This window comes from Siniperca chuatsi, linkage group LG3 (genome assembly GCF_020085105.1).
Source record: "Siniperca chuatsi isolate FFG_IHB_CAS linkage group LG3, ASM2008510v1, whole genome shotgun sequence".
NCBI classification, from domain to species: Eukaryota; Metazoa; Chordata; class Actinopteri; order Centrarchiformes; family Sinipercidae; genus Siniperca; species Siniperca chuatsi.
Genome location: NC_058044.1, coordinates 3,385,093 through 3,830,898, shown reverse-complemented (window position 1 = coordinate 3,830,898; position 445,806 = coordinate 3,385,093). Strand labels below are relative to the sequence as shown.

General features: G+C 40.6%; 24 protein-coding genes and 4 long non-coding RNA genes across 50 annotated transcripts; 12 read left to right on the top strand and 16 right to left on the bottom strand.

Moving 5' to 3' along the window:
- The first annotated feature begins 4,972 nt into the window (after positions 1-4,972).
- On the top strand, positions 4,973-16,590 carry LOC122874029 (sialoadhesin-like). Its single transcript, XM_044191512.1, has 13 exons — positions 4,973-5,174; positions 5,289-5,504; positions 5,649-6,017; positions 6,258-6,485; positions 8,767-9,030; positions 9,347-9,610; positions 9,946-10,206; positions 11,277-11,537; positions 12,642-12,902; positions 13,200-13,281; positions 14,173-14,233; positions 15,311-15,453; positions 15,660-16,590. Exons 1-13 carry the CDS (start codon positions 4,973-4,975, stop codon positions 15,730-15,732), a joined length of 2,685 nt encoding a protein of 894 aa, XP_044047447.1. The 3' UTR covers positions 15,733-16,590.
- A 5,314-nt stretch (positions 16,591-21,904) lies between these two features.
- Positions 21,905-59,428, top strand: LOC122873607 (B-cell receptor CD22-like). Of its 3 annotated transcripts, XM_044190535.1 has the most exons (15): positions 21,905-21,980; positions 26,321-26,677; positions 26,792-27,016; positions 27,161-27,520; positions 27,761-27,988; positions 29,614-29,877; positions 40,702-40,965; positions 52,809-53,072; positions 53,401-53,661; positions 54,752-55,009; positions 56,011-56,271; positions 56,568-56,649; positions 57,505-57,565; positions 58,383-58,645; positions 58,852-59,428. In XM_044190535.1, the coding sequence occupies exons 1-15, from the start codon at positions 21,929-21,931 to the stop codon at positions 58,922-58,924; spliced, it is 3,273 nt and encodes a 1,090-aa protein (XP_044046470.1). In that variant the 5' UTR covers positions 21,905-21,928; the 3' UTR covers positions 58,925-59,428. The 3 variants fall into 3 exon arrangements, with proteins under 3 accessions (XP_044046470.1, XP_044046471.1, XP_044046472.1); XM_044190536.1 differs by lacking the exons at positions 21,905-21,980; positions 53,401-53,661; positions 54,752-55,009 and adding an exon at positions 24,472-24,977; XM_044190537.1 differs by lacking the exons at positions 21,905-21,980; positions 52,809-53,072; positions 53,401-53,661; ... (4 more) ...; positions 58,383-58,645; positions 58,852-59,428 and adding exons at positions 24,472-24,977; positions 41,272-41,532; positions 42,604-42,861; ... (2 more) ...; positions 44,582-44,639; positions 44,980-45,592.
- LOC122873608 lies at positions 27,729-30,933 on the bottom strand. The gene is made up of 4 exons (XR_006377479.1): positions 30,576-30,933; positions 29,752-29,862; positions 29,449-29,649; positions 27,729-27,863 (listed from the first exon to the last, which is right to left on the bottom strand). It is a non-coding gene; the product is annotated as an uncharacterized LOC122873608 (long non-coding RNA).
- A 3,671-nt stretch (positions 59,429-63,099) lies between the features above and the next one.
- Positions 63,100-69,827, bottom strand: LOC122873757 (rho-related GTP-binding protein RhoU-like). 2 transcript variants are annotated; one of them, XM_044190886.1, is made up of 5 exons: positions 69,163-69,827; positions 68,804-69,078; positions 68,494-68,552; positions 68,273-68,302; positions 63,100-66,544 (listed from the first exon to the last, which is right to left on the bottom strand). In XM_044190886.1, exons 2-5 carry the CDS (start codon positions 69,072-69,074, stop codon positions 66,056-66,058), a joined length of 849 nt encoding a protein of 282 aa, XP_044046821.1. In that variant the 5' UTR covers positions 69,075-69,078; positions 69,163-69,827; the 3' UTR covers positions 63,100-66,055. The 2 variants fall into 2 exon arrangements, with proteins under 2 accessions (XP_044046821.1, XP_044046822.1); XM_044190887.1 differs by having other exon boundaries at positions 69,219-69,827.
- Positions 69,828-79,545: 9,718 nt separating this feature from the next.
- Positions 79,546-80,990, bottom strand: LOC122872858. The gene is made up of 2 exons (XR_006377319.1): positions 80,784-80,990; positions 79,546-80,654 (listed from the first exon to the last, which is right to left on the bottom strand). It is a non-coding gene; the product is annotated as an uncharacterized LOC122872858 (long non-coding RNA).
- Positions 80,991-83,274: 2,284 nt separating this feature from the next.
- dla (deltaA) lies at positions 83,275-90,620 on the top strand. The gene is made up of 11 exons (XM_044188875.1): positions 83,275-84,553; positions 84,686-84,988; positions 85,274-85,334; positions 85,434-85,691; positions 86,686-86,746; positions 86,851-86,981; positions 87,652-87,821; positions 88,135-88,351; positions 88,523-89,303; positions 89,404-89,512; positions 89,623-90,620. The coding sequence occupies exons 1-11, from the start codon at positions 84,485-84,487 to the stop codon at positions 89,626-89,628; spliced, it is 2,166 nt and encodes a 721-aa protein (XP_044044810.1). The 5' UTR covers positions 83,275-84,484; the 3' UTR covers positions 89,629-90,620.
- zbtb45 (zinc finger and BTB domain containing 45) lies at positions 89,908-108,198 on the bottom strand. Of its 3 annotated transcripts, XM_044188878.1 has the most exons (7): positions 108,062-108,198; positions 105,160-106,517; positions 104,648-104,782; positions 101,457-101,597; positions 98,512-98,785; positions 95,568-95,915; positions 89,908-91,460 (listed from the first exon to the last, which is right to left on the bottom strand). In XM_044188878.1, the coding sequence occupies exons 2-7, from the start codon at positions 106,228-106,230 to the stop codon at positions 91,426-91,428; spliced, it is 2,004 nt and encodes a 667-aa protein (XP_044044813.1). In that variant the 5' UTR covers positions 106,231-106,517; positions 108,062-108,198; the 3' UTR covers positions 89,908-91,425. The 3 variants fall into 3 exon arrangements, with proteins under 3 accessions (XP_044044813.1, XP_044044811.1, XP_044044812.1); XM_044188876.1 differs by lacking the exon at positions 89,908-91,460 and having other exon boundaries at positions 91,888-95,915; positions 108,062-108,161; XM_044188877.1 differs by lacking the exons at positions 89,908-91,460; positions 108,062-108,198 and adding an exon at positions 107,656-107,904 and having other exon boundaries at positions 91,888-95,915.
- A 1,205-nt stretch (positions 108,199-109,403) lies between these two features.
- Positions 109,404-130,669, bottom strand: LOC122872855 (hexokinase-1-like). 2 transcript variants are annotated; one of them, XM_044188873.1, is made up of 19 exons: positions 130,138-130,669; positions 127,850-128,012; positions 121,161-121,309; positions 120,016-120,135; positions 119,729-119,824; positions 119,426-119,525; positions 118,888-119,071; positions 117,713-117,868; positions 117,253-117,486; positions 116,229-116,533; positions 115,729-115,877; positions 115,358-115,477; positions 114,968-115,063; positions 114,199-114,210; positions 113,448-113,547; positions 112,978-113,161; positions 112,613-112,768; positions 111,504-111,737; positions 109,404-110,485 (listed from the first exon to the last, which is right to left on the bottom strand). In XM_044188873.1, the coding sequence occupies exons 1-19, from the start codon at positions 130,198-130,200 to the stop codon at positions 110,335-110,337; spliced, it is 2,772 nt and encodes a 923-aa protein (XP_044044808.1). In that variant the 5' UTR covers positions 130,201-130,669; the 3' UTR covers positions 109,404-110,334. The 2 variants fall into 2 exon arrangements, with proteins under 2 accessions (XP_044044808.1, XP_044044809.1); XM_044188874.1 differs by lacking the exon at positions 114,199-114,210 and having other exon boundaries at positions 130,138-130,608.
- Positions 130,670-136,801: 6,132 nt separating this feature from the next.
- Positions 136,802-170,475, top strand: myom2a (myomesin 2a). The gene is given in 40 exon segments (XM_044189558.1): positions 136,802-136,918; positions 137,907-138,044; positions 140,274-140,366; positions 141,129-141,264; positions 142,867-143,021; positions 143,597-143,689; positions 146,391-146,479; positions 146,571-146,609; positions 147,772-147,936; positions 148,172-148,333; positions 149,625-149,766; positions 150,683-150,882; positions 150,968-151,021; positions 152,888-153,015; positions 154,194-154,377; positions 155,311-155,328; positions 156,389-156,563; positions 157,403-157,524; positions 157,782-157,799; positions 158,231-158,418; positions 158,712-158,838; positions 159,915-160,093; positions 160,191-160,305; positions 161,249-161,408; positions 161,971-162,077; positions 162,219-162,263; positions 162,360-162,496; positions 163,328-163,472; positions 164,159-164,218; positions 164,535-164,602; positions 164,693-164,806; positions 165,411-165,498; positions 165,588-165,626; positions 166,286-166,391; positions 167,038-167,201; positions 167,484-167,520; positions 167,614-167,636; positions 168,042-168,097; positions 168,741-169,052; positions 169,055-170,475. Coding segments are annotated over 39 exon segments (4,566 nt in total). The 5' UTR covers positions 136,802-136,918; positions 137,907-137,928; the 3' UTR covers positions 169,262-170,475.
- Positions 170,476-170,590: 115 nt separating this feature from the next.
- LOC122873177 (protein FAM83B-like) lies at positions 170,591-184,590 on the top strand. The gene is made up of 5 exons (XM_044189559.1): positions 170,591-170,867; positions 171,074-171,539; positions 176,579-176,743; positions 180,626-180,750; positions 182,122-184,590. The coding sequence occupies exons 2-5, from the start codon at positions 171,102-171,104 to the stop codon at positions 184,235-184,237; spliced, it is 2,844 nt and encodes a 947-aa protein (XP_044045494.1). The 5' UTR covers positions 170,591-170,867; positions 171,074-171,101; the 3' UTR covers positions 184,238-184,590.
- Positions 184,591-186,669: 2,079 nt separating this feature from the next.
- Positions 186,670-199,274, bottom strand: lgsn (lengsin, lens protein with glutamine synthetase domain). 6 transcript variants are annotated; one of them, XM_044189563.1, is made up of 5 exons: positions 196,959-199,274; positions 193,698-193,808; positions 189,987-190,680; positions 188,802-188,968; positions 186,670-188,043 (listed from the first exon to the last, which is right to left on the bottom strand). In XM_044189563.1, the coding sequence occupies exons 2-5, from the start codon at positions 193,728-193,730 to the stop codon at positions 186,850-186,852; spliced, it is 2,088 nt and encodes a 695-aa protein (XP_044045498.1). In that variant the 5' UTR covers positions 193,731-193,808; positions 196,959-199,274; the 3' UTR covers positions 186,670-186,849. The 6 variants fall into 6 exon arrangements, with proteins under 6 accessions (XP_044045498.1, XP_044045499.1, XP_044045496.1 ...); XM_044189564.1 differs by having other exon boundaries at positions 193,698-193,781; XM_044189561.1 differs by lacking the exon at positions 193,698-193,808 and having other exon boundaries at positions 196,927-199,274.
- On the top strand, positions 196,340-205,556 carry ptp4a1 (protein tyrosine phosphatase 4A1). 2 transcript variants are annotated; one of them, XM_044189568.1, is made up of 6 exons: positions 196,340-196,508; positions 199,292-199,974; positions 200,270-200,362; positions 201,579-201,709; positions 202,783-202,857; positions 204,372-205,556. In XM_044189568.1, exons 2-6 carry the CDS (start codon positions 199,870-199,872, stop codon positions 204,487-204,489), a joined length of 522 nt encoding a protein of 173 aa, XP_044045503.1. In that variant the 5' UTR covers positions 196,340-196,508; positions 199,292-199,869; the 3' UTR covers positions 204,490-205,556. The 2 variants fall into 2 exon arrangements, with proteins under 2 accessions (XP_044045503.1, XP_044045504.1); XM_044189569.1 differs by having other exon boundaries at positions 196,343-196,494.
- A 1,609-nt stretch (positions 205,557-207,165) lies between these two features.
- On the bottom strand, positions 207,166-230,684 carry col9a1a (collagen, type IX, alpha 1a). The gene is made up of 32 exons (XM_044189560.1): positions 230,376-230,684; positions 229,374-229,448; positions 228,407-228,445; positions 228,230-228,292; positions 225,328-225,381; positions 225,149-225,184; positions 224,308-224,331; positions 223,407-223,460; positions 223,152-223,205; positions 222,896-222,928; positions 222,028-222,084; positions 221,836-221,889; positions 221,359-221,412; positions 221,165-221,218; positions 220,194-220,247; positions 220,054-220,107; positions 219,685-219,738; positions 219,325-219,378; positions 219,077-219,130; positions 218,931-218,975; positions 218,709-218,762; positions 218,390-218,443; positions 217,770-217,823; positions 215,567-215,638; positions 213,520-213,555; positions 213,361-213,405; positions 213,024-213,056; positions 212,271-212,417; positions 211,903-211,957; positions 210,949-211,137; positions 209,037-209,114; positions 207,166-208,024 (listed from the first exon to the last, which is right to left on the bottom strand). The coding sequence occupies exons 1-32, from the start codon at positions 230,667-230,669 to the stop codon at positions 207,819-207,821; spliced, it is 2,283 nt and encodes a 760-aa protein (XP_044045495.1). The 5' UTR covers positions 230,670-230,684; the 3' UTR covers positions 207,166-207,818.
- On the top strand, positions 222,135-226,900 carry LOC122873182. The gene is made up of 3 exons (XR_006377370.1): positions 222,135-222,557; positions 225,151-225,256; positions 225,343-226,900. It is a non-coding gene; the product is annotated as an uncharacterized LOC122873182 (long non-coding RNA).
- A 4,495-nt stretch (positions 230,685-235,179) lies between the features above and the next one.
- On the top strand, positions 235,180-245,686 carry hyls1 (HYLS1 centriolar and ciliogenesis associated). 2 transcript variants are annotated; one of them, XM_044189555.1, is made up of 12 exons: positions 235,180-235,365; positions 236,324-236,459; positions 236,764-236,886; positions 237,538-237,611; positions 238,337-238,560; positions 239,740-239,795; positions 243,450-243,616; positions 243,771-243,816; positions 243,910-243,964; positions 244,088-244,169; positions 244,507-244,533; positions 245,433-245,686. In XM_044189555.1, exons 2-12 carry the CDS (start codon positions 236,360-236,362, stop codon positions 245,565-245,567), a joined length of 1,089 nt encoding a protein of 362 aa, XP_044045490.1. In that variant the 5' UTR covers positions 235,180-235,365; positions 236,324-236,359; the 3' UTR covers positions 245,568-245,686. The 2 variants fall into 2 exon arrangements, with proteins under 2 accessions (XP_044045490.1, XP_044045489.1); XM_044189554.1 differs by lacking the exons at positions 235,180-235,365; positions 236,324-236,459; positions 236,764-236,886; ... (1 more) ...; positions 238,337-238,560; positions 239,740-239,795 and adding an exon at positions 239,870-241,423.
- On the bottom strand, positions 245,621-250,497 carry mrpl4 (mitochondrial ribosomal protein L4). Its single transcript, XM_044189556.1, has 9 exons — positions 250,293-250,497; positions 249,707-249,788; positions 249,182-249,353; positions 248,511-248,562; positions 247,642-247,759; positions 247,289-247,395; positions 246,604-246,713; positions 246,421-246,494; positions 245,621-245,876 (listed from the first exon to the last, which is right to left on the bottom strand). Exons 1-9 carry the CDS (start codon positions 250,338-250,340, stop codon positions 245,731-245,733), a joined length of 909 nt encoding a protein of 302 aa, XP_044045491.1. The 5' UTR covers positions 250,341-250,497; the 3' UTR covers positions 245,621-245,730.
- Positions 250,498-253,480: 2,983 nt separating this feature from the next.
- si:ch211-69b7.6 (neuroblast differentiation-associated protein AHNAK) lies at positions 253,481-266,960 on the bottom strand. Its single transcript, XM_044189553.1, has 5 exons — positions 266,596-266,960; positions 264,069-264,122; positions 263,792-263,912; positions 262,767-262,936; positions 253,481-262,390 (listed from the first exon to the last, which is right to left on the bottom strand). Exons 2-5 carry the CDS (start codon positions 264,069-264,071, stop codon positions 258,482-258,484), a joined length of 4,203 nt encoding a protein of 1,400 aa, XP_044045488.1. The 5' UTR covers positions 264,072-264,122; positions 266,596-266,960; the 3' UTR covers positions 253,481-258,481.
- Positions 266,961-267,397: 437 nt separating this feature from the next.
- abcc10 (ATP-binding cassette, sub-family C (CFTR/MRP), member 10) lies at positions 267,398-290,659 on the bottom strand. Of its 3 annotated transcripts, none has more exons than XM_044189549.1 (23): positions 290,593-290,658; positions 290,331-290,363; positions 288,844-289,057; positions 286,753-288,124; positions 285,868-286,095; positions 285,085-285,241; positions 284,460-284,617; positions 283,787-283,866; positions 283,108-283,279; positions 282,452-282,550; positions 281,784-281,973; positions 280,524-280,601; positions 279,276-279,464; positions 278,563-278,701; positions 277,444-277,639; positions 276,162-276,505; positions 274,932-275,101; positions 274,680-274,840; positions 273,544-273,797; positions 272,167-272,312; positions 271,187-271,284; positions 269,673-269,785; positions 267,398-269,431 (listed from the first exon to the last, which is right to left on the bottom strand). In XM_044189549.1, the coding sequence occupies exons 3-23, from the start codon at positions 289,017-289,019 to the stop codon at positions 269,296-269,298; spliced, it is 4,656 nt and encodes a 1,551-aa protein (XP_044045484.1). In that variant the 5' UTR covers positions 289,020-289,057; positions 290,331-290,363; positions 290,593-290,658; the 3' UTR covers positions 267,398-269,295. The 3 variants fall into 3 exon arrangements, with proteins under 3 accessions (XP_044045484.1, XP_044045485.1, XP_044045486.1); XM_044189550.1 differs by having other exon boundaries at positions 290,606-290,637; XM_044189551.1 differs by lacking the exon at positions 290,331-290,363 and having other exon boundaries at positions 290,593-290,659.
- A 652-nt stretch (positions 290,660-291,311) lies between these two features.
- On the bottom strand, positions 291,312-310,177 carry sp2 (sp2 transcription factor). Of its 4 annotated transcripts, none has more exons than XM_044189545.1 (8): positions 310,096-310,177; positions 302,578-302,654; positions 301,070-301,825; positions 299,749-299,967; positions 298,208-298,502; positions 297,111-297,288; positions 296,630-296,823; positions 291,312-295,618 (listed from the first exon to the last, which is right to left on the bottom strand). In XM_044189545.1, the coding sequence occupies exons 1-8, from the start codon at positions 310,160-310,162 to the stop codon at positions 295,518-295,520; spliced, it is 1,887 nt and encodes a 628-aa protein (XP_044045480.1). In that variant the 5' UTR covers positions 310,163-310,177; the 3' UTR covers positions 291,312-295,517. The 4 variants fall into 4 exon arrangements, with proteins under 4 accessions (XP_044045480.1, XP_044045481.1, XP_044045483.1 ...); XM_044189546.1 differs by lacking the exon at positions 310,096-310,177 and adding an exon at positions 306,204-306,311; XM_044189548.1 differs by lacking the exon at positions 310,096-310,177 and adding an exon at positions 306,101-306,176.
- Positions 310,178-312,905: 2,728 nt separating this feature from the next.
- Positions 312,906-333,165, bottom strand: socs7 (suppressor of cytokine signaling 7). Of its 4 annotated transcripts, XM_044189540.1 has the most exons (10): positions 331,244-333,165; positions 330,253-330,332; positions 327,321-327,425; positions 325,532-325,666; positions 325,041-325,186; positions 323,771-323,939; positions 318,009-318,137; positions 316,169-316,304; positions 315,289-315,433; positions 312,906-313,670 (listed from the first exon to the last, which is right to left on the bottom strand). In XM_044189540.1, the coding sequence occupies exons 1-9, from the start codon at positions 332,797-332,799 to the stop codon at positions 315,313-315,315; spliced, it is 2,577 nt and encodes an 858-aa protein (XP_044045475.1). In that variant the 5' UTR covers positions 332,800-333,165; the 3' UTR covers positions 312,906-313,670; positions 315,289-315,312. The 4 variants fall into 4 exon arrangements, with proteins under 4 accessions (XP_044045475.1, XP_044045478.1, XP_044045476.1 ...); XM_044189543.1 differs by lacking the exon at positions 325,532-325,666; XM_044189541.1 differs by lacking the exon at positions 327,321-327,425.
- Positions 333,166-340,269: 7,104 nt separating this feature from the next.
- Positions 340,270-341,216, bottom strand: LOC122873169. Its single transcript, XR_006377369.1, has 2 exons — positions 341,147-341,216; positions 340,270-340,801 (listed from the first exon to the last, which is right to left on the bottom strand). It is a non-coding gene; the product is annotated as an uncharacterized LOC122873169 (long non-coding RNA).
- A 1,234-nt stretch (positions 341,217-342,450) lies between these two features.
- gpr179 (G protein-coupled receptor 179) lies at positions 342,451-371,146 on the top strand. 2 transcript variants are annotated; one of them, XM_044189538.1, is made up of 12 exons: positions 342,451-344,302; positions 345,603-345,711; positions 351,840-351,921; positions 353,384-353,616; positions 356,311-356,379; positions 361,088-361,197; positions 362,186-362,424; positions 363,317-363,455; positions 363,602-363,704; positions 364,919-365,065; positions 365,469-368,184; positions 368,311-371,146. In XM_044189538.1, exons 1-12 carry the CDS (start codon positions 343,380-343,382, stop codon positions 368,919-368,921), a joined length of 5,481 nt encoding a protein of 1,826 aa, XP_044045473.1. In that variant the 5' UTR covers positions 342,451-343,379; the 3' UTR covers positions 368,922-371,146. The 2 variants fall into 2 exon arrangements, with proteins under 2 accessions (XP_044045473.1, XP_044045472.1); XM_044189537.1 differs by having other exon boundaries at positions 342,663-344,302; positions 365,469-371,146.
- Positions 371,147-371,152: 6 nt separating this feature from the next.
- On the bottom strand, positions 371,153-379,064 carry mrpl45 (mitochondrial ribosomal protein L45). The gene is made up of 8 exons (XM_044189539.1): positions 378,938-379,064; positions 378,077-378,272; positions 376,543-376,660; positions 376,189-376,287; positions 375,178-375,226; positions 374,933-375,082; positions 374,382-374,555; positions 371,153-371,659 (listed from the first exon to the last, which is right to left on the bottom strand). Exons 1-8 carry the CDS (start codon positions 378,998-379,000, stop codon positions 371,561-371,563), a joined length of 948 nt encoding a protein of 315 aa, XP_044045474.1. The 5' UTR covers positions 379,001-379,064; the 3' UTR covers positions 371,153-371,560.
- Positions 379,065-380,012: 948 nt separating this feature from the next.
- On the top strand, positions 380,013-403,856 carry npepps (aminopeptidase puromycin sensitive). The gene is made up of 23 exons (XM_044189526.1): positions 380,013-380,396; positions 382,821-382,905; positions 383,090-383,167; positions 383,306-383,427; positions 386,165-386,272; positions 388,744-388,944; positions 389,171-389,267; positions 389,358-389,391; positions 390,532-390,646; positions 391,362-391,526; positions 391,751-391,855; positions 391,946-392,006; positions 392,101-392,210; positions 392,469-392,532; positions 392,709-392,848; positions 394,401-394,535; positions 396,465-396,684; positions 397,284-397,426; positions 397,750-397,806; positions 398,052-398,159; positions 399,457-399,612; positions 399,873-399,920; positions 401,600-403,856. The coding sequence occupies exons 1-23, from the start codon at positions 380,274-380,276 to the stop codon at positions 401,744-401,746; spliced, it is 2,622 nt and encodes an 873-aa protein (XP_044045461.1). The 5' UTR covers positions 380,013-380,273; the 3' UTR covers positions 401,747-403,856.
- A 1,079-nt stretch (positions 403,857-404,935) lies between these two features.
- On the top strand, positions 404,936-410,090 carry lg3h6orf120 (linkage group 3 C6orf120 homolog). The gene is made up of 2 exons (XM_044189536.1): positions 404,936-405,091; positions 407,332-410,090. The coding sequence occupies exon 2, from the start codon at positions 407,380-407,382 to the stop codon at positions 407,935-407,937; it is 558 nt and encodes a 185-aa protein (XP_044045471.1). The 5' UTR covers positions 404,936-405,091; positions 407,332-407,379; the 3' UTR covers positions 407,938-410,090.
- Positions 410,091-410,957: 867 nt separating this feature from the next.
- Positions 410,958-411,815, bottom strand: mrpl21 (mitochondrial ribosomal protein L21). Its single transcript, XM_044189535.1, has one exon. The coding sequence runs from the start codon at positions 411,723-411,725 to the stop codon at positions 411,114-411,116; it is 612 nt and encodes a 203-aa protein (XP_044045470.1). The 5' UTR covers positions 411,726-411,815; the 3' UTR covers positions 410,958-411,113.
- Positions 411,816-414,442: 2,627 nt separating this feature from the next.
- On the bottom strand, positions 414,443-419,545 carry LOC122873158 (piggyBac transposable element-derived protein 4-like). The gene is made up of 2 exons (XM_044189528.1): positions 417,649-419,545; positions 414,443-415,701 (listed from the first exon to the last, which is right to left on the bottom strand). Exons 1-2 carry the CDS (start codon positions 418,903-418,905, stop codon positions 415,276-415,278), a joined length of 1,683 nt encoding a protein of 560 aa, XP_044045463.1. The 5' UTR covers positions 418,906-419,545; the 3' UTR covers positions 414,443-415,275.
- A 1,864-nt stretch (positions 419,546-421,409) lies between these two features.
- wipf2a (WAS/WASL interacting protein family, member 2a) lies at positions 421,410-443,516 on the top strand. Its single transcript, XM_044189529.1, has 8 exons — positions 421,410-421,933; positions 428,474-428,619; positions 430,772-430,904; positions 432,367-432,501; positions 433,688-434,371; positions 437,850-438,101; positions 440,484-440,585; positions 443,238-443,516. The coding sequence occupies exons 2-8, from the start codon at positions 428,557-428,559 to the stop codon at positions 443,279-443,281; spliced, it is 1,413 nt and encodes a 470-aa protein (XP_044045464.1). The 5' UTR covers positions 421,410-421,933; positions 428,474-428,556; the 3' UTR covers positions 443,282-443,516.
- The last annotated feature ends 2,290 nt before the right edge of the window (positions 443,517-445,806 follow it).

The window sequence follows — 445,806 nt, the reverse complement described above, 5'->3', positions numbered from 1 at the left end:
ATAGTGTGCAGAAAGGTTTGGATTTCAGCTTTAAACGAACTCTTTTTGTGATTGTTATTCAGAATAAAGTTTGTATTTATCAGTAATGAACAAAAATAAAATGTAAATCATTTTGCTCTGACTTTTTTCTCACAAATATTCCAATTCTCAAATATTAGTAGAGATCAGGATCATTCCTTTGGTTAAAACAGTTTATAAAGTTCTTGTGCACCGCAACCTAAAAACAGGTTCAGATACACGTCAGTCTGAGACTTTTCTAATCTGAGAAGATTTTTGAATACAGGCCCTGTCCCGTCATACCGATAATATCTCTTGCATAGAGACTGAAAGATTTCTTTCTATCCTGAGTCTTCACAGTATAATGAACATGTGTTGCTTTGGTAGAAACACGAGGTGGATGATCACAGAGGTCCTGCTGGCAGTAGCCAAAGCAACACGATCTGATCCGTGATCGGCAACATTATTAGAGGAAGAAGTCTGTTCAACTGTTAAAGTATTTGCGTTTTGACAGCAGTGAAGTGTCAATCATCTGTCATTTTGTGAGATTTACTGTGCAGTTTTCAAGAAGTGCATGGCTATAAGATAAGACAAAACAGTATTTATCCCGAGGGAAAGTGTTATATATATGTAGGTTACCGGTAAGGATCACACTTGGTGAGTTGCAATTAGTGGTATATATAGTTGCATCTGGTGAGTTTCTTATTTTTTTGCATGTTTGTCACACTTAAATGTTTCAGATCATCAAACAATTTTAAATATAACTCAAAGATAACACAAGTAAACACAAAATGCAGTTTTTAAATGAAGGTTCTTATTATTAAGAGAAAACAAAATCCAAACCTACATGGCCCTGTGTGAAAAAGTGATTGCCCCCTAAACCTAATAACTGGTTGGGCCACCCTTAGCAGCAACAACTGCAATCAAGCGTTTGCGATAACTTACAATGAGTCTTTATAGCGCTGTGGAGGAATTTTGGCCCACTCATCTTTGCAGAATTGTTGTAATTCAGCCACATTGGAGGGTTTTCGAGCATGAACTGCCTTTTTAAGGTCATGCCACAGCATCTCAATAGGATTCAGGTCAGGACTTTGACTAGGCCACTCCAAAGTCTTTATTTTGTTCTTCTTCAGCCATTCAGAGGTGGACCTGCTGGTGTGTTTTGGATCATTGTCCTGCTGCAGAACCCAAGTTCGCTTCAGCTTGAGGTCACGAACAGATGGCCAGACATTCTCCTTCAGGAGTTTTTAGTAGACAGCAGAATTCAAGGTTCCAAAGTCAGTACTTTGTTAGTTCCAAGTACTGTTTGTATATGTATGAGAAGTGACATATAGCCACGCATGTACAATATCAAATCTCAAGTACAGATAGGTGTATGTAGTTAATTTGAAATGTTCAATGAAAATGTTTATTATATGACACATTAGGTCCCATAATCTCATTTTCTGTATATATCTGTACTACGTGTTTTTTCACTCACTTGACAAAGGTCCAGAGCTGAATTTAAATTTAAATTGAAACTCACCTCACTTCAAACTGGCCTTCTAACTATAATCATCATTGTACTGTGCATCTCCCTTATATCCTTACAGTGTCACTGTTTTATCCCCCAACCTGCACGTGTCTGCCCACTTCATGTCTCCTGTTTCGTTTGGTCTATGTTGGTGTTTTGCCTTCTTTCGCTGTTTTTATCTGTATGAGTAAGTACCAGTCCATTCATTGTGTGTGTGCCATGTCAGTTAAAACTAGTTGGCATGAGAGGTTTACACACCTCAGTATTCTGCATCTTTGCATTTTTCTTTCACACTCACTCAGCAGTTTCCTGACCACAGAGTGAACAGAGAATAAACAAAAATACACTTTTTCTTCATTTACTCCGTCTAAGAATCTGTACTTTTATCCTGTTCAGTTCAGCTGCCTCATGGGTTACAGGTTAAACGCAGTCCTGTTCCTTCACTGCACCTTCAGACTGTATGACGTCCTGCCTCAGTGCACATAGAGATTAACTGCAGAGAGCAGGGGTACATCTTTTCAAAGCAGGAGAATGAATTGTGGTTTCTGATGTGCTCTGTGTTACAGTGGCACAGGGTCAGAATGACTGAGGAGAGACTTACACTTCTACTCAGATCTGTGCCTTAAAAGGATCAGCTGTGGACATACGCTGCACCTACAGATACCCATCCAGAATAAATGACCATGAGAATACAGCTGAGTACAAGTTCATGTTCATAACAAACCAACCAGGTGGGAGTTTTACTGGTTCACCTGGAGTCTCTTTGTCTGTCACAGGTAACATTTCCATCTGATGATATGTCAGTTCTCCACATGTTTAACATCTTGGAAGGATGACTGTCATTGTGTATCTATCAGCGTGTGTGGACTGTTTCCGTCTGTTGTGCTCTTCGCTGAGTCAGGTCTCCATGTGCAGGTGTTGAGCAGACCATCACTAAAGTATCCTTACTGGGGATCATTTCAGTGTCACAGCAGTTGTCTTCTGCCTGATCGTCCTTCCTACGTCTGGTACAAGAATGGACAGACGGAGGACACACGTCCTTCTTATTCACACGAGTATTGTCCTTCAGACAGCTTTCTGTGTGCTGCAAAAGGACAAGAGGATTTCCCCTCTCGCTCAGTGTGTGACTTTACTCCACAGTGTTCCTCTAACATAACTCCATCTGGTGGCGCCTTTTAGTTACTGTGCTGTACCATGACTGCATATGTGTACTGTGTGTATGTGAGTGACCTCACTTCCCCTTTCTGTATTAGCATTTCTCATTGAGCTCTACAGGAGCACTGCCCGCTCTGTGTTCCTGCAGTGAAAGATGTAGTTGTACCAGTGCTGTTTTAAAATCCTTGTATCTGTCAGGTGTCTACAATCAAACCTGCAGCAGAGTGACTTCCACTGACAGAAGCATCTGTGCCTCCAAAGACTCATCGGTGGACATTTCTTGCACGTACGAGAGTCGTGAAGAAGATGTAGAATCAAAATTCTGGTTCACCCGTGTGCTCGTGTGTGCATGTTCGTCCTCCCCCTGCACGAGACAAACAAAACGGGGACCCACTCATAAAACATCACTGTCATTTCCATAAACTATATCTAAAGAAGTTACTTCATCCTTTGCAAAACAACAGTAAGAATAGTACAAAAGAATAATGAATACCAATACTAATCATTTCAACTTGGACATTTACAGGCATTCGTCTGCTGATGCATATTAATAATGTAAAGACGAACGAAGCCAGGGTGGCGTTCAACACCTCGATGTCTGTTTAACACAACTGTACTAAACACATAGAGACAAACTGTCTTCAAAGATCACATCCTCCCTTTTTGAGTAGACATGTTTACTGTGACTAACTGACATACAGTGTTTCTCATGTATGTGATCTACCTGCTGATTTAACAGACGTGAGGAGCAGCTATGAGTTTAACAGCAGCAGCGAGTGGATTTGTTGTCTTCCTTCTCTCTGTACAAGGTACTGTACAACTGCATTTATACTGTGAGGCAGTTAGCACACTTAAAAAATTCAGAGGATTTTTTTTAGTAAATAAAAAGATCTGATGTGTGATTTTATGCAACGTGGTGCGACCCCTGCAACACCAGACATTCGCATCTCTCTTTAAACTGAAGTCTTTACAGGACGACCAACAGAGAGCTGTCTGTTTTCTACACCAGCAGCAGGTTTCTCACCCGCAAACACTGACCAAGCTGGGTGTACTGCTGCCTGGAATCAAACTTAAAACAGAGAATTTTGCCTCAGTCGGTACATTTCTTTTTGCAGAAGAAGCTAACAATAAAATGAGAGGAGTGTTACAGTAAATCGTATTCCAGATGTCCTTGAATATGTCACAGATTCACTGCCAGATGCTGCAAATTCAGATTTCTTGTTTTGAGAAGAGCAAATTTAAATTTTGGAAATGAAGTTCACAAAATCTGGATCTGAATTGTGTTTGTTTGTGTCGACGTTTGAAAGAGATACAGTTTACCTTTACCTCATTCCTGAACACAGATATAATTTCAAATGCCACCTTTAAAACAGACATGTGCATCAGCCAAAGTTTTTTTTTTTTAAACATCAGTAGCTGTGACTATTTCTCTCTCTAGAATAAGTCTGTTTGTGTTGTCTACATATCACAACAGCTGCCCACGCCTCAGTGTTCTGCATTTCTCTAGTTTCCATTCACACTGCAGCAGCCTGACCACAGGAAGGAAAGCCACCGAGCAAAGCAGACTCTTTTTTCATGTATCACACCCTTCTCATATTTAATCTTCAGCTGTTTTATCCTGTTCATTAAATGCTGTAAAATGAAAATGTTCCTTCACTGCCCCCTCTGTATGATGTCCTGCCTCAGTGCTTTCAGAGATTAACTGCAGAGATCATGTGTACATCTTCGACTGTTCCTTTGCATTATAAATCATGTAAAAGTGAATGATGTGTAGATTTCTCCATAGCTCTGTTCACTGGCATAAAGCAGAAGTAATTAGAACTTGAGTTATAGTATATACATTTTTAATACAGACGTTAGAAAGTCCCCAACAAAGAAGTAAACATATAAGAAAAACATGTGATACAACATGCATCTTAAACTCAGTTCTAATTAAGATAATAGAGTTTTTTTCCCAGGCTCCCCAGACCAAAACAAGTTGTTACTATAAGAGTATCTTTGTCTCACTGAGTTAAAGTGGGACGGCATGACAGCCAAAGTAGTTTTGGGAAATGCAGCTTCACACACTGAAGCACCTCCACTACAGATGGAAGTCTGTCTCCTGATGTTGTTATGAGTCTGACTGTAGTTTCTGATGTGCTCTGTGTTACAGTGATACAGGGTCAGAATGACTGAGGAGTGACTTACACCTCTACTCAGATCTGTGCCTTAAAAGGATCAACTGTGGAAATAAGCTGCAGCTACAGATACCCATCCACAATAAACAGCCTTGATACTACAGTTGAGAAAACATTCTGGTTTACTAAAATGAATGGAAATGAACATGTGGATCTGAGAACAGAGTCAGAGTACGCAGGTCGTGTGCAGTACAGCTGTAATGAGAAGAGCTGCACTCTGAGAATCACAGACCTGAGAGAGGGCGACTCAGCTGAGTACAAGTTCAGGTTCATAACAAACCAACCAGGTGGGAGTTTAACTGGTTCACCTGGAGTCACTTTGTCTGTCACAGGTAACATTTTCATTCATATGTTAATTATTTCCAAATAGGAAAAAATAATATAAATGTGTTGTGTGTTGACTGTTTTGTCAAAAATAACATTCTGTTCCTTCTTCACAAATCCAGATCTGCAGGTGCAGGTGAGCAGATCTCCGTCTTCTAATTGGGCAGAGCTGAAGTGTCACAGCAGATGTCGTCTACCTGATCGTGCTTCCTACGTCTGGTACAAAAATGGACAGATGATTCAGACATCAACATCTTCTTATTCAGTCTCCATTGGTTCTGCAGACAGCTATTCCTGTGCTGTGAAAGGACTGGAGGACTTCCCCTCTCCTTCAGTGTGTGAGTTTACTCCACAATCTTCCACTGACATAGCACCATCTGGTGGAGCCTTATATCTACATGTGTTTTTAATATGGAGACCCCCATTGTGACTCCTCACCAACTCTGGTTTAAAAATGGTCAAAACATTGTTTTATCTTTCAGGTGTCCGTGGTCAAACCTGCAACAGAGTGACGTACACTGACAGAAGCATCTGTGCCTCCAAAGGCTCATCAGTGGACATTTCTTGCACATACAACAGTTATAACAGTTATTATTATTATTCTGATAAATCAACATTGTGGTTCAGTCCTGAACGTAGTCATCAGTGGCAGAATCCTTCACAGCCTGAGGACCTTAGTGAAGACTCCCAGTATGCAGGTCGTGTTCAGGTCCTTGAGACAGAGAGAGGACGCTCCACTCTGAGAATCACTGACCTGAGAGAGAGCGACTCAGCTGAGTATCGCTTCAAATTCAAAACAGGGAGCTTTGAATGGAGGAGTCGTTTACCTGGTACGACTCTGACTGTCACAGGTACTGATGAACACAGACTGATGTAAATACACCAACACAGCACATCTAAAAACCCTGAACATGTTGATAATAATCAGTCATCATGGGTTTGTGTGATTACTGTTGTATAAATAAATACAGTTACTAATGCTCGCTACTACTTCTAGGAATTGTAACTGTTGTGTTGACGTGTATGTACATCAATCATCCATTTTTATAGATCCAGTGATAATAATATTGTTTTCTTGTTCTCATAACCAGCTCTGCAGGTGCAGGTGAGCAGAATAACAGTCCATCAGTCTTATACCAAGGCAGAGCTGAAGTGTCACAGCAGCTGCAGTCCAGCTGGTCGTCTTTCCTACGTCTGGTTCAAGAACGGAGAGAAAATCACAAGGGAGGAGACATCTTCTTATAAAGGCTCGTTTTATCCCGGAGACAACATCTCCTGTGCTGTAAAAGGACATGAGGACTTCCCCTCTCCGTCAGTGTGTGAGTTTACTCCACTGTGTCAGGACAAAAAACATGCATACACACTGACATTACATACAATTACAATTTCAGACGTAACCTCACTGGAGTCTTCTAGATCTTAATGTAGACGCAGCAGTATTATTTATAGAAACAAAGAGCTAAACTGCTGTTGTACCAGTAGAAGAGTCATCGTAAGAAAAGCAATATTCAGATACATGTTGTGATATAACATTTTGAAATTCTTTCCTATCATGTGAATGTTGTTGTGATTCAGGAATATTAGATGTATAAAATATGTTGCCACATTTAATGTTTTGGTAGTTATAATGTTTCTGTTATTGAGATGCTCCATTACTTCTGTTGATGATGTCATGGCCAATAGCTCTCAGCTGGAGTTAACTGAACAGTTTTTGTCTGAGACAGGACGGATATTGTTAGCCTGTGACTTTTCATTTTCCACAGTAAAACTTTATACTGGAGTTACCAGTTTCTGAAGATTTATTCCTGACAGACTCGACAGACAGACGCTCTTTATCTTAGTAGTGGTAAATCTGAAAAACATAACTGCTGCTACAACCACAGAGGCTGGACAAAATGCTATGAAACGGGGAACATTTGCAAACTTTTACAACAAAACTAAAACATCTGGACACAAACAAGACTGAAGATTTACTTTCAGTCTTGTAAAGATAGCAAGTATGTAGTTGATGATGCAACAGCTGTGAGCATAAAGAGATATAAGGAGGGAGTGTGTTAACAAGTGCAGAGGTTTGTTTTCCAAATTAAATTGAAGGTTTGCAAGTCTTTATGTTGAATCAACAACTATAACTTAACTGAGAGAGCTGTCAGGACTGACAGACTCAACCAACAGGACCTGAACACAACCAGCATATATAGAGGAGAATGTGTAGAGCTGTTGAAAATTACAGGTGATTAAAGGCTTGTTATTGGCTGTCAGTTTCCACTAGCAGGAGTCTAACCTGGGACAGCTCCAGGATCAGCACTCTGGACAGCCGCTGCGACGAATACTAGAGATAATCAAAAAGAAAGAAAGAGAAATACATTTTAATCGTCCATGTAACCCTTTCACCACAGGCTCGTGACATGAGGAACACTCCATGTGGAACTCAATAAAGTATTAAACCCCTTTAAACTCCAATACTTGGTAAAATGGTGAAAGAGACATCTCTCTGTATAAGAACCTGTCTAGGGTAAACTGTGACTCTCACTCTCTTTAATATCTAATGAGAGGCTAAGGGAATAATCCTGCTTTTAATAACACAATAAAATGTTCCTACAGAAATACATGAATTAACCTCTTCAGTTATACAGCACGTGATGAGAAACAACAGCACAAACACAATATCTCAGTTTCGACTTTGTTTTAACTGAATGCAGAAATCCCACATATCAAAATACAGAAAAACCCAATATGAGAGCTAACCTAGCTAACTCGCTTCACAGTAAAACACACACTTTGTCGGCAGTAAGCAGACCCAAACTCACACTCGTATGAGCGAGTTAACCAGCCAACAGCTCACAGTGCAACATAAATTTAAAAAGTACACAATAAACACTAATTATATGGTCTATGTCTACTCTCACAAGTGTTCAACTGTCTTTTTTCTCCAACTCCCTCTTCCTTCTGGCGTGATTACCCAGAGGTCAACAGGAAATCAAACTCTTCCAGGTCATTCATTCTCTAAAGTAAACAAGAATTATTATTAAGCTTGTTTAGGTTCTGAACAAGCCTTGAAACACCTTGAAAATATATATATATATATTAACTGTAAATTACTAAATCAGTGAGTAAAATATGAATAGTTGAATAATAAATCCTGTTACAGATGCACAAAACATTTCAATAAATCTAATGTAGCCTGCATTAACATCAGCTGAATAGGAGTTATGCATCTTTTCAATAATTGGCAATAATCCACAGGTTTAAAGGTGAGAGAAATACAAACAACTGTTGTAAATCAGGTTATTACATCTATAATAGTGTATTCTAAAGGTTCAGTGTGTAAGATTTAGGGGGCTCTATTTGCAGAATATGGCAGAAATCGAATATAATATTCATAAGTATGTTTTCATTAATGTATAATGAAATTAAGAATCATTATGTTTTCATTACCTTAGAATAAGTCCTTTATATCTACAGAGGGAGCGGGTCCTCCTCCACGGAGTCTGCCATGAGGCGAGCGGTATTCAAATGGTTGAAAACTACAATTTCACCGCTAGATGCCACTAAATCCTGCACACTGACCCTATAAGTAACGCATGTTCATATCTCCTCCAGATGCTCCAAAGACCTCCTCTGTGTCAGCGAGTCCCTCTGGTGAGATAGTGGAGAACAGTTCAGTGACTCTGACCTGCAGCAGTGATGCTAACCCAGCAGCTAAATACACCTGGTACAAGAAGAATGGAAACCTCAAACCTTTCATTAATGAAGCAGAGCTTGTCTTCAGGTCCATCCAGTCCTCTGACTCTGGAGAGTATTACTGCACAGCTGAGAACGAGCTGGGGAGGAGGACATCTGAACACATCTTTATTAATGTGAGATGTGAGTGAAACAGCGTAAATCTGTCCAGTCTTTGCAGGAGAACATTTTAGACTGATCATGCCTACTGTCTTCAGCTCTGCGTGCTTCACATTCACAGTCTGCTGTAATTCACTGAGCAGCTCCAGGAGATTTTAGGAGTTTTATGCAGTTTTGGGACTCAGATTCAAACCGTCACACATCTGTTTGTCAGACCTCCTTTAAAGACTAAAATGTTGCTACACACACCTATTCACAGTTTATGATTTAAATATCATATGTGCTACTGTAGTAACACACCCTTAACCTAGAATAATCCCTGTTAACACTTCTCCTCCAGATGCTCCAAAGACCTCCTCTGTGTCAGCGAGTCCCTCTGGTGAGATAGTGGAGAACAGTTCAGTGACTCTGACCTGCAGCAGTGATGCTAACCCAGCAGCTAAATACACCTGGTACAAGAAGAATGGAAACCTCAGACCTCTCATTAATGAAGCAGAGCTTGTCTTCAGGTCCATCCAGTCCTCTGACTCTGGAGAGTATTACTGCACAGCTGAGAACGAGCTGGGGAGGAGGACATCTGAACACATCTCTATTAATGTGAGATGTGAGTGAAACAGCGTATTTCAAATAATAAACAGCGTAAATCTGTCCAGTCTTTGCAGGAGAAGATTTTACTGATCATGCCGACTGTCTTCAGCTCTGCGTGCTTCACATTCACAGTCTGCTGTAATTCACTGAGCAGCTCCAGGAGATTTTAAGAGTTTCATGCAGTTTTGGGACTCAGATTCAAACCGTCACACATCCGTTTGTCAGACCTCCTTTAAAGTCTAAAATGCTGGTACACACAGTTATTCACAGTTTATGATTTAAATATCATATGTGCTACTGTAGTAACACACCCTTAACCTAGAATAATCCCTGTTAACACTTTTCCTCCAGATGCTCCAAAGACCTCCTCTGTGTCAGCGAGTCCCTCTGGTGAAATCATGGAGGGCAGTTCAGTGACTCTGACCTGCAGCAGTGATGCTAACCCAGCAGCTACTTACACCTGGTACAAGGAGAACCAAACACCACCTCAGGGACTACAAGGCATTTACCGTTTCACCTCCATCAGCTCAGAGGACAGAGGGAGCTACTACTGCAAGTCTGAGAATCACTATGGACAGATCAACTCTTCATCTCTATTTATAGATGTGCAGTGTAAGTGCAACACATTAGAAAATTTATATTTACTACTAATCAGACAATGGATTTAAAAATGTCTTTGGGCCTTTTTTCCTGAAACTGGGCAAAAGCTTAAACCCAAACTCCAATCCTGGCACAGTGCTGCCAACGTGGAAGAGAGGCTGAATACATTATTAGTAGGAGGAACACCGAATCAGCAGGTGGAGTTGGAGGAAGCCTCAGTAACATCCAATCATATGAGTTCCTCTCATCCTCTTTTCAGATGAATTTAGGTTTCAGGAAAATTGTGTGTAACTTGGCCTGTCGGTCAGATGTGAAATTGGATATAAGCCGAAAAATGGAAAACTCGCTGTAATAATCCCCTCGACACAATGGAAAAAATACTGTGATTCTTTAGAGGAAATATTTTTATTTTATTATTATTTTATTTTATTCTTTGCTTACATTTTAAATGCCCTGACAGCTCTGATTTAGGATTCATTCTGACAGTGGACACTATACAGTACTTCAAATGATTTCAGTGTGAAGTTTGAAATGTGTGTGTTTAATATCTTAGCAATTGTGTGTGTGTGTGTGTGTGTGTGTGTAGAGAAGTCAGTCACCTAACAGCCCGAGCTTGACACTGTGTTGAAAGATGTAATGTCACCGGTGCCATGCCAACCACATGGATATTGCATGCAGCTCCTCTCTAAGTAAAGCCATGAAAGTTACAATGTCCCAGCGGCACTTTGCTTCACAAACTGTGGAGAAATAATGCTTTGTCCACAATGTGAGAAGAACATTTTTGTGATTCCTGTGGGAGGCCACTTCTTCACAGAAAAGGGCCACAAAGAGGACACCTGTGGAAAAGTTTCATGTGCAGGTCTATTAGTGGTTATTACAGCCTGCTAGCTAGCTCTGTAGAGGCGACAACAGCCTGTCTCATGAAGCAGGATTTCTAAAGCAGGTGGATAACAGAGTAACAACTGGGGCATCAGAATAATTAATCAAAATAATTGTATTGCTCCTCCTAGCTCGTGGCAGTCCGTGCCTAAAAACAGGCCTGTAAAGAAAGATTCATAAGTTGTCTCTCTTTTGTCCTCCAGATGCTCCAAAGACCTCCTCTGTGTCAGTGAGTCCCTCTGGTGAGATAGTGGAGAACAGTTCAGTGACTCTGACCTGCAGCAGTGATGCTAACCCAGCAGCTACTTACACCTGGTACAAGGAGAACCAAACACCACCTCAGGGACTACAAGGCATTTACCGTTTCACCTCCATCAGCTCAGAGGACAGCGGGAGCTACTACTGCAAGTCTGAGAATGAGTATGGCCAGATCAACTCCACATCTGTACACATAGATGTCCAGTGTAAGTGCAACACATCAGACAGTTTTACCTGTTATCCAGCGGCAGGTTGTATTTTTGTGATCCCTCTGATGTCCACTGTCTGCTGAGAAAGGTCAAATGTTTTCTCGGGGCGAAACCGACGTTTCAATCCAATATTCCCACAAACTGCAGGTTCCAACGAAGGAGAAGAGTAGAGCAGAGTGGCACAATCTGAGAAAATATTGGATTCAAATCTGTCCAGGCAGAAAGCAGACATCTGAGAGATTAAGAAAATACTTCTGAAGACACAAGCTGCTGCTGGGTAACGAGTAAAAGATAAACGTTTTGACTTATCTGCTAAGATTTGCATAGAACACCAACCAAATCACGGAGTAACACAGGAAGTGCTGAGGTCACAAATAGGGCCTCGGAGGGATACGTCCTGATAGTATGTAGGTTTCTGGCCGAGACACAACACTGGCAGTAAACCTACACACAGCTACCAGGACAAAGATACCCACTCAGTCTAACTGAGACTACTGAGACCTCATGTTAGCTGCGGCTGAACTTTAGACAGCATTTTGCACAGAATGAGAACAGTAGATTTAACCCTCATTTCTTACAGTGTAGTCGTGCTGAAACAGGATCGCTGCATGGCCAGTGTGGAGAGGAGGACTGACTGCAGTGACCAATGACTCTTTCAACGGGCATATGGCAACTAAAGTATTACATTAAGATAAACTCAACAATGAACCTATGGTCGGCCTGTTGAATGACAACGTTTTGTGACTTGCTGTGTTTCTGGTTTAGATATGTGTCCTTTTATATTTTCATTGTTACAAAGCTTACAGCTTTAATGAGTTAGGAGTCATTCGCCATGCAAATGCCTCTCTTGTCCATTCTGATATAGTAAAACATGTTAATATTGTATTTTCACTAATTGCCATAGATACAAATTAGTCACTACAGCTTCACCCCCCTAACATGTTGAGAACAGCTTATCAGGTGGAGCATTAGTAGATTGGGCATCAGATAAATTATGACATCTCCTGTTTATATGTTGTTAATGTTTCTCGTTGGTGCCCCTCCCAGTAGGTGGCAGTCGAACCGACAACACTGTTTGTCTAAAAACATTTTCTCCACCAGATGCTCCAAAGCTTCCCTCTGTGTCAGCGAGTCCCTCTGGTCAGATAGTGGAGGGCAGTTCAGTGAATCTGACCTGTAGCAGTGATGCTAACCCAGCAGCTAATTATACCTGGTACAAGGAGAACGAAGACTCACCAAAAGCCTCAGGACAGATCTTCACCATCACTGACGTCAGACCTGAACACAGTGGGAATTATTACTGTGAAGCCCAGAACAGCAGAGGAAGTACTAACTCCAGCTTACATCTGACTGTTGTGGCAGGTCAGTTATATCATTTGCCTACACACACCTGTTAACTGCAGAGTTTACATCCACCTGACAAGGTGCCACCACACCACAACATTTAGGGGTCCTCACACATCTTTGAGCTGACCTTGGGTTACAGTAGCTCACCTTACCTTAGTTTGGATTATTTTTACACTGTGAGACCTTTGACAAAACCAACCTTCCTCTCAAAAAACACACTTAAATGAATTATTTGTGTCCAATTATCAGTCACTGTTGGACGCAAGAATTCCAGTAACTTTCCATTGTTTGTGCTTGATCACTGTTTTCCAGGTTCATGGAAATTTCCAGTTGCTCTATCAGTCACTGGTATTTGCCTGGTCTTCATACTTCTCTCTGTCTTGCTATGGATTAGGTGAGCACTTCAGTTTCTCTGTGATTTAATTTACTAAGTCTGTCTTAAAACAATACTCATGTGTACATTGAAAGCTCCTGTGAGTTTAACTGCAGCAGCGAGTCTTCCTTCTCTCTGTGTCAGGTACTGTATATCTACAGTTACATTCACTGCATTCAAAGAGTGGGATTCTTAAAAGTAGGCTGAAGGAACATGTGGAAATAAGTCGATCAGAGGTGTGTGAAAGGCAAACTTCCCAGAAACTTTACAAACATTGTTTTTTGTACAATTGTGGAAACTCCCCAGACTTGTGTATATATATATATAGTTTTTGTGTCAACTGTAATGGATATTAGAGAGATCTTATTGGCCAATATCTTTTGCATGAAGCTGCGGTGTGCAGCTGTGTGCTGAGAATAGCACTGTTTTACATGCTGTTTAATTTGAACTGAGAATATTGTGTTTCTATCTGGTTTTATTCATGACTGTCATCACATACACAATCGCATACATACACCCTGCTAGTTCCTTTTGTATTAATAATAATAATTAATAATGTAATTTTATTTTATATTTCTATCACAGCTGCCTTTCAGTGCAAGTGATGCAGGACAAAATCTCCTTCCACATTGAAAGACTAAGTGTGGAAGACTTGATTTGTCTAACTCAGAAGTTTATTAGCTTCAGCTGTTTTGCACAGAATGAGGATTTTAGATTTTGTCCTCCATCGCTTACAATGAAACTACTTTAGGGAGGGATTTATTTGTGGCCAGTTTGGACAAGAGGAGCAATTAAAGCGACCAATAACTCTCTCAATGTACATATGGGCATTTGAGCATTGTATTAATGTATGCTTGAAAAACAATGTGTCATGTATTTAGTCTTTTGCGTCTTTATTTATTCTCCTGTCAGAAGAGAGAGGTCCTCGCAACAACAACCGGAGGCTGGCGAGAGACCAGACAACGGAGCACAGGTACAAACAAAAGCATGCTGTTCAGACTGCAGAGTCACCGCCCGTCTGAAAACTCATCTCATAGGTGCATCGTGTCCTTCTTTGACTACTTTCTTTATCCAAATGAATCACATCGTCCTCTCTCTATCATCTAGTAGCATCCTTTTCTATTTACACCTGATAAACTCATGGCCAAACTTAAGATAATGCACAGCTTTAAGTAAGATTTTATAAATGAACAAGATTTAGTTTCTGATTAGCTCTTAAGCAGGAGGATAAATCAGACTCCCACCAGGTTTACCTGAAAGCTTAAAGGATAGGTTCCCATATGAACATTGAAACAGGTTTAGCTTTCTATGATTATTCCTCATGTTCATACTGGGCATTAAAAAATCCATTTCTAATGTGCTTTCAATGTTGGGATGGGGACAAAATCCACAGTTCTCATTCTGTGTGAAAATGTATTCTTTGGAAGATGTCCACTTGATTTATCTAACTTGGACGGCTAACGCCTCATATTAGCTTCAGATAAACCTCTGAACACGTTTTGGCACAATATGAGGACTGTGGATTTTGTCCCCATCACTTACATTGAAAGTGCATCAGAATGGAATTTTAATGCTCAGTATAAACAGCTGGAATAACTGCAGAAAGCAAAACCTGTTTCAGTGTACATACAGGCACCTGACTCTTGTTTTAAGACTCAAGTTCCCGCATTGTGTCACATCTATCCAATCATACTTCTGACACAGGGTTCAGTGGTTAAATTGAAGAACATGCATTTCTATTCCATGTATGTAAGTGGTACCATCTTGTAAATAATGGGGCATGAAGTAAAATATGAATACTATCACCACCTGCTGGTGAGCAGTAGGTATTGCAACACAAAAACAGACCTCAGATTCACACAGTTCTTTGGTTTAGCTAATTAGGCTGAACACTCTCCACCTTTTAGCCTGCAGATATTTTACTGAATGGTCATTTCATGCTACAGTTCAGTAAAAGTTTTATTTATTTCCCTAAATTACAATTGAGGTCTGTTTGTCTTGTAAGCAATACATGGAAAATGTAAAGTACTCTTGTCTATGTGGCCAGCAGACAGATGAAGTTCAGTATGGGAGCGTACAATTCTCTAGGAACCAGGCAGACGCTCTCTACTCCAACTTCAGCCCGGCTCAGCCTCACAGAAACGAGGAAGAGGGTGTTGTATACGCAACTACCAACTTCAACAGTGACCCAGGGTGAGCAGCTCTTCACACAGGAGAAGCTTTGTTACTGTTTAATTTAAATTAAAATACACAACGAGTTTGAAACTGTCAGTGTCTGAGTATTAAATCCCACACTTCTTGCTGTTGCATGTGTCTGTTTTATTTTAAACTGTTTGGAATTAATGTTTCTTGTTCAGCATTTTACCATTTTTCTTTTAATTTTATTGATTCCTTCACAGAACAAGACGTCAAGCAGCTATGGAGGATTTATCTGCAGTGTATAGCAGAGTTAACAAAAGCCACAGAGTGTGACGACAACATGGATCTGTGGTCTGTATGTGTGCATGGACATGTTCCTTTTCTCAGCAGGTGGTCCCATTGAGATTTTAATACATTCATCAGGACAGACTTGACCAAGAATGCAGCATCAAGGCAACAATATTTCATTTCTCATTTATATTAATGAAGGTAGATTAAATATTAGACACTTCTCTAAAACGGTTTTAAACAAAAACTGAACATTCAAACCTTCATGAAGGTAGAATTTATTACAGGACTGTTGTATTAGACTGCATTAGTTTTAGCCAGGTGTACCTAATAATGAACTTCCATCTGACTGTATTATCAGCACATTGCTTTTTACTGTTTTATTGATCACAACTGGTTATAATGTGAGTCTGTCATATCTATTGTCAATATTCATATGCTCATTTTCTGAATTTGTATTTTTATTGCATTGTCATCACAGCTCATTAACTGTCTATATTGCTGTTTGTATTTATCTGCTTTGAAAGCTGTGTGTTTACATTTCTCATGTTTGCTTTGTATTACTTCGTCTTGCATGGAAAATAGTAAGTAAGACACAAGGGGAAACCTTTTCTTTCTCTCACTCCTTATTTGGCCTGATGAGTGAGTGTTTGGTAACACTCATTTTAAAATGTAACTGGATATATATTTTTCTGCTGCATTTTAAGCCTTTGATATTGAGTCTGTATTCCAGTCACATCTTTTTGTTGTTGAAGCATCTGAAATGAAAAGCACTCGACCATTTTGGGGCATGAGTTAACTTTGAAATCAATAGTTCTTGAGGTAAAATAAATTTGGAATGCAAAGTCAAATTAGTTTCTGGTGTGTTTTTTTTTAATCTTCACAGCTATTGCTGCCATAGTTAGCCACATCTCTCCTCCTATCCTTGTGTACTCTAGTGTTGCTCTCCCCTCCCTGTGTTCCTTGTCAGTCCTCTGTTCGTCGCTTGTGTGTGTGTGTGTGTGTGTGTGTGTGTGTGTGTGTGTGTGTGTGTGTACGGGCCTGGGCGGGGCGCTCTGGTTTTCCCTCCTGCTGCGGATGACCGGCACGCCTGACATTCATCACCCAATCAACTCCCACAGTATCTACCTGGCTCTACCATGCAACCGGCGCCAGATCGCCTCAGTACACCAAGTTACTCCCTGCCGGTGATCGCAGCCGCCTTGTCCTCTCCGATCGCTGCAAACTGCTTTAGCTGTTCTGCCTGCCACGCTGCACGAGCCATCTCCAGAACCCACTCTCACCGTCTCTGCCCCTGAGCCCAGCCAGTTCTCCACGGACCGTGTTGGCAAACCTCACTACCGGCTCCAGAGGACTACGCCTGACTCGCCCGCTCTGGAAGAGCGTTCATCGACCAGTGATTGTTTACCGTGTTACAATAAAGACTGTTAAAACTACTATCCAGCTCGTCACCTCGCTGTGTTCTGCCTTTGGGTCCTTAGATGTGCACTACAACAATTGCAACCGCTGTTTGGTCAGTTTAAAGACAGGGCGTAGATATGACGTTACCAAAATGGTAAGATATTCACTTGTTTTATTGATTTCAAGAAAGCCTTCGACTCTATTTGGCATGAAGGGCTCTATTACAGACTTCTACATTGTGGTACATGTATGATCTGGTTAAATCAATGTATTTGGAAAATAGGTGTGCTGTTAAAATTGGAGACAAACAAACTGAATTCTTCACCCCGAGAAGAGGTGTTCGTCAGGGCTGCAATTTCAGTCCGACTTTATTTAATGTGTATATAAATGAACTTGCTGTACAGTTGGATCAATGTGCTGCTCCTGGCCTCTCCCTCCTAGAGGTGAAGTCTCTGTTTTACACTGATGACCTTGTTCTACTGTCTCCTACTGAACAAGGACTACAGCAACAGCTGGACATAGTACTGTCAGAACTGGGCCCTGGCAGTAAATATGAAGAAGTCTAATGTCGTGATTTTTCTCCAGATGTCAGGAGAACAAATACCAGTTTACCATAAATAATCATATCATTGAACACAGTATGAGTTATACTGACCTTGGTATAACCATGACAGCATCAGGGAGTTTCAACATGGCAGTGAATGCACTAAAAGAAACATGAAGAGCTCTAAATGCAATTAAGAGAAAAATTTGGTATTTCCAAATTCAAATTCAAATTTGGCTTAAAATATTTGATAGTGTCATCCAGCCCATTGCGCTGTCTGGTAGTGAAATATGGGGTCCACTCAGTCATCATAGCTACACCCGTTGGGACAAACATCCAACAGAATCTTTACATGCAGAATTCTGCAGATACATTTTACACGTACACAGAAAAACACCAACAAATGCATGTAGAGCAGAATTAGGCAGATACCCACTGATAATTAACATTCAGAAGAGAGCACTCACGTGTTTTAAATCACCTTAGATCCAGCCCCCTAGACACCCTCCATTCCAAAGCCCTCCAAACCCAAGACCTGAGCCCAGAAAAAAGTCCCCTATATCAGTTGGTGCTGAGGCTAACTGCCCCCTCTCAGACACACTCTGACCAGTCTCACAACAACACTGCTTTCCAAACACCAATCAGAGTAAACCAAATTATAACGCAATGTAAAGAAACCTATCTGGAACATTGGAAAGAAGAAACTAAAAGCCAAAGTAGATCAGAATGTTATCTGGCCCTAAAAAGAGATTATGAATCAGCAAAATATCTCTCTGCTGTCAGAGACAGAAAGCAGAGACAGATCCTAACCAAGTACAGGCTCAGTGACCACAAGCTGGCAATCAAAAAAGGAAGACACAAACAATCCTGGCAACCAAAAGAAAACAGAATATGTGGTCACTGTTCGACAGGTGAGGTTGAGACAGAGATGCACTTCCTCCTACAATGTAAAACATTCAATGAAATAAGGAACATTTACTTTAACAAGTTCAACTCTGTAATCTCAGATTTCAAAGAGCTAAATGAGCTCTAAAAATTAAAAACACTCCTAGGAGAAGGAGACAGTGCAGATCCTGCTGCCCAATATGTATCAACATGCCAAAACCTGAGGTACAGTGAATGACCTACACACACACACACACACACACATCCTTGTACTTCTATCTTTGTGAGGACCATCATTAACATTATGCATTCCCTAGCCCCTTACGCCAACCTTAACCATCACAGCTAAATCCCTAACCCTTACCCTCACCCTAACCATAACCTAATTCTACCCTAACCCTTAAAACCAAGTCTTAACCTTCCAACAGCCCTATAAAGTTGTGAGGACCAGCCAAAATGTCCTCCCTTTCCAAAAATGTCTTCACTCTGTAGGTAACAAATGTGTTTCAGTCCTCACTATGTAGCAAGTACAAGTACAACACACACACACACACACACACACACACATTCATTGAAAAAAAATGTTGCAGTGTTTAAATAGTTTTCACTTATTTGTATTTTTAAAGTTTTGTAAGTCCACATTGTTTTATTATTATTATTATTATTATCATCTTATCTTACTTTGGCATATCTGTATATATTTTAATAGCACATTTCTTCTGTTTATGGATATGTTTTTATTTCACTGTTGCTTTGGCAATGTTAACATCTGTTTCCCATGCCAATAAAGCCCAATCAATTGAATATAAATTGATTTCACAACCACTACAACTAAAAGAAAAACTGTCACAAGGTTATTTTAATTCAGCTTCTATCATTTTCAAAGAGTTTGGCATTTGCCCCCTTCTCAAGCGATGTGATTAAGTTCCAGTAATTCAGTTTTAATTTTAGCTTGGTTAAATGTCTACACCGTTGTCTCATGAATTAGTTTCATGTTCCAAATCAGATCCAAAAGCAAATTGTTTAATTACATCGTGGTTATGAAAGTATTAGCCTTACTAATATTATCTAAGCATAAAGAAAATTAAACATTTAACGTTAAGTTGGCACTTTGGCTGAGGAGCTCAACTTATGTTGTAATCATCTGCAAAATGGTAATGTTAGTAACGCTAAGTGAGTAGTCCCAGAGCTGCACCTCAGCCTAAAAAGAGGTTCAGATATATGTCACTCTGAGAATTTTAGGCCAGTTGGGACTATTTTCTACTTTGAGAAGCTTCATAAACCAGGCCCTGTCATGTCATAACAATAATATATTTTCCTTTTATCTTCACTGTATAATGAAAATGTATTGCTTTGGTAGAAACACAAAGTGTATGATTATAGAGTTCTTGATGGCAGTAGCCAAAGCAACACAATCTCTCTGTCTCTCTGTCTCTAAAATGCACATTTACTTTTTTATGTGATCAGCAACTTTATTAGAGGAAGAAAACGTGTCTGTTAAAGTACAATGTGTAATTCCTGGCCTTATTCTCCAAACAAATAGGGGGCAGCATTGTGCAAGAATTGCAGCGATGACACTGCTCAAGATTGTGAACAGTTACACACACGTAATAAGCCTTGCAATGTCCTCAAAAATGTATAGCCAACTTTCCAAACTTCCAATCTTGCCTCATCTCATGACAGTAATGCCAAGTGGTTACAATATGGCGAACCGATCGACATTTTTTCAGTCAGTCTACCACTGGGTCCATACAATCTCAGTTTACAGTAATCGATTATAACTACTAACTAACAGCAGGGAAAGAATACGCAAAATTCGACTAAACTACTGAAAGTCTGAGAGCAAATAACACTGCTATCTTATCATCATCAAGTGCGGCGTTGGCTTATAGTTTACGTTATAGCTTTCTTAGCGCATCTCTCTACTCGCCAAGAGCTGTCTCCAGCGGTGGAAAGCCACACCAATAATTACTCTTGTTTTGCTTCTTTTTATATCCCTTCTTTTCTTTGTCATCTTTGTGTTTCTGTGACACTAACCAGGGGCTGTACTTTCAACTTCTTCATCTTCTCATGTTGGACTGAGGGCAGACTGGACGCTACAGTGACTCACTATTGCCTCTTGAGGTACAAGTAGTATTACAACATAGGACGGGCTGGGGCTAGCACGTTAGCATTCTAATTTCAGTAGATATCGCTGTAACACAATACAGAGACATATTTGACATGACATCAGAACTGTTATTCTTCACATTCTGTTGATAAGGTTAGTTTATTTTTGAATGTTTTAAACTAAAGTTCTGGCCAAATCTTTCACAGTGCACCTTTAAACTGTTGAGTATTTGCGTTTGGCCACAGTGAACAAATTCTTCTCAAAACAGTACAAAGTGCTTCATAGAGAGAGAAATAAAATACCACAGTGAATAATACATAAAAAAACAATAAAATAAACAGACAGCTCAGGTAAGATCAGGGTATGCTTTCCGATAAAAATGCATTTTGAGAAGAGACTTAAAAGAAGACACTGACTCAGACAACCTAATTTCATCGGGCAAGTTGTTCCAGAGCCTCAAGGCCCTGATGGTAAAACCTCTGTCCCCCTTAGTTTTCATCCTGGACTCAGGAACAGACAGAAGACCCCTGCCCAAAGATCTCAAACTACGTGAAGGTTCATAAGGGATTAGAAGGTCTTAAATATAGTCTGGGGCCAGGCCATGAAGAGCCCTTAAAAGTAATCAAAAAGATCTTAAAATCAATCCTAAAACAAACTGGGAGCCAATGTAAAGAGGCTAAAATAGGTGTGATGTGATCGTACCTCTCGGCCTAGCAGCTGAGTTCTGTATAGTCTGCAGTTGTGTCAAAGTTTTTTGATTAAGACAAGTGAACAGACTGTTACTATAATCAAGGTGTGAGGAGATAAAAGCATGCACAACAGTTTCTGCATCACTAAGATTTAAAATAGATCATATTTTTACAATATTTCTGAGGTGATAAAAACATGATTGGACAAGCTTAGTGATATGTTGCTTAAAACATAAATTGCTATCACACAGGACACCAAGATTTCTTGCAACAGGCTTGATATGTTGTGACAGGTAGCCAGTAGATGGCAGTATTTGTTTAGTGATATGTTGGGGCCCAATAACAAGGATTTCTGTTTTATTTGAGTTGAGCTGAAGAAAATGTATTGACATCCAGTTTTTTTGTCAGACAGGCAGTCCTGCAGAGAACTCAGCATACTAAGGTCAGTGGACTTGACAGGGAGGTACAACTGTTTGTCATCTGCATAACAATGAAAAGAAATACCATGTCTGCGGAAGACATCACCCAAGGGGACCATATATAAGGAGAACAGTATTTGGTCCCAGAATTGAACCTTGAGGCACACCGTACTTGATATGTGAAAAGGATGACATGAAGTTGTTAATGGCGACACAGAACTTCCTATTGGACAGCAAAATATCAGGTCAGTTGTATTTTTATGTCATATGTATGTCATTTACCTGCTGATGTGACTTAAAGTTTCTGAAGCCACAGCAGAGAGGAGAGGACCAACCATGGGTATTAAAGTAGCAGCAGCTGGATTTGCTGTCTTCTTTGTCTGTGTATCGGGTACTGTATATTTACATTTGTGATATTTCACTGATGCTGTAGCTGATTATTATAGTAATCAGCAACTATAATTTAGAATGAACACAAAATCAGACCAAGCTTCTACATGAGCTTGCTGTTCAAAGATTGTAACAAATATATATTAAACTCTACGTTAATGCAAAGCTTATTTCTGTTTTAAAAACAAAATTCTTTGATGTTCATCCCTCAGTAGTTGTAAAATATAGAAGATTCAGTCAGTGATAGTGTTTTATTGATCAAGGTGTGAAGATATCAGTTGATCTCATCTTGTGAGATTAACGTATAGTTTTCAAGAAGTGCGTAGTAATCTCACCTTCAGTATATATTTTCACTGCACATTTTTTTGCTCATGTGACAAAGGTTCAGGGCTTAATTTAAATGACGTCTCTGTACACAGTTTACAATTTACACAACTGAACCACCCGAGCAAACCAAAGTCATTAAAGTTTTCGTCATCAGCATAATTAAATCACAGTTTGTTCATATGTCCAAAACATGAAACAACCCCACCAGTCCATTCATTATGTCTTAATATAATAGTTGAAAGTACTCTGCATGCGAGGTTTACACACCTCAGTATTCTGCATTTCTCTGCATTTTTCTTTCACACTGAACAGAGAATAAAGACAAATACACTTTCTTCATTAACTCCTCCTTGTAAGAATCTGTTCTTTTATCCTGTTCAGTTCAGCTGCCTCATGGGTTACAGGTTAAACGCAGTCCTGTTCCTTCACTGCACCTTCAGACTGTATGACGTCCTGCCTCAGTGCACATAGAGATTAACTGCAGAGAGCAAGGGTACATCTTTTCAAAGCAGGAGAAGGAATTGTGGTTTCTGATGTGCTCTGTGTTACAGTGGCACAGGGTCAGAATGACTGAGGAGAGACTTACACTTCTACTCAGATCTGTGCCTTAAAAGGATCAGCTGTGGACATACGCTGCACCTACAGATACCCATCCAGAATAAATGACCATGAGAATACAGCTGAGTACAAGTTCATGTTCATAACAAACCAACCAGGTGGGAGTTTTACTGGTTCACCTGGAGTCTCTTTGTCTGTCACAGGCAACAATTCCATCTGATGATATGTCAGTTCTCCACATGTTTAACATCTTGGAAGGATGACTGTCAATGTGTATCTATCAGCGTGTGTGGACTGTTTCCTTCTGTTGTGCTCTTCACTGAGTCAGGTCTCCATGTGCAGGTGTTGAGCAGACCATCACTAAAGTACCGTTACTGGGGATCATTTCAGTGTCACAGCAGTTGTGTTCTGCCTGATCGTCCTTCCTACGTCTGGTACAAGAATGGACAGACGGAGGACACAAATCCTTCTTATTCAGACGAGTATTGTCCTTCAGACAGCTTTTTGTGTGCTGCAAAAGGACAAGAGGAATCCCCCTCTCGCTCAGTGTGTGACTTTACTCCACAGTGTTCCTCTAACATAACTCCATCTGGTGGCGCCTTTTAGTTACTGTGCTGTACCATGACTGCATATGTGTACTGTGTGTATGTGAGTGACCTCACTTCCCCTTTCTGTATTAGCATTTCTCATTGAGCTCTACAGGAGCACTGCCCGCTCTGTGTTCCTGCAGTGAAAGATGTAGTTGTACCAGTGCTGTTTTAAAATCCTTGTATCTGTCAGGTGTCTACAATCAAACCTGCAGCAGAGTGACTTCCACTGACAGAAGCATCTGTGCCTCCAAAGACTCATCACTGGACATTTCTTGCACGTACGAGAGTCGCGAAGAAGATGTAGAATCAAAATTCTGTGTGTGCATGTTCGTCCCCCCCCTGCATGAGACAAACAAAACGGGGACCCACTCATAAAACATCACTGTCATTTCCACAAACTATATTTGAAGAAGGGCACGCTAACTCAGGATTACAGAGCGCCGTGCATTTGCATTTAAAAGCTACAAACCACACATTTGAAGACAGCGAGGTGAAGATTCTTAGTAGAGAGAAGAGTTGGTTTGAACGGGGCGTCAAGGAAGCCATTTTTGTGAAGAAAGAGAACCCCTCTTTGAACAGAAATGGTGGTCTGAGATTTAATCTGCCCAAAGTCTATCAGAGTGTATTATCACCTTGGTCACGCCTATCACATGCTAATCAGGCACTTAGCAGTGATGAAGTAGATGCAGCCAGAGAACAATAGGCCTGATTACTGATTACTGGGCCATCTTGAAACTATTAGGTCAGTTTCAGGTGAAACTAGCTATTTACAGATACTCAGGCAGATTCCTTCCTGAGGGCAGGGCTTATGTAACTCAGAGTAGTTTAAATTTCCAGTTCCCGTCCAAATTTTTCACAATTGAGAATGACTTCCGGATGGGAGCCGAAACGTCTTGATTCTGAAAACAGTGTCCAGATGACTACGACTGAAACCTTTTCTACGATAGAACACTCCTGGACGAATGAGGGACTACACCGTCTTATATTTGAAGAAGTTACTTCATCCTTTGCAAAACAACAGTGCGAATAATACAAAAGAATAATGAAGATTAGAATACCAATACTAATCATTTCTTCATTTTAACTTTCAACAGGCATTCGTCTGCTGATGCATATTAATGATGTAAAGAGGAACGAAGCCAGGGCGGCGTTCAACACCTCGATGTCTGTTTAACACAACTGTACTAAACACATAGAGACAAACTGCCTTCAAAGATCACATCCTCCCTTTTTGAGTAGACATGTTTACTGTGACTCACTGACATACAGTGTTTCTCATGTATGTGATCTACCTGCTGATTTAACAGACGCGAGGAGCAGCTATGAGTTTAACAGCAGCAGCGAGTGGATTTGTTGTCTTCCTTCTCTCTGTACAAGGTACTGTACATCTGCATTTATACTGTGAGGCAGTTAGCACACTCCAGAAATTCAGAGGAAGGAGGGTTTTTAGTAAATAAAAAGATTTGATGTGTGATTTTATGCAACGTGGTGCGACCCCTGCAACACCAGACATTCACATCTCTCTTTAAACTGAAGTCTTTACAGGACGACCAACAGAGAGCTGTCTGTTTTCTACACCAGCAGCAGGTTTCTCACCCACAAACACTGACCAAGCTGGGTGTACTGCTGCCTGGAATCAAACTCAAAACAGAGAATTTTGCCTCAGTCGGTACATTTCTTTTTGCAGAAGATGCTAACAATAAAATCAGGGGAGTGTTACAGTGAATTGTATTCCAGATGTGCTTGATGTCACAGATTCACTGCCAGATGCAGCAAATTCAGATTTCTTGGTTTGAGAAGAGCAAATTTAAATTTTGGAAATGAAGTTCACAAAATCTGGATCTGAATTGTGTGTGTTTGTGTCGACGTTTGAAAGAGATACAGTTTACCTTTACCTCATTCCTGAACACAGCTATAATTTCAAATGCCACCTTTAAAACATGGTGGCATTTGACATGTGCATCAGCCAAAGTTAATTTTTTTTAAACATTAGCAGCTGTGACTATTTCTCTCTCTAGAATAAGTCTGTTTGTGTTATCTACATATCACAACAGCTGCCCACGCCTCAGTGTTCTGCATTTCTCTAGTTTCCATTCACACTGCAGCAGCCTGACCACAGGAAGGAAAGCCACCGAGCGAAGCAGACTCTTTTTTCATGTATCACACCCTTCTCATATTTAATCTTCAGCTGTTTTATCCTGTTCATTAAATGCTGTAAAATGAAAATGTTCCTTCACTGCCCCCTCTGTATGATGTCCTGCCTCAGTGCTTTCAGAGATTAACTGCAGAGATCATGTGTACATCTTCGACTGTTCCTTTGCATTATAAATCATGTAAAACTGAATGATTTGTAGATTTCTCCATAGCTCTGTTCACTGGATTAAATCAGAAGTAATTAGAACATGAGTTATAGTATGTACACATTTTTAATACAGACATTAGAAAGTCCCCAACAAAGAAGTAAACATATAAGAAAAACGTGTGATACAACCTGCGTCTTAAGCTCAGTTCTAATTAAGATAACAGTCTGAGTTTTTTTCCCACACTCCCCAAACCAAAACAAGTTGTCTCACACTGAGTTAAAGTGGGACGGCATGAGAGCCAAAGTAGTTCTGGGAAATGCAGCTTCACACACTGAAGCACCTCCACTACAGATGGAAGTCTGTCTCCTGATGTTGTTATGAGTCTGACTGTAGTTTCTGATGTGCTCTGTGTTACAGTGATACAGGGTCAGAATGGCTGGGGAGTGACTTACACCTCTACTCAGATCTGTGCCTTAAAAGGATCAGCTGTGGAAATAAGCTGCAGCTACAGATACCCATCCAGAATAAACAGCCTTGATACTACAGTTGAGAAAACATTCTGGTTTACTAAAATGAATGGAAAAGAACGTGTGGATCTGAGAACAGAGTCAGAGTACGCAGGTCGTGTGCAGTACAGCTGTAATGAGAAGAGCTGCACTCTGAGAATCACAGACCTGAGAGAGAGCGACTCAGCTGAGTACAAGTTCAGGTTCATAACAAACCAACCAGGTGGGAGTTTTACTGGTTCACCTGGAGTCACTTTGTCTGTCACAGGTAACATTTTCATTCATATATTAAATTATTTCCAAATAGGAAACAATAATATAAATGTGTTGTGTGTATGTTGACAGTTTTGTCTAAAATAATATTCCTGTTCCTTCTTCACAAATCCAGATCTGCAGGTGCAGGTGAGCAGATCTCAGTATTCTAATTGGGCAGAGCTGCAGTGTCACAGCAGATGTCATCTACCTGATCGTCCTTCCTACGTCTGGTACAAAAATGGACAGATGATTCAGGCAGAAACATCTTCTTCTTATTCAGTCTCCTTTGGTTCTGCAGACAGCTATTCCTGTGCTGTGAAAGGACTGGAGGACTTCCCCTCTCCTTCAGTGTGTGAGTTTACTCCACAATCTTCCACTGACATAGCACCATCTGGTGGAGCCTTATAACAAAATGTGTTTTTAATATGGAGACCCCCATTGTGACTCCTCACCAACTCTGGTTTAAAAATGGTCAAAACATTGTTTTATCTTTCAGGTGTCGATGGTCAAACCTGCAACAGAGTGACGTACACTGACAGAAGCATCTGTGCCTTCAAAGGCTCATCAGTGGACATTTCTTGCACATACAACAGTTATAACAATAATTCTGATAAATCAACATTGTGGTTCAGTCCTGAACGTAGTCATCAGTGGCAGAATCCTTCACAGCCTGAGGACCTTAGTGAAGACTCCCAGTATGCAGGTCGTGTTCAGGTCCTTGAGACAGAGAGAGGACGCTCCACTCTGAGAATCACTGACCTGAGAGAGAGCGACTCAGCTGAGTATCGCTTCAAATTCAAAACAGGGAGCTTTGAATGGAGGAGTCGTTTACCTGGTACAACTCTGACTGTCACAGGTACTGATGAACACAGACTGATGTAAATACACCAACACAGCACATTTAAAAACACTGAACATGTTGATAATAATCAGTCATCATGGGTTTGTGTGATTACTGTTGTATAAATAAATACAGTTACTAATGCTCGCTTCTACTTCTAGGAATTGTAACTGTTGTGTTGACGTGTATGTACATCGATCATCCATTTTTATAGATCCAGTGATAATAATATTGTTTTCTTGTTCTCATAACCAGCTCTGCAGGTGCAGGTGAGCAGAATAGCAGTCCATCAGAGTTATACCGAGGCAGAGCTGAAGTGTCACAGCAGCTGCAGTCCAGCTGGTCGTCTTTCCTACGTCTGGTTCAAGAACGAAGTGAAAATCACAAGGGAGGAGACATCTTCTTATAAAGGCTTGTTTTATCCCGGAGAAAACATCTCCTGTGCTGTAAAAGGACGTGAGGACTTCCCCTCTCCGTCAGTGTGTGAGTTTACTCCACTGTGTCAGGACAAAAAACATGCATACACACTGACATTACATACAATTACAATTTCAGACGTAACCTCACTGGAGTCTTCTAGATCTTAATGTAGACGCAGCAGTATTATTTATAGAAACAAAGAGCTGAACTGCTGTTGTACCAGTAGAAGAGTCATCGTAAGAAAAGCAATATTCAGATACATTTTGAAATTCTTTCCTATTATGTGATTTTATTTGTGATTTGGGAATATTAGAAGTATAAAATATGTTGTTGCCACATTTAATGTTTTGGTAGTTATAATGTTTCTGTTATTGAGATGCTCCATTACTTCTGTTGAAGATGTCACGGCCAAAATACTAGAGATAATCAAAAAGAATCCAAGAAAAATACATTTTAATCGCCCATGTAACCCTTTCACCACAGGCTCGTGACATGAGGAACACTCCATGTGGAACTCAATAAAGTATTAAACCGCTTTAAACTCCAATACTTGGTAAAATGGTGAAAGAGACATCTCACTGTATAAGAACCTGTCTAGGGTAAACTGTGACTCTCACTCTCTTTAATATCTAATGAGAGGCTAAGGGAATAATCCTGCTTTTAATAACACAATAAAATGTTCCTACAGAAATACATGAATTAACCTCTTCAGTTATACAGCACGTGATGAGAAACAACAGCACAAACACAATATCTCAGTTTCGACTTTGTTTTAACTGAATGCAGAAATCCCAAATATCCAAATACAGAAAAACCCAATATGAGAGCTAACCTAGCTAACTCGCTTCACAGTAAAACACACACTTTATCGGCATTAAGCAGACCCAAACTCACACTCGTATGAGCGAGTTAACCAGCCAACAGCTCACAGTGCAACATAAATTTAAGAAGTAATCAATAAACACTAATTATATGGTCTATGTCTACTCTCACAAGTGTTCAACTGTCTTTTTTCTCCAATTCCCTCTTCCTTCTGGCGTGATTACCCAGAGGTCAACAGGAAATCAAACTCTTCCAGGTCATTCATTCTCTAAAGTAAACAAGAATTATTATTAAGCTTGTTTAGGTTCTGAACAAGCCTTGAAACGCCTTGAAAATATATATATATTAACTGTAAATTACTAAATCAGTGAGTAAAATATGAATAGTTGAATAATAAATCCTGTTACAGATGCACAAAATATTGCAATAAATCTAATGTAGCCTGCATTAACATCAGCTGAATAGGAGTTATGCATCTTTTCAATAATTGGCAATAATCCACAGGTTTAAAGGTGAGAGAAATACAAACAACTGATGTAAATCAGGTTATTACATCTATAATAGTGTATTCTAAAGGTTCAGTGTGTAAGATTTAGGGGGCTCTATTTGCAGAATATGGCAGAAATCGAATATAATATTCATAAGTATGTTTTCATTAGTGTATAATCACATGAAATTAAGAATCATTGTGTTTTCATTACCTTAGAATAAGTCCTTTATATCTACAGAGGGAGCGGGTCCTCTTCCACGGAGTCTGCCACGAGGCGAGCGGTATTCAAATGGTTGAAAACTACAATTTCACCGCTAGATGCCACTAAATCCTGCACACTGACCCTATAAGTAACGCATGTTCATATCTCCTCCAGATGCTCCAAAGACCTCCTCTGTGTCAGCGAGTCCCTCTGGTGAGATAGTGGAGAACAGTTCAGTGACTCTGACCTGCAGCAGTGATGCTAACCCAGCAGCTAAATACACCTGGTACAAGGAGAATGGAAACCTCAAACCTCTCATTAATGAAGCAGAGCTTGTCTTCAGGTCCATCCAGTCCTCTGACTCTGGAGAGTATTACTGCACAGCTGAGAACGAGCTGGGGAGGAGGACATCTGAACACATCTCTATTAATGTGAGATGTGAGTGAAACAGCGTATTTAAAATAATAAACAGCGTAAATCTGTCCAGTCTTTGCAGGAGAAGATTTTACTGATCATGCCGACTGTCTTCAGCTCTGCGTGCTTCACATTCACAGTCTGCTGTAATTCACTGAGCAGCTCCAGGAGATTTTAGGAGTTTCATGCAGTTTTAGGACAAACCATCACACATCCATTTGTCAGACCTCCTTTAAAGACTAAAATGCTGCTACACACAGTTATTCACAGTTTATGATTTAAATATCATATATGCTACTGTAGTAACACACCCTTAACCTAGAATAATCCCTGTTAACACTTCTCAGGCTGTTGTCGCCTCTACAGAGCTAGCTAGCAGGCTGTAATAACCACTAATAGACCTGCGCATGAAACTTTTCCACGTGTTCTTTTTGTGGCCCTTTTCTGTGAAGAAGTGGCCTCCCACAGGAATCACAAAAATGTTCTTCTCACATTGTGGAGAAGAATATGTAAATATTAATTTACATCTGTAAATTTCAATCCAATATTCCCACAAACTGCAGGTTCCAACGAAGGAGAAGAGTAGAGCAGAGTGGCACAATCTGAGAAAATATTGGATTCAAACATTAGCTTAGCTCACAGCTAACATTTGATCTGTCCAGGCAGAAAGCAGACACAAGCTGCTGCTGGGTAATGAGTAAAAGATAAACATTTTGACTTACCTCCTAAGATTTGCGTAGAACACGAACCAAATCACGGAGTAACACAGGAAGTGCTGAGGTCACAAATAGGGCCTCGGAGGGATACGTCCTGATAGTATGTAGGTTTCTGGCCGAGACACAACACTGGCAGTAAACCTACACACAGCTACCAGGACAAAGATACCCACTCAGTCTAACTGAGACTACTGAGACCTCATGTTAGCTGCGGCTGAACTTTAGACAGCATTTTGCACAGAATGAGAACAGTAGATTTAACCCTCATTTCTTACAGTGTAGTCGTGCTAAAACAGGATCGCTGCATGGCCAGTGAACCCCAGTAAGGTCCAGTGCAGTTTCTCTAATAACTGTCTATCTCTATTTCTAGATAAACCAACAATGATAATGAATATCATCAGGTTGACTCTGGTGGTCGTGATGCTGATTCCTCTGCTTCTTTCTTGTCTGTGGTTGAGGTGAAACTATAAAAATTAAGCAGTTAGAATATTTACTTTCATAGTTTGGGCGTTTGATTAAACTTTTTATGTATTTGCTTGTTTTTGGATTCATTTCAGGAAGAAGAAAACTCTGAGCTCCACCTCTGAACCAAATGAACCCATAGAGACTATGGAGGTGAGAGAGATATTGGGCGACAGAACTTACTCCACCAAAGGGTTATACTTTGTTGTCTTATAAAGTCAGAGGAACTCATTTTGTTGTTAATATATGAGGTCATAAAGACAATTTACATATAACTTGATCAGCATCATCTTTGTTAATTGACCCCACCAGTGTTTATTTACCTTCACACATTTTCCAGCCACGTTTACTGCAGATGTCCTTTGAACCAAAGAGCAATTGAAGGTTTTGCTTTAAACATGTCTGAGTGCATTTTAATATAAAATCTTATTGCTTCCAAATTCCGTTAATGAGGCCTTTGACTCTCATCTTGTTTTCTCTCCCCATCAGTTGGAGTCTGGTCCTGATTATACCAACGCCTCAGCCTTTAACAGCCCTGCAGCACAGACAGAAGACACAGAGGAGCAGGAGCACCTGGTGTGAAGGTCAGTCAGGTTTGAGTCTGCTGCATGGAAAAAAACAAACTCAAAAAATAGTCCTAGTTCCCTTTCTGAGATATCTCTCACTAAAACTGTATGTGACTTTCTTCAGATGCAGTCAAACCAGGGGGGACTCACCTGGATGGATACATTTACCTTCAACTCCAAACGTTTTCATTTTCAGCAGCAGGTAGACGTCAGCAGCACAGGCAGTCAGCAGCAGCATATAGCAGAAGATTTGAGTAGAATGTAAGCTTTATTTTACCTGTGCAGGTAAACTACATATGTTCAGGATTTAACTTGGTTTGCAAAATGTTATTTTCAATTTAAATGTAATGAATTGCTTTTACGAAATACTGATTGCCCTATCACATCACACCTGTCGTGGCAGAGAAAGCCAATAAAGTCTGTTCAAAACAGACATGTCGAACTGAAAGCAAAGTATTTCACAGCATGTACAGTCTATACTGAAACACACTGGAATCAAACATGAGCCCAGCTCTGTCACACTGTGTTAGCTGTAACATTTTCAAAGTGTTGCAGTGGCAGATTGAAATATACAGCCAGCTTCCACAACAACTCTGTAGTTTGAACATCATTTCAGTTCCCTGTCACTGCTGCAGAGGGCGATAGTGTGCAGAAAGGTTTGGATTTCAGCTTTAAACAAACTCTTTTTGTGATTGTTATTCACAATAAAGTTTGTATTTCTCAGTAATGAACACAAATCAAATGTAAATCAGTTTGCTCTGACTTTTTTCTCACAAATATTCCAGTTCTCAGATATTAGTAGAGATCAGGATAATTTCTTTGGTTAAAACAATTTATATAGTTCTTGTGCACTGCAGCCTAAAAGCAGGTTCAGATATACGTCAGTCTGAGAATTTTCTACTCTGAGGAGCTTTATAAATACAGGCCCTGTCCCGTCATACCGATATGTCTTTCATAGAGACTGAAAGATTTCTTTCTATCCTGAGTCTCCACAGTATAATGAAAAATGTGTTGCTTTGGTAGAAACACAAGGTGGATGATCACAGAGGTCCTGCTGGCAGTAGCCAAAGCAACACGATCTGATCCGTGATCAGCAACATTAGAGGAAGAAGTCTGTTCAACTGTTAAAGTATTTGCGTTTTGACAGCAGTTTAGTGACAATCATCTGTCATTTTGTGAGATTTACTGTGCAGTTTTCAAGAAGTGCATGGCAATAAGATAAGACAGAACTGTATTTATCCCGAGGGAAATTGAGATCTCTCTATATATGTAGCCAGTAAGGATCACTCTTTGTGAGTTGCATGTACAGTGGTGTCAAAAAGTGTTTGCCCCCTTCCTGATTTCTTTTGTTTTTGCATGTTTGTCACACTTAAATGTTTCATCAAACAAATTTAAATATTAGTCAAAGCTAAACACAAAATGCAGTTTTTAAATGAAGTTTAAGGGAAAACAAAATCCAAACCTACATGGCCCTGTGTGAAATAGTGATTGCCCCCTAAACTGTCGTATGTAGTGCAGTGTAGTGGTACGTGGACCCAAAAGCAAATGAAAACGAAGTGGTATCAGGGTGAACGGCCCAGGGGCTGGACAGTTGCCGAGCTGATCTCCTGAGGTCTGTGATGAAGATTGACACCATCTGGAGGCCTGGCGGAATGCCGGTGGCACAGGAGGAAGGTCACAGGAGGCCTGCGGCGAAGGCGGAGCCCTTCTGCAGGCCGGCGAACCAGATCAGGGCCTGGCAACAGGACAGCAGGATAGGGAGCCGGCGATGGAGAGACTGGTAGAGGAGCTGGCAGAACTAGTGAGGTCTGGGAACCCGGAGCCTGCCACTCCGGCAGACGAGGAGGATACTGCTGCGACCCAGCAGATTGTTCTGCGCTGTGCTGTTGTCCAACCGGGGCAAGAGGCGACTGCGATCCAGCAGAGGCATGGAGTGCTGGCAGCTAGGCTGCTGGTCCACGGTGCAGGCGAGCAACTGTGTGAGCCATGCTTCCTCCTGGAGCGTTTCACGGAAGGCGCTGAGAAAGCAACAGACTGAGGTGCCTCCTGGCTTGCAGGGTGAGATGCTGACTGGAGACTAGCACGTAGGAGTTAAGTATGTAGGGATGTGAATTGGGGGCCAGGAGGCCAGGGTGCAGTCCGATGGCTGCGAGGACCACCGAGACCCAAGTGGGTGCCTAGGTATGGGTTCGGGCTGGGACTGGTTGAGGAGTAGCAGGCTGGGGTGTCTGGGTCTGAAGGAAGTCCGTGAGCCACCCAGGGATGGCCTCCCTCAGCCCAGGTGATGTCGAGAATCTGGCTTCGACCCGACCTTTGATTGCCTCTCTGCGGGACTTGTCACGTATTCCCTCCCAAATGTCCCTTAGGCATACCAGATCACGGACCATCTGGTCCGCTTCCTCTCTCTCCGCTTCCAACTCTGCTGGGTCCATGATTGGTTGAATCATTCTGTCGTATGTAGTGCTGTGTAGTGGTATGTGGACCCAAAAGCAGATGAACAGGAAGCGGTATCAGGGTGAAGGAGCCGGGTGACTACAGTGTTTATTGGGTGGTGGTATGCAGGCAAGTACAGGCAGACCGGTAACGAACAGACAAAAGGCAGATAGGTTACCGGCTGGCAGTGGTGGAAGCAGGGGAGCGAGTCCAAGGTGGCAAACAGTTCACAAGGGAGCAGGCAAAATACAAAAACTCCAGGATCCAACCAAGGTCCACGGGAGACAAATAATCCAACACTAACTCACGGTAAGAATGCTGGGGAACTGGGCACAGGAACAAGGTACAACAAAAGGAGCACCAAATGTGACACTCACAAAGGTCCAGAACACTCAGCAGGAACAACACCATGTGTACAACGATGATCCAACACTGAACAAAGAAAGAGACCCGGACTAAAAACCCTAGGGGATATGAGACAACGAGACACAGATGCAAACAATCAAGGAATGACCAACAATCAAAACTAGAGGGAAAACAAATACAGGAAGTAAAAACCACGAGAAACACCAGGTAAGGAACACACTACAAAATAAAACAGGAAGTGACAACACCTAAACTACCACATAAACCTAATAACTGGTTGTGCCACCCTTAGCAGCAACAACTGCAATCAAGCGTTTAACTTGCAATGAGTCTTTTACAGCGCTGTGGAGGAATTTTGGCCCACTCATCTTTGCAGAATTGTTGTAATTCAGCCACATTGGAGGGTTTTCGAGCATGAACTGCCTTTTTAAGGTCATGCCACAGCATCTCAATAGGATTCAGGTCAGGACTTTGACTAGGCCACTCCAAACTCTTCATTTTGTTCTTCTTCAGCCATTCAGAGGTGGACTTGCTGGTGTGTTTTGGATCATTGTCCTGCTGCAGAACCCAAGTTCGCTTCAGCTTGAGGTCACGAACAGATGGCCGGACATTCTCCTTCAGGAGTTTTTAGTAGACAGCAGAATTCAAGGTTCCAAAGTCAGTACTTTGTTAGTTCCAAGTACTGTTTGTATATGTATGAGAAGTGACATATAGCCACGCATGTACAATATCAAATCTCAAGTACAGATAGGTGTATGTAGTTAATTTGAAATGTTCAATGAATATGTCCATTATATGACACATTAGGTCCCATAATCTCATTTTCTGTATATATTTGTACTACGTGTTTTTTTGCTCACGTGACAAAAGTCCAGAGCTGAATTTACATTTAAATTGAAACTCACCTGTTCAAAGTGGCCTTCTAACTATAATCATCATTGTACTGTGCACCTCCCTTATATCCTTACAGTGTCACTCTTTTATCCCCCATCCTGCACGTCTCTGCCCACTTCATGTCTCCTGTTTCGTTTGGTCTATGTTGGTGTTTTGCCATCTTTCGCTGTTTTTATCTGTATGAGTAAGTACCAGTCCATTCATTGTGTGTGTGCCATTTCTTAATATAACAGTTAAAACTAGTTGGCATGAGAGGTTTACACACCTCAGTATTCTGCATCTTTGCATTTTTCTTTCACACTCACTCAGCACTTTCCTGACCACAGTGAACAGAGAATCAACAAAAATACACTTTCAACACCTCGATGTCTGTTTAACACAACTGTACCAAACACATAGCGACAAACTGCCTTCAAAGATCACATCCTCCCTTTTTGAGTAGACATGTTTACTGTGACTCACTGACATACAGTGTTTCTCATGTATGTGATCTACCTGCTGATTTAACAGACGTGAGGAGCAGCTATGAGTTTAACAGCAGCAGCGAGTGGATTTGTTGTCTTCCTTCTCTCTGTACAAGGTACTGTACATCTGCATTTATACTGTGAGGCAGTTAGCACACTTCAGAAATTCAGAGGAAGGAGGGTTTTTAGTAAATAAAAAGATCTGATGTGTGAATGCAAACCCCTGCAACACCAGACATTCACATCTCTCATTAAACTGAAGTCTTTACAGGACGACCAACAGAGAGCTGTCTGTTTTCTACACCAGCAGCATCTCATTATAGACAGTAAAGCTGTGTTTGTGTGGATGGAAGTAATGACTGTGCAAACAAAGAGAAAATCCTCTAAATAACTTGATATAAATAAGATTCATCTCTCTGTGGAACTTCCCATCGTTCTGCAGTCCTCCAAACTCAACGTTAGCCAGCGTTTGTAAGCATTAGAGTAACTTTAGAGGCCGTTTCCACAAGATCTTCCTCCGTGCAGGTTCCCCGACCAACTTTTAGGATTAGGACAACCGCAAGGACTTGAACCCTCAACGGTTTCCCACCCGCAAACACTGACCAAGCTGGGTGTGCTGCTGCCTGGAATCGAACTCCGAACAGAGAATTTTAAGTTGTTAATCACCTCACGTGATGCTACTCAGCCAATCAAAGCTGTGCGTTATGCGAGTCGGGTCAGTGAGTGAGAGCAGTGTTGCCAACTTGGAGACTTTGTCACTAGATTTAGCGATTTATTCAGTCCATTAGGGAAAAGGCGAGAAATATATTAAAAATATTATATTGTAACTCCTTCCCATGCATGCTGCGGCTCTTCCTGTCCTCTCGCGCTGCGTGCGGGGCAGCTTCTCTCTTTCTCTCCGGATCTCTGGATCAGGATGTTAGAGCTTGTAAATATGGAAATAGTTCGTTTGTGCTTCTCTCTCACTCTTTCTCTCTGGATTAAGATGTTACTACAGGTTGTAGATATTGAAATAGTTCGTTTGATCTAATCCCTCCTCCCTCCCTTTGTAGAATTTTTAATTTATTTCTTTTACTTTTTACTTTAAAATATACGATGTCCCCGTAGTGAGTTTGTGATTATTTGGTCAAATATTTCTCTGTCTACATGTTATGTCTTAAATTAAGGTGCTCTCTCCCTCACTGCGCTAAACTGTATGCAAATGAATGCGTCATCAACATGCAAATGAGCGCATGACGTCAGCTGCTTGAAAAGAGTTGGCGACTGTGTGAGAGACACACAGAGACACAGACGAGTCGGAGGAAGAGCTTCACATGGCGTGCTCTACAAGAGAAAAGCAGACAGCGGAAACAGAGCTGTCAGTCCAGAATGGACAGACTCTTTCATGTCCTGTCTTCCCACAGGCAGTTCAAAACCAGTCTGGCTCAAATGTTCCCAGATCGTGGCGATTATTAAAAGCGGCAATGTGAAGCTTCACTACGAGACAAAGCGCAGAGCATCTTTTGAGCAGGTTTAAACGGGGGGGTAACTTTTGAGTATAACTGACTATAAGAGTATCTTTGTCTCACACTGAGTTAAAGTGGGACGGCATGAGAGCCAAAGTCGTTTTCTATTTTAACCGGCACAGCTTTTCTAACCTATACGGTACTGGATTAGCGGTTTAGGAAACTCACAGATCAATTGCATGTATTGATAATCACGTCACGTGGCATGACAGCCAAAGTAGGAAATGCAGCTTCACACACTGAAGCACCTCCACTACAGATGGAAGTCTGTCTCCTGATGTTGTTATGAGTCTGACTGTAGTTTCTGATGTGCTCTGTGTTACAGTGATACAGGGTCAGAATGGCTGGGGAGTGACTTACACCTCTACTCAGATCTGTGCCTTAAAAGGATCAACTGTGGAAATAAGCTGCAGCTACAGATACCCATCCAGAATAAACAGCCTTGATACTACAGTTGAGAAAACATTCTGGGTTACTGAAATGAATGGAAATGAACATGTGGATCTGAGAACAGAGTCAGAGTACGCAGGTCGTGTGCAGTACAGCTGTAATGAGAAGAGCTGCACTCTGAGAATCACAGACCTGAGAGAGAGCGACTCAGCTGAGTACAAGTTCAGGTTCATAACAAACCAACCAGGTGGGAGTTTAACTGGTTCACCTGGAGTCTCTTTGTCTGTCACAGGTAACATTTTCATTCATATATTAAATTATTTCCAAATAGGAAACAATAATATAAATGTGTTGTGTGTTGACAGTGTTGTCTAAAATAATATTCTGTTCCTTCTTCACAGATCCAGATCTGCAGGTGAGGAGACAAAATTCTAACTGGCTGCAGTGTCACAGCAGATGTCGTCTACCTGATCGTCCTTCCTACGTCTGGTACAAAAATGGACAGATGATTCAGGCAGAAACATCTTCTTCTTATTCAGTCTCCTTTAGTTATGCAGACAGCTATTCCTGTGCTGTGAATGGACTGGAGGACTTCCCCTCTCCTTCAGTGTGTGAGTTTACTCCACAATCTTCCACTATTTCCCTATTTATTGATATTTATTCATACTTCTATTACTGCTGTGCAATATCTACCATCTCATAATCATCTTAATAAGCTACACTTAACTTAACTTGACAGCACTCATTATTGCACTATTACCTATTACTTATATTATTACATTGTATTGTACCGTAAATACTTATCAACCTCTAAATCCACTTTGGTACTTATACTTATTTTAGCTTTTATACTTCTATCCACTTTGTACTTAATTTATCTCACCTGTATTATAGTGTATTATATTTTGATTTGCTTAGTACTTCTATTCCTGTGTGCACTGTGGTGACAGTGAGCAGCTGTAACAAAAGAGTTTCCCCTCGGGGATCAATAAAGTATTTCTGATTCTGATTCTGATCTAACAAAACACCAAATGGTGGAGCCTTATAACTACATGTATTTTTAATATGGAGACCCTTATCTTTCAGGTGTCGATGGTCAAACCTGCAACAGAGTGACGTACACTGACAGAAGCATCTGTGCCTTCAAAGGCTCATCAGTGGACATTTCTTGCACATACAACAGTTATTTTTATTCTGATAAATCAACATTGTGGTTCAGTCCTGAACGTAGTCATCAGTGGCAGAATCCTTCACAGCCTGAGGCCCTTAGTGAAGACTCCCAGTATGCAGGTCGTGTTCAGGTCCTTGAGACAGAGAGAGGACGCTCCACTCTGAGAATCACTGACCTGAGAGAGAGCGACTCAGCTGAGTATCGCTTCAAATTCAAAACATGGAGCTTTGAATGGAGGAGTAGTTTACCTGGTACAACTCTGACTGTCACAGGTACTGATGAACACAGACTGATGTAAATACACCAACACAGCACATTTAAAAACCCTGAACATGTTGATAATAATCAGTCATCATGGGTTTGTGTGATTACTGTTGTATAAATAAATACAGTTACTAATGCTCGCTACTACTTCTAGGAATTGTAACTGTTGTGTTGACGTGTATGTACATCGATCATCCATTTTTATAGATCCAGTGATAACAATATTGTTTTCTTGTTCTCATAACCAGCTCTGCAGGTGCAGGTGAGCAGAATAACAGTCCAACAGTCTTATACCAAGGCAGAGCTGAAGTGTCACAGCAGCTGCAGTCCAGCTGGTCGTCTTTCCTACGTCTGGTTCAAGAACGGAGTGAAAATCACAAGGGTGGAGACATCTTCTTATAAAGGCTCGTTTTATCCCGGAGACAACGTCTCCTGTGCTTTTAACGAACATGAGGACTTCCCCTCTCCGTCAGTGTGTGAGTTTACTCCACTGTGTCAGGACAAAAAACATGCATACACACTGACATTACATACAATTACAATTTCAGACGTAACCTCACTGGAGTCTTCTAGATCTTAATGTAGACGCAGCAGTATTATTTATAGAAACAAAGAGCTAAACTGCTGTTGTACCAGTAGAAGAGTCATCGTAAGAAAAGCAATATTCAGATACATGTTGTGATATAACATTTTGAAATTCTTTCCTATCATGTGAATGTTGTTGTTGATTCAGGAATATTAGAAGTATAAAATATGTTGTTGCCACATTTAATGTTTTGGTAGTCATAATGTTTCTGTTATTGAGATGCTCCATTACTTCTGTTGATGATGTCATGGCCAATAGCTCTCAGCTGGAGTTAACTGAACAGTTTTTGTCTGAGACAGGACGGATATTGTTAGCCTTTGACTTTTCATTTTCCACAGTAAAACTTTATACTGGAGTTACCAGTTTCTGAAGATTTATTCCTGACAGACTCGACAGACAGACGGTCTTCATCTTAGTAGTGGTAAATCTGAAAAACAAAACTGCTGCTACAACCACAGAGGCCGGACAAAATATTATGAAATGGGGAACATTTGCAAACTTTTACAACAAAACTAAAACATCTGGACACAAACAAGACTGAATATTTATTTTCAGTCTTGTAAAGATAGCAAGTATGTAGTTGATGATGCAACAGCTGTGAGCATAAAGAGATATTAGGAGGGAGTGTGTTAATAAGTGCCGAGGTTTGTTTTCCAAATTAAACTGAAGGTTTGCTCGTCACCTCCAATAATTCTATAAAGTCTTTATGTTGAATCAACAACTATAACTTAACTGAGAGAGCTGTCAGGACTGACAGACTCAACCAACAGGACCTGAAAACAACCTGCATATATAGAGGAGAATGTGTAGAGCTGTTGAAAGTTACAGATGATTAAAGGCTTGTTATTGGCTGTCAGTTTCCACCAGCAGGAGTCTAACCTGGGACAGCTCCAGGATCAGCACTCTGGACAGCTGCTGTGACGAATACTAGAGATAATCAAAAAGAAACAAAGTAAAATTTTCATGAAAATAGTCAATCGTCTATGATAACATATTCTAATCTTTAAGTAACGCATGTTCATATCCTCCAGATGCTCCAAAGACCTCCTCTGTGTCAGCGAGTCCCTCTGGTGAGATAGTGGAGAACAGTTCAGTGACTCTGACCTGCAGCAGTGATGCTAACCCAGCAGCTAAATACACCTGGTACAAGGAGAATGGAAACCTCAAACCTCTCATTAATGAAGCAGAGCTTGTCTTCAGGTCCATCCAGTCCTCTGACTCTGGAGAGTATTACTGCACAGCTGAGAACGAGCTGGGGAGGAGGACATCTGAACACATCTCTATTAATGTGAGATGTGAGTGAAACAGCGTAAATCTGTCCAGTCTTTGCAGGAGAAGATTTTCCTGATCATGCCGACTGTCTTCAGCTCTGCGTGCTTCACATTCACAGTCTGCTGTAATTCACTGAGCAGCTCCAGGAGATTTTAGGAGTTTTATGCAGTTTTGGGACAAACCGTCACACATCCATTTGTCAGACCTCCTTTAAATACTAAAATGCTGCTCCACACACCTATTCAGAGTTTATGATTTAAATACCATATGTGCTACTGTAGTAACACACCCTTAACCTAGAATAATCCCTGTTAACACTTCTCCTCCAGATGCTCCAAAGACCTCCTCTGTGTCAGTGAGTCCCTCTGGTAAAATCATGGAGGGCAGTTCAGTGAATCTGACCTGCAGCAGTGATGCTAACCCAGCAGCCACTTACACCTGGTACAAGGAGAACCAAACACCACCTCAGGGACTACAAGGCATTTACCGTTTCACCTCCATCAGCTCAGAGGACAGAGGGAGCTACTACTGCAAGTCTGAGAATCACTATGGACAGATCAACTCTTCATCTCTATTTATAGATGTGCAGTGTAAGTGCAACACATTAGAAAATTTATATTTACTACTAATCAGACAATGGATTTACAAAATGTCTTTGGGCCTTTTTTCCTGAAACTGGGCAAAAGCTTAAACCCAAACTCCAATCCTGGCACAGTGCTGCCAACGTGGAAGAGAGGCTGAATACATTATTAGTAGGAGGAACACCGAATCAGCAGGTGGAGTTGGAGGAAGCCTCAGTAACATCCAATCATATGAGTTCCTCTCATCCTCTTTTCAGATGAATTTAGGTTTCAGGAAAATTCCTGTCTGTGTGTAACTTGGCCTGTCGGTCAGATGTGAAATTGGATAAAAACCGAAAAATGGCAAACTCGCTGTAATAATCCCCTCGACACAATGGAAAAAATATTGGGATTCTTTAGAGGAAATATTATTATTTTATTATTATCATATTTTATTCTTTGGACTGGTGCTTACATTTTAAATGCCCCGACAGCTCTGATTTAGGATTCATCCTGACAGTGGACACTATACAGTACTTCAAATGATTTCAGTGTGAAGTTTGAAATGTGTGTGTTTAATATCTTAGCAATTGTGTGTGTAGAGAACCACAGGGGGTCAGTCACCTAACAGCCCGAGCTTGACACTGTGTTGAAAGATGTAATGTCACCGGTGCCATGCCAACCACATGGATATTGCAGGCAGCTCCTCTCTAAGTAAAGCCATGAAAGTTACAATGTCCCAGCGGCACTTTGCTTCACAAACTGTGGAGAAATAATGCTTTGTCCACAATGTGAGAAGAACATTTTTGTGTTTCCTGTGGGAGGCCACTTCTTCACAGAAAAGGGCCACAAAGAGAACACCTGTGGAAAAGGTTCATGTGCAGGTCTATTAGTGGTTATTACAGCCTGCTAGCTAGCTCTGTAGAGGCGACAACAGCCTGTCTCATGAAGCAGGATTTCTAAAGCAGGTGGATAACAGAGTAACAACTGGGGCATCAGAATAACGAATCAAAATATTGCTCCTCCTAGCTCGTGGCAGTCCGTAACTAAAAACAGGCCTGTAAACAAAGATTCATAAGTTGTCTCTCTTTTGTCCTCCAGATGCTCCAAAGACCTCCTCTGTGTCAGTGAGTCCCTCTGATGAGATAGTGGAGGGCAGTTCAATGACTCTGACCTGCAGCAGTGATGCTAACCCAGCAGCTAAATACACCTGGTACAAGAAGAACCAAACACTCCAGGGACCAGAAGCCATTTACCGTTTCACCTCCATCAGCTCAGAGGACAGCGGGAGCTACCACTGCAAGTCTGAGAATGAGTATGGACAGATCAACTCCACATCTGTACACATAGATGTCCAGTGTAAGTGCAACACATCAGACAGTTTTACCTGTTACCCAGCGGCGGGTTGTATTTTTGTGATCCCTCTGATGTCCACTGTCTGCTGAGAAAGGTCAAATGTTTTCTCGGGGCGAAACCGATGTTTCAATCCAATATTCCCACAAACTGCAGGTTCCAACGAAGGAGAAGAGTAGAGCAGAATGGCACAACCTGAGAAAATATTGGATTCAAACATTAGCTTTGCTCCGAGCTAACATTTGATCTGTCCAGGCAGAAAGCAGACACAAGCTGCTGCTGGGTAACGAGTAAAAGATAAACATGACTTATCTGCTAAGATTTGCATAGAACACGAACCAAATCACGGAGTAACACAGGAAGTGCTGAGGTCACAAATAGGGCCTCGGAGGGATACGTCCTGATAGTATGTAGGTTTCTGGCCGAGACACAACACTGGCAGTAAACCTACACACAGCTACCAGGACAAAGATACCCACTCAGTCTAACTGAGACTACTGAGACCTCATGTTAGCTGCAGCTGAACTTTAGACAGCATTTTGCACAGAATGAGAACAGTAGATTTAACCCTCATTTCTTACAGTGTAGTCGTGCTGAAACAGGATCGCTGCATGGCCAGTGTGGAGAGGAGGACTGACTGCAGTGACCAACGACTCTTTCAACGGGCATATGGCAATTAAAGTATTACATTAAGATAAACTCAACAATGAACCTATGGTCGGCCTGTTGAATGACAACGTTTTGCGACTTGCTGTATTTTTGGTTTAGATATGTGTCCTGTGAAATATAGACATGCTTTCATTCTGTGTTGATTTGTTTTAGATATTTTCATTATTACAAAGCTTACAGCTTTAATGAGTTAGGAGTAATTCACCTTGTAAATGCCTCTCTTGTCCATTCTGATATAATAAAACATGTTAATATTGTATTTTCACTAATTGCCATAGATACATGTTAGTCACTACAGCTTCTCTCCTAACATGTTGGGAATTTTGAAAAGTGGAGCATTAGTAGATAGGGCATTAGATAAATTATGACATCTCTTGTTTATATGTTATTAATGTTTCTCTTTGGTGCCCCTCCCAGTAGGTGGTAGTCGAACCGACAACACTGTTTGCTTAAAAACTGTATTTCTATACATGTTCTCCTCCAGATGCTCCAAAGCTTCCCTCTGTGTCAGCGAGTCCCTCTGGTCAGATAGTGGAGGGCAGTTCAGTGAATCTGACCTGTAGCAGTGATGCTAACCCAGCAGCTAATTATACCTGGTACAAGGAGAACGAAGACTCACCAAAAGCATCAGGACAGATCTTCACCATCACTGACTTCAGACCTGAACACAGTGGGAATTATTACTGTGAAGCCCAGAACAGCAGAGGAAGTACTGACTCCACCTTACATCTGATTGTTGTGGCAGGTACGTTTCTCCATGACACTAATTGGCTGATTAACAGACAGCGTCACCTGGCAAACTGATTTATGAATCAAACCCCAGTAAGGTCCAGTGCAGTTTATCTAATAACTGTCTATCTCCATTTCTAGATAAATCAGCAATGATAATGAATATCATCAGGTTGACTCTGGTGGTCGTGATGCTGATTCCTCTGCTTCTTTCTTGTCCTTGGATGAGGTGAAACTATAAAAATTAAGCAGTTAGAATATTTACTTTCATAGTTTGGGCGTTTGATTAAACTTTTTATGTATTTGCTTGTTTTTGGATTCATTTCAGGAAGAAGAAAACTCTGAGCTCCACCCCTGAACCAAATGAACCCATAGAGACTATGGAGGTGAGAGAGATATTGGGCGACAGAACTTACTCTACCAAAGGGTTATACTTTGTTGTCTTATAAAGTCAGAGGAACTCATTTTGTTGTTAATATATGAGGTCATAAAGGCAATTTACATATAACTTGATCAGCATCATCTTTCTTAATTGACACCACCAGTGTTTATTTACCTTCACACATTTTCCAGCCACGTTTACAGTTTGCAGATGTCCTTTGAACCAAAGAGCAATTGAAGGTTTTGCTTTAAACATGTCTGAGTACATTTTAATATAAAATCTTATTGCTTCCAAATTCCATTAATGAGGCCTTTGACTCTCATCTTGTTTTCTCTCCCCATCAGTTGGAGTCTGGTCCTGATTATACCAACGCCTCAGCCTTGAACCAAAACTGTATGTGACTTTCTTCAGATGCAGTCAAACCAGGGGGGACTCACCTGGATGGAAACAGAGAGAAGTACAACATTGAAGTAGTCCAGCGGAGAACGGGGGGCTGTGGAGGATGAGGGGGAAGTGGATACATTTACCTTCAACTCCAAACGTTTTCATTTTCAGTTTTCAGCAGCAGGTAGACGTCAGCAGCACAGGCAGTCAGCAGCAGCATGTAGCAGAAGATTTGAGTAGAATGTAAGCTTTATTTTACCTGTGCAGGAAAACTACATATGTTCAGGATTTAACTTGGTTTGCAAAATGATATTTTAAAGTTTTATGTAATGAATTGCTTTTACAAAATACTGATTGCCCTATCACATCACACCTGTCGTGGCAGAGAAAGCCAATAAAGTCTGTTCAAAACAGACATGTCGAACTGAAAGCAAAGTATTTCACAGCATGTACAGTCTATACTGAAACACACTGGAATCAAACATGAGCCCAGCTCTGTCACACTGTGTTAGCTGTAACATTTTCAAAGTGTTGCAGTGGCGGATTGAAATAAACAGCCAGCTTCCACAACAACTCTGTAGTTTGAACATCATTTCAGTTCCCTGTCACTGCTGCAGAGGGCGATAGTGTGCAGAAAGGTTTGGATTTCAGCTTTAAACAAACTCTTTTTGTGATTGTTATTCAGAATAAAGTTTGTATTTATCAGTAATGAACACAAATCAAATGTAAATCAGTTTGCTCTGACTTTTTTCTCACAAATATTCCAATTCTCAGATATTAGTAGAGATCAGGATCATTTCTTTGGTTAAAACAGTTTATAAAGTTCTTGTGCACGCAGCCTAAAAACAGGTTCAGATACACGTCAGTCTGAGAATTTTCTAATCTGAGAAGCTTTATGAATACAGGCCCTGTCCCGTCATACCGATAATATCTCTTGCATAGAGACTGAAAGATTTCTTTCTATCCTGAGTCTTCACAGTATAATGAACATGTGTTGCTTTGGTAGAAACACGAGGTGGATGATCACAGAGGTCCTGCTGGCAGTAGCCAAAGCAACACGATCTGATCCGTGATCAGCAACATTATTAGAGGAAGAAGTCTGTTCAACTGTTAAAGTATTTGCGTTTTGACAGCAGTGAAGTGACAATCATCTGTCATTTTGTGAGATTTACTGTGCAGTTTTCAAGAAGTGCATGGCTATAAGATAAGGCAGAACTGTATTTATCGCGAGGGAAATTGTTATATATATGTAGGTTACCGGTAAGGATCACTCTTGGTGAGTTGCATATAGTGGGTTTCTTATTTTTTTGCATGTTTGTCACACTTAAATGTTTCAGATCATCCAACAAATTTAAATATTAGTCAAAGATAACACAAGTAAACACAAAATGCAGTTTTTAAATGAAGGTTCTTATTATTAAGAGAAAACAAAATCCAAACCTACATGGCCCTGTGTGAAAAAGTGATTGCCCCCTAAACCTAATAACTGGTTGGGCCACCCTTAGCAGCAACAACTGCAATCAAGCGTTTGCGATAACTTGCAATGAGTCTTTTACAGCGCTGTGGAGGAATTTTGGCCCACTCATCTTTGCAGAATTGTTGTAATTCAGCCACATTGGAGGTTGAACTGCCTTTTTGTCATGCCACAGCATCTCAATAGGATTCAGGTGACTTTTTATGACTCCAAAGTCTTCGTTTTGTTCTTCCTTCAGCCATTCAGAGGTTGACCTGTTGGTGTGTTTTTGATCATTGTCCTGCTGCAGAACCCAAGTTCGCTTCAGCTTGAGGTCACGAACAGATGGCCGGACATTCTCCTTTAGGAGTTTTTAGTAGACAGCAGAATTCAAGGTTCCAAAGTCAGTACTTTGTTAGTTCCAAGTACTGTTTGTATATGTATGAGAAGTGACATATAGCCACGCATGTACAATATCAAATCTCAAGTACAGATAGGTATATGTAGTTAATTTGAAATGTTCAATGAAAATGTCCATTATATGACACATTAGGTCCCATAATCTCATTTTCTGTATATATTTGTACTACGTGTTTTTTTGCTCACGTGACAAAGGTCCAGAGCTGAATTTACATTTAAATTGAAACTCACCTGTTCAAAGTGGCCTTCTAACTATAATCATCATTGTACTGTGCATCTCCCTTATATCCTTACAGTGTCACTGTTTTATCCCCCAACCTGCACGTGTCTGCCCACTTCATGTCTCCTGTTTCCTTTGGTCTATGTTGGTGTTTTGCCATCTTTTGCTGTTTTTATCTGTATGAGTAAGTACCAGTCCATTCATTGTGTGTGTGCCATGTCAGTTAAAACTAGTTGGCATGAGAGGTTTACACACCTCAGTATTCTGCATCTTTGCATTTTTCTTTCACACTCACTCAGCACTTTCCTGACCACAGAGTGAACAGAGAATAATCAAAAATACACTTTTTATTCATTTACTCCGTCTAAGAATCTGTACTTTTATCCTGTTCAGTTCAGCTGCCTCATGGGTCACAGGTTAAACGCAGTCCTGTTCCTTCACTGCACCTTCAGACTGTATGACGTCCTGCCTCAGTGCACGTAGAGATTAACTGCAGAGAGCAGGGGTACATCTTTTCAAAGCAGGAGAAGGAATTGTGGTTTCTGATGTGCTCTGTGTTACAGTGGCACAGGGTCAGAATGACTGAGGAGAGACTTACACTTCTACTCAGATCTGTGCCTTAAAAGGATCAGCTGTGGACATACGCTGCACCTACAGATACCCATCCAGAATACATGACCATGAGAATACAGCTGAGTACAAGTTCATGTTCATAACAAACCAACCAGGTGGGAGTTTTACTGGTTCACCTGGAGTCTCTTTGTCTGTCACAGGTAACATTTCCATCTGATGATATGTCAGTTCTCCACATGTTTAACATCTTGGAAGGATGACTGTCATTGTGTATCTATCAGCGTGTGTGGACTGTTTCCTTCTGTTGTGCTCTTCGCTGAGTCAGGTCTCCATGTGCAGGTGTTGAGCAGACCATCACTAAAGTATCCTTACTGGGGATCATTTCAGTGTCACGGCAGTTGTGTTCTGCCTGATCGTCCTTCCTACGTCTGGTACAAGAATGGACAGACGGAGGACACACGTCCTTCTTATTCAGACGAGTATTGTCCTTCAGACAGCTTTTTGTGTGCTGCAAAAGGACAAGAGGATTTCCCCTCTCGCTCAGTGTGTGACTTTACTCCACAGTGTTCCTCTAACATAACTCCATCTGGTGGCGCCTTTTAGTTACTGTGCTGTACCATGACTGCATATGTGTACTGTGTGTATGTGAGTGACCTCACTTCCCCTTTCTGTATTAGCATTTCTCATTGAGCTCTACAGGAGCACTGCCTGCTCTGTGTTCCTGCAGTGAAAGATGTAGTTGTACCAGTGCTGTTTTAAAATCCTTGTATCTGTCAGGTGTCTACAATCAAACCTGCAGCAGAGTGACTTCCACTGACAGAAGCATCTGTGCCTCCAAAGACTCATCGGTGGACATTTCTTGCACGTACGAGAGTCGTGAAGAAGATGTAGAATCAAAATTCTGGTTCACCCGTGTGCTCGTGTGTGCATGTTCGTCCTCCCCCTGCACGAGACAAACAAAACGGGGACCCACTCATAAAACATCACTGTCATTTCCATAAACTATATCTGAAGAAGTTACTTCATCCTTTGCAAAACAACAGTAAGAATAATACAAAAGAATAATGAAGATTAGAATACCAATACTAATCATTAACAATCATCAACTTGGAGATTTACAGGCAATATGCATCTGCTGATGCATATTAATGATGTAAAGAGGAACGAAGCCAGGGCGCCGTTCAACACCTCGATTTCTGTTTAACACAACTGTGCTAAACACATAGAGACAAACTGCCTTCGAAGATCACACCCTCCCTTTTTGAGTAGACATGTTTACTGTGACTAACTGACATACAGTGTTTCTCATGTATGTGATCTACCTGCTGATTTAACAGACGTGAGGAGCAGCTATGAGTTTAACAGCAGCAGCGAGTGGATTTGTTGTCTTCCTTCTCTCTGTACAAGGTACTGTACATCTGCATTTATACTGTGAGGCAGTTAGCACACTTCAGGAATTCAGAGGAAGGAGGGTTTTTAGTAAATAAAAAGAATCTCTCATTAAACTGAAGTCTTTACAGGACGACCAACAGAGAGCTGTCTGTTTTCTACACCAGCAGCATCTCATTATAGACAGTAAAGCTGTGTTTGTGTGGATGGAAGTAATGACTGTGCAAACAAAGAGAAAATCCTCTAAATAACTTGTTATTAATAAGATTCATCTCTCTGTGGAACTTCCCATCGTTCTGCAGTCCTCCAAACTCAACGTTAGCCAGCGTTTGTAAGCATTAGAGTAACTTTAGAGGCCGTTTCCACAAGATCTTCCTCCGTGCAGGTTCCCCGACCAACTTTTAGGATTAGGACAACCGCAAGGACTTGAACCCTCAACGGTTTCCCACCCGCAAACACTGACCAAGCTGGGTGTGCTGCTGCCTGGAATCGAACTCCGAACAGAGAATTTTAAGTTGTTAATCACCTCACGTGATGCTACTCAGCCAATCAAAGCTGTGCGTTATGCGAGTCGGGTCAGTGAGTGAGAGCAGTGTTGCCAACTTGGAGACTTTGTCACTAGATTTAGAGACTTATTCAGACCATTAGGGAAAAGGCGAGAAATATATTAAAAATATTATATTGTAACTCCTTCCCATGCATGCTGCGGCTCTTCCTGTCCTCTCGCGCTGCGTGCGGGGCAGCTTCTCTCTTTCTCTCCGGATCTCTGGATCAGGATGTTAGAGCTTGTAAATATGGAAATAGTTCGTTTGTGCTTCTCTCTCACTCTTTCTCTCTGGATTAAGATGTTACTACAGGTTGTAGATATTTAAATAGTTCGTTTGATCTAATCCCTCCTCCCCCTTTGTAGAATTTTTAATATTTTTTTAAACTTAAAATATACGATGTCCCCGTAGTGAGTTTGTGATTATTTGGTCAAATATTTCTCTGTCTACATGTTATGTCTTAAATTAAGGTGCTCTCTCCCTCACTGCGCTAAGCTGTATGCAAATGAATGCGTCATCAACATGCAAATGAGCGCATGACGTCAGCTGCTTTCATTGGAAAAGAGTTGGCGACTGTGTGAGAGACACACAGAGACACAGACGAGTCGGAGGAAGAGCTTCACATGGCGTGCTCTACAAGAGAAAAGCAGACAGCGGAAACAGAGCTGTCAGTCCAGAATGGACAGACTCTTTCATGTCCTGTCTTCCCACAGGCAGTTCAAAACCAGTCTGGCTCAAATGTTCCCAGATCGTGGCGATTATTAAAAGCGGCAATGTGAAGCGCCACTACGAGACAAAGCGCAGAGCATCTTTTGAGCAGGTTTAAACGGGGGGGTAACTTTTGAGTATAACTGACTATAAGAGTATCTTTGTCTCACACGGAGTTAAAGTGGGACGGCATGAGAGCCAAAGTCGTTTTCTGCACAGCTTTTCTAACCTTTCCGGTAATGGAAGTTTAGGAAACTCACAGATCAATTGCATGCATTGATAATCACCTCACGTGGCATGACAGCCAAAGTAGGAAATGCAGCTTCACACACTGAAGCACCTCCACTACAGATGGAAGTCTGTCTCCTGATGTTGTTATGAGTCTGACTGTAGTTTCTGATGTGCTCTGTGTTACAGTGATACAGGGTCAGAATGGCTGGGGAGTGACTTACACCTCTACTCAGATCTGTGCCTTAAAGGGATCAACTGTGGAAATAAGCTGCAGCTACACATACCCATCCAGAATAAACAGCCTTGATACTACAGTTGAGAAAACATTCTGGGTTACTAAAATGAATGGAAATGAACGTGTGGATCTGAGAACAGAGTCAGAGTACGCAGGTCGTGTGCAGTACAGCTGTAATGAGAAGAGCTGCACTCTGAGAATCACAGACGTGAGAGAGAGCGACTCAGCTGAGTACAAGTTCAGGTTCATAACAAACCAACCAGGTGGGAGTTTTACTGGTTCACCTGGAGTCACTTTGTCTGTCACAGGTAACATTTTCATTCATATATTAAATTATTTCCAAATAGGAAACAATAATATAAATGTGTTGTGTGTATGTTGACAGTGTTGTCTACAATAACATTCCTGTTCCTTCTTCACAAATCCAGATCTGCAGGTGCAGGTGAACAGATCTTCTTTGTATACTAATTGGACAGAGCTGCAGTGTCACAGCGGATGTCTGCCTGATCGTTCTTCCTACGTCTGGTACAAAAATGGACAGATGATTCAGGCAGAAACATCTTCTTATTCAGACTCCTTTGGTTCTGCAGACAGCTATTCCTGTGCTGTGAAAGGACTGGAGGACTTCCCCTCTCCGTCAGTGTGTGAGTTTACTCCACATTTTATTTGTGATTCAGGAATATTAGAAGTATAAAATATGTTGTTGCCACATTTAATGTTTTGGTAGTTATAATGTTTCTGTTATTGAGATGCTCCATTACTTCTGTTGATGATGTCATGCCCAAAAGACTAGAGATAATCAAAAAGAAACAAAGAGAAATACATTTTAATCGTCCATGTAACCCTTTCACCACAGGCTCGTGACATGAGGAACACTCCATGTGGAACTCACTAAAGTATTAAACCCCTTTAAACTCCAATACTTGGTAAAATGGTGAAAGAGACATCTCTCTGTATAAGAACCTGTCTAGGGTAAACTGTGACTCTCACTCTCTTTAATATCTAATGAGAGGCTAAGGGAATAATCCTGCTTTTAATAACACAATAAAATGTTCCTACAGAAATACCTGAATTAACCTCTTCAGTTATACAGCACGTGATGAGAAACAACAGCACAAACACAATATCTCAGTTTCGACTTTGTTTTAACTGAATGCAGAAATCCCACATATCAAAATACAGAAAAACCCACTATGAGAGCTAACCTAGCTAACTCGCTTCACAGTAAAACACACACTTTGTCGGCAGTAAGCAGTCCCAAACTCACACTCGTATGAGTTAACCAGCCAACAGCTCACAGTGCAACATAAATTAAAAAAGTACACAATAAACACTAATTATATGGTCTATGTCTACTCTCACAAGTGTTCAACTGTCTTTTTTCTCCAACTCCCTCTTCCTTCTGGCGTGATTACCCAGAGGTCAACAGGAAATCAAACTCTTCCAGGTCATTCATTCTCTAAAGTAAACAAGAATTATTATTAAGCTTGTTTAGATTCTGAACAAGCCTTGAAACACCTTGAAAAAATATATATATTAACTGTAAATTACTCAATCAGTGAGTAAAATATGAATAGTTGAATAATAAATCCTGTTACAGATGCACAAAACATTTCAATAAATCTAATGTAGCCTGCATTAACATCAGCTGAATAGGAGTTATGCATCTTTTCAATAATTGGCAATAATCCACAGGTTTAAAGGTGAAAGAAATACAAACAACTGTTGTAAATCAGGTTATTACATCTATAATAGTGTATTCTAAAGGTTCAGTGTGTAAGATTTAGGGGGCTCTATTTGCAGAATATGGCATAAATCTAATATAATATTCATCAGTATGTTTTCATTACCTTAGAATAAGTCCTTTATATCTACAGAGGGAGCGGGTCCTCCTCCACGGAGTCTGCCATGAGGCGAGCGGTATTCAAATGGTTGAAAACTACAATTTCACCGCTAGATGCCACTAAATCCTGCACACTCACCCTATAAGTAACGCATGTTCATATCTCCTCCAGATGCTCCAAAGACCTCCTCTGTGTCAGCGAGTCCCTCTGGTGAGATAGTGGAGAACAGTTCAGTGACTCTGACCTGCAGCAGTGATGCTAACCCAGCAGCTAAATACACCTGGTACAAGGAGAATGGAAACCTCAAACCTCTCATTAATGAAGCAGAGCTTATCTTCAGGTCCATCCAGTCCTCTGACTCTGGAGAGTATTACTGCACAGCTGAGAACGAGCTGGGGAGGAGGACATCTGAACACATCTTTATTAATGTGAGATGTGAGTGAAACAGCTAACTTAAAAGTAACAAACAGCGTAAATCTGTCCAGTCTTTGCAGGAGAACATTTGACTGATCATGCCGACTGTCTTCAGCTCTGCGTGCTTCACATTCACAGTCTGCTGTAATTCACTGAGCAGCTCCAGGAGATTTTAGGAGTTTTATGCAGTTTTGGGACAAACCGTCACACATCCGTTTGTCAGACCTCCTTTAAATACTAAAATGCTGGTACACACAGCTATTCACAGTTTATGATTTAAATATCATATGTGCTACTGTAGTAACACACCCTTAACCTAGAATAATCCCTGTTAACACTTCTCCTCCAGATGCTCCAAAGACCTCCTCTGTGTCAGTGAGTCCCTCTGGTAAAATCATGGAGGGCAGTTCAGTGACTCTGACCTGCAGCAGTGATGCTAACCCAGCAGCTACTTACACCTGGTACAAGGAGAACCAAACACCACCTCAGGGACTACAAGGCATTTACCGTTTCACCTCCATCAGCTCAGAGGACAGAGGGAACTACTACTGCAAGTCTGAGAATCACTATGGACAGATCAACTCTTCATCTCTATTTATAGATGTGCAGTGTAAGTGCAACACATTAGAAAATTTATATTTACTACTAATCAGACAATGGATTTAAAAATGTCTTTGGGCCTTTTTTCCTGAAACTGGGCAAAAGCTTAAACCCAAACTCCAATCCTGGCACAGTGCTGCCAACGTGGAAGAGAGGCTGAATACATTATTAGTAGGAGGAACACCGAATCAGCAGGTGGAGTTGGAGGAAGCCTCAGTAACATCCAATCATATGAGTTCCTCTCATCCTCTTTTCAGATGAATTTAGGTTTCAGGAAAATTCCTGTCTGTGTGTAACTTGGCCTGTCTGTCAGATGTGAAATTGGATGTAAACCGAAAAATGGAAAACTCGCTGTAATAATCCCCTCGACACAATGGAAAAAATATTGTGATTCTTTAGAGGAAATATTATTATTTTATTATTATTATATTTTATTCTTTGGACTGGTGCTTACATTTTAAATGCCCCGACAGCTCTGATTTAGGATTCATCCTGACAGTGGACACTATACAGTACTTCAAATGATTTCAGTGTGAAGTTTGAAATGTGTGTGTTTAATATCTTAGCAGTTGTGTGTGTGTGTGTGTGTGTGTAGAGAACCACAGGGGGTCAGTCACCTAACAGCCCGAGCTTGACACTGTGTTGAAAGATGTAATGTCAGCGTTGTCATGCCAACCACATGGATATTGCATGCAGCTCCTCTCTAAGTAAAGCCATGAAAGTTACAATGTCCCAGCGGCACTTTGCTTCACAAACTGTGGAGAAATAATGCTTTGTCCACAATGTGAGAAGAACAGTTTTGTGATTCCTGTGGGAGGCCACTTCTTCACAGAAAAGGGCCACAAAGAGAACACCTGTGGAAAAGTTTCATGTGCAGGTCTATTAGTGGTTATTACAGCCTGCTAGCTAGCTCTGTAGAGGCGACAACAGCCTGTCTCAAGAAGCAGGTTTTCTAAAGCAGGTGGATAACAGAGTAACAACTGGGGCATCAGAATAATGAATCAAAATAATTGTATTGCTCCTCCTAGCTCGTGGCAGTCTGTGCCTAAAAACAGGCCTGTAAACAAAGATTCATAAGTTGTCTCTCTTTTGTCCTCCAGATGCTCCAAAGACCTCCTCTGTGTCAGTGAGTCCCTCTGGTGAGATAGTGGAGGGCAGTTCAGTGACTCTGACCTGCAGCAGTGATGCTAACCCAGCAGCTAAATACACCTGGTACAAGGAGAACCAAACACTCCAGGGACCAGAAGGCATTTACCGTTTCACCTCCATCAGCTCAGGGGACAGCGGGAGCTACTACTGCAAGTTTGAGAATGAGTATGGCCAGATCAACTCCACATCTGTACACATAGATGTCCAGTGTAAGTGCAACACATCAGACAGTTTTACCTGTTATCCAGCGGCAGGTTGTATTTTTGTGATCCCTCTGATGTCCACTGTCTGCTGAGAAACGTGTTTTCTCGGGGCGAAACCGATGTTTCAATCCATTATTCTCACAAACTGCAGGTTGCAACGAAGGAGAAGAGTAGAGCAGAGTGGCACAATCTGAGAAAATATTGGATTCAAATCTGTCCAGGCAGAAAGCAGACATCTGAGATTAAGAAAATACTTCTGAAGACACAAGCTGCTGCTGGGTAACGAGTAAAAGATAAACGTTTTGACTTATCTGCTAAGATTTGCATAGAACACGAACCAAATCACGGAGTAACACAGGAAGTGCTGAGGTCACAAATAGGGCCTCGGAGGGATACGTCCTGATAGTATGTAGGTTTCTGGCCGAGACACAACACTGGCAGTAAACCTACACACAGCTACCAGGACAAAGATACCCACTCAGTCTAACTGAGACTACTGAGACCTCATGTTAGCTGCGGCTGAACTTTAGACAGCATTTTGCACAGAATGAGAACAGTAGATTTAACCCTCATTTCTTACAGTGTAGTCGTGCTGAAACAGGATCGCTGCATGGCCAGTGTGGAGAGGAGGACTGACTGCAGTGACCAATGACTCTCTCAACGGGCATATGGCAACTAAAGTATTACATTTAGATAAACTCAACAATGAACCTATGGTCGGCCTGTTGAATGACGTTTTGCGACTTGCTGTATTTTTGGTTTAGATATGTGTCCTGTGAAATATAGACATGCTTTCATTCTGTGTTGATTTGTTTTAGATATTTTCATTGTTACAAAGCTTACAGCTTTAATGAGTTAGGAGTAATTCACCATGCAAACGCCTGTCTTGTCCATTCTGATATATTGTCCATTATTTGTTTCTCTCTGATGCCCCTCCCAGTAGGTGGTGTTCGAACCGACAACACTGTTTGCCTAAAAACGGTATTTCTGTACATGTTCTCCTCCAGATGCTCCAAAGCTTCCCTCTGTGTCAGCGAGTCCCTCTGGTCAGATAGTGGAGGGCAGTTCAGTGACTCTGACCTGTAGCAGTGATGCTAACCCAGCAGCTAATTATACCTGGTACAAGGAGAACGAAGACTCACCAAAAGCATCAGGACAGATCTTCACCATCACTGACGTCAGACCTGAACACAGTGGGAATTATTACTGTGAAGCCCAGAACAGCAGAGGAAGTACTAACTCCAGCTTACATCTGACTGTTGTGGCAGGTCAGTTATATCATTTGCCTACACACACCTGTTAACTGCAGAGTTTACATCCACCTGACAAGGTGCCACCACAGCACAACATTTAGGGGTCCTCACACATCTTTGAGCTGACCTTGGGTTATAGTAGCTCACCTTACCTTAGTTTGGATTATTTTTACACTGTGAGACCTTTGACAAAACAACCCCCCTCTCAAAAAACACACTTAAATGAATTATTTGTGTCCAATTATCAGTCACTGTTGGACGCAAGAATTCCAGTAACTTTCCATTGTTTGTGCTTGATCACTGTTTTCCAGGTTCATGGAAATTTCCAGTTGCTCTATCAGTCACTGTTATTTGTCTGGTCTTCATACTTCTCTCTGTCTTGCTATGGATTAGGTGAGCACTTCAGTTTCTCTGTGATTAAATTTCTGTGTGCTAAGCACTTTTACATGCTGTGAACTGAGAATATTGTGGGTTTTATTCATGACTGTTCCCTCCTCACCCTGTGAAAACCTGTTGCCCTTGTTTCATTTGTTCTGGTTGCAGAAGCACCAGATCATGTGGCGCACGATTACTTTCTATCTGCAGCTACTTTTATCACAAGTTTTTTGGAGGGATATTGGTCTCACAGTGAAGTCATCACATACACAATCACATACATACACCCTGCTAGTTCCTTTTGTACTGTCTGACCTCAGTGTGATGTTTCCATGCTGTGTGTTGAAAGCAGTTTTAGGCTTTTAATTTTATTTTATATTTCTATCACAGCTGCTGTGAACAGTTTCCCACGCCTGCATTTTGTTTTTAGTTTTCACACTTAACTCAGCAGACACATGGCCACAGAGTGAACAGAGAGAACTGACCAAGAAAAGCACATGTAATCATTCCTCCTGTTAACACTGGCCCTAAAGAGATCCGTTCTTAAAGCAGTTTCAGTGTAAGTGATGCAGGACAAAATCTCCTTCCACACTGAAAGACTAAGTGTGGAAGACTTGATTTGTCTAACTCAGAAGTTTATTAGCTTCAGCTGTTTTGCACAGAATGAGGATTTTAGATTTTGTCCTCCATCGCTTACAATGAAACTACTTTAGGGAGGGATTTATTTGTGGCCAGTTTGGACAAGAGGAGCACTTAAAGCGACCAATAACTCTCTCAATGTACATATGGGCATTTGAGCATTGTATTAATGTATGCTTGAAAAAAATGTGTCATGTGTTTAGTCATTTGCTTCTTTATTTATTTTCCTGTCAGAAGAGAGAGGTCCTCGCAACAACAACCGGAGGCTGGCGAGAGACCAGACAACGGAGCACAGGTACAAACAAAAGCATGCTGTTCAGACTGCAGAGTCACCGCCCGTCTGAAAACTCATCTCATAGGTGCATCGTGTCCTTCTTTGACTACTTTCTTTATCCAAATGAATCACATTGTCCTCTCTCTATCATCTAGTAGCATCCTTTTCTATTTACACCTGATAAACTCATGGCCAAACTTAAGATAATGCACAGCTTTAAGTAAGATTTTATAAATGAACAGGATTAAGTTTCAATCCTGATATTAGCTTCAGATAAACTTCCGAACATGTTTTGGCACAATACGAGGACTGTGGATTTTGTCCCCATCACTTACATTGAAAGTGCATCAGAATGGAATTTTAATGCTCAGTATAAACAGCTGGAATAACTGCAGAAAGCAAAACCTGTTTCAGTGTACATACGGGCACCTGACTATTTTTCTAAGACTCAAGTTCTCACAATGTGTCACATCTATCCAATCATACTTCTGACACAGGGTTCAGTGGTTAAATTGAAGAACATGCATTTCTATTCCATGTATGTAAGTGGTACCAGCTTGTAAATAATGGGGCGTGAAGTAAAATATGAATACTATCACCACCTGCTGGTGAGCAGTAGATATTGCAACACAAAAACAGACCTCAGATTCACACAGTTCTTTGGTTTAGCTAATTAGGCTGAACACTCTCCACCTTTTAGCCTGCAGATATTTTACTGAATTGCATGCTACAGTTACAATAAAAGTTTTATTTACTTCCCTAAATTACAATTGAATTCTGTTTGTCTTGTAAGCAATACATGGAAAATGTAAAGTACGCTTGTCTATGTGGCCAACAGACAGATGAAGTTCAGTATGCGAGTATACAATTCGCTAGGAACCAGGCAGACGCTATCTACTCCAACTTCAGCCCGGCTCAGCCTCACAGAAACGAGGAGGAGGGTGTTGTATACGCAACTACCAACTTCAGCCCGGCTCAGCCTCACAGAAACGAGGAGGAGGGTGTTATATACGTGAATACCAACTTCAGCCAAGCTCAGCCTCACAGAAACGAGGAGGAGGGTGTTTTATACGCAACTACCAACTTCAACAGTGACCCAGGGTGAGCAGCTCTTCACACAGGAGAAGCTTTGTTACTGTTTAATTTAAATTAAAATACACAACGAGTTTGAAACTGTCAGTGTCTGAGTATTAAATCCCACACTTCTTGCTGTTGCATGTGTCTGTTTTATTTTAAACTGTTTGGAATTAATGTTTCTTGTTCAGCATTTTACCATTTTTCTTTTAATTTTATTGATTCCTTCACAGAACAAGACGTCAAGCAGCTATGGAGGATTTATCTGCAGTGTATAGCAGAGTTAACAAAAGCCACAGAGTGTGACGACAACATGGATCTGTGGTCTGTTTGTGTGCATGGACATGTTCCTTTTCTCAGCAGGTGGTCCCATTGAGATTTTAATACATTCATCAGGACAGACTTGACCAAGAATGCAGCATCAAGGAAACAATATTTCATTTCTCATTTATATTAATGAAGGTAGACTAAATAATAGACACCTCTCTAAAACAGTTTTAAACAAAAACTGAACATTTAAAGCTTCATAATAATAATAATAATAAAACTTTATTTATAGAGCACTTATCAAAACAAAGTACAAAGTGCTTCACAACAAGAGAAATAAAATACCACAGTGAATAATGAAATATAAAGAAATAAAATACATAAAAGCAATAAAATAAATTACCCGTTCAGGTAAAATTAGGATATGCTTTCAGTTAAAAATGTGTTTTGAGAAGAGATTTAAATGAAGACACTGACTCAGACAACCTAATTTCATCGGGCAGGTTGTTCCAGAGCCTCAGGGCCCTGATAGCAAAAGCTCTGTCCCCCTTAGTTTTCAACCTGGACTCAGGAACAGACAGAAGACCCCTGCCCGAAGATCTCAAACTACGTGAAGGTTCATAAGGGATTACAAGGTCTAAAATATAGTCTGGGGCCAGGCCATGAAGAGCCTTAAAAGTAATCAACAAGATCTTAAAATCAATCCTAAAACAAACAGGGAGCCAATGTAAAGAGACTAAAACAGGCGTGATGTGATCGTACCTCTTGGTCCTGGTTAACAGCCTAGCAGCTGAATTTTGTATAGTCTGCAGTCGTGTCAAAGTTTTTTGATTAAGATAAGTGAACAGGCTGTTACAATATTCGAGGCGTGAGGAGATAAAAGAATGTATAACAGTTTCTGCATCACTAAGATTTAAAATAGATCGGATTTTTGCAATGTTTCTGAGGTGATAAAAACATGACTGGACAAGCTTAGTGATATGTTGCTCAAAACATAAATTGCTATCAAACAGGACACCAAGATTTCTTGCAACAGGCTTGATATGTTGTGACAGGTTACCAGTAGATGGCAGTATTTGTTTATTGATGTGTTGGGGCCCAATAACAAGGATTTCTATTCTATTTTTATTTGAGTTGAGCTGAAGAAAATTTATCGACATCCAATTTTTTATGTCAGAAAGGCAGTCCTGCAGAGAACTCAGCATGCTAAGGTCAGTGGGCTTGACAGGGAGGTACAACTGTGTGTCATCCGCATAAAAATGAAAAGAAATACCATGTCTGCGGATGACATCACCCAAGGGAAGCATGCATAAGGAGAACAGTATTGGTCCCAGAATTTATCTTTGAGGCACACCGTACTTGATATAGGAAAAGGATGACATGAAGTTATTAATGCTGACACAGAATTTCCTATTGGACAGATACAGTAAGATGAGAACCAGTCTAGTGCAGTGCCAGATACGCCCACCCAGTGCCTCAGTCTATCTAAAAGAAAGACATGATCAATTGTGTCAAAGGCAGCACTTAAGTCCAACAGCACAAGAATTAGAAGAACACATACCTGCATCTGCATTCATTAAAAGGTCATTAGTGACTTTGAGAAGGGCTGTCTCAGTGCTGTGGTGTTGACGAAAGCCAGATTGGAACTTTTCAAAGGTATTATTGTTTTCCACAGCAGCAAGAAGCTGCTTAGATACAAGTTTTTTGAGAATCTTCAAAATAAAAGGCAATTTAGAGATTGGGTGATAGTTATCCAGGAGGATGGGATCATTCATGAAGGTAGAATTTATTACAGGACTGTTGTATTAGACTGCATTAGTTTTAGCCAGGTGTACCTAATAATGAACTTCCATCTGACTGTATTATCAGCACATTGCTTTTTTACTGTTTTATTGATCACAACTGGTTATAATGTGAGTCTGTCATATCTATTGTCAATATTCATATGCTCATTTTCTGAATTTGTATTTTTATTGCATTGTCATCACAGCTCATTAACTGTCTATATTGCTGTTTGTATTTATCTGCTTTGAAAGCTGTGTGTTTACATTTCTCATGTTTGCTTTGTATTACTTCGTCTTACATGGAAAATAGTAAGTAAGACACAAGGGGAAACCTTTTCTTTCTCTCACTCCTTATTTGGCCTGATGAGTGAGTGTTTGGTAACACTCATTTTAAAATGTAAATGGATATATATTTTTCAGTTTTAAGCCTTTGACTTTGTATTCCGATCTGATTAAACAGAACATTTATCACATCTTTTTGTTGTTGAAGCATGTGAAATGAAAAGCACTCGACCATTTTGGGGCATGAGTTAACTTTGAAAACAATAGTTTTGGGGGTAATATAAATTCTCTAAACTGGGGTTTACCAATCTGTACATGGGATGGTGCTAGAAGAGCTCAAAGGAGGGCAGTATGTCACTTATACAGTTTGTCTCTTAGTAGTTCCAAACACTGAAGTGTGGTGATGAGTATGAGTCAGTGTGTGACCATATCCATAATTTTACCAGACATCCTCCTATGAAAGTATTATATATAAGTATTAAAGTTTAAAACTAATAATAACTAGTCTAAAACTAGTTAAAGGTTCATAAGACAAAAGTCTGTCTTAAAACAGTAGTGTTGTAGAAAAGGTTTCAGTCGTAGTCATCTGGACAATGTTTTCAAATTCAAGACGTTTCGGCTCCCATCCGGAAGTCATTCTCAATTGTGAAAATGGTTCGAGAACTCAGAAATTTAAGCTACTCAGTGTTGCTTAAGCCCCGCCCTCAGGGAGGAATCTTCCTGAGTGCTGCTACCCTGCCTAGTTTCACCTGAAACTGACCTTCTTTGTTTCCATGATGGCCCAGTAATCAGGCCTATTGTTATCTGGCTGCACCTCCCTCATCGCTGTTAAGTACCTGATTAGCATGTGATTGGCGTGACCAAGGTGCTAATACACTGTGGTAAACGAGCAGATTGAATCTCAGACCACCATTTCTGTTCAGAGAGGTTTTTTCTTTTTTCACAAAAATGGCTTCTTTGACTCCTCTTTCAAACCAACTCTTCTCTCTGCTTAGAATCTTTACCTCACTGTCAAATGCACGGCGCTCTGCAATCCCGAGTTAGCGTGTCGTCTGTGCTGATGTGAAGTGGCTGTTTAGTCTCACCTATGTGCTGTTCTTTGCAGTTTTCCTCACTGCATTGAATTGAATAAACTACATTGCTCTGTTTTTTGTGTGGGCATCTTGTCCTTGGGGTGAACGAGTTTCTGTCTTAAAGTGTTGCCTGGTTTAAAGAAAACAGGAACATCGTGCTGTCTAAAGATCCTTTATAGTTTTTCAGACAGTCCAAGATACATAAGGGATGGAGACACTGTTCCTTCTTGGTTCCGTTTCCCTTTTGTCCTGTTTTTTGGCTCTTTTAACTTTGTTGAGAGCCCAAGTAGGATAACCACAGGCTGAGAGAGCATTCTGGACATGCCTTTCCTCCTTCTTCTTACCCTCTGAGCCGGTGGGCACTTCTTGGGCACTATGTTGTAATGTCCGGATCACACCCAGCTTGTGCTGTAATGGATGGTGTGAGTAGCTTAAATTTCTGAGTTCTCAGACCATTTTCACAATTGAGAATGACTTCCGGATGGGAGCCGAAACGTCTTGAATTTGAAAACATTGTCCAGATGACTACGACTGAAACTTTTCTACAATGGAACACTCCTGGACGAATGAGGGACTACACCGTCTTGTTTTAAAACAGTAGTGTTTGCTGAATCATTCTGCTTGTTCATACTGGACCTTCAGAGATCCCTTCCTAAAACGCTTCCAGTGATAAAGATGGAGAACAAAATTTTGTCCTCATTCTGTGAAAAAATGTATTCACACTTTTATATGAAATTAATATGAGGATTAAGCCAACTTGAGTTAGACAAACCAAGTGCTTATCTCCCAGAGTTACTGTCCTTTTAGTCCTAAATCCCACTTTGTGTTTACAGGACAGTGTTTCCTTGCTGAGCTGCAGTGGAGGGACAGAGGGGGAAAAGAGGGAATTTCCTAATAAAGAAGACTATAACTTTAGCAGATACTAACTTTATTTGTCCAACCCAGACTGCCTCATATTAGCTTCAGATCAAATTTGGAATGCATTTTTGCACAGAATGAGGACTGCTTGTTCTGAATTAGCATTGTTCTTTAGTAGTAAATCTTGATGTGGCAGATAAAAGGCTTCAGAGCACCATCTGATTCTTCCAGTCTTCCTTAATTGGATTTATTATAGCAAAGAGCAGAAATAAAATGTAATTCAAACAGTCAATGGTCTACATCTTACAAAAGACTCCTAAATTTCTAATTGTTTCATTAGCACATACATAAATAAATAAATAAACCAAACTAGAAGTAGATGAATGGAAACATGAATTGGTGTAAACATACCGTACAATATGTATGCAGGTAATGGTTAGGCCTCTTACAGTTTTTTCAGTCAGAAGGATCCGCTGTTTAAAATATGAACACTCCTTCAGTGACTGAAAGACCTGAGGTGATCAGTAGGAGTAGCCAGATGCTCAGAGAGGTAACCGCACCTGCCTGTAAAATCTCTCAAGCTGTTTGTAACTCTGAGGGAATTTAGGCCAGGTTAAGGGAGGTCACCTGTTAAACTTACCCTGTCTTCTCCTGTAATGTCTCTGGACAGAGTGGTGCTGAAAATTACATAAAACCAAGGAAGTTGACATGATGCGGATGACTGTTTCTTAAGAGTTAAACCAATATACTCTACACGCTTTTGCTTTGCAACATACATCACAAAAAAAACTTTCTTCACAATGACTTTGATGGCCATTTTTTGTCATTATCACACAGTCTGTAGAAGGCCAAACCAAATTTTTACAGTACAGTACTTTGTATGAGATGTCCTATAATGTACTTCAAGTACACATTCATAATCATTAGACTAATAAATCCGATTGTATGGTATAGTTTAGTGAAGTTCATGGATGTGTCTTACTTATGTGGGTACTAAAATCTGTTTATACAGTCACATTATTGGGTCTTGTCCCCTTTTGGGGAAAGAAATGCATGTCTCAACAACTTAAATCATCCAATATTATCTTAGTTTAAGGTTAAAGTTAGGGAAGGGGTTGGCGGTAGGTATGTAGTGGTTATGATTTTAGGTTAGGGTGAGTCTCCAGGGAATCAATGTAAGTCAATGCAGTGTCCTCTGAATTTGCGTGTGTGTAAAGTCATTTGAAACCTGAAGTGCTATAAATAAATGTTCCATACTTACAGGTTGCACATAAGATCTAGATAAACCTTTGAAGGTGGAGGAATCTGCCTCTCCTGCCTTTTCAAGGTGTGAGATGCCGTGTTGAGAGAATCAGGCTCCATATGCTGGTCTAATCCAGTCCAGGTGGTCCTGTCTGCTCCTGTTAGAGGAGCCTGCGACCAGAGGAGTCTCCACCAGGCCGACTCTGAATCAGAGAGGAAATCCGAGCAAAGTGGTGATATTCTGTTTACCCCGAGATTACAGGAAAATCACCCAGGATACGCTCTGCCTCTGACTGCCTGACTCCAAAATTGTATCTGAGGTAAGGATGCATTTTTATGCATGCAAGTCCATCTAAATCTGGTTGAGCTGTGTCAGTAGGTGGTCAGGAGGATCAGAGAGCTGATGAGACAATCAGCGGCACTTGATCCCTATTAACCTGCCAACATGTCCTGTGTTTTTCCGGTGATGGATCAAGAGAAGAAGTTGTAGAACAAGTGCACTGAAGAAGCAGGCGAAGGCTGCTCAAGTGTTTGCATATTTTTTACAGATAGATGTAGTTCCCTGAATCACTGCAAATATCTCACCGATATTCGTTCTTCACCCTTGAAATGTTCCTTTTGTTAAATGAAATGATCTTGAATAAAGTTGTCATAAACTTTAATCAAGGCTTCTGAGCATATTCCATGATCAATGATGGCAATGAAAATAACCATGAATGAATAAATAAATAAATTACCTACAAACTAACAGTCAAACAAAGTACCAGTAATGTTGGGGTGTAAAGTGACAAACAGCACACACTGAGTCAAAAACCAAGTTTAGATCTCCTTCAGCCTGTTGGACTCCTTGCATCAAACCAAACCTGGGTCTGATAGCATTTGTGGGGTTTGTTTCTAACCTCCTACGAGCCTCAGGTGGGTGGGGTTACCCACATCAGGACAAATTCGGAAAGAATCAGGTCGGGTAGCAAACACGGAAACCCCTCTTAGGTTTCCTGTGGTTTTCTAACCTAAAATCCTTATAATGATAGAGTCTAAGCCTAAGATCGGCTTATCGCCCTGCTTCAAATGCCAGCAGTTCTCTGTTTCAGGCGATCAGCAGCGTAAAGTTCATTTTATGTGTAAGGTGTTTCATTAATAGAGAGCATGCAGGATTGGCTGATGATATAGAAAGTGCATTCATATTCTGTACTTTTAAAGCAGTAGTTTGCACAATGGGTTAGGGTTATTGAATATGTCACCGTCTTGATTTAATCTTAGAAGCTTTTTGTACTCAAATGAATCAGTTAACCTTTTCTTTGTACTAGACTCATCTGAATCTGCAGACCAGAACAGCCACAGTATCAAACAGTGTTATTCAGCAGTTGACGGTTTAGAGCATTGCAATAATGCGTGTTAAAGGTTTACTCCAGCAATTACATATTGTACTTCTGTTAAGTTGGAGGACTTAAAAAAGAGAACGGTAAATATCAAAGCGGTAGAAGCCAAGATATCCTGACTTTAAGCCCCTTCGGCTAAAATTAATCTAAAATCTCTGGATACGACACTTCCCAAAATGCAACTCAAAATCATCTCTTATTAGAACCTCCCTGCCTGGTAAATAGCCACTGCTTTCAAACTCTACACTCCCAGTTTGTAACCAAGACTTTTCACTATAAATTTAACGTCTTATGCAAGTGAGCAACTGTCAGTCTTTCAAAAGATTCTACCAGAACTGTTTTCACAGGCTGTGTAGTAGTCCTTGTTACAAGTAAACTGACCTTCATGTGTGTCCACACTTTCCCTGTCAGTCTGAGGATTTGAACTGGCAACTTGTGAGGCACAAACCTGCATTTCTGTCCTGTGTGGCTTCTGTCAGCAGGCTGAAACAAACCAAATCTACCAAGTATTTGCAAACATGATCTGACCCAGGTTTGTAACTATGCAACTGTTCACTTGAAGTCACAGCTCTGCTCTCCCATCAGACAGTTGATCTTCTTCCACCAGGTCTCCGAGAGGCTCTTGATCTTATCGGGCGTCTTCTTCCTCAGAGTCAGCCTCTGCTGCTGGACGCTACAACTATCTGTCTGCTGGATGCTGGCCAAGATGGCTGAATCAAAAGCGTCCTTCAGGTTCTTCTGGGTCAGCGCCGAGCACTCGGCAAAGCTCACTGCCCCGAGCTCTTGGGCAAGCCGCTGGCCCTCCTCGGTGCCCACCGGCTGCTCCTGGTTCTGTGCCAGGTGAATCAGCACATGGACATCCTCCCTCAGGTCCAGCTGGGTGCCAGCGAGGACCAGGGGCGCGCCGGGACAGTGCTGACGGATCTCAGGAACCCACCTTTCGATCAAGTTGCGGAAAGAGCAGGGGCGGACTACGCTGTAGCAGAGGAGGAAGACATCAGCGTTCTTGTAGCATAGGGGCCGGAGGCGCTCCAGCTCGTCCTTCATGAGGCAAACCCAGAAACGAGAGAGGCCAGGTTAGAATAAACTTGGCTACTTACAGGATAAGGCTGGCATTATTCTATATCTTTCTTATTGTCGACATATTCCATGAAAAGACCAAAACCAACAATGTGTTAGTGTGTCTCTCCCTACTCTGTCAGTGGCTCTCAGGGCCAGGTTATATTAAAAAAGGAGTGGATCGTACGACATGTTGTCCATCCACATCGGAAAGTGTATAGTTGTTCATTTTGCAAAAAGCTCAGTAATTTCCTAAAACAGCTGGTCACTGTAGTTTTTAGCAAACGTTACTGGAACAGGTGGAAATAGTGCATTTGTTGAGGACTATTTTCAGCGGCGGATTAATCCACATTTGGTGCTCTAGTGAGTATTTGGGGCAGGAGGACGGTGTATGTGGGACTGAGTCAAACTACTTGTGTGTGTTCAAGATGCTGAAGGGAACAATGGAGCTCTATGGCACAGAGGAAAAGGATATATCAGGCTTTGATAAACACACAATACTTGTTAGTAGATCAATTCATTGTTGGTTTGGGTCTTTTCATTTGTTGACGATAGGAAAAATATAGAATACCATCAGCTTTATCCTTCATTTTACTGACATCCTCACTACTTCAAGGTGGATCTAACTGAAACCACTAAAGATGTTTTTATTAGGCTGAATTTGGCTTCAGATTCAGGCTTTCCCCCTTTTTTGATGCTAAATGGTCCAAAGATCTGAAACAGGACTCAAAACACTGGCTAGTTGAATCACAGCAGGTTTTGATCTAGACTTGGATTTATCTGGTCTTAAGTGGTCTTGTCAGAGAAGAAAAACACAGTTAATTAGTTATTTTGTATGTTTAAACAAATAGAATAAAGGGTTTAACAGATCAGGGACAGGGTGTTTCAGAATCAACCTAGTCCAAGTTTGAATAATCTAGGTAGTTTTATTGTACAGTTTTAACGTACCTGCAAAGCTGAACTGGTTTTCTCTATTTTCACATAAAAATAAAACATAAAATAAAGGTTTCATACATCTGAAAACAGTATATAAGCTCTCCGTGTTAATGTAGTCCAGGTTTGACTAAACTAACCACAGAAGTGTTTGATGTAGACCAGGTCTCATTATGATCTGGACTGAGTTTGTTTAAAACTATTTAAAACTGAGTTTAGACCGTATATGCAGATGGTTTTGGTTTAATTTGCCCAGGTTTGTCTCTGTTTCTGAGATTTCTGGATACAGTTTCTTTGGTAAATCTACTTTCTTACAAAGAAATAGTCCCTATAAACACTTTTGACAGTGAGGTATGTGGATTATCCAGAGTAACATGGACACTGTGTCTGGACAGAGATGTTGTAATTTAGATAAATCGACCCTTTAACGTGACTTCACCACAGTTGTGGTTTTTGTTCAATTTATGTTTGAAAAGGCACTAAACCTAGTTTCAGATAGTAAATAGGAAGCTCTGATAGGAAAGACTGGATGACGGATGAGACATTTTGAACAGTGGGCGATGGGTCACAGGGTGACAGAGGGGGCAAAACGTCAGAATTACAAACTCGGTTTATTCCTGCAGGGGGCGATGTAAACTGTGGAGTTACAGGATTACGTGGCATTCCAGGACTAAAAGCGGGCTGCAGGGGGGAACCAACACAAACACAGCAAGAACTGCAAACGTTTAAGAGTAACACCAATTACTGACAAATACTTATTGATCACTGATGACTTACATTGATTGATCCATCGAGCAGCCCCCATTTCTATCATGAGAAAGCAGAACGAGAAAGAAATGTGAAAAGATGCAAAGTGTAGCTGAGTGGTTAGATTTCCACCACGTGAACCTTTACTGCATGCACCTGTTATACAGCTGCCACATCTTCAGGTATGTTTAATGTTAGTTTATATATTTATGATAATATTCAAACTATGAAAGAGAGAAGATGCAGCTCACCTGTCCAGCCATGTCACAGAGCTGCAGTCTCACTGGCTTTCCGTCAACCACAACCATCACTGAGAAGATAAAGAAAGCGCTTACTGTGGCCTATGTGATAAAGGATTTGTTCTAACATATACTTCATCAGTCTCTCTATGAGGTAAATAAATAAAGCGAACATGGACACAATCTGCAGGTTTTAAAACGGAAAACCTAACATGCAACCGACTAAAAAAAAACAAATTCGACAAAAACCTTAACTTTCAGGTGTGCGTAAAGCTTGTGCGTAAAACTTGTCAAAAGCAGCTACATTGACGTTAATATTTACCGGTAAAGTTGTCAAACGCCGTAGGAACATATTCTGTCGGGTATCCGTTGGTGGTGTAGCTGACGATGAGGCTGGTCTTGCCCACCGCTCCGTCTCCAACCAGGACGCAGTTCACCTTGCGCTCAGGTGCGGAGCCGGACCGCCGGCGTTTCACGCTCAGAGGGAAGTCCCGGTTCTTTAAGCGCCGAGGCGGGGCCGGGGGACAGTCTTCTCCGCACACCGGTTCCGACACCCGGCGTGGCTTCTGCTTCCCGACATCCTGAGGAAGCATGGCTCTGTATTGGGAGAGGGAAAGATTTGTTTTAGTTGTCTGACGGCTCAGAGTCGTTGAAGACTCCCTGCGCGCTCCATCAGCTCACGTGTTTCTGCTGCTGTTTAGGTTTGTAAACTGCAAACACAAAGCGCCAAACGATACTTAGGTGTGTTTCATGTGAACGGTGGCGGAGAGTCGAAGCGCGCAGTGGCACCGCCGTCGGGTTTCTCCGCTCAGCAGGAGCTCCTGATTGGCATTCTCCCTACATCTGCTGTGGTCGTGATTCCTAAGAGGCTTAGCGAGCAGAGCACCATATGAAGCTCCAGAGCTTTCCAAGTGAAATGAAATAAGCTTACTGGAAACCTTTATCCAGTAGAGTAAATGATACAGTATGTCTCCCTCTTTAGCCAATTAAAAGATGGAAATTAAACTTTAAACTTTGGGAGTTGTACATTTTGTGAGTATCTTTCTGCAACAGGGGGCAAACAATACATAAATGGGTTAATTTGAGTCTTTTTAAAATATAAACCCATGAATAAGGATTACATACACTGCAGCTGTCTACCAACAGTTAAAAAAGAATACATTATATTTAACTGTGAAAAGTTTCCCAAATGGAGCTCCTTGGGACAAAATCTGCCCCCCTCTGCTGAATAAAATCGAATAATGATAAAATAAACGAGTGAATACATAACAATAAATATTGTAGTTCCTTTTTCTTTATCAGTCTGACTCACTACCTCTGTCCTATAACATCCATTCAATCAAACAACCCCATATTTCACTTCCAGGCTGTTTATATGAAGTTATGTAGAGGCGATGTGGCGGGCTGACGCCCCCTAGTGGTGGAATCACGTCAGTCGCGGGGACTGAAGAGGCAGGACTGGATGCAGCATGAATCATCATTTCTCATCACTGTCAGCAGCAACAAATAAACAGCAGAGAGAGCGACGGGGACAGAGCCTGGAGCTGAAAACAGATCCAGACATCAAAAGAGGAGAGAGGAGGCTGCAGTGAAGACACTGAAAAAAAAAAAATCTCAAGCAAACAGGAAAATAAAATCATTTCTGGTTTAAATGTGTTGTTTCTATGATCCTCATCAAGCACGAAATTAATGAGGAACATAAACAAAATACACAGTTTCCTAATCCAGCTATTACGTTATTTCTGAATTTGTCCCTGACATGTGACAGCTACAGTAGTATTCAGAACTGTTAAAACTTTGACCCTTTTCACGCCGTAAAGAACTTTCTTCTTGTTAATGCGTCAAACCTCTGAAACAGCTTTCTTGAGCATCTCGGGGCACTAAAAATCTCTGAAACAGGACTCCTTGATTGTTTGACTGTCAGCAGCTCTTTCAGGCTTGCACCACATCTACCCTGTAGTAGAAAATCTTGAAGAATTCATTTAAATCATTATATGACATAAAATGTTAGAATTTAAAAATACATTAATGAAAATTGAAGATATACATTTATTGTAGGTTTTACAGAACTTGCAGTTTTTCTTTAGCTATGGTCAGGTAGGAACCTTAATTACTGAAGATTATAATTGATTCTACATTAAAAGGCTCATAGTGGCCTGATGCATTAAACTAACCCTGTTTTATTCTCTCATTACAGACAAGACGAGCAAAAAGCATCACAAAACCCAGCCGGTGTCTTCATGTGTCTTCACTTCTCCAGGAGGCTGCAGAGCGACAACATGGTGAGAGAGCAGCAGTGTGTGTGTGTGTGTGTGTGTGACTGTGTGTGTGTGGGAGGCAGAATGCGTTGCCATGCATTGAACAGCACCAAAAACACCAGCGAGTGGGAGTGAAACCATACGTACCAGCAAAGAACAAGGCACCTTTTCATACTCACACACACACACACACACCATGCAGTTCCACTGTGTGTAGTTACCGATGTGTCATTAAATCTTCAGTCCATCCAAAATGCCAAAAGGCCTTCTGAACTATATTTTGTAGTAGTGACAGTCGCAGCAGTCGCCACAGTAGCAACATTAGATGTAGTATATAGAATAGTCATATTACTGACAGTGGCAGCAGCAGCAGCAGTGGGGTCAGTACCAATTTTTTTTCCTTTCAACCCTGGCCTAGTTTTGGTCCAGTTTCATTGTTTCATATGAATTACTGCCGAAGCCAGAGCAAAATCAATCTCATTATTTCTTCCGCTGTTGTTTTCAGTGCTATGAGCACCACTAAGTAAATTCTATTCGCTTCCAGGTACCAGCAGTCCCAGAAATCTCTTCATATAAACCAAACTTATCTCCATGGCTGCATAGCACTACAGGTAAGTGGGAAAATGTTAGTTTATGATTTGGGTAAACTGAGCAATTAAACAGAGGTTTACAGCTTCCTCTGTGCCACTTTTTACAAACGTACACACTTTTTGTGTACGTTTGTACTTCTGCTGTATACTTGTGACATAATGCACTCCTAACCTGAGCCTTAACCTAAAATTATTCTAACCCTAAACCTAAAACCAAGTCTCAACACTCAGCACGCCTTTTAAGAAGTGAGGACTGCAAAAAAAAATGCCCTCACTTCCCAAAAAGGTCCTCAGTCTCACTGTCTAAAACTAAAGTTGGTCCTCATAAAGATAGACGTACAAGAGCAAACCGGCTCTCAGCTCCTCGACGGTGTAAATCTGCTAAAAATAATCTTTAACCAGGCGCTGACATCGCTGCTTAACGGGATTAATGAAGAGTCAGTGAAAAACAACAGAGATCTGTGAATGGAGACATCGGGCAGCCCTGCTCCAGAAGCTGGCATGAAACCCAGAAACCCATAAACCCTGTCAACACATGCACACACACACACCCGCACACACACACACGTAATATATAAAGCTGCTATTCTACTCATGTACAAACAGCCTCCCTCCTCCTCCTCCAACATCTGATAAACCAGACACCTAATCGGAATCTTTGGGGACCCCGGGCCTCCTATTGGAGTTTGCAGACCAGGCAAATACATAAACTCAATTTAGAGTTTGGGATTAAGGACCCACCCCTCCCCTTTATAACACACACACATAGAGACAAACACACACCATCAACCCTCCTCCTCCTCTGCCTTTCCTCCTTCTCTCATCTCTCTTTTTGATGGGATCAGCTGAGCGCTACATTCTCCTCTTCTTCCCCTGCACCCTCTCTCTCTCTCTCTCTCTCTCTCTCTCTCTCTCTCTCTCTCTCTCTCTCCCCCTCGGGGGAACGGGGTGCTCGGACTCTATAGTTATGGGCCAGGGCCATCTGTCACCGTGCGCATTCACGCAGCCACCAGAAGGCCGCAACATGTGCAGATTTAAATGGAGAACCCAACTTTCCCAGGACACACAGGCCTGACCCCGGCAGCCGTGCACCCCCCCCCCCAGTCCTCCTCCCTCCCCATCACCCGGTGCCTCCCCCATCCTCCGTCCCACGACCATCGCCACCACCATCCAGCATCCCTAAAACCCAGACCCCACCCACCTGCCACACCCTCCTCTAACACCACCAAGAAATACTGTCTGCATGTGAATCAGTGAATTAGAGCCCCCACAAACCTCCTGGACCAACCCCCCCCCCCCCCAAACACACCCCACTAAGTGTGTGTGTGTATGATGATGGCTGCGCAGCATGCACAAGCACCTTCTTTACACACTATGATGGATTTCCACCTTACGTAGCAGCTGATGGTGAAGGGGGAGGTGATGGAGGAGGTGGGGTGAGGGTGGGAGGAGAAGGGGATGAGGGCAACCCCTGGTGGATGTGTGAGAAAGAGAGAGATCAGCTGATTGGTAAAATTGATTGTGAAGGAGAGAGGGAAAGGAAGAAGGGGAGTGTGTGTGTGTGTGTTGAGCAGCAATACGAGTGTGTGTTGTGGTTTTTGTGGTTGCGAGGAGGGGTGGGCGAGGGGGATGAGAGGTGGGAGGGTAACAGGATTGGTCTTGTCTGTGGGACCCACGGGGAGGACAATGGGACCGGCGGGGGTGGGGCGAGTGTCACACGCTTTTGCTTTGTGGCTCGGTCAACAGGCGTGTGCCACGGGTGTCGTCTCGCCTCCCCTCGCCTGCTGTCCTACTCCGGGGAAGGACCGGCAACCATGAGAACCGGGGCCCCGGGCCCTTTAATGAGGGGCGTGCTGTTTCTTATCAAAGATGGACAAGCCATCATTACAATCATCATTAGAAGCTGCACAATGGAGCACGCCTCCCTTAACTATGGATGGGAAAATCCTCCTACAGAGCTGCGGCGGTGAAGGCGGTGGCAGTGGGGGATGAAATCAAAAAAAAGTGCACAAAAAAAGTCTGAGTGAATGTGTCTATTTAGTGAATCTGCAACAGTTATGTCTGGTGAGGCAGTGCGGCGCATCAGGTGCAACTGAAAGATTTTAGCTTCAAATAAACACAATAACAGCGTCAAAAATCTTGTCATAAAACCTACAAATGAAACGATCCATCTTTTTGAGATGCCTCCCTCTTATTGGGGCGAGTTTTTCACGAACCGAATGGTTGTAGAGATGTGAAAGATTCCCATGTTGATGACTTGGGAGCGTTCACATAAACAACTCAAGATATATGAGTGCAGAGTTGGTTGTGTGAGGGTTAAAAATACTTAAGGTCAATATAGAGTTACATCCATTTGGGCTTAGTGACCTTGAAAGGACTGAGGCGTCCATATTTGTCTGCATTTTCAAGTATTTCTGCACTATTAAGTTGGATACATCTGACCTTCAGACAAAGTTTCCCAGTCAAAATTACAACTTGGATGTTCAAGTCTGAAACCAGTAATTATGGTAACTCCGACATAGCATGAACATGGCAAAAGGATAAAGGATAAAATCTTATCTTGTTTGGATTGTAGGCTACAATTAATCAATTATAGTATTTGAATTGATTAATTGCAGCATATGATCCAAACCAGTTATGTGCATGCTCTGTGACAAGTATAAAAATGCTGAACTGACCCAGATCTCGACCCAACTATTGGAGATTTTGTACTGCTGTGTTAGACTGCGTTCTCTAACCTTAGCCATCATTGAAAACACCAAAAAAGGGAATATATTTAGGAAGAATGGTGTTCATCTCTCCAGTTGAGCTCCACAGACTTGGAGAATCTATGTCAAGAAGCACTGAAGCTGTTCTGGAGGTTCATCTAGAGGCCCAACGCCTTATTAAAGCACTTTACTTTGGTTTTTCCTTTAATTTGTCAGTCATTTGATAAACAGGACTCCACAATGCACAGCAGAGTACACCTGAACTGCTAAAGGTTTTTAAAAAAATTATGATTGTGAATTAATCATTTCAAAATTTTTGACGGGTCCAAAATTTATGTTTTGTTTATCTCTGTGTGAGATGTCTGACGTTTGCTTCCTACTTCTAACAAGACTTGTGAGCCAATAGTATAACGACGTTGGTATCACATGGTATAGTTGCCAGTTAGTGTGGGGGAAAAAACGGATACTGACGTTAGCACATATTAGTTAGTCGTCCGAACAAGGGGATTTAGAAGTGGGCCAGGGTCCGACATCAGTGATGGCCCGGGGCCAGTACAAGTTTATGCAGGGCAAGTTGATTGACCAGTCACCGGCCTGGACGGACCGGTGACTGGTCAATCAACTTGCCGCTTATGAAAAGACGGTCGCTTTTCTTTAAGAACGGAGTGGACGTGGGATCCCAGTATATTACCAATGTGTCATGTCGAAGGTAAATGAAAGTTCAGAACTACTGTAAATCTGCTCATTATGGTGTTTAGAAACGTGACTGTTATTGAGGGTGTCATGTCATATAGCAGTCTAATGTTAGCCATATTATGAGACACACGTTGAGGTGCATGTGGCTAGCTAGCCATGTAGCTAGCTGCGTTGAGCTCAACAGCTACGGTACTCACGTCAATATAAAAATCTGAAAATACTGACATGATCATACAGTCGTCTTTTCTCCCTGTAGCCATTGTTGCTGTGTGGCGCTCAGTGGCTACAATGTACTGTACTCTTTGATTGGATTCAAATGTAAATATTTACTTAATGTCTTATTGTGTAAGGATGATTGAAGTGTCATTTTACGGTAAGTGTTGCAATCAGAATCAGAATCAGAAATACTTTATTGATCCCCGAGGGGAAACTCTTTCGTTACAGCAGCTCACTGTCACGTCAGTGCACACAGGAATAGAAGTACTGAGCAAAAAAATATAATACACTATAATACAGGTGAGATAAATTAAGTACCAAGTGGGTATGAGTATAAAACTAAAATAAGTGTAAAGTACAAAGTGGATTTACCAGTTGATGATAAGTATGTACGGTATAATAATACCATGTAATAATACAAGTAGTAAGTAATAGCGCATGAACTGTCAAGTTAAGTGTAGCCTATTAAGATTATAATGAGACAGTGGATATTGCACAGTATTTATAGAAGTATGAATAAATATCAATAAACAGGGAATTTAAAACTGAAAAGAGTATGTAACACAGCGGTATTAACACAGAATATTGCACAATTATGTCAAGTATTGCAGTGATGTTAATGATCAATGTCCAGTTTAATGACTTAGGGTCATATAGACTGACACTTTTAGGACAATATAGGGCCTCTACAATTATTAAATGATGGGGAAAGCTCTCCCTAGCTGGCCTTATCCTAAGATTACCATAGATATCTTCACTGCTGAAATATGCAGGTTGTGCAACAAACTGGCAACCACTGGAATGGAATGGAGGGGGCGCGTCATCTAGTGGCTGGATGTTATCAATGTTATCAATAGCACCTTTAAAGAGATGAAAAAAATGTATGACCAGTATCAGCGTCTGCATAATAAAAGATGAACTTTGCTACTTTTATGGTTCGAGTCTAAAGGATGAAGTCTGGATCTGATTTTATGAGATGGAGGAATTGAGAAGACATTTGCATCTGAGGTTTTACATCGTTGAAGTAAACGAAAAGAAGCGTAGTGAACCTTCATGTCCGGCATCTACAATCAAGCTTCTTTTTTCTTTTGAATCTCAACTACAAACTGCAGTAAGTTTCACACCATCACACAGAAATTATGATCTCTCTTTCTATCATTAACATCAGGGGGCTGGGAGTCACATTCGTCCAGGTTACCGTGTCGTGCACCGTAACCTTGCTCAGTGTTTGTCTTCATTAATGTTTAGCCAAAAAACGTGTTGCTCCGATGTGGCCTTTCTCAAGAGTCTCCTCCAAGTCCTTTTTAATGCTCTCCGCTGCCCCTCGGCCCTGGCCGCAGAGAGCATTGTCATAGTGCTGAAGGTGGAGGGGATACTGGGAGGAGGTGTGTGTGTGTGTGTGTGTGAGTGTGTGGGGAAGAGGGGGGCATGACGCTGCAGCAGTGGCAGCTGGCGGGCCAGCTTGCAGGGGCCATCTCTTCACAATGGAGAGTCTTCCCCCTGGGGCCAGTGATTTAGGACAGGGCTCTCTGGACAGGCCCCTGGAGAGGAGGAGAGAGGACACTGGCTTTGGAGGAACGCACCCACCCTCCCTCTCTTCCTCCCACCTCCACCTCCCCTCCTCGTATCTTCTTGTCTTGTCCTCTAAAGCTTCCCTGCTGGTTCCCGTGCCCCCTCCAGCTCCTCCACACACACTCCTGACACCCTCCCCTCATCCCACCGTGGCTAAGCTCTCTCTTGGGAGGAGCAGCCAGGCCTCTGGACAGGGAGCATTCCTGAGGTGTAGCACACTAACACTAGCCGGACACAATAGGGGGACAACAACAGGTGCGTGTGGATCCTCTGTCGTCCAGCGGCAGCTGAGAGATAGGGACGGGGGGCTATTATGGCGCCATTATCCACCGCTGCGCTACCGTTGGGCTGTTGGACCTCTTTTCTCAAACAAAAACAAGGCTTTTTATGTGTAACCTGGTCTTGTACCCACCCTGCTCCGACAAGCCTCTCTTTCATCCTCCTACCCCAGCTAGCACCTGCCACCCCCAAGGCCCTCCAAACAAGCCCAACGGCCACTTATCCCAAGACTGGTTTCAATTCAATTGAACCCCAACTGCAAGAAAACCTGAGCCCACTTGTTTAAAACACCTACCACTTCATACTGGAGCCATAGAAATGATCCAGGCAGCCACCTCTGTACACCACCCAGCCCCCCTCCTCCATATCCCTCCCTCCCTCCCTCCTCTGTCCCTCTGAATTATGTTATGTCTCAAATGAGCAGTCATACAGCAGATTGTTTGGTGCAGCCACTTGATATAACTGGTGACAATGCCTCTAACAGAGCGAGTGTCCTGGGGGGATAGGCAGTATTTGGTTACTGCATCCCTGATCTCTCCCCATTGTGGTCGGCTCTGGGTCCCATAGAAGGTTGAAAGGGGGTTTGGGGAGGGGGACATGTGCGCATATGTGGGCCCACAACGCAGGTGCCTACATCTGTTCATTTCTGGGCAGATGCTCATGGTTGTAGAGATAGAGAGGGAGAGTAAAGAGAGAGAGAGAGAGAGAGAGAGGAGGGGAGGTGGACTTCCTCCGTTTACTCTCTCATCATTCATACTGGTGATTAAACCTAGATGGAAACAAGTTGAGAATTGTATTTCTTCTGGGTCCAAAGAAAGACACAAATCACCCATGTGTTTTGTTTTTTTAACATCAAATACACTACATGGATAAAAGTGTTTTGGTCTGGGGTTGTTTTTCATGGTTTGGACTTCGGGAGGGTAGCCCCTTAGTTCCAATGAAAACATTTTTAATGCTACAGCATACACTGGTATTTTAGACAATAGTGTGCTTCCAGCTTTGTGGCAGTACTTTGTGTTTGTCCCTTTCCTGTTTTAACATGACACTACTGCGGTGCACAACGCCAGGTCCATAAAGAAATGGTTTCCCCAGTTTGGTGTGGAAGAACTTGACTGGCCTGCACAGGTCACATATAGGTTTAATATTTTGGTGTCCACATACTTTTGTCCATGTAGTGTTTACAATACATGTGGCTGCACACCAAAGGTCAGGTGCTGGTCGTGGCAGTGCCCTCAGTAGATGAGAAGATAAGTGACTATATTTTTTTATGATTTTATTGGGTTTGCTTTTATTGTATTGTGGTACAATAAAATCACTCAACAAACAGAGCTCAGTGTGCCCATCCTCTCCTCTACTTTTATTTTCACATTCAATAATGTACTGATAGTTATCTTGGTCAGTCAGCCTGCAGCCACTACTATAAATCACGTCAGACAGAGTCTACAGCCACACTATAGACTGTGAGGCTTTGAGCTAAATGCTAATATCAGCATGCTAACATGCAGATTTTAGCAGGCAATGTTTACCAGGTTCACCGTCTTCGTTTAGTAATGTTAGCATGCTAAGGTTCGCTAATTAGCACCAAACGTAAAAGTACAGCTGAGGCTGAGGGGATGTGGTTAGTAATGTGGTCAAACTTTTGGCCAAATTAAGATTTGGGCCTGATAAAGGCACAAGATGACAAGTCAAACTAGCATATTAATGGCAACTAGCATATTAATGGCAACTCTCTTGCCATTAATATGCTAGTTGCCATTAATATGAGTTGCCATTAATATGAGTTCACTGAAAACCGCAAATGTCAACCTTATGGTGGTGCTAGAGGAAAAGTTAGAGGTTTACCAAAGTCAGTCGGATTCATCTTCTGCGAACCAAGACTGTTTCAATCGGGCCAGTCAAACCTCCAGAACAGCTTCAGTGTTCCTTGTCATAGATTCTCCAAGTCTCTGGAACTCTACTGGAAGGATGTAACACCATCATTTGGTGCTTGGATGATGGTGGTGGAGATAACTGACATGTTGCTCCAAAATCTCCCATAGGTGTTCATGTGGGTTGAGATCTGGTGACTGCGAAGGCCATAGCGAAGGATTCACATACTTTTCACACTCATCAAACCATTCGGCGAGCCCCCCGTGCTCTGTGGACGGGAGCGTCTTTTCTTTTAGACCTTCATCTCTTGCCGTCCTGATCCAAACTCGAGGTCAGCTGGGTCTCCTCAGCATTTTTCTACATTCACAGAGCATGATAGGATGTTCGTCGCTTAATTGTATCATGCAGTGTATACACCTGTATGGAAGCATCTGCATTTTGTATGTCTCTACTCATTTATTCAGGTTTTTCTTTTAATATGTCACCTATGATATTTGTACACTATTCTTACAGGCACTTAAGTGTGTCTGCGTTACAAAATATAGATAGTAGAGGGACATTTTGATAAATGTTCTAAATTCTAGATAGATTTAGAAGACATTTTTACACAAAAATGGTATGTGACACTCATGGAACTCACAATGACCTTATTTGCTTTTTTACTCTCCTATATAGTATCCCTATAATAACCCTACAATATTCTGAGAGAAACCTAAATACCCAAACCGTTTTTAACCCATTAATAGATTGTTCCTATAATAACCTTATAAAATACAAGAACAAGTTGGTTTTTTTTATGTTTGTTTAACCCTTTAGCACGTCATCATTATGGCGGGTTGATCTCTCATCAGCACTAACTTGAGTATTTGTTGTGGGTAAACGTGTCGCGCACAGTATCAGTTGTTGAATTATCGATTTTATTCATAGGGACCCGCATATGTTGTGGTGCGTCAAGCCCGGGTTGCGCGGCAGATGTGTTTTCATAAACACTGGCACGCGACTGGCCACGTACAGCTCCCTCTTACCTCCCCCTTAGGTCCCCAGTGTCTCTGCGCATACACACACACACACACACACACACACACACACACACACCACCCCCTCCCTACTCACACACACTTATAACGCACACGCGCGCGCACGCACACACACACACACACTTGCAGGCGCGTCTCTGGCCCCCCCACGTAATTACTGCTGCACTCTTCCCATAAACTTAAGCTCAGCACGTCTCCAGTAACAGCAACGTATGCAAATGAGACAGCAGCCCGGACTGGGAGCCTCCAGTAGCCGTGGGAAGCTGTGGGGAGCCTCGCGGAGCCCTGAAGAGCCCTGGGGAGCCGCGGATCTGGCCTGTGGCCCCCTCTTCCAGCAGCTGGCCACAGTAATCTGATCTGAACACAAAGGAGCCTGTTGATCTCTGCGTTTCAGCAGGTAAAACAGACGAACCAGACAGATAAAGACTAGGTCTAGTTTTAAATCAAGGGCCTCGAAAAGATAAAGAACTTAAGCATAATACGACACATCACGGCAAACCTAACCTATAAAAAATTTAATTGATTTTTACAATAAAGCACATATAGATTCACTGAGTAGCATGGAATACATTTAATTTTTCATGTGATTACTACAGTAATCTTTCATCACGTTAACGACAGGTTTTTTTTATGCGTAAGCGTCATTAAGGACTCGGGGGAGGCGTGCGTAAAACCCTCTCCTGAGAAAGTGCTGATTCAAAACCTGCCATTTCCTTGAAGCTTACTGCATTTTAGCACGGGTGGCCTCTATAAGACACCCCTCCCTGCCCCCTCCTCCTCCTCCTCCTCTCAACTCCATCCAACCCTGGCAGTGTTGGTCCGGTGCCTTGCTCCTCCCGCATCATTCAGGGAATGGAACCACCAACCCTGGCACCATCACGGGCTCAACTCACTGCGCTCCACCCGGGGTGGAGGCTTTCAGTCCGGGTGAAGATGCGTCAGTATTTCCTGCAATGATGAGGTATCAGTGTAAAAAAAAAAAAATCAATTGATCATTACACAGTAGCCCCCTCCCTCCTCCCCTTCCCCAATCACCGCTTCATATGATCGATATCGTGTGATGCGCGCCATGTTTACGTTCCCACGAGTGACCATGTGGTGTCTCCTCTTCGGGGACCAAAAAAGGAAAAAAAAAAACCCTCCTGGCTTCCCCCTCGCCATATGGCCCCGGAGGGCCCATACCGTTACAGGTCCTTTAACATGCTTCCAGTTGAGTGTAGACGGAGCTCGGTGGACAGAGGCGCATAGAGACGTGCGCTTCGGGCCGGAGGAGGGAGGGAGGGAGGGAAGCAGGGAAATAAACGTCGTTTTCTGGATTGGGGGGTAGTTAGTGGCAGATGGCTTGTAAGGGTCTGTCCGCGTCTGAAGGCGTGTCGTGGTCCTCCACTGAAGACCCCCCTTCCTCCCTCCCTCCTGCATTCACAATCAATGGAAATTAAAGCGCAGAGAATGGATGAATAGTCAGACCCCGAGTCACCCTTTTTTGTTTGGCGCAGCTACTGGTGGGCAGGAGTTAAACTACAGCAGCCCCCTACAGTATCACTTTAGTTAAACAGTCAGAGCTCAGCCAGCAGCATCTTGGCCAGGAGAAAAAAAAGGACAGAAAATATACTGTAGGGACAACTGTGTCCAAACTGGGCAGGGTCTTATCTTAGTTTTACAGGTCCAGCTCCTGGCTGAGTTTGATTCGCAGTTCATCTCAGATTACTTTCAGTTGATTCCCCCGTGATGCTTTTTCCGGCTCTAGTTTAGTTTCTTTGCAGTATTATTCAGGTTTAGATACATTTTTAGTCAAACATTTGGTTTTTCTGGGGTCAAGTGCACAAAAACTGACTGCAAAGGGTATTAATAATGCATTGATTGCTGGCCTGTTTATGAGACTTATCAAAGGACTGAGGTTCAGTTCATGGGGGGGGGGGTTTAATATCAATTTTGTTTTAGTTCCCTCATTATGCGTATAGTCTGTATTCCAGTTTACAGACTTTTCATACCTAATTTTAGCCTCATAGTTCAAGTAATGAACGAATACAAACTCTGCAGGGTTATATTGGAGGGGATTTTACTTCCTGGTTCAGTTATTTTAAAGGTTCAGAGTGGCACCGAGCTGAGATTTGTTCTACACTTTATGGAAGCTGTAAAACATTTCAAACTGCCTCCCTTAAAGAATAAAGAAGTCCCTTCTTTCGCGGAGTGAAAATATAATTGATTTCGTTTGTCTGTATCAGAGGTTAATTGTGATGGTCACGGTTCAGCCGGCGTTTGGCTTGAAAAATAGCCCGGTGTGAAAGGAGAGATGGACAGGTTTATTAATGGAGGAGGACTTTGTTTGGCTGTTGCTGCCATTGATTAGAGGTAATAAGTAACTACGGACACAGCACCCGTGTTATGTGACATTAGAAGCGAAGGTAATTTGGATGAGAAAGGGAAAGCATGTCACTTTTTGGGGGAAGGAGGGGTTGACCGCCTCTCCTCTGACAGCCGCGGTGTGGAAGACGGATCACAGCAGCAGGTAACGGACACCGGAGAGAAGCCACAACACAGCGGCCGCGATGTGCATATCTGAACACAGTGACGCAATGTAGCCTGCGTGCACGGTACGGTAGCCCGCGCGTGCAGCTTGCTATTTGGCCCCCATTATGCAGCAGAAAATTCACACTTCTAATAAACGACCTAATTAAGAAACAACCCCCACCTCCTGCTCCTAACTCATACGCGCGCGCGCACGTGCACACAGCACCTCCACACCGAGATACAAATAAGACTTAAATAATGGCCCAAGTTTGCCCCCCCTCCTCCTGCTACACAGGATTTGGTCAATATTTAAAGAAGAGAAGAAGAAAAGGCAAATGCAAGCGATTTTTGTCCGGTTATGTTTGTTTGATGTGAAGTGAAAAGTGTGTGTGTGCGTGTGTGTGTGTGTGTGTGTGTGGAAGAAGGGGAGAAAGTATTGTGTATGGGACGTGTGGGCGCGCGCTCAGCCAAGGGAGGCGCGCGCACGCTGTTATTGAGGGGAGAGCAGGTGCTGGCCGAATTACCATACAGCTGAGGGGGGAGAGAGAGAGAGAGAGAGCAAACTTATTCCTTCACCACACACACAATAACAAAAGTTCCCCCTCATGTTGGCCACGCGAGCGACTCCGGTGGGCGCGCGCCCGCTTGCACGCACATACACACACACACACATCTATATACGTGCACACACGCGTTTTTTGTTGGGGGTTTTTTTTTTTTTTTTTGGCCCGGAGGATGAGAAGAAGGGGAAAGCAAAATGAAAAAGCAGGAGTCCAGCCCCTCAAGTCGTTTACCTCACCACACAGCTCTGCCAAGGAATGTTTTCTTTAGTCTTTTGAGTCGATTCAAAGCATCAAATTCTTCCCACAACCAGAAATACCTAAATTTAGAGGGTGTATGCAGAGAATGAAAGAGGGAGGAAGAGAAGGAGGAGGAGGAGGAGGAGGAGTGTAAACAATTAACTGAGTCAGGGTTTGACTAAGAAACATTTTTTCTCTCTTTTTTTTAAAGAAGTTTTGAATCAGTTTCACACTGGGGTTGTTTTTTTTTTGGCACTCCACCCAAAAACATGGAAAGACGCAAAAACAACAAAGAAGTTTGTCCAGTGAGGCAACAGCTGGAGGGATCGATTCGACCACGTGTCATTAACACCCTGTCAGAAGGAGATCTGACATGTTTTGGCTCAGTGCAACTTCTTGATTCTACAGAGATTAGATGTTCCTGATTAGATTGAAACACTCGGATCATTTCATTAACAGGAAACTACTGTATGATTTCCAGTCAACCACAAAATTAAACAAAAAGTCTATTTTATTTCCTCCCGATCCTGTAGGCTTCAGGGTTACCCCCCTCTACAGATGCTCTCTTCAACCTGGCATTAATTAGGCATTTCTGAAAGACTCTGTTAACTTTAGAAAAGGTAGAAACCACCTTTTATCTCTCCCTGTGTATCAGCGGGTTATCTGAAATCATTTTCCTCCGCCTGAGGGAGTCACATGGCTTTCTTTCAAAGTTTCACTTCTTATTTGGTCGAAATACTTTCACACGTTTCCATTGTGGGCTCAGATATTAACGCTGTATGTGCTGCACTGCTGCAGGGGTAAAAGGAGGCTGTTGGGGTACTTGCATGGGATCCCATTGTGGAGAGCCGGGCCAGATTGGGAGGTGAAGTCGGGGAGGAGGAGGAGGAGGGGGGTCCATTTGCATGTTATTACCATAGCATGTGTCAGGCCGTATATAACAGGCTGCAGGCGGCCTTGGCTGGAGACAGACGCACAGTTCACAGTGAGGAAAGACATTGGAAGGAAGAAGGAAGCATGTTGGACCAGTGACAAATCTGTCCTTGGGTTAGACCAAGACCTTCACACAAAAAGCTACTTCCTAAAATTTCTAACTTTCTTCACAAAAAACAAAACAAAACGAGGAACCCATCTTTTTTCTCTTTACGCATTGGATTAACACTTTATAACGGAACTGGAGGACTCTGATTGTTATTCCCCACCGCGCACTCGCCCAAGTTCACACATCTTGTTTTGTGATTTCATTTTTTATTTTGAAGGTTTGGGATTTATCCTTTTTTTTTTTTGTTGTTCCTCGGGACATGAATGAGAGCGGCGTGGCTGACAGCGGCAGCAGTTGATGAGAAAACCCCGTGAGGCGACAGAAACGTGCTCAATGCATCTTCCTCAGAGGGATTGAACAGGAGGAGGCACCCTGAGGACAAGCCGAGCCCCGAGACTTTTTACGCTATTTATTTATTATTTATTATGTATTTATTAAATATGGGGCGCGTCATCCTGCTGACTCTTACCGTCATGTCCATGTTGCTGTGCCAGGTAAGCTACTGAACCTCTATTACTTCCAAACAATGAGCCATCACTCCCCCTCCCTCCACTCCCACCATAACACACACTCATACACATGCGGTACTGTGTGTATAGTTAATGATAAGTTGCTTTCCTCCGCAGGGGTTTTGTTCGGGAGTTTTTGAGCTGAAGTTGCAGGAGTTCCTAAACAAGAAGGGAGTACAGGGCAACAAAAACTGCTGTAAGGGAGGTCTGACCTCGTCTTTCCAGCAGCAGTGCGAATGTCAAACCTTCTTCAGGATCTGTCTCAAGCACTACCAGCCCAACGCCTCCCCGGAGCCTCCGTGCACCTACGGCGGCGCTGTGACGCCCGTGCTCGGCTCCAACTCGTTCCAGGTCCCCGATGTCATCCCGGAGAGTTCATTCACCAACCCCATCAGGATTAACTTCGGCTTCACGTGGCCGGTAAGTACAGCCATCCGTGTCCATTTCACTACAGGAGAAGTTAGGCAGCGAAATCGCGCCATTTCTGGTAAATCCGTGCGTAAAAACGCGCTGCGGCACGATTTCTGACCACAATTTAAGGGCTGAGTGCGCACAAAGTTTACAGGTATTTAGTTTCACCGGATCAGGTTAGGCAGTTTGCATTCAGCACAGTGAGTGTATGGCACAATCGCCTCAGGCCTTTGCTTGATGTTATCACCACATCTCCGCTGGCCACCTGTCTCATGAAGCCATTTGTGTTCCCAGGGGACCTTCTCGCTGATCATTGAGGCATTACACACCGACTCCAAAGACGACCTCTCCACAGGTAGGAAATAAACACCCTTCCCTTTTCAATTTTTTATTACATTCACGCACTTTTCCATCGCATAACTCCTCACTTTCTGCCTCCACATGTGCACTTTAGAGAATCCAGACCGCGTTATCAGCACCATGACCACCCAGAGGCATCTAACGGTGGGAGAGGACTGGTCTCAGGACCTGCACACCGGCGGCAGGACGGAGCTCAAGTACTCGTACCGCTTCGTGTGCGATGAGCACTACTACGGGGACGGCTGCTCGGTGTTCTGCCGGCCGAGAGACGACGCCTTCGGCCACTTCACCTGTGGAGAGCGCGGGGAGATTGTGTGCGACGCCGGGTGGAAGGGACAGTACTGCACTGAACGTGAGTTACAAAACTTTGTTATTGTAGAAACACGTGCAGACGTGTGTGTGAGGTGCTGGAAACTTTAAGGAATAATCTTAATATAGCCTATATTTTAAAACACAATAAACATTCACATTGGATGTAGAGGACATCATTTGAGATAAAACACCCTAAAGTTGCGCTAGAATGAATATAAACAGATGATAAAATAGCTTATGAGTATTATTTGTTGTAAATGTAGAAAATGTTAAATATAAAAAGTTCATTTCTATGTTGGGTCTGTAATCAGATCCTCTGAGTGCCGTTAGAAGGCAACTTGTGCGTAAACACCACACGCAGCCCCTCCTTTTCCCTCACACGCGCACACACACACACACACGACCACTTGATTTATTCTAAGGAAAGTTTTTGGGAATAATCTCACGCGTGCCATAAATTTACATGCTACCTTCCGATTCGTTACTCTCGGAGTGGGCCGGGCGCTGATTGGCCGAGGCGGGGGAGGTATTGTTTGAAGTGGGCAGCTGCCGGCAGAGAGGAGACAATGGAGCAGCTGTCGCGCACTGGCAACACACTCGCCAGCTGTCCACTCTTATCTGCCCCAATCCGAGACATTAAGGGGAGTGTGTGTGTGTGTGAGCGCACAGAATGAATAAAAGAGTTTTGACCCGCAGCGAAGAAGAAAAAAAAAGAGGGTGGTGGGGTGGGTTGAGGGGATCTGTGTGTGAGTGTGTGTACACTCTCTGTGGCACACACATTCACACACTCCCTCCTTTGTCTCAGCACTATGTTAAGCAGAAAATTCTTCCACGGTGATAAGGAGATTGAGTTTAAGGTAACAGCTAATGGGTTTAGGAGCCCATCGTTTCTCTTATTTTAATGACTTTGTTGGGATTTAGGTGAAAAGCTTTATATCTTTAAGAGCAAAACCTAACGAAGATCCTGTATTTGAGTTGTTTTTCCAGATTCATTGTGTCTAAAAAGTGTGTTTTTTCTATCTCTTCCTGTACAGCGATCTGCCTGCCAGGCTGCGACGAAGAGCACGGCTTCTGCGAGAAACCTGGAGAGTGCAAGTAAGTTTTCTCCACTAGTTCACTGGGGCATTAATTAATTAGTGGGACACATGAGGTAATGTGAGTGGACTGACCGGTGTTCCCTCCTAATTGGACAACAACAGGTGCAGAGTGGGATTCAAAGGCCGCTACTGCGACGAGTGCATTCGTTACCCGGGCTGCCTCCACGGGACCTGCCAGCAGCCCTGGCAGTGCAACTGTCAGGAGGGCTGGGGGGGACTCTTCTGCAACCAAGGTGAGGAGAGAGTGTGGTGAGAGTTGGGGAGTAACGAGTGACGAGGAGAGACAGAAAGGAAAGGAACCAGAAAGCACTGATAGGGTGATTTGCTGGCCGAAAGACTTCTGGGTGTTAAAGTTAAGAAGTGAGTTTGATTCAACAGCATTTTGACGAATATAGTAACTACATTTATTCATTGAAATGCTGTTCAAACAAAAATCATATGTAATATAAATGTCTAAAAACTCACTTTTCAGGTAAAGCATTGTTTATGGGTTTACCTCAATTGTAAATTATCGAAGCCATTTTTACTTGGAAGAGAGAAATTTGGGATATAAAGTTGACAAACTGTTGAGGCCAAGTTTTACAAAGTTTGGTGCAGCATCTTTGCGGTATGTCTTCTCTCTGGTCTTTCGTCATTGAAAACTGCTTAGTAAAGTTTAAAAGTCTGTAAAGAGACAAAGCTATGAGAGGATCAAAATAAGGCATCAACACTGAGCAGAGCAGAGCAGCAGTTGTCTCAAAATGAACAGCATGACACCAGGCCGGGCACAGGAAACAAAAAAACACTGGAAGAAGAGAAAGAGTCAAGTGTGCCAGAGGACAAAAAGACATTCTGTCGCTGCTGCTGTTGTCCTGACATGTGTTGTGCTGTGGCTAATCCACATGTGCTGCTGTGTCTTTCCAGATCTCAACTACTGCACTCACCACAAGCCCTGCATGAATGGAGCCACTTGTAGCAACACTGGTCAGGGCAGCTACACCTGTTCCTGCAAGCCCGGCTTCACAGGGGCCAGCTGTGAGATCCAGGTCAACGAATGTGCTGGAAACCCGTGTCGCAATGGAGGAAGCTGCACTGTAAGTGTTGTTTGGTCTATCTTGGAATGAGAATAGCGGGGCATCCTGTGAACTGTGGCTCAGTGCCGGCGATGTCTGAATGCGACCTGGCACATTTGTCACATGCCTTTATCCCTTCTCTTCCACCTTTTCTGTTTGTACCTACTCTTGACTTTACATTAAGCCAGAAAAGCTTCCAAAATTGTAAACATTATAAAACAATAAACAATCGAACAGATACAGCATGCAGTATATTGAGATTGAAAAGGGTTTGTAGCAGCTGCAGTTGCAAGACAGACCTTGATGTCAAGCCTGTTCTATTTTTTCCCCACAGGATATGGAAAACACATATACCTGCACTTGCCCTCACGGTTTCTATGGCAACAACTGCGAGCTGAGTGCCATGACGTGTGCTGATGGGCCCTGCTCCAACGGTGGCCGATGTGCTGACAACCCTGACGGAGGGTACTTCTGCCAGTGCCCCACAGGATACGCAGGGTTCAATTGCGAGAAGAAGATTGACCACTGCACCTCAAGCCCCTGCTCCAATGGTAAGAGTGACTGGCCAAGTAGGCCAGGCTGTATCATCCCACAGAATTTGTCTTTATTCCTGGAGATGTGTAGATTGTTTTCAGTGTGCCTTGAATGCAAAACAGAAGATAAGGTATGTCATTCCAATGTTTGGATCAAACATTTATGCCACTCCTTATCTCTGTTCTCAGGTGCACGTTGTGTGGATCTTGTCAACTCGTACCTGTGTCAGTGTCCAGATGGTTTCACTGGCATGAACTGTGACCACACTGGGGACGAGTGCTCTACGTACCCTTGCCAAAACGGCGGGACGTGCCAGGAAGGTCTTAACGGCTACACCTGCACCTGCCCACCGGGATACACTGGCCGCAACTGCAGCTCACCCATCAGCCGCTGTGAACACAACCCTTGCCACAACGGTGCCACCTGCCACGAGAGAAACAACCGCTACGTCTGCGCATGTGTTCCTGGCTACGGTGGCAGAAACTGCCAGTTCTTGCTTCCAGAGCATGCTGCGATCCGCGGGTCAGAGGTGCCCTGGATGGCCGTCGGGTCTGGTGTGGCCCTGGTGCTGCTGCTCCTGGCAGGATGCGCTGTACTTGTTGGATTTTTCCGATCAAAAGCCCAGCGCAGCAGTCAAGTAGAAACCGTTGGCGAGGGAGAGACAATAAATAACCTGACTAACAACTGTCACCGCAGTGACAGGGACCTGGCGGTCAGCATGATGCCGACACCAGGCGTCAAAAATATCAACAAGAAGATGGACTTCTGCAGCAGTGACCCTGATGAAGGATCTTCACCAGGAAGGAGTGGCTACAAGAGCCGCCATCCGCCTGCAGACTACAACCTCGTACACGAGGTCAACTACGAGCAGGCGGCTAAAGAGGCCATTCTAGAGGCGGCCTGTGAGGATAAATGCCAATCCCTGGACTCATTTGAGTTTGAGGAGAAACGCAGCAAACGTTTAAAATGGTAAATATTTGTTATTGAAAAGTTGAGTCTCTCAAACAAAATCTAACTTTGAGGCTGTCAGAATGATAAAGCTAACAACATTTTTCTTTCTTTCCTAAAGCGATGCATCAGAAAAGAAAGCCCCAGAAATGTCTGCATGTGCGGACACCAAGTACAAATCTGTGTTTGTGATGTCAGAGGAAAAGGACGAATGTATAATTGCAACTGAGGTGAGTTTTGCATGTTTAACTTTGTTTAACCTTTTAGTGTAAAAAGACTTCTGTCTGTGGTAATTTGGCCAACAAACACTAATGCTTTTTGTCTTTTTGTGTCTCTCCAGGTGTAACGAGCCACCAATGGGCTGCCCGTTGCTTATTTGCTCTATGGGAGAGTTTTTATACTCCTTCAGATGCTGCTCTAACCCTAGGGGGAGGTGTCCCACCTTGAGACTGCTGCTGATACTGAGACGTTTAACTGATATTCAGAGTGAGCTGGTTCTCTACTGGAAACTAAGCGCAGGCAGCGGCGGCCTGTGGGATAAGAACTGGCGGGGTAAAAAAAAAAAAAAAAAGAAAAAAGTTTACGGTTGAAAGTAAACTGCCACTTAGCTTTCTGTTCTGCCTTTTATCGTGGAGTGGGGGGGTAAAAAATGAAATATAAATGGACACTGTCTCGTGGCGATAACGTGCGATGCTACGATTTTCGTTTTTGCAACATTTGCACCCAGGCCTTTTCTCTAACCCACACGCCGTTGCTGAGCGCAGGAACTGCATCAAACGGTGGATGTTTGGCCATACTGGCCTGTTCTTCACGAGGCTGTTCACATGGGCTGTGCACCCATCACTACACCTGTGAAGACTGTATGTATACTTGATCACTGTGTTAAATGAAGTGCGTTTTCTTCTCTAAGCCCTCCAAACCATTTATGACATAGTATTGTTCATTTTCTTCTGGGTTTTTTTGGGACATGAAAACTTTGTCTTAATTAAAAAAAAAAAATGTTGCTTTTTGATACAGATTGTCCTTTTGTAAAATAAAGAAAAAAAACAAGAAAAAAGTTATGATTTAAAATTATGATTTAATTTAAGTTAATTTAATGATTTTGTGTTATTTTTATTTTGTATTGTATATTTGTGATGTTTGTTATGATTATTTAAGTTGTTTTCTTTAATGATGATATTTGCAAAGGCACTTCAGGTTAATGGGACTTTTTTTAAGAAAATGTTATTTAAGAGGGATTGTACTGTACAAATTGTTATGTTACTGTCTCCTTTACCGTTTTTGAATGAAGGAATTAGCCAAGACTATTTTTCCAAATAAATATTGCTAAACGTGAAACTTTCATTGCATCCAACTTTTGTTTTGTCCATCAGCAAGCACTCTGAAAAACACTTCTTTAGGGGTCTGTGAGCAAAGTTAATCAGTAACATCTGTTGTCTTCCCCTGGCGACCCCATAGTGGGCTTTTCTATGCTGACACTGTTGACTACTGCCAGAAGTAGAAAGTGTCTCCCTGGAGACGGGAGAGGGGGCCTATTCATAAAAAACAATGTCCCTTCGCTAGATTTACCACTCCTATTTCTCCTCCTAAAGAACAAGTCAGGTAATTCATGGCTCTAAAATTCAGATCAATGTAAAGTAATGCCTACTGGACATCCAACATTTTGGGTTTTGGTTTTCCACCCTTCTGGTTTCCACCAAAAATAACTTTAGTGGCTTTTTCTAACTAATATCTGAAGCTTTTCCTTTTCACTGCTTTTGTCATAACTGAATGCAGTCATCGTGTAAAAGAGAAAAACACTTTAAATTTGCTAGTCTACATTTATATTTTACATGGCTTCTTTTTTCCCCCCACAATTACCTCTTTAAATTCCCCTCAGTTTTCTTTCTTAATTGCCCCACAAAGACGCTGATTGTATTTAGACACAAATAACTGTAAATCACCATCCCGGTAGAGTTGGCCTCTGGAGGGGTTTATAACCCCGTGGCATTATGGGAACAGACTTCAGCAGACAATGATGGAATTGACAATGGGGCACACAAAAGGCCACCCTTGGGAGAGCCTGCGTGTCCCTCGGCATGCTGGGAGAAAGAGAGTAACAGGAACAGATGTTGTTGAGTAACAGATGCCTTCTGGCCAGAGTTCAGCCACAACCAGCCAGACCCTCAAAGGCCCGAGCTGCAGAAACAGAAAAAAAAAAAAAAAGATATCTATGGGCCTTCGAGAAAAGACAGCTTTCACATTGTCTTCCTGATACATTTGTTGGGATTTTGGGAGATGGGAGATAAGAGAACACCTACGAGGACTTTTGTGTTGAGTGATGAATATAGACAAAGAAACTACAGTACGGCTGCAGGAACACAAAAAACATTCAATCAACAATTTGAGGAAAGAATACATAAGAAAAACAAGACTAAGAATTTGATCAAGCTTTAGTCGCAAAAACTTGAGGTTGGTTGAGGAGGAAGTATTTACCCTATATGATATAGGTGATATCCAGACCTACTGACAAAAGCACTCAGCTATGATTTGAGACAAACACACACACACACACACACACACAAACACACTAGACTGAAATGTTGACTGAAAAAAAACCTAATGCTTGACGAGCAGCTGGCCTGGAGCCATAGCAGACTTTTTATTTGGAGAAAGAAATCTTTGAAATCACTCATTTTTTTAAAATTCAATTAATTCATTGAGTACAACATCTAAGTTCTCAGAAAAAGTTAAAATCATGCCTTTAGTCTTTTTATACATAAAAGATTTTACGATGACAAGTGATTTTTTATAAAATGACTGTTTCTTCTTCTGACATATTTAACCTCTGTTAAAGAAATATTAATGTAGAAAAACAATTATCAACTTTTCTCCCAATAAAACAAAAAACAAAAAAAAAAAGGCATAACACAGTATGTTACAATGCGCTGACATGGCTTCAAAGCACACATATTACAGTACTGTACAAGGGTCCGCCTCAGACAAAATGCACCAAAACCACTTCCACTGCTGAGGATAGATCAAACCTGTGAAACAGCTCAACACTGCTTATTTACTAACCCAGACCACAGCATCGTGTTGGCAACTGGCAAATGAGGTAAATATTTCCTAAAAAGCACCAAAGGTTTGGCGTTAAAATTTATATATAGCTTATAACCAACAGTGAGTTGGAGGAGTTTCAGTCCAGCTTCTCTTAAAACTCTTTTTTCATCCACAACGCTGGCGAAACAAACTACTGAGTCTGCAAATGAATTTGCAATGTTCAGAGGCCAATGAACACACGCTGCCAGGCCCGCTCCCTGTAAATAAGCAGTTTTCCCACATTTAAATGGGACATTTAATGTCAATATTTATAGTGAAGTCCAGACAGAAAGAATCTGAATCTACGTCTTTACTGGATTCACTCTTTTAAATTAAAATAAGTCTTGATTAAAGTGATATTTTAGTCAAATTATCTCATCACTCGCAAAGTTCTCAAGCTCAAAAATGTCTCACTTGTCAGGGACGTCCACTTGTGAAATCATGTCAATTAGAAGGCTCTTACAAAGCTTAAGTCAACTACTGAATATCATATAATGCTTTAACTGATAAACAAGGAAAATGAGCTAAAAGCAGGAACACATAAGGTCTTTTTAAGATCACCTTTTAGGTGTAAAAAATAAGGACAACAAAAACCATCTTAGGCCAAATACTTTAGGGGACAGCAACATCTAGGTCTAAGTAATAGGATGTGCAAACTTAACTGTGCATAGAGATCAAATTGTAATAAATATTAATGTGATAATTAACATTATCACACGTTTGACTTTGTCAAAACTTGTAGGGGTGATTGTACATTTTCATGATTAATTTAGTTTTACTAAAAACATTAAAAAGTAATTTTTTATAGTGCTGCGAGAAAAAAGCTTTTATTGTTGTTTTTTTTTAAGCAACAAACACTTCCCATTTATTATTAACCAGAGCCCCAAAAGACAAACACAAACACTCAATAAAAATCCCAATAAAAAGCATTGATTTGTCATAGTTATTCAACCAAGTTTAACTTCCTCTGAATGGCTCTTTCACTTTAGAAGTATTTTTTAAATGTTCTGCCTTATTTCTGCATCAAAGAATCACATGAGCAACAAATAACAAACTGAGCATTATAGCGATGTACAGGAATTTTACATAGAAGTACTTTAGTAAGCTTTCAAAAAGTAAACGGATCTATCTTAGCTTTCGTTTTCACTGTTTCTTCGTTTGATGTAGCTTAAAAGATGTGAAGCATAATGCCTGTCTTTGGACCGCCGAGGTAATTGTAGGTGTCTGTGTGTGTGTGTGTGTGTGTGTGTGTGTGTGTGTGTGTAAAACATGCTGAAATGTTTCCCAAACATTTCAAATGAGAAAATAGTGTCCCTCCGAGCCGTTAGGGGCTCGTCCTGGTTCGAGGTATATGATCCTGGGGCCGACCAGTGGCGCCTGTGGAAAATGTTACAAAGCTGTCTGATGGATGATGGTGAATTTCATTCACACTGCTGTGCATCACGCCTCCCCCTCCTCCCTCCCTCCCTCCCCTCCCTGCTGTAGTCTCACTCTGCTCGGACTACTTTCCTTCTACATCGAATCATTCATCAACAACCTTCTTTGTCACCCTGGTTTGCTCCTGAATAGCGCCGGGCTCCTTTCACATTCAATTCAGTTAATTCAAGAGGTGCATTTTTTTCTTTAATATTCAAAATTCTGAAAACTTTTACTTTTACTTGTTTAAAGCAATGAGGCTCTTAAGGTGTGTTTAAACTGAATGGGAAGCAGATTTTCCTTTTCTTTCATTTAAGAGAATTTGACAGTTGGAGTGTTTCTGCAGTCTGCGTTTTTAGCCACAAACTCAACAAATGTGACGGGAAAGTCATTAGCTGTGGCTAGCTAACAACACACATTTGACTACAGTGTGTGAGACAGCTCCAATTCATCAAAATACTAAATGTTCTAGGACTGACCTCCAGTTCTTTCTGTTATTTTCCTCCAGTTTGTCTCCTGTTTTCCTACTTTGATGAAGTGGAGTTAAACAGCTTTGGGATATGCACAAAATATTTGTTCAAGTTGAAACATTTTCACTTTCCACCGCCTACAGCCAACACACAGCCAGACACACCTTAATATAAAAACTGCTAAAAACAGACAAAGAAAGAAACAAAACAGGAATTTAACTGTCCTTATTTAAGTGCTCTATAGTGCTATTTAACTTAACAAGGCGTTGTTTGACCACACCAACCATGTTAACTAAATTTATTACCTTCAAAAGGTGTGAAAATCGTATTCTTTAATATTTTGAAGGCTTCACTTGTTACATAATGAGGCCATAATGTTTAAATCCAGATTTCTGCACAGAGACAATTGCTCCAGCAGAGTACAAGCAGTCAGATGACTGGGTTGTAAACAAACCCAGTTACGTTCACACGTTTTTGAAATTTAAGATGTGACGCTGAACAGAACGGAATGAACTCCAATTTTCAACTTGAATTAAATGAATTGAAATTAATAAAACACCCTGCAACTCCCCTCCCCACCAACCCTTCCCTCACCTTACTTTCTCTAACTTGCATCTCCATATAACCCCAGTCCCCATCCCCATCCCACCCCACCAGCACCCCCACCTAGAAATCCTACGACTCCTCTCGCCTTCACCCACTCCCAAACCCGCTCCGTATTCCTAACCTCTTTGGTGACTCTCTGGTGTGTTTGAAACAGGGTTCCTACACATTCTCCATTTCAAAATTCAAGACTTCTTTCCACTAAAAAATAACTGGCTGGATTTTGGATGGCTATTCAACAAGGTGTGCGATTGTTAGCGATGTCGGTCTATAGCTTATGATTAGTTAACAAATGTCACAACACAGGAAATGAGATTAGGACTACAGCTACTTAAAATGGATTTCTGGGGAGGGAACAACAATTTTTTACAAACTTTTCCAAGATTTTGGTGCAATTCCAAAACACCTTCAAAATTTACATAATTTTCAAACTTCAAAAGCCTTTCCAGCCCTGTGTAGGAACCCTGATTGAAGGTGCCGTTAAGCTAAAACAATGGGAACCTATAAGCGCTGTTCCCACCAGAACAAAAGATCAACAAGGCTGTTAGGACCAAATAACTGTTGGTTCAAGGAATGAGCTCACTAACCTTCCCCTCTCCCCCATATCTCCTTCTCTCTCTCTCTCTCTCTCTCTCTCTCTCTCTCTAGGTGGAGGAAGCTCCGTGGCTGGGCATGTTGGCCATGCTGCCGACCATGCCAGCCGCGCCAGCCATACCTGAGGGCCCTCCCAGAGCTGGAGGACTGTGCTTGGTAGGTGAGGTCATGTCTGGCCCACGCCCCTGGCCTTGGCCCTGGGCCTGGGGGGCGTGGTGGGCGTGCTGCAGGGCGTGGCGCTCCAGCAAGGTGCGGTGGGTGAAGGCCCGGTGGCACACGTTGCACTGGAAGGTGCGCTCGGCACGGTGGGTGCGCATGTGCACATTGAGCGAGCTTTTCTGGGTGAAGCGCTTGCCGCACATGGAGCACTGGAAAGCCCTGACGCCAGTGTGCACCACCATGTGTTTGAGGAGGTAGTCGCGCAGGGAGAAGGAGCGCCAGCAGATGGAGCACTGATGAGGTTTCTGACCTGGAGGGACAGGTATGTACAGACAGACATACAGTATATACAAACACACATCTGAATCATTTTCTATTTCTATTAATAGCAATTTGACTATTTTATATCTAATCTTATCTACGTTTGTCATATATTATAGCCAGAGCAGAGTAGAACCCAATTGATATATGCTTTTGAAATCCAATATTTTTCTATTTCTACTGGCAAGATTTGGTATTCAATATTTACAAATGTTTTATTTTCACACAAAATATATAGGAGGTAGTCAGTGTTTTCGCCCCAATTTTATTTAGCAGCGTAGAAGCACCTCAGACCATTACAGGACACTAAACATTTTTAATTCAGATAAATACAGTAAAAGAGTTAGCAGCTTTGTAAGAATTTTTAATCAAAATTTAAATTAGAAAGTAATGTTTCAAACAATCAAATGGATAAATAAAACATTGCAAGAAGTAGCAGTAGTAGTTTTATTACAGGTTTTGCTGATTATTTAGGTAGATAGGTAGAGGATCCTCCACATTATGAATAATGAATGACACTGGAAGGTTGATATACGAAGCTAAACAGCATCCTGAAATGAGTGTTTCTACATATACAGAAGCTCATGGTTCAGAGCTGCTGACAAATGATGTGAGAATTAAAGCTGCACTGACAGTTTGTTTTTGGGGGCAGAAAAACGCCACAACAAGCTGACAGACATACAGACTTGATATATTATTGCATTAGTTGTTGTGGCTAACATGTTACCAAACAGTTGCTTTTATATATTATATATAATATATGAAAAAGAAGATAATAAAACAAAGAAGATTAGCTCCATGGTATAACCCCCAAACCTGCAAATTAAAGGAAACATCGCGAAAACTTGAAAGGAAATGGCGTTCCAAACAATCTGGAAGAATCTTGTTTAATCTGGCAAGACAGTCTTAAAACATATAGGAAGGCACTCCGTAATGCCAGAGCAGCTTACTACTCATCATTAATAGAGGAAAATAAGAACAACCCCAGGTTTCTTTTCAGCACTGTAGCCAGGCTGACAGAGAGTCACAGCTCTATTGAGCCATGTATTCCTATAGCCCTCAGTAGTAACGACTTCATGAGCTTCTTTAATGATAATAATAAAATTTTAACTATTAGAGAAAAAATTCATCACGTCCTGCCCTCAACCGGTACCGATTTATCTTCAAACACAGGAACCTTAGAAACAGCTGTAAAACCTAATATGTACAGTATTTTGACTGCTTTTGTCCTATCGACCTTCTTCAACTAACTTCAACGATTTTTTCATCTAAGCCATCAACCTGTTTCTTAGACCCCATCCCAACTAGGCTGCTTAAAGACGTTTTACCTTAAGTTAGCACTTTTTTACTAGATATGATCAATCTGTCTTTATTAACAGGCTATGTACCACAGTCCTTTAAAGTAGCTGTAATTAAACCTCTTCTTAAAAAGCCCACTCTTGATCCAGGGGTTTTAGTCAACTATAGACCTATATCTAACCTTCCCTTTCTTTCTAAGATTATTGAGAAAGCAGTTGCCAATCAGTTGTGTGACTTTCTAAATAACAATAATATATTTGAGGATTTTCAGTCAGGATTGATAGTATAGTAGGATAGTTATACTGCTATAGGCCTAGACTGCTGGGAGACTTCCCATTATGCACCTCTTTCCTCCCTTCTCCTCTCCCTCTCCATCTGTATGCATTTTTATTACTGCATGTTGCTAACTCGACATCTTCTCTCTCCCGTAGTTCTGTGCTTTCTCGTTTCTCTCCTCTCTCCTTCTGTCGCTTTCAGCAGGTATTTCTGCCTCCGGAGCTGCAGAGACTGGATCTGTGGTTGTGGGCCGCCTGCTGCCCCTGTGTTCCTGCTCAACAACTGCTACTACAGTTGTTATTATTAGACTTATTACTATTATTATCATTATTATTCCTATCACTATCATTCTTATTATTATTACTTTATTAACATTAATATTACCACTACATTATTATTATTTTAAAATTCTAGGTGGAATTTGCGCTATATAAATACAATTGAATTGAATATGTATGTACAGACACAGAGCAATGCTATCATTCATTTGGAGTCCACCGTGTGTCCACCTGATGAATGTTATAATATAATAATAATATAATATAATATTCACCAACTCCTGAGAAAAATATCTGGTTTTTTAGCTGCTAGATGTTCCACTTTCTTCACCAGCTAACTGTGTCTGTCTGCTGTTAGGTGCTGGGCAAGTAGGTAGTGTACAATGAGTTTATCAGAGCTTGTTTGCTGAAAACAGCTCCATGCCAGGGTTTGATAAGAATTACTTTGATTCAAATCAGAGAGTAAATGTGCTGTAAAACCAAAACAATGAGATAGGAGAGACAGAGCTGCAGAGTTGGTGATAATTCTGTCTAGGTTTGTCATTGAAAACGGCCCCGTTCACATTACATTACATGACATTCACGTCATTTGATTCATTGTTTATATAAAAAGTATTATTAGGAGATGTTCAATGTTCAAGTGAATTAAAGGAGTTCTGAGTAAATAATTAAGAGACAAAAAGAAAGAAAGAAAACAAATAACAAGATGGAGGAGAAGAAGGCGTGTCTTACCGGAGTGGATGAACATGTGCTTGCTGTAGTTCTTCCTGGAACGTAGAGATTTGCCACAGTGCGTGCAGTCAAACGAGGTCTCAGATCCCTGGGAGGAAGGAGAGGGGCCTGCAGAGCAGGAGGAGGTGGAGGGAGGCGGGGCCGGGGTCATCGGCGCTGGGGGTGGAGCCTGTTGACTGGGCTCCGTCCCCGCCATGCTGTCAATCCCACCCATGGGTCCGCCCACATAGAACGGAGCTGGCTGCGACTGGCTCACTGGGTACTGGAAAAGAAGCTGAGGACGAAAACATTGTCCACTGTTAGCATTGGATGAAGTATCTTCCTATTATCATAACAAAAATTATAATCTTCTGAACTACTGGACTGTATACATATTTGTTTTGTTTATTTCCTTCTTTGTTTTTATTTTTGTTTGTATATCTATGCTTATGGGGAGGGGTGGTAATGGCTGGGATATCCTTTTTTTGTGCCGTGCTGTTTTGTTTTGTTTATTGTTACTTTGTGTAAATTCAAAATGAATAAATATATTCAATTAAAAAAAATCATCATCGGCAATTGCATTGTATTTTTATTCCATATCCACAGTAATTATGACATAACTTAAACTCTGATGCAAAAGACCAGTTGAATGTATTTTTGTATGTATTGTATGTCAATCTAATGTATTATTTATTCACTGTACATGTATTCACTTATTTTTATTGGCTTTTAAATGCCTCTTATTTTTGTATGTCTCACCATATTGCATCTATGTCTATGAAGAGTACATTAATAATAATTATTTGAATTATATGTACAATTCACATTGTCCTCTTCTAGAATGACCTTGTCATTTAAATTAAAGCCATAATTTCAAAAAGCTGTTTATAATTCTAATCAAATTATCTATGAAAAATGCTAATTATAATTCAATTTGCCATTTCATTATTATTTAATTATTATTGTACAAGGGTGACCAATCTAATTCAATGGTAGCGATTCTGTTTACTTTTATCTTTCTACATGGTCATGTGTCTACAAAACTTCAAATGCAAATGCCTTTGCATTTTCATTTTCAAAGTCAACACACATCTGTTAATCAAACTGTGTAGGCGGGGGGTTGAAAAAAAAAGTCCATCACACTTAAACTGAAGGCTTCATTTGGTTTTCTGTGTTATCTTTGTTTCATTGTTCTGAGGAGAGGATTTTTTTTTTTTAGTTTGGTGCTGCATTGCGTTAAATTCTGCTTTCTGTCAATCACCTCATCATAGCAAAAACCTGAAGAAATACAGAAGATGTCTCGGCTGAATGAACGGTCTTTTAGAAAGCATTCAGCTTTGGAATTTAATTGCCATATTCTTGTCTTCTTTGATGCTGTGAATGCCATGGTTCCACAGGGTAAACCAGTCACATAACCTTTCATTCATTCAAACTTTCCTTCATTCATTCATGGTTAACCTAGTTGCCCCCTAACACTGTATAGAAATGTCTACAGACGACACACACTTACCTCCTCTCTGCAAAACTCCCTCACTGTGCTGAGTGCTTCGCATTTGTGTGAAGGATTACACAAGTATTTAATACTAGTTGTCCACTTAAATGATTGTTTTAAGTCCTGTGTTATGTGTTTATGTTTCCCTACTGCCATAATTTCTGCTTTCTCTAATTTTATAACCTGAGACCATTGAATATTCAGAAATATTTTTAAACAAAAGGTGGAATAGATTTTTCCAAGTTAGTTAAATACATCAAAAGATCATCAGCAAACAAATTACGTTCATATTGATGTTCACCTATACTGACACCTGTAACTTTCGAATCTTGTCTGATTCTCACTGCAAGCGGTTCTACTGCTAGAGAAAAAAAGGAGTGGGGAAAGTGGGAAACCCTGTCTAGTACCCCTCTCCAACGTCAATTCAAGTTATTAACATAAATCTTAGATGTGCAATATTTATATAATAATTTTACAAAATCTATAACCTCAACCAGAAGATAAAATTTTCTAAGACTTTAAACAAAAAAGCCAATCAAGATGATCAAATCCTTTTTCAGCATCAACAGCCATCACTGATCAATTTATATTTTTTTGCGTGTTGTATGATGCCAAAACACGTTCTTGTATTTGTTTGTAAGAGCCTCTTTTTAATGAACCCTGTTTGATTCATATCTATCAAATCTGGTGACCTTTGCTAATCTATTACTTATAGGTTTAGTTAATATTTTATTATCACAGTTAATTAAATGTATAGGTCTAAAGTCTGATGGTGTTTCTCCAGACTTAAGTGATTTTAATATAACACAGATTAAAGTTTGGTACATAGATCTAGGAAGGACAAAGTTATATGACATGCATCTTTTCATTTGAATTAATAGGTGAGACAATTTGGTCAATTCCTTGATTTGTAAATCTAATTCATTCTTTTTCTTTGCTTAGAAGGAAATCATCATTCCTCTAATGTATGCCTTTAGAGCATCCCAGATTACATCAGAAGTTGGTTTGTTCTTTTCTCCTGCACCACATTTATAATAATAAAGTAATCTATTTTCTTATTAATGTATCTTATGAATTGTGAATATGTGATCCATTCATTCTCCATATTCGATCTGTTTATTTTCTGTTGGCACAATAAGACACCGGAGAATTATCTGATATCACAATTTCATTCATTTTTAAGTCCAATAGATTGTTGAGTGCACTTTAATTTTGATAATTGTTGGTTAAAAGACAGTTCTTAATCAACTAACCTTAAAGTTTCAATAATAACAGGGATTCAAAGTTTTGGTGTCTGTTACTATCAAGAATATGTTGGTTTTCAGACTGTAACATACTCTGGAACTTCTAACTCTGCCTTTGGTGCATACTTTGTCATTGTTTTGACAATCTTTTGACCGTATACCCAGTTTGTACATTTTGTAATTGTAGTACAGGTTAAATGTAATCACAGCATAGGATATGAGACACTGACCTGGTTGTTGATGGACTGTGTGGTTGGAGGGGGAGTCAGAGGCTTGTTGACCCTTCCTCTGGGGTTGAAAGCCATGGCCTGAGGAGGCTCACTCTGGGGCCAGAAACTCTCAGAAAACACCCCCTGCTCATCATAGAAATCCTGAAAGACACACGCAAACACACACAGACATAATTGACGATCCCAACACACATATCTCAGATGACAAATCTGACAACACCAGTTTCGGGGGTTTTCATGTTTTGGCTTCAGTTCAAGGATTGTTGAAACAACAAATCTACAACCCTACCATTTATTAAATCTTCCTAATCCCTTCCTTTGTTAGGTCTCAGGTTCAATTCTCCCAATGCCATACATATATTGAGACCCTACTGAAATGTCTTTGAGCAGGATGCTGAACGCTTACCTTCTCCATAGGTGTGCCTGCCTGTCTCTGTGCTCTAACTCCTTTGGTGAAACATAACATATGTGTTCACCGCAACAAATGCAAAGAAACAAATCCCTAACTACACCTTTTTCTCCTCTAATATACAGCTATGTACAGACCACATCCGTCATTATTAGCATTTACAACCTATTTTTTTTACCCTGATCCTACACATGCAGACGAGTGCAGACGTTAGAAAGGTCAACTCGCACAGTGTGGTCTAACTAGTTAAGCTACATTACTGTCAAAACAGCAGTGTGATAGAAAGTAGTTTGATGTATGGCTGGGGAGATAATCTGAGAAGAAATACCGACATGGGTGGAATTCATCTAACGTAAGGAGCAGGAAATCCCAACATGAGTCTACCTTCTTGTTTATTAGCCAGAGAGGCTGATGGCTGATGCAATATGGATTCAAATCTCATATATGGTATATGTAATTTGACAGTGCAACAGCGATATGCATTATATTGTATATTTTATGGAAATTCCTTTGAAAAGCCATTTACGAAAATAACCAGAGGCAAATGTCAGTTTTTGGTTAATTGACTGAATTAAATACCTGAAAGATCAAGGCACTTCATCATACTGATACAATGCTGTAAATCCAATATTGAAATTAAGCAGTTCTACATATTAAATTGTAACATTGAGCAAACTATATAAAACCCATTTCCACCTGGTATTAACATGTGACCTGAATCTGGATAGATTATCAGGACAATAACATCTGATTACGGACCTTTAAATTTAGACCTGGTAATAAGCATTCTTGTAATCTCAATTCTGCCTGCTTTGTGATCAGGGGCCTGTTTCACCTAATTTGCAACATGAGATAATTTCCCCTTTCTCTAGTTTCGCTTTTCACTACTCAAAACAAACATCATACTTGCAACCCATGCAAGTATGATGTAGTTGCAGTGGTCCCTCGAGAATCTTCCGAAGCAATGCTGCTGTGTCGGCTCTATTCATTTTTCCTTGCTGAGGACGAGGCTCATTTGTAGATTTTTGATGGACAGCTTGAGATAGTAGAGGAGGAGGAGTTAGGCGACCTTTTCAACATGTTGGGTTTTTCTTAAAAATGTGGTCAAACTGGAGGATGTCATTTATATCAAGCTGAGATCCAATCAGAGTGAGAGCCAGACCACCTCCAGATGTGGTCTGGCCGATCTCATACCATCACAACTGCAGTGCATCCTGCATGCAGACACACCTTACATTAACATGCGTTTCTCCATATCCAGATGAGGTCAAACAGATGTATTAAAGAGATAACTAGCTCACTAAAAACATATGGCAATATTTCAATTGAATAATGGTATGGTTCATCATATCGGCTGACTCTACACACGCTTTTATTATGTCTTAAATCCAAAATGATTTTTAGATTTTTTAAAACAATCTCCAAATAGTGGCTGCTTACTTATCACAATTATAATTCATTTTGGAATCAGTTTTATTGGCTAACTAAGTTTGCAGAGTCACATTAAAGATAAACTAAAACATTGTGCATAAAAAAAAATCTGTCAAAAATGTTGAGGGTCAAATTATGGAGTATAAAGATAAAAATATTTGTAAAGGTACGAAAACAACTGTAAAATAATCATTGTACCATTTTTGCTACAAATGTGTTACACACAGTGAAGAGCAAATTCTCTATGAGAAGTTGGTTTTCAAATGGTCTTTGATGAGATATACAAGTAAGAAACTGCTTTACACCATGTGAGATATGAATAGGAACAAATAGAGCAGAAGAACTGCTCATAGATGGCAGATCAGATTATTTCAAGCAGTGATGGGTAAATTGATGATCACATGCTTTGCTTTACATGAAACACATTATGCCTTAGGGGCCGTTCAGATGTCGCGTCGAAAATCATGTGGAAAACGGCAGCCACGCCGCTTTCATCCTTTTATCCAAGGTGCTTGGGAGGTTGTGCTACGGTCGCTCCTGCCGTTACTAAGCAACCAGTCCAAATCACAGTCAGTCTGATTGAGTGTATCAGTCACTATTCCATCTTCAGTTACTTCAGTTTGGCTGACCTTTCAACCGGATGGTGTGACGTCCTTCGATGGAAGCTGATTGGTTAATTCTTGTCACAAGACCTGCTGTGCGCTAGCTGCGTTCGAAAAAGTTGAGATTTTTCCATCTCGGTGCGCCGCAGATGCGCCCTAAAAAACAGGTGCGTTGCAACAAATGCGAGCCGCGAAGGTGTCGCTTTCGGTTTTGAGCACCGCCGTCGCGCGTCTCCATTGACAATAATGAAGACGACGTCTAAAAGACCCCTTAACCTCCTAAAATGAGTGGATTAATCCATTTCAAATCTGATTTACTCTGCAGCACTTTTGAGAAAACTGACTGACAAAACTGAATCCTTCTGACTGTGTGGCAGATGTTCCTTGTGTAATCTGCAGGGTACAGCAGGCTGCGGCATAAATCCGCTCCACCATGTTTTTCCCTCTACTTACTTCAGGACTTGTGACAGAAATGCTGAGAATAAATCTAACACAGTAAGTTTCCTTCTAAAGCAAAATGTAAAAATGTCGATCAAAATATTACCTTGAAATCAAGGCTTAAAAGCTGCAAGATGTTTTATGCTCTGAATGTTGTCCTTCCTCAAGCAGTGGTTGATAAATTATTAAAACGTTCAATAAAAGTCAGCTTTACATCTCTAATATGGTTTTACATTTTACCAACTTTCTTTTATCAGTTGGTCTTTTTCATTGGCTCCCATAGCTGCAGCTCACCTCTGAGTTAAACTCACCTGTCCAAAGCCTGCCATGGATTCCTGCGAGCCTTCCTGCTCTCCATCTCGTCTCCCGTCCTCCAAGGCATAGACGGTCCCATCTGTGTCCTGAACCCCTTCATCTTTCACCACTACTCCCTCTCCTCCCAGCACCTAGAAAGAAAAAGGTCCATTTCAATTTTGAGTAATAAAGAAATTACGTTTACAACAGTGGCAGGAGCTAAAAGGCAGCAGATGGTCTATAAGAACAAAAGCGCATTGACCCGGCTACAGCCCCTTCAAGCAGGTACCAATAAGTTTAATGACCTACAGTAAATATGCAGAAGTCCATAGAATATCAACAAGGCAATTACTGCTGAAGTTAAGACGAGAGCCTCTCTTCAATTGTGCAAAGTGCAGAAACATCTCAGCAATATACGCCAATGCAGTGTGAGAAGAGGGAACAGCAGAAAAAGAAAGAAAAGCAAACCGTTGCAGCTCTGCATGCCTGAAAGCTGTAACCATGGCAACCCTTCCCCTTATCCCTCTACCTGGAGTCTTAGCGGCTGCCTCTGCTTGCGGCTGTGGCTCGCCCCCCTGTCTCTGTCTCCTTCTCTTCCCCGCTCTCTCCCGTCCAATTCCTCCTCCTCGCTGTATCTGTCCATCCCCACCAGGTCATCAGAGAGGTCAGTTGTGTTGCCGCGGAGGCTGTCCCTGCCGATGCTGTCCACACTGCCCACACCGGAGCTGCAGCCCGCTGAGAGGTTCCCTGTGCTACTAGTGCTGGCTCCATTGGCCGTCTGCGCCAACAGGTCTCTGAGCTTGTACCTGACGTCCTGAGTACAGCTGGAGCTCTGCTTCATGAGGATTGTGCCAGCCCCAGAGCCCAGTCCGTCACCACCACACATGGAGCCGGGGCCCATGTCACCCAGCGCCATCAGACTCACGGTGTTAGCTTGCTCCATCGGGCCTGGGCCGCTCTCACTTACACTAACGCTGGCACCCCCCAACCCCCCACCCATGTTACTAGCCCCGCATTCAGCCATGAAGTTAGAGAAGTTTGCATAACCTCCGCCCCCACTACTGCCACTAACAGAACAGCTTCCACTGCCTCCTCTCTCTGTCCCTTTCCCCCCGCCACGCTCTTCTTGTTTAGGGAGAACTCCTCCGAGCATCCCTCCTCCTGCTGCTGCTGCTGCTGCTGCTGCTGCTGCGGCTGCACTCGCCGCCCCCGCCGCTGCCTTCCTCTGAGAGATGATCTGGGTGCATTCGTCAATGACCGTCTTGATCTGCAGGATGCTGGCAGCCGTGAGGATGCAGAGGGCCTGTGACTGCAGAACCACCAGCGAGCCGCTGTACATGAAATCCACAAGCTGCTTCACGGTTTCGGCGGGCACCAGCGGTGGCACAGAGATTTCAGAGTGACCCAGCAGCAGCTTGTCCTGGAAGAAGGGGCTGCCGGCTGCCAGGACGCAGGCGTGGGCACGTAGCGAAGCATCATGTATCCGCACGGTCACATCGCAGAAGAGGCCCTCGCGGCGCTGTGTGCGCAGGGCTTCCAGCACCGACTGGCTGGAGTTGTGAAGGTGGATGTAGTGCACGGTCTCTGTGCCGGGTGCCATGGCGGGAGGGGGCGAGTCGCTGGGGATGGGGTGGGAGTGGGGGGGGGAGGGGGAGGTGTCTGGGGTTTTGAGTCAGCTTGAGGGATAAGGAGGGCAGGGAGGGAAACGGGTACAGTGCATGGGCCACGGTGGGTCCTTCGTCCCCCTCAAACAGTCATGGGTCTGATGGAAGCTTTCAAACTGCTGCTCTGCGGTGGTTCAAGTGTGTGAGGAGCTGCCTTTGTTGTCCTGAGCGGGAGGGACGTCAGGGGGTTGTTTCCATCAGCTTCACTGTCTCTGTTAAAAACCTGTTGAAATAAATCGTAAATCGTAAGAGTGATTAAACACTAAGCAGTTGTAAATGTTTACATTAGTGCTGAAACGATTAGTCCAGGGGTTTTCAAAGTCTAAGACTGTGGGCCTCCCCAGAGACAAAGCTTAGAAAAAGCCCCCCCCCCCAGTTTACTTGCTCAGTTTCGCTCAATTCCGCAAGTCATTATGTTATTTGATTCCAAAGACACTCAACAATTGAGCCAAGATAGCCTAATATTGCTGTTTGACATAACTTCAGACCAGACCAAATACATAAAAAAGGTCTGTCCTAAGGCATGTATTAGTTTTGGACTCTGAAAAACAGTAAAAATCTCCAAAACTACTGTATCTCTGAACTATTTCTTTAACCAAATCACACACATTTAGGCTGTGATCTCCTTTTGATAACTAATGTAATATGTTTTCACTTCCATTCACTGAGCCTCCCCTGAAAGGGTTTGGAGCCCCCCTGGGGAGGCCCTCCTCCCACTTTGAAAACCTCTGGCTTAGTCAGTGAAGTGATTAGTCAATAAGCATAAATAATGAAACGATTTTGACAGTTGATTAATCATTTTAAGTTATTTTTGAATCAAAAATGCCAACTAAATGTAAGGATTTGCTATTTTTTTTTGCTCTGAATGACTGAAAAACTGAACAGCTGGTCAGACCAACTGGGAAATTGTGATGGACATTTTTCACCATTTTGTATACTGTAGAATAAATAAAATAATAATCAGCATATTATATAATGCTAACGTTAATAATCGTTAACGTCAGTTGTTGCCCAGATTTACATTTTGCACGCTGATTTGTTTCATTTCCAAAGCTAAGTCACGCAGCTGTAGCTGAAGGTGACAGAGGTGACAACTAAGAGCCTGCTAATTAAGTCGCGTGCATCATCTGGAACACCTGTTTTGGACAAATGACAGCACGTGCCGTGCGCGAGTCCAATAGCTCATCGGGTCAGTTTATTTGGCTATTCTGCTCAGTGGGTGGCCGGTAATGCAACACCAAAGATAAATTGGCTGTTAATTGTGCGAACAGACGCACGAAGAGTGAGGTAGTAAAGGCTGAAAAATGAAAACACCTCGTTGACTAAATGCAACTGCTAGTTCCAGTAAATAGGTTACTGACCAGCAACAAGCGAACAGGTTAACGGCGACAAGCTAACGTTAGCTAGCGTTAGCTGTTGACATTAGCCGCTCGACTCCCGCACGGAAATCTGCACGAAATGCACACATGTATACATGCAAACTGAGCATCGCCATCGACTAAAGACAAACGTGAACGGTTAAATGTCGAATGGAAGCTGGCAACGTGCCTAGCATAACATAAAAGCAGCTATCGGAGCTCGCCCCCACGCTCCAATACAATGCTAACCTAGCTCGATTACTAGCTAGCTAGCGCAAATTACCAAAGACACAACTAGTAAAGTTAGCATGCCAGCTAACGGGCTACCACCCTTTTCTGTACAGCGCATGTAACACCCAAATAGTTGACAGTTATTGTCATTGCATGTTGTTTTATCGTGACTACATACCTGTAATGTGCAGTGACAGTTCGGCGCTTTTAATTTTCAGGCAGATGGATGCAGCAGGAAGCCCTCAGTATAACGCACCCAACCCGGTGAGAGCTCAGAGCTGGAAACAAACACACATTCAAACAAACGCACACTCACAGACTCACACATAGGCACAAAAAGGGGATGTGGAGTTTCTCCTGCTCAACGCCAGCTAAACCGACAACAACTGTTACAGTACATGCAGCACTTATCTCTCATTAACGTGCACCCTTCGAAAAGTAGGACAAAATACCTGCACATCAAACACGCAGCAGAGCCATCAGACATGACATGACAGACACCTGTGCACACCCACACACTCCAGGAAACATAATATAACAAAAGGATGATTCACACAGACAGACATAGGCTATTAAACTCTAATCTATACATTTGATTAAAATGTGTATGTTACTCATGGGGGAGTTGGCCCATGGCAACCGCATAAAAGAGGGAATGGATGCAATATATTAACTGTATTGGATAAGTACATCAATAGCAACACGTGATAAAGATTCATGCTATAGGATTGCAGGTGTTCATATGTACGGCTTGCACACTGGGTGTATTAATGTGTATTTAAGGGCTAAAAGAGCATTTGTACAGTGAGTTGTCCTCTTTCTGTAGCCTTGCTCTGGGTGGATAAACTTCAGTGATGGTGGCAGCAGGTCTGGTGAACTCAGCACAGCCAGATTCCAGGATCAGCTTCTATTTTCAGTGATCGAGACTTGAAGTGAGTATAATGCAGTACGGCCATAGACTGGGAATACAGTAAAAGCTTAAGTGAACTATTAAGAATCAGTCAGTTACAGGCCCTTTGCCAGATGATGCGTTGAAGTGAGCCACACGTAGAAAATGTCTAAATAGATGTGTAATATGCATCTTGATTGACATAAAAACACTGTGATGGACATTTTATCATTTTCTGACACTGATTAATCATAAAAATGGTCTAAAGAGTTGTGCAGTGAAGAAACAACAACATTTCTTGGTTCTTTATCTTAACTCATAACCCACAGCTGATAAAAGGCAACAAAACCCAGGCTGAAAAGTTTGCTTTCACAGACATCTAGGGGAAAGTTTTGAAAAGCATTTAGGAGATTTATTTTGTCATTAAGCTTTATTTCTAGCCTGTATTGGTATTAATGTTGAGCTACAGCATACTCCAACACCTCAGCTAATTTCTCTTCCTTTGTATCAGATAAGTGCCCCACATTTTCTGTACTTAACATGTGTCTGCCCATTAGCGTCCCCCATCCAGTATTACAAGTTTAGGCACGCCTCTGCCGCTGCGTTATAGTTTAAGAAAGAGACACCAGGATTTACTCCACAACAAAATATAATTTAATGAATTCACTTTTCACTGTGTCAATCACAAATCTATATTGATGTAAAAAAACAAAAAAAAAAACGATCCAGTGCTCTCCTTTGTCTTAATGTAAGGCATGCAGTCTCCACAGAGCTTTGGACATTGAAAGCTACAGGTCATTACAGTAGGACACACTGACACTCAGCCACAAATACACACAAAAGCGCTCATAGTATCCACTCTTTTCTTGGGTCCCAATAAACATTTATTCTTTACACATACAATGAGGAGAAGTGGGATTCATCACAACACCAAAAGTATAGTAGTTCACAAATAGCAACAGGATACGCTAACACTTCCTTTTCTACCTCTCAGCTCTTGAGGAATAAATGGTATGGTGCTGCTGGAATACTTTAATATGTGAGTTACATTGATAGTTACACAAAAAGGGGGTTAGTAGCCTAGCACATTGTGTGAGCATGTTGCACATAAAATGAGGATGATTTTAACAGCCGTGACTCTTGCATTCAACCCTTTGCAACGAGCCCTTTTGGAACTGGTGTTTCTGAACCAGTGGAGGAGGATTCAGAGTGGCATCAGCTATATAAATACAATTATATATTTGCCTCCATATAAAAATAAAATTAGCAATACACAAATATTGCACACCTAAGGAGTCTAGATTTATCAGATCATTGACAAGTTATTGAGGAAAATGTACAAACATGGAAATAATAAACCCTCTGGTAAAGTATAAATAAATATTTAGATATTCAGTTTTAATTTCCTATGCATGCAGCATGTCTCTCTGGCTGTGGGAGGGGGCAGATGGGGGCAGAGGTGGAGTCACGGCTGCCAAGCGGAGATGGAGTTGGGCTGTGCGGTGGGTGAAGGTCTCGGTGGAGCAGCAGGTACTTCTCGAGGACTAACGGGGCGGAGCTCCTCAGTGCTGCTGCGCCTGCTGCTCCCTTTGACGGCAGCCCACAGCCGTGATGAGGGCGGCCCCCTTGCCGCTGCCGTCCTCGGATAGCAGGAAGTTGACGTCACATTTTGGGGCAAGTTCCTTCACCGTCTGTTGGAAGATCCTAGAGAAGCTGAAGGTAGAGAGCAACAGGAAACTGTGGTTAGGAGGCAGTTTGCTACTGAACTCAAAGAAATGAGAGATGCTTTCTAGTACAAGCAACAAATACAGCTACACCTTAAGCATTACAGCTAGGATGAGCAGCAGGGTAGAGCAAGGAAAGTTCATTTAGGGCCTGTCTCATGAAGAAGGATTATAATATCTGGTTAACTAAGGATGGACTGAAGTTAAAAGAACTTGATTTACAGTGGAACTAAGATGTTAGCCTTTGTTTGCTTTTGCGAAAAAGGGGCTTCACCAAATGCAGTGCCTAGCTTTCTTTTCTATGAAAAGTGGCAACTAACTTGCAAGGAGACTAATGGGATCACAGGGGTGATCACGAGGTACAGGACTGTTAAAGAAATTTAAGTAGTAGTAAGTAATGGAGAGGCTTTAGTGCCTAAAAAAACAGGTGTTTGAGTTTGTTAAACGAAATGAAAATAGCACGTCAACATTAACCCCTCTCCTTCTGCTGCCGAGATATTCTTACACAAAATGACACTGCTACCTTTAGTCTGTGTTAGAAATGTTGGAAATAGTGAAAAATAATGTCTGCAAATTGCTTGTTTCATCAAACTGACAGTTCCAAACCCAAATTTATAATGGTATGAAAAGAGAAAAGCAGCAAATCTTCATATTTAATAAGCTGGAACCAGCGAATGTCTGGCTTTTTGTTTTCTCATCTAAGGCCATTGAGATCTTATGATGGGCCTTCATTGTCAGTGTCCTGAGATTTTAGAGGCCCCCTTTGCGTAGGCTGACACATTTTTTTGTGTGATAAAAGTTATCTAACATAATATGATTCACAAATGAGTTCCCTGTCACTTGAAGCAAGTGCCCTCCACTCTTCTGAAATGATTAATACAAGAAAATAAAAAAAGATACAACCTTTGTAGCCTGATGAAATTCAATATGTACTGTAGTGTTTTAGAATGAATGATCCCCTTCTACCCCAAACACGCCCCCTATTATGTTCTTATCCTGTGTCTTACTGTGGGTGCAGCTTGTAGAGCGTGCCGTCCACGCCCACGGTAATATCCAGGTGGTCCAGTCCTCTGTTCTCACGGATCTTGTCCACCACAGCAGCCATTCCGGCTCCGCAGATCTGAGCCGCACGGCGGGACACTGTGCCACACACCTCCTTTACAATAATACTGTCATCACAGGTGCTGTCGAGCCCCAGCTGCTGCAGGATCGCCCTGACCTGCAGCAGCGCCAGACGATCACTGTGGAGCAGGAAGTGTCGGGGGGAGAGTGTGTCAGAGGTCAGCCAACAGCAGGAGAGTCACCGGATACCTCACAGCTGTTCCCAGAGGCTAAGGTAGGCTTAAACAGTGTATAAACTCAAGTCGTCACATTGCATCCCCCTCCTCTCATACCTAGGTGTGTTATCCCCCTAAATGCTACTTTTCTGTAAACAGTGCTGCTCATGCACGTGCTGTTATGAGCTTATACTCATGATTGTACTACTGTTTTTGTATGTTTCAGCTATAGACTCTATATAAACATGTATATATTTGATGTTTTACAGTACTGCCAACTATTTCTGGTGTTCGAGGTTTTTTAATTTGGTTTTTCCTACCTCCAGTCAGCCACCAGTTTCCATTCATTTCACTACCATATGAAAAAAAACATGTGCCTGTTTGATATACATAGATAATCCCACACTGAACATCATGTCTGCTTTGACAAATACCATTTCAATATTTAAGTTATAGTTGTGTGGTTAAACAATGGTTAGTTCAGATTGATTTAAAAAGGACTGCTTTGTGTTATCACACAAAAATCATGTAAATATGACAATAATGAAAGCAGACATGTTTTCTCTGTAATGTGTTGCCTACTTTATCTTGTCTTTCTCCTACTTAATTTTCATACTGTACGGGAGGTAGGAGGAACACGCTGTAGGCTTCTGATGAAAAGTTCTGATAAAATCATTTGCTTATGTGCTGAAATAAGAAAACTTTATCACCAAATGGATTTTACCTTTGAATATAACAACAGTTTATAACAGACACAATACTGCTTTTTCTGCCTTTGGACAAACAGTTAGGGATTTGATGAATCACCAGCAGTAATAAGTGTTACGTGATTCACTCACCTCTCTATCTGTGACAGGAACTTTGTCTCGAAGATGCCCCTGGTCTTCAACGTCTCAGAGATTTGTCCCCGGAAGAGGAAGCCACGCCTGGTCAGATCAATCAAAATCTGCCTGACGATCTCTCCGAGGTACATACCGCTGCACATCTTCTCATATCTGACATGTATTAGAAAGAGACGCATATTAGTTATTAAGATGACAAAACACAACACTAACACAACAATATCCTCCTTGGTTTGTTTATATCTGTTATATGAACTGACAAAGTGTTGAACTGTTCAGCTTGGACAGTAGATCGCTATCAGAGGTGTTCAGACTCGCAATGAAGATACTAAGACATAGTTTGATACTGGAGGTGTGTTAACCTCTGTTTGCCTTCGTTGAGTGAGTTCTCGTCCACCGCCTGGTCGTACTTCGTCCTGATGTCATCCAGGCAGCCGTTGTCTCCAAACGCCCCCCACTCCATATTGACACACATACGGCCCTCGTTTCCCTCCACTATCTCGATGTTCTTTGTCTCTTCCATGTAACAGGCGTTACTGCCTGTCCCTGAGGGGACACACAGCCACAGCCCATCAATCTCAAAAACCCTGAATGGCACCTCATTTTCCAAGGCTTTCTGTTTTTAAATATACAAATCCAAGACACTTCCAACTGTAGATTAGTGTTTCCTTTTGGTGCTGTAGATCACTAGCACTGCACGATATGAAAAACGTATGGTATGTTATGGTAAATATAACATAAATGTGAGTATACAAGTTCACCTTAAACTTTTCATAACAAATGTATAGATTAAATGACAGTTTCCTTTTAAAAGAGGTGGTGTTTAACTCACCTGCGATCAGCCCCACCTCACAGGTGGGTTCCTCGTATGCACAGGTCATCATCGTCCCCACTGTGTCGTTCACTATGGCAACCACATCCAGCTCAAACTCCTGTGAAAACAAACAACAAGAAAATGAATCACAGGCAGAAGTACGATGAAACTACATCTACATACTGCATCTGTTGCAATAAGAATTTGTACACTGTCACTACATTACACAAATCTCACAATTTAAGATTCATGCTTTATGGTATAATCTAATAAGTCAATGTAAAGAGTAGAGTTCACTTTTTTTAATTATTAGAATGATAAAGCTAGATAGTTTTTTCTCTTTTTCTACAGGGTAATATCACATTAAAGTAATGTTAAGTCCACACTGTATATCCAGCAACTGTTGCTGAATGGGTGTGTTGAAAGAAGGACTAAAATCAGGCCTGGCAACTTTTCAAACGCCACACTGAGCACAATGCAGTTCACTCACATTCTTAGACAGGCTACACAATAAAATACACAAGCTGTTTCAGAGAGCTGCAAAATCCAGGAGCTCTGCCAAGCACACAAAATACAGAGTGTCATTACTGTGCTAATTCTGAGCTTAAATAAGACCGCACACTGCAGACACAGACACACACTCCTCCACAATATCCGAACGTAGGCTTTCCAGGTGTTATGACATGCTATTACAACAATAATCACACACTGCTGCAGTCCCGCACTGCTTTACCTGCCAGTTAAAGATTTACAGTCACTTAATACTTACTGGATTCTCCATCTAAAAGGGTGACATCAATATGAGATCTCAAAAGTGAATAAACAAAACCTCCTGAATACAAAACATATGCATAATCGGCACTAAAATGTATTTATTTCTAATGAATGATTGGCCAGCTGTAATGTATATGCCAGACCATAATAGGTTCTGTTAAACTGTAGTTTTACACAGTAGGGGCTGGGGTTAAGTGTCTTTATGCTGGAACTGCAAAATGCAGTTCAATCCAAAGGTGTCAGTATGCCAGGATTAGCATGGTGATGTACAGTAGTTGAGTAATACAATATATGTTGTATTATTATTGTCTTATGAAGAGTGTTTGCCCATTACTATTTATGAAGTGGTCTATTAGAGGGTTCCTTTTTGTCCTGCAGTGTTTCAGTGCAGGAAACATTTTTATCTGTATACTTTAGCTAAATGAAACAGTAGTTCTTCACAGTACAAGCATACAGTGGGTAGACAAAACAAACATATCATGCCAAAGGACTTTAGATCTGAAACAACTAAATCACATTTAATAACACTGCTACAGAGGTTGGTGGAAAGCCAGTTAGCAGCATCTATCAGCTAAGAGGTCTGTCAGTCAGACCTTTTATATGTAGGCTTTTAAAGCAACATGAGACAACAATCTGAGCTACAAATAGGACAAACTATACAAGGTGCATTGGTCCAAAAAACTTGTATGAAGTCTTTAAGTTCTTTGCAATGCTGAATTAAATACTTTAATGTTGAAGTAGATGTACTTCCTGTTTGCAATTACCTCTTTCCTCTTGATCGCGTCCCGAAGAAGCTCCACCACATCTTCACCCTCACAGTCTGTGGCCTTGAAGCCTTTGGTCCAGGTTACGAGGATACCCTGCAGAGCACATAACACTTACTGGGAAATATCTAACAAATACTGTTTGGATAGTACAACACTCTAATAATGACAGTATAATCCTCTAAAGGTTGAAGAGGTTAGAGCAGCCTTCTGACTAAAAGGTCAACTCTTGAAACCCTGAACAGGAAGGGAAAAAATTGATGGAGACCATGGATTAGTAATGCTAATGTGTCCATTGCCCCACCTCCATTGCATGGAGGTCTGGTTCTTTTTGATTCCTATTTTACAAAAAATGTGTGCTATTTTTGAGATAATTGGTAGATAACATACTGCGTCCAAGCTGGTCTGATGGCAGGGGAAAGAGAAGGTGAAACCCAGCGGCAGTCGAGCACTTTTCATTCCCATGTAGTCCAGGAAGTCGGAGATGCAGTGCACAATGTGGTCAAAGAGCTGGAAAGAGACATGCTTTTTTTCACTGAGAGATATGGTGAGGTTGGCTATCACTTAATTTTCTATGGCAAGACAAAATGTTTATATATTAGATTTAGGCAGAAATAGGAATAAATCTATGCCAAAAATAGGAAAGTACAGGAGTAAATCTATTTCCACACAGAAAAGACTTCTGTTCGAAAGGAATGAGAATTATTTCTAAATAAGCATGAAATCCTCAGGGGCAAAGACACAAAACTGAAAATCATTACCTCTTCTCCTGTGCCCTGCATGACTTCTATGGGAATGGCATAGATTTTGTTATGCATTTCCACTGATCGCCTCTTCCCACTGCGAATCTTAACCAGAAGCACACGGAAGTTTGTCCCTCCGAGGTCCAGAGCGAGGAAATCTCCGTTCTCTGTATTATAAGAAAGACCTTGTTAGCCTAAGAACCAACAAAACTTAATCTATGACCACTGAATAAGTTTTCTTCCATTGTGTGGATTTAATTTTAGAAGAAATGTTGCTCCCTGATGCTTAAATAATACCATTTAAAAGCATAGAAGTCTACTTTGGCTCAAATATTGGAAGTAATGGTAAATGGACTGCATTTTTCTTCACCACCAACCACTCACATGCCAACATTCAGCCATTCACACACACATTCACACACTTAGGCAGAGGTTGCCATGCAAGGTGCCAACCTTGAAAACAGACTACTACTGGGCCCTTCCCTCCCATCTGTCTGCATATCTCTCTTTTTAGTCACCTGTTCCATCTGGTGTACTTCGGACAAAGGTAGGCAACATTTTGACTGTAGCCTCCTTGTGGCTGTCCTTCTTGAGGCCTCTTTCAATCTCCACCCTCATGCGTTTCTTCACTTCTAACAGCTGGGCTTTGCTCAGCCGGAATTCTGCCATAGTCTGCTGAATCTGGCGCGCCTGTTCCGTCAAACGGTACGCCACTGCTGTCACCATGGCTGCGCCTTTTGCACTCCCACTCTCAGACAGCAGGAAGCGGACATCTGAGTCTGGGACCAAGCGACGCACTGTCTTGTGCAGACGGCGGGCATATCTGTTCAGAAAGCAGAAGATATTCTAATGAGAGAGGCTTGATCGGTATAACAAAATTCAACACCAAATCTTCTTGGGGTGTGGACACAGGGAAGATACTGTACAGTATTTGAGATGGTCTTAGGTGGTATTTCACACATACGTACCTCTTTTCACTGTGAACTGAAACTATTTCAGAATACAGCACTGCTACTTTACTTTTATTATAACATATTATAATTATGTAGCGTAAGCACCATCACATGAGTAAATAGGGTGAGGTGAGATTGTTGAAATCATTATCATGATATTAATCTGGATATTTTCTAATAAAGATATTTATCAATTAAGCCTTAATAACACATTTTGATTAAATTTACTACAAAAAGATCATATCATCAGATACAGTATAGCTTATGTTGAATTATCATCTGACCCTATGACCAAATCACCTCTGCAAAGGTATTGTATGAAGAAACATCAATCTGACTTAAAAACAGCAGAAGTGATTTGGACTTGCATGGGAGGTTTTTTTTTTAAAGACTGGTTTATGGGAATCTGAAAATCTTCCCACCACTAAAAGGAATGCCTGGTGTGCATCCTCTATATTCCTCAGAGGATCTTGTTTGCCTCGCCTTGATCCCTGCGTACCCTAGTTGACATGAAATCCCAACTTTCAGTACTCTGTACTGTACTCTCTACACAACTCTCCCTTCAGTCCCTCTCTTAAAGAATACTCACTGAGGGTGCATCTTGTAGAGAGACCCATCGATGCCCACAGTGGTGCGGAGGCGTGCGGCTCCTTTGTTTTCCTTTAGGCGAGCGAGGATGCCTCCCAGCGTTGAAGCAATTAGATTTGCTGAGCGGAAGGATACGATGGTGCACACATGCTGCACAGCCAGACAGTCTTCATCTGAAGGCTCCACCCCGAGCCTTGTCAGGATTTCCATACATTTCTTCAGTCCTTCTTTAGTCCTAAAAAGACAAATATTTCTTGTTATTAAAGATGATGTCCAGGTGGTCATTTATATGCCAATTTCAATGTCACTTGTTACTTCAAAAGTTTCAAATATTCCTGCCCTTAGAAGTGAAAACAAGCATTTTAATTCCTATACAAACTTTCTGCAAACACATTTCCCTGAAAAAACTAGATCATATTTTTCTCTTGTGCGTTACACTGCAAGTCATTCTCCCCACTCACTTTTCAATGGCAGAAACATGTTTCGTCTCAATCTTTCCTTTCGTCAGGAGCTCGGGGGTTATCCGTCCCTCAAATAGCAGCCCCTCTTTGGCCATCTTGACCAGGATGAGTCGAACCAGCTCTCCCATGTACATCCCACTGGCCATCTTTTCAAACCTGAGCAGAGAGAAACACAGCAGCATTTTTAGATGACGTGTCATGGATACACCTGGCATTAGTCGTTCCATCTTCTCTTCAAAGACCCAAAGTAGAATTAACACGCTGCCGTTGCTTGGCAAGATACAGTTTTGGAAGGCATGTAACCTCTTTCTTTGTTTCTAGGATGAATGTGCACTTTAGGAACACAAATATATATTTTATAGAATACTGTGTTCACTAAAAACAAAGAACATGCTCATGATGCATAGGTCAATTATGACCACAACAAAGGGGATCGGATCCCCAGGAAATCAACGATACTGCTTTGTTGTAGTCGATTAAACTTGTTTCCTGACACGCTACATAATTAAGAGCATGACTGATGCATATCAGCTGTACTGTACACTGGTATACATTTACATACACATATAAAATGTCTGTCACAAAAGCCACATAATGTCCTTTAAAGTCTGTCTACTGCACTTTCGGTGCTTTGTTATTCTGCAACAATGGACAACACTTAGCAAATGGTGGCTATTTGTTGCATGTTAAAATGACACCATTTCCATTGTCTTTGTAGCCCTATTTTACATAGTAAGTACTGTATATTTAACAGTTTGAACAGTATTCTATGTTGGGCAGGGGTATCCTACAGTTAAAGAACTGGAATACCTGAATCCACTGGGAAAATATGGGTTTTGAGAGAGCAGTCTGTAGTCTCTAGGTACAGTATCCCCCAGGTTTTTTAAAGCTGGACATTTCTCAGAAAGTAGAAAAGGTTTCAGTCGTAGTCATCTGGACACTGTTTTCAGAATCAAGACGTTTCGGCTCCCATCCGGAAGTCATTCTCAATTGTGATCCATCCGTGAATCCGTCTTGATTCTGAAAACAGTGTCCAGATGACTATGACTGAAACCTTTTCTACGATAGAACACTCCTGGACGAATGAGGGACTACAACGTCTTATTTCTCAGAAAGACTATGCTTGCTTGGTAAAACTCTTGCTTGAATAAATAAATATTTGAAGGAAATCTTACAGCTGCTTTCCTGGGTTGATAGAGCCCCTGTCGATCTCACGGTCAAACTCTGTGCGAATGTCTTCTAGGGACCCATCATCCCCGAAGGCACCCCACTCGGTGTTGATGCACATCCGCCCTTCGTCTCCTTCCACCAGGTCAATGTGACGCAGTTCCTCCATGTAGCAGGCATTTGTTCCCGTTCCTGAAAGGATGCAGAGCTGCATAACGGCTTGTCCTACATGACTTTTGCTTTGTGGAGCTCAGTATGCAGAGTGCATTGTCCTAATTCTGCCAGGGTTAGGGTTATAATACCTTTGGCGCCCCCACATGTAGAATTTATGCTACTGTAGGGTGTTTGAAAATATGTGTTGACTTAATCTGCTTTTTCCCAAATGAAAGTGCTCTGATCAAAGCAGACTGCCTTTTAATTTTATGAGCAAGTAAATTCCTTCCACCGTGGATGCAGGACCGGACCACAATGAAATAGATTTTTTTTCATCAGTTTGTATAATCTACTTTATTATTTGCCTTAAAAAAATGTAGTCTGTATCTTTACCTATGATGATGCCCACTTGGCAGCGCTGATCGTCAAATCCGCAGGTCATCATGGTGCCAACTGTGTCATTCACCACCGCCATGATGTCTGCCTCATAATCCTGAAAAAACACAAATTACAATCATCAGTCACAGGCTAGTAAGTTTGGTATAGTATACCATCATTGATGGAACATAATTAAATAGTCACTATTGGTAATGTATTCTGAAATGCATCAAACAAAGAAACCATGACAAAAATGAATCTTTAGTTTTGTATACCATATGCAAATGGTTAAGTTAAAAGAAAAGGAAAAAAACTCACCCCTCGTTTCTTGATGGCCTTGTTCAGAAGCTTCACAACATCCATGCCTTCTACACCACTGGCTTTAAACTTCTTTGTCCATGTCAGTAAGACCGCCTATAAAACAAGTAGTTTTATAAGGCCAAACTTTAAGTAGACTTGGCAAATCTGAAATGTCTGTCCATTGCTATTCCAACCACGGCATCGGTTTCCAACAACACATTTACTAACACTTCTTCCTAATGGTACTGAGAGTACATTTACACATTTAACTTCAAACTATACAACACATTTGTTTAAGTGTTTACCTCATCTAGTTTGGTTTGGGCACAGGGGAAGGAGAACGTAAATCCTACAGGAAGCTTTTTATCCTTGATTTTCTGCTTCTCCATGAAGTCACCCAGGCAATCTGCAACATGGTCAAAGAGCTGCAGACAGAAAAGGGACTTTTACATTGTAGAATGACAAGATAACGTACCAAAACCTTTGACCAACATTATATTAACACACATTTGACACTTTTCTTTATAATTAAAAGTTCGTGAGCTATGCCCTCATAACCATTCACTTTTAACGCACACTCACTGTCTGAGGTGTGAGCAGTTTAACAAAAGAGGGACGTTCCCTTCTCAGATTGCTTCACTTTAAAAGTTAATTAAAAATCTTAAGTCTGAAAATATAAAAAATATTTGTGTCACATAGGTATCTTGTGGGCCTATCTAGGTACATGTAACCAAAGCATAACTTTACACTTATATTTAGAAAATCACTCAATTTCTTTCACGATTTTCACTGTGATGAAGGCTGTTTTGCTTAATATTTATAATGTTTATAGTTTACCAAATTACTCTCCCTTAAAACAAACCTCCTTGTTATCGAACCTGTTCATACAGCATATAGCATATTACATTTTTGGCCAGCTGTCCTCTTGACATGTCATTAAACAGCATCTGTCTTTGCTCTGTCTGTTTAAGTCATGCTCTGATCCAATCACACATCCTCAGACAGTCGCTCATGTTTTGGTTATCACGTTACAATACGACTGCCAGCTGTTCTCTGCAAGTTCAGTGAAGGTCAGACTTCTCTCTCATATCTCTCAGCATTATTGAGGAGGTCATTTTACACATATTGATCCTTGACCTGTCCTTAAATACTACTGGGCTCTGTATGGAGGGCAGACACAAACATTGAATATTTTGAGTGGAAACAGTGTGTCTGACTTTAGTGTCTGACTCGGGTCGTGCAGTACTTGCTAAGTATTTGTTGATGATAGGGATTAGAGCATGTGGACAGTTTAGATAATGTCTTGTGCATGTTTTAGCAATATCCATCCAGTTTTTATAAAATATGAACCAGGAAATAACCAGACCATGATTTTTCAAAACTAAGACTCTAGGGAAGTTTAACACAACATGTACAAATTTAAACATAGTCAATATATATTTGTGTTTACCCGTGACCCGCTGCCGTGAATGATGTCATCAGGGGTGTCATAGACCTGGCTCTCCATTTGAACCGGCTGCTTCTTGTCCTGTGTCACTTTGACACGCAGGATCCGAAAATTCGATCCCCCAAGGTCCAAAGCTATGAAGTCCCCCTTTTCTGCCAAAATGAGAATACAGATAAACGTAAGAGATTTTAAAATGCCAATCTCTGAGATTCTTTTTTTAATTTTATTTAAGTGCTTATTACACTTGCACTTCCCAACAATTGTTAGTCCAACATGTAAGTAGTAGTGTAATGTCTCCTTCCTTTAAATTTTCTGTTGATGAAGTTTAAATTTCTGTAGGCGGAGCTATTATATATTTACCTGTACAGCCACGGTGGCTATCACTGCTCATCTGAACTATGTTGTCTTATACATATTAAAAACAAACCTGTGTGCCAAAGGATTTTTTTAGCTTGAATCACCATTGATAAATTAGTAAAACTGACTTTTGGATCAAAATGCCACAGATTACTTTAAATATGAGGCAGATGGCCCAACGTACAAGCTAACTAACTGAACTTAAAGGTGGGGTATGCGATTCTAATCCAATACACGTCTTTTTGTCAAATTCAGCCGATCTCCTCGCGGTCCGCTAGCTGTGTTCAGTGTGTGCGCTGAAAAGAAACCCGGTGTTTGTACTCAGCCCCGGCTCTGTAAATGGGAAACAAACAAACTGGTTCGGACAGAACCACACAACACTAATCTAGCCGTGATTTGTGTGTCAGGTAACGTTAAATGACTTGCCCACGGACATTCAGCTCACTTTCTAGTTTGCCAAGATGTGCTACTGTTGTGATGTTAGCTATAGTAGCAGGAGAGTTGTGAGCATCGTTGTCTGGAGCTGCTGTGCTGGCTCTGGGAAACGTCTCGTCCTCTCTGGCTGTTAGCTTCGCAGCAGCAACTGTAGCGACAGTTTGCTGACCCACAACCCAGCTAAGCTAACCCACAACTAGCTTACATTAATTACATTACTTGCTGTGTCGTGAACATCTCCAAAATGTAAACTTTTAGGGAGTCAAGAAAAACATCCTTGTTTAAGATGCATGACACTGTATTTTTGGCAATATTATCCAAAGGGTTTTGAGATGGTTTTCTGATATTTGGAAAAGTTGAAGAACAAAAATTGAAGACAGTACTTTTTCACTTAACAACTAAGAAGTTCTTAGTTTTTTTATTTTATTTACCAGAATGTCTCTTTAGGATCCCAAAAATGCTCAGGCCAGTTCTGATGTGAGGATTTTTATTAGTTTTTGATTCTATATTAAAGCTCACTGGTGGCATTGCTCCCTGAGTCCATCATCATTTCCAAACTTGACATGCTATTTGAAGAGGAAGAAGAGTTTTGCACACAGCATGTACAACAGAGCACTTGCTGAAGGTAACTGTAACAATAATGTCAATAGTAAGAAAAAATAAACCACAAATGTTTGCGCTTGTGACTGCACTCCCAGCCCATCAAAGTATATAATCAAGGATCTTTTATAAACACGATGGCATGAGCAACGAGCTTCACTTAAGGCTTCATCAGTCTTCGTCAGTGGTTCATCTGTCTTACTCTTGACATGCCCTTATTGGCAGTGTATCTGTAGAATCCAGATCTGTGACACGTGTAATTAAACACACAAACACCAAACTTATGATTAAGGCTGGTAATAGAAACAACCACAACCTGAACCCTTCAGAAGCTAAAAGCCTGAAAAGGGAAGTGCCTGTTAAGAAACAGAAGACACACAAACAAACAAAATGACCTTATTTTAAGATGCACTTTAGCTAGTTTTCCATGACCCTTTTATGTTAACAGAGCCACCAGCCAGGTGCTGAGGTAAAGTGTCACTCCAGGCAAGAAGCCAAACGTAAATGTATCCTTAGCGAGAAGCTTTGTCACAACATCATATATAGAGTTGGTTTCATTTAGTTTATTCTAAAACCAACACACAACGCTTTACTTGCAATATAGTTCTTATTATTTTAAAACTACAGGTTCTCCCATGCTCTAAAATGTTACTCATTTGTAAGTGAATGTAAGGATAGCTAATAATTTCCAATATTTAATAATTAGTATTTTCTTGTTGGCAGTCTATAGAGTGTCGTAGTTCTCTTTGCAGACAATTACTCTAGCTATTAGGCATTTATCTGACACTGATCTAGAGTGAGTTAAAATGAAAGAGTAGAGAAGGATTAAGTGTCTTGCAAAAGGACACTGCAACAGAACCCATGATAGGGTGTGGGTGTGGATTTACTGTTGTAGGGATCAGACCTGTGACCTTTCAGTTACAAGAAAACAGCCAGGACATCCTGCCTCCCAACAAAACAATGTTCTTCATTCAGTGGCACCATGACTGTAGTGTTTGCTGCATTGCGATATTTATCTCCTTGACCTGACTGGAATGAGATGTGACCGGGCTTGACATATAGAAGTGTTACTGATTTGCTGCAGAGCATGTGTCCAATTTATAGTCCCTGTCCCACTATAATATCTCAGTGCTAGTATGTGTGAGCTGCTACTTCTTGGTTTATATACATGTTGGATTTTCAGTATTTATTGCAGTAGTTTCATAATTAAGCCCATCAAGCCTAGTGTTAAACTAACACAGACATCATCAAGTAATCAAGAATTCAATGAAGTCCTGTCAGTCACAAACTACCGTAAGAAAAACTCGAGAAAAAGATGCACAAGCACAGAGACAAAGTTATACGAGGATTTAATATAATTAGACAGCAGAAATGTGGTTGTCATTCTTAAGTTTAATCCTGGCTTTAATACTGGCAACAAACCCAGGAATTTACTCAGTTTTCAAGAGCTTTAATCCCCAAATGTCAGAGCCAGTCAAAGCAGGAGGAGCTGAAGGTATGAAATTATCCATGTCCAACTTTGCCTCTCTGAGTTTAGGCTTGTGAACTTTGTTGGGTGAATCTAAACAATCGGAAACACACTCGACCACAGAGCATTGTTTGCTGTGCCACAGTAAGCCGGAGATTGATTATTGATTATTGTCTGGCTTAGTGTTGATCTTATGAAAGCCCTCACTTTTGTAGTGTGAAATCATTGCCTCCAATATTCGTTTTGGGGAACACACTAAATTTGGTTGCTCAACTGGTACAGTGACCAGGCTTCACCCAGCGTTGAAGTTGGACTAAACCACTGACTGTAGCCTTGCGCAGACAAGCCAAATATTTTGCATTCGTCAATGAACTTACTTTGCAGGCGATTGAATCAGCCTGTCACCAATGAACAGACTGTTCAGATTTATTCCTTTTGCTGAAATATTAAAATAAACTCTTCCTGCATGTGATGAATGTACCGCTTAGTGGGATTTTCTTAAGTTTTGGCCTTATGTTTCAAACTGGTAGGTGGCTGATCCTGAACGTAAAATGTCACCTATATGAAAAAAGGTTAAGTGTGAGCTTGGAAACAATAGTTTGACCAAACAAAATCTTAGCTCAAGGTCCACTTAGCTTTCAACAGCATCTGTCATTGTTATTATGTGACCGATCAGTTATCAATGATAACTGAGCCATCTCCATGACAACTCCATCCTCTGAAACAGACTGAGGTGGGGTTGAAAGCTCTGGAAAAAGCTAGTAAATGGACCTTGAGTTAAGTTGAGATTTTTGATACTATTCATGGCCGGCATTTTTTCAGTTATAGCCATTCAGTGTACTTGCAACATTTAATTTCCTCTGTCTTCATTGTTGTCCACCTATTACCAACTATTCATGCAGGAGAAAACATTCAGTCATGATCTTTCAGCGGATGCTCAGTTGATGTTTTCCAGATTGAAATTTCACAGCAAAAACTGAACTCATGAGATTTAGGCTGGATTTGTCTGGCAAAAAGGGAAATTTCAAGATGAGCTGGTCTTTTTTAACATTTTAATCTTTATTAGCTTTTCCCCTTAGTCTAAGCTTATTACACAGTAAAGATTACTCTGTGACCTGGCATCATTAGAGCTTAGCCATGATTTAATTTACTCATTTTCCTTTGAGACACATAGAAAGTCTACCCTGAGGGATTAGATTAATTGTTCTTGAAACTACATGTTACACTGGAGGAAAAGTTGTCTTTTATTCTTGTTGCTACGGTCATCCTTCCCATCGTGTCCACGATTCAAATGTTTATCAGTTTCAACTGTCAGCATGGCTTCAACTCTGCCCTTTGCTATTTATAATGTGAGAGAAGGCAGGACGGGCAGCGTGGCCTGTCCCTCTCCCACTGGCTTTGTTCAGGCCACAGTATGTCTGACAGGCACTTGATGTTATTTCTGTGTACTGGTGCTATTTACTAACAAGGACAAGCCATGCTAGGCAGCAAACAGGCCCAGTTTGAGGGAGCGTACCTCTTGACTTTGGCCGATGTGAATCTAAGAGCTGTTCAGACAAGCTGTTCTGAGGGGTGATTTGGTTTCTCTGAGGACATTTAGCACATTAAAAGAATCCTGCTTTGTCAAAGAATTTCTACACACAGATTCAGAACCAGTTTCACTTTCAGGAATCAAAATTATTACTCCATTAATTTTGTATTTCTTGCTTGTTTCCCCGGTAATTATATTTTTATTCCCTATAAAGATATGATCATTAAAATATCCTGAAATTAAAGTTAGCGTTGTTTCCCTGTAACTCCATTATGGTAACACATAATAAAAAAATAATAATGACATGGTAATTTTCAGGTTTCTGCTTTTTTTTGTCCCTTCATATCTGTCATTTTATTATCTTACTATTTTAACTTAGACATACTGATACAGCTTTTCTTACCATCTCTCTGGCGGTTTTTTATTTTGAAGTGCATCATCTCAAATTCTGATATGTTTTATTTCTTTAAAAAAAAATATTTTATCATATTTTTAATTTTATCTATAGCCTTCACTGGGCACTAGGCATTCCTGACATTATGACAGACATAACTGTAATAGTTAAATTGTAACTTCTCCATCTTATTATTAAGTTAAATTACACTGCAACTTTAATATACTGTGAGCCTTAATCAGAATATCACCCACAGGAATAGTTAAACTTCTTCTATCCTCCTTTGACGTTGCCAATCATAATGTAATAAAGTTAGTATGTTACTACTGTCTAGCAAAAGCCTTAGCTGATAACAGGCCAACCCTCAGACTGGAAATCATGAATATTTAATGTGCAACAGGTTTTGAATGGATTATATAAGCCCATTGGTCATTTAATGGAACAGACTGCCCCACCACATCAGATCTGCGTCGTTCAACGCACAGCTCAAGGCCCACCTCTTTTCTTTGGCTTTTGAACATGCCTAAATTGCTACTACTAATTGGCCTTTTATAATGGTTGTTTTATTAGTTTTTTTGCATTATTAATTGATTTTATCTTGCTCTCTGCCTGGGTATATGCGTGATTTTGTTGTCAGCTCTGTTGACCTGCTTTCTTCTGCCAATAAAACTGACATTATGAGGTTTTCATCTGACAATGTTGGCTGCATGTTATGAGATGAATACAGAGTGTGATGAGGCTGAACTGTTTGGCCCTGGGACTAAAACAATAGTGATCTACTGAGTCCAAATCCAGAGCACAAACACAAACACAAAGAGGCTTATGTCACAGAACAGCCCTGGCAATTTTAACACATCAGCACATTGTTTATAGACAGATAGAAACAAGATACATCAGGTGGTGCTTTAACACGCTTACAGTATAGACAGAGTGTATATAATATAACAGACACACTGTACTCTTTGTTAAAAAGCAATACTCTTGTTATGAATGTCTGCCTTTAATGTGATTTAATTTTCCATCTTCATGATGTTGCTTCTTTTGCAAAACAGTAACATTGCTCATTTGTCATTGTTGCTTTTATAAAGTAATACAATTACTGCATCATGAACTCATGAATAAAAGCGCCATATTGACTTTTAGAAGGCAAAACTATTTGTTACAGTAAATTAATATGGTCACGACACGGTGGAAGTTTTCTTTTGTAAACTCATTTAATGCTTGTGTTGTGTCTGCAATTTTGATATTCTCATATATTAATTTCATTTTATTATGACCTGGTCATTTCAGTGTATTAAACTTAAGCACTGTTTGCTCATTTGAATATACATGAATATATGAATAATAAGAATTTATGAAACAGAAATAAATGATTAATTTGTTTTTCTAGCTATTATTTGCTGAATCAGTGGGCTGATTCTGCCAAGGGACACATCAGAGTTTTCTTAAGGACACCAGGAACTGATGTTGAGGAGTGGCAGGTAATTCAATATTTAACTAGTATCAGCTGAATATTTCAAACAGACATCCATGACCTCCAGTCAATACCTGATAGAATAAAGCAAGTTAGCAGCCACAGATCAAGTTCTTTGCTCTACAAAATAAAGCTACTCTCCCTGATATCCCCCTCAGCTGACTATTGGCAATGTTTTGAAACCCAAAGAAATATGAAAAGTGAACTGGGCCTTGTTTCTCAAAAGCATCTTTAGGATAAAACAATCTTAGTCCTATTGTAAGTCCATCTTAGTCTTTAGATTCTTATGGGCAGCAGGAACCTAGAAAAAAGTTTTGGGATTTATGAGCAGTGTTGAGCATTTTACCATAATCAGGTAGAGTATCTTTAAACATGCACATTTAGTTATCACAATGATGTGTTTTGGCCCTGACAGTCTTCATGTACACTGTACCTGATCCGTCAGGGATGGACCTGACGAAGGTGGGCAGCATCTTAACGGTGGCGGTGGGGCTGGTGTCACGGCCGAGCCCGTTCTCCATTTCCCTGCGGAACCGGTTCATGATGTCCTTCAGCGTCTCATCCGAGAAACGCATGGAGTACAGGTACTTATCAATCTGAGGAACAGGCACAGGACACAAACACAGGGTGTCAGGGAGTATTCAACATAACTGATGTTTGATGCTATGTTATTGGTTAACTCACTGGTGAAACAGATCTAACCATGTGTTAAGCCGACTACAGAGTGACTTAACTTTAACCTAATTTAAAAACATAACTACAGATGACCATTTAATAATAATAATGCGCTGTGAGGGGTTCTGATAAAGAAAATAGTGGATTCTATGTTGTTCGCCTCCACCTCATTCATTATGTTGTAAGGACACCTCAGATTGTGTTACTGCTTACTGAACTAATTGCATGAGAGGCTGACTGGTAGTTAAAAAGTCAATATATAGATTCACTTAACACAAAGTACCACATATTGTGAGAGGCAGCCTGAACCAGGGCATATGTCTTTGTAAAATGCTATATCAATCAATGCAGCAACACAATAATCAGTTTATGTTTAAAATAGCGACATTTTGCAGTTTAATTGTTGTATTACAGTTAATGCATCTAATTAATGGAATGTTTGTTAGGGGGGATTTGCCCAGGACAGTCACTGTTATTGTTACATAATCACACAGTGCATGCCATGGGGCGCACCACAGTTCAGGCATCCATTCTGTGCCGCGAAACACAGTCCACACATTTGTCTCTCATCAGGCTACTCTGTGTGCCATTACTATTATTAGCCTCTCAAATGATATTACTAATGCAGTGTGAAGTACAGCAGCATGAGTATTGAATACAGTACGGTATGATTACCAAGAAATCATGGCAGACATATCACTCCTTGTTCTATTCCTGTCTTTCGCTGTCTACCTTGTGAGGCTGTATACCAAGGCACTTTTTGTTATTCATTCTATCATTCAACTTCTTTAACTCTTGATTTCCTTCTTTCGTGGTTCGTTTAAATAAAAAAAAAAACAGTATCACATAAATTCTGTATCTGCTTCTTCCAACATTTAATTGAAGCTATGATTCCCATAGTGGGTTAAATATTCGTGCGGTTATTTATGGATGTACCATTACATCAAATGGAAGTTTAATCATCATATTTTATCATTTTGTATACATTTTTCCTAAATTTAGCCTGGTATATTTATTTTCTCTGGATACTTTGGAGTCCCCACCACTTTTAAATAAAGTGCTGTGTTTGAACAGTGCTTGGCTGTTAAACATGAGTTTGTAAAGAGGAACTCTCTTGTGAGAACATCAAGAGGTTACTACAATCCCACTTCTATAACAGACAAAAAGTCATTTTGGCTACTGCTAAATTTAACTACATTTCTTAACACGGTATGCAGTGTGCCAGTCATATCCAGAACATACATGGTTGGCTAACTTACATCCTTTCAAGGATTCTGATTCACCCCAGTAGAGTAAATTCAACTAACCTACTTTAGCAGAGGCACATGCATCTACTGCACTGTGACATCTTGCATGACATTATAAATCTCCCTCTCCCCCTCCATCTCATCTGAATCCCCCACCCGGAACATCACACCGGTCTGTCATCCCATCCAGTGGCTAATTTTTATTAAACCCCAAGGTCAGTTTCCATAGATAACCAGAGGCTATAATACAGCTCCGATTTCACTGATGGCCACATCTGTGTTCTGCTAACGAGTCTATGTGTCTTTGCCAGAGGAAGAGAATGAGTGAGTAAACAGGGGGAAGATAGTAAGAATCAGTGAGAGAAAGCAGCCAGGGAGGGAGGAGATTGTAGAGCTCACGACTTTTCCCAACAGCCCCACACAGACACCTGTCTGCTTCAGACGCCCTGGCAACCAACGCTCCGGAAACACTCGATAACGAGGGTCTGTCTGCAGCACATCACCACCATCACTGACCACAGCCCTTTTCAAGGACATCCATGTCAAACACTGCTAACCTTTGAGCAAACCTAAATTAGAATCAAATTAAAATTAAAATTCATCATGGCCTCCTCTTCCTCTACTTCCCAAATGCTGCATCCTCCTCTCCCAGCCTGATAACGCCCCACAGGCTCAATGGAGACATGCAGCTACTGTTAACCGGCGTCCATGGCTGTCCACCAGGCTGCTGTCACATTACATAACTCTCCAGCCCAACACAAAAGGACCACTGTGGCAGTTTAAAGCTGCTTTCACTCACCTTTTTGAGTTGATCATCCTTCAACTCGGTGAAGTAGTAGGCCAGAAGCTGAGCTGCTATCATCCTGCCTGCACGTCCGCCAGGAGCTGTCAGCGACTATGAGGTGGTTAGAGAGTAAAGAAGGAGGGAAAGGAAGGCTGCCGTCCGTTCTCTCCTGTCCCCCCAAGCTGATCCCTCTTTATCCTGAAGTGGAGGAAGAAGCAGGCCTGAGCTGAGCACCGTGGCAAGGCAAGGTTAAAAGGAAAAGGTCTGGTGAAACAAGAGTGCAGCAGCGGCCGTGCCTGCTAGTCTGCGACAGGCACACACTTACAGCTCCACACACAAACACACACATACAAACACACACAGAGGCTGGGTTTGACTGTGTCTCCTCCCTCTGAGCTGCTAGCTCCCTGTTAGCTCTGGGGAGATGCAGCAGCTCCACACTGGAATGGTGGTTCTGCTATGCCCTGCCCCCATCGAGCACTCTGATTGGCTGAGCTGGGGACGTGAAGGAGAGGAAGAAGGGGAGGGGTGGATGAGACGAGGGGGCTTCTCCTACAGCAGCAGGGGAGTGAGGAAGAGAGAAAGAGGAGGGGGGACTGGGAGCTGAAGCAGGAAGCTGCATCTGACCAACCCCGGCCGGCACGTCTCACACGTTGCCACGGCACCCAGAGGTGTACGTGCAGAGGGGGAAGGCAACCACACGATGATGTCATCATCCCTCTTCCTGCTGCATCACACTCAGCATCAGCTGCAGGCTGAAGTGCATCAGATACAAGCTGCAACATCCAACCATGTCCTAACAGCTCCACACATACTACAGTCAGATAAACAGACTCGTGACTGACGGTTTCTTATCTCCTGCAACACTCCCCCCCTCCCACAGCAAGTAGTGTCATATTCCCCTCACCCAAAGATATACTGCAACTAGCATGTTGCCATGTAATTGCTTGAAAATTTGCTTAGAACTACAATATCTAAACCTCTTACCGTAGATGCTTGAGCGTGGAGAATCATTCTTGACCTTGGGAAGATGTCAAATATTCTAAACGCAAGGTTCAATCACGTAGCTATTCCGCGAGTTTTCAGTCTGCGGTGTTTCGACTAAAAAAAATTAAAGAGGACAAAGATAACAAAAAGAGGAGAAGCAAAACACCTGCTCTTCTTTCTTTCACAAACTGCTGATTCTCGCTTAGCGGTCTCAAGTCCCAGACGAGTCCCCAGTTCGAGTTATATCCCTGGCCGAGGGGAACCTAGACATAACTTGTGGTATTGAGACTCCCCATGCCTTCAGTTGCCTCGGATGACCAGCAAGGTTGAGTTATAACATGCAATGCTCAAAATAACAAACAAATATTCTCTACTTCTTGACACCTAATCCCAAAAACAAAACATCTATCCTAAAGCTCCTAAACCAGAAGCCATGGGAAAAATTAACGTAAACAAAAAAAAGTACTTAATACTAACTCTAACCATGTTTTGAGTATGTTGTATATCCACAATGCATTTTTTTAAAGTACACTTAAATTTGCCATCAAGCCCACAAAATTTGCTACCTTGTGAGTGACAGCCCTGCTGTGGTGAATGAATGGTGGATGTTCTTTGTAACCATTGTGCCTTCTGTACACCACAATAACAAAATAAGAGGGTTTTATTTTGGACTTTTATTCCTGCTTTTATTCAAGCAGCTAGTGATCCCTTTTATCTGCATTATAGAACTATTGCAGACATTTTTGAGGTAAAATGGACTCTATCACTGTTGTTTTGTTGGATCCTGTAAGAACTATAAGAGAATAGCTAGAAGTCAATGAGACAAAAAGCATCCCTCTATTCTCTCAAATGTGCTGGTGTGTGTTTTGTCTGCAGTAATAATAAAAAAACTGAATATATTATGGGACATATCTTCTGTTTTCTTAACTGTGACACGATTTAAATGTTAATTATATGCAACACATGGTTTGAAGCCCCTCTTTGAATTGCTCATGAGGCCTCATGCAACATATCTCGGTATTGCTATATTTAGTCAGAGACGACCCCTCTTCACCCCCCCTGCAGCTCGGCTACGTCACCACGCTCTGCGTAATGTGACCCATGTCTGCTGACTCAATGACGTGCAAAGCCTCTGACGTCCTTCTTTTTCCCCCCTCAGACGGCTCTGATTTAGGACTTCCCTCCTTGATTCCACTCGATCCTGCCCACAGTCCCCCTCGTACTGTGTCCCATCTTCTGCCGGCTGCAACCACGAGTCAGTGAGTCCACAAATGAAAAAAATGGCTTCCCTCTACCTCTACCCCGGTGCCTCAAAAGAGCAGCTCATAAGGGAGACAGAGAGGAGGGAGGGCTTAGCATTCGTGCAGTCCCCTGTGAGGCAGAATATCTTGCCTGGTGTCATGGCTGCTTCAGGGTGACCTTCTCTAGTGACCTTCACATGAGTAGTTTATTCAGTGTCCCTACACACAACCCCAATAAAGTCTCTTCATTGCATTATTGTTATATAACCAATTAATTGATGCTTAGTCAAATAAAAGTGCCCATTTGAGGATGATTCAATGTCAGGGTATATCCTGTAAAATGTGACTGACTGTACATTTAGTTTCAGATTCATTCATTCATTCATCTTAGTATATTAACTGGTTGCAGCTTCTCAAATTTGAGGATTTGCTGCTTTTTTCTGTTTTATAACATTATATTTAAGCATCATCTACTGTGTCTTTGGAGCACGGTATTTGATCACTTCACCTTGGACTGTCTTTATTTCTCTATGTCTTCTCTATTTTCTGACATAAACAATTAACCAGTTAATTGAAAAAATAATTGACGCCTTAAACGATAATGAAAAGAAGTGTTAGTTGCAGCCCTAGCTCTGCGGATCCATGGAAGTGTGTCAGCATTGTATTTTTTCAGTTTAAGACTCACACACACACACACACAAATGAAAACAGGAATATTAGCTGAATTAGCTTTATAGCAATACTACGTATTCTCTTTGCTGACATTTCAAATATGATACCTGTATAGAAAATGAATATGTGTAAAAAGCAATAAATCTGCACCTTAAATGAAGTCATAGACGTAAACACCTATAAATCATGAAACCTTAGAGTAAAAATGGCGTCCTTGCTACACTGTAATTTTGTTTTCATTTTTTAACCAGTTACCAAATGTTGACTTAAACATTATATAGAGCAGCTCCATCAGTTATGATGTCCTCAAAAATTCAGAAATTCTTTCTCATTCATTTAACCAATTACCTCATGCCAAGGAAAAGTTATATTTTTGGTAACATACATTTGTTTGTTATTTAGTTAGTATGATATCTTAAAATAGATTTCAGTGAAATTTTGTGGAACGTTACCTCAGTGGTGGTGACAGAGGAAAGTCAGTGGGGTCATAAAAATTATAAGGGTTAATCTCCTTCAAAACATTAATTTGTTATTGTGAAATATATACAAGTTGGCATTTTGTCCTTAGGGTGCCGCTTCAGGAAAGCTCATGTCTCCAAATTGCTTTCCCGTCCTCTGGGGAGCCTGAATGTGCTCAGTAAATTTAATTTCATAGCAATCCACTCAATAGACTTTGTTATTTTTGTGTACAAATGGAAACATTGATCTGATGGTGGCGCTAGAGAGACAGGTCAGGGGGTCACCAAAATCATCAGGAGTCTTTTGTGGAAATGAGGTCAGTTGTTTTCGGGATATTTTGTCCTAGCTAAAGTGTTAGTGTTAGAGGGCAGTTTTGGCATGAGGTCACCCCCCATTTCTAATCATCCTTTTGGGTGGGTATGGATATCCGGACCAAATACCATGAACATCAGGCCTGGAGATGTTAAGATGTTAAGATATCTTATTATTTATGATCGAAGTGTTGGATTGATGAATGGACCAAATGGCCGACCACGAACAACGAACATCCACATCCTAACGTCCGACTGCAACTGGGATAAAGAAAAATCTAATGACCTATTCATTATCAGATAACAATATATTGGAATTTCTCCTCATTACTTGAGTCACAAACAAAATAGAAAAACAAAAGTTATAATGCATGTTAAAATGGATGCAGCTGTTTGCTCTCAAACAGTCTAAAAGTTCATAGTCAGACAAGAATGTTGCTTTGCAGCAATGAGGCCCCTAAAACTTCCTGCTCATCATATTATCATGCTCCAATAATCTCTTTTATTCCCACTACACACATGCTGTGTACTGGGGCCAGAGAGAGGAAGGAGACTGGAATCCAGCAGGAGATCTACAGTCACACACACACACACACACACTCATATGCTTGTCAACTGGCATAAATAGGGGGTGGATAAAGTAAAGAGAACTATCTAACAATACAGCAGCACTGCAATAAAATATCAATTAGTAGAAGCTTATAATGTTTGGTTTATAGAGGAGAGTATATCAGTGTATTTCAGTCTGTGTTGGTGAATGTCTGCTTGTTCCTCTTTACTAATTTATTTTTCCTGTGTTTCACATTGTATGCCATGATGACGTGTGAGCATTTTCTGTGAGCATGGTCTCCAGTAAAACTACAAGCCTGAAAGTGTTTCTATCCTAGAAATCCCTGCGTAGTTCAAAGGGTAAAGCAACACTAACTGGACCACACTGCTTCCTTTCTGCTTTGAAAAATTACTTTTGAAAATGTCAAAAACAGACATTACTATCATTACACATGCATAAAACTTTAGTAAATCAGAATGTAAATTGAATTTCAGATTAAATATCTGGCTATTTGAAAACTTGGAAATGTTTATTCTCATTAAAACATTAGGGAAAGCTAAAGTTCCTGAATTGTTCGTATTTTAACTGAATTTTACTTTCCGCTCCTTGTGTCTGCCTGTTCCATTTATAACATTTGTATTTTTATTTCTTGTCTTAGACTTGAGTAAGAGAGAGGAACCAAAATGTGTTTTTCCAGATCAGCTGATCATCCGCTGCAACTTCCAATAAATAGACACCAGGTGGCAGCATTTAACAGGGAATAACAACAAGCTGACTGTGGCTTTAAAGGGGCACTCAGCCTATGAAAACAGTTGTATAAAATCTTCTGTGGCTCTGAAGGAAGCTTAGTCAAGTCTGAGAAAATGACTTAAGTGACGTCACTTGAAATATTGCAGCTGGTTCTTGGAGACTACAAATTTATAATGGAAACTCTGTATTGTAAACTAGGGACATCAAGTTTGAAAGACGTGGGCATATACCAGTCAGGGAAGGTCTAATGAAACATGCTATTGAGTTGCATTATGGGACCTTTAGGATCCAGTGTTTTTGGAACTTGACCCATACAAGTAAGGACTAAAAGTCAGCAAATCTCGGCCTCTGCTGCATCAATTTTGTCCATTCCCTCAAGTCCGTCTCTTGCAAGTCCCCCAGCTCCATTTAAAAGGTTGATTGAGAGAGGTAGCAATGCTCTCTTAAAAGTGAAGTTGAAGTGATCTTAGATTTGTTTTTTTACATTAAGCAACTATAAATCAATTTACCACTTGAATACACACAGTGAATGCTGGATGTATATCCAGTCCAGCAGTAACAGACCTAGCTTGGGTCTCTCTTCCTTATGTTTGCATCATTTTGTGTTACCTAATCGATTTCTTTTATTTTTTTCAACTTTTTTCTTTATTCTGTCCCATAACTCCAACTTCACCTTCCCAAACTCCTCATTCAGCCACATGTGGTGTGAGAAGTTAAGGGTGTTGGTGTGCACTGATGTCTGCCACGGCGTCTTTCTTGATACTACCACTGGGAGTCGCCAAAAAGTGACATTTTTAAATCCCACACTTTGGGGCTGTAAGGAGGACATGTAATACACGCTTTGAGGGTTTAATGAGTTTATGTGTTTTATTAAACAATATACTGTACATGTGAGTAAAGTTGCAGGCCAGTGTCCTCTAAACAGAGAAGGGGAGGTGACCTTTCCAGTGAAGCTAAATGGCAACAACTGCAGGTCATCTGGCCAATAAACTCAAGGCCTGCTACCTTTGAGTTCACTGTGAAGTTTTCTATCTCATCTAAGTTTCTCCAACTCAGCTTCATAAGAAGTTTTTTTCCCTGTATCTTCAGTCATTTTATATTTTTAAATAGACTTGTGAATGAAAATAGCTGCATGGGCTCTTGTAAGAATTGGGGGTATCACTGTAACTGGCTGTTAAAAATAGCCTGACTGCTGCCCACAAGTGTTGAGCCAAGGAGGACAGGCTGTCTCGAGAAACCTAAAAAGGTCTCCAAGGCTTTCAGTGTTGGGATTTGCCAGCAAATTATCTCAAAACGTCTTTTTGGCGCTTGGCTGAATGAGTATTTGTGAAATCTAAAGGTGAGGTGCCTCTTATTAATCTTGTTAGAAAAGGAAATCCTGCCAATAATGGGAAGACTGGCAATATGCCATTTTAACATTGATTTAAGGACTTACAAAATTAGTTATTGTTCTATTGAAACAGTATTTCATATCCAAAATCCAGCCTTCATAAGCGTTTTACAGACATTTATAATGTCCTTTTAACCATTCACTAAAAGTTTTTAAAAAACCCTTTAAATTTAATAAATGCAGTGGATGAAACATACCTCTAAGTAATTCAATAAAATTGCAGGTGTGGATGCACACTCTTCATGTCCAAACTGCAGAATGAGAACAAAATTTGGGGGTAATTGCTATATATAGTCTTAAGTGCATCCATACATGGGGTGGAAGGGGAACAGCATTCCTCCAGTGAGAGGGTAATATTTTTGTTACCATCAGCAAGTGCTTCCCAAGCGGCATCAGGCTGGTCTGCCACCGCTTTGCGCTGTTTTAATCTCTTGGGGTAAGTCACTTCTCTTAATATTTGCTCACTAGTAGGCTAATTTCATTGGAAAAAATATTTTTCCAAAATGAAGTTCAGAGTAGGAGGAGAAGGTATCTGCTGGCAAGTGTGGGATAAGTGAAATGTGTTGCTATAATGAATGGCTGTAGATAATCTGTCTCCTGTGTGGGAAACAGCAGCGGTCTGCTGTAATCTCCCTAAGCAGTACTTCCTTACATGCCAGGGCATTAAGGGGTTGCTGACCCTCTTTACCCAATTTGTATCAGCCAAAAAGGCTCAGGTAAAAAATGTTCTTGTGTTGAAATAATTGATTATACAGAATGGAAGCAGAATTAGCCTGATGCAGAGTGTGGCTTTGACAGCAGGTTTAGAAGTTAGTCTTGTTCAATTTAAAAGAGCCAATACAGTCTGATCAGTCTCATTTCCTGCACAATGGATTTAATTAAATAGAGTGAGGACTGTGCACTGCTGATAATGACTCTATTTCCTTCATTTTCCAATCATGGAATAGGCAGTCTGCTGCAAGCTATTCATAGCTGAGCTATGTGAGGTTGTAAGGTGAAACATATGAAGTGCTAAGCTTTGATGTACTGTATGTTTGCGCTGTCCTGATGAGTCCTAAATGTTGGACTCTGAGATAAATATGTTCATATGATATTGTTGTATTCTTTAAGTATCAGTGTTTTAGCGGTGGTAATTTATTTATTTATGTATAATATTAATATAACCACAGAAATTATTATTGAGAAGAGCAACTCTAGAAATTGTACTGAGTTATGATTGCAATGAAGAAAAACTGTTGATGCTTTCAGTAACCCTGCATACCGTACATTTAAAAGATGACAGCACATGTACTAGGAAAAATGTGTATCACAGAGACTTCATAATGGCTGCCATAACAATAACGATAAAGGACAGACTTGTATTGACATTGTTATCATGGTTAACACATGTTTGGTCTCCCCCTCCCCCTGGTGCTGTCGGCCAGGTCTCCTTGAAGTGTTCCAGTCATGGCTTCCAAAGTCATACCTTGGTATAAGAAGAAGCATGTGAGCCAAATCAAAACTGATTATGCTTGTCATCACACTACATGTGTTATCAAGCAGCAACAGCAGCAGCAGCAAAGGTAGGAAGGTGGAATTCACCTGCTACTTTGAAAAGCACAGCTCTTGCTGCTTTGCCGGGTAGATCAACAGCCATGCATAGAGCCGCTGCTGAGGGGCAGATCATCCCGTTCCCGCTGCATATCCGTCTGCTTTCTAGCTGGCTGTCCATTTGTCTTGTGACGTAAGATTTAAGGCTGTGCAGGACCAGGTTTTAATAAGCAAATCAGCCCATTACAAAGAGATGAAGGCTAATAATGACTGCAACAGTGCAATCTGCAGTTATTGAGACCGTGTAAATTCACATTCAGATTGATTCTAATGTGAATTTTGGATGACTCAAACTGTCCCCCAAACAGCAGCCAGCAAGCTCTCCATCCACAAAACAGTCGGACTCATCAATGTTAGACCTTTTTGCCTTTATCCCTTTATTTTTGTTGGGTTCACATCATCACAGACTAGATCATTTGTTAAATGTGTGCGCATTCACTATTATTTTAAGAAGCACTAAAACACTATGACAAGCCATCCATAACTTTTCTGTCAAATTAATATTTAACTACACCAGATATTGGTTATATTTCATACACAAAGCATATGTAGTTATAACGGTTAAATATATGTCTTGATAAAAATATATATTTTGTTGCATAACTTGTACAGCCAACATTGGTGGTTTTGCATGCCATGTTCACTACCTCTGGAGCACATTAGAGCCATATTTGTAAACATAGCAGATGTGTGTTTTTCCTCCGTGGCAGCTTTAATTGATAATTGACTGTAAATCGCAAATATTGTAAAAGCAAATTAGTGGTTTTACATATTTGTATTTTTGGATGCAAACATAGGTCTAGAAAATTGCGTTACCGTTACCTCTCACTGCCAGCTGGAGTCATCAGTGTGTTAAGTTGCCTAAGGCCATGATCACAAACCACATATTATTTTATGACTCAAACTCAAGGAACGAATGTTTCTAAAAGAGTGAGAATGCGTAGTGTCTTAGTTAACAAACTCATTGTTGACAATAGAAAGTTCAAGAGAGCTCAGTTCCTGCTTGTTGAATACGATGAGAGGCTGATCCGGTTTTGAGCCCCTTCTCCCTGTGGGGTCCAGAAGCTCTGGAGCTACAGCCCCAGACAGAGATACAGATAATGCTAGCGCTAATGATGCTCTACAGCATCTGCCAACAGTTTTTGGCTGATTTTCTTACTTCGTTCATGAGAGACATGTATGTGTTTCACTAGATTGCTGTAGCACGCTTTTAAAAAGCATTGCACCCTACCTGGCTCTTAGTCCAGCTCTGCTATGCAGCATAGTTATGCTGAACTTGAGGCAGAAGTTGTCGCTAGCTATGTCGTCGCTAGTGATCAGGGCAGAACATAAAACTGCCTCAAGTCCCAGATCTGAGCCACTACAAGCCAAGTTCTGATCACCGGGTCATCCTGTAGAAAGCTGCCATGTTGTCGTGCAGCCCCTGCCTTATTTCAGAGTCTGCATGCCACTCCCCTGAACCTGACCTACATCTGAGGCCAGTGGTTAGCGCTGTAGATACTGATATCAGTACTGACCACGTTTCTCATGAAGTTTTCCATTACAGTGATTGCTGGTTTTTATACAGAACATGTCAGTTTCCTGTCAATTTGATCAACCATGTAAATATATCCTTTAAAAAGAGTTTGGGGATGAAATCTTAGTCCATGTCCCTGATTCTCATTGGTCAAATTCTCTTCATGTGTATCAGAAACTAACCTTTTCACAAAAGATTTGGCTGCAGTCCAATGAAAGTGCACAGTGAATGAGGAGGTGGCAGCAAGTCTGTATATCAGCTGTCTTAAAGGGGAATAATAAGATATTATTAAGATATAATAAGATTTTTTAGGAAACTTTATAGGTGGTATAGGATTGCATTATATTGGCAATGCAAAGGAGAGATGGGTCTCCAACAACAAGTACATAAAAGGAACCACAAATATAGTCTAGAAGTTTAATTTGGATTGGCACCATATTCTGTCCATCCATATTAAACTAAAGCAAATTAAAACATGAAATTACAGACAAGGAGGCCTTCATTTGCAAGACTTTGGCACCATTTTGTACTTCTGTATAGTTACTTCAAACTCAAAAAACCCTCTGGTGGATCATGGGAGATTTTAGTACAGCGACTGCTTCTGCAAAACTAAAACCGCGAAAGTCCATTATGGTGGAATTTTCTTTTAATGCCTGTTTCATAATGATGGACCTCCTCCCGACAGGAAGTCAAGCTCTAAATCGGTAAGCCAGGTGCAGGCCCAGGCCACAGAGGCTATGGCGGAACCAACGTATACCATACCGGTGTTCCGGCAGAGGTGAGTTCCCATTGGCTGCTGTCATACTGTATGCTATTTTAGGTGTAAGGTAATACTGAACTACAGTCTCTACTAGCTGACCCCAGTCAAGACAGCACGTTTCTTCAGTGTTTCTTAGTTGTTAATTTTTCAGTGATGATTATTTTAAATTGTCAAGTGTTGATTTAGGAGTTGTAGAGCTCATAGTAGTGAGGCGGCTGTCTATGAGACATTTTAAATGAACTCTGTCGGGCTGATGGAAACACTTTAGCAGTGATAAATGAACGTTCACTGTTGCTGTACCAGTAGGTACCACTGATGAAATACGCAAAAGGGATTCTGGCAAATATTGCGGCTCGATATAGAGAATGTCAGCTGTTGTTTGATGATATTTCTGAGAGTTAATTGGAAATAATTAGAAATCCCCATAGCTTGAATCTAATCTGCAGATATACTGTATTCTTCCAATTCTGCCTCCAAGTTTAATTACTGCTTTACTTTTAATTGTGATGGAAACTGCCATGTAGATTATGTCAAGGGGCTTGAAATGAATTATTTTAGTGCTCATAAAAGGCAAAAAATACTTTTTATTTAAGAAAGGTTCCAAGTTTAAAGTTTAAAGCCACAAAGGTGTTTTAATGTTTCACTTGAAGTCTGTGTACGATAAACTAAAAGTCTAACTCGTGGTTGACGCCCAGTGACACTTAAATTATTAATCATATATGTATATTTGTAGTTGGTTCCTAGATTAGTAGTCGATCAATTTAAGTTATATATTGGTAGGACTGATGAGGGGACTGAAGAGTACCAGCGAGTCACCACGAATGTTGGGAAAGGACTGACTGTTATTCAGGAGGAGCTCCACAGGATGAGGATGGCCACCAAGGCCCAAGTGGATAGTCTTGCTATCCAGAGAGAGGTAAGGAGCCAATCACACAACATTTTACCAGGAACGCTGTTATGTGGTTCTGTATTTAATTATGTTATAACAGTGCTTTGTTGATTTGTTTTGTAATTATTTATTCACTGTATGTGCAACCAAATGATAAAGTTTGGTATCATTACCTGCAAAACTGGCTGATTGATCTGATAAGCTTAGTTATCATGGCCAATGTTTAACAACGATTTTGATTCACCACCCTGAGAACAGTGACACAGATCAAATGGTTTCATAATTATTTCATTTGCATATATGCACATGACACTCAACTGTACATTTATCTTCTACAGACCACCTGGTCTTGTTGATACACTGCATCACTGCACCTATCACATTAATGATTGGGTATGTCAAAATGTTCTCCAGTTCAACAGACACAAAGCTGAGATAACTGTATTGGCTGCTAATGCATACCAAAATAAGTGATTGTTTGTTCTCCCCAATAAAATTCTTAAAAAATTGCGGCTCCTTCAAACTGTTGCTCCTAGAATTGGAAAAAAAAAGTCTAAGAAAGTAGAAGTCATTACTCATTGCACCGCCTCTCAATGTGTCATAGAATACAGCACTATCATAGATCACTGGATGCTGCAGCTTTACAGCAGGATACAGTAGATCTTTCACATGCTTGTGCTATAGGTTATGGATCTCAGCTTGAACTGGTTGCTTGGTGAGAATTAAGACTGATATTTAGTCATTTCCTGTGTCTGTAGGACAAACTACCAGTGGATCTGAGGTGCACCCAAACTTTGACCACCTTCAAAAGCATGCCTATAACGTTTTTGTTTCCACTTGCCTTTTAATGTTGTCATTATTATTATCATTATTATTATTTATTTGTTTTTAGGGTTGATGTATTTTTTGTGTTTCCAAAATTCTGTTAAAAGCTGAAATCCATATTTTTCTGCATATTCAATATATAGCTATGATGATCAAGAATCTAGTGTCCCGTTTATAAAGTTTATTAGCCTCATTGTTGGTCTGTATTGAAAATGTATTTAACTGACCAGTTAATATGAATGCTAATATATTATTAAAGGAAGTGTTTTTGATCAACATTTCCCAGTAGTAAAGCATGGAATGTGTCCATTATTATCACAAATATATATATACAGTAATAACAAAATATTAATTTAAAACATTATGGAATACTGTGAAATTCCCACTGAGTATGAATGGTGCTACATAAATGTGTCGTCGTGCTGTAAGAGGACAGACGGATGATGCTGAAGTTAAAAGTTGTGCTCTGTTGTTGACTGCGGGGCTGACTGCTGCCTGCCGACCACCTCTTTAATCCTTCTGGTCTGGGCAGATTTCAGACAGAGTTGTTGATAGTGAAGTAAGCTGGGAAATGTTGATGATGACAACATGTTGGCATAGACGGGTTTGTAATGATGTCTTCTTTTCATAGAAACAATTGGTCTGCGTATTTACCATGCATGGTAAACACCCTTTAACGATGAAAAAAACAGCACTTCAGCCCAGTTTCATTTCAAACACAGTACATCGTGATGGAGTACAGAGCCAGTGTAGACATGTGCACTGTGCTGTATACATTCACTTAATGCACTTTACTCTCTCCAGGTTAAGGACATGATGACCAAGAGGGTGGATTTGTTGGATGACATCCCCAAGATGCCGGACTTCCTGGTTGCCCTGCGGCCCCACACCGTGTGGGAGAAGACTCCTGTCAAACTGTTCTGCACTGTGCAGGGAAACCCACGGCCCGTTGTCAAATGGTCAGAATATTCACATCTGTGTGGAGTGGGTTTTAGATTTGACCTCAGCTTTCTTTTTATGTCGGAATAAACAAAACCACATTTAAAATATGTGCTATTTAAGCTTACAGCATCCAAGTCTAATCATCAAGTGGTGACACTCAGTTTATGAGAGTATAATATTTAAACAACAAAACAACTTACATATTTGTACACATATGTTTTCCTCATAATTAAGTGTACGCTTCATTTTGGTAGGAATTTAAATCTTGATATTTTAAGGTCTAGTTTAATTGTTTTACAACATGCTGCTGCAAGAAATGCAGCACTGATCCTTTGATCTCCCCCAGAAAGGTTTGTTAGCATTGTTATCATTCCTTTAATCCCTTTAATACCGATCTACATTGTTCAGTATACCCTCCCAGTAGCCACCACCCTGTAAATATATGCTGCTATTTAAGTACACAACACATGTCACTTTATTGTTGGATGGACCATCAGAGTCGTGTATCCCCATACACACATACTGATTTTACCAGATTGAAGTGAGAGCATGTAGGTGTGAAAAACACTCACTGACGGCTGACTGTTTGCAGGTATAAAGGAGGAGTGCCAGTTGACCCGCTTAGCTCCCCAGGAAAGTACAAGATTGAAAACAAGTATGGAGTCCACGGTTTGATCATTAGCAGGTACGGCACAAACACAACTCTGCATTTTCTTAAAAACATCACACATAGCAGGAGTTGAAGGGTTTCCAAGGATATAACAGTATTGAGGACAATGTTAACTTTCTCCAAATTAGAGGGTCCAGTTTGTAAAAGTGTTACTTTTTTGACAACCTTAAGCCCGAGTTATTAACTACTATTTCAAACAAATACCATCACTGGTTGCAATTTTGTTGTATTAATAACTTATTAAGATTTGGTTTAGTTTCAAATTAGAGAATCCTGATATCACAAGTCGGAAGAATACATAAAAGTACAAAAAAGAAACACGTCGCACTCAAATAATATTGTAAGAATTATTTTGAAAAAGTTAAAGCTACACTTTCCCAAATTTAACTGTAAAAATTCATCTTATCATCTTACCACACACTGCAGCAAATAAGATGGTGTCACACACTTGCAAGAAATCATATCAACACAAAGGAAGTGACAATTTGAAACTCAAACACGCTGTCTGTACCTCTTGATGCTATTTGGAGAGACAAGCAACACACAACCTTGTCTTGCACGAAAGCAAAAGAGCAGAATGAGCTAAATAATCTCCCCTGACTCTTTACCTGTAATGTTTAATATTTTAGCGCTCTACCTTCACTTTTGGGGTCAAAAATTAAAAGACAGGTGGCTACAGAGGGAGAGGGAAGACTGCTAGAATGAGGGCTAGGACCTGGCCGGCTGGCCTGTTCGTCATCTTCAAGACTCCTCAGCTGTTGGTGTTGAAGTGCTGACCTTTGCGTCATTCGAGCCATGAATTCCTCTCTCTCTCTCTCTCTCTCTCTCTCTCTCTCTCTCTCTCTCTCTCTCTCTCTCTTTCTTTCTCTCTGAGGCATTGAATATCTCTGGCCCTCCGTCATTGTATTACAGGGTCATTTATGTCGTTTAGGAATTTTCTCACTCAGAGTCCAAGTGAAAAGCTCTATTAGAAGAAGAACACAGACTCAGTTTATGTCCCCCACAGCTGAGAAAATGGATCGGCTTTTAAAATAGTTCCGTCCAGGGTGAAGGTCACATTTCTTCCTTCTGTTCTCACCCTCAGACTCCTCTTCAATCGCGCCACTGCCTTGGTACAACTTCTTTTCAATGCCCTCCCAACATGTGAGATCATTTTTCAAAAGAGGCAGAACATGATGTCTTGTGCCGTAATCAAACATTGACTTAAGGAGTTTAGAGCTGACCTTGAAGAGCCACTGGGTGTTGTTGAGGAAAGACAGAGCTTAACTGCTTGTTTGACTGTATTACGGTGCCAAGACTTTAAGATGGGCTCAGTTTTCAGCTGGTTGTTCCCTCTCTTGCTCAAATCCTTTTTGTCTGTCAAGTTAAATGTGGACATTTTTGGACGCATTTTTATGGCAAAATGTCCATTGGGGATGGGGGGACATGTTCTCACTCTACTTTCACCCAAGTGAAAAAATCAATAGATTGAAAAAATCATCACATCATCACATATATTGTGTATTGGCTTGATCCAACTCTTCATTGTAACTATTTATATATTATATGATGTTTACACCGACTGAAATATTCAAACCCAAGACTGCATGTTTTTAGGCTTCTTACAGATTTTTCCATTAACCTTGATGACTGCACGATTTTTAGACCCATACAGCTAAGAATCTGGGAATAGTATTCCTAACACCAACTGCCTTCTTCCACCTTCGTAAAATATCCCAAATACGCCCCATTTTATCAAAATCAGATGCTGAAATCCTCATACATGCCTTCATAACATCTAGAATAGACTAGTGTAATGCACTTTTCTCTGGCCTACCTAAGACAGCAACAAAAGGTCTCCAGCTGGTTCAAGATCCTCCTTCTTACCTATAAGGCTTTAAATGGAACGGCTCCTTCGTATATCTCCAGCCTTATTTCTCCATATACTCCATCACGTCCCTTACGTTCCCTTGATGCCGGTTACCTAACTATTCCTCAATTTATTAAGAACTCTTTTGGTGGTCGAGCCTTTGCCCACCGAGCTCCGCCTCTCTGGAATAATCTAGCACTGCACATTCAGGAGGCTAGCTCTGTTGAAACTTTCAAATCCAGGCGGAAAACACATCTTTTTTCTGTTCATTATGATCTCTCCTAATTTCACTGGCTGGAACCCAAATCACTGACTGTTTTTCCTCCTTGACAAAGTAGCACCCCAACCCTGTTACAGTTATATGATCTCTGTTTTTAAAATTACTCATGCAACCTTGTTGTCATATTAATATTATTAACCTGTGTATGTGTGTGTATTTGTTGCTGTACTGACTTGTAAAGTGTACAGAGACTCTCTGGGTGATGTGCACTTTAAATAAACTGAAGGTGAAGTTGAAGGATGCATCGTTCCATCAAATGGAAATATTCTAGGTGTCAGTTTTGGAAAATCAGCCTTTGCAGAACTGTAGTTTCTATTAACATCTGACATATTCATTTGTATTGAAAAAATGTATTTGAGAAATATCTAAAGTAAGAAAAAGCTCATTTAAATTTAAAAACTATAATATAAACCACAGCAGTCAGTTTAATTAATGCACATAAATATTCAGGATTCAAATTCAGAACATGTTATTGAAATACTGAACATATAATGTTTTATATTTATGGAATATTGAAAGCTTTGGATATATTCATATATTTAATGAAATTACATTATGACATGTTTCCGTGCTGTATGGTCTCGTAGGTGTGTTGTGAGTGATACTGCTGAGTACAGTGCTGTGGCCACCAACCCGCATGGCACGGCCACCAGCAAGGCTACAGTTACTGTGAAGAGTAAGTCATTCTCTTATTCTGGCTCTGAACAATAAGGCATTATTCACCTGCCATGTTTCTCTCTGTAATCACGATTTTCTTTTCTTCACAGGAGCAGCAGGAGCCGGGGAGTCCTGCCATCTTGGTCTAGGTGAGGGGAAAGAGGGGGCAGTAGCCGAGGATCTAGCTGGAGGGGGGTTCTTTTCAATTTTTGGCTGGAATCAGGCCCAGACAAAACCAGTTCTCCCACATGGGATCAGTTGGCTACAAATAGCAGTGCATGTGAGAAGCCTGATAAGCAGTGGAAACTATTGTAAGCTTTTTCCTCGTCAAGTAAAAACAAGAGGAACTTCTGCTCACAGTAAATAGTTCAGCCCTTGATGATCTAATTAAACATTCATATACATTTGATTAGGCCTGAACAGGGTGATCAGACACATTATTGCCTCCATTTTCCTTGAACATTAAGTTTTTGCACACCATGAGGTTTTAAGTGACGGGTGAGTAGGATGAAGAAATCAAACACACTGTTGATCACTTTATTTAAAACACTCCTGTCTTTACTCCTCACACCTTCACTAGGTAAAATAAAAATGCTATTTATTAAATATATTAAAATGTATTTTCCTGATGAAGTTCTGAGGGCGACATGTTAATGATTCTTTGATTTCCTCATTTTCGTCCACTGTCGAAAATGTTGCACTGACAGTTAACTAATGTTGTAGCGGCCCATCAGACCAATCAGTATAATTCTGTAAATCACAGAATCCAACACTTATCAATAATCAGTTATCAAAGTTTCATCAAAAGCTGTGGCATGCGAGACAGACAGATGAACTGAGGGGCAACTTTTCTACATTTTCCTGGGGACCCAATGGGGCCCTCTCAATGATCTCTTGTGGTCCCTGGACCGTACTATGAGAACCACTTGTGTAAGACAGCAGTTCCTAAACAGAGATCTGACAATTCCCAGGGGTCCTTGAAGGGGCCCCTAAATGTACGTTTTTGACACCTTTTTATGCAATATTAAATCTGATTTAGATTTTTTTTCTATTGTGAAATAATTAAAAACATAACTCCACTGATTATGGAATCCCTGGTGTTCATGGCTGGTTTTAAAAGGAAAAAAATACCTTAAGATTGGAATATGGAAAATGCAGAAAACAATCAAGTTTACATCCACATTTGACATAACTATCATTTTGAATACATCCTCATTCAGGTCTTACATAATGTCCACCTTTAAAATACGCAACCCATGTAGTCATGAAATGTTAATGATTATTAACAGTGATGTTTCACCTCCTGCCCAGTGCCCCATCTGACTGAGATCCATGCCAGTAAGCTGGAGGTCACCCTGCTTGATCGGTTCTCAGTGACCTTTGGTGTGGAGGGCGGCTCCATCAGTCTGGTGTGTAGCATGGTGGTCGTCCCCGACCTCCCCAACCTACCACCCTTCGCCCAGTGGTACAGGGACGGTAAGGGACTGTTCATTTATTTTGATTTAATTCAATTCATTTTAATTCAACTCAGTTTTGCTCTATTCTAGCCTATTCTTTTATTATTCATATTTTATTTGCATTTCGTTATTATTTTATAAATCTATTTATTTATTCATTCTTGTCGGTAGCTTCCTCAGAGTCAAACAGCTGGTTGTGTGTTATCTGTGTATTTTTTAGCCCTCACTGTGTCTTCCATCTTGTCTGCTAACAGATAAACTGCTGAAACCAAGTAAGCTGGTGGAGTTGGCGGTGGGTGGAGGAGCGGCCCGCCTGACGCTGCCTCACCTGGCCAAGGACGATGAGGGTCTCTACACCCTCCGCATCTTTACAAAGGACGGCACCGCCGAGCATAGCGCCTACCTGTTCGTTTCAGGTAGGATACATCTCTCTGCATCGTGAAGCATTTTAACATCAATAAATCATCACATTGATTTTATAGGTTAGCAAACTGGATCACTGGGTCACATGTTATTGGAAATCTGCTGGATTGCTTTCTTGCAAAACGGGTACCACAATTTGTTTAGAATAAATACAAGAACTGTAAAATGAATAGTGATAGTCACCATGTCTGAGAAAATAGTGAAAACAACTAAAGAAATTCGAACCTCATCTCATGAAAATCTAATACAAATTCATTGATTTATGAAAAAACACTGAAACACCAAACTTAGAACCAAATATGGATAAAAGAAGGATGAAAATGAGCTTTTAGTGATATCCATTGCAATAAATGTATTGGGAATTGTCCCTTTTGTTAAATAAACAACATAAAATAAATATCAGGAAACTGATTCCACCTTTAAAATTGCTGTTCATTTGAGAAACGCAAATTAATAAATAATTTGCCCACTCTTCAGTTCAAGGAACACACCAAAGAGTGTGACAAACTATCAGCATGCCTGATCCCTCCTTTATTTTAAAGAACCACAAGCAGAAAATTATGCTGACAAACAGCTGGATGGTGAAATGGATGGATGGATGGATAAACTTGTTGATCTAAATATGTAGCTTTTCTTCAACATATACAAGGTTTTAGGATTCAAGTCAAATCTCAACCCATTACAAATGTCACATCAGTATTACACAGCATGTAACAGGCTCATAAATTCAGTTGAAGTTTACTCAGTTCCCACCAAACCTGATCTCAGGATGTGCCTCAACATGACAAAATGAGGGATTATTTTCTTTATACCTGGTCTGCTACCCATTAATTAGTGAGGGCTCCAGTCAGGATATCTGCGGTTCCCACGATAATCAGCATAAGATATTTGGTTTGAGTTTTGTTGTGTAGTTTGATTCAAATTAAAGTACGAGTTTTTAATCATTATTATAATCTACAATCACGCACGCAGATACATACATCAAACAGGCGTGTAGAAATAGAAGCAAAAAGATTTTAAAAAGATTCACATCTATTGCTCTTATTGCCGGGAAAGAAAACAAGATTAATTTCCTCTTCATTTTTTGCTTCCTTTTTCCTTCACCTCTTTAAAGCTGTGTTTCCTTCTACTGAAAGCTGCAACAAGTTTTTTATATTTCCAAGTTGAGTTTTGGCTTCATCTGTCTGTCAATCCATCTTTCTATCTCTATCCCACGTTCTGTTTCCTATCATCTCTCCGTCCTCTTCCCTTTCTACCTGATGTCCTTATTTCCTTGCTCCCTAGATGCCGCCCCCTCTGCGGCCGGGGCCCCTGGTGCACCAATGAGCGTAAAGGCATATGACATCAACTCGGACTACGTCCTGGTCGCCTGGAAACCCCCCAACACCGTCAATGAGGCGGCAATCACCGGATACTTTGTGGATCGGTCAGTCTGCACCCTGAAAACTCTTCAGGCTTTCCTTTTATAGCACAGAGTTGGCACACTAACATAATTACAGTCAAATTACAAGGAAATTATTAAAAGTGTGATATGATGTCATAGTACTTATTTAAAGCTGCACTCATCAATAGTATTCGTATTAACTATAGATGAAATGACTCAGTGTAATGTGAAAGGGGTTCCTTATAGTGACAGACCAACAGAGAATTATCACCCCTAGTCGAAATGATTTGTTGATTAATCGATGAATCGGTTAATTAAGCAACATTTTTTAATATTCTCTGGTTGCAGCTTCTCCAATAAGACAATTTGCTGCTTTGCTCTGTTTTGTATCATTGTAAACTGATATCTTTGAGTTCTGCACTGTTGGTTGGACAAAACATTCTGTGACATTTCATAGACTAAACGATTAATTGAATGACAGATTAATCAGTAATGAAAATAGTCGTCAGTTGCACAGTTTTAGTTTTCGGCTTGTTGTGAAGTTTGTTTCACAACAAGTGGCCAAAAAGCAAACAATGAATGCAGCTTTAACTAAAAAACATTAAAGTTTAATGTCTTGTCTATTGTTGTTTTTTAATGTGTTGCCTTGCGTGAAGCACTTTGTAACACGTTTTTTGTAAAGTGTTCTGCAAATTAAGAATATTATTATTGTATATATAGAATTGGAATCATGCAGTAGATTATAAATTAATCTTGGTGATGATGAAAAGTGAATTACCCTAAACGTACACTATAGGCTTCAAGAAAAATTGTGAATCCTGGTCACGTTGGATTTTTCCTTTACACGGTTGGAAAACAAGCTTTCAGTATATTTAGTAAATGTTAGGACATGAAAATGAGATTTTCTTGCTGATGATGTCATTAAACTGATGGTGTCATCTCCGGGTCCGGTGTGCAGGTGTGAAGCTGGCAGCGACACCTGGGTCCAGTGCAACAATGCCCCAGTGAAGGTTTGTAAATACCCGGTGCACGGCCTGAGCGTGGGCCACTCCTACCACTTCCGGGTCAGAGCTGTGAACAGCGCCGGCATCAGCAGGCCGTCCCGCAAGTCGGACAAGGTGACCGCCCTCGACCCCGCCGAGAGCGAGAGGCTGCAAGGTACCGAGGAAGGTAAATACAAAATACAAACCGGCGGGATACGACTGTTTCCTAACAGGTCTGTTGTTGTCGTTTCCTGCACCAGTGATTAAAATCGAAGGAAAATACGACATAGTGATCAAGGATGATGAACTGGAAGGTACAGTAGTAAACAAAGACTGATCTGGGTTCAGTGATTTTCTTTTAATACTTTAAACCACTTCATCGTAATCTCACACAAACTAAATACTAACACCTGTCCCTCTTTCCGGACCTCATCAGCACCATCATGATAACATTACATTCAACATTTTAAAAGGGGAGTTGTACTATAAATAAAAATGTAGTTTAGTTAGATAAAATGTAAATGTTATCCTCATTCTGATCCACCTTAACATCCCATCAACATCCTCATAGCTGATCACTGAGGCTTGTTCCATTACATTACATAAACGTCCATGTTTCATACCTTGTTATGGACAAATGAGCTTTTACTGGTGAACGGAGATTATCGCCTACATTCTGCAATAGACAAAAACGGCCAAATGAATAAAAATGTATTTAATCTCCCAATTCCGAAGAAGCATCACAATCTCGAGAGTTAAGTCAAAATTTTGAGAAAAGGTCAGGATTATTTTCTCAGAATATTTTCCTCTCATGTCAGAATTATGAGATGACATTGTGCTTATTTTGTCTCAGGGTGTACTATAAACATGAAGAAACATGGCACCTTCAAAACATTTTCAGCCATTTTAAGCAAACTACCCAAGTCAGAATTCTGAGATCAGAAACATCAACATATTTAAATTAAAATATCACAGATTTTTTTGGCATATATATATATATATATATATATATATATATATATATATATATTTGTGTGTGTGTGTAGAATCCTTATTACCTCTTTATTGTGTATTATGTCAGTAAGAAATGTGCTGCTTTAGATTCCAGACTTTTATACACACTGACACCAGACAAGCTTCTCTCAAATGTTCAAATCAAAACAGGAAACTTTTACAAAACAAAATGACCAATGAACACATCACGCTGGTCTAAATTTTAAGAATTAGAAATAGCCCTAACATCTGCACTGTCATATGAAAACTAATCTGTCATCTGCTCTAACTTGATGATTTTAATGCTACACAAAACAAACCATTTTCTCATCTCCTCCCGTCCTAACTGTTGTGGTGCCATCTTTCTCTAACTCCAACTCTTCTATTCATGCTTTAATCGACTGAAATGGTTTTTAAATCTTTTCAATTAAACCTCTTAAAGAGTTTTCTTCCTACTCTGAAGTGTGCCAAGTATCTCCTTCCCTACTTTAAAGCAAACCTTTAACACAAAAACTAATTTAGAAACTAAAAAATAATGTCAACCCGTCGGTATCTTTTTACACATGAGGCTATTGTAGAAGTCCCACATTTTACTGCAGTGTACTCAACTTTTGCCAAATTTTAAGTCCTTAGAGTTGAGGACTATTCTACCGGCTGCAAATATTCAAACACCACGTCATTTTTACGAAGATAAAAGATGATTTGTTTTGGCAACTACCAAACCTCCCATGAGGCTTTGGCAGCTCTTCTATGGCAATGGATATGTTCTTTTTGTTGAATGTTAACAAAATAATAAATTTATCTTTGTTAAAATGCAGAGGACACACTTTTCTAGCCAGTACAGTAGTAGATTAGAATAATGACCAAAATATTCACTGTTCGGCTTTTTAGAAAGGCCAGAGAAAGAAACCCAGTATAAGAAAATGCATTGTCTGGCTAAGACTAGTAGAGCATATGTCATCTTAAAAGGGGACAGGACTTCAGCTCTTTATTTGAATTAGGAAAAGATGCTGCTGTCAACCAATCAGGGATGTAGTCTAACAAAACTCCATTTATTAATATAATATTCTGAAATACATTATTTAAAACACTTCACAACATTCAGTTAAAGAAATACATAAAGTGGGACTTCTGCAACAGATGCTGCTGTATGTACTAGGCCTCAACACCGTTCACTCCCAATCTAGGCTATGTAACTATCCCGGGGGAGCCCACCGATGTGCACGCATCCGAGATTTTCAAATCGTATGTCGTGCTGAGCTGGAAGACTCCCAGCCCTCGTGGACGAGCTCCGCTGTGGTACGTCATCGAGAAGGTGTGTGTCGCTTCACCTTTGGCCATCCATTTCCATCAATGTAGCCAACTGTTAAGCTCTGTACTGTAGTGAAAAGATTAAGAAGACATTAACCTCTTAAACACAGGATTTTCCCTTTCAGTGTCCCCTTAAGTTTATTTAGATTCAAATTTATTTCAATGTATCTTTTTCCCAAACTTTAGTGAAGCTATATGATCATTTTGAGTGAAACTTTCAAACCCAAAATAGCATATTTTTGCTGCAACATTCTATCAAATGGAAATGTTACAGATGTCTTATGCATCATTTTACACACACATTTCCCCAGAATTCATCCTGATACTTTGAACTTTTTAAGATCTCCATTAGAAAAGGTTCTGTGGGGTCGAACAGTGCTTTGCTACACAACATTGAGTATGTAAAGATTGATTTACTGCTGAGTCCATCACAGTTTAAGAGGTTACATGTGTTTTTTATTCTTGTGTAATATTCTGAGCACATGAACATGAAAGCACTAAAATCTCACCATGTATCACTTGCATTGTTGGGGCTCCACTTGTTTGCAGTCAATGCAAAATCCAATATACAATATCCAAAATACAATTTCACATAAATAACTGACAATCCATATTCTAGATATGTAGATAATAAGATACAAGATACATAAGTGCTGACTTTCATGTAGTGTACAGTTTAACCCTTATTTTTTCAGTTCACATTTCATGTATTTTTGTTTTATTTGTATTGATAATTTGATATTTAAGTGAAATGTACTGTTTAAAATGTACCCTTGTCTTCAACATTTTTGTTCACTAGTTCATCTTGCCTCCTTATATATCCCAGTCCAGTTTTAGGAATTCTTGCCAAAAATGTTTATTATTGTTATGTGTTTATGTAAAAAAAAACAAATATTGTTGCAGATGTATCCATCAGATTTGTATAACTCTTAAATAACAATATCTGTATTGACCCCAAAAATAGCAGATTCCCATTAACATAATGGGATCACACCTTTTACCATTCTGACACACACACACACGATATTTCAGATTTGTATATAATGATTTACGTTAGTCTGGGTATAGCCAAACTACATTGTGCCCCAACTATGCAAAAACACATGATCTTTACCCTGAAAGCTCCTCTTTGTGTTTGTGCTACATTGATGAGCCTGTCCCCCCTCCCCGACTCTCCCACAGTGCTTAGCAGGCACTGGAGCATGGCAGCGGATCAACACCGCAGTCAAACTGCACTCCCCTCGTTACCCGGTTTTTGATTTGCAAGACGGGCAAAAGTACCAGTTCAGAGTGTATTCGGTCAACATGTACGGTTCCAGCGAGGCCTCCGTGCCCTCTGAGCCCATCCAAAAGGTCGATGAGGATGGTAAGGGCTGGGATCAGTGCACAGACTTTCAGACACACTGTCACATATACAGTACAATACACACAAACATTATTTTGTCTTTTATTATTATCTATTCTATTATTATTTATTTATTTATTGTAAGATTGCCAATAAGTCACATTTTGTACAAATATTCAATACCTTTAATGGTACACTCCCTGATTGTTTCATAAGGCCCGATGGTGCCCCCAAATCCCCAATTTTTCTTCCATCGATAAAAGTCTTAAAGGGGCTTGAGTGAAGGCATCTAGTTCTCCCTCTTGTGTCAGTACTTTAATATACATGAAGAGGAAAAAATGGGCTGAAATGAAATTTTAGACAAAAAGGACTTGTGATTTTAAAAAGAGAGTCCGTCTGTTGAATAAACTGGGCATTCCTGGGCTTTCCATCATAAGACATTAGGATTAACATTTTTGTGTGTCCATAAAAGAAACCAAAAAAAATAATTAAAACAAACTTGGATCTAAGGAGGAAATTAAAACATCTTTTTGATTTGATTTTAGTCAGTATAACAAATTAAACCTTTTCTATGTTTCTAATACATTGTGGTTGTTGTTGTGCTTAACCATTACTTCACCACAAAATCCATATTTAAGGAAAGAAAATTCTACAATGAGCTCTCGAAATGTTGGGTGGCTTTCAAGTGCAAAATCGGGGAATGTATCTTCATGTTTGCCAATTTCTATGTCCCAAACCTGTAGATATTCAGTGTCTACCCTTGCAGCCTATGGTCTCACCCACAATGTAGTTCTTGTCAAGAGGGAAAGGCCTCTAAAGCACAGTTTTTGTATTTGAATAAAGAGTTTAATCAATTTTTAACATTCTGAGTTGCAAACATGAAAATGTATCTGCAAACACACATGAAATGCTCAAATTGTCCTTTTGTTAAAAGTGAATCACTGTATGTTCCAGGTACTGAGCTGCCGGTTGGTATGTACGGTTTAATGGAAACACCTTTTAAAAGCACTGTTTCACACTGCTGTAATGTCATGAATAAGTTCACTCTTGTTCCACTGTGTGTGTTCTAACCATGAGTGATGGGCAGAGCACACAGGGAAACTAATATTTGTATACGCTTCTTTACCGGTGCTTCTTGTAGTTTAGGTCCCAAGTTTTCAGCTTGTATCCCTGAGTGAATTGTTTTGCATTGATTATGTCAAATACAGCATATTGAAAAATGCATCTATTTGTATTTTTACATCAAAATCTCCCCCCTTTTCCCATGTAAGCATCATAACCTTTCACTGAAGAGAGGCCCAGCTGAGAGCAAACCTCTCCTTAATCAAATCTCAATCGCATCCCTCAAATCAAATCCCCTCAAACTTCACGTCGTCGTTTCGTCATTCCATGGGATCTTTAAAACAAACCCACATGTTGTGTTTAACCCCCGGTGCCAAACCAGACCGAGACAGAACAGACCCAAACTCACTCTGTGTTCGTTCATGTAATGTACAATGACAGCTCACGCTTCATTGAAAACACCACGAGGACACACCTTTGAGTAATGCATGTTTTACATGTGTAACCTACATTACAGTATGGGGAGGACACAAAATGTGCAGATCAGACCTGCAGTCAGTAAACTTTACAGACAATCATTAGTATTTCTGTTCCGTGAAAGATATATGGATGGGAATAAGTACATTGCCTCCTGAAAGTGTAGATGGTCAAGTGTCAAAAAGTCAGATAATAAATTCCTGTGTTGTCTGAATCATCCTAATGTGGTAAATGATGATGTGGTCCTTTTTTTGTATATATCTGCATATAGATGTTCCTGGATCCCTTGACTTTAGATGTTGAAGGTTGAAATTAGTTTTTTTTTCACTATCTACACATAATTTTAAAATGTAACTCCTAAATGTTGGTCCATTTTTTAACACATAAATTCCGGGCAAAATACATACTCCTAAATTAAACCATTAATATAATAATTATTGATAATAATATCATTATTATAGTATTTAATACTAACTTATTTGCCCCCAAACAGGCGTCCCCTCTGCTCCCGGTCAGGTTGTTGCCACCAGAAACACCAAGTCGTCTGTGTTTGTGCAGTGGGAAGTTCCCAAACATCAGAAAAACCTCATGGGTTACTACATCGACGGCCGCGTGGTCGGATCTAAGGAGTGGTTCCCATGCAACCACAAACCCTTCAAACACACCAGGTAAGTGTTCAGAACTAACAGAGTCCCGCTGTGATTCGAAAGTCAGAGAGGTTTTAGGATCCCCTTGAAGAGGAGACGTTACATTTCAAGGCGTTTATCCTTACATATTAAATTCAGAATGAAAAAAATACAAGAAACCAAGTCATGAGTCAGAGTTGACTTCATTATCTTTCTATCATTCAAATCTTCTGCACATCTCACATGGGCACAGTGACGTTGACTCTTGTTAATTCTTGTTTATAGTGTTGGCAATCAAGTGATTTGTGGCTGTGCTCTAAACTAATACTGTAGTGATTTATTGTGAACTATAGCCAGCTTGACAAAGCTTTTACATTCTTATAACTCAGCGGTTTGAGCAAAAAGCACAGTGTTTAATTAATACAAATAAAGCATCTCCTCTGGAGGAGTGTGGCACAAGCTAATACTCCCTTCATCATCAATTTTTAGACAAACTGCTCCACCTGTAAATGTATTTTTCCCAACACTACACCCATGAATCTTAAGGAGCTTCTCTCTGATCTGTTATAGAGATTCTTGGACAAAAAACGCCTTTGGATCGTTTTTTTTTTCCGCGTGGTACTAATTTGGAGTAATAAATCTGACCTGTATGACTCACCTATAAATATATATTATGTATTAAGATAACGATATTTACAGGCAGGCAGAAGAGTAAAGTCACAAGGAGGCTTTACTTTTTGTCAGCACTATTAGGCACCAAAGACAATAAATCATCATAAATGTAAAGAAAATTCCAGATTAACCTTTTAAATATGTCTGAATATTGGCAACAATTTTTAACTGAATGTAATTCAAATGAAAATGAAATGTGTTTGTCTCAGGTTTGTGGTCCACGGCCTGATCCCAGGGGAGAGCTACGTGTTTCGTGTCCAAGCCGTCAACGTCTTTGGCCTCAGTGACGAGTCTCAGGAGTCGTCTCCCATCGCTGTGGAGCCGGCCCTCGGTAAGAGCAACATCACATTTACAATAAACTCTGTTAGCCCTCGAGCGAAAACGTGCGATAAAATGCTACTAAAGCCGGTAGGTTCAATATAAAATGTTGGGTGCAAATTGAAGACTGTTTCAAACGGAACAAATGAGTACATTGGTAAATGTGTAACTGAAAATAAAACAAAAGGTGATGAGATTACCACAGTGTCATAAACATGATCAAAGTTTATATTTGATGTTCAGTGTGGCTCATTTCATTATTCTATCCAGGCAAAGGGGTGGAATATGGTATGTATGAAATAGCCGTGTTCATTTTCTCCCACCTGACTTACCCACTGCTGTCCACTTTCACTTTGCATTATGTGTTTTAACCACAGAACTGCATATTTTTAAAGTCACCATACACAGTAGTAACAGAATGCACTGCTTGGTGCCAGAAAGATCACAAAATCTTGTTTTACAAAACACTTCTTGTACCATATAAAACTATTGTACAGTTATTCAGAACAGGTGCTAAAAACATCTAACTTTTACACTGTGGTGTTGTGGGAAGTCATATGAATCTAGTTTGAAAAACAAATGCACTAAGGGCCCGCATAGCTCACAGTTAACTGAAATAATCAAACACAGATGTATTTTCTCATTAAAATACTCTTTATAAGGGTGCCAGTTATATATCTAAAAAGCATATTAAACATCAAATATTATATGTGATTCAGCATCTCCCAGTGCTCCCTACGGCATCACCATGCTGAGCTGTGACGGCTCCTCTATGACTTTGGCCTGGAAGAGTCCCAAACACTGCGGCGGCTCCAAGGTCAACGCTTACTACATTGACAAGCGAGATGCCGACACTTTGCTGTGGCAGGAGGTCAACCTGGCGGCCGTCACAGAGAGGATCTGCACTGTGAGTGGCATCAGTCAGACACTACGTTATACAGTAAAAAATCTAATAGATGTAGGTTTGTGTTGGAAACTTTTAACAAAAACTTAAGATAAAAAACTTGAAACTTGAAACTTTGTCAGATCTGATTGTACTGTATGTGTAAGTGTTTTCATGTAGTCAGTAATAACTCATCAGAGAACAAACTCACCAGAGATAAAGAAGCATCCCTCACAGACCTTTAGATTCAGGGTATCTGGGCAGTTGTTCTTTGAATCTAATAATCACGTCACACCTCTCTCTCTCTGTTTCTTGAGGTTGACAATCTGACTGAGGGAACCTTCTACGAGTTCAAGGTCCAAGCCGGTAACCTGGCCGGTGTCGGCGTGCCCTCGGCTCCCAGCGCCCCAATGAAATGTGAAGCTTGGACCATGGAGGAGCCAGGTAGGAGAACCATCACTGCTTCTCAAATTATATAATATTGACAGCTTTCTGTCTTCCCGTATCCTACTAATGAATGATAAGTGTGTGAATTGGAGCGAAGACGTCATCTTTCAGGATGCCAGGTATGGCTGTTAGATACTGTAGGTCTGCTGGGTGGGCCTGTTGTTGTAAGGACTTTCCTGGTTCCTCTGTTTTTAAGTGTGAATAAGTTACTTTGACAAAATGAAAAATGCACCACAGTGACTCTTGGCCTCTTTTGTCCAACAAATATGACGCTGTGTGCTTTTTTGGGTCTTCAACAAAATCCAATTTTGTATTTAAGGTTATTAAATGTGTAATAAGTAAAGTTTAGAGGCATATTTAATATGCAGGGGTTTGGTGGGGTTATTGATCAATAACAATGGTTTTTCAAAGGCCAACAGTATTGTCACATTTTCAACATCACTATGCTTCAAGGGAGTCACCATTATCACATTTCATTCAAAAGCTAAACCAGAATATGACCAAGTAATGTTACTGTGACTGTAGCCTTTAGTGGAGGGATGAATTATCTCTTTAATTAATGGCATTTCTGTTTTGCTCTGATTCGCTGGTTTACTTGACTTTGTTGTGAAAATGTGACTTTATTTTTTATGTCAAAAACAAACGGGAGAATTATTGGAGACCTGTTGGTGCTAGTTGATGATGATGACGATGTTCTGATTACATTTAGGGGACAGGACTTCTATAGATTATTTTGCTGTCATCAGCACAAAACACTGGTGGAGCCAATGAATATCTCTGAAACGCCATTTTTCAATGAACTTACAAAAAGAGCTTTTTGTTCGTAGATGACCAGGCATGTTCTTGTCCTTTTTAGTTCATACAAAGGCTTTGAAAAGATTTTATAAGCACAAGGGTCATAAAAATGGATCAATCTTCAACTGAAGTCAGAACAAAAAAAATAACATAAATGTTTATGTTACATACCTAACCTGTATCACTGACCACAATATGCAGCCAAACTACAGACAGAACTCCAAGGCAGACTTCTTCCTGCTCACGTTTTTTATTTTTTATTTATTTCTTACCTCCAGGCCCAGCCTACGACCTGAGCTTCAGTGAGGTCAGAAGTCACTCCCTGGTCATCCTGTGGAAGGCTCCTGTCTACACCGGAGCGAGTGCAGTCACTGGATATTTGGTGGACATGGCCAAGAAGGGCTCAGCAGAGTTTGTTACTCTGACTCAGGAAGCTGTGAGCCACCGTTACCTGCAGGTAGGAGACCGACTGTAAAGACTTATTCTTTACTGTTTTCTGAGTTTAGGTTTCAATCTGTAATAGTCGTGCTACATGTTTCCATGGTTTCCTGCAGGTGACTGGTCTGGAGGAAGGTGAAACCTACGTATTCAGAGTTCGTGCTGTCAATGGAAACGGTGTCGGAAAACCTTCCCAGTTGTCTGAGCCGGTCTGTGCCAAAGCTCTTTCAGGTAACAACAACTGCTAACTCCTTCTGCCAGCTGCGCCACACCTTTAATACCTGATAACATATCAGGAGAAAATACAGTCTTTTAGCAGATATGAATACACCTGGCACTTTATGATAATGACATAACAATGATGTAGTTAAATTACTTATTGAAATTCCCATATTATACATCTATTAAACAAAAAACTGTAAAATACAATCACTGACTTAAAGATGCAGAAACCACAGTTTTAGACTAGTAGTTTTGAACTGACACCTACAAAAGATTTCAAGTAAATAAAAAATCCCCAATCAAAGATACAAGATAGATTTATTGATCATTTTACAACACAGGGTTATATAATGAGATTTTGTTTTGTAGTTCCCTTTATGCTACACAAAAAAATGATATGCAGTAGATCAGCGAATACAAAATAAGTAATTGAAATAGAAGTAGAAACAGAAATAGAAAGCACTTTATCTACGCAGTAAGCGTTAATTACTACTTTATTACACACCTTGTGAAGTAAACTTAAGGGTTCATTGATACATGATTATGTTACAACAGTATTTGGACTTAAAATGTAAAACTGAACAAATTCTCTATTGTTGACTCCAATGTAATTTGTCCACATAGTCCTGTGGCTTCAGAGGATTTAGAAAATATATTTTTAGAAACATTTTGAACTTCCCAAATGATTGTAGCACGAAACTATTTTATTAAAATGAATTTGGCATCACTGAAGGATGCTTTGATACCAAGGAAACATTATTGGAAGTCTTTGCAGTTGTTGATAAAACAACAATTTGCATGCACAGTACTCTTATTTATACCACAACATGATTAGCATATACTGTATTGAAGTGAATAATATGAAGATCCTGTATCTTGGCTTAACTAACTAAGGTGCAAAGAAATACCCAAATGACTCAGTGAAGTGGTTACACGTTATTCTTGTTCACAGGCACCAAGGAGATTGTGGCTGGCGTAGACGAGGAGACCGGAGACGTCTTCCTGTCTCTCGAGGCCTGTGAGATCTGTGAGACGTCCAAGTTTGTGTGGTCGAAGAACTACAAACCCATCGGCAACTGCCCCAGGGTCGCCGTCACTACGAAGGGCAGAACGTAAGCTTGCTGTAATCCTCAACACATCACAGAGGCTTCAGCAGAACACGATTATTTGGCTTCTTCTTTGGTCGCGGAAGGAACGATTATCTTTAAAGAATGAAATAGTCTACTGCACAGAGGCGCTCGTACATGCAGCAGAGCAAACAGTGTGTTTCCCCCTGAAGGCTTTGTCAGCGTGTCCTCACTGAACTCACAGTGATAACGTGCATCTGAACAGGATCGCATTTCTCTGATTCCTGTTTTCAGTGTTCACAATCAAATATAAGAAGTTGTAAGTTGAAGACAGGATATCTTGTTTGCTCTCAAATGATGTTTAACATCTGAACTACAGATTCTTTTTTAGATCGGTACAAGGTGTGCAGGGTTTTCACGATCATGAAAATTCTGTCAAAGTTATGGAATTCGACACTTTGTATTGAAACTATGACATTTTTTGGAATTTAATTGTAAAATGCAAGTGAAAACAACAGTGGTTTCACAATTTTATTCCTATAGAGTTGATGGCTATAATTGTGTTGACCTTAATGGACATTTAATAGTTACTGTGTTTGTTTCTCAGCTCCAGACTGACTTTCACCAACCCTGATAAAGACGATTTGGGCAGATACTCTGTGGTGGTCACTGACACCGATGGAGTCTCTGGCAGCCACACTCTGACTGAGGACGGTGGGTCATGTAGTTACAAACTAAATGTAGTAAACAGCTATCAGATTTTAGCATTCTGAGTCCTTCTTAGTCCTTCTTGTTAGGCCTTGTTGTCATGGTTTGTTTGTTGCTCATGTTTGTTATCTTGAATTCGCTCTGCAGCCCTGAACACCATGCTGGAACTCAGCTACGCCATCAGACATCCAAGTGAGTATTGTGCATTAGCAGCAGACCTCCTGTATCAGTTAAATTACCACTATTTCCTAAGGATCTAATCTTTGCGTGTCTTTTGTTTCTGTGCAGTTGTTCCTCTGAAACACGGTCTGAACTACGAGATTTTGGAGAAGGGTCACGTGCGTTTCTGGCTGCAGGCCGTCAAACTGTCCCCGTCTGTATCCTACAGGTTTATCGTTAACGACAAGGAGGTCACCGGTGGGGAGGTAACGCTTCTTCAACATTCATACTGACCAAGTTTCAAAATTAAAGTATAATTATATACTCAGTGGTCACTTTTATTAGGTACACATCTACAAACTAATGCAGTCCAATACAACAGCAACAACTATCTTTACGAAGCTCCTAATGTTCAGTTTTTGTTGACATTGTTGGAAATGTGAAATTCAATTAGATTTTCATTATTGAGGTTCATTATTGGTGTTTCTAAATTTTTGTCCTTCCCATTTACTTCCCGTTTACATCCATGAGGGAAGCAGCGACGTGTGCTTTTGAATATTTAGCTTTTCTGTCATTTGTTCTCTCACTTTTCTCCACCATGGATATATACAAATGTAAAGGAAAGTTTAAAATGGAAACCAAATGATCGCCTCGTCATCAGAATTTAAAATGCAGGACAGCAACCTGCTGTCACTTCCAAAAGTGACTAAATCTAAGTTATTAATGGTTTCTGTTGCATTACATAAGTAATTCTTGCAAACTGGATGCTAAAGCCATTTTATATTTTCATTCATGATCAGTCAGAGAAGCACACAGCATGCAGATTGTTCATCATTAATTCAATGTTTTCAGGTAAAAATATGAACATACCTGTAAATTATTTGAATCCAGTCAAAAATTACTGATTGGGTCTTTAATATTATATAATCCCAGTAGTTTCAGATGTGCAGTAAAGATATATGCTGGTCTCTGAAATGAGATCAGACTTGAGATTGATCTTAACGTTATGACAGAGATAGAATTCATGAACGCTCAGATTTGAACATGATTACTTGTGTGTGTTGGAAATAGAAATTTTTTCCTTGTTTTCGTCTCAGGGACACAAGATCAGCCACGATGTGGCCACAGGAATCATCCAGATGACGGTGGATCATTTCACCAGAGCCAACGAGGGCACTTACACAGTCCAGATCCACGATGGCAAGGCCAAAACCCAGAGCTCCCTGGTCCTGGTGGGAGACGGTGAGGCTTTCTTCACCCAACCATAACTGTCATTAGATGGTTAACAAACTAGCTGATTGATCATTTTAAACAAGTACAATGTTATTTATCAGATGAACATCATAGTACAGTGCTGTATATTACTGCGTGAGACGGGTTTATGTATGATTGTGTGTGATTTGTGTAAGTTCATTTTAATGTTAATAAATCAGTTACTTCTCTTATAAAAGAAGCTTTATGATATTTAAAGAAATGATGTCTCCCAGGTGAGCGGCATGTTTTTCTGCTAGCGCACTAAGGTTTTCTTAAACTGAAACATGTGTTGTTAATAGTTTTAATTTGCTGATTATTGTTAGCCTATAAGCTATTGTAGTAGAGTAAATAAACATCATGCATAAACGTAGTGGTGTAAATACTGTGTGGTGTAAATACTGTGTGGTGTAAATACTGTTTTTCAATCTGAGAAAAGTAAAAGATATTTGGGGCAGAAACAAAATACTGGGAATGAAAACAGTCAAATTAAGATATTTAATATTACTTAGTTCCATCACCAAAATACTGTATCAGCTGTCAGTTTTTCAGTCTTTGCCTGACATATTTTTGTTGTATCTTTAAATCATTTGGCAGAAGCAGAATATAACACTTAATGCTGAACGTGATCCAAATGTATTGATCGTGACTATGACCTTTGTGTTTTTCTGTTTCAGTGTTCAAAGCTGCTCTGAAGGAGGCCGAGTTTCAGCGGAAAGAGCACATCAGGAAGCAAGGTACCAACACACATAATGACCTGGAAACATTCACAAACATAACATTATGAAATAAGACATTTTTGAACATTGTCAAAAATATTAAATGAAGACAAATCTGGCCTCATTTCTTTTGTGTATTTTAATACAGACCCAAATGCATATTAAAAATTAGTAAATATTTATATGATTTAAAAGGCAACATTTCGGAGGATTGTACAGCCTTGGCAGAGGTATACTCTGAGTGCTTTCTATTTTTTATTTCATTCATTGTTGCTCTTTATGTTCGTAGGACTGATAATATCCTAATTTACGTGATTGCACTTTGTCGTTTTAGGTCCACATTTCGCTGAGTATCTGTATTTCACTGTCACTGAGGATTGCACTGTTATGCTCGCCTGCAAGGTAACATTTAAATCACTCGCTTTTTCACCTTTCTTATCACCTGGCTCTCTTTTTCTCTCAATAAAACTAATCCTTGTGTTTGTGCGTTAGGTGGCCAATGTGAAGAAGGAGACGTCTTTCCATTGGTACAAAGAGGACGATGAGATTGTTCCAGAAACTCCTCCTAATGTCATGTCTGGAGCCTGCGCTCTCCCCATCTCTCAGGTAACTACTGCAGCATCGACACCAAAATCATCCATGTGGTGCTGGGAGCTTGTTGACTTACATGCTTAATGGCGTGCACACAGATATTCATTATAACGTACTCGTAATCAAGGGTCAAAGCAAGACTCTAACACTGAGCTAACATTTAGTGTAAGATATAGGTTGTAGTTGATTTGCATTTAATCAAAAATGATTTTCTAATGTTAAAAGTTGAGTCACTCTGAAGCAATGTTGCCAAGAAGAATTTTCTCAAAATATGATAAACTTGTAAAAATGAAGCACTGTTTTGAACTGACTGGGTTTCTCTGTGTCTTAAATGGAAGTCGACAGATGATGCGTGTTTGTTCGCCCATAAAATCAATCAGCTTCTGTCTCAGTATTATGTTTGCTAAAATTGTTTAACATGGAGCACAAAAACCAAGACTATCATGGATTTTCACAGTGATTTTTAGGACAGCTTCATTACGTTTACCACACCGTAATGCATCTTATTCATGTTCTAAAAGGTTTATATTTATCTTACAATTTTTTGTATGTGCCTAAAAATATACTGAAGTGTTCATGTTACAGCTGCTTGTTGGTGCAATAATCTTTGTTTTTCCAGTTCTCCAGAAAAGATCAGGGCGTTTTCAAGGCCGTGCTCAGTGACGACAGAGGAAAGGACACATCTGTGTTTGACATTTCAGGCAAAGGTACTTTCTCATTGTTCAGAAGGGGTCACTTACTCTGGTGTTTATAATAAACATTTTTTCATGTATTTTGTGTCTCTATTTCTTTGCAGTGTTTGACGACATCATCAATGCCATCGCCCAGATTGCTGGTGAGTTGAATATTCATCATCTGTTTCCTTGTGTTGTTATTCTGTGCAAATGAACAGAATGTGATGAATGTGTTCGACTGGCTTGTTAATGGTGCATAGTGCATTGGTGCAAACCATTCCTGAAAACATTTACTGCAAAGTTTGTTCTCAGGATTTACAATGAATCCAGTTCTATCTCTCTGCTACATGCAGCTGTAATTAGATTTAGCCTGAAGGTCAGACTATCTCCCCTCCCAAAAAATGTGATTTAACTCTTAACGAATGCAAAACTTTGAGAAAAGAGAGCCTAAGGGTCTCTTTGGATAACTACTTGAAAAGCCATCAGTAAAGTGTTGTGACCAGGTACCAAATGACTTCTTCCAGGGTAGAAGTGAGTGGCAAAAAAACTTTTTAATTTCGAAAAATCACTGGAAAGGGAAAGGCAGCAACTCTCCAGAATCAACTGCAGACACTTATGTACAAAAATACTCCGAGCTAAATGCATTTTAATACTAACAAAGGACAAAATCATTGCAACATAAGTTCATAGTGTATACGTTAAAGTAGTGTAACAGTACACACTTGGGACACACATGCAGCCTTTTTAATTGCACAGAAAACATCTTTATTTTCTGTCGATTTTCTCTGACTGTGTGTTCATGTGCGTTTGTTGCCATCAGGTGCGACTGCCTCTGACCTGGTGCTGCAGTGTACTCCAGAGGGCATCAGGCTGCAGTGCTACATGAACTACTACACAGAAGAGATGAAGACCGTCTGGAAACACAAGTACACTTCAATTAAATGCTTTATTTGACTCCACCTAGTACATTACAAGTTTTCAATATATACAGGATTTAAATATTTACTTTTACAGCTCAAGTGTAACTACATTTTGCCAGCAGAGACTGGTACTTGATGAGTTTACTAGAAAAATCTTCATCCATGTACAAGTACAAAACACAGAAGATCTCTATGAATAAAACTTCTTTCATCTACAAAAACAACATATTTCAGAACAGATCATAAGAGATATCGACCACTGCTCAAGGTTTGTATGAGGCAGATTATAATAAAGTCACCAGGCATGTGTCCACCTGTAGTGTCCAAAACATATTCAGCTTCTCCTGCATTAATGATGGCAGTTACAACAGACAAACACACACACACACACACACACTGTGCAGTAACAACTGTTTACTGAGAAAAACTCTCTTCTACATTCATATCCCTCTACACACCTTTGACAGGGAACAATGGCCCTGTAGTGTTCTACTCAGATATTTTTCCAGATACGGTAGAAATCCGTCGTCAGTCAGTTTTTAGTTGCTGTGGTTACTGCAGCCATTTCACTGTAGAAATGTCAGTCTTTGACGTCACATTACCAGTGTGAACTGAGAACTGACTCCTGTGACCTGTGATGTAAACCCTGCAGGGAGAGTAAGATTGCCTCCTCTGAGAAGATGAGGATTGGCGGCACAGCGGAGATGGCCTGGATGCAGATCTGCGATCCGTCTGACAAGGAGAAGGGTCACTACTCCATCGAGATCTCCGACGGCGTGCAGACTCACACCAGAACCTTTGACCTCTCCGGACAAGGTTAAGATCTTTCAGACTTTTAGCTCATCGTCTTTAACATGGAATTAACACTTTTATCTGTACTCACTTTTATTCCAGCAAGTGTCTCATTGATGAGTATATTTATTCTATTATATCTTATTTTATTACTCTGTAGCCATTAGCTCTCATTTCTAGATTTGTTTTGATGTTTTCTGAGTTATTTATGTATTTATTAGTATTTTACTTCTATAGTTACTATAAAACTTTTGGTGACTTTGAAAAGTAAAGTCAGTTGTGATGAGATTATTTCTCTTTTTGCAGCATACACCGATGCCTATGAGGAGTACCTAAGACTTAAGTAAGTGATTTGACAGTACAATAGTTTGTGAACATGTATCTTTAAATTGTATCCAAATGATATAAATCATACCGACATTCTTTTATCTTTTAGGGCAGCCGCATTTGCTGAGAAGAGTGAGTATATCGTTAATTATTACACCGACACTGTTGTAGTGAGAGATTACTCATATGTATGTATTCCTTCAGAAAGCACGAGCTTCTCATTAAAGGGACATTGACCAATTTACGATTATTTAAATGTTATGGATCAGTCAGGGGATATTGTTGAATCCTATCATGATGTTTTTAAAGACATTTTCAGATGAGCAGGCAAGTTATTTGCTTTCAAGGCAATGTACGAATGAATGTTTCGTCTGTTCAGTTCAAAGAGTTTGAGCTTTACATTCCTTCTCCGTCTGAACATCTCACCCTTGTTTACACTGGGACGGGTGGAGTCTTACAACTTCAATAAAGTAGAGTTACATTCTTCTTTTTTGTAGTCAGCACAGAAGTAACATACGTTTTGTTGTCTCTCCCCAGACCGTGGCAGAGTGGTCGGTGGTCTGCCTGACGTGGTCACTATTATGGAAGAGAAGGTGAGGATTTCTCAAACTGTGCACTCAAATTAAACGTGTCGATATAAATCAACACTATGTTAATAATATGTAAGATGACACTGTTATACGTTCATCAAGCAGTTATAGAACTAAACAGCAGTGACTTTCCAGAAACAGTGCGCCTGTTACTGTGAACAGTGCACAGACCTCATTATGAACTGTTTTCATATGGAATATTTTTCTTTACAGACGACTTTTACATATTTTTTTTTCAATTTGACAAAATAATCCCAACTCAGAGTGCACTTACTAGCGTTTTTCAGAGGTTTAAACCACCAACCAAGTCTTCATCAACAGATGGAGTTTGCTCAGCTGTCATTGATCAAGAAATAAATAACCTTTCTGCAGATTTCTTGAATGATTTGAGTGCCACAAATGAAAAGCCATTCACAATTCACAAGAAAAAGCAATGATTGTTTTAAAAAATCTGAAAAATAACTCTTTCTGTAGCAGAAATATATTGTTTCCAGGTTGGGAACCAGTGCTCCAGGGATTAGTAGGTTTTTATAATGTTTAACTTGCCCTTTAATTGATTTTGGTACAGTGTTTAAACAAACCTACATTTTGAAAAAATCTTTCTCTGAATACATTTTGACTTGAGTTGACTCTCGACCCTCTCCAGTCTCTGAGCCTGACCTGCACCGTGTGGGGCGAGCCGACCCCTGAGGTCTCCTGGTTCAAGAACGAGCAGGAAGTCATCTCCACCGAGCACACCAAGATCATGTTCGACGGCGGCAAGTTCGCCAGCCTCGTAATCAACAAAGTCACCCCTGAAGACTCTGGCAAGTACAGCATCAACGTGCGGAACAAGTACGGCGGCGAGTTCGTCGAGATCACCGTCAGCGTCTACAAGCACGGCGAGCAGATCCCCGAGCCCAAACTGGGACACCCCAAAGCGCCTGCTGCCACGCCTGTGCCGCCAAAGTCCCCAGCTCCCCCTCCAAGACCCCAACCCCCAGTCCTTCTAAGGCCCAGACCCCAGTGTCCATGAAGAGCCCAACTCCAGCCTCTACCCCCGCTTCCACCCCAGTCCCCAAATCTCCAACCCCGACCCCGAAGTCTCCAACCCCGACTCCATCTCGCGGCGTCAAGTCGCCCACCCCACCCAGATTCATGAAGTCTCCGACCCCACCAAGGAAGTAAATGGTGGTGGTGCCGTGTGAGGAGGAAACGTTTGCTGTTAGCAAAGCTGATTTATAGCATGAGTGTGAAACCATGAGCTGTTCCTTTAAAGTTTATGTAGATGTAGTCACTGTTAAAAGTACTACCACTTACAAAGAACGGGCTTCTAACCAGTTTGAGGGTTTTTGGTGTTACAGCGTTCTCTATCATTTCTGAGAACTAGTTGCATATATAAAGGAAAAACCTACAAAAAAGAGGGACTTTTTTCAGTGGCTACTAACATACAGTAGATGTCCTTTTCATCATTCAACTGGTCAGTGTGCTTTTGACACAGGTGGGGAAAAAGCAAAAACTAAGAAAAAAAAAGACCAGGGTAGATGTTTATGTTCAGTGTTTTAAAAGCTGCACCTTCCACTACGCAACGTTAGTGGAATGCCTGTATACATTTTTTTGTTGGATGTTTAATGATAATTCCCTTTTATGACATCTTGGATCATATTTACACAGTTTCACTCCTATCGGCGATATCACTAAAAAGAGGAAAAACATGAGCAGTCAGACGATTGGACAGGTTGCAAACAAACCTCAAGGTTAGACGAACTTATTTGGAACAGAAAACAAAGGCAAACGGTAAAATATTACCCAAACTGTCAGTGAACGTCCGTCACAATTCACAGACTGACTTTCTGGTTCAACTTTGACCAAACTACTTATCGTGGTTGTGTGCGCAAAGTTTCCTGTACAATGAAGGATTATTACAGACACTTCAGGTGTGCTCACTTTGAGTTTTTCCTCCAAATAAAGTGGTTTCTTTCCTCGTCTGACTTTATTGTAGCGATGTCACCATGTTATCATAACCCGTAAACATGATGACCAAAACAATGGAAATAAGACCAAAGTTGTTGTAAACAGGAATTATCCTTTAAGATGGATGACCTGGCAGTTAGCAGGTACAGAGCTGAGGTTAAATTGTCATTACCTGGGTGCGAAATTAACACCAGATACCAGATTATTTATTTGTTTTTTTTCTGGGATGGTTACCTTTTCCTCCTTTATCAACAGCTGCTTTTGTCCCAGGCAGCTTTCATCATGTGAAGAATCCTAATGAAGCCAGTTAGCGCTCCTGTGAATAAAACGATTCACTTCCTGCCCTGGTCTCTATGCCAGAGAGGTCTGTCTGTCTGTCTGTGTCGCCCAATGCTTTGTGATGGCAATAAACTTTACTCATCAACCTCCTTCTGTTGTCTTTGTGAGTAATCTCTCCTCCCCACAGGTATGTCAGGAGGTCGCATGCTTCCTGCTGCAGCACTGAATAAAGCTGGAAGGAAAAATGTGCACATATTGTGTTGTATCCGGGCTCAAATGGAGAGCTGGATAGGTAAACAAACCGGCTCCAGCTCCTGCAACACAGGTGAGCTGAGGTGGGCGGGGCTTGTGACAGTAAAGTGAGCTGTCAGTGGAGGGAACAGGGCAGGTACAAAAAGCTATTCGTTTGCATAAACACTTCGAATCCACACCTTAGTGCTGCAGAGAGTACAGACACCACGGCTGTGCGGAGGGTTTAACTTTTTCTTTAAGGTGCAGGACTCTGCGCAGGAAAACCAAGCTTTATCTTACCAGTCATGAAGTAAGTGTGTTTAAGATCTTTCCCAGTTCTCACATGAAGCCTTGTACTGTTTACCTTCCTGTGGTGAATCCCACTGGAAGGACGGGTTTTTCCTCACTTTACGTATGTAAACTGCCTTTTCTCTCTCAGTGAGCTTCGCAGTGTCTGTTGCTTTATTCTGATTTAGTTCAGCATGGTTAACAGTCCCACAACCTGTCACACTGAAGGTAAAGACTCAGAGGGCATCTGGCATCCATGGAGTCCAAACTGTCCTGCCTGTCTTCGCTGAAAGAAGAAGACAGTCTGGTTTACATCCAGCCACATTACAAAGAAACCTACCGCCTGGCCATTTACGCCCTGCTGTGCGGAGGCAAAGAGGCCTACGAGGAGTTCCTCCGAGCCGAGCACATCAGCCACTTTCTGTCGGACGAGGAGATCCTGTTCATCTTGGGAAATGCAGAGTTACCGGTTGTGGAGGACGACTCCGAGGGGAGACGGGTCACGGACGAGGTCAGCCCCTCCACCTACTTCCCAACCGAGTCGGATGAGGAGGTGCCCGACCTGGACATGGGCTGGCCTGAGGTCTCGCCGGAGGGCACGGACACGAGCATCAGCCTGCTGTTCCACCCGCCCAGAGACAACACGCCGACCATTAAAGAAGTGGTTCGCAAACAGATACAGGAGGCGAGGCAGGTGAGCACCAAACACTGTCAAATACGTGAAAACGTGCTCCATCAGGTGGATGGATGTGTAGAGATGCATTTTCAGCACTGTCTTTGCTGCACACACACATTTAACTGAACAATAGCAGTCTATCTATGGCACAAACACACAATGAAAGGCGTTGCTTTGCACTGAGGAAAATCCACATCACTTCATATTTCTCTCTCACACAGCACAGTGTAGGCCACAGTGGTGGAATACAGCTTTGAGGTACAAAATATACATCAACTAATAAATTATGGATTAAGCTTCCCAGCAGTATATAAAGTAGTTAAAATTAGCTCCACCTTTACCAGCTACAACATTAAAGTGGTGAACATGTTAATGCATCACTAATTATAATCCAGTCATTTAATATATATCTTTCTGAAATGAGCCATTCTGCATAATGAGTACTTTTACTTTTAGAACTTATGTCATTAAGTATATTTTGATGCTAATGCTTTTGTACTTTTACTTAAGTCAAATTTTCATTCAGGACTTTTACTTGTGACAGAGTATTTTTACACTCTATTGCTGCTACTTTTACTTCAGTAAAAGATCTGAGTACTTCTTCCACCACTGCCTAGATGTTATCGGAGACAGCTCAATGCACAAGTCATTCTATTATTATTGTTATTATTATTATTATTATTATTATGTAGTCATGACAGGAAACTCATTCATTCTCTAAACAATGTATCCGTCTTCGTTATTGCAGTTTCACTGCAGGAGTTGTAATTGATTCTGATTTAACAAGTACTAATGACTAAGTTGGTTCTGAAGTGATTCTTCACCAAAATTCTGTCTTTTGAGTATCAAGAATTCGCCGCCTGAAAGGTGTCCGTGAATAGCTTTGCTCGCTGTGGTCAGTTTGAATTAATTTCTGTTACAATGGATTCAAATAGTGAGGAGTTTTCTTGTCAGAAAAAAAAAATTAGCAAAAAACACAGAAACATCTCAAACCATTCCTGCAGAATAATCCACGTCTCCAGGGCTGCAGCTGCCGTCCAGTCAAGTTAAAAAAAAAAATTTAAGGCCTTCGTGATAGGAAATAAAATGGTAGGTCTGTTTTAACAGTCTGTAATTTCCTAAATGTTCCGGGAAAGAACTCTGTGATGTGGTCATTGCTCTTCGACAGTGAGGAGGACCGCTCCATTCAAATACAACATGCTGAACCAAATGACAAAATCTGGATGGAGACACTTGATCTGACTCAGTCCTCATTTAAGAGCCTGGGTATAAGACACGAGTGTTAGTTTGCACATGTTACAACGCAGCCTCCTGCTCTTCTCTAGGTCAGACCTGCTCTGTCCTGCAGCAGCTCACTCACTGTAATAAAGTGATGAAGTGGATGCTGAATATTCGGTTGTAGGTTTTTAACTGTCGAACCTGTAAAAACACACCTAACGACTTGATTAAACCTAGTCAATTTAAAAACAGCTTGTTGTGATTCAGTAGCTACAGGTAAAATATAACAGTACAGTTCTTCTGCCCTTGCTATGTGTGTATGTGCACAGCTATGCAGGAAGCTATAAACACACTTCCTATAAAAGCTGAAGGCTTCGAAGCCCTTGTAGATTTTACTGGAAGCAACTGTGAAACTGTGAAAACAATGTTGGATAAAACACAACCAATTCAATAATCAGGATTACAAATCAGAAAAAAGATTGTGTACCATGAACAAGAGTTAGATCAAAGGCATTGGGGAAAAAAACGAACTAGTACAGCATAAGAGCACTGGATTCACAGAAGTATAGAGTAGCTGTCAGATGAGTTACGTTGTCCCTCATGTCAGGAAGAAACAAAGTGTCATCAGTGAAGCAAGTGAAAGATAATCTGACCATACACAGAGTCCGCAAGAGCAACGTAAAAAGAGTAAAATACACAGATTACAATTCAACAGTCAGAAAACAGCTCTAACAAAGAGTACTTACAGAAAATGCTGAAACAAGGGTATTTGTGGAGTAGGGAAAAAGTGGCTGTCGATATTTGTTTGGTCACCGATTTGACAAAACGCTGGATGTCAGTTAACAACTAGTAGGGGTTGCTATAGCAACACAACACTCAGTTAAACAGTAGAACTCTTGTTAGATATTAAGTTAAGGTAGTGGCGTGCTTTTAGTAATGAAACAAGTCAAATGAAATTTAAATACCTTAACCACCTGTTGGCATCTAACTAAAATAATAATAATGTCAATCTTTATTTACACAGCAGCTTTCAAAGAAATATGTTGTGCTGTGCAGCAATCAAATTGTTCGTATGTGTCACTTGAAACCAGTGTGGAATGTAACAAAGTACATTTACTCAAGTACTGCAGCTGCTTTCTACTTCTACTCCTCAATTCAGAGGGAAAGATTATACTTTACCCTTCACTACATTTATCTGACAGCTATAGTTAGTTAGTTACTAGTTACTTTACAATTATATGATGTACCCAACAGTTTATACAAGTACAGCTGAAACGGAAAATACATTTGCAACTGTAATTTTTCATGTAAAAACACTTCCTGGTTGCAGCTTCTCAGATGTGCAGATTCGCTGCTTTTCCTTTTAATAACCGTAATGTTTTGTTAATAATGTCGAGCTTTGGACTGTCGGTCGGACACAACAACATCGTGAAGGCGTCACTTTGGGCTCTGGGTCCTTGTGAGGGCATTTCTCACTATTTTCACAAGTTTTACAAACCGAACAATCAACCGATTAACGGAGAAAAGAATCAGCAGATGAATCCAGAATGAAAAGAATCGTCAGCTGCAGTTCAACATGAGCTCCAGCTCAACCAGCTGTTACAGCTTTTTACATCGCTTACAATCCTGCTTTCACATTAATGCATGAGGAATAATAATCTAATGATAACATAGTATAACAGTCACAGGGGACATTTTAATACTTTAAGCACATTTTCCTTATACTACCTACATACTTTTACTTATGTAACATTTTCAATGCAGGACTTTTACTTGTAACAGAGTACTTTTACTGAAGTAAAGGATCTGAATTCTTCCTCCACCACTTCTTAAAACCCCTGGTGACAGCAGAATCTGGCTAATGAATATAAATATTCATCAGTTGTAACCATGTAACCAGTAACAGCAACAGTCATTTTTGAAAGAAAATGTATCAGAATGACCAGATGTGCATCCAGCTGCTACTGAAGTCACAGTAGTGACTTGCAGCTGGCAGAATACTGACTCACAGGAAAAACTAAGCACCTGAGGCAGATTATTGGTAATTACTCATTTACAGGAATAAAAGACAAAAGGTTTTGCCACAGCATGATGTACAACTTTACATGTAAACAACAGAATACATATTACTCTACACACACTCTCTGCTCAGCTTCGCAGAGACAAAAAGCTAATCTGCCAACTGGAAAAGGTTAGTAGGACGGTCATGTTTCAATTTCAGGCACATGACATTAATCAGCCAACGTGCCTCAGCTTGAATGCTCTCGATGTTCAGCTCCACATGTCGTGACGACTACCGGCTCACTGTCTGCAGAGCTGAAACTCCTAATTCAGAAATTACTGCAGGGCGTGTGTGTCTTTGTCTGAGTGGGCAGGAAATGGACTCAACCCACAGATATCCACCATCTGAAAATGACTCAGTGTAGCTGCTTGATGTGCACTGCTCAATATACTTATGTACTGTAAAACAGTTGTAAACTGAAACAGGTCAAATCCAGTCTGATCAATATCAAGACAAATACCATAAATCATGTATGCTTTCAGATATGATTTCAGTCGTGCTTTTGTTGTCCTTAGAGAACCACTCCTCTTATAATTTACTGTTTGGTACAACATGCTGCGATGCGTCCTGTTAATAACTTACCTCGTAAAAATTTATATCAGGCCAAAAAAGGTGGGTTAACTCTTTGATGTAAAAAACAAGCTAAGCATCCCTGTTCCTGTGACTATTCCACAGCATCAGAATTATTTTTCAAAATGTCTTCATTCATGATATATAAAATCAGTACTTTAAATCTAGCTAAAAATGAAAATTTGAAGTATTAAGATCCATTTTAGAGGGTTTAATTTATAGTATATGGTACTTACAGTATTTGTGCATATATGCACAGATTTATTTATTCATTTATTCACAGTGGTGTAAGTACATTTACTTAAGTATTGTACTTAAGTACAAATTTGAGGTACTTGTACTTTACTTGAGTATTTTCATCTTATGCAACTTTATACTTCCACTCCGCTACATCTGAGAGGCAAATATTGTACTTTTGGCTGCATTTGTCTGACGGCTTTAGTTACTTTACAAATTACAGTGTTTCACACCCTTCCTGTCCAGTGAAAACCACGTATCTCCAGATGTTTGTGATGAGCTGAAGGATGAAGAGTTTCCTTCATGTGCTGAGAAAACTCTCCTCCTCCTGAAGCTGAATAAACTCTTTAACCCCCCCTCGGATCAGCTGGAAAACGCATCGTCACAGAGCTGAAAACGTTGACTTTTTAGAGATACGTGGTTCTCACAGGACGGCGACGCTACAAACACATGATGGTCTTATAGACCATGATGCATTGCTGCAGATTAAACTACCCAACAGTAGTAAAGTAGTTAAAATGAGCTCAACCTTAAACATCTGCAGCAGTAAAATGCAACACGCACATTAATGCAGCAGGAATATGAATCCAGAAACATCAGATATAATAAAACACTGACAGGAGCGTTTTACTGCACAGTGAGGACTTTTACTTTTGATACTTTAAGTACATTCAGCTGATAATACTAAGTAAGGTTTTGAATGCAGGACTTTTACTTGTAGTGGAGTATTTTCACAGTGCGGTGTCAGTACTTTTACTAAAGTAAAGGATCTGAATACTTCTTCCACCGCTGTTCATTCATTCTCACTCTCACAGTCAGCCTGTCTTCTCCATGTCGCCATTATCCGTCATTAAAATGTCTTTAAAAGTCCTGACTTTGACTCCTCAGACATCCAAGATGTTTTTCATATTTGGGACTGAATAAATATAGTTTTTTCTGTATTCAAAGTGTTTCCAAATGTTGTCTCCAGGTTATTGCCATAGCGATGGATGTCTTCACTGATGTCGATATTTTCAAAGAGATCATCACTGCAACGTTGAGGGGAGTGGTAGTCTACATCCTTCTGGACGACTCCCAGTTCAAGAGCTTCCTCACGATGTCGCACAGAGTGGGCATCAATATTCAAGACATCAAGGTGAGAAATATAGACCTCTGTCAAATACAACATCAGACGTTCAAAGTGTCAGGTGAATACTGGGGGAATTATACCTACTTTTTCTTTTTTGGGTTTGAGAACATAATGATAATGTAGAAAAATATGGACAAAGCAGACAGTTTTGAAGCTTAAATCCTGATTAGCTGCAATGTTGGCAGTTACTGTTGCCATAAAAAAAATCTACATTTGGGAAAGAAGTGGAGCTTCCCACCCCCCATACACCTCTCTTCAAGCCTTAGTCTATTTTAATGAAACACTATTTTATTTCTAAGAAGTCACACTAGAAGCATTAGAAGCAGTGAGACCAGGCGAAAATGTACTAGGCTGGTGATGTTGGAAGCAACTTGCAGCTCCAGTGAGTGGCCGTCTTTGGCTGAAACCACAGTATGAGCCTGAAAAGCCAGAAATATCAGTATCTTAAGTCCTCATTAAACCAAACAAACACGTATGTAGTCTCACCTTAGAGTAAAGCATTTATAGAAAAGTCAGATCATGCTGTGGCATTTATAGAAAATCAATCCGCACTTTATGTGCACACACACTGCCTAATATAAAATTAAATTGCTGATTTTAAAGGTACCCTGTGGAGTTTTTGTCCGCTATCAGGGCTATGGATCAATGTTTTTATGAGTGGGTAATCTACATGTGGTGGTAAAGCGACAAGAAACAAAGACAGTGAAGAAGAAGACTGCTAGCAAACAAAAATGGATGTTAACAATGTACGATTTAAAATATGTTTTAAAAATGGGCTTGGCTAATGTTTCATGAGGAAGGAGTTGCATTAAACACGTTTGTTAAACCTTAAGGGTGCACACAATGTGTTTTTGTGAGAACCACTGAATGTAAACAGAAGGTCCACAGGGCACCTTTAATGCCTCAATGTTATATTAGCCCTTCAGCGCAATATATCCTAAATTCACTCACCATCTATTAAATTACTTCAGTCATACAAGTGAGAACAGGCTGTGGAATATAAGCAACCTTTATCGACTCCCTCTTGTCTGCTGAGGATCAAACAAAATGATTTCCTCCGTGTACATTTCATCTTGTGCTCAATATGGAAAGTTTAAGAGGATTTTAAGATTTAGAAATTGCCGCTTAGGGCATTATTTTAGAAAATGATTGCTTCTTGTCTGGTCAGAAAGATGCACAGAAAGACTGACATTAACTATTCAAAGCCATAATGTACCACACACAACACATTGACTTGTTAAATACGATCTGATGGGGACATTTTTTGACATCTTTCCACTCCTCCTGCTGTATGTTTGTAGATTTGTATTCCGCCGATGTTTCCTGCCAGAGTAATCTTCGCCTGTGGCATGACCTTTCTTCTATTGGCAGGAGCATTTAGTAGATTAAGTCTGACATTTGGTCCACACCCTCGTGGAAATGCTGTCATTTACCAGCATTCCCCTGCTGCGTTTCTACCTGTTATTATGATACGAGACAACTGCAGCAGCTGTAGGACAGATCTGTCAGCAAGGCTGGATTTTCCAGTTAAACAGCATCAGGGCGATGTTTCAACAGTCCAAACAACAATGCTCCATAGTGAATACAGTGATGCCTTTGTGATCTCTGTGCTAATTGCTTAGACAGTAGCCACATCAAAATACTATCCTCAGAAAAACTGACGCGCAGGTTTGTTCTTGTCGAGTATCATAAATCGTGTGTGTGTGTGTGTGTGTGTGTGTGCATGTGTTAAAGCTACTAGTCCAGAATTACTTTGCATAGAATTTACTTTAAAACCCTGATGTATAAAATCAAATCTAGTAAAGTAAACTCATTTAAAATGGAAATGTTGCCTGTTACTTAAAAACAGACTGTTATATGTCATTTTCCTATGCTGCAGTAAAAGGACAAGAGGTCATAAAGTTCAAACTAGAACATTTTAGAAGAAAAAATTACAAATGAGTAAAAATAGTATAATAATATAAACAAGCTGAAGTATAAACCAATTAAAAGCCCAAAGACCACAAGAGGGGTCACCTGATATGCAGATGAAATTTACATTTCTAAGACTGATGTACTGCATTTGTTGTTAACCCACCAGTTGGTTAGTAAGAACAAACTCACGCGTGCAGCCAAAACACTGTTCAAACCCACAGAACTATATTTTAAATTCTAGTTTTAGAGATTCCAAAGTTTCCAAAGATCATACCGATTTAATGTAGGCGAAATGGTGCTGAAATTTGTGCATAAATTGTTGTACAAGCCATCTGGAATATTTCCATGTTTTGGGGTTTGAATATTTCACTGTGTAAACGTCATAAAGCTTCACTGACGAGGTGAAACAAGCTGATGCAGTGTGTGTATGACACTCTCAGACAGTGTGGTGTAAGATGACTTTTTCAACTTTAAATGTACTTAAGGGGAAATAAAAGGGGGAAGCTGGATGTTAAGAGGTTAATTGAACAAGATTACACTCTATGGTTTATACCCACACTAGCGGCCTCCTGAGACTGTAATGGTCATTACACAATTACAAATGAATTACATTTAGTTTAGCTATTCTTAGATCCTTACAGCTGAGGCTGTACTTTGAATTTGGTCATTAGTTTTAGAGTTTGTCCTCCCATGGACCGAATGGTTGAACGAGTGACATTTTGACCTGCTGGTGGCGATAGATGAAAAGTCAGGAGATCACCAAAGTCTGTAGGCTTCCTCCTTTGAGTACCATGATCCTGCACCAAATGTTATGCCAATCCATCCAGGATGTGTCAAGATGTTTCACTGTGGACTTAAGTGTTGGATCAATAGACAGAATGACGGATCAACAGACGGCCATAGTATGATTTCTACATACAATTTAGTGCCTAAATACTCAAACAAATAATATACTTAACAAATAATAAATAGTATACCATACTCTAATCGATAGAAAGCTGACAGCTCTCTAAATACTAGAGGCATGACCCAACACAAGCCAATAATACTGCAGCTGAATTCATTCTGTGTAATTAAGCTAAAACATTACCTGCACATGCGTGAGTGGTTTTTAAACAGGCAGTGTCACATTCCAGTTTCTGATGTAATGCGTTTCTTTTGAAAAGCTCATGAAGTGATTGAACATCAAGCGTGTAGAAAGTTTGGTCAGTCACATTATCAGTGCACCGTAAGGCAGTATTATACTGTAAGTGCAGATTGATTGAAGAAAATCTGCAAAGCATTAGCATGCAATGTTCTTTAAAGTGGCAATGGCGCACATGATGTGAAACGGGTCCCCAGAGAGAATTTTCTTCCAACTCTGCAGTTCCTCTCAGCTCTACGGAGCTTTTTAGCATCTTTCAGCTCATTGTTTTGGTTTTCCATCTGGAAACGTTGCTGTTTTGGTTCACTCTCACCACTTTCATAGCATTGTTTTCAGCAAAAAAGCTGTGAAAAACGACTGTATGCTACCTTCCAAGCATGAAATGGCAGACAGACAAAGTTAGCGACTAGCTAGCATAGCAGAGAATTTAGCAGCTTAAGATATTTCCCCCAGGACTTAGTGAAAACCCAAAAGCTAAAAAGGGAGAGTATCAGACTTACATTCGCTAAATCGCCAGAAACACAACTACAAATAATGCTAATGTTGCTCTGTATCTGCCGAATGTGTAAATAAGCAAATGTTTGCTAACAAGTTCAATGTATCAGCTTAAAATGTGATAATATGTCAAAGTTGTGTTCACAACTTGTTTCCGCTGCCCCCTTAAGTGGCCAAAAATCTGTTGCAGGTATAAGTAAAAAATAAATGTACTGAAATGAACGCACATGGATATACCACCACTCAGTTAAAATAATGATAAAAAATGTTACTTGGTTTTTTCCCTTTCCAGGTAGCTCTAACCTGGTGACTCTTTTTGTTTGTTTCTCCATCAGAACATTCGTGTTCGGACGGTTCAGGGGCAGCAGTATCAGTGTCGGTCCGGGGTGAAGTTCCGTGGAGATTTGGAGCAAAAATTTATTCTGGTGGACTGCCGAACAGTGTTGTATGGAACATACAGGTGAGTCAGTCCTACCTTTATCCACTCAGATGTACAACAATTAAATCAAAATAGGGGCTCATGAATTGACCTAAATTCTTTAATCCACCTGTTGCCTGAATTAAAAATTGGTAAACTGAGATGAAACCAGAAATCCAGCACGCTGTCGATTTGTTGGTCCCTATTTAGACCTGGCGTTAACATGCGATCTGTTTCTGGATGTTTTAAGGAAATAAATGACGCCCATCCAGAGCATTGTTATGTTTGTTGACAGATTCACCAGCATTGCCTAGCTAATTAGCATATTGAGATATGAACACAGTGCGGGCACGTCAATCGGGTGTGTACGAGGCAGCAAGGAAAAGCAGCCAAATGCAGACAACCATGCATACAGGAACAGTGAGATTTATTGGAAAAACTGTGATACATAAGCTTGCAGGTAAGAGTAGCAAGTCCAAAAATAAGTAGCTGAGAATTCACAGGTTAAAAGGAATGGGGCAGAAAAAAAGTGCAGGCAAGTTCTGGTTCTGGTTCTGGTTCAGGTTGGTGGAAAGCAACATTGTCAATCAGGCGACTAACTGGGAAAAGGGGCTGGTATATTTACTGACAGGGTGATTGGGGAATGAGACACAGGTGAGCAGGTGGATGTGTGAGTCAGGTGACGAGAATTGGTGGACAGGTGGAGAATGGCAATAAAGCTTAATATAGATGCAGGGACCTGGGGAAGTGGGAATGTGGCTGGAAGGAGGGATAGAGAGGCAGAATGGGCAAAAATAAAAACAACTGAGGCAGCTGTCGTGACAGAGCAGAATCAAGATAACATGAACACTTTAATGTTCACTTCAATACCAGATGTAAATCAGAATCAGAAATACTTTATTGATCCCCGAGGGGAAACTCTTTGCAAAGGCTATGGATCAGATGTCATTATCCAGATAATGTATCCAGATGCAGATCACATGTTAATACCAGGTGGAAATGTGGCCTCGTACTCACTTCAAAGGTCAACTGACCAAAAATTCATAACAAAATCAAGTGACAAACAGTGTTCATGATTTCTGGTTTCTTCTCTGTTTACAGTTTACAAAGGGTTTTGGTCCTAAGCACGTGTCACTAAAACACTAAGGTGTTAGTGGTGTGTTTGGTGGTAATTGTAAGCCTTGCTCACATTTATTTTTTAGTATAAAGTCTAAATTCTAAGCAAAGTTTGAATCTTGTAATTTTAAAGACCTGTTTTTATAACTACTATTTACATAAAGTACATCTAAACTTAAGATAATAAAGATTTGCATCAGTTTATCATTAGTAACATGTAAAATTTATTCATCATCATCATCATCATCATAATCCCTGCTGGCTCTCTGATGACTGTGTCACCATTTTCTTTTTCAGCTACACATGGACGTTTGAGAAGATCAACGTCAGCATGGTCCTGGTGATCACAGGTCAGCTGGTTTGCTCATATGACGAGGAGTTTCGAAGACTGTACGCTCGCTCCACAGTTCCTGCAGTTCAGTCCAGGGAGCGCTCATCTGTCCAGTACCTGAGAGACACTGTGGCCCCGCAGAGCCTAAACTCCAGCCGGCTTTCCCTCCATCAGATTCACATGAGATCCAGAGTGATGCACGGCATGAGAAGTGCTCCGGATGACAGGTTTAACAATGCCGCCATGCTGACCAGGGGCCTGAGCATGCAGGAGATGCTGCATCAATCTCACTGTCCTGACATGGGGAATCTGGTGCGGGGACACAGTTATGGCGGGGAACTGCAGAAGTTAAACTCCGTGACTCGGCTGAGGATGGGGACCAAGGACATCGGAGTACCTGTTGCTCCCGGGGAGAGGACTGGATTTAACATGAGGGGGGCCGACTTGCTGCTAACAAACAGGTTGTCCCAGCAGCACGTTAGGCACCAGACTCGCTATGGAGCGGACCAGAATCTCATACCGTTCAACTCAGAAACATCACTCCACAGGTGGAAGATGGACACTTACTTTAACGACAACAATGCGCCTCTAGATGCATCATGTGATGCGATATCTCCATATAGTAGTCACACAGGTTTAAACGAGCATCAGTCACAGCTGATTCACAGCAGGTCAAGGGACATTAAGTCCAGGATGGAAGAAATTAGGCAAAAGAGGCTCAGTCTGCAGGAATACGCCAATCTCAGGCAGAGCCAAGAGTCCTTGAGGTCTGTGTATCCAACTGTGGAAAGACCAAAATTGATGTCTTCATTAAGAGGTCGGGACATGAGGCAGAATGTGGCAGAATTAGAGCCAAATACACAAAATGGTTGCAGCCTGGAACCAGCCAACCACAAAGACAGTGAGCCAAATAAGGAAGACAACAAAAGAGAGAAAATTCTCACTGATGGCCACCGCTCTGCCTCTCACTACGATGTCAAAATGGTTCCAGATCGAAAGACAACGCAGACATACGACTGGCATGAGCCCCTTTCCAGGACAACCTCAGCTGCTGATATAGATATGAAACTCAACGATCCATCGCTCAAGCTCTCTCATTTGCAGCCCAGTGGTCTCAGTATCCAGCACCCAAGAGCAATGGAGTCTTTGACTGAAATCCCTGAAGAGAAAGAGGCTTCAAATACACGTGTCAACAGTTCAGACTCTGCTGCATTCAAAGACGGAAATAAGGAGATTCACAAAGACGAGACAGCTGTTCCAAAGGAGAACTCACAGCGTCAGGACCAAGCCAGAGGAAGCCATGGTTCTATAGGTAAGATGTCCAGCAGCTCAGGCTCAGCTGCTCCAAGAGAAAGAAAGAAATCAATAACCAATGAGGTACAAACTGTCCCAAAGACCGTAAACACTTCTACAGGATCTCAGCATGCAGCGGAAGCTAAGAGTAGTCACACAGAAAAAAGGCAGCACCAGGAACCAACCCTTCAAAGGAAGGATTCCTTGAGAATGAAAGTATATTCAATGCTTACATCAGAGGAAAAGAAAGCATCCAAAAAAGAGGAGAAGTCACTCCAAAGAAAGGCCTCATTGAGATCAAAGAATCCCCCAGGATCAAACCAACCACTCAGAGCAGATCATCCGCAGGCATCTGCAGCAGACCAAACAACAAACAAAGGTCAATCGCCAAGCATCTCCAGGTCGCAGAACTCTGTCAGTGGTCAAAGAGAGACAGAGAAGCAAAAATCCCCACTCCCAAGATTATCTCCTCAGCGTTCAAGCAAAAGAAAGACGAACCTTGCAGCAGAGCAGGACCGAGGCTCGGGGAGCACTCCGGGCGACAAGGGAGCGACTGTCTATCAAAGAGAGAAAGTCTACAGTCGATTCGAATATTTGCTTAGTACTGAAAGTATTCCTCAGGATAAATCAATGAGGGTGGCAAGCATGTATCCCTCAGAGAAAGAAAGAGGGTCTTCCCTGAACAGGCATGACTCTGGCTATCCAGTGTATCAGACACAAAGTGGCACTGACAACAAACTGGGAAGATTCATGCAACGAGTAGGAAGTCTAATAAGCAAGAACAAGTAGTAGGAAGAGAAGAAGACTACCATGCTCAGGAATGAAGGCAAAAGTTAGTGTGTAGTCCTTCTGTTGTTTATTGATTTATTTTGGCTCCCACACACAGGCTGTATGTGGTCACCACTGCAGTATGCTACAGTTTTTCCTTTGATAGGTTTGATAATGTGGCTCAGATCTTATCAGGGAAGATATTTACCACTGACGCCAAAACACAAGATGTGATGTATCAGGTATCTGCTACTAAATAAGTGTCTATCTATTATCCTGAGTTGGATGTTACAGGGAAGCAGGGTCAATGTGAAAATACCGGTAAGTCAAGTCGTTTACCAATGAAGTTAAAGCAGGGTCAATGTAACAATAGCGTTTGTAGACAGCAAAAAATATTTTATCATGCAAGTTGAATTGTAAAAATGACTGTTAAAAATATGTCTTTATATTGAATGTGTTTGTTCTTTTTAAAAGTTTAGTTAAAGAATAAGTCTGGTGAGATTTTATATTTTGTCTGTTATCTATTATATAACAACTCCCATGAAAAGACCAAAACCAATAATGAATTGATCCTACTAACAAGTATTGTGTGTGTATCCAAAGCTTGATATAGCTTCTTCCTCTGTGCAATAGAGCTCCATTGTTGTGCAAAAACTATTAAAGCAGTGCAACAGTGTGGCTCACTATCAGTGAGCCACACTGTTGCACTGTTCCACGTTCCTTTATTAAAATGAACATGGCTACTGTAGCTTATTTGGAGTCAATCCCACATACACCATCCTGCTGCCCCAAATACTCACTACAGCACCAAATATGTATATAATTCCTCCTGTTTGAGTAATGTTTGCTCAAAACTACAGTGTCCGACTATTTTAAGAAATTACTGAACGCTTTTAAAAATAATAACTATATATTTTTGACCTGTTTTAATTTTTTAACTTCAATTTACATTTTCAGTAGGAACCAATGGTCTTGGAGCTGAGAGCCACAGGAAGTCAGACAGTATTTATAGACGGACTAACATATTGTTGTAAAGTATAGTGTTGGTTTTGGTCTTTTCATGGAATTTGTTGACAATAACAAAACAATATAATATTCGCCAACCTTATCCTTCAATGTACTTTTGCTTTGTCTCATTTGTAAAATATATTTTTCTAAAATGGCTTGACATTTTTTCTGTGTTGTTCTTTGATGATTGTGGCATTTATGGCTCAGCTGTCCTCATGGAAGATATTCATGTTGGAAGCATGTATGGCTGTAAGACAGAGGAATCCAAATGTTTAATAAAACAAAACAACCACGTTGACTAATGGGAAATGCCAGTGTTCAGTTGGACTAATGAGGTATCTCTTACTAAGAAGTGACACAGTACATGTGACTTCTTAATGACTTGTGAACAGGTTTTATTGGATCTACTTTCTACTGAAGAAATAGTTCCTTTGAAAACTGATCACAGTGACGTCTGTTGATTATCCAGAGTAACTAGAACATTCCTTCTGGAAAGAGACGCTCCTGACCTTGGAAACAGCAGTTTAGAAAACAATCACACCTCAAGATCTAGCTGCTCTGGAGCTTTCGATCAAATCACATGATTTTCATCAGCAGATGGAGTTTGCCCAGTTGTCATGTAATTGTATGTTAGAATAAAACATTTTCTGAGGACTTTAAGGACTTCTCGTCCATGTCCTTGAAGTGCTAAAAATGTTTGAAAATCTACAATTCCATGACAACTCGGGCAAACGTCATCTACTGAGGAAGATCATGAAGCGATTTGATTGAAAGCTTCACAACAGCAACTAATTGGACTTTGAGTTGAGATTTTTTTCAAATGTTTTTTGTAAATTGGGTGAACTGACACTTTTTCTGTAATTTTCTGTTGTGAACAGTCAAAATATATGCGAAAATATGAATTGTTGCAACAACAAATGCTACAGGTTTTTACATCTGAAATATACACCGTAAATATAAGCATATAATGTGAAAACAATGCTTAAATATGAAAACCAACTGGTTTCCCAAAATCACTCATGCTTTGAAATCAAATTTAGGATTTCACTTGTGTCTTTTTTGTAAAGAGATGGAAGGTTTCGCTGAAAAACTCTTTGGTACTGAGGTCATAGAAGATCAAATTTAAGCACCTCTCTCAGACTACAGCAAAAGAAGACAGCAGCCACGCTAGCAGCCCCAAGAGGTTGTAATGTTCATGACACACCAGAAAACCAAAATACTTAAAAAGATGGAGATTTGCTTAGCATTTAGCATTAGGGTTACAGCCATACACTGTATAAACACAGCATAGTTTAGCTTCTGTCTGTGGCATGCTTACCCAGCGTGCAGGCCACTTCCTTTTTTGATTAAATTGGTAGTCAGAGCAACAGCTGCATCAGTATTGCTATTGAAAGTAATAACATATATACACACAACAATAAAATGGCACAACACTGCTTTGCTTATTGAGGGTGTACTTATGCCTTTATTTGGAAATAACTCCGAAAAATATCTACAATCTGTATAATAATAATAATCAACATAATATATAAAATAAAAAGCTTTTCTATTCAAGCTGTTGTTTTTCATGCTTTTATTTGTGTGGCAGGAAGTGTGTTTCTCATATTATAAAACGAGGAGGATTTCTAGATGAAATACTCCAGGCACTTGTTTCTCTCATCATCCAGTTCTTGGGTCTCAATCTCAAACTTTTTCATGGCGATGAAATACTGAACAAACGGCTCTCCGAGGGTGCTGCGGATGACGTGATCCTCCCCCAATGCCTCCAGAGCGTCATCGAGCTTCACGGGAATGGCGAACTCCTTCTGCTGACTGGGTGCTTTGTTCAGACTGCTCTCGACGTTCAGGTTTCGTCTGATGCCATCCAGCCCTGCGGCCACAGTAGCAGCCAGCACAACGTAAGGGTTGGCCATGGCTGAGCCCAGCTTGTTGTCAATGTGCGTCTCCCTCCCGCCATGACACTTGATGTTGAAAGAGCTGCTGTTATCATTGCAGCCGCAGGTAGCACACAGCATTCGTTTGGGGTCTTTGATCGTCTTGGCGATGTGGCTCCGGCAGCCCAGGCCGGGCGACATCAGGCAGCTCAGGGCAGCAGAGTGGGTGAGAAGCCCGGCCAGCCATTTCCTGCCAATCTCAGATAGCTCGCCTGTCTTCTCCCCACTGTGGAAGAGGCTACGTCGCCCGTTAGCATCCCACAAACTGTGAGAGAGTACCCCAGCATTGTACAGGCCATCATCAGTGAAGAAGCTGGCAATGTAGCTGTGTTTACGAGCCATCTCCTTGATGCCGGTGCGGAAGGTGAATGCGCTGTCTGCGGCCGCAATCCCAAACTCTGGCCTCAGGTTGATCTCCATCTGGCCGGGGCCGCTTGCAGAGGAGATGCTGTCTATGTCTGCGCCCATGCAGTACATGCTGTCCACCAGCTGCTGGAAGAAAGGCAGGTCATGGTTGCTGAGCAGGGTGGTGGCAGGGAACAGGAGTGTCTTTGGCCCGATCCGGTCTGGCGCTCCGAGGACGCAGCATTCATAGGTGAAGGACGAGTGCAGGGAGAATCCAAGGGTTTGGAGCTGGCCGAGGAGCTGCTTGGCGATGAGGCGAGGTGAAGTGCGAAGGGGGCTTCCTGTCACCGTGCAGGGGTCGCAGATGACCCGGGCTGTCTGCTCGGCCCAGGGTAAGACCCTAAAGGTCGAAAGATCAGGGATCAGAAGTACATCACTGCTGAAGTTGGCGGTGCTGGCGTGGTCGACTTCGTTGCTCTTAGGGCTCAGGGTCAGCTCCAAGTAGCTTCTCGGCATCGGTATCCCATATACCGCTTTCTCCTGTGGATGCAACGTTTACATTGAAGTAATAGTTCAACATTTTGGGACATATATTTGTTCACTTTCTGTTTGAGTTAGATAAGAAGATAAATGCCACTCTGATGTCTGTGCGTTAAGTATGAGATAGAACTGAGAGGTGATTATCCTAGCTTAGCATAAAGACAAAAATGACAATTTGTGGTTTTAGAAGGAGTTACGTGGTGTCCCTATTTCTTGAAAGATGTTTAAACCATCCGCCCAGTACTTCAGACGCCACAGAGTCACTGCACCCGGCACAAAACTCCACGTAAAACCACAAATTGTCACTTTTAGCCATGCTAGTGGCATGAAATTTTGTTCAGATATTCATGGTCCCCAGAGGATTGGTGATTCCCTGACTTTTCCTATAGCACCACCTGTTCACATTTGTGGTTTTAATTGAAATGGATTGCCATAAAATTTGATACATACATTCATGTCCCCATCAGGATGACTTAACTTCTCATCTAGTGCCACCATCTGGTCAGAATTTTAACTTGTCTAATACTTTGGTTTGTGACCAAATACCTACAAAATTAATAACGTTCCCATACTTAATGTTTAGTGCTAATTAGCAAATGTTAGCATTCTAACAAGCTCAACTGAGAGGGTAAACAGTACACATACACCTGCTTGGCATCAGCATGTTAGCAATGTCATTGTGAGCATGTTAGCATGCTGACATTAGTGGATTAAACAAAAGAGATACAGTGTGTTAATTAGTGAGGTGAGGTGATTACATGGAAGAAGCGGACAGGCACTGTCTTGGACCTCGACACCCCATGGAGGTCGGTGGCCTCGAAGCGGACGAAGTTGATGTTTTCTCTGGCGATCTGCTGCTTGATCTGCTCCATGTCTGAAATGAACCTCTGATTCCCAAAGATGTCGACAGTCTCGTTTCCGTTATCTGTGGAAAAAAGTTTGAAATATCTGCAAAAACATTGGACAACCATTGGAGAGTTTGATTTAAAATACTAAGTATCCCATAAAAAAAAAAACACATATATAAATCCATGTTTTTCTAAAACTCAGTGGTGTCAAGACCACTTTAGGCCAGCCAAAGTCAAATCCCAAACCAGTTCCTCTTGATTTGAAGTCAATACTGAGTAGAGCTAGACAAAAAAATCTAGATCTAAATCTGTCCAGCTGATATTAGCTCATTGCAGATATGTTGGTATCTGTGTATATGCTGACGAATAATAACAATAAATTGCAGTACAGAAATGCCAAACTAGGCTTGAGGTCAGTTCGAAACGGTATCACCAGTACAGAGTTTGTCCACCAGAGAGCGCTGACAAGTTGATTTTTCAACTGTAAAATTTCTCGCTCAGGATATATCTTGGTCACGATTAGAAAAAAATAAATCTAAGAGATGTGTATGAATATCGTAATTGGATTTTTTAAACTCCCAAATATCTATATCAGTCGCAGCCTCAAAAATCCAGTATCTGCCGGGCTATAATACTGAGGGCCGAGAAATAACAACCTCAAAATAGGCAATAAACCATTGTTCCAAATGTAAAACTAATGATTGAGGAGTTTCTTGGGGATGAAAAGAGATGTAGATCCTTCTGCTGGAGATCAACAACAAGTTAACACTACTAACTGACAAATCAGTTCGTACAAGTTAAAAGAGTACAAATAAAAACTGCTAATTTTTCAGGTTAAAGAAATCAATATCCATCAAACATTAAGTCCAAGTCAAGTACAATATAAAACAGGAATTAGAATGAGACAAAGTCAGGATTTTAAAAGAAGACTTGACTCAAGATACTGACAGGACTCGAGAGAGAGAGAGCATCTTTTAATGGTTTGTCCTCGTAGAGCTGAAGCTATCTACTCTCACTTTGCTCAACTTTGTAACAGCAGATATTTCTTTATTTATATCAGGGATCAACTTGTCTTTTAACCAAAGCTTCACCAACCTGTATGAGAAGCTCCAGTCTCTCCACAGGAGCCGCCGCTCGCATTTGTGTGTGCACTAACTCCAGGCTGCCTATTTGTGTTGGCATCAGACCTGAAAGAGCTGGATGAATCCATGCCGGAAGGCTGCTGAATAGATGTGCTATCTGTGGACCTGGGGCCCTTTCTGGAAGCATCAGAGTGGGGTTTGAAGGTGCTGAACGCCCTGTTGGGGTTTCCATCGTCCTGCCGTCCGTCGGGTCTTCCACCACCGCCTCCACTGCTGCTGCTTCCGTGGAGATACGTGTAAGGACTCCCTGGCTTCCCATCATCTCTTCCCCGGATGTTGAGCAGAGGACTGTCCCTCAGGATGGTCTTCAGCTCCTCCACGGTCTGCCGGGGGATGCCCGTCTCACCGTAGGACATCCCGGTTTGAGATGACACCTCTCTGGTCCAGTCCTCTTCGACAGCAGGTTCGTCCATCTTGGGATCTTCAACTCGCTCTGGGGGCCTGTGAGGCAGAGGGCCGATGGAGATCACCGTGGGGGTGTCTGGAGGTAAAGGGATGCTGGTGGGAGAGTGGACGATGGATGGACCTCCTCCTCTGCTGCTCCAGTCCACCGGAGGCGCATATTTCCCAGTCACCCTCACTCCCTTCCTGTTGCCCAGGCTCATCCCTGTGCCATCTATTTGGTCTTTGCTTCTACTCTGACCCTCCTGGAAAACACACAATGGGTCTATCATGAGTACGGTAAGAGTTGGTCACGTTTATATGAAAAGAGTTACCAAAGAGTGTAAGGAATCAAGATCCAATGTAGTCGACAAAGTCAAATAAAAATGATATATTTGAAGCCAAAGCTGCCGTATCCATTCACACTTTTGTGCTGAAACAAAATTCAAATGAAACAGTTAGATGTGGAGCTGTTACCTTGAAATCTTCAGAGTCATTCATTTCTTTGTTTGTACTCTTTCATGAACTGTGATTTGGAATTTGATAGCCCTCATGTGAAGGCAGAGCTTCACTCGCACATTAATTTTTATAGACAATTGGTACAATAGTGACGGATTAGAAAATTCTTTTTGCCCCCCAACACCCACGGGAGTCCAGCTGGAAACTGGCACCGTCCGGCCGCTGGTAGACACTGAACCACTGCTGCTTTGAGCTCATTGGCTGCCCGTGAGGACAATTCAGTGTCGCTTTTGTGTCATTGCAAAGTGAAACTGCAGAGCTCAGCAGCTCTGTTTGTGCTTCCAGAAAGATATGGGAGCAAAAGTATTTATTCCAGAGAGAGGAAAACACACAGCTATCAGGGACCAGACAATGGCTGCGGTTAGCGATGGTCTGTGCATTAAAGAGCTGCTGTCTGAGTGAAATCTGTGTGTTTTCTTAAGGAAGAAGCTGAACAGGAATGTTTACAGGCAAAATCAGCTTAAACAAAAGTAAAAAAAAATTCTGGCTTCAGTCAGTGTAGTTTAATATCATAGAAGTATAATGGCACCGCTTTCTAATAAGTTATACGTAATAAAAATGTTCTGATCTCACCACAAGGTCCATTTAGTAGCTGGTGTGGAACTTTTTATCATATCACACAATCTTCATCAGTAGATTTAACAATCTCAAACTTTAAGCCGACGTGGATGAGAAGTCCTTAAAGTGCTCAGAAAATTGAATTTTAAACATCTAAAATATCCAAAAAAAATAAAACTGAGCAAACCCAGTCTGCTGATGAAGAGCATGTGATATAGTCGAAAGCTCCGGAGCAGCCACTAAATGGACCCTGTGGTGAGATTGATTTGTCAACTACTGATCCCAAAGTCAAAAATGAACTTTCAATTTATATGTTGTAATGTATTGCTATTTATTAATAGTCAATAAATAATTTATTAATACTTTATAGAATCATAATAAACAATTAATAAGGAATATTTTAGGCCTGTTGTGTTATGAAACACATTTCGCTGATGTATATTCTCCTTTTTTCAGGTTCCTTTTATAATAGGCCATCAGAGCTGTAGTTATAAATATTAGTAAATCTTTAATAAAGAGTTAATCTTCTAAAATAATCAATCAGTCATAATTTTCCTGAAAAAATTAAATTAAAATTAAAGCTGGATAAAGTCCTATATGAAGTTATGCTGAAAGTTATGAAAAGGACTGATAACGCTTTGTTTTACAGGTCTGAATTTTCCCTGTAAATTTGGAAAACGAACACAAACCCAAGTAAATATGAATTGTTATTTACTTATTGTTGGTAACTTTTCATACTGTATATGCCTGTCTGTAGACAAAATGACACATTTCTGCATGCATAGCTGACCTGCTGTGCTCTAACTAAAAGATGCTCCAGGTTTTAATAGCAGCTAACTGGAACTGATCTACTGGAAGTGAACCAACTGATCACTGTCTCAATTTTCCCTAAACTTAGTACCAAATCACAAAGTTCTTTTCAGAAACATCCTTGGAAGTTAGAGCAGGAAACTACAGACCTGTAAAATAAAGTGTTACCAAAGGACTTTTCCATTAGCAAAACATTAATGAATGATTTATTAATTGTTAATAAACCCATTAGTTACAACTTAAAACCTCAAAGTACGCCTTATTAGAAAGTGGTACCAATATAATTAAGGTTTTACTTAATTAGTTAGTGCTTATATATATTTAACAAACTACAACTTCTACCACTGCTGCTAATATTACTCCTAATACTGCTCTTTGCATTGCACCTATTACATGCCTATATCTGGTACCCATTGGACTGAATCTCCAGTTGTAATGACTTGTGACTTCAGCACTGATGACTTGGGAATTAAACATCAAATGCCCTGATAAAGTGAACTTAATTAGGACTTAATCGCCTCAGAAACCAGCTTCTCAGCATCAACTTTAATGTGCTGGTTAATGATATAGACCTGCATGTAATCAGAGGCTACATAGACACACAAACATACCCACCGTTGTCAAAACTTTAAATTGATAAAGGCTCAGTTGACTCAAATTGCAAGTTTTTAATTTATCATGGTTATGAGATAACTGCAGCTGATAGACTTCTACTTCTGCCGCCACCACAATACAGTGGAGGTGGATAGAGTTTTACTTATAATATGATGATATATACTGTGAGACCATTTAAATGTATCTATCATCAAAGATTTTGCAATACCAATTTATTTATTTTGTTTGCAACTTATCTCTCTGTACCATCTGCGGGCGTGAGGACTGCTTTATGATCATATATACATATATATATACACATATGTTGTTGGATCGATGTGATGATTTGTGAGTCATTTGATTTCCTGTATTGGTCAAAACAGACATTTCTGCAAAGTTTTTTTTTTTAATCCATAAACAGTGTCTCATATGACAAATTAAAAAATATATATATAAAATATGACATTTTATACAATATAAAATGACATATACCATAAATGAAAATGTATCTATATCACCCACTCCTATAGCTTAAAACAGTGAAAGATTACATTTTAAAAACTCAACAGCAACATCCTTGTCACTCGGGATACATGCATGGCTAGATACCACTGAGGATAACAAGGAGTTATTATTTTATTTTTTATTTTTTTGTGTGTGAACTGACACTTTAAACTCCTATTTTTCAATTAAACTCCATCAATTTTTAAATATGATTGGCCAAAGTGGATGCAGTGAGTTCTGGAAAAGCCCACTTTAGTTTCATTAATAAACAATTTGTGCCATGTGTCAGTCTTTATACTTCTGGATGATTGCTGGCGTCCTCTGTCCGCATGTGGTTCCAGGAGGTGAAAGGACAGTCAGGCCTCAGCAGTCACCACCTGACCTGTGCAGCATGGAGGTAGAAAGATGTCTGGGCAGAAAGACACCTCACATTTTCAGGGTGGGGTTTTAAAGAGCTGCTTCAAGCTAGAGACAATTCAACACAGGAAGAACTGGAAGTTCTCTGGGTTTCTCTTCAAAATAGAGCTTAAGGTGTGTCATTCATGGGAACGAAAATACTTGGAATAAAAGAAAAAATCGAGTTAGTCAAATCCTTAAATTAAACATGTGGCAAAAATGTATTCGAAAGTATAGAATAGCATATATCATAGTACAATTGTTGTGAGTAGAGCAGTAATATAAGACAGCTTTAATCGTGTAAAATTTCAGATTTCACAGAATCTGAACAGAATATTCTCCATTCTCACTATTTCTTAAACGTACATGTAAATGCTTTAGAGCAGGAGTCACACCTAAAATACTGAACACCGTCAACATGTCGTTGTTCTGACTACATGTTGGTGGGAACGTTTGTGTGAACTTCACTGCACCTCTTTGGTTTCGGGAAATTCACCTGTTTGATGGAAGTGGTTGGACGGGCTCCAGTGTGAAGTTCAATCTAAGACTTTGTCTGCCTTTCGTCTGATAACTGAAGTGCTGACACCTCGGTGATACAATTATTTTACCTGCCATGCAGCAGAATGTTTAGTACCATATTGGCCCTGAATATGATGTTTTTTTACAGAAATCACATATGAGAAAATGTAGAACAAAAGTGTCTGCGGAAGGTATGCTTCTTCTTCTTCATCTAATTGTTCTTCATCATGTCCCCAGAAATTTTTCTTGGAATTTAGAGACTTTAGCAGCCTGGGGAAACTTTACATTGAACAATTAAAAACATACACATGGTGGGTATTTTATAGGCTGTTTCCAGTGTTTTTAGGCTCAATGTGTTTCTATTTGACTACTTTTAGGCCAATAATAAATAATAAAAAATAATGATCTTATTTCTCCATTAGTTTGACTGGCAGTGTAAGGCAGCATTTAGATCCCCGTGTAGGGAATTAAAATTCACAGGAATTATAATTTTAGAATTAACTGAATAATTATATATGAAAATTGTAAATAATAAAAAAAGAATTAGAAACCTTTTTGGTGTCTGGTCAAAATTTTCTGGGGGGGGTAAGGGGTGCCTTGGGGGAACTTGGCTACAGCTCTGTTTCAATTACTTAATTCATTAGTATTTCCTACATGGGATTACAAGACAACACTATATAGCAAATATCAAAAATATAACAAGACATCTTCTGGTATCATACAAAACCAAAAGAAGAACATCAAGAGATTATAACATTTTACATAGCTTCAAGAACACGTGAAGAAAGAAAAGAAATGCTAGAAGCCTCATAAAGTTTATCCTCATAAAGGGCGTTTCCCCCATCTGCCAGTGTTGTATTTTTAAACTGGTTTGTACATGAACAGGGCCGTAGCCAGGATTTTAGAAATACTGAATCCAAAATCCCCCACCAACCTTTTTTTTTTTTTTTAAATGTTTGAACCCGCGCCCACCTTCTTTAGTGGTAGCTACAACATGCAATTAATACTATTATTTTGATTGTTGATTAATCTGGCGATTATTTTATAGATGAATTACGTAAGGGCCAGGGCCATTGGAAGGGCCACAGCCGCCTCTATTTTCTGAGGAGGCTGAGGTCCTTCAGCATCTGCCGGACGATGCTGAGGATGTTTTATGAGTCTGTGGTGGCCGGTGCTATCCTGTATGCTGTTGCATGCTGGGGCAGCAGGTTGAGGGTAGCGGACGCTAACAGACTCAACAAACTGATCCGTAAGGCCGGTGGCATTGTGGGGGTGGAGCTGGACTCTCTGGCGGTGGTGTCAGAGAGGAGGATGCTAGCCAAACTACATGCCATCTTGGACAGTGTCTCCCACCCGCTCCATGACGTGCTGGTCAAACAAAGGAGCACCTTCAGCGGAAGACTCATCCCCCCACAATGCACCACAGAGCGCCACAGGAAGTCACTCCTGCCTGTGGCCATCAGACTCTATATCTTATATCTTAATAATCTCAATAAGATACACTTAACTCGACAGTACATGCACCACTACTTATTACTTATATTATTACATTGTATTATTATACTGTATTATCATCATCAACCGGTAAACCCACTTGGTACTTCACACTTATTTTATTTTATACTTAACTTATTTTCTGACCTGTTTTTATAGTGTAGTGTATTATATTTTTTGCTAGTACTTTCTCCTGTGTGCACTGACGTGACAGTGAGCTGCTGTAACTAAGAGTTTCCCTTCGGGGATCAATAAAGTATTTCTGATTCTGATTCTGTAATGGTTTAGTCAACAAAGTTTAAGAAAATAGTGTCAAATGCCTATCACCAAAGGTGGCGCCTTCAGATGGCTTTATTTGTCTGACCAACTGTACAAAACCCAAAGATATTAAATTTACAATTATATAAAAATCAGCAAATCATCACATTGTAGAAGCTGGAAACATCAAATGTAGACTTGCAACTAGCAGCTGTAAGGGGAGTAGCACTGGCGTAGTGTTTTATTTTGAAAGTTCTGACAGGAAGTGGCGTTCGTCTTTCGCTCGTGGCTGAAAGAGTCGTCGCAGCAGATCAGGAGACTTCGGCTCCGCTCGGAGAAACAGCACGAACTGTATGGTGGAGAACCGTTTAACATTTTTACCTTTTTCCTGGGGACCGGCTGTATGATTAAGCTACAATCTTCAATGAGTAAGCATATCCCAGTAAGTAAAATGTTTTTTGTGGCTGCCATTTTGTTTCCGTTTTTATTCCTTTGGCTTGTGTTGTAATTCGGTAGGTTATCGTTACCAGCTGGCCTTCACGTTTCTTCGGTGAAATGTCGGCCTGCTCGTCACGAACCCGGTTTAATATCTCCGTGACTCCGACGCTTAACACTACACCTCTTACTTAACTGTAACGTAAACCGACTGAACGGGTATTTGTCCCGGTTATTTAAGTGTAATTAAAGCTTTTGTGTGACGTTCGTCGCGGCGAGGAAGCGGCCGTTGGATGCGCAGCACGGGCTGGTCCTGTTGCTAGTCACTCGAAGTTTCTGCCGTATAAAATCGACGCATTTTTACGCGAAATAAGTCAAAAATGTAAATCACATTTTCTTTGTGATTTCCGACACATACTACCTGCCTGCTGCTTTAACGAGGCGTCGTATTTGTCACCTGAAAGCATCGTGTCGATTGTCCATCTCTCAGCTCTTGACAGTGCCTATAGGCCTCTAACGCTATATGATGGCGCCCAGTCCATCCTCACACAAAGGACACTTTACAGCCTTTTAATGTAATGCAATAACGTGTCATCAGTTTAAATGACTACTTTTTACGTTTCTCACCTCCTTTTTGTCGTTTTTATATATCACCTCCCTCTTGGTCATTTTAATCGCTCCATTTTGTTTCACTAATGCAGCATTTTCTTCCAAATGCTGTTTTTTTTTTTTTCAGCCGGAAAAATACCGGATTAACAAAAGCACACTTGGAACAGCTTAGGTTTTAGTGTTTGCAGCATAAACTGTACAGAAACAATCCCAGTAAGTGGGCCCTCAGGTAAAGGGCAGAAACATTAGGAGCTAAATGGCAGTGAAACCGTTTGAGAGTCAGATTTATGACGATGCTGATGATAATAACAGTGTGTGTGTGTGTGTGTTAAAACCCCAGCTGAAGGCCTCATGGTGAGCTCAGCTTTCACAGATATGACCTAGATGTCAGATATGACACATCCTTCCTATTGTGCACCCGCAGCCATTAGGTAGGATGTTACACAGTACTGCAGTGTGACTTTATATAACACACTCACAGGTAGAGTTTCATTTTTATCCTTTATTTTTTAATAATTTTGTTCATCTTCCCTCCTGTAAAGCATTATATCTCACATTTGTATCTACACCTGTTCAGTATGGGAATCAAACCCCACACCCTGGCAGCGGAGAGTGCCTTGCTTAAACACGTTAAGGTGGTTCAATACCACAAATGTTTAGCTTTGTATGATTTCACATCATTAGTTGCTAAAAAACTAAGTTCTGTAACACTGGAAGTTGCACAACCTGTTTTAAAAAATATAAGCGCAGAGAGTTTCCTACCTTTTCTTTTTATATATTTTATTACAGGCCGGGTTGTGTTGGTGGCTGTGTATGAAAGCAGGAGTTGCAAGACACTTGAAACCATATAAAGACATTTGACAAAAGACATTGTCTCACATCTGTATCGGAGTCTGGTCCATGTTTGGTCTCTGTGCTTTTACTGCGATCGATCTCTTCTTGTGAGATATTAACGTTGATGTGAAATAGCAGCTCTGGAAAGAATCGGTTGTTCTTCAAGTCTTGAGGAGAGTGACGCATTTGACTGGAGATTCAGTGTCAGAGTCAATATTGGGTTACAGTGATGACAGTCATAAGTGTGCAGAAAGGAGGTGTGAATGATGCAACTGTGTGACAATACAGAAATGTCAACAAATGTATTTTAACGCCCGTTCTGAAAAGAAGATTTAAATTCTTCAACGTCAGCAACGTAAGTGGGGCTGCAACTAAATGATTATTTGTGCTTGTTGTTGTTGAGTCTGTTGTTTTGTTCTTTAGGTCCTTTTTGTTCTGTAAAATGTCAAAAACAATGACAAATGTTCGTCATCAAGTTTTGGGAGTCTAAAGTGTCGGCGTAACAGTCAGAAAACCCAAACTATTCAGTTTATTATGACAGGAATTTGGAAAGAAGTGAGCAAATCCTCACATTTCCAAAGCTCAAGGACATTTTTAGTATTTTTGTTTGAAACACTAATTGAATTAGAGCTGCACCAATTGACCTTTTGACAGAAAATGTATCTGCAACCATTTTGATAATAGATTTGAAAACATTTTTAAAGGCAAAAACATGAAAAATTCACTGGTTTCAGGTTCTCATGTGTGAATATTTAATTGTTTTCTTCCTCAGCTATGATAGCAAACTGAATATCTTTGGGTATTGGACTGTTGGTCGGACAAAGACATTTGAAAATAGGCTCTGGGGACTTGCGACAGACATTTTTTTACAATTTGCTGACATATATAGAGCAAACGATTAATCGAGAAATTTATCAGGATATGAATTGATAATGAAAATAATCATTAGTTGCAGCCTTAACTTAAATATTAAGATCATTATGTTTCTGTCAGTCAATTAACAAATAATTCAGTACGAAAGCTTAGTATTTGTACCCGCTATCAGTATGTTGTCAATAAATAGCTTGAACTTGTTCTAAAATAAGGATATTGTTCATTCCCAAACCCGACATTAGTGGTGGAGTCGGAGATCACCAAAACGTTTACTGCCATCAAACTGAATTGTACACCACCAGTAGCTGTTTTGTCTCGTTTCGGTGCCAAAGCAAAGAGCACCCCCAGTGCTTTTGTTAACACACCAAAACTGAACAGAACCCGCTCTGTTTGTCTCTTTTTTTTTTTCTTAAATCTGTGTTTTTTAAAAGCATCTTCTACCTCCTTGTCCCCCCCCCCCTCTGTGTCCTGCAGCAGTTCTGTGGTGTTCTGGGTCACACATTTATGGAGTTTCTGAAGGGCAGTGGGGACTACTGCCAGGCTCAGCACGCTGCCTATGCAGACGAGTGAACAGCCAAACTCGCCATCGATCCGACGCACTTGAGCCACAGGAGGGACCCCGGAAAGTTGGCAGGACCGGGACGCCTCCCAGAACCAGCGACAACTCGGCCTGGATGGGGTAACTTCACCCGCTGCACACTGCCCTCGTCGGCTTCCGCCTGGCCTGAATCAAGGTGGAACCAGCCTTGTTTTTTTCTTCCTTTTTCTTTTGTTTTATTCCAACGGAGAGGGTTTTGAGTTATTTCTCTAATTGTCCGCCCTTTTTTGGCCGCTAACTCCCTAAATTTCCCCATTTTCCTGTCGCAGCCTTCGTTTTTGTTTCGCCTTGCCAACCTCGAAGAAGATCGGAGGATTTCTGTTTCTGGGTTTCTAGAAGCTCGTTGGACGTTTTTGTTTGACATTCCCTCCGAGTTTAACTAAGTGTTTACATTAGTGTTTTTACTCTGTGGAAGACTTCTGGGGTTTTTTTGGGTTTTTTTTACGTTGTCACAATGGCTCGTATGAACAGACCGGCCCCTGTGGAGATCACCTACAAAAACATGAGGTTCCTCATTACCCACAATCCCACCAACGCCACCCTGAACAAGTTCATTGAGGTGAGCCTCAGTGTCAATGGTTAAAAGTTCAAATTTATTCAGTCACATTTGAGGGGAGTTTATAAGTTTACAAATTTGAAAGTAGTTAGTAGTTATCTTCACATTTGGGAAACATGAAGATAATGTGCTCAGAAGTATTTTGAACGTGAAAAACGTAATGGAAGATAGTAAAAAATAAAAAATTAAATAGAAATATTTCAGCAGAACATAAAACGATAATAAAGGACACATGAGACTTTAAATCAAGTTTTACTCCTTGTGTACTTACATTGTGTTTGTGATGTGTTTTTTACAGGAGCTGAAGAAATATGGAGTGACCACCGTCGTGAGAGTTTGTGAGGCCACCTATGATGCCACCCTGGTGGTGAAAGAGGGAATCCAAGTTCTGGTGAGTTCAAGCCTACAAACCTCTTGACTCCTTCATGACAGTCGACGCATCAAACCAAACTCAATGTAGTTTTTGGGGGGTTTTTAGACCTTTTTTCTTACTTCTCTCTCTCTTACTTTCCTGAACACACCTGGTCAGTTTTATCCTTGTGTTTTTACTGTTTTCTTTTTTTTTACAGTGCTATGTAATATTTTCCATTAATAAAAGGCTTAACAGACTAAGTGCAATCATAGCGTTGCGCTTACAGCTTGTACATTTTCCCTGTTGCCAACGTGGTGACTTTATTCTTAGATTTAATGAGGTTTTTAGATTTGCCATGCAAAAACATTGCTTTAAAAACAACAAGCAGACCAGGGAGGACAGTATTAATGTTTTCATTTTTAAAACATTAGTGAAAAAACCAATACTGCTAATTTCAGTGCACTTGTGATTTTCACAATTTCCTGTTTAATCCACTGTTTAAAGATGGATTAGAAAGTAAAGCAGATATAAATGAGTGGATTTAATTTAGGGCTGTAAATAACTAAGTAATGATTGTTTTCATTATCTATTCATTTGTTGATTATTTTTGGTTTATAAGTTGTCAGAAAATAGTGAAAAATGCTCAACACAATTTCCAAAAGCCCAATTTGACATCTTCAGGTTACTTGTTTTGTTCAATTAACATTTAAAACCCCAAAATCTTAAATTTACAAAAATATATAAAACATGAAAAAACAGCTAATCCTCGCATGGGAGAAGCTGGAACCAGCAAATGTTTTGCGTTATAAATGACTTAAATGATTAATCGATTATCAAAACAGTTGTCAAATAACTTTCTGTTGATTGATTAAGCGACTAATCAACTAATTGTTGCAGCACAAATTCAGTTATATGTCAGCCAGTAGCTTTCTGCCTTTGAAGATCGTCCGCAACACTGCACTGTTTCGCTCACGGATTCATTTAATGACGTAAGAACCAAAGGTTTTGTGTCTCTTAAGTACTTTTACATGAACGCATTCCATCACTAACTACATTAAGTGGGTCATTTAAAACAGCTTCATGTGTAACCGCTAAACAAATGAAAACCCTGGTACAGAAAGACAAACCTTCCCTCCCCCTACAACAACATTTTTGTTTCCCTGCAGCTGGTTCAGCCCTCACACTTCTTTTGTTTTGGTTTCTGAGAAACTGGGCAGATGACATCATTTCCCTCTTTCACTCTCTTCTTTTCCAGGATTGGCCGTTTGACGATGGAGCTCCTCCCTCCAACCAGATCGTGGATGATTGGCTGAACCTGCTGAAGCTGAAGTTCAGGGAGGAGCCCGGCTGCTGCATCGCTGTCCACTGTGTGGCAGGGCTGGGGAGGTGAGCGCTCGCTGTCGCAGAGATTAAAGTATTATTTTATTATCACGCGGGATTATATTTTATATAAGATTTCTTTTGGTCTGGATGTGGCAAATAAAACTGTGACCCTTCCTCCTGTTTGTACGTTCTCTGATACAGAAACAGTTACCACTGAAACTATTATGTTGTAGTTTGATAGAAAATGAATCCACAACCGTTTTGATGATCGATTGTTTCAGTCATTTATCAATCACACATGTCAAACATTCAGTTTCCAGCTTCTCAAATGTGAGAATGTGTTGCTTTTCTCTGTTTTGTATCATTGTAAATTGAATATCTTTGGTTTATGGACTTTTGACCCGACAAAACAAACAAGTCGAAGACTTCTGGCTCTAGGAAACTTAGTTTAGTTGCAGCGCTAGAAACAGAGCTTTCTACACTGTGCAAGTATGAAAAAAGTCATTTACATGCAGTTATTAGAACCCATTACTTTCACACAAATGTCAATACTGTCTCATTTTAATGTGTGTGTGTATATATAAATTAGATAAGATATTGCTATTGATAGATTGTTTTATTCTGTGATATCTCAGTGAGTTTGGAAAGTATGGCAAAATAAGACATATGTCATGTGTTGTGGTTTAAAAAAGAAACCAAAAAATGCAAAGCAGCAGTCACATGGATTTCCTTATTTATGTTTCCGTACATGACTAATAAAGTCACTCACATTTTGTCCTACATGTGTTTGCTTAGTTTAGACAAACCTGCCCAACAGGTTCTGTTTTCATTGTTTCTGCCTTAAACTGATCTGAGGTTCAGAAATAGATGAACGTCCACTCCTTGGTGTCCTCTTACACACACACACACAGCTCTGTTTTTACACACAGGCTTTAATTAGTCGAGCTCAGTCACAAATGTGAAGATTGGGAAAACTTTGCTGATTTAAGTTTTTGGTCTCAAGTTGAACTACCAGAAACATTTTAGGAGGTCTTTCTGATAATAGATTAAACCAGACAAAAGCACTGAGAAGAGTTTTAAATGAATAAGGTAAATCAAAGTTAACTGACACACTTGGTACTTTGTTTCCCCTGCAGAGCTCCTGTTCTGGTCGCACTCGCCTTGATCGAATGTGGGATGAAATATGAAGATGCTGTCCAGTTCATTCGACAGTAAGTTCACATGACGATGAAAACCTTTCGACAGAGCTGCAATGTTTGCTCAGAGGAAGGTTGTGTTTTCTTTGAAAAGCTGATAAACCCTCCTTCATATCACAGTGAAACAGTATTATAAGTAAAGCCTGACTGAAACTGGATTTTTGAGACTGATACTGACTGATATTTAGTCATTTTAAAAAAAAACTTATAATATATCAGCAAATGTTGCATTTGTTTGGGCATTTTCGCCTTTATTAGATTGGACAGTATAGTGGTAGACAGGAAACAAGGGAAGAGAGAGAGGGGGGTATGACATGCAACACAGGTAATGGCTGGAATCAAACTGTGGGCGTTGCAGTTATGCGGTATGCGCCTAAACCATTAGTCTATCAGGACGCCCCCAAATATTCTTTTTATTGTAACGTAAACGCATTTTTTAATGATCCCTTTTTAAATTTGGTCATTGTGACCAGGATATGTACTGAGCTGTACATTTAACAGATGAAAAATGAAGTTGTCACTGCTCTCTGGTGGATAAACTATGTATCAGTATGCACAGCAGGTTCTTATTACTTATCACTCGCCACATGCACGTATACCAGTGTATCTGTCATAATTGCCTGATGAGATCGGCCATGCCAGTGTCTTGGTTGGCCACTAATTTTGAGACATATTTCACACAGAAACTGAATGTTTGGGTTGTACATAAAGCACAGGGAGGGATGAGTCATAACTGTAAGTAGCTGAGATATCAGATAGTGAGATATAAGAGTGATTCAGTGGGAGGAGTGGATGGAGTGCTTTTAAGTATGTGATGTGTCACTGCTTGAAATGATTTTAGGTCCCACGTATTTGCTTTGAAAAGATATTTTGGATTTTCATAGAAAGTTACAAGAATAATGTTGAAAATGCCAATATTTGGGCATTTAGTTTTAAATGGCTGCATGTGTATAATTAGGGGAGAGCAATATGGATAAAATCTTTTATCACAATATGTGTAATTTGATCTTGTATATCAAAATATATATCTTGATATAATAAATATTCTGGACAGTCTTTTTTTGGGGGGACAGATTCAGGAAATGAAGTACCTGACAAACCCAAGTGCTTTTATCACATTGATGCAAAAATCATATAAAAATCCAACATTGCGATAAAGTTGTCCTGGTCAGTGATTTGCAACATTGTCCACAATGGTCTAGTACCCCTCGAGATGTCAAAGGGAAAGCTACCACCGTAGAAACAGTCTGTTTTGTTCTGTTGTGCAAGTAACAAAATCTCTGATGTTAGACAAATTAATATTGTCTCGCTGTATATATCATTATATCACCCACAACTGATTGTGATGTACAAAAAGGCTAACAAGGTGGATAACTTCACTTTTTATATCTCACATTACATTTTCAGCATTTAGTGTATTCTCTCAGTGCTGCGTAGATATTAAATGACCTTGCGGTCTCGGCCAGATTGGAGAGAATGATAAAGATCTGTTGATCTGAGCTGAATTCATGTCCCGATGTTTCTTCCAGGAAGCGTCGAGGAGCGTTCAACAGCAAGCAGCTGTTCTACCTGGAGAAATATCGTCCAAAGATGCGCCTGCGCTTCAAAGATTCCAACGGCCATCGCAATAACTGCTGCATCCAGTAGAGCCAAACCCTGAGCCACGCCAACCCCCCACAACAGAAGAGTTCGGTTCAACCTCGCTAGCTTATTACCTGGCAGGCTTGTTTTCTTTAGTCATTGTGTTGAAGTATTTTACGTTGGAAAACCATGTTCGGTGATTTAACTGTCCCCTTTTCCCGCTCCAGGTTCAAAATCAAGTGTCAAAAAAACAAAAAAAAAAACAACGAGTTGTGTGAACCCGGAATCACGGTGTTTTCTCTTCATGTGCCCGGAAAAAAATAATTAAGAAGGGCAGCGCTGAGTCGTGTATCATTGTAAGATGTTGGATTAATAGTTTTCTGCAAACGCATCCCAAAGATTTTGATTGGCCAGTACGGTTACGTTGCCTGAGAATGTGCTAAAAAAAACAACAAAAAAAAAAAACAACAAGAAGACATTTTTAATTTCACGTGAGGAATTATGTACCCCGTTCAATTTTAGGGTTCCGTTTCAAGAGTGACTAGAAAGAGGTATGCCTTCCTTTTAAATCAGATGGTTCATCCATAAATGCCTTACAATCGAAGTGGAACAAAGGCAATCGAGGCGGGAGTCGACTCCCGCTGGCATTTGGGAAAGGTGTTTAATTTTTCTACTCGGAACAAAAAAAAAAAAGAAAAGAAATCGTTGCCTTTGTCTTGTGCAGGAAGTCTTACACTCACTTATGCCCTTTCAGTAACTATTTTTTAATATAAAATGCTTAACTGTTGCAATATTTGTCAATTGAAAGTCTAGGAACTTGTATTTGTTTCTTTTCTCTATCAAACCTTCTGTTTACTAATTAACTGCCATGTCCAAAATGTGATTTTTTTTTTTTTTTTTTGGCTTCAAACTGGATTTCCAACGTCTGCGATATTTTGTATGCCTTTTTATTTGATGTCCGTAACTTAAGACTTGGATACTTGATGATTTTATGTATTTGAAAATGTGTACTGTTATTATTAGGTTGGCTATTTATACTATCAATGGATGTGTGATTTAGTACCGTGAGCGACAAAGTTGTACCTGTTCACCAACGTGAGAGTACATTAAATGATACACTGAAAAACAACAAAGAAAATAGTCAATGGGTGGTTATTTTCAATGGTTATGAATTAATATTATAATGGTTGTAGGGAAAGTGCGATTTTTCTAAAAACTGTACTAAATACTATGTGGCTGAATGGAAGTTCATTCTTGACTGTGGAAATAGTAGTTGGATTAAAAAAAAATCTCAATTCAAGGTCTACTTACCAGCTTTTTCCAGGACTTTCTACATGTCGATATACAATGTGGAAAAAGTCATATTTATTTTTATAATACTTGAAGTTACACAGTTGTTAAACCCTAAAGAGTCATTTCTGTCAAGTCAAGTATTAAAAAAAAACAAAACATTTAGATTGAAATTGATAATATGAATCATTGCGGTGCATTATTTTCACCTTCTAGTGTCCAGTCACAATCACATGATCCTAGAAATATTGAGAAAACATCTTCAAACTTCCTGACATCCTGTTGTAAAGTGTTACAACAGGATGATGAGCTGTTTGACCAGGCAGGAGCTGCAGGCGTTGTGTGTAAACTCTTTGATCCGCATTGTGGTTTTTAAAATGTGCCCCAAGGTTGAATTAAGTTTTATTCGGCAAATAAGCCTTTTTGTAATAAATCTTCTTGTAAAATGAAATCAAAAATGAGCAGGAAGATACTAAAACACCTTCTTTAAAATCTTGTCATGCTGACATTTAAACAGAGCTTAATTTATTAAGATGGTTGTATGGCTGCCACGCTGTGGTTTGCCCCCTTGTGGTCATTTTTAAATATGCATCCCCAAAGCCATCTTGCTGTATTTCTGATGAACATCCTGATGTACATTTCGACCAGAAGTCTTTCTGGTGGCAAAGTCTGCAGCAGCTTCCCCTTAAATGTTAAATGTGACCCGACAAGATGATCTACTGATCCTGATTCATAACGGTTAAATGATCACATTTGGTTTGATTTCACTGGAGGGATTCAGACACTGGGAGAGCTGTGCCATTCACAAGTGAAACACTGTTGTTATACACAGTTATACATACTTCTGTGAGTCTTTGTCAGGAAACAGTAAGAGCCCGCTATCGAATAGCTAAATATAAAAATATTTTGTGAGCTAATCAGGAGGAAAGTGTAAATCGAATAAGTTGTTGGAAATGATCAGATGGACACATTGAGCTGCTGTTTGAGGCTAAAAAATGACCCATAAAAATGTTATTGGTATTGCAGTGTCTTGGTTTAAGGTTTAAATGTATTTAATTACTGCAGACTGAATCAGTTAGCTTTCTTTCTTTTATACGTTTTGGATTAAATTAAATTGTGGGCAGAATGATCCACTGAATATGAATGGGAGAATCTAATCTAATTGCTGTTGTTTTAAATTATTACACCAGAAACAAATATGGCTCGTGAGGATTTTTCACCCTGACAAGACTTCTTCATAGGGAACATGTAATACAAGAAAATTGTGAAATTTAAAGACAGCTTCGGTCTAAAAACGTCTGGCATGTTTTATCTTTTCACCGGATCGTCAGGTTTGGTTTGTAGAAGGAAACGTCTTAAAGCTGTTGATTATAGGAATTCGGTTTTAATTTGAATTTTTCAGCGTAGTCCCGATTGTTATTGGCCGTACTCGTCCATACAAAACAGGCAAAAGATTATCAAAATGTGTTTATTTCCTCCTTTGTACAACTCGAAGATGTCACTTTGAACCTTGATATAATAAATAAGAAGTCATATAAAACTGCCAGAGAGGTTTTCACACATGGCCACCCTCCAGTCACAAAAACAACAGTCGTCGTGACAGAAATTATCAAACATATCCTACATTTAGAGGAAAAGGCACAGGGGGGTTTAAGTGGATAAACAACAAAGATACTCACAAACAACATGTACGTCATTCAGCAGTATAATTTGCGTATTGACACATTTACATAAACATACAGAAAAACTTTCAGACTTGCCTCGTTGTTGCTTGGATAGAAATGGGGCTGGCGGGTTTGTACATATTCAGCGAGTTCTTAATTTCTCAAATTTTACAGTACAGAGATGGCAAAATTGAGGTAAAATGAAACTTTTTATGTAAAAGGAGTTTCAAAAGGTGAGGTGTGCTGTTCAGTGTCCACCTTCGTGTCAGTTAATAACCACAAAGATGGCTTCAAGAGAACAAAATTACTTTCCAAATGAGAGAACCAAATAAAAAATAAAAAGACAAACATACAAACCAAGTGACAAAACCCAAATGGACAAATCTTCCACGGAGTTCTGGTTTCTCCTCCAGTCTCTCAGTTTTCCGCTCCGGCCCCTCTTCACATCTCACTGGGGCCCTTCATGCCGGAGTCCTTTGCAGAAACGGGCGACGCCACCATGGGCAGGACGCACTGTGACGACTCACAGTAACCGTTCACACCGGGGGGACCGGGAGGCCCGGGAACGCCGGACGTACCGGGAACACCGCGGGGTCCCCTCTCCCCGTCACGACCGTCTTTGCCGTAAGCCGGTCGACCGGGTTCACCTGAGAGGAGAAGTTAAACATAGATTCTTAAAAACACACAGCGTCTGCCCTGCTGAAGTGCCCTTGAGCAAAACACTGAATAAACAAGTTTTTGTTCCTAAATAAGTTCATGAGTCTATTAGAGGCCACAAAGGGAGTTTCTTTCTGTAACAGTTAGAAATACTTTTAGAGTAAGTGTTCTCTAGCTTCTGTATCTGGTCATCAATAAAATGATCTAGACTCTTTTAATCTGAAAAAATAATTCCCAGTTCTCTTTACTACATAACCATGTGCCTAACTAACCAGTACACAACTATGTGGAAACGCAAAAATCATCAAGGCTTCCCGCCTTGGGCTTGTAGAGAATATCTGCTTTTGTAAAATGCATTGATCTGAGTATGAAACCTCGATACTTTTTAGGTTCAGACTGAAATGTGTCCGTAGCACCGAGTATCAACTACTGATTTAAATCAAGTTCTTGCTCATTTTAGACTGAATTTTATTAAGTTCTTGTTCAGCTGCTTGTGTTCATACAACATTGAACACTTGAAACTTCTTTTGTTCAATAAAAAGTTTTCAGAGTAAGGCTTTGGTATCAATGCTGGAACTCAGGTATCGTGTCAGGACTATGATAAAAAGTAGAAAACCAGTAGAAGCACTAGAAGGATTTCCAGCTTTAGAAGTCTGCTCATAGAAAATATATGTTTTCTCATATATGTTTTGATCTATGGCGATATTAAAGCAGTACTACACAGGGTTTGTCAAAGTAAAAATACACCCATTATATTTAAATTACAGCTCATCCCTCACCTCCAAATTAACTGACGTTTTCATCCATGAGTTTCTGTTTTCTTTGTCACAACATCAAATTATGATTAGAGACTTTTATTTTTAATCATTTCAAAAATGGTGCAGATAATAATATAGTCTTTACACGCCGTTCAATGAAAAATACTTGATTTAGATGCACCAGAGTCAGAAATTGAGGACGTTTGTTCTAAAATCAGATATCTTAGTCGTACTTGTCATTTACCTGTTAGACCGGGGGCTCCTGGGTCTCCTTTGGGTCCTCTCACTGTGGGTCCTCTGTCTCCTCTGTCACCCTGGTCACCTGCAGAGAGGAAACATAATTATCACCAAGAAGGACACACATAATTGAAGTTACCAGATTTAGCTGAAGTTCAAGCTCAGACTTCACACCTCATCTGTTCCTTCATTAACATTAAGATGAACTTGATTGGTCCCTGAGGGGGACTGTGGGTCACTGCAGCATCAGAGAACAGGATAGAAATAAAAACACATCAAATAAAAACCCAAAGATTTACCATGACATCTTTAGCTCTGGCCAGAGGACACTCTCACAATTTTGACTATTATTTTATTTAAAGATGTACAGACGATATGAGCCTACAGATGTACAGGTTCGACTTTCACAAGATCTGATTTGCAAATTGCTTATTTTTTCTACGGATCCACCGATAGGACTTTTTCTCTCCCAGTACCAATTCCAATACTCAAATCAGGGTATCTGAGTACAGATCCGACAGCACTGCTCTCTTTTTCCCAGCCATAAAACCCATATATCTCCCTGTTTGGAATTCAGTGAGATGATTTTTATCACTAACATCAGGGTCTGAGGATGGAGAATGTCGTATGCTGCACAGACTGTAAAGCCCCTTGAGGCAAATTTGTGATATTGGGCTTTGTAAATAAAACCGACTTGACCTGAACACCAGGCCAGGGACTGCTGTGGTGACAGCCCACTGTGACTGAATGACTGTGACTAATAAAAAACTGCAGACAGTGACACAGAAACTGTGAAATACGGATCAGTTATGTCTGGCTGATAATCTGATCCACTGAATGAGGTCACTATCGGGTCAGAGCGACGCATCAGACTGCTCCCTCTCCTATAATGATCTGGATCCACGACATCCAGGCTTTATATCGGGTCTCCTAAATACACAGTGCCACCAACTCTAACCCTTTAAATCAGCTAGTGAACTGTGGTGGAATGTAACAAAGTACACTTACTCAAGTACAAATTCGAGGTACTTGTACTTTACTCGAGTATTTCCATTTTATGCAGCTTTATACTTCCACTCCGCTACATCTCAGAGGGAAATATTGTACTTTTTACTGCACTGCATTTGTCTGACGGCTTTAGTTACTTTTCAAATTACATTTTTTCACACCCTTCCTGTCCAGTGAAAACCACATATTTCCAAATTCAATGATTTTGAATGGGAATGTTTCTGAAAAATGTACTTCTTAAACTACCCAACAGTATATAAAACATCTGCAGCAGTAAAATGCAACATGCACTTTAATGCAGCAGGAATATGAATCCAGAAACATCAGATATAATAATAAAACACTGACAGGGAGCATTTTACTGCACAGTGAGGACTTTTACTTTTGATACTTGAAGAACATTTTGCTGATAATACTTAGATACTTTTATTAGAACTTATAAGTAAGGGTTTGAATGCAGGACTTTTACTTGTAGTGGAGTATTTTCACAGTGCGGTGTTAGTACTTTAAAGTACAGGATCTGAATACTTCTTCCACTGTTGGTACTGAAGTATTTCAAGTTTCAGCTCTTCTAATGACCACTGGATGCTGCATGGAAATCTTTCTTCTTCTCTCTAGAAATACAAAACTACTCATTTTCTTGCATAAAAAGTCGGAGCCTCAATAATGCATTTCAGTTGTTCTGATGTGTGGCTTGGTGGAGAAGGCTCAAAAATCATTGACAGGCCATCAGTCATTTGGGATGTGTTGCTAATAATTGTTTTATCGTATCTTAAGGGCACCTTAACAGTAAATTCTCATTGATCGATTCATTCTTTGTGTTCATTTCCTAGACAGTGGGGGGGGATTCAGCCCAACAACCTTGTAGTCACATATTCATGTGGTCATACAACTGCTAATCTGAATCTCACCTTTGACTCCTTTGCGACCCATTACCCCAGCTGGACCCTTCAGCCCGGGCAGTCCTCGTGATCCGGTGTGTCCGGGGAAACCATTCTCTCCGGAGGGGCCTGGAGGTCCAGGTGGGCCGGGGGGGCCGGGTAGCCCAGAGATGCCTGACTCTGGCCTGCTCAGGCTAGCTGCTAGCTGGGCCAGCTGCTCTGTGACACAGGAGGACATGTTTGACATTTATATTTGTAAGATGGCACCTGTCTAGAGCAACTTTAAAGATTCAGTCCATGTTGTTTACAGCTTTTATCTCTTCGGTATAAAGTGGTTCCATTAAAACTGTTGACAGTGTATTAGCCAGAGTTTCTGAAAAGACATGTTGCTTTTGATTTAAATGTAATTTTTCCAGGCTGTGAGCGCCACAAATTAAATTCTATTTACCTCGCTTGTGTTGGGGTGGTGGCCGAAATCTCAGAGATACGTGTCTCAAAACCTGCGCCGCTAAATCAGAAACTATTTTCTTACTTGCCATTTATGTTAAGTGAGAAAATATATGTGTGTTTGTATTTTGGGTGACCCTTTAATCAGTCACAGTGTCCTTGCACAGTGTGGGAAACCTAGAGATTGTTGAATTAATCACAGACAAAACCGCTTTGTGTCAGTGAAACTATGGATAAGAAACAGCCTTTTGGCTCGCTCCTGCACTTTTACAGTAATGTCTCCTTTAACCTCTTAAACTCTTGATTCTCCCCTTATATTTCTCGTTAAACGCGGACTATTGTTCTACTCTATCTGATAGTGTCACAACATATATTATAAATCGGCTTGTTCCAACTTTTCACATATTACATAAATACGTATTCAACATTGACAAAGCACTTTATGGTCAGAAAATTAAAGATTTTTAAAAAAAAAAAAAGGTAGAAAGTATAGAACACAAACTGAGTGAGTTTGGTAAGAAGATGACAAACACTTACCTTGCATTACCCTCATGCAGACTTGTTTGATGTGTGTATCTGTGGGGGATTTTCCCTGAACAAGCAAAGATTATTGATAGTGATGAGCCATTTGTTCATACAGCATTGTTGATGATGAGCAAACATCACATGCACCATGGCCCGGAGGTGTTGCCTCAGCAAAACAAATATTTAATTCTATAAAACTAATGTTTAATGAAAAACCACTTCCAAAACATTCTGTGACGTCTGCTGATTACTGACAAAACCTCCCTGTTGAAGGATCATTTCAAACTTTATTTTCTAACTGTCCTTCAGGACAATAAGCAGCTCAGATTCAGCAGAAAGCTGCCGCAGAATAGTTCAGAGATAAAAAAAAAACATCTCACCGCTGGTCCCTGTGCCCCCGGCAGGCCTGGTACCCCAATGTCGCCCTGCATACCGCGTGGTCCCGGTTGGCCCGGCTTGCCCTCTTTCCCTGGCTGTCCTCGGCCTCCCTCAGGTCCTTTATTTCCTGTCTCTCCAGGTGGGCCTGTCTGTAATCAACAGCAGCAGGTAGACACTAACATTTAGGATGACTAGATCACAACAGAGCTAGAACAGAAACTCAACAACACAGTGAGAGGTGGAGAAACAAATCTAAACATCTAATTTATTCTTTTGTTAGACTGTCATGAGATCAGGGACATGGCAACCTGTAAGAGAGCAGCAAAGTCAGTGTTTTTTTATATGAAAATGTCCTCTCAAAGGTCAACAGGAGGGGTGGGATTATAAACAAGACGTAAAAGGTGTTCAGGAGTTGCTGTTGATTGTTGTTAAATTGATCTGATGCCAAAAAAAGACCAAATCCAGACAAGAAGCATCAGCTTTTCATGGCAAACTCAAAATGTCCTGTAGCTGCTTCACAGGTAAAGCTTAGCTGCAGTGAGGCAGCTGATTATGCTCTTTAAACAGCTGCAGGACATAAACAACAATGGGAATTATATCAGATATATTATCACATCTAGGCGCTCTTATTTGAATGCACAAGAAATCAATACAGCTTGTGAAGTCATACAGACATACAGTAGGACCTTATGAGAATCATTCAGTCAGCTGAAGTGTTGTGATATGGTTATGATGCCTTGTTTAGGTGAACATACCGATCCTTTCTCTCCTGCCTCTCCTTGATCACCCTGTAAGGGAAAAGATACGGAAATATTTGTTTGTCTGCAGAAAGTTGCATCCAAAGTTTGTAGCAGTGAAAGGAAATTAAAGGTTCAGACACATTTTTGATCCCATAGTACCAGACTTTTTTTCATATCCTAATAATCTCTCTCAACAACACATGTGAGAGCTCAGTTCTCAGACGTTCCAGAACTACATATTAATCTTTGTGGTTTCACACTGACAGGCTGATGTTTTCCCTTAACAGACAAGTTCTGCAGTCTGCGTTAAAACGCAGTCAAAAAGCAGGTGTTTCAGCAGGCGATCACTCACCAGGTCTCCAGTCTCTCCTGCTGTTCCTTCAGCACCTGCAGGTCCCTAAAAGAAAGATGCATGACAGATTTTTGGCACTTAATGTGCTCCGACTCCACACCCGGTGATCGGTAACGGAGTTTTAATAGCAGGTGTAATATTACAACTTATGAAACATACCTGCTCTCCCTTTGGGCCATCGAGACCAACTGCACCCTGAGAAAAGAAGAACATAATGATCAGTTGATTATCTGAAACTATTTAATATTTTCAAACAAATGAATCTGTGGCATCTGTTCTTACAGTAATAATATCATATTTTTCACATTATAGATATTTGGTTAAGTCACAGAACGTTTCTGGTCTAGATTTGATCCTGCTTTGTTCAATTTGATTGAACTTTTACTTTATACTTTCAGCACTGAGACTCCTGGTCTTGCTCACTTGGATTTGACTATTTTGGGCTCCTCACACTGAACTTGACAATGGCTAATGTTTTGTTTCGATATTCGGTATTACAAAAATGAATTCTTTAAATCTGCAATAACTGGTTTATTTTGGCCACTTGGAGGCAGCAGAAACGAGTTGTGAACACAACACTGACATGTCATCACCTTTTAAGTTGATTTGATGAACGTGTTAGCAAACAGTTGCTTGTTCATACATCCAGCAGTTACAGAGCAACATTATTATTCATTTGGAGTCGTGTTTGTGTCACCTGATGAATTTAAGTCCAATATTCTCTCTCTTTCAGCTCTGTTTTTGGTTTCCACCAACTCCTGAGGGAAATATCTGGCTCTTTAGCTGCTAAATGCTCCACTATGTTCACCAGCTGTCTGTCTGTCTGCTGTTTAGTGCTGAGCAGGTAGCATACAGTGGGTTTTTACAGCTTTTTGAGTGAACCTCTCTTTTTGAGTCGGACAGTTAAACAAGGGGCTGGAGCCAAGGGGAGCCGCTGATTCAGGTGATGATTCTCTGGTTCTTAACTACTAGAGACAATTTTCACATTGTCACAATGTTTTCACGTTGTCATTTAATGCATTGTTAGTATAAAAATAATTGACCTTTAAGCTAAACAATACCTAAGGCTCTTAAATGAAAAACTACCTTACAAAACTGTATTGAACTATGAATATTCATCAGAAAGGAACCTGATCTTATTTATTTAAGTGTTGTTTTTTTCTTTGTTTTTTTTTTCATCCATTTTCCATCCATTTTCTACCGCTTGGTCCCGTTAGGGGTCGCGGGTGACTGGAGCCTATCCCAGTGACTTTGGGCCTTAGGCAGGGTACACCCTGGACAGTGGCCAACTCGTCGCAGGGCTAACACAGACACAGACAAGGACAGACAACCATTCACTCTCACATTCATTCAATACGGGCAATTTAGAGTAATCAATTAACCTACACATGCATGTCTTTGGACGGTGGGAGGAAGCCGGAGAACCCGGAGAGAACCCACGGTAACACGGGGAGGACATGCAGACTCCACCCAGAGAGATTGTGTGATGTTGGTCTGGTCCGGAAATCGATCCCACGAACCCACGATCTCCTTATTGGGAGGCAGGAGCTTTTAGCCGCTCTGCCACCGTGCACCCCCCGTTTTTTTTTTTTTTTTTTTTTTTTTTTTTTTTATTGTTAAATTTCAATAGTTTTTTGGGGCTTATCCAAAACTTAGTTTCAGGTTTCAGACTAACAGCAGTAAACACATCACAGCTAATCACATCACAAACTAAAAATCACTGAAATCCATTCATTCAGTTTGTAGCAATTTCACCGGAAAGCCTCCAATCAGTTGAATTAAATGATTTGCTGCTGCTGATCAGTCAGGTTTATTTATTATGAGGATTCAATCTTCAAATGCATTCTGTAAGCATACTTTAAAACTCTCTGCACACCCATGCTGGTGACTGGCTGATTAGACTTCCTCTCTGCTCTGTATGTAGTTGAAGTAGCTCCACCCAAATTCTACCTTAGACAGTTCTAATTAGCAAAAATAACAATATAACATCAGTATGGGACTTTTTTTAACAAAACTGTATTAGTTTGCAAAAGCATTTCTATGATCTGAGCCAGGGTACATTTGAAAACAAGCTCATGATATAGAAGTGACAAAATGCACTGATCTAGCACCTAATGACTCCTGATTGTTTTGGCTGTTGCACTCACATGGCTTCACTTTTAAAGTGAATCTGTGTATTCATCTCGTGTCATTTTGTGTCTCTTACCCTGTCGCCCTTTTGGCCACGATAACCAGCAGGGCCAGGAAGACCTGGAAGGCCCGGATCCCCTTTGCCTCCCTGTTAAAACACACACACACACACAAAAATAAACAGTTAAATACACAGAATGTACGCGCACATGCACACTCAGAGACATAACACAAGACCGACTGTGTGAAGCTTATAAAAGTTACCTCCCCCACCGTAACCTGACCACATCCACAGAGAAAATAAAAACATTTCCAGCTTCACATCATCTGAGAGGAGAGTCTTGAAGGTCCCAAAGACCCCCCCACCACCACCATCCAACCATCCACATCACATGTTTCTCGGTGTGTGTGGGAACTGATTGTGGTGTACAGTGGGCTGAGGGGTTTCAGGCATTCCTGGGGAACAGAGAGCTCTTTCAGGGCTTCTCAGCTTCTTTTCCTGCCCTGAATCCCCCCTAAGCTGCAGAAAAACCCCATGGGCCTTCAGATTTCTGTAACAAGGGGCCATTCATGGCCTCTCACTGGCAGATTAGAGACTTAACTGTAGGGACAGAAGTTCATAAAGACCTGCCACTCTTTAATAACAGCATGGCACAAGGCTTCAGTTCCCAGATGCAAGGTTTATCTTGGTGAATGATCCTCGTGTTGAATTATCCGTTCAGGATTGGAGATAGTATTTATGAACACTGATTGCTCGCTTTGTATTTCAGGGCTCTGATCTCTCAGTTTGATAGAGCCGAGGTTTGCAGCAGCACGGAGCAGGCTGGGGCATATCAGAAAGGTTCAGCTGACTGTCAATCACATCTAGGAGATAATAATATTTTCATATTTTCAACCTGATTAAATTTAGCTTCATCAAAATATATTTTTCACTGTTTCTCGATCCTTCGATGGTCTTCTTTTCATCCAACAGAATTACCATAATCCTTTTGTTTTCCTCTCAGGTTTCATTAGTTTTACCTACACAGGAATGTTTTTAACCCTTTGTTCGCCTGCCAGCAGGAGATCTCAGAAACTCAAAAAACTTTGTGGACAGATTTGACCAAGCGCTAATTAATTACATATTAATAATGATAATAATAACTTCTTCTTCACAGTCGTAATCCAGGTTTTTTGCCATGTGACAATTATCATTGCAGGTGTTACAGAAAGTTTGAGAATTCTTTATCACTAGCAGTGAATTATACTTTCTGAATTTAACATTCATGTGTGTGATTAGTTTCCAGTCATACAGCCCTCGTATTTACCACCAATTTGGCATTAATGATATTACAGTAAATAGACAAGCTTGTGTTGACTTCATGTATTAGTAGTCTTTTCTTGATGCCTTTTTGTTTTAACATAAATAACATAAACCATAATTCGACATATAGATGCGTAACTAATGTTTGGAGTACCACAGGGTTCTGTACTGGGGCCACACCCTTTCTCATAAGTTCTCCAGACTTTTCTGTGTCAGATTAGGGTCAAACTTTTGGAGTTATTATTCTTTATTTGTTGTAACTTTTTTCCAGTGGGGAAGAATGATGGATTTTCTTTGTTTCAATATTTATTACTCGTGTATGTATTTAATTTTATATATATATTATATATATATATATATATATATATATATATATATATATATATATATATATATATATATATATTACATTTGTTTGTTTTTTCCTCCTCTATAATTACTTACTTGTTTATATTTAATATTATGCTTGTTAAGTTTCTCTTGTTACAGAGAATGTTGTGTTATGTTATTGGAGATGGGATTGCCTCATTCAAACTGTTTGAACTTTGACCTGTGAAATACAAAGACTCGCCAATGTCCTGCCCATTGGTGGTAGAGGGAGATATCTCCTGCAGCTTATTCTTACAAGCTGTTTTTGCAAGTAAATGTGTCCTTTCCAATTCTCGTTGGACCTTTTCCTTATTCTGTACACATCAAAACAAACGCTACAAATTATTTGGATAATCAACACTGAATGATGTTCTACTGGGAACCACACGCAGTCTCATCTCTGTTTCCAACTGATGTTGAAGGTTCATCTTTGTCCCACAGTAACTGTAAAACCTTCTCTGGCCAACTCTCCTGTCACCTCGACCCGTACAGCTGTACTTCCTGGGTGATTATATTCTCTGACACTGTGTGAGTTATTGGAGTGGTGTGGTGTCATGGTGTTGGTTGAGATTTCATCGTTGATATTAGACAGACTCTCAGGTCTTACCCTGGCTCCTGGTAATCCTGCAGGCCCATCATGCCCTCTTGGTCCTCGTTCACCCTAAAAGAGAGGGGACAAAATAGAATCTGGGTCGAAAACACAAAAAAATGCCTAAATGTATTAAAGCGCAATAGAAAGAAATATTTTAAATCCAGAACTGGACATGATTTGAGTTTTGTGAAGATATGAATTTTAATGCAGTATTTGTTTATTTTGATACAAGTTAGTAAAAACGTGTTTTACTCTGTATTAGATGGTAATCAGTAATTGTTGTAATTGTTATCCAGATTGTATTTCATTGTATTAGATGATGCAGTATAGTGTAGAACCTGCAAAAATGCATGATGAAAACGCTGAACTGTGCAGCAGACTGTACATGTTCCTGGCTGGGGTTCAGAAAAAAATCCCAAATAGTCTGGACTTAATGACAAAGGTGCAGAAATGCTGTGGACATTCAGATCTGCCTTGGAGGCTTTTAGGACACCAGGTGCCTCATCAGGATGAGTGACAAGGGCTGGGGCAGAAAGTGAAGGGGAGGAGGGCAGGACTAACAATATATTTCCTGTCTCAGTGAGAGAAACTTATATCTCGCAGCTTTAAGTGAAATGTAGATGCAGCTGACTCACTGGTCCTCCTCTGGGCCCGACAGGTCCCACCTCTCCCTGCTCGCCACGCTCGCCCTGGAAACAAATAAGACATCAAATCAAATAATTATCAGAGATGATCAGAAAAAAAATACATGTCAGTTGCATCAGTTTTTGTCTTGTAGGTGAAACTTAGTTGTACTTATTTTGTGAGTTGAGGAAATTTCCCAATTCTTAAAATACCTCAAACAAATTGGTGTTTGGCAGATGAATGTGCTTTTACATACTTACTCTGACGCTTTACAATTAAATGAACTTTATTGTAACACAATGAATGTGTTTCAACTTGCTTTAAACTTACTTGTTTCCCTGGAGACCCCATCAGTCCTACAACACCTGGGTCACCTGTGACACCCTGGTGACAAATGGATAAAAACAGTACAGTTTATTTTACTAAGAAAACTATAATCTAGATATGGCCATCGGTAATAATACTAGTGTGTAGAAATATTTGTTATTTATATAATAATAATAATAGTGTGACTCAATATTGTATAAATTGGTGCACAAGTTTTGATCATACCTTTAGACCACTGACTCCTTTATGGCCATAAGCGCCTGGTAAACCCTACATGAAGAAAATGGTATCAAACATCAACATCTGAGCTCAAAAGGGCAAATCTCACACTGTTAATGATGAATCAGGGATGAGTCAGAGGTCACACTTACAGGAAGTCCTTGTGGGCCAGCATCACCTGGAGCCCCACTTTTCCCTGGAAGACCCTAAAAACAACAGAAACAAACTGTCAGGGGGATTTGCTAAAGGGCTCAAGTTCTCTTTAAGGACTTGTCTACAGATTTAGATTGCTTTTAGACGTTCTATCTAAAAGCATGCTTCTCAAATCCCTCGGTTGGCAAAAACTGTTCTGCAGCAAAAAAATCACTTTCACACACTATAAAAAATACATAGTAGTTACCTTGGTCGCTGGCAGCCCGGGTATTCCCTCACGGCCATCTGGACCAGGGAGGCCCTGATGACCAGAAAGATGAGAGGATTACATAGCTAATTGTACAAATGTGTCTCTCTTTAAATGAAGGAACCAGTATATAATATAGGATATGGTAAATCAATGACATTCATATCATTGCATTATGGGAAGGTAGATAGGTGGGGGGAAAGGTAGTTAGTTATGAGGTAAGACTGGAAAATTTGGTTGTTATGTAGCAGGGTTTGAACAAAGGTGGATGTGTGAACAGGAAAGCAGAAGGACAGTAGTTAGGTAGGAAGGGGGATTTATTGATCGATTGATTGATTGATACGATGAAGCGGTGCTCACAGGCTCTCCTTTTGGCCCTGGCACTCCTCTGATTCCAGATGGACCTCGATCGCCCTATGAAGAAACAGAAAAGAGGTTAAATATATGACATATGTTAAATAACACATTGGAAGGAGAAACAAAAGAAGCAGACACACAAGAAAGGGTGTGACAAGGCAAACAAACAGAGTCTAACGACGTCACTGAAAGAGTACTTTCATGAAGTGTCTCTTGCATGAAGACGGTTGATATATTTCCAGTGGAAACCGGATTTTAAGACAGTAAAACACTGGTACAGAAATCAGTGTATAATGTGAACTACATGTGTTTACAGCTGCTAAACTGTGTCACTGTTGTTGTTTTTAGTCTGATTTGTGTTTAAGATCTTACCGGCACTCCCGTTGGCCCGGGCTCACCGATGGCTCCTCTTTGGCCTGGATCGCCCTAAAAAACGTCATCAGTTTTAGTCAGTATTTTGTTTAAATAACAAGGAGGGGATCAACAGAGGTGATACAAAGATGGGTACTCACTGGGTGTCCCTGGATCCCCCGAGGACCTCCATCACCAGGTATTCCACGAGGTCCCTGTTTGTGGAGATGGGAAATTGTTGTAGTCAGTAAAACTTCTGTTTTTAACCGTTTTAACTGGGTTTTTTTATTAAAAGACGAACATTATGTGTGAAATTGAAGTGTACATGGTTCTTGTTTCAGTGCAGACAATGTAGATGCAGTCATTAGATTAGACAGTTGATGAGACTGATGGGGTTGACCGATGATGGCTTATGATGTCATGGTTTTGGGTTTGTGTTCCGTTATTTCCTGTTTTATTTTGGTAAGAGTTCTCCGTCATGTGTCTTGTATAGTTTTACTTCCTGCTTGTGATTAGTTTGCTTGCCCTTGTTGGTTCCAACTGTGTCTCGTTGTCTCCCCTACCTGAGTGTATTTAGTCTGTGTTCTTCCTCTGTTCTGTGTCAGATTGTCATTGTACCATGTGCTCTGCAGTTTAACCCCCCAGTCCTGCTGTTTCTCTGTGTTCTCCCTGCGGATTTACCTTTGTTGGGCTCCTGTTATTTTTTTGTGTTGGTCTTTGTTTTGGATTACTTATCTGGACTTCTCAGTTGCTCTAAGTTATGTTGTGTTGCTGTTTAAGTAAGTAATAAACTCATCTTTTGCTCTTCAACCTGCTTGCCTAGAGTCCTGCATTTGGGTCCTCTTATGAACTGAACGTAACATTTGAACATTTGCATCAGAAGAGAATGAAAGAGTTGTTTTTTTTTTAATGTTTTAATGAGTTTTTTTTCATATTTCCACAGGTTTTAATGCTCTCACTGTATTTTGTGACTGTATGTTTACATTCTTTGATGAGCTTTTATTTTGAAATGCCTCTGTTGGAGGTTTAAGGTGTGTGTGTAAAATAAGCGGGGCCAAATTATCTTGTGGCCTGCGGGTTCAAACATAATAATCTTTTTATTTTATACATCTATGAAACTGTGACCTCTTACCCTGTCGCCTTTGGAGCCCATTATTCCTGGGAGGCCTCTTGCTCCACCTGGGCCCTAAAATTACTCAGCGGATAGAGGAAAAGAGACAGAAATGTCCCATGTTAATGTTTGACTGAGAGGAGTCATCTCATTTGACGCAGGCTCCGATGTGGCGAGAACTTTTCATAGAGAGAATGGATGGTGAAATATTTTACTGGTAGTCCTTGAGCTCCAACTTCACCCGGCGGTCCTTGTTCGCCCTCCTCTCCCTGAAAGAGAACATAACAGTTATGTTGTGCTGTGATATATAGAAATATGTTAAATCTATCTTCAACATCAGTTTGGCAAAACTTATCTTACAAGAAACTGTCTCATAACTTGAATTTAAAAACATTTTTGTTAATGAGCAATGTGTTTTTATTGTAGACACTTTGTGAACACAGCATATAAATAAATCTTTCCTTGCATGTTATCTGGTAAATGGACTGTACTTGTAGAGCGCCTTTCTAGTCTTCGACCTCTCAAAGTGCTTCACACACTACATCACATTCATACACTGATCACTCATCGGTACAAAGAAACTTCGACATGTGGGGATTGAACCGCAGACGACCCGCTCTACCACTAAGCCACTGCTGCCCACATCTGTTGCAGGAATAGATCATAGAGGCTACAGTGTGAAAGGATGTTACCTTGTGTCCTTGTCTTCCGGGCTCACCAGATTCACCTTTAACCCCTTTGTGGCCCTGCAGGCAGGAACAACAAGTTCAAATCTATACAATGCATTTAGTGTTACTGAGCAGCTAAAGCTAAGGTGGGAAAAATAAAAACATACATGTCATTATTTAACATTAGTCAGTGTCAGAGAGTGAAATTTCACTTACTTTCATGCCAGGGAGCCCGGGATGTCCAGTCAGAGCAGAAGGGCAAGCATTGGGACACTGAAAAACACAACAGCCTAATTTGAGGTCATGGACGAGCCCTGCCACTAGGGGGCTCCACTGACAGCGACCCCCTGACCCAGCTAGCAAGAGGAAATTAACAGATGTTTTTATGTCTTAACCTATTTACTAATTACTTTGTAATTGTTTGATTATGAAAAAAATCTAAAATGTTATAAAAATTGCCCACAGTCTGGTCAGCCACCAGTTTCAGAACATCACCTGATGAAGAACTGAAATTATTGAAGTTATTGAGTTCAGTCAGTAATGTCATGAAGAGGATGAAGTGAATTTGGAGGCCTCTTGATTTAAAAGGGTTTCTCAAGTCTCAGATGTTGGAGCTTCCTATGAGTACTTGAACACACCAGCCTGGCTTTTAGTTGTATTACAACACAACAAAGATTGGACTTTGACCACAAAAAGAGACTACTTTTCATTCTGTACTGACATGGACTGGAAAGAAATGGCTGCCTGTAAGCAAAACACACAACTGTGGTCCTTTTAGAGCATTAAATCTAACAGAAAACCTGCATAGATAATTATCATATTCTTGGTGTACTGTATGAGCTAGTCAGCCATGTTTCTTGTTCTATTGTGTTTTATATTATTTTATCAGTTGTGAATCATCCCAAATAGTTTTTATTCTAGCAGTTTAAAATGTAGCAAAGTGTTCAGTTGTTTTACATCATACCAAGTATTTTTTGTTCTAGTTTCTGGGGTAGTTTATATAAAGTTATATTTGTAAAGGCAGAAAGCAGTTTTGTTGAAATGGTTGTAAATGAATCTACCAGTACTTTGGGATCAAACTTACCAGGTCCTCGCCTTGATACACGCCTGGAGGACCCTGCAGAAAAACACAGTGTGGTTAAGCTTAAATAAACTTAAGTCATTCATTTAAGTGATTTTCTTTTTCAGCACAGACCTTTTTGTTAACGTACAAGAAACTCATTACACTAAAACTTATTAGTTATTTCCTTTATTGTGTTGACAATGACACCCACCCATGGTACTTAAGGGCTCTAAAAATTGTGATTAACAGCAGTGGACAACGAAGCTGTGATATTTACCCGTGGCCCAGCAGCGCCAGGAAGACCCACTTGTCCTCTCTTGCCTCTCGCGCCCTGTGAGAGATAGAGGAGTCTTTATTAATACAGTGTATATGTACAAGAATCTTAAATCTTAATGCAGCATCAACAGCTACCCAGATCAAAATACTTTTTATTTTTATCTTCTTTTCTTTTACTTAATGTTTAAGTTCTTAGAACATTTAGTTTGTCATGTCTAAACTTTACATAACTAAAATGCTAAATAAGTGTACTCACAGGTGGTCCAACTTTGCCCAGTTCACCTGGTAGCCCGTCTGTACCAGGAATACCCTGTTAAACAGCAAAAGATGCCTAAACTTCTGATGAACAATCTGTTGCAATCAAGCCTCTAACACTGTACCAAATGCATATCTTGTACATTTACAGTGTGTGTATATATATATATATATATATATATATATATATATATATATATAAACACTGGTCTACATGCTGTGACACTTGACATAAATACAGCCCTGTTAAAGAGTAACTTAACACCAGCTGAAAAACTTGTTTTTGCTGACCTCTGGTGGTTGAAGTTTGCTGCAGTGATGTAGGAGTGTACTCTGGGTGTGGTCAGTACACCATGACATCACAGACGAGGCGAAACGATTCTGTTCAGCTTGGTGTTAAGTTACTCTTTAATGTGAATATGATATTGCACACCATGTGCGTTCAGAATGGCAATGATTTGTCTAAAACAGGAACTACACAAGCAACATATTGAATCCAAAATCAAATTTTTTATTTTTTTAATCTAGACTATTTAGTGTCATTGTCTTGATACTGGTGCTGTAATCTGTCTTGTTTCAAGATACCGACACACAATCTATATTTTTGTTTTAGGAAATTAAGTTTTAAAGGCAAAAGTGACTGGTTACAATAAAAGGAAGGTTCTTTGCAGTGTACTTTTACTGTAAATCTTTTTGTTTGCACCGTCTTATACCTGCAGCATCCCTGCTGTGGTCGTGGTAATAACATCAGCAACATTTTCTGTAGAACAGCCTGCAACCCTGCTAACAGCCTTCGAAAGTGAACATGTAACCACTGCGTTTCACATAGCCATGCCAACCTGAACTGAATATGCTAACCCTAACAGCATAGTGTATAAATAAATGATATTGTTTGTACTCACATCAAGCCCATCAGGTCCTACACCCTGTGAGAGAGAAATGATAGATGGACGGTGTCAGACGGAGACTGACTGGTCAACAGAAATCAATAAAGACCAGCACTGTGTTGTTAGTGTTCAAAGAGGGAGCATAATGCAACCTATTTCTTTGACTTTATTATTTGTGCAGACAAGGGTACCATCAGTGTATAGTTTAACTATGCAATACAAATAACAAATATGATATATTTCTGGTGATACATTTGCTATATATTTATATATAATATAAAATATTATTATATTATACATATATATATAGCAAATGTATCACCAGACACATATCATATTATTATATATATATATATATATATATATATATGTAGCAAATGTATCACCAGACACATATCATATTATATATATATATATATTATTATTATTAAAAGAAAAGATCCTTTTAATATCATAAGGATTTAAACCCAGCTGTAATAATATGTACTGGCTATTTAAAACAACATGTAAGCTGTTGCTTGAGATAAAAATTAGACTAATATATCTCTATATTAGATGTATTTCAGCAGTCATGCCTGAACTTGTGAAAAAAAGTGCAGAATTATGTAACTTATATCACATCAGTACAACAAAGACTGAGACAGTTTTTCCACAGATCATATCAGTTCTTCACTGAGCAGTTTATAGTCAATAGCAATAAGTACAAATTATATTATTGTGCATTTTATCCTTAACTATGTATCCCAACACCTATCCTCTCACACAGTTCTGTACAGAATCTGCACTTCTGATCAGTCTATTCTGGGTATTGTTAAAATGTAAATGTAATGTAATTCAGGGTAATATTTATACTTACAGGCTCCCCAGGAGGCCCACGTGCTCCAGGATCCCCCTGACAAACAAACAAGAACAGAAATGTTAAATCAAAGAACAACAACGTCAGCACCAGCTCTGCGGACAGATTGTAAGTATTAGCACTGACATTTCAACAGAAAGACTAATTCAATAAATAAATAATAACGATAATAAACTTACTTTTGGCCCCTTTAGGCCCAGCGTGCCTGGATCTCCAGGAGGTCCAACAGGTCCCTGCAAAGATGACACAAAATCCTTTAAAAAATAAAAACAACCTCCAACACATAATGATGAAAACAGATTCTTAAAATACAGCACACAACAATGTGAACGCTACACAGACTTTTTACCTCTAGGGAATACTGATAAAATATGTTACAGTTGTTGCAGAATTAAGAAAGTTTCAAGTTAATAATTCTGATAGTTATTCTATACATGGGAGAAACCAATGTTAACAAACATTCAAGTCCAAATACTGATACTGTTCACCACTTTTCTCTATTTATGTGCAAATAAGTGGCAATGGGGAGACTCTTACATTAAGTTCTGTGTCTTTATAACTTAATGTTTACTCTTTTAGAGAGAAATTAGGGATCGCTGCCTCCTGAGGAGCACTTAAGTTGAATTACATAACTCATTCTGCCTGCAGTACAGCATTTACTAATAACCAAACACAGGGTTAAAACAACGGAACAACCTGCAACCAAACATCAGGGACAGAGTGTGAATTATGAGGTCACCATTAAACTAGACCCAAACTGGCATGTTGGACTGAGTCTTAACTTTGGGCACTAATAATAATAAGTTTTGGCCTTTGTTTCTGTTGGTTATGATAATTGTACTCAGCAAAGTCATTTCTGGGAACACCGCAATAAACAACAAGCTACAACAGAGCCGGATGGGGCAAGAAACACAAAGACAATCAGACAGGTTGTACACAAGCCAACAGTTTAGCCAGATTATCTAAACTACTTCTGTTAGATTTCCTCTAGCCAACATGAACGTGAAGTATCGGGTTTGGATCATGTTCAGCCCGCTTTTTAGCATGAAGCTTCGGGCTCTGGTCGGGTTTGTGTTTGGCTGTGTCATTTTATTCTCTTTCTCTCTCTGATTGAACCAATCGTACGGAGCCCGGGAAGATCCATAGATAGAAGAAATAGTTATATTGAGGCCACGAAATGCTATTGTGTGCGCACGAGATACAATTCATTCGCACGTACTAATTACTTCGTTCGCACGTTTTAATTAACTCGTGGCTACGAGATAAGTGTATATAAAAAGAGCCAGCACACTGGACCAGCTTTTCTCCCCAAAGCAGAGTGCACAGCGCCTGCTCCAGCCGCCGCCTGCTTAAGGCACTCCTTGGTGATAGCTATGGATAGAGGCTTTATTTTAACTTAGGGATGAGTCATCAAGACATATCGAACACACTTGCTTTGCAAGGGATTATTGGGATTAAAGCACTGTGCAATTGGACTATTAACCCCTGAACGTGACACATACCCACTTGTCTCTTTCCAAGATGAGTTCCATTTAGATGATTAATGACCAATTAATGTATTATGTACTTAATTAATGCAGTTACTCTAACTAATTAATGCCTAATGTTGCCTTGCTAGATAATAATCCACTTAATTTACCGATGCTTGAAGCAGGAATGAAGTAGTATCACAACATATTTGTGAACAAATTGTATCTCGTGCGCCCCAATAGCATTCCATGGCCTCAATATAACGATTTTTTCTATCTATGGATCTTCCCGGGCTCCGTATAGTCCTCTGTGTCCGTGTGTGTCACATAATGCTGAGGTGGAAAGAGCGAATAGGCTAAGGCAGAGTGTAACTAATGTGTTGCATTAGCCTGGCAAACGATCAGTCAGTAATGAATGAAATAGCCAAATATGTTTGGCTAACCTGGAGGTTTCTTTACAACATGTAAACAAACTGCTCATGTTTCTCAGCATTCCCAGATCTCAGCATTTAATTTGGTGAGACGAATGTCAGAATTATAGATTGAAATGATGGCCAAAACTAAGACAATAAGTTGTAAAAAAACAAAAATAAAAAGAGCATTATCCTCTTAAACCAAGCCATGAATGATTGGAATGATGCTTCTATCAAACTTATGAAACTCTCTCTGCCTGCGTTCATCTCTGGAGACTCATTAAAAAATCTGATAACAGGAGGAGGTGTGGCCTTCCTCCCTTTCTTTAGCTCCTCCCCTCACCTATCTCCTCCATAAATAACCCTCAAAACACTCTCCACCTGGTCAAAGGCATCCTCAAGCAAGGGGAACTGAAGACACCTAAAAGCAAAAAGTAGACACCCCCTCAGATAACGGTACATACCAATTTATGATAATGCTGAGTTGATTTCTCATGTTTCCAGAAAGACTCACACCCTAAACACAACCTGTCTTCTTCCTGCACTGCATTCTGGTCTATTTTTATGTTACTCTATAGAGCCTGATCTCTCTCCACCTCCTCTTTGATTTCTCAAAGTATGATTGGTACAAATTTAGGAGCAGTTTAAATTACTCCTTCTTCTTTCAGTCCGCACGAAACTCTGAGTCTGCCGGTCTGTTCTCAGCAGCGTCACCACAGCCGACAGCAAACACACTCAGTCCATTCTGCAGCACCTTTTCCCAGCACACGGGTCTCTCCTGTCAGGGCAGCCGATCCCCTGCACACCCCGCGATCGCACACAAAAAGACCCCTGTTTCTGTCAGGAAGCTACTTGAGACTCTCCCCTAAATAGCCAAATTGATTCATTCAAGGAACTTTTTTTTTTTTTGCCTCCACACATATAGTCAGTGGAAGCCAAGACAAACTGCTCACACAGCAGCAGATCTGAATATCTCAAGTCCTCCAGCTCAGATCTTAGAGATTCAATACATCCTCTTGTTGGAGAGTTTAACCTGCAGGGCTGAGGATGACTTTCGTCCATTTTAAAAGAGACGAGCCTGTCAGACCAGATGTGTCTGGTAGATGAACACTCGACCGGCCACAACTACAACCTACCAGTCTGTGCCTGGCGTCACACTCCACTGTGTTAACATTATGTTAACATGTTGTTTCACTTACATCTGCGCCTGGAAGGCCTGGAGTTCCAGGAGCTCCGTCTTTGCCGTTATCACCATCAGCGCCCTGGGAGCAGAAGTTCACCTCACGTTAACACCGTTGATTTGGGGAAATTAACCCCAAAGTCAGCATCCATTAAACATTTCTGCATGTGACAGGGGAGATTAAAAGTTCACTCACTGGTCCGCCGTTCACGGTGGAGTCTTCTCCTCTGTCGCCCTGAAGAAACATGATACATGTTCAGATGATAATCATTCTAGTTAAAGAATTTAATAAGTGGACCTTTTCAAAATCCATAAAGGGAAAATCAATTTTTTATAAGACTATTTGCTTGTTGCACAGGGCGGACACTGGGGTTGTGTCCATTTGTTTTTTCTGGGAATTTGTTTATTTTTTTCTAACCTGGCATGTGTTAAATTCTACTATTTAAAAAAAAAAGTCTAACACATGGTGGATATTTTATAGCCTAATTCCAGGATTTTCAGACTCAACATACTTAGATTTGATCTACTTTTAGACTAAACTACTTTTAAAATAAATTATTCAGGGTATTTCCTGAAAGTGTGAAGAGGGGAAGAAGCAGCATGTAGACCTTCATGTTGAGAAAAAATATGCAGAAAACATAACTGAACAAGTAACTTTTTTGTTTTTGGTGCATTGGGCGGGAACTTTTCTTGAACTCATGATCTTAGTATTTCTAAAATCCTGGCTGTGGTCCTGTTGCTGCATATTCAGGTTTTCAGTTTATTGAGTCGTAGGATTTTTTTCAGCCCATAGTGCAGCATTTAATCTTTTTGTTTAATTAAAACATAAAAATGACCTCCCTGTGTAGTTTTACGTAACAACAGCTGCTCTGTTTTGAGCAAGTAAGCAGCTTTTTGCTCACTCATTAACACTCGCTAGGTCAGTTAATCAGTTAATAAAATGTAACATCACTGCTTACAATGAAGGTCAACGTAGTCAGGATGAAGTCATGTAAGAACGTTTTTATCTCCAAAGGACTTCATTTTTAAAACAGCTGCCGCTTTTTCTCCTTCTTGTGTCAAACAATGAAAACCTGCTTCACTGATCACTGAGCTGATTAACCCAGAAATGACCCACAGCTGAAAACTGTATATGACTGAGGAGAGACGAAACGGCGACTCACATCAATGCCATCCACTCCGGGCACGCCGGATACTCCGGGCGGCCCCGCGGGGCCTCTGGGACCGACCGGGCCCCTCTGTAGAACAAACACAAAAATCAGTTTTTTCTCACTTAAATTCATCTCTAAATATCATCCAGTGCTGCTGCTGCTGCTGGTGTGAAGGGCAGCTTACACAGAGTCTCATTGTTTGGGTGATGTGAGAGGAAAGGTCATGAAACTAAACCTGGATTCCCATTATAGTCCCATTACACCGCCTAAGTAACTGCATGTGTTCAGATTATTGCTGCTGTCTGGACCTTATTGGTGCCAGGTGTGCACACTGGGATGAATGGACCACAGTTTGGACCCCTTAGATAAACTTCATAAAACATTGAAGTCTTTTGTAAATAATGCTGTTTTTGAGAGCATGCATTTATACATTTAGCTGAAAAGACATATTTATTATACCTTAAATTCACCCAATTTCAACATTCACATGCCCCATACTGATAAATGGTTCAATGTGTAATACCAATACATATTGTCAAAGAAACCATAAAATATTTAAAGTGCACTTGAGTCCCTAAAAATGTTATAGGGATTCAATAAGATTTAATTAAAATGCATTAAAGTACGAGATAGTTTTCATAGGGATAATATGGTGGAAAATTGGGAAAAATAAGTACTAAAAGTACAGTAAAGTACAATAAAGTCTACTCATTACTGAGCAACACAAGTAAGATGAAAGTGCCAATAGGAATGTAAAATATACCATAAGAGATTCAAAATAATATAACATATAGTTAAGATATAAACATACTTTTAAGAATCATACAGACACCTGAGATTCTCTATTTATTATATTATTAGGATACATAGGAAATAAAACACAATAAGCTCTCTATAAATACCTCACTGAGCACCACAGATGTGCTATTAGCACCTACAGGAATATTCCTGAATATACTCGCGTTTCTTCTCCAGGAGATGAAGGAGAGAAAAGAAAGAGCACCTATATCTCACCTGAGCGGAGCAAATCAGCACGATTTGCAGTAAAATCACCAGCAAAGACTCTCGACAGATCCTGGAGAGAGCCATGGTCTTCCCAGGGCTGAGGAAGACGCAAAAAGTCCCTTTTTCCCAGATTAGACGGGGCTCACGGACGGTCCACCTGTCAGTCTCCCCCTGACTGAAACCCCACCGTCTGCTGGAAGGGGAGGATGTTAGAAAGTCCTGACTATTCATGAGAAGCTGAGGCTCTGCAGGAGGAGGAGGAGGAGGAGGAGGAGGAGGAGGAGGAGGAGGGCTTCTCTGCATGAACAGGGTGGGGTGTGCTTACCTTTACTTTGAAATTAAATTTAGTTTGACCCCTGCAAGTACAGTTGAAACTGACCATGACATAAAATTGTTTGATATTGTCCTTTACCTGGCTTCAGGATCGAGACCTTAGTTTTTGTAAAATGTGTTTTTGCTCTTTAAATGTTTGAAAAAGTGACGTTAAAAGAGAAAAGGGGGTTATTTTCACATTTTCTGTCATTTTTAGTTTTATTTTAAGACTCCATTTGTCATATATTCTTATTATTACATGACATATAAGACAACTTACGTAATCAAAGGTCAGCGGTGGAAGAAGTATTCAGATCCTTCAAAACCTTACTTAGTATCTAAGTATTATCAGCTAAATGTACTTAAAGTATCAAAAGTAAAAGTCGTCACTGTGCAGTAAAACGCTCCTGTCAGTGTTTTATTATATCTGATGTTTCTGGATTCATATTCCTGCTGCATTAATGTGTGTGTTGCATTTTACTGCTGCAGATGTTTAAGGTTGAGCTCATTTTAACTGCTTTATATACTGTAGTTTCATGTACAGCAATGCATCATGGTCTATAAGATCATCATATGTTTGTGGCGTCGCTGTCCTGTGAGAACCACGTATCTCTAAAAAGTCAAAACAGCCTGTTTTCAGCTCTGTGACGATGCGTTGTCCAGCTGATCCGAGGGGGGGTTAAAGAGTTTATTCAGCTTCAGGAGGAGGAGAGTTTTCTCAGCACATAAAGGAAACTCTTCATCCTTCAGCTCATCACAAACATCTGGAGATACAGGGTTTTCACTGGACAGGAAGGGTGTGAAAAACTGTGATCTGTAAAGTAACTAAAGCCGTCAGACAAATGCAGCCAAAAGTACAATATTTGCCTCTGAGATGTAGCGGAGTGGAAGTATAAAGTTGCATAAAATGGAAAAACTCAGGTAAAGTACAAGTACCTCGAATTTGTACTTAGGTACAATGTTGAGTACTTCAGAGAGAAATATTGTACTTTTCACTTCATTACAAGTGCTATAGTTACTAGTTTATAAGATATAATCCATTGTTACTGATTACACTACCAAAAGTATATGAAGTAGGCTACTTAAAATTAGCTCCATCTTGAAGTACCGCTTACATATTAATACATCAATAATAATATTATAACAGTAGCCACTCTGAGTACTTTTAGTTTTGATACTTTAAGTTAATTTAGTTGCGGATACTTCTGTACTTTTACTTAAAGCTAGAGTGCAGGACTTTTACATATAAATAAACGTCCCTTACAGTCAAGCCGTTGCCAAACGAGTTCACACAATGCTGATTAAGCCGCCAGGTGAATCTCTCTGTATTTATCAGAGAGCTGAGTTTTTAAATCTGGTGTCTGTGGCGACATTCCCGCGCAGCAATGATACGTTTTGCCAACCACCAATGATTGGTTTGCCAGAAGCAAGGGAGCAACCCAGAGCCATGTAGAGAGCTCCACAATCCGCCATTACTGTGAAACAAACAAAAAAAGGTCCATTGGAGATGTTTATTATTGAGCATTGTTTATTTTGTTTATTATGAATGTTTAGTTTGTGTTAATATGCTTTGGCAACGTTGTATTGTGTGCAGTCACACCCAAAAAAGGCCGCTTGAATTGAGATTGAGTGGTAGTCTCCCTCTACATGGCTCTGGAGCAACCGGATGCAGTAGTGGTAGTAATCCAAGAAAAGCGTCTGGTTCTCCAGATAAAGAAGAAACTCAGAGGAAGCATTACTGTCAGAAACAGAAAGCGATCTATGGTGAGGACAAACACGGATGACCATCGGTGTAACTTTAGTTTTCGCTGTATTTGGAGTAGGCTATGTAGCTATTACATTTGTTACTCAACAACAAATGTGTCAGTCTGTATGACCCTAAGTCACTAAACTGGACATCGATCATTACATCTCTGCAATGCTTGAAATAATTGTGCAATATTCTCTGTTAATACTCCTGTGCAATATTTAGTTTTTCCTTTTTATTGATATTGATATTATTCATACCTCCATTACTGCTGTGCAATATCCTCCGTCTCATAATAATCTTAATAAGCTTAACTTAACTTGACAGTTCATGCACTATTACTTATTACTTGTTGTATTATTATACTGTATTATCATCATCATCCGGTAAACCCACTTGGTACTTCACACTTATTTTATGTTATACTTATACCCACCTGGTACTTAATTTATCTGACCTGTATTATATTTTTTGCTTAGTACTTCCATTCCTGTGTGCACTGACGTAAAGGGGAGCTGCTGTAACAAAGAGTTTCCCTACGGTGATCAATAAAGTATTTCTGATTTATTCTACCTAAATAATGGATTGTGGTTTAGCAACTGTGGAATTTTCTCTGTTTTTGAGTAATTACTCTCACTGCCAGAAGGGGGAGACAAAACTTCCTCACTCCAGATTTGTGCAAAACAGTGGATGCAGAAGTTTTACTTGTCATGAAGTATTTTTACACTGTGGTGTTGCTACTTTTACTTTCAAAAAAACACGTTCCTCTGCTTCTGACTGATAATTTAATTTACCTGGTAATGTCATCTGTTAGTCCATCCACTATATGGTGCCCTAAAAAATTCCACAGTGCAACGAAAATAGCATTAGTGCTACTTTCTGCTAACAATCCCACAATGCAATGGGCTTCATTTAATAGATACGAAAATTACAGTTGCTGTTTACTCTGCGGCCCTTAGTGCATAGATTATGATGATGTCACATAAACTGTTACATCATCAGTGACACTTGGAATGTTTGCCGTCGTGAGATCATAATGCCGCGTCGACGTCAGCAGAAATTAAGATTTTTTTTGTGTTAACTGTGCCAACGCAGAGGTTCCTCCTCTTCTTAGATCCGGTAAAAAACCAAAATACACCAAGTGCTAGACTGAACATTAACAAGAATCTGGAAGTTAATGGGAGGGGTTGATGACGTCAGTGTCATGATGTACTTCCTCTGGTGATGTCATTGATTGTCCCATGTGAATTGTGACATCATCAGTGATATTATAGAATCAGGCAAATAACCCACACTGCTCGCTGTATAAATATTCTTTATACATCGCATCCGTGTTACATTCAAAAGAAACAGAAACACAGCCAACAGGAAAAGTCACGTCCGAGTCATTTCTGTGCTGCGCATTGCCACGTTGTCACCCAGTCTCCTGAGGCACCAAAAACATCAAACAACCCAAACAATGACAAGGTCGAGAACAGAGCCCCAAACCCATCCACCACCCCAAAACCCAAAACCCAAACACCACAGGGATCCTGGAAGCTCAACAGAATGGCATACAGACAGGTCAAAACCACAGCTTTATTTATACCGGCACAAATGATCTGAAGATCAAGTTAGAATGAGATTCAAAAACATCCATATTTGCTGCCTGCGTCGTTGTGTGAAACTAAAACCTCAATATCTTTCTGACATCAGGGGGGTTTTTTTGTGCTCATTTGCGATCTGTCGAAATTCGCTGAATCCTGCACCCCCATCCGTCAAATGCTTGCAGGGAAAGATCTGGTCTTCTAAAAGGCGAGATTTATTTGTACAAAACATAAAGCAGGGTTATCCCGCGGAAACAGTGATAAAGACACAAAGCTCTCTACATAGTTCAGCAGTTTTGGAAAGATCCGGTTTGACACTCAAAGCTGTACAAACTTTTAAGTACAGTCCTGAATCTAGAATAAGCCAGTGTTAGCATGCTAACATGCTCAACTTTACATTAAACATTATTACATTTGATGTTGGTATCCAAAGATGAGCACAGGCATACTAAACAGGGCTCTTGGTGAGTCAAATTAAAATGCTCACCGTAGCAAATGAAAAAAAAGTTGCAAGTGAAATGTCCTTTGTAAAATATTGAGTTTAGGATTACCAGACAAATGTATTTAGTATGCCTATAATCATCTTTGGATACTATTTGGAGACCATCAGCAAATAAACGAATGCGCACATTTATAAAAATCAGTCAGTGATGTATTCTCTGAAGTGTGTTCTTTCATTTGGTAGAGGAATTTCTTCATCAAAGGTCACACGACGTAGATATGTTGAGTTTCAGTGTGCTTCTCCATGCATCTCCCACAGGCTTCAATAGAACTGGCACCAAGCAGAGCACGTCATGATGATGTAATGACCCTTCCTTCTTTTTTAGTTTCCTTGCGTTAATCCAGGAAGTTATCTCAGAGGTTGTGTCGTGTGGTCTGCGAGACTGCAGATAGACCTACATGCAGAAAGCTGTAATTTAATTTTTGTGAGATACAAGGTTATATGATAGGATCTAGCTAAGTCGATATTCATTTAGTGTTATTTTACCTGTAGTGTTTGTTTGCTTATTTGCTTTCTTATTTATTTTCTGTTTAATTACTTAATTAATTAAATACTTTATTTATTTATTTTCTCAGAATTTAGTGTTTAAAAAAAACATTTCTGCGTACTCCGGTACAGTAGGTGGCGGTATGCACCTTCAAAGTCATTAACGACAAAAAGAAGAAGAAGAAGACAGACCGGAAGTTCTCCGAAGACGTAAGCAGGCGTCGTTTTCAAAGCTCGTTAACGGCTGTTGTCTTGGTGCTGTGTTTGCTAACCTGTAAACAAGGAAACACGGCTACTGCTAATAAACTTACCCGGTAAAGTTACCGTGATGGATACACTATAACAGCGAACTGGCCCCTCGTGCAGGTGAGAAACAAACCCGTTAAACGTATCTTACTGGTTAACATTGTTTATATTCACTGCCTGTTTAACTGCTAGCTGTTAACCTGGCTCGCTTCCGTTCGTCTTTGCATTTGAGAAAGATAGTTATGCCATGCCGAACCCTATTCAAAAATATGTCACTTTAGAATTGGCTTGCTTATTAACAACTAGCGTTATTACACTAGAACTAGTAAACAAAACAATTGGGATACGTAAAGTCTTGATAGTCTACTGGTAAATTCGGCTTGCACAAGAACGACAACCAATTTCATAGTTTAAGAAATCCACTTGTATTTGTCATATTTCGCATTTAGATACTGTTTGACGGTGGACGTAAGTAAAGACACATTAAATTGTCATTTGAGTGAATGGGGTTTGCTTTAAACAATCTTTGGATGTTCCACATAGCTCGCTAAAACTAATGCAGTCTAACACAACAGCTCTGCAATAAATCCTGCCTTCATGAAAGCTAGAATTTGTTGAAACTGTAGGTGTTAATTCAACTTCATGGTCATTGTGGAGGCTGTATGTTGTGGTGCTGTTGAGCTGTGAGGTGTTTATATTGTATCAAATAGTGTAGACTATTTATACCTTTTATAACGTTTTTGATATTGATTTTATTCATTTATGAATCTACAAAACACACCGAATCCAAGGCTTAACATGCTAAAGTGAGAAGACTTTCTTCCAGCGTGGTATCAAGATGTTAAAAGACATAAAAGAATAAAAGCCTAAATTACATTTGTAAAACTTAAACTCAAAAATACCCATATTAAATCACTTAAATACAAAAAACAAAACAAATTGAGGGCTTAAATAAAAACCTGTCCCCATACTCTATAAATAAGCCCTGACATGACCTCTAAAAAACGTCTGTCTTGTTCTTCATCTGTTTTGTATTGTTGTATTATATATTGGGATGGGTGTTTTTTTTTTCCTTCAGGTTTTATACTACCCCCCTTGACACCTTGAAAATATTATGGACAACCTGGATTTCTCAGAAGAGGAAATTCAAGAACAACTGGCGATCCTGGGCTACAAAAACATCCCAAAACACAGGCTGCGTGAATTCAAGCAAGGTTAGACTCTGAAACATCCATCTTCCCTCCCTGATCGCCATATTGTTTTTCAGCTTTATTTGTAGCTTGTAGAATAGAAAAGAATACCTTTATTGTCATTGCACATTGTACAACGAAATTTGCTGTGCAGCTCCTAATGCACAGCATTATGTTGTGATGTTAAAAAAAAATTAATATTGGTCGATATATTGTTGTCAAAGTTTTTTTAAAACTCTTAAATGATTACATCTCTTGAAAAGATTCAATACATGGAAACAACCCAAACAGTCTTAAAGGATTACAGTCACTCTTTGTGTGTTGTCAGATCTTGATGAACTGATTCAACATGGAGAATGGAAACGCCTGGCATCACCCACTCAGATAGACGCCGCCAAATTTCAGACAGCCACATCTCAGCCGAGTCCTCCTGCCTACACCAAAGAGAAAGGTCAGGGCTCTTACAGGTGGGGTACGCGATTCTGGAGAAAGTACCAATACCATGACAAATACCATGATAAAGAGCGAACAACGACAGAACAAGTGAGGTAACTAACATTAGCTAGGCTGTGGGTCAGCAAACTGTCGCTACAGTTGCTGCTGCGAAGCTAACAGCCAGAGAGGACGAGACGGTTTCCCAGAGCCAGCACAGCAGCTCCAGACAGCGACGCTCACAACTCTCCTGCTACTATAGCTAACATCACAACAGCAGCACGTCTTGGCAAACTAGAAAGTGAGCTGAATGTCCGCGGGCAAGTCATTTAACGTTACCTGACACACAAATCACGGCTGGATTAGTGTTGTGTGGGTCGGTCCGAGCCTCTTTGTTTATTTCCCATTTACAGAGTCGGGGCTGTGGACAAACACCAGAGTTAATTTCAGCGCGCACTGAACGGACAGCTAGCGGACCGAGAGGAGATATTAGCTGAATTTGAAAAAAAAGACGTGAATTGGATTAGAATCACATACCCCACCTTTAACTCATTGTGGGATAATAACTTGTGTTTTTATAACACCTTTCTCTAAACAAAGCATTCAAGTGTAAGATTTTAAGATTAAAAATTGTTGTTTGTTAACTGATGAATTCTATGTTTTTCTGCAGTTAGTCAGTGCCACTTTGAAGACTCTGGTGAAGGGTTTTTCTTACATGCTGGAAAGGCGGACTATAACAGACAGGTAAGTGTTAAACACACATTTCTGTTGATATTGGGCCAAATGTAGTCAACAGGACACCACATCCAGAAATCAGCAGCACTAAAAATCTGGTGTTTGATATCAGAAATGGTCCTAAGTAATCTCAAACATCAATGATAACTCTAAGGTTTTAGTGTCAATCCCTCATAAACAAGAGTGAGGGCTTCTTTCTAGAATCCATTTTGCATTGACATTCAGATATCAGTCAGGGATAAATCCATCTATAGACAGACTATCCACGAGCAGAGATTCTGTTTTTTACAATCTGAATATGCCGTTGTCTTATTGAACTGTGAAAAGGCATTTTAAAACGTGATAATCAGACTTGAAACACATTGCAGCTCCAAGCATAACTACAGAGACCGGACCCCAGTCTAACAATTTAGTAATGAAGCGAAAAAGACTTAAAATGTGGCATTCGTTTAGAAGTAATTTTATAGACTTAAATCTGAAACTTTTCGTTCTGACGTTAAATGTCTTTCAAAGAATAAGTTTTAAAATGCAGATAGTAGTTAAAGAACCGTCATCAGGGAGAAAAACCTCACACAGTTTAGTCTGCATCACTTGGTGCTTTGTCATCCGTGGGAAGGTTTGTTTTGTTGTTGAACAAAATAAAAATGAAGACAAGACTAACATTCAGATTGGTCATATTTTTTTTATAGTGCAGGCACATGTGATAGATTAATTCTGTGTGTAATTTAACACAGGTGCTCACCACCTGTCAGAACAGAGACTACGGGCGTCAGCAGGGACGCTGTGACTCGTACGCTCAACACTCGGTGGCTCCGAAGCTCCAGCTGCCACCAGGCGCTCCCAGCAGGCTGCAGGTGGAGCCGGATCCTGATGACACCCTCCACCCGCCGCTCACTGACAGCTACACATCCACTCCTGACACCCAGGAGAGACGCTTCATCAAGAGAAAAGTCCTACGGTAATTTAAACAGGACCCATATCCGCAGACACACATGGATATGCACTTGACCACGCTGTGGACGGGCCTGTGTCTGTTCAATCAGCTGTTTTTCCATTCATTCATTTGTTTGTCAAGTTTCAAGTCACATTTTATTTGTCATTCCATCTATGAAAAATAGAGCTGAATGAATTATCGTTTCTCTCTGGACTGGGGTGTAAAAACCTGCAGAAACATAACACAAATCATGAAAACATCTAAAAAAAAAACCGATCTGAATTTGTTCAAATAAAGTCACATAAAGTAGCTCAGATATCTCTGATTCAGTTTAATAAAACTGAGTTCTGATCAGTGACCAAAATTTTATTTAATGACTCATCTGCCAAATGCAGGTAAGCTGAAGATTTTACAGAAAAGAGTAAAAATAAACGTAGACCGGTCATCTCGAGTTGCAGACTCACAGGATCAACGTGTAAAATAAAAAGAGACGCAAAAGTCTGAGTTACGGGTCTGTGGCTTACACACTAAAATTATTCCCACTGATCATTTCTGCAGGCCAAAATAATTAATGTATACTTTCCATAAAGATGCTATTTGGTGTACAGTTGGGCTGCAACTAATTATCATTTTTAGTATTTGTAATCTATCAAAATCTCAGTTAATCAATAGTCTATAAAATGTAAATAATAATGACAAACTCCCATCAAAAGCAGAACTAATGTCAAACTAATGTCTTTTAAAGTTTTTTGTCTGATCAGCAGTCAAAGAAATGCAAAGTTATTCAGTTTATAGAATTATAAAACAGTTTAGTATTGCAATATTGAAAATCAGTTTTGTATATTTATTTGATAAATGACAACAATTAATAATTGGCATAAGTTGTCGTTCATTTTTTGTTGACTGAGCTGAATAATTGATGAATCATTTCAGATGTGGTAAACAGAAACAGGGATCTTGTGACACAGAATGAAAACACCGATTTAAAGTAGATCGAAATTGAAAACTTAATTTCTTACTGACAACAGACTTTAATTCCTCATGAAGTGACTCGCCACATGAAAATAACAACAACTGTCTTTAAAAAAATCCATTTTGTCGTCACTGTAGCCGACTGCTCGAACTGCTGCTTTGTACTTCGTAAAGAGATCGTCTTTGCTGGAAATGTAACAATAATACTGTTGTATTTTTTCCCGCCTACAGGAAACATAAAGGACAATCTCTTGTCTGCGATGAATCAGTCTACAGTGAAGACTCAGGTAACGTACACTCAACTCTATTTGTAGAACTAGCAAGTGAGAAAAACATCTCATCTAACTTGTTTTCTCTCCTGTGTTTATGACTTAAGAACAGGTGAAGAAAACGTTTTGCCAGGTGTGTTGTTGTAATACTCTTTTCGGCCACAAGAGGCTGAAGTGCACCACTACCCCCTGTTCTAAACAGGACTAAAAGCATTCATGTTTTCTTCCAGATGAAGCGCAGATTAAAATACTTTTCTAGCCAAAAGAAAGACATGACAGCAATGTTACATAACTTGCCAACACAGGAGAATATGTACCTGTGTGGAGAAATTAAACTCACCTGGAAGAAAACATTAAACACAATTAAAAGGCAAACAAACTAAATACTGAGGAATCCTGCTGGTTCAATAACTCATGCCATGTTACTACTACATCCCTGTGTCAAGTTCCTGTCATGCTTCTCTAAAATGAAAAACAAAGTAATATGGAATCAAATAAAGGAAATCCACACAAAGAAGCAGAGATGTAACTCCTTTGGTCACCAGCAGTTGGAGCTCTTTCAGCTTTGAGAAGAGGTTGAAGCTCCTGGATATCAGCTTAATCTTCTTAGCTCGTTCCTTAAGCCCTCTTCCTCCACAGATCACACACCTCAGCAGGAGTGCAAGTCGCCACCATGTACAAAATGTACAACGCCCAGTGGCACGATGAGAGCGACGGTGACCAGAATTCTCTCAACTCCTCTTTTTGGTCTGATGGAGAGCGTCAGGAAGATGAGGAGGAAGAGGGGGAGCTGGAGATTGAGCGAGTGATCTGCGAGGAAGACTCCAGACCTGTTGGCGATGCAGAGGACTGTCTCCAGGAGGCTTCAGAGGAGGAGAAACCTGAGCTGAACAACGAGGGCAACATCAGCGGGGAGAGTGTGGAAGGTGGAAGTGATGATGATGATGAAGAAAGCTGTAGCAGCAGTTCTGATAGTCCAGCCCCGAGTCTGATGACCTCTGGCTACGGCACCTACAGACCAGAGGAGCAGGAGGGAGGAGACTACAGAGACGACCACACCATAACAGAGTTTGATCAGGACAGTCGGGGAGATCTGTCTGAGTTGAGAGAAGGCGAAGAGGACGATCGTTCGCTTTGCAGCTTTGGCGGGTTTGACATCGAACCCACAGAGCCGGACTACGACGGGACTCGTCCGCTGAGCGTGTCCACGGACGCCGAGCCTGAAGCTAATGTGGCGTGTGGTGATGATGGTCTGCATGAAGAGGTGGACATCACAGACATGAAACCAGAGGAAGATAAAGACCAGGCAGATGAGGAGACATTTGAAGATCTACATGCAGCGTCTGAAAATGCAACATCAGAGGAACAACAACGCGTCGCTGCAGTTGAAGACAGATTTGTATTGGATGGGAAGCATTTGGAAGGTGGGAGTGTTGATGTTGAAGCGGGAAAACAATGTGAAAAGCTAGAAGAAGAGTTGCAGGACCTCGAAGAGGAGAAGAACGTGGAGAAAGTGGAGTCGGAGGATCCAGACGAATCTTCAAGCAACAAAGACATCAAGTTTATCGACTCCAAAGTGGATTTCAGCCAGATGACGTACGACAAGTTGTGTGAGGAGTGGGAAGGAAATCTCAGACAGAAGAAGGGTAAATGGTTTCCTCTCTCTGTGTTTGCGATAACTATGCATAACTGTCATTATCAGGATATCAAGTTGTTAAAAGGCTAAAATTCGAAGGATTACTTCTTCGTCCTAAATAACATCTCAAATCAAAACATACTTTTCTAAAAAAAAATCCTTACCCACTTTCTGGGAGGAAGTCACTGCTGATGGTTTTGTGTAAATCCATCCAACATGAGCATGAATCGCAGGGTCAAACCGAAAAATGGCCCCCATCCTTAAATCGTCCACTCGAGCTGTGTGTAAAATGCAAGATTTAGGTCATTTACAACAACATCGACTCATCTGATGATTTGGTTCGGCTTTTGCAAGATTCAGGATGTTCACCTGTTTGAAATCTTGTCATTTGACTTTCATCCTGCTTCAACTGCATTCCTCCAAGAGAACGTTTTGTACTGAAATTTGAATAAGGGGCTTTTTTGATCTTTATTACCACTGACAACCAGTTTGGCTTTAAACGTAAAGACGGCACTGACGTGTATTTTTTGCTTTAAGGTAATTTTAGACAAATAGATGTTTTATAGATGCCTCTAAGGCTTTTTGAGCGCATAAATCATGAAAAATGAATTGAAAAGAATTCTTGTTTACTGGTATGCTCATCAGTGTATGCAGGTTAAATGGAGAAATTCTGTATTGGAACCATTTTATGTTCGTAACAGAGTTCGACAGGGCGTCTCCTTTTTTATTTTTTTTATGTGTACATGGGTGGTTTGTCACAACCGTTAAATGCATGCAATACAGGGTGTATGTTTTAATCACCTTATGTCTGCAGATGATTTGGTAATCTGTCTGTATAGAGCTGGCCTGCAACGGTTATTGAAGGATTGCTCACAATATGGCATTGATTTTGACATCAAATATAATGTTTATAAGAGTAATATTATGATTGTTAGAAGTAAAGAAGTCAGAAAATGAGTATTCCCTGAATTCTTCTTATCTAGTATTGCTCTTAAAGTGTGTAATCATATTGTCAGTCACTTATCTGATGATGATATCCACAGACAGTGTGGCAAGCAGTATGCGCAAGCTAATATGCTTGCTTGTAAATTCAGCATGTGCTCTGTGGTTACTGTGAAGACTGCTTTATTTGGAGCATTTTGTACCCTGCTGTATACTGCCCACTTGTGGCGTTCCTATAGAAAAGTAAACATGCAGAGACTTAACGATGGCATGAGACTGCTTCTTAAACTGGCAGGATGGTGTAGTGCCAGCCACGTGCTCGTAAATGTCGGTGTGCCTGCCTGCTCTGCCATAATATGAAATCTTATGTGCAGATATATGTGCAGGCCTTGGCCGACCCCGAGTTGAGCTCGGTCAGGTTTTCATTCAGACCTCTTTGTATGTGGGTGCAGTTTGCTGATTTCTGTCTTTTTGTTATGAAGTTGCATATGTATTGCTATGGATTTACTGTTTTTATTGTATGTTTTATTTAGTGCGCTATGGACGCTTTTTTGTGTCCTTCGTTATTCATTATTGTTGTTGTTGTTATTAATTAATCTACTAAGCAATTTAAAAACTCTGGGTTAACAAATAAACTCAAGGGATATTCATCAACTTACATGTTTTACACCCCTTTGAACCTAAAATAACTGTCGCTAAGTTACTGTTCTGTTTTGGATTTTTAGTTACTGGCCAACAGTATGTCAGAGGTTAATGCATGCACAAAGATTGTATTAACATATTTTATTTTGTTTGGACCTCAAACTAATCTTTCAGGTCAGTATTGATAGCAGTACTATAAACTGAAGAGGTTACCAGCACAGACTCAGAAGGCAAAGCTTTGACCAGGAATGGTCTTCAAAGACCAATAATCAAGCAAATATTTAAATTCATCTAATTATTGTCAGTATTAGCCATGAAAAATGGATTCCTCCTCTCTGTCTCTGAGAGCAGATATCACAGATACAGTAGCAGACTAAACGTTTACTGGTCTGAATCCTCCCCACCAGCCGGAAAGTGTCTCACTGTATGTTATGGTTGTTGTTTGTGTGCAGACGCAGCGAGCTGTCTGGAGGAGCGACTGGCGGAGCTTCATTTACCCTCGGCGGCTCAACGCGACTTGGAGACGGAGAACGAAGACGTCACCAGTCAGAGTGACACCCAGAGCTCAGAGTCAGAGGGGATCTCTTTGAGCGCCTTTGAATCCTACATAAGAGGGATGGTGGGTAATGTAGTCAAGTGACAAGTTTCCACTGCTTGTGTTACCTTACAAAGAATAGTGAAGTGTAGCTTCTCTGTGTGAAGAACTGACAAAATGTCTTGGACGTCTCAGATTGTCACTAAAAATCACTTTACTGTTGTTTCGTTTTGGACAGACTCGAGCTCGAAGTGAAGGTGACCTCAGGCCCAAACCCAAATCCTGTAAGTCAACAGCGACCTAATGTACCGACTCATATTATTGTCTTTGTGCCACAAAACCGTTTTTATAATTCATCAAATGTTTTTATACTTCAGTCATCCGACCAGTGATGAGTCAGCAAACCGTAAAGAAGACAGACCCAGTGGCAAAGTAAGTACCCAGGCCTGGATAAAATATGACCCACAAGATACTATGACAGTTTTATTCCCATTAGACTCATCTGGGTCTGATAGTTGACTCAGACTTGGTCATGTGGTTTTCTCATCTCTGCAGGTATTTCCAGTATAAGCAGCTCTGGGAAATGTTTAAACTTCCAGGAGAGAAGGACAGGAGAGATCTCCGCTGGGAGATAAAGGTATGAAAACACATCTTCAAATATTTACTTTCAAGCTCCTCCCACAGCGGCAGATGTTGTCATACTTCATAATCCTCCACAGCTGCTCAGTTTGGACTCTTGGTTGAATGACTAACGTATTGCACCTCTAGTTTTTCAACTGATACCATAAAATTCATCTGCTTCTCTACGTCCAGTTTGTAACACGTGGCTTTAGTTGTTGGAAATGTGTTGGCTGTCTTGGAATTGTTAGTCCACGTCTGAGTGGCCACAGAGAAACGGAAGCATGTTGAAAATGACAAGCTGGTATTCAGTTGTTGCTTCACAATGTTTTTGTTTGTTTTGCTTTTGTTTTCAGGAACGACTTGCATACCAACCTCCACCAGTAAGTATTTCCCCACATATTCTCTGTAAAGCTGCACTGAGCAACATGTTTTGTGTAAAAAAAATCTGTTTGAATCACAAGTTAGAGGTATGTTTTTCCACTCTGAATTAGTTATTCAATTGTTCCACACAGCATGGCTGTTTGGCATCGAAGCTTCAACACTAAAAATTATATTTGGTACCACTAACATTTTCTAATGTAGCTTTAAAACCAATGCAGGAAGTGCATGTATTAGCCTGCAGATCAGAAGACCATGTTCTCACTAATGCACTTACATTTGTAAAAATGTCTCCGTTTTTAATGTGGATAGAATGCCAGTTTTTGTACTTCAGTTCTGTCCACATTGAGATGACATATGGACAGTTAAAAACTGAGCTTTTCCAAAAACTTGACTTTTAAAAATGTGACTTATGTACTTCCACTAATCTGCATAAACATACTTTTTGTCACCTCCAACTTTCTCTGTGCTTAATATGTTGCAGTGGAGCTGATCACACAGTACAGGAAGTGTTATTGACAAATCTTTGGTGTAACGACTGCTCCGATATAAAACAGTGATTTGAAAAGTCACAAAGTCTCAATTCTGCAGCCCAGGAATTACCAGTTTATACTTGTGCAGTCCTTTAAGAACTGGTAATGAAAGATATGTCAACAACACCTGTATGGTGTGATCAGCAGTACTGAAACACAGACGATTATGACAAACAGTACTGATTATCTCTGTCTCTCCAACTTCAGTCCGTACAGTGTGGTGGGAAAAAATAAGCATTTTCTTTTAGCTCGGACAGAAAACAAATTCCAAACATTTATGAACTACGAACTTCTGACACGTAGACAGTTTTCAAAATGGATCCACATTAGTGTCGAAGTAGACTAAGTCTTGTTTTGTTGCGTTGCAGCCTAAACCTCGGAGAGTCTACGTGCCGAACACCTACACTGTGCCAACAGAGAAGAAGCGCTCGGCCCTTCGCTGGGAGATCAGGAACGATTTGGCCAACGGCCTCCTTCCACACAAATTCAGCTATCGATTTTAAGCCTTTTGCTCTCCACATGCCTTTTTAGATACTTTTAATACGTCTTTACAATGTTTTTTATCATTGGCATTATTTATTGATGAATTTTTTTGTGAAACATAATAAACATTAACAAAACATTTCAGTGAAGTCAGTGAATATATTACAGATACTTTCATGTATTCTATGGGAAATCGGAGTAGGGCAGTTTAAATGGGTACAGAGGTGTGTAACGCTGGTCGTGCCAAAGCAGCTTGTCTTCCAGAAACTTGATTGTTTCCAGAGTGAGAACGACCGCTTCATGTTTCAGGATGCTGTGGACATTCAGACCTGACAGAGAAAAGACAAAAACAAACAACAAGGAGAGTTATGATTTTTAACGCCTAAAAAGACTTAATTTGTTACATATGAAATGCTCTGATAGTGCATTATTCTTACGATCATCCTGAAAGGTTGATGTAGCTGCCAACTTAAACATATTGAAGTTGTAAATAACTGTAATGTTAAAACAGTTTGGAGAGGAGTTCCACTATGATGATGCAAATATGCCTGTTAGCAAAATTATCATTCTGACAAATGATTACAGCATTCACAAAGAGTTAATGTATGTAAGGAGAAATGTTCAAAATAGTATTCTCCCCCCCCCCAATCAAGAAATCAGTTCACATCCAGAACTGAGGTTGAAAACAAATGACGAGGTCTTTCAAGGGTTAAAGGGAAATTCTTGCTTTTTCTGCCATCTAGTGGTTGAAATTTCCACAAATTAAATGTGAAGTAACAAATGAAGTTGCACGACTGTGTAATGAGACACGACTGCTGGGTCACAGGTGCAACACACACCTGAGACTTTCAGAGATGCTGATTGGTAACTTACCAATGGCCGGAATAATGTTCACTGTCTTCAAACTTGCTGTTGCCTGAAGGATGTTTTCGGGAAACTCTTCACCTCTGAAAGCAACAAGAGCAACTTCAGCACTGATCGAAGCACAGAGCAAATAAAGGTTTGTTTTTTGTTTAAAAAGCTCAATTGCACAGGAGCCTTGCTGATGATACTCACACATGGACTATTAACACCGACTCTCCCCAGTGTCTGTGTCTGATGAGGTCCAGCAGGTACTGAGAGTCAGGTGTGGGGACGTTCAGAGAGTCCACGATGTGAAGGTAGTCCTGGGAAAATATACAATATTCAGCTCAACACTTTTAAGTAAAAAGAAAAGATGAGAGCTGAAACAATTAGAAAAATTAATCTGCAGTTATTTTGACGGTTCAGTCTTTTTGTTTTGTTTTTTTATCAAAAAAAGTGCAAAACATTCACTGCGTCCAGCTTCACAAATGTGAAGATTTGCTGCTGTTCCTTGTCACATCTGATAGTAAATTGAATATCTTTGGGTTTTGGACTGTTGGTCAGACAGAACAAGCGAAAATATTTTCAGTTCTTAGACTAAATAATCTGCAGATTAATCGATAAACAAAATAGTCGTTAGCTGAAGCCCTAAAAAGTTGATTTAAAGTAAGTGATAACATTTTTTTTAAAATAGTAATTTCTAAATTACTCTTATGAGTAGAAAGTATTACTTTTAGCTCGACATTTTGGTTCTGTGCATTTTCAGTAGTGTCCTGTTCCACACTGGAAATACATGTTAATGCTATTTTAAGCAATGAAAGATTAAATAGACTTTTTTTTTTGTTTTGTTCTCCAAATCAAAAAAAAAAAATTGCTTTGACGAACAGGTTTCAGTTACCTGAGCCATCTTGGAGCTCAGCGCCACTTTGAGTCCTTGCACTCGAACTTTCATGGGCAACATGTAGTAGTAACTGGTCGGCCCTCTGGGTCCATGAGACACCCCACCTGAGAGAAACGCATCACCTGTCAGACCTACTCTGATCTCCAACCTGCGAATCACTCAACGTCAAACGACGCGTTTGTCTCATGTAGAAAGCAAAGGGTTTACACAACAGATCAGGCTTTTGTTGCTTCTAGGTACGAGTTTGGAATTTCTTCAGGACATGAAAGAACTATGAAACAGATAATTATTCATTTACATCTAAATACAACATTAAAACAATACATGAAGCAGATGAATAAAGCAGTCACCTCCTCTCCATATCGGTGATCGGATGCTTCCATGGCGTGCTCTTCCACTTCCTTTCTGTTTCCATGGTTTCCTGCCTCCACCTCTGACCTCTGACCTGATCTTTGTGTTGGCGTGGCTCTGAGAGATCAAAACAGCTGTTAGTTATGTGAATATTAGCTTCTGTTGGTCAAGTTTGAGTTTCAAACTGGACATGTTAAATACAGTTTACCAGTCGGACATTTATGAAAACACAGATTATTTCTTTCAACCTGGTTGGGTTTCATTCATAGACAGAGTCTTTGTTTGGTCTACAGCGTAGTTTCATGAGCAAGTCCAAATAGTTTAGCAGCAGACATGCGTTAATATTGGTTTGAAGCGAGGCAAAATAAAACGAATAAAATGATAAAAGGACAAAACAATATATGTATTTTTAGGCCAGTGTTTTATTAATTCAGGTGCAAAACTAATCTCAGCTGCTGCACATGTTAATGCAACTAAGTTGTTTTTAGGCTTTTTGTTTTTAAAGGTTGTGATAATTATAATCTGTTGCTAATATTAGAGTTGAATTAAGAGACCGGTTACACAATTAAGAAGTTAAAAATAAGATCTGATGGATATAATTTTACTTTTTAAAGCTGATATTTAAAGTAATACCAACAGTAGATATGTGTTCAGTGAAACGACAAGTGTTGCAAGGCTGATGCTAAAAAAGCTATATGTGGCATTAGTCTAATCACTGGATATTATATGCTTGTGTATCTGTCCCTATTAAAAAATAAAGCCTGAACATGTGCAGAATTAATCTCACAGCAAAACATGAATTACAGCACGAGGCCATCTGACAACATACAGGACAAACATTTTAAAAATGAGTGAATCTGTAACTTACAATTCTTTTATAATTTTTCTGCCAGGTTTCCACATCATGGAGAATATCGAGCCTGAGAGGAGAGAAAACAACAACAACAGACTGAACAGGGATTCATTCATATTTTCACACTAGGGGTGCCGGTATTGACGATAATCGTGATATTTAAAAATGAAATACTGATATCATGTTAATAACACACGATAATATCGTGTAAATAATCCAGCACCTCTTCATCTCCAAATCATTTACGTTTCTTTCCGTTCTCGTTTTGTCATAGTAGATGGCGGTAACGTACCTTAACGCTGGTTGCCACCCGCCATAAAACGTACAACAGAAAAAGATGCAGTAACCAGCTAGTTTTTAGCTAGCTAACTTTTTAAAAATGTTCTATAGATGTCATGATAATATCGTTATCATGAATCATTTTGGCCACGATAATCGTGTAGTGAAAATCTGACATCGTGACAGCCCTACTTCACACAGACTTTCCTTTTGTCACTGGATTTAATGATTTCAGGATGTAGGTCCACTATTAGCATTTGAAGAAATAATGGGGTGTTCAGGAATATGGTGCCTAAACCTCAGAGTGGACAACAGCTAATGATGACGGATGTTTGGGAAAGGAACTGAGGGCAGAACTATCAGTACTCTACAAACAAAAAGTGAAAAGTTGGATATCGACGCTTTACCTCGGAGGCACAGCGAAGACATCCGGGTGGAGCTGAGCCAAACCCAACGGCTCGCTGTCCCACCTCTCCAGAGTCTCCACCCACATCTGGACGGGGCTCAGATGAGCGGGAACGACAGCATCGCACTTCCTCAGAACAGGCAGGGAGCAGTCTGCAGGAGGAGGAGGACGCTCTGCAGGAGCAAACACAGGACCAGTCAGTGATGGACGTCTCTGATATGATGAACACACACAGTCAATATTATTCAAATGAGATATCTGAGCAGAGAAATGTGGTGTGGAAGAGTTTTGCTTCAGTTTGTAACACCTACAGTGAGAACTGTTAACACTACAAGTATTTAAAGAGTTTGATTTCACGGGAAAGTTTCATTTCAGTTTCCCATGATGATGAAAACTCTTGGGGAAAAACATAATATTTGATGTTAAGGAGGATAAAATGAAGATACATATCAGCTTGACTACAACAACAGCAACACACAGCTTTTGATTTAATCCATATTTACAGAAGTCACACGTTTCGACTAACTTAATCTGGCAGGATCCACGAGGTTGGCAGGCAGCAGTAAATTGGGAGGCAGAGCGCTCTCACCAGAGAACGATGAGGCAAACTGAGGAGGAGAAAACTTTGAGTTAGTGGAGCAGCTTGAGAACAAAACACATGTAAAATGCTGATATCTGTTAACACACAGCAGGTACTGCAAGACCTCTGAATATTGCATTATTCAAGCACACTAGTTTGCACATTTTTACTGGTTAAATTACAGAAAATTAATCCTCAGCAGTTTGGTTGGTTGGTTGATTGATTGATTGATTGATTGATTGATTGATGATTTCAAAAATCTTTCCAGCTTCTCCTCTGTGAGGATTTTTCTCTGTTTCATATAATTATAAATTGAATATTTTTAGAATTTGTAAACTCAGATTTCAGAATAATCATTATTAAACATACATTTTGAAGTCATTAGCGAAAAATAAATACATTTTTATCAGCATCTTTATTAAATAGGTATATTATCTTGCTAGTTACCTCAAAGCTATAATGAGAGAAGTATGTTAAGGGGTTTAATGAAGCTATGTGCAGCTAATGTGGCTGCAGGTTAAACGTTACTCACCCTTTTAGCGACTCCTCTGCCACAAATTACCAAAGAACAACGAAGCATTTCGGTTCAGTTATCTTCCACAGTCTCACACACACACACACACTTAATTTCCTCTCAAATCATTTGAAATACACATTATAAACGGAATCGTTTGCTGCCTGAAAGGTCGTGGTGGCTTTTCCGTGTGGTGTGTTGGCGCGTGTTGATGACGTCACGCGGGCACAGTTGCGACACCTACAGGCAGGAAGCGGAAGTTCCCGAACAGAAAGCTGAGCCAAACAGTTTATGACAGAAAGCATCCAGATTTCAAATAACATGTTTCTGTAAGGATATGTTGATTTTTCAAGTCCATCTTAAAACAACCCTCACGTGCCCATATGTACATTTAAAGAGTTATTGTCAGTGGTGGAGTGTAACTAAGTACATTTACTCAAGTACTGTACTTAAGTACACATTTGAGGTACTTGTACTTTACTTTTCTTTACTTTTACTTTTCCTTTTCATACCACTTTCATTTTCTACTCCACATCTCAGAGGGAAATATTGTATTTTTTACTTCACTACATTTATCTGACAGCTTTAGTTACTAGTTACTTTACAAATTAAGATTTTTACATGGTGGCGAACTTTGTCTCATGGTGTGAGCAGAACCATCTGCAGCTCAATGCGACAAAGTCTAAGGAGCTGGTTGTGGATCTACAAAGGGCCAAGGCACCAGTGACCCCGGTTTCCATCCAGGGGGTCAGTGTGGACATTGTGGAGGATTATAAGTATCTGGGAGTACACTTGGACAATAAACTGGACTGGGCCAAGAACACTCAGGCTGTTTACAGGAAGGGCCAGAGCCGCCTCTATTTTCTGAGGAGGCTGAGGTCCTTCAACGTCTGCCGGACAATGCTGAGGATGTTTTATGAGTCTGTGGTGGCCAGTGCTATCCTGTATGCTGTTGCATGCTGGGGCAGCAGGCTGAGGGCAGCGGAAGCCAACAGGCTCAACAAACTGATCCGTAAGGCCGGTGACATTGTGGGGGTGGAGCTGGACTCTCTGGCGGTGGTGTCAGAGAGGAGGATGCTGGCCAAACTACACGCCATCTTGGACAGTGTCTCCCACCCGCTCCATGACGTGCTGGTCAAACAAAGGAGTACCTTCAGCGGAAGACTCATCCCCCCACAATGCACCACAGAGCGCCACAGGAAGTCATTCCTGCCTGTGGCCATCAGACTCTTTAACTCCTCCCTCTAAGTGTCAGTCTGTATGACCCTGAGTCACTAAACTGGACATTGGATCATTAACATCTCTGCAGTACTTGAAATAATTGTGCAATATACTCTGTTTAATACTCCTGTGCAATATACTCTTTTCAGTTAAATTTATTGATATTTATTCATACTTATATTACTGCTGTGCAATATCCGTCTCATAATCATCTTAATAAGCTTAACTTAACTTGACAGCACTCATTATTGCACTATTACTTAAATTATTACATTGTATTATACTGTACATACTTATCAACCTCTAAATCCACTTTGTACTTTACACTTATTTAGCTTATATACTTTATATCCACTTTGTACTTAATTTATCTCACCTGTATTATAGTGTATTATATTTTGATTTGCTTAGTACTTCTATTCCTGTGTGCACTGACGTGATAGTGAGCTGCTGTAACAAAAGAGTTTCCCCTCGGGGATCAATAAAGTATTTCTGATTCTGATTTAAAACAACACATGAAGAGTTTATAAAATATGTTTTGTTATAAATTCAACAACCAAACAGTTTATACAAGTACAGCTAAAACGATTAGTCAATTGACAGAAAATCAGTTGGCAACTTTTTTTGATAAATAATCATTTAAGTAATTTTTCATGTAAAAACATTTCATGGTTTCAGCTTCTAAAATGTGAAGATTTGCTGCTTTTCCTTTGAATGATTGTAATAATTGTAATGTTTTGTTAATAATGTTGAGCTTTGGACTGTTGGTTGGACAGAACAAGCATTGTGAAGGCGTCACTTTGGGCTCTGGGTCGTTGTGACGGTATTTCTCACTATTTTTAGATTTTTTTTACAAACCAAACAATCAATCGATTAATCGAGAAAATAATCAGCAGATTAATCCATAATGGAGATAATCATTAGTTGCAGTCTGACACAAAACAGTTCAAAATGAGCTCCACCTCACTGCATGAGTATGTCTACTTCAATTCTTAAAATATATTTACCTGATAATACTAAATAATATAAAAAAATTTAGTAACATTTTCAATGCAGAACTTTTTCTTGTAACAGAGTATTTTTACAGTATGGTATTAGTACTTTTACTTAAGTAAAGGATCTGAATACTTCCTCCACCACTGGTCGCTGTAATATTCCTCCTGTCCATACCAGCTGTGTAGAGATCCCTTTCTAACCTGATTCCAATGTAAGTGATGGAGGACAAAATCCACAGTCCTCATTCTGTGTAAAGATTCAGCAGTTAAGAGTTAGTCAAATCAAGGGGGTTTCTTCTAAAGATACAGTCTTGTTAGTGCAATATTCTCTCTTTTTGTTTCCCCGGACATCCTTACTGAGCTGCAGAGAAGGCAGAATAACAAAAAGGGAATTTCAAACTAAAAAGACTTTGATATTGCTCACCTAATTTGACTAAGTGCTACTGCTGAAGCCATTAGCTTTGGTTAAACTCTGGAATGCATTTTTGCACAGAAAAAGGACTGTGGATTTAGTCTCAAACGTCTTCCATTAAAAATAGTATTAGAAGGGAATCTCTTGGACAGGAGGATCAATTACAGCAACCAAAAACTGTTGACTGACTAGAAAAAAATGAAAACGTTTTTAAATGATTATATTTTATTTATTAATTGTCTTCTCTAATACCAATCAAACATAATACACACTAAAATAAAAATATCAATATTCCAATTAATATTTTAAACATTTAAAGACAAAGGTGCATTGCACTTTCCCACGTGAACCTGAGTCTTTGTCTGACTTTGAATGCTGAACCTAAACGTTGCCAGGTAAGTGTTTTTGTAGAATTATATTTTTTAATCTTCTATTTCAAAAACTGCCTACACATAAACACTTGTATGATTGGGCAATGTTTTGTATTTTATCTTACTAAGGAAACAATTATGGTAAATAAATGTAAACTTGATGAAACAGCTCTTACATTCTCTTGCTTTCAATAAAGCGGCACAATATGAACTAGAAAACAAACACTGTAGCTATTGTTTATTTTTTTATACAATATAATAACAAAATGATATATGGTGTGTCCATTGTAACCAATTTCAATCGCTTCATGATCACCTTTAAAATGGCCTGAGTCCGTTTATATAGTTTAATATATAGTAATCTTAAATCATTTCATTATCATTTATTATCAACAATGTTAAAGCAAAAACTATGTTGAAGCAAAAATGATCATAAAAATTATATAAACTCAATTACATACATCTCAAATGAATATAAAATAAAGTGGGTGTTTAAAAAGTATAAACATACCATATAATATAAACATATGCACAACTTTGGACATTTTAACATTCAGTTGATAACATATAACAAAACAACTTACATCCGTTGATCTTTTAATAGTACCCTAAAATCCACAAATTTCCTCTTTAAGTTTCAACATCAGTAGTAAACTGGAGAGAAAATATTGGGATTTTGGAGGTTTTGGTGCCATAACTTAACTTTAATGTACATAGAAAGAATACCTACTTTTCAAGCAAGTATTGTATCGTGCAAATATAGTACAAATTACAAAATGTAATAAAAGTTTAACTTTACATATTAAAAACAAGTGCAAGAATGCTGCATTGTATTGTAGGTTGCATCATTACAAAGCAACAAGACTGGCTTTATATACAAATAAAAACCTTAAATGAGGCAGAAAGTGACACATAAAAAAATGCATAGGCATAAATCATACAATAACATATAACAGATTAAGTCACAATAAATAAACCATACCAAAGCACACTAAAAGAAACATTTGGTAACACTTATGGAAACATTGGTGGTTTGAAACCTACATAAGGTTGGAGAAAAAGAAAGTTGACCCTTTTAGGTCATTTTCACCTGGAACTTCAAGGTCCAAGTTTCTTGGATGAAAGGCAGGCGGCCCGAGTGTGGTATATTTGCGATTTGGCATTCTTTGATTTTGTGCTTGAGTGGGAAAAACAGTGACGTAGTATCCATCTGAACTGTCAGGTACCCTTATTCTTGGATCTTGAGAGAAATGTGGCAAACGTGCATCACGTACCGGCTGCATTGTTCTCTGGTGCTTTGAGTATATATCAATGTCACCAGGAGGAGTTCTATTGGTATGTCTGGGGTCCCTCATGTCAAGATTAACACCTGACGGGGAGATCACCTGTCTATAGTTATGTGATGCCTGGAGGTCCAGTTTTGAACCTCTGGCTCTAAGCACATGATCCTTTCCTGTGAAATCATCAATGTTGAGATCTGAACGGTTGTGATCAATTTGGTGGCCTGAATGAGCATCCACCAAAGGGTAGCTGGACCTTACTTGGGTCCTAGGTGACTGTCTATTAGTGTGACGAAGTCTAGCATCTCCATCTATGTCCAGGACAGGCATTCTCATGTTTACCCCCGTGATATCTGATCTGCGATTCTTATAAGAAGATCCTTTGAAATGCAGCTGTGGATTCTGCATTGCTGCTTTCACCATGCCGGGGTCCATGTTTGGAGCACTAATCTTTGGACCTGTGAAATTCCCCTTCAACTCTGGTGGTTTCACATTCACTTTAGCATTTGGAGGAGAAATATCCAGATTTGTTGGTCTCAGAGGTGTACCAAAGTCAATATCAGACCCTGCCCTATTAAGATCTGGGCCTGTCAACTGAGGCAGCTTGAAAGAAGGGAGTTTGAATTTTCTGTCTGCCAAATCAAGCTCATTCTCAGGACCCTGGAAGTTTCCTGAGGGAACATTCATGTCAACGTCTGGACCTCTTATTCCTCCTTTGACCTGAGGGGGAGTAATGTTCATGTCAGGTCGTCCTATGTTACCATCTATTCCTATATCAGGACGTTTAGCATTGAGGTCTATCTTGGGACCTTTGAACCTGGCATCAGGCAAATCAAAGTCTGGCATACTTATACCAGGGCCTTTCAGTTTAGGTCCTGAAAGATTCATTTCTGGTGTTCTTGCCTTAGGTCCAGAGAGACTGAGGTCTGGTGCATTTAAACTTGGCATTTTAAATTTTCCTTTTGGACCATTAACATCTACATTCGGGATATTCAGGTCAGGCCCCTGTAGGTCCCCATTTATGTCAACATTGGGACCTTTTGACATCTTGATTTTGGGCTTTTTGAAATTTACATCAGGAAAACCAATGTTGACATCTGGAGTGTTCATATCTAACCTGGGAGCTTTAATGTCCATGTTTGGTAAGCCTAACTTGGGGGCATCAATTCCACCTTTCATCTTTGGGGCTCTGAGATTCAAATCTGGAGTTTTCAGTCCTTTCGGTAATTTGGCATTAAGATCTGGTGACTTGAGGTCAAAGTTTGGGCCATCTAACTTTGGACCAGAAAACCCCACATCAGGCATTTTCAAATGAGGCTTTTTAAATTTTCCAGATGGGCTGCCAAAGTCAGTTTTGGACCCTTTGAAGTTGACGTTGGGTGCATTGATGTCGATGTCTGGGACATCGAAATTGCCATCAATCTCAGGTCCTTTTAAGCTTGGTAGATTCATTTTAGGCATTTTTACTTTGGGCATTTTCAGCTTTGCTTTGGGTGAACCAATGTTGACATCTGGAGTGTTCATGTCCAACTTGGGAGCTTTAAGGTCCATGTTTGGCAAGTCCAAGTCAGGGGCATCAATTCCACCCTTTATCTTTGGAGCTTTCAGACTAAAATCCGGTGATTTCAGATCTGTGTTTATGTCCATGTTTGGCCCTTTGGGTAATTTACCTGAAAGATCGAATTTAGGAAATTTCAATTTTCCTGAGGGAGCATTAACATCCCAGTCTGGAGCATGAAGTTCTGCCTTTGGTTTTGCCAGTTTTGGCATCTTCAGTTTACCTGATGGCATGTCTAGTTTGGGGCTTTTAAGATCAACCTTGGGCATGTTTATGTCTGGTGCATTTATTCCACCATGAATGTTAGGACCAGATAGATCTAGATCAGGGGATTTGAGGTCCAAGTTAGGGCCTTCTAACTTTGGACCAGAAAGGCCAAAATCAGGCAGGTTAAAATTTGGCTTTTTGAATTTTCCAGATGGACCAGAAATATCAAGATCTGGCATTTCTACATCAGCTTTAGGACCTTTAAGATTGACATTGGGTACATTTACATCAACATCTGGACCATCTAAGTTGCCATCAATCTCAGGTCCATTTAGGCTTGGAAAACTAAATTTAGGCATCTTGAGTTTGGGCATCTTAAATTTTGCTTTGGGTGAACCAATGTTGACATCTGGAGTGTTCATGTCCAACTTGGGAGCTTTAAGGTCCATGTTTGGCAAGTCCAAGTCAGGGGCATCAATTCCACCCTTTGTCTTTGGAGCTTTCAGACTAAAATCTGGTGATTTCAGATCTGTGTTTATGTCCATGTTTGGCCCTTTTGGTAATTTACCTGAAAGATCGAATTTAGGAAATTTCAATTTTCCTGAGGGAGCATTAACATCCCAGTCTGGAGCATGAAGTTCTGCCTTTGGTTTTGCCAGTTTTGGCATTTTCAGGTTACCAGATGGCATGTCTAAGTTGAACTTTGGAGTATTGAGGTCCAATTTGGGGCTTTTAAGATCAACTTTGGGCATGTTTATGTCTGGTGCATTTATTCCACCATGAATGTTAGGACCAGATAGATCTAGATCAGGGGATTTGAGGTCCAAGTTAGGGCCTTCTAACTTTGGACCAGAAAGGCCAAAATCAGGCAGGTTAAAATTTGGCTTTTTGAATTTTCCAGATGGACCAGAAATATCAAGATCTGGCATTTCTACATCAGCTTTAGGACCTTTAAGATTGACATTGGGTACATTTACATCAACTTCTGGACCATCTAAGTTGCCATCAATCTCAGGTCCATTTAGGCTTGGAAAACTAAATTTAGGCATCTTGAGTTTGGGCATCTTAAATTTTGCTTTGGGTGAACCAATGTTGACATCTGGAGTGTTCATGTCCAACTTGGGAGCTTTAAGGTCCATGTTTGGCAAGTCCAAGTCAGGGGCATCAATTCCACCCTTTATCTTTGGAGCTTTCAGACTAAAATCTGGTGATTTCAGATCTGTGTTTATGTCCATGTTTGGCCCTTTGGGTAATTTACCTGAAAGATCGAATTTAGGAAATTTCAATTTTCCTGAGGGAGCATTAACATCCCAGTCTGGAGCATGAAGTTCTGCCTTTGGTTTTGCCAGTTTTGGCATCTTCAGTTTACCTGATGGCATGTCTAGTTTGGGGCTTTTAAGATCAACCTTGGGCATGTTTATGTCTGGTGCATTTATTCCACCATGAATGTTAGGACCAGATAGATCTAGATCAGGGGATTTGAGGTCCAAGTTAGGGCCTTCTAACTTTGGACCAGAAAGGCCAAAATCAGGCAGGTTAAAGTTTGGCTTTTTGAATTTTCCAGATGGACCAGAAATATCAAGATCTGGCATTTCTACATCAGCTTTAGGACCTTTAAGATTGACATTGGGTACATTTACATCAACATCTGGACCATCTAAGTTGCCATCAATCTCAGGTCCATTTAGGCTTGGAAAACTAAATTTGGGCATCTTGAGTTTGGGCATCTTAAATTTTGCTTTGGGTGAACCAATGTTGACATCTGGAGTGTTCATGTCCAACTTGGGAGCTTTAAGGTCCATGTTTGGCAAGTCCAAGTCAGGGGCATCAATTCCACCCTTTATCTTTGGAGCTTTCAGACTAAAATCTGGTGATTTCAGATCTGTGTTTATGTCCATGTTTGGCCCTTTGGGTAATTTACCTGAAAGATCGAATTTAGGAAATTTCAATTTTCCTGAGGGAGCATTAACATCCCAGTCTGGAGCATGAAGTTCTGCCTTTGGTTTTTCCAGTTTTGGCATCTTCAGTTTACCCGATGGCATGTCTAGTTTGGGGCTTTTAAGATCAACCTTGGGCATGTTTATGTCTGGTGCATTTATTCCACCATGAATGTTAGGGCCAGATAGATCTAGATCAGGGATTTGAGGTCCAAGTTAGGGCCATCTAACTTTGGACCAGAAAGGCCAAAATCAGGCAGGTTAAAATTTGGCTTTTGAATTTTCCAGATGGACCAGAAATATCAAGATCTGGCATTTCTACATCAGCTTTAGGACCTTTAAGATTGACATTGGGTACATTTACATCAACTTCTGGACCATCTAAGTTGCCATCAATCTCAGGTCCATTTAGGCTTGGAAAACTAAATTTAGGCATCCTGAGTTTGGGCATCTTAAATTTTGCTTTGGGTGAACCAATGTTGACATCTGGAGTGTTCATGTCCAACTTGGGAGCTTTAAGGTCCATGTTTGGCAAGTCCAAGTCAGGGGCATCAATTCCACCCTTTGTCTTTGGAGCTTTCAGACTAAAATCTGGTGATTTCAGATCTGTGTTTATGTCCATGTTTGGCCCTTTTGGTAATTTACCTGAAAGATCGAATTTAGGAAATTTCAATTTTCCTGAGGGAGCATTAACATCCCAGTCTGGAGCATGAAGTTCTGCCTTTGGTTTTGCCAGTTTTGGCATTTTCAGGTTACCGGAAGGCATGTCTAAGTTGAGCTTTGGGGTATTGAGGTCCAGTTTGGGGCTTTTAAGGTCAACCTTGGACATATTTATGTCTGGTGCATTTATTCCACCACTGAGATTGGGACCAGAGATATCTAGGTCAGGTGATTTGAGGTCCAAGTTAGGGCCATCTAACTTTGGACCAGAAAGACCAAAATCAGGCAGGTTAAAGTTTGGCTTTTTGAATTTTCCCGATGGACCAGCAACATCAACATCTAAGTCACCTTTAGGACCTTTCAGGTTTACCGTGGGTGCATTTAAAGCTACATCTGGGCCATCTAAGTTTCCATCAATTGCAGGTCCTTTTAAGCTTGGGAAGCTAAATTTAGGCATTTTCAATTTGGGCATTTTAAATTTTGCTTTGGGTGAACCAATGTTGACATCTGGAGTATTCACATTGAACTTGGGAGCTTTACGGTCCATATCAGGCAAGTCCAAGTCAGGGGCATCAATTCCACCCTTTATCTTTGGAGCTTTTAGACTCAAATCTGGTGAATTAAGATCTGTGTTTATGTCCAAATTTGGTCCTTTTGGCGTGCCAGAAAGATTCATTTTAGGCAATTTCAATTTACCTGAGGGACCATCAACATCCCAGTCTGGAGCATGAAGCTCTGGCATTTTCAGTTTACCTGATGGCATGTCCAAGTTGAGCTTTGGGGTATTGAGGTCCAGTTTGGGCTTTTGAAAATCAACCTTGGGCATGTTTATGTCTGGTGGATTTATTCCACCACTGAGGTTGGGGCCAGAGATATTGAGGTCAGGTGATTTGAGGTCCAGGTTAGGGCCATCTAACTTTGGACCAGAAAGCCCCAAATCAGGCAGGTTCAAGTTTGGCATCTTGAATTTTCCCGAAGGCCCAGCAATACCAACATCAGGCATTTCTAAATCAGCTTTAGGACCTTTGAGTTTGAGATTGGGTGCATTAATATCCATGTCTGGACCATCCAAATTGCCATCAATCTCAGTCCCTTCTAGGCTTGGACGACTAAATTTAGGCATCTTGAGTTTGGGCATCTTTAATTTTGCCTTTGGTGAACCAATGCTGACATCTGGAGTGTTCACATCTAACTTTGGAGCTTTAATGTTCATGCTTGGTAAGTCCAGGTCAGGGGCATCAATTCCACCCTTTATCGTTGGAGCTTTAAGACTTAGATCTGGTGATTTTAGATCCGTGTTTATGTCCACATTTGGTCCCTTTGGCAATGTGCCTGAAAGGTTAAATTTAGGCATATGAAATTTGCTTGAGGGAGCATCAATATGCATGTCAGGAGCATTCAAGTCAATATTTGGCTTCTTCATTGCTGGTACTTTGAATTTACCTGAGGGCAAATCTAAGTTGACATCTGGGCCAGAAAGATCTAGTTTGGGTTTCTTAAGGTCCATCTCGGGCAAATTCAAATCTGGATCTGCATCAATGTCAAACTCTGGCTTAGACAAATGAAGACCACCTGATGGCAGGCCTGGTCTGTTTAGAGATGCATCTACGTCAATGTTTGCTCCTTTTGGACCTGACAGGTCTAAGTTGGGTATTTTCAGCTTTGGCATAGTGAATTTTCCCTTGGGTGAACCAATGTTTACATCTGGAGAGTGGAGGTCTACATTTGGAGCTTTGAGATCCATGTCTGGTACACTCACATCAGGAGCATCTATGCCTTTTATCCTTGGGGATTTCAGCGTTAGTTCAGGCGTTTTCACCCCTGCATTGATATCCACATCTTTTTTCTTTGGAAATGCGCCAAAGAGCTTAAATTTTGGAAGTTTAAGCTTGTCAGAGGGAGTATCTACATCAAGCTCTGGGTCTTTGAGATCAACACCAGGCAAATTGATGCCCCTTTTTAACTTAGGAGTGGATACATCCATGCCTGGAGTTTTTAACTCATATTCAGGGCCTTTAACTTTAGGCCCAGATAGCCCAAAGCCTGGCATTTTGAGCTTTCCAGATGGTCTTGCAATATCCAAGTCAGTTGAGGGTACATTTAAGTCAACATTTGGGTCCGCAATTCCATCTTTGAGATCTGGCGCTGCCAACCGCACTTCTGGTCCTGCTAAATCACCATTAAAACCTGGAACTCGAATGTCTGGTAAATCGAATTCAGGCATCGTAAACTTAGGAGCCTTGTATTTTCCTTTAATGTCAACCGATGGGGTGTCAATGGCTAAATTCGATCCTTTTAGGTCAGCTTTGGGTAGATTTATTTCAGGTGTATGAATTCCACCTTTTATCTTTGGACTTTTGAGACTGAGGTCAGGTGTTTTAACATCAGCTTCACTTTTGCCTGAGAATCCAAATTTGGGCATAGTGAATTTACCAGATGGGGCATCCACATCTAAATCCGGAGATTTAAGATCAATCTTTGATTTCTTAAGTGGCAGTTTGAATTTTCCTTTAGGCATGTCAATGTCCGGCCCATTTAGATCAAGTTGTGATACATCAACACCTGGCATTTCTAGGTCTGGGTCAGGGGATCTCCCAGACAGCATGAGCTTGGGTGATTCTACATAACCAGAAGGATTGTCCACATTTAGATCTGGGGTTTTCAGTCTCTTGGAATACTTAAGACTGAGTTTACCTGGTGGAACATCTGGGGTTCCTACATCTGGCATCTTGACCTCACATTCTGGACCACTTAAAGAAGGTCCAGAGAGGCCTAGGTCGGGCAGTTTGAATTTGGGCATTTTGAATTCTTTGTTTGTTTCTTCGATGCCCACTTTGGGAACACCAGTGGCAAAGGATGGACCAGTGATATTTCCTCTATTAAGGTTCATCCCCATGTCAGCAGTACTAACATCTGAAGCTTTTAAGTCCATACCTATTTCTGGAGCTCTAAAAGTTCTGTTGCTTTCCAGTTCATTTTGAGGTCCTTCAAGATTTGGCATTGTGAAGTCAACTGATGGACCATCAGTGCTTGGCAGTTGAATACCAGCTCTAGTGTTGACATTTGGACCCTCTGGTAATGTTCCGGACAGATGGAAGTCTGGAGCTTTAAGCTGTGGACTTCTAGCATCAACCTTCAGTCTTGGTACCTGAGCTCCACTTAGAGTAGTCCCACTCAAGCCGAGACCCAACGGTGGAAGGTTCAGATTGCTGCCATATGTTAATTCTCCAGTGTCATGAGATTGTGAATCAGCATCAAAGTCTGTGCTCAAAGACTTAGTTTTCAGAAGTCCAAAGTCAACTCCGAGGCGAGGTAACCCCATGTCATGTTTTAGGTTGACCTTGGATGAGCCTGATACAGTTGGCTTGGCGGCAACCTCCCCGTTCACACAGCCCTCCTCAGCACCAAGCAAGTCTCCTCTCATAAACTTCTTGATTTTGGCATTGTAGAGTTTGTTGTAGGAATCCTTCAGCATCTAGTAATATAAACCACAACTTGGTGATTGGAATGTAACTATAATAGCAAGGATTTTTGTAACCATATTTTCTAGCAGTTGGGGTGGGGATCAATCTTAGCATTGTTTCAATGTAATGCAGATTGCAGCATAAACACAGCTCTTAGTTGAACATTATAAAAGTGCTACCAGAATGAATGCCCTTTAAATTACAGGAAAACCAAATAAGAACCTGTTGTTTTGGTGGAACCTACATTAAAACCTTTAGCATAACATCAGAATATTTTAACAAATGTGAGTTGTGTTGCTGACCACTGCTGCACGAAGGTACAAGAAAATGATTGATTAACTTATTCATTAATTTCGTTTGACCTAATAATATCTGTATTCCACCTACCGTGTCAGGACTCTTGGCACACTGGTCCAGATTTCCGAGGCTCTTGCTCAGGTTGTTCCTGGTGAGGACTTGGATCTTGCCATCAAACGGCTCCATCAGCTTCAGTACTTTTAACACCTCCTCTTTTGATAGATGATCAAAATTGATTTTTGCCCCCACAATTTCATCCCCTGAAAAAGAAAAACCAAGTGTGTGCATAAAACAACAGCTTATTCCAGAACATTCACATGCTCTAATGGGTGCAAATCATAATGTATCACTTAAAGGGTAGCCTTAGACTCAAAACCCCAAACCTGGCCCTAACAATGCCAGGCCATTGGGCATTGGGTTTTATGTAAAAGAATCACAGCATGATACTCTGATTAATCAGCGAAGCAAACCTCCCAAACAAGTTTTTAACATTTGAGTGTCCTCAGAGAGCTTTTGAAAAGAACTGCTATGCTGTATTTTGACCACAATCTGTTAAACATACATTTACACTGTCTGATCAGAACAACAAGCAATCCATTACAACAGCACTGTAATAAATAGCACATTTATTACTTTATTTTATATAAAATATGAGTTGCATTGACACAGTTGTTGATTGTGTTAGTATTGTATTGGACTGACTATTGAAAGGTGTTTCTAAAATTCTGTATACTTCATTTACATAAATGGAGGAGTAGAAATATTAGAGAGAGCTTTCAATTTAATGCAGTATAATACTGCCAATCAAAAAACACAAACTGCAGCCCAAAAATCTACCATAAGGTTCAGTGCAAAAACAACTGAAGTAGTGAACTCAATAAAAACTGCACATTTTAACTAAGGCAGTATGTATTGCAGGGCTATTACATCATACGATGTCTCTTCTGCTCACTCAGTCTAAAACATATAGGGTTAACACAACCTTGGATTGAGTCAAATATACAATGATTTGCTTGAAATTGTAAGGCGTGTTCTTGTGGGTAAGAATTGTTTAAACTCTAAAAGCTAAGATACTATTATGCCTTGCAGAAATACAGAAGGGTTAAGGGTCATACCTTTCCTCAGTCCCCGATTGGCTGAGCCACTGTTGTTGATGCCAGAAACGACCAGCCCCTCCTCCTCTAATTGCTCCAGGGTCAAGGCCTCAGAGAGACTCCTTCCCCTGCGGTGTGCCGGCTGAAAAGCAAAGATGTTACATAACGAGGTTAAAACAGAAGCACTCCTCAACAGAATTAGCTTTTGAAAGCAACACACAACAGAAATGTAACTATTATACAGTAGAATGTTTAACATTTTAACACAGAACTAAAACAATATGTAGAAGTTTCTTACCATGATCCTTGTGTTTCTGTCACAGCGGCATTGAAAAATCCCTTTTGACTAAACCTATAAAGGAAAATAAAATGTTCAGTAAACAGATTAAGCTATTGTGGGAACCTGATATATAGCAGTTCTTCACACGTGTGACATACAGTGCAGCTTATGAGATACAGTATATTTGTAACACGTTAAAGCTTATAAAACAAATCAGCAGGAACATTAGTTGGTCTTCAATGAAACAGATGAACCAGGATAATCCAGCAAACAGCTCTGATCAAACAATAGTTTCACCTCTCAAATCAGTTTAAACCACTGAGGTAAAGGAAGACTATTTAAGAAGTTGGTGTACTAAAGATGCCGCAACTGATAATTGGGCAGTTGACGATCCATACAGAAGATTTTGAAGACGGGATGGATTAACATATTAACTATGTTGTATAGCTCAGTAGAAAATACAAACACCTGTAGTATTGCAGTGTTTCCCACAGGTTGAGAATTTATTTGCGTTGATCAATCCATGGCAGAAGGGACTGAGAGAAACAGTGCAGCTTTCTTGCAGTAACTTCCAACTAAAAAACAAATTTTTTCCCCCCCAATCTATACAGTTGCACATGAATGCACCACTCTGACAAACTTCAGTCTGTTCACAGTTTTAACTGCATTTCCAAGCAGACCTTTGAAAGGAGGGAACAAGAAATACAAAAACATAAAAAACCTTTGGGTGGGGCAACCTATTCAGCCAACTAAATAAATTCTATGTCTGGGAAACAATGGTATTGTTTTATTTTATTACAGTTTCAAGAATCAACAAAGGCAAGGGGAATGGTATGCCTTTAGAAAGCAATGTTTTCACAGCAGAAACAGAAAAGAGACATTTTTCAAAGCTTTTTTTAAGTTTTAAAAAGCTACAGTAATTTTTACGTTTATGTTGACATTTTACATCCTTTCTCAGTTAATTTAGACCAAAATAAATACTATGTACTATGAAATTCTCATATGAACACATGTCCTGAGACAAATTTATTTTACTGAAGATTAAAAAAAAATAGGCAGCGCAAAACAGTTTTACTGTATGCAGGTGGATGAGTGACACCCAGGTAACTCCGCAGGTGCATCTCTCAGGTATTTGAGTTATGGCCTTGGGGCTCTTGGGCCATAACTGAGGGAAATCAGGAACAGGTTTATCAAGAGTGCGAACAAGTGTTCTGCTGTTGGGTGTTTCCTTTTTGTAAGCACACAAAGTCAAAAGTAACCACACACCCACCACTTTCTAGTATAAAAAAATCCTGCCGGACCACTGGCGCACCTCCAATGAATCCAGACACACTATGTTCTATCAAGATTGTGTGAAATGACGTGTAAAGACGAGCTAGATGAATGACACTGTGATTTATTCTACATCACCACCGAACTGCAGTTTTTACAACTCCACGCATTAGAATAAAAGAATTTAAATTAAGAAAAGAAATCTTCGGTGACTTAGCGATCGCATGTAAAATTCAATCTATATGAATTTAAAAACAGATAAATGCAGAATTTCACACAGCATCAGTTTTCCATTGCAGCAACAAAAATACAATGTGATCAGGCAAAAAGGACTAAATTAATACTACAATAACTATTGCAGGATTATCGTATTATCATTGTGATAGTTACTAAAGAATTCAAAATGACATGGCAGAATGTTAAAATAATGTTCATCCCCTTTAAGTCAAATTACAGTCAAATATAGAGCAGAATATTCAGAAAAATATGTTTTCAGGTTTTTAAGATGTCAAGCTGGGACAGATTTTGGTAAAATCTTACTCAACATTCATTCAGACACGAGAACTGTGAACCACAAAATCTCCACGAGCATTTTGTCACGATACAATTATATGAAAAGACACAACAATGACTAATTAATCAATCAAAACCTTTATATGCATTTAACTCATATTGCACATGGCTCCAAATGACATCTGAGCAAAGGAAGCAGCTGATTTACTACTTAAAAAGTTACATATTAAACATTTAACAGGTAAGCCAAAGTGCACGTTCCTGCAGTTATAAAAGTGAAAATGTTCAGTCAGTAAGAGCTGGGTGCACAATAGACGTAGTAATCAATCATAAAATGCTTCTCCGGTTTTTTTTTGAACAAGGTGCAGACCAGTGCGAGTGTAAACAATGTAGGTCCATCAAAATTAACTGTTCTGTTTTTTAGAAAAATTTAATTATGAGTGTTATGATAAAAGGCAGGTGGGAGAACAGAAAGCTGAAAACAGACTGTGAAAGAGAAATAAAACCTTTCAGAGAAACATACTGCCTGGTTGAACAGGATGCACTAATGGCTGTCACAAAAATAAAGACGTGTTTAACAGATTCTCAAAGGAGTCAAGATGAACAGTACAGGAGCTGAGACTTGACAGAAACTACCTGGATGACGGCACCTGAAACTTGGAACGCAGCCCACTGTCACTCAAAACCTGCCACCTTAAGGACCAGGCATCCCACAGGATGAAGCCCACAGCTGGAAAGAAAACTTAGAAATGAAACTGACCTCAGGGTCCATCAGGTTGGCGTCTGGCCTCCGTGTTGTTGAAGTTGTGCGAAGAGTTTCAGCACAGAGTTATCAGTCCATGCTGTTCTCTGCAGGATGTGACTGAGGAGAGGAGCGCCAGTCAGGTGGACGAATACTTGACTTGAAGCAGACAAACAGGTTCCACCTTAAAAGACCTGCCTCCATTAACTGTCAACAGACATAGACGCACACGCATATTCATATCACACGCCCTTATGCAAGCACACCTTGATTACCACATGCCTGCGGCTCATATGCATACAAACACAAACACACCACAGTGGACAATAACACAACTTCAATCTGTGTCTTGCTTTTCCTCACATGTCAACACATCTGTTCCTACATGCACACATATGAAGTCTAAACACACACACACACAATATATATATATATATATATATATATATATATATATATATATATATATATATATATATATTTTTTTTTTTTTAATGCCAGCATTATAGTCGAAATCTCGACTTTCAGGAACCAAAACAACATAAACCAAACACTCCCCAACAATGCTGGCCTGTGCCAAGGGAGCGGCAGGCGTTCACTGTGTGAGTCACTCTGATTACAGTCACCTGTTGGCCACAAAGACTGCTGTCTGTGTGAGTCTGGATGGAAAGAAAAGAGAGAGTTCAGTGGCATTCAAACATTCATTACATAATCCTAGCTGGAAAGGTACGGCTGCGGCTGCAGATGGGCTCTGACGTTATTTAAGAACAACTCCTTTTTCAGGCAAACCTGCTTAAATAAAACAGGTATGACACCAATGTGTATTACAAATTAAACCGATTTATTATGTATGTGTACTTTAATTATAAAGTACCTTGTTGACAAAAGCAAAAAACAAATAAATAAATCCTTCTCAAATGATTAGGCATTTAGATGTGAATAACTTAAATATATCCCATATCATCACACTGCACATACAGCAGGTCTAGTCTAGTGTATTCAGTGTATGTAGCAATACCAGTGGTACATTAAAAAAAGAAAGTTTGTTTCAGTCAGTATTTGAATTTCTATTTTATTTAAAGTTTACATTAGAGCTGCAACGATTAGTCGATTAATCCATCAGTCGACTGAAAGAAAATTAATTGCCAACTATTTGGATAATCCATTAACTGTTATTATTATTAATATATATTTGATGGTTCCAGGTTCTCAAACGTGAGAATTTGGTGCTTTTCTTGGTCTTACATTATAGTAAATTGAATATTTTGGGGGTTTGGCCATTTAATGACAACATTGTGAGTTTTCACTATTTCCTAAAGTTTTATAGATATAAATCGAGAAAATAATCAGAAGATTAATCGATGATGAAAATAATCATTAGCTGCAGCTCTAGTTCACATTCTGTATGTCCGTAAAACATCCCAACAGAGTATACAGCAGTCATGATTGGACATTTTGCTGTTGACGCAAGTTGGGAAAAATGTTACAAGTAAATGAAGTCGCAAATGTTTGTAACAGATAGACAGTGGGTGTTAACAGAGACAAGAGAGGACAAACACACCACAGACTGAAGGTTTCAATCTCCGCCTCCAGTAAGAGCGGATCCTCTTCAGCAAATTATTTACAGAGAGGACAACTAATTCATTCTAAAAACATTCCCTCTGGTTAGAAAAATAGTTTGCTTGTTAATTACAAAACCACACACTTAGAAAAGTTGTATTTTTGTATCGATATATATATATATATATATATATATATATATATATATATATATATATATATATATAAAAACTCTGAATATATTCAGAGTTTTTATACAACAGAAGCTGGGGTACTTAGACAACTGCTTACTCAACTAAAATCTTTTCAACAGTCTGGGGTTTAGTGGAGAGTGCCTTAACTGCCTTAAATTAAATTATTATTTAATTTAGACATATTATTATTTATTAGGGTTCAAATGTAGAAAGACCGGGAGCAAAGGTGTTCCCTGATGATTGGTAGCAGCTAACAGAGAGTATGCATTTTTATATTTCTTTTCTTTCAATACATTCAAACATGGGTGCAACTGCTGACCCCCATCAGCCACCATAGCTAGTTTATAGGAGCCTATGACAGGGTGATGTTTCCCAGTCCATCGGGGGGGGGAAGAAAATACTGGCTGCACAAAAACTACTAAACTAAAAAACTACTACTACTGGACTGGTTGAGTCCAGAGAGTCGTATGTAAGGCCTGCTGCCAGTTACCCACTTGTAGTGATAAAGTGACAAATCTTATCCTAATTGTTAATGTATTGTTTCATAGTTATAAATGTCCGCAAAAATGAGATCAAGCAGGCAAAAAAAAAAAAAAAAACACACTTGGAAGTGCAGTTTTTACTCAAAATTCAGGAATTCAGGAAAAATTCAATTAATGCTGTGTCAGCATTAAAATCAGTCAATTAAAAGAAAATTTAATGTGTCAGCACAACATATCAGCAAACCCATATCATCACTTCCCAGTCCGAACAGTAGCCTGGAGCAAGGCATTCGCCGCTTCTCTGCTCAGAAGCTCAAACTGTAGAAGAGTCTTTTGACTGTGTTTTAAATGTGTGCTGTAAAAGTTGGGACGGTGCTGAAACAGGCAGCGAGTTCTCAGCAAAACCTTTCCAGGATAAAACTATAAAAATAAATCTTTCGTTTTCTGATAAGTTCCCTCCTTCCAGTGTCTTTGTAGTCGTCTCACTCGCCTCCCCAACCAACCAGCCCGTGGAAGATGGAGTGGTCAGTTTGGCAGAGAGCAGCCGGGGTGTCAAACTCCACCACCTTCCCAGCATGCATCACCAGCACCCGGTTACTGTCCATGATGGTGTTGATCCTGGTGACAAAAAACACAGACAACAAAATACTTTTTTACCAAATTTCCATGTAAAGAATGAGTCAAGAGTTTAAACGAAGGATTTCATTCCCAAATTAGATGATAAACCATTTAAAGACTTGATCGTGAAATGAGAACTTAACTCTGTAAAATCAGTCCATGGTTGTTATATTACATCTTAAAAAATAGACAGTATTGGAAATTGATTTCTCGAAGACATTTGCATCAGAAAACCTTTTACCTGTGTGCAATAGTGAGGACGGTCTTGTCCTGAAACTTCTCTCTGATTGTATGTTGCAGCAGTTTGTCCGTCTTCGGATCCACGCTGGCTGTGGCTTCATCAATACACAGGACCTACATGATGGGAAAACAGCGTCTTATGTTCCAGTGATTTGGAAACAGGGGTTTCAGCAGTGTAGGGATTACTGAGAACGACAGTAAGAGGGAGGCAGACAAAACGCTTATTCAGGGGGAAACATTGAGTCTCTGACACAAAGTGAATTTAACATTGCAGTCAATAAAAATCAATAATATAAGATGCACATAGATCGAATTTATTGAGGGATTACTGTGCTGAATTGCATTAGAATGCACTGTGTGTATGTGTTGCTTCCACCACTGTTGCTTTGAAGGTTTAGTGCTGCTGTACAAAAAGTAGCAGCAGTTGTAAGTCAACAGACGCACTGAAATCTAAATACATACATGTCATTACAAGGGGAGTGTTGAAAATTACACAGCGTTTGTGTATTTTAGGTTTCTTCTTGGAGCCAGTTCAAGAAGTTCAAGAGTAACAAGCACAAGATTTTAAGGTTTTTCAGGTTCTCATAATGAGAACAAATCACACAGTCAGAGTCATTACAAGAAAAAGGTGCGGCAGAACATTCAGTTATAATCCTTCAAACCCAGTTTTTGATTCTATTTATGGTCAGCATTTTTTCAGCATTGGCCATGCAACATATTTACCGTAGTTTTTATTGTTAGTGGTGTCGGATTCAATTTGCCTACATACACATGCGGGATTCACAGGAAATTATGCAGCACGTAATCCTGCGTTACTGTTTTCATTGACAGCAGCCTCATTGCTGTATTAAGTTACTGCTAATGCAAAGCAAACATTTCCCACTGCTGCTGCTTCACTTTAAAAGCATTCAACTGGCGCTGTTAGCGCTAACTGCGACTGTACGTGAAAAATGCGTCCAGAAAACAAGGCATGGCCATTTTCGGCATTTTTTGACAGGGGGATCGGTTTTAAATATTGCAGGGAGTAATGGATCAAGAAGGAGCAGCCGTAGTGAGCTGTTAGATGAAGAGCTGCAGGCGACAGGCTGCACACCTCCAACTCCTCAGCAAGGTAACCAACTCCACTGCTGTTCTGTGGGAAACTACTCGCGTCGCATGAAATCAGATCGTCGCTGCTCATGGCATGATGGAAAACAGCCAATTACTGAGTGACTTCTTTTTTAAAACAACATGAGTTGGTTTGGCTGCAACAGTTGCTGCTCAAGGAGTGTTTGCTGTAGCACTAAAGCGTACGTGCTGTTACCACGGGTGTCGCCAACTCAGGAGTGAAATCTTAAGAAATAACAACTTTAACTTAGGTATACAAAAAAAATCATGTTAAAAAATACTTCAAAAAATGAACTAAAATAATAATAATAACAACAACAACAATGAAAATGAATCATTTTTAGAGCATCCTTTGATCTGTTTGAACTGGTGAGCTACGGTGTAATAATAATACAGCTGAGGTCTCACCTTGGCCTGGGTCAGCAGAGCTCTGGCCAGACACAGCAGCTGTCTCTGTCCCACAGAGAAGGATTTTCCTCTCTCCCCAACCTCAGCATGCAGACCACCTGACACACACACACACACACACACACACACACATATATATAAATAAAAGGCATTAGAGAGGTAGTCTGAATCTGACACCATCACCATCTCTCATTTATGCTGATACATCACTTTGAAGCCTTTTGGATAAAACAGTGTGCGAAGTGGCACATAAAATATTTAACAGGATGTTGCACAAAATCAGCTGTAGAGGTAGCACACTTAAAGCTACACCAGGTCATGTTTATGTCAAAATCTTGATAGGGCAGAGAGATTAAAGCGGCCATTTTTTCCTGCATCCAAAATTAAATTAAATCCCACCACATCTTCTCCGCCCTCCTCTTTTCTTTTCCTCTGCCAAGATGAATACAAAAAACATGAGAGAGGAGGAGGAAGATGAAAAGAAGGAGGAGGCAAAGATGACAAGGATATCCTACAAAAGTACCTATAACTTGATTTTATGTAAAATAATCACCAAAACCTCCTGTAGATAGACTGGTAACCTGTCCTGGGTGTACCCTTCCTCTCACCCAATGCATGCTGGGACAGGCTACAGTCCCCACAACGCTGAACAAAAACAGGTAATCAACAAAGTGGTTGATTTACGCCGCGGTAAAACTAAACCGTTCAGATCATCAGATGTTCTGAATCAACAATCGCTTTCTCAGTAGCAGATGAAGGCTTTTGAACCAAACGAAACATTATGTAACTGTCGCTGATCATGTGACCAGACAGGAATGATGAAGGTGAACTTTGTGATTTAAAAAGGACTGTGTCAGGTGGTTTAATTCATAACAGACACATCGCTCTGCTCTTCTGCTCATCCTTAATTCACTGTGTCATCCAATTTCATCGTCTCACTTCATTACACCTCTTTATCCCCCTCTGTCTCAGTCTCTCACCCATCCTGTTGACCACAGAGCTGAGGTGGCACTGGTCCAGGACGTCCAGCAGCTGCTGGTCCAGGTGTCGCCCACATGGGTCCAGATTCTCCCTGATGGTTCCGCTAAATAGGAAGGGGTCCTGAGGAATAATGGCCAACCTGGACCTGCAGAGGGCGCCACCACAACACACACAAAAGTGTCAACTTTGACTTGTTACTGACTGCTTTTGTTATACTGTACAGCATCATCAAAGTCTGAATTAAACTACAGATAATGTATGAAAAACAATGATTATCTGGCTGTCCCTGTATATTTCAACAACTTAGGAGAGGCTCTTAACGGCAGTCAGAATGAAATATGAGGCCAGTTTTTCAATCAGAATACATGAAAACAAACTTTGGAAACTTTGGAAAAAGGACACAAAGAAACTGCATTTTCAAGACTTTTAAAACTGAACTTCAAGTAATTTCAAGTTCACCTCGACTGATGAGGTTATGTTTTCGGTCCTGTTTTTTCTGAAAGTTTGGCCGTGGGCCAAGTCACAAGTGCTCAGATTTTGGTGAAGATCCAGGAATATCTTAAGATTTCTTAAAAGGTCCAGTGTGTAACATTTAGGAGGAGCTATTGGCAGAAATGGAATATAATATTTCTAAGTTACGTTTTAATTAGTATATAATCATCTGAAAATAAGAATCGTTGTGTTTTCGTTACCTTAGATTAAGCTGTTTATATTTACAGAGGGAGCGGGTCTCCTTCTACGGAGGCCGCCATGTTGTACCGCCATGTTTCTACAGTAGCCCAGAAAGGACAAACCAAACACTGGCTCTAGATAGGGCCGTTCTCGTTTTTCACGAGTTTCGCGGCCACCGTAGTTTCTCCTAGACGCTTGGAAGGGGAGGGTGAGGTGAGCGGTGTTCAAACGGTTGCAAACTGCAATTTCACCGCTAGATGCCACTAAATCCTGCACACTGGACTTTTCACATTACTAGATTTTTAGTGCATTTTTAAACTTTTTCACTATTTTATCATGAAATACTGCTCTTACTTGACTGAAAGAAAATCTATGTCTAGATCCAGATGCAGATTAAATATTTCATTTCAACAATTTCTATTTGGATTGCGCATATATATATATATATATATATATATATATATATATATATATATATATATATGAGGATTGCGCAGCCTTGGTGGAAGCATGTTCTCTCTCTGAGTGACTTTATAGTGGACATGGTAAATCACACAAAAAACTGAAAGGGAAAATGGAAGAAATCTTCGGATGGAACACAGCAAAGTGAACCCCCTCCTGCCAGAAAGGTGATAACAAAACAATATTCAGCTGCTCATTTGTCATTTAATCCTCATCCAAACCCACCACCACTTCAGGCATACCTGAGCTGAGCCAGGCCCACAGTGCTGACGTCCAGCCCGTCCAGGAGAATCTGACCCTGGTTGAGCTCCACCATACGGAACAGGGCCAGGAACAGGGTGGACTTGCCGGAGCCTGTACGTCCCACGATGCCCACCTTCTCCCCAGGTCGCACTACCAGGCTCACCCCGTCCAGGGCGTTAGGAAGACCGTCCCTGTAGGCCAAAACCACACCGCGGAACTCCAACCAGCCCTGCTCGGGCCACGCCGGGGGCAACTGATGTTGAAACGGAGAAGGCGCAGTGAAAAAAGTTAAGCAACAGCGACAAAGGACACGTTATTACATATACAGCAAATACCTCCTATACCTATACCTCAAGACTAGTTGGACCACGACCCACCAGTGAGTGGGTCATGAGCATGTAGGTCATCTTTGTCAAAAAAAACTTTACTTTGAAAGGTCGTGAATCTCTGGAGTAACATTTTTATTTTGAAGTGCCATTTCCCGCTTCCTAGTGAGTACCATCTCTACAACATGAAACTTTACAAGTACAAGTCGCCTATTGATGCCGGCTCTGTCCGTTGACTGAAGCGGACTCACCAGAGTCTCTGCTGCTCCACAACAGGCTGAACACGATTATGACACTGAATATATTCAACTTGATTTCACTTAAACTGAACACAAAAAGGCATTTATATTCTTTTAAATTTAAATTATCTGCCCTGTCGTTTTTTTCGCACCTATTTATGTCTTGCTGTAAAAATAGGTTTTAATAAGCTCAAATTAGGTGTCACTGCTATTGCAATGGTTTTAATGTCTTGTTTTTGTATGTTAGTTTTAAGTCGCACTCTCTTGCTGCAATATTTCATATTATATTGAGTTTATCTTGTTATTTTAGTTTTCATTTTGTGAAATAAAATGAAAGGGGCAGCACAGTGGTTTGATGGAATGGATGGATGGAAATAAATTGAATGTGTTTTAAGTTGTAGTGTGTGGACCACGAACTGATGTCTAAGGACAAATCTGGACCCTGAGGCTAGACCAGTTGGGAACCACTGCTCTAGACAATTCATGTTCTCCATAATATCCCCTCTTTAACTGCTGTTAATTATTAGTATTATCAGTATCAGTTTGTGGCAGTGCAGCAGTCGGTCTGACCTGTGTGTTCTGGTCTTGTGGCTCGGTGGGAAGGCCGGTGGAGTACTCCTCAGTTCTCTCCACGCTCACCAGCTGCATCTCAGTCTGGGTGAAGCTGAATATGAGGCCAGACAGCAGCGTTGTGATGGACAGGGCGTAGGACAGGGACAGACCCACCAGACCTGACAGGGACAACACAGCCGGCAACACACGTTATGGAAGTGACCATCTCATATACTGGTGCGCAGCCACCAAGCTCAGCTGTGGACTCACCGGGATCAACAGAATTATACTGGTGCTGCACGACAGCGATCACCCCGAGGCCGGTGACCACAGCAACACCAATGAGCTGCAGGCGGATGTCCAGCCACTGCATGGCGGCGTTGCTAAGGAACAGGCAGCGCTGGTTCTGCTCCAGACGCCTGGCGCTCTCCTCCTCAAACCTGGAACAACAAAACTGAGTCCTTTAGTCTCGTGTTTGGAGAATTTCTCTGACTGTGCTACATGTGACGATTTTAAAAGACACAGTGAAATGGTGGTTAGGCCGACTACAGCTTCTGTAATGTGATGTATTTCATTGAGTGAAACAGAATGTTTCACTTTGTTTCGTGACAGTGTGCAGAAGTCTTTGAATAGTTTTGCCAATTTGTTTCCAAACACATACCTCCAACCGAGCTAACGAGGTCAAGTACAGTTTTGATGATGGAAGGAGTTAGCTAGTCGACCCAAATCACATTTGACTGTATAAAAGTTATGTATTTGTGATATCAAAACTATTTTAAGGTTTTACAGGAAGAGCAAAGAGAGGAATTTTGATATATAAGAACTCAAAATAGTTAACAACTAACAATTCATGCAGGGACACAGAATATGAACTGGGAATAAGAACCTGCAGAAGGTATTTTTTTTATCTCACCACGTTTTTAACATGAACAAATGTTTTTTTGTAAATTTACGTCATGCTTTAAACAATTCAAACTTGACATGAAGATGTCATAAAGAGTAATGCCTAATGTCTAAAACTGTGGGTAAATCTTCCCAAATATAAATGTTGTTGACAATCTGAGCTTGTGCGCAAATGAAAACCCTGAAAACATCAAATAAGGTTATGACCTCAATCAATAATTGGCCAGGCTGATAGTAGTGGCCACTTATAACAGATTGTTTTATTTTTATGAGTGTATATTTGAGCCATTAAGTAACAACAAAATCGCAGCAAAGAAATGCAATCAGAGGTAATTTAGAAACAGGGTCACCATTAGTCTGTCCACCAGAGAGCACTGACAAGTTTATTTTTTAACTGTAAAATGTCCCGCTCAGTACATTTTTGCATCACAATTCTTTAATGACCAGAGCTTTTAGGGATCAAAAATGCTTATGTTGAATATCGGCTGATCTGTCGTTATCGTATATATTTTTAATCTAAAATACTGACATCAGTATCTGCTTTACCAATCCGCTATTTATCAGGCTCTACAAAAGGTCTATTTTCCTGCCTCTCACCTGGCAGAGCTGCCGCTGGCCCGGATGGTTCCCAGCCCAGTCAGCGTCTCAGAGAAGTGCGAGTAGACGGGCGACAGAGTGAGGCTGCACAGGCGCTTCAGCTCCCGAGAGGTGTGTCGGTAGAAGTGCTGTGTGCGGTGGTAGAGCAGAGCCAGGGGCAGCAGGGGCACTAGGACCCAGGGGAGGCCATAGCTTATCACCACCAGCATGCCCAGCAGACCGAAAACGTTGGCCAGCAGGATGTTCAGGATGAAGGGCAGGCTGTCATCCACGCTGTACAGGTCAGAAGAAAAACGGTTGAGAACGCGACCCATCGGGGTCGTGTCGAAGAAGGTCACTGTGGCCTAGGGGAGGAACAGGAAGTTAAGAATTTGGTTAGTTATTTAATTAACCCAGGTAGGTAAAGATGAGAAAAATGTCTTTCTTAAAATCTATCTTAAAGCTGATCTAATCAAAATTTGGTAACACTTTACTTGGATAGTCCCTCTACAGATATGTTATAGAGTATTTGTAACATTTCATCTGTTTCGCTGTTGTCTGTAGATGTTTAACAGATTATCAATAAAGTATATGTGGCAATTCATGAACATACCCGAACCGAGATCATTTTAAACCTAATTGAACTTGAATTGTTGAATCTCAACTAATAAGCTGAAATGTTACAAATAACATTAACACCCGACTCTGCAGTTCCCCTCAGCTCTACGGAGCTTTTTAGCGTCTTTCAGTTAATTGTTTTGGTTTTACTGCCCACAACTTTACTGTTCTGGTTCAGTATCACCACTCTCACTGTGTCATGTTCAGCCACAGCCGGCAGCTGTTTTCAGCTTAAAAGCTAACTGTACTAAATATATAAAATATAGTCAAATATTTCCCTCATTTCCCTTTACCTCTGGAAAGAACTAGCTAAGAGCTAAACTGAACTAAGCTAAGATAACTGTCTCCTGCATGCAGCTTCACATTTAACATGCAAATATGAGAGCGGTATCAATTTTCTCATCTAACACTTAGCAAGAAAGCGAATAAGTGTATTTCCCAAAATGTCAGCAGTTCGAGCATTACATGTCTTGTTCGAGGGCGTTTGAGGTTGAGGGAAAACTTTGTTTCAATAACATCCTCCTATCAGCTAGTTTCATACTGGCAACCTTTCAGTCACCAGCCTGGTTCTCTAACCTTCATCTACTGCTGCCAAACATAAACACTCAGTCTGCTCGGCTTGGCTCTGACTGTCGGCCTGGGGAGCCTGACAGTTGCTTGGGGGCTCAAAGCTCAGATGACGTACCTTAAGGACCCGGTCCAGAAGTCTGTTGTGGATGAGAGTGGCGGCGCAAATGGCTCCGTAGGCAAAGAGGAAGGCTCGGAGGGCGGTGAAGACGGTGTTGGCCACGGCAATGGAGCTGTACACCGTCAGGTAAAACTTGATATCAGAGCTCAAGTTGATTGAAGGGGACGTTTGCACCGAGGAAGACAGAGGAGACCTGGGTGGGTAGATGCGAATGGTTTATTTAGATTTCAGTGAAAAGGTTGCTTAAAGACAGGAAAAAGTCAAGTTTATAGACCTGATTACCAAAATAACAGGTTTACTTTAAAATACAAAAACATACATAATTTCATGTTTCTATTGTTGCCTTTTCTGAGTTAAATTATAATCATTTTCATAACTGTACATTTTTAAAGCTATTATAAACTGTCACAAATAATGGACGATGATCTAGACTAATATAAAGATGACAAATACTCTGTATCAGTAAATCCCATCCTTATCTGCCTAATCTGAGCTATGTTTGGAAACCACACCCTGATGACATGTTACACTGTAAATGTAATTATAAAAGTAAATTTTTAAAATAAATATTGTATAATCAGAATATAAACTAATAATCAAAAAATATCTGTAATTATCTCATAGCTGAATAACAAATTGCTAACAAAAGGGCACAGTAATTGCTTTACATTTATTTAGCTGAAGCTTTTATCCAAAGCGACCTACAGTAACTGCATTCAACCATGTGGATACAACCCAAAAATTACAAGAATCATGTAAATACATCAACTTCATCAAATATGTTGAACTGCTTCAAGTGCTACATTTAGAAACAATATGAGAAAGTGGTTTTTTGGGTTTTTTTTTTTTTTAATGGGCCCCCCTCATAGTGAGGGAGTTGTAAGCAAGCCGACAGTAGCAGAGCGTAGTGGACGGGCTGGGGTGTTTGGTTTGTCCTGGATGTAGGATGGGCCTGAGCCATTCACAGCACGGTAGGCAAGTACAGGCAAGTAATATTAGATCAGTTTCCAAATCTGTTTTTATTGTGTTCTGAAGTGATATTGTGAAAATCTGGTGCTCATTTGGGCTGTCAACAAAAATCATTCAATTAAACATTTTATTGATTGGACAACTTACATTAACCCTCCAGGTGAGAAGAGAAGCAGGTGAGGTGAGCTGTAGGCCCGTGAGGAAGAACCATTTGTTCTAGCGGAACCGTTGTTTTTCAGCTCTGAGATCCAGTGGGACAGCCACCAGTCAGAAATGTTCTTAGAGGCTGAATAACAAGAAAACACAACGGCAGCTTGTTGTTAAAAAAACTATGTGAATTTAAAACAGGAAAGCCTGCATTTTTTAGGTGAAATACAGTGAAGTCTGATGACAAAACTAAAGTCTAAAGCCCCTCGAGGCTGCAATGACCGTTAACTACCAAAGTGCTAAATAGAACAAACATTCTGCTGATTTACAGCCGAAATAAATCTCATCAAGTCCTTTATGTAGGATAGTGACTTTCATCCAAGCTGCGACAATGCCAAAAATGTTCTGAGGTGATTGATGCGAATGTTACATCATTCACCTGAGGTTATCTGTCTAAAAGGGTTTTGTCTGCGTTTGTTTCCTTGTGTTCATTGAAGCCCTACGAGACAAACCTGTTACGGACATTCACAAATTAGCGAATAAATAAATAAATAAAATAAACTTGAGCTGACATATTCCCATTTGCGTATAAATATGAGAATCACAACATTTCAGCTGCAGTGTGAACAAAGGCCCCGAGCGCTTCAAATGACCGGGAGCATCTGCAGAGTGTCGTCATTGTACACAGATCGTGCCGAGTGGTCGATCCAAACCTTGCATGAGGAGCAGAGACGTCAGGATGGAAGCGGCCAGCACTCTGCCCACAGCAACCCAGTAGGTCTGGTAAACTCTCCACGCCAGCCCTCCCGCCTGCTTCTGCTCTGCCCCCGACAGGTCGGGATCATCGTCCACACATAGATCAGGGGATGAACCCGGCTCCTCTTCCTCCTGCTCCACACCATCTGGTTAAAACCGAGAAGGGCCGTGAAAATAATGTTTGTCAGATTTTTCTAGAGCAATACCAGATTGGATAAAAGGTCGATAGCAGGCTAAAAGACAACACCGTAGTGGAGAATTTACCCAGACTTTCCGAGCCAGCTGTAATAAGATGTGTAAAGTGAAGGGATTTAAATTTTTTTTCAAACCTTGAAACATATAAAAAATGTATAACGAAGAAGAAGTCAGTATGTCTCAGTTTGTTTTATTCAAGATTCCAATTGAAAAGCGAAAGTCCACATTAAAAAAGAAAAACTATTTTAGTGTCTAACAAGACAAAGAGTCTACAGCCATGCAGCTCTGGGAGGCTGTACTAAGGCACAGCGGTGCTTTGAGCTAAATGCTAACACCAGCATGCGAACATGCTCACAATGACAATGCTAACATGCTGATCAGAATCAGAATCAGGTTTATTGCTAAGTAGGTTTTCACTTACAAGGAATTTGTCTTGGTATTTTGCTGCATAACAATAAACATAGTAAGAGAAAAGACCTGTAAAAGCCAAGAATCATAAATATAAAATAGATATAAAAAGTATGAAAATAATATTTAAAAAAATCTGTATGTTAGCATGCTAACATTTTCTAATTTGCAGTAAACTCAAAGTGCAGCTAAAACTGATGGGAGTGTCATTACTTTTGCAAGTATTAAGTCATACACCTAAGTTATGGACACATTAAAACTTTGACCTATTGATGGCACTGGATGAAAATTTAAGTGATCACTAAAGTGAATACAATTCATCTTTAGGGGAACATGAATGTCTGAACCAAATTTGATGGCAATCCATCCAAAGGTGGAGACATTTCACTCGAAGCTACAAATGTGAACCCCATGGTGCCGCTGGACAAAGAGTCAGGGGATCCTCAGTCATCGTGTACAAAATCTGGTGCCAATCCATCAAGTAGATGGTGAGATATTTCAGTCTGCACCAAACAGACTGACCTAAATCAATATAGTACAAAAGCTGCATTGGTACATCCCTACTTTTTAAGTCAAGCAGTTATAACTCAAGGTGAACATACCTTTCTCTTTCATGTTGTGTTCATTCTTCTGTTTTTTCGGCACTGCCTCGACCAAAGGAAGGATTTCTGCTGGTGTGCCTGTTTAAAGGCCAAGGAACAGTGCAGGTGGAATAAGAAACGGCTTGTTTTATAATAATAATAATAATAATAATAATAATAATAATAATAATAATAAAACTTTATTTATAGAGCACTTATCAAAACAAAGTATAAAGTGCTTCACAACAAGAGAAATAAAATACCACAGTGAATGACGAAATATAAAGAAAGAAAGAAAATACATAAAATACACAAAATCAATAAAATAAGCAGCCAGTTCAGGTAAAATCAGGATCTGCTTTCAGATAAAAATGTGTTTTGAGAAGAGACTTAAATGAAGACTCTGACTCAGACAGCCTGATGTCTTCGGGCAGGTTGTTCCAGAGCCTCGGGGCCCTGATGGCAAAAGCTCTGTCCCCCTTAGTTTCCATCCTGGACTCAGGAACGGACAGGAGACCCCTGCCCGAAGATCTCAGACTACGTGAAGGTTCATAAGGGATTACATGGTCTAAAATATAGTCTGGAGCCATGAAGAGCCTTAAAAGTAATCAACAAGATCTTAAAATCAATCCTAAAACAAACAGGGAGCCAATGTAAAGAGGCTGAAACAGGTGTGATGTGATCACACCTCTCGGTCCTGGTTTACAGTCTAGCAGCTGAGTTCTGTACAGTCTGCAGTCCTGTCAAAGTTTTTTGATTAAGACAAGTGAACAGGCTGTTACAATAATCAAGGCGTGAGGAGATAAAAGCATGTACAACAGTTTCTGCATCACTAAGATTTAAAATAGATCAGATTTTTCCTAAATTTCTGAGGTGACAAAAACATGATTGGATAAGCTTAGTGATATGTTGCTCAAAACATAAATTGCTATGGACACCAAGATTCCTTGCAACAGGCTTGATATGTTGCGACAGGTTACCAGTAGATGGCAGTATTTGTTTAGTGATGTGTTGGGGCCCAATAACAAGGATAAGAATATTTTCCAAAAATATTGTGCTTAGTGGAGTCTCCTCGACTCAACCAAGAACAAATATCTTTAAACTTTGAAACTTGTATAAACAATAAATTGCCCTGACTTTGCTGATAAACCCGAACTAGTCAGTACTTTATGGTTCAAAAATCAACATTTAAAAAAAAGAGAGATCATGAAAGCATCTAAACCTGATGACAACAACCACATGTGACATTCCCACCTGTCTGAGCCGGATTTCTGTTTCTACCTGTTTTGATGATCGTTCCGTTGTCCATCAGGACCACCATGTCAGCTTTGTCCACAAACTCTACGCGGTGTGTGCAAAGGATTCTGGTCTTTCCCCTGAGGAGCTCCATGATACATTTCTTCATGAGGTGCTCGGCCACGTCGGTATCAACCGCTGCCAACGGATCATCGAGGAGGTAGATGTCTTTGTCCTGAGGTGGTGAGGTCGGGCAGAAAAATGAAAGGAGAGAGTAGCATCACATGATATACCTGCTCGTTATACGTAAACACTATGGTTTTCTGGTTTCATTATTGTATATGTAAACTATGAGGCATGTTTTACAGTTAGACATTTGGCTAATGGTCTCATTCAGAGTGACATAGTGAACGTGAACCAGTGACCTCCCCAGCAACAGACACCACAGACTTACCATGCTAACTTAATTTCTTCATAAAAATCTAATAAAATCTATCTACAATACAATGTGTATCAAAGCTACTACTGTTTTTTAACATAAACAAAGACAATGCAATCCATGCAACTGAAATAAATACATATTCGTATCAAATTCTGAAGTGCTTTAATCCTTCTCTATCGTGTTCTGCGGACTAACACTTGCTTGTTTGGTAAAACCTCCTCCATGTCTCCCTGTGCTCAAAGCAGATGGCTGGTTTGTGCAGAGGACTGACCATGTAAACAGCTCTGGCGAGGGCCAGCCGAGCCTTCTGTCCTCCACTCAGAGTCACTCCGTTCTCTCCCACTTCTGTCTTGTCACCATTTGGCAAAACCTGAAGACACATTTTAGAACAAGTTTATTATAAATGTTATATAATCACACAAACTGTATGCAAAGCACACTACTCTCTTGCTTACAGTTGAAATGCTGACATTTGTTTTGATGATATCAGTCTCCATGCACTGATGTGAGCAATCAGTTTGCTTTGGGGTGAGATTAGCTGAAGAGAAAGGCTCACTGAGTGCCCAAACTTCATCCTCTGGGGTCAACACATATGCATGTTATGGATTTAAGTGTTGATTAAGGGGATATTTTGATCAGGTAGTTGATAGAAGAGGCCACAGGGCCACTAAAATCAATCTCGTGTCTATAAACATCCACATTTCTGTCCAGAAGTTGTTAAAGGCGTCTCACTCTGGACTAAAGTGTTGGACCAACCAATGGACCATCACTGCCTCTTTAGGGCCCACCACTCATAGACAAAACATTAATGTGTCTCCTTGTGAACAACTGAAAGTATCAATAAAAAACAGTAATATGTAGAGACCCTGCAGGTGAGAAAAATACAGGCAGGAAAAGACAGAGACATAAAGGGTGTAGTAATCGTACGTTGAGGTCGTCTGAGAGAGCACAGGCCTCGATCACAGCCTGGTAGAAGGTGGGATCGTAGTCTTTACCAAACAGGATGTTGTCCCGTACTGATGCATGCTGGATCCACGGCTCCTGAGACGCCAGACCGAAGCCGGCCTCTCTGTCTGCAACATATACCACTCCACTCAGCCTGCGCAGACAGGAAGGAGACTGGTGAACCTCAGTATGTCCTAATACCCAGTTATTTTAATCATCATCATCGAAGAATGTGAAAGATATCAAGGAATCTTGGATTCTGATCATGTGTGTTTTATGAGATCAGGGGAACAGGGACTCGTCAATTTGGATAGATGCAGCAAATCCTGATCTGATGGAAAATTCCATGACTTTTCTTATGTTCTAAGACCTAAAAGTTTTATTATTTCCTTATCTATTAAAGTTGCCTTTATGAGGGACAGAAAAGTCTAGTTCCCACTGGGATGAAACGTATCATCTATTGCAGTGAATGTGTACAAAACATTCAAGTATATGCTTGTAAATTAATTTGTAAAGTTGTATGATTCTCCCTAACTTCCCTAAACAACAAATTCCCTTACGTTCTCTGGTAGAATATTATTTAAAAACTCCAAAATGCAAGCAAACCTTGTGAATTAAGTTTATGGTAACCTCAGTCTGAATATTTTAGAGGTGGTTATACCTGCTGAGTTCTCCAGTGAGAGCAGCCAGTAAGGAACTCTTCCCACAGCCGACCTTCCCCACCACAACGACCAGAGAGCCCTGAACCAGACGGAAGTCAACACAGTTACTGCTCTTACCCACTGACTGCAAGATTCAACGTTAAAAACAATTTTCAGATTGAAAAAAACAGCTCTTTTATTCAAAGTACCTGAATTACATTTTATTCAGGTGGCCAACCATTTAATTTGACTTCAGTTATGTTAAAGACACACCACTAAATTTTTTGGGATTTTAAACTTTCATTCATCTGTCGCTTGTTCAGAAATATTGTTATACAACTGGAGATCTTTCATTGTCATGTCTGTTTTTTTGGGAAAGAAAATACAATATTTAATATCAGAATTTCACTGTGTTGTATTAATATTGTACTTATGTCACTGAAGGACGAGATTCAAAAATGAGTATACAGGACTTTCTGTGGGATTGTTTTGTGTCAGTCCTGTCTGAGCACATTTGTAGTTTTGATTCTTCTTTGAAAGGAAACTTGAAATGAAATTTAAATTAGACTTTTAAATTCACTCCTCTGCACTGGTTTAGCTGGTGTGTTGAACCACAGGAATTACAAAGAACAGAGAGCATGAAGGCAATAAAGTAATTCACATATACTATACGTGTAAACAGACAGCTTGTACCTTGGTTACGTGTAGATTGAGACTGTGCAGCAGCAGACTCCCTTTAGCAGCTCCAGTTTCAGTTTCTCCCTCTTTGTTCTGGTTGGGACCGTCGGGCCCCTGCCAGGAAAATGTCCCCTGGCTCAACAGGACCAATGTCTGACTGTCCTCAGGAGAAACTAGGACAGATATGGTATGTTTCAGCACAATGGAAATATACTGTAGATTATTATATAAAAAGGCCAGTAAGTTTAACTTTTACTGTGTTGTACAAGAAAATAAGCAGGATTCAGTGATCAACTGTGCACTTGCTGAGGTTTCTTACTTTCAAATTTTGATTTTAGGGAACATTACTTAATAACCCTTTAAAATAATATTTAATGCAACAGTTCTGGTTATGGTGATCCATAAATTCTTTCAAGTTAAAAGTTTCAAGTAAAGAGAGGAAAATGCCAAAAGGCTGTGGAACTTCATGTTTGTATCAAATTGTTTTATGCCTACAGTGATTTGTGATTCAGAAAAAACCTGCTCTTTCCTTGACAGAGATGACCAAACAGGATCAAATAAATACTATGACCTGTTTTGGGTCATTGATTAAACACAAAAACACATACACCAACACACAGACTTCAAAGCATCAGCCTACCCAGGGCGTAGTGAGCCTGCAGGTCCTGGTTCGTCAGTTTGAAGAAACGTTGGATTCGCTCCAGAGACACTTTGGCCTCCAGGATGCCGTTGAGCACCCAGGGGAAAGAGTTGAGCGGGATGATCAGCATTCCCACCAGAGCCAGCGTGGTGAACACCTGCAGGGGAAGATATTGACCACTGAGTCTGAATTTCACTGAGTCATCAAACATACTACAACCTGCATTACAAAAAAGAAAAAGAAAAGACATAACAGGCTGCAAAAATCTTTTTTGTAAGTCAAGATTTCTGTTGTTAACTATGGAATTATGTATTTTTCATATTATTATTCATGGGAAACTGTTTTTGCTGCTGCCAGAGATATAAACTGCATAATTTCCTGTGAGGACAGGTCAGAGGTCAGAGGACCTTTCATGGAAAAGACCTTCCACATAAAGTGTGTTAAAGCTTTCATAAACTTTGTATAGGTTGAATCATTACTGGGTTAAATCAATTAGAGATAGACAGCAAAAAAATGACATTTGTTTATATGAGAACGGTACCAATAATTACCAAGTTATAACTAATTCACTCCTGCAGAAGCTGCATATCAAATGCATTGTTAGCTCTTGTCAAAAGAAAGAATAAAGACTTTATGTGCAGCAAGACTTGAAGCCTGAAAACTACTGCTGCTATAAACAACACACTCCCCAAAATCTGCACATTTCCTCCCAGCTCATTGTTTGCATCGACACAGTAAGAAAAGTTCACAGTTAATTCAAACCATCTCAAAAAGCTTCCCCACCTTGGCTGCAGTCAGCTGGTGTCCCAGCAGCACATACGTGACAAAGGTGAGGATGGAGACGACCACAGGCAGAGCAGCCCAGGTGTAAACACACATGGCGTCCAGGTACTTGAGGGCCTTGAGATGGGACAGCTCTTGCTTACGACAGTCGGCGACCTTCTGAGTAAAATGAGGCTCCCAGTTGTAGAACTTGATGACACGAATACCGAAGAGGATCTCCGTCATTAACTGGGAGAGAAAAGGCACAAATTTAAAAGAATAACCTGAATCGCAACTTTTCTTGGTTGTGTGCTGGACGGGCAAATTCTGCATGAATAAGGAGTGAGAGGAATCCTGCAATGGAAAACGTGATTTAATAGTTTTTTATTAGTCTTCTGGTAACCATAAAGCTAGATCCGAATTTTCGTAGGAACATCGTGTTTTAAATTGCTATTCAATTATATCACTTTAAGAAAAGTCTGATGGCTGAAACAGATGTCAATATTTGAGTATTTAAAATTCTCATAATGATATATAAGCTGACATACCCTTTTTACACAAACACTTCTACCACTTCACTACTACTAAGATTTGTTAATTTTAAGTATTTCTTTGGCATTTTTAATTCAATAGTAGACAGGCGACAGGAAACAAGGGGAGAAAGAGCGGGTATGATGTGCAACAAAGGTCCCTGGCTGGCAATGAATGTGATTAACTATAAATAAAAACAAATAAAATGTATTTAAAAACTAGAGTCAAAAATACATAAAAATGCAACCTATAAAACATGAATATACTGCAATTTTCATCATATGTGACATATATAATATGTCACAGTAATAATAGTTGTCCACAACTACTATTACTTTTAACTAACACAGAATCTGCAATCTAAACAGTTCTCACCTTAACACGGCTGTCCTTGTACCTGAGCATGTGTTTGTTGTTGCTAAGGATACGGGAAGCGAGGAACTTGTTGAGCGGCACCAGCAGCAGTGCCACACCCAGCCCTCCGAGGAAAGCCACACCCACCTGCAGGTACAGCAAGTAGAGGGTGATAATAAACTGGAAGGGCATGCTCCACAGCTCATGGAAACTGTTGAAGAAGTTGACCACTCGGTCAGTGTCCGTGCTCATTAAGTTCACCACCTCTCCCAGAGTGAAGCCAGCCAGGCTGCTGCCGCTGAGCTGCAGGGCTTTGCCGTAGATGGCCGACACAAGAGCGGCGCGTGCTGACAGCGCCACCTTGGAGACCTCAAAGACGAATATGTTTCTGAGGATGGAAGAGAGAAGAGTGGTGGCAAAGAGCCCCAGAGCGCACCAGGCACCCCTGCTGACTGGAGCTCCCTCTTCCTCCATAAAGTTCACCAGACTGCTGAGGAGCAGGGGACCTGCAAAGTTCAGCATGTTGACCACCACCTTCAGCACACCGAGTATGTAGTACCACAACCCAAACGCCTTGTGCAGCACCCTCAGCAGTCCTACATCACCCTCCAGCTCCGGTGGTTCCTCCTGGTAGTGTGAACTCCAGCTGCCACTTAGGAGGTTTCTGCTGACCGGCCTGGGCCACTGATCCTGCCCGTTACTGACTGCTGACCCTCGTCGGCAGGCTTCCCAGCACTGGTGGAAGTATCGGCAAACCACACTAGTCCGAAGTTTCCGAGGGAGGTGATAAACATCAGCTGGTCTGTCCAGCTCGCCTCGCTGCCCTCGTCTGAGGAGAGGGGTCAACCACAGGTAGAAGAGCCGAGAGACGCAACTGCTCCCGTCCTCGGCCACCATCTCACCTGTATCCGGCTGGGTGCTCTCTGGGATGAGTGGGGATCCATCCACAGCGTTGATATACAAAGTATATCCAACATCACTGATGCAGGGAAATGCAAATGCCAGAAGATAAACCAGAAGGGGGAGCGTTCGGGCTGAGGCAAGCACAAACCGAGCCAATTTAAGAGGTTCTAGGAGGTTCAAATATTCCTTATTGTCACAGTAAATCATCAAGGTGATGACCTGGTTTGGGACAGACAGAAGAATCAGCAGAAGCAGCAGTGGAGGTCCTCTGGTTCTCCTGAAAGCTGTCCTCTGGAGCACTGTGATGGCACTGAAGTGGACCAGCCAGGCCAGGATGGCACAGCTGTCAGCTAGGACGTCCAGGTACATGTCCGCCTGCTGGAGCAGGCTCACCAGGATGACATCTGCAGTGAAGAGCAGCGCAGCCAGCAGAGCGGACACCAACCTGAGTGTCCAACCACAGGGAGGAGACGTCTGGAGGAGGCTGCATCTACAAAGCAGAAACATTATTACTGAGATGCACCGATATGAAATTTCAGGACCGCTAACAATTACCGATTATTTTCTGTTTTTGTGGCCAATACTAATACAGTAACAGATAACATTACTTTCGCAACTGCTAAAATGTGAAATGAGTAAAAAGGCTCCACATTAATTTTGTCATCTAACGCAGGACAATACATCGGCCATTGATATATTGTACCTGCCTACAAGATACACAAAAAAATGTTTTAAATCTTTATTTAACAAATGAGATAAGCAAACAAACAATGCTCTTTTTTGATATTACTCCATTTAACACAGCATCATTTCCAGGTTTTTCTAACGCATATTAGTACTCGGCCACAAATGAATTAGACTGTAACAGTTGCCTTGTTGAATGGCACGTGGAAAATTACTGATGAGCAAGTGCACATTAGTTTAACAGTGTCAATTTTCAGTCTCCATCATGTGAACTGGAGTAGGTTTCCTCCCTGTGCTTTCAGGTGTCCCTGATCACATCTGACACATATAGATAAAGATGCTGTTAATGTATGAAAATGTAACATGTTTCCAGTGCGAATTACAAACAGACCGTTAGCCGTTTCAAGGACTTGATGTGCGTGTTTCTTGTTCTAAATAACACCGCAGCAGCATTACTTTGTTCTCTAATATTTTACAACATCAACAATGAGTGAAATCTACGTTTTGCTAATAGATATGACCTACCTTGCCATGCTGAGGTAGCAGGCACTGAAAATGGCCACCCCCGCATGAGGCAAGGCTCCCAGGACGAGTTGGTTAAAACAGGGGCTGATGTGTCCATTCTGCCACACAGGGAAAGGATTCTGCTGGTCTGTATGACAGAGGCCTGCGACAAGCCCTGCTGGCCCAAAGTCCCCCATCCCTCCTCCTATTTGACTGCCGTCATTCTAGAAAATATCTGAAGAGCAACAACACGAATTACTAACTGTAAGGGATAAGAGGGCCGTTAGAGAGAGATAACAGAGATGCTGGTTATTCTTCTAGCCAGCATTATGAAAACAGCCAGATCTCCCTGAGGTGTGTGTCTGCCTTAGAGGCCATGATGTGAGTTACAGTGCAGATAAAAAGGTGCGATACTAAAGCACCATGTAAAAAGGCTTGGGGCTGAGTATTGAACCACAAGTATCGACCAAATGTGTCCAGTGCTGAAAACTGTCAAGTACTGTATGCTGGCAGAAGTCTGGTCAGATTCATGTCATGTTTACTTACTCTTTGAGTTTCTGATCTAAATCATAACTTTTCATAACTTAACATTACTTTATACCATATTATTATCATCAACCGGTAAACCCACTTTGTACTTAATTTATCTCACCTGTATTATAGTGTATTATATTTTTTTTGCTTAGTACTTCTATTCCTGTGTACACTGACGTGATAGTGAGTTGCTGTAGCAAAAGAGTTTCCCCTCACCAAAGTGAAAAAAGTATTTCTGATTCTGATTCCTAATTTTAGTTTTATTAGTTTTATTCAGGCAATGTTCTTGTATGGCTGATTGTGTTAAGACAACATTAAACACTGATGCCTTGAAAAACGTGGCATATTTTGATAAATCTAAAAAAAGGGGGGGTTTCGTAGGAAAACATTGCTAAAACTCTGGTATTAAAATAAGTATTGCTTTGGTATATTGGCATTGGTATTTAAAAAAGGATACCCAGCCCTGCTCAGTCCAACCAGAAAACTTCAGATTTATGTAAGCAGTTAAGTGTTTTATCACCTAAAGGTGCTTTAAAACATTTGTTATACCGAAGTAAACACACTATGAAAACCTTATGACAAGGATTTCTGCACTGAGAATATAAAAGTGAAGAAATTATCTTTGGCTGACTACATCTTTTTTAGTTAGACCTGTGATAAAATCCTCTAGCTTCTTATGTAGTGGACATACAGCATCTGACTGATGTTTTCGATACTCTTCCTTGGACTGGCTACGTTTCCAGTTTTTTCCCCAAATGGCCTGTTTTGCTAATACTGTTTTTTTTCTTTTCTTTTCCTGTAAAGTAGTCAGGAGAGTCCTGCTAGCCAAAATGGATGATCTGCAAATACATCAACATTTAACACTTTTCCAGAAGAAGACAGGGTTTCAAACTAAGACAACAAACTTAACATACTTCAGGTAGTCACTTGCATTTGTTGGTAATTACTAAGTTTGAATGTGTTTCAGCACTGACCTTTAACCACTCATGTAGCAGAAAAAAGAAAACCTGTTAAAACGACAGACGCAGAGATCAGAGGGTTTTTAACCAGCTGGATACTAATGTAAACAAATGAAGCTAGCTAACTAGCTTAGCTAACAAAATATCAACCTGTTTGGCTTGTTTAAACGGCACAACCATGCTAACACAAATATTATGTAAATAAAACACTAAAGAGAGACCAGAGCTAAATATAACTCAACAACAAAACTAATGCAATATAATTAAAATGAGCAACCTTCAAATATTACCGGCTTCCATCTAGCTAGCAGGAAATACTTCTGTCGATTCCTGATGACGCAAGCCAAACGCTTTTCAAAATAAATGTCCCATTCAGAAATATTTTTAATAAAAATAAAATCTAAGCAGCAGGTCACTAAAGGAATTGCACGGAATACGTAAAATAACACACTAAAGATACACGGGTCAACTAACTCTTACATTTCAGTTTTTAAGAAGTTTTTTTAAATATTCAATTTATTGTAAGGGTTTTTCAACATCTGAAAAGTTTGGATTGACATTCAAAATTTGCCCTTATTATGAAATTTGACTAGTATTACATTGTTAAAAATAATTAAAATGTTAATGTTACTGTACTGAAAAACATAAATTATGTTTTGTTTATTTATCCCAAAATGGTATGAAAACAGTTTTCCTCATCTTGAAGACTTTACATTAAAATATACAGTATGTACAGCATGCTTGCAGTATTTTGTCGGATGTTAATGGGTTCTTTATGTTTTACTCCTTAATTCATTGATATTTGCTTGTTGAACTATGTCATACAACCATTGTTTGTCTACTTTCTAGGAAAAAAACATTATTTGTCCATATGGTTAAATTTTCTAGTTCTTTAGCTTTATATTTTCTAATTTATCTTAATGTCAGACATTGAATGTTTATTAGCAAATGACTTGATTACTAAAAGTGTTTTCAAAAAAATAGAAGAAGCAGCAAGCAGTTTGAGTTCTTTATTGAGGGGGGTGACTGTAGAAAAGGAGCAAACTTTATGTTTCAGCACCTTTATACAAGTTATAAAATGAATTGCTGGTTCTCTGGGTTCTCCTGATAAACACAGGAATTGGCTGCAGAACATTATATGACATGTAGGCTTGGAGAAGGAAAAGCATTTAATTCACAGAAACCAAGCAACAGAAATGTCTTAATTTGGAAAATCTCATTATATTTAATTACAATCAAGATTAAATTTACACATTTTGGAACCTGGGATTTTAATCAGTGCACATTACATTAGCATGTAACATAAGTTAAAAACACAAAAGGAACTTTACAAATGTTACCTGGAATTAGACAGAAAAAAAAACATCTTTAAATACTGGGAGCAGCTGTCTAAGGCATCTTTAATTCAATAGAAAAAAGATCTAGAAGTCTTATACAAAGCAGGAATGAAGCTATACAATGTCACATTATATTTTATTCCTTACACACTGTACAAAGTCCATTTCCTTCGGGGCTGGCCGTGCCAACCACAACACTAGGCAGCTTAACTTTTGTTTTCTAATATCCTACATTTGTGTCTACAGTGCGTCTACCAGACACACACTGTATTTACATATTCAGACATGAAATACAAACATAAATATGAGCAGGCTCTGTCTATCCATCCCAATGGCATCGCATGTCTTCCGACATATTCTTGAAAAAATACACCAAATATTGGCCACCTAAGCTTTACGTTATCTGTTGCCGCTGTGAAGCACTTTGAGGAAAACTGGTTCAAAGTGCTTTAAAAATAAATCTGACTATAGCTTTTTGGTCAAATTTCTGTTGTGTACAGAGAAGTTGTTGTTGTTGGATAATGTTTAGCAAGGCAGCACCATCCATTAAACACATACGTCACAGCATTAAAACACGCCACAGTGAAAACTCAACACAGAGGTGAAGCCGCTACCTGCTGTCTGATGGCACCACGCTCATTTGACCAAAAAGCTTATTTGACAATAAGTCGGTGTTTTTCTTAAATGAAAGGAACTCCCATACAAGTTCAGACTTCGAACTGACTGATGACCTGTTAACAAAAAGGTCAGTACATCTTCATTACATCAAAAAACAATATGAGCAACAGTATGTTTTCTGTAAAGCAAAAGATATTAAAGTAACTTGTGTGAACACTGTACAGTAGGCCTAATGCTGGTCATCTGTATATCAACAAAAACATCTCAAGTGTTAATTCAGAATTAAAGCTATCACATAGCTGGAAAAAAATCATGTACAAAGTAATTTATCGAAGGCCTGAGAAAGGTTTTTTTCTTCATCTCGAGACGTGATTGTCATGTCAGGCCAAATAATTGGAAATCTGATCATATATACAGCAATGCATAGGCTACAAATCATCAAATCAAAATAATACCCTAAGTAAAGCAGAATAGCAGAGTTACCCTGGAATTTAGTTGTTGTTATTTATCAGTACACACAGTGTAAGTAGGGCTGGGTATCGTTTGGTACAGGTACCAAATTCTTACTTTTTTTTTGACACCTTACTTTGCAAAGTATAAACATGTTTTTCTCAAATATATGCCATAGTAAAAACCCAAACCTATCAGGTTAAAAAAAAGAGTTTTCAGTTAACAAAAGGAGAAGTTGTTAAGTTGATGTTAAAGTTAAATGTTGTCTAAACACACGCAGCCATTCAAGAACTTTACCTAAACAGAAAAATGTCTAAAACTACAAAATCTAAAAATCAGGAACTATGTGATAAAAGAACAAGTAAACAGGATGAATCTGGCCAAACATTTCCAACTCTCAATACTTGATACTCAGTGCTAAGGACACATTTCAGTACTGGTCAGTACCAAAAAGTATTGAAGTTCGATACCCAGCCCTAGACGTAAGCGTAACTGTTGTGGTATCCAAGATGGATAACCAAACATGTAGCGACCTGGTGTGAGCGGGTTTATCACCTGGGTGATCGACTCCTCTTATCACTAATATTTCACTGAATTAAATCCTTAGCACCTGGAGACTCAAGAGACCTCTTTGACCTTACTTCTCAAATTAAAAAAAAACTCTTGGACTCGCCCAGTTGCTCTTGACAACACAGGAAGTTCTCCAGAAAGTTGAAAGTTTTTGCAGTACTTCTCCAAAGGTAGAGAATTGTAGGAAGTATACATAGATTCATATGTGAAATCATCATTATCCGTGGACATTATCCCAACAAACCTGCTTGGACAGGTTATTGGTACAGTCTGCCACAAACGTTTCATCTATGAAACATGACTCATTAATAAAAGAGACTTAACTGTCAAACCTCAACAGAAAAAACTCACTCTCATTAATTACAAAACTGTCCGTAAACTCACATTTTCTGAACATTTCCGAAGAATTTCTGTCAGGCATTAGAATCCTCCACACATCTGAGATGTTATGTATGGGTCATATAATCATATGAAAGTATATATGATCACAACATACTGCCTGATCACTCAGAAAATTTGGTAGGGCGGGTCGATCTTAAAAGCTCTCACATCTGGTGTTCCACAAGGATCAATCCTGGGTCCTCTATTATTCTCCAATTACATGTTTGCACTTTGTGACACTGCGTCTAAGCATAACAGTTATTTTGACAGTATGAGCATTTGATGTACAACTCAAAATGGGAGATTCAAGTCCCTTCAAAAGCCTCATTGATGTCCTTTCAGAATGTCCAAATTTCCTTAATGTTGATTAAAAACTGTCTCGATATTGCTTCCCCTGCCCCCAAAACTCCATCAACCAGACACGAGACAATATTTGAAACCTTACTAAGCTTTACCAAGTTTGACTGTGACACTCAATTCAAACTTGTTTTATTTATCAAAGATGTTCAGGGTTGCTTCTCTCAGTTTAAGCAAACTGTATTTCCAAGAAAATGTCTTTTGTAATGTTTGCTGACCTTGAAATTTGTCCATACTTTTATCTTGTAGCATTTAGACCACTGTATGTATATTTTCCAGCAGGAGTCAGGATCTTCACTGCTCTTCACTTTTTTCCAGTTTGTTTGGAAATTGATTTTAATGACAACTTTTAAGGCACAGTGACTTCAGGCCCTGAACTGCATATTAAACCCCTTCCAGGCCTGAGCTCAGCCTGAAGTGCTGCTCTTTTGTTCTGAAGTCTTGGCAGCTAAATGACTGCATCTCAAACTTTGCCATCAGAGATGCCAGGTCTTGGATCGCTCTGCTGGAAGAGCTCCATCAGTACCATCAAAGCAAACTTGTGCATATGATAAAATGTTCTTTTTACAGCCTCTCTGTATTTCTGCTGTAAGATTTTAAGCCTCTTGTTTTTAAACTTAGTCTCATTTTGTCTGTTTCCTTGTTCATGTCAAGTTTAACTACATACTGACTTTGTAAATTAATTTGTAACAATTGTATGGAAAAATGTTATAAATAGTTTATTATCATTATTAATATTATGTATAATAGTATGCATATACACACTTTAAAAACAGCCGATGTAAACTTCTAAAAGGTTTTCAAAAGTCTTGTGAGGGAAGTTTTATGTAATGGTCCCCAACTTTTTGGGGAATACAGGTTTTAAAGCAGCAGGGACTCCTACTGAAACCCAAAATTACCATTCCACTGAAGTAAAACAAATTTCTGTTAAATTTACAAAACGTGGTATTGAATTTTTTCCATTTTTGGTGCTTGATAGCCAATTTCTGGGAGCTCCCAATGTTCCACAACAAACAAATTGAAAACCAAGCAGGATTTGGGGGAAGAAAAACAAAAGAGAGGGAAACTGTGACTGGAGTCCTGTCGTCTTGGTTTTGGCGTCTGAATAATTCTGTGTATGTTCTTGCCCCAGAGAAGTTCATAAATAAGCAAGCAGAGTTAAGCATCTGCATCTGAAGCCTCGCCAACTCGTCATCTTACGCGTTCAGTCGGAGCTGGTTCTGGTCTCCGCTCAGAGATAAAGGAAAAAAGATAAACTATTATTAATAAATTTGCTGGATCATGAAGTCCACCAGGAAGGATTTCTTTGTACACCACACTACAGTGTCCTAGAGGAGTGAGAGGGGATACAGGGACTTTTGGGAGTATTTCCCATAATGGGATAAGTCACAGACACTCCCTTGGTATCGTCTCCTCCGGCCCTCCTTCCTCTAATACAGTCTTTAGTTTAAGAGAGTTAGTCTGCGTATACACTCAGTATACAGGCAGCTCACAGGTTCTTGGTGTTTATGTGAGTCTTGTAATGCTTCGTCAGGTGGTCACTCCTCATGAAGCGTTTCTGACACTGGCTGCACTCGAAGCGCTTGTCTCCTGTGGGGGAAACAAAAAGAAAGCAACAGGGTAATGTTTTTAAAGTCAAATATAAACAGGCCTGGGGCAACACAACATAATCTGCGTGCAAAAACAAAAAATATTCATTAAAGCTTTTACTTAGTGCAGGGAAATATATCAATAATATCATCATTGTACTAGCACAGGACTTCAAAGTGAAGACATGATCATGTCATGTTATTGTTTTACAAAACTCTGTACTTTAAATTAATAATTTTAAGCCAGTTGTAAGCAAGTACAAGAGAAGTTCACACACCCATCAGAATACTCTATTCCTTCAGTTTCTATATTCAGCTCAGATGAGTAATATTTGACAGTTTAAAAAAATCCAATAACAATATATGGGCCAATATTCATGTTTGAATATACATAACATGAACAAAAAAACTGGGATGGAGATATGTGTTGAGCGGGACATTTTACAGTACAGAAATCAACTTGTCGGTGCTCTCTTGTGGACAAACTCTGTTTTAGTGATACCGTTTTTAAATTACCTCAAACACATCTTTGGCTTTTCTCTACTACATTTACTTGTTAATTAACAGCTAATATATATTCCAATACCAAGATATCTTCCATAAGATAATATAGGCCGGTATATCCGTCAAGCTCTAATTAAAAAGTACAAAAATTACTCGTTAAGTTTTTGGGGTTTTTTTGTTGTTTTTTTGCCATATCCTGATATTTAGCGATATTGAAAAAATCTTAATAGTATTGTGATTCCAGCCATGTTGTCAAGCCCTACTTCAAATGTGCCCATATAAACAAAACACACACAGAGCAAAAATACAAACATCAAAGATGCTGTATCGCTCATCACTGATCTGATTTTATTACTTATCTTACTGATCCTTCATATTATTCTCTGCCTATAGTATCATGTGATCTTTCTCATTTTGTTCCATTTTGGAATGATCCACATGATGTATGCCACTGTGTGTTTGTGTGTGTGTGTTTGTATGTGTGTTTCAGTGTCTCCAGCAGACAGACCTGTGTGCGTCCTGGCGTGCCGCTGCAGCTCGTCGCTGCGCGTGAAACGTTTCCCACAGAAAACCCAGTTGCAGACGAAGGGCCTTTCGCCAGTGTGCAGCCTGACGTGAGCTCTGAGCAGCGATGTTTTCCTGAACGTCTTCTCACAGCCGGGGACGTGGCAGATGTGCTTCCTCTTCCCCACCTCCCCGGGCCTGCAGAGTGTACACACACACACACAACACTGTGAGATATACAGTTTTCATGGTAGAGCTGAGCATTCAAAAGTAACAGCTAACAGCATTTGATTTAGCATCAAAATGGACTTAAATGTATAAAAGGGTGTTAAAAAGTTTCATTTCATATTTCATATTCCCTTACATTTCTAAATCTGTTCTTGTCTCTTTAATTAATGTTTCAATTAGCACAATAGCCAGGAAAACCTGGGCAAGTAAAAATGTATTGTTGGCACGTATATGTCCATCTCTTGACACACACACACCTCTTGTCTGCGTCTTTACAGTTGGGGCAGGTGCAGGCCATGCGCCGCTTCTTTTCTCCTGGCTGGCCGGGCAGCTCCAGGGTGAGGGTCTGGTCTACCTGGATGGCCGGCTGGCCCTGCGTTGTTGCCAGCTGGAGCCCTCCGCCCTGCATCGTCTGCACCGTTAGATGCTGCTGGCCTGACAAACACAGAGACAGACACACTGTAAGAGACACAGCAGGGCTCCTGCCAGGGCGGCCAAGCTCCTCTAAAATTTAATTAGACTTCCAGCTGACTGCTATGAGTCAAAGTGGACTGAAAACCTAGTTAATGATTAATGGTAATATTAACATAATGCAGACACAAGTAAGCAAAGAGCTGACAATATGTTCTAAACAAAGGGAGTTTTTATCTGGAGTTCATTAAGAGTCTATTGTTGCTGTTTTTTCCCCATTTTTCAAACTGCTGACTGTTGTTGCGCTTAAAAAAGAAGACTCAAAATATCTTGAATCATCTTCATGCTGTATATTTTTTGCCCTAGGGCTGGGCAATAATTGAATATTATCCCTTATCTACTTTCAGTGAAATTGTATCGCAATAATAGGACCACAAAATGTGTTGTCTAGTTTAATTATTTCTAACAAATGTTAATTAAAAACTAACGTTATTTAAGTTTTAGATTGACAGTCTTCAAGAGCAATTAACCCCAAATATAGACTTTTGTTATTCAGTATATATTTAGAGTATGCTCCAGTTTTTAGTTTTAGTTCAGTTTCTAGTTGAGATTTTAGTTATTTGTTTTTATAATTACATTTTCCTTATGTTGTTCTTGTTTTGTGATTCATATGTGATTTGGCTGCTGCAATGCTGCAATTTCCCAAATCAAGTCCTCTATCTATCTATGTATCTAAATCCACTATTTTGAGTTGGTCACTTCATTACACTATCAAATGGTTCTGGTTCTTTTCCTTAGTAAGTAATTCTGTCCTCTAGGCCATAAGCTGCTGTAACAAAGAGTTTCCCCTCGGGGATCAATAAAGTATTTCTGATTCTGATAAAGAAACTTTTAAAATCTTGCCTTTTACTTTGTGCTTTACAGTCCTGGGTCATCAACTCACCCCCTGCATTGGTGATGGTGACAGGAACTCCCTGAACTTGGACCCCGTTGATGCTGATCGTCTGCACTGCCTGAGCTGCTGAGGAGAGCTGCGACGTATTCAACGCTATCATTCCCCCCGCCGGAGCAATTTTTGCTAGAGTCCGCTCCTTCCGTCCCCCCGCCAATGACCTCTTGGTGCCGGTCGGCGGCGACGTGGTGGTGGTGGTGACCGAAGTGGTGGGGGTCGTTGTCGTGGAGACCGAGTCCTGGAGCTGAACAGACTGCCACTCACCCGATGCTGTTTTGAAGAGGATCTGAGGGAAGGAAATGCCAAACGGATGTCTGAAGTTTATTTTAAACTGGACTGTGCGGTTTGATTGGGATTTGTGCTCATTTCCTGCATTCCCTCAAAGTTTTACATCACTGCATGTTATCCTATGGAGAGAAAATTAAAAATGAAAAAAAGGTTTGAAAAACATATTGTTACATATTATTTTATTATTACTATTAGGGACGATTAGGCCATCATTATTTGCTGATAAAAAAGAAAGTAAAAAAAATTAATTATGAATGATTTCCAAATTTTAAATAAATGGATAAAGTGATTTTGCAACTAGAAAATGGAAAGTAAAACTGGAAACTTGAAATTAAAAACGGGAATAGCCTAAATAGAAATAGCTATGGCTTTTTTCAAATAAAGCTTTTCCACTTCAACCTTTTTATCTTGGTCTTTCTCCTTTATCAGTTGAACAAAACTAAGAATCTACAGCCATGGTAGTCGCTCTGTCAGGCTGTACTTCGGCACAGCAGTGCTTTGAGTTAAATGCTAACGTCAGCATACTAACATGCTCACAATGACAATGGTAACATGTTGATGCTGAGCCAGTAAGCCGGTATAATGTTTACCGTGTTCACCATCTTAGTTTTGCGTGTAAGCATGCTAACATTTGCTAATTAGCACTAAACATAAAGTACAGCTGAGAAATTTTGATCTGATGAAGGTGCTAGACGAAAAGTCAGAGGATCACCAAAGTTATTACAATTCATCCTCTGGGTGGAAATAAATGCACAAAATTTCATGGAAATCCATCCAGTAGTTGTTGAGATATTTCAGTCTGGACCAAAGTGGTGGAGCGAACGACTGACAGACCGACAGTGCCAACCCTAGAGCCAAGCCGCTAGCATTACATTGAATAGAAAACCAGCACTAAATCTAAGTGGCTAAGGCAATGCTAGACATGATTACAATACATGGATAATTATTATTACAATGAATAAAAAACACAAATGCTCAGTAAACCTTTTAAAGATTTAGTGTAAATTAGTTTTAATCAATATGAATAAAATAACTGAATGCTACTTCCCTGTAAAGCAACTTAACTTTAGCACTGCTAGGTGTGGTGATCTTGACTTTGAACAGTAATATTTTAGTCAGTACACATGTAGTCACTAGTGTACTTTTACTGGCACTTCACAACAGCTTTGAATGGCAGTCAGGGTTGATAAAAATGTTTAATTATACACAATGGTTTTGAAGTGAGAGTGTGTCTGAATGGATACCTGTGTTGGTGTTGGGTCTGTCTGAGTGACCTGCAGGCTGGAGGGGACTGACTGTCTCTGTGGGACGGGCGGCAATGTTGCGGAGGCGGCCTGCACCACCTTCAAGGCCTGCTGGGGGATCTGAACCAGCTGAGACTCCGGTTTGGACTGGACCAGTTGGACCTGCTGCACCATAGCTGGCTGCCCGGGACTCTGCACGATCAGTAGGTTGTTACCTGCCTGCAAGTACAGAGACAGGAGAGGTTAGCCTGTGGTGTTCAGGTATGAGCTCACATCTGGAGCAGTGTGACAATAAATGAGAGGGAAGGGATTCAATGTGTTGAACTCAACATACAAGACGGCTGAGCCAACCCTGTAACAGTTCAGTTATGGGATCTTTCTCACCACTAAGCCACCACAGATTAGTAAGCTCACTTTTCATTAAACCTGCTTTAATTGATCTTTTGGCCACTTGAGGGCAGCAGAACAAGCTGTAAATACAACACTGACATTAATGACATATTAACACCATATAAAGTTGATATGGTGACCAGAGGCTTATTTACACATCCAACAGACACTCTCCTCACTGTCCTTTTACTCTTTTTTTGCTCTGGACCAACTCCTGAGGAAAATATCCAGCTCTTTATCTGCTAAATGCTCCACTATGTTCACTTTGCTGTTTGGTTCTTGGCAGGTAGCATACAGTGGGTTTTTAGCCCGCCGCAGAGTGGTGAGAGTGAACCAAAATAAAAAAGTTGCAGTCGTGAAACAAAACAATGATCTGAAAGACTAAAACGCTCTGTAGAGCTGGAGAAAAACTGTATAGTCAACTAATAATTATTACAAGCAACACCTTTCATCCATTGTTAATATAAAAATATGTATGTTCAGTTTACTCCGTGTTAACACAGGATAGATCACACTCTGGGACTCAGCCGACAATTAAATCCTGATTAAGTTTGGTTCAGTCAACTGCCAGAAGATTGACTGACAAGTTTAATTTTAAAGCTTTTTTGCTTAATAAAAGGTGTTTTATTAAGCTTTCTTTTTTATTGGCTGAATTCACTTTCTCTCGCTAGTTAGTGAACCTTGAGTTTAGAATATTTTATCACAGATACTGTATGTGTTCCCAAGGTCAAGAATGAATCTCGTGTTTGCATAACCATACAAGTAAACAACTGTATCTTGCCCAGAAACAGTCAGCTGTAACTACAGCTCCAGGAACATGTTAAGACTGTTCGACACAGCTCTTGAAGCTTGTACTGCAGCATGGGTCAGTGAAAAAGTGTGCATTCTGTTGCTTTCGGTGCTTTTCTGCAGCCGCAGCAGCCAGATGTACCTGAATGATGTTGTCGCCAGCTTCTATCAGGATGGTCTCCATCTGCTCTGGGGGTGGGGAGGCAGCCTGTGCAGGAGGAAGAGGCGGAGGATAAGCAGCCAGAACCACTTTCTTCTTCCTCCCTCGTCGTCCTTTTCCTGGAATGGGAGGGGCAGCTGCCGTCTCTGTGATGATTTGAGTCCCGCCCACCTCTCCGGTCGCCACGTTGAGCGGCAGCGTGAGCCCACCGGGCAGCTGCACCATGTTTGCAGCAGAGTTGTTTGGCTTGCGTGACTTGGGGGAGGGCTTGATGGCTACAGTCTTCTGCGGCGTGACAGGAGTAGTGGCGGCCGCAGGGGCCGGTACGGTCATGGGAGTGGTGATGATGGCCTGGTTGGTGCCTGGTATGAGCTGGATCTGACCTCCCTGTGGCATCACCTGGATAGTCTGGGCGCCCTGGATCTGCGGCACCATCTGGTACTGGATGTTGGCGGGGGCAGAGGTGTTGGTACGGGCCGGGCTCTGCTGGATTGTGAGGACTATGGGACTGCCAGGGGCCGTGGAGCCCAGGCCAGCAGGGAGCTGGATCACATTGCCCTTGGCTGACAGGAAACCCAGGTTTTTGGGCGGTGCGGGGGCGATTGGAGCTGGCTTTATAGGGAGGAGCCTGCGAGGCTGCGGCTGCGCTGGAGGAGAGGTGACAGGAGCCTGAGCAGCAGGAGGGCCGATTTTACTACAGGTGGCAGCCAAGAGAGCCAGAGGAGAGGGCTGGGTGTCCTGCAGGGAGAAACACAGTCAAACACTACAACTCAGATACAACACACACAGTCTGCATTAAAACCAGCCTGAGCAGAAACAGTTAAGTACTAAGAGAGATAAGAAGCTAAAATAAACAAGTCAAGATAAACCAACAGGTAAGCCTTCATTTGTTAAGTGGATATAATGATCAAGCAGCCAGAGGTATTCATTGTTCATTTCACTTGGAACAAACAAATAATCTCAAGAAATTGAAATTTAACGTTAACACAAAATAGAAACGTATACCATATTCCAATAATCAAAATCCCTGATCTCAGTCTCAACTGCATCTTCAGTCAAAACTGAAGACAGAAACACTGTTGAAAGTTTCAAAAAGCTAGTAAGTGGACCTTTGGCATTAGATTATTTTTTTTACATATAATGTTCTCCAAGGTCAAAACTGTACTTCCAGGCTCAGATATTGAGTCTCATATCACAATATTGACTTTATACTGGTATGATAACTCTGAACTGTTAAAGGAGTGCATTTGTTAACGGGCTGCCTTACTATATCAGATCACACTTCATGTGTAAAATGCTTTGACAAGTAGAAGTTCATTCATTTCAAATGGGAGAATCAGTCGCTCAGTACGATCCTGGCCCGAAAATGTTCCAACAGTGTGCAGCGACACGAATGCATCGTGGGTTATCAGAGATAATGACGTCAGGACGGGTCACAGTGCAACTAGAGAGTAGACATTAGCGAGACACGACATCTGGCTGTTACTCACTTGTGCGGAAGCGGTGGAAGGCTGAAGGTATTCACTGGGACTGACAGCAACAGTGGTGGCCATACTGTCCTGTTGTTCTGGAAAACACACAGACAAGAGTCAGATTCAGGCTGCCTGCAGCATCTATTTTCAGTGGTTAGGCTGTTCAAGGACACGGACACAGGACTTTCCTACAAAACAAAAACAGATCTAAGAAAAACAAGCTCTGTAATGTCTCGTTGTAATCACCATATGATCATTAAACATCATCAGCTACACAAATAAGGTCATTATTTACGGTAATTAGTGAATTAATTTGCAAATATTTACATGTCAACATATTTGTCTTCAAGATATTTGTATAACTCACATCTCTTATAACATTAAGGAATGACAGAGGTCTCAAGGAAATATTTTTCTCCCAATAATTCAATGTTGGATTCAAAGTTTTGCACGTTTTAGCCCTATTTACTAGTCACAGACAGGTCACAAATACATTTGCTGCTAACCATTTTCCAAAGCTTACCATGTTCTTTTTAGATTTTTAAATGCATTTTCCCCATTCAGTGTCACATATCTATTACACTCCAAGAGAAAAATCAACTTACAGACACTTGAAAGTTGCTTGAAATAGGTATTCTGTTACAGTAAGTATCATGACTGTTTTTTTCTCGCCTTTTCAAGCAAATTTATTTCATTAACTCAATGCAAACCTTCTATTTGCAGTTTCAACAGCATTACGATGCAACAAAAACTGTCCAAAATAAAAGGAGTAACTAACTACCACTGTGATAAATAATCTATCGCAAATACCTTTCTAGCTTTTGCAAGTTAATTTTCATACCACAACCAACAGCAGTCTGGGAGGTAGGAAAAACAACTGACAATCTTAAGACTTTCCTCTCTGATAAAGCTTATAGTTAGGGCTGGCTCAGGTGAGTCCTGAACCATCCCTTAGTTATGCTGCTATAGGCCTAGACTGCCAGGAGACTTCCCATGATGCACCTCTTTCCTCTCCATCTGTATGCATCTTTATCCCATTACTGCCTGTTACTAACTCGACATCTTCTCTCTCCCGTAGTTTTGTGCTTTCTCGTCTCTCTCCTCTCTCCTTCTGTCGCTTTCAGCAGGTATTTCTGCCTCCGGAGCTGCAGAGACTGGATCTGTGGTTGTGGGCCGCCTGCTGCCCCCGTGTTCCTGCTCGACAACTGCTACTACAACTACAGTTGTTATTATTAGCCTTATTACTATTATTATCAATAATAGTAATAAGCCCCGTCTCTCTATAAACACAAACCTCTTTGACAAACAAATATCAAGCTACTGGCAACGATTCAGATGCTCTCTAAGCAAAGAAATGCACTACTGGACTGCAGTCAAAAATATTATGTGACGAAAAGACAAAATTTATTGAGCATATTATACGTCTGTAAAGACAGTCAGCATAAGTACATTTAGGGCAGGCTGCCCAGTACTTTAAGAGCAGGGTAAATCTTGAGTATCAGGCAATGCTGCCTAATGGCCAAAATAGGTTGAGGCTGTTATTGTCAAACAGAATTGCTGCCGGGTAAAGTGGTACACTTAAGATTTACACTGAGTGACCCATCCCACTGGTCGTTATTGCCTGAACTGCAAAACAGCTTGTACACAAAATACACAGGTTTTTAAAAATATATAACCTGAAATAAATTCAAGTGCAAAAGTCTGTGTCTGCTGTAGCCTCCCTAAAGTGTTTTCATTTGTGGTTTTATGCAGCAGGAGTGCTTGGGGGGGGGGGTATTTCCAGGTTTAACGCACCATCTATCATCATTCATGAACGTGTAAAACAAACTGAAATATTAATATTTGTAGTACATCACTTGAGCTCAAGGCGCATCAGCTGGTAAACACTTTAAATCAAACAGCAGGTGACACGTAACCACATGACAGCCACGGAGCGCTGCTCTGGCGACCAGCAATAGTGCTGAGAAGTGGACAGGCTGCTGGGAAATGAACGGCTCATCACAGATCTACTCTAACTGCAAGAGATGCTTCATGACTGCACCGATGAGCATTGAAGTAGAGCGGTTTGTGCCTCTATGGGAAAGTATAACCATTACATTTGAGACACAGAGCTAAGCAGAAAGATAAATACCTTGCAATTTAAATGAGAAAAAACCCACAACCTTGTTTAGCAACACTTTCGGCTGTTCTGAAGCTATTTACAGAATCCTCAAAGACTCTTCTGACAATCTGAATGAAAAAAAATACGATCTGCTGCAGGATTAAAAAACATAACATGTCTCATTACTCGTCTTGCACGCCACAATAAAAATACGGACTTAGAACGTTTAGATTTTGGATCACGCTGTGCAAACTGAGCAAGGAAAATGTCATTTCCAGCTACCATCTCTTGTTTGGATTAGAAAATTCAGACAGCTTAGGAAACTTTGTTTTTATAATCATGCACGGGACAGAATGTTTTCATCCAGATGGTTGGAAAACCACCTAGTTAGTGAAAGACTGCCATGTATTTCCTTTTTCAGAAAACACATGCTTAGCTCTGTGACTCCAATGTAATGGTACCATGTAACGGTAGCATATGAATGAAAGGCACAAACTGGGGCTTCATTACAACCACAGTCAAATACAGATAATTCAACACATAAAAGATACATTGCTTGTTATGAGAAAGTTGTCTAAAATAAAATTTTAAAAAACACTCTTATCCACAATATTACCTGCTTAATTCTGCCCCCTTGTCTGTCAACACTTAAACTCTGTGTTGTGGCTACTGATCAGCAGACCAAACAGGAACTGTTTCCTGTTATTGCTGCCTGCCTCATTAAGTGAAAGTATTACAAATGCAGCTGTGGATCATGGTGCCTAAACTTCACTGTCAAACCAAATAACTTTCACACGGGGATATCTCAGCCTGCTCAGCCACTAATCATACACCAACGTGGACGGGTGATTACAGAGTTGCTGCAGTTAACTAAGCAGAACTTTACAACAATGAATACTGCTTCAGCAATTTTACAACCACTACCAATTCTGCGAGTGTGTCTTTAAGCCCTGCCAGTAATGCATACATAAAAGAAAGAAGAAAAAAACAAACAAACAATGCGGCCTCAAAATAGCGCCGCCATCAAACACATACTCTCGGTTTGGTTTGCTGTGGACAACCAGCTAACGTTAGCTAGCTAGCTAGCTAGCTAGCAATAGTGAATAACCGGGGCAGACTGAAGTGGCTAGAAGCTAGCTTAAGCTGATTTGGTCCGTGTGCAGCTTAGTTTCTACAAATAAACGAATAAAGATAGGACCGTTACTTTGCACCACACTCTGTATTTTATTGTGGAATAGATGGGTGGGGGGAAACCACGGCCGGATTTGGGAAAACAAGTACAGGACCAGCTACATAGCGTACACTAGCATATTTGGCTAGCTGACGCGTAGCTAGCAAGCCAAACTCTCTTTGATAACGTTACAGAAAAAGGAAGCCCTTTTCCGGAAGTGCATTGCTTATTTTGGTTCTCAAAACTGCCCGAGTCCTCCTAAAACATACTTATTTGTACCGCATAACGTCCAGCGCTTTTCTGCTCAATGCAAATATAATGTTTTACCAAGTAGAATGTAATATAAACACCAATGTTTTAATTCCTACCCACCGCTCATGACGACATTCGCTGTCCGCGAGCCTCGAAGACCGAGCCCATGGAGGAATCCGCCCGCGCTGCTGCACCAATCCACGGACAATGGAGCGTTGAACGACGGCCGCGCTGACCAATCAGATTGAGCTGTCTATGTGATTGAAATTCGACTGAGCCAATCCTGGGGCGACATTTTCGCACGTCAGTCGATGGATGACGGTTCGGCCAATGGGATGTCGAGATTGTGCTCTGCAGGGGCGTTTCCGAAGGGAAAACTCGAACAAGCGAGTGCCCTATTACAGCAGGAACACGTTTTCACTGACGTCCCTAACGACCAATGTGATTATTGAGGGGCAGTTCGGTCAAAACAAGAATGACAACCGTTCTGATCAATGAGCTTTTGAGTCTCTGGTGTGTGACCTGTTTAAATTGTCCCATGCCTCATTATGAGGAGCAGTCCGTTATGTGGTATAACCCAAACCCTGTAAACGTGTTGGATTATACGTTTATTTTTTTTAAAGCTGTGGCTATGAACGTACCATACTACAATACTGTATTTCTTGGGCTGCTAATGACTTGTAGTTAATTACTGTGTAGTAAAAGAGAGACTCACCTGGCTGTTCTTCTAAAGCATCTAGTGACACCTGGCTCAAACATGTGTGGTATGCAAGCTGTTGTCTATTGAATCCTATTGTTATTCAATACAACCTGCACAATAGGCTGCAGCTTGACCCTAAAAGGCTTGTTGACATAGTATTTGGCCTTCAGCTTGTCTAATAATAGTGGATATAGCTTTCTAGTTATTAGTTCAGTGAAAACAACATTGCTTTAATGCTAAAGCCCCACTCATCATCATATTGTATAATATTTGGAAATGAAAGGTGACACTCATAGTGACTGCATATAAAATCCTACTTAAGTAAAAGTACAGAAGTATTGTCAGCAAAATGTACAAAAGTAAAAGTATTATTATTATATTACATTATGTAAGGGATAATGTACAGCGAGCCGGCCATTATTGTGATGAGAGGGGTTAATTTTTGCAATAATGAGCGGCTCGCGGTGCATTATCAGAATCAGAATCATTAACCTCATTTCAGCAACAGCAGCTCTAATAAACCCAATGTTTGCTACTGTACTATATCTACCTGACAGTAACCCAGCAGTCCCAACAAAAAAATGGGTTTAGGTCAGTTTGGGTTTGGTTATTTCTTTCTTTCTGTCTTTCTGCCTCTGAATTTGTGAATCGCAACACCCAGTGTGAAGAGGAAAATGCATAGGCAATGCATTGCATTAGCCTGACAAGCTAACTTCAGTACTGGACAAAATAAATCAAAAGACTATAGCTTCGGGTTTCAGATCGGGTTAGGGTCACAAATTTGGCAGTGCTACTCGAGTTTAGTCCGGTTGGGTCTTAGAGACGTGCAGTACTCTGTCGCTACCTGCTCAGCACCAAATGGCAGACAAAGTTGGCAACTAGCTGGTGAAGAAAGTGGAGCATCTAGCGGCTAAAGTGTCAGATATTTTTCACAGGGGTTGGAGGAGACCAAACCCGAGCTGAAAGGAGAGTGAATATTGGACTTAGATTCATCGGGTGGCCACAAACAGGACTCCGGTGGGATGATCATATTGCTCTCTGGGTGATGATTGGATGTGTACTTGGTAATTGTTTGCTAATATGTTGGCTACAACAACTTCATAAGACAATAATATGTATGAGGCTTGTTTTAGAGTTATTCTGCCCCAAAGTGGACAAAAAATTAATTGATGCAGCATTAAATACCAGATAATTCTACATTCGAACAGTGTTTTTAATGTTGTTCAGACTAGGTGTGATGTTGGACTTGATCACCACTGATTTACCAGATCACTTAATTGGTTGTACAGAGACTTTGAAAATGTATTTTTCCACACAGCCACTGACAGGATGATGAGACTAATTCCTGGTCACAACATAATCCAAAGAATTGACCTTAAAATTTAAATTCTAACTAAAAACAGTTTTGTTATTCTTTTTGTAGCATAGATTATCCAAACACAGATTGGTTACTTGGACTCAGACCAGATTTGAACACTGAAGACTTGGTACTTGGTCTTTTTGGTTTGGTGTTGGCCGCAGCTCAACGAGAAAGGCTGACATGATCCCAGCTTTGCCACTGCGGGCCTTTCGCCCTGCAGAGAAAATGTTCCAGTCGTTGCTGTCAGTCCCATCTGTCGTCAGCATCCACTGAACTGGCCCCCCCAGCACTTTCAGCCAACATGTAGGCTACGATGAGCTGTCCCTCTTTCTCATTGGATCACTCCCCGTGACTCTTTTCACATCCACAATGCATGCGGCCCTTTTCATATAGGCTTTTCCCAAAGAGTGCACTTGACCTTATTCACATGCAGTCGTGTCTGTTTCTCCTCAGTGCATCCTCTCTCTGCATTACTGCAAGGGTTTTTTTTTTTTAAAGTGCTTGGGAAACGAGAGTCCTGCTTTTAGCCGAAGCACTTTCGCCTTCTTCACCTCAAGTGTGCTGTAGTTGCCGGTTGAGGATGCAGATACTGTCTATCGCCTTCTCCCCAGGCACCTCTGTGGACAGCCTCAGAGAGAAAGAGCTGCATAATTTAACTGGGATATCTCGCTCTCTTCACTTAACAGGCTTCATGAGCGAGCCAAAGCATTAGCTGGAGAGTTTCCAACCTTAAACATTTCAAAGTGAATAGCTGACGTTAAATAATGAAACACTTTCTATGCCACCAGAAACTGTTAAGCATCTTTACAGTGTTAAAGGTGGCAGATTTAAAGGTGGGCTTTGCGATTTTAATCCAATACACGTCTTTTTGTCAAATTCAGCGAATGAATTTGAAAGAAACGCTGAAACGCTGAAAAGAAACCCGGTGTTTGTACTCAGCCCCGGCTCTGTAAATGGGAAATAAACAAAGAGGCTCGGACCGAGCCACTCGACACTATTCCAGCCATGATTTGTGTGTCAGGTAACGTTAAATGACTTGCCCACGGACATTCAGCTCACTTTCTAGTTTGCCAAGATGTGCTGCTGTCGTGATGTTAGCTATAGCAGCAGGAGAGTTGTGAGCGTCGCTGTCTGGAGCTGCTGTGCTCGCTCTGGGAAACCGTCTCGTCCTCTCTGGCTGTTAGCTTCGCAGCAGCTACTGAACTTGTGTCGGGCATTTTTAACTATATTCAGACATTTCACAGACCAAATGATCAATCAGCGTATTAAATTAGTAATGAAAATAACCATTAGTTGCAGTCCTAAAACATATGCAGACATCCTGCTGCTTAACAAGCTTATTTAACAGACTTCAGTCACAAAATGTTGTTTATGGTGGTTGGACTCATAATAATGGTAATGCAATAATAAATGTGGATGTGTGTAGAAAAGTTTTCTTCTGTGGTACTCAGACCCGGGACACTGAGGTCATTTATCTATTTCTGGAAATGTGGGGATTTTAGGAACCTGGGGGGGAATTTACACTTCACATTAGTGGAAAGCAGATTCCAGTATTTTTTAGACTAAATATATGTAAATGTATCTATTTTTAGGCCAATCAATAAAGCAAGGACTCAGTATTTCTGACTTTATTCCTGGAAGTGTGAGTCCGTGTATTCATTTTACCTGAACTGGCTGTTTATTTTATTGCTTTTGTGTATTTTATTTCTTTATATTTCATCATTCACTGTGGTATTTTATTTCTCTTGTTGTGAAGCACTTTGTACTTTGTTTTGATAAGTGCTCTATAAATAAAGTTTTACTATTATTATCTCCTAAGGATAAAGCGTTCCTACTTCCTACAAAAACATTTAAAAACCCATCTGAGTATCTGAGAAACCCATTGCCCCAAAGCTCTTGACTTTGGAAACAGCAGCTTGACAAAAAATGTCTCGACACAAGGTCCAACTTACTTGTTTCTGAAGCTTTCAGCCACACCATGCGGCCTTCCTCAATGGACGGAGTTTGTTCAGTTGTCATGGAGGTGGTTTAGTAGTTATCACCTAACCTATGTTTAGACTTTCGGTTACATAATAACACAAGGTTGTATATAAACTGGTCATCTATTCGTTAGTTACGCAATAACAACAAACCATCTCCATGACGACGGAGCAGCTCCATCTGCTGAGCAAGGCCGAGCGATGTGGTTGAAAGCTTGAAAGTTGGACCTTATTATGTTGAAAATCTTTTTGTCAAGGCCCTGGTGGGACTTTTCATTGATAAGGGTTATTATTAAAACATAAAGATGAAACTAGAAACCTTTTCAGACTCTTCAATATCAATCTTATTCAAATATTCAAATTGAAAAATGATGCCACACATGTTTATTTGTTCTTCTTCTTCTTCTTTTTTTTTTTACTGAAAACGCTGAGCCAGTAGCCAGCTTCAGGGTGGTGAGAAATAGAATGAGCAAAATACACCTGGGCATTTCAACAAATAAAACTGACGAGTAGAGACGAGTCATGGCAGATATACACACTCTGAGGCAGGGCATTGTGGGAAAAATGAGACATCTGGCTATAATCTCAAACCCGGCTCCCAGCACAATAACGCCAGATTCAGAAAATTGTTATAACTAATGCAAGTAAACTCCACATTAGTGTCATGGTTTTGGGGGTTTTGTCCTGTTATTTCCTGTTTTATTTTGTAATACTCTCCCTCCCTCTTGTGTCTGTTAGCTTTGCTTCCTGTCGTTGATAGCTTCAAGTGTTTTCACCTGTGTCTCCCTCACCTGAGTGTATTTAAGTCCTTCCTTTGTTTTTTTTTGTCAGTTCGTACTCGTTGCTATGTTGGCTCTGTCCTCCCTGCCAGTCCCCTGTCCCCTGTCCCCTGTCCCCTGCCTGACAGCCTACCTGTATCTGCCAGTAAGCTCTTAATAAACCACTCAAGTTATCGTTCTGCCTCCTCTGTCTATGTTTGGGTCCTTTCCCTGTTCGCCCAACGCCGTGACAATTAGTTTTGTCTTTGTTTGCGAAAGTCTCTTCTGTTTAAAGAAAAAATGTAACAGTTTCCTAACACTAACCATCCGCGTAAGTGCATTAATCATAACGACACATCACTGATGAAGGCACCTATGCCGAAACTTGTAGTGGAGCCACGGAAAAAGAAAACAATTGTTATCATCTTAATGTTAAAGACAACATGGTTCCCTTTTTGCATTGTTTTGCCTTCAATTCCACTTTGCTAGTTGGAATAAAACAGTGTAACACTTTAAAAATCAGCTGATTGTATTGTAAATTGCATTTCCGAAGATCTTTTTTTTCTTTGGTGTATTTTTCCCTATTCCTGCCGAAATGTCCACAGCATCTGTATGTGGTGAAATCATGTCATGTCAGAGCAACAGATACCAAATTATCTACCAACAGGAGCCTCAACTGACCAGAATGCAATGCAGCTAAAGGACATGTTGTGCTCTGAGTATTGGACGAGATGTTTATGAACTAGCTGGGGTCAAGCTAGCTGTGTCCATGTGATATAAAACAACATCCCTTATCTAAAAGGTTGTCAAGAGGCATTCTGGGAAGTGTAGGAAACCACTAATTGACGTAGAAGAGGACGAGGCAAAAAAATGTATTACAAAACTGCATTTCAGAATATCTTTCTGCAATGCATAGGACATCTGAAACTGATATCTAACAGTATCTGAAGGAGGAGTTTCCCCTTTTTTGGGGGGGGGCCGGGGTTTGTTGTTGTTTGTATAACATTAAGACTGAAATGTTGCAGCATGACATGTCAGCCAGTGATAATGGCTTGTGAACATTTAACTTAATTAGTAAGCTTGGTGCATGTGTACCGAAGAATGACCGTGACCTAGTATTTTTCCCACTGAATAGAGGTCATATATTGTGGAGAGTGTTTGGCTACTGAATGTGCAACAAAAGTACAATCCACCGTGTTAGAGGAGTGACAACAAAACAAAAGAAAGTAGCGCTACTTTTCGAAAACACAAGGCCAGATTTCTGTGATTTGACCAGCCGTTCAGTTAAAGAAGACGTGTAAAACAAGGGAAGGCTGTGACTGCCATTCAAACCAGTGACATTTGTAAACCACTGTAGGAATAACGAACACTACAGCAGTTGAGTCAACATGAAAAATACTGACCTCTGAGGGCTGAAAATTTCAAACATGTTGCACTTCTGGCTCCCAACCAATGATGTCACAGCTGGTGATTTCCCCTTTAAAAGCTAATGAGAAACACCTGCTGTGACATCACTGCATGTCAGCAGGTGTCAACCCACTGTTTCCAGAGCTCTGAATCACATCTCCGGTCCGTTCAGGGATTCAAATGGATCTTGTGTTGCGCTCAGTGACGGCAGCTGAACAATCAGAGCTTTGTAGGTGAGATTAAGAACGGGGAAGTCATCTCTCTACATGGCTAGCTAGCTACCTAGCTACATCCATGAAAAATAGCGGCAGAAAAATGGCGTCAAGAATGGATGAGATTGACAACATAGGTTGTTGCAAGTGGACTTACAGATGAAACAACTCTTAAATCTGCCTATTTCTTTATTTAATATGACAAACGTTACGTTAGCTGCTACTACCGCTACCGCAACCTCCATGTTTCGATCCCAGCTGACATTGGGGCGAGAGGCGGAGGTACACCCTGGACAGGTCGCCAGTCAGTCACAGGGCTAACACAATGTCAGACCAAATTACTTGAGTTAAACGAAATGACAATTCAGTCTGATTATCAGGCAAAAAAAAAACCACAATAAAAACATTCAAAGGTGGAGATGTTTATGATGCAGTCACAATAAACAAGTAAAAACTTTTCATCAAATCCGTCCGCGTAACAAGCACTTCTGGTAAAATAGAATTGAGTCTTAAATTTAATTTTAAACGAATTTTGTCTAAATTACATAAGCATTACATTAGCGCTGTAGCTAACATTGGAATTTTGTTATTTCCAGGCAGAAAAGACGGGAATTTCATCTGACCTGGAGATCATAGGTCCTCCAACATGGTGGCCTGTCTCTCTTTAACACTCGATCCTCGACTGTCCACATGCTCGATGATGGGCCTCTGCTGCCCTGCCTCTGTGTGTATATCCATCCTGAGGGCAACTTTTAATCCAAAAACCCTCATTTTGACAGAATGGAAGAGAAAAACAAGGAAACAGCAGCAAACAACAGTTGTACAAATTGACCAGTGCATTTGTGTTTTTAAAAAGTCCAGTTCGTTCAGCAGGTTCAGGAAACTTGCAAATCAAGTTCGTAATTCACGCTCTCCTTTTGTTTCGAACCTACATGTTGTGCAGGCGAGAACATCTCTGCAGTCCCTCTGAAGACGAGGCCGAGTCCTCTGCATTGGAACTTCTCATTGACAGTTTTCCCACCGTCCGACTTCAAACACTCATCCCTCTATTTGTTAGTCCAAGTCAAGAGAGAGGCGGGTCCATCCAAGTCCAACTGGACACAGAGATTTCCAGGGACTCTGGTTGGCTGATGCTGGCAGACCAGTTCAGATCAGTCCTCCATACAGAAACCTAGGCAGAGATGCAGGTTCCCAGCAAAGTTAGGATAAAGCTGCGTTCACGTTATCAGATACATAACAAAATTCCAAAGTTCATATGAATCAGTGGCAGTGGTGGAAGAAGTACTCATATATTTTAAAAGTAGCAATAATGCATTGTAAAAGTCTTACATTCAAGATTTCACTAAGTAAAAGTACAAAAGTATTAACAGGAAAATGTGCTTAAAGTGTTAAAGTAAAAATACTTTAAGTAAAGTAAAGTAAGTAGAGAGTTATATCGTCATATATATCATATTATAGGAATATTATTACTGATGCTTTAACACCTAAGCAGCATTTTAATGTTACAGCTGGTGGAGGTGGAGCACATTTTAACTACTTTATACACTGATGGAAAGTTTAATCTATTGCACAGTATCATATTTTATAAACTGATCATGTGTTTTGTTTGTAAAATCTTAATCTGTAAAGTAACTTCAGCTGTCAGATAAACGTAGTGTGAAAAGTACAATATTTCCATCTGAAATGTAAATGAGTAGAAGTATAAAGTAGCATAAAATTGAAATACTCAAGTAAAGCAAAAGTACCTAAAAACTGTACATAAGTGCAGTACTTGAGTAAATGTACTTAGTTACTTTCTCTTCCACTTGTCAGTGGTTAGACAGCACTTTTAAGCAACTCTGCTATAAGCCAACTAAGCCCCAAACTGACAGCAATAGCTAACATTTCTTTAAATAATAACAATAACTAGCATGTTATGCTAGAGGACAACGTGTTTGTTTATCAATAACAGTAAGGAACCTGATGTGTGCATCAAATCAGAAAATATAGTAGAGCATTGTGAGTAAAATGTAAAAAAAAAAAATTTAATAAAATAGCAAATAACCACAAAAGAAGACCAATGAATATTTAAATCAACTCAGGGCTTAACTCACTGAGAATGTGGTCTAGAGGCTTCAGAGTACAGTACACTACAGTCCCTCCTTTTCGAAACCTTTGCTTTATTTCGGAAAAGCAGTCAAAGCAGACAAAGATGAATGCTGGATGTTTTCTAGAATCAGAAAAATGTTGGCCTTCTTTGTTGTGTCTGTTTTTGAAACATGAGTTGAAACCGAGCAGAGTGAGTGCTCAGTGTACTTGACAATCATGTTAAAAACCTCATAAATCAACACGTCTCACCACAGACTCCCTGGTTAACGACAGAACTAAGAAGTCTAATGGTTAAAGTCGGCCATACTCCATCAGAACCGCTCGTCGGATGGTCAGATAACTCCCCCCCCTCACACACACACACACCTTTCCGACATTCTTGTTTCTATAACTTTCTGAAACTGACAATCCAACATTCGCACCCAACTTCACGTTGCTATTGGCCAGTTGTGCAGAGGTGAGAAAGGAGCCAGGGTCTTCACACAACTACTTCTCCCACTTTTTCGTGTGAACAACTGAGTGCAACACTATGAATGTCTGAAGATGAGCACCTTTATCCTCGTATTTATACGATTATCACGTCTCCCCCCTCTCTGTGACGCCCAGCTATTCACCCAGTGTGGCCGTTCAGAACAGCTGTAAACACTTTTGCCTTCCCACGAGGTCGGACAACACGTCGTACTAATCAGTTCCACACTCACTTTGAGCTGAGAAGATCTCTGCTGCTACGTCTGCGACTCAGCCTCTTGCTCTGCTCCCACCACTCTCCGGATGCTCTTGACTGACAGGTACATCTCCTCCTCGGGGTCGTAGTAATAAAACTTACTCAGGTAGGATATTAGTGGTCTGGAAAGAGGTGACGATAAACATGAAAAAAAATGAGCAATCAGCCAAGTGTCCCTGTGTTTGTTGTATTAGTATTTGTACTGTGCAATTACAATTGAATCTGGATCAGAATCAGACGATAACGCAGCATAGCATATGCTAGAGTGTTAGCATGGGGCTAATTTTGCATAGCCGCACCACCATGTTTTTAAAATCATGGAAGTCTGGACAAAATCTCCCCAAAAAAGAACACCCTTTGAAATCGTCAGGCGGCTGGCTTCCTGACAAGCTCAGAGGTTCAAAATATCACAAGAACCGACTCCTGTGCTTTTTGGTTGGGTACAAACAAATTCTCCTGAGGGTCATTTTATTATTACGCATGATTTTAAGAAGCCTACTGTGTCTTAATCCTTCTCCAACTGATTTATGTGCTTGAATTTGTCCAGATCTGTGTGACGCAATAAAACTCAACAAAATGTGCACTAAAGACTTTTAAAAAAAGGAGCCTACAGTCACTTAGTTTGGTTAATTGTGAGCAAAGAGCCTAATGTTTAATCTCACATAGCAAGACCAAAGTGGCTTTAATATCAAAGAGGTCTGGACAAACTTTGGATGACACCTTGGAAATCCTGAGACATGAGTCTTGAAATGATTCGGTTTTGTGTGGTTATTGTGTCATGGTTTGTGGAACTACAGGCGTGTGTTTCAGCAGGTGGAGATATATAAATGATCACATGACTGAGAGGAGCCCAGTACCTGGGCAGTGGAAGCTCCTGGATGTGGTCGATGCGGACCATTTGTCGGATGCAGAAGCGACAGAGATGTTGTAGTGACTTCACGTTGCTGAAGCGAGATACAGGATACAGCAGCTGAACCGGGGTGGGAGGAAGCCCTGCAACACACACACACACACACACACACACACACACCACACATTTGTATTACTGCACTTAGTCTTATTTAACATCATCTGCCAGTAAAGGATAAGGCTGGTGTTGTGTTAGTCCAACTCTCAATACTCTTCTCACTTTACCCAGTTGCTCTGAAGACGTAAATCTTTAAAAACATATCAGAAATAGACAGTTTAATTTTTTTTTTTAAAGGCTCAGTAATTTCCTCAAACAGCTGCTCACTGTAGTTTTTAACAAACGTTACTCAAACAGGAAGAAATAGTGCTTTTGTTGGGGACTATTTTCAGCGGCGGATGAATCCACGTTTGGTGCTGTAGTGAGTGTTTGGGGCAGCAGGACGGTGTGTGTGGGACTGAGACAGAATAAACTACAGTGTGTGTGTTCATGGTGATGAAGGAACATGTCACCCAGCGCAACAGTGCGGCTCACTGATGTGATTTTAACAGTTTTTGGACAACAATGGAGCTCTGTGGCTCAGAGGAAGAAGATCCATCAGGCCGTGATACACACACAACACTTGTTAGTAGATACGTTCATTGTTGGTTTGGGTGTTTTCATGGGATTTGTTGACAAAAAGAAAAACATAAAATATCACCAGACTTATTTTACAACACAAAATCAACCTAATGTTGCTGTTTCGTGCTGTATTTTCTATTGTGTCATTTGTATTGTCAGTGAACTGTGCTGCCATTTTGGCCAAGACGCTCTCGAAAATGAGTTACCCTGATCTCAAGAGACTGTCCTGGTAAAATGTAATCAAATTAAATTGAGGATACATTTCCTGATGTTGGTATAGCGACGATCAACATCTTCAAATCCCCCCAAATCCTCCCAGCTCACTGCTGATGTTTTAAAGCTCAACTGTGAGCTGTAAGCTGAGTTTCGAAACATCAATCAGTGGGTGGGAAGAACATTTGGGATTTGAGGGTCAATATAACACCTCCCAAATTTACTCTCAGCTCACTCATTGATGTTGTTGCTGCACCAAAAATGAGGTATTATAACAAAATCAGGGCGCTTATCTTTTACGCAATAAGGATTAAGATGATATAAAAGCACGTACGGTGTGACAGCATCACCAAAGTAGTTTGTACAGACAGCCTTTAATGGCAAATGGACTGTACTTATATAGCGCCTTTCTAACTACTCAAAGTGCTTCAACTACATATCACACTGACGGAAAGAAACTAATCATTCACGCACACTCACAATTCGGGGTTCAGTGTCTTGCCCAAGGACATGTGGGCTGGGGGAAGCTGGGATCAAACCGCCGCCCTTCCGATTGGTGGACGGCCCACTCTACCACTAAGCCACAGTCGCCCTTAGCCAAGTGTCCTTAATATAAACCTAATTTAACTTAATTCTCATTTAAATCTTAACCATAAACCAAAGCACTAATCCTTTCATGCTTTTGGGAGGATATTTAGTCATTTTAAATACAAGAAAACACACTCACATATACTTTGAAGTACAAATAAATGAGACAAATATATGTAAACACAAACACGTGCAGAATTAGCTACAGTCATACTCACGGTGAGGTTAAACCACACACATAGATGCATTCTCACAATTATAAATCATGCACAGGCTGACATGCAGACATGTGACTTCTCACTAAGTGGCGGCTCACATGCATTTTTGATTGGCTCTGGCTGCGTGCAGATATATGACCTATATTTTACCTGGGACTCTGGAGCGCAGGAAGTAGAGGAATTTGCCGTTCTTGGAGTGCATAATGGCTCGCTCGATGAACTCCACCACCGAGTGGCAACGGTCCTCAAACTTCGGGTGACACCACAAGCTGAACGTCCCTGCAGGTAAAGAGAAATGTTTTTCTTTACATATCACATGTAGCATTTTATAATCTATAAATCATACCCACATTAAGTATGAAGCATTTGTATTATTTCAGCATACACATAAGACCAGCCTGTGTAAGTTAGCTGCCTCTATCAGCCTCTACGTTCTACATTATGACTCTCTTTAATGGTTTTTGCAGAGACATATTCTATTTCTTTCACAGCAAATGTTTCAAAGTCACATCCTCAAGTTCCCTGTTGTACCTAACTTTTTTTCTACTCTTGCATACAGGACCTGATGAAGGGCTTAATTCTGATTGGCTGAGCAGTTAAAACAGATCTACCTGGACAGTGCTAACAGGATCTAATGGATCAGCTGTACAACAGCAGAGCTGCACAAAAGGGGACTGAGTATACAGGCCCCTCATGTGAAGAGGGCCCACAAAGATACCAGAATGAATAGCCGTGGATGCGGGATGGGGGCCAGGAGGAAAATTCGTTTGTACAGGGTCCAGAACTTTGTGCTACGCCCCTGGTGCTATATAACAAATAATTATCACCAAGGTCATTAGAATACATTATCTGGGAACAATGAAGGTCTGTGCCAATCCATCAAGTAGATGTCAAGCTATTTCACTGAATTAGTGATAACTTTGGCCTGATGATTAGAGGAAAAGTCAGTAGAATTTATCCTCTAGGGATCTTGAATATCTGTATTGAATTTCATGGCATCCAATAGCTGTCAAGACATTTCACTCTGTAGCAAAGTGGTGGACTGACCGACAGACCAACGCCGTGATGCTAATGTGGCTAAAAACTGCCTAAGAATGAATGTTTAATATGCAAAGGATACTAAAGGACGGCACCCACCACAGCCACAGCCTGTTCACCCTGCTGCCGTCTGCCAAGAGATACAGAAGCATCCGCTGTCGTACCACCAGACCTCAGAGCAGCTTCTTCCCTCAGGCTGTGAGGCTGCTAAATCCATCCTCAGCACTCCACCGTGTAAAATACTTTTCATTTCTATGACTTAGTATATATATATTCACTGATATACTGAATATAAATTTTTTTTTGAGTAGCATAAAGGGAGCAACAGAACAAAATCTCATTATACAACCCTGTGTTGTAAAATGATCAATAAATCTATGTTGTATCTTGTATTAGACTTCAGAATAAAAGCTTCTAATTTGGACAGAAATCCCACTATCTACAACCAGCCAATCTGTGATTAAACACATGCTGAGTGAATAGAGACATCTGAATAAGTTGGCGTGTGTGTGTGTGTGTGACTTCCTGTTGACTGCTCAGTGGTTGTTTATATCTGAAAGCTGCTTTGCCCTCGATTCATGTCAGGCCACGATGCGTTCATGCACACACAATCGTGTTGATGTGAATGTGTTGTGTCAGTCGGCGCTGCACGTCTGAATAATGAATGTGTTTCCAGGCATGACTCCATAGCGTTATAATGGTGACTCATTAATGTAGAGCCCCATTTATGTATGTATGTCTTTGTGTCTGCGTCTGTGTGTCTGTGTCTGTCTGTCTGTCTGTCTGTCTGTCTGTCTGTGTGTGTGCGTACTTCCTACATAGTGAGGACCAGAACAAGTTTTTAACCAACAGAGTGAGGACATTTTTGGAAAGTGAGGACACTTTGGCCGGTCCGCACAATTTCAAAGGGCTGTTTGAAGGTTAAGACTTGGTTTTAAGGGTTAGGGTAATGTTAGGGTTAAGGTAAGGGTTGTGATGGTTAAGGTTAGGGTAAGGGGCTAGGGAATGCATTATGTCAATGACGGTCCTCACAAGGATAGAAGTACAAGGATGTGTGTGTGTGTGTCTCTGTCTGTCTGCCTGCTTACACATGTATCGTCCATGAGTCACCTTGTTAGTTCGTCACACATGTGGTGTGTGCAAATATGCATGTGGTGTTATGTGAGTTATTCATGCTTCAGTATTGTAGTGTGATTTTATTGGATCTCTCTTAGGGAGTGTTTTGGGTTCTGCTGTTTCTTTATGAAATATTTGTTTAATGAATCTTGAACAGCTCTTTTGGTGTCCTATTGTCATGTTTTTGTTATTGTCAGTGTGTGAAAAGCTACAATAAAATGCTTTTGATGAAAAAATGTTACATATGCTTTGGAGAAAAGCCTATTTTAAACCCTGAAGCCTTTTGAACGGTAAAGGAGCGATGTTGTGTCTTTATACTGTTAGCTTAAAGCAACAAGGGATATTCAGATGTCTACTTGCAGGAGGAAGGATTACTCTGTGTTATGGAATTTCCTATGTTGCATGTGTAATTTTCCTTTTCATAAGTTATTTCCCCTAGACCAGGGCCTATTCAATTGGCGGCCCGCGGGCCACATCCGGCCCAGACGCAACCTCCGAGTGGCCCAGCATACTGTACATAAATCTGATGTATGACAAAATAAGTAAACTACATATACAGTTTATGGAAGTAGCTAACGAGTGAGCCGTCTCGCTTCCTTCTCATCTCTGTTGAGAGCTGCACATGCGCAGTACCGATCGGGCAGGATGTTTACGGATGTAGCGACACCGCCAATCATATCTTTCACAAAACATGTGAGCTCCGACCGGCTTAGTGGCTTTGCAAAACATCTGGCTACTGACAGTCACAAGTAGGGAAGTGCTCTACTGAAAATGTGTCTCTGTCAACCCTAAAACGTAAATCTGACAATAAAAACCGTCAGTTTAACCCTGCCTGGACTGGCAAGTACTTATTTTACCGCCATCTCCAAACGCCTGCTATTTTTTTTATTACATTCATTTGCATTTGTTTATAATTTGTCATTACCAAAACCTAAAAAAAAAAAAAGGTTTTAAATAGGCTGCTGAAAATGTCTGGCCCATCTACATTTCCTGGTTTTAAAATCTGGCCCAACTGAATAGCCCTGCCCTAGGCCTTATAGATAGAAATATGGTTAACAGGTGAGGGACAGAAACAAGGTTAAAGTCAAGTAGGGTCACTGGCTAGAAATACTACAGAGCTGACCTCTGAGCTCACTGTATTTACATCCGGAGCTGTCTTCTCAGGCTCGGATGGAGCAGCTGGATAGATAGGAGAGGACATTACCTTGGCAACTTCAAGGTCACTCATAGCAGCTCTTGTCCTCTCCCATGAAGAGTTACTGACTTATTTTCCCGTGAACTCAGGTGTGACCACAGGTGACATTTATTGTTTACCTTCCAATAAAAGAGCACACATATTTAGACTAAAATTTCTAACCTTGTAAGGGGAAACGGCGTAGACGCGATAGCGTTGGTTAGGGATAAATAGCGTGGGAGCAGGAGGAAGCACTACACTAGGTTTCACCTTGTACTGCTGATACCATTGTCTCCTTGGCCAAGCCTCATTAAACATTGCTGTGTAAGACATCCAAGAGTCTCCTGAAGTCTTCTTCACCAGAGCTGACCAGCTCACAACAATTGTCCATCACACTCGGGATAAGGAATATAACGTTTATCTCCCTTTACTGTGGAGGATGGCAGCATAATCTGTACAGTCCGTAGTCCACACCAGAGCCAGCGTGCGATCACAGCAACAACATCTACCAACCGGCTAGAAACAAACTGCCCCCTGCATAGTTCCAGTAGCAAGGTAGGCTAACATTACCATAGCAAATTATCATTTACACTGTACTTATCTCAACATGACTGACATACTAAATAACATGGGGCATAGGAACAATAACAGTACCAGTACTACAATACAAAAGAAACTTAAGAAAAGTTGTGTTTGGACACAAAAGAGTTTCCTGAACTTTGAAACTTTTCACTTGTGATTTTACATGACAAATTATTCCCAATGTAATCAAAAGTATTTCTTCAGGATGATACCAAAACGATCCTCTTCAGGTAAAGCTCGCTTTATTGGCACAAATGTGACTGTTCGGCTGGTGTTTATTATCCCAAACAGCCAGCTGTAGCTGTTAGCTAACACGCAACATACCGAATGTGTGTCTGCATGTGTGTTTGTCTTCATCAGACTCAGACAGATCTCAAACCAGGAACTGCATTTCTTTCTGTTATTTTTCTCCAGTTTCTCTTGTTTTTCGTCTTGTCTCTGTACGTTAAAGGACAGGTTTTAATAGTCAGGTGCAGTGAAACAGGGTTTGTCCTGTCTTGTCCTAAAAAGACTAACTTTGTGTGTGTGACTGTAATTTTGCACGTTGGCATCATAATTTTTTGGGGGGTTTTTTGTTCAAACATTTTCACTGTGTGTTGTGTAGTGGCAATTTCTTTGGAATAAAGAAACACTCAAGGCAATCACTTGTCTTTCTTTAGGTTTAATAATAATAATAATAATAATAATAATAATAGTTCTGTTGTTCTGTTGATTCACGCATGCTTACTGTTTATAACTTAGTTCTTTGGTTTAGTCTCATTAAATTTCTTTCCATTACAGTTGTCATTAGTTAGTTGACTAAAGATTTCATTTTTTGAAAGATTTACTAGAAAAAATAGTCCCATCCAAGACATCACAAATGTGTTCACACATATAGTGAACTCCATCCACTGAGGAAGACTGTGAGAAGCAGCTGAAAGCTCTGAGAGAAGGTTATAAATGTGCCTTGAGACTACTGTTTTCAAGGTCAAGACTGATCTTTCACACGTTTTGTTGTTTAATAAACTACATTTTAAGAGATTCCTCTTCATGCCTGTGTTCATCTGCCATGGAACAAAATTACTACGAGAACAATTTGACAGATTTTTTAGTTAAATACACTAAACAATTAGGTGAAGAAATTAATTTACCATTAGTTGGCTAAAAACTTGTCAAATTTAGACAAAGTTCTGACTTTTAACTGATTACAATTTGGATAAAGTAAATGTCATGTTTTGTGTGCATATCCGTATATGTATGTTGGTATGTGTGTATAAAGGTCTTCTGTGACTCATCATACATGTGGTGTGTGTCCATATTACATGCCTGAAGTGTTGAATGGTTGGATATGTTTCTGTAGGCATTGTGTGTGTGTGTGTGTGTGTGTGTGTGTGTGTGTGTGTGTGTGTGTGTGTGCGTGTGTGTGTGTGTGTGTTGCTGTGAGCATGCATTATGCTTGCATACTTGCACACACATGCGAGTGTAATGTAAGATATGCAGGGAAATGTGTGTGTGTGTGTGTGTGTGTGTGTGTGTGTGTGTGTGTGTGTGTGTGTGTGTGTGTGTGTGTGTGTGTGTGCTCTTGTACTTCTATCCTTGTGAGGGCCAAGTTTGAGTTTTAGACTGAGAGTGAGGACATTTCGTCTTGTCCTCGTTATAATTAGGTTGAGGTTAAGGTTAGGTATGCAGCTGTGATGGTTTGGGCTAAGCTAAAATTACATCTCCCTTATATCCCTTCATCTGCATTTGTCTGCAGCCCAAAATGTGTGACTGTGCAGACTCCAAGCCCAAACTGTGTTCACATGTGCGAACATATTCATCTGTGTGGACATCCGTAGGACAGTATCGCATGCTGTCCACAGTGCTGTCAGCATCCGTCTCAGTTTGAGTATATCAGGGCTTTTAATATTAAGAGCTAGGTAATATATTATTTCAGTGAGGACACTCACAAGCGTAGGGTTAGAGTTAGTGAACAAATGTGTGTGTGTGTGTGTGTGTGTGTGTGTGTGTGTGTGTGTCTCACCTCGGTAGTGCTCCATGCGTGTGTGGTGTGTGACCCCCTGCGACCTGAAGCTGAGGCTCAGGATGTATCGGGGGTCCGAACTGTCTCGGACCAGGAAGGATCCATCTGGTTTCCCCTTCAGCTTCATCTCTGCGTCCTCCCAGTTCATCGGACCCCAGTACCAGCCACACTGAAGAGAGAAACCAGCAAAACCTTCAGTAACCCTGCGAGAACCAGCTTCACTGCTGCTCTCTCAATTCTTTCTTTTCCTCTCTAAACTTTCCCCTCAAACAAGCCAGACATGCTTGTACCTGCAAGGATGGAGACCCTAAAGCTGCCCCAGAAACCAAAGCACGCTCTGGTCACACTCATCTCAGGGGATGCAGCTACACATCCTTGATGCTCTCTTCAGTTACATTAGGACCTACTTCCTGTCAGTCACAACCAATTCAAGCTATCAGACAACCCACACTGCTTCTATCAACTGTAAACTCTAAAAGTTGATGGAAAACAAAGTTTGATTTTACATCAAATAACTGCTTTTTAAACCTCAATGTCTTGTTTTCTTTTTCTACGTGTGTTAAATACACAAGATACATCATGGAAGTGGATTTGTTAGAAGGCATCTGTGATGCTAGGCTAACCATTCCCCACTGCTTCTAGTCTTTGTACTAAGCTAGGCTAAACCATTTCACTATAAACTATACTTAGACCGAGTTTGACTCAAAACAATTACACAACATTTAGAGAACAAAATATTTACTTTAAAGACTAAATTTAGTCAACAAATCATTACAGAAGAAAAGGGAGGAGTGCTTCACTTGTCCAGTAATGCTAAAACTCAGCTAAAACTATTTTGATAAATATGAAAAATTTGATAAAAATGAAAAATAGTCCCAGTTACTCAGCTGTGAGGATTTGCTGCTTTTCTTTGTCTTGATAGTAAACTGAATATATTTGGTTTTTGGACTGTTGGTCAAACAAAACGAGCAATTCTGAAGACGTCGACTTGGGCTTTAGGAAATTGAGAAAAATTTTGATTTTTCACTATTTTCTGATGTTTTATAGACCAAAAGATTAATCAATTAATTGAGAAAATAATCATTAGTTGCATCAGTCCAGCAGGTGCACTATGGGCATCATGAGCCAGCCAGCATGACTGCAACATGCTCTACACCTAAATAAAAGACACATGTGATAATAAATGAATGTAGGAAACCAAATCATCAATAAAAAAAAAAACCTTTTCTGGAAGGTTTTGATAATCTTTAGTCTCCAGTGTGAGTCTTACCTTCTCCAGCTCTCTCAGACTGGCGGTGAAGTTGCTGGCCTCAGACCGCCGCAGGGCGCACAGCATGGGAGGCGGGGCCTGTCTGGAAGGGGGTGGGGCATCAGCCAGTGATGGAGCTGAATGAGGGAGGGCCCGGAGGAAGGCGTCTAAATCGGGGAAAGAATGTCAAAGAAATTAAAGGTGCTTCTTGAAGCATTTTTAAAGTTGGACTGAAATTCTCCTCACTTTGTGTGTAAGGAAAAATAAACTATAAGGATCCTATCCTCAAAAAAGGATAAAACATTCGAGCCTCTGATGACTGACAACTAGCGATAGAAGACACATTTCCCATCAGCCCATTGCTTCTTGATAAACATGTTGGAAGTAAATTTTCCATTGACTGTTTACTCTTTCCACACCAGAGACACTGTTTGCTTCGTTTGCTCGACAGCAGCACTCACTTCCTGTTTAATGTCAGGAAGCAATCGAGTAAATTCACCGACACGTCTTACCATTGAGGCTGAGACTGTGCTGGATGGTGGCGTGGGAGGGAGGAGGAGGAGGAGGGAGAGGCAGGGGGAGGGACTGCAGGGAGGCGCCCATAACACTCACTAGGAAAGGCCCAGGCTGAGGCCCGGCTATGTCATCTGGAGGAAGGACAGGAAGGAAAGGAGAGAGCAAGGACAGGAAGGAAGAATGCAAACAAGGGCAGGAGAGGGATGGAAGGAAGGAGGTCGGACAAAGACAGGGAGGGAGAAAAAGGGAGAAAACAAAAAGAAAGAGGAAGAGAGAGTGAGAGAAAGAGGGGAAAAGGAAGGAAAGACAAAGGAAGGAAGGAAAGAGTTTTTCAACACCATCAGACAGAAAGCCTCAGTCCACCAAATTAAAAGATTCTCACCTCTTTCTTAATATTGACCAATAAGATTCCTCTATTTTGTGGGTTAACTCAGTATCCAGTATCTCATTTAAAAAAAACATTTATTGTCAATAAACCCCATGAAAAGACCAAAACCAGCAGTGAATGTATCTCCTAACAAGTGTTGTGTGCGTATCACGGCCTGATGTATCTTCTTCCTCTGAGCCACAGAGCTCCATTGTTGCCCAAAAACTATTAAAAACACATCAGTGAGCCGCTCTGTTGCACTGGGTGACATGTTCCTTCATCACCATGAACACACACACTGTAGTTTATTCTGACTCAGCCCCACACACACCGTCCTGCTGCTCCAAACACTCACTACAGCACCACATGTGGATTCATCCGCCGCTGGAAATAGTCCCCAACAAATGCACTATTTCCTCCTGTTTGTTTGATTAAAAACTACAGCGAGCAGCTGTTTTAGAAAAATTACTGAGCCTTTTTTATAAACTAAAATAAACTATATATTTGTGAGGTGTTTTTAAAGGTTTACTTCTTCAGTAGGAACCAATGGGTTTAGAGCTGAGAGCCACAGACAGGAAATCAGACAGTACTTAGAGACGGACTAACGTGTTGTTGGTAATATTGCCAACCTTTCTTAAGTGAGCTGCATATGTGGGTCAGAAAATAACACCAGGCTCGGAGCACAAATATGCATTTGAAAGGTCAGAGAATGGCCTTGACATTAAAAATGGGTGGAAATAAATGCCCTGATATTTAGGAACATAACTTACATTTGGTCTCCTATCAGTCTCTATGATTAGTGGGAATCTCTGATTGGGTCAATTGGTTCTAGAAAGAATCAAATTTGATCTGAACTACATTTGAAAAACCTAATATTGGAGTAGAAACTGTCATCTGTCAACCAGATGCATCACCAAAAACACAACCAACAAAACAAAATAAAAATGATAAATATGCTCTAAAAACAAGAAACAAGAAAATAAAAGTTTTTACCCTGATACAGATTGGTTTTCTTTGAAGAGAGGAAAACTGTCATCGATTGAGTCATTGCACTCAGATTACAAATTAAATCTGTAGTTTGCAGCTGACCTTTCAAAGCTTCTCCAATCAGATTACAGCAGATTACAAAAACTTGTCTGCGTCTGTTTCTGGAAATGTACGACAGAAAACAAAATTGATAAGTAAGTATTTGACTAAGATGGAAATATTAAGAGAAACTGCCAGAGCTTCCTCTTCATCTAAATTTAGACAGGCTAAAGTAAAGCACGCTGTAAAGCTCGGAAAGGACAGTTTGGCTTCAACTGCTTTCCTGATTCCATATTTACCATTTTGTATCATTTTGTGTGTGTGTGTCTATAGAGTGAATAAGATGAGGAGAGAAACAGAAGCAGAGACAGACAGGAAGGAGAGGAAAGTACCTAACAAACTGAGACTTCGGCGTGGAGGAGGGGGAGGCGTGGGAGGGTGTGGCGTATTCGCCCCTCGCCGCGAAATATCCACATCCACCAGGGAAACAGTCTCACCTGAAGCCAGAAAAGTAGCAGAGGAGAAAAGATGAAAGAGCGAAGGAAAGCGTAATAAAGATGTCGGCAGTAGAGTGAGAAAAAGTAAAGCTGGCTTTGGTTTGTGTCTCTGTGATTGTGTTGTTTTGTCTGTGCTGCAGAGTGCCATTAAAGCTGCACCAGGCAGGATGTTTATGGAAAATTACACCCAGCTAATCAGCCTAAATCACTGCAATAAAGAACATCCCATCCCCGCTAATTGAGATGCTGCAGATTCACTGTTTACCAAAGTGAAATTCTGCAGTCGGAGACGGTTACTGGCAGGGAAAGAAACAAATTCAAACGTACGAGCCAAATCCCCCACCATCAGAAAGCTGGACTCACCCACTTTACATCTCTTCTTCTATCATCTCTTTAGCTTCTTTTTCGGTTGTGAAACATCACAGACCGGCTGGGTTGGTAAACACGAGCGCGCTGTGTGCAGGACTTCTTTAGTTTTTTAAGTCCCTAAGATTTCAAACAGCTCACCCTCGCTCCTATGGGGCCGCCAATGCGAAATGTTGCTTGCATGGTGCAGCTTTAATGTTTCTGTCTAATTGGTGGTTAGCCCTGTGCAGAGCATGTGTTCAATAAACTATAAAAAAAAACATCAGATTCAAGAAGTGAATTTAGCAAATCTGGGACACCAGAATGTACTTCTGAGCCCTGTGGAGGTTGTGGGCCAATTCTCATAGAGTCAGCTAAATCATTTTTGCCAGCTGAGCTACAGACCTCGTCACCCTTACGGGCCTTTTTTTTTGGGCAAAATCCTGTCTTATCTTATCAGGTGCACCAGTTACACTGCCTGACTGGTAAGAACAGTTAAAGGTTGCAGCTTTAAAAATGTTTTTCAAAATTCTGCCTGTTTTTAAATTTAATTTCTCACAATTTTGGGGAATATGCTTATTTGCTTTCTCGCCCAAGAGCTAGATGGGAAGATCGATACCACTCTCATGTCGGTCTGTTAAATATAAGCTACATCCAGTAGCTGGTTAGCTTCGCTTAGCATAAAGACAGGAAACAGGGAAAAGGTATCCTTTCAGTCACTGCGCCTTGTTGGTCAGTATATAAGCTACCTTCAATTCTTAAGTTAACTACTCATGAAACCATAACGTCTCATTTTCTATTTTTTCACGAGTTAAATACTAATACAAAGTTTACTTAAATATGTTTGGAGTTGTTGGAGGCACCTTTGATGAAGCTAGGCTAGCAGTTTCCACCTTCTTCCACCGTCTTTTGCTATGCTAGGCTAAACATGAACTGAACGCAGAAAGATGAAACTGATATCAATCTTCACATCTGACTCTGCGCAAGACACCAAGCACGTGATTCCCAAACTGTCTGTGTGTGTGTGTCCTTAACATTTGTGCGACCTTTGTAGTCAGTGTGTGAAGGTTTGACTGCAAACCAGCAACAATGAAGTGAAACAACTTCACAAACACAACAGGCGTTATGTCATCATTGCTGTAAAGTCAAATCGTGTAGATTTCAGCTTTAAACCTTCAGATATAATTGCCAGTGCAACTGTGCAACGCTAAAATATAATAATTACTGTAAACAAACAAGACCAGGTCAGAATCACAGGCACGTCTGACTCACAAACTATTTCTCTTCCTGTAGCAAAGAGCGTCTTTTGCCTTGTTGCTCTTTATCTTTGGACAAACATTATAAATATAACATTTCACAAAACTGATTAATAAAGTATTGATAAAGTCTATTACAGTGGCAGTGGAGGAAACAGAATTCAAATCTTGTAAGTAAAAATAGCAATACCATAATGTAAAAATACTCCAGTCCTCCATTACAATTTTACTTTGGTATAAATACACAATTATTACCAGCAAAATGTACTTAAGTATCAAAAGTAAAATGACTCATTATGCAGAATATCTTCTTACAAAGGCGGATGCACCAGCCAAATGTATTTCTAACAGTCTGGCAACCCAAAAGTTGTCTGTATTAAAGATTAATAAGCCATTAGTTATAATTCGTAAACACTTTATAAAGAATGCCTTGTTAGAAAGAGAGACCCAGCATTTTTTGTGATGCTAGAGGTGGAATTCATTTTTAACTATACTGTTAGGGCTGTTTGTTTTATGACAATCAATCATGTCTCATGAGTTCATTATTATGTTTTGTATTTCAAATCTCAAGCTGCAACGTAACTACACCTGTCAAATAAATGTAGTGGAGTAAAATCGTACAATATTTCCCTCCACTCCTTAGAAAGTAGCTTAAAATGGAAATAGTCAAGTAAAGTACATTAAATTTGTACTTAAGGACAGAACTTGAGTAAATGCTCTTCGTTTCATCCCACCAGTATGAGATTCAATACAACAATATAATACTATATATATATATATATATATATATATATATATATATATATAAAACATTGGAGTAAAGAGCAATAGAGATTTGTTTGACCTCTCTGCAGTTTCTTACACCACTAAGACACCTGTATGAAGTTACTTTACCTTAACTGACCACACCAGTGCTAACGTTGGAACATAAACATGATCAAAATGCTATTTCACATTCAACTATTTTCATAATTGATTAATTGTTTAAAGAATGTTTCAAGCAAAAAGTGCCAAACAATTAGTTACATTGTGAGGATTTGCTCTTTTGTCTTTTATCTGTCGTGAAAATAATCGGCACATTGACCGATAATGAAAATAATCTTTGGTTGCGGCCCCACTGGACTGGAGAGTTTGGGGCGTCCTGTGTGCTGAAGTGTCAGGGGCCTTTTAACCCAGGAAAGAAAGCATTTCTGTGGGAACCAGAGTTACGACCGAGCAGCCCTTACCAGTGAAAGCAGAGAGCGAGGCAGAGAGCGAGGCAGGGGAGAAGGCACTGTGGGCCCTGGTCAGTCTGGGCTGGCTGTGGCTGCAGGACAGACATCAGGACATGCAGAAGAAGAAGAACATGAGAGCAGAGTCAGAGTGCAGAGAAGAAGTATTAGTAGCTGCAGAGGTTCAGAAAATTAGCTTTTCAGTATGAGTGTGTGTGTCTGCAGTTTTGGGTCCTGCAGCTTTTTAACTTTTTCTGTTTGATGCTCTGAGCTCTGGCAGTCAAGACTTCTGAAGCTATGTTTATTTAATCATAGCCTTCCCTCAGTGTGCCCCTGTGAATAATGACTAAGCAGTGAGTTGGATAGAGGGTGACAAGCCACAAAGGTTTGAAAAATCTCTGCATCTAATAACATGCAGCACGAAAAAGTTCTTGAACATCTGAGAAAAGGGCCAATAAGCTGCCAGTTAAAGGAGTTAATTCAAGCCATTAGAAAACAATGATTGCCCTGCTTATAACAAAAAATAAATCCACAGCAGAATGGAAAAAACTTGGAGAGGAGTCAATATGTCTGGACTCTGAATCAGGGCACAAAACAGGGAGTGCATTCAAAATGTGTTGCTTCTTTTAAAACATGTTGAATGGTTTTACTACCCATCAGATCTCTTTGAGTTTTTTTGCATGACTTCCTTCCTCATGCCATGGACTTGTCCTTAACCCTCCTGACATATGTCTATGAAAACTATCAGTTTTTCCCCCTTTATTTACAACGTCTGACCTTGGACTCCCTTTTCTGAGAGTTCTTAAAAAGCTCAACACAACAGAGGAAACACACACTTGAAAGCAGAAATATTTCACTTCCATTTCTGGTTACAAGGTGTAGCACTGCCTGGAATGGTTTTACACGTGTCATCCGTGCAAGACTGGTTTGATCTTCTTGTCACTGATGGTGGGAAATAAGAATATTACATTGTCTTGGACTGTTTTGGGGCCATGGAGCTGCTCACCTGTCTGCGTCCTGCTCAGCACCAGCGGTGCTCGCCATGTCCACCAGACTCCCTGCAGAAGAAACTGAGTAGGTCACTGAGGGCCTCTTGTCCAGCAGGTGATTGGAGCCGCTGCAGCTTTTAGTCCGGAACAGTTTACTCAAGCGGATCTTTAACGAGCCCTTTTTGGACATCCCCGGAACTTTGAGCGTCTTTTCCCGACCCGCGGCACAGCCTGTGGGAGTCCGCGGCGCACTGGCGCACCGCTCCGGCCGCCTTCTGGGTGTCGACGCCTGGCTCAGGTTTGGGCTCGTGGCCCAAGGGGAGCTCCGGACCGGTGTAGGTGACGGTGACACGGCTGAAACTTGGGAGACAACCTCTGAATCCCCGGAGCTTACCTGCGAGAGCCGGCTGGCTAAGTTCCCGTGGAGGCTGCACACCTGCGCGCCGAGGTGCGCTGCTGCCGCCGCCTCGGTCGCCGCCGGGGCCATCCCCTCCACCTGCCTCCTCAGCTCCGCTTGGAAGCTGCTGATGGAGAAAGCCCCGGACATTTTCTGAACTATTTCCCTTTTCCTGTTGAGTAAAAACTCGCGGCGTCCGTTCTCATCGTCCGTCTCACCCTCCGGGCACTCGTCCATGCCCAGTCCGGCTACATCCCCGCTCCCCAGCCCCTCCAGGACCAACAAAGCATCGCTGGTCTCTGTCGGGTCATCCCCGGGCTCCACTCCCCCTCCTGCCGGCCCGTGTGCACCCTGACACGAACACTGCGGGAGCTCCCCTGCTTTGAACAACATCTTGGGTACCGCACCGACCCCCAGCTCTCCAAACCGCCGGGCCAGCTCAAACACTGCTCCCTCTCTGTCCCTGGTGGCACATCCCCATTTAGAGTCAATCACGGAGAGAGGGTTGGATCTCTCCGACAACAAGGGCCACTCGGGCGGGGTAGTGATGAGTCGATGTCGGCGGCATAGCTCCGCAGCTCCCTGCATCTCCGCAGTTACGGAGAGCGGCGGATGCGCTCCCCATGTCCGGTCCAGCAGGTTCTGCTGCTGCTGGACGTCTCCGGGAGTCAGGGTGTTGTTATTGACAGTCGGGCCGGAGCAGCCAGACCCCGGGCTCTGGTCCAAACCCAGAGCATCCCTCGGCTGATTCCGACGGTCTAATTCTAAAATCCCTTCTCCGTTCCGCATTATATTGGAGAAGACCAGCAGCTGAGGCCGTAGGCCGGGGCTGGGAGCGAAGTCAAAGCCCTGGGCCTCCATGGGGCTCTGCGGCGGAGGAGGCGCGGACAGCGGGGCTCGGTTCTCCGTCACCCCGGTGTCAGGTGCAGCCGTGCCCTCGCCGCTCGGCTGGGCTTTGTTCAGGCGGCTGCTGGGATGCTCGAGGCCCGCCGTCGGATCTCGGCTGATATCCAGCCCCGCTTTAACGCCGCTGTGAGCCAGGACCTCCTTCCCCAGCCCTGCCACCACTCCTCCCGGCGGCAGATTCCCGTTTTCTGCGTCCAAGCGGTCATCCTCGGCCGCGGAAACCAGGCGCATCAACACGAAATCGGGCGACATATCTTGCGCGTTGTTCATAATTATTCCTCAGGATCGCGAAATGAGAATTATTAGGCGATCTGCTCTTCACATAGCTAACCGCGGAGATCTCTTTCCTATAATAAAGAAAGGGCCAAGCCGCTGCTGCCTCCCATAAATAGGCTATGAGCGAAAATGCCAAAAAAAACACATCAGGCGATTTTTTTCATCCTCCTCCTCTACGACAGGACCGCATCCATCTGTCAGATATTGGGGAAATGAGTGCAGTTTGCTCCCGGCAGCAGGCGGACCCCTGGGTCAGACATGCGGGTCTGATCTGAGCAGAATAAAAGCCAGCAGAGTCTCCGGTCAGTGACCACAGTCTGCCTCTGTGCCAGGCCCCACCCGCTCCTCCTCCGCTCAGCCCATAACACCACTTTATGAGCGCGGATGATGAGAACTATAAATTAGTCGGTGGCACTTTAATATGGCAGGGTTAGGCTGCCTGATTCAGCCCCACATCTGAACAGCTGATTTCTGTTTTCATTCCTTAAAAGACTACAAAGGTAAAAAGTAATATTCTCATAATATTCCTACAACATCCGTTCAGGAGTGAATAGCCAGTAGTGTCTCTACTGCAGGTTTACATTTTAAGTTTTATCTGCAATGTTAATATAATAATGTAATAATGATATTTCTGAATCCTAATACTCATGCCTATTATTTTTAAATGTTTTTTCTTCATATTTACAACTACAACACATGTCTTTTATATATAGCCTATGTGGTCGAAAAGGTTTCAGTCGTAGTCATCTGGACACTGTTTTCAGAATAGATGAGTTACCACAGTGTATTAACACCATGGTCAAGCCAATTATAGAAGAGTTGGTTTGAAAGAGGAGTCAAAGAAGCCATTTTTGTGAAAAAAGAAAACCCCTCTTTAAACAGAAATAGTGGTCTGAGAGTCAACCTGACAACCGTTTACCACAGTGTATTAACACCATGGTCAAGCCAATCATATGCTAATCAGGTACTTAACAGCGATGAGGGAGGTGCAGCCGGAAAACAATAGGCCTGATTACTGGGCCATCTTGGAAACAAAAGAAGTTCAGTTTCAGGTGAAACTAGGCAGGTTAAACAGCAGAAACAGGTAGACTCCTTCCTGAGGGCGGGGCTTAAGCAACACAGAGTAGCTCTGAGTTCTGAGTTCTCAGACCATTTTCACAATTGAGAATGACTTCCGGATGGGAGCCGAAACGTCTTGATTCTGAAAACAGCGTCCAGACGACTACGACTGAAACCTTTTCTACGATGGAACGCTCCTGGACGAATGAGGGACTACACCGTCTTATAGCCTACATGCAAAGATGCATCACAGAACATGCATTTGGAGAAATCAATGTTTTCCTTAAAAATTGTGTTACAGTTGTAACACTGCATATATTAAAGGGGCACTCCACTGATTTGACACAAGAAGTGCAGTTTACTTGTCAAGAGGAGACGACTGAGGCATCTGTGAGGAGAAAATAACCCTGCTGACCTCATAGTGATGTCATCAGGGTTGTTCTGGATTGGGCTTGAGACCAGGAAGCCTGTGTAATGAGCTGGGGGTGTGGCCGACCCCGCCCCCTAGAAATTACTTTAATATACAACTCATTTGCAACAGCATACGTGTAAATGCCAGCACGATTACGTTTTCTGTTGACATAATTAGGAAATGTTGTTAATTAACGTATCTGGCAAGTCGCTAAATGTTGATAGCCTACTGAGCGTTTCAGTAAAACATTTGTTTTCCGCCAAAATATCTGCTCTTGCAATGCAGTATACACTTTTACAGCATTATCAGACTTTTTAAATGGTTATTTTTAGGTACTGGCAGCGCACGTTTAAGGGTCTAACTGCTCCGAAAAAACAGCGAGCTTGAACCCAAAAGCATGACACAAATTCAGCTGGAGTAAGTTCACATTTACAGAGGTCAAAGGGCAGGCAGACAGTCAAAAACAGGGAAACTTATCCACATCGGGGTCAGGCAGAGAATCAAAAACCCGAGGATCAGGCAACGGGTCGGTAGGCAAAAACGAAGGCTGGAAAGCTAGGCGGATACAAACTAGACAGTCTGAAATGTATCTGAAATGACATGAGTTAGTTGATGACAGGCAAAAAACAGAGCAGACAACTGAAAGAAAACTTAGAGCTGGATGAAGTTGTGACATAGGGAAAGACTGTGGTGTGGTTTAATACCAAAAAAAAAGCCAACAATGACTTGAAGCACGAGACACGGCATGTTTATTAACGTTTAATCAAAACCACGATCTTCTCCTAAGCTAACCCAAACAACACGCATTTTCATCCACCACAACCACCTCCCAATATGGCTGCCGGGGCGACACATAAACGAAGTGCTTCATTCACTCGAAAAGAAATGTTGCCTGTGAACATAATCCAGGTGGCGATTAAGTTTCTCGTCACAACGTGATCCATAAAAACAAAAACAAATTAGTAGATAAATGTAATTTCTTGGAGACAGGGTGTACCACACACTAGAACTCACTGGGTGAAAAATGTTCCCAGTGAGGGTCAATATAGCGCTGACACAAGACTGCTTCACCCAATATCAATGGGTTGTTTTACATCACTGTTGGGTTATTTACCCAAACTAAGGTTCTTCGACCCATTTTTTTAGACACTAAAGATAAAATTTTACCTTAAAACTGTCAAAAATGTATCACTGGTTACAAAATTACGTGTATTTGACATTCAAAACTGCAAATGAAACACATAGGCCTATAAATAACAATCACTAACAAGTAGGAACATGTACGTTTTAAAAGAGCTAGAGTAGATTTCACAATAGTACCATATTTCAGTTTGTTATATGAAAATAAACAACACTAAATAACCAAAAACAACCCATCGTCTTGAGTGGTTTTCTACCCATGGGGACTGTGTAAAGTTAACCCGTTGCATTGGTGCTATATTGACCCAAATTGGGTTAATTCTGACCCGGAGATTTTTAGTGTGCAGGGATGGAGTGTCTGATGCATTATGGGAGGTGTTTTTACAGTTTGACCCATACTAGGGACTAAAAGTCAGGATAACTCCTTGACCAACTTGAGCTCACAAGTCGCCAAACGTTGTAAAAGAGAAATACTGAATTACACAGAGTTCATATTTAACCCTTCTTTTTTTTTACTTTCAAACACACAAACACAAACAACTCCAACAATACAAACAACGCACAAGAGAAGAATCCAACTTAGGCTGCAGGATACAACACTGACGTACCCAAAGACATAACTGCATACTCACATAAATCAGTTGTAAGACTATAAATCTAAAATAATATAATCAGCAGTTACAAAGTGCTTCATAAAAAGGCAAACAAAACAATAAAAAACAAAAAAAAGTCAAATGAAACAGTAAATTTTAGATCAAATAGTGCTCACAAAAAGACCAATAAAATTCCAATATACTGTACAATATACATACATAATATAATATATATACACAAATACACATATGCACACAAAAAGATATATGGAAATATAGATGCCTCAGAAAAATACATTTTAAATAAATAAAAAGAAATTGATTATACATAATAAAAAAAGAGGAAATTAAACAGAACCTTTGCACATGACCAGGGTAAAAACACAAACACAGGTGTAACTAATAACATTAATTACTGCCTTTTTATTGCCTCTGAGCCTTCGTTAACGTCATTACTTCCGCCTGTGCTTTTCCTGCTATAACAAGTCAAAATATCTGCTGTGAGACGGGTTCGTAAATCTGATTCATTTCATGCTCATCGAGCAAAAATACGAAGAAGCCTATTTTGCTCTCGAGTTTACTGTCAGTATGGTGTGAGAGCCTTTTGCCCTTTGTGTGTAAAATTTAAGTTGGATTTTCCATTTGCACAACAGAAACTAACTCCTAAAAAGAAACAATTATATAGTGTTTTTTCAAAAAAATTAACTTTTGTGTTTCTCCAGTATTGTTACCAGTTGACAAAAAATAATTTAATGGACTACAACTACTTGCAATCAGTGGTGGAGTGTAACTAAGTACATTTACTCAAGTACTGCACTTAAGTACACATTTGAAGTACTTGTACTTTACTTGAGTCTTCCACTCTCTCAGACGGAAATATTGTACTTTTGACTTCACTGCATTTATCTGACAGCTTTAGTTACTAGTTACTTTGAAAAAATATAGAAGAGTTTTTAAAATATGATGCTTTGTTATAAATTAAACTACCCAACAGTTTATACAAGTACAGCTGAAACGATTAGTCGATTAATCAATTAGTCGATTGACAGAAAATTAATTTGCAACTATTTTGATAAAAACATTTCCTGGTTCCAGCTTCTCAGATTCAATTCAATTTAATTTATATAGCGCCAATTCATAACAGAAGTTATCTCATTGCACTTTTCCTACAGAGCAGGTCTAGACCGAACTCTTTATAATATTATTTACAGAGACCCAACAGATCCCAGATGTGCAGATTTGCTGCTTTTCCTTTGAATGACTGTAATAATTGTAATGTTTTGTTAATAATGTCGAGCTTTGGACTGTCGGTCGGACACAACAACATCACTTTGGGCTCTGGGTCGTTGTGACGGCATTTCTCACTATTTTCAGATTTTTTTCACAAACCGAACAATCGATCGATCGATTGATGGAGAAAGGAATCAGCAGATGAATCCAGAATGAAGATAATCATTAGCTCCAGCTCAACCAGCTGCAGCAGCAACATCCTGCTTTACATTAATGCACGTGCAATATTAGTTTTCCCCTTGTTAGTTAGTTTTTTCTTATTTATTGCTACTGAAACTGTATACCTCAGTTACTCTTCGACAGTACATGCACCTCCGCTTATTAATATTATTTATTACAGAAGGAGTTACATTGTATTTTAGATTGTATTTTAGACTGTACTTTCATCACCAACCAGTAAACCCACTTGGTACTTGACACTTAGTTTATCTTATACTTATACCGACAGGATACTTAATTTATTCTGACCTGTTTTATAGTGTTTTATTTTTTTTTCTAGTACTTTCTACTGTGTGCACTGACGTTAAGACGAGCTACTGTAACAAAGAGTTTCCCTACAGGGATCAATAAAGTATTTCTGATTCTGATTCTGATTCTGAATAATAATCTGAAGATATAATATATAACAGCACAACAGCCACAGGGACGTTTCACTGCTTTAATACTTTTAAGGACATTTTCCTGATTATACTTACATACTTTTACATTGTATTCTTACAGTGTGGTATTAGTACTTTTACTTAAGTAAAGGATCTGAACACTTCCTCCACCACTGCTTGACGCCACCTACTTTAATTTGCTCAGAACTATTTTATAGCTCACATTTAATGAAGTGTTGGGAGTGGAAGTGGTTCTCTCTGGCGTTCTCCCAGATATCTGCATGAGTTAAGAACAAGTTTATTAAGTCCTCCGTCAGACGACTGTCACTCTGTCAACCTAATGTTCTCAGGCTCATTCCCGGCTGCCAACCTCTGATGCACACAGGTTCCTCATCATTTCTGCGTTATCCATCTTCTCTTATGAAATCTAATTCTGGTGACGAAGAATTCATTTTATCTCATATTGCAACCACAGCACCAAATACCACAAAATGTCTGACACGCGTTAACCACATTAGTAGCAAATAAAGATTACGTCTATACTTTATCCAAACTGCTGTCACAAAAACCCAGACCGCTATTAAAAACAGGAGGCAACACAATGTGTAGTAAAAATATGCACCTCAAAATCACACCTTTGCCTTTAATATCAACAAATATGTGTGTGTCTACTTTTTAGTGGTCAACAGGACATAAAACGAGCATAATACTGGTATGATATGTACTTGACGTGTTCCTACTGAGTTCAAATTTGGCAGTGGTGGAAGATCCTTTACTTAAGTAGTAATACCACACTGTAAAAATACACTGTTTCAAGTAAAAGTCCTGCATTCAAAATCTTACTTAAGTAAAAGTACATAAGTGTTAGCATCAAAATATACTTATAGTTCCAAAAGTAAAATTATTTATTATGAAGAATGGCCCATGTCAGAATAATATATATTATTTCACTGGATTATAATTCCTGATGCATTAATGTGTAAGCATCACTAAGGTTGCAGCTGGTAAAGGTGGAGCTAATTTATATACTGCTGTGTAGCTTAATCTATAATAATGCATCAGAATTTATTAGTTGATTTATATTTTGTATTAATAATCCGAATCTGCAAAGCAACTATGTTGTCAAATAAATGTAGTGGAGTGAAAGTATAAAGCAGCATAAAATGGGAATACTCAAGTACAAGTACCTCAGAAACCCAGCACTTTTAGGGCTTTAAGCTCGCTGCCGTCACTGTGTGTCTGGACACGCCTCTGAATAAGATTAATATTTCTTACAGGAGACTAAAAAAATAAGGGGACTTTGGGGTTTCTTTGTTCGAGGGCCCCCTGGTGGCTGCAGGGCCCACTCAGACTGCATGAAGCACAGAAAGCAAAGTACACACCCAGTAGTGAAGGGTCAATAACAACACTGACCTGGAGCGTTGTAGTAATGTTGCGTGACAGGCAGATGGCGCTGCAGGCCATCCAGCAGTGACTGACGACGCAGCTGGTGAATACAGATAATGATGGGAGAGTGGAGGAAGCCCCATTAATCCTTACAGTCTGTGTGTGTGTGTGTGTGTGTGTGTGTGTGTGTGTGTGTGTGTGTGTGTGTGTGTGTGTGTGAGAGAGCTACAGGAGGCAGTGTTTGTTCGTGTCTGAGGTTTATGTGGAGTAATCAAACTAAAAACCTGCCCTGCAGAGCTGAATATTGATGTGATGCAGCCTGGAGGTCAGAGGTCAGCAGCATGCAGCATTAACGTTACACTATTGTTTCATTGTTTTGGATTGTAATGTTTTATATTTGGCTTGTTTTGCTTTGCCATGTGCATCTAGCTCATCTCTCATCGTATCTCATAGCGTCTTGATCTGTCTCATTTTAATTTTAAGTGAATTTGCATTTGCACCGTGGCATAGAAATATACAGTTAAAAGTGTTTTATGGGGAAATTTTAAAAAGTAATGCATAGAGCAACAGCACTGAAGGAAGCAGAAGCTCTGAGAGAAGTAAAAAAAAAAAAAAAAAAAAAGACATTTTGTCTTATCTTGACTTCCCTTATTTAGTTTTCATCTCATCTCACTTTTTTTGTCTCATTTTGTTTGTCACGTCTTTCCTTAATTTGTCTCGTTGCATCTTGTCTTGTCTCATATCACGTCTTCTCATTTGATCTCATTCTAGTTTGTCTCATCTGGTTTCATTTTGCCTGGTTCTCCACCTTTTTAAGAGAAAAGAAAAGTTTGATGGAGAGAAAAAAAAAAAAGCATTGAAATATTTCACAAGACTTTAAAATTGAATTTACACCAAATTATCCCAAAATATTCATAATAAAAATCTCATAATAATTCATATCTGTGTGGATCAACAGATCAAAACATCATATTCATCTCAACAGTAAAGGACGAACAACAGTGTATTTATTCGCTCAGTACTTCTGTGCAACATCTGCGGTTATAGCGTTGGCAGATTCAGTCTTTGAGATTTTGGTTTTGGCCTCTGCGCCGGCTCGATGGCACCAAACCTGGCAACCTCACTGTGACGACATAAGACAAATGACTAAAAAAGACAAATAAAAACACAAGTTGTTGTTTTTACATTTCTGTTTGAGGACAGTGTATAGACTTAAAAATGAACAAATTCAATAAAAACACTGGTTTGCGGAGCTTCTTAAGATGCTATTAGCCTTCGTTTGGGAAACAGGGCCCTTGTCGGTTTCTGGGGTTCCAGGCAAAATATAATGATGGTGGCACGTGTCTATGAACTGTACATGATGAGAACTTGAAGGTGACTGGGTTTATACACAATGCACAGAGAGAACAGGAGATCGGGGGGGGGCACAACTCATTTTTGCCCCCGGGCTCTCTATTAGGTTGGTCCGGCCGTCCGAGGGACATATTTGGATACAGCATGTCCTGCCGTCCTCTGAACTAGGACAGAAGACAAAGAAGGAGAAACAAAATAAAGAGATCAAAGGTTAAAGTTGTAGTTTTCCAACAACAATACTGTTGTAAGAACAAGAGTATATATCATCTGTCGTAAGGCGAGGTGCTATATATATGGAGGTATGTGGACCCAAAAGCAGATGACAAGGAAGCGGTCTCAGGGTGAAGTAGCCGGATGACTACCGTTTTTATTGTGGGGTGGAATGCAGGCATGTACAGGCAGAGGTGAAAGCAGGGGAGTGAGTCCAAGATGGAAAACACAGTTCACAAAGGAGCAGCCAAAATCCAAACAAGGTCCACAGGAGAACAAAGAATCCAATACAAACTTACAGTCAAGGCTTGGCAGGAACAACACCATGTGTACAACGATGATCCGACCCAGAACAAAGAAACGACCCAGACTAAATACCCTAGGGGAGGTGAGACAACGAGAAACAGGTGCAAACAATCAAGGGAGGACCAACAATCAAAACTGGAGGGAAAACACAGACAGGAAGTAAAAACACAAGACACACAAGGGAAGGAGACTACTACAAAATAAAACAGAAAGTGATACACCTAAACTACCACATGATCATTTAAGGGCTACACCTTTTTGTAAAATGTCCTTCATTTCTGATGAGTTTTTGTGGATGATGGTTAAAAAAGTGTGTTTTAGGAAAGGAACCTTTTTTTGTGGCAGATTTTATTTGTAGAATAATATCATAATGTTATAAGTACGACGTTGTGTTCTTGTCTGACAAATGTTTTTCACCACTGCAACGGTACTTCTGGTGTCTTATAAGTCATGTGGGCCGGGCACCTGTGCGTGCACGACACAGTGAGTTACACATCTACTGAGTAGAGAAGCACGGCAAGAAAAACGAAAAAGCGAAGGAGCAGAATGTGACTCATGTTGTTTTTAACCAGCGGCATCTCTTCATTCTTACACATGAGATCAGACAGGAACACGATTACACTGCAACACTACATGTATGCTCAGTGACACACACACACACATACACACACACACACACACACACACACACTCGGCCTTATTGTCTTCTTCATGGCTTGACTGCAGCACCTTCGCTGCTCTGCAGTGAAGTCCCAGGGTGGGAGATGGGAGTGGTGTTTGTGTTTGTGTGTGTGTGTGTGTGTGTGTGTGTGTGTGTGTGTATGGGGGGTGATTCTCAGAAATCGGTTGCCATGGTCACCAAAACAAGGATTCTTGCCTGCATCACTCCTCCCAGCGAGCACGCTTCATTTCGCCCCTCTCTCTCTCTCTCTCTCTCTCTCTTTCCTCCCTTTTTTTTTCTCACGCTTTTCATGCAGCATCGCTCGCTCATCCAGACTTTGGTGCACACACACACACACACACACACACACAAACATGAAGACAGTGTATGCTAACGCACATCTCTGCACACACACACACACACAAATGGGGAATTCCCTGACATTGCAAAAACCTACAAACAGTAATAAAATTTAAATCTATTGTTGTTTTTATATCTGCAATCTACGTGTGTCAACATGCTGAATCTATGGTCTCCTCCAGTGTGTGTGTGTTTGTGTGTGCAGTAAAAGCGCCTCCTCTTCCTCATCCACTCTCTCACTCTCTGTAGGAGGGGTTAATCCATCCATCCATCCATCCATCCATCCATCAGGGGGATTCTTGATGGACGCCCAAATGCAGCAGAGCTTAACCCTCATCCCCTCCTCTGTGAACACACACACAACAGATGTACCACTCTCATCACTTTTCTGCACTCATGAGCATCCCTGTCGATACGGAGGAGGGAGCCACTGGGTAAATGAAGGGGAGGGAGGGGAAGAGGGGATGATGGGAGAGAGGAGATGCTGGGGAGGGAGGGAGGGAGGGAGGGAGGATGGACGAGCATCACAAGCCTCCGTCAGATGGGCTGGAGGCTCTTTGGAGCAACAGATAGCAGAGTGGCAGACACAAGAAGAAGAGAGAAGAGGAGAGACCAGGGGGGGATTGCTCTTCTCTTTCCATCCCTCCATCTCTACAACACACGACTCTCCCCTCGCCCTTTCTCCTCCTCCCACCTGACACGGGGATCCCCCCAACTTTGAGGCTTTTTCGTCTTCCTCCTTCTTTGCTTTGCTCTCGAGCTTGGCGCACGGCTTTGCGACTCAAACCGCGGCACCGCAGGCAGGAGATACCGGACGGACTGCGGAGATGCGGGGATTGCTCCCTGCGTCCTCCCACCACCACCACCACCACCACCACCACCGAGGACGCGCAGGTTTAGTGATATCTTCGTGTGAGTGTGTGCGGGAGCGCTGGGGCGCGCGTGCGTGTGTCCGTGCGGCGCACAGATGGAGCTGTGCGCTCCGAGTGTGAGCGTGGCCGCGCTCCTCCCGGACAACTGCTGCCGCTGCAGCGCCTCGCTGATGTGAAGACGAAGAAAGTCCAAACCTCCGCCAACATGTGACATTGTTTTTCTCCATAATTACAGAGGGGTCAAGCGCCAAAAAGAGACGGTGTTTTCGGTGTGTGACCCCCCCACCTCCCTCCCCTACTCCTCCTCCTTTTCTTCTTCAGAGTGAATTCAGGATGGGTCCTGTTTGGCTTCTTCTTCTGTTCCCATTACTCGTCAGAGCGCAGGTGACTTCAGACCTCGCATCAGGAGTCACTGTTGAGGCAGACAACAGCACAGACTCCTTAACAAACAGCACGGGAACCTCAGACATCTCCACCAGCCCCTCCGGTTCCTTCAGACCCCCAGAGCCTTCTGGGTTTGCAGTGACGCCTTCGCAAGCTCCCACAGAGGAAGAAGATGACTGGTCACCAGCAGAGACCTTCATGTACACCGGAGACCCCTCCACTCTGGAAGTGGCCCACTGCTCACGGGCGTACAGCCCACCGGGGCAGACCGGATCCCTGCCCTTCAGCTTCAGGGCCCCCCTCCGGCCGGCTCTGGACGCGCTGGCCAACACTGCCAACTTCCTCAACATGATCTTCCAGGCCAGTGACCTGCGGGAGAGCACCGTGGAGGAGGATATGGAGTGGTACCACGCCCTGGTCCGCGCCCTCCTGGAGGCCGACGTGCTCATCCAGCGGGCCCTGCTCACCTTCGACCCTGACCCGACTGCCCTGGTGCCGCAGCTGGTGCTCCGTGCCTCCCGAAACCCGACGGCCAAGGTGCAGACCATCATCCTCCAGGACTTATCCAAGGCCTGGGAGAGCGTGCACCCGCCCGCCCCAGCCCCAGACGACAGCTGGTTCAGAAGCTTTAAATTCCCAGAGTCCACCAAGCCGACGGCAGCCCTGTCCAAGCGGGTGCTCCTCAACGACCTCAGCACCTTGGACACGCCCAAGTGGAGGCAGGGCGACAGCTATGTGACCAATCGCAGCGGGGTGCGCTGGGCCGGCGCCCCCTTCCTAGACTGTAAGGATGGATGCTTTGTGCCCGGCTGGATGCTCACCCTGTCCACGTCCTTCTACGGCCTCAAGCCTGACCTGACACCAGAGTTCAGGTGCAGCCTGCACACACACACACACACACACACACACACACATACATGCAAGTTCTCACACACGTGGGATGAAGCATTACAAATATTTTAAGACACCAGTACACAGACTGTTACAACACAGAACTACTGGAAGACACAAACGCAAATAAGCTGTCTCATGCTGATGACGTCACACATTTTAGACAGGTGTATTGGTGCAGTTGGTGGCTCCGAGTTAGAAAATGATCATGTGACAAACGCCTGGAGGTCTTTGGTTATCAGTTTTGGTTACTGGTATCACATAAACATTATGTATGTGCACTGAACAAGCTGAACCGTGACGTCTACTGACCTATATATAGGCCTCCTATATGTTAAGAATTTATTGTTAAATACTTTTATTTTAGAGCAATCATATAATCTTCTAGCAGCTTTCTCCAAAACTGGAGCATTAAATTTGATGTTTTTTTTATTTCACATTTGACATTTAACTGCAAATCTTGTCAACATAAACACTTTTGTTCACTTCAGACTTAAACACACCCGAGACTTGACACCAAAATGTCTGAGAGGGTGACCTGGAGCACAGAGATGGACAATTAATAATTTCAGTGGAGTTAAATGTGGATGCTTCCTGTCTCATCTGCAAGGAGAAAGCTGACATTCTCCAGGAACAAAGTCTCTAGCAGCATCACTCTACTAAACAGACCGGTATGCTGGGGATGAGGTAGAGGAGAGGAAAAGTCCAGTTACTCAGCTTCAAAGTCTCTGCTGTTAAAGCGGTCCACTGTTGTCCATTATGTGTAGAACGAGACATCATAGACTTGTAAACAATGACTCGTCTGGTGGAAGTGATGATGCTTTCGAGCTCTTGATTGTACAATATAAAAGCTCTTAACTTTGGTAACCACGGTAGGACCTGATCCATCTCATGGTGATGATGTTATTTCAAGTAGACTGTGTTAGAGAAACATCTCTTAACTCTAGTTTTGTTGCTAGAGTCAATTCTCTTGCCTTTACTGCCAGTAAAACATATTAAAAACCAGGATAACATTTCCGAAATATTTGGTTGCGAGTCCCTGAAAAAGAATAAAAGCAAGTATTTGTATTTCACCTGCCTTTCTAGTTCCATGTTGCCCCCTGTGACCTTCTCTCCAGCACTCTGGAGAAACGTTTGATAAGCATTTGGAATAAAAAATGTGTTTGAATCAACAGAGTTGGATAAAATCTGACATTTCAAAAGGGAATCCGCTTAAAGGCCAAGCAGGTTTCTGCAGACGATATGCGGCGCTGAAGGAGAGTGTGTGTGTTTCTGTGTCAGAGGTGTGATCCGTGTGGACGTCAACATTCAAGACATCGACTTGGACCAGTGTGCAACAGGAGACGGCTGGTTTGCTGACACCCACCAGTGCAACCGCACCACCATGGAGGTAAACGAAATGATACAAGAACCAGGGACAAATTACCTGCTACTTGGTGTCTTTGAGCTGAGCCAGAGTAGAAAAGTTTACTTTTATGTACTTTAACTATTTAGCATCAAACTGCCCAATTACAGAGGAACCAATTAGTGGTAACATAAGTCACGAATAGCTGGTTTACATTCTGCCAAGGAGGCTGTTAGTTAGCAGGATATCTCAAAAACTATTGAAATGAAAATGAAATTTGATGGAAAGTTAGCTAGCAGGCCAAGAAACACTCCACTTTGGTCCACACTGAAATATCTCAACAACTATTGGATAGATTGGTATGAAATTTGGTACAAATGTTAAAGGTGCCCAGAAGATGAATCCTAATTATTTTGGTGATCCCTTGACTTTTCATCTAGCGCCACCAGCAGGTCAACGTTTTCACTTATCCAGTGAAATATCTATCTGTTGCATGATTGGCACAAAAGTTTGTACGGACATTCATGGTCCCCAGACGATAAATCCTAATGACTTTGGTGATCCTCTCACTTTTTATCTAGACCCACCAGCAGGTTAACCTTTTTAGTTAGTGTGCATGAGTAAAATGTCTCAAATATTAAATGGATTGCCATGACGTTTGGTGCAGTCATTAATGTTCCCCAGAGGATGAATTGATATAACTTTGGTGATCAACTGACTTTTCATCTAGTGCAATACCAGCAGAACTAATGACATTTCCATCAGCTTCAGCTGCTCTTTGTGTTTAGGGCTAATTTTCAATTGTTAGCATGCTAATACGCTAAATTAAGATGGTGAAAATGGTAAACGTTACCCTCTCAACGTTAGCATTTTCGTCTATGTTAGCATGTTGATGTCAGCAATTAGCTCAAAGCTCTGCTGTACAGCTTCACAGAGCTGCTAGTGTTGCTGTAGACTGGAAAACTGTTTTTACACTACTTTTTTTTTTTTTACAAATTTCATTACATCCTCATTAAATCTTGTACTTAAATTATGTGGTTAAGCCAGTGAAAAACCTGTTAATTTGTTTATCAATTCCAAACAATCCTGCAAAATTTGATGCCAATTCACCAACAGGTTAGCTTTGAGAATTTGTATCGGTCATTCTCCAGTGTCAAGCCCCCTCCTCTAACCTTTAAGCTGCCTCCCAAAAGGGCACCCGTCCAACAAACAGCAACAAACGTACCATCCAACAAACAGCATGGAAGTGTCACCTTACCTGTGAAGCAACAAAGCTAGCGAACTTTTACGGGGACAAAATGGACGGTGTGAAAAGCAAGAGGGAAAGTTACCTGAGGATGTTCAGTATTATCATCATTAATTAGACTCTCCCACAAAGCATCAATTTTAGGTGTCAGGAGACACTGTACACACTAATTATCACACATAAGGTGTCTAATTTTGTATATTTTCTCTTTTGGGTATTAAATGTACAAAATGTAGTAGATAGCTGAAAGTAGAGAGAAATTAAGGTCTGTGAGAGAGGGGGCATTGACATGTGATAAAGCTGGGCACAGGTTGTACCAGGACAGTGTCTATATAGTACATACTGTACTATACTTTAGATTAATGAGCCATCAGGATGTCCCTTTTTGTAAAACACTAAATCACTTTCAGCCTATCAGCGTCATCTGTTAATGATTCAGATGAAACAATAATAATCTTTGGGGGTGGGTTGGATTTTGAATTAAAAAGGTTGAGAACTCCAAGATCACGGGTTTGCATCCTTTTAGATACTTCTCCTCAATTTGAAAGCAGCAGTTTGGTGTTAGAAAGGGAAATTTGGATACTGGATGACTAAAAGATTTTCCCCCCTGACCTCGCCTGGTTTGATTTGTTTGATTTTTTCAGCAATTCAAATAGGTCGGTTGTTGTTCAAAACAATCAACCAATCTGAGTTTTGTAGCGTCACAGCACAAGTCGTACTGGAGAAATTATTTGTTGTTATGTCTAAGGGAATTAATTAACACTATCCCTTATATACTGCATGCCAATGGTCGATGCTGAAGAAGTGATGCAGGCCTTATCTGAACCCTGGAGAGTCTGACTTTCTGCATAGTCGCCTCACTCAAGCTGGGTGGTAGCAGCTCTGCGTTGGTTTCAGTTCCTTCAGGTTAACATATAAACGCAGAGAGAAACTAAACCAAAATACTTCAGGGATGATTGTTATCATTCATTGTCCATCACAGTATCCACAAAGGATTTCCTCGCTATTCTGCAGCATGACAATTTTCTTCTGTTTGTACTTAATTCCTCCTTCTGATAGGCTCATATTAGATAATACCCGCCTTCTTGGCGTTCAGCAACCAATTAACAGGACAATGACAACCAGGTGACCATAACAGTAGATACTAATAGAGAATGGTTATGTCATTTTCCTTCATAGCTACCTAGCTACCGAGCAAGATCCATGATAAATAGCGAAAGAAAAATGGCCAAAAATATGGTGACAAGCGTGGATTAGATCAACACAGCTGTACAAGTTGTTATAAGTCAACTTACAGAAAGAGCAGCACTTAAATCAACATATTTCTTCAATATTTGTGAAAAACGCTAAGTGCTCCCAGAAACTACAACAGCAGCTTCTGTGTCAACTAAAAATGACATTGCCGGGATGCATACGGCTTCTGGTTGGTTAGGGCAAAACAAAACAAAATGGGTACAAAATTTTTAAAAACCATAGCTGGATAGAAGCGTTTCCAAACTTGAGGCAGCATGTAGCAAACTTTGACTTCAGCTGCAGTCATCACGTTGGTGAAAACAGTGTCACCACAAGGTCCACTCAGCAACAGCAGCTTCTGTATCACACAGTCAACAGAAATAGAGTTGTAGTTGTTCAATTTAAAAAAGATTCAGAGCACTTAAAGGGCTTCTTGTCCATGTTGCTTTAAAAGTACAGAACAGCAACTAAATGGACCTTATGGTAAGATTGTTTTCCAACAGCTGCTTAAAAAGGTCAAGAATGAACTTTCAGTCTCAACTTCAAAACCAACATGGACAAGAAGTCCTTAAAGTGCTCGGAAAAAAACTTCAAGATCATGCGATTGAAAGCTCCAGAACAGCTGCTAAGCGGACCTTGTGGCGAGTTTCCAAATTCAAGAATGACCTTTAAATCATTACTGTAGGTATGCCACAACTCAGATCTAAACTGTAGACAAGCTGTTTAAACTGTCTAACTCATGTTTGTGACTTTTAGTTACATCACACAAATACACTCTAAACTGTTTGCGACCTCTGAAAATGCTTTAAGCCCTTTCATGTCTGTGCTCATTACTTCGTTTTTGCCTTTTATCCTTTGCTCATGCTTTCACCCAGTCACACTTTCACCTTTCTGTCTGCTCACCCATGCGCTCCACCTCCACCCTCCTCTAGCTTTAGCTTCAGTTTCCCGTTTCCCTGCCGGCCTGTCTGTCCAGACCCAATTCTCTACCTCTCATCTCAGCCGTCTATTTAAAGATGGTTGCGCTGGGTGGCGGGCTGCAGGATGATCTGATGGATTATGGCGATAATCCAGCCTGCTGACATACTTCCCCTTTATGCATCGCAATCACAGAGGTCTGAAACACAAGAGAAGAACAGTCCTAAAAATCCCCAAATCCACATGGCACCCTTTGTCCCCTCCTGTCCTACCTGGTTTAGAGGATTCAAACCCATTGGCAGAGCAGAGCACATGTCTTGTTGGAGTCTTGTCTTGCCTTGTCCATTCATGCCATATCTCTTCTTGTCCTGTCCTGTCTTCTTATGTCATCTCGTCTCGCCTCGTCCTGTCTCTTGTCCTTTGCCTTGTTTCATCTTGTCTCATCTCTTCTCATCTCATCTCTCGTCTTGTATCGTCATCTCTCCTTGTGTTTCATCTCATCATATCTCATGCAGACTTGTCTTGCCTCGTCCATTCATGCCATATCTCTTCTTGCCCATGTCCTGTCTTTACTTATCTTGTCTCGTCTCGCCTCACTCTCTCGTCTCATTTCATTTAGTCTTGCCCTGCCTTGTCTATTCATGCCATTTCCCTTCTTGTCCTGTCCTGTATTTTCCTATCTTGTCTCGTCATCTTGTCTCGTCCTGTCTTATCCTGTCTTTTCCTTTCATGCCTTGTTTTGTCAATCTTGTCTCATGTAGTCTTGTCTTGCCTTGTCCATTCATGCCATATCTCTTCTTGTCCTGTCTTCTTATGTCGTCTCATCATCTCATCTCGCCTCATCCAGTCTCTTGTCCTTTGCCTTGTTTCATCTTGTCTTGTCTCATCTCTTCTCATCTCATCTCTCGTCTTACATCGTCATCTCTCCTTGTGTTTCATCTCATCATATCTCATGCAGACTTGTCTTGCCTTGTCCATTCATGCCATATCTCTTCTTGCCCTGTCCTGTCTTTACTTATCTTGTCTCATCTCGCCTCGTTCTGTCTCGTCTCATTTCATGTAGACCTGTCTTGTCTTTTCATGTCTTATCTCATCTTTTCCTGTCCTGTCTCCTCTCATCTCATCTTGTCTCTTCTCATCATCTCATCATATATCATGTAGTCTTGCCTTGTCTTGTCCATTCATGCCATTTCCCTTCTTGTCCTGTCTTTTATTTTCTTATCTTGTCTCATCATCTCATCTCGTCCTGTCTCATCTCATGTAGACTTATCCTGTCTTTTCCTTTCATGCATTGTTTTGTTAATCTTGTCTTATCATCTTGACTTGCCTCATCTCATCTCACCTCATGTAGTCTTGTCTTGTCCATTTATGCCATATCTCTTCTTGTCCTGTCCTGTCTTTTCTTACCTTGTCTCGCCATCTCGTCTCATCTCGTTCTGTCTCGTCGCATTTCATGTAGACTTGTTGTGTCTTGTCCTTTCATGCCTTGCCTCATCTCATCTCATCTCACGTAGTCTTGTCCTGTCTTGTCCTGTCATCCCTTATCTCATCTTTACCTGCCCTGTCCTGTCTCATCTCTTCTCATCATCTAATCATATCTCATGTAGTCTTGTAGTCTTGCCCCGTTTCTTTTTCAGAAACCTGATGCTAAGTGAAACATGTTTCATGAGTGTTCCTTGATTATACATACTGTATTGTTTCATGGGCTGAGTAACCGCCTCATGCAAGTTTCCACTACATTGATGTAACCGATTTGAGACAACCATGAAGCTGTAAAACATTAAAAGTGGCCGGTGAGGTTTCAACTTAAACTTGACAGATGATTGAATCCACTGATTTACTACGACTTTACTATCTGTTGAATTGAGAAATTCGACCATGAAGAGAATTAAGTTGACCTCTCTGTATAATCCATATCGCATTAATGTTTAGTCCGTCGCATTAGGTCTTTGAGCTTCTGATAAGGGGGTTGTGGGTTTGTATATACATATATGAGGCCAGTGTGTGTGTGTGTGTGTGTGTGTGTGTGCATGTCTGTGTGTGTGTGTGTGTGCTTGGGAACAGGATTTCTCCAGAAAAGGATAATGCTCTCAGTCGAGGCATTATGTATCCATTTAGCTTTTAACTTAGATTAACACACCGAGCATCCAAGAGTGTGTGTGTGTGTGTGTATCTGACTCTCTGTCCTGACTGGCTAAATTGAAGCTAGCATCAGAGGGAAATAGAGTGTGAGAGAGTGTAATGTGACCCCTTTTTGAACCTTTATTCATTCAGGCACTGTTAGCTTCACAGCACCAGCAGGAAAGCGGCGCAGCTTCATGTTCTCAGTGTTGTTTTTATCGTTTATTGGGAACCCCATTAGATGTTGCCCTGGCTGTATTATATTGTTGGCTGTTTCTGTTATGTTGTTCGCCCGCTGTAATAATAGGACAAAAACTCATCCTTCTTGACAGTTATGAGCGTGAAACAGGGTGTCATTGTCGACAAACAAACCCTTCCTGTGTAAACTAAGGCTTTCATATTGGGTAATTCCACACAGCAAGAGTAAAATAAGTCAATGCAGGAAAGATAAGTAGAATGTAAGCAATGTAATAAAACCTGTTTTAAAAAAACATATAACAACCAATTAAAACCAGTAAAAACTAATAAAATACACACTTAATTAGAAAGTACTAACAGTATTTGTTCGTATTGTTATTATTACTCAAAGGATGGACGAACACTTCAGACAAGAACAAAAAAAGAATAATCAGAACAATCTTTCTGTTTCTTGTAGTGCGTACCGATTCCAGGCCGGGGTTTTCGACTGGGCCAGTACTGCTGCCGCTGTAAAGAAGGTTTCTACAACCCTGAGATAGGTAAGTCAATAACTAACTTCTGCTCACAGCAGGTTAAATATCTCCTGAGGTTACTGCCCCAACCTTTGGTCTTCAAAGTCTTTGTTTACGGTCCATTTAAACAAAACCAAGATTCACAAAAATTAAGACTAAAAACAAAAATTTATTTCCATCAAGAAGTTGTTTATCAGTTCCATCTGTATAGCCTTTACTACTGTTGTTTTCCTGTATTTCTCTATATTACAGAGATGAGGAGGTCACGATGGAAATGTCCAACTGTTAGCATCTTTTAGCTTATTTGTTGTTATTTACGGTCCACACATTTACTCTATGGTTGAGTCTAAGCCCCTCTCAAACCCCCACCATCCCATAGATAAATCCCAACTGATTGATCCCACTGTACACTACCTGCTCAGCACCAAACAGCAGACAGACACAGTTAGTGACTAGCAGGTGAAGAAAGTGGAAGAAAGAAGAAAGTGGAGCCAGATATTTTTCTCAGGAGTTGTTGGAGACCAAAACGGAGCTAAAAGGAGAGTGTATATTGGACTTGCATAACATACATGAGAAATATGACTCTGAATGAATGCTAATGTTGCTACATGTCTGGATGTAAAAGTAGGCAATTGTTAGCTAACGCTAACCTTCAATACCCTGAAGAAGACTGTCGTGTCAAAACGTTGGTAAATTATTAAAACATTTTCTTGCATCGTGGCTACGAGTGGGCAGCTATCTTCCTCTGCACCTGTACTTTTATCGTGGTCAGCAGCTCTCCACCACAAAGCTAACACTAACCTAACAACTTAAAGCTGGTGATATGGTGGGAGTTGTGTCAGCTTGTTCTGATACTACATCCAAAAATCCATTATGCAGCTTTAATTGAACTTTGGCTTGCTTTAGACTAAGAGCTAGCAGCACTCTATCAAATTCTACCTTTTGAGCTAATCAAAAACGTGTTAACTGTTTTGAATTGGTATTTTGGGACAGTTTAAAGGGTTCTTGGATTTTAGGATTAGAATATTTCCACAGACTGGAACTTTTAGAAACTTTATTTCCCCAAACCCTGATGCACCTTATCTCTTCTAACAACTGTTGGCCTGTGGACAGTTGGAGTAAAACATGTGCTTCCTCTGTAGCACAAGATGTTACTAGGTGTTTCTTTTTACCTCCAGCGATGAGCTTCAACAGGAGATTGTAACCCCCCCCCCCCCTTTGCAAGCGCCCCAATCAACCAGTAGGAGTTGCTAGTGCAGCAACAAGGACAGGATCCCTCACAGGTTTCCCATCTACAAATACAGGAAATCGTATTCCTTGGAAACCATGATCAAGCTGGGAATCAAACCCCAGTTCTTTTTGTTGATGGTGCGAAATTTACTCTTGGCTACCTGTGATTAGTAGAAAATTGAATCCTTTAGAGACATTAACTGCTGTATGAGGTTTTGGAGGTGTAAGTCACATGACGTCTTCACATGGGTTTGTGTAGGTGTAGATGCAGATGGTGGCCCTGTGAACGGGAGTGACAGCGGCGGTATGTGTTACCCGAACATGCCCATCTGTCTCCCGTGCTGGCCGGGCTGTAAGAGCTGTCAGGATGGCACCCCCTGCTGGGTGCAGGAGGCCTGGCTTCTCAGGGCTGCCGTGCTGGCTGTCCAGGGCATTTTCATGCTCCTCATCTTCGTCAGCATGCTGGTGGCCTACAGGCATCGTCGAAACCGGGTGAGTCAGGTCTTTTGGCTCAACAGGGCCACCATATGGATGGGGTTGGATAGAGGGATGACCAGGAGAGCTGTTCCAGGCATTGAGCCATGATACATTATGTCAATTTAGCTGTTTATTTAGCAGAAATGTCTTCTTCTTTTTTAAAGTCTTATGTGATTGTTAATGTAGCCTGTGATTACCCTAAACCTGACTTTCTATCTTTATGTCATTAATGCATATGACTCTAAATGTGTTGCTGATTGTGTGTCTTGTGATAAATGTTTTCTATCAGTTTTTCAATCAAAATCATTTGTATAAATCACAGATGTCACAAAAAGGGTAATTTGATCTTGGTTGTTTCTAGCGACAAAACGGATGCACGAAATGAACTGTAATCGATTGAGATCTGAAGCCCCACCCCTTTACCAAGCTATTGCATTAGCATCAGCCAGATAATATGTTTTCTGAAACATGACACTGGGCTTTTCTCTCCATATTCTAAGTCAAATGAGCATCTACTACTGTTCTAAACAGTAAACTCTGAACACTACAGTATTTTGGCACATAAAACAGTTAAAACAACACTCATATTGTTAGCATCAAACAACTACAACTCGGATTATGTTTTGCTTGCGCGCCTACAGCTAACGTAGAAAAGGTTTCAGTCGTAGTCATCTGGACACTGTTTTCAGAATCAAGACGTTTCGGCTCCCATCCGGAAGTCATTCTCAATTGTGAAAAAATGGGACGGGAACTCAGAAATTTAAGCTACTCTGTGTTACATAAGCCCCGCCCTCAGGAAGGAGTCTACCTGAGTATCTGTTGATTAGCTAGTTTCACCTGAAACTGACCTAATAGTTTCCAAGATGGCCCAGTAATCAGTAATCAGGCCTATTGTTTTCTGGCTGCTTCTACTTCATCACTGTTCAGTACCTGATTAGCATGTGATTGGCGTGACCAAGGTGCTAATACACTGTGGTAAACGTTGGGCAGATTGAATCTCAGACCACCATTTCTGTTCAAAGAGGGGTTTTCTTTTTTCACAAAAATGGCTTCCTTGACTCCTCTTTCAAACCAACTCTTCTCTCTACTTATAATCTTCACCTCGCTGTCTTCAAATGTGTGGTTTGTAGCTTTTAGATGCAAATGCACGGTGCTCTGTAATCCTGAGTTAGCGTGTCGTCTGTGCTGATAAAGTCTTTTGTGAAGTGGTTTGGTCTCACCTATGTACCGTTCTTTGCAGTTTTCCTCACTGCACTGAATGGAGTAGACTACATTGCTCTGTTTAACCTACAGCTAAGACTAATGGGTGATTTTTAAAAGCAACATAATAATTGGTTTATCTTAGTTATAATGGCATGGGTTTTCTTTATTGTTCAGTACAGTGATGGTTTTCATGGGTCCACTCAGTTCCTAGTGGACTCTCTCAGCTCTGCTCATGTGGGGCGTCATCATCATCATCACAGGTGGAAAATGATTTGCTGCTCTTTTCAACCAACTGGTGGAGCATCATGTGTTGGTGTTCTCTCTCTGTTTGGGTCAACCACATTTTGGATCGGGTCTAATTATCCTCTGGTCTCTTTCGATTCAGGTCTGACAAAAATGTAATTACGTACGTTAGGTTTGGGTAGGTTTTTTAAAGGTCAGTTGTCTGTGGTGGAATGTAACTAAATAAATTTACTCAAGTACTGTACTTAAATACAGATTTGAGGTACTTGTACTTTACCTGAGTATTTCCATTTTATGCAACTTTATACTTCTACTCCGCTACATCTCAGAGGCAAATATTGTACTTTTTACTACATTTGTCTGACGGCTTCAGTTACTTTGCAGATCACTCTCAATTTTTCACACCTTTCCTGTCCAGTGAAAACCCTGTATCTCCAGATGTTTGTGATGAGCTGAAGGATGAAGAGTTTCCTTCATGTGCTGAGAAAACTCTCCTCCTCCTGAAGCTGAATAAACTCTTTAACCCCCCCTCGGATCAGCTGGAAAACGCATCGTCACAGAGCTGAAAACAGGCTGTTTTTCTCATGAAAAGTTGACTTTTTAGAGAAACGTGGTTCTCACAGGACAGCAACGCCACAAACACGATGATCTTATAGACCATGATGCATTGCTGTAGATGAAACTACCCAACAGTATATAAAGCAGTTAAAATGAGCTCAACCTGAAACATCTGCAGCAGTAAAATGCAACACACACATTAATGCAGCAGGAATATGAATCCAGAAACATCAGATATAATAAAACACTGACAGGAGCGTTTTACTGATAATACGTACATACTTTTACTTAAGTAAGGTTTTGAATGCAGGACTTTTTTCTTGTGGTAAAGGATCTGAATAGTCCAACGTTTTTGACCTGTTAAGGCCAATAGTAGATACCTATTTAACTTAGACTATGGACAGAAAACCCCAGTATCATGTTTCAGCTTTTCAGAAAGAGCAATAAAAGACCCCTCAATGAGAAAATACATTGAAAACTAGTGGAACAGAAGATAACCAGGCAGTGGGGTGGGGACTATGATTGCCTGGGATGTGTCATAGCAATCTAAAAACGTATCATATGCTCTGGAAGATGGTCAGCAGTAATGTGCAGAATAATGTGAAAATACACTGGTACGGTCCTTTAACCTCTCAACCAGCACCACATCCTCTCATAACTTTCTAACTGTTTTTAACCTTTTTTGTCCACTTTCTCCCCCCTCAGAGGATCCGGGCGTCCGGCCTCCTGCTGCTGGAGACGATCTTGTTCGGCTCCCTGCTCCTCTACTTCCCGGTGAGTGTCTGACCGAGCCGGCCGGCTGAGAGACTCACAGATTAGAGCTCTTTACAGATCACTGCACAGCACAGCGCCATGGATTATATCATAATGGACCATTTGTGGGAGAGCGAATGGGTTGAGGGGTGTGTGTGTGTGTGTGTGCGTGTGTGGAAGTGGAAGTGGAAGTGGAAATGGGATGGGAACAGTAGGTAGTCGGCAGTTTTCATAACGTCTCTGCTCCGGTGATAGATTATCAATCAATTTTTAGATGCATTTCACCAATTAAAGAGCCGTTAACATAAGTCAGCCATGACTTTTTATCCATCTATCTGAAAGTGTCAGTCGATGTGAGCTGTTCCTGCTGACTCTGAGTGATTCAGTGTGTGTGTGTGTGTGTGTGTACTGTACTGCAGGTCATTGATCATGGATTTAGTTTAACGTGTGAACATGTTAATGAGTTCTCATGGCAGCTCTGCTCCTCTTAACTGCACAACCGGTGGGATGATTTCAAAAGATCATAAAAGTGATTATCATATAAAAAGGTTTTTTCAAATGATGTAAGTCCATATAAATGAACGTCCATTTTGATAGTTGTCATTTTTCATTTAAATTCATTCAGTTCATGAAATCCTTCACGTTTACTGGTTGCTCTGTCCCTGTGCACAGGTCAGGAAATGACTTTTCTAGTTTGTTTAGAATAAACTAAAGGAGTTGGGACTTTTTGCATGAGCAGCGGCGACTGAACACATTACAGACTGTAGATAAAACAGCCAGGGGAGTTTTGAAGGGGCAGTTTGAGGCCTGGATTTGATATTCACACCCGCTGCCATCTTGGCAGCTACAGGAGACAATCGTAAAAGCCTGAATTTGGATTTTTTAGGATTATGATCAGGATTGGGTTCAACTGAGGTGGGCAGCATGTGATCAGCTGAGACACCTGTCAATCAGGCAAACGTGCTCTGAATTTCCTCTAATTTCCGTGTTTGAAGTGAATTTACAACCAACCGCTAATGTTCTTCAAAGTTTAGTTAAAACTCGGCGCTCTGTCTATCACAACACAGTCAAACAAGCAGATAAACATTTTTTCTCTAGTCCATAAACTTGTAATATATTGTTTATTTTAAGGATTCAAAGGGTTTATTCGTCATGTGCACAAGTAATATGTGTAGTGAAATGCAGTGTGGCATAAAGACTAGTGTGAAAAATAAGAATCAGAAAAAAGAAACATGATGTCTAAAGATAAAAATTATGAATAAATTAATAAAAATGTACATGTGTCATTGTAGGCAAACTATACAATACAATGTGCACACGCTTGAGTACAATAAGGGCAATGCAAAGGATTCATTGAGTACAATGTGCGAGAGAAGGCTGAGGATACACAATATAGTGACATTGTAAGATATATATATAGCATATAGGATATATTGCAATGAGCGATGGAAGACAGGACAGTGTGGGAAATGAGCAAAATCTTTTTGGCATTTCGGGACGATGCTGTGAGAGTTTTGTTTGGAGAAATTCAAAGCGAAATTGCAGCCCACATACCTGACTGTAGTTCAGAAAGTCCCAGATGAAAGGTCGGAGTTCACTCTCTCATCTCAGCGAGGGGTCGCTGTGGTGGGGTGTCCGTCTGAACTACAAACGGGTCACCTGCTGGTGGGACTGTTTGGTGCTCACGTGGAGAAAAGCCAGTTCTGTGTAAGGTTTCTTATATATAGCTAGATTGAGATTGATCGTATTGATTAAAAGAATCAAAAAGAGCAAAGCTGGATTTCTTCTGTCGGTGTGATGTGCTCACATTCAGCCTGGGCCCTACATGCCAACATCCCTTTCCCACATTGGGGGTGCTCTGGTAAGTTTTTAGCAATTTTTCGGCTTAATACAAAGTAAAATTTTATACATCCGGTGGTGGAATATAACTAAGTATATTTACTCAAGAACTGCACTTAAGTACACATTTTAGGTACTTAGTTTTAGTCTTATTTTAGTCTCTTTGAGTCTTTTCATGTCACTTTCTACTTCCACTCCGCTACATCTGAGAGACAAATATTGTACTTTTTACTTCACTACATTTATCTGTGAGCTTTAGTTACTTGTTAGAAAATAATCAGCAGATTAATTAAAATAATCATTAGTTGCAGTCCGATACAAATAGTTAGAATTTAGCTCCACCTCAGCCAACTATAACTAGTAAAATCCTGCTTTTACATTAATGCATGTAATAATAATCTAATGATATAATATATAATAGTATAACAGTCACAGGGGACATTTTACTGTTTTGAGTACTTTTACTTTTAATACTTTAAGTACATTTTCCTGATACTACTTATATACTTTTCCTTAAGTAACATTTTCACTGCAGGACTTTTACTTGTAATGTAGTATTCTTACAGTTTGGTATTAGTACTTTTTCTTACAGTAATTAAAGGATCTGAATACTTCGTCCACCGTTGAATACATCTCTCACGTCTCTTAGGGAACAAAGGCAGCCACATTTGTAGTTAAAGCTCACGTCAGGTTATGACGTCAATGTAGGATACTTCTGCCACCAAAGTGACTCCAGCTCTGGCGTCATACTATAGATTTAGTCCTCTGTTAGTGCCCTTAAAAGGGGAAAATCGGCTAGTAAATATAAAGCGTAATAACTCCCCTTGGAAGGTTTTTCTGTGATTTGTAAAATGTTGGCAGTTCAACTAGGAGGATTAACAGCCATTCAACTGAAAAATAGATTTTCTTTTAAATCCATTATGTTGGCACCCAGTGTGAGACTTTAAAACCACTCATCTTCTTCTGTGGTGTCCTTATTTTCCAACCTGCCATTGTTTCCCTGCAGCGCTGATAAATGTGATTAGTCGGCAAAATGCCTAAAACGTTCATGTAATGTGCAAACAGTCGATTCAAAACTTTTCACATGTAAATTGTTAAAACCATCCAGATAATTAATGCTGCAGATTCTGTGTGTTAAAGGAATAGTAAACTGAGCATCTGTATTTTGACTATCAAATAGTGCCTGAAGGCTTTCAAGGTGGCTTGCTCCTTCCCCCCATTGACCCAGAGTTATAACAAAAAAAATGTAAATAAATAAAATAAAAACATCCATAGAAACTTAAACCATCCCTGCAGCATTACCCAAGTCTTCCCCTTTGATTCATTTATTCAGCAAGTTCCAAACACTCATAGTTTAACGTAACAGACAACTTGTGTGCGGCACTATCATCGCCCCCTCTCTCTGAAGCTCTGCTGGAAACAGTGTATTTAGAGAGTTAATGGGTTCAATAGTTTGGAACATACTGAACGTATGGATCAATGATGGAGATGTTCGAGCCAACCAGAGCTGCCGTCCTCCACACGGAGCAAGCTCAAACTTTTTAGAGCTACTTTCAAGGCTACAGGGAGTATTTGATGGATTTTCAGTGATGAATCTTTAAAGGAGCTTATTGTTTTAAAGAAAGAACTTATCGAACTAAAAATTATGCGGCTCTGTGAGGCTGTGCGATGCTTTGAGCTAAATGCTGATGATGCCGCTAGATTAAAAGTCAGAGGATCACCAAAGTCATTAGGCTTCATCCTCTGGGGACCATGAATGTCTGGTCAAATTTCTGTGCCAAACTCCAGGATAAGTGAAAACTTTGACCTGCTGGTAGCGCTAGAGAAAAAGTCAGGGGATCGCCAAAGTTAACCAACTGACGTCGGGCTAAACCTAAATTGCAGGAACTTAATTTTTCAATCAATCAACTAACTGGACTAACAGACCTGGGACACTTCATATGGTTGAGAAGCATCAGGCCTTTACATTTCACTGGGGTTACTGGTGTTTTTTTTGGCTCGTAGCTTTAGATTCACCAATCAGATTACTTCCTCCTCCAGTGCAGCTCCGTCTATAACCGAGACCCCAGTCTGCCTTTGAGTGCGGGCCATTTCTGCTGATTAAAACTGCCTTCCTCTGAATGTTTACTGCACATTGTCTCTGATTCTATATGTATTCACTCTGAGTAGTTTATCCTTTATGAGTGGTTTGAACACAATTATGTAAATTTGCATTCACATTTTAGGCTTTAGTTGATGCTCTTATCCAGAGTGACGGAGACTGACTGTCACAGTACAATGAGCTTTAATTCCTGGATTACAGTCATCCACTCTTCTGTTACATACTGAACAGAGACGACGGTACAACCCGTTGTTGAATGTGACTGAAAGTATTCCCATGACAAACAGGCACTTTTTGTCTATTAATGCTAAAGATATATATTGTTCATATACTGTAGGACCAAGTCATATGGTGGTAAAATTAGTGGTAATAGCAACACTACTAATGGTAGTAGTAGTCATAAAAAAAGTAGTAGTAATAGTCGTAATAGCAGCAGCAGTTGCAGTACTAGCATTCAAATCTTACTTAAGTAAAAGTACAGCATCAAAATATACTTAAAGTACCAAAAGTAAAATTACTCATTATGCAAAATGACGCATTTCAGAACAATATATATTATAACACTGGATTATAATTAGTGATGCATTAATGTGTAAATCTCACTAATGTTGCAGCTGGTAAAGGTAGAGCTAATTTTAATATACTAATTTATATACTTTATATACTGCTGGGTAGCTTAATCTATAAGAATATATCATAATCATACAGTTGAGATACACACCAACAGAAACAGTCGTCCACACTGCTGCTGTAGTTTGACTCACAGTTAGTGTCTCTCTGTCTCTGCAGGTCTTCATCATGTACTTCAAGCCGAGTACGTTCAGGTGTATTCTGCTCCGCTGGGTCCGGATGCTCGGCTTCTCCATCGTCTACGGCACAGTCACACTGAAAATGTACAGGTAGGTTGGCGTTTTATTTTACAGTAACATCCCATGACATTTCAACACAACAATAATTCCACCAACGTTTAGTTGATTGAAAACATACACTGTTATAAAACACTGTTCGGATCACAGTCTGAACTTTAAGTGATGCTTCTAGTTCATAAATCTGATCTCCTTGAAGAATATAAACCCACATTAGATCTTTAGGAAGTAGTCAGCTGGTTCATTTTATCTAATTTTATTCTGTCTTAATTGATTTTATTCTGCTTTTTGTCGCTTATTGTTTTTTAATGTCATTCTAATGATTTTCTTTGCCTATATAAAGCACTTTGCATTGCCTCTGTTTGAAATATGATATATAAATAAAGCTGCTTACCTTTTATATGTAAACAATAACAGACAAATTAGTGCTTGCAATAATAAGAAACTGTGTGTGAACATCTCATAAACCTACCGCCTGAATCTTGACCACTCACAACTGACTAAAAGATAATTAAACTACAGTTTCAAACTAAATTAAACTACTTGTTTTTGATCTTAAAGCGAGGCTATGTAACGTTTGGAAGAAGAAATCACACATTCTTCCTCGTAGAAATTAAAAGTTGAATTCTTAAGAAATAAAATGCACCCTTGCTCAATTCAATACACTCAGGGGTTTTCCTGCTGCAATCTTACTTGCTCTGATATGATCAATAGCTTATTGTTAGCTAATGTTAGCTAACTTTGCATAGATATCGCTGTGTAACTGACATTACTGACTGTCCTCTACCTGTGCTACAGGTAAACTATGTTTTAGATATGTCTCAGATAAACATTTATTTAATGATTTTATAACACTCGTAAAAAAGAAGCAAAAGAAGTAAACACACCACGGTGTGGAAAAAGTGCCGTTATCCAGTTATCATGTTCAGCAAAAGTTAAATAGTCTCACCAAAGTTAGTTCATAGTTTTCTACATTTTGTCTTCAGCAGTCACACATTGATTGATCCTTGCCTCTGCACAGGGTGCTGAAGGTGTTCCTCTCACGCACGGCCCAGAGAGTGCCCTACATGTCCAGCCTCCACCTGCTGAGGATTCTGGGGGTGATGCTGATGACGGTCAGCTGGTTCCTGTGTGCGTGGACGGTGGGTGTCCTCCAGAACCGCGACAGGAACATCCCGGTGTTCATCACAACCACCACGTCAGACGGGCAGGGGTTCAACCTGTGTTACCTGGACCGCTGGGACTACATGATGGCTGTGGGTGAGTGTCAGTGGACAAACCTTCTGAGCTGACAGATCCTTTCACTCCAACAATGCAGTTATTATCAAATTATTTTATTTAAATAAATGTGGTATGTTTATGTAATATACTAAAAAATGTTAAAGAATGGATAAAACAGTTTTTTTAAAACAACAATCAACTCAATTTGTAGATATTTTGACCTCAAATAAAGATCTATTATTACGCTAAAGCCAATGTTAACTTTGATGAAAGCAGCAATATCATTAGAGAAGAGTGTCGCAGAACTGTAAGGAAAATACAGGAGAAATCATTTCTAACCTTAAAGGATAATTCCAGTTTGTTACAATTTAGGTTCTGTTTTTGTACTTTTGGCCATCATTTCTCTCAGTAATAACAATATTGTACTCACGGAAGTAACTGCTTAGATCAGTGAAGAAGACGACTTTACTACGACAAAGTCCAATGGGCCGAGAAACATGAAGGATCAGATTATCACACTGGTTGTAAACAGGCCAACAGTTCAGTCGGATTATCTAGACACCTTTATTTTAGAGGTAAAACCAATAGGGAGCACACCTGAAATGTCAGTAATAATGCCTCATTGCACAGGAAATCTGTGTCCACATAACTACAGTAATTACGGTAAGTCAAAGTTGAACCATGAAACTATAAAAATAAGACCAAAGTTGTATAAAACAAGAATTTACCTTAAAAAATAAATTCCTCGCTGATATCAGCTGTAACTCAGACTATCTTGGATAGCAGTTTATACATTATTTAGCATTTCATCAGTATTAGATTGAGAAAAACCTAACTACTTAACTAGAACAAATTGAAAATAACTGCACTATTCATATCTGAACATGCAAGCGATCACCATTTCTTTTGTCCTTACTTTGTTCTGCCACAGCTGAGCTTCTGTTCCTGTGCTGGGGCAGCTCCCTGTGGACCACCGTCAGGCCGGTCCCCTCAGCCTTCCACGAGCCTCGCTACATGGGCATTGCCATCCACAACGAGCTGCTTCTCTCCACCATGTTTCACCTGTTCCGGTAAACAGCGAGCATTTCTCTGAACCTCTCAAATGCAAGACAGCTAACCTGAGCGATACAATACCCTCAGCAGTGTATTTGTATACGTCACAGTAAAAACCCAGTGCACCGATGTGACATGATTTTGTGTTTTCTGTCTCCCTCAGGTTCACCTTTCCCTCTCTCCATCCTGATTGGATGTTGCTGCTCTCCTTCACACACACCCATGTGACCATCACTGTGACACTCGCCCTGCTTTTCATTCCCAAGGTACTCAGCATTTTTATGTCATAGTGCCAAAGTGAATACATTTATGGGGTCAAAGTAGAAAAAAAGGTAATTAATCAAATATAAAAAAAATGGAGATTGATGAATAATCTCAATCTGTTAATGGGAAATCCGTACTCTTGAAATATTCTTGCCTTAATCCGGGTTAATTTAAATTACATTAATGTACATGTAATACCACCAGTAGTGACAACTGCCATTTCTTTATACCTTCTAAACATTCAGATGATATATGTAGACTGGAATGTATTTATAATATGTAATTTATTACATATAATGGAGTAATGGGACACAGTCAAGTGTTTTTGGCAAAGTGGAAGGAAAGTGAATGGAAGGGGAAACTTTCATCCACTCTGATTATTGCAGTTTGCCTGTCTAAGCAATGATTTTGTAATGTTGTAAATAAGAGTGTCATTGCATATTCTCAGTCATTCAAGATTAAAAGAAGTACTGTGTCAAAGGCACTTAGCTGTAATGCTCATCACACACCAAAAAACGAAATTGTTGAGTGGATGAAAAATGAAGAGATAACTTTATTTTTACATCTTAAAAAACAAATGTTTGTCCTGATGTCCTGCACCGGAGAAAAGACTGTATTGTTTGATAAATCAAAGGGGTTTATCATCATCTGTACAGACTCAGACTTACAGGCTCAGCAATACATTGTCAAACTTGTTAGCCTCAGTTGTCCCAAGGCTCTGCAGTGCAATCTAGCTAAATGCTAACATTAACATAGTGTCAGCATTCACTTCAGTTAGCATTTAACTCAGCATGCTACAGTTTAGCATGTAATTTTTAGTATTTAAGCCTGTTGACATGCATACCGTTAGCATGCTATCAAGCTAATGTTGTGGCAAGCTAATGTAATGCCATGTTAGTGTAACACTGAGGTGTGGAGCTAGGTCTGGCTATGCGAGACTAGTGTAACATGCTAACTTTTATCTTGTTGGCATAGTATGCATACATGCATGCTACGAAAAGTAAATTCTATTGGGACCATGAATATCTTTGCAAGATTTTATGCCAATCCATCCAATATTTGTGGAGAAATTTCACTGTGGACTCAAGTGTTGCAGCCCAGCCCAGCAGATCAGCAGACCTACACACATTAATTATTAATTGCATCACTACACACGATGTTGTTTTCATATGTGAAATGTTTACATATGAATTGTATGCCTGTGCGTCTTCTACAGTTTCTTCATGTGTCTAAGCCTGGGAGAGAGGAGATTGCAGCAGAGGTGTATGAAGATGAAGTGGACCTTCGGCGCTCCGGCTCGTACCTCAACAGCAGTTTTCACTCTGCTTGGAGTGAGAACAGTGTGGACCCGGATGACTTTCGGGTAAACCCTCTTGTCCACTCAGAACGATGTTATCACTTTGCATTGGGACATAATTTACAAAAGGTGGAAGAAATTCCAAAAGTCACTAAATAAGGAAAATAAATGTCTCTTAATTTCAGTTATGACCACATGTAGACTCAATTAAACAGATCTTAAATGTATTATAATTTAAATCCTAAATTTACAGTAAATACAATCAACGGTAGAATGAACATATGTTGTACTGTATAACCTTTCTACCCCCTTTATCCTTTTCGTATCCTAAACTGTGTTCTTCTTACATGAAAACGTGTCTTTTACCTTTCCTCTGACTTGTTACTCTCCATATCTTTTCCTCTCCTCAATCATTTCAACCATTTCCTTAATCCCTTCATCAATTCCTTCCCTTCTTCATATGCACCAGGATGAACTGAAGAAGTTATATGCCCAGTTAGAAGTCCACAAGACCAAGAAGATGACCGCAAACAACCCTCATCTGTCAAAGAAGCGTAGTTCTCGATGTGCATTTGGGAGATCCATTATTAGACGCATTGCTGAGATCCCAGAAACCATGAGCCGACAGTGCAGCCGCGAGGAGAAAGATGGATCCTTCCACAGTAGGAGTGGGAGTAGAAGTGCAAATCAGCAGTCTTTCAGGAGGGCCCCAGACACTGTCAGTATTAGTTACAAAAGCTCAATGAAATCACCATCCATGCGCAAGTCCCAAAGTGATCATCACTCTGTCAGGGGAAGAGACTCTTCCTTGCATGACTCCATGTTAAAGGCCAATGCTGTGAAGAGATCTTCCCGGAAATCTGAGACAGATTCCTTGGATATTCCACCAGTGGTCTGTAAATCAGCGAGTGCCCAAAATCTGACGATTGATATCAATTTCCTGCATCCTGATCACACCAGGCTTCATAAGTCCTGGAGTCTAACCTCCACTACCGCCCATTCTATGGAGAACATACCAAAGGTTAACAGAACCAGCACAGTGCTGACAAGGTCAAGGCAGAGCATTTCCATTAGTGACCAGACCAGAAGTGCTCTCCAGTCAGAGTCATTTGACAAGACTGAGGTCTGTCCTTGGGATGTAGAGAAAGAACAATCAGCGGACAAGAACCAGAAGCATGTCACCTACGCAAACTCTGAGGATGGTGAGGAAAAAAGGCCACCATCTCCACAGGCACTTATCTGTCCCTGGGACCATTTACCACGTGTAGAAAATAATCCTTCAGAGGACAAGGGAATACAAGGTGAAACTGAGTCCCCCAAACCACAGGTCCTTGTGTCTGCAAGTGCACCAGGCACTCCAAGACCAAAGTTCACAAAAGATCAACGTGTCTTCTCCTTCCGCACCACCACCAGTACGTGGCTCTCTGTGAAATCCATTATGGGATCCATGGATGCGGGAAGCAAGTCCAGTAAGGATGGAAGTTTACATAAAGAGGATTCTGTTTCACAAAAAAGTCAGGAAAGTGCTTCCACAACACCAAGATCACGGACATCTAGTAGACGTCCAAGCATGGAAAAGAGGTCACTGCAGAAAAGAAGTATGACAACGGATGGAAAACCATGCCTTGTGAAGCAGAATGCTATCAGACTGTCCTCTGGGGATTCTTCGGACAGAAGCCCAAGAAGGCTTATGATCGTAAAATCTGCCGTCTACCCTTGGGACACGGATGATATGCAAAAAGATGGCACTTGTGAAAATGTGTTTTTATCAAGGCAGAACAGCAAACGTAGTAGTATAAGTTCTTGGGAAACTGCCAGCAGCTGTAGAACTCCTTCAACTCACAGAAGAGGTAGTAATCGAATTACACCAGTCCGTAATATTTCCTATGCAGATGTGTGTCCATGGGATGGAACTGGTACTTTCCAGGAAGGAGAGGGACCAAAGAAGCAGCAGAGCATTAAAGCAGACGTCTGCCCTTGGGAATCGCAGGTATCTGAACCATGTAATGTATGTCCATGGGAATCTCAAGAGCAAGGGTCTGCAAGAAGACAAGGAAGCGGTCGTGGTGACGCGAGGCCACGGGAATCTCAAGAGCAAGGGAATGCAAGAAGACAAGGAAGTGGTCGTGATGTTGCGAGTCCACGGGAATCTCAAGAGCAAGGGAATGCAAGAAGACAAGGAAGTGGTCGTGATGTTGCGAGTCCACGGGACTCTCAAGAGCAAGGCAATGTGAGAAGACAAGGAAGTGCCCATGGTAATGTGTGTCCTTGGGAATCGCAGGATATTCCCATTATTTATTATACTAACCTGTCCAGAGATTCACAGACACAACAGTCTTTGAAACGTGCAGCAGACATATGTCCCTGGGAGACTTCAGAAACTCCCCAACCTTCAATAAAGCAAGATAATGAATATGCTAATGTTTGTCCTTGGGATGTTCAGGACAAGGCTGATGTTGTATATGAAAATCTAAATCCTTTGGAGACCAAGGGAACGCTGGCAGTGCCCCTTCAACAAGAAGTTATGAAACATGCCGTCCATCCCAGTGCATCAAAAGAAAGTTTAAGTAATGAGCAACAATACCAAGTAAAATCACCTGCCCTGCATGTGGGCAGACAAGTGACCAAGACAACAGAAAGTTGTCCATGGGATTTCCCTGATCCCCCTAAAATCATGGAAAACATTTGTCCATGGGAAGAGAGGGACACAGAGCCAACAAATACAGACTCAACTTCACAAATGACCATTAAGGTAGATATTTGTCCCTGGGAGACTGGACATCAGGACAAACCAGAAGACTCACAAAAAAGACTCTCGTCTTTGAAGGCTGCTTCCGTACAGACTGAAGGGAAAGACAGCCCAAGAGTAAACGTATGTCCCTGGGAAACTGAGCCCCCTGAAAAAACTTCAGCTACCAAGATGGTGTCACAAGGACTGGAAAGACCGGCAGATGTTTGTCCATGGGATAGTAGCAAACCAGAATCAGGAAAGCCAGAGACCCCAAAAACATCAGAGAGTCATATAAGGCAAGACACAGCTCATGCAAATGTTTGTCCATGGGATACAGAGGAAGCAAGGGCAGTCAAAACTGAAGTATCAAAAGCATCAGAGAAAACACAAGAAAATCCCAAACAAGATGTTTGTCCATGGGAAACAGAAGCCCCAAAAGTTTTGAAAAAGCAAGATAGTGCACTGGCAGATGTTTGTCCATGGGAAACAGAATCCCCAAAAGTTCAGAAAAAGCAAGATGGTGCACTGGCAGATGTTTGTCCATGGGAAACAGAAGCCCCAAAAGTTCTGAAAAAGCAAGATAGTGCACTGGCAGATGTTTGTCCATGGGAAACAGAATCCCCAAAAGTTCTGAAAAAGCAAGATGGTGCACTGGCAGATGTTTGTCCATGGGAAACAGAAGCCCCAAAAGTTCTGAAAAAGCAAGATAGTGCACTGGCAGATGTTTGTCCATGGGAAACAGAAGAGCCAAGAGTTCTCAAAAAGCAAGATAGTGCACTGGCAGATGTTTGTCCATGGGAAACAGAAGAGCCAGGAGTTGTCAAAAGGCAAGACAGCACTGGAGCAGACATTTGTCCCTGGGAATCTAAGGATCCACAAACCTCAACCGAAAACAAAGTTGATATTCCCAACAGTGACAAAGATGACATCACAGAGAACCAGGGGCCACTCATTGTTGAAGAGACAACGGCAGATATCAGCACAGAGCAGATAGATGAGTCTAAAGAAAACTTAGCCCTGGGCCGGCGTGATGCTTTGTGTCCCTGGGATATGGTAAGGAGCAGATCTGGTTCATTCACAGACAATGCCTCTGATGTTTTTACATGGGAGTCTGAGAATATTCCTGAAGAAGATGAAGAGGACGATGCAGAATGTGCTGCTGAAGCTCTTGTATTCCCACCTGATTTGTGACCTAAATCTAGCCAGCATTTGCTTTGACTTTTGACCCCTCTCACTAAAACAAGGGGAATGTGAACTCTATCAAACCATTTTGGTGGTACCGTGTTGAAGGGGAACTTTGTTTTTAACTTCCCCAGCTCCACAGGGAGGTCAGAGTGCAGGGTCAGCTCACGAACACCTCTCCTGCAGCTGGCAAAGATGAGAGCCCTTTCTGTTGGACAATTACTTGGGCTACTCAAAGACAGAACTTGTTATTTCAGGTTGGACTATCCACTTGGGCCATGCTGCTGTCTGACTAAGAAGCCTGTAGTAGATACTTGATGAGCTGGACACAATAGGTTGTGCAAACCTGACTTAAAATACATTTTCTTTTAACTGGAGCACATATTGCATACTCATTATGTCCCTAATCAATCCAACTACAGACAGACATTTCTTGGCTGATGGAAGGGCATCTATGGCATTTAGATGAAGTCCCTTTTCTTCCTGCTTCTACCCCCCATTTTAAATTAAAATGTTTTTGTGTCTTTGTATGTTTTTAGGTGATACATTCACATATTTGCCATGTATGTACAGTATGTTGGACCCATGGCTGGGGTGAATGATGTTACAAAACCTGAACTTAACAAGTCCACAGTGCTCGCAATCACACATATAGCACAGGAAACTAACAGATAGAACACTAAGCTTAATTAGCATACACCAGATAAATTCAGTCTAACTTTGTTCTTTTGTGGAAATGATATTTTCAAAGTAGAAGAAAGTGTTAAGTGTAAAACAGTGCCGCTAGAACTACAATGGATGTCAAATTACATTTCTTTTTCAATCAAGTATTAATGATTGATAAAACTATGCATACCTGTTTGCTTAAGTGACTGATTTCATGACTAAAGGCCAATGATTAATATAACTCTCTCACTTTTGATTCAGTCATAATTATGGGAAAAATAACATTCCACCACTTAAAGTAACTATGCCAAAAATTGCATAAATCACCATAAACTGGAGTGAAAAGCTGTATAATCCTTTTATATCTGAGCATTTAGAAAGTGATGTCAATGCCTTTTATGTGGATGCAGTGCACTGGACACCAGTTTCATTAAGATGGGACAACGAGATTAAACATTAAAAACATGCTGTGAAAAATCCATTCTTTTTAAATGTTTGGTAAATCAATTTGTACCGGACATTTATGTTGCAGCTAACCTGACCTGCTTCCAGATTTACTCAATCTAAGTGCTGCAAATAATGTGAATTATGGAGGTGAGGCCTCAGTTTCAATGAAAATGGGGCTGCTCCTATCTATTGAATAATTGCTAGTTAAGGTTTTGGTCAACTACAAAAGTTTTGGTCAGGGTTCTTTATCCAGATAATGATATTAGTAATTATAGTCATTGCTGAAAAAAGTCACATCTTTGGCACCACATTAATATTCATAAATATTCTATGAAGTCTTTGAAAGGAACTAGATTATAAGAGATTCTTCTGCATGAATCCATTGATATGCAGACAACCGGTAATACTAGAGAAATAATGAGACCAATTTTTATATTCAATCAACTTATGGATTAGTCAAAGATGTCTTATGACTATTAGATGTCTTTATTATTAGCTAATCATTTCTTTACATCAAGTGTGGCCCTACATTTCATGTCTGACATTAGTGAGTACTATTATAAAAAGTTCAGACTCATTACTCTTGAGTTTCAGATACAAACGATTGCAACGTTTTAAAAGCAGTATTATGTTGGAAAACGTTTTACGGTGAATAAAACTTACAATATTAATAGTTTTCTGTATTGATGTAATTAAGTCACATGTCTATGCCAGAAATCTGTCTGTGAAATCAGGTGTCAGTTTTTCAGCATTTCTGCTAGTTTTTAATTCAGTGATCTTATTGTTAAACACTGCGCCAAGTTTTTTGCCAATGGAGTGACCTAGTTTTGTGAGCAGTGTTGCATGTTAGTGTGTTTTTGAATGAGCGTTCTGTAATTTGTTGTCACGTAAAAAAAAAATCTAATATTGTTGTAACACATTCCTTGATTTGCATAGAGAAACAGCCTATGTTTTGTTTTCAATTTTATATGCAATATCTTCTATGAAAGATTATTCTGATAAAGAAAAATCCTCTGAAATCTACTGGTGTAAAGAGAAGCAGATGGGACACTTTATTTTTGTATTTCCTGAGGTCAACATGCAGCATATTCATCAGAGAAATAAACCATACCATTTCTGGAGATCTGTACATTTTATTTATTTATTTTTTTTACATGAACACATTAAGTTAGTCTCCTTTAAAAAAAAAGAAAAAAGAAAATGTGTGAAACAAATCTGAGTCATGGTGAAATCTGAAGTCATGAAAAGAGCTGTTATTATTTTCCAGACTGTTATTGATAATAATTCGTCGTAGGGAAAGAAGCAGCTTTATTGGCTACAGGACACAGTGGTTTGTTCATCCTAAAACTCACCTGCTGCTTCCACCGTTTCAACAGCCAACAGCATTTAGAGATAAGAGCCTTCAAAGGAAGCCTGGTTTCCTGCCAAAGTGGACAAACTAACCAGCCACAGCCATATTTTAAACAGCATTTGGCCCATGACTGCAAATAATGTCCTACTGTGGTTTGATGAAAAGAGCAGCGCCACCTGGTGGCCTATTTGTTCCATTGAACCGCCTCTGGTTTGGGAACTTCATAGTCGAGGGCCTCAAACTCTTGTCCTGGCTTCAGCTCTGGACCAGGAATCATGACAGTCTGAAAGAGTAAGAGGAGCAAATGAGTATCATTTGTAAGCAGAGTCAAATTTTAGTCAAATAAACTGAAATCAACACATAATACAAACAGATAACAAATCTCTCAAGTGCCATCTATTCCATACTTTTGTTCCAAGGGGAATTTACCTTCAGGACCAAGATGGGAAAACCAATTTGCGATATTCAAAACAGTGGAAAGGCACTGGAAAACAACTTACTTCAACAACACTGTAAAAGAATCATCCTAGTGTGATTGAATAGTTTGCTCCTGCATTCCCTTATTGTTTTATAATCACTATAAATGGTTTCCCAGATTATATTTACCTTAGTTGTTTTTAAATTAAATACTTGGAACACAGTTTACCAGTTACTGCCCCCAAACACGAGAGCAGCTTTAAAACCTGGTTTTCATTTCTGTTTAAATTCATGGACTGCCGGCTGCCGTCCTGCTTTCATTTGTCAGTTGGCTTGACAGATTGTGATTGACAGGTGGCGGAGCCTAAAATAACCACAAAGAATTTGTCTGGTGAAACTGATTGTAAGAGATCCGTAGTATTATACATGTAAGAACTGCATGGTATTTTAAAATGAATGAAAATTTGAAAATATAAAAAGAAAACCTCCGTGAAATGAATCACTTCGGCCATTTCAGGAACAAGACAATTCATATACAATGAAACATCCCATAAGTTTAATATTTTTGGAGACACACACCAGAATTACATAAATCTAATTCCCCTTGTTTTCTTATTGTAAATGAAAGGAGGGAGGAAACATTCTGCTTTGTGATCACATTAACAACAAGCTCCTTATTGTTACACAAACTAACTATGAGAACACTTCTGAAAACCCCTTCCAGGCAACATTACTGCTCCATCTGTCTGGTATATCTGAGACACAGCAGGGGCTGACTCACATATTTAAGATGATTAGATTCTACGTTTTGCAGTGATGCGTTTAACACAAGTCAACTTCAATTCCAGCCTTACACTGTGAAGAGTGGCGCAGACACTGAACACGACCTATCAGGTAATCAGAATTCAACAGGGCTTTGTTCATAATTTACTGATGCTGACTGACACACGCTTGTTATTGAGGAAACTTGTACCATATCAGAATAAACTTTAGGCAACACATCTCCAGATCATTTAAATTCCATGCAACAGTGATTCATGTGCAAAGGCCACAACATCACATTCCTGCATGTAACCAAAATATTTACATATGATGGAGATATGCTAGTTAATGAAATAGTTGCGGAGGAGAAATGTGGTTTAATCCTGCATCCACACTGTGAGCAACACAATCAGGTCAGCAGGAGTCCTCTCAGTCCAGAGCTTAGCGATCAGGAAACTCAGACTGATATTTGAATGCTCAAACCTGTTGACCAAGGAACATCAGCTCTTTATGGTTAAATAGCCCCCCAAATGACAAAAAAAAACAACAACATATTTTCTCACTTACCTCTAGTGGCATCTATCTATGTAGATAGATCTGGTTTTATTTGTCCAGGTTTTGAGATATCTGTGTCTGAGATTTCTGCCTCAACCCCAACACAACAGAGGTTTTGGTTTGCAACTGAACTCAAAGCAACTGAAAATTACATCTTTCCATTATCAATATCGCTTTTACTCTGGATAGCCCACAGACCATACTGTCAACACTTTTCACTGAAACGACTTTCTACCATTTAAATAGTCCATATGAAAACTGTTGTGTGTTCTGTGGATTATCCAGAGTAGCTTGGACATTGTTAATTGAAAGAGATGTTGCTGTCTGGGTTTTAAATGTAATCAATTCAATGATGAGAGAATCATACATTTTATTAGGGTAAAGGCAGGAATCTCAGAGATAAATGTCTCCAGATCTGGACAAATCAAATAAGCCCCCCCCCCCACTTCTCTACTAATGTGATCTAGTTTTGGAGATAACACTTTCTCTGTGAAATGTGTCACTAGTCTCTGAGGTCTATGGCAATATTCTTGTCAAAAAGGAACTAAACCGTCTTTAATCCCAAATCAAGGTCCCCCTTACAAGCTTTTTTTTCCTGGAGCTTTCAACCTCCAGCAGATGGAGTTTGCTCAGTTGTCATGGAGATGGATTTGTTGACTCAGTAGCTGTTGTGATTTCATCCATAAAAAGTGTTATAAATGAAAGCTAGTAAATGGAGTTGGGATTGTTTTGTCAAAATACTATTTCTGACTAAGTCAAGAATGAACTTTTGGCTTATATGATGTTTCAATAGACACTTTTCTGCTGTGCGATACATGTATGATAACGCTATTGAACTGTGATTACCTATCATGTTGTAATAAAAACAATATTCATGTAGAGACACATTTAAAACAGGTTATACATGCTTTTCCTACATACATAAAAGTTACTCCCTTATTGATGTCTTTTTCACACAGAATTAGAGTGTAAGATAATACATTTTTCACCATTGGTTGCTGTTTGGGCAAGTTTATTAGGTCCAGCTACCTAAAACTAATCCAGTAAAGAAAATATAAGATAAAATATAAGAAAATGATACTGAAACGCTTGAGACACTAAAACATACCCCACCGACCTTGTTCATGTGGTCATTAAAGTGAAGTATGAGCTGGCCAGTTATTAAAGGTTTTTAATCTCCCTTTGACAGGAAGTGTGCCTTGGACCGCTGCCTTTTTCTTACTAAAAGATATATAAAAGATGTTGTCAGCCGGTGCAGAGTAGAGGGTCACCTTAATAACTGGGTCTTTGGCAGGAGCCCAGGATGGCACTATTTTTCCGTGTAACCTCCATCGGCCGTAGGGGTTGACGAGGTGTCGTTCTATGACCAGGTACTCCAACACGTCCTTTGGCTGCTCCTCGCTGCCCAGCATCAGCCTCCCGAAGCGGTCGTAGATGGCCAGAGTCTGCAGGACAAGCAGACGTGAAAGATGATTCAATCAGTCATCTAAATCCTGACTGTAATCTTTAAACCCAGGTGCAAACCCCAAAGCTGCTCTTGAATTTCAGCCCTGCAATTAACTGTGTGCAACGTAGATACATTACATAAAAATGTTTTCAGGTTTTAGGTACTTATGCTCAAAACTGTACTTGAGCTTTGGCAGCACGTGGGTAAGAAACACTGACAACAGCAGCTTTATTAATGATATTTGAAAAAAAATCCTGGAAAATACGGGAAAAATTAACACACACTTCAAAAAAAAGCTCTGCACACAAATAATTCATACTCATTTCATGATTGAACTTTATTGGAGTTGAATACAGTCCATAACACGAGTCGTACCTGTTTGGAGTGCATGCGGACCGTCACCTGGCCGTACAGGTTGCCTTTGGTGACCATGTCGGGGCAGCGGGCGTGGACCACTTTGGGCGGCTCCAGGGACTCTACAAACCTCCAGCGGATCGTCTTGTAGCGGTTCCCCCTCGTCATCTCCTGAACACAGAACACAGGAGTAAAAACTGTAAATTGGGGATTTGATGAAACTGAATTAGCGAACAACTTCAGCAACGTTCAGAAGAAGAACTTACAGGATAACACCTTTCTGTCACCAAGGAGTGAAGTTTCTCCTTGTTGAAACTGCAAAACAAACAGCAGGTATCAATCTTCCTCTCTAAACCTTACGGCACAGATTTTTAAGGGTAACACGCTGCATTACTGTACATCAGGCTCAGCTTCCTGTCAATCACCTCATACGCAGCTAGAAAATAACCCCTCATTTTGCTTTCGCAGGGAGAGCAGTTAATTTCAAGTCAATTTTTAAACATAAAGTTTGTATTTTAAATAAAAAATTTGTTCAAATTAAAAGTTCTATTTATAAAAAGACATGTTACTGCATCTGTACATGACTGTGGAAATGTTATTTTATGATATTTGTGGAAAATGTGCTGTTTTTTTGTTTTGTTTTTTAACAAAGAACAAAAACAAAGTTAAAGAAATGTACAGAATGAATTTAATAATTGATAGACAAAAATATTTACTTTCAACTGCAGCTCACGGTCTTCATCAGCGGACAGAGTTTGCCAAATTTACTCAGCTTTAATCAGACTGAGCAAACTCCACCCACCGATTAAGACCATGAGATGCAGTTGAAAGCTTCAGAAAATCCTAGTAAGTGTATTTGAATTTAAAAAAATTAACCGTCAAATATTAAACGAACCTGGCTCTGTTTGTAAGGACTTAAAAAAAATGTCCTAAATGGAGAAAATAAAGTATCAGACAGTTTGATCTCAGTAAACGGGCAACATGACTGTACATCAGCTCTGCAGTGTATTGTGAGATCTTTTCTGAGAACCAGCTAATTCATTCTTAATGTAACTAGAACAAAAGTTGTTTAGCTTAATTTGTCAACAATGCAAAGGATCTTTCTTCATTCGAGTGCTTTCCCACTTTGGAGCAGAGCCGAAGGCAGCATGAGTCTATCTCTCACTTCTATAACAAATGTCTCACTGTAATATTCAGCATCCCTCCCTGACTATGAGGCTGAGACGAGCAGTGTCAGCTGGCCGAGTGAGGTGACAGACATGAGTTCATTTTCTTACTGTGTCAGGGAGTTGTGAGCCTCAATAAAGATTTCTTGAGCTCGCTCTGCAAAATCCTTCGTTTGGAACTCAGAGTCGTGCTCTTTGATTTTACGAATCCTGTTAGAAAAAAACATAAAAAAAAATTTAAAAAAGACATTCAGCTTTCTCATATTTAGTGTAAAGTTTATCATCTTAAGATGTTTTGGATCTGATTAAATGAAACAGCTGTGATAAGGTGGTAAGAAAGAGGTGTCCTCTTTCTCAAAGACACGGCCACACCAAACTCAATTCTTTCCTACAAGATCCGGATACGTTTGACAAAAAAAACCATCAGTACAAGAACAACACAGCGACTTAGAGAAACAATCTTACGCTAGCTGTGAGGCAGCGCTCTGTCTTATCTGTTCTGTTCGTTGCTTCAGGCCTTCTTTAGACAGACTGGAAAGACGAGCGTCACCCTCTGGAGGGATGTAGGGGTCAAAGATTCCCGCTGGAAAAGACAGCAGACAGGACTGATCAATCAGTATGTACCCTCCAACCAGGAAAGATATTGCAAAATAAATAGTTTCAATGCACAAATGCCATCTGATTGATGAGAAGTAGCTCCACACTTTTGGGTTGTGAACTGGCATTTATTATAAAACACAACAACAGCAGCCCTGTTGTTGAGGTTTGAGGACAAATGTGCTGGTGTTGAATTTATCTCACTACTAATACACCACTTTCTTTACCCAAATGATTACTGGATACCTGAGTTTCTGTACCAATTACTAAAACAATAAGTTTTTCTGTATCATCCAGTAATAAATATTAACATCTTTTTCTATGAAACCCTTTTTTTAAATTTAACACAGACGACACGCTAACTCAGGATTGCAGAGCGCCGTGCATTTGCATCTAAAAGCTACAAACCGAACATTTGAAGACAGCGAGGTGAAGATTCGAAGTAGAGAGAAGAGTTGGTTTGAAAGAGGAGTCAAAGAAGCCATTTTTGTGAAAAAAGAAAACCCCTCTTTGAACAGAAATGGTAGTCTGAGATTCAATCTGCCCAAAGTTTACCACAGTGTATCAGCACCTTGGTCATGTCAATCATATGCTAATCAGGTACTTAACAGTGATGAGGGAGGTGCAGCCAGAAAACAATAGGCCTGATTACTGATTACTGGGCCATCATGGAAACAATTAGGTCAGTTTCAGGTGAAACTAGCTAATCAACAGATACTCAGGTAGACTCCTTCCTGAGGGCGGGGCTTAAGTAACACAGAGTAGCTTAAATTTCTGAGTTCTCAGTCCATTTTCACAATTGAGAATGACTTCCGGATGGGAGCCGAAACGTCTTGATTCTGAAAACAGTGTCCAGATGACTACGACTGAAACCTTTTCTACGATGGAACACTCCTGGACGAATGAGGGACTACACCGTCCTAACACAAGAAGCCAAAGCTGTACAAGAGGCCTCCTTCCAGACCGCTGAATCCCTCAGGCCCTGATATTTTCCAGCGAGTCAGATAGAATAATTAAAACAATGAAGTGAAAACAAAATGGTAATTCAGTCTGATTATCAGGCTAAATGTGACAAAATTATTATTTAAATCAGAAAGAGTCTGATAAACACACTTTGGTCTGCACCGAAAAGGTTTTGAGGTTAAATACCCAGCTCTACTGGTTACCTGTTAAAAGTCACTGGTAGTTATGGTAAACTTACCAATCACCATCGTTCTATCCCTCCAAAGTCTGATATGTTGTTTTTTATAACTATATCAGAGTGTTAATAAACCAACCAAACCAAACATAATTTCCCACGCTATCTCTGACACTTTGCCCTTGCAGTCTCAACATTCAACCATTTGAAACTAGTCCCACAACAGCAATAATTTCATGTATGCCTGTCAATAAACATTATTACCAGTGCAGGCGATGTTGATGGGCCTCTCAAAGTACTGCTGTCTGAAGACAATGCCTGCTGCTCGGGCCTTGGCCTCCGTGTTCTCTTCCCTCTTCCCCTTCAGCCCCACTGCCGGAGGGATAAAGTACCGCTTCTTGGTCCGGACCGGCAGGAAAAGTGGGACGGGATGCCGCACATCCAGAGACGCCTCTGCATTCTGAGAGGAGGAGGACAAATAAGTGTTTTACCATCAGAGCTGTTTTCAAAGTTAGTTTATCAATCTCCAATCCATGGGCCACTTTATTAAGTACACCTGGACAATCTAATGCAATCTAATACAACAGCTCTGCCATGAATTCTACTTTTTTACAAAGTTTATACATTTTTATTTTCTTGGTGACTCTGTCAGCTACTTTGTTTATTATTGAGCTCATAGTTAACGTTAGTGGTGGTGTTGTACATTACACTGAAAGGTGTTTCTAATATTTTGACTCCCCCTCCCATGTATGTAAATGGGGTGGACAAAATATTAGAAACACACATGCAATCCAGCAGAACACCACCACCCACTCTTAAGGATGAGATAACAAAGTCAAACATTTGACTGTTAAATTTTAAAATGTGTTTGACTCAGTACATGTCATAATTTAGATTTACCATGAGTTATTCCCAACATTTCATCATTTTTTTTTCCTGGTGTATCTACGCGGAGGTTAATATACAATCAATGGTCCTGAGAGTTAGCTAACGTTAGCTAAGCTAGCCTCGTAAGGACTACGTGCAGTGTAACGTGTTCATAACAGGCGAAACAAACGAGCTGCTTCTTCGACATATTAACTGTCTGCGTGTAATAAAGTAAAATGTTATTAAATGTCTCAGTACCTTCAAACTGCTACATGTTGCTCTGTGAAGAGCCACCAGCGTCCTCTTCATGGGCATCGCCATCTTGCCACCGTTTCTATTAAAATAAAAAAAGAACTTCCGGTTTCCGCTTTCAAAATAAAACTTTATTTTAAGCTGTCAACATAACACGCGAGCTTCCGGTGCTCATGATACACTAAAGAACAAAACTGATGGATGTACGAAAGATAAACAGCATCTTTTCCATTAGTAGGGCAATATGTAATCAAAAAGGTTAACTGATTTATACACAGTGTCAAATTTAGCATTTTACAATTATTTCTTTGGTTTGTTTATTAGTTTCTTCTTTATGTCTGTTCTTTTGTCTGTTGTATTTTATAACTTACATTTGAACTGACATTTTGAACAAAACAAAACCTTCTTCAGCTCTTCTTTGACGCAATGAGAGAAGGGACTCCAGGTCACACATATCTATACAATGTCAAGTATAATAACAACAATGAAGTCCAAGACTTATTTTCATTGTGGTCCTTGATGTAAGGACAGCATTACCGTATTATTATCAACTGGTAGACCTGTATTATAGTGTATTATATATTATGTATGTATTATATTTGATTTGCTTAGTACTTCTATTCCTGTGTGCACTGACGTGATAGTGAGCTGCTGTAACAAAGGAGTTTCCCCTCGGGGATCAATAAAGTATTTCTGATTCTGATTTTGAGCATTGGTGCAGGAGTCCAGCTGCCTAGGCAACATCACCAATCAAATCCGTACAATAAATACAATATATATCATCAACAATAAAATCACTCCAAATCAAGACATCAGAACAAAAAATAATATAAAAGAAGTTTCAGATTTTCCACTTCAACTTCCTGCTCAATTTATCAAAACACTTCTCAGTGCTTGGACTTCATCTTCAACTTCTTTCAGGAATTTCACTTCAACTCCACTTAGCTTACACTTAAATTGACACTTCAACTTTCAGTATTTCAGCTATTTCAGATGGCAATACTTTTCATGTAATAGCATGAATTGTTATTGTACCGTGTACACGCACGTATGGCACGTACGCTGAAACGTGATGACGCAACGTGTCCGTACGCTGCTTAACTTCAGTTGTTTGGGCTGTCTACGAGGAGCGAACTGTAGCTGGCAGTGCTGAGAGGGCTTTCAGTTGATGTTGCTGCTCCTGGGCCGCAGGGTTCCGCTGTCATTCGTACACAGACTCACTACCATCCTCACTGTCGAGGCCCGTTGTGGTCAGCTCTGTACTAATAAAACTAAGAGCGATAACTAGAGTTACACACAGCACCGTTTTCGTTAGCGCAGCCGGGCCAAAAATACAGGAACCATGCCCGAAAGGAGGCCCTTCGTACGGTTACCAACTGACGTTTACCCCGTCAACTATGGCTTATGTCTGAAGCCCGATCTGATCGACTTCACTTTCGAAGGCAAGCTGGAGGCGCTGGTGGAGGTACGTGTACCAGAGCGTCTGGCTACATACATTGATGGATTTGTCTGTGAATGGCGGGGATCTTGTTATGTAATCTGGGCAGCTAACGTTACCTGTAGCTAGCTAATTTGCTGTGTTCGACTGATAACCGCATATTGTTAGCCACTAGCCCAGTAGTAGTTACCTAGCTGACGGTGGCTAGCTGTTAGCTAGCTGGCAGTTGCTAGGCTCGCAGTGGCCGACGGAGAGCCATGAATGGAAAAATAACGGCTGGATATTTCTGTCACTAGCCGAAAGCTAATTGAAGCTAGCTAGCACCAACAGTCCCATAGACAGCAGCAGACTTGCACTCTCATGTTAGCTTAGCTAACTGTGGACATTAGCCTGTTAACAGCGCTTGGCAATGCGCTTAATGTGTTTCAAGAGCAGTTAGTTGTATGCCAGCAACGTTAACCCCGTGTAACAGCAATACATCACTATTAATCAGTATCAAATAATCGGATGTTGGTTACTTAATTAGTTAAATAGCTAACTATCGGCTAGCTAACGCTCACTAGTGTTTGCTAAATCATGGCAACACCATGTCGCCCCCTCCCACCCTCTGCCTCGCTCACTTATTCAGATCAACTAAGTTATACGTTATGTATAAACATGTTAAAACTGTCCTGACTGTTAAAATGACATGTGGTGAGTGAATTTGCGTGGCAGCGTATTTTCAGAGCAGCTCCAGTTTAGGTTAAACTATTATTTGACCAGTCTTTGGGGTAAATTTGAGGAATGCACACTGCGTTTGCTAACGAAAGTTACCTTTCAGTTGAATTAATAGGTTAGTGAATCAGTTGGGTTCATGTTGCTAAAGTGGGTGTAGATATAAGCTACTATACAGTATAACTACCACATAAAACAAACATACCAGCACACTTAGTATTTATTTCAGAGGTAGATTTTGTGCTTACAGTGTGTACATTGCTCCATTGTGCGGACACGGACACCTGTCAGCTGAGTGTCCTAACACCTGTGCCTGCTCGTAAACACTCAACACACATTATCAGAGCAACCAAGAAAGACCATGTCGTTATGTATGGTCTAAATGTGTACATTTGCAAATACTAGTTTTTCTTTGTTTATATGACACATTTCACTATAACTGCTTCACTATCAAGAGCAGGTAAAACAATAGTAATAAACATGAGTTAAAGCATTCAGCTGTAAAACAAATAAAATAATACTTTCCTGACCAACAGTTCAAAACCCCAATATATATACAGTTTGTAAATTATATAAAACAGACAGTTAATTCTCAAATTTGTAAAGCTGGAGTTTTTCCCTTGATGACTTACAATGATTACTTATCAAAACTGTTGACGATTATTGTTCTGTCGCTCAATTAATTGCTTCAGCACCAAACCATTAAAAGGATGCTTTTGAGAAGTTTATTTTGTTAAATGACACAGCAAAAAAAGGCATCGAGAAAGTATTGTTTTTCGTATCAGTACCAGACCTTTGGTATCTAATTGGCACATGTACTGAAATGACATCTAGCACAGGGAATGTACGTGGGACATCATAAATTATTATGCTTAAACTATTAAACCTAGATGTATTCAAACATATTAGGCAAATTGTACTCATAAAACATTCAAACAAGTTTTTGAATATATTCAAACCTTCTGTGCTTTTGTTAATCATTGAAATGTTTGCTGGCAGTAATTGCAAATCCACATTTCAGCAAGTCTTTAAGTTGAGTCATCCTGAAAATGTTTTAATGCTGTGTTTGAGAAGTGGAAGTTCTCGAACCACAGTTTGGTTTAGTAATACCCTGTTTACCTGCAGTTTGTACAAAACCTGGGTAAAATACAATAGACAGGAATAAACTCAAGCAACGTGGCACTTTGCCACTTGCCTGGCATGTTTCATACTTTCTGCCACTGTGTTAGCCTCCAAGTGTATCAAACAACAGCAGCGTCCAACCAGCAGTGCCACAAACCGTGAATGTCACTATTACTGCCCTCTTTGAAAATTGCATGTCATCCAAGTGTGCCACTGTGTTTCGCCCTCAATAAGTTAGGCAGTCACATCCACTGTTTTCACATCACAAGTCAGAGGCCCCATAGTCTGTCTTCCTTTCCTTGTTTGCATCACTTTCTTAAATTCTTTCGATGTTGTTTCATACCCCAACTGGTTCTTTATCTGTGACCAGTTTTGCCCTTCATCCTCTAGGTTTAGTTCACAGTAAGTAGGTTCATTCCTGTCTCAGCTATCTGACCGAGGTTCAGTTTGGATTTACCATCAGGATTGCACGAACAAACTGCGGCTCCTTTACATACTCATTGTCAAGTCCTGGTTTTGAAACTTAATCTTTCTCAGATGGATTGGGATTTGTAATTATGGCACAGCGGAGATTATCAAAGTATAAATTATGCTGTTTTATGTCAATATTTACAGGTTACACAAGCCACAAATCAGATTGTGATGAACTGTGCCGACATCGACATCATCACAGCTTCCTTTGTGCCAGAGGGAGGAGAAGGTGAGGGTCAGACTTCATCAGCTTTTTTCCCCTTTTTGATTTTTTCTTTATTAATGACATTGTCATAAATGAAAAATGTAGTTTTCTGATTTTAAATTCCTAATAGATAGAAATAGAAAATGGAAATATTGCATGCTCTGGCAATCAGCATGTCTATTTCTTACTCTCTTTTTTCCTTTTTTAGAAATTAATGCTACAGGATTCAACTATCAAAATGAGGATGAGAAAGTCACCCTGTCATTTCCTAGTGCTCTACAGAAAGGTAAGAAGGGACTTCACTTGGCTCTGCTGTTGGTTGTCCCTGCTTTTTCTATTATCATTGCTGTTGAAAAATAACAGATTTCCCCTTTTGTTCGTGGCTGAATGAATAGTGCAACTCTCTCTGTGTACGCCTCCCCAGGCTCCGGCACATTGAAGATAGACTTTGTTGGAGAGCTGAACGACAAAATGAAAGGATTCTATAGAAGTAAATATACAACCTCTGCTGGAGAGATCCGCTACGCTGCTGTCACACAGTTTGAGGTAAATTGATGGACTCAGGGAAATAGGATGTTTTCGTTTGGGGAAAGTTGAGTGTATTGCTTAACCCACTACTTGCCTGTGTTGCAACATACGAGGGTGTGTTGGTCATGTGAGTCTTGTTGGTAATCCAGAATTGTCCTAAAGATGAGGCAATATCTCTAATTTAATTCTATTTATACATGTGTTTTGAAAATGCTACTGTGTGTTGGCTTGTGTTTCTGGGAAAGTCGAGCCAAAACCAGGTCAGTCTAGTCTGGACACTGACTGGGGGGCTCTTATGTCTCCTCTGTCACCTGCAGGATATACACCTCCTGTGTACATGCACAGATTTTCTACCACAGTGTGCACACACTGGAAGATAAAGTTATGACAGAGGGTCTCCCGTGAGTCACGTGCATGTTGACAAAGCATGGAAGTTTTGGTTAAGGCATGATGTCTATGTATCCTCCCCCACACACAACTTGATACCAAGTTAGAACATGACTGAGAGACAGACAGAAAAAAGAGTGGGTGAGCATATAAGTGAAACTAAAAACAAAACTTGACTTTATTTGGGCTGACTTTCATTGTAGTTACATACAAATTTTTATAAAAGTAGAGATCGACTTCCCAGCAACTGTCAGGTAGCGGCCTTATACCCATTTCAAGTATTGCTGAATGTTAAAACAGGATGATGACAGACTGGTTACCTCACATGCTTATATGTGAGGTAACTTTAGTTACAAATCAGGATATTGTTGTTGGAGTGTTACAGTTCAAGTTCAAAGTAATTACCTCAAAAATAGCCTGTAATATTAATTAACTACTGAACGTTTTTTTGCTGAATGGTACAGTTTTCTCGCAGTCTGGTCCAAATGTTTTCATGTCTCGGTACTAGTCTGCGACCGTTTGCAACCACTAAAACACATTTCTGGGGATGCAATGACAAGTGGACAACTTTTAATACACATGTCAATGGACCTCAAATGAGACTGTGAAGGGTTAGGGTGTCCAACAACCATATATATATGATATATATCGTTATATAGTTTGTTTGGGTTTTTTTTTTTTTTCATTCAGCTGAGAAAGTGTTTATAGATAAACAAAGACATGGAGATGTCTGTTTTTAGCAGAATTAAATACCTGTCAATTCAAGCTACAGCATCTCATTGATGCAAAAATCCAGTATAACCATTAAGTAGTCCAGCTCAGTTCAGTGCAGCACTGCTGGCAATGGCCTGTAGACAGAGGTATGCTTGAAATAAAATTGCTAGTAGGAAGTGTTATGTCTAAAGGCAAAAGTGTTTATAGCTGCTTCAAATGACCACACGCGAAGGCGGGTGAAAAGCCTGCTGTCATAGAGACACGATAAATGTTCAAATGTGGAACAATCTCTCCTCAAAGGCATTCATAGTGTCAGTTGTGCACACAAAAAGTGACAGAAGCAGTCGTGTAAAGAATGGAAAAAGAGTTCAACAGTTCAAACCCTAACTTTAATACTTTTTTAATTACACACTTTGACAATCACTGCGTGGGCGGGCTGAAGTGGGCGTGCATGTTGGTTTCGGAACAGATACAACTTTGTAAAGGTTGTTGGGATAGGGGGTTTCAGACACTATTTGACAATGAAAGGTACAGCAGAATCTATTGAGACAGGCAAGTTCTGAACAATATGAAAATGACAGGTTTGGCTTTTGTGAAGCAACTTCAAAACCAGCTAAAAGTTAAATCTAACTTGCAGTAAAGTAATATTTAATGGGATTGCCTCAGAGTAACAAGTAGAGTAATCTTATTCAGAGTAACTTCCCCACCATAAGGTCTGTTTATTTGCCAGCTCACATTACGTGTTTCAGCGCACACTTAGTTTTTCAAAAGACAGTTCCAAGCATAGGTGCAGATTGTGTAAGCTTGGACAATGTAAAACGAACACAGGTAGAAGCTGTAACAACTTCCAGTGACCAGCAACATCAGTCGGTCCTCACCTGTGGTGCGAGAGCCTATAACTGTAGCTGTTTCAGGCGCCCTGGAAAAAATGATGGGTGCGGCCTAGGCTCTTTAGTAGATAAAATCATTGGATCCGGGCAATTTATTTAAAGGAAATGCTACAAATGCCGGGCACAGATAAAAACATTCGACTGTAGTGCTTCCTGCAACAAAGGGAAGGAGTCTAGAGCTGCTCACACAGCAAAATAACTGTCTGTGTTACTTTTGACTTCTGAAAGGGAAAATGAAAGTGAAAATACTAGAAGTCTTAAGGTTGGCATGAATCCCTTTGGGTCGCTGCCTAATAACTTCTGTACATGGAAAACAATGATGTGAAAGCTGTTGCATCACTAACCACACAGAAGGACCAAGAAATGGGTCTTAAATAATGCGTATACATATTACACAGTCTATAAATGACGTGGTTATTTTCCTCTCCCCAGCTCTCTATATCTATTTTATTCTCTCAAAGATTTCTCAGGTCTTTTATCATTTTTGTTTTCACATTTTTCTTCCTAATTTTTAGTCTTCTGCAGTCCTCTGTATCTGTATATCTAAGTGCCAATTTGTGTTTAGCAATCACAGTGTCTCACAGATAAAAATCAAATGTGACTGGACAAGTGAAATACGATCAGAACAGGCAGAGACTCGTTTAAGATGCAGGATGTGAATTGCAGTCCACCTCGGATGGATCTGAGCACGGTCTTGACTCATCTGGATCGAACACACGGGATCTCAGTTTGTGTCCTTTCTCTCTCTGCCCCCCCCCCTCCAGGCCACGGACGCTCGCAGAGCTTTCCCCTGTTGGGATGAGCCAGCTATCAAAGCCACCTTTGACATCGCTCTGATAGTTCCCAAGGACCGAGTAGCCTTGTCAAATATGGTATGTGTCGTATGTTCACTGCTCCCTCTGAGAAACTGAGTCCAGACTGCCTTAGTCACTTTCCACTTCCAAGTTTCTTTTGTGTGTGTGTGTGTGTGTGCTTACATAACAGAGGGCAGACAGTCTCTGCATATTCTACCTCTGGCTAATGTTATGTTTAACTACATGTGAAATGTAAATACTGTACATGTACAATGAGGTTGAAGAAGAAAAATTCTCCCGAAAACAATGTCTTGTGTTTTGTCATGCGGACTCTTTTCTTCAGTGATTTCAACTGAAGGCGTTTGCAGCTAAATTGCATCAGAAAACATCATCTGGCTTTGATTATTTCTAACAACAACACCCCTCCAAGCTAACACAGTTCATCTGGGTGGTGACGATCAAGCTAAATTTGGGTCTTTCTGATGACTGACTCCATATGAAAGTCTGTCAGTCTTTAATAATGTGCGTTTTATGTCCTGTTGTGACAGTTGTTGAATCCAAATAGACACTTTTCCACAAGACGGGACAAAAACACTCATGGAAGACAAATTACCAAAGAATATTATAGATAAATAACCCTAGATAATAATATCAAATAACATAATTTATTGTAGGCATATAATGATTATTGCAGACCATCATGCCCACGGCTGAAGGAGAGGGAATTTGATTAGTTTGGCCAGCAGGACTAAGCCCTGCACAGATTGATGCCAGTCCAGCTCTTGACCTTTTGTGTCCACAAACCTGCTGAAATTTATTTTCTCAGCAAGTCTACTGTGACCTTTAAAGTCTAGTGCAACACAATACTGCCTTTTTAGCTGGAGTGTGTACTGAAGCTGTTCAGTGGATACTTTTTTGGTTACGTGAGGGTTTACACGTTGGCACAGTCGGCGAAAGATATCTACTACTACTGAGATAACTACTGGCCAGGCTGTCATAAAAGTCAGCATTGATACTAAAGGATAAGTCTGGTGATATTCTGAATTTTTCTTTTTGTCAACAAATCCCATAAAACACCCAAACCAACAATGAATGTATGTACTAACAAGTATTGTGTGTGTGTGTGTGTGTGTGTGTGTGTGTGTGTGTATCACGGCCTGATGTATCTTCTTCCTCTGAGCCACAGAGCTCCATTGTTGTCCAAAAACTGTTAAAAACACATCAGTGAGTCACACTGTTGCACCGGGCGACATGTTCCTTCATCACCATGAACACACACACACTGTAGTTTATTCTGACTCAGTCCCACACACACCGTCCTGCTGCCCCAAACACTCACTACAGCACCACATGTGGATTCATCCGCCGCTGGAAATAGTCCCCAACAGATGCACTATTTCCTCCTGTTTGTTTGATTAAAAACTACAGCGAGCAGCTGTTTTAGGAAATAACTGTTTTTTGTTTTAAATGAAACTATATATTTGTGAGGTGTTTCTTAAAGGTTTACATCTTCAGAAGGAACCAATGGCTTTGGAGCTGAGAGCCACACGCAGGAAGTCAGAAAGTACTGACAGAAAATATAGAATAACACCGCCCGTCTTATCCTATAAAAAAACCAAAACATTAATCAGCTCAATAATATGTTTTATGGCAGTGATTTGGTTGATTTTGCTCTTATCTAAGTGCCAATTACAGCAGAGCCTGGCCATTCTGTGTTTGCTCTGCAAACATCACAACCTGGATTCAAATATTTACCAAAAGAAGGCCATCATCAGTATCGCAATGAATCTTTTAGGTCACCTTTTTTATGATGATAAAAGGTCTAGACGTGAAAAACGGTGCAGTTCTTAAAATTAAACTACATATTTGTGAGGTGTTTTTGTTTTTTTTTTATAAAGGTTTACATCTTCAGTAGGAACCAATGGGCTTTGAGCTGAGTGCCACAGACAGGATAGGGTAGCCAAACAGTATTGAGAGACGGATTTACACATTGTTGGTTTTGGCCTTTCATGGGATCTGTTGACAGTAAGAAAAATATCCTTTTAATTGATGATTTTAGATTCCCCAATGATTGTGATTGTGACTGCTGATCTTTGTTCTAGCGCCACCGTTGGGCCAAAGCTTCCATTTGTACAAAAGCTGATTGGAACAATGCCATTCATTTTACTAAGCAGATTCATGCTCTGTGGAGGATGAACCATTTTGATTTTAATAACCCCCCCCCACATGACCTTTCCTCTAGCATCACCCTCAAGACAAACTTAACATTTTTAGCCCCACTTGCCAGTATGGTGTGTAATAAATATTTCATCCTTTAACATGCTGCTGGTGGAGCTTTAGACTTTTGGTCTGTTTACGTGACTCTTTGCCCATAAGAAAATAATTATAAGGGAATGGAATCAGAAACTTTTGCTCTTGAGCAATGATCTGCTATAAAGTATTTTAGCGAAATGTCCCAATATTAACCGTTGACTTTACTTTTGTTGTCAGTAAACGTTTCCATATGATATCTCCATGTTGAGCCGTTTAACTTTCTTTTTTTCTTCCAGAATGTCATTGATCGAAAGCCATATCCAGATGATGAAAACCTTGTGGAAGTGAAGTTTGCCACCACACCCATCATGTCCACATACCTTGTAGCTTTTGTCATTGGTGAATATGACTATGTGGAGAGCCAGTCATCAGACGGTATAACGGTACGCGTCTACACACCTGTCGGGAAGGCAGAACAAGGGAAATTTGCACTGGAGGTGAGAATGTTGTTCAAACACTTTTAACATTTCCAGACAGCAAACCACTGTTGAGCAGACTGTCCACAGCAGCGGGTTCACTACATGCTCTCACTTCCGCACAAGAATTTAATAACTACAAACATGACTGGCGATGTAGACAAATGTACAGAAAGCAGCCATTTTTAAATACTTTTTCATATTTTGTTACATATTTTTTAACATTTTTTTTTCGTCTTTTTTGCAGGTTGCGACTAAGACCTTACCTTTCTACAAAGATTACTTCAATGTTCCTTATCCATTGCCTAAAATTGATCTCATAGCTATTGCTGATTTTGCTGCTGGTGAGTAGTTGTCAGTTCTGCATTCAGTCATTTGAGACATTTCCACTGAAAATGTTGAAAGTGAAACACATACTGCTTCCTCCCATTCAGGTGCCATGGAAAACTGGGGCCTTGTTACCTACAGGTAAGCTTCAGTTGCTCAGTTGCTCTTGATCTTAAAAACCAAATATTTTTAACAAAAGTGGAAAAATTAACGCTGCTAATTTCATTCACCAACCACATCACTGCCACTGTGGCAGGTTTTGGAAAATTTGAGTTGAACTGAAAATATTCTGAAGTGATACGCCGACATTTGTGGGGCGTCAAAAGTGAATGTGTGTAATTATATATTGTAACTTTAGTTTTCATAATGAATGATCATGTTATACTGGCACATTGGCAATAAAGTAAAATGTGTCCATAGACCCAGAATCTTTGGATGAAGAAAGTCCAGATTAGGGTTGGGCGATGCTTTTAAATCACAACAGCCATCGGCGGCCCGACCCTAGTCACCCTAGTAATCTTCGATGCAGTAATCACGTATAATAAGTCTGTACCTTAAATCAATCTACCAAAATAATTTGAGGAGCTATTTGACAACACTCTGTTTAACTTTAGTTGTGCTAAAGTTTAGATGGTTAATCGTTTAGTCAGCTGACAGAATATTAATCAACAACAATTTTGTTAAATGATTAATCGTTTAAGTTATTTCTCAAACAAAAATGGCAAACATTCAAAGGCTCAAATATGAGATTTTTCTGCTTTTTTTCTGTTTTTATATCATCGTAAATTGAATGTCTTGGGGTTTGGGACTGTTGATCGGGCTCTGGGGTAAATTGGGATTGGCATTGTTCACTACTTTCTGACGTTTGATAGACTAAGTGATTAATCATGAAAATAAAGAATTGTTAGTCCCAGCCCTAAACTGTAGCTTTGCAGCTCCAGGTCTCATTGGAAAAAAAGGCAGTTTTTTCCCCTCTTCCTGAAAAGTTCTTGTTGTAGTTGTGTTATTTTGGTTGACAGCACTGATGGCTTTTTAATTGCTTTGCGGTTAGCTGGACGTGCTGTCACCTGTTAGGTATTCAGATGGCATGTGATTAGCATATGGCAGCAGGCTCCGTTCATCTATCCATCTACAGCCACCTGCTTGCAGGTTTTCTTAATAAACAGCCCAGCTGCTGATGTGGCCTCTGGATGGTTGACGGAGGGAAACCTGCTGGTGTTGAGAGGAGGTGTCACCTTCCTTCAGCTGTCTCTGTGTTAACCTCGACTTTCTGTTTTCCAGGGAGACGGCACTGCTGATCGACCCGAAGAACTCCTGCTCGTCCTCCAGGCAGTGGGTGGCGCTGGTGGTCGGGCACGAACTCGCCCACCAGTGGTTCGGAAACTTGGTCACCATGGTAACCATAACAATAACATAATAACAAAACCCATGACAGTAATGATTTTTTAAAAACTGTAGCACTAACTGAAAGACAGTCTCTAAAGTATATCCAAAAAGACATAAAACAGAGAGAGTTCTTTTTAAAAATAAACCAGTTAAATGGAGAAACCAGTCGATCTGCAGCTCTGGTTGGTTGTTGGAAAGTAAGAATACTAATACTAATTTTATTTGTTTTAATGCCTATACTAAAGGAAGGCTTAATTTCCAAAATGCTACACATTGTTATCTGAGGTGAGGTGTACTGAATATCTCCAGAATAGAGACAATGTAGTACATGACTGTCCACAAAAAAAGGGGAATGAATTCCCCCAAAACTCAAGGCACACTGCTTTGTTGAGGTAGAAAAGTTACAAAGCTTTTTTTGGGAGTTCATTCCCCTTTTTTGTGGACATTGATTGCCTACCCGTGCATCAGGAGCACCTGTTTAGTGTCGCATCGTTGTCAGATCCAAGAAGCACTTTTTTTTTCTTTTTTTTTATCGAATGTAGAACATTAATGTTTTTTAATCTTGTCAACAATTTAAGTTACCCATTATCCTTCAGAAAGTACTGTCATTTGTTTGAATTGCTCAGTCAGTGTTAGTATTTGTAATGTAGGAGATCATATTTTGGAAGGGAACAATTCTGAAGGACTTGGAGGACACAGTGTCATCTTTGTGTGTGTGTGTACAGGAATGGTGGACCCATCTGTGGCTTAATGAGGGATTTGCATCCTGGATTGAGTATCTGTGTGTGGACCACTGCTTCCCAGAGTACGACATCTGGACCCAGTTCGTCTCAGCCGACTACACCCGCGCGCTGGACCTGGATGCACTGGACAGCAGCCATCCCATAGAGGTGAGCTGTGGAGGGAGTCTGGAGGAACTGAAGAATGTTTTTACTTGTGGATTATGGATTGTTACAACATGGATTATTTTGGAAGTGATCTTTATTTAATGATTTATTTATTTAGTGGTTGAAGGGCAAATACTGGTTAAGTGTATAATAAGGTATGTTAGCACCATGAAAGTTGCCATCAGACTCTTGACACCTGATTTCTGGCTTTGTGTTATGTGCTCCAGGTGAATGTGGGTCATCCATCAGAGGTAGATGAAATCTTTGACGCCATTTCCTACAGCAAAGGAGCATCTGTGATCCGCATGTTGCACAACTACATAGGAGACGAGGTAGGTTGTGTGACACTCTTTAAGTTACTCGCAGCGCAGTATTGGATCCATTTTGTTCATTAAGGTTGACCTCTGTATCTTTCTTTGTAGGACTTTAGGAAAGGAATGAATGCTTATCTTTTGAAGTTCCAACATAAAAATGCTTCGACAGGTAAGAACACGCAGGAAACATTTTCCTCATGAATGATGATGGAAATTAATTTCACTGATTCCTAATCCTCTTGACTCCCTGCTGTCTTCCACAGAGGATCTATGGGAATGTCTGGAACAGGCCAGTGGAAAACCCATCGCTGCAGTGATGGGCTCGTGGACCAAGCAGATGGGCTTCCCGATAATAGTAGTGGACCAGGAACAGGTGAGCTTCACTGGGCACAAGCTGTTTAATCAGCCACAAGGTTGAGTGCTTTAAATCAGACATTTTGTTCACTGACTGAGCTGCTTGTGGTCAGGAGGCCAAGTGTATTACCTCCTGACTCATTTCATTGCCTGCAGAGTGATCAAACTGTGAAATTCAACGGCATGAAGTGAAAAATATTCTTCTGGTGGCTTTTTCTAATTTTGTACCTTGTTTTTGTGATTCTCATACACACACTGAACATGATGTTATTTATAGCAAGGTGACGAACGCATCCTCAAAATATCTCAGAAGAAGTTCTGTGCCAGTGGACCACATAATGGTGAGTGTTTATAACAGTCATGTAAGTTTTTGTGCGACTCAAACCATTTGCAAAAAACCCCTTACTCGGGGTTTATGCTGCTTTGTATTCATTTTAAAATATAAACATGACTGTTGTTTGACTGATATCGTTTTGTGCTAGCTTCTCATTGGCTTCCTGACTTGTCTGTTGGACAGGTGAGGATTGTCCCAACTGGATGGTCCCCATTAGCATTTGTACCAGCGAGGACCCCAAATGCACCAAGCTCAAGGTTCTGCTGGACAGACCCGAGACAACCATCACCCTGAGCGGCGTCGCTCCTGACCAGTGGATCAAGGTGAGGTCAAGTCGCAGTTCTTCCAACACCAGCAGTCATGTTTCAGTTTACCTAGGATATTAAGATGAGTACTTTATCCAGGGTGGATATATCAGTTTTAGTTTTTAGATCCCCAGCAGTAGTCGTCAGCTATCAGGGATGCACTGATCCAACTTTTCCTCTCCTGATGCCAGTTCCGATACCTAGAGTCAGGGTATCTGCCAAGTACCGATCCGATACGTGGCATATAGTGATAAATAAAGCAATTTTATGTACCAAGGATTGTTGTGGCACTAAAAATTAAGTTGGCGGCCCGCCGTGATGGAATGAAGTACCTGATAGTGGAAACACTGAGTGACATCTTTGAAGAAACTGTATTTAATGTGGATTGGTCACATCTGGCGACCCCCATTCTGAGTAAGCGTGACATCCTTTGTTTAATTAGTGAAAATTAAGGTTAGAGTGTGTGGAGGGTGGGTTTCTACAGAGCACAGTGGCCTTTCAATTGTTTTTCTACATGGAATATTCATGTGATCATTTATTGTTTTGCTTTTAATTATTCAGCATCTTTGCATTATGCAGTGTGAAAACACTGTGCCATCATAGTGTGGCCCTACAAGTCTGTCTGCGTGTGGCTGCGGCCATGTTTGCGGAAAAGCTCGTGTACATACAAACAAGTAAAGCTTCGAGTTGAGATGGTCGCCATATTTGGCAAAAATAAACATTTCTCTGTCATTCGGAATTTAAAATTTACCAAACGCGATACGGTTTCCAGTGTCTTAAGCCGAATTATGGAGTCATAAGAGAAGATGCCTCAGTCTGTCCTGTTTTCATGAAAAAAGTCAGACACCAAAGTTCACAGACTGGACTTCCTGGTTGTCAGTTTGGGAGGAAGAGCAGAAGAGGATTTGGTTAAGAGACTCACCCACACTTCTTCTGTCAACCAGACAAAGTTTCTGCAGGCGTTGACCTAGTCTCCTAATGAAGGGACAGTCAGTTATATTATTTAATCTTTTATTCTGGTAATTTAGACGTGTAAATTTGGCTTTTGTCAAATGTGGCCAGAACGGGAATGAACTTGTTCGATCTCTCGTGGGTGTAACTTGTAAATTAGCTGTTGATGATGTTGCTGTCTGAATGAAGGAGGAAGGAAACTGTGTAAACAAAGGATTGAAAATGGATTGGGCTTTATACAGCTTATACTGATCTATAAATAATGCCTTGAATCCCCACTGCTCCAATCCTGTGGATCGGCTTGTTCGACATTCCTGTTACCAACTCAATTATCAGCCAGCTACAGTTTAGAGAAGAAGAAAAAAGACAGTTGAAGGACTAATATTTTCTCTGTCCTGATGTTTGTTCCGGTCAAAGTCAGAATTACCAGTGTTTGGGGAAATTTTGCCACCACAACAAGCCTATTATTGACTTAAACCCTCAAGCTTTAGCATTAGGATGATGCTGTTTCACTCACTTTAAGCCATGATGGATAAGAGCACTCAGTCTGAGAGTTAAAAATGGTAAAACTACATTTTTTCCCCACAGTCTGACCCAGTTGTGTCCCTGCTGTTTACAGATCAACCCCGGCACTGTGGGCTTCTATCGCATCCAGTACAGCTCGTCCATGCTGGAGAGTCTGCTGCCGGGCGTCAGAGACCTCAGCCTGCAGCCTGTGGACCGACTCGGCCTGCAGAACGACCTCTTCTCCCTGGTGAAACTCTCACACACACACACACACACACACACACAAAGCCCTACTGCTGGGCAATAAAACAATAATCATTTCCTCTATTTTTCTTCATGGCAAAATGTAATCAGCTACAAGTATTTAGACAACAGGCTAGTTGCTTGTCAGAATGGAAAGGTGTAAACAAATACATGGTGCAGAATAAAGGAGGGCAGGAGGACTGACTAGGGAAAGTGCGGGATGCTGGCCAATTCGCAGTGTGGAAAAATGAAGAAAGTTCACCTTAAGTATCTGATGTTGTTATGTGGCTCCAAACATTAATGCCGTGGCGTTATGACCAAAATCCAAACTTTTCCAAACTCTTGGAAATGTTTGTTTTTTGGAGAAACCAAGGACAGTTAAGTGCACCAAAACAGAACTCGGCCACTGACATACAATTCAAGATATTTTATTTATTATACATCATAATTAGTTACAGTGAAAGTCAAGTTTTTGGGGAAACTGTGGGAAACACTGGACCTCAAAGTGAAAGTTCTTCATGTCAGAAATTTATAGCAAACTGTTTTACAACACTAAGAACTGCCTTTTGTTTTTTGGTTGTAGTTTATAGCTTGTAACTCGAGTGTCGCATACAAAGATAGGAAATTTGTGTGTCCGTCTCTCAGACTGCGTGAAACCTCACTGTTGAAAATATTCCTGCACATGTTTTAATTACACTTACACAAAATATTTCTACAGCTACAGAAACGTTTTACACGTGCAAATTATATCTGCGTGCACAAAAGTTTTCACACATGCACAAAATATTTCTACAACTGCAAAACTTTTTTTACGAATTCACACATTCAGGTACGTGCATGCGCATTTTTTTTCCACACAAAAGGTGAAATACAACTGCAGGCCGTGAGATTGCGTGGAAACATCATTTCACAAGCTCAAAATATTAATGACCCTAATTTGCTTCCATATACTATAGTTACTGTATGAGCAATATACAATAACTTTAGGGTTACTTCCGACAGTTAAACTCCTTAAAAAAGAGAAAATGTTTTAATTGTTTTTGAAAAGATGAGAAAAAGGTAAAGCTTTTCCTTCTGTTTTGTGTGTTTGGCAACTAAAAGCTGATGATAAATGTGAAATGTCAAACACGACTTGGTTATGTTGTAGCAGACGAAGCACAGTCACTCTGATTCTTCCTCTGGTTTCTTCCTCCCTTTTTAAGATTTCATGTAACGCCTTCATGTCTTCTGTTTCTTCTAATGCAATCTCCGCTTAAGATGAAACAGTTTAATCAGATGTTGAGCTATGACAAATAGCAGCAATGTTCAGGGCAGAGGATCAGATAGCATCTCATCATAAATCTTTCTTTATTGAATTCCAGACAGCAGGTTTCATTTGTTGTCGCCAAATTAAACGTTTCTGTCCTCACGTGGATGTTTACTGGTGGATGAGGAGCATGTAGAGTCTTTCAAAATAAAGGGAAACATTTCTGTGAATGTCTTAATAGTCAAGTTACACAGCATGTTGTAACCCTGACCTCTGTCTGACCATGAAACTAAGACCAACACAATTATTTCGTTACTTGATGTGTCACTGACACGCAGGCACTTCACAGGAAGTTTATTATCAAATCAAAATCCTACAAGTCAAAACTTACCAAATCTGACATTTTAATTTTTCTTATTTTAGAGCTAATTGATTCCTGTTATTCCCTACAGGAAAATGCATGTTTTGTTTGTTACTAAATGGTTCACCAGCAACTTTTGCTCTATAAATCCTTCCGTTTGAGACTTTAAATGTGACATGATAGGCAACTTAGTACAGCAGGCATTCACCCTAACATCTTCCCTAAAGCAGGATGCTTTTATTCTGCAGGGATTTATTTAGTTTAGAGAATCTGAAAGGGAAAGGCATCTCTGAACTTAGCAGATGCTAATTGTTTTGTGGCCTCAGTCTCGTGCAGGGATGATCAGCACGGTGGAGGTGCTGAAGCTGATGGAGGCGTTTGTCAACGAGCCCAACTACACGGTGTGGAGCGACCTCAGCTGCAACCTGGGAGTGTTGTCCTCGCTGCTGTCCCACACCGACTTCCACGAGGAGATCCAGGAGTTCATCCGGGAGCTCTTCACCCCCATCGGCCTGGAGCTCGGCTGGGACAGCAAACCAGGGGAAGGTGAGGAGGAGCTGGACAGAAACGAGCTGTCATGGAGTTAAAATCTCCTCATTTAGACCCAAGTAGATTCCTTTTCTCTTTCTTAGCATTCAACTGAAAATAATTTGTCATAGTGTCTTCATTGCTTTTATTAAAGTACCCCACTTTATATAGACACCTTGCAAAATAAGATATTTCAAGCTATGTTTGTCTCTTTATGTCATCATTTTAAATCCTAAAAACTAACCAGCTTCCTGTTAATTTGCATAGAAATGAAAAATACATTTTTGCAATATAATTTGCCGTAAAATGTATCATACAATTATCAAAGGATGTCTACAGTATACCATCATACATTACTATAAAGTAGCACTCAAATGTACTTTCTTCTATCATTTCAGGCTGTGTAAACAGTTCAATAGTATAACGGGAGCTGAGGGGGGAAAATGCTGCAGAGTTATTATACGTTTACTTAGTTTTTTATTTGATACCACAGTGAATTGTAGAAAATCAGATACTTTTCTACCCTTTGATTAGGTGTAATTTAGCATCTGACTGACTGAAGATCACAGTTCTGTGGCGAGAGACGATAACTTGAGTGTGATGTTTTTGTCCTGCAGGTCACCTGGACGCCCTGTTGAGAGGTCTGGTTCTGGGGAAGTTGGGGAAGGCGGGACACAAACCCACACTGGAGGAGGCCCGACGGAGATTCAGGGACCACGTGGACGGCAAGCAGGTCCTGCCTGCAGACCTCAGGAGCCCGGTAAGCAAAATAAAACACAGCCCATGTTTTTTTGTTCTTCTAATTGTGAATTCTTTGTTTGGTCCTGCCTCTGTGGAACATGTCTTGACCACTGCGCGGTTTATACTGGTTACACCGGCCACCCCAAGTCCAAGTCGCTCCTCATACAGTATCTTAACAGCTTGTGTACACACTGATTTATACAGGGATGGACAAAATAACATTTTACAGTATAAAGTAATCCAGCAGAAGGTCACAATCTCTACAATTAGATTTTGTTTAATACTGAAAAGATCATGTTCGAGTATCAAAGCGAGTATGACTGTGTGTATGTGTTTATTCAGGTGTATTTAACAGTGCTGAAGCATGGAGACAGTGCCACATTGGACACGATGTTGAAGGTAAGACTGCAGCGTGCATGTTGGACTGTGACATAAAGATGTTCAGGGACAATTACATTAATCTGAGTGATTAAACTTTACCGTTTTTATTCTTAAGGAAGTGATTATTTTCAGAAAACCAGATTTATTCTCTTCTTTCACTCGTGTCCTTATGATCTCATTTTCCTTTTTGGTTCTCTTTCTCCACCCTCCTTTCTCTCTTTCTTATATATCTGTTCTTTGTCTTGTGTCACTCGCCCACTTAGCTCCACAAACAAGCAGACATGCAAGAGGAGAAGAACCGCATCGAGCGAGTGCTGGGCGCCATCTCCGCCCCGGACCTCATCCAGAAAGTCCTCAGCTTCGCGCTCTCGGTACACGTGACCACGTTTACTGCATGTTACAAAAATGTTGGTTTTGTTTCTCCGGGTGACATTTCAGGAAATGAAACAAGTTTAATTTGTAAAGTTCTGTTTTTAACCAGCACGCTTATAATCATGTGTTTTTTGGAGGAAAATCAGACCCAGTTTCTGTTTTTATGCCTCCACGCCGGCGACATAACGTTTTCAGGTTGTCCGTCCGATATCCATATGAACGCGATGTCTCAGGAACGCCTTGAGGGAATTTCTTCAAATTTGACACAAAGTCCACTTGGACTCAAGGATGAACTGATTAGAATTTGGTGGTCAAAGGTCAAAGGTCACTGTGACCTCAAAATGACCTTGACAAGCCCGTTTTTGGCCATGACTCAAGACTTGATGTGGTAATTATGACAAAATTTCACACAGATGGTTAATGGGATACAACGATGAAGGTCAAAGGTCAACTTCACTGTGACATCATAATGTTCTGGCCATTATTCAACCCCCTAACTGAGGAACAGAAGGGGAGATTGTGACCATATTTCACGGCTGGTCGGACACAGAATAGGTGACACTTTTGACTCAAAGGTCATTGTGACTTTTAAAATAGGTTTTTAGCCATAATTTTAAGAATGAACGGGCTTTCCTCCATTCTGCCTTTCACTTCCTGCTTCATTCTGAATTTCGAGCGTCCTCGGAATCACGTGACGGCAAACAACGTAATGGAGCGCGCCTAGCTAATCGTGATCCTGTGAGTGAGTTTCACCTACAGCTCATAGAGAGGCTTCGCATCTAAAACTGCCAGGAGGAAACAAAAGCAGCACACTTTGTGCAGCTATACTCTGTAAGAATCCATCTTTACATAGTAATCCAATACGTGTTTTCCTGTTTAGCCGATACATCTATGATAATCCTTCACTAATCAGTTCAACAATGTGTATTCACTGGAATCATACATAAGTATCATCGCTATAGTGATAACTTCCATTTAACCAAAAATAATACACTTTTATTCAATTCCTTCCAAGTCTTCACTTCATATGTTATGAGTCTGGACAGACGTGGATGTAAACTGCCACAAACACAACCGCGGGGCGCTAATTCTAGTTTCATTGCTGTTGTGCCATGGCTTAATGACTGTGGTGTGTAATGCAGTGTAAGAAAACTAGTCTCTGAAATACTCATCAGTAGAGAATGAGCTTCAGACCTTTTTGCTTTTCGGTTCAGTGACCAAGTTGCTGATGCGGACTGCATCTGAACAACCCTCACCACAGCTAACCTCTCTCTGGGTCTCCCCCCCCCCCGACAGGAAGAGGTTCGTCCCCAGGACACGGTGTCAGTAATCGGGGGCGTGGCAGGAAGCAGTAAACATGGCCGGAAAGCTGCCTGGAAGTTTGTCAAGGACAACTGGGAGGAGCTTTACAACCGTTACCAGGGCGGCTTCCTCATATCACGGCTCATCAAGGTAAAAAAAAAAAAAAATACTTCACACACACAATCTTATGAGGTCATGTGTGAATGTGTCAGTGAAAGATTAATTTCTTTGCCACGGCCTCCAACACCGATAACCACACATTTATTCTGCTCGAGTGAATAAGCAGGTTGATCATTTAGGTTCTGGTCTGTTTATTATTTTTATTATTTTTACAAGGCAGCTGAACAGCTTCAGTGTCTGTGGTTTGCTTTTGTTTTCATTCAGCTCACGTGTGTTTCTCGTCTTTACAGCTCTCAGTCGATGGATTTGCTATCGACAAAATGGCTGCTGAAGTGAAGGTGAGAGTGGTTCACAAATTTGTTGATTTTGAAGGGGGGGGGGTTTATTCCTGAAGAAGTCGTTTCTTTTTAGAGGAAAAAGAAAAGTTTATTAAAGATTTTGGTAATTCACAAATATAAATCACTCCATCTTATTTTATTTGGAACAGATTCTGTACAAGATTTAAATCAGCCGAATTACGTTAGGAAGGCATTACTTTTTCACAAACTTTTTTAACCACTAGGGGGCGGAACGACCTCACAACAAACAGCAACACAGTCCTGATGTATCGTCTCCATATCAACAATTTCCTGCTTGTTAGAGGCATGTTTCTGTACACCTGATGAATGAAATCTAATATTCACTACAGTTTTAGCATTAAACATAACGACTAAAATAATCACTGAACGTCAGTTTAACCAGAAACGCACAAAGCATCAGGGAAACTTCTTTTTATTATTATTATTATTATTATTATTTTGAGCAATTCTTTTGCCTTTTTAGTTGTTAACTGACAGCGTAGACTGGAAGGAAACGCGGGGAGAGAGGTGGGGGTTACAACGTACAACAGAGGGCCCCGGGTGGAATTGAACCGTGGACGTTATGGTTAGACGTTGTGCATTTGCCTTCAGAGTACGATTAATATTACCAGTAAGGTCAAAAGTATTGATACTTTGATACTTTTTCGATACCACGTGTTTAAAATGATACGATCTCCGTTAATTATACATTCGATAGTATCAAAAGTACCAAAGCTATAAAAAAAATTAAAAAAGCAGATCTACAATCTTTAGACGGCGAAGTTTGGAGAAGCAGACAGGACCGGCACGTAAGCTGAGCAATGCACTGCTGTGGACGGGGGGCAGCAACAAAACTGGTTTTAACCACCTAAAAATATCAGTTTGTGTGTACGCTATATTTAGGATATTTTCACCGCCTTACCTTGCCGTCAGACAGCCTTTCCGACAGGAAACCGAAGCCTTATATCACTCTCTCCAAAGCTACCAGCAGACTCCTTTGACAAAAACAGGGAGTTGCTGGTCCACCATTTTTTTTTTTTTTTAATACTAGTTTAAAATTCTGGTATCATGACAGCCTTAATTACCAGCAACACCACATAAAAATGTCACTTCTCTATCTTTACTGACCTTATTGTGGTGCTATGCATTGTTTTGTGTTTCTTCTGATTACTGTACAACTATTTAACGGATAAAATCATCCTTAGTTTTATCATTCAGTATCTCTGTATGTACAGGACTCGTTCTGGAAAAACTACCTCAATTTCCAAAAGACTTGAAGCCCTTTGTCACGGAGTATAATGCAGAGACGTTATATCTTCGCTGTCTAATTTTAAAAACGCACCAAACGTACATACAGCAGCTTTAGTTACCTGCTTCCGTTTGAAAAATAATAATTTCTCTGACATTTGCTACTAACGTTTTCTTTTGTCGAGATTGAAAGTTGATTTTTTTTTTTTTTTTTTTTTACCTTTTTAGAAGTAGCAGTTGACAAGACAGTCTCACCACAAGGTTCATTTAGTAGCTCTTCTGGAGCTTTCAATCATATCACACAATCTTCATCTGCAGTTTGCCTAGTTGTGTGTTGTGTTGTTTTGTCAGATACGTTTCTTTGTATTTTGATTCCAAGAGGTCGACGCCCTTTCTTAAACCGGTCTCTCTGTGTGTTTGTGTCCCTGCAGAGCTTCTTTGAGAGTCACCCGGCGCCGGCGGCCGAGCGTACGGTGCAGCAGTGCTGCGAGAACATCCTCCTCAACGCCGCCTGGCTGAAGCGCGACGCAGACGACATCCAGCAGTATCTACTGCAGCGCAAAGCGCCCCCCGTCTGAGCCGCCGCCCCGCCGCCGCCTCCAGCCCCCTCCCCCTCCCTCCAGCGCGGACCTCCCAGCATTATAGCTGCCTTGCCCCCCTCCACCCCCCAAATACAGACCAGAGCGGGAGACCAGAGCGTACTTACAGCAGGCTTCATTTCTCTAAAGAAACTGTATGAATCAAGAAGACAAAGCCAAGAATTTAACAAAGTGTTGGTTGAACACAAAGAGACTCTTTCTACGTTAACAAAGCAAATCCATTTTAGTCAGACGAGGAATGTAGTTTTACCCCCATTCTGCCCACGAGCAGACGACACATTCGCCGGCCAACAAGTAATGTTATAAAACCGATGCTCAGCGAAGTCGCAGAAACACTACGTCCCTCTAAATGATCGCTAACCCTGCTAACGCACTCTGCATCACCTGCCCCGTATGCACACCCTCATCCATCTCTGCGTCGCAGCTGACAAAACTGTGAATCCCCCTCTCCTCCCCCTTTTCCCCTGCTGCCACTCATTTTGAATGCATGAAGTGTGATTTTCTGCATTTGCTGCTTTTGTTTACTTCTGTTTGTTTTCTGTACAGACAAGTTATTTGTTATTTTGTTAACTTTTTTTTTTTTTTCCTCCTCCTCTCGGTTAGTGTTCACACCTTCTCCCTCCTCCTTCTCCTTTGGGCGTTGTGATTGGGTGAGAGCAGAAGGCCCCTGGGCAGAATGGGGTTAATAACAGTAGTGTGTGTTGTAGTTTCCAACAGCACTGATTCTCCATTGCTAATAAATGGTTTGGACGAGGCGAGCAGCGCTAGCATGGTACTACATTGTAAGCTGTATAATGCAAGGATTTTTTTTGTGGAAGATGTTCCTCTTAAGAATTAAATGAAAAAGTTCATGATTACCTGTCTCTCCCCCCCGCCCCAAAAAAAAAACCCCTCGGACTCTGTTCAGGCAGACTTTGTATAGTTTGAATCATCAACAAGCATATTTAAACTCCCCTGTTTCTTTATCTGCCACCCTCAATGAAATTAAGATATTGGCGTGTTTTTATAAGACATCAGATGCAGTGATTTATTTAAATGTTGAGATAATCTTATATTCTGAGGAGAGAGAGAGAGAGAGAGAAAAAAGATCACAACACTACTTTTCGGGGGCCTTTTCATTCTGAAGTAACATCAGGAAACGCCTCTTAATAGGGTTGAGAGTCTGCCGAGGCCCGGTCCGATCCTTGAGGACGTGACGGATCGACCCGACTCCGCTGTCAAACTTGGAAGCCTTAAATTGGTCGACTGGTTTGCAGTAAATATTTAACGCTGAAGTGGTGATAATAGGTGACTTCCACATAACGTCAAATGTATCTAATGAGACAGATTATGCAGACTTGTTGAACGAGTATATCTATATAGAATTTACAATTTGATGTGGTTTTTGAAAATATACCGACCGAGTCATCCAACCTGTTGTCGAGACACTTTCCCCCCCCTTGAACATTTGTTGTAGTTTTATTTTTTTTTTAAATTTTTTTTTTCTGTTTGTTTTTCTTTTTAGTTTTATTTCATTTTTTTTTTTTTTTTTTTTTTGTCTAAAACTACAGTTGGTGTTCATTAAAGTGACAAAGGATTATAAAAACAAATGATGTGAAATTAGTACAAGTTGATTTTTAATGAGTGAGGTGTGAGTGTGCGCGCCTGGAAACAGATTTGTAATTTGTTTTTGTGTCATCGCACGCTAAGAGGCGAGGAGATGATCACATTGGATTACAAATGGTTAAAGCAGCGCTGAACATGTGAATTACACCTAAAGAGAATAAAACTGGCTACGGGTTGACATAAATGATTACAGAGAGCAAATTCAAAATGTCTGCACATTTTGGTTTCATCAAGTGTCTGTAGAAAACTTTCAGGCAGCGTTTGGCTTCTGTGTGTGTTGATCGTGCAGAGACGTTTAATGTTTTCTTGTTTTTTTTTTTTTTTTTAAATGAATCTGAATTTAATAGTTCAACATGTGGGGATGTCTTTGTGGTTCTGAGTTAAAGAAGAGGAACCTCTGTCAGGCAGGACAGCTTTGACTTCAGTGATGCCAAGGCAACCGTAAAATATGCAGTCCAATAAAGTAACACTTGATGATGCAGTACCTGTCGCTACAAGACATTTCTCAGGTGAATCACTACTCTCAATTGTTTAAAACGAGTCCTTTTATCTTTTTTTATCAGCTGATAACAGGGCACCAAGCAGGGCCACCGACTCTGAAGGGTCCCAAAGGCCCCGGGTTGTCTGTGTATCAATTACTTTGTGGTAATTCAATAAATTGCAGATTTGTTTGGTAATACAGTATGCGCCACTAGAGCACAATTAAAAACTAAAATGGTAACGGCCCCATGGTGGCAGCTGCATTTTTAAAATCGTAGAGAGATGACCGTAAACGAAGGAAGGGAGGGAGACGTGAGGAACAATAGCGCTCTGCTGCTGCTGCTGCTACATCTTTACCTAATATTGAGGCCCTGTCTTGCAGAGAGCCATTTGTCAGAATCTGTTTTTTTTTTTTTTTTGTTGTTGTTTTTTTTTTTTTTAGTATTTCTGGGGCGTTTTTGCCCTTTTTTTTCCCTGATAGGAGATAGTAGAGAGCTGTCAGTAAATGTGAGGAAAAATGGGGATAACGTGCAACAAATGTCCCTGTCCGGACCTGAACAGGGGACGTTGCAGTTACACGGTCTGCGATGATCCAAAAAATGTACTTTTATTACCTTTTTTTAATGCTGTTTTCAGTTGATTTTATGCTTACATGGTGCATAGTCTTAAACAAGTGCGTCTTTAATCAAATTAAATCACTGACATACAGCAAACCTGGGTTGACTAAACCTCTACAGAGTGGCTCCAGTTAGTCTTACTCTGATTAGATTAAAGCTTATGTTTTTAAGCCATACTTAATGCTTCCATGTAGTCAGAAATCCACGTAGGGTCAAGCAAACAAAACAGACCTCGAAATTTTCCGAGTCAGTAGAAATAGAAGAGTATAATGCTAAATAACATACAGCTATAGCCTTAAAATATCCTCAAAACTGTCAAATTTTAGGACTTGAAATGTTTGCATAATATTAACTTATCCTTGCTTTATAATTCTGTTGGTCATCGAGTTCAGTCTGTTTGTAGATTGTCATTAAAAACTGATCACAGGGATGAGGTTTAATGGGATCCTGGTGGGTGTAGTTACCAGGTCTCGCCAGCAGGTGGTGGCAGTGAGCGGCCAGTCTCGGTTGTTGCGGGGAGTCAAAGGAAAAAGGAAGTGAAGAAGTGAACTTCCAGCAGCTTGCTGTACTCAGATGGACGGTGCGGTGTAGACGAAAATGCTGTTTAGGAAACGACAGCTATGTAAGTAAACGGAGCAGGGTGTTAAAAGGCGCTTTTAATACATGTTTAACAACCAGTTTGTAACTTAATCGTAAAGTTTTAAGTTATTCGGCAGCCTCCATTTTTTTGGAAACTTGAGCGGATTTAGCTAAAACTGAACAAGCTAGCAGCTAGCAGCAACGTTAGCTGCGGGATAGCTAGCTAGCTAACTGTGTTAAGAAGCTAACCTAGTTAAATAAGTAATTAGCTTGCTGTTAGCTCAGGCTAACGCTAGTCTTAATCTACTAAGCGCGGTGTGAGATAGTAGGTTTTATTGCAATATATTTATTTATAGGAACAATTATTTTTCTTTGTTTTATTTGATTTTACCGTCGGGTTGTAACTTTATAAGGTTGTAACTGCTGGACGGTGCCCTGTTAGCAGGTTAGCATTAAACTCAAATACAGCGTTAAGTTATTGAGACTAATCCGTTTAGTTGTTGCTGATACAAAACCGGGACTGTTCTGATATCAAACTTCTCGCACGTATCTGGTTTGAAAGTCACGAAGCTGAACATTTAAAGCGAATATCAGACGATAAAATCTGTTTTTCTTAGAGATGCGTTTATTTTTAGCTCTGCTGATGGGCTTTCAGTCAGTTTCCTTTTTAGACTCCGATTTCACTGAACTGCGAGAAGGCGGACAGTCAGCTTTTTTGCAGATTAATGTGTTTTACTCTTTGGCAGGAAACCTAAAATACCGAAAGGACGGAAGTGGCTTGATGAAGGTGTCTGGCTGCTTTGTTTTTGCATCCATTTCTTTAAAGTTAGAATTTCCCTGTGTTCGTTTTCTCTTTGATACCTGTAGGTAAAGTCACAGGTTTAATATACGAGCACGTGTGAAGGTGCACGTGTGTTTACTTCACAGAGAGAGAAATAAAATACCACACTTTAAACAGCCAGCTCAGGTAAAATCAGGATCTGCTTTCAGATAAAAATGTGTTTTGAGACGAGACTTAAACGAAGACGCTGACTCAGACAGCCTGATGTCTTCGGGCAGGTTGTTCCAGATCCTCGGGGCCCTGATGGCAAAAGCTCTGCCCCCCTTAGTTTCCATCCTGGACTCAGGAACAGACAGGAGACCCCTGCCCAAAGATCTCAGACTACGTGAAGGTTTATAAAAGATTACAAGTTCTAAAATATAATCTGGAGCCATGAAGAGCCTTAAAAGTCAGTCCTGAAACCAACAGGGAGCCGATGTAAAGAGGCTGAACCAGGTGTGATGTGGTCGCACCTCTCGGTCCTGAGTCCTGTACAGTCTGCGTTTGGTTTTGGTCGTTTGATTAACTGCCAATTTGTTGATGGAATTAGCAAAATCGGCTAAAGCGGATCCTCCATTGTTAGATAATCTTGGAGGACAGGTAGTATTGCAGTATAGGAGGACTGACTGAATGGTGTCACAGAGGGCAGCGGGTCAATGGGGGGGGGGTCACAACAATTTGGGCCCAGTTAATCTGAGCAGGGATTACTGATAAACATGAGATAACCTCGTCCTGACTCTGTCACATCAACACGAACTAATACATTTCCTGTCAGGGTGTTAACGTGACATCACAGGACCATAATGTGTTTGGACTACACCGTGTATGTTTCAAACGTCACAAGACTGTGTGTGTGTATATATATATATCCATGTGTAACTGTAGTGTGTTCACATGTCAGTGCTTTGTAGGATGTACTGGTTTTCATCCTGTTTGGGTGTGAAAACCCAACAAACTGGACCCCCAGGAAGAGCCTAAAGGAGATCCAAATAACAATAAACTGGATCAAAACATTTTGCGGCTGATTAATTAGTTTCTTCCCAAATTATGTAGCTGCAGAAATGTTTTGACCCTGAACTGAAAAGTCTATCGAGAGAATATTGACCGACAAGTAATCTATCTATCAAGCGAAAAGCCAAAAATCCACCGGCTCCAGCTTCTCAAACTTGCTGCTGTTTCTCTGTTTTATATCATCGTAAACTGAATATATTTGGGTTTTGGCCTGTTGGCGGACAAACTAACCAGTTTGAAGACATCATCTTGGGTTCTAATAAATTGTCATCTGCATTTTTCACTGATATTTTACGTACTAGAAAACTGAATTGGTTAATTAAAAAAAGGTATAAACAGATTAATCAGTTATGAGAATAATCGTTAGCTGAATGTTTTCATATTAAAAGTACCGCAGTGTTATTTTCTCTCTCTGTTCGGGTACTTTGTAACGTTTCTCGTCCTGTTGTCAGGCTGTCTGGTGTCGTCCAGGCGGTGATTGACTGACAGATGCCTTCATCATGATGCTGAGCTGCAGCGCTCTCGTCGTTGCCCTCCTGCTGTCCCAGGTCCGAGGCTTCCTGAACTCCTCGGAGGACGAGGGCGTCCCCGAAGAGTGGGTGCTGCTTCATGTGGTTCAGGGCCACATCGGGGCCGGAAACTACAGCTACCTGCGCCTCAACCACGATGGCAGAATCATCCTGCACATGCAAAGCCTCAAGGGAGACGCGGACCTCTACGTGTCGGATAAAACGCTGCGGCCGAGCTTCGACACCTACAAGCTGCAGTCGGTCACCTGTGGCCCGGATGTGGTGGAGGTGCCGGGGAACTTCGCGAGGCCCGTGGGCATCGGCATTTACGGCCACCCGTCTCACAAGGAGAGCGAGTTTGAAATGCGAGTGTTTTACGATCAGACGGTGCCCCAGGACCCATTTGATAAGGACCCATACACCTCAGAAGACGGACACAAGCAAAGCAAATCCCCTCAGGCAGCAGAGGAGGACTTTCAGGAAGAGGAGTCGATCTTTTGGACAATTCTGATCGGACTTTTGAAAATTATACTTGAGATATTGTTTTGAAAATGGTTTCCTGTCTTGCTGCTGCGACAGAAGGAAGAGATTCTGCTTTTTTTTTTTTTGGCTCAGTCGGCCTTAAAATTATTTTTCTTTCATTCTGTAAGGATGAGAAAATGTTGCACCAAACTCCATTGAGAATTCTGGCATTTTAACAATTCCTTTCCTTGTGATCAACCATACATACTTGATTTAAAATTGCAAGTTAAAACTTTTTTATGGATCACTGCTGAATTTACCATTGAAGCCTGACTAATCAGAAAATGTTTCAGAAAGTCTGTATGTTTGGTGACAAGCAAATGAACATTTAGTCAGATTTAGCAGATTTTGCCTTGGTGTCCTCTCATACAAAGACAGGATGAAGCGTATCGAGGTGAAGAACGGGCACAGGTTTAGTCATGGCCTAAATTTGGGCCTCTGTGATTTTCTATATTGAACTGCTGTTCAACCAAAAGGTCAAGAGGGGGATATTAAAGGAAAGATTTGGGTTTTTTCAAGTTTATCTTAATACAACGTTCACGTGCCGTACGGTGCCGAGTTATTGGTCACTGTCGTCGTTCCTCCCGTCCATACAAGTTGTGAAGTGACCCGTTCCCAAAGCGACTACACTGTAAGAGATGCGGAACAAACGCCACAGTCCTCGTCCTCTGCAAAACATGCATTCTGAATTTCAGCCAGCAATCTGAGTCGAGGCCTCAGTTTGCTTAAAATTAACTACATCGAAAAGGCGTTAACGCCCGTTTCAGACGGCGCCGCGGCTTCCTCCGGTTTGATCACGCTGCCTCCCTCGTCTCTCTTCAAGAACTCTTTTGTGTGTCTTTGTAGTTTTGATGTGATGAATCCTATAAACGGGCGCATCAAAGAGAGAAGTCCAGACCGGCTCTGTTTGGAGCATGTTGAGGCCTGTAGCTGAATCACGTGGGTGTTTTCCCAAAGTTAGTCTTTGTTTTTAGTAGGAAAATTCTCAGTTTTCCGTGTTTCCTCGCTGAGACGCGTCCTGGTAGTCGCATGTAGAGTTTGTCGCGAGGACGCCGCACCAGCTGCGAACCCAATGCGAAAGCACCAGGACGGAGATGCTCGCTTGAGTTGTCAGTCACACCGCTGAAGCCTCAGTGGATGAGTTCAGACGAGCTTTAAAACACAGCTGTGGATTTTGTCCTTTCATCTCTCTGCAGTGTGTCATAATTGGGAAGCTTCGCCGTCAGGAGGAAAGATTACAGCGAACCGTGACTCTCTCGCAATGTGTGACTTCTGAGTATCGAGACGGAAACCTACCCTTAAACTTTATCTTAAATCTTTAAAAAAAAATCTAATTTAGAGAGGAACCGCTGTGGCTGACTCACCTCGGGCCTGGGAATGAATGAAACCGCTTGTCTTAACTCTGCATATCAACGCCACACAGGATGTGCGTGGGTCTAAATATAAAACAACTTTAGCAATACAGTCATTGTCAGCCTTTTTTTTTTTTTTTAGATGTACATGAGTTTCCTACGGGGCAGGTTTATTGTTAAAGGAACGACGATGGTACGTTGTCATGCTACAGGAGCCCTTCATTTCCACCAAAGCAGACCGTTTTTTGTTCGGCGAAGACGCTGCTGAATATGCTGCCATATTGCTACCGACCTGTCAACGCTAGTGGCAACATTTCATTTGGTTTGATCGCTCATTTTGTTTCTTTCCTGTTGGACGAGCTCCTGATTTAAACGTCGCCTCCCGCGCTGGAGGTCAGTTATGCGTAAACTTTGCGACCACTGAGCAGAAATGTTCAACAGTGCCTTCAGCGCCGCCGCCGCCGAGTGGGTTTCCTGTTTCAGAGACGACTCAATCAGGTTTCTAAATAAAGCAGTTGTTTCTCAGACTGTTTTAAAATGTTTTTGTCTCGTTTGTTTCAGACCTCGTTACCGGAAAGGTTGGCGGTTTGAGTCTGAGGAGAAGCCGTCTAACGAGCACCGAGGTGTAGGGCTCAGCCAGCATCACGGCAGGTGTTGAAAAACACCTGCTCAGTCGACTAGTTGCAGTTTGAACGTCATGATAACGAGGAATTATTCTTCATCAGCAATTCCAAAAAAAGAGAAGTTTAACTGGCATTAGTTCAGGCTGTAAATGTGTCATGACTCTTGTTTTTAAAAATAAATCATAATAAAGTAATTTAATCATAATCAGTGTAACGTTTCCAACACTTCAGGCTGTTCAGCTGAATCCTTTTACAGCGGCAGCTTTAACAGTTAACTGATTTTATATATTTAGTGATTTTAAGTTTTCATCCACAAAATGCTAAGACATTAAAAAAGAAAATGGGTATCGCATTTTAACAGAAATAAACTGAGGGGAAAAAAAGCTTTTATCTGCAGCTTTTTAGATGATTTTGAAGTAAATGAATCGTTTAAATGTTTAAATTCTCACCACCTGTTTGAGAGTCAGGAGCCTTGTATTGATTAACGACACGGGGCATCGTTAGGCTACAAATATGAACCCAGAGCCCAGTCGTGCCGACGTGCCCACGAGCAAGACAACAGAAACCCTCGGCCTCTCCGCACAGCAGGGTGTTTGGTTTTGTTGGCATCGAGATAAAATCCTTGAAATCGCTTTAAGACTCTTGTAAAGCCACTTAAAGGCTTCGGTCTGACAGGTGCTTGCACCTGTTGTTCCTCTCACAGACTAATCGATCGACCTGCGTTTTTTTTTTTTTTTTGCTTAAATTGATAAATAGCTAATAAAACATCAGGAGTTTTCACGTGCGGAGGAACAGGAAAAGTAAGCAAATCCTCACAGTTTTGAAAAGCTGAAACCGGCATGGGTTTAGCGTTTTTACTCGATCGATATTTCAGTAACTGATTAATAACAAACTAATCATTTTGTCTGCAGTCTTTAAGTATGATATCGGTCGGTTGTTCACAATAAGAAACCACAGATTTGAGATACTTTGTTTACCTGCATTCAAGACTAATTTAGCTCTTTAAAAAAAAAAACACCTTTTTAATACTTTCCAGGACTTTTAAAATGTAAATATTAAATAATCAGTCATCTGCAAAAGATGAAGCTTTATTTACAGGAAGTCGACAACTGGGCTCAGTTGCGCAGAAGCACAGTCCAGAGAGTCACCTCGGTTTTGAACCTGCATTTACATATTTATCATCATTTGGGAAGAAATAAACCTTCAGTCTTCCTCTTCATCATCTTCATCATGGCAGTCTGGGGGCCAGCTGGATGCTGTTGATCCTCAGCACCGTCTGCGGCTGGATGATGATCCTCTTGCGCTGGAACCGGTGCCTCTTCCAGAACCTCATGTGGACTTTGGGCCAGGACTCGGTCTTTTCGATCACGGTGGCCTCGACCCGGACCAGCTCCTTCCCCAGCACGGGCCTGCCGATCAGGGTGAAGTCCTCCGCGCCGACCAGCAGCACCTTCTCCATCCGGATCCGCTCCCCGCACTCCGCATCGATGTGGTTCTCGATCAGGATCAGGTCTTCGTCGGTGACCTTCCACTGGCGGCCGGCGAAGTGCACGACGGCGAACAGCCGGCCGAAGTCCTGCTGGCTGATCCGCTGGTTCACGGTGCTCACCACGGCTGCGTGTCGGCTCCGCTCCTCTTCCTCCGGGACCAGGAGCGTCTGCTCCGGCCACGGCGGCCTAGACAGGGAGGTCGGAGGCACCAGGTCCCGGCTCACGGAGCTCTGTGTTCGGGCAGCAGCGGGGAACAGGAGTGGGTGTCTGGGTAACAACATGCTGCATGTCCTCCACAGCCCTGCTCCTCTGCTCAGCGCCATCTTGACAGGAAATGCACTAGTTCGCATCGCGCATGCGTGACTGCTCTACACGTACTGTACGTGCGCATGCGTCACCTCTGCTTTCAGACACATTTTTATCAGTGGTGGAAATAATAATTACAGGCCAAAGTTACATAGTAAAATACCACTAATATATTCACTAGTATATTTGAGTCAAAGTAAACAACTATTACAAGTGAAATACACTTAAAAGGTAATGTTGAAATATTGTTCTCCAGTATTTTAGCAAGTAAGTATTTTTCATTAATAGCAATGTAGGTTGTCCACATACTGAGAAATTCTGGAAAGATTTAAAGAAACTTTGAGGATGTTAGTATCTTATTCTACTTCTCTCTAAACATTTCCAAACTTCAGTAAATCTTTACATTATTGTTGGCAAATTCTCCTTTCGTCAACAAAAAGCCAATGTTAAGAGGATTTTTTTTTTCTTTCTCATCATATCTTACCTGTTATCAGAATCAGAAATACTTTATTGATCTCCGAGGGGAAACTCTTTCCTTACAGCTGCTCACTGTCACGTCAGCGCACACAGGAATAGAAGTACTAGCAAAAAATATAATCCACTATAATACAGGTCAGATAAATTAAATACAAAGTGGGTATAAGTATAAAATAAAATAAGTGTGAAGCACAAAGTGGGTTTACCGGTTGATGATGATAATAATACGGTATAAGGTAATAGTGCATGAACTGTCAAGTAAAGTGTAGCTTATTAAGGTTATAATGAGACGGAGGATATTGCACAGCAGTAATAGAAGTATGAGTAATATCAATATCAATAAATAGGGAATTTTAAACTAAAATATTGCACAAGTACTGCAGAGATGTTAATGATCCAATGTCCAGTTTAGTGACTCAGGGTCATACAGACTGACACTTAGAGGGAGGAGTTAAAGAGTCTGATGGCCACAGGCAGGAGTGACTTCCTGTGGCGCTCTGTGGTGCATTGTGGGGGGATGAGTCTTCCGCTGAAGGCGCTCCTTTGTTTGACCAGCACGTCATGGAGCGGGTGGGAGACGCTGTCCAAGATGGCATGTAGTTTGGCCAGCAAACAGTCAGTGAGTTAAAAGATTTAACTCACTGAAAGTGGAAAATAATATTAATATATAATATTTTTATGGCAGATTATGTCAGGCAAAATTTTTGTCCTCTAACGTACTTTTTTAAAGTGACAGACATTTTTGGCTTTTTCATGTTTTGATGATTTTGGCTGTGTTAATGCATAAGGCATGAATATGATGTGAATATGGGAGTGAAGTTTTTGATTTATTTTGTAATTTCAACCTCAGATGCTATAATAAGTCAATAAAACACTGTGTACACAAAATACTGACACTCAGCCCCTTAAGGACAAAAATCCCCCCCCCAATTGAAACTGCAAATTTTGATCCCACGGCCTTCACAGCATAAAATCATGCATTCTTATTCTCACTGTGTCAGGCTTTCATTACTATTTTCCAACATATAGAGCCATTTTCCAATGTTTGGCCTATAGAGAAAATACATGCTATCTTCCTGGCTTCCTGTAGGGGCACTAATGCTGTATAATGGAACCAATAAAGCCCATGTTTGAAACTGAAATTATGTGTGTGAGTGTGTTGATAGGGATGTGCAGTCTATGACAGTATCCAGAGATGGAAATTAGATTGTGCAGCAGTTACAATTCCTCCCTCTCTCTCGCACACACACATATGGACGTGCAGGCCTTTAAAGTCAATAGAATACAATAAATGAAACCTCAGAGGTGCAGTAAATGTCTGTAATTGAGTTACAGTATGCTGAGCTTTGAAGATGTGTGTGTCTTTGTCCTGTAGGGGTGTACTTGTGTACATTGCATGACCTTATGAGCCAAGAGTAATTGGTTCGCATTGGGATTTTTTTTTTGTCACCCGCTCTGCTTCGTGTGTCTTTGGTATACAGAGATAAAACAGGAGCTTGGCTTTGATATAGAAGTTCAAAGCTCGCAGCGCTGCAAAGATGTTTTTGAGACCATCAGTGAGTTCATGCAGCTGCTGTCAAAGCCAAAACTAGAGTATATGCAGCTTGGAGGGCTGGGGGGGGGGATGGTCTGCCTGCACCCTTACAGTCTGTGGATTCTTTTAAAAGGCAGCTAAAGACATACCTGTTCAGACAGGCGTTTGGGTTACCTGTATGCACCAGGTCTGCATCTTATGCATTTATTGTGTCTTCTTTTTACTACGTACTGTGTTTTTAGTTGCACTTTTCTTTTCTTTTATAAATGTTTTTGTGTAGCACTTATGTCTGTGGAAAGCGCTACACAAATAAAGTTTACTTGCTCAATCATTTATACCTGGCAAGTTGGAGAAACTATCAATTATTTTAAATCTTTTAACCATCTTCAGTCCTGATCATAACTACCAAATATTCATACATTTTCAGGATTGTAACCCTTTAAATGTTTGTTTACATAATGCCACTGTTGTTTTTTATGAAAAAACCCCCACAAAAAATTATTTCCTGTATACTAAATGCAAGGGGGAAACATTTGTTTTGCATTATCACAGTCTTGGATATGTCACTGATTAGCAACAACATTGATTTTGATGCATTTTTATTTTTTGTGCAATATCTAATACCTTTTTTTACATTAAGGATAAAAATGTCCCCTTCCTAAAACTGCTATAAAAATATAATAAATGTCACGGTGGGTTATGCAGGGCAATGGGGATTGGACCCAAACGTAAACATAACAGGAAGACTGGTGCAGTTAAATGATTTATTCACAAAAAAAAAAAAAAAAACAAGCTACAAGGATTACAAGAGCACGAGGCAGACAGGAACAGGCCACGGACATGAAATAACAGAACGAACAACATTGACAAACTGGCAGAGGAACAATAGATCTGGGCCGGTGTATATATATGAGTGGCTGATGAGGGAGTGCAGGTGTGGAGATGCTCTCAGGTGAGGGGGGGATGAGGCGAGGGCTGCAGGAGTGAGATGATCAAGGGTCAAGAGAAACAGGACGATGACTGTGTTTGAGGAAGGGACTGAGGAGCCAACTGTGACAATATATTAATATTATTTTCCACTTTCACTGAGTTAAATCTTTTAACCAACACTAGTCCTGATCACAACTACCAAATAATCATTCATTGTCAGGATTTTAACCTTTTAAATGCCAGTTTTTGTGATGATACCACCAAAGAAAAAAAAAAACCCAAAATGAATTATTTTCCATATACTAAATGCTAACGGGGAACATTTTGGTCTGGATTAGCAAAGTCTTGGATATGTCAATGATTAGCAACAACATTGATTTTTAATTTTTTGTGCAGTATTAGATTAAAAGAATTAAAGAATCTCACCTGCTAACGTCTAGTCCATGTAAAATGTCCATTATTGTTTTTTTTCATTACTCCTATTACCCTTCAAAGTTTGCTCTAGAAATAAAGAAATAAAAAATACAAGATGACTTTGAACAAGAATAAGATTTATTTTTCTAAACAACATTAAAGATATAAAAGAAAATCAGAACAAAAATACTACTCTGCGTGTGTGTGTGTGTGTGTGTGTGCGTAAGAGTTCATTTAGTTCAGCAAGAGCCGCAGTATGAGAATGTGTGGCTTTTGCAAATATGCTTGCCACACTTGAAGCAAGTGGTGTAAACCTTTTTCTTTTTCCCAGTGCAGAACTCGCACTTTCTCCTTATTTTGCTGGGGGGGCCGCCTGCGTCCCGGCTTTCCTCCGGGTTGTCCCCCGACTGATGTTGATCCTTCACCATGGCAGCGGCGCTTGGCGTGCGGGGGAGCCTCTGTCTTCGTTGCATTTGCGGAGACACCAGCATTTTCCCCAGCTCCTCTATGAACAGCCTCCGTCTGAAGGTTTTTTTCTGGTTCCAGGAGGGATTCTGTGCTGTCCACAGCACAAATGCATTGTAGGCAGAGACGTCCAGGATGTTGTAAAACAGAACCAGTGGCCACCGACAGGTCCTCCTCCTACAGCTGTAGGTGCCGACAACCTGCCAAAGATAAGATTAAAGCTCCCCTCCAGACATGTATTAAAACATACAGTGGTGTGAAAAAGTGTTTACCCGCTTCCTGATTTCTTATTTTTTTGCATGTTTGTCACACTTAAATGTTTCAGATCATCAAACAAATTTAAATATTAGTCAAAGATAACACAAGTAAACACAAAATGCAGTTTTTAAATGAAGGTTGTTATTATTAAGGGAAAACAAAATCCAAACCTACATGGCCCTGTGTGGAAAAAGTGATTGCCCCACCTGTTAAAACATAACTGTGGTTTATCACACCTGAGTTCAATTTCTCTAGCCACACCCAGGCCTGATCACTGCCACACCTGTTCTCAATCAAGAAATCACTTAAATAGCACCTGCCTGACAAAGTGAAGTAGACCAAAAGATCTTCAAAAGCTAGACATCGTGCCGAGATCCAAAGAAATTCAGGAACAAATGAGAAAGAAAGTAATTGAGATCTATCAGTATGGAAAAAGTTATAAAGCCATTTCTAAAGCTTTGGGACTCCAGCGAACCACAGTGAGTCATTATCCACAAATGGCGAAAACATGGAACAGTGGTGAGCCTTCCCAGGAGTGGCCGACCGACCAAAATTAGTCAATGTTCATGACTCCACCATAAGAAAGAGATTGGGCAAAAATGGCAGACTTCCAAGACGAAAACCACTACTGAGCAAAAGAACATTAAGGCTCGTCTCATTTTTGCCAGAAAACATCTTGATGATCCCCAAGACTTTTGGGAAAATACTCTGTGGACTGACGAGACAAAAGTTTTACTTTTTGGAAGGTGTGCGTCCCATTACATCTGGCGTAAAAGTAACACCACATTTCAGAGAAAGAACATCATACCAACAGTAAAATATGGTGGTGGTAGTGTGATGGTCTGGGGCTGTTTTGCTGCTTCAGGACCTGGAAGACTTGCTGTGATAAATGGAACCATGAATTCTGCCGTCTACTAAAAACTCCTGAAGGAGAACGTCCGGCCATCTGTTCGTGACCTCAAGCTGAAGCGAACTTGGGTACTGCAGCAGGACAATGATCCAAAACACACCAGCAAGTCCACCTCTGAATGGCTGAAGAACAAAATGAAGACTTTGGAGTGGCCTAGTCAAAGTCCTGACCTGAATCCTATTGAGATGCTGTGGCATGACCTTAAAAAGGCAGTTCATGCTCGAAAACCCTCCAATGTGGCTGAATTACAACAATTCTGCAAAGATGAGTGGGCCAAAATTCCTCCACAGCGCTGTAAAAGACTCGTTGCAAGTTATTGCAAACGCTTGATTGCAGTTGTTGCTGCTAAGGGTGGAGCAACCAGTTATTAGGTTTAGGGGGCAATCACTTTTTCACACCACTGTAGATACAATTAGTCTGCTTGGAACACTAATTTGTGTCTTCCTCACTTCCACATTAAAATCCTTATAAAGGTATCTCCTCCTTCTAGCTCATTAAATATTCCAGAAAATATGAATATGCAAATTTTTGTTGATTCCTAAAGTTTTCCTACTTCACTGTGGAGTCCATTCTCAGTGTTTGTGCACTGGCGGCTTCAAGTTTCTACATTACATCTGTATAAGTTGCAAACTGGACCAGGATTGGCTTCCAAAACTATTTGTGATGTCACAAATCATGCTCGTTGTGGCTCCACCCCCTTAAAAATCAGAGAAACTTTCCACTTTAAGCAGGTGAGTGTGAAAACAAATCACATCATTCTGCACACTGAAGCTCAAACATCCAACTGAGTGGAGTGGAGGAGGGGGAGGGGGCTGTAATAAATGACACAAATATTCCTCCTCATCATGCACAAATATACCAATCGTTCTTTATATATGCAAGAAATAATAATACAAACACTAAATATAGACAAGCACGTAGATTCAGTAAGAATAAATACACGTGTGCATAATTTATGCGTAATAGCGCATGGGCCTACCTTATCCAAGTTGTCGACACCTCCTTTGCAGCGGTTGTAGTCGAGGATTATCGTTGGCTTGCGGTGATCCTTGCTACTCACAGCCGGATCGCGGTGCTTGGTGCTGAGGAGCAGCACGTTCTTCCTCCGCTTCGGTATGTAGGACACCGCCGTGTGCGTCCTGGTGAACGCGAAGAGGGAGGAGAGGGGCGCCCTCTGCCTAAACTGCAGCAGCTTCGGGGGAAGCTCTGGCTTGTTCTTCCTTATTGTGCCGACCATGGCCATCTTCCTTTTCAGGAGCTCCTCCGCCAGCGCATAAGACGTGAAGAAGTTGTCGCACGTCACGGTGTGCCCCTGCAGCCCATCAGTCATGTCCAGGACGACCCTCTTTCCCTGGTTCACCTCCGGGGCACTGCCTTCAGATTTACCTGTGTAGATTTGCATATTCCATGCGTAAGACGTGAGGGCGTCGCAGGTGACCCAAATCTTGATGCCATACTTCGCTGGTTTCTTGGGCATGTACTGGCGGAATGCGCAGCGGCCTCTGAACTGGACCAGCTGCTCGTCGACGCAGACATCCTGGCCCGGGTTGAAGAGGAGGGGGAGCCGATGTACCCACTTTTCCCAGATGGTCCTGAAGGCAGCCAGCTTGTCTTTCCTGCGGCGCTCAGGTCGTGCCAGCTTGTCGTCGAAACGCACGTTTGCGTTTAGCAAACTGTATCTTCTGTGGGACATGGTGGCCCTGAAGATGGCCCGTCCGGTGTGTTCACTCCACAGGCTGCACGTGGACTCGCACCGCGACCTGTACACACCAGCCAGAATCAGCAGGCCGATGTAGGCCTGCAGGTCGGTGGCATCGATGTCCTTCCAGTCACGGACGGAGCGCCTCCCTTGCAGATTCGTCATGTCCAGAATCAGCTGGATGATCTCTTCCGTGATGAACAGATCGAAGCAGGACTTGACAGTGGTGATGCGGGCGGTGGCGTACCGTGTCGGTCCCGGGGTCACACATTTAGCTGGAAAGTAACGCAGCGTCTCGGCGTGAGTGGGAGACCAGACGATTTGCCCATTCTTGGATTTCCATTCATCGGGACCTGCTGTCTCCTCCTTGTCCTTCCCACCATCAGTGGAGTCATCGGAGGACTCGGACTCGGGCACGAACTCGTCTTCATCATTCGTGTCTTCCTCGGTTCCGACGGCTTCATCAGAGTCCTGCTCGCTGTCCTCAGGCTGCAGGACTTTCTCCAGAGCTTCCAGCACGTTGGAGCGTCTCTTCATCTCGTCAGGTATGAAGTGACCAGCCTGCCAAGCTGCATGTAGCTTTGTAGTTGTAGTTACGGCAGCTTAAATGTTGTCCTTTGTATCTTTCTGCTGCAACATGTGTGAACCCTCGCTGCACAGTAAATTTCCCCTAGTGGGACAATAAAGAACCACGGCGCAAAAAAAAACCCACAACCGTGTAGCGCTTCACTTCAATGTTCCATATAAAAAATGAAAAGCAAGAAAATTTAATTCAATTTTCTTAAAGTGTTGTTGTTTTTTTGTTTTTTGTTCGTCAGATCGATGTATAATTAAGATTTTTGGGATCGTTTTCTAAAATGAAAAATGGAAAATAAAAAAAATAAAAACAACTTGAAAATCGGAGAGGTGTTTATTTCTTTTGGTGTCCTGTGCTGCCTGAGAGGGCGGTGTCTAACCCCAGACTCAACTGACGTCTGATTGGCTGGCGGGGGACGCTTTGTCTCGCCTGGATTCAAGGGTTATGGGACATCCGGTCTACAGCCTCATGCAGGGGCTACGGAAACACCGCACCAGGAGGGGGCCTATAGATTAGATTTAATTTATTATGAATGCCTGCACGTGCATGTGTGTGTGTCTGTGTGTGTGTGTGTGTGTGTGTGTGTGTGACACAGAGAGAGAGGGAGATATGACCTGCAGTACAATATAATTTCTATCTCTAGCCTACACACACACACACACACACACACACTAATTTCTCCACACACACACACCACACACACACACACATGCACGCACACACACACATCTGCACGCACACACACACTAATTTCTCCACACACACACACACACACACTAATTTCTCCACACACACACACCACACACACACACATGCACGCACACACACACATCTGCACGCACACACACACTAATTTCTCCACACACACACCTGCACGCACACACACACACACTAATTTCTCCACGCACACACACTAATTTCTCCACACACACACACACATGCACGCACACAAACACACACTAATTTCTCCACGCACACACACACTAATTTCTCACACACACACACACACACACCTGCACGCACACACACACTAATTTCTCCACACACACATGCACGCACACACACACACTAATTTCTCCACACACACACACACATGCACGCACACACACACCTGCACGCACACACACACCTGCACACACACACACACACTAATTTCTCCACACACACCTGCACGCACACACACACACACTAATTTCTCCACACACACACACACACACACATGCATGCACACACACACCTGCACGCACACACACACTAATTTCTCCACGCACACACACACACACTAATTTCTCCACACACACATGCACGCACACACACACACACACTAATTTCTCCACACACACATGCACGCACACACACACACACACACACTAATTTCTCCACACACATGCACGCACACACACACACACTAATTTCTCCACACACACATGCACGCACACACACGCACGCACACACTAATTTCTCCACGCACACACACTAATTTCTCCACACACACATGCACGCACACACACACACACACACTAATTTCTCCACACACACACACACACCTGCACGCACACGCACCACTCTCCGACCTCCATATCAGTTTACACACATAGTTTTAGATGCATTAATCTGCTACAGTGCTGCAGGAAACAGTTCTAGTGGAAACCAGCAAACATGAGAAAAATGGTGGAAATCAGTAAAAACTACAATTTCTTGAAGTATTTGCTTGGGATTTAATGTCTAATATAAGAGAGTGCATGGTTTTATTCTGTAGTGTCAGTGGGATCAACACTTGCTGTTTAAATGGGGACATCTTTGTCCTTAATGTGCTGGAGGGTGTTTTTTTGGCTACACGGTTTATTATTATTATATTATTATTATTATTATTATTATTATTATTATTATTATTAAGGGATCTGGGGGTTGAAATTCCAAAATTCGACAAAAAAGCAAAACCCCCCTTGCCCAAACGTATGCCGTTAAATGTCCCTGGGGAGGCAGTGAGTATAATAAGTAATAACATAATGTAAAAATACTCAATTAAAAGTCCTGCATTTAAATTTTAAGTAGGGTATGTTACCTTACAGCAAAATATACTTAAGTATTAAAAGAAAGAAGTGCTAATTATGCAGAATGACAACTTCCTGAGTGTAATATTAGTATATTGCTATTATTTAATCATATTATTATTATTATTATTGTAAGCAGCACTTTAATGTACTTGATCGCTATTTTTTTTTTATTGCTCATATACTGTTGGGTAGTTTAATCTATGACAATACATCATAATCGATAAAGTGATCATATACTTGTGCAGTAAAAGGTACAACGTTTCTCTATAAAATGTAAAGGAGTATAAAGAATTCAAATACTCATATTTGGGGGTAAAATGTAGTTAGTTACTCTACACCACTTCAAAATACCTGAGTTTCGTCATTACATTTCGACCTCGGAGTTTGGAGGCTTGAAATTCCGGCAGCAACTGAACGCAGCGCAGATCTGCCTCCATTTTGTGTCGGTCGGTCCGTTTCCGGGTTTCCGAGAAGGGACCGATAAAACGGTTTCAACGGGGGAATATGGCTCTGCTTGCAGGTCAGGAGTGCGGGTAAAGTTTTCCGTAGCTGCCTGAAACTGTTAAAAGTGACTCTTAAACGCGTCCAGCAGTTCGTTTTGTGCGCTACGTTTCCGCAAAGAGCTCTCGTTGACAGAGTTTACAGCCAGCCGGACTGCGCTGACACTGACAGCTGGAGAGTAAACAGCTCGATGCTAACCAGCTAACTGCGGCTAGCTCCACGGTAACCGCCACTAGCAAGCTAACGTTAGCCGGCTAACCTGCGAGTGTTTTTTGGTGGCGTTAAGTTACATCACCAGGACTTGCCAGCACCATCCACCCTCCCATCCTTATTTTTTATTCTGCCCCGACGAAGGATTGCCACAACAGCACTTTCCATTCATGTTGTTTTTGAGGACGAGACTATCGAACCTCCTCTTCTTCGAGCCAGGGTAAGTAAATTCCTGTGATGTTTAAGCTAACTTTACTCCACCCAAGTTTAAGCTAGCGCCAGGTATGTTTGTTCCAGAGGAGCCTTACCTGGGAGCGGCTGGGGCAGCTAACAACAACAACAACCTGCCCGGGCCTGATAAATCCAGTTTATTTATGTCACTCGGTTTGCATGGTTTTGTTTTTTCCTCACAGGAAACTTGTTTGTACAACAATATGATTTAATAATTGAATAAGTAAATGCGTGCTTGCTAGTTAGCCGAAGAAGATGGTTTTTAAGGCACAATCTGTCCTGAAAGGTGGGTGAGCACACAAAGCAGGCTATATATATATTATATTATATTATATATTATGCAATCTCGGGCTGTCAGTGCCCTCCCTAAAAAGCCTAGAAACACACACACAGAGCCACAGGCCTTTAGCTCAGTTTATTTCCCTAACCACAAAAGCATGTGACTTCCTCATACAACACCCCCTCCTCCCTCCCTAGTTGTGTTTCTCTGGGCACTGTTGATGTGGGGAAACTTTTTTTTTTTTTAGGTGAAAAGCTTAATGGACACCAAAGCTCAGCGATCGTGACCTACTTAGGGACCTCACTTTATTTAGATCTTGAATGGAGAGGATTAGTCAGATTATAGGGGTCAAAGGTCGGGACCTGTTGGCTGTTCGGTGTACAGCAGTTTTGCATGTGTTTGTGTTAATAGATATATGCTGCAGATGTTTTCTATAAGCCGTAACCTCCTAACATCAGGCAAAGACTGATATGGGTTTTTTAAATATGGCTGCAGTGTTGTAGTGATTCAGAATTTAAATATCCAGCATATGACCTCCTATGTGTGTGTGTGTGTATGTACATATATATCTATTGTTAGTTTCTTATGTAGTTTTCTTTTTTAAAAATGTACATCATGAAGAAAGTCATGGCGTGTTTCACGTGTGTGGGTATCATCATTTAAAACTTTTCAATAATCGTGGCAATACAATACTCGAGTTTTGGTGTATACCTTACTTTTCTGAGTATAAAGCACACTTTTGTACAAGAAACGTTTTCTGTTCAAATCTTTTCAAGTGCATCGACGTCGTCCTTTACACTTCGAACCACAAGAGACGTTTGCCTTTTTAAAAATCGATTATTATTGACGAAATGTTGTTTCAACCATTTTCGATTCTTAGTAGTCGCAGACACATTTCGGGCGACATCCAGCCCTAAAGCTGACCCCTCATTGGGATAGTATAGTTTTAAAATTAAGTCTGTTTATAGTAAGTGTTAGTGCCTGATCAGTCCCACACTTTTGCTTCCTAGAGAGGAAAAAAATCACTTTTTTTGCTTTTGACTGATAAAATAATTGCTGCAATTCAATAATTCTGTATTTGAGGATTATTTAATCTCAGGCCTAACATTTCCATTTTATTTTACCCCAGGCAAGTTTCTAACCTGTGGTTGGAATTGGATCTATCAACAGAAAATGAATCAGCAACAGTTCTGATAATCAATGAATCATTTTAAGCCTTTTTCAAGCAAAAATGCCAAAGATTATCTGCTTCCAGCTTCTCAAATATGAATTTTTGCCACTGTTTTGTATTTTGGTAAACTTTTGGTCTTGGACTGGGAACTTCGGACAGGCATTTTTAAAAAAAAAAATATTTTCTTGATCAGTTAATTGAGAAAAGCATCGGCACGTTAATCGATAATGAGAATAATCATTAGTTGCGGCCCTAATTGTAATGACATGAGCTGTTACAACCAGTAATTCTTCTGAAAAATCAAGCGTTTTGATGTGCCCCATGAAAGAGTTCACGTGCTAAATAAAAACACCTAATAAGGTGTTTACATGCTTCACTAAAAGTCTTTCGAAAGAAGCTTTCTGGACGCGCCGTCCGCTGTGTCCAGCGCTCCACCACGGACAAAAACCTTCGAAAACACGGACCTGCATCAAGCTCTCTTTGGCTCCATTATTGGCTCACTGAAGTTAACAGTTTTACCAAAAATCTTTGCTCAAATTAGTAATTTTTGATCCATTTGAGACGCTCAGTAATTCTTAACATCTGTTAATGTTTTTGCAGAATGCTTGTCTCAGCAAGTCCAAAGAGAGACGTTTTTGTTTGGCATCAGCTGTAATTCAGAAGTGTAGATATTTAAAAAAAAAAATAAATAATAGAACGTACTGTAATGTCGGCTAATGAAACAAGCCACTATTTTTAATATACATTAATCTCTCTGTGTGTAAGATGTCGTCGAAATGGAAAATTCCCATCAGACGTTACCAAACTAATGTCCTAATTGTTGTTTATGTTGTAAATCAATCAAATCTTTGGTATTTTTACTTAATAAATGACTTAAAAGATTAATTTATTAACACAGTTGTGCTGCTGATTGATTAAGCAGTTAATCAGCTAATTGTTGCGGCTCTAAATTAGAAGCAGAGTGATTTTTAAAAAACCCTGATGAATACAGGAAAGGCCAGCAGTGTTTGCTTTTACTGTTTTTAGCACTAAAAGTAATCCAAAACATTTACTTGACACGGTTTTATCTGTGAAATTGGTTTACACATCTCAGTTTCAAACAGAATGACGTCGTTGAGCGAGATGTGTTAATAGCGGTTGGCTAATTATTCCGATTATTAGCGGAATAATAACAGGCTTAATGCAAACGGTCATTCAGACTAGTCGGTTTGTGTCTGTGGCTTCAGTCTTCGTGCACTCAGCAGATCTTGAAACATTTATTTTTCCACCAGAGGAGCGATAACCCCCCCCCCCACTCTCAGTTTCTGTCTCTGCCGCTTTTAAACGACATGACTGACTGACTGGCAAGCTTGCTCGGCGAGATTCCTTTGGTTTCCCTCGGTGAAAACCCCCCCCCCCGACACTCGACCAGGCAGCCTGAGGAATGGAGCAGCAGCGGAGGGTGAGGGTGGGGTGAGGAGCCAGCGCTGCCTGCATGAGCCAACAATGTGCCCAGACAGCTAACTGGTTTGGGGAGATCCAGTGACCTCAGCCATTGTGTGCAGAGCTGACACGTTTAGAGCAGTTACAGGTATATCATAGGTATGTTTTAATGTGGACGGGCATGAGTTGTTGCTTTGAGTAAATATAAACTCAGCAACAGGTTGCCTCTACCTTCGAGTCTAAACGGACTCCTCTTTGATCCATAAGAGAAGCGACTCGGGTAAGAATGAGGAAAAACGACCTCACATGTGGAAAGTTCATCACATAATCGCATTTTGGGTTCAGATGAAACCGTTCAGTCCTCGTTCGTCGTAAAAATGCATTACAAATTTCAGCCAAAGCTAACATCTTTTATCTTTTCTTATTTAATTTTTTTTTGCCTCTCACTTTGTGTTACTGTCGCTCCGCAGCAGCTCAGGAAGGAAACACTGTCCTGGGAAGTACAAAGGTGCAATTTCACACTGAAAAGACTGTAAATTTGGAAAATAACCTCTTGATTGGACTAACTCAGACTGTTGAAGCCTTTTTTTTTTTTTTTTTTTTTTTTTTTAATGCGTCACTTAACATTAGAATCACTTTTGTATCAACAGGAGGAAAAATTACAGCGACCAGTACTTTCAGTGAACGTATGGGCACGTCAATATTGTTTTAAGACAGACACGAAAAATTGTGAATCTGTCCTTTTTATAATGACAGCACCTTTTTTTTTTATTGCATATCTATTGACGTTCAAAATGAGTGATCAGATAGAGGTGTAGAGGCAACACAAAGTTGTTTTCTTAACTTTACTGCTACGCAGACCCCCAACCTGTCTTAGCAGGCTTTTACCCCATTGTTTTCCAAATGCTCTGCCCACAGTAAAAGTCATCCACCTGGGAGATAATTTATGCAAATCACGAACCCCACCTACATACACTGCTCCTCCCGGGCAATGAAGACACCTGAGTCAGTAGGATTCGTCCTCTGGCGTTGACGAATTTCTGCACCAAAGTTTGTGGCAATAGCTGTGAAGATATTTAGCTCGGGATCAACAGACCGACACTGCCGTCCTCGCTGCTGACGTGGCTACAAATGGGTTTAAAGCTTGTTGTCACGCCGAAGGACCTTGTCGAAAATGCTCATCTTCTCTCCACACTTCACTGACGTATCCCGAGAGCTGCTTCAGCAACTGCTTCCCCCTACCAAGAATTTCTTCTTTCACATCACGTTGAGCCTCAGCCATTTGTTTCCACTGTGAAACAGGATGAAACACGTTGGCATCCAGCTCAAGTCTTCTTGTTTTTCTCTCTGACGCAGCGTTCGTGTAAGCAGGAGAATCTTGCAACTGCAACAAAGCCTGGTGATCTCATGTTTTTACCTGTTCAGGGTTTGTTCTACATATAGGTGGAGTGAGTTTCTTTTGTGTTAATGAACTATTCTGACATCTTACAGCTTTCTGTCAGATCTGAGTCATGTTTCATATTAGTCCTGTCACGAATCGTGTGAATCATCCCGGGCACTGTCACAGTCACTTTAACAGACTGACAGAGGCAGAGACTCGTATTGTGTGTTTCTTGCCACAGGAGCCAAAATAAAAGCACTTTAATACTGTGCTCTACACAATCAAAGCACTTTCGTTCTGCCTCTGTAATGCAGCGGTTTATGTCCCTTAGTCCTTGTTACTGGAGGCAGTAATGAAGTCGTTCTCTAAAACAGACTGAGCTCTCCTCTGACAAAAAAAACAAAACAACAACCCCAAAAAAACATTTGACTGGTTAAATTAAAAAGGCATTAATTTGCTCGTGAATAAAGTCACCAGAACAGGAAAGTGAAATTACTTTACTTTAGCAAAGCTAAATACATATGATTAAGTGCATCGTTGTACTTATTTGACTTGGTGATGTTTTATAAAGTGGAAGATTTGTGTCTCCTTCTCTTTCCTGCATGCCAGGTTTCCATCTAAATGTAGCGCAAATTTTAACCGAATTTTCAGAAAATCGGCAGAAGAAAATGCTAATTTATGCGAGTTTCCCCTCCGCTAGTGCTGTGCGAATATTGGGTGTTGATTCGTCATTGAGGTAAGCAGTAGGTGGCGCTAATGCTCCTGCCAGGGGCCATTAAACCATTGCAGAAGAAGAGGGCACAACAAGATGACGTAATTTAAAGAGCGTAGAAAACATGATTTGAAATATGGCATTTATGCTTTTTCCATGTATTGATATGAGGAACGTTGTAATCTCCTCATCGCTGCACACAGATCTGATGTTTTGATTTGCTGCCATTGTTTGTGTCTCCAGCAGAAGCTTCTGTGGATGTTTAAAGGCCCAGTGTGTAGGAGTTAGTGGCATCTAGTGGTGAAATTGCAGTTTGCAACCATTTGAACACCGCTCGCCTCACCCTCCCCTTCCAAGCGTGTAGGAGAAACTACGGTGGCCGCGAAACTAACGAAAAACACAAAAGGCCCAATCTAGAGCCAGTGTTTGGTTTGTCCGTTCTGAGCTACTGTAGAAACATGGCGGTGCAACATGGCGGCCTCCATGGAAGGGGACCCGCTCCCTCTGTAGATGAAAACGGCTTAATCTAAGATAACGAAAACACGACGATTCTTATTTTCAGGTGATTAAACACTAATGAAAACAATATTATATTCCATTTCTGCCTACAGTTGCATGCTTCATGTACGTCATGATTAATTCACTAAGTCTCTTTCTATTGCACTTTGTCTCATTTTGCTTTTATCGATATACAAACTTTTCAATCTCAGCCAAGCGTGAAAACTTTTTTTGCCATATTTTGAGTTTTTAAAAGCAGGTGGATGGAAACACGCCTAGTGTCAGGGTTCGATACCCCCCCGTGCTCAGACAGCTCGAGCGGTGCAAGAATATAACTGGGCCTTGGGGATTTTACATTGCAGCTACATACTCTACATACACTGTAAGCCAGTGAGCCATAACCACATTTACTGGAAAATATAAATTCTGTATTGTTGCTTACCCGTCCTCATCAGCAAACTGCAGCTGTGGAGAACCACTTTATTGTGTTTTCTCAAAACCAAAGGCCGTTTGTACAGATGGTAGAACGATATTTCATTATTAGCACAGCACTACGTGTAGTATTTTGGGTTTTCTTACGATGATAAATGTTTTGAAGAAGCCTACCAGTGTTTGGTAAACCCCACACAAGAGTACATCAAGAAATGAAGAAGATAATTGGTTAAATATTGGCTCAATGTTCATTTACATGTAGTTTTCTTTATGGAGGATGACAGATCTTGGTAGTAGAGAGTGTTTATTTGCCAGTGTACTATGCAGACGTTTTCCCCGTAAAAGGACCAAGAAAAATTAGATCAAGCAAACAAGACGCATCCTTTTGACAAAAGTTTTTCTTCTCAACTTCTTGTGGAGTTTTAAGTTCATTAAAGTTTTCACTGGATCCAAGAAAGGAGCTATTTATGTTTGCTGTCCACAGCAGCGTGTACATTTCATCTTTCACCTGTGACTGCTTCATCGGTGACGGGGCTACCCACCAGCGAGGCTGCACAGTTAAAGATGTTCCCGTATTTGAATCAATCAAACGGTCATTTGTCAGCTTGATCAAATGTGTCTGTTGTTTTGCAGGAGTCAGTGTGTGTCGCCCCAGCTGAGACGGTGAAGACACCTGGTCCTTACCCCACACAGAGCAGTGCCAACAGAGGGACAGGATGCCTATTCCTCCCCCTCCCCCTCCTCCCCCAGGACCCCCGCCTCCCCCCACCTTCAATGAGGTCAGTGACCGGACTAATTAATCTACAAGACAGTTAAAATCTTACATGAGTGAGACATCTGCAGTATGTCTGTCCAGTAGGGGTGGGAATCACCAGAGGCCCCACGATACGATATTATCACGATGCGATTCCAATCCAATTCACGTCTTTCTGTCAAATTCAGCGAATATCTCCTCGCGGTCCGCTAGCTGTCCGTTCAGTGTGTGTTTGCTGAAAACAAACCCGGTGTTTGTACACAGCCCCGGCTCTGTAAATGAGAAATAAACAAAGAGGCTCGGACCGACCCACACGACACTATTCCAGCCGTGATTTGTGTGTCAGGTAACGTTAAATGACTTGCTCACGGACATTCAGCTCACTTTCTAGTTTGCCAAGATGTGCCGCTGTCGTGATGTTAGCTATAGCAGCAGGAGAGTTGTGAGTATCGCTGTCTGGAGCTGCTGTGCTGGCTCTGGGAAACCGTCTCGTCCTCTCTGGCTGTTAGCTTCGCAGCAACAACTGTAGGGACAGTTTGCTAACCCACAGCCTAGCTAACGTTAGTTACATTACTCGCCGTGTCGTTGTTCGCTCTGTATCATTGTATTTGTCATGGTATTGGATTTCTCCAGAATCGCATACCCCAACCTTTAAGTCACGATACAATATCATTGCTGTTTTATCTAATAAGATAAAGTTTTTAAGTCTTTTCATCTCACTGTTTTGACCAACTTCCTTCTGATCCTGCTGACTGTGATCGCTGCTGACCTCGCTAGAAAAAACTCAGCACCATCTAGTGGACTGAAAAAGCAACAGATTTTGTTTTTTTTTTAGTACCAAAAAGTTATATTTTTGTGTTTTGTAATATTAATAATTTATATAATAAAAGATTAATACTTTGCGTCTGTGTATTGGTATAATATTGTCCACAGGGATCCATTCACATTATCTGATGAGGAATCACACACTGCCTGGTTCTATCATTAACGCATTTATCCAGAACAGTTTAAATATAAAGCGTAAATATACACTGGTTTCTACTTTGTAAGGTACACTTTTATAATATAATACAAAAGCTCTGCACTAAATCTTGCATTCATGACGCTTAAAACTTTTAAAGTCCCTTTATTCAATTTACCAATCAGCATCTGTAGGAAATTACAGGTGAGCAGCCTGATCTTTTGCCTCATTTCCACTGCATGGTAAAAGCTGTGGATAGTACGCGAGCTGAGCCGATACTAAACGGTGGAGTGCAGACCACTGATTGGTCAAAGAGAATCTTCACTAGAATCGTCACTTGTGCGACTCGGGACGTCCTGCACAAACTCGCCATTTTTAAATAGCCAAGCTGCCATCAACACCCACCGCGACGTTTTTTTTTCTGAAACAAAGTTTGTCTCCTTGCTGTGACAAACAGCCACATACCGAGAATCGAGAACACCATCCCTTCGATGTTTGTGTCGCGTTGAAGATGATGTCATGGCCGTTTCACGCAGCGTCGCTATGACGATCAGCTAAGAATCCCACTATCTGCAGTGGAAAACGAAATCGAGAAAAGTACCTGGTACCAAAAGCGAGTCGAGTTAATCCGAGCCATACCATGCAGTGGAAATTAGGCTTTTGACTTTGATTATAATAATGATTATATATATATATATTTATTATTATTATTATTATTATTATCATTATAATGTAAATTTGGTTTGGCTAGATTGGTCTGAGGAAAGAGAAGGAGTATTAACACAGTTTATAAGCACAGCAGGACTGTAAGGGGACAGCAGTGCACAGCCATTTACAGAAACATGTTTGATTTGTTTAACCAGGAGAAAAGTCAAATACTTCCTCTAAGAGATCTGTAGTGCAGTTACTTATTCTTGAACTGAGTCCAGCCTGAAGTCAGGGCCGACGATCACGCTCCCCTGTTTGTGTTCTTGTCTGGCATGAACATCAGAGAAAGTTAATTACAGCAAAATATACAGTTTCGGGGACTGCTGTCAAAATCTGCCAAAATCCCTAAGCTGCTTTCCAGTAAACCAGATAGTGAGTCATGTGACTTTTGTGTACAAGTCCTGTGGGCAGTGTGAACCCAAACAAACCCAAGTCCATAAACTTTCCACTACGGTTCAGACCAGAGGAACTGGAGGTGTGATTGCATATTTGTTAACTTCCTCCACAGGCAAACACGGCTCCTCCCAAACTGAGGTCGTCCGAGACTAAAGGCAGAGGAGCGCTGCTGTCGGACATCTGCAAAGGCGCCAAGCTAAAGAAGGTCACTGTGATCAATGACCGGAGCAGTCCGGTTATAGAGAGTGAGTCACAGCAAGTTCATTTCATGCACACAAACCTGAACTGATGTGGAACAGTGGGTGTATTCAAAGTCTACACGCAGAGAAATGTGTCCACGGAGATGTCATGGAGTGGTTAGTTAATGTGTTTTTATGAAATCAGAATCAGAAATACTTTATTGATCCCCGAAGGGAAACTCTTTGTTACAGCAGCTCGCCTTTTACGTCAGTGCACACAGGAAAAGCAAAAAATATGATACACTATAATACAGGTCAGAAAATAAATTAAGTACCAGGTGGGTATAAGTATAAGATAAAATAAGTGTGAAGTACCAAGTGGGTTTACCGGTTGATGATGATAATAAAAAAATAAAAAAAATTATTAATATAAAAAAAATAAGGGAACATGCAAAGAACAATTCTACAAATTGAGTGTAAAAGTCTTGACTTTGGAAATGAACACAATAAACTTAACTCAAGGTCCACTGACTAGCTTTTTCTAGAGCATTCAAGTGTGTTTCACGGTCTTCAAAAAAAACTCCATCTGCTGATGAAGACTGTGAGATGCAGCTGAAAGCCCAGAAAAAAAAAATATTTTTTTAGATGATTTTTGTCCAAAAGATTCCACAAATTTAGTTTTTGCTTTGAGCTTCATTAAACAGGGCAGAAGTGGAGATCAATCTCCCTAATTCCACAAATGTATGAAAGGAACCTTTTCATGTATGTGCTCCATGTTGTGATCGACAACTTCGCTTTGATGACTTGAAGAGTCGGTGATCCGTAACAGTACTTTATCCACTTTACCAGAACTTGTACAATTCTGCCTTGTGCTCAGCTACCTACACTGAAAAAAGACCTTCGAGTTATTTTGAATAAAATTAGCATTTTCTTTCTATTTATTTATATATTTAAAAAAATGCTTACTAATCTTCAGTGAAGGGATGTTTGTAATGGCTTTCATTTAAAGGCTGGTCAGTCTAACTATTATTACTACAAATTAAACTATTTCGCTAAACAACTAAAAACTAAAATATATATATATATATATATATATATAGATAGATAGATAGATGTTCAATATCATCAAAAGGCTTGAAAATATTAAGATAAAAATGTTTTAGCTAAATTGCCTAGGCCTTCCACACAAATGTTTCTGTATTGAGCTGGGAAAGAGCTGTGGTCTCTGTCATTTTTATACTGGTAATAAAGAGGAAGTAGGAATATTTGCATGGAAAGGAGGAACTAATTCCACACACCTCTTCTCCATACATTATTCGACACATTTCTGACTTGATGAAGATTTAAATTCAGATTGAAATGTTGCAATTAAAAGGTTTTTTCCTCACTTTCTCTGCACACGCATCCTCTCCCATCTACCGTGATGTTGAATAACTCCCATTCTCTCCAAAAATGTTAATATTAAAATGTTTTTCTAGTTCTGCTTTCCTGTTTGTCTATATTGACGTGGGTCTCCTCTTTTTACCAGAATCAGGAGGAGGCGGAGGCGGAGGTGGAGGAGGCGGCGGCGGCGGCGGAGGCGGTGGAGGTTTTGGAGGCGGGGGGCCAATGGGAATGGGAGGCCTTTTCCAAGGAGGTGTGCCAAAATTACGCCCAGTTGGAGGTAAAAACTTGTTTTTGTGTGTTGGATTTATCATAACTTCGTTTTATTTCGAATGTGATTATATTTGAAAGTGTTCGTCTTCGAATTTGCATGTTTTCTGTAAAGGCTGCACCGTGTCCTTATCATTTGTGTAAATAAATAAACCAGAGAGGGGACCTAAAGTCAAAGTAATATGTCAGTCTAATATTACATCAGTTATTGATAAGCTCTGTTTATTCAGCAACGAGCGAACACAAACAGTCACATACAGTAGATAAACTGAGGAAGAAGAAGAAATTATTTATTTATTTCTGTTCCCAACAATCTGTTTCCGCATGATCATTTTGTGGTTATACAAATAAACAATTCTCACAGAATCTTTTAAGAGCTAAAACAGCGAGGAACGAGGGATTTGATTTGTGAATAAAGGGCTAGAAGTTGCTTATTTATAGAGATATAACATATTTAGAGTTAGAATCTGTGCGGTGCGAATGCAGAACTGAGTGACCTCTGACCCCCTCGCTAAATGCTGAGGATGTAAAACGTAGAATATTGATTCTGTGATTTTAAAAAGATTTGTATGGAGCAAATTAGGAATAATTATTGTGGGTCAAATGACTAAACAATAAGCAAGCAGTAGTGTGGGTTATATGATGGTACACACCCACTCTGTGTGTGTTAGACCATTATGGGCAATGTTCAAAATCAATAATCAGGACTGTTTTTTTTTTATTGAAATATAGAGTTTTTATATGATTTTTGCAGTAAGTATTTTGATTTATTTTGTTGGATTTGCCAAAAACAAAAACATTCCTGTCTGCTTAATGTTTACTATATCACAATATGTATTGATATTGCATATACTTTTGATAGAGGGTTTATGAGAGCTGAAATCGATTAGTCGATCGACGGTAAATTTATCAGCAACTATTTTGATAGTTGATTTAATCGTTGGATTTTTCCAGCTGCTGAAATGTGAGGATTTGCAGCTTTTCTTTGACTCGTGTGATTGTTAAAGGAAACTCTTTTGGGTTTGGGCTGCTGATTGGACAAAACAAGCATCTTCTTTAGGAAATCGGTACATTTCACCTTTGACATTTTATAGGCCGAATGATTAATTGATTAATCAAGAAAAGATTTAATTGATAATAAAAATAATCATTAGTTGCAGCCCTAATCCGATACCATCTCTCTCTCCTTCCCCCAGATGGTTCAGCCGGCGGTTCGGTGGGCAGGTCCGCCTTGAGGCCCCCGGGGTTCCGGCCTGCAGCCCCTCGCCCCCCCACAGGCCGCTCCACCTCGCCCTCCTCGCCCAACAAACCCTCTCCGCCAGAGCACCAGCGCTCCCACCGCCCCTCGCTCCCTGACATCTCCCGCCCCTCCAGCAGCAGCAGCAGCTCCTCCACAGGCAGCGGGATGAAGCACAGCACCTCCGCCCCACCTCCTCCTCCACCCTTCAACAGAGGCGGCCGTGGCAACGCTCCGCCTACCCCCAATCAGAAAGCACCTGCTCCACCCTCCTCATCCTCCTCTCACAGCAGAGAGAAACCCCTCCCACCGACGCCCAACAGAGGCCACACCCCTCCCAGCTCCGTGAAGCCGCCTCCGTCTTCCAGCAGACCACCCACTGGCGGCTCCTCCGCTCCTCCACCTCCCCCGCCATACAGACCGCAGACGTCGGGCGGCGTCTCCAACGGGCCGTCCCAAGTAGACGGGGGTGGGGCTCCGGAGCTACCACAGAGGCACAACTCTCTGCACAAAAAACACACATCAGGAGGCGGCAGCCAAGGACGCAGCCACGCTCCTCCGCCTCCTCCTTCACCGTCTCCATCCTCCCAGCAGGGCAGCAGACCACCACCACCTGCCAGAGAGCCACCTGGGCGCAGAGCAGGTACGACCGTCTGCACTGTAAACACACAGAACTGTCGGTATTCATGTCTTTTTAAAGGTCAGAGGTCATTACACGTACTGCAGATTAAGAACGTAATATTAGATATTGATATATTTCCAGTAACCGAGTAGACCCAGTGGTAACCGAGACCTGACCCAGATCCAAATTATAATCGGTCTAATTTGGTGAGATAGGGTCCCATTGTGTTGCTGCAGGTCTCGGGCCTGTGTGTCTTAATACCCAACTGGAAACCGCTCAAAATCACGTAGTGTGTCGTCATCATCACAGGAGAAAAATGTGTTTTTGACACCAAACTGATTGTAGATCAGTTCCAGTCACCCAGAGCTGCAGACGACTATTTTGATTATTATTTTAACTCGAAGATCATCAATTATTTCATTCATTCTCTCTCCCTTCTCCTCCTGTCATCTACAGTCCAAAAAAGGCATAAAATGCCCAAAAAAACCACTTTAAAAATGTGATTTTTTTTTTTTGTTGACTAATCCATCATTTGACCAATTAAAGCACTGAATGTGTTTTACTGTGTATATATACACGTTAAGGATACGAGTGTGACGACTCCTTCTGATTCAGCATTTGTCCCAGTGGCCACGTTTACACGGAGCCTAATATTCAGATTATAATCGGTTTAAAAGCCCAAACAGAATAGAAATGCTCCATGTGAACACCTCAATCAGAATAAACAGGCCCAAACCGATTGACATTTCAGTCGGTTGCAGAGGGGTAGTTTAAGCCTTTTCATAAACCGTTCTTTCTGCGCACGCCGTCCGTCGTGTGGACGTACGCTTCTCCACATCCAAAAGCATGCGTCGTTATCATGCTGTTGCTTGATTAAAAGCAACATGATAACAGCAAATACTGCGCTGAACAGACGATAGATGTCCATCTTCAGGGAGCAGATCAGGTAGCCTTTGTGAAAGACGGATGCATGAGTATTCATCACTTTGTCACACAGCTGTGGCCTGTGAACGCCACACCATATTAGATCGCACTCCCGTCCCGAAATCATCATGCATGTAACCAACAGCTAGTGATGAAGACATCGGTCTACTTTCTCAGCTGGAGGATTGTACATTCAGAGGCCAAAGCAAGTTTTGACTCGTTATCTCTGAACCTCCAAAGTGCAATGCAGCCTTTTAAAGCCAAAAAACTGTGCTGAAACATTTCCTCCACGTGATCACACCTACTGTAGGTCGATTCTGAAAGCCGAGCAGAGGGCAGCAGCAGGGTTTGTTTGCCTCTATGTCACGTATAAATCCTCCTCTTCTTCTGGCATCCAAGCTCGGTGTTGTGCAATATTTCCTGCTTCTGTGATTTGGGACTTTTTTTTTCCAAATTCATTGTACAGTCGGGGAAATTACAGTAGTTCAACACGTGGAGCAGATATGCGTGTTTAGGCTGCTATGTGGATGACAACGCACATTAGATGCCTCTGAATTTTTCAAGCGTGTAAATCCAGAAGTTACTATGTGTGTGTATGTAGAAGGAAATACTGGAGGATTTAAAACACCTTCACCTACAAAACACTGTAGTTTTATGAAATATCTTTCTATCTATCTATCTATCTATCTATCTATCTATCTATCTATCTATCTATCTATCTATCTATCTATCTATCTATCTATCTATCTATCTATCTATCTATCTATCTATCTATCTATCTATCTATCTATCTATCTATCTATCTATCTATCTAAATCTTTTACAAAAATTTAACTCTCAGATAATGGATTTTGTTTCCTTATGGCTCAGTGGAAACACATTCATAATTTGAATTCAGCGTGAACACACACAAAACAGGAAGGCACTTGTTAGCAGGAGCTCTGTGTTGTAATTGGACGACGGAGCGATTCGCCACGAGGCCTCCTGGTTTCTCTGCATTCCTGAAGCCCTGTGGAATATTCCAGCATTCCTCTTCACCTTCACCCTCTCTGCTCCTCCTCTGCTTCTGCATTAAGTTGCAAGACGTCTTGTGTTTCTTTCGTTGTTCCTGTTCTCTGCTCGTCATTGTGCCCTTCTTTTTATTTTCTTATATTTTTTTAAAAGTGAATTTAAGAGAGCTAAGTTATGTGTTACTAGTGCCGTACAGCGGCTGCAGTGTCTGGACCTGGAAATCATTTTACAAGCCACAGTTTATAACTGTTTCCAGATAGCAGTTGCTGTTTCATAGAAAAAATTTAACTATAACCAACTGGCTTTTTTACTGCTTGAATGTGACGTTTTGCCACTGAGATCTGTGGTGTAATGATATAAAACAACAAAACAGTTTAATGAAAAAATTATAAAAATAAAATGTTAGATTTCTCTATTCGGCAGCACTTAAAGGACAGTGGTTCTGTATGTGTTTAGCGCTGGTGCGAATAATCTGAGTCGATCAATATTAGATTGGATTAATTGTTAAGCAATTCATAAAGCAAAAAAATCTAAACATCACCTGGTTCCAGCTTCTCAAATGTGAGAATTTGCTGATTTTCTCTGTTTTTATATCATTTTAAATCAAATACCGTCGGGTTTTGGTTTGTTGGTTGTACAAGTAAGACATTTGAAGACGTCAACTTGGGCTCTAGGAAATTGCGATGTGCAAATTCTTACTATTTACTGATAGAATAATTGATTATGGAAATAATAGTTGCAGCCCTACATGTGTTAGCTCTGTGTAGACTTAGTTACTGACCATTTTCCAACACACACCATCACTTTATAGACTAGATTTCCTTCCTTCCAGGCAGCACAACATGAAGTTCAATACAACATTAAAACTAGCTGCAGACAGTTAATTGATCACAGTGAATATTTAGTAGGATATATTTTATTGTTTGTTAAAGTTACGTCATTGTAAGTACTGCAGTAGTGAGCGCAACTCCTTTTGCGGTGCATTCGAGGAAACTCCCAAGATCCAGGAATCGAGAGTCACGGGATTAATTGAAGCCTGAGTTTGTGGAGAATCAAACACAGATGAAAAAACAATAAGCCAAAAGAAGAAGAATGTGATATTTTTTTGTTTGTTTTTTTGTTTGTTTATTTTTTTATTTGTTTATTTGTTGCTGATATGAAAATAAGTTTGCTGTTAGAGAACTGATTCTCAAATCCCAGATGTCAGAGCCTCCTCAAATGCACCAAACGTGGAACATTTCTCGCTATCGGACTCCACTGGAGTTGCTGGAAGTATCCGAACATGACGTGATGTCAGATCATCGACAGTATGTGATTCATGGGAACAAAGGAAAACACACTAAACGACAAAATGAGCCCAGAAATCTGAAGTGTGCTTTATGGATACTGGAACAAGGAAACAGCAGTTCTTCTCACCTGCACTCTGAATTGTGTAGTTACTGTAATGAAGAGAGTAACGTCATACATGCCGTCCTGATTGTGCGTTTGTGTGTGTGTGTGTGTGTGTGTGTGTGTGTGTGTGTGTGTGTGTGTGTGTGTGTGTGTGTGTGTGTTATCCACACAGCTCCCCAGGTGCCCCCTCTTGGGTCTCGTAACGGCGGTCGGGACGCCCCTCCTCCCCCGCCCCCATACCGCATCCACAGCTCTGTGACCTCAGAGACCCACAGCCGAATGAGCAAACCACCTCCACCTCCCTCCTCTTCCTCCGTCTCATCCTCCTCCTCTTCCTCCTCCCGAACCCCGGCTGGACCCCCTCCACCGCCCCCGCCCATCCGGAACGGCCACTCCTCCATCTCCTCCTCCAAGTCCATCATAGGTGAGTCAGGCGTCCTCATGTTCCTCCTCCCCATTCGTGATTTAACCATCGACAGCTGCTAAAAGATTTACAAAACAAATATAGAATAGACCAGGACCTGTAGGTGGTAGATTAGAGGTCGAAATAGTTAGCTAGAATTAAGGAATAAATAAATCGTTGAAACGTCCGGCTTCTGCCGCTCCAAGTGGTGATTGTAAACGTGACCAACGCAACTGGGGGAGAAAGAAGTCTAAACATTGGTATTTCCAGGAGGGATCATTGTCTTGTATAAAAAAATATTGCAGCAATATCCACTTTTATAGAATTAACAGATGGTGTAGATAAAGGTATGCCTGAGCTCATCTGAAAGGGCTGTGGGGGACAAAAAGGGCGGGAAACACTGGATCAATAAACTGAAATAATATCCCATAATAATTATAAGAGGAAACTCTACATCCATGGTGGTATGACTTATATAATTATTTCTTCTTTTCTTCCTCTTCCTCTTCTTCATCCCTTATTCTTCCTTTCTTCTTCCTCTTCCTTCCTTTCTTCTTCTTCTTTCTTTCTTCTTCTTCTTCTCTTCATCTTCTCTTCTTCTTCTTCTTCCTCTTCTTCTTCTTGATTTAGTGTTGGGGGACTTATGAGAGACAGATTAAAAAAAATAAATAGAGAGATCAAAATCAAAGTAGCAGAAGTTTAGATTTTTAGCGTCTAGTTATGGGTCAGGATTCAAATACACAGGATCCTACATCTCCCATAATGCAACTCAGTAGCGTCTTTCATTACACCCTCTCTGCCTCCAACTTATTTTAAACCCGACACCTTCAGTTTGTAACACGGGCTTTCTGTTTAATACTATTTGAGGTCATTTTTAACGAGCCACAGAGGACATAATACAACAGTTTTCACGCTGCGTCGTCGTCCTTGTGACGAGTAAACTAAACTTCGTAGTGTCCCATTTTTAATATCCAAAAATATGCAGTAAATAAATGCAGCCAGACTTCTTTCCACTCTTCAGCACATATCTGGCAGAAGATTTAAAATGTGAAGAGACGTGGGGAAAATAAAACAACCCGAATTGTTGATACTTCTTTAAAATGAAGGGTTTGGACTGGCTGCGGTTTTCTGCGTGAGAGGAGATGCTGTGACTCCTGACATGTTTGTTCCTCTTTTTTTATTTTTATTTATTTTTTATGTACCACTCATTCTGCTGTTGAAGTAGTATTGGCCTCCCCTATCTTTTTTTATTTTTATACCTCCTGTAGAAATATTCTCCGATCACCGTCAGCTACGTGTTTAATCCCTCCAGTCACACGAGATGTGAATATGGGTTTTGTTTGTGATGTCGATGCGATGGAGGTGACAGTGATGAATGGCCGTCGATAGTCAAATGTTCCACTGCAGCCATGCAAACGAGCCCTTTTCTTGTTTCCTGTTGTACTGGAACAAACTGGGCGGGCAGGGACGGTTCCTAGATTACTGTCTGAGGTTCATGTAGCACGTGTCCAGGCAGGAAACGCACACATACAGGGCTGCCACAATATTAGGAACGTGATATGTTGTTCGTTTTCTGTGTCCGCGCGTTGAATATAAAGTGAAGACAACTTCTCCTGTGACGTTTAAATAGTTTGAGGTTGTTCACCCCCATACAGTGCGGCCATATAATAATGCTAAACATACAGACAAGGTAACCAAGGGGTGTTTTGTTTTTTTGTTTTTTTTAAATTCAATCACCTGACTAACTGGTCACATGTTTCACTGCTGAAGACCAGACGGTCTGAATTCTCTGCCACGCAAAGGACTTGACAGCAAATATAAAAATAAAGACTTTTATTTAGGTTGTTTAACTGTCTTAACAGGTAAACTTTGAATTATGAATAAAGTTCTTGCACACCATAAAGCCACAGGTGCATAGGACCAAATACATTTTCACTTGATGAGCAAAACACTGGTAATAAAGTACAAGTGTGAGTACAAAGGCAAAATATCGTTCTTGTAGTTTTGAGATTATCGTTGAGGAGGTCGGGCGTCAGTAAGGCTGGACAGACACCACAACAGAAAGCTACTTTGTTTTGAAGTATCTTTTAAGACGAAAAAATATTGTGTAAGAGTAAGCAATCAATAGCAGATATTTAATGGCATTTGATTAAATAGTATAAGTGTTTTTTAAAGGGGAATCGAGTGATCTATAACCTATTGACCTTTTTGATGTTTTGTCCGCTCTTATTTGCCGTACATACATGAGAGGGACAGAATATTTCAGTGTAAAACATTGTCAACATGTAAGCTTCAAAAGGTAGGATTTATTGCAGGCTGTTCAGGTGTGCCTAATAATAAACTGGTAACTTGATGTAAATGCACATTTTAAAATGCTGATTTATTTATTTTTTCTTCCCTCAGATGATTTTGAATCCAAGTTCAACTTCCACCCGATTGAAGACCTTCCACCTCCAGAGGAGTACAGACATTTCAACAAGGTCTACCCCAGCAAAACCAACAAGGGTACGAGTGCAGCCGGGACCCGCCGCTCACGCTTCTCAGTAGATTTATCTTTTCCTCGCTTTGGCTGCCGACGTGTTGGACGCGCTTTTACGTTTGCGTACTTCTCACTGAGCGCGCGTCGTTAGGTTTATTTGCGACGTGATAAACAACGAACGATCAAGAGGAGGAGAAAAAAAAAAAGTTTATTTAACTTTGATTCTGAGATTGATTGTCATCTGTTAACCGCGATGTCATTGTCTCACCGTGTCAAGATATCACACTTTATTTTGTTGTGAGTCATGATTTAGTTTAGTAACTGGTGTGAATTAGTTTATTGGGGACGTAAACAGATGAAGCTGTGTGACAGGTGAGCTGCTGTGTGTGTGTGTGTGTGTGTGTGTGTGTGTGTGCGTGCTTACAGTCATTATCTTCAGGTTACCAGTTAATGGTTTATGTTTTTATTTCACAACGTTTCTGCCCTGGTTGGTGGCTTGTTAATTGTCGGGTGGTGGTTCAGCCTCCGGCTCCGCCTGTCCGCATGTTCAGTCGGTACGTTTACATGCTCTAAAGAAACCAGGTTACCCGGAGAAACGTACGTTTACTCAAGTACTGTACTCGACTACATATTTGAGGTACTTTTTATACCTAAGTATTTCCATTTCATTTACTTCACTACATTTATCTGACAGCTTTAGTTACTTTACAAATTAAGATTTTACAAAACATGTGAAGTTTTTAAAATGATGCTGCTTTGTTATAAGTTTAACTACCAAACAGTTAATCAATTATCAACAAATTAACGTGCGACTGTTTTTGATAGCTGATTAATCGTTAAAGCCATTTTTTCAGAACATTTCGCGCTTTCAGCTTCTCAGATGTGGCCGTTTTGCGTCTGTTCCTCGTCGTAAATGACCGTAAACTGAGTCACTTTACAGGTCTGTGCTGTTGGTTGGCGTCACTTTGAGCTCCGGATAATTGTGACGCCGTTTCTCATTATTTTCCTTACATTTTACAAAGAAAACAATCAATAGATTAATCAAGAAAATAACCAGCAGTATTAATCCATAATGAAAATAATCACTGGTTGCAGCCCAATATAAAACATTCAAGAATTATTATTAACATTAATGCATGGGTACATACATTAAATATACTATAAACGAGTACTTTTGATACTTTAAAGACATTTTCCTTATGAAACCTACGTACTTTAACTTAAGTAACACTTTCAATGCAGGACTTTTACTTGTAATTAAGTATTTCTGATACTAAGTGTGGTGTTAGTACTAGTAAGTAAAGGATCTGAATACTTCCTCCACCACTGCACTGTAGTAACTTGGTTACTGTAGATCCATGTAATCATGCAGCACGTCGGTTATCAGATTTCTCTCCCACGCCGACTTTATACCCCCGACTTAACCAAGCGTTTCTTACAGATTTGAACTGTATTGACAGAAGACGCTGCTTCCTGACCGTTGTGTTGTTTGTAAGTGTGTTAATTTAACAAATTGTCAGGCTTATTTAGACTTCTACAAGCTACTTTGTGTTAGTTTCAGTTCGAGGACGTTTGACGGCGTAATTCTGAGCCTGGAACGATGTCTCCTTCACGCCGCTCTGCACTGAATACAGCAGAGCCGTCGGTGACTTTGCTTCTCCAAAAGCTGGATATCTCCAGAATTATGAGATAATTGTTTTTCTGGAGACTTAAAAACAAAACACACCTCGCCTTAAACAAAGACCTGCACAAAAAGTAATAAAACATGAAGCTTTAGGGGGGAAAAGAGTCAGAGGCACTGTTTCACACAGCAAACGCCGAATATTTGATATGTGTCGCTATTGTTTATTCCATCATTTACTAACAAGATGAAGCGGCTGACCACCTTAGCTAAAAGATTTACTGAACATAAATGAAGAAGACTCAATCAACCTGCGCATCAAGCCACATTTTCCCACTTTTGAAGAGATAAAAAAAACAGTTTTTGGGGTGGAGGCAGATCTATATATGTAGGTAGGCTCTCCAAATAACGTCTCCGAGGTTTAGAGGTTAGGACCGTGAAACGCAACGTCCCTGGTTCGAGTTGTTGCATCTCTCTGCTACTGTCTGTTTTATAAAAGCGCAAAAATGCCTGAAAAATACTTTAAAAATGTTCCCAGCTACAGCTGATCTTGACTTCTGTATGTTTCCCTAATCCAAAGAGTTATAAGATTTATTCTTTGAATTGTTCCTTTAGTTTATCATCAGAATACTTCTTATGTTTGTTTCTTATTTCCAGAGTTAATAATATCTAATAGGGCTGCACAATTAATCGACATATATTATCGAAATCGCCAAGAATGGCCAAGTGCAACATCCAAATCCAAATTTTTGATGGTGAAGTGTGTGAAGTGCCGCGAGACTACAAATCTTGTTCTCCAGATGTAAGAAAACGTGTTTGTTTGGTACAAGACCCCAACAAATGTCACGTCGTCGTGATTTTAATAGTTTTGGGGTTTTTTTCAGTGAAATCGTGATTCTCACTAATCGTGAATCATATCGCAATTTGATTTTATCGCAGTCGTCATGTATGTTTTTTTTTTTACCGTATTGTGCAGCCCTACTTTCTACCGGTGTGTGTTTATAAGTGTGAGAGCTGACCTGTAGTGACCCCCCTCTGTCTCTCCTTCTGCCCTCAGCCATGATGAGAGGAGCTCCTCCAGCACCGCCGGTGGGGAGGTGAACAACTGACCTCAGCTCAGGACTTGAACTCTCAGTCAGCCGATTCGATGGACGGTCGGAGGGTGGTGGTGGTGGTGGGAGGAGGAGAGGGGAGGGGATGGGGGGTTGGTGAAGAAGCACTCAAATCACAAACACACTACAACACAAACACACTAACACTATAAACCACCTGCTGGAAGCACAGCGGCACCACGACAGGTTTGACGCTGCTCGCCGGTCACCTTCTGTCTCTGCACGAGAGAACAAAAACCACTCGGAGGCGAGAAGCAGACTCGACCCTTCTGGCTGCGACCACCTCGACTTCTCCTCTGCCGACGGGACGCAGAGGCTCCAGTCTGACGCATCAGGACCAAACTCCGAACACTTCCAAATCTGTGCGTTCCATCTTTTTTTTTTTTTTTTTTTATATATATATATAAATGCAGATTCATGATAATAATAATAATAATAATAATAATGGTGATTTTCATAATTATTCTGAATAACATCTTTTTATTTGGTTTAACTTTATTATTTTGGTGTCAGCATTAATTTGTGGGGACAATTTCAACACTACGAACGGAAACTGTCTTTTTGAAATGATGTTTTCAGCAGGTGAATTTACACTTCCCACAAAACTGATAATGCCATGAATGTGGGGTTGATTGACTGTTATATATATATAATGTTTAATTTTTATTTTTTTTTTGGAGGGGGTTGTTATATTTTGTCTTTAAATAGCCATTCCAGCAGTGCCAGGTGAGGGTGCGTTTGAATCTAATCTGTGTCTGTGTGCCAAAAGCGGAGTGGAGTCAAATGAAGTGCACAGAGGACAGTTTCCATACATGTTATAAATATAACTGACATGTTTTAATTTCTCTTTTCGATCTTTTGGACAAAATGCATTACTGGAAAACTTGCCAAGTTATGACAGAAGCCGCCCGGTCGATTACTTTTACATCTGGAGAGCGACTATTTCCTGGGGTTGTACCCCTACTTTCCTTTATTTGGGGGTGTTTATATTTCCGTCTTCAGGCGATTTGTTGCACGGCAGCTTATCTGCTAAACCGAGACACTGTGCATGACGCTTATTAAGGCACTTCCGCTAACAGAAGACCCCGACACCAGGATTGCATTCACGTTGATGTGACAAAAACCTAGAAACACTAAGAGGGTTTATCGTAAAATGTTTCCCCCTTTTGTTGTGTCACATCCAGCATCTTTCTCCAAACGCACTGCGGCTCCACGGCGGAGGCCAACACTAAATTATTATTAGTTTACTGGACCAAGTAAAGATGATTTGGCTGCAGGTTTGCAGTGCAGAGTTTTGGAGGTGTTTTTTTTTATATATAAGGGATCATTTATCAACTTTCTGTGCAGGGAAGTCAGTCTAAAAGCTCAACTCTGTTCTGAACCCATCATTGTACTTTTGCTGCTGTTGGCCCCTTTTTTAATTATTATTATTTTTTAATAGAGGGGACTGTGCGGCCAGAGAAAGACGACATGTTGTTTAATTGCTATGCAAGGAGCAGTTTGTACAGATTTGTAGTTGGTAGCAGCTAACCAAAAGACAAAAGGAACACTTAAGTGCCAGAGAACTGTTTTAAGCAGATGGAGGTTATTTACTTTTTCTTTTAAGCTTGACTTTAAAACACTAATTACATGACAGTCAAACTAAGATGAACAAAAAAAACGCTTGTTCAGGTCAGATTCTTCATTCTCAGTGATGCAGCGCCACCTGCTGGACCTTGCCTTACGCAAATCTGTTGTCACTCTCATCGGTACCAGTGCTTTTTATGTTTTGTTTTTGACGTGGGGAGATGATGACAACAAGGTAAATAAAGAAACGAGTTTATTTTGGGGGGGGAAAAAATGCAATAAATATTGTATATTTACACACAAGGAATATGGTAATCATAGTTATTGATCTATTTTTATGTTGTAAAAAGCTTGTAATATAGGAAAGAGAAATGATTATAACTGCTCCAGTCTTTGGTCTGATGGAGATGGAGCACCTCTCTGGATGTTTGGCCATAGCGGTGAATGAGCTGAATGGATGTGTGTGAGGGTTTTTTTTGTTTTTGTTTTTTTTTTTTTTGCCAACGAGCCAACATTTTTTGGGATCCTGTTTCTAAAGAACCGGGTACTGTAGTGAACGGTGCGTCCGAGCGACGGCAACAAATGGAACTACGCTTCCTGTCCTGGATGAACGCTCACCTTGTCACACAGGTGACCCCGAAACACCTTGTTCTCACCTTTTTATCCACTCGAAGAGCAAAAAAAAAACAAAACAAAAAAAACAAACTCTGTGGTCATTTCATGTTAATCAACCATGTTTTTATCATTTGAAATAATTTTCAAATAAATGTGGGGGTGAAAAAGGGTACCTGTTTTCTCTTCCTGCTCTATTTCTGTGTTTTTAATGAGTCTGTTTCACGTTTAAATTCTTTACTGGAGTAAAAGTTTACTTGTCTGCTGCTCTAAATAATGGTCATTTGTTAACGTACGTGTTACTGTTGATAAAGTAGTTGCAGTTTAGTGATTTTT

Excerpts from the sequence above, each read along its gene's own strand:
- lgsn (XM_044189561.1), bottom strand. The coding sequence starts at position 196,968 with ATGCTTTCAGGTGACAAATACGACGCCTCGTTAAAGCAGCAG. Across the intron at positions 190,681-196,926 it reads ACGCCTCGTTAAAGCAGCAG|GAGGGTCAGAGTAGAAGCAA; the intron begins GCAGGTAGTATG and ends TGTGTTTTCCAG. Across the intron at positions 188,044-188,801 it reads TGCCTGTCCGCTTCTTCCAT|GAGAAAGCGGTATATGGGAT; the intron begins GTAATCACCTCA and ends TTGCATCCACAG.
- abcc10 (XM_044189551.1), bottom strand. The coding sequence starts at position 289,019 with ATGGGGGACTTTGGGCCAGCAGGGCTTGTCGCAGGCCTCTGTCATACA. Across the intron at positions 283,867-284,459 it reads TCAATCTACACGTAACCAAG|GGCTCTCTGGTCGTTGTGGT; the intron begins GTACAAGCTGTC and ends CGTCTGGTTCAG. Across the intron at positions 282,551-283,107 it reads CTCTCTCAGACGACCTCAAC|GTTTTGCCAAATGGTGACAA; the intron begins GTACGATTACTA and ends ATGTGTCTTCAG.
- socs7 (XM_044189540.1), bottom strand. The coding sequence starts at position 332,799 with ATGAACAACGCGCAAGATATGTCGCCCGATTTCGTGTTGATGCGCCTG. Across the intron at positions 327,426-330,252 it reads CTCGCTCTCTGCTTTCACTG|GTGAGACTGTTTCCCTGGTG; the intron begins GTAAGGGCTGCT and ends TTCTGGCTTCAG. Across the intron at positions 316,305-318,008 it reads CCTGCGCTCCAGAGTCCCAG|GGCTTCCTCCCACCCCGGTT; the intron begins GTAAAATATAGG and ends TGTGTGTTGCAG.
- lg3h6orf120 (XM_044189536.1), top strand. The coding sequence starts at position 407,380 with ATGATGCTGAGCTGCAGCGCTCTCGTCGTTGCCCTCCTGCTGTCCCAG.
- mrpl45 (XM_044189539.1), bottom strand. The coding sequence starts at position 379,000 with ATGGCGATGCCCATGAAGAGGACGCTGGTGGCTCTTCACAGAGCAACA. Across the intron at positions 376,661-378,076 it reads CATCAACATCGCCTGCACTG|CGGGAATCTTTGACCCCTAC; the intron begins GTAATAATGTTT and ends TGTCTTTTCCAG. Across the intron at positions 376,288-376,542 it reads AGCGCTGCCTCACAGCTAGC|GATTCGTAAAATCAAAGAGC; the intron begins GTAAGATTGTTT and ends TTTTTCTAACAG.
- dla (XM_044188875.1), top strand. The coding sequence starts at position 84,485 with ATGTATTTATTAAATATGGGGCGCGTCATCCTGCTGACTCTTACCGTC. Across the intron at positions 85,692-86,685 it reads GGGACAGTACTGCACTGAAC|CGATCTGCCTGCCAGGCTGC; the intron begins GTGAGTTACAAA and ends CTTCCTGTACAG. Across the intron at positions 86,982-87,651 it reads GGGACTCTTCTGCAACCAAG|ATCTCAACTACTGCACTCAC; the intron begins GTGAGGAGAGAG and ends GTGTCTTTCCAG.
- zbtb45 (XM_044188876.1), bottom strand. The coding sequence starts at position 106,230 with ATGGCACCCGGCACAGAGACCGTGCACTACATCCACCTTCACAACTCC. Across the intron at positions 104,783-105,159 it reads GGCAGCCGCTAAGACTCCAG|GTGCTGGGAGGAGAGGGAGT; the intron begins GTAGAGGGATAA and ends TTTTCTTTCTAG. Across the intron at positions 95,916-98,511 it reads GCACATGTTCATCCACTCCG|GTCAGAAACCTCATCAGTGC; the intron begins GTAAGACACGCC and ends CTGTCCCTCCAG.
- LOC122873757 (XM_044190886.1), bottom strand. The coding sequence starts at position 69,074 with ATGCTTCCTCAGGATGTCGGGAAGCAGAAGCCACGCCGGGTGTCGGAA. Across the intron at positions 68,553-68,803 it reads GGCGTTTGACAACTTTACCG|TGATGGTTGTGGTTGACGGA; the intron begins GTAAATATTAAC and ends TTATCTTCTCAG. Across the intron at positions 66,545-68,272 it reads TGCTCGATGGATCAATCAAT|GACGAGCTGGAGCGCCTCCG; the intron begins GTAAGTCATCAG and ends TGCCTCATGAAG.
- col9a1a (XM_044189560.1), bottom strand. The coding sequence starts at position 230,669 with ATGCAGAGAAGCCCTCCTCCTCCTCCTCCTCCTCCTCCTCCTCCTCCT. Across the intron at positions 221,219-221,358 it reads TTGGAGCTCAAGGACTACCA|GGCCCAGGTGGAGCAAGAGG; the intron begins GTAAAATATTTC and ends GAGTAATTTTAG. Across the intron at positions 220,108-220,193 it reads GGGGGATCCAGGGACACCCA|GGCGATCCAGGCCAAAGAGG; the intron begins GTGAGTACCCAT and ends GACGTTTTTTAG.
- ptp4a1 (XM_044189568.1), top strand. The coding sequence starts at position 199,870 with ATGGCTCGTATGAACAGACCGGCCCCTGTGGAGATCACCTACAAAAAC. Across the intron at positions 199,975-200,269 it reads CCCTGAACAAGTTCATTGAG|GAGCTGAAGAAATATGGAGT; the intron begins GTGAGCCTCAGT and ends TGTTTTTTACAG. Across the intron at positions 200,363-201,578 it reads AAGAGGGAATCCAAGTTCTG|GATTGGCCGTTTGACGATGG; the intron begins GTGAGTTCAAGC and ends CTTCTTTTCCAG.
- wipf2a (XM_044189529.1), top strand. The coding sequence starts at position 428,557 with ATGCCTATTCCTCCCCCTCCCCCTCCTCCCCCAGGACCCCCGCCTCCC. Across the intron at positions 428,620-430,771 it reads CTCCCCCCACCTTCAATGAG|GCAAACACGGCTCCTCCCAA; the intron begins GTCAGTGACCGG and ends CTTCCTCCACAG. Across the intron at positions 440,586-443,237 it reads CCCCAGCAAAACCAACAAGG|CCATGATGAGAGGAGCTCCT; the intron begins GTACGAGTGCAG and ends TTCTGCCCTCAG.
- gpr179 (XM_044189537.1), top strand. The coding sequence starts at position 343,380 with ATGGGTCCTGTTTGGCTTCTTCTTCTGTTCCCATTACTCGTCAGAGCG. Across the intron at positions 344,303-345,602 it reads GACCTGACACCAGAGTTCAG|AGGTGTGATCCGTGTGGACG; the intron begins GTGCAGCCTGCA and ends TTTCTGTGTCAG. Across the intron at positions 365,066-365,468 it reads TGGACCCGGATGACTTTCGG|GATGAACTGAAGAAGTTATA; the intron begins GTAAACCCTCTT and ends CATATGCACCAG.
- LOC122873158 (XM_044189528.1), bottom strand. The coding sequence starts at position 418,905 with ATGAAGAGACGCTCCAACGTGCTGGAAGCTCTGGAGAAAGTCCTGCAG. Across the intron at positions 415,702-417,648 it reads GTGTCGACAACTTGGATAAG|GTTGTCGGCACCTACAGCTG; the intron begins GTAGGCCCATGC and ends TATCTTTGGCAG.
- LOC122873607 (XM_044190535.1), top strand. The coding sequence starts at position 21,929 with ATGAAGTTGTTAATGGCGACACAGAACTTCCTATTGGACAGCAAAATA. Across the intron at positions 40,966-52,808 it reads CATCTCTATTAATGTGAGAT|ATGCTCCAAAGACCTCCTCT; the intron begins GTGAGTGAAACA and ends TATCTCCTCCAG. Across the intron at positions 57,566-58,382 it reads GACCAGACAACGGAGCACAG|ACAGATGAAGTTCAGTATGC; the intron begins GTACAAACAAAA and ends TGTGGCCAACAG.
- LOC122873177 (XM_044189559.1), top strand. The coding sequence starts at position 171,102 with ATGGAGTCCAAACTGTCCTGCCTGTCTTCGCTGAAAGAAGAAGACAGT. Across the intron at positions 176,744-180,625 it reads TCAATATTCAAGACATCAAG|AACATTCGTGTTCGGACGGT; the intron begins GTGAGAAATATA and ends TTTCTCCATCAG. Across the intron at positions 180,751-182,121 it reads GTGTTGTATGGAACATACAG|CTACACATGGACGTTTGAGA; the intron begins GTGAGTCAGTCC and ends TTTCTTTTTCAG.
- sp2 (XM_044189545.1), bottom strand. The coding sequence starts at position 310,162 with ATGACAACTGAACAAACTCCGTCCATTGAGGAAGGCCGCATGGTGTGG. Across the intron at positions 298,503-299,748 it reads CAGACCCAACACCAACACAG|ATCCTCTTCAAAACAGCATC; the intron begins GTATCCATTCAG and ends TCCTTCCCTCAG. Across the intron at positions 296,824-297,110 it reads TGTAAAGACGCAGACAAGAG|GCCCGGGGAGGTGGGGAAGA; the intron begins GTGTGTGTGTGT and ends TACACTCTGCAG.
- mrpl21 (XM_044189535.1), bottom strand. The coding sequence starts at position 411,725 with ATGCGAACTAGTGCATTTCCTGTCAAGATGGCGCTGAGCAGAGGAGCA.
- LOC122874029 (XM_044191512.1), top strand. The coding sequence starts at position 4,973 with ATGAATGGAAATGAACATGTGGATCTGAGAACAGAGTCAGAGTACGCA. Across the intron at positions 6,018-6,257 it reads TACGACTCTGACTGTCACAG|CTCTGCAGGTGCAGGTGAGC; the intron begins GTACTGATGAAC and ends TCTCATAACCAG. Across the intron at positions 13,282-14,172 it reads TCTGTCTTGCTATGGATTAG|AAGAGAGAGGTCCTCGCAAC; the intron begins GTGAGCACTTCA and ends TTCTCCTGTCAG.
- npepps (XM_044189526.1), top strand. The coding sequence starts at position 380,274 with ATGCCCGAAAGGAGGCCCTTCGTACGGTTACCAACTGACGTTTACCCC. Across the intron at positions 383,428-386,164 it reads CTGCTGTCACACAGTTTGAG|GCCACGGACGCTCGCAGAGC; the intron begins GTAAATTGATGG and ends CCCCCCCTCCAG. Across the intron at positions 397,427-397,749 it reads CTGCAGACCTCAGGAGCCCG|GTGTATTTAACAGTGCTGAA; the intron begins GTAAGCAAAATA and ends GTGTTTATTCAG.
- LOC122872855 (XM_044188873.1), bottom strand. The coding sequence starts at position 130,200 with ATGATAGCAGCTCAGCTTCTGGCCTACTACTTCACCGAGTTGAAGGAT. Across the intron at positions 119,526-119,728 it reads AGGCCATCAAGAAACGAGGG|GATTATGAGGCAGACATCAT; the intron begins GTGAGTTTTTTT and ends GTGTTTTTTCAG. Across the intron at positions 113,162-113,447 it reads TGAGGTGGGGCTGATCGCAG|GGACAGGCAGTAACGCCTGT; the intron begins GTGAGTTAAACA and ends GTGTCCCCTCAG.
- si:ch211-69b7.6 (XM_044189553.1), bottom strand. Across the intron at positions 262,937-263,791 it reads CAATCGGGGACTGAGGAAAG|GGGATGAAATTGTGGGGGCA; the intron begins GTATGACCCTTA and ends TTTCTTTTTCAG. Across the intron at positions 262,391-262,766 it reads GTGCCAAGAGTCCTGACACG|ATGCTGAAGGATTCCTACAA; the intron begins GTAGGTGGAATA and ends TTATATTACTAG.
- hyls1 (XM_044189554.1), top strand. The coding sequence starts at position 240,451 with ATGTACAAAATGTACAACGCCCAGTGGCACGATGAGAGCGACGGTGAC. Across the intron at positions 243,617-243,770 it reads AATCCTACATAAGAGGGATG|ACTCGAGCTCGAAGTGAAGG; the intron begins GTGGGTAATGTA and ends CGTTTTGGACAG. Across the intron at positions 244,534-245,432 it reads TTGCATACCAACCTCCACCA|CCTAAACCTCGGAGAGTCTA; the intron begins GTAAGTATTTCC and ends GTTGCGTTGCAG.
- mrpl4 (XM_044189556.1), bottom strand. The coding sequence starts at position 250,340 with ATGCTTCGTTGTTCTTTGGTAATTTGTGGCAGAGGAGTCGCTAAAAGG. Across the intron at positions 249,354-249,706 it reads CGTGGATCCTGCCAGATTAA|AGCGTCCTCCTCCTCCTGCA; the intron begins GTTAGTCGAAAC and ends TTGCTCCTGCAG. Across the intron at positions 246,495-246,603 it reads TCGGTGTTAATAGTCCATGT|AGGTGAAGAGTTTCCCGAAA; the intron begins GTGAGTATCATC and ends TGTTGCTTTCAG.